Below are 576,716 nucleotides of genomic sequence, written 5' to 3' on the forward strand. Positions count from 1 at the left end.
AGCGGAGACAGAGGAACCTTGAGTGCTGCAGTCCATAGGGTCGCAAAGAGCTGGACATGATCTAGTGACTAAACAAGAGCAGGCAAGAAAAAGGCATGATGGGATTATGTTTTAAAAGATTGCTCTGTTGTGTGGACGATGGACTGGTGTAAAGAGCTGACCCATTTGAAAAGACCCTGATACTGGGAAAGATTGAAGGTCAGAGAAGGGATGACAGAGGATGAGATGGTTGGATGGCATCACCAACTCGATGGACATGAGTTTGAGTAAACTCCAGGAGTTGGTGATGGACAGGGAGGCCTGGTGTGCTGCAGTCTATGGGGTCGCAAGGAGTTAGGCATGACTGAGCGACTAAACTGAACTGACTGTGGATGATGGAGCAGGGCCAGAAGGGGAGATCACCTAGGAAGCTATTATTACAGTTAAGGTGAGAAAAGATAGTGACTAGTGCTATGGAGACAGGAAGAAGTGAACTAAATCAGAAGATATTTTGGAGATAGAACTAACAAATCTCTTTTTAGGGGAGTATGATGCTGCTGCTGCTCCTAAGTCACCTCAGTCGTGTCCGACTCTGTGCGACTCATAGACGGAAGCCTACCAGGCTCCCCCGTCCTTGGGATTCTCCAGGCAAGAACACAGGAGTGGGTTGCCATTTCCTTCTCCAATGCATGAAAGCGAAAAGTGAAAGGGAAGTTGCTCAGTCGTGTCTGACTCTTAGCGACCCCATGGACTACAGCCTACCAGGCTCCTCCATCCATGGGATTTTCCAGGCAAGAGTACTGGAGTGGGGTGCTATTGCCTTCTCCGAGGGCAGTATGATAAAACCACATTAATCAATACAGATCATGAAATTACATTTAGGTGCTAATCCAAACAATCAGAAACTTAATCACCTTCTCAGCACTGGAGTTACCACTGAGAATCTGTGCCAGTGTGTTTCAGGGAATATATCATTTGAACAAGACCCAAACCTCCAATTCACAAGGAGATAAAAAATTGACTTTCATTTTAGTGCATGCTTTGCTTGGGGCTGTATGGTTCATTTCAGGATTTCAGGAAGTGAACAAATGAAAGTGTTTTCTTTCTTTCTTTTTTTTTTTTTTTTAGCTGTCGTCAGAAACCAGCTTTCAAAGACACACAGGGAGCAGAAGTAGGAAGTGGTGAATGTTTTTCTTCATGCAGTAGGCAGTCTCCTGCTTGGTGTCTCCACCCTCATTTTGCTTTTTCCTTGACTGGCAAGAGCCCATGGGCGTTATCTTCAAAATACACCTGTCCAACAGACCTCCAAATCTGTAGTCCTTGCCCACTCCCAACCATACTGACACATAGCTTTCTAGAGATACATCGTGTTTTCTCACATCTAACTGATGCTTCTCATGGCCATCCTTGCCTTCTTTCCACCCAGATCCTGGCTCTCAGAAGACAACTGGAAAAACATGAAATGGAATGTACTGTCGACTGGTGGGAAGAACATGCTGGGCTTCCCTAACTGGTTTTTCTTAGTATCATTCTGTCACGCGGTGTAACTCCTTCCATCAGAGTCAAAACAAAACATCTCCTTATTTTAATGGCCAAGTCAGAGATTTTGCGTAGCTAGTGGAGGTGTCTTGGTGAAGCGGGGGATCATGTCTCAGGGATGGGAACCCTGATGTTGGGAGCATTCGAGAATTACAAGAGAGATATGTTTCTGCTCTTCCTTGCACCTTCTCTAAGCTTCAAGTGTGCTAACTTCAAAAGAAAAAAAGTAGTATAAATGTTGATAGTAGTTTCCCCTGCATGATAAAGTTGGAGGTGGGTGTGTGTGTGTCTTTTTTTCTGCTTCTTAATACCTTCCTGTGCTTTCTAAATTCTCTATGATTAGTGTGTATTAATTTGGTAATTAAGAAAAAAACTTACAATTAAAATCAAATTTCCTTGAGGCTGGAAATTTTTTGACTGCAGGTACTGGCAACTGAACAGAGTAGCAAAAGGCTCTTAGGTACTCCAGTAGCTCTTTTGGTATATATGATAACAAGACCCCCAATCCCGGAATGCTTCAGGCTTCTCAATTTTTTGAATATATCACCCCTTGCTTACAAATCTCTTACTCTAAGCTTAAGTTTTCAGTCATCCCAAGTGTTAGAGAAAGAGCCTATATTCTAAGGACATGTTTTTATAACAAGAATGTCTCTGCATGGATCCCCAAATTGTCATGCTTATCACTCCTGGCTGGGAGGGGGGAAGGATATATTAAAGAATCAATTTATATTAATATATGGAGTCTACTGCGTTAAGTGCTGTTACAAGTGAATAAGATAGGAGTGATTCCTGTCCCTCGGGAACTAGTTGCACTTTGGGAAAGGTTATTTCTCCAACTTTAAAGATGTTAAGTGTTGGCTGAAAACAGCAATTCTTCCACTTTGATCAAGACATCTGTGAGACTCATAAAAAGACAAAGCCATCTCAAAGTGAGCTACACTGTGGCCTAAAGCAATTTTTATAGCCTGCATAGAAAAAGCTCTGTTAAGTAACCAAAACAAATAATCTAAAGCACTATTCCATAATCATTTTGATTCAATAAGAAAATAAACATCGCTTATTTATCTTTTTTTTTTTTTTCGTTCTTTGCAGTGTTGTCTTGCTTGTCTTGCTTTTCAGTTAGGGCTTAAGTACAGATAACAGAAAACCACAGGTGCCGTTTTAGCCAGGATGGACTGAGTATAGGGATAGTGTCATTGAAAGGCCTGGAGGAGGGGGCTACTGCCTGAGAAATCGAGAAGGTCCTGGAAGAACTCCTGGCTCCAAGGGGATGTTCATTCCTCTCCTAGTTTGGTCACAATAACACTTTCATATCCTCTAACCCACTTTTAAAGTTTACCACCTCTAACACAGTCCGGAGAAGGCGATGGCAGCCTACTCCAGTACTCTTGCCTAGAAAATCCCATGGACGGAGGAGCCTGGTAGGCTGCAGTCCATGGGGTCGCTAGGAGTCGGATACGACTGAGCGACTTCACTTTCACTTTTCACTTTCATGCACTGGAGAAGGAAATGGCAACCCACTCCAGTGTTCTGGCCTGGAGAATCCCAGGGACGGGGGAGCCTGGTGGGCTGCCGTCTATGGGGTCGCACAGAGCTGGACACGACTGAAGCGACTTAGCAGCAGCAGCAACACAGTCACATGAAATACTAGAGAAAAAGAAAAGAGTAAGCAAAGCAAACTGGTTACTGTATGCATTAAAAAGCCAGGAAGAAAACAGGGGAGCTAGAACAGACCTTATTTCTCCATCTGGCCCCAAGCCTGTAGCTGGTATTTATAATTTTCTTCCACTCCCTTTCATATTCTTCTTTTAAAAAAATCTTCAGCCAATACCTCAACTAGTCATGCTACTTTATCTGATGGGGGTCACTTAAATTTTCATTCTACTCAATTAGAACCATATGTAGTTTTGCCAGTAATGGGATGGTACATCTTCAATTAATTTTTATCATTGGACAGAGCAGCACAAGGGGTTACCCTGAAGGTTACCCTTGGTTTTAGGCCCACTCTTATCCATCCACTTGATTTCACTTGTAGTGGACACTTTTGTTTCCTTGAAAATCATCCCAGTGATATAGGAAGCCCTGATCTTTGAACATCATGAAGAGCCCACAGAGGTCAAATGGCTGCCCTAGCTTCCCCTTTAATGGAATCATTGTTGAGTCTTTGGGTTAAAGCAATTTTTCTCAGGGCTTTAAGCTTTCTAAACCAAAAGAAAGCCAAAGGGTTAGTTGCTCAGTCATGTCTGACTCTTTGCGACCCCACGGACTGTACCCCGCCAGGCTTCTCTGTCCATGGAATTCTCCAGGCAAGAATACTGGAGTGGGTTGCCATTCCCTTCTTCAGGGGATCTCACCGACCCAAGGATCAAACCTGGGTCTCCTGCATTGTAGGCCCATTATTTACCGTCTGAGCCACCAGAGAAGCTCGAAAGAAAGCCAAGCATTATGTAAAACTTATATAAAAACTTTGTGATTAGGTCCTTAAATGTAATAAAGAGAAGTGATATTACCATTCCATTTCTTGGTTTCTGGACTTATGTCTGCTTGAGAGAAGCAACAACATATATTGGTTACTGGTTAGAGCATTACCTCATTTGACAGCACAGGACTCCAACTACTCAGAGTGGTGTCTCCTAGCTGGTACCATAACGAAGTCTTTAATAGATTATAATACAGTTCTGTAAGGGTATGTGCTTATAGGTGATAGGGTACATGGAGAGACCAGTGAAATCTATAGACATCTTTCCTTTCTCTCACTTCTTTCATAGAAGCAATATTAAATGGGACACTGTGATGGTAAATAAAGATGTTCACAGATGATATTGCTAGGAAAAACAAGCTGGCAGAGAAGACAAATCCGTATCTAGAGTAATTACTTACTCTGGTGTGGATATATTACTTCCTCTCTCCCCAAATCCCATGATGGAAAGAGGTCAATGTAGTCAGTCTTGAACCAGGTATTTGACTGGTTTATCCCCACCCCAGATATGGGACTTATTCCAAATTATATTAGGGACTCAGCACTGGTCCCTCTAAGCAGTTGGTCAGCTTTGGTAAGGGAAAGGCAATACGTTTGAACTCTCGCGTATCCTCCATCCCTGCTACTATGACCATTTGATCCATGAGCCCATTAGCCAAGCCCTGTCCATAAAACTCATGTGTATCTGATTATTGAGTACCTCCTCGGCAATAGCTATAGGCAAAGTTCTTAATCCCTATGACTCATCTAGGGTGCTCAGTCATAAACAGGGAAATCTGACTCCATTTAACTTAAACAGAAATAGATTTTATTGGATGGTATTGGGTTGCTCACAGGATCAATGTGAAGTCTTGTAAACAAGTCTAAGAAAAAGGCAGAAGCCAAGAAAAGCTTATAGCCAAGAACAGAACAGAGATTCTGCCAGTGAAACAATCAGGACCCTGCCTTTGACAGTCCAGCTCTGGACGTTTACTGCCATTTTCATTGCTGTAGTTTGAAATCTGCTTTAGCCTCTGAGAATAAGCTCTGTCTATCATTTCACCTTTTGGTACTTTCACGTGAGACAAAATTCCTGGCAGGAACATCTGACTGGCCAAATCTGGGCCTCATACCCCACAGAGCTGGGGTAGAGATATCTGCTCACTTTATACCTAGTGGGCACTGGGATCTTGCCTCCTATCAAGACCTAAGCGATGGGGGAAAAATGAAAAATATCCTTTTAAAATTGTTATCCTTTGCTTTATTTAACACTTTGCTTTATTTTATACTTTTAATCTTTGTCCTCCCAACCTTTAAGCATTGGAGTACTCCAGGGATCTGTCTTTAGAGCTCTTCTCTTTTCTATCTATACTCATTTCCTGGGCAGTCTCACAAATCGCTTTACATATTATTATATTCTGTTGACTCACAAACTTATATCTTGACCCAGGGCCTCTTGGGTGACCTCCAAACCATAAATTTCCCATTGCACATTTCCATCTGCATGTCTGACAGGCATAACACACCCCAAACTGAATTCTTGAGTTTTACTTTCCGCCCCAAACTGGCTCCTTCTGCAATGTCCCCCAGTCTTATTCTAATTACTCAGGCAAAAAACCGTGGAGTCATCCTTGATACTTCTTTTTTTTGCTCACAACCTAATCCACCAGTAAATCCTGTTGACTCTATCTTCAAAATACATTCAATTTCCAACCACTTCTCATCACCTCCACTGCTAACCTCCTGACACAAACCACCATCATACCTGCCTTGAGGTATTACAATACCATCTTTACCAGTGTTCCTATGCTGTGGGTTGACTCATCTTTACTGCCAGGACATCCTAGCTTATTCAGCTTCAGTGGAAAGTGTTGTATAAGATTTGATCTCTCTGCAGGTCAGTTCTTCACCTTTCAGCATGATCACCAGTCTCATTTGCTCAAGCAACAGTTTGACTTTATATTTATCACACATAATTCTAAGTTTTAGAAGAGTTACTTTGTGGTAAGTATAACTGTTCCCAAACTTAGAATTATGTGTGATAAATATAAAGTGTTCAGACTCAGCACTTATGAATTTCTAGATAAACTGCTGAGTATGCTGGTAAATTCTCACCCCTGATCCTACACCATGCACACAGAATAAAGACAATTTAGGAATGCTGTTCACTGCTAGGCCTCCTGCAGCCCTTCACGCTATGGAAGTCACTTTCTCTGGGGTCACTAGTGAGTCTTCAATTGCTAACACAACAGCCTAGAAGTTATCTTCCTTAACCCCTCTGTAACATCTGACAATGTTGGTCACTACTTCCTTTATGAAACTTATTGTTTTATGGCTTCCTGGACACTGCTGTCTCCTTATTGTCTTGTTACCCACTCGGGCCACACCCCAGCCTCTTTCTTTGTCCCAGGTTCTTTATCAGGCTCACACCAGGGTAATCCCTTGGGCCCCTTTCCATTTTGGTGTATGCTCTCTCCCTGGGCAGACTTACCAGGACTTAATCATCACCTAAAATGTGAATGGCTCCCCAGTCTTCAGCCCGATCTTCTTTTTCCAGAGCTCTAGATCTGTGTTTTTTTTTTTTTTTTAGATCTGTGTTTTCAGTTGGAGTACTGTGTGTCTCATAGATTCTAACCATTTAACACATCCAACAATGCCTCAAATCTGCTCTTCACTTCCTTTCTCAGTTCATGGCAGCAGCGTCTAGCCAGTCACTAGGGTTAGAGTCACTTGCCCCACCTCCTTCTGTCTATCACTATGACTGGCTTGGGTTGTTGCATCAATAGTCAGTGTAATGTGATGGTCAAGAGTAAGACTCTGGAGCTGGATTGCCAGGGTTCAAATCCAGCTGTACCACTTACTAGGTGGATAACCTTGAGCAAAGTCCTTTACTCATCTCTAAAATGAGGATAATGATAGTAGCTATGTCATGGGGTCCTTGTGAAGATTATGTAAGTTTGTATTTGCTAAGCAGTTAGAACAGTGTCCGGCATAGAGTAAATGGTACATGCATGTGTGCTAAGTCGCTTCAGTCATGTCTGACTCTGCGACCCCATGGACTGTAGCCTCCCAGGCTCCTCTGTCCATGGAATTTTCCAGGCAAGAATACTGTAGTGGGGTTGCCATTCCCTTCTCCAGGGAATCTTCCCAACCCAGGGGTTGAACCCATGTCTCTTACGTTTCCTGCATTGGCAGGTGGATTCTTTACGACTAGCACCACCTGGGAAGCCTTTAAATGCTACATAGGTGCTTGTTAGTGAATTGGTCTCTGGTTTGTTAGTTCATCCTTCATGCCCGTTAACAGGTTTTTGAGAGACTGCCAGTTACTAAGTTGTCAACCCGTGCTGCGTGTGATTCACGGGGTCGCAAAGAGTAGGATATGACTGAGTGACTGAACTAAACTGATTGAACTTGATTTCCTGCAACTTCCCTCCATGTGGATGCCCTTTCCTTCCTCTCTTCCTCTCTCCTGCCCTTCTTTCCTTTCTTCTTTCTTTCCTTTGTTACATCAATATTTTATTGACTCCTTCAATGCCAGGCGCCATGCTAAACTGGAGAAAATGAGAGAAAAGTGTGTTTTGTCTTCAAGGAGTTCATAGTCTGACACTGTTGATGATACAGTGAGGGGACTGCACCGGGCGGATGTGGGAGGCAGAGTGGGTAAGGGAGGTAAAGGAATGGGGAAGAGTTTCTTTGAGGCAGGGACATTTAGCTGCCTTAAAGGGTCTTTGGGTCAGACAGCTTGGTGCTGTTCTCTGTTGCTGTTGTTTAGTCAATAAGTCGTGACCCATGGACTACTGTGATCCCATGGATCCCACCCATCTCCTCTGTCCATGGGATTTCCCACCTAAGAATACTAGAGTGCATTGCCATTTCCTTCTCTAAGGGATCTTCTTGACCCGGGGATCAAACCCGCCTCTCCTGCAATGGCAGATGGATTCTTTACCATCTATGCCATTCTTACCATCTTTACCATTCTTTACCATCTACTATGCCACCAGGGAAGCCTGCCATTCTCTAAGTCCTGAATTCTTTTTGCTTTTTGCCTTTGGAATCTTTGGGGGTGTCTTTCTCCCTGTCAGATTGTTGTTTAAGACTGTATCTGAGTCACATTCTTTGGGATGCCAACCTTTCCTTCCTAGTTAGCTGAATGTCTCTTGTAGATACCTCAACTACAGTGCATATCACATGGTAGTCTAGCTATTGGCCTCTCTCTCTCTCTGACTGGATTTTGATGTCCTTTGAAGAAAAGACAGAATCATGTTTATTTTTGAACTGTCCTTCGTTCTCAAAGTGGCATGGCTGACATATCATAGTAGAAGAGTTGTCTATCTACAAAAGAAAATAATTAACACTTCTGATTCAGACTAAAACTATTCAGATTATCTTTCTTAGTATCTTAGCACAGTGCTCTGTAGAAAGTAGGTGTTCAATAAATACTAAGTATTTGATGGTTTTGTCAGTGAACTATCTGAAGTAATGTTAGGAATAGGATACTTATCATTAAATCTACTTCTGTAGATAAATTAAGATTTTCATGTCCAACTGAGTGTTAGGGCTCTAAGTGTTGGGGCTCATGTCCAACTGAATGTCATGAAAAAAAATTAAAAATTGTTGGTTATAGAGCTAGTACTGAGGATTTTCTTTCTTCCCTCGGTTGGGTCATAGTTCCAGAATTTTGTGCACAGTTGAGGCACCAAGGTATGGTGCTGTTGGGAGAAGGTTATAGGAGTTACTGCTATTGGAGTTACTGTCACAAACTGTAGGAGTTACTGCCAGGAGTCTATAGTCTTCCATCATCAAAATGTCTACAAACAATAAATGTTAGAGAGGGCTTGGAGAAAAGGGAACCCTCCTACACTGTCGATGGGATTGCAAATTGGTATAGTCACTATGAAGACCAATATGTGGGTTCCTTAAAAAACTAAAAATAGAGCTACCATATGATTCAGCAATCCCACTCCTGGGCGTATCTCCAAAGAAACCTTTAACTGAAAAGATGCACCCCAATGTTCAATAGCAGCATTATTTACAATAGCCAAGACATGGAAGAAGCCTAAATGTCCATCAAAAGATGAAGAGGTAAAGATGAGGTAAAGAATATTACTCAAGCATAAAATGAATGAAATAATACCAGTTGCAGCAACATGAATGGACCTAGAGATTATCATACTAAGTGAAGTACATCAAGCAGAGACAAATATTATATGATATCACTTACATGAGGAATCTTAAAAAAATGATTCAAATGAACTTATTTACAAAACAGAAAGAGACTTACAGACATTGATGGTAAACTTATATTACCAAAGGAGAAAGGGGGGGAGGGAAAAATTAGGGATTTGGGGTTAAAAGATACACACTGCTATGCATAAAATAGATAAAAAGGACCTACTGTATTACACAGGGAACTATATTTAATATTGATGTGAGAGTTGGACTATAAAGAAAGCTGAGCACCAAAGTATTGATGCTTTTGAACTGTGGTGTTGGAGAAGACTCTTGAGAGTCCCTCAGACTGCAAGGAGATCCAACCAGTCCATCCTAAAGGAAATCAGTCCTGAGTATTCATTGGAAGGATTAATGTTGAATCTGAAATTCCAATACTTTGGCCACCTGATGCGAAGAGCTGACTTATTTGAAAAGACCCTGATGCTGGGAAATATTGAAGGCAGGAGGAGAAGAGGACGACAGAGGATGAGACGGTTGGATGGCATCACTGACTCAATGGACATGAGTTTGGGTAAACCTCTGGGAGTTGGTGATGGACAGGAGGGCCTAGTGTGCTGAGGCCCATGGGGTCACAAAGAGTTGGACATGACTGAGCAACTGAACTGAACTGAACTGAACTAAATAACCTCTAAAGTAAAAGAATCTGAAAAAGAAGAATATATATATATATATATATATATCTCTGAATCACTTAGCTATGTACCTGAAATATTGTAAATCAACTATACTTCAATTAAACAAAGAGTCAGCCATTCTAATCCATATCTGGTAAAGGCTCAGCAATTTCTTTTGCAGCTGCTCCTGGTTTTGGCCTCCTAGGCACACCATGTAGCCACTTCTTCTCTGTGGTTGTTTCTCCTTCCTGGGAGCATGGACCTCTTTAGTCAGTAAAGGTAAATGTCATGGTGAGCAGAGGGGTATGGTGCTAAGCTGAAAGGAGTCCTCACTCCTTCTCCTATTCTCCTTTTTTTGACCCCGATTACCCTTTCACCAGAAGTACCTTGGTTATAGTTCAAAATCAAGTCCTCCAAGTCAATCACTCCCACGCTCAAAGTAGTGCCAAGCTGTGTGAGTGATCTAACCTTTTACCAGAGGTTGAGGCTTTCTGTACAATAAAAGTCAGAAAGACTCATAGTCCATGACTGTTTTCCATCATGCATCATCCCTGTCCTGAGGAAATAACTGCAGAATCCGCACTGGCATGAATTAAGAGGAAGGGGAAAGGGGAAAAATACATGGAGGAAAAAACAAAATATGCCAATAGTAGATGCTGATATCTTAGAATACTGTCCTAACCATTGTAATCCCTTAGTCTCTGAGTCTCATAAAAATTGTGAAAATTACAGAACAAAGTTCTGTACATGTAAGGTGTTTAGAATAGTATTTTTTACGTAGACAGTGAGAACCTAACAAATGTTAGTTATTATTAATATCATACAGGGCTCCTCCACTCATGGAAGGACCTTGGTTACTCTCCAAAATCAGGTCCTCCAGATCAGTTACTCCCACACTCAAAGTGGTGCCAAGCTGTGTGAGTGCTGCTCCCTGAGGACAGTCAGCCGGCGTACTGTACTCATGTCTGGTCTCCCTGAGGGTGGGGTTCCAACCTTATCTCTAGAGGATTCTCTTTGCTTCCAACATGGGCTTCCCTCTCAACACCACTTCTAAGCTTAGTCACAAACCCAGGTGGTAATCCCAGTTCTAGTTTGGGTCCATGTGTTGTTGTTGGCCTTTCTGGTATCCCCCGGACTAGATAATTACATTGAAATTCAGAAGCAGCATGTAATTTTTGGCACTGATGTCTTTAATTAAATTCAATAAGCATTTATTGAGCACCTAGAGAGTGTAAAATAGGGTTCCTTGAAATACATTTGGCCCTGAAGTATTTAGTCTGTTCTAGTTACTCAATTTGGATTAATGTCGATCCATCTTTCAGGGCTTTATGAAGAATAAATATTAAAATGGAAAAGCATTTGCACAAATCTTTGCAAATATAAACGTATTGTGTGGATTATTGGTGCTACAGTATTAATACTAATTGCAATAACAACACTGTTGCTTCCCAGGCAGGCGGTAGCGAGCAGCTGTAAGGCCAACAGAAGCCAGACGGAAGAGGTCAGGGGAGGTGCCTTCAGCACGTCCGGCCCAGAAGGGGCGGAGCCTTAAGGAACATACCCAAATCCTGCCCCTTACTCCGCCCTTTTCGTCTGGGCGCGTAGGCGGTTACCATGGCGATGACGTATAGAGGGCGGGGCGGGGCGGGGCTATGGAGAGGAGGAGGAAGATGGCGGGAGGGCGGCTCTGAGGAGACCTCGGCGGCGGCGGAGGAGGAGAGAAGCGCAGTGCCGCGCCGCGCCGGGGCCCATGTGGGGAGGAGTCGGAGTCGCTGTTGCCGCCGCCGCCGCCGCCTGTAACTGCTGGACCCGAGTAGGAGTGAAGGGGAGACGGCAGGATGAAGTTCGCCGAGCACCTCTCCGCGCACATCACTCCCGAGTGGAGGAAGCAATATATCCAGTATGAGGTACCGGCGGCGGCCGAGGAGTGGGAGGACTTGGAGGGGCCACCATCTCGCAAGTCCCGACCTCCACCGCCGCCTTCCGCTCTTGCTGCTTCCCCCGTGCCCGAGCGGACTTTGACCCGGTGCGACGAGGAGCCACTGCGGCATCCTAGCCGCGGCCGGCCCCCTCCGGGCCCCGCTGACCTTCCCCTCCCCCGCAGCCCCGTTGCAGCCGGGGTAACGGATATGCAGGCTGCGGGCTGCGGGCCGGGAGGGACTGCACAGCCGGCCGGGGCTGAGGAATGGTGGTGGGAGGGCGAGCCGCAGGTAGCGGAGTCGGGGTGTGAGGGTAGCCCGGGGTACAGCGGTTCCGCGCTAATCCCTTCCTCTTCCCGCTCACCCTGACCTCTGGTCCCCACCCTGGGCGAGCGCCCCCTCTCCAAGGTTAGGTCTTGTTTCTTTCGGCTCACCTCTCCCCGAGGAATCTTCTTCCTAGATTAGCCCCTCCGGTGATTTCCTTCAATTCACAGAGCCCTTCTTCAGCTTTCCCCCACTTGCCCACTGTTGACAAAGGCTTTGTAACAGGGTCGAAACTTGATTTAAATGTGTATCACACGTGCGGTGGTTACAGTAGGCAAACATCGTAATCAACTGTTTTGTTTTGATAATAAGACGGTGACTCGTGTTTTCACTGATTTCATGAAGTATATAAAGTAATCATATCTTTGGTTTTGGCTCTTCGGTTTTGGAATGGAGTGAAGGGGAAGAGGAAGAAAGAAAGAGAAGGGAATTATAAACATTTTCAGGTTTTCTTTCCTAAAATTTTTGTTAGCTAGGGAGAAAAGTACTATCTTGTAAACAATGTACTTTTAAAACATTCCTGTGTATTACAGAAATCATGGCCCTCCTCACCCTTAATTTCTGTGATAACAGCTCCTGGACGGTATTTAATAGAGATACTGATAAGGAACCATACGTTAATGAAAGGAAAAGTAGAGATAATGAGCCCATTTATGTATTCAGAAGCCAAGATACCTGAAGGGTTTTAAGCTTTGCAATAGGTTATTCTCAGTGGCTGGCAGTTCAGCTCCTGGATAGAGAGACTTAATCTGTAACCTCCAGTAATTCACATCTGTGTTGTGTGCAGGAACAAAGAGTATAAAATCAATATGAACACAAATATGCTAGCTAGATTTTATGAATTAAGATATTTTGGTCTCTTTTTCATTTCTATTTTAAGTTCATTGAAAGGATGTTTAGGCAATCGCAGAAGTTTATTTATTCATGTAACAGTTGTAACAATTGAAGAAGGAAAGGAAAGAGACATATAAGTAGGTTAAACAGAACCTTGAAGATTGTAAAATAAATTCACCTGGTAACATGCAGTATTTCATTATTGCCAGAAATGAAAGGCCTTGAGTTGTTAATGCTTTCTTTCACTTAATTTTCTTATAGTGTTTTGTGACTACGTTTTGTAAGAATGAAATAAGGGACAAGCTTTTCAGCCCGTAGAGCTCTTGATTTATTGTTTCTAATAACATTTGGTCAGTTTTAAAACCTTGGCTAGAGTCCAGATGATGGTTTTTATTGAAAGGAGGGTATTGGTCTTTCATCTTTCTAGTAGTAATTTTCAGCACCACTGCCAGTTCTTCATAGAACAGGGCATCCTGAAGCAACATCCTATATAGTATGGAATGCTTCATTTGGGGAGAAGTAATAGTGATTGGTTGTATGCTGTGATTCATTTTAAGCATTACAGCTCTTAACTGTTTCATAGAATTGTATTAATTTGGAATACAATTTTTAGGGCTGGAAAGAGAAGCGTAAGACTTAAAGATGCAATTACCTCTTGATTTATAATATCAGCTTTGTGGCTGGAGTCATTCTGGTACTCAATTCACATACTGCATTTGGACACTAACTAGTCCTAGATGGTTTACTTTAAGTTGGTCAGAGAGGAACACATTTCATATGTATGACTGTGTTATTTTTTCCTAGGCCAATTAAAAATTATTTTTTAAAAAATTCATTAATTGTAGATTATTAAAATTTTATTCTACAGAGAGTCCTTACTTTGTGACTTGAATCTTGCGTAAGCTCTTTATTTGGTAGGCAAAATTAATAAGGAGTACTTTTCTTTTTGAATTGGAGCCATTTTTTATATGGTTGGGATCTGTGTGTTGTATATTGTTGCTCAAGAGCTAGTGTTGTTCCTTTAAAAATAAAGAGGCATAAATAAGAATCTTTAGAGGAATTTGGCAGCTTAGAAACTTTGGGGAAAAAAGAATATCGTGAAAGATGTGAGCATTTGCTTGAGAGAAGAACCTTTTCATATGGCAGTAAAATGTAGTTTCTCACATGTGAAGATGATGCTCTTGAAATACTGTTAGCAGAACAGACACTTGGATTTGTTTTTCAAGTACTGGTGATGAAATTTTGGTATATTACCCATGATTTCTAGTGTAGGCTGCTTTCTACTGCTGTGAACTGTTATGAACTGTTCAGCTATTTTGGTTTTCATGTCATTTTGCTGCATTAAATTTTACTTGAAACATCAGACCATTAGAAGCTGAAAATGTTATTTTACCTCTGTGATTGTATGTATTATTGTGTACACACAGTCATACAGTAAGTGCTAATTCTTGTATATGTTTGTCATGAAGCCATGGGGATAGGCTTTTTGCTTTTCCAGGCTTCTGTCCTCTTTCATAAAGTAAGAATATAGGGTTAGAGCTTTTTAAGGTCCATTGTAGTTCATAGGTTTTTGATTTAACTTTTAATGGGTTTCATTTTTTGGACTGTTAAAATTAGTGTTAGTGATCCATCAATATCCTGAAAATGATCAGTTTCTAATTTAAAAATGAATTGTGGAGTTCATAGACTCAATCTTCATAGATGGAATAATAAAGCATAAAAGAATAGAGCAACATGGAGAAGTCATACAAAGAAAATTGGTTTGATTCATTTGTGAATAGTTTTTACAAAGAATAAAACACAAATGGAAAGAGGCTATCCCTGTTTCCAGTAATCTATTTGAGTATAAATCTTGGCATGTAATGCAGAACATCAATAAAAAATTTTCAAGAGCACTTTTTAAAATTTAGAATCAGTGATTGCATACTTTAGAGCTCTGTAATTGATTAATCAAAATTAATTTAGACCAGTTTCCACCAGACTAGTATGACCATGTTAATATTTTACAGAATATTAGCAAAAGAAGCAAATATATTTGGTGCCTTTGGCTGCTGACTTGTGTTTTCTTCCCTAGGGTCCTGTGCTGCTTGGGTTTCTCAGGAACCAGGAATGGTTTTGTCCGTGTACACTGTAATTTTGTAATGTACTAAAATAATGAGGAATCTAAATTTCAGCATTTTAGAGTTAAAAGGGGATTGACGGATTATCTGTCTCCTTGGTTTTTTCAGACGAAGAAATTAAGGTCCAAAAAGGTTAAATTACATGTCCAGTATCATATATAGTCTCTTGAGCACAGAGGTGTAAGCATTGAGAGTCAGATCACCCTGACTGTGTGACCCTGATGAAATCACTTCCTCTTCTGGGCTTTAGGTTCTTCATCTGTAAAGTGAGAGAACTGGACTTGATTTCTAGGCTTACAACCCTCTAAGGACCCATATAGCTCCAAATTTCTGTACATTTTTATGGTTTCATTATGCTTGATATATGAAGATGATAGAACTTAAAGTATTACTATTAAAAGCATTCTTTTAAATTAATAATCTCTTTTCAAAAAAATTTGATGATTATCTTAATCTGTGAATGGAAGACTGACCCAATGAAACTTTTATTGAACTCAAATAAAAAGTGATGGTAGTAGTTTTAATTTTTTTTGTTGCAAGATTTGGAAAGGATTCTGCATAATCTGCATATCCCTTTTTTCAAGTGTAAGGAAACACCATAACATTATTGTGATTTTCATTTATAGAACTCTCCCATGAGAACACTTGTGTTGCAGGCTTCAATTTCCCAAAGGAATTATGTTGATTAGTTAGGGTTAACTTGCCTTGCTGGAACTTGTTTGAAATTTCCAGTTTGGCCACCCGATGGGGCACAAACCACACTTTTCCTTTCAGGCACTTCTGCAAATGAAAGTACAGTATAGTATATTTAAAATAACATTTGTAAATGAGTATAGCAAAAAGATGCCTGGTGCTTACAAATGTTTCTTAAGTGAGTGAATTGTTGTATAAGATAGGAACCTATTACTGTTATTTTCATTGTTTAATAAAGTATGTTAGGGTGAGTGTCCTGGAAAGATTATACTTGTCTATCCATCCCTGAAGGTTGATTTTGGATCAGTTTTTGGGTGAAGGCCCATACCATAAGAACGTAGAATCTTACTTGACCTGGGGTGATCATGGAAAATCATTCCTGGCTTCAAATTCAGTCCTAACCTGAAAAGCATTTGAGAGACTGATTAAGTTGTGCTGGCTAGGGGTTTCAAGTATATTTGCATCATAGCCCCAAAGGAGTGTACCCAACGTTCCCATGAAGACAGAGAAGGTAGTTTTAGAAGTGTTACTTATGTTCATTTTTACGTGTAAGACAGGAAGAAATGAAATTTTACTAACATTGAATAAATACATTGATGAGATGACCTCATTTGAGGAGGTAGTCTGAACGAGAGTCAAGAATTGCTAATAGTTTTCTCACTTGTTTGTTCACTTTCAGCAAATAGCAGTTCAGTTTATGGTTGCTTATAGTTAGATGAATTTATGGATATTATCTAATTTTGACTAAACTAACCCATATAAAATGGATGTGAATTAAAAAGACTCCTGTAAAGAAGCCAGTAATGTGAGTACACATGAACAACAAGAAAATGGCAGAGCTGACAGTTCTACTTCTAGTACTAGCTTTTTGTCAGCCAAATTACAGAAAAAACAACGCTACTTTAATAGACCTAACAAGCTTGCCAAAAAGTTTCAAAATAATTAAAATAATTCTTCAAAATAAGATTTTAACATCCTTTGTCATCCATAGTGAACTTCACCCTAAATATATGTTATGTATTAGAGTATTCTGCATTGGAAGGTCAGTTTTCCAGCTTGTAGCCATTATCATTAACTGAATCTTGAAGTTTGAATTAGGCCTTTGAAATACTAAAAACTAGGATTTTAAAAAGCAATGAAACTTTTCTGTTAGATTGTTCTTTAAAAGTATTGTTACTGATAATTTCTTAAGAGAGATTAAAAATATTTTTGTATTATTCACAAGTGAAAGTTTAAATTAGTTTATTATTGTCTCATCTTTTAAAACTTCCATTTAAAAATTCTGTGTTTTATAAGGTACACAGTTGTAGAAGGAGATAATTTATAAATAAATGTACATATATTGGAGGTGCATGGTAAACTTTTTAAAAATAGTAACGTAACAAAAAAAGTTTGGAAGATTTTGCTCAAGTTGTACAGCTTAACTGGAGGTAGTTTGTGGGTTGCTTGGTATTTATTTAATTGGCCTTTGGGAGATTGTCAGAATTCACTAGGGGTCTTGCCTGGTTGTATTTTTGTTTTCAGGTCTTCCCCTTACCTAGTAAATGCTAAAAGAAGTCAAGTAGACAATGCTCATGAACAAATGCCTAAAAAAATTATTTATTCATTCAACACATATTTATAAGGGCTCTATTATGAGCTATAATGCTGATAGCTTTGTCATTAAATTCTCTTTTATCTTAGAAAAAACCAAAAACCAATTTTTTGTGTGTATGTGTTTGATTTTATATTTCAGTCATATTTCCAGCACATATTTCAACATAGTGCTTTCAAAACTTAAAATGGTGTAGAAAAGGAAGATTGTAGATTGAAGACTTGGAACATGGTTGTAAATTTGGATCACTATGTAAATAATATAGAAGAATTCTCCCTGGCTTTTCAAACTTTTTATATGTTATACACCTTTAAATTTAATTGTTTATAGAAGGAAATTTGCTTACCTGTTTCTTCCTATCACTAGGCAGGTGTGGTATCTGTGGTATCAGAAAAGTCTTAAAAAGTTATTTATTATAGATCACGGGAAAGTTTAATTAACTTGCTGTAAGCATAACTTGCAATTTTCATATTATGTGTAATGAGAGGGACAGTGTGATGATTAAGAAAACATAGTCATCTCTTATTGAAGATGACCTGCAGAATTTAGAAAGACTGTAGACCATAAATAAGGAGATGTAAGTCCTTAGAACTAGTTCTGTCACTGAATATTCACAGATAATTAGTGAACAAGTCATTTACTTGAAGATTGAAGGCCTGAAATATAATCATACAGGAAAATGAGAGGCTTTTAGATTATTGTGTGAATTACTTATTTAGACTAAATTGGTAAAGTTGTAATTCATGGAGTAATCCATGTGCTTTGTGAGCTTTTTCTATACCTTAGAGAAGTAATTCTTTAACTTTTTGGTCTTGGTACCATTTGAAACTCTTAAAAATTGTTAAAAAGATTCCAATATCTATTGATAATACTCTATATTTGAAATTAAAACTCAGAGATGTGTGAAACACAGAGTATACAAGCACACCTTCGACTAGGCTTCAGGGACGTGACGTCACATTTCATGTGGCCTTTGGGAACTTCCACCGTGTACTCGTGAAAGAATGAGTGAAAAAAGCACATGAAGTTGTGGTATTGCAGTGGATAATGGGGTCCTGCTGCTCGCTGCTCAAAAACCAATAAAGAGGCCAGGTTGGTGGAAAGAAAAGTTTGCTTTATTTTGGATGTCAGCAACAGCGGTGGGGGTGGGGTGGAGTGGGAGGAGTGGGGAGATGACACACTTATCCAAAGACCAATACCTGCCCCACTTCTTCTAGAATCAATGGACGAGAGTTTTTGTAGGCTTAGGGAGGGAGCTATAGGCAGAAACAGCGCAGTCAGCTCTGACCGTCGTCTTGAAATTGATTATCGGTGGTCTGACCAGCGTCATTTCATATATTTTAAGTACAGATAGTCTGCAGTCCCATGGTCGGTTTGTTCCCATTTCCTTGAGGCCAGTTCTCAGAATTTTGGCAGCTTATGTCATGGCTACAGTCTGGTCATCATGTAGTTAACTTTTCCTACGTGGTAGGGGTTTTAGTATCTGTAAGACAGCTCACAGGATATGGCTCAGACTATTCCATATCCCTTGAGAAGGGACTAAAGGTCTTTGACTATACTTTATAATGACTGGTGGTGATGGTTTAGTCGCTCAGTCACGTCTGACTCTTGCGACCCCATGGACTGTAGGGGTCCTCTGTCCATGGGATTCTCCAGGCATGAATACTGGAGTGGGTTGCTGTTTCCTTATCTAAAATAAAGCTGCATGCTAAATTGCTTCAGTCTTGTCCAACTCTTTGCAACTCTGTGGACTGTAGCCTACCAGGCTCCTATGTCCATGGGGATTCTCCAGGCAAGTGTACTGGAATGGGTTGCCGTGCCGTCCTCCAAGGGATCATCCCGACACAGGGGTCAAACTTGTGTCTTCTTATGCCTCCCACATTGGCAGGCAGGTTCTTTACCACTAGCTCCACTTAGGAAACTTCAAAATTTAACATGGATTCAATGAAAGTGAAAGTGGCTCAGTCGCGTCCGACTCTTTGTGACCCCCATGGACTATATAGTCCATGGAATTCTCCAGGCCAGAATACTGGAGTGGGTAGCCATTCCCTGTCCAGGGGATCTTCCCCAACACAGAGATTGAACCCAGGTCTCCCGCATTGCAGGCAGATTCTTTCCCAGCATTTTCTCACTTCTCTGATCAAACTTAATCTTTGACTAAAGTTTTTCCACAGATAAAAGGCAGGTTGAGAATGGCGCGGGGGGGGGGGTGGGGGGTGGGGCAAAAGATCGTAGGATCCTGCTCCATTTCAGTATTATTATGAAAATAGTTTTGATCTTCTGGGTTCCCTGAGAGAGTTTCTAAGAGTTGCTGCCTTTGAACACACAACTCCTTTCAGAACATTTGGAGATTACCTGAGAAAAAGCTCTCTAGTCTTAGGAAGCACATAAGAAGATAAAGAGAATCCCATGAATGAGAATTCTCTGGTATATCCCCATGCACAGAATGATAGAGAAAAGAAAGTTGTCTTCTCTGGGATTCCCACTTCCAATCTCTATTCCTTGAATTGAATTAGTGGAAATGTGCTCTTTTTGTCATTAAGGAGAAAGGAATTAGCATTTATTGACCAGTTAGGAACCAGGTGTCAGCAGCTTTGTTACCTCATCTAATCTTCACAACAGTTTTGTGAGATAGATTTTTTTTTCTTTTTAACTTATTTTTTTACTGAAGGATAATTGCTTTACAGAGAGTTTTGTAATTTACAGAGAGTTTTGTAAATTACAGAGACTTTTGTTGTTTTCTGTCAGACCTCAATGTGAATCAGCTATAGGTATATATATATCTCTTCCTGTTGAACCTCTCTCCCATCTCCCTCCCCATCCCACCCGTCTAGGTCGATACAGAGCCCCTATTTGAGTTTCCTGAGCCATACAACAAATTCCTGTTGGCTAAGATAAGATATTTTTTTGGGCTCCAGAATCACTGCAGATGGTGACTGCGGCCATGAAATTAAAAGACTCTTACTCCTTGGAAGAAATGTTGTGATCAACCTAGACAGCGTATTAAAAAGCAGAGACATTGCTTTGCCAACAAAGGTCCATCTAGTCAAGGCTATGGTTTTTCCAGTAGTCATGTATAGATGTGAGAGTTGGACTATGAAGAAAGCTGAGCACCAAAGAATTGATGCTTTTGAACTGTGATGTTGGAGAAGATTCTTGAGAGTCCCTTGGACTGCAAGGAGATCCAACCAGTCCATCCTAAAGGAAATCAATCCTGAATATTCACTGGAAGGACTGATACTGAAGCTGAAACTCCAATACTTTGGCCACCTGCTGCCAAGAGCTGACTCATTTGAAAAGACCCTGATGCTGGGAAAGATTGAAGGCAGGAGGAGAAGGGGACGACAGAGGATGAGATGGTTGGATGGCATCACCGACTCAATGGAAACGAGTTTGAGTGAACTCCAGGAGTTGGTGATGGACAGGGAGGCCTGGTGTGCTGCGGTTCATGGGGTTGCAAAGAGTCGGACGCGACTGAGCAACTGAACTGAACTGGAGATAGATGATTTATTATCTTCATTTTACTGATGAGGAAACTCAGGCTTAGAGAGACTAACCAACTTGTTCATGGCCATACACTTACTAAGTAGTAGAGACAGAATTTGAAATAAAATCTGTCATACTTGGGAGCTCTTGCCTTTATATGGGAATTGTAAATAGCAGTGGTGCTAACAGGGGCGGTAACAACAGCTGTTATTTTTTGAGTGCTTACTTTGTCAGTCACTATGGCATTACTTTAAAAATATCTCTTTATAGCAAGCTGTGTAGGTAGGTTTTTATGTTCGCTCTGTTTGTAGACTGGGAACCTGAGTCTTAGAGCCATTCAGTAACTGATTATGTTGAAACTGCTAATTGTGGTTAGCAGATATGAGATTGAAAGAGCCCCTGCTCTTAATTCCTACATCCTGCTGGTTTATGAAAAATAAATAACTCCATCCATTTATGCATATATATGTTTAGGCACAGTCTCCAGCACCTGCTGAAGTAATGGCTGGTCTACTTTTAGTCCTAGGTCTTAGTTCTGCATGGTTTGGAGGTAGTAGAATGTGGTCTGGAGGTTAGAGTTCACCTCTATTAATTTATTTTTTTCTCAAGATTATCAGTGTAACTCTTATGAGGTAGGCGCTGTTAAACAGAGGAACTTACAAAGATGAGCCATAGGAAAAAGCTAATGAGATATAGTGATAAGTGTAAAAGGAGGAAGATAAAGAAGAGTGAGCATAGCTGTTGCTATGCCACAGTTGTGGCTTTTTGCTTTTAAAGCATTCCATAGATCATGGAAGGAGAAGGCAATGGCACCCCACTCCAGTACTCTTGCCTGGAAAATCCCATGGACGGAGGAGCCTGGTAGGTTGCAGTCCACGGGGTCACCAAGAGTCAGACATGACTGAGCGACTTCACTTTCACTTTTCATTTTCATGCATTGGAGAAGGAAATGGCAACCCACTCCAGTGTCTTGCCTGGAGAATCCCAGGGACGGGGGAGCCTGGTGGGCTGCTGTCTGTGGGATTGCACAGAGTCGGACACGACTGAAGTGACTTAGCAGCAGCAGCAGCAGCAACATAGATCATGGAACGTCAGACCTGTAAGGAATTTCAGAGATTATTTAGTCCAATTCCCTTTTTTACTTGAGTGGGAAATGAAGTCCAGAGAGATTGTGATTCAAGGACACGTAGCTTGGTTAGTGGCAGAGTTAACTCAATCACTCTGATTCATTTTATTGTTTAACTATTTTGCATCATGTACTTGTATGTCAATAATGCATGGAGAGAACAAACTCTGAAGCCATACTGCCTAGGTTCATATTCCAGCTGCACAATTTACTAACTGAGTGACCTCAGGCAAGGCATTCTATTAATTCCTCTCTGTTGTTCAGTTTCCTCATTTGTAAAATGGGGACAGTAATAGTAGTTACAGGACTTCTGTGAGGATTATATGAGTTAAAATATGAAAAGTGCTAATATAATGCCTATATTTGCTATTAAAATTATTTCTACTACAGAGTTCAGCGGTATTAGTTAAGGCTAGGTTAGCAGTATCTTTGTGAGGAAAACTGAGCCTCAAATTTTGTCCCTCTGGGCTTGTTCAGTTCAGGTTTTTGGAAAATGTCTCTTGATTTTAGATATTATTCCTTTTACCTGTGAATTTATATTAATAAATTGTCCTTTTTATATATAGTAAGAAATTCAGGTGGGAGCAATCATATGGTTTTGAAAGAAATTTGTTCTCCTTGGTTACTTGTAACTTGTATTCATTTTGGTTATAGACTGTGCCTGCATATTCTTTTTTTTTTTTTCAATTGGGGTGACATTTACATGTGCGCTCTTAAGTATGTCTGAACAGCTTAAGTGTATAGCTTAAATTCAAAATCCTTTGAATTTTTAGTGGCTATCTAATTGTAGTTTGTTTCAGTTTTCTAATGAAAATTTAATTTTTTAATACTAGAATTGGTTTTAGAGTTGAAAAAGACCTTCTCAAGTCCTCTGTTTCACAGATGAATAAATTGAGGGCAGGAAGGCCAAAATATATGTTTGGTCAGCCTCACAACTAGCTGATAGCAGAGCCTGGAATTAAAATACTGACCTCTTGCTCACTGGTATACCTTACTGAGGCTTATCACTGCTATATAAACATTTCTTTACTTTTAATTTTAAAAATTCATTTTCTTTGTAAGAGACCATATGAATTTAAATGTTCTTGTTAATTAGTACTTACTCAGCATTAATACATTTATGTGAATCTGATCCTTTAGTTCACAGTAACAACCTCAAATCGTTCTTGTGTGTGTCAGTTAAAAGACTAGATAAATAAGAGGCTCAAATTTAAAAATATTGTTTACTCAATTACAACCATTGCCCCATTTAGGTAGAAAACTATTTTAGGTGAGGAGATAGGACTGAGAAATTACGGTTAAGGCTTGAGGAGTTAGGTAGAGATGAGAGGAGGAATCAGGAAAGTTGAAGAATCTTTTGGGCATTTCTCTGTAGCATACCTGAATGTTAACACAGGTTACATGTTACCTCCACATGAACAGCACCTCCCTCTCTACCCCCTGTCTCTTATAACATACTGCCAAGCTGAAGTCAGGGCATATCTGACTAGAGAAGATTAGAATATATAATATTAATCTACTAACTATTCATGATGTCCCCTTCCTCTTTTGAAAAAATAATAAAGTGACAACGATGATAATAGCAACAGCTGATGTTCACTGAGTGTCTGTTGTGTCAGGTGTTTTATGTTTATCCGCACCCTCTAAGGTAGGTTTTGTTATCCTGTTTTAAGAAGTCACTGAATCTTAGATTGAGTAGATTGCCCAAGGTCACATAGCTGGTGAATGGTAAAACCAGAGTTCAAACACAGGTTTGTCTTATTTTACAGCCTGGATTCTTAACATGAGGCTACATGGTCAGGATCTCGCAAGGGGCTGGTGGTGTAACAATAGGTACGCGCCTGTCCTAAAGGAGCTTGTAACTTGGTTGGTCTTCTAATCGTAGTATATTGTGATTATGTTACAGAGGAATGGCCGATTGATTTGCTATGGAGAATCAAAGGTATTTATCTTGAAAGCTTTCACAGAAGTACTAGAGGTTCAGTAGGGTTTGTTGCCATGGTGAAGAGGGGACAGGACACTGAGGGCGTTCTAGGCAGATAGAGTAATACTGAACGAAGGCACAGATAGGTGCAAGTACGCAAGCATATTAGTGAAATCTGGTTTAGTAGGTACGTTGGAGGGCTGATAGTGTGATTCATACTGAGCTTTGAATACCATGTCGAGGACTTTAAATGTTTCCTGGTTGTGAACCACTAAGGATTTTAAAGAGACTTGGGGATAGGGATCAATGCAAAGGGAGAATGTAGTTTAGATCCTGGAGATGCAGTGGGGAGACCAAGACCAAAAAATGAAAACCAAATAGTATAGCCAAAAATAGTGAGAGCTTGAATTTACTACCTCATTTAATCAGTTTTCCCACACTTTAGCATCTAAAATCAAGATATATCTCGTAATTAATTATCATAGATTAATTGGCAGACTTTTTTTCATTCTTAGAAGCACATAAAGTAATGGTGTATATTACTACTAAAGGGATCTTAGATTTGATGAAATAATGATAGTAATAATATATAATATTTACTGAAAGCTGGCTGTGTGTCAGGCAGAGTCGTACATACATGTTAGCATCCAGCATCTGGTAGTGTCTGGCATATTTAGAAACTTAAAAACAACAGCAAAATAGAATGTAACTGAAAGACTATGGGATCTGCCTGAGATGTCATTAAGGGATAAGAAAGAGATTTAGGAGAGCATCATTGAAGGCAGTCAGTGGAGAAAACAGGAAAAGCTCATGTTTATCCCCTATAGAGCGTGACTAGAGCTCTGGAAATGAGTTACTTTGGTATCAATTAGGAGAAGTTGGTCTTATTCTTTTAGTTTTGTTTATTCAGTGAAATGTGATCATTGATGACAAAATTGAGATGATAGTCTTTCTCCTGTTTTTTAAATATTTGTATCATAGCAGGTAACAAAAGTATTGATAAGCAGGTGAGTCACCACCTCTAATCATGTAGTTCAAACATCTTTTGATTAAATCTTCCTTTTTGAGTAGAATAAGCTTATTTGAAATATTGGTATTTCAAATTATGCTGCCATTAGTTATTTGCTAAAGAGGATTGCAAGATTTTTTTTTTTCTAGGATTCGTTTGCTTAGTATCATGGACTTTCAAAAATTCAGTTCTTGATAGATTCAGAAATTAGAAAGTGAATTGATTTAGAGACCACTGAAATTGAAATTGTGATAACCCTGTTGTTGTAATTGTAATTTAATTGTAATTGTAATAACCCTGTTGGGCAAGTCATGTAGCCTTTCTGTGCCACAATTCTCTTATCCTTAAACTGGAAATAATAATACGTTTTACTTTTGGAGGATCATGTGAAATGAAATGAATCAATAATTGGAAAACAGGACAGGAGGTTTAATAGTTACTACACACAGTAAGTATTAGCCATTATTACATATCTATCCTTAGTGGTTTGAGTCTAACAGTTGAGCAGCATCTTGATTTGTTTACTGTTGACACAATTGGGGGAAGGGGTCAGTGAAACTGTAACTAGGAAAGGACAACTTAGACTGTTTATTCAATTATTGAACAAATGGAAGTTGAAAGAATTTTACCTTTTTAAAAAAGGCTATGGGAGTATCAGACCACCTGACCTGCCTCTTGAGAAACCTCTATGCAGGTCAGGAAGCAACAGTTAGAACTGGACATGGAACAACAGACTGGTTCCAAATAGGAAAAGGAGTATGTGAAGGCTGTATATTGTCACCCTGCTTATTTAACTTATATGCAGAGTACATCATGAGAAACACTGGACTGGATAGAATCAAGATTCTAGCTGGGAGAAATATCAACAACCTCAGATATGCAGATGACACCACCCTTATGGCAGAAAGTGAAGAAGAACTAAAAAGCCTCTTGATAAAAGTGAAAGAGGAGAGTGAAAAAGTTGGCTTAAAGCTCAACATTCAGAAAACTAAGATCATGGCATCTGGTCCCATCACTTCATGGCAAATAGATGGGGAAACAGTGGCTGATTTTATTTTTCTGGGCTCCAAAATCACTGCAGATGGTGATTGCAGCCATGAAATTAAAAGACACTTACTCCTTGGAAGGAAAGTTATGACCAACCTAGACAGCATATTAAAAAGCAGAGACATTACTTCGTCAACAAAGGTCCGTCTAGTCAAGGCTATGGTTTTTCCAGTAGTCTTACATGGATGTTGGACTATAAAGAAAGCTGAGCACCGAAGAATTGATACCTTTGAATGGTGGCGTTGGAGAAGACTCTTGAGAGTCCCTTAGACTGCAAGGAGATCCAACCAGTCCATCCTAAAAGAAATCAGTCCTGAACATTCATTGGAAGAACTGATGCTGAAGCTGAAACTCCCAATACTTTGGTTACCTGCTACCAAGAGCTGACTCATTTGAAAAGACCCTGATGCTGAGTAAGATTGAAGGCAGGAGGAGAAGGGGATGACAGAGGATGAGATGGCTAGATGGCATCACTGACTCAATGGACATGAGTTTGGGTGGACTCCGGGACTTGGTGATGGACAGGGAGCCTGGTGTGCTGCAGTTCATGGGGTTGCAAAGAGTTGGACATGACTGAGTGACGGAATTGAACTGAACTGAGTATTTCATAGAACATAAAGTTTGTTACACTTGCTGATGGTTATTGATGAAAGAAAAAAAGATTGTACATTTTTGAAAATTTTTTGGCTTTTGGTAGAGGTGAAAAACTGGGAAGAAAATTGGTCACTTTTTCCTTTTTCTTTTGCATTTTTGTTGTAAGCATTATTAAAATTTCCGACTTGATTGGTAAGTGTAATGTATTAGAGAAGAAAGTGTTTTAGGGAAGGAAATTACTATCAAGTGCAGAATTTTGGCATTCCTTCTTGACCTTTCTTCTATTTTAGAGACAGTGTTATTTAATATGATAGGTTTTATGTTAGGAAAATTTATGAGACCATTGTTTAACCAACTTTATGTTTAAAAAATTTAAACAACATGATATCAATAATCAACAATAATAATTAAGTGCATATATTGTGAACTTGCCTTGTTAAACACAGAATATCCTACTAAAGTATCATCCCCCTTCCAAGTTACTTAATTGCAAACATACACAATATTTTAGTAATTAGATCTTTTTTTCTCATTAGTATTTGAAATTAAATAAAAATATTATTGGTTAAGATAAAATAATACTTTTAAACTTTTGTTTTGGCCATGCCATGCGGCATGCGGGACCTTAGTTCCCCATTCAGGGATCAAACCCATGCCGCCTGCATTGGGAATACAGAGTCTTAACCATTGGACTGCTAGGGAAGTTCCTATTAGACATTTTTAAACGTATCACTTTCCTTTTGCTTAGCACAGTGATTTATGTAGGTGGTTTAATATTTATGCTTTAAATAACAGAGGTTGGGTGGCTAGCCAGATATAGAGGTTGAAGGAGGGAAGAATTTAATACAATGGTTTAAACGTAAGGAAAGTGGTAGAGACTAGCTACTTTCAGATCAGATCAGATCAGTCGCTCAGTCGTGTCCGACTCTTTGCGACCCCATGAATCGCAGCACGCCAGGCCTCCCTGTCCATCACCATCTCCCAGAGTTCACTCAAACTCACGTCCATCGAGTCGGTGATGCCATCCAGCCATCTCATCCTCTGTCATTCCCTTCTCCTCCTGCCTCCAATCCCTCCCAGCATCAGAGTCTTCTCCAATGAGTCAACTCTTCGCGTGAGGTGGCCAAAGTACCGGAGTTTCAGCTTTAGCATCATTCCTTCCAGTGAACACCCAGGACTGATCTCCTTCAGAATGGACTGGTTGGATCTCCTTGCAGTCCAAGGGACTCTCAAGAGTCTTCTCCAACACCACAGTTCGAAAGCATCGATTCTTCTGCGCTCAGCCTTCTTCACAGTCCAACTCTCACATCCATACATGACCACAGGAAAAACCATAGCCTTGACTAGACAAACCTTTGTTGGCAAAGGAATGTCTCTGCTTTTGAATATGCAATCTAGGTTGGTCATAACTTTCCTTCCAAGGAGTAAGCGTCTTTTAATTTCCTGGCTGCAGTCACCATCTGCAGTGATTTTGGAGCCCAGAAAAATAAAGTCTGACACTGTTTCCAATGTTTCCCCATCTATTTCCCATGAAGTGGTGGGACCGGATGCCATGATCTTCGTTTTCTGAATGTTGAGCTTTAAGCCAACTTTTTCACTCTCCACTTTGACTTTCATCAAGAGGCTTTTTAGTTCCTCTTCACTTTCTGCCATAAGAGTGGCGTCATCTGCATATCTGAGGTTATTGATATTTCTCCCGGCAATCTTGATTCCAGCTTGTGTTTCTTCCAGTCCAGCGTTTCTCATGATGTACTGTGCATATAAGTTAAATAAACAGGGTGACAATATACAGCCTTGACGTACTCCTTTTCCTATTTGGAACCAGTCCGTTGTTCCATGTCCAGTTCTAACTGTTGCTTCCTGACCTGCATACAAATTTCTCAAGAGGCAGATCAGGTGGTCTGGTATTCCCATCTCTTTCAGAATTTTCCACAGTTTATTGTGATCCACACCGTCAAAGGCTTTGGCATAGTCAATAAAGCAGAAATAGATGTTTTTCTGGAACTCTCTTGCTTTTTCCATGATCCAGCTAGCTACTTCAGGAGGTGGTAAATTCATGCTGATTTCATTTGTGAAATATCTATATGTAGAGATAACTACTAGCTGGAATTTGAAAAATTATATCAAAAGATAAGACATTATAATTGAGATAGTAGTTAAAAATTAAGTCACTAGTGGAAAGTATGTAACACAGAAAAATAGAGACAGGAAATCTTGGAAAATAAGTTGTCATAGGAGTTAAGGGAGTAAAGGGTAAATGGACTATCAGCAGTGACATGCTTTTTGTAGACAGGTTAATGAGAATGAGGATTAAGGTAGGCCTTTGGATATGACAAAATTCTGAACACAGATTTTCTTCTGCTAACTTTATTCCAAGTTTGAAGAGGTTAAAAGTCATTTAGACAACATATCTGTACTTTTCGTTTGAGAAATTTGTCTATTAACAAGAGTGATGAAAATGGGATGGAACCTTTAGGAATGAGTAGGATAAAGTAAAAAATTCTTTGAAAGATATGTGGGGTCCATTCATCTTGAAGGCAATAGAGAAGATAGCTTTAATTTTATCTAAATTTTTTGCTTTAATTGCATTTCCCTCATTTATTGGCTGTGGCCTTTTAAACAGTTATTTTATTTCTCTGAACCTCAGTTTTCTTGGTGCAAAATGAGGATAATATTTACCTTTCAAGATTATTATGAGAATTAGATATAATAATACATGAAAGGGCTTCCCAGGTGGCATGGTGGTAAAGAATCTGCCTGCCAAGCAGGAGATGTGGGTTTGATCCTTGGGTTGGGAGGATCCCCTGGAGAAGAAAATGGCAGCCCACTGAGGTATCCTTAGCAGGGTGATCCCATAGACAGAAGAGCCTTGTAGGCTACAGTCCATGGGATCGCAAAGAGTCAGACATGACTTAGTGACTAAAGAGCAACAGTATATGAAATTGCCAGCAAGGACCTGATCTATAGAAGATACTTTTCAATAATGTATAGCTGTTAATTTCTATCATTAAAAATAAGCCATGCTGCTGCTGCTGCTGCTAAGTAGCTTCAGTCGTGTCTGACTCTGTGCGACCCCAGAGACAGCAGCCCACCAGGCTCCCCGTCCCTGGGATTCTCCAGGCAAGACACTGGAGTGGGTTGCCATTTCCTTCTCCAACGCATGAAAGTGAAAAGTGAAAGTGAAGTCATTCAGTCGTGTCCGACTCCCAGCAACCCCATGGACTTCAGCCTACCAGGCTCCTCCGTCCATGGGATCTTCCAGGCAAGAGTACTGGAGTGTGGTGCCATCACCTTCTTTTTATTCATTTATTCAGTAGATATTTATTTTAGGGTGTTGGTACTCAGTCTTTTAGTATACCAATACCCTCTTTCAATGTCATGAAATTCCTTGGAAACTAAATGATGATAGCTGGTAGTATTGAAATTGGAGCTGTGAACTGGTCTTGGACTCATGGATTAGAAACCGTTTTTATGAAGTGTATAGGTGTATTGCAGAACCTTTGGGTTCCTTTTTTGTTTTCTTTCAGATAAACTAGCAAACTGTTGGTAGGAACAGAGTGGGAATTTTATGTTGCCATACTATTATATTTGGACAAAACAATGTTTTATCAACCTGTGTAAACCTTATATATTAAAGAGGACTGGAAGTCAAACACACTAGGAACTTTTCTTGTGGCTAGTAAATGAAAGAGGTTTGAATTTTGTGTGGCAATTAACAAAAATAATGAAAATTCGAACAAAAGAAATGACTTTGCATTTTGGTGTTTCATGAAACTAGAAATGCTATAAAATAATTAAATATAAATAACATAGTTAACACTTTAAAAATTAACTGATGTGCTGATTTTGGATATTTAGGCTTTATGTTACAAAGTCTGTGCAGTTTACAAAATACAAACATATTTTGACTTTTACTGTGCTAGATGCTATGCCCCGTAAGAACTGAAGTGAGATTACTCTCTGCCCTTAGAGAATTTACAACTGTTACCACTGTAAATGTAAGAATGAGCCATATAGGTTTAATTAGTTATAAAAGAACATTTGTTATCAGCTGCATGTTACTGTCAGAACAGGATCCTTAGGTAAGGAAGACGCTGATTTAATCTGTCAGATTTATTCTGTCCCAGCCCAGAAATGCAGCTATATGATTTCTCAAGGGCATTCAGTGTAAGTTAAATTACAGTATTGGTGGCTGTGACTTACGGGAATGCAGTTTTGCTTGTTATTGCTAAATAAATCACTTCTTGAAATTGTCATAGTCTTCCTTTCCATAGTTTTTGTGTCTTTATGTAATTATAAATTTTAGGTACTTTGATCAAGACAAGCCAAAGATGTTGGTTATGATCTAATAACATTACATTCTGTGATATAAAAATATTTTTCAAATATAGCCTCATGTATTAAATATCTGTTACTCTGTAACAAACTACCTAAAACTACTGAAACAATAAGAAACATTTATTATCTTTCTGTGTGTAAAGAGTTTGGAAGCAGCTTAACTGGGTGATTCTGGCTCAGGATATTTTGTGAGGTTGTGGTCAAGATGTCAGTCAGGGCTGCAGCCATCTCAAGGCTTGGCGGGGACTGGATCCGATTCTAGAATAGCTCACTCACGTGGTTCACAAATTTGTGCTGACTTTTTTTAGGAGGTCTCAGTTCCTTACCGCTTGGATCTCTCCATAGGGGTGCTTCAGTTTCTTCATGACTGGCTTTTTCTAGAGTGGGGAATCGAAGAAAGAGCAAGATGAATGCTGCAGTGCCTTTTATGACCTAACCGTGGAAGTAGTATTCTGTCATGTATGCAGTATTCTATTGGCTGCACGCTCGTGCATGCATGCTCAGTTGTGTCAGTCGTGTCCAACTCTTTGCAACCCCATGGACTGTAGCCCACCAGGCTCCTCTGTCCAAGGGGATTCTCCAGGCAAGAATACTGGAGTGGGTAGCCATTCCCTTTTCCAGAGGATCTTCCTGACCCAGGGATCAAATCTGCAGCTCCCATGGCTCCTGCATTGCAGGCAGATTCTTTACCGCTGAGCCAATGGAGAAGCCCCGTTGGCTATACAGGTCAGTCCTATTTAGTATGGAAGGGGATTGCACAAGAGTGTTACTACCAGGAGTTAGGAATCATTGGAGGCTATTTCAGAGGCTAGTTACTACATCTGACATAAAAATCTAATGATTTAGAAAAGTGTTGGAAATAAAAAGGAGAGTATCAGAAAATTGAGAGGCCAAAATTAGAGGTAAATTTTAGAAAATAACATTTCACTCCAAATAATGGGTAACATGTCTTTTTCTCAAAGAAACATGGATTAAAGAATGAGCAGTAAGAGTCCATTGAAATAGTTTAGGTGAGAGGATGGGAGAGAATAAAGTAAAAGAGGGGGTGGTGGCATTGACTGAATAAGATTACTAAACTTAGGAGTGCAAAGGAAGAGCATAAAAAAATGTTAACCCCCTAGGACAAGGATTTTTCTTTTCCTCATAGTATATCCCAGGTGCCTAAAACAGGCCTGGCATGTAGCAGATACACAAGTATTTACTGAAGGAGTGAGACAATAATTAAGATTGTTAATCTGTGTGATGTGGTTACTGGCAGTGACATTAACAGAAATAAAGACATGAAAAGTGTAGGCTTTGGGAAGAAAATGAATTTTAGACATTTTGTATATGTGTTAGCAGACATGTGGCTGAGGATTTAGATTAGGGAGATACCTACATAGAAATAGTAAAAACCATGTCAGTGGATATTACAGTATGTTAGGGAGGAAATGTATAAATACAGATATAGCAGGACCTACTCCAAATTGGTTCTTCCTATTATAAATTACATATATTTTATACATTTAACAAATTCATTAATACTTTAATGTTGTGACAACTTTTGTATATTGAATTGCCTTTTACCGATGGTGCTCAGTTAAGTCATGTCTCTTTGCAACCCCATAGATGGGATTTTCCAGGCAATACTGAAATGGTTGCCGTTTTCTTCTCCAGTTTGCTGATGGGATACATTTAAATTCCATGAAAATTGAGCCATGGGTAATGCTTCTAATATACTATAGGTGCCTAATAAACTATAGGATTGTTAAGCATATATGAGAATACATTAATTTTAAATTTTATTATATTAGATTATAAAGATTTTTTTTTTAACTTTACAGATTATTTCTATCATCAAAAACAGAGTTCAGTTAGTTTATTTGTATTTGGGGATAGAAATAAAGGTAAATTAGATAGTCATTCTTTGTACAGGACTCTTGAGAATGTCCAGTGCCCTCTTCTGAGTTTTATAATTTGATTTATAGAACTGTTCCTAGCACTTTAGTATCAGGAAAATATGACTGATTTCTGGATAGTGAGACAAACCAGGTCAAATGTAACTGACTTGCACATTATTCACAGACTACTCAGTATTTCTGGTAAAGAGATTAAAAGGGGAATATAGGGAATTTCATTCTGTCAGATCTCTCCACCATGACCCGCCCATCTTGGGTTGCCCCACGGGCATGGCTTAGTTTAATTGAGTTAGACAAGGCTGTGGTCCTAGTGTAATAAGATTGACTAGTTTTCTGTGAGTATGGTTTCAGTGTGTCTGCCCTCTGATGCCCTCTTGCAACACCTACCATCTTACTTGGGTTTCTCTTACCTTGGGCATGGGGTATCTCTTCATGGCTGCTCCAGCAAAGCGCAGCCGCTGCTCCTTACCTTGGACGAGGGGTATCTCCTCACTGCCGCCCTTCCTGACCTTCAACGTGGGATAGCTCCTCTAGGCCCTCCTGCGCCTGCACAGCCACGGCTCCTTGGACGTGGGGTTGGTCCTCCCGGCTGGATCATGGAAAAAGCAAGAGAGTTCCAGAAAAACATCTATTTCTGCTTTATTGACTATGCCAAAGCCTTTGACGGTGTGGATCACAATAAACTGTGGAAAATTCTGAAAGAGATGGGAATACCAGACCACCTGATCCACCTCTAGAGAAATTTGTATGCAGGTCAGGAAGCAACAGTTAGAACTGGACATGGAACAACGGACTGGTTCCAAATAGTAAAAGGAGTACGTCAAGGCTGTATATTGTCACACACATTTAACTTATATGCAGAGTACATCATGAGAAACGCTGGGCTGGAAGAAACACAAGCTGGAATCAAGATTGCCGGGAGAAATATCAATAACCTCAGATATGCAGATGACACCACCCTTACGGCAAAAAGTGAAGAGGAACTAAAAAGCCTCTTGATAAAAGTGAAAGCGGAGAGTGAAAAAGTTGGCTTAAAGCTCAACATTCAGAAAACGAAGATCATGGCATCCAGTCCCATCACTTCATGGGAAATAGATGGGGAAACATTGGAAACAGTGTCAGACTTTATTTTTCTGGGCTCCAAAATCACTGCAGATGGTGACTGCAGCCATGAAATTAAAAGACGCTTACTCCTTGGAAGGAAAGTTATGACCAACCTAGATTGCATATTCAAAAGCAGAGACATTCCTTTGCCAACAAAGGTTTGTCTAGTCAAGGCTATGGTTTTTCCTGTGGTCATGTATGGATGTGAGAGTTGGACTGTGAAGAAGGCTGAGCGCAGAAGAATCGATGCTTTTGAACTGTGGTGTTGGAGAAGACTCTTGAGAGTCCCTTGGTCTGCAAGGAGATCCAACCAGTCCATTCTGAAGGAGATCAGCCCTGGGATTTCTTTGGAAGGAAAGATGCTAAAGCTGAAACTCCAGTACTTTGGGCACCTCATGCGAAGAATTGACTCATTGGAAAAGACTCTGATGCTGGGAGGGATTGGGGGCAGGAGGAGAAGGGGACGACAGAGGATGAGATGGCTGGATGGCATCACTGACTCGATGGACGTGAGTCTGGGTGAACTCCGGGAGTTGGTGATGGACAGGGAGGCCTGGCGTGCTGCGATTCATGGGGTCGCAAAGAGTCGGCCACGACTGATCAACTGAATTGAACTGAACTGATGGGGGATTTCCTGGTAGTTGAGTGGTTAAGAATCCACCTTCCAATGCAGGGGACGTGGATTCAATCCCTGGTCGGGCAACTAAAATCTCATATGCCACGGGGCAACTAAGCCCACATGCTGCAATGAAGAGCCCCTGTGGCCATAAATAAGTGATAAAAAGAAAGGGAATACAAAAAGAAGATAAGAGATAATTGGAGAGTGTTTCTGGGGTGTGTAGGTCAGGCATAGTGTACATATTTTTAAGTATATATCAAAATTATAGTCAATGCCATTTGAAAAAATCTTATGTAAATTTTATTGAATTATTAAGCTCTGTTAACAGGGATAATGCTTCCTTTACAGGTTTATAACAAATATTCCTTGCCCTTTCTCTTCAAATGCCTGTGTTTATTTTATTGTTCATTAATCCAGTAATTGGATTCCAGTGTGCTTGCTTTGGATGTTGAAGCATATGTGAAAAATATAAATTAGATATTTTGTTAATGAAGATGATAATATTTATGGTATGTCATGTGCGAGGCTAATAGCAAGTTGACACAGTAGGAGTCTTTCAACCCTCAATACTCATTGAAAGGACTGATGCTGAAGCTGATGCTCCAATACTTTGGCCACCTAATGCGAAGAGCTGGCTCATTAGAAAAGACCCTATGCTGGGAAGGATTGGGGGCAGGAGGAGAAGGGGACGACAGAGGATGAGATGGTTGGGTGGCATCACCGACTCAGTGGACCTGAACTTGGGCAAACTCCAGGAGATGGTGATGGACAGGGAAACCTGGCGTGCTGCAGTCCATGGTGTTGCAAAGAGTCGGACACGACTGGAGACTGAAGAACAACAAGGAATCTTTCTAGCTTCTGATCCTTGTTCTATGAAATGGTCTGTGAAACCCATGGGTTGGGAAAGGAGATCAGAGATGATCTTTGTTGTTTAGTTGCTAAGTCATGTCCAACTCTTTTGCGACCCCATGGACTGTAGCCCACCAGGCTTCTCTTTCCATGGGATTTCCCAGATAATACTGGAGTGGGTTGCCATTTCCTTCTCCAGGGCATATTCCCAACTCAGGGATCGAACCCATGTATCCTGCATTGTCAAGTAGATTCTTTACCACTAAGCCACCAGGGAAGTCCAGTGATGATCTACTGTGGGTTATTAAAAATTAACAACATAAGAAGCTTGTATTGGCAGTATTATTGAACTATACCCTATTTTGTACAATAGATATATTGTGGAAAGTTTAAGCAATAAAATTAGGAGTCCTTGTTGTTTAAAGTGTACATAGGTCAATCCTAATCTCCCAATTTGTCCCGCCCTCTCCTTCTCCCGCGCCCCCCACCCTGTGTCCATATGTCTGTTCTCATATATACTACCGTGTGTAAGATGGGTAGCTAGTGAGAACCTGCTGTATGGTACAGGAAGCTCAGCTTGGTGTTCTGTGGGATGGGATGGTGGGGCGGGAGGGAGGTCCTTGAGGGAGGGGATATAAGTGTACATATAGCTGATTCACTTCATTGTACAGCAGAAACTAACACAACATTGTAAAATAATTATACTCCAGTAAAACAAAATAAAAGTAAAATATGTGCAGGAAAAAATACAGTGTATATAGATTGAGACTGCATATGTCCTCTTAGGAAACTGTAGGTTTCTTATAAGAATTAAAAACTCTGTGTACTCATGTCAGCAATCATCAGAAAATATAATAGGAGGATATTCTAAATCATCTACTTGACCATCTTATAACCTAGATGCCAGGAGATTGCAGTGTCTCTGTTTATGCTTGTTTGGTCATGTTGGCTCCAAGTAGTGTTATACTACTTTGTGAAGAGTTAATTAAGAACTGAGGCATTTCTAATGCGTAAATGATGTAGTCATGTCTAGCAGGTGGATGGCCAAATGATGCGATAGCCCACTGTATAACATAAGTTTTGTGGTAGTTCACATTCTGTTAGCTAACATTCTTTGAGCATCTTCTGGGTTCCAGGCACTTATCAAAATACTCCTCATGTATAATAATATATATGATATTATTCAATAATAATGAATCATAATTAATGTAAGGATTTGTGTTTTAAGTTTTTAATTTGTACAGTAGACCTGTGAGGTATGTGTAATTACTAGTCCTGTTTTACAGATGAGGGTACTGGAGTATAGAGAAGTTAATTTTTTACATAGCTAATAAGTGGTAGAGTTGGTTTTCATACATATTACCTGACTCCATAGCCTCTAGCCACTGACTATACTGCCTCCTGATAGATAGCTGACTGTACTGCCTCATAGTAGATCCCATCTGACATAGTCATCTGGGCATTCCAAACTCAGAATAGGCAAAATGGCATTGTATTCATGTTACAAATTCAGATTTTAATTCAGCAAACATCTTGTTTCCTGTCATGTTAATGTTGATTTAATAATACTGTGTTTGGATTTAATTTGTAAGATTTTACTGTCATATGTATTGTTATAAACACTAAGAGTTTTATCCTAGTTTGTATATATTTCAATAATATTATAACGAAGATAATAACACTATAACAAAAATTTCAATAACATTATAACATAAAGAGAAGGCTGAACACTGCAGAATTGATGCTTTTGAGCCATGGTGTTCGAGAAGACTCTTGAGAGTCCCTTGGACTGCAAGGAGATCCAACCAGTCAATCCTAAAGGAAATCAATCCTGGATATTAATTAGAAAGAAAGACTGATGCTGAAGCGCCAAGACTTTAGCCACCTGATGGAAAGATCCGACTCACTGGAAAAGACCTTGATGCTGAGAAAGATTGAAGGCAAGGGGAGAAGGGGACGGCAGAGGATGAGATGGTTGGATGGCATCAATGACTCAATGGACATGAATTTGAGCAAGCTCTGGGAGACAGTGAAGGACAGGGAAAACCTGGTGTGCTGCAGTCCTTGGGGTCGCAAAGAGTCACACACGACTGAATGGCTGAACAACATAACAAAAATAATTTCATACTCAGAGATCACAGTAGAGATGCTATGTAAGGATTGCTTTGGATCTTTTTCTTTTGGCTGTACCACACAGCTTGTGGGATCTTAGTTCCCCGACCAGGAATCACATCCGTGCCCTTCTCAGTGATCAGAGAAGTCTTTTGTGATGCAAATGAATACATATTGATTTTAGTTATTATACAGATTCAGAATTTTATATAATGTATTGGATTTCCTTAAACTAAAACAGCATGAATGAGGAAACTCAATTTTGTTGTTTTGTGTATTTGGATGCACTTCTCCTAACTCAGCTGAGTCATGTAATAGACAGTCATGGGAACTAATATAGACAATACACTGTAGGATTTTCCCCAGGTGGTTTCCCAAATGGGGGCTCTTCTCTAGTCACAGTCAGGGGATGGTGTCCTATTTATAGAGTCCTCTAAAGTCTATTACTGTCAAAAACATAGAAGGTCTCTTATTCAGAAGAAAACTGAAGTAGTAAGAAGCAAAAAGAATTATCCTTGATTTTACTGAGAGTTGTCTTGATTTAAATGAAACTATGATTTAGTTTATAATCAAAATGAAGACTATCTTAATCTTTGTCTTTATAAAATTTAATCTTTTTAAACCTTAATTTGGTAAATTTTCCTTTTGCAAATTTAATTCATTTGCATTACATATCAGAGATTTTACTTACTGTGCTTTTTCAGTGTGCTAATAAGAAACCCTTTTGAATTCAAGAGCTATGTATTGAGTTCCTACTGCATACAAGCTTTTCTGCTAGTCATTGGTGGTTTATTACTTACTGATAACATCATCTGATTTAGGTACATATGCCTATCATACTTAAGAAGTAGAAAAACTTCAGTTAGGTGTTTGAGTCTCTGATATTATCTGGTTCCATGGTAGTACATGAGTTTGAGCAAGCTCCAGGAGTTGGTGATGGACAGGGAAGCCTGGTGTGCTGCAGGCCATGGGGTCACAGAGTTGGACACGAATGAGCTACTGAACAGAACTGAGGGTAGTTTTATTCTCTGAAGTTTCTCTGGCTGGATTTTTTTGTTTCTTTCCTCTTGAAATTTTCTACTTCTGGAAATTTATTCTACTCTAAGCAATGTACACATTTACACCCTTAAAATATTCCATGGAAGAACTATAGCATAACTACCACTGTAAAGTTGTATAGGACTTTTAATATATAATTCCAGTCTGTGACCTGAAATACTTTCTGATGTTTGATAAAATCTTCTAATTTCTTTTTTAGACTGGAAATTAGTAGTTCCTGGGACATCTGAAATTATTTTTTAAAAAAGTGATTATATATACCTTTTTCTTAAAAGAAGTTCTAGATCTTTGTTATATTCACTTAGGGCTTTTGTGTATTGTCAGACTTGCTTAGGGGTTAGTCATGGAACTGATATATTGGTCACTAACTTAAAATAATGGTAAATCCATTTGGGAAGAATGTGATTTAACTGGAGTAGACTACCTTGGAGGTTTATTTCTTCTTTTTTGGTTTTTATATGCTTGAATGCTGTAGGCCAGTGATTCTGGGGAGGGGTGATTCTTGTCCTCTGGGGCATTTGGTAGTGTCTGGAGACATTTTTGGTTGGTTGTTGCTGGTATCTAGTGAATCTCTAGATACAAAAGGGGAAAAAAAAAAAAAAACACTCTAGATACAAAAAACAAATAAAGAATTATCTAGCCCCAGATGTCAATTTTACTGAGGTTGAGGGATGCTGGAGGCCAATTTGTGACTCACCAGTGGTGTTTTTTTTTTTTTTTTTTTTGGTCTAGAGTGTTCATGATTTTTCATTCTTTTCCAAATTCCCTTTAATTTTTAAAGTATATATATATTAGCCCTCATCTTAAAAATGGGACAGTACTGAATATGAAAGGATAGTATTTGGGTTTTAGCTTATTAAAGTTAATCAAAGTATTTTACTAAATTCTCAATTTGGGGGACCCTGTGTAGTCATTGTCTGGATATTGAAAAAAAAGTAATAATTCAGCTGAAAATGCTTTTACTGTGAAGATTATTCATGATTTGATGTATTTCTTTTCTTACTTTCTAATAGGCTTTTAAGGATATGCTGTATTCAGCTCAGGACCAGGCACCTTCTGTGGAAGGTAAGATGCATTAATCCCTACATTTAACCACATACAACTTCTTTTTAAGAAGAGATATTTTAAACCGAATAGTATAAAACTAATATAACTTACCCTACTATACAGATCTTTTTTGGCTTTTGTAATATATATTATGATTACTTTATGTTTCAGTGAAATTTTTATTGTTTAGCTCACATTTACTTTATGATGGATCTCTTATGTCCTTACATCACCTTAGCATTGTGAATCACAGATACTGGTTTAAAGTTCTTAAGTGCCATGCTGCCTCCCCCCAGCAATGTGTTCTTATGTCTGTTTTTCTTATCTGTTCATCCATCCATCCATCATTCAGTGAATCCTTAGTTCATAACTAGTCTGGGCACCAAAGCCTTTTGTTTCTATTTATGTCATGTCTTTAGACTGAGACTAGTGAAACAAGACGTATCTACTCTGTGTGTGTACATAGATATAAGCATGTATATGTATGCATGTGCACAGCTTGGCAGTCGTAAAGTGACTGACCTAAGCATAGTGGTTATCTTTCTAATTATCTTTATTGATCCTTCCTTTTCTGTTACCTCAGCTTCTGCTCACCAGTTCACTCTTTATGGGTTTAACCATTGATAGGTTTGAGGAGTTGTAAGTTAAAGTTGTAGTTCTTATGTCAGTAAATAGGAGCTAATTCAACAACTATTTGAGGGAGTGTTCCTTCTGAGGCCGGATATTCTTTTAAAATTTTGTATCATATTTCCATGAGAGATGAATATGAAGTTGTTTATTAAAACTATAGATCTGTAATTAAAAATCTGATTGTCTTTAATGACATAGACATGTATATCTTTCTAACCATTCTGAATTCAAAGTGTGCTTCCTTCAGAATCTCAAAATCTTTACCAGGATACTGACACCTGGGTATTAGTTTTATAATATGTCACTAAATTTTGGATTATATTTAATACATTTAATATAATTAATGTGTTCTCTAATATTTAACTGAAGACAAATATTTAGTTCTTTATTGGGTTATTATCTCTTATGTGTCTTGAAGAGTACCACCTCAAAAGAGTTTAAGAATATGAGAAAAATGAAATTATGTGGAAGTTAAGGTGATTTCCTCACCCTGTGTAACTTGCTTTAGTAGTGGTTCTTTTAACTTTATTCTAATTGGGCTACTTCTCCTTAATTTTTTTTTTTTTTTAAGTTTTACCATCTGGTTTGTAACAAAGATATTCTGAAGTGTGTTGAACGTTATAATGTTCTTTATTCATCCTTCCATGCTAGGTCATGTTGCTAGTAAATCTCATACACTGTCAGCTGTTTTTGGAGGAAAAACTAAATTCTGTCAAAGTATGCTAAAATTGACAAATATTTACAGTTAATAGCTTTTTATCTCATTGTCCAGAGACATGAACTTCATTGGACCCTGTTATAAAGGGAGTATTGTAGGCTGATTATGCACATGTATGTGCTGTCTTCATAGGGGAAATATTTTGAACTTATTCATTCTTTCAATTCTCAGATAAACACTAAAGTCATGTAGTTTTTATTTTCTTAACAGGAGTTTTTCTTTTTAGACACACTGAAGAATTGAAAGTAGTTTAAGGAAACATTATCTTATATAGTATTGAGGTTAGAAAATGTTATTAAAGGGACTCAATTTTGTCTCTCATTTGCATTGTGATACTGTATTAATTTATTCTCTTTTATACAGTGTTTAAATTATAATCATTTCTGTTATTCCTTTATTCTTGCTACTGAGATCATATTTCTAGATTTTTATTTAGCAGTTATCTGTAAAGTAATGCATCATCAACAGATTTATCACAGAGTCCAAGATAGGGCTTTCAACTTTTAACATTTTTCTCAGGCCAAATAAAATAGGATATGGGGAGTGTAACTCAGGCACTGATAGTTTTACTGTCTCTCTAGGTAATTCTAATATATAGCCAAAGTCAAGAACCCTTGCCATAAATAATCTTAAAGAATTTTAGGTCAGTATTGTTAATGCTAAGTTTTTTTAGATAATAACTAGCCAGTAGGTTAATCAATTTCTTAAGTTCATTGGTAGTTTGATTATTCTATTAGCATCAATAGGATGTTTATTTTTTAAATGTTTATTGCATTGAGTTGAGTATAAGTAATAGCTGTACTGATTATTTACATATATTAAATAGTTATAACTTAATATTGTTATTAGAATTAAAGAATTATTTTTACTACTTAAGATGAGACATAGTGCAATAAGTGGCATATTCATATTTTCACAGTACTTTTGTTTAAGATGGAATGGGTTTCTAATTATAGTGAAAGAAAAATAACTTGAAATGGATTCTTAAAGAGTGAAGTGGTTTATCTGATAGAAGTATATTAGATAAAAGGCACAGTATATGAAAGCTTTTGTTTGATAAGAATTTGTTCACTATTTTTTACACTAGTGGATCATTTTCTTCTAATTTTTAGATAGTGCTTTTATTCTAATATCACAGATAAGGTGGCTTTTTTCCCATTTAAAAGTAAATCAACCAAACAAAATTAATTTCAATGTATTAAGAAATCAAAGCATGTTTACTTAAAGTTGCTTTTATTATTCAAATAAATAAACATTTAGATTATTTTTCTTGGTTATTTTGCTTTATTCATCCTTTGAGAGTTAATTTCATGAATCATTATACGTTGATTCGTGAAAAATAAAGTGTCTCTACTTTTATTTAAAACAAATGTGTTACAAAAAAACAACAAATAAATATTTTGTGATTGTAACTAGGAGATTCTCATATTCTGAAGGAAAATATTTAAAATGCTAAAAGACTTATTCTCAGGTATTCCTTATCAATTCATATCTAATCTCTTTTGATATGTGTTAATATCATTGCCTGCTCTTCCGTGTAATTTGTTAGTTTTGGTAGGCATTCACATTTGGAAATATGTGACCAAAAAGATGGCTTAAAATTCTTTGTTAAAACTTACACATTACTTTGCCAACAAAGGTTTGTCTAGTCAAGGCTATGGTTTTTCCAATGGTCATGTATGGATGTGAGAGTTGGACTGTGAAGAAGGCTGAGCGCCGAAGAATCGATGCATTTGAACTGTGGTGTTGGAGAAGACTCTTGAGAGTCCCTTGGACTGCAAGGAGATCCATCCAGTCCATTCTGAAGGAGATCAGCCCTGGGATTTCTTTGGAAGGAAAGATGCTAAAGCTGAAACTCCAATACTTTGGCCACCTCATGCGAAGAGTTGACTCATTGGAAAAGACTCTGATGCTGGGAGGGATTGGGGGCAGGAGGAGAAGGGGACGACAGAGGATGAGATGGCTGGATGGCATCACTGACTCGATGGACATGAGTCTGAGTGAACTCCAGGAGTTGGTGATGGACAGGGAGGCCTGGCGTGCTGCGATTCATGGGGTCGCAAAGAGTTGGACACGACTGAGCGACTGATCTGATCTGACACAGTGTAATGATTTTAAAATAAGGACATAATTAAGAATTTTACTGTTTATTTTATCTTTTTTCTGCAGGAAGAATTGTAGAACATATGTGACAGTAAAATGAGGATTTATTTTATGTGGAGGGGCAGACACGCACTTAGAACCTTTAAATTCAACCTTTAATGAAGTAATGTTTTGAGGAACTTTCAGAAATAGATGCTAAAACCCTTTAAACTATATTGTGCTTTTTATAATTCCTGCTGTCAGTGAGGTATTTGGGACAGATTAAATTAAGCTGCAAACGGAAAGTCCCAACGTCAGTGAATCAGTAGTATCTTAATAATCAGGATTGTTTTGAGGCAAGACAGTTTATTATGGATATGACAACAGAACTTCTAATTGTGGTACCCATTTAACATAATCAAATTTTGTCAAATTTTTTGGTTTGGCCACAAATTTTTGGTCACCCTGTTCTTGGGTAAATAGTCACACCTGTATCGGGAAAATTTCCTCCTTCAGGATAATTTTGATACTTATGACTTACACACTTCATATAATTTGTATACTAAATTTGTCTTGGTTTATACTGAGTTATTTTCACATAAAGCTTCAAACTTTATTTTGCCATCATCTTTTTAAAATATAGTATCTTTGTTAAGAAGCATTAATGTTTTCTATTCTTGTGATGGAAAAATATGAGAATCTGACAGTCAGGCTATGTCACAGAATTAAAAATCGACATTTCTAATTGAAAGGAACTTTTAAAAGATCATTTTGCTTCATCATCATTTTAGATTTATGCGATCTGAGACCATGTTAAGTTTGCATGACTCAGGAAGAACAATCAGGATTACTGATGCTATAGGTGACAACCAAAGGAGAATTCAAGAGATTAAACTAGTATTGAAACATAAAAATAGTTTTTTATATTGACTTTATATTTTTATCCAAATGGTGTCTTTGAATTCAAACATTTTTAATCAGGCATTTCCTTGAGTCTTTGTATTTTTAAAAGAAGCATTATCTAGTTTGAATAATACTGAACTATTTGACTTATTGGGCAGAAACTAATTGTCTTTCCAGAAATCTGTACTAAGTTTTTTATTACTCCAAATAATTCCTAGAAGTATTGGGAAAGGTGTATAAAATTAGATAAAATCATTAGATAGCAGTAGTTATAAAGGTTAGAATAAGGGGGAAATAAAGATAGAATTGTAAGAGAAAACTCCAGTAAATTTTTATTTATTTATTTATTTATGGCTGAGCTGGTCTTCGTTGCTGCACTCAGGCTTTCTCAATTGGCAAGTGGAGGCTACTCTCTAGTTTCGGAAAATGTGCTTCTCATTATGGTGGCTTCTCTTGTTGTAGAGCACAGACTCTAGAGCCAAGGGCTTCAGTGGTTGGGGCTTATCGTCTCTAGAGTCCTGGCTCAGTAGTTGTGGTTCACAGGCTTAATTGCCCTGTGGCATGTGGAAGCTTCCTGGACCAGGGATTGAACCCATGCCCCCTGCATTGGCAGGTAGTTTCTTAACCACCCGTATCTCCCTGAACCACAAGGGAAGTCCTCCAGTAAATTTAATATATACAATAGATACCATAAAGATCCTGGAAGGAAAAGAACATCAAATAAAATTAAGGAAATCTGAGTAAATTATGGACTTTAGTTAATAATGTATCATTATTGGCTCATTAATTCTGACAAATGTACCATACTCATCATGTAAGATGTTAATAACAGGAAAACTGGAGAGTGGGGGGCAGTAAATGTACAAGTTTTGTAACTTTTGTACAACTTTTCTGTAAATATAAACCTATTCTAAAATGAAGAGTTTATTTAAAAAAATAAAAAGATGCTATAAGATTTATACAGTTTCCAGAAGCTAATTGTAAGTTCAACCCTGACTTTGCTGGAGTTCAGAAGGTAGAGGTGAGCATGATTAATTTCAGAATTAATTCATAAGGTAAATTTATACCAGTTCCTCAGAAAAAGATCGGTTTTTACTCAACATGAGATTAAAGAGAAGTCCTTCCTTCGGATCTTCAGGAAGAGTATTTTCTTTGGTGTGCTAGATTGTATCCCCAACAGCTATTTTACAGAAAGCATGGCAGTAAGTTTCATGAGACAGCCTCTTAGAATCCAAGGGTATGATGTAAAAATTTATTACTCTGACCTACAAGGCCCTAAATAATCTGATCCTGTGTCTGTAACCACACCATTTCCCCCCTTCTTTACTAGGTTCCAGTCCTATTGCCTTTTCTATACCTAAATCAGCCCAAGCTTGTTCTTACAATAGGGCCTTAGCTCTTGCTCTGTGTTGAGAATGACTAGATCATTTCATAGCTGTGTCCTTCAAGAGACCTTCTGAATAGTCAGTCTTATTAGCCCCTCAGTCACTTTTTTACATCACCCTATTTTATTTATTTTTGCATACAGTTCTTTGATATCTTGTGTTTTTTTCATTGATTTATTAGTTTTCTTGAGATAGTATATTAAAAGACGCTTGCTCCTTGGAAGAAAAGCTATGACCAGCCTAGACAGCATATTAAAAAGCAGAGACATTATTTTGCCAACAAAGGTTTGTCTAGTCAAAGCTATGGTTTTTCCAGTAGTCATGTACAGATGTGAGAGTTGGACTATAAAAAAAAGCTGAGCACATAAGAATTGATGCTTTTGAACTGTGGTGTTGAAGAAGACTCTTGAGACTCTCTTGGACTGAAAGGAGATCCAACCAGTCAATCCTAAAGCACATCAGTCCTGAATATTCATTGGAAGGACTGATGCTGAAGCTGAAACTCCAATACTTTGGCCACCTGATGGGAAGAACTGACTCATTGGAAAAGACCCTGTGCTGGGTAAAGATTGAAGGCAGGAGGAGAAGGGGATGACAGAGGATGAGATGGTTGGATGGCATCACCGACTTAATGGACATAAGTTTGAGTAAGCTTTGGGAATTGGTGATGGATAGGGAAGCCTGGTGTGCTGCGGTCCGTGGGGTTGCAGAGAGTTGGACACGACTGAGTGACTGAACTGAACTGAGGCAATAGAAGTCCCTTGAAACCAGAGATTTTTACCTTTTTTTTTTTTTTTTTTATGTTTTATATTTAGTATCTAAAATAGGCACATACCTTACATATTTACTGAGCACATTAATGAGTAGGAATAAATATGAATCCTTTCCCTCAATATTCCTTAAAGCCAAAGTACCATTTATTTGAAAATTCACCTAGCTTGCTTCTTTGTTTTTAGTTTTGTTTTTTAATTTTTAACTTCTTTTGATCTTTAGATGCAGAATTTTGCCTGCTGGTTAGAAGGCTAAGCATAGTTTGTTATTTTTTTATAATGCTGATTGTCATTTCATAAACTGTAGGCTGAGGTGACACACATAGCCTTTCTTTAAAACTAGAATAGAAGCAGATGATGTTACATCTTAGTTTATAAAGATTTTTTGGCGTTGTATTGTCTTGATACCAAGCACAGTTTGCTTTGATTGCTGAGGTTTGTATAAGCCATTGGGTGGTTGTATATTTTTTGTAAGACACTAAACCACTTTTTGTTTTTATATGCTTCTTTTCAAAGATATATGAAATAGGCATAAATTTGAAAAACCATGTATGAATTGTTGAATATTTTCCATGTATGTCTACTTTAATGGAATATGTGTTTTAGAGAATTTGAATTGAAATGGAAAGACCTCAAAGTGCTTTTTTTCCTTTTGCATTTTGTCTCTTCTGTTACAAAGTATTCCTTTTGATGGAGAATATATGGCTGATGTTAGCCTAGTATAACTTTGATTCAGTTAGCTTAATACAGCTCTCTGACTTTCTAAAATGGGATGAACAAGATATAGTTAAGGATGTAAGTCACTGACCACTGCTGTACTAGCCTCTGCTTTTCTAGCATTTCTTTTTAGTTGCCCACCCCCTTTCCCAATCTTACTACAAACAGATTTTGTTGGATCATTTTTTGCTTAGGTCTCCTCTGCTTATTCAACTTGATTAGCAGATGTGTTACAGTCTCCCTAAGCTCCTTAGAATTCAGCTCTTAGTGGCATTGAAGATGAAAGTATGCTTGTAAATAATTCATTCTGATTATACGCTTAAATGGACAGAGTCCACTTCAGGCATCTTCTTCCACCTCACCTCTTTCCCCAAGTCTTTGTTGTTTTAACAGATGTGAGGTTGCTTTTTAAATTCAAGAGGATGGAAGACTGAATTGCATTTCTAAAATTCATGAAGTAGTTTTGCATGTATAGGATTGCTGTCAGATCTATGCATTCACAGTACATTACTTACATTGTTTATAATCTTGTGTCTCCCTTCCCCCAGTTTTTCATTTTGTTTTCCTATATCACTGTCTGTTTAAAATTTTTTTTTCTGACCTAGAAATAAAGCCATCTGATATTTATGATAGGGAGAACTATATCTAATTTGTTACATTTTTGGCTTGGTAGTAGCATGAGAGTATCTTTTATAAGTTCCACTTTCCTGCTAGTGTTGTTTTGTTCAGTCATTTATTGTCGATGTTTAGAAGTCCTTCTGCTAGTAGTGGGTTCATATTGTATGAGAAGACTATATACTAGGGACAAGTAGAGAGTTTAATCCCCAAAATTCTAGATTTGTTTGTGACCACTGCAACCTTCTTTTGAAATAAATACAGATTGCTAAAAGCAGAAGTTGAGACGTGAGGCAAGCCAAAAAGATAATTGTCATCTCTTTAAGAATAATGTATTTTCTATTCCCCATGAACTTCTTGTAGAAAGGATCAAAAGACCTGACTGATATTCAGAGACATGTAATGGAGTTTTTTCTTCTGAAGGATGTGCCTAGTTCATGTTTACATTGGAAAAGGATTGCATATTCCCTTGTATTATGGAAATGACAAGTTCTAGATAAAAAATATTATTACCCTCAAAAATATACTTGTGTATTCTTTAAAGATGCCGCTGATCTTGAACTAGTTCGCTAATAGGAAAGATATGCTTCTGAATGATAAATAACATTGCTATTTGAGTTGACAAAAATACTTCTCTTTCACAGAGAATTAAGCATAATTTAAAGCTCACTGTTAGGACACAAGATGATGCTATAAATAGGTAGTAAAATTATGCGATGAAAATACGTATCAACTTTGAATAGCATACAAGTAGGAAGCTAGAAGAAATGAAAAATGCTTTACTATTTTTTTTATTAGATAGACTATTTCTTTAATTAAAAAAAACATCTAACATTGCCTTAAAACCAGTGATGTGCTTGGGGCTCCACTCTCCCTCTCCGCCCACAGCATTGTATTCCAAAGTCAGAAACTTCTAAGTTAACTAGTTGAAAGTCATTCTATTTTTGAGAATAGAGTCAGAATTAAATGCAAGTCTCTCTAATTGCAAAGTCCATGTCCTTAACTTCTCTGGAATATTACCTCTGTAGGCATCATATGTGTAATTGGAAACAACAACATAGTTCAGTTCAGTTAAGTTGCTCAGTCGTGTCTGACTGTTTGCGACCCCATGAATCACAGCACGCCAGGCCTCCCTGTCCATCACCAACTCCCGGATTTTACACAAACTCATGTCCATTGTGTCGGTGATGACATCCAACCATCTCATCCTCTGTCGTCCCCTCTCCTCCTGCCTTCAGTCTTTGCCAACATCAGGGTCTTTTCACATGAGTCAGCCCTTCACATCAGGTGGCCAAAGTATTGGAGTTTCAGCTTCAACATCAGTCTTTCCATTGAAGACCCAGGGCTGATCTCCTTCAGAATGGACTGGTTGGATCTCCTTGCAGTCCAAGGCACTCTCAAGAGTCTTTACCAACACCACAGTTCAAAGGTATCAATTCTTTGGCACTCAGCTTTCTTTATAGTCCAACTCTCACATCCATACATGACTACTGGAAAAACCATAGCCTTGACTAAATGGACCTTTGAAAAATGCTTTTAATCTTTGTGATACTACAGAATATTTAAAATATTTTCAGTATTTAAAGTTTGCCTTTGCATATAAAGGTCAATAACACACAAGGGTACTGTGTCATTTGTCACACAGTGCTATTTCTTTATTTATTGGTAAGTTTGAGGGAAGGTCATAAAGTAGAGAAGGAATAATTACAAAACAGTAAGTCACAAAACAAAAATTCTGGAAATTATTGGTATCTACTCTGCATTGTATACAAAAGAATACTGTAACACATGAATGAATATGATTTCAGATAGAATTTTCTAAACTAGTATTAGAAAACTGGAACAATTGTTAAAGCTTTAAGTTGGCAGAACTTTCAGTTAAGGAAAGTTTTTCTTTATGCTCTTTTTTCATTAGGTAGGACCACCTTACGTCTTTAGTGAAAGAATGCCAATGAGAAAGGTAGAAAGAATAGAAAGTTTTGATTAGAGAGTAGTTTTCCAGCACTGGGTTATATCATTGAATAAAAGAAACTAAAATGCCTGACCTCAAGGTAGAAAAGATGCTCTGAAAATCGTTTAGATTCGCAATAATGTTTAATTATTGCAGTAATAAGAAGAAGGAATAAGGCATTCAGTGGTTGAAAGAGTAGATAATCATCTGTTAGTTTTCTGTGTCTGCTCTAACAGTTTATCACAAACTTGGTGGCTTAAAGTAAGAGACACTTGTTCTCTCTCAGTACTGGAGGCCACAGTGGGAAATCAAGATGTTGGCAGGGCTTCACTCCTGAAATTTGGGGGGGGGATGATCTATGTCTTCCAACCTCTGGTAGTTGCTGACTTCTTTGGCTCATGGCCACTTCACCCCAATCTGTGCCTCTTCACTTTGCCGCCTTCTCCATCTATTCTCTGTGTATCTAAGAACATTTTTCATTGGATTTAAGGCTTTCTGGGTAATTCAGGATGATTTCATCTCATGATTTAATTTCATCACAGATTCAAGTGATTTGACATAGATATCTTTTGCCCATTAGTGAGAACAGTTGTGGTCAGTTTTGGCCCACCATATCCCTAAATCTGAATTGAAAAAAATGCATTGTAGTTCATGTTGTATCTTCAAACTTGGTGCTAGAGCTAGAGGTACAACTGAGGCATTTGTTTTCACAGTCTAATCTACCCACATTGAAGGGACAGTCAAATGATGTTAAAAAAAAAAATTAAGTAGATACACAGAAAGTAAAAAGCTGTCCAGTATATAGGCTTGACTGTATAAAATATAATATAGGACAGTTTACCTGCTTCTAACCAAACTATCCCTCTTTAGGATTTCTTTTATATTTCTAGTATCCTTCCTGAGGGAAACAAAAAGGCAGACCTTGTCCTAGCATGCAGGGTTAATGTCCTCTCTTCCCTCCAACATTTTTATTATGAAAAATTTGAAGATACACAGAAGTAGAATGTGTACAGAATCCCATGTATCCATCACCCAGCTTCACTTCTTATCAATTGCCTAATCTTGTTTTGTCCTCCTTGATTATTTTGAAGCAGATTCCAGAAATTATATCATTTTTCCATAAATATTTCTTTTGTTTTAAGCATACATTTAGAAAAGTATAGTTGATTTACAATGTTGTGTTAGTTTCAGGTGTACAGCAAAGTGATTCAGCTATAGTAAGTCCTGTGTTCTACAGTGGGTCCCTCTTAGTTACCTATTTTTTGTATAGTAATGTGTAAATGTTAATCCCAAACTCCTAATTTTAGCCCCCCTTTCACTGTTGGTAATCATTTGTTTGGTTTGTAAGTCTGTAGATCTGTTTCTATTTTGTATATAAGTTCAGTTGAATCATTTTTTAGATTCCACATATAAGTAATATCATGTTTGTTTTCCTCTAACTAATTTCACTTAGTATGTGACGTCTTGGTCCATCCATGTTGCTTCAGATGGCGTTGTTTTCATTCTTTTTTATGGCTCAGAAATACTCCATTGTGTGGAATCACATATCACATCTTTATCTGTTCATCTGTTGATGGACATTTAGGTTGCTTCCACATCTTGGCTATTATAAATAATGCTGCTATGAACATTGGGGTACATATGTCTTTTTGAATTATGATTTTCTCTAGTGTAAATATTTATAAAGGATAGTTCCTGTTCTATTTACCAAAATACAGTTATCACACATAAAAATATTATTAGTAGTTTCTTAATATTATTAAGAATATAAGATATTTGATACTATTAAGAACTTACTATTAATATATTTTAAAAGATATTTTAATCTGACCAGAGACACAAATAAGATCTATCATATGATTTATTGTATTTGATTATCAAGTCTGTTAATTCTCCATCCATCAACAGTGGCACCATCCAAAACAGTAGCCACTAGCCACAAGTAGCTAGTAAAGTTTAAATTAATTACAATTAAAATGAAATACTCTGATCTTCAGTCACACTACTTACATATCAAGTGCTCAGGAGCCACGTGAGGTTAGGGAATACCATATTGGACACCACAGAACATTTCATTCATTGGAGAATGCTTTATTGGTTCAAACTGGTATGTAGGTTTCTGACTCTCTTATTTTTCTTGCATTTTTCTTTTTAAAATGTTAATTATTATTATTATTTGGTGGAGCAAACTGATTTGTTTGTTTTTTTGGTCTCCCAGAGTCTGGATTTTACTGATTGTATTCCTGTGGTGTGCCTTAACATGTTGTTTGTTCTCTGTATTTCTCGTAAATTTGTAGTTAAGTCTAGAGAGTTGTAAGTATTATGTATATATACTTTCTCCTAAGAACACTATATACATGCTTGTGTGTACCTATTTTAGGAGGGATATATAATATCAGATTGTTTCTCTTTGTTATGTTACTAACTACTGATCATTGCCTAGCCTTAGATCCATGAATTTGTTAAGGTGTACAAAATGGTGATATTTTAATGCTCTTGTGTTTATTAGCCAGCATTCTCTAAAGAGAAACTTCCCTTTTCTAACTCTTTGGTTGCCCTTAGCTACAGATTGTATAGGAAAAGTAGGATGATTGCCTAATTCTTCTATAGTTTTCAAAGCAGTATTGGTGCTTTAACATTTTACAAAGATGATTAATGAAATGTTTCTTCTAAGTGTTTTAGTGAATTAATATGAGGGCAGGAGGAGAAGGGGATGACAGAGGATGAGATGGTTGGATGGCATCACCGACTCAATGGACATGGGTTTGGGTGAACTGCGGGAGTTGGTGATGGACAGGGAGGCCTGGTGTGCTCAGATTCATGGGGTTGCAAAGAGTTGGACACGACTGAGCGACTGAACTGACTGATGTTTGAATCTGTTTACTTAGTTATGTTTTGTTCCAGTGTAGTTTCTATCTCTGTTGATCAGATTTTTAGCTTTGACCCAGTAGGAGCCTTTTCAAATGATTTTCTTATTCCTTTTGATATGACCCTTATAATCTTTGATTGCTTCCTTTCTATCTGGTATGACAAAACTTTCCAGACTCATCTGACATATTTCCAGTCTGGGACCTGGAATCATTTTGCCAAGGAGTCTTGATTCTTTCTGTGATAACCAGGGAGTCTTAATTCCTTTAAAAGCCAAATAACAGCATTTCTTTCAGAGTATCATTGCTACTGAGTTATTCATTGTTTTAAACTTTCTTTTTCAGTGGGAAGAAATGCATACATACATACCCATAGATGCATAAATACATATATGTGTATATAATTATATTATAAGAGAAAGTACTTCATTCATTAAAGCTTAGATTCTTAGTATACTTTAGACTTGAAAGTGTCTGCTCCAGCTTTGAAAAGGTGAACTGTGATGACTTTTAGGATTGAATAATAAATACCCTTGCCTGCTAACCATAAGTACAGCTCTTTGGGATTATAGTGTTGAGGGGTAGGGAATCTGCCTATACTGATTAAATTTTCATTTTCTTTATTGAAGGTTGAGAGGAGAACATAGTTTAGCCCTACAAGATTGAGTGCCAGAAATCGATCAGCTATGCTCTTGTTACAAAAGATGCAATCAGTTGAGATTGGAAAAGGAAATTGAATTTTTATTGGTGTGTTATCACATGCAGTTAATTTTGCATATACTCCTGAGGCACATGAATCTTATTTGAGGTTGAAATATCTATACTTTGAGTCAGGGCATTGCAAATTTAGTGTGATTAAATGTATTTAAGAGTTTCTGTTGTTTCACAATTGCTGTGCAGTTCTAAAATATGTTCTTATTAGGCTATTCAAAATGGAATCTTTTGGTCATTGAAATGAGAAAATGAAATAGCAAATTTGGGCATTCCTCTTATAAAGGATGGAGCCGAAAAAGGTAACTTATATTGTAAGATTTATTGTTTTTATACTCTTTTTTTTTTTCTATATGAGACCTCTGTTATCTTAGCGTATAACAAGTTTGTTATTTTTCTGGAAGATTATGACTTGTCTTTCTACTTAAGGAAAAATATGGTATGATGGTTCACTCATGACATGGTAAATGAGTTGGGGTGTTTACAGCAGAGAGGAATTTTTAACAATACAATAATAGTGCAGTATATTAGGTACATACCCTCAGGAACAGTTTATCTACAATGTCCACAAAAGAATTTTCATAAATGAAGTAGTAAGAGAATGATTAATGAAGGAGTTGAGATTTGAATTAGGCCTTGAAACATAGTTATAACTGTAGGAGAAGGCTTTCTAGGCACAAAGAAGCAGCAGGACAAAACCAAAGAGTGTGTAAGTACATGAGACACTGAGGGGCGATTCAGTGAAATACTTTAAATGAAGCGGAGGGGTATTACAGGAGAATAGTGAACTCTAGGGAGAAGGCAGTGGCACCCCACTCCAGTACTCTTGCCTGGAGAATCCCATGGATGGAGGAGCCTGGTAGGCTGCAGTCCATGGGATCGTGAAGAGTCGGACATGACTGAGTGACTTCACTTTCACTTTTCACTTTCATGCATTGGAGAAGGAAATGGCATCCCACTCCAGTGTTCTTGCCTGGAGACTCCCAGGGACGGGGGAGCCTGGTGGGCTGCTGTCTCTGGGGTCGCACAGAGTTGGACACGACTGAAGCGACTTAGCAGCAGCAGCAGTGAACTCTAAGGATGAGGCCAAATTTCCAAGAGTCTTAAATTGTTTTTAAAAGGTGAATTTTATTTGGGAGACCAGTATATGTTAACATTTGGGGCTGTTAGTCTAACGCAGATGAAAATTTAGAGATCATTGTGAGTTCTTTGTACTAGTTCAGCAGTATCCACATATAGATAGATAGAAGTCCAGAGGAATGTGGACTTTTAGGTACAGTACCATCTAGTCTTCAGCTCTGCTGTTTTTATGATTCCTATAATTGTGTCCTCATCCATGTTGAGAGTCTTCCAACTGTCTGCCATCAATAATTAGGGTCAAATGCTGCCTTCAAGATACAGGAAAAACCAGATTCACAATTTTGAAAACTTATTATTGAAATATGGTGATTTACATTATTGTTCGTTTCAGGTGTGCAGCATAGTGTTTCAGTATTTTTGCAGATTATGTTCTGTTATAGAGTATTACAAGATATTGGGTATACTTCTCCATTCTATATAGTATACCCTTGTTGCTTGTATACTTTATTTATAATAGCTTGTATCTTTAATTTCATACCTAATTTTTCCTTCCTCACCTTTCCTTTCCCATTTTGTAACTAGAAGTTTGTTTTGTATAGAAGATTTGTAATTTTTAATTAGCTACATGCCCCAGAATATTCACAGAAATATTCTTTCCTTTTTTCTTTTTTTTGGAGATAAATTGATATAAGATAAAATTAACCATTGTAAGTGTACTAGCAGTCAGTGGCGTTTAATACAATCACAGTGTTGTTCAACCATCACCTTTATCAAGACACAGAGCACTTAAAGTGAAAACAAAGTTTACGATAAAGTAATTTTTGGTGATGTTTTTGCTTGCTAGTTTTTTAGTCAGTGTTACTTGTAGAATATACTTTTAAAATTCTTCCTTGCATTCATATTTATAAGGATATTTATATATTTTATAAAAGCAGAAATTTCATTCATGAGTGCTCAGACCTAAGCACCTCCCAAAGTGGTGCTTTATTACATTGGGCATTAGGGTTCATATGAATTTGAGGGGGACCACAAATATTCAGTCTGTAGTACCCCACTTTGTCATTGCATACCTTTTTTATATATTGCTGAATTAAAGTCATTAAAATTTCATTAGAATTTTTACATCTGTATTCATATAGGATATATGTCTATAAAGTCATTTGGGCCTGCAGCTTTCTCTGTTGGGAAGGTTTAAATAAGGTATTCAGATTATCCATTTTTTCTCGAGTAAGCTTTGGTAGTTGATGCCTTTTAAGGAATTATTAATAATATATTTAAATTGCTGAACTTATTGATATAAAGTTGCTTATTACGTTCCCTTATTATTTTACTAGCTGTAGAATCTGTAGCTCTGTTACCTTGTTCATTCCTGATATTGGCAGTTTGTGTCTTCTTTTTTGTTTACTTACAGTCTGGCTGGAGGTTTATCAATTTTGTTAATCTTCTCAAAGAATCAGCCTTCACTTTCATTGATTTTTCTCTCTTTTTTCTTCTGTTTTCTATTTCATTGCTTTCCTCATTATCATTATTTCTTTCTTTCTTTCTTTTGTTTTTTTTTTTTTTTTGGGCTTGCTTTGAGTTTAATTTGCTTTTCTTTTTCTAGACTTTTAAGGTAGAAGCTTTATTTCCAGTGTTACCCTTTTCTGTTGATCAGCTCTTGTAATGAGCATTTTAATCATTTTCTTGGTTGAGATTGCTAATAATAGTATTTCAACCACTTCATGAGATGGAAGGAATAGCTAATGTTCTGAATTATCAATTTGAATCCAAAAGGCTAAGATGATGGCCTAAGCAAATCAAGATGCAGGCTAATTAAGAAAAATCTCAAATCCTACATTCAGTACCAGAAAATCAATTTGCAAAGTATGGGATAAGGGAGATCAACTTTAGTTCATTATTGGTTAAGAGTAGTCAGTAGGATCCACAGTGCTGGATAACAAGGTACGGTTATCTGAATGTAATGTGGCTACACAAAATCTAATTTGATCAAAGTCTTTATTAATGTAAATATAGTGTTTAGAAAAAGGAAGATAATTAACCCACTCTTCTTTACTGAATAAATCGTTTCTGGAATCTCGTGTTTAATTCTGAACACTACACTAAAGGATTCAGACATGTTAGAATTCTTGGCCAGAGAAAGCAGATTTGTAGGTAGACAGACCATGCCATAATGAGACTTGGAATCATAAGATGTTAGAATCCTTATAAATCTCAGAGATTGCTTTATTTTTCAGTTTAAGAAATCAAAGCTAGGAGCTGTCAGTTAACTCACTGTTACACAAATAATCAGTGACAAGTGTTGAAGATTGGATTTTCAGTTTTCAGACATCATTGTAGCATTCTTTCCACTGACTCATCTTGTTATCAAAATATGGTCATAAGAGGTGTGTGAGAGTTCTTGAGATGAGAAAAAGACCAGTGATCAACAGTAAAGTGCTGTAATAAAATTGTTTTAATCTTAACAAAAAAGATTAAGTTATCTGTGTGGTTCCCAGCTCCTGTAGGTAGTCAGTGGAAGACTGGACTGGTCAGTCCCCTGTGTGAAATACTGTAGATGGACTCATGTATCAGATAAACTGTGGGCCATATCATCTGTAGAATTCTTTCTGAATCCATGCCTTCTTCTGGTAGCTGCCATGGTTACTTTTTGCGTTCTCATACTGCTGCCGTTTCCCCCAGTACTAATGTAGTACTGCCACTAGCTTGGAATTCCCAGGGGTGACTTGCGAAAGACAGGCTTACCTCTTCCTGTCTATCTTAGGGCCGTTTTTCTTTTCCTTTTCTCTGAATGTCAAGCATAATCTTTGGGAAGTTTTATTTACTTCTGCTTTATAAGAAGAAACAGGTTTTTCTCTCTGCTTTCTTTAGAAGACTACTTCTCTTTTTTCTAGAGTGTTTGTGCTTCTAATGCTAATTAACCCTGTTTCTCAAGTTGGAGTCTCAATTTCATTGCTCTTTATGTGTATTTGAATGCTAAAAGCAGTACTTTGTAATGTTGAAACTTAGTGGCATAGTATGATAAAGGCTGTAAATGTAAGTAGTAAAAAGATTTTAGAGATAATTCGGTCCATGTTTTGTGAAGAGTGTTCTCTGATCTGTTGGATTATTTTGTGATTTATGAGCAGAAGGTGTTTTGTGGCCAAATAAGATTGTAAAACAGTTAATGACAAAAAGAATTTTTCTTATTGTTTATTAATATTATTGTTACTATTTTTAATTCTAGGGCATTTTAGGACTTTTCTTACTTACTATTTAGTTTACTAAATAGCGACTTCCCTGGTGGCTCAACTGTTAAAGAATCCGCCTGCAATGCAGGAGACCTGGGTTCGATTCCTGAGTTGGGAAGATGCCCTGGAGAAGGGAACAGCTACCCACTCCAGTATTCTGGCCTGGAGAATTCCATGGACTGTATAGGCCATGGGGTCCCTAAGAGTAGGACACAACTGAGCGACTTTCACTTCACTATTCAGTTTACATTGTGACCATCAAAGAGGAAGAGATACACTATTTCATGTTTCCAAAATTTATCTGACCATGAAACCCATTTTTCTTTTTAAGGACTAAAAATTCTGTGAGGCACTTTAGGAAAAATTGACCTTGTCTGTTCCTCTTAATTTAGAGGTTACTAGGACCTAGAGAGGTGAACCAAAGTTCAAATTTCCAGGGTCACTAGTTAGTGATTAGGAAATCACAGTTCTTCTGATCAGCTTCAGGCCTCTTGCAACTAAAATATAATGTACCTTCTTTTTATATTTGATGTCTTTCTCATCGTTATTCTGTCCTTCTACCTCTTACTCATTCTTTTTCCTTCATCCTTACTTTTTTACTCCCTCATCAGTCCTCTTCTCATGCTCGTACATGGTTAAGGAATTTGAAATTGTTGTTTTATATGACTTCTCAAATCATTTTTTTCTTTTATACTTAGGCCTTCATTTTATTGGTTGAAACCTAAATATATTGTTTTTCAAAAACAGTCTCCATTGTGCAGTTTCTGAAAAGTATCCACCGAGTTGTAGAAATCTTCAAATGTATATGAATAATTTTAATTATTCAGTTTTTAACTTCAGTGTACGGTGTGACTCTAAGCTTATTTTCATTCTGGCATTTAATGCAGGGGCTAAATATAGAAGTTTGGGTTGGTCACTAAGGTAAGTAGATATATGAAGTCATTTGGAAACATGAGTTTCTTTGAGGAGTTTCAGTCTGAGTGAAGGGGGATCGATCTTATTGACATTTAAAGTTAGTTAACTTGGGAAGCTGTCCTTTCTCCTTGCCATTTACAATGAGAAAAAGAAAATGTACTTTATTTTGCTAAAATAATACTGAAAGTGAAAGTCTCTCAGTCGTGTGTGACTCTCTGCGACCCCATGGCCTATATTGTCCATTAAATTCTCTAGGCCAGAATACTGCAGTGGGTAGCCTTTCCTCCTCCAGGGGATCTTCCCAACCCAGGAATTGAACCCAGGTCTCCCGCCTTACAGGCGAATTCTTTACCAGCTGAGCCACAAGGGAAGCCTAAGGATACTGGAGTGGGTAGCCTGTCCCTTCTCCAGCAGATCTTCCCGACCCAGGAATTGAACCGGGGTCTCCTGCCCTGCAGGTGGATTACCAACTGAACTATCAGGGAAGCCCCCAGTGATACAGATATATGTAAAAATCTTTTCAGTATGAATAATTGAAAGTAATTAAATCTTTTCAATATGAATAATTGAAAATAATTATAAAACCCAGACCATTTTTATGGTCTGGGTTTTATAATTACACTTATTTAGTTTGGAATACAAGTATCTATACCTCCTCAAGACAATTCCAACTTTATAACTGTGGAACACTGAGCAGGCTCAAGTGTTTATTGTGGTTACTTTTTAATTAACTGAAGTCTTTAACAAGTAATTAAAATTTGGAGTGCACTGGGTGTTGCTTGCTAAAAGTTGTTTCTTGGTACCTTTGGCCTGTAGATACTGTCTGACTTGTAAGTTACTGTAAACATTAGTTAGGTAATTTAGTGAATGGTGACAAATGCATAGAATATTGGTGAATAGTGAGCCAGGGTTTGGGAAAAAATGAGATTAAATTCAGAGGCACAGTTATTAGTGCCATTAATGGATTAACAACCATTAAAGAGTAATGGTTATTATTCTTTAATAACAACCATTAAAGAATAAAGTGTTAAAAAAAAAAGAATAAAGTGTTTATTCATTTTATTAGTGCTTATTATATAAATAGCTTTCTATTGATAAATGTAATGAAGTGAATTTTCAACTTTTTGCAGAATTTGTTAACTTATTTTGTTACCTTACAAATTAACTTTTGTCAGTTGTTCTTTTTTAAACCTTATTAAGAATGTTCAAACTACCACAGAATTGCACTCATCTCACATGCTAGTAAAGTAATATTCAAAATTCTCCAAGCCAGGCTTCAGCAATATGTGAACCACGAACTTCCAGGTGTTCAAGCTGGTTTTAAAAAAGGCAGAGGAACCAGAGATCAAATTGCCAACATCCACTGATGATGAGAAAAGCAAGAGAATTCCAGAAAAACATCTATTTCTGCTTTACTGACTATGCCAAAGCCTTTGACTCTGTGGATCACAATAAACTGTGGAAAATTCTGAAAGAGATGGGAATAGCAGACCACCTGAGCTGCCTCTTGAGAAACCTATATGCAGGTCAGGAAGGAACAGTTAGAACTGGACATGGAACAACAGACTGGTTCCAAATACGAAAAGGAGTACGTCGAGGCTGTATGTCACCCTGCTTATTTAACTTATATGCCGAGTACATCATGAGAAAGTCTGGGCTGGAAGAAGCACAAGCTGGAATCAAGATTGCCGGGAGAAATATCAATAACCTCAGATATGCAGATGACACCACCCTTATGGCAGAAAGTGAAGAGGAACTCAAAAGCCTCTTGATGAAAGTGAAAGAGGAGAGTGAAAACGTTGGCTTAAAGCTCAACATTCAGAAAACGAAGATCATGGCATCTGGTCCCATCACTTCATGGGAAATAGATGGGGAAACAGTGTCAAACTTTATTTTTCTGGGCTCCAAAATCACTGCAGATGGTGATTGCAGCTATGAAATTAAAAGACACTTACCCCTTGAAAGGAAAGTTATGACCAACCTAGATAGTATATTAAAAAGCAGAGACATTCCTTTGCCAACAAAGGTCCGTCTAGTCAAGGCTATGGTTTTTCCAATGGTCATGTATGGATGTGAGAGTTGGACTGTGAAGAAAGCTGAGTGCCGAAGAATTGATGCTTTTGAACTATGGTGTTGGAGAATACTCTTGAGAGTCCCTTGGACTGCAAGGAGATCAGTCCTGGGTGTTCATTGGAAGGACTGATGCTGAAGCTGAAACTCCAGTACTTTGGCCACCTCATGCGAAGAGCTGACTCATTGGAAAAGACCCTGATGCTGGTTGGGATTGGGGGCAGGAGGAGAAGGGGACGACAGGATGAGATGGCTGGATGGCATCCCCGACTCGATGGACATGAGTTTGAGTAAACTCCAGGAGTTGGTGATGGACAGGGAGGTCTGGTGTGCTGTGATTCATGGGGTCACAAAGAGTTGGACACGACTGAGCGACTGAACTGACTGAAAGCATGTTTGTGTTTATTTAAAAAATAACATGGAAGCAGCCTAGATGTCCATTGACAGATGAATGGATAAAGAAGTTGTGGTACATATACATAGTGAAATATTACTCAGCCATGTAAAGGAACACATTTGTGTCAGTTCTAATGAGGTAGATGGATGTAGAACCTATTATGCAGGGTGAAGTAAGTCAGAAAGAAAGATAAATACTGTATTCTAATGCATATATACGAAACCTAGAAAAATGGTACTGAAGAATTATTTACAGGGCAGTAATGGAGAAACAGACAGAGAGAATAAACGTACAGACATGGGGAGAGGGGAGGAGGGTGAGATGTATGGAAAGAGTAACATGGAAACTTCCATTACCATATGTAAAATACATTACCAATGGGAATTTGCTGTATGGCTCAGGAAACTCAAACAGGGGCTCTGTATCAGCCTAGAGGAGTGGGATGGAGGGGGAATGGGAGGGAGGTTCAAAAGGGAGGGGATATATGTATACCTATGGCTGATTCATGTTGAGGTTTGACAGAAAATGACAAAATTCTGTAAAGTAATTATCCTTCAGTTAAAAACTAAATAAATTAAAAAAAATATTGTGCCTTTAGCATAGTTACTCCAATGCTTGACTTCTGTCCTACTGTCATGCAGACTGTGAATGTAATCAGCACCTGAGGGATTACAGAGTAGGAATGCAGATTGTTTACTTGTATACAGAAATGTTTCATAGTGGTTATAAGAGTTGGGTAAATATTCTATATAGCACAAATTTTTTGTTATGAGTGTTTTTTTAAAAATAGTTTTTCAGATTAAACCTCATTTTGTTATTTAGTGTTGGTTTTATGACAGATTTTAGTATCTAAGACTTCTTATGATTTTGCCTTCTCAGATTTATTATCTCTGCTGTTGATTGCTCTTGTTTGTTTTTTAAACAGCCATTCCCTTTCTTCTACCTTTCTTGTCACCTGCTAATTGAATTCTAGTTTTCTTTAGGTTTTTGTGCTACTTTATTCAATTCAGGAGAGGTTGAGCTCTTCTCAGTCTCAGGGGATGAATCTTATTTGGTCTAAGTGAGAGATTCTTAAAATGTGGACCATAGACGGTCTTTGAGATTTTTTTCAGGGAGTATGTGAGGTATAAACTATTTTCCTGATATGTGCTAAGATGTTACTGAATTTTTAAAAAAATCTTATTCTGTCATGAATACATAGTTTCATGTATTTCATGTACTCTGGAGTTTCCCAGAGTCTACATGATGTGTGGTACTCAACAGACAGGAAAATCCAGATATAAGATAGATTAAAAAAAAAATTCTTTATATTAACTTTAATTTTGGAAAATAGTTACTTTTTACCAATATGTTATTTGTTGTTATTTTAAGTAAATGATGTACTTATCATTAATATTTCTCAAACTTTATTTCTGTTATGGTAAATAGTTATATAGATGTTATTCATAGAAACTGAGCTTTTGTGAGTCTTTAATCATTTTTAAGGGTGTATGAGAAGTCATGAGACTAAAACAATTTTTAAATTAATTGTTCTAAGCCACTATTTGATTTAGGAATGAGTTTGTGATGATTTTGCCAAATAAAACCTGAGGTGAGGATTTCTACAATATGGATTTCAGCAAGGATTTAAGTTCTCTGGCTTTTATAAAAAGTGATAGAGAAGAAATAAATTCTTTCCCCTAGGTTTTTGTTGTGTGGTATTATGCCTGAAACTGCTGCAGCCATCTTCTGACTATGAGGGAAACAGCTGACGTGCTGAGGGTGGCTGAGCAGAGATGGAAAAAATCTGAATCCTTGATGATGTGAAGATATTGACCTGAAACTAATCCTGGAATTACCCTACTTCCAGATGTCTTATCTGAGATAATATATTTCTTTCTTGTTTAAGCCATTTTTTCTTTAAGTCTTATGTTCTTGGCAGCTAAAAGCATTTTATCTGAAACAGCTTCATCCTGACCCAACAAATTCACTAGTATTTCTATTTATAGTGTTGTTTTTTACCTGAGACATATTTCTGTGTCAGAAACTTTATTTTCAGAGACAGGAATAGGGATGTCTGGACAAACCAGTTCAGTTCAATTTAGTTCAGTTGCTCAGTCGTGTCCGACTGTTTGCAACCCCATGGACCACAGCACGCCAAGCCTCCCAGTCTATCACCAACTCCCGGAGTTTACTCAAACTCATCTCCATCGAGTTGGTGATGCCATCCAACCATCTTATCCTCTGTCGTCCCCTTCTCCCCCTGCCTTCAATCTTTCCCAGCATCAGGGTCTTTCAAATGAGTCAGCTCTTCACATCAGGTGGCCAAAGTACCAGAGCTTCAGCTTCAACATCAGTCCTTCCAGTGAACGCTCAGGACTGATCTCCTTTAGGATGAACTAGTTGGATCTCCCTGCAGTCCAAGGGACTCTCAAGAGTTCTACAACACCACAGTTCAAAAAGCATCAGTTCTTCGGCACTCAGCTTTCTTTACTGTCCAACTCTCACATCCATACATGACTCCTGGAAAAACCATAGCTTTGACAAGACGGACTTTTGTTGGCAAAGGAATGTCTCTGCTTTTCAATATGCTATCTAGGTTGGTCATAACTTTCCTTCCAAGGAGCTAGTGTCTTTTAATTTCATAGCTGCAGTCACCATCTGCAGTGGTTTTGGAGCCCAACAAAATAAAGTCTGACACTGCTTCCAGTGTTTCCCCATCTATTTCCCATGAAGTGATGGGACTGGATGCCATGATCTTCGTTTTTTGAATGCTGTGCTTTAAGCCAACTTTTTCACTCTCCTCTTTCACTTTCATCAAGAGGCTTTTGAGTTCCTCTTCACTCTCTGCCATAAGGGTGGTGTCATCTGCATATCTGAGGTTATTGATATTTCTCCCGGCAATCTTGATTCCAGCTTGTGCTTCTTCCAGTCCAGCGTTTCTCATGATGTACTCTGCATATAAGTTAAATAAGCAGGGTGACAATATACAGCCTTGACGTACTCCTTCTGGTATTTGGAACCAGTCTGTTGTTCCATGTCCAGTTCTAACTGTGACAAACCAATTACTTTCGCCTTTTTGATTTTGTGCATCCTGGTTCTGTGATTTTAGAATGCCCTTTCTCTTGAAATGTAACCAAAAACTTCCTATTCCTAGCCAAATGACATGTCTTTTTCTGATCTTTCTTCATTTGTGTTATGAAAGTTTTATGCATAATTTTCTTATAGTACTAACAATATTATAATTATTTTTGTGCTTGAAGTTTTCTTCTAATAATTCAAGAATATGTTAAAGGTAGGGCTTTATTTTATTCAGCTTCATCTTGCTTTGTAATGTGGTTTCTGATACATAGTAGTTAGGCCATTATAAAAATGTCTTAGTAAAATTGTGGGGTACTGTTAGGCAGCTAACTTGGCCACATCTCAGTGATCCAATTAGATTAATCCTTAAATACAGTGACAAAGGCCAGAGAGTTTGAGACTATTGCCTGAAGTTTTGTATTGGATTGTCTCAGAAGAATCCTCACATGTATGTCCTTAAACACATAGAAGAAGATGTGAGTGGTCAGCCAAAGGGAGAACAAACATTATAGAGGAAGGTGTAGAGAGATTTGAGCAGATGTGAGTATACATAATTTATAAACTTAGCATTATGCAAAAGTGTAAAATAATATAGAGAAAATTTGTAGACTGGTAGATGAGAGAGTTAGTAAGTGGGATCTCGTGATATAAGCAGTTTGGTATAAACAATTTTGTCTAAGAAATAGGACTAAAGAAAGTGAGCCAGTATTGAGATCAAATAATGTATTTGGCTTTGTTTAGCATGTATATAACTTATTAGGATGAACTTTTGATAGTTCTTTATTTGTTGTTAAAGTTTAAAACCTCATGTTTATGTAAACATTTATTTGTCTTTCCAGAGACTGGCAGCAGTGCAACTTTAACTTCGTTATGTGTCCTTTGCTTTGCTTTGAGGATTTAGTGAATGCCAACTGATTAATTTTATTGATCAGCAAAGCACATGATAAATTTACAAGACCTTTCACTCAGAGGCTAATAAGTACCCTTGGTTTTCCAGACATTTTGTTAAGAGTGAAATCAGAGTCAGTTTAGTTTTAGAATCTCAGAATGTTTTTAAAATGAGATGTGAGTCAGTACAGAGGAAAAGAAATTTATCACGAGGCTTACCTGTTATTAAACCCTTATAATGAGCTTGTTCCACAAACAGGTAATGATGCAGTTCGCAAAGTAAAACGGTGTAATTCTAATTTATTGTTATAAATTATAAATGCAAATGCAAAATGACTGTCTGAGGAGGCCAAATAGCTGTGAAAAGAAGAGAAGCGAAAAGCAAAGGAGAAAACGAAAGATATACCCATTTGAATGCAGAGTTCCAAAGAATAGCAAGGAGAGATAAAGAAAGCCTTCCTCAGTGATCAGTGCAAAGAAATAGAGGAAAACAACAGAGTAAAGACTAGCGATCTCGTCAAGAAAATTAGAGATACCAAGGGAACATTTCATGCAAAGATGGGCTCAATAAAGGAGGGAAATGGTATGGACCTAATGGAAGCAGAAGATATTAAGAAGAGGTGGCAAGAATACACAGAAGAACTATACAAAAAAGATCTTCATAATCCAGATAACCATGATGGTACGATCACTCACTTAGAGCCAGACATCCTGAAGTGCAAAGTCAAGTGGGCATTAGGAAGCATCACTTAGAAACAAAGCTATTGGGGTGATGGAATTCCAGTTGAGCTGTTTCCTAATAGATGATGCTATGAAAGTGCTTCTCAATATGCCAGCAAATTTGGAAAACTCAGCAAGTGGCCACAGGACTGGAAAAGGTCAGTTTTCATCCCAAGCCCTAAGAAAGGCAATGCCAAAGAATGCTCAAACTACCACACAATTGCACTCCTCTCACACGCTAGTAAAGCTCAAAATTCTCCAATTCAGACTTCAACAGTACGTGAACCGTGAACTTCCAGATGTTCAAGCTGGTTTTAGAAAAGGCAGAGAAACCAGAGATCAAATTGCCATCATCTGTTGGATTACCGAAAAAACAAGAGAGTTCCAGAAAAACATCTATTTCTGCTTCATTGACTATGCCAAAGCCATTGTTATAGTTCTTACTATTGCATCCCTTTTTTAGGTCTCTCATATACCTCCTAAATATCAGTCTGAAGAAGCAATTCTTTCATTTTCAGTAAATCTTAGAAGTATGGAGACAGTGGTGGAATGGGTTGATGTAGGTGTTTGTTGATGTTCTAGCGTATTGAGAAAGTTGCCTTCTGTTCCTAATTTACTTAGTGATTTTTATCAGCAACAAGTGTTGGAGTTTGTCACATTTTTTTTCCTGCACCAGTTAATTGTACTTTTTTTCTTCTTTATTTTGTTAATATGGGTGAATTACATTGATTTATTTTTAAATGTTAAATGCAACCTTGCGTTCCTGGGATGAATCCTACTTGGTGTTGGCATTATTTTTTAATATATCGATGAAGTAGATTTGCTAAAATTGAGTGAAAGATTTTTGTGTCTTTGTTCATGAGGTATATTGGTCTGTAGTTTCTTTTTTATATTATCTTTGGTTTGAGGATTGGATACAGTTGGTCTTATAGAATCAATTGAGACTTGTCCCAAAAAGGTGGAGGGGGAGGCGGCCGCCCTGGTGGCTCAGACAGTAAAGAATTCGCCTGCAGTGCAGTAGACCTGGATTTGATTCCTGGGTTAGGAATCTCCCCTGGAGAAGAGAATGGCTAGCCACTCCAGTATTCTTGCTTGGAGAATTCCACGGACAGAGAGGAGCCTGGTGGACTACAGTCCGTGGGGTCGCAGAGAGTCTGACATGACTGAGTGACTAACACACCCCTCCCTCTTTTATGTTGTAGAATAGTTTATATAGAAATAGTATTTTTTTCTTTACTATTTCATAATATTTACCAGTGAAATTATCTAGCCATATAGTTTTCTGTATGTGAAAATTTTTGTCTCTTTGTTATAAGTTCAGTTTTTTGCATAGGTAGTATAGATATATTTCTTCCTGTGTGAGCTTTGGTAGTTTTTAATCTTTCAAGGAATTTGATCCTTGCCTCTAAGTTGTCAGATTTATTTACAAAATGTGTTCATTATATTCCCTTAGTAACTTTTTAGTGTTTCCAGGATCTCTAGTTATAGCCTCTTTAATTTTGGTATTGAAAATTTATATATTCTTTTTTCCTGGTCAGTATCAATAGAGGCTTATCAATTTATTGATCTCTTCAAACTACCACATTTTGGTTTCATTGATTGTCTTTATTGTTTGCCTGATTGTATTTTATTGATTTGTGCTCTTTATTTTATTCTTTCTTCCCTGTTGGGGTTTAATTTGATTTTCTTAGTTTCTTGAAGTGTAACCTTTTGTCTGCTAAAAACTTCGTTGCTTTATCTGGCTCCCAGAAGCAGTCCTCTGCATGTATGAGGTCTAGGTTCTTGGCTTCATTGCAGGAGCATCATATAACAAATGTGCAAGGATTAGTGGCTACAGAAGGTAAACTTATCTCTCTACGGTTCTTCCCTCTCTGAAATTAGGTCCTTTACCTTTAGTTTTTGCTCTTTCAGCAACTGTTCGCTTCGTAATAGTGATTATTATATATATTATTCAGTTTAGTAGCTTAATATGGGGGTGCTGATTGGCCTCCAGTTACTCTTCCTGCCCAGAAGTGGACCTTCCTTAAGTGGATTATTTTTGCATGTTCAGTCATTTTCTCATCTTCTAGGAGTGCATATTGGTTCATAAAACGCACCTAATTTTCTTTTGGAGTTAGTTCTCATAATTGAATAGGAGAATGCCATAGGCATACAATCTCAGAAAGACAGTTTTTAAACCTATTATGCTATGCCTGTGGACTGGAAGGAAAGATATACAATGAATAATACGATATTTAGGGGGATTTGTAGCTGATTGAAATACATATAATAAAGTATTGACAGGTTTGTCCAGCTGTAAGGGAAAGTTTTAGATTAATGTTTTCAGTAATTATTTTAATGAAAATAAGTCATGAGTTAAAACTTTTGTTTCATGAAGCAATTTTAAAAATTGTTTTTCTTGCTGGAAGAGACCTAAAAAAATCTTGATGCGTTCAAAAGATCTTGATGGATTTTACCTGACTATGTGCCTCAGAACCACCTGGAGATTGTTCAAAATATAAAAAATCCTGGATTCCAGTCTGTATATATACTGTATCAAAATCTTCAGGATGAACTAGGTTGGGAAAATTTTTTTCAAAACAGGATTCTAAAGATTGTGATGGAAACTTCCAGTTAAGAATTATGAGTTGCATTTAGTGGTATGCTGAAATTGTCTCACACAGGCTTGTGATGATTTTCTTCATCTCTTCCCAATCTGTGTTCAGTGTTGGTAGCTTAAAATTGGCCATGATGGGAGTATTTACATTACAGAAACTGGCAAATGCTGATTAGTCCCACCACATTGGAGAACATTTACCAGTACACTACTGTGAAATGCAGTGGGAGGGACTAGATGTAAAATTTAAGAAATCTGTAGGGTGGAAGAATGGGAACATAATTACAGTTAATATAAAAATATCTAGGGATTTCCTTTCCTCTTTGATATGAGCCAGTAGTAAGATAAAACTTTCTAAGACTGTTAAAGTTCTATATTAAATTGTATAGAACAAAAAAAGTGATAATACTACTGTGCAGAGCCCTAACCAGACCATCTTTTTCCTGGAGTATTATGAATGGTTATAGGTGCAGTTTTTTTTAAAAGGATATTGAACTTTTCTAGAAATGAACCACTAGTGTATGGGAATGAGTTTGAAAACTGTTGTAAGGGTAAATGAATGAAGAACAGTTTGGCATAGAATACTTAGAGTAGCTCTGATGATGAAGAAGAATAAGAATAATTTTATATGACTGGATAAGGTAGAACTTGGATTGATGGGTATGGAGTGGCATATTTTGCTTGTTAAAACTTTCAAATAGTTAAATATTGCCCTAAAGTTAAACTGATTGATATATAGTGAGTTTGCAAATTGGTTATCAGGTGGTTACCTCACACAGACATTTGAGGAAATTTTTGTAAATGGTGAGAATCTGGACTAGATTAGTGATTTTTAACCATGGTTTCACATTAGAGTCACCTGGGGAACATTAAAAACAGAAAACTCCCTCAGTATATAGGCTGTAACCCAAGTTAACTGAATCAGAATCTTGGGACTTGGGCATCTGTATATTTTAAAACTCTTCAACTCATTATAATGTGAAGCCAAGTGTGAGAATCACTGGATTAGACAAACTATCATGTATTTTCCAACTTAATTTTTCAATGTAATTTTGGCCATTGGATAGTAACACCTTGTTTTTCTGGAATAGATTTTGAATAATCTGCATTTATAAAATGCTTAGAATACCGGGGGTATATAGATACCCAGGAAATGGGTAGACATAGACTTAGTGAATCTAAGAACAGAGGTTCTAATTCTGGAAAAACTAAATATATGATAATTTCATAATGATTAGCAGTAAAATCGGAGAAGGCAATGGCATCCCACTCTAGTACTCTTGCTTGGAAAATCCCATGGATGGAGGAACCTGGTGGGCTGCAGTCCATGGGGTCACACAGAGTCAGACACGACTGAGCGACTTCACTTTCACTTTTCACTTTCATGCATTGGAGAAGGAAATGGCAACCCACTCCAGTGTTCTTGCCTATAGAATCCCAGGGACGGGAGAGCCTGGTAGGCTGCTGTCTATGGGGTCGCACAGAGTTGGACACGACTGAAGCGACTTAGCAGCAGTAGCAGCAGCAGCAGTAAAATAATTTAAAGTCCAGTATGTTTAAGTCAAAGTGCATTTAAAAATTATGGAACAATAAAAAAGTTATGCATATATTGAATTTTATTTCTTATTTCACATTTTTAAATACAATGATGATGTTAACGTTGTTGTTAGTCTCAGAGTTGTGTGCAACTCTTTTGTGACCCCATGGATGGTAGCCCACCAGGCTTCTGTGTCCATGGGATTTCCCAGGCAAGAATACTGGAGGGTTGCCATTTCCTTCTCCAGGGGATATTTCTGACCCAGGGATTGAACCCAGATCTCCTGCATGGCAGACAGATTCTTTTACCACTGTGCCACCAGCAAAGCCCTGATGATGATATTGGCAGAGTGTTAATCATTGTTGAAACTGGGCATTGGGCACATTGGGGCTTATATTATTCTCTATTTTCTGCTTTATTAATTTTAAAATTTCAATAAATAGTTAAAAAATTCAAACTTATGCTAATTTTATAATACATTGTGAGAATATACATAGCTGGTTTGTCCTGAAAACTCAACATATTAGAATTTAATAATTTCCCCTTTTAAAATTGCTTTCTGTGTAATTTTATAGTGGTAGAGTCTTTCTAGGAAAAGTGAATCATTGGTGCATTAGATTGGTTGCTTGGGGCAGAGACCCTTGGAAGCTCACAGAACTATGAAATTATGTCAATGAGAATATTTATATCTGAAGTAAGAGTGTAGATTGTATTTGCTAATAATATGCAGAGCAAATGTTTCCCCTGTGGCCAGAGAAAACCCTGGAGTGCACTGCTCTGCATTATGAATGGTTATGCTAATTCCTGGTTCTTTTTTATGCACTAGTAGACAGTAGGGATCATGCTTTAAGTAATGAATGAACTGATGAATAAAATCCCTGTTCCCCTGGGTGGAGGTGGTGTGAGGGGCAGCCTGTTTTTCCTTCTCCTCCTACCCTCCCTGATTTCCTTTCTTCCTGTATGCTTTCCTTTTTCTTCTTGTGTGCTCACTGCCTCTCTGTGTCTCTTTCTTCGTCCTTTTCCCTTCATCTACCCCTTTGTCCTAGTAACTGGGTCTGTCCTTGCCAGTCTTTCTCTTTCTTCCTGATAGTTTCTCCTTGTCTCTCTGACTCACTCTTTACCCCTTTCTCTCTCCCTGTCTTTCTAAATGCTATCTCGACCTTTCTGATCCTCTTTTCTGTGTTTACCCCATCGATCTTTTTCTGTCTTCTTTGTCTGCCTTTTCTGTCATCTCTTCTGTCTTCTCTCCCCCCCATCAGTATCTCCCTGTCCTTGACTGTCTGTCTGTCCCTCTGTCTGCTTTTTCCTCTTCATGGAAAACACAGTTTGTCTCTTATTCATCATTTTGCCTTTCCTTATCTGATTTTCTGTCTTTGTGCATCTGTCTCCCTCTCACCATCTCACTGTCTGTCTCTGTCTCTTTTTGCCTTTGTGGGTTTTTTTGGTTGTTGTTCTTTCTGCTGTGTTCTGTTTAAGCTCTCCTTGTTGCTCACACTTGGTGTCACAAACCTCCTGTCTGTCCCTCACTCTCTTTCTCACCTTTGCTCATTATCTATTACTTGTTCAATCTCTGTTAATCTCTTTTTATTCATTGTTTTATAGGATAGTCATTGTTAATATCTTATGTATCTGAGGTGCCCAAACTGTGCACAGAGGTATTTTACATTTCTGAAGGAAATACAGCATTACTTGACATCTCTTGGAAACTGTTCAAACTACCAGTGCTAAGTAGTTCACAATTACAGTGTTAGAGCTCACTGCCTTCCTTTTGATGTTATATATTTGTGAAGATGAATTTTCAGTGGTTTTGAGATAAAATGCAGATACTGTATGAAAACCACTGAGAACAGGGAATGAAGGTGGTGGTGTCCAGTGTGTCTAAGAAGTTTGGTAGTGCCCAATATGACACAGATAATTATTAACTTATTTTAACCTAACTATTTAGTAAATAGAAGATATTAGGTATTTTCCCGGGTCTGAGGTCACCATGAAAAATTAACTGGGACAGATTGTGGTGTAATTCAGGTAGATTCCAAAGCTGTGTTTCAAAAGTGGATACAAACTGAAGTATATTATGTGATCCGTAATTATAATGGAGGGATTTGATAAAAGCACAAATTCCTTCAGTTCCTGAGTAGGAAAAATCCATTTCTTCTGTGTTTCTCTCCCTTACTACTCACCCAGAACACTTCATTTCTGACACTTCTGATCACCAAATGTATAGGCCTTCCACACCCGGCCCCCAAGTAATTCTCTGTGATACCAGCTAAAATGTCCTATAATTCCACTCAGTTCTGGTACTGCCTATTTGGAGTTAGGTCAGATACTGCAAGTTAAGGATTTATTCCCATGAGACTGGCCCAGCAGTCCCCCCACTTCGGAATTCAATCCCCGGTTATCATCTGTGCTTTTGACTTAATGGCTCTAAATCAGAGTTCCCATGATCCCCTCCTTGGGTTTTGTAATTTGCTAGAGTAGCTCAGAGAACTCAGGGGAACACTTAATGTTTACTGCTTTGTTATAGAAGGATACGGTACACAGATGAACATTTGGATGGAAGAGATACATAAGGCAAAGGTATATGAGGAGTAGAGCATCCATCCCTCTCCAGGCACACCACTCTCCTAGGAACCTGGAAGCTTTCTGAACCTTGTACCTTTGGGATGTTTGTAGAAACTTCATATCATGTAGGCATGATTGATCATTGATACATTGTAGATATCATTGTAGATATCATTGACTCAATTTCCAGCCCTTCTCTCTTTCCTGAAAGGGAGGGGATGGGGCTGAAAACTCCAAACTTCTAGTCACAGCTTGGTCTTTCTGTGATTAGCTGCCATCCAGGAGCCTGCCAAACATTGCTTCATGGGAAGAAAAGATACTCCCATCACCCAGGAAAGCCCGAGGGATTCAGGAGCTCTGTGTCAAAGAACTAGGGTCAAAGACCAAACAAGATGCTTGAAGCAAAGAAGATGCTCCCAATGCTCTTATCACTTAGTTGGTTCCAAGAGTTTTAGGAGCTCTGTACTAGAACTAGAGACAGAGATCTCTGTGTGTGTATGTGTGTGTGTGTACATATATATATATATATATATATATGTGTGTGTGTGTGTGTTTTGTTATTTCACAGTTCCCCAAATGAGTACATCTCATTTTTGCTTGTGTGTGTGATTTACTAACCTGTATGCCTACAGCTTCCCTGATAGCTCAGTTGGTAAAGAGTCCGCCTGCAATGCAGGAGATCCCGGTTCAATTCCTGGGTTGGGAAGATTGCCTGGATAAGGGAAAGGCTACCCACTCCAGTATTCTGGCCTGGAGAATTCCATGGATTATATAGTCCATGGGGTTGCAAAGAGTCAAATACAATTGAACGACTTTCACTTTCATGCTTACAGCAACTTTTCTCCAGTAATTGTCTTAGTATACTAGCCATTAACTGTAGATCTCCTCAAATAATCTCTAATCAGAAACCAAAGTTAGGGATGTTCCAGTGCCTATGTGACTGTGGAATAAATGTGTCTTACCACCATCCTTTCCTCTTGATTATAGTATTAGACTATCTTTGTTCAGGTGAGCCTGCCAACTTATTTCTTTTTATGGCCAAGTACATCTGTGTTGTATTCATAGCAGCTTCTTTAGTTTTATATTTGAAGTCTTTCAGGATAAAAGATTTCCTGGACTTTCACTTCATCAAATTTTGTTACTTTTTGCAAGTTCACATCAACAGTCATTGGTTTGGCTTTGAGATTGTGCTTTATGTATTCTGGATTCAGTCTTTTCAGATGGAAAATCAACTGCTTTTGTTGCTTTTTTTTTGAAGTAATTTGCCTCTTTTCCTATTGATATCTTTAAAGTTTTTTTCCCCTAAGTCTTTGATTTCCATTAGTTTTTCTATAATGAGCCTAGATATGGTTTTCTTTGTGTTTATTCAGCTTGGAGTTTGCTGAACTTATTGCATCTGTGGATTGTTTTTGTTTTATTAGTTTGGGAGAGTTTCTCAGCTATTATCTGTTCAGGTATTGCTTCATCCCATTCTGTTCATCTTCTTCTGAGACTTGTAACCTTATATATGTTCTGCATCCCTCACACATGTTAACACTCTTTTCCATTTTCTCTTCTTAACATGCTTTGGTGTTTTCTATACAGAACACCAACAGTCTTTCAGAATACCAGTCGTAGCCTTTTTCATGTCCAGTCTGCTAGTAAATTCATTCCTTGAACTCTTAATTTCATATATTAAATTCTTAAGTCGTATAATATCTATTTCATTTGTTTTTGTAAATTTTGGGGTTTTAAAAAATTTTTTATTGTTTCAGCTATTATGCCCATTTCTACCCAGTATTTTCTTGAGATATTAATCATAGCTGTTTTAAAGTTCTTGACTTATTTCTTTATTATTTCTTTCAGGAAATGTAAAACTTTTATTAGTTTACAATCATTTCCCAAAATAATAATTGTATGGAGCACAAGCACAGTGCAAAGAAGCAATAATAGCTTGTTCAAAACAAAGTAATACTCCCCTCAACCAGTAAGATTATGATATGAGAAAATAAATAAAATGCCACTGTCTTCTAAACAGCAAACATCACTGTAATCCATATAGGTTTTTATGTACTCTGAAATGACACATTGCCTTGATATTCTTAGAAAGGTGTTTAAAAGTCAAAATAATCGTTTTTAATACCTATTGTTTAATTTTAAATTCAGAAATGAACTGTTTAAAACAGATTATTTATAAAGTCCTTGATTTATAAATCCAGTATCTGAATGATCTGTGAGTGTGTTCTGTTGTTTGGCTTTTTTCTCATGGTTATCATGTTTTCTTGCCTATTTTCATTATATTGTTTGTATAAAAGAAGCTTAAAGATTTCACATGATGTCATCTTTGACTGGAGAGGATTCTTCCTTTTCTCCATTAGGCAGATAGGTTAGTGGCTGAGAACCTTAGTCTAGTCACGAAGTGATCCGAATTTGGGCTTGGGTGGGCTTCCCTGATAGCTCAGACGGTAAATAATCTGCTTGCAATTCAGGAGACCTGGGTTTGATCCCTGGGTCAGGAAGATCCTTTGGAGAAGGAAATGGCAACCTGTTCCAGTATTCTTGCCTGGGAAATTCCACGGACAGTGGAGCCTGGCGGGCTATAGTCCATGGGGCGCAAAGAGTCAGACACACTGAAGGACTAACACTTTTAACTTTCACATTTCATTTGGGCTTGGGTACACTTTCAGTAGTTTCTCTAAAGCTGTAGTTGGTCTTATTACTAAGTCCTGGTGATTTTGATTGAGAACCTGGCTGATCTGTTTCCTTAGCATTGAAATGCTGCTGGAAATCAGCTCTGCTTTTCAGAGGTTCTCAGGCCACTCTGTAGCCTCCTGCCACCCATGTACCTTTAAAACCTGGTAGATGTCTTGAGGAGCAAGTGTACTGATCAGTTATGTACTTGAGGCAAGTTCCCGCTCTCTGTTAGGCTTTCATGTCCTAAACTACAATTTTCTCAAGTTTATGATCTTGGTGAGTTTCTTTTTCCCCCATCAGATATTCCCTGCCTGGGCCAATCCCAATCCATAGCCCATGCCCTAGGTCAGAAATTGGTGAGTTTGGAAACAAAAAAGCAATTGGAGATCATCAGCTCTACTCTGGACTCTTCTCCTTGCTTTATAAGTCTTTTTGGTTCCCACAGCTCTCTGATACTTCTGCAAATAAGATTTTAAAACTTATCCAGGGAATTCCCTTGTAGTCCAGTGGTTAAGTCTCCATGCTTCCAATGCAGGGGTCATGGGTTTGATCTCTGGTCAGGGAACTAAGATCTCACATGCCCCACGACACAGCCAAAAACTAAAAAACAAACAAAAAAACTTAGCCAGCCTTTTCTGGTTGTTGCCTTGTGTTTGCTTTGACTTACTGTATTCTTATTGAAAGTAGGAATCTGTTAAGTATTTTTTAAATTAAAAGCATGCTGTGATAAGAGTCATTTGTTAAAAAAAAAAAAGGTTATTTCCCACATATAATATGATTTAGATGAGTCATTTATCTGTCCTCACATGAATTTTTGACCTTTACTCTGGTAAAAATCAGTCATTTTTATTCCTCAAGATATAGAATATATTAATTATGGCAGAGGTGACTTTGGTAGGGAGATGTAGCAGCAGAAGTAACATAAATTTTGCAAAGAAGATACATCCATCCTATTTGTTGGACAGATATGATGAGAAAAGGCAAGTAATAGGGAATTAAAGAATGTGGTCACAGTAAGTAAACATTGTTTTTTAAGGTTTTTGAAGTCAGAATATTCTAAGAATCAGAAGTTCCAGTAAGACATAGTTTCTGTCCTGCAGGTGCTTTATTCTAATTGGGAGATTTGAATTTAGGACTGAGTATATTTTAAGTTCCATTTGAGAAAAGGACATGCAACAGGTAAGTTTATTGATGAAAAGATGACAAGGAGAAACAGTATATATAATTGATCTGGCTGAAAGGTCAAAAAATAATATTTTTCTTATTCTAGTTATAAATAGTTAAATCATTTTATTAGTCTTTCATTCTTTTAGCAGTATTTATTGAGTACTTGTTCTATGTGAGGAGATAAAATTATAAGCAAGAAAGATACAGTCCCTGTAATCACAGAGCTTATAGTCTAATAGAGAAGCATCAGAGCAGGTATGCAACTTCGCTTGCTTGAATCTGAAAAAGTAGAGTTCTTTGTGGGAATGGTTGGGAATTTGATAAATTGAGGGTGGATAGTTTGAGGAGGTGACCTTTGAATTCAGGGATGCATAGGAATTAACTGGCAAGGGGTATAATTAAGGAGTTTTAATATATTGTAGGATGGAATTCAGAGAATACCTAGAAATGGGAGAATACCTAGAAATGCCATCTAGACATCTCTTACAAAAGTCTCTGCTGTAAAATTTTATCAAATAATTAATTTTCATTATTCTTGCATACTACAAAAATGTGTACATTTCTTGAGTATGTCACATAATTATCATTGCAGCGGGCAATCTTGTGGTGTATACAAATTACTTCAGGTGCTCAACAAATTTCTTAGTAACTGGAAAAACAAGGTGAAAATTTGACTTTAGAAATTTTTTATTTATCAAATACATAATGCATATTATAAATTTGATACCATCTATGGCAAAAGTTTGGAGAAGGAAATGGCAACCCACTCCAGTATTCTTGCCTGGAGAATCCCATGGACAGAGGAGCCTGGCAACATACAGTCCATGTGGTCGCAAGAGTTGGACATAGCGACTAAACCACCACCACCATGGTAAAAGTTAAAATTTATTAGAATCTACACAGATAGACCTTAATATTGGCCATCAGTTAATTAGTCATCAAAATCAGCATAGATTCCATTGGAGTTTTGGAAATTTTTTTGGTTTTAGCTCTACCTTGTAGAAACTTTCCCTAATATGTTTAGACCGTTAAATTTATTTATGTTTTGTTTTATTTGTTGTACTCTCTGTATTCTTTGTAGGGAGACTCAATTCACCCATTTATTTTGAGAGGCTAGGGAAGTATAGATCAGTAATACTAGGCTGATGTTAATCTTCTTTTAGGATTCCACAGTGTTGGAAATGCTGAGGGCCTCCCAGAATGGCCTAGTTTTCTTCCTTTTCCTAAACTCCAGTGCTCTTCAACAGTTGTATATCCAGCCCATGAAGGAGAAGACCACGCCAGTGATCTCTGCAAGGATCAAGTCCTCAGTTACACTCAGTTGCCCATGGGTGACAGCAGTCATATGTTTCAGGAAGGTCAAATTACTTGAAGTTAGTAGTGGAGCAGAAGGAAGCCTGCCTTCAGATTAACCCTGTTGGCAGAATCAAATTGACTAAGGTCTTGACTGTTGAAATCATCACTATCAGCTTCCCCACTCCCCACCTCACAAGGAGAAAATGACTTAAAGTGACCATAATACAAGTTTGGAAAGTTGAAAATACCTTTCTTGAAAAGTATTTTATGTTTTCTATAAAAGGTATAGCCTTGAATTGCCAAAGAAGTACAAATACTTCTTTGATGTTCTTCCATCGTACTTAAAGTATACTGATAGTTGCCAGATATTCTCAGTGATAGGCCTATATATAAATAGTTTTGTGTGTTTTTTTACTCACAAGAGCTGACAGACAGACTATGGCCTGTGTGTTAGATGTATAATGTCTATAAAATATGGTGGATATCCACTGTACTTCAGTAGACATATTCTCAAAAATTAACAGAGTATCACTTAAGCAACTGACATTAGCTTCCAATTAAAAATTATGAGCTTTTAAGTGGAAATTAGAATTTGGAAAAACTTTTATCTGCCACTGTAAGCTTTTCAGCTTCCCACTATTTAACAGTTTTCTTTTGAGACCAGAGGTAATACTAACTGCTGCTGCTGCTAAGTCACTTCAGTCGTGTCCGACTCTGTGTGACCCCATAGACGGCAGCCCACCAGGCTCCCCCGTCCCTGGGATTCTCCAGGCAAGAACACTGGAGTGGGTTGCCATTTCCTTCTCCAATGCATGAAAGTGAAAAGTGAAAGTGAAGTCGCTTAGTCGTGTCCGACTCCTAGCTACCCCATGGACTGCAGCCCACCAGGCTCCTCTGTCCATGGGATTTTCCAGGCAAGAGTACTGGAGTGGGGTGCCATTGCCTTCTGGTGTCACTTTAAAATGAAATGTGTCAACTTTGGAAGACCTTTTCCAAATGACCAGTGCATGTTATTAGACAATTATGATTGGATACAAGATCCGTTCAAAGTATAGACTAGACAAATGGATTTTAATGTTAAACAGTATGAAAAAAGATTCTTACACATTGCAACTAACCTTTAGGATAAGTTACTACTTGTTGAGCTTTGGTGTAGTGTCAAAACAGAATGTGCAGAATTATCTGAAAAGGATATTAAGATACTTTCCAACTACATATATGAGAGACTTAGTTTTCTTTAATCATAACATATTGCAACAGACTACATGCGGAAGCAGGTAGAAGCACATAGCTGTCTTAGGCTAAGCCAGGCATTGCTTTTTAAATTCTTTTTGTAACCTCTTAAATCATGAGTTTAACATTATGTGTCTTGGCTTTGAGCTTTGTCCTGTTACATAACCTCACTTATATTTTAGAGCAGTGTCTGCTGAAATGCTGTAGATACATGACAGCTGGGATCATTTTAAGTAGTACACTTCATAAACATTTTCTGTTATAGTACATATAGGTGACCTTAACATGCAACAGAAAAAATAAAACCAGCACATCCAGAGTTGTGAATTCATCCAGAGTTGTGTATTTGTTTATAAATATGTCCCAGAAATTGTTAGTAGTTTTAATCTGGCTTGTCCCCCCCTTTTTTTTTGCATAATGAGGCTAAAGAAATTATGGCAAAGAAATAAGTATTTTATGACTAACATATTTCCTTTGCATACCAGACACATTAAAAAGCATAAGGCATTATGAAATAATGCAAACAAGAAAGAAATATTCCCCTTTGTTTTCAAATCCTTGCTTATTGTCATCATCATCATCATAATTATCTCTCTTATAGAGCAGGGAAATTGGAGGGGAAAAACTCTCACAGAGTTTTACTCTATCTTACCTGTATCAAGTCCATCTATAAAACTCATTGCAGCTTTTATCACTAAGGAATCAAATAGGACAGACATACTTTTTTTTTTTAGCTCAATGACTGCAACACTTTATGCTGTGTAATGCATTCAGTAACATGCCAGAAGTTGTTTCTTTTGTTTCTTTTAACTCTTTATTAATGTGATTTAATTATTACTTTTTGCTCCATGATTTACACACAGTGTTCATATATGGACTACAGGGAACAGGTTAAACTTGTATCAGAAATAAGTGTATTAGCTCCATTTTGTAACGATGCATTCCCATGTTCATCCTCTGGTCTTAATAGGTGAGCTGGAGTTTTACTATCACCTCTTAAATGTCATAGAAACTTAAGTTTTTGTCAGCCATTACTCTTACTAGCTTTTTTTGTTGGAGATGCTATCATTCTTTTATTTTGTAATAAATTTGAGCTTAGTTAGGTTTAGCTAGTTTGAAGTCGTAAATCAAGAACTACATGATAGTAAAAAAGAACTCTCAGTTTAATGTCAGCTTTGCATTGAACTAGCTGTTCAGTAATTATCTGTGGGCCTCAGTTGCTTCATCTGTAAAATAAGAGTAATGGATTTGATGATTGATAAGGTCCCTTCCAGATACAAAATCTTGTGTTTTGACTGTTCCACCAGACGAGTTGAGAGTTGTGGATGTGTAGTTATAGATATAAGCCATGAAACTCTCAATCCATAATAATTATAATGAGAACCCTTATTAAGATTGATCAGCTGTCTGCTAGTAAGTACACTGGCAAATACACATGTGGGCATGACTGACTTGGTAACATTGTCTAATGAGCTGTATAAATTAACCATAATTTAGAGAAAATGATAAGATGATAATAGTAATAATCCTAGATTATATATTTAGTCATTCCATCTCACTTTGAGTTATTATAAATATTTTCCCTTGATAAGATAAAATAGGAGATTTATAAAAGCCTGCTGCTGCTGCTAGTCACCTCAGTCGTGTCTGACTCTGTGCAACCCCATAGACGGCAGCCCAACCAGGCTCCCCCATCCCTGGGATTCTCGAGGCAAGAACACTGGAGTGGGTTGCCATTTCCTTCTCCAATGCATGAAAGTGAAAAGTGAAAGGGAAGTCGCTAAGTCGTGTCCGACTCTTCTCGACCCCATGGACTGCAGCCCACCAGGCTCCTCCATCCATGGGATTTTCCAGGCAAGAGTACTGGAGTGGGGTGCCATCGCCTTCTCCAATAAAAGCCTGACAGGTCTGTAAAGATTTGTTAAAGTTACTGCTTTTTATCCCCCCTCCCATAATTCTTTTCCTAAATTTATTTTTAAAATAGTTTTCTCTTAGCCCTTAGATGACTTATCTGCCATGTACAGCCTTAAATCAGTCATCCAAAACTAACAGAACTGCAGTATCACAAACTTTTGCACTAAGTCCTCTTCTTAGGTTTTAGTTAGTGGATGGTAGTACTTAACACGTTTCCTGAATACATTCTGGGTTTTTTCACCAAGATTAATGTAACGGTTTTCATTAAGATCTTTAACCATAATTTTCACTATTAGTATTAACTGACAGTTACATAATAGACTGTGGGGGTAAAAGTCTGGGGAAGGTAACAGTCATTCTGAGACATGTTCTATCTGTTTAATAGAGCTTCAGAGTTTTCTTTGCAGAAGGAAGTGACCTGTTTTTAATTTCTTTATGTTTAGAAAGTCACATTTTGTCTTGGTGATAACATTTATAAGGCCAGGAAACTGATAAAACTGAGGGCTGTAACAAACAAAGAAAAACGTAAAATCAGGAAAAAAAGTTTTTAATTAAAAATTTGGTACACTGACTGAGCAGAAAGTAACACTGGTAAAAATTTAGTCTTTACATAAGATGCTATGTTAGGATATCTTCCTGGTGTCCTTCCTGATACTTACACATCTTAAATAGTATACTAATTTGTTTTTACACCAGGTGGTTTGTATATTTGAACTTATTTTCCTTTTGAGGGAAGTTTTCTTTTTAAACCAAGAGATTAAATAATTTTGATGGTTTGAATCAGAATTCAGTTAGAATTGTTCCTAGTTCCTTTTATATGTTATCTGTAACAAATGGTGTGTATATATATAATATAATTTTCAAGACAGTGGTACTCAGGTGACTGAGTATTAAAATACTTTGACATTGTATTTTGGATCAGGATGGTATGATAGAACATGGTGATGTAGGTAAATGTGGCTTAAAAGTTAAGACTTGTTCTCTGCTAATAGGAATCATCCTATTTTGGTCACTGTTGTTTTAATTACTTTTTATTATTGAAAAATTTACTTTGTCTTCATAGGTCTTAAAGTAAAGCCCTTGTGAGGGGTTCAGGTATAGTTCTGTTTCTAACATGAATGAAATTTTATAAGTGCTCTCTCTAATAATAAATACTGTGTAAGAAGTTTTTTTCAAATAAATTTGAAATGTCACAGTATATCATCTACTTTGTTATACTGTACATAATCTACTGTAATATCATGTAACATCGTGAAGGAAGATTGATGAGTGAATAAAGGCTGTTAATACTTTCAGGTTACTTAGGACAATGTACAGTTAGGTTAAATTGCTGGAAAATTGTAAAAACAAATTTCTTTAATTTAGTAAACATTGTTGGCCATAGTAATATCAGTAGTGCTAGTTTTGTATCAAATTAATCCAGATTTCAGTGGCTTAACATAATGGAGGTTAATTCTCATTCACACAAAATCTAATGTGGTTATGCCTGATCAGGACATTCTATAGACAAGTTTTTTCCAAAAATTGACTTAAAGATCCAGGCCTTTTCATATGTATTTCTACCATTTCAGCCTATGACTTCAAAGGTCACTACAGAAACAGAGTGTGTAGGATATTCTTTGGAAGATTTTAATTGCCCTGGCCTAGAGGTAGAATATATCATTCTCACCTGCATTCTGTTGTACAGAGCTGTGTTATGTGGGCATACCTAATTGTAGAGGAAGTAAAAAATATTGTTTATTTGTGTGCTAGGCAGAAGAAAAGATGCAGTTTATTGGAAAGCACTAACATTCTCTTCCCCATTTCTATTTAGTAAACTTATTTATTTGTCAGAGTTGTGGTAATTAATAAGCATTCATTGCATGCCATCTTATATGGAATATAGTTTTCTTTAAATTAAGGAATCAAAAGAAATCAAAGAACTTCACAGTTTTTTGGAAACAAGAAAATACATACTGAATAACTGGAAAAAGTAGTTTTTTGAAAAGTATAAAGCAGTATAGTTCAAACACGATGTGTTTGCAAATCAAAAATTGTCGTAGTGAATTGAATGCAGTCAGGGAAAAATGAATTAATACCCAGTTCAAACTGCTTTTAAAGGTGATATTAATTGAAAGAGGAGAACATAGAGCTTTATAGTTGAGAAGGATGAAATCTGGTGGAAAGTTAGCAGGTAGACTTGTAAGAACAGGGATTGTGTAAGAAAATCTGAAAGATAAATTGGAGAGGTTTGTTAGGGTCTCGTCTAGTGGATCAAAATGTTTGATTTTGATATTTAATAAATATTGACATGTTTTAGCATACTTCTACCAATTTTATTTTGTAGAAATCAATAGCACCAACTATTTATGAAATGGCTTATGAAATGATAAGTGGTTCCGACATGGAGGAGAGAGTATTAGGATATAGGAGAAGAGCTGTTTTTTATATTGTAATAAAGTTTATTAGATTATCTTTTAAGAAATATTAAAAGGGAAACAAATTTAGTTATCTAAACCAAGCCAAAGCATAGTGTCTTGTCTTTGAGAGTAAACCTGATTAATGAGGAATGGTGAATGTAATTATGTAGTGACATAGGGTAGAATTTCTGAAGCCTTTCAAGTTCCATTGTCTTAAAGCAGTAGGTAGTGTGACAGCCCTTTAGCCTTTTGGGAAGCTTTTCTTTTTTCAGTAGATGTAAAACATAAAAAAGACTCGAGGAAATAGGCCACCTAATAAAAGAAATTTGAAAACTGTTGGCATAAATTTTAAAAATTATTGAAATTAGAGCAATTTGAGGTATGCTTTTGTGTATAGGATATGATAGTGCATATTATAATTTAATATTATTAGATCAGTGATTTTCAAAGTGTGGTCCCTGGACAAATGATATCAGAATGACCTAAGCACATGTTAGAAATGTGTATTCTTGGACCTCACCTTGCTGCTGCTGCTGCTGCTGCTGAGTCGCTTCAGTCGTGTCTGACTCTGTGCAACCCCATAGACAGCAGCCCACCAGGCTCCCCCATCCCTGGGATTTTTCGAGGCAAGAACACTGGAGTGGGTTGCCATTTCCTTCTCCAATGCATGAAAGTGAAAACTGAAAGTGAAGTCACTCAGTTGTGTCCGCCTCTTAGCGACCCCATGGACTGCAGCCTACCAGGCTCCTCCATCCATGGGATTTTCCAGGCAAGAATACTGGAGTGGGGTACCATTGCCTTCTCTGGGACCTCACCTTAGACATACTGAATCAGGAGATGGGGCCTGCTCATCTGCGTTTTAATGAGCTCTTCATGGGATTTAAAGGCAAAAATAGAATATTATTGTTGTTTCTTGTACTGGCCAGTCAGTGAGATTCTGTATGTGTTACTCTGTTCAAGAGTTGTTCCCTTATAGAGTACCTTAATCCGTTATACTATCCATTTCAGAATATTTAAAAAGTAGAAATCAAAGAGGACACTAATAGATGGAGAAGTATACCATGTTCATGGATTGGAAGAATCAATATAGTGAAAATGAGTATACTACCCAAAGCAATCTATAGATTCAGTGTAATCCCTATCAAGCTACCAATGGTATTCTTCACAGAACTAGAACAAATAATTTCACAATTTGTATGGAAATACAAAAAAACCTCGAATAGCCAAAGCAATCTTGAGAAAGAAGAATGGAACTGGAGAAAACAACCTGCCTGACTTCAGGCTTTACTGCAGAGCCACAGTCATCAAGACAGTATGGTACTGGCACAAAGACAGAAATATAGATCAATGGAACAAAATAGAAAGCCCAGAGATAAATGCACGCACATATGGACACCTTATCTTTGACAAAGGAGGCAAGAATATACAATGGATTAAAGACAATCTCTTTAACAAGTGGTGCTGGGAAAACTGGTCAACCACTTGTAAAAGAATGAAATTAGAGCACTTTCTAACACCATACACAAAAATAAACTCAAAGTGGCTTAAAGATCTAAACGTAAGACCAGAAACTATAAAACTCCTAGAGAAGAACATAGGCAAAACACTCTCCGACATACATCACAGCAGGATCCTCTATGACCCACCTCCCAGAATATTGGAAATAAAAGCAAAAATAAACAAATGGGACCTAATTAAACTTAAAAGCTTCTGCACAACAAAGGAAATTATAAGCAAGGTGAAAAGACAGCCTTCAGAATGGGAGACAATAATAGCAAATGAAGCAACTGACAAACAACTAATCTCAAAAATGTACAAGCAACTTCTACAGCTCAATTCCAGAAAAATAAATGACCCAATCAAAAAATGGACCAAAGAACTAAATAGACATTTCTCCAAAGAAGACATACAGATGGCTAACAAACACATGAAAAGATGCTCAACATCACTCATTATCAGAGAAATGCAAATCAAAACCACTATGAGGTACCATTTCACGCCAGTCAGAATGGCTGTGATCCAAAAGTCTACAAGCAATAAATGCTGGAGAGGGTGTGGAGAAAAGGAAACCCTCTTACACTGTTGGTGGGAATGCAAACTAGTACAGCCACTATGGAGAAGAGTGTGGAGTTTCCTTAAAAAACTGGAAATAGAACTGCCTTATGATCCAGCAGTCCCACTGCTGGGCATACACACTGAGGAAACCAGAAGGGAAAGAGACACGTGTACCCCAATGTTCATCGCAGCACTGTTTATAATAGCCAGGACATGGAAGCAACCTAGATGTCCATCAGCAGATGAATGGATAAAGAAAGCAGTGGTACATATACACAATGGAGTATTACTCAGCCATTAAAAAGAATACATTTGAATCAGTTCTAATGAGGTGGATGAAACTGGAGCCTATTCTACAGAGTGAAGTAATCCAGAAAGAAAAACACCAATACAGTATACTAACGCATATATATGGAATTTAGAAAGATGGTAATGATAACCCTGTATACGAGACGGCAAAAGAGACACTGATGTATAGAACAGTCTTTTGGACTCTGTGGGAGAGGGAGAGGGTGGGATGATTTGAGAGAATGGCATTGAAACATGTATAATATCATATATGAAACGAGTCACCAGTCCAGGTTTGATGCACGATACTGGATGCTTGGGGCTGGTGCACTGGGATGACCCAGAGGGATGGTATGGGGAGGGAGGAGGGAGGAGGGTTCAGGATGGGGAACACATGTACACTTGTGGCAGATTCATTTTGATATATGGCAAAACCAATACAATATTGTAAAGTTAAAAAATTAAAAAGAAATAAAATAAAAAGTGGAATCGATCAGAGACTAAAATCAGAGCATGTGGTGGTTAGATGTCATTAGAATTTAGAAGGAAATTGCTCCTTTAAGTACTGACATGGGAGAAATCTAGGTTGTAAGATTTCTTTGTTTTTGATTTTTCTTTTCAGTACTGTTTATTCACATTTCAGTTCAGTTCAGTTCAGTCGCTCAGTTGTGTCCGACTCTTTGCGACCCCATGGAATGCAGCACACCAGGCCTCCCTGTCCATCCCCAACTCCTGGAGCTTACTCAGACTCATGTCCATTGAGTTGGTGATGCCATCCAGCCGTCTCATCCTCTGTCGTCCCCTTCTCCTCCTGCCTTCATTCTTCCCTATTATCAGGGTCTTTTCCAGTGAGTCAGTCCTTTGCATCAGGTGGCCAAAGTATTGGAGCTTCAGCTTCAGCATCAGTCCTTCCAACGAATATTCAGGACTGATTTCCTTTAGGATTGACTGGTTTGATCTTGCAGTCCAACAAACTCTCAAGAGTCTTCTCCAACACCACAGTTCAAAAGCATCAGTTCTTTGGCAGTGAGCTTTCCTTACGGTCCAACTCTCACATCCATACATGACTTCTGGAAAAACCATAGCTTTGACTAGATGGCCATTTGTCAGCAAAGTAATGTCTCTGCTTTTTAATATGCTGTCTAGATTGGTCATAGCTTTTCTTCCAAGGAGCAAGTGTCTTTTAATTTCATGGCTGCAGTCACCATCTGCAGTGATTTTGGAGCCCAACCAAATAAAGTCTGACACTGTTTCCACTGTTTCCCCACCTTTTTGCCATGAAGTGATGGGACTAGATGCCGTGATCTTAGTTTTCTGAATGTTGAGTTTTAAGCCAGCTTTTTCACTCTCCTCTTTTACTTTCATCAAGAGGCTCTTTAGTTCTTCTTCGCTTTCTGCCATAAGAGTAGTGTCATCTACATAACTGAGGTTATTGATATTTCTCCCGGCAATCTTGATTCCAACTTGTGCTTCATCCAGCCTGCATTTTGCATGTTGTACTCTGCTTATAAAAGAGGGTCTTTTTTTTGAGAGAGTTGAGGAAATAAATTGTGCCTGTCTTGGATATGAACAGGGATTGAAACAGTCATTTTGCCTTTAGTTACGGTGTCATATGGGCTTCCCAGGTGGCGCTAGTGGTAAAGAACCCGACTACCAATGTAGGAGACATAAGAGATGTGGTTCCATCCCTGGTTCAGGACGATCCCCTGGAGGAGGGCATGGCAATCCACTCCAGTGTTCTTGCCTGGAGAAACCCATGGACAGAGGAGCCTGGCGGGCTACAGTCCATAGCGCCACAAAGAGTCGGGCATGATTGAGCAACTTAATACACATGGTGTCATAGGTTGAATATAGTATATAGCAAAACATGTCTTTTCTGGGGTACGTTATTAGAGCTTAGTTTTTTTTTTAATGTACAATGGACATTTGAATAGAAATGTTTAGAGGAGAGATTTAAAACCTTAAACTAGAAACATTTAAAATGTTGCTTTAAATTTATACATTCAGTTCTATGTTTTAAATTAATTTAGAGCTCTCATTTTAAGAAAGGACTAAATGAAATTGTAAAAGTCAGTTGAGAAATTGGCCTGTGGTGAAAATGATCTGATATATAATGTAACTTAATTGAACAAAAATGTAAATTTATTGCTTTAAAGTGATAAATTCATTTATGCTTATTAATCTGTGATTTGATTTTTTATTTTTTTAAATCCTGCCTAAGAAAGCAAAATGTTTGACCATCAGAACACTGGTCCCACAATAGAGTTCAGACTGTTTTTCAACTTGACATAGTTGTGTCTCTTGCTTTGCTTTCCTTCTGAAATGATGTTTCCATTTTGGGGATGGGAAGAGCTATGATTATTTATAGACTAGTGTGTTATGGACAGGTGGTGTGTTTACACAGATCAGTGGAATTATCAAGTGTCCCCCAGGGCCTTTAATATGAATATATTTTATTTTATCAAACCTTTGTATTTTTAAGAACACAGTAATTATGTTGGGTGGATGGAGAATATTTTCTTAATTTTATATACATATGTATTTCAAAGAATTCAGTTTTAACATAGCAATTGACCTCTATATACTAGCAGTTTTTCAGATTTGGAATGATAAAGTTTCTGATAAACCATAAAGCTCTGTCATTGAAAAAATTTAAAGGCTGTTCTGTATTTTCTTGAAGAACATACAATTTAAAACATCTCTCCTTTTCCAATTTATGCTATTTCACAGGAGTATTTTTAGGGAATCAAACTTTGTAGTAACCTAAAAGCATTAATAAATTATTGAAGCTTTCCATATAATTCCAAAATAATAATAAAGTCATAAAGTGATGGTTGGCAATACTACATAACAAAAATGTTACATCTTAACTGCTGAAGTTTAGCATGTGTACGTATTTTTCAGCTCTAAATTCATTGTTACATCAGTTCAGTTCAGTCGCTCAGTCGTCTCTGACTCTTTGCAACCCCATGCACTGCAGCACATCAGGCTTCTCTGTCCATTACCAACTCCTGGAGCTTGCTCAGACTCGTGTCCATTGAGTCGGTGATGCCATCTAACCATCTCATCTCTGTCGCCCACGTCTTCTTCTGCCTTCAATCTTTGCCAGCGTCCAGGTCTTTTCTGATAAGTCAATTCTTTGCGTCACGTGGCCAAAGTATTGGAGCTTCAGCTTCAGCATCAGTCCTTCCAATGAATATTTAGGACTGATTTCCTTTAGGATGGACTGGTTGGATCTCCTTGCAGTCCAAGGGACTCTGCAGAGCCTTCTCCAACGCCACACTTCAAAACCATCAGTTCTTTGGCGGTGAGCTTTCCTTTTGGTCCAACACTCACATCCATACGTGACCTCTGGAAAAACCATAGCTTTGACTAGATGGCCATTTGTTGGCAAAGTAATACCTCTGCTTTTTAATATGCTGTCTAGGTTGGTCATAGCTTTTCTTCCAAGGAGCAAGCATCTTTTAATTTCATGGCTGCAGTCACCATCTGCAGCGATTTTGGAGCCCAAGAAAATAAAGTCTGTCACTGTTTCCATTGTTTCTCCATCTATTTACCATGAAGTGATGGGACTGGATGCCATGATCTTCGTTTTCTGAATGTTGAGTTTTAAGCCAGCTTTTTCACTCTTCTCTTTCACTTTCATCAAGAAGCTCTTTAGTTCCTCTTTGCTTTCTGCCATAAGGGTTGTGTCATCTCTATATCTGAGGTAACTAATACTTCTCCTGGCAGTCTTGATTCCAGCTTGTGCTTCATCCAGCCTGCATTTTGCATGATGTACTCTGCATATAAATTAAATAAGCAGGGTGACAGTATACAGCCCTGACGTACTCCTTTCCCAATTTGGAACCACTCTGTTTTTTCATGTTCAGTTCTAACTGTTGCATCTTGACCTGCATACAGATTTCTCAGGAGGCAGGTAAGGTGGTCTGGTATTCCCATCTCTTTAAGAATCTTCCACAATTTGTTGTCATCCACACAGTCAAAGGCTTTGGCATAGTTAATAAAGCAGAAGTAGATGTTTTTCTGAACTCTCTTGCTTTTTCTATGATCCAGTGGATGTTGGCAATTTGATCTCTGGTTCCTCTGCCTTTTCTAAATCCAGCTTGAACATCTGGAAGTTCTCGATTCACATATTGTTGAAGGCTTGCTTGGAAAATTTTGAGCATTACTTTGCTAGCATGTGGGATGTGCAGTTGTATGGTAGTTTGAACATTCTTTGGCATTGCTTTTCTTTGGATTGGAATGAAAACTGACCTTTTCCAGTCCTGTGGCCACTGTTGAGTTTTCCAAATTTGCTGGCGTATTGAGTGCAACACTTTAACAGCATCATCTTTTAGGACTTGAAATAGCTCAGCTGGAATTCGGTCACCTCCAGTAACTTTGTGCGTAGTGATGCTTCCTAAGGCCCACTTGTCTTCACACTCCAGGATGTCTGGCTCTAGGTGAGTGATCATACTGTTTGTGGTTGTCTAGGTTATTAAGATTTTTTTTTTTGTATAGTTCTACTGTGTATTCTTTCCCATTCTGTTATTTTCCTCTATTTCTTTGCATTGATCACTGAGGAATGCTTTCTTATCTCTCCTTGATATTCTTTGGAACTCTGCATTCAGACGGGTACCTCTTTCCTTTTCTCCTTTGCTGTTAGCTTCGCTTCTTTTCTCCACTATTTGTACGGCCTCGTCAGACAACCATTTTCCTTTTTGCAGTTCTTTTTCTTGGCGAAGTTCTTGATCACTGCCTTCTGTAGAATGTCACAAACCTCTTTCAGTAGTTCTTCAGACAGTCTGTCAGTGGGATCTAATCCCTTGAATCTATTTGTCACTTCCAGTGTATAATGTAAGGGATTTGGTTTAGGTCAAACCTGAATGGTCTAGTGATTTTCCCTAGACCATTTCATTTCCCTAGACCACTTTCTTCAATTTAAGTCTGATTTTGGCAATAAGGAGCTCATGATCTGAGCCACAGTCAGCTCCTGGTCTTGTTTTTGCTGGCTGTATAGAACTTTTCCATCTTCAGCTGCAAAGAATATAATCAATCTGATTTCTCTGTTGACCATCTGGAGATGTCCATATGTAGAGTCCTCTCGTGTTGTTGGAAGAGGGTGTTTGCTATGACCAGTGCATTCCTCTGGCAAAACTCTGTTAGCCTTTGCTGTGCTTCTTTTGTACTCCAAGGCCAAATTAGCTTGTTACTCCAGGTATCTCTTGACTTCCTACTTTTGCATTCCAGTCCCCTATGATAAAAAGGACATCTTTTTTTGGTGTTAGTTGTATAAGGTCTTATAGGTCATCATAGAACCATTCAGCTTCACCTTCTTTGGCATTAGTGGTTGGAGCATAGACTTGGATTACTGTGATGTTGAATGGTTTACCTTGGAAACAGGGATCATTCTGTCATTTGTGAGATTACACCCAAGTACTGCATTTTGGACTCTTTTGTTGACTATGAGAACTACTCCATTTCTTCTAAGGGCTTCTTAACCACAGTAGTAGATATATTGGTCATCTGAGTTAAATTCACCCATTCCAGTCCATTTTAATTCACTGATTCCTAAAATGTCGATGTTCACTCTTGCCATCTCCCATTTGACCACTTCCATTTTATGTTGATTAATGGATCTAACATTCCAGGCTCCTGTGCAATATTGTTCTTCACAGCATTGGACTTTACTTTCATCACCAGTCACATCCACAATTGAACGTTATATCAGTTATATAAAGAACTTTAGAGTCATTATTCCAATTATTGTACAAGGGCCATTTTGCCATAAAAGGCACCAAAGACAGTTCTTTCAGTCAGTATGTTGCGTTGGCCAGAAAAGTTGTGCAGGGTCTTCTGGAACAGCTTACAGAAAAACCAGAACAAACTTTTTGGCCAAGCTAAAATGTGTGCTAGCTGTCTTCCCAGGAAGAGTACACGTAAGGAACTGCTTTCACTTCCTTCTTATAGATGGCAGGGACTGTGTGTGTGTGTGTGTGTGTGTGCGTGCACGCACGCAGTCATGTCCAACTCTTTGTAACCCTATGGACTGTAGCCTGCCAGGCTCCTCTGTCCATAGACTCTTCAAGGCAAGGATACTGGAGTGGGTTTCCATTTCCTGCTCCAGGGGGTCTTCCTGAACCAGGGATTGAACTGGCATCTCCAGCACTGGCAGACAGATTCTTTATTATTGCACCTCCTGGGAAGCCTATTTTCATTTTATTCCTTTTTGAAAGCCCCTGCCTCTTGAGAACTTACTCTATCTGCTTAGGGACTAGATAATATGATATAGTCCCATTCAGAAAAACACTGATTGTAAAATAGTCTCCTCCTCTTTTCTTCCCCTTGCCTGTCTTCAATTCCTTTCTGGAATATCTTTGTTCTATATCCTTTAAGCCCTGGTCATTCAAAACCATCTTCAGTTTTATGTGTTCTTCATTACACTGAATTAAAAACTCATCCAGATACTTTGACGTGAAGTATTTAGCATGCCTCCTGAGACATTTGAGCTTCCATGGTGGCTCAGTGGTAAAGAATCTGCCTGTGGTGCAGGAGACACAGGTTCAATACCTCTGTTGGGAAGGTCCCCCAGCAAAGGAAATGGCAACCCACTCAGTATTCTTGCCTGGGAAATCCCATGGATAGAGGAGCTTAGTGGACTGCAGTCCATGGGGCCACAATTTAACGACTAAACAACAACAAACAACTTGAGACATTTGGCTATTTCATGAGTTGCATCACATGCTTTAAAAACCTCTATCTGGATATTGTGCGTGACCAAGTGCTTAACAGTCTTTTTTGTTCTTTCAATTCCTATTTTACTCTTTTTTCTACAAACAAAAATGGAGAGAAGAGTGGATTCTATCCTGAGTATATTAATACTTAGTTTAATAAAAAGCCAGAATTGTCTGCTAAATTTGGTGGTGAGGAGTAGTGGTGAAAAAAAAAAAAAAAGAATAAGCCATGATGGGTGAGAAGATTCTTTAGTGTCTAATTTAATAAGATGAATATTATAAGGAAAAAGAGAATCAAGTGCTGTGAGAGTAAGAACGTGACATTCTGCCTTGAACCAAGTTTGGAGGAGATTAAAGAATATCTCGAAGAGGTGACATTGAAGCAGAGCCTTGAAACAGGGCTGATTTATCCATTAGGTACTATAAGTACAGGGCCTAGGGCTCACAATTTTCTTCAGTTCATTTCAGTTCAGTCGCTCAGTCATGTCCGACTCCTTGCGACCCCATGAATCGCAGCACGCCAGGCCTCCCTGTCCATCACCAACTCCCAGAGTTCACTCAAACTCATGTCCATCGAGTCAGTGATGCCATCCAGCCATCTCATCCTCTTTTGTCCCCTTCTCCTCCTGCCCCCAATCCCTCCCAGCATCAGAGTCTTTTCCAGTGAGTCAGCTCTTCACATGAGGTGGCCAAAGTACTGGAGTTTCAGCTTCAGCATCAGTCCTTCCAACGAACACCCAGGACTGATGTCCTTTAGAATGGACTGGTTGGATCTCCTTGCAATCGAGGGACTCTCAAGAGTCTTCTCCAACACCACAGTTCAAAAGCAGCAATTCTTTGGCACTCAGCTTTCTTCACAGTCCAACTCTCACATCCATACATGACCACTGGAAAAACCATAGCCTTAACTAGACAGACGTTTGTTGACAAAGGAAGGTCTCTGCTTTTCAATATGCTGTCTAGGTTGATCATAACTTTCCTTGCAAGGAGTAAGCGTCTTTTAATTTCATGGCTGCAGTCCTCGTCTGCAGTGATTTTGGAGCCCAAGAAAATAAAGTCTGACACTGCTTCCACTGTTCCCCATCTATTTGCCATGAAGTGATGGGACCAGATGCCATGATCTTCGTTCTCTGAATGTTGAGTTTTAAGCAACCTTTTCACTCTCCTCTTTCACTTTCATCAAGAGGCTTTTTAGTTCTTCTTCATTTTCTGCCATGAGGGTGGTGTCATCTGCATATCTGAGGTTATTGATATTTCTCCTGGCAGTCTTGATTCCAGCTTGTGCTTCTTCCAGCCCAGCGTTTCTCATGATGTACTCTGCATATAAGTTAAATAAACAGTGTGACAATATACAGCCTTGACGTACTCCTTTTCCTATTTGGAACCAGTCTGTTGTTCCATGTCCAGTTCTGACTGTTGCTTCCTGACCTGTGTATAGGTTTCTCAAAGATGTTTCCATTTTTATTTACTTTAAAATCAGAGGAAAAAGGAATATATGAATAATGAATGTATAATAATAAGTCCCACAGGGATTATATTCTTCTTTACACTAATATAATGATAAAATATAACTTTTAGGTATTTTTAAAAGTAGAGGTAGTGCCTTATCAAGGCAGAAGTGCCTGGGTGGGGCTTGGAAAAGTTAAAATGTGGCCTGCCTTGAAGGGTAAGTAATGGCTTGTGGGTGCTAGAGGCTGAGATTAGCAAAATCCCGAGTAAGCAGTTGATAATTAAATGACAGATTCACTTTTAGGAACTTTAATAAATATGATTTCTCTTTCACATGCTGGTACTAGCTGAAGTGCAGAGATGAATAGAGAAAGAAACAGTACTTAACTAGAATAAACACCACTGGATATGCTAAACTGAAAATAAAGATGCCAGTAATTAGTAAAGTAATCATTATATTGAAAAGGAGTATCTGCTTTACTATTTGCTAGTTATCATCAATTTAATACCAGTTTTTCAGAAAAAATATTTTAAAATGTACACATCATTGATAACAGAAACGTGGTTAAAATGTGGTATGGAAAAATACATCTCTGATTGTAAGAAGCACTATAGTTTTCTGGTTTCACAAGCTCATTGTCATGAAACTTGCATCTCAATATAGTGTGAACCTCCATGATGAAACAGGAATTGACCAGTTCACAACTTGATTCTGTTCAGTGTCATAAACTATAACCTGTAAGTGTGGAACACTTGTATTATTATTTCTGTTTTATAGAAGAGAGAAACAAAGAAAGATCAGAGTAACTTTTTCAGGGTCGGACATTTAATAAGAGGCAGGGCCAATATTTCAACCCAGGCAGTCTTCATTCCAGAGCCTTTGCCTCCTAACCATTATACTGCCCAGTTACTAAATTCAGTTTTGGACGTGTTGAGTTCAATGTGTTTGTGGGAGAGCCAGTGACAGATGTTCAGTATGGTGTGCAAGTTTGGGGCTCAGTAAGTAGTGAAATTTTTGTTGAACCCAAGTTCGTGTGTCCAACCCACAGGGAGGCCAAACCAAAACCTGGAGTGGGAGGGAGAAGGGCCCATTGCAAGGGCCATACAAGGAGAACAGGGCAGCTCATGCGCAAAAGACCTGACCTCCTTAAAGGGCCTCAGGGAACGTTTCAAGGGGAAAGTGAGGGAGGGGAATCACCGGAGTAGGATCTACCAGTGTACAGTTCTCTGACTGATTGATGGTGAGGCAACATGCCGGCGTCACAGGGGTCAACACTACTAATCCTCATGTTCCAGTAGGTCTGTGTGCTCATGATCATCAAGTACTTAATATCTTCCATTTGATGGAGGTGTTAGCGTCTGTAAGGCAACAGTTCTCCTGTCCCAACTGCTACTTTTTTTGTCACTACATGTTCATGTCATGTCAATCATGAATTCTTGAGCCCGGCTTTTGTGACTCAGGAATGGCCTGGGAGGCTACAGCTTTTCTACAAACAAGAGACAGGTTGAAGAAATGAAATGAACCAGAGATAAACATTTTGGTGTCTGAATCACATAGATTGTAGACTTTAGTAGGAAGAACTAACCGTGAAGATTAGTGGAAATCAAGATGGAGGGATAGGGTGTCAAGAACTGTGAATGATCAGAATTATGAAATGCAGTGAAAGAGTCTCAGAAGGTAAGGACTGCAAAAGGTCTATTGCCTTAGTAGCAACAAAGATACTGGTGTCTATGGAAAAAGTTAACAGTTTTATTTCATCAACACTACCTCTTTCATGTTAGAGAGGAAGTTGAAGTACAAAAAGGTTAACTTCAGAATGTGACCTTGTTTGAAACTAGGGTCTTTGCAGATGTAATTAGTTAAGAATCTTGAGAATCCTATCTATAGTAAGCCAGTGAGGAATGACAGAGATGCAGCTTAGTTCCCTTGACTACTCATAAGGGAAAGTTGATCTTTAATGTGTTTTTGTTGTGTCTTCATTGAATAATGCCTGTTGAAGTACAGAAACACACTTAGATTTGAAAATACATATTGTCAGACAGAATGTGTCTGTTCTGTTTTTAATAGTCCAAGTCTATTTGAAAACTGATCAAATAGTGTCTTTTTAAATGCTTTTAAACAGATTTGGGTTTGACGTTATGTCTCTCTCTAGACACTTAACTTGTTGAAACTTAAGAAAAATTGATTTCCAATTAAGACCAGATTTTATAAGAAAGAAAATATTAGCTAAATAATTAATTCCATGAAATGACATGTATTCCAAACAAAAACAGGCAACATCTGTTAATTCAGTTGGGAACACAGGATTGAGTTTGATCCTTTAATATTTAAGTTAAATATTGTTCAGAATTTTTATTTCAAGCATCTTTTAAGGACATTTCATGACTAATACTATGTCACACCAGAATTTGAATAGTATAGATTGTGCTCAGAATAGTTTTATTGTATGTTCAATTGTGTTCTAATTATTTGAAATTTTGTAATTCACATTATAATATAATTCAGAGGATTTTGAAGATCCTCTAGCTTTAACTCCCAATCTTTGTCTGAATCCCTTTTACATTATTACTGAGGTTGTCCTGTAACATTCTTTCTACACCTCCAGGGACACGGAGACGGTTACCTCTGAGAGGCATATAGCAACCAGTCATGTTTGTCTACCATATACTACACACCAGAGATATGATAGAGCAGTGAACAAAAGAGACACTTGCCCTGTCTTCATGGAGTCTGTAACCTAGCAGTGATTTTGGATAAGTAATTAGAGGTATGTAAGCACTGCAAAGAAGAAATATAGCGTGCTATCAAAGAATATGACAAAACAATTTAACATAATCTGGAAGGGTCAGAGACGGTTACCTTAAGGTATTACTGTTTTAACTGACACTTGTAGGATGAATTAACTAGGAAAAAGATGGGGAAGTTTTTCAAGTTGAAAAAGCAGCAAGATCTTGAGTTGAGAACTTGGCACAGTCAAGGAACTTGAAATTCTTACAAGAGGGCATTCTCCTGGTCTCTGCAAGAACCTAGCATGTCTCTTATGTATTGAGGACTAAAGGAATTCTTTAAGGATTTGCAACTTTGGAAGGTCAGCAGGAACAATAGTGAAGCACTTCCGTGAAATGAAGAGTCAGACATCAACAAAATAGGGACAGGATGTGGAGACCATAAGAACACCTGTGAGACATCTGTGGCCTCCCATAAATAACTGGGGTTGGGGATTGGGTAGAGAGTGGAGGCCAAAAGGAAATATGAGACATTATGTAAGTAAGGGCAGCAAGCAGTAAACAGTTTACCACTGATAACTTCAGGCTGGTAAGACTGGAGAAAACTCAGGTTATATGTTACCTAATATAGCATTTTCTAAAACAAATGGTTTTTCCTGTGGTCATGTATGGATGTGAGAGTTGGACTGTGAAGAAGGCTGAGCACAGAAGAATTGATGCTTTTGAACTGTGGTGTTGGAGAAGACTCTTGAGAGTCCCTTGGACTGCAAGGAGATCCAACCAGTCCATTCTGAAGGAGATCAGCCCTGGGATTTCTTTGGAAGGAATGATGCTAAAGCTGAAACTCCAATACTTTGGCCACCTCATGCGAAGAGTTGACTCATTGGAAAAGACTCTGATGCTGGGAGGGATTGGGGGCAGGAGGAGAAGGGGACGACAGAGGATGAGATGGCTGGATGGCATCACTGACTCGACGGACGTGAGTCTGGGTGAACTCCGGGAGTTGGTGATGGACAGGGAGGCCTGGCGTGCTGCGATTCATGGGGTCGCAAAGAGTCGGACACGACTGAGCGACTGAACTGAACTGAACTGAAAACACATGGTTTGACTTAAACTATTTTTTTCTTTATTTCATTTCCGTCTTTAATGGGAAATGGGCCCTTGTGATAGTGATAATATAAATTGATATTGTTATTTGACTACTTAACATTTTATGTTTTATTTTTCAAGTTAACATACATAAGGTTGACTCTTTGGAGGTGTACAGTTCTATGAATTTTAACACATGTATAAATACATTTAAGTACCACTACAATCAGGGTACAGAATAGCTCTATCATCCCCAGAATTCCTTCAGTTATCCCTTTGCAGTCACTCTCTCCTCCTACACATTACTCTCATCAACCATTGATCCGTTTCCGTCACTATGATTGTATCTTTTTGAGAATGTCATGCAAATAGAATAATACAGTATATAATTTTTGATACTGGCTCCTTTCATACGGCATAGTTCCTTTGAGATTCATGTTTCATTCATTATTGCTTGTATCAATAATTCATTCCTTTTTATTGCTGAATAGTATTCCACTGTAATGGATATATGACAGTTTATTTCCTTTCATATTTCCTTTCATCCACTGATGGAAGTTAGGGTTATTTCCAGTTTTTGATTTCCAGCAACACATGAGTTCGAATTGCTCTGCATCCTCACCAACACTTGACATTGTTAGTATTTTTTTATTTTTACACATTCTAATACATGTGTAAATGGTATCTTATTGTAGTTTTATTTTTTAGTGTCTTTGTTATAATTTACATAACATAAAAGTTAACTCATGTAAACTATAATTTATTGGTTTTTAGTATACTCACAGACTTGTATAACCATTACCATAATATTAACTTTAGAACATTTTCATCACTGTGGTTTTATTTTTCATTTCTCTAATGGCTAATAGTGTTGAATATCTTTCTTGTGTTGCTTGTCATCTTTTTCCTGTTCTTTTGCTCACTTTTTATTTGAATTGTGTATATTCTTACTGTTGAGTTTTGAGAGTTCCTTATATGTGTTTTCTGTTTCCACTGTTTCCCCATCTATTTCCCATGAAGTGATGGGATCAGATGCCATGATCTTCATTTTCTGAATGTTGAGCTTTAAGCCAACTTTTTCACTCTCCTCTTTGACTTTCTTCAAGAGGTTTTTTTAGTTCCTCTTCACTTTCTGCCATAAGGGTGGTGTCATCTGCATATCTGAGGTTATTAATATTTTTCCTGGCAATCTTGATTCCAGCTTGTGCTTCTTCCAGCCCAGACTTTCTCATGATGTACCCTGCATATAAGTTAAATAAGCAGGGTGACAATATACAGCCTTGACATACTCCTTTTCCTATTTGGAACCAGTCTGTTCCATGTCCATTTCTAACTGTTGCTTCCTGACCTGCATAGAGGTTTCTCAAGAGGCAAGTCAGGAGGTCTGGTATTCCCATCACTTTCAGAATTTTCCACAGTTTATTGTGATCCACACAGTCAAAGGCTTTGGCATAGTCAGTAAAGCAGAAATAGATGTTTTTCTGGAACTCTCTTCCTTTTTCCATGATCTAGCAGATGTTGGCTATTTGATCTCTGGTTCCTTTGCCTTTTCTAAAACCAGCTTGAACATCTGGTATTCATGTATTGCTGAATGTATTGAACAGCTTCATGTATTGCTCAAGCCTGGCTTGGAGAATTTTGAGCATTATTTTACTAGCATATGAGATGAGTGCAATTGTGGGGTAGTTTGAGCATTCTTTGGCATTGCCTTTCTTTGGGATTGGAATGAGAACTGACCTTTTCCAGTCCTGTGGCCACTGCTGAGTTTTCCACATTTACTGGCATATTGAGTGCAGCACTTTCACAGCATCATCTTTCAGGATTTGGAGTAGTTCAACTGGAATTCTATCACCTCCACTAGCTTTGTTCATAGTGATGCTTTCTAAGGCCCACTTGATTTCACATTCCAGGATATCTGGCTCTAGGTCAGTGATCACACCATCGTGATTATCTGGGTCGTGAAGATCTTTTTTGTACAGTTCTTCTATGTATTCTTGCCACCTCTTCTTAATATCTTCTGCTTCTGTTAGGTGCATACAATTTCTGTCCTTTATTGAGCCCATCTTTGCATGAAATGTTCCCTTGGTATCTCTGATTTTCTTGAAGAGATCTCTAGTCTTTCCCATTCTGTTCTTTTCCTCTATTTCTTTGCATTGATCGCTGAGGAAGCCTTTCTCATCTCTTCTTGCTGTTCTTTGGAACTCTGCATTCAGATGCTGTATCTCTCCTTTTCTCCTTTGCTTTTCGCTTCTCTCCTTTTCACAGCTATTTGTAAGGCCTCCTCAGACAGCCATTTTGCTTTTTTGCATTTCTTTTCCATGGGGATGGTCTTGATCCCTGTCTCCTGTAAAATGGCACGAACTTCCATCCATAGTTCATCAGGCCCTCTGTCTATCAGATCTAGGCCCTTAAAGTCTATTTCTTACTTCCACTGTATAATCATAATGGATTTGATTTAGGTCATACCTGAATGGTCTAGTGGTTTTCCCTACTTTGTTCAATTTAAGTCTGAATTTGGCAATAAGGAGTTCATGATCTGAGCCACAGCTCCCGGTCTTGTTTTTGCTGACTGTATAGAAAAAGCTTCTCCATCTTTGGCTGCAAAGAATATAATCAGTCTGATTTTGATGTTGACCATCTGGTGATGTCCTTATGTAGAGTCTTCTTTTGTGTTGTTGGAAGAGGGTGTTTGCTATGACCAGTGTGTTCTGTTAGCAAAACTCTATTATCCTTTGCCCTGCTTCATTCTGTATTCCAAGGCCAAATTTGCCTGTTACTCCAGGTGTTTCTTGACTTCCTACTTTTGCATTTCAGTCCCCTATAATGAAAAGGACATCTTTTTTGCATGTTAGTTCTAAGAGGTCTTGTAGGTCTTCATAGAACCATTCAACTTCAGCGTCTTCAGCATTACTGGTTGGGGCATAGACTTGGATTACCGTGATATTGAATGGTTTGCCTTGGAAACGAACAGAGATCATTCTGTCGTTCTTGAGATTGCATCCAAGTACTGCATTTCGGACTCTTTTGTTGACCATGATGGCTACTCCATTTCTTCTAAGTGATTCCTGCCCACAATAGTAGATATAATGGTCGATTCCTGCCCACAGTAGTAGATATAATGGTCATCTGAGTTAAATTCACCCATTCCAGTCCATTTTAGTTCACTGATTGCTAGAATGTTGACATTCACTCTTGCCATCTCCTGTTTGACCACTTCTAATTTACCTTGATTCATGGACCTAACATTGCAGGTTCCTATGCAATATTGCTCTTTACAGCATCGGACCTTGCTTCTATCACCAGTCACATCCACAAGTGGGTATTGTTTTTGTTTTGGCTCCATCCATTCATACTTTCTGCAGTTATTTCTCCACTGATCTCCAGTAGCATATTGGGCACCTACTGACCTGGGGAGTTCCTCTTTCAGTATCCTATCATTTTGCCTTTTCATACTGTTCATGGGGTTCCTCAAGGCAAGAATACTGAAGTGGTTTGCTATTCCCTTCTCCAGTGGACGACATTCTGTCCGACCTCTCCACCATAACCCATCCGTCTTGGGTGGCCCCACACGGCATGCCTTAGTTTCATTGAGTTAGACAAGGCTGTGGTCCGTGTGATCAGATTGGCTAGTTTTCTGTTAGAGAAACCCAAGTAAGTTGGTAGGTGTTATGAGAGGGCATCAGAGAACAGACACACTGTGAAACCATAAGAACAGAAAACTAGCCAATCTGATCACACAGACCACAGCCTTGTCTAACTCAATGTTAAAAGTAATGGCATATAAATGTTCAAAACTCTTTCACTTTCTAATTATTTTGCTATACTGTACTAATGTATGTCTGTTATATCCATATGATTTACATAATGATGTGCTATTGTATATCTCTTCCCAAGTCTTTGTTTGGGGAAGTATTGGTAGCGTGACAGAAATCTGTCATGTTAACATTTACACCATGGAAACTGGTAAATACTGTAAACCAGAGCTTGATTTATTATGTTGTTGATTGTCTGGATTTAAGAAAATGACAGAGAAAACTCCAGTAAAGCAGATTAAACAGTCTGTTTTCTGTTGTTGTGTCTAAACTATTATCTAATTCAGCAAAGAAATTGCTCATTTTATTGATGTACAAGTGTGAGGTTATGCCATACATGTTTGTCATTTTACTTTTCTCTTTTTCTTTCACATAAATGAAATTATCAAACAACATTAAGGTTGGAACTACACTCATTCATCAATTGCAACCCTAGGTTGGTTTCTCATCACTTTTTTTTTTTTTTCATGAATTTAGAATTTATTTTATTTTATTTTTTTTCCCCAAGATTTAGTCAAATTGTATTTTTTTTTCAAGATTTCTTTTTTTTTTCCTTTTTTTAAAAATTTAATTTAATTTTATTTTTAAACTTTACATAATTGTATTAGTTTTGCCAAATATCAAAATGAATCCGCCACAGGTATACATGTATTTCCCATCCTGAACCCTCCTCCCTCCTCCCTCCCCTACCATCCCTCTGGGTCATCCCAGTGCACTAGCCCCAAGCATCCAGTGTCGTGCATCGAACCTGGACTGGCATCTCGTTTCATACATGATATTTTACATGTTTCAATGTCATTCTCCCAAATCTTCCACCCTCTCCCTCTCCCACAGAGTCCATAAGACTGTTCTATACATCAGTGTCTCTTTTGCTGTCTCGTACACCGGGTTATTGTTACCATCTTTCTAAATTCCATATACATGTGTTAGTATACTGTATTTATGTTTTTCCTTCTGGCTTACTTCACTCTGTATAATAGGCTCCAGTTTCATCCACCTCATTAGAACTGATTCAAATGTATTCTTTTTAATGGCTGAGTAGTACTCCATTGTGTATATGTACCACAGCTTTCTTATCCATTCATCTGCTGATGGACATCTAGGTTGCTTCCATGTCCTGGCTATTATAAACAGTGCTGCGATGAACACTGGGGTACACGTGTCTCTTTCCCTTCTGGTTTCCTCAGTGTGTATGCCCAGCAGTGGGATTGCTGGATCATAAGGCAGTTCTATTTCCAGTTTTTTAAGGAATCTCCACAGTTCTCCATAGTGGCTGTACTAGTTTGCATTCCCACCAACAGTGTAAGAGGGTTCCCTTTTCTCCACACCCTCTCCAGCATTTATTATTTGTAGACTTTTGGATCGCAGCCATTCTGACTGGTGTGAAATGGTACCTCATAGTGGTTTTGATTTGCATTTCTCTGATAATGAGTGATGTTGAGCATCTTTTCATGTGTTTGTTAGCCATCTGTATGTCTTCTTTGGAGAAATGTCTATTTAGTTCTTTGGCCCATTTTTTGATTGGGTCGTTTATTTTTCTGGAGTTGAGCTGTAGGAGTTGCTTGTATATTTTTGAGATTAGTTGTTTGTCAGTTGCTTCATTTGTTATTATTTTCTCCCATTCTGAAGGCTGTCTTTTCACCTTGCTAATAGTTTCCTTTGATGTGCAGAAGCTTTTAAGGTTAATTAGGTCCCATTTGTTTATTTTTGCTTTTATTTCCAATATTCTGGGAGTTGGGTCATAGAGGATCCTGTTGTGATGAATGTCAGAGAGTGTTTTGCCTATGTTCTCCTCTAGGAGTTTTATAGTTTCTGGTCTTACGTTTAGATCTTTAATCCATTTTGAGTTTATTTTTGTGTGTGAGAATTATTTTGCTCCATGGAATTTACAGTAAACATTATTGTATATTTTATTATAATTATAAATTGTGCCTTGTGTATCCTTTATGTTTTAAAATTTGTAATAAACACATACATTTCATACACACACATGCACACATTGAGAACTGATTATTTACTAGCACAAGACTGTGTCTGGCACAGAACAGCACTTATTAAATACTACTTTCCCCTTTCCTTTGCTCCCCTTTGGCCTTTTCAAACAGAATCAAAATACCTGCCATGATTAGAGTAATCAGAGTTGGTGAAAGAAAATCTTAACACTGGCTTTAATTTAAGATTAGTATATCATCCAGTATTACCACTTTCATCATTATTAAAAACATACCTTAGTTTAAAGGACAATTTGTAGAAATTAGGGAGTATGGTTTTCTTTTGTATTTCTGTGCTAGGAGCTTTCAGGTCTGAAAATACCAAATTTCAAAGAGGAATATTAGAAACTTCAAGAACATAATGTTTACTGAATATTGAAAAACAACTATGAATCAGCACTTACGAACATATTCTCGAAAATGTTTTCCCAAGAAATGGGAGTGATTTAAATTTTGAAACTTTTCATCCTTTTTTATCCTTTGTCCCCCTTCCAGTATTAATAAGGAAATGATTTTATAAAAAGCATTTCAGCTTTAGGTACAACACAGGCTGATTCTCTTTTTTCAGTCACTCCAGAGAGAGAGAGAGAGATGTATATGTATAGTGGATTCTTTGACAATATTACATTTTCTATCATTATGATGGCTTTTCTTCCCATTTTCAATCTGGAATAAAGCATTTTTAAGGCTCCTGTTTGACAGAGTTTTTTTTTTTTTTTAAATGCATTCAGAATATATCCTGAAGGGTCATGTAGTCAGTGTTCTCTCTTCCCTCACTTCATCTAGTTCAAGTAAGAGAAAAGCAGCTGTATTTCTGCAGTACATAGCTCATTGCATTCCATTTCCCAAAGGAGAGGAACTAATTGCTGAACATACAGAAGAGAAAACATTGAGATACTTTTCTGTGTGGATTTAATATGTTACTAATCAGGGAAAAGTAAGCCTTTGCACATTTTAATTTTGTTATTTCCAAACAAATAACATGGAGTAATAGTGTTTCCTCCTCACGTACGTTTGAAAATATGTATAGGAACGGTTGAATTATATTTATGTCTTTGTGGGAAAGCAATTAACTATACATATGTGGGTATATTTCTGGGCTCTCTATTGTATTCCGTAGGGTTTATCCTTATGCCAGTGTAACACTTGTCTTCATTACTGTAGCTTCATAGTTAAGTCCTAAAATTGGACAATATAAATGTTCCAGCTTTTTTCTTCATCTTCAGAATTGTTTGGCTATTCTAGGTTTTTTGACATTCCCAAATAAAGTCTAAAATCTATACTTGTCAAGTTTTGCAAAAAAGCCTGCTGGGATTTAGTCTGGAATTGCACTGAATCTGTAAATCATTTTGGTGAGAATTCACATATTAACAATGTTAGTATATAACAATGTGAATATTTTAATCAATGAACATGATATATTTCTCCACTTACTTAGGTCTTCTTTGTCTTTGTAGTGTTTTTAGTTTTCTTGTAGTTTAGTTTTCCACATTTTTGTGTACAGATCTTGCCTATATTTTTCTAAATTTATCCCTAAGAATTAAATATTTTTACACTGTCATAGATAATAGGGTTTTAAATTTTTATTTTCTAGTCATTTGTTGCTAGCTCTTCAGTCGTGTCCGACTCTTTGCAACTCCATGGACTGTAGCCCACCAGGCTCCTCTGTCCATCAGGATTCTCCAGGCAAGAATATTGGAGTAGATTGCCATGACCTCCTCCAGGGGGGTCTTCCCAACCCAGGGATCAAACCCAGGTCTCTTAGGTCTCCTGCATTGGCAGGAGAGTTCTTCACCACTAGCACCACCTGGGAAGCCATGTTAGTATATAGAAATATAGTTAAATTTTGTGTATTGTCCTTACAGTCTGAAATGTAGTTAAGTTCACTTATTCGTTCTAGTAGTGCTTTTGTAGATTTCTTAGAAAGTGGTGCATACACTTTGTATTGTCTGTGAATAAGAACAGTTTTGATTTTTTTTTTTATTCCTGATCCATATGGTTTATTTTATTGTTTCTTGTTGTTGTTAACCCAGTTAAATTCTCCTGTACTCCTTGGTATAGCTTTTCTAATAAGGCCATTCAAAGCATACCTTTTAGATCAGTTCATAGTAAATAATACTTGGAATGAATTTACTAGAAAATGGAAGTTTCTGATCTTTACAATAAATCGAGATTCTTTAAAGCTGTATCTCTTACCTGCTACTGTTCAAAAATTTACAGAAATTTTATATTAGATTTACTTTGTGAGCATTAACATTAGTTTTATTTATAAAATAGGAGTAAAAGGGAAGCCAAATTTGCTGATAGCATTTACAAATTTTGCATGTTCTTCTATTTGTGTGTTCTAGTATAGTTGTCATGATGCATAATTGTTTTATCCATTTCCTGGAAAATTAAATGTAGGTCACTTTCAGAGGTAGAATAATTTAAATGAGCCAATAGTTCAATTTGCAGTGGCAGACCCTCTTTCCTGTGGAATAGAAAGAGCAGATGGCAATAATCATTGAAATAAATCTCACCACTATGTCTATAATTTTAAGTGTGTAAGGCATGGTGAGCTCATCTTTCACATAGACTGTTGAAAATTGTTTCCATCAAGAGGAAGGAGAAAGGAGGAGTTAATGTCTAAAGGGAATAAATATGTCGCCCATAAGTCTGGGGATATGAGCTTGGACCCTTATAAATACAGAAAGCAATATAATGATAGCATCATCTGTGACACTTAGTAATGGAAAAAGAGGAAGAAGATAGTATGAGTAGGATGAAAATAAGATTGAAATTCAAGTAAAAGTTGAATGTTTATGGCATTAATTAACATTTGCTTACAGACTCACATACTAACCATGGATAACAGAGGATAAAATGGACTGGAAATTGAACTTGGCTTATAAACAAGACAGAAAAATTGTAACAGAATAAAGGATAGTAGTTAGCTTAGATGACTAAATTTTTTAAAGGATTATTCTTTTCTCTTTTTGGAATTGTATGGCTAAATGTGTTTTTCTCTTTGGTATACTTTCATTACTGATGCTAAAGTTATTTGGATATTGACACGTTACCTTAAAACATTGGATGATACCGGTATTTCCCTGTTCCTATCTTAATCTTTTTGGAGGGTTTTAGAAATAGCAACTTTCACCAAAGTCCTGTATGCTTGATTTTTGGCATTTGAAACTTGCCTTATTTTCATCTTCTGTATGTAACTATTACTGTCATTTTTCTTTGAAGACAGGAATTTCCACATTGCTCAGCCGTACACCTTGGTTAAACAACTTGATTGTGGTGAAGAGTTTTGATTGACTGTACTTTTAACTGAAGATTAACTAATTTTGATTTAACAGATCCCAGAGGAATAATGCTCTTCCATAGACTGCCTCTGAAATGTCTGATTGTGTAGGAAAATTGAACATTCAGTAAATTTTTTTTTTTTTTTTTTTTAGAAATATAATGATTTCCAGATTACAGATCTTCTGGCTTGTCATTGAATCATCATAGACAATATCAATGTGCTTTTAAAGAGTACTAGAAGGGAATGTTCTTGCCTGGGAAATCCCATGGACGGGAAGAGCCTGGTAGGCTGCAGTCCATGGGGTTGCGAAGAGTCCGACATGACTGAGCGACTTCACTTTCACTTTTCACTTTCACGCATTGGAGAAGGAAATGGCAACCCACTCCAGTGTTCTTGCCTGGAGAATCCCAGGGACGGGGGAGCCTGGTGGGCTGCCATCTATGGGGTTGCACAGAGTCGGACACAGTGAAGCAACTTAGCAGCAGCAGCAGAATGTATAGTTACTGATAATGATCTTAAATAGTCACAATGAATCATAGAACTAAAAAATAATTCTCCAATTTGATACTGCAACATTGTTTCAGAATTTGATAGGAATACCACATGATAAAAAAGTAACAGATACCTAAAAGTTGCTTTTAATGCTTTAAAAAACAAAAGTAGAATAGTTGAGCTGTGTATTGTGTAGAAACAATACTGTGTTAGCAGCAGAATCTGAATTTGAATCCCAATGAACTCTGCTCTTTAGTTGACTTTTGGCAGATCTCTTTGAGCCTAAGTTTGCTCTATATAAAATAGTAATTGGAGTTTTGACAGTTGAAGATGACTCTGTGCACAGGACCTAGCAAATTGTAGACACTCAACAAATCATAGTTGAATCTCTTCTGAAAAAAAGTAAAACAACTAGAAAGTATTACATGTCAGGGTAATTGTCTTTAAAGAGGCAGTATTGAAAATGTTAGAACTGTCACTTCAGTTGTACTACTAATAAATAAGCTGAGAGGAAAAATAATTTTCTTTTTAGTTTTGTGGTAGTATAGTATTCCTTTCATCACTGTTATATTTTATCTTGTATTCTTATCAATTTGATACATGTCTATAAAATCAGCATCCTGTATTTTGGCTGAGAGAAGGAAATATCTTCTACTTCTAGCGTAGTTCTAGCTAGCACAGTCCTAAGCATATATTCATAAGTTCTTCAAGAGATGGGAATACCAGGCCACCTTTCGTGCCTCCTGAGAAATCTCTATGCAGGTCAAGAAGCAACAGTTAGAACTGGACGTGGAACAACAGACTGGTTCCAAATTGGGAAAGGAGTACATCAAGGCTGTATATTGTCACCCTGCTTGTTTAACTTAAATGCAGAGTACATCATGAGAAACCTGGGCTGGAAGAAGCACAAGCTAGAATCAAGATTGCCGGGAGAAATATCAATAACCTCAGATATGCAGATGACACCACCCTTATGGCAGAAAAAAAAAGGAGAGCTAAAGAGTTCAGATGCTCAGTTGTGTCTGACTTTTTGTGATCCCATGGACCACAACATGCAAGCCCTCCCTGTCCATCACCAACTCCCAGAGCTTACCCAAATTCATGTCCATTGAGCCAGTGATGCCATCCAACCATCTCATCCTGTTGGTCCCTTCTCCTCCCACCTTCAATCTTTCCCAGCATTAGGGTCTTTTCAAATGAGTCAACTCTTCGCATCAGATGGCCAAAGTACTGGAGTTTCAGTGTGAGCATCAGTCCTTCCAATGAATACCTAGGACTGATCTCCTTTAGAATGGACTGGTTGGATCTCCTTGCAGTCCAAGGGACTCTCAAAAGTCTTCTCCAACACCACAGTACAAAGGCATCAATTCTTTGCCTCTCAGCTTTCTTTGTAGTCCAACTCTCACATCCATACATGACTATTGGAAAAACCATAGCCTTGACTAGACGGACCTTTTTTGGGAAAGGAATGTCTCTGCTTTTCAATATGGTATCTAGGTTGGTCGTAACTTTCCTTCCAAGGAGTAAGCGTCTTTTAATTTCATGGCTGCAGTCACCATCTGCAGTGATTTTGGAGCCCAAGAAAATAAAGTCTGACACTGTTTCCACTGTTTCCCCATCTATTTCCCATGAAGTGATGGGACTGGATGCCATGATCTTAGTTTTCTGAATGTTGAGCTTTAAGCCAACTTTTTCACTCTCCTCTTTCACTTTCATCAAGAGGCTTTTTGGTTCCTCTTCACTTTCTGCCATAAGGGTGGTGTCATCTGCATATCTGAGGTTGTTGATATTTCTCCCGGAAATCTTGACTGTAGCTTGTGCTTCTTCCAGCCCAGCGTTTCTCATGATGTACTCTGCATATAAGTTAAATAAGCAGGGTGACAATATACAGCTTGACGTACTCCTTTCCCAATTTGGAACCAGTCTGTTGTTCCATGTCCAGTTCTACCTGTTGCCTCCTGACCTGCATACAGGTTTCTCAAGAGGCAGGTCAGATGGTCTGGTATTCCCATCTCCTTCAGAATTTTACACAATTTATTGTGATCCACATAGTCAAAGGCTTTGGCATAGTCAATAAAGTCAATAAACCCCCCTAATAATTTACTCCAAAAGCCCAGTGCATGGTACTGGAATCTGAAGGGGATGAGGAGGACACCTGCATGGGCAGGAGTAGATATCTGTTGCCATGGGATACTGGTTACACACAGGGGATTGATCAAATAAGTACATATGTTGAAAGTAGTAGGAGCCAGTTTTCTAACTTTTAGGGAAGGAAATTTCAGATATGGAGAGGAATAAAACTAGAATGAACTTTACGGTTGGGGTTAGCATTGGAGATACTATGATGAACTGATGTTTTTCAGCGTATATAGGTAGACATGTTGTGTGGATGTGTATACATATATGCCTTAGTTCTGTCTACTGAGAGGGCCTGGAAATCAACACCCCGTGAAAAATGAGCTCACTGAGCATCCAGATGTTAGTTTCTAAGTATAGTTAGTTCTATTCTAGCACTTATTTTGAAAACATGAGTTTGTTCCAGTGCAGTTAATATATTAGGAAACAGGTGGAAAGCAAAGTGAATTTGGTGTTTATTTATGTATAATAGTGCCCTCGATGTACTCAGACTACTATGCAGAGCTGAACTAAACTGTGTAACACACAATGCACACATATGCACATCACAATTTACCAGCTGTCTTATTTTACCACTGGCGTCATCTACTACATCCATTCACATCCATTCCAAACTTTTTCTCATTTCGTATAACTCACCCTCTTCACCACTTCACAATAATCCAAAAATTATAGCCCTTCATACTATCACTTTTCAGAAGCAAATTTGAGGTCTTTTTTTTTTTTTTTTTTTGGTGGGGGGGGGTAAAATGCTACATTTATTGTGGCATTTATGTATTCTGTAGCCATTTAACATGTATAGAACTGTGATACTATTTTTATTAGGTTCCTGTTTTTTTAACATGCCCGAATGAAGATTTTGAGTTTTGTGTTCCTAATCCCACTTTATCCATAAGCCGTGCAGTTGTTACTGAACAACTTTGCATAGCACAGTGATTTGGGGGAACTTGTATATCATCCTGCAGAAGTGACTGAACCTTTCCTCACTAAAACAAACCAGAATTCCTTAGAGAAGTGGTTGATTCCAGGGCTGGGGGAGGGCACGTACAAGATGAAACTAGAGTACCTTGTTCCAAAAAATAAGGACTTACTTGAAGAATGATGGGGACATGTCAAAGTGATAGATAAACCTAATCAGGCCTCTGCTGGCCAAATCTAGGACATTTTAGGTATCAAAGTGAATAATGATAGTAGTGAATAAATAGAGATCCATAAGTGCATACTGATAGAAATTTTAAAATAAATACATTTAATTCTGATGAAGATTAGGATATTTATATGGCCTCAAACTACCACTCTTTTAATTCCCTATTGATTACAGAGAGGGAAAATGACAATAAATTTTGATTAGGAACAGGCTACTAGCACATGCTTCACAAAATGCTTATTAATTACAAAGAGGAAAAATAATTCATTTACAATGGAGACGCCTACCACTTAAGGCAGCGCCTTAGTCAAGTAATTAGTAGCATCACCCGTAATGGGGAAGGCAATGGCACCCCACTGCAGTACTCTTGCCTGGAAAATCCCATGGATAGAGGAGCCTGGTAGGCTTCAGTCCATGGGGTCGCTAAGAGTCAGACACGACTGAGCGACTTTACTTTCACTTTTCACTTTCATGCATTGGAGAAGGAAATGGCAACCCACTCCAGTGTTCTTGCCTGGAGAATCCCAGGGACGGGGGAGCCTGGTGGGCTGCCGTCTGTGGGGTCGTGCAGAGTTGGACACAACTGAAGCGACTTAGCTGTAGCAGTAGCAGCAGCAGCACCTGTAATTGGACAAATCTAAGTTGTGTGCCATCTGATCAAATGCAATAAGAAAAACACAGCATCACTTCTGTGAGGTTTCTGCCAAAGATGTATAACTTGAGTGTAATCTTGAGAAATTACCAGAGAAACCCAAATTGAGGGACATTTTATAAAATAACTGCCTGCATATAATCTTCTAAAGTGTAAAGGTCATTAAAGTCCAGAAAAGACTGAAGAATTTTTTCAGATCAAAGGAAACTTAAGAGACATGACAACTAAATGTAATTCTGGACTGGATCTTTGGAGAAACGTGAATAGGATCTGAGGGTTAAATGGTAGTATGTATCTGAAACCCATTGGTGTCATTTCAGCGGGGCTCCAAAGAGCTCCAGTACCATAGTCTTTTATGTCTCAGTGCAGAGAAGAATTCGTTCAGCAAGAGCAAAGTGGAAGATAAATGATTTATTAGAATAGGACACTTGTGATGCTTATAAGCGGGTGCTCGAGAAATGCCATGCTCTGAGAACTTACCGGGGTACAGTTTTATAATCAAAAGAAAAGTAGAAAGGGGGAGAAGACCTTTGTCTTTCTTGACTAGATGTCATGTTTTCATCATTAGTTCCTCCTCCAGATTGAGCTGGGAAGTTTTCTTGTCCCTGAATGGTCAAGCCAGATCCACAAGTTAGTTGTTTATGTGTATTGAGAGCATGTGCTAGGGAGCATTAACTTACTGAGCTCACTGGGCAGGATGTGAGTCTCATGGCACCATTGTTCACTGTATTGGTGCATGTCCCGTGGTTCTGTTGCATGGGTTGTGGTTAAGCAAACCTGCTTTCTCCATTAATCATTGACTTACAGTGTCTTCCGTATTTTTCTACTTACAATCCCCTGGTGGGCTTAACTGTTTAATCACCTGTTTTGTCCCTTCATTCTGTCCCCATCATTCCACCCTCCAGGTGTTTACCTTTTTATGCTTAAAAAATGGTAATAGGAGAAGTTCGTTCATTCATTAGCTATTTTGAGCTGAGATAGGGCATAGGCCTGCCTTGGGAAGGAGTGAACACATGACTTACTGTCCCTTCTGTATTACGACAACTGTAAGTTAGTGTCATTCTGGTTAGCATCATCTTTTTAGCTCAGATGTTAAGCCTTGAAGGGTGAGTCTACAAAAAGATATAAATTAAAAGAAATACAACAATAAGCATTAAAAAGGTCATTAAAAGGTTATAACCATGATTTTGAAGATCCAAACCATTTTTTTCCCCAGTTTCCAAATCTGTAATAGGGTCATTTAAGACCTCAATCTGTTTGTTCTTAGTTAGGCCCAGAATCTCAGTGTTTTGTATTTTAGGGAGGAACTAATGAAAACATAACATCTATTTTAAAAAGACAAACTCTTCTCTCCCTCCCCACTTTTCCTTTGATTATAAAACTGTAGCCCAGTAAGTTCTCAGGGCGTGACATTTCTCACCTGCCCGCTTGTAAGCCTCACATGCATCCTATTCTGATCACTTTTTATCTTCCACTTTGCTCTTGCTGAATTCTCTGCACTGAGAAGTTATCTCAGTTATCAATTTAATCTGTTCCGTTTTTTCTGTTCTTGATATCATTTGGTGATGAAAGTGCCTCTCTTGCCCCGAGAGAGAGAGAGTGGCCCCTAATTCAGTTAGTAAGTCCCTTATATTAAAGAAATAGGATAATCAGACACAAATAGAAAGCAATGTAGAAAAAAACCGACTACTGATGTTACAGAAAAGGGGTCCCAGTAAAGTGTGGCCCTGTCTCCTGACACTCCCATTACATATTTTCTACAGTTGTTAAGGTTTTCAATTCTTTGGGTTAAAACCAAGAAGGTTGCACCACTGTATGTGAGAAATTCTATCAGGTGGCCTGCCATTTCAATGACCACTGAAGTCTTGGTACTAGTTATAAAGATCTCATCTTTAGGCAGAGCCATTTTGGCCTCGGGCCCTGTTAGTCTTCTGATTATGAGACGTTCAATGGCCAAGGGGCCCCTGTTACTCGCTGGCATCTGGGGCATTCTCTCTTCCAATGCCTTGGTTGTTTGGCACATAGATCACAATCTTTCTTCCGGTGTCCCATCTGTCCACACAGGGCAGGCACACTGATTTTGTCTGGGTACCTGTGGGACTTGTGGTCCAGCATGGCCTGATTGGCCCAGAAAGCCTGGCCTCTTCTTTGGTTGTCCTGAATGGACAAAGCCATGTAATCATTTGAGCCTTTTGTTTATCTTTCTGGGTGCATTTCAGCCTTTTTAGCCATACCCCTATTATTGAAAAATGAGTAAGCCAATTGGAGTAACTTGTTCGTAGAGATGTGAGAGCTAGCAGTTTTTAAATGTTGTGCCTGATATATTGGGCAGACTTGGCTATGCAATGCATGGCTTAAAGGGCTTGTCCCTTGAGGGAGGAAGGATCCACATACGTATACTTTTTAAAAGCTTTCAATAATCTCCCTTGAAAAACTGCAGGATTTTCATCTTGCCTCTGTTGGACTTTTTTTTTTTTTCCCTTAATTAACAGGCTTCACTGTAAACTTTTTTATTCCCTCTGTTTAACAATCATATAGTCCCATCTATCTCTGTCAATAAAATTTATTTGGCGATTCCATTGTGGATCTGCCTCAGGGACAGTGTTGTTCCCCACCTAGTGTACTATATGGCCTTCTTGGGCTTGGGCTGCCAATTGGTCTGTGTGGGCTCTGGCTGTAATAACCTCAACTGGTGTTTTGGCTGCCGCCTTTGAGATAGCCCTTGTTGGAACAGTCATTTCTGTAGATATAATAGCTTTCACTAGGGCAATAGTTGGCTATCCAAGAGTTTCCTTCCCGTGTTAAAATCCACCATGTAATTTAATTAAGATTTGTGCTCACAGCTTTAGATGTTATCGCTTCTAAAGTAGTCTCCCAACCAGGTGTTAATGTCCAAGAAACTGCCGCAAACAAATAGTATAGAAGGAGTCCCTAGCACTCTTGACAGTGAGTAAGAAGTGGTCTGGCTATAAATTGGAAATAAAAAATCAGCATTTTTAGAGTTGGAGAGAGGGAAAGACTGACATCAAGGCTCAGGAAGTCCTCTGTGGGGCACTTTTATTACTTAAGGAAAAGTAGTAAAGTAATGCTCAAAATTCTCCAAGCCAGGCTTCAACATTACGTGAACTGTGAACTTCCAGATGTTCAAGCTGGATTTAGAAAAGGCAGAGGAACCAGAGATCAAATTGCCAACATCTGCTAGATCATTGAAAAAGCAAGAGAGTTCCAGAAAAACATCTACTTCTGCTTTATTGACTATGCCAAAGCCTTTTACTGTGTGGATCACAATAAATTGTGGAAAATTCTGAAAGAGATGGGAATACCAGGCCACCTGACCTGCCTCTTAAGAAATCTGTATTGCAGGTCAGGAAGCAAGAGTAAGAACCAAACATGGAACAACAGAGTGGTTCCAAATTGGGAAAGGAGTACGTCAAGGCTGTATATTGTCACCCTGCTTATTTAACTTATATGCAGAGTACATCATGAGAAACGCTGGGCTGGAAGAAGCACAAGCTGCAATCAGGATTTCCGGGAGAAATATCAATAACCTCAGATATGCAGATGATACCACCGTATAGCAGAAACTGAAAAAGAACTAAAGACCTCTTGATGAAAGTGAAAGAGGAGAGTGAAAAAGTTGGCTTAAAGCGCAACATTCAGAAAACTAAGATCATGGCATTTGGCAAATAGATGGGGAAACAGTGTCAGACTTTATTTTTTGGGCTCCAAAATCACTGCAGATGGTGATTGCAGCCATGAAATTAAAAGACGCTTACTCCTTGGAAGGAAAGTTAAGACTAACCTAGATAGCATATTGAAAAGCAGAGACATTCCTTTGCCAAAAAAGGTCCATCTAGTCAAGGCTATGGTTTTTCCAATAGCCATGTATGGATGTGAGAGTTGGACTACAAAGAAAGCTGAGAGGCGAAGAATTGATGCTTTTGAACTGTGGTGTTAGAGAAGACTTTTGAGAGTCCCTTGGACTGCAAGGAGATCCAACCAGTCCATCCTAAAGGAGACCAGTCTTGGGTGTTCATTGGAAGAACTGATGTTGAAGCTGAAACTCCAATACTTTGGCCACCTGATAGGAAGAACTGACTCATTTGAAAAGACCCTGATGCTGGGAAAGATTGAAGACAGGAGGAGAAGGAGATGACAGAGGATGAGATGGTTGGATGGCATCACTGACTCAGTGGACATGAATTTGGGTAAACTCCGGGAGTTGGTGATGGACAGAGAGGCCTGGTGTGCTGTGGTCCATGGGGTCACAAAGAGTCGGACACGACTGAGTGACTGAACTGATCTTAAGTCTTGGAAGTTGATTCCCTTTGGTTTTTCAGGGGTGGGGGGGTGGGGTGGCATGGTGAACTTAAGAATACTTGGTAAGAGGTCTTTTATCTAGGTGGGACATAGTCCTTTAAAACCTTTTTTTTTTTTTTTTTTACTATATATCCCCTGATTATAGATTATAAGCATTTGGTCTTTATCCAAAGATAGATTACAGTGATCAGTTTGAGAAACAAGCTTAGAATACCTTCTTAATAACTCAGTTATGTTTTACAATAATATAACATAGGACCAAAGAGCTATTTGAAAAGTTAATTTTAAGCAGTAGATATGGACCTCAAGTAGCAAAACTAAAATTTAATATTTATTAAAATATAATTTTTCCCCCAAATTACCCTTACTTTTACCAAATATAGCCACATTAAGATTGATTGGTTTGTAAAATAAATCTGGCTGATTGATCACATAGGCTTGTACATTTTTCCAGTAAAGAAAAAGTATGCCCCAGGTGAAAAACACATTTTTAACCATTTTGTGTGTGTGTGTGAGAGAGAGAGCGAGCTTAGCTTCTTAGTTAAGAAAAGCTTTAACCCATTAAATAAAAACAGGGTTGTCAAGGAGCCAGAAAGAACCAGGTGGCTGTCTTGGATTTCCCATAGTCCTGACTGTTTAATTTACAGCTTTTTTTTTTTTTTTTTAAGTTTAGGACTGAACCCATGTAACCCAGATTAGGATGCAAACCCAGGTAGCTGGGATTCTAACCCAGTCAAAACCCAGGTTGGGACTTGAACCAAGGGTCATTTAATTGAGATTACACACTTGATTTCAAGACTTGATGAAGTTTTTGATATCTCATCACAGAAAGAATTCAGCAAGAGACAAAATGATGGATATTTACTTAGAAACATTTCACAGTCAGAATGTGGGCCATCTCAAAAGTCAGGAGGCCTTGTGAGAAATACATAGTCTTCAGTTTTAATCATGGATAGAAGAAAAGTCTCAGAATTAAGCTGGTTTCTTGCCAGACAAACTGAGAGAAGAATGCATTGTTCTAGTGAGTGTAGTAAAAAGTCTTCTGGAGTTAAAAAGGAAAGAAATGGAACAAAAACAGATGTAGAGCAGAGAAGGAAAACCTCAGAATGAAAGAGAAGTGTATAGGTTGCTAAATCCTGTGACATCATACAGTGCCATATATGGTACTGTATCCCAAGCTTGCTGTTGAGTGTGCACAAGCATAGACATTCTGTTGTCTTTTTATGTTTCTGTACAGTCAGGACTGGAACCTAACCAAGGCAACCCGGACAGTGAAATCCTTCCTTTTCATATACCATTTCCCTTGTCTTCTGCACCAGTAGTAAGATCCCTTCCACATCTCCATACCACCCTATAGCAACCCGTGCTGTTTTCCATCATTCTTCCAGTTCCCTGTCTTGAAACGTTCATATCATCATTTCCCTGGGCTGTACTTAGGTACCTGATCAGAGCACCAAAGTGTTCAGAGTTGATCAGCCCACCTGAAATGGGCTGTCATCAATGGAGTATCCTCCCCAGAATTGCTAGCCTGTGGCACCCCACGGCCTTGCTAGGACCCTACCTCAGACCTGATCTTACCACAGTCCTGCTGCAGTCGCCATCTAAAACTGATTGGTGTCACTTCAGGGGTGCTCCAAAGACCTCCAGTACCATAGTCCTTTATATCTTACTGCAGGGAAGAATTCAGCAAGAGCAAAGTGATAGACAAGAAGTGATTTATAAGACTAGGATGCTTGTGAGGCTTACAAGAAAGTGGGCAAGAAATGCCGTGCCCTGAGAACTTACTGGGCTACAGTTTTATAATCAAAGGGAAAGTGGGGAGGGGGAGAAGACCTTCTTTGTCTTTCTTGAATAGACGTCATATTTTCATCATTAGCTCCTCCTCCAGGTTAAGCAGGAAAGTTTTATTGTCTCTGTTGGTCAAGCTAGGTCTACAAATTATTGTTTTTTGTATGTGCAGAGAGCATGTCCTAGGGATCATTAACTTACTGAGCTCACTGGGCAGGATATGGGTCTCTTGCCACCATTGTTTTACTGTTCGGGGGCGTGTTCTGTGCTTCTGTTGCATGGTTTTGCTGCTAGGCAAGCCTGCTTGGTTTTGTGGTTAAGCAAACCTGCTTTCTTGAGTAATCATTAACTTATAGGGGTATCCTGTATATTTTTACTTACAGTCCCCTGGTGAGATTAACTATTTAGTGACCTATTTTGTCCCTTCTTTCTGTCCCTATCATATCAATATTAAATTTCTGATTTATTGTTTATATTATGGTTATGCAGGAAATGGTATGGTTTGTAGAAATATATTCTAAATTATTTGAGGGTGATGCCATCGTTTTGAAACTCTCAGATGGTTCAGGGAAATGAATCATTTTTCTATTTGGGTTGTTGTTTTGTTTTGTTTTTTGATGTGTCATTTTTCCACACCAACACCCAGTTCTCAGACTCCAACTGGATATCTGGCAATTCAGTTCAGTTCTAACATTATCTACCTGGGATTTAGTGTCAGATGCCACAAGTTTAAGGGTAGTCTGACAGGGCAGTCCATACACCAGCTGCAAGTGGAGTCCTGAGCACCCATACTTCTGCTTGGTCAACTACAATATTGGGGGCTACATGACCCATCCCTGCCTCACATTTGGTAATTTGCTAGAATGACTCACAGACCTCAGGAAAGTGCTCTACTTATGCAACAGACAAATGGAAGGAGATGCACAGGGCAAGGTATTGAGGGTTGGGGTGATTATCTCAGAGTTCCCATGCCCTCTGTAGGCATGCACATTGATATATTAACCAACTTAGAAGCTCTCTGAGCCCAGCTGTTCACGGGGTGGCTCAGACAGTTAAGAATCTGCCTGCAATGCAGGAGACCTGGGTTTGATCCTGGGTTGGGAAGATCCCCTGGAGAAGGAAATAGCAACCCACTCTAGTATTCTTGCCTGGAAAATCCCCACGGACAGAGGAGCCTGGCGGGCTAAAGTCCATGGGTCGAAAAGAGTCAGACATGACTAAGCGACTAACACACACATATAATTGATTAAATCTTTGGTCACTTGAACTTAATCTCTAGCCCCTCTCCCCTCACTGGAGGTTAGGGAGTGAGGCTTAAAGGTCTAACACCCAATCACAGTCTTGGTCTTTCTGGTGACCAGCCTTCATCTTGAAGCAATCTGCAGGGGATGAAGGGACTAGCAAAAGGCACCTCATTAGCATAAACTCTTTTTGAACAACAAAAGACATTCCTGTCACTCATGAAATTGCAGAGTTTTATGAGCTCTTTCCAGGAATCAGGATCAAAGACCACTTGTATACATATGTTGTTATTATACCACACTACGATACTGTACCTACAACTTTTCTGTAAGTTTGAGATTGTTTCCAAATAAAAAGGTCTTTTTTTTCCTAAATGTATTTTATCTGTTTCCCTAAATTTAAAAATTAAATCAGCAAATTCTAGACAAAAGAGGAATTCCAGATTTCCTATTCATAAAGGAGTATAATTAGTAATATACTTTAAAATAATTTATATTCATTAATAGTGCTGTCAGATGACAAAAATAATGCAATTTAGTAAACAAGTTTGATATCCTTTATTCAGGGGTAGACAGTTCGTGGATTGGGAAGTATAGTGCCTCACAAACAGGGGTACTCTCTGAAGGATTTTGGGCAGGCAGGATCGAGTTGTATAGTTATAGGGTGACTTAGGTTTAGATTTGTGATGTGGGCTGAGTCACTGGGGCAGCCTCCATTTTGTGGGTCCTGATATATGAATTCCCTTTATCAACACAAAACCATTTTTTGAGAAGTCAGCAGTGTGATGAAATATGCTTAATTTTTCAGTTGAGACTTAATTCACAGATCATGGAATTCATCCACTTAAAGTGTAGAGTTTAGTGAGTTTTAGTATATTCACAGAGGTGTACAGCCAGCACCATAGTCGCTTTTGAAACCTTTTCATCACTCCCCTAAATCCCTGTACCGTTAGCAGTCACTCTTCCCTCCTTTTCATCTCCCATAGTCCTAGGTAACACTGATCTGCTTTCTGTCTTTGAATTTGCCTATTCTGAACATTTAATATAAATGCAGTCAAACATTACGTGGTCTTTTGTGACTAGCTTCTTTCATTTAACAAAATGTTTTCCTAGATCGTCCACGTTGTAGCATGTATCAGTACTTCATTTCTTTTAATTGGCAAACAATAGTCTATCTTATGGATAAGGCCACATTTTTTTCAGCTGTTAGTCCATCAGTTGATGTATGTTGGGTTGCTTCCACCTTTTGACCATTATAAATAATGCTGCTATGAATATTTGCATACAAAATTTTTTTTGCCTTTAAGTTTTCAGTTCTCTTGCATATATACTTAGATGTGGAATTTCTAGGTCATAAAGTAACTCTGTTTAAGCAGGTGTACTGTTTTATATTTCCATCAGCAGTGAATGAGGGTTCCAGTTTCTTTTATTCTTGCTGCTTGTAGTTTTCCCAATTTTTGGTTATCACCATCCTAGGGATGTGAGATAGTATGTCATTGTGGGTTTTGGCTTTTTGTTTGTTTTGGTAGTGCTGCGTACAGCTTGTAGGATCTTAGTTCCCTGACAAAGGATTGAACCCATGCCCTCAGCTGTCAAAGCACAGAGTCCTAACTGCTCCACTGCCAGGAAATTCCCATATCATTGTGGTTTTGATTTGCATTTCCCAATTGGCTAATGATACTCAACAGTTTTTCATGTGCTTATTAGCAGTTGTATATTTGTTTCAGGGTAATGTCTGTTCAGATCCTTTGCCTATTTTTTAAATTGATTCTCTTTTTATTATTGAGTTATTAGAATTCTTTATTTTGAATACAAATTCCTTATTGGTTATAAAGTTTTGTAATCAGGAAGTATGAGTTTGCCAACCTTGGTCTTATTTTTCAAGATTGATTTGACTATGCTGGGTTCATTGTATTTCCATAAGAATTTTAGAATCAGCTTGTCTATTTTGGCAAAGAAACCAGTAGAGTTTTGTTAAAAATTGTGTTGAATCTGTGGATCAATTTGGGAAGTATTTCTATACTGACACTTAAATCTTTTGATCCATGAACTTCGGATGTCCTCCCATTTTTTATATCATCTTTAATTTCTTTCAACAGTGTTTTATAATTTTCAGAGTAAAACTTTCACACTTATGTCAAACTTATTCTTAAACTTTTTATTCTTTTGTACACTTTTCTAAATGGAATTGATTTCTTAATTTCTTTTGAAATATGATTGGTTTTTAATATAGATATTGAAAGTTCTTTTTGTAAGTTGTATTTGTTTTGATACTTTGCGTTCCTGGCCATCATCTTCTCTTACGAAGAAGAGTAGATGCAGATGGAAGAAGTTTGTAGTTACAAACTAATTCAAATTATTTATTTTTAAATTTCACTCACTAATTCCAAAAATTTTCTTTATGTTTGCCTATTAAATTTTTATCTTCTTTGGTATCCTCTAATTACTGTTACAAACCAAAGTTTCATCTTTAGTTTTTCCAGATGAATCACAACTGATTTGTATTCCTCATCTGGGAGATTCTTTTTTTAATTGTCTCCAAATTTTTTAGTATGCAGGCATTTGTATGTATTTTTCGGCAACAGCAATTTAAAAGTCCCATTTCTAAATACCCTTTTCAAAAAGCTGTCTCCATTAGGGCAGATCACTTTTGAAAAGCACATGCATTCTTATTGTTGAAATGTTACCTTTTCTTTGAAAGGACAGATTGAATGTTTTTTGTTTGTTTTTTTAAATTTTAATATCTACTGCATAGCACACTACTGAAAGCTACTTACTCCAGAAAAGTTCAGCAAATACAAAACATTTGTTTTCTGATTTTAGGCTTAACAGCTTTTTAAATTACTTTGACATGAGATGAACAGCACACTTTTGTGTTCAATGAAAGATTTTTACTATTACTATAGCTTACTACAAACTACTATAAGAATTTCATTACATTTTTTCTTACTACATTTTATAGATTTTTTTTTATTAAATAATTAATGACCTTGAGGAGTTTGTATAGCAGTTTGGGCACTGCTAGCTTCAGTTTCTTTAGTACAGTATTTTGCTCATGAGTGATACAATGAAATACTTTCACAAGTTCTATTCTTCCTCTTTTGCTCAGCTTAATCTTACAGTTCTTTTTAATTCCAAAGGCCCTCTTTCATGTACATGTAATTTTTTTCTCACAAAACACTGGTTTTATTAATAAGTTATTTGCTGTTAAGAATATATCTTTTCCAGTACATCTTTTTTTAATATATCACAAAAAAATTGTCCTTTTGTTTCAAATTAAGATAAAATATGGCAATTTCATAAGCTGAGACATATTAAAAAATCTGTTCTTTTATCCTATTAAATAGCCAGTGTTATACAGAGTTTATTCTTTTTATTTCTTTAAGCCTTCAACAGTATTTTTTGGTTGTTTTTTAGTAGTATATGCTCAAAAATAAATGTGTTTCTATGCATTTTTTTAGCATTACATTTTAGTAAAGCTTAATTTTTAAAATAAATTCTATAAATAAATATTCTAATGTTCTTGCCCTCCCCCAAGTGATTACCTTGCACAATTTGAATCGCCCCTCTTTGGAGACCACTGATCTAGGCTATGACTATTTTAAGTTCCAAAGAGGGATGTTTAGCATATTTCTTTCTGAATGACTGAGTGCTTAGTATTAAGTTGTAAGAAGAATCAGATGGCATCAACATGGCATTGGCCACATTCTTGTTCCTTTTAGGTTTTTAACATATTCATCTGTGAAATAAGTTTCATATCTGGTAATGTCTCAGGTATTTTGAACTCTAAATAAAATTATTTCAATGGTATCAGATAGTTTGTAAAGAACGTATTCAAGGATGGCTAGGTTTTAACTAGCCAAAGAACATGCAGTCTGGTGAAAGATTATGTGTGTATGTCTGGAAGCCACTGGAAGGATAATAGATACATAGATCCATTGCACTGGAGTAGTACTTTCTCTTCTACTACTCCTGTATTACTGCTGTCTAGAAAGAGTGGAAGGAGAAGGCAATGGCAACCCACTCCAGTACTCTTGCCTGGAAAATCCCATGGGTGGAGGAGCCTGGTTGGCTGCAGTCCATGGGATCGCTAAGAGTTGGACACGACTGAGCGACTTCACTTTCATGCATTGGAGAAGGAAATGGCAACCCACTCCAGTGTTCTTGCCTGGAGAATCCCAGGGATGGGGGAGCCTGGTGGGCTGCCATCTGTGGGGTCGCAGAGAGTCAGACATGACTGAAGCGACTTAGCAGCAGCAGGAAGAGTGGAAATGATTAGATATCATATAAGCATTCAGCTAGTAAGTGACAGAGCTAGGATTTGAACCTAGGCAGTCCAGAGCCAGTTTTCACAGCCATCTGTTGTGTCTGACTCTTTGCGACCCCATATACTGTAGTAGCCCACCAGGCTCCTCTGTCCATGGAATCCTCTGGGCAAGAATACTAGAGTGGGTTGCCTTTCCCCTTTCCAGGGGATCTTCCTGACCCAGGGATCAAATGCAGGTCTCCTGCATTACAGTCAGACTCTTTACTGTCAGCCACCAGGAGAGCCCACAGTATAATCCATCGAGTTCTAAATTACCTTTATATTTGCATCTATTCCAACCAATTTAATTTCTTTACATAAATACTGTGCTTCTTACAGTATTCTGTTTCAGGTCCTTTCGCCCACTGTTTGCCTTAATTGTCTATATCTCTTCTATTCTCAGTGACTTCTAAGTCCTTCCTACGCTCAGATATTCAGATCAAGTCCCATCTCATACTGCTTTCAAACGTATTCCCATTTTTAATGTATTGATAGTATTGTCGGTTTTACCATTTCATCATTCTCATTTTCTTTATAGTGTTAATTTATAATCTTCAAGGAGGTAATAAACTCTTGAGATTTAAAAGAGAGTTAGAAGAAAAAAGAAAAACAAATAAGAGACCCCTAGGAGAGATAGAGCTTAACTTATTGCGGTTGTATAACTTTATTATTAATGAAATTGAGAGTGGAATTAGATTTTCTGTCTCCTAGTTCACTGTCCTTTTTTGTCATACCCTTCTGCCTCCCAATTCAGTAGGTTGCAGTTTTTGTTATTTATTTTTGGGGAAGATTGCATTTGTTGGTACTGTTGGCATACTCTAAGCTATAAGATCAGTAAGGCAAAAAATTATTTGAATTTCCAGAAAAATGCTATAAGGTTCATAGCAGATATTTTCTGTACAGATTGGTGCTAATGGGAAGGATTGAAATTAAAATTAGCAAGAATGAGATAGTTTTGGTCCATCATATTACTTTTTTGATATGTACAGTGTATTAAGGAAAGGACCACTGAACCTGATGTGTAATAAACAGACGCTAGACATTTGTTGGGTGCGTTTAGTTGTCAAACGTAATTCTAATTAGGAGATAAACTTGTGCTTCTGGCCCACATTTGGCATGTAAACTTAAAGGAAATGGAATATGCTTTCAAAAACTTTTTTTTAAAAGAAATTACACTCAGAAGTGAATTGTTATAAAGTATTTCTAGCAGTTAAAAAAGTCTTTTGGTGAAATTGTAATTTGAAAATAAGTTGTGGTAAATAGATTTACAGTGCTGGTGGCTAAAAAACTAAAAACATAGTTTTTTTCTGGAGAGAAAGTGATTTCAGGGGAAAAATGTAAATAAAAATCATCAATAAGCATTTATTTTGTATCCCCAAATTAACATGTTTATATCTTGTGCCTTTTATTTCTTATTTTGGGGTGAAAAAATGAAGAAATGAGCAGTAATCTGCAAGTTTGTTGGCTACTTTTATTTCCTAAAGCCTTTAACAAGATCCTCTGTTTCATTCATAGAAGATTCATAGATCTAATTCTGGACTCTATGTGCCAAAAATAACTGGTCAGAATTGATGTTTCTTTATGAAACTCTCAAACCCTGTAATTCTGTTACAACCTTCTTTGGGGTATGCCATCTGAGTTTATATTGGAAACATGACTAAAATTATATTTATGCAATTCTTTGTGACTCTGAGGACAAAAGATGAAAAGGATATTGTAGAATAAAGTCATAATCAGGAATCTCTGTAGGATTTATGCACATTGCCTTTAATAGAATTAAATAGAAAATATAAAATGTAAGTCTGAAGAGCACATAAAGTTAGCTGTAAGAATTAAAGACTTCTTATTCCACTGAATATATTCCAGCCTATTAGACATTTCAGATTCCTTCCTTTAGTAATCAGAGATTTTCCTAGGGTCCTTAAGGCTCTAAGATGTTATTTTTCATAATGATTCTCAGAATCTTGCCCAATAAAAGAACTTTATTTCCCTCTGTGTGAATAAAAATTCTGTGACTAAAGATTTCAGTAAGTTCAGAAAAAAGCAGTGCTTTTCACTGAGTACTCTTCAGTGAGTTCAGTCAGCTGCAGTCTACTTAACTAATATGTTCTACTTAAATAATTTGTTCCATGCATCCTGAAACAGGGAAAAATTGGTACTGTATTCTCTTCTCTTTACTTCAGAGATTTTAGCATTCTGAAGCAGTATATCTTAACTTTCTTTAAAGTAAATAAATCACTTTACATAGTTTAAGAAAAATATAGATGTCTCCTGGGATCACAAACATTTTACTCCTAGTTTTAGAAGAAATTCTGTATAGTTTATCTGTGAGCTTCTGGTTAAGGATGCCAATTTTAGGAGTGTCATTGATTTTTCTTTGTCTTTATTTTTATGTCTTGGGAACTCATTTTGAATAGTGTTTGTCCTTTTTCTAAACGAAAATTCCCACCCTGTTGCTTCTTAGAAATATTATATCAATTATTTATGTTTTAATACCAGTTTTCCTTAATTTGATGTTTTCCAAATGTCCAACACAAGGTCCCATTTTCTTATGAGTCATTGAAGTACTAATGCATGTTCAAAGCTAAACATGGAGGTAATAGAGTACAGTAACACTGTATACACAAAGCATGTCCTCCTGTTCTGCAGAGGAGCAAACATTGCTTTGAGGTTAACAAAGCAAAGGTAGGATTAATACCTCTTACTCTCAAATCAAGTGTAATCTTTATTGGAAAAATTATGATCTCTTCTAGTACTTGCTGTGTAACAGGATGTGCTAACATCAGAGCCCTGTGAGAAATATGGCAGCTAAGACACAAAAGTGGCCTAGGCATAAGACACTAGAAAGTTAAAAGATGTCCAGATGTTTAAAAGATGTTTAGATGTATTGAGTTTATAATATCCAAGTCACCTGAAGACAGTTACCAAAGAGTTCACTTAAGATCTCAATTGTGTAATAAAGTTGCCTGAACTTTAATAGTAGTAGTAGTAGAAGTTAAGCTTGTACTGTCTTGACTCCTCTCACAGTGTGCTGTGACTCAGTTGGTAACAGTTATCCTAAATGTAGGTAGAAATTATTCATCTCCATGGATGTATGATATGTTTAGTACTTTAAGTGTTGAAATGATTAGCAGTTGAGTTCTTTGACTGCAAGCAGTTTTGAAGAGTGAATACAATGGAGATTTGTTGAAGGCCATAAGGGTAGCACATAGGATTGAAAGAACAGGATAGCTGAATCAACCGAAAAGGAAAAACAGATCAACTTCGGTGCTTCTAGCACTAGAATTGGAGAAGGCAATGGCACCCCGCTCCAGTACTCTTGCCTGGAAAATCCCATGGGTGGAGGAGCCTGGTGGGCTTCAGTCCATGGGGTCGCTCAGAGTCAGACACAACTGAGCGACTTCCCTTTCACTGTTCACTTTCATGCATTGGAGAAGGAAATGGCAACCCACTCCAGTGTTCTTGCCTGGAGAATCCCAGGGACGGGGGAGCCTGGTGGGCTGCCGTCTATGGGTCGCACAGAGTCGGACACGACTGAAGCGATGCAGCAGCAGCAGCACTAGACTGTGGACTTTGAGAGCTTGTTTATCAAATTATCTGTGGTGAGAGACATCTGTATCTGTTGGTTTTTAATTCACTATTTTTTCTTTTAAATAACTTTTGGTTTTGCGCATATTACTGTTTATATGTAAGTACTATTTAATTTAGATAGTGTATTACTTCCTTAACCAGCTTATCTCTGTGGATGTCCTTGGGATAGCTTTTTGCTTCAGTGTTCAGTTCCTTCATGGATTTGTGTTTTCTCTTAGATTTTTAACCTCTGAAGGTGTCTCTTACTTTCTTTCAACTCCGCATATAAAGAGATGGTCTTTAAATTTTATTCAGCATTTTTAGGTGTTCTGTACTGTGAAAGGTTCTCAGCATGTCTAATCTGCTTTGTTTCTAGAAATGTCTCAGTCTCTTCACCTGCACCTTCTTGTTAAAAATGCATCAGACCATACTACTCCCCTGCCTGGTATCTTTTACAAGTCTTACCTAGCCCTTCTCTTATCTGCTCCCTGCTCTATGTTCAGGTTTGTTTTAGATTACTTTCACTTGGTGTGGTCCAGCAGTACAGAATATTCTTCTCAAGTCAGCCATACTCTCAACTCCTGCATATATAGTTACCTCTCCCTGCCCTACATCCTGTAAGTTTCTTCTGTATATCGCATCTGAAGTGTCATTTCCTCAGAAAGACTCGCTTGATCACTTGCACTGCCTTGGTGCTCACTGTCATGTTCCCCTAGCATCCTGTGCTTTCCTTTTTACTACATGTTTTGCTCTTCTAATTACTTAATTAGTATCTGTTTTCTCTCAAAGGATAGAGACTGGGTTAGCCTTTTTAATCACGATATTCCTAGCCAGTAGCACAATGCCTGGCACATAGTGGATATGCTTAAAATATTTGCTACTTAACATTGTATTTACGATTTATTGTTGGACTGTCTTATTAATAGTGTGGGGAATTGTATTACAATTCAGTCGTTCTCTTGACTAGGTTTAGTTTTTTATTTTTTAATTGGTTTGCCTTCAAACCATAGACATTTTGAATTTTTTATTTTGAAATAAACTTATAGAAACATTGCAGGAAGAGTACAGAGAGTTCATGTAGACTCTTCATCTAGTTGTCCTGTAATGTTGACATCTTACGTGATCATAGTGCAATTATCAAAACCAGAAAATTCACATGTTGGTACAATACTGCTGAATAAACTATAGACTTTAGTAGAATTCTACCAGATTTTTCCTTGTGTTCTTTTCTGTATAAGAATCCAGTTCAGGATCCCACATTACACTGAGTTGTTTATCTCTTTAGTTTCCTTCTATCTGTAACATTTCTTTAGTCATGACTTTGACACTTTGATGAATACTGTATACTGTGATGAGGTGTTTTTTTTTTTTTAAACAATATTTCTAGGTTTACTTTTGTCAGATGTTTTTTCATTAATAGATTCAGATTATGCCTTTTTGTCAGAAATACCACAGAAGTGATACGTCCTTCACAGTATATCATTTCAGGGGTACGTGATGTTGACATGTCCCATTTTACTACTGATATTAACTCTGATTCCTTGCTTAAAGCATCACCTAGTTTCTGCACTGTAAAGCTCCTATTTTTCCCTTTGTATTGATAAATATCTTCTTGCTCCTCAGACTTTTGCTCTTTGGTTTTAGCATCTGTGGGTGGATCTTACCTGCAGCAGTTTAATATTGTGGTATTTGCCTAATGGTGAATTTGTGGTGTTCACATTTCTTCTGTCTTTATTGGTAAGAACTCTTCTATGATGGAGAGTTGTCCTTTCTCCCACACTTATTATTCAGTTATTTTTACTAATATGGACCTGTGGATATTTGTTTTATTCTATGATTTATAATTTATTCTATCATTTATTTTATTGCTCTGGCCATTGGGAACTTCTTCATGCTGGCTTCTGTGTCATTTTGACATCTCCCAATCCTTTTGTGAGAATTTCTTATTTTCTTATATCACAAGATATTCCAGGGGCATCTTGTATTTTTCCCTGCTGCAGCCCTACAGTCATTTCCTAAGAGCCCTTACTTCTGTAAATTAGGGAATGGTATTTAGAAGTCAAGACCTTCTAAAGGTATTTAGAAGTCAAGTGAATGCTGGGTTTCCTCATTGTTGTTAAGAGAATCAGAGAATCATTTTCCTATACTCTGAAAGCAGGTAGAGCAGGAAGAATGTATGTGCGAGTGTGTGTGTGTGTGTGTGTGTGTGTGTGTGTGTGTGTGTGTGTTAAACATTGCATATATACATACCTGTATTGTTTTGTCTATATATGCATATATTAACAACCATGAATTCACACTGGTATCTCTGATTCTACTCTAACACATAAGGTTCACTGTAGCTTTTTTCCTTTTCTGGCCCCCTAAGACTTAGTTCCCTAATACGCTTTCTCCTATTCTGTGCCTGAAATTACCTGATACTCTTTGTCCCAAGAGATGTAGACTATTCACAGTCAATATTTTCTTTTATTCATAGGAATTTCGATGTAATATTTGTCAGCCAGTCTCAAAGCAAATAGAAAAGTTGCTTATATTGGGTTTACCAAAAAGTTCATTTGGGTTTTTCCATAACATCTTACAGTAAAACCCTAATGAAATTTTTAGCCAACCCAGTAGTTTTGTGTTCCTTACTAGAATTATTATTTTTTTTATTGGGTCTAGTCGCTTTATAATGTTGTGTTAACTTTTGCTGTACAATGACATGAATCAGCTATATACATACATAGAGCCCTTCCTCTTGGATCTTCCTCCTGCCCCCATTGCATCCGTCTAGGTCACCACAGAGCGCCAAGCTGAGCTCCCTGTGCTGTACAGTAGGTCCCCACCAGCTATCTGTTTACACATGGCAGTGCACATGTGTCCATCCCAGTCTCCCAATTAATCCCACTGTCACCATCGCCCTGCCCCTTGTCCACATGTCTGTTCCCTATGTCTACATCTCTGTTCCTGCCCTGTAAATAGGTTCATCTATACCATTTTCCTAGATTCCACATACATGTGTTAATATACAATACTTGTTTTTCTGACTTACTTCACTCTGTGTGACATACTACAGATAATCCAGTTTTATTCCTTTTTATGGCTGAGTGATATTCCATTGTATATATGTACCACATCTTCTTTATCCACTCATCTGTCAATTACAGTCAATAATTAAATGTGTTAAATACCTTCAGGGTTATTCTGATCAGTAATATTTTGAGAAGGGCTTTTGACTAGGGTGTCAGGGAACAAGGGAAATAATGTGAATATGAAAGTTGAGGCTGGGGAGAGAGACAGTTTGGGGTGCTCAGGAGGAAGATGTTCAGCCAGAAGCACAGCTTGTGTGGAGGTCCAGAGGTAAGAAAAGTATGACTGGTTCAGGGAACTGAATGTAGTTCAGAAGAGCCGTAGAGGTTGAGACTTCAAGGTTCTAATTTCATACTAGAATTACTTTCATAGTAGTTAGAAAAGATGTTTGCTATGATTTCAACCTTCTTAAATTTTTTGATCTCTTTTACTGCCTACCATATGATCTATCCCAGAGAATATTCCATGTATACTTGGGAAGAATATGTACATACATACCTCAGAGATATTGTAGGTTTGCTTCCAGACTACCACAATAAAGTGAATATTGCAACAAAGCGTGTCAAAGTTTTTTGGTCTCCTAGTTCACATAAAAATTATGTTACACTGTATTGTAGTCTATTAAGTATGTACTAGCATTATGTCTAAAAAATGTACATATCTCAATTAAAAAATGCTTTATTGCTAAATACATGTTAATCATCATCTGTGCCTTCAACAAGTTGTAATCTTTTTGCTGGTGGAAGATCTTGCCTAGATGTTGAAAGCTGCTGACTGATTGGGGTGGTGGTTGCTAAAAGTTGTGGTTGTGGCAATATCTTAAAGTAAGACAACAATGAAGTTTGCCTCCTCTGTTGACTCTTCCTTTCTCAAATGATTTTTCTGTAACATGCATGGCTGTTTTACCCTCAGAACTTCTTTCAGAATTGGAGTCAGTCTTCTCAAATCATGCCACTGCTTTATCAACTAAGTAATATTCTAAATCCTTTGTTGTCACTTCACCAATCTTCACAACATCTTCACCAGGACTCGACTCCATCTCAACAAACTGTTTTCTTTGCTCATCCATTAAAAAGCAACTTCTAATTTGTTTAAATTTTATCATGAGATTGCAGCAATTCAGTCACATCTTTTAAACTGTACTTTTTTTGGAGCAGGGGAGGGAATTTACTGTTTTATCTAACTCATACAGTGACCTATGAGTTATATGCAAATCCCCAAGTTACCCACTTCCTTACTGGCACAGTCTTAAGTCTTTTTTTTCTTCCCTTTTTTAAAAAAAAAATGTATTAGAGTATAGTTGCTTTGCAATGTTGTAGTTTCTACTGTACAGTGAAGTGAATCAGCTGTATGTATACATATATTCCCGCTTTTTTAGATTTACTTAGGCTTCACTTTTCATTCTAATTCTCTTGCTCTTTCCTTCAAAGCTTTTAGTTACATCTTCCACTGAAGTCTTGATCCCTTCAAGTTATCAGCATTGGAATCAGCTTCTTCCAAACTCATGTTAATGTTGATACTTTAACCTCTTTCTATTAATCATGAATGTTTTTTTTTTTTTAAGTGGAAAATTTTCCACAGTTTATTGTGATCCACAGAGTCAAAAAAAAAAAAAAAATCATGAATGTTCTTAATGGCATCAAGAATAGTGACTCCGTTCCAGAAGATTTTCTATTTACGTTGCCTATATCCATCAAATGAATCACTATCTGTAACAACTATAGCCTTATGAAATATATTTCTTAAATAATAAGCCCTGAAAGCTGAAATTTCTCTGGGTCTGTGGGCTGCAGAATGAATGTTGTGTTAGCAGGCATGAAAACAGCACTGATCTCATTGCACATCTCCATCAGAACTCTTGGGTGCCCAGGTGCATTGTCAGCACTAACATTTTGAGAGAAATAGTTTTTTACTAAGCAATAGGTCTCAACAGTGGGCTTAAAATATTTAGTAAACTATGTTGTAAATAGATGTCCTGTCATGCAGGATTTGTTGTTCCATTTACAGAGCAGAGGCAGAGTAGATTGAGCATAATTCTTAAGGGCTCTAGGATATTTGAAATGATTAATAGTCATTGCTTCAACTTCAGGTACCCTGCTGCATTTGCCCCTAATGAAAGAGTCCCCCCATTCTTAAGCTTTTAAGCCAAGCATTGATTTCTCTCTAGCTGTGAAAGTCCTGGATAACATCTTTTTCCAATAGAAGGTTGTTTTATCTACATGGAAAATCTGTGGTTTAGTGTAGCTACTTTCATGCAGTATCTTAGCTGGATCTCCTGGATAACTTGCTGCAACTTCTACATCAGCACTTGCAGCTTTACCTTGTACTTTAATGTTATGGAGATGACTTCTTTCCTTAAACCTCATGAACAACTCCCTGCTAGCTTCAGACTTCTGCAGTTCCCTCACCCCTCAGCCTTCATAGAGTTGAGGAGATTTAGGGCCTTCTCTGGATTGGGCTTTGGCTTAAGGAAAGGCTGTGGCTGGTTTAATCTTCTGTTCAAACTGCTAAACTTTCTCTGTATCAGCACTAAGGTTGTTTTACTTTTTTTTATCATTTATGTGTTAACTGAAGTAACACTTTTCATTTCCTTTAAGAATTTTTCCTTTGCATTTACAGTTTGGCAAACTGGCATAGGAGGCCTAGCTTGTGGCCTGTCTTGGCTTTGACATGCCTTCTTCAGTAAGCTTAAATATTTCTAGCTTTTGGTTTCAAATAAGATGTGTAACTCTTTCACCTGAACACTTAGAGGCCATTGTAGAGTTATTAATTGTCCTAACATCAACGTTATTGTGTCTTGGGGAATCAGGAGAAGGAAAGAGACTGGTGAATGGCCAGTTGGTTGAGCAGTCAGAACACATTCAATGTTTATGGTAATATTTGCCATCTTATACGGGTGTGGTTCATGGTGCCCCTAAACAATTACAATAGTAATATCGGACATCCCAGATCATCATAAAAAAGTATAATAATAATGAGAAAGTTTGGAATATTGTGAGAATTACCAAGATGTAACACAGAGACATGCAGTGAACAGATGTTGGGAAAGTGGCGCAAATAGACTTGGTTGATTCAGAGTTGCCACAAACTTTCAATTTGTAAAAATGAAATATCTGTAAAGTGCAGTAAAGCTAAAATGAGGTATGCCTGCATTCTGCTGCTGTTGGATGACATGTTCTGTAAGTCTGGTTTAACTTGTTCAAATCCAGTGTTTCCTTATTGATGTTCTCTCTGGATGATCTGTGCATTGTTTGAAGTGATTTATTGAAGAACCCTACCACTATTGTATTGCTTTCTATTTCTCTCTTAGATGTGGGGTCCAGTCCTTTTTTCCCCTCTTGGTGAAGCTGGGAGTTCCCTCCCGATTGTCTGGTGATTTGCCAGGGATGGGGTTTATTGCCAGAATGTGTCTCATCCTTTCCTAGTGATTTCAAGTGGATAATGTAGGCATTTTCTCCTTCACCTGATATGTAAGAGTCACTCACCTCGTTTCTGGACTACTTCCTGAGTAGTTCTAGATTCAGTGTCAGAGAAGGCAATGGCAACCCACTCCAGTACTCTTGCCTGGAAAATCCCATGGACGGAGGAGCCTGGTAGGCTGCAGTCCTTGGGATCGCTAAGAGTCAGACATGACTGAGCTACTTCACTTTCACTTTTCACTTTCATGCATTGGAGAAGGAAATGGCAACCCACTCCAGTGTTCTTGCCTGGAGAATCCCAGGAACGGGGGAGCCTGGTGGGCTGCCGTCTCTGGGGTCGCACAGAATTGGACACGACTGAAGCAACTTAGCAGCAGCAGCAGCAGATTCAGTGTATCTGAGGAAAGAGATGAATTCAAGAGTTGTCTGTGTTGCCATCTTGAACTAGAACACTCAATCCATGTTTTAAGAGAGATGCAGCTATAAAGTATGCTTTAGTTGTTCATTTGTCTATATGTAATTAAGAGCCCAAACTGATTTTTAGATTAAAAATTAGTTAAGGTTTTTTAATTGAATATGTTCGTTTTTCCTCAAGGAAATAGAAACTTGACCACTTTCTATTACCAAATCTTCTATTTAAACATAAAATCACTAAGATTTTTTTTAAAAACTGATTTTAGTAGCCAGTTTGTTTCCTTATTGCTTCATGTGTTTTTCCTTTGTTATCTCATCTTTCTCAATGTGATTCAGGGATGCATTTTTAAAGTTGTCTGTCAGTCATTGGAAGAGTCTCTCTATCAGTGGCTATTTTCTGTTCTAATTTGAATACTGAACAGTCTTAGAATATAGAGGAGGAGGGACGTGTATAACGTTCTGGCTTTGAGGCAGTTGGAGCTGAGAACTTAATTTTTTTTTTAGTTGACATGTTGCTATGAAGTCAATAAAATTTGGAAATATTGGGGAAGTTTTTCAACAAAGGTGTAATCTATGGATCTTAAAGAAGTAACAGAGTACAATATACTTGATTTTTCAGTACTTTTTTTTTTGTTAGAAAGCTATGTTTCCTAACTTTTCATATCTGACTGGAATATTGATGTTATGATCTTATAAAAGCATTCTATCTTTAGCTACCTGCCTGCTGCTTCAGAGAGAAATGACTGTCATTCTTTGAAATAACTGTCGTTCTTGGAATAAGTAACCAGAGTGGTTATAATACTTATGGTTCATTCTTGTTTTCATTTTTGCAAAAACAATCCCGAAAATTCAGTTAAACTAATACCTCTCAAATAATCATCAGATATTTTGTATTTGTCTATGGCCATGGCACCCTGAACATTCACGATCTCTGAAGCAAGTGGGGTTGGGCCTGGTTAGTACTTGTATGGGATTTATTTTGTTTTGTTTATAGTAAATCCAATCTTAATGTATATAACCTATTGCTTTATAGAAGTGAAAAACCTGTGATGACTAATAATTTATCTCAAGGTAGCTTTAAACTACATAGATTTGATTGACAAAGTAGCTTTAAATAATGGCATATACTTTCTAGTTAATGTGAAATAATTAGGCTAACAGAATTAACAAATGGAAGTCCTTCAGTAAAGAATAGATAATTCACTTAAAAATATCATCTGTATACAAATTAGTGTTTTGTCATGTTGGGTAAATGAAGAAGCAGTGCTGGAAAAAGTTTTGTTACTGTCATTTAGGGGAATCCATCTTCAAGTCTTCCATATATACTAATTCCTGAAATTGATTTGCCTCAGTAATTGCCAGGCAGTTGTCCAAGAGTCCCCTTTCAAATGGCCTTTTTCTGATTTTATAAAAGAAAGGCTTGTTTCTTATTAAATCTAGATTGACTCTCTGGCTCCCAAACAAAGAAATACTCTGAAATACTCAAATATTTGATGTCGATGTTGAGAAAGTGAGTGATTAACAGGGAAACAAATCTTTCTGAAGTCAAATTGTTCTCAGTGAAATTGAAGAATGACTTTTTTGTCACCCTATACATTATTAAAACTGTGTGTGTGTGCTCACTTGGTTGTATGCAGATCTTTGCTGCCCCATGGACTGTATGTAGCCTGCCAGGCTCCTCTGTCCAAGACATTTTCTAAGGAAGAATACTGGAGTGGGTTGTCATTCCCTACTCCAGGGGATCTTCCCCACCCAGGGATCCTGCCTCTCCTCCATCTCCTGCATTGGCAGGCAGATTATTTACCACTAGCACCACCTGGGAAACCCCAGCAACAGATCTGTATGCAGGTTTTGGAAAACATTTGGAAGGAGTCCAAAGAATTGATGTTGCTACAACATACTTTCATTCCAGTTGACTTATTTATCTTTCTAGGAATAAAGTAACATTTATCAATGGATATGTGAACTAATTGGGAGAAAAAGTATCATCCATTTAAAGATGAGATTTATTTTCAAATTGCCAATAACATTTTACTTTTTATATCTGATGTTTATCAAAGCTTATTACATATTTGTTGTACTGATGTAGTATGATGTAGTATGTTCTAATAATAGTAATGATAGCTCAATCCAGAAGAAATTCTAATATTTGAGTTTTATGGTTTGAAAAGTTGTATTTAAATTTTCATTTATCTACATTTAATGTCTAGGAAGTACAATATGATAATCATAAATGGCTTCCAGATCCAAAACTATATTAGAATAAATTTTGTAATGTAAGTAGAATGGAAATGTAAGTTAAAGAAAAAAATGAAATTATATAAAATTTCCAAATGTTAAGAGCTCATTTATGTATTCGATAATGAATGGATGATGGTTATCATATTGCTATGGCATTTAAATTCCATTAGTTACATTTAAACCAATGTCATATTAATTTAAAATGCAAATAATTATGATGCATCAGAAATTCCATTGCTTATAACTATTTAAATGTGCTCAAAACATTTTGTTATAACTTTATTCAAGATAGTTTTTCAAAATTTTTTTGAGGTTATGAAAGCAAAAAATACATGAAAACACTGGTATACACAATTTGTTTTGCTATTGAATTATCCCCTCTTTGCAGTTATTTATTGCTATTTCATTTATTTTGGTCATCTGATGACCAAACTCATTGGAAAAGTCCCTGATGCTAGGAAAGATCAAAGGCAGAACAAGAGAGTATCAGAGGATGAGATGGCTGGATGGTATCAATGATGCAATGAACATGAACTTGGGCAGACTCCGGGAGATGGTGAGGGACAGGGAGGCCTGGCATGCTGCAGTCCATGGGGTCGCAAAGAGTCAGACATGACTGGACAACTGAGCAACAACAATAATTTCATCTGTTGGTGGTTTTTGACTAGCAGATATTAGATAAGCATTCATTGGGGTGATAAATAATTCCAATTATGTCAAAGCTAGTGCCAATGAGATAATTTCATCTCAATTATATGTCACTAGAGGAACCAGAGATCAAATTGCCAATATCTTGGGTCATAGAGAAAGTAAAGGAATTCCAGAAAAACATCTATTTCTGCTTCATTGAGTACACTAAAGCCTTTGATGGTGTGGATCACAACGAACTGTGGAAAATTCTGAAAGAGATGGGAATACCTATCTCAGGAGACCTTAGTGCCTAATGAGAAATCTGTATGCAAGTCAAGAAGCAACAGTTAGAACTGGACGTGGAACAACAGACTGGTTCCAAATCAGGAAAGGAGTACATCAAGGCTGTATATTGTCACCCTGCTTGTTTAATTTATATGCAGAGTGTGTCATGCGAAATGCTGGGCTAGATGAAGCACAAGCTGGAATCAAGATTGCTGGGAGAAATATCAATAACCTCAGATACAGAGATGACACCACCCTTATGGCAGAAAGTGCAGAAGAACTAAAGAGCCTCTTGATGAAAGTGAAAGAGAAGAGTGAAAAAGTTGGTTTAAAACTCAGCACTCAGAAAACTAAAATCATGGCATCCGGTTCCATCACTTCATGGCAAATAGATAGGGAAACAATGGAAACAGTGTCAGACTTTATTTTCTTGGGCTCCAAAATCACTGCAGATGATGACTGTAGCCATGAAATTAAAAGAGGCTTGCTTCTTGGAAGAAAAGCTATGACAGAACTAGACAGCATATTAAAAAGCAGAGACATTACTTTGCTGACAAAGGTCCATCTAGTCAAAGCTATGGTTTTTCCAGTAGTCATGTATGAATATGAGAATTGGACTATATAGAAAACTGAGTGCCAAAGAATTGATGCTTTTGATGTTGGAAAGACTCTTGAGAGTCCCTTGGACTGTAGGAAGATCAAACTAGTCAATCAGTCTAGGAAATCAGTCCTGAATATTCATTGGAAGGACTGGTGCTGAAGCTGAAACTCCAATACTTTGGTCACTTGATGCCAAGAACTGACTCATTGGAAAAGACCCTGATGCTGGGAAAGACTGAAGGCAGGAGGAGAAGGGAACGACAGAGGATGAGATGGTTGGATGGCATCACCGACTCAATGGAGATGAGTCTGAGCAAGCTTGGGGAGTTGGTGATGGACAGGGAAGCCTGGCGTGCTACAGTACATGGGGTCACAAATAGTCGGACACAACTGAGCAACTGAACTGGAAGAAAAGCTATGACAAACCTAGAGGACATATTAAAAAGCAGAGATACCACTTTGCTGATAAAAGTCTGTATAATCAAAGCTATGGTTTTTCCAGTAGTCATGTACAGATGTGAGAATTGGACCATAAAGAAGGCTGAGCACTGGAGAATTGATGTTTTTGAAATGTGGTGTTGGAGAAGACTCTTGAGAGAGTCCCTTGGACTGCAAGATCAAACCAGTCAATTGTAAAGGAAATCAACCTTGAATATGCATTGGAAGGGCTAAAGCTGAATGAAACTCCAGTACTTTGGCCACCTGATGTGAAAAGCTGACTCACTGATAAAGACCCTGATGCTGGGAAAGATTGAGAGCAAGAGGAGAAGGGAATGACAGAGGATGAGATGATTTGATGGCATCACTGACTCAAGGGACGTGAGTTTGAACAAGTTCCGGGAGCTGGTACTAGACAGAGAAGCCTTGCAGCCCGTGGATTCACAAAGAGTTGGACACGACTGAGCAACTGAACTGAACTGATACTAAATCTGATTAGTCTCCCCACATCTCCTCATTTATAAAACATATCTAATCAGAATCATTCCTCTGCTTACAATCCTTCAAGGATGTCTCGTTGGTCATAGGAAAAGGCTAGTCCTTTGTGCGACAGGGCCTGACTGAGCTGGCCCCTGCTTGCTTGTCTAGGCTTAACTGCCGCCAGTGTCCTCCTTGCTCCCTGGATTGCTGTTACACCATCCTCTTCAGTTTCTCAAATGTCTCCTGCTCGTTTCATTTTACAATATCATGTTATATGCTGTTCCTGCTGCTTGGAGTGCTTCTGCTGCTCTAGCGAATGCTTACTTACCTGTCAGATTTCATCTCAGATGACACTTTGAGAGACTCCCTCACTGCCCCTCTCCCAATTCTTGCAGACTAGATTGGGCCCACTAATTTTTTTTTTTTCATCTTTACTTTTTTCTTCAGATCCATATTACAGTTTGTATATTTGTGTATTTGATTAAAGTCTGCTTCTTTGGGTTAGGTGTAATCTCTGAGGACAGAGTTTATATGTATTTTGCTTATCATTATATTCCTAGCACCTGGCTCATTGCCTGATTCATGAGAGGAACTTACTGCTTGTCGAATGAATGACACTGAATTAGTCCTATTTCTACTACACCAGTGATTTTAGAGTAACATTTTAATGTTTGAAATCCTTCTTTGCCATATGCTTTATATAATCACCCATCTGTTGATGAAGTAGCATTTGGGAAAAAATAGAATTTTAAGTTATTTATTCCTTATTTGTAAATCACACTTTTAAAAAAATCTCAGAACACTTTTTCTTTTTCTAAAAGCGTGGAACCAGTAGTGCTAAATATTCTTCCTATATTTGATGGAACCTAGTTACATGTTAATTTTTATTTATCAGCCATCTTCATTTATGAGTAGTTTTTGAGATGCTAAGAAGCCTTAAAAGCATAATAAAAATGCAAAGAGATGGTGGTAATATTACAGTTTATGCCTCTCAAACCATTTTTGCACAGAATCACATTCTTTAAAATTTTAACAAGTGCTCTTCACCCCCTTCCCATCTTCCCCCTGTCCTTCCCAGCTACCCTCCCTCTACCCCCAAGAAGGACGGTGTTCTTATAAATAACTTTAAGAAACACAGTATACTACTTCTCCTCCTTATGAAATAATAACAACGTGTGTTGGCATAGTAAAGCTTCTTTTGCCTTGAAGCAAAGTTTCTCAACTTGGTGGTGGTAACATTTCGGATTCTCTGTTGAGGAAGAGGAAAGAGAGAAGGTGATGTCCTGGGCCTTACAGGGTGTTTAGCAGCATCCTTGGCCTCTATCCCCTGGACTCCAGTTAACACCTTCTTAGTTTTGAGAAACAGAAATGCCTCTAGACATTTCCAAATGACCCCCAGGAGACAAAATCATCCCTCATTGAGAACTACTACATTAAAGAGATCAGCTTATACTTGTATTTCCCAGACTTACTTGAATTCCTTGAAATTTTTCTCCTCCTCCTTTCCTGTCATCTCTATACATAATGTCCTGGGAAATGCTATTTTAGATTATCTTTTTAGTAAAACTAAACTAATTCTACTTTTTTCTTCTACTTTTTAGACTCCTCCTTAAAACCCTTCAAAACTTTCCATTGTACTTTGAATGAAATTTAAACTCAACGTGATCTTCCTGCATGTAAAGGCCTTTGCTTACTTCCCTGACCTTACCTCCTGTCACATCATACTGTCAGTCCCATTGTGATCTGCTTTCAGGTCCCCTTTCTTTTCCTTATGTTTTAGGTTCAAGTTTCAGATAAAAAGTTATCTCCTATGGAGAGGTCTTCTCTGATGATCTCTTACCCTGCCAAAAAGGATAGTCATCCATTCTGGTTCTACAGTCTATCTCAATACCCTGTTTGTTGTTTTCATTATACTTTCTAGTTTGTAACTCTTTGTTTATTTGTGTGGGTTTTTTTCCTTTCTGCTTCCATCATTAGACTACAGACTTTGAGAGCAGAAACCACATCTATCTTGTTCTTCTATCTCCTATCTCTGTATTTAGCACAGAGCCTGTCATCTAATGGGACAATAATTATTTGTTGGATAAATAAATAGGCTTTAGTGTTTCAATCTGTTTCTGTTATAGGGTTAAACTTGGAGTTAAAATATTTTTTATTGAGATATAATTCAGATGCTGTAAAATTTCACCCTTTGAAAGTATAAAATTTAGTGGTTTCTAATATATTCACAAGGTTGCACAACCATCACTACTGTCTAATTCCAAGACATTTTCATCCCTCCCAATCTCCCTCCCCACAGGCCCTGCCAACCACTAGTCTACTTTCTGTCTTTATGGATTTGCCTGTTCTGGACATATCATATAAAATGGGATTTTGTAATATGTGATATTTAGCTTCTTTTCTTTTCCATAATACTCTCAAGGTCTGTGCTGTAGCATGTATATTACTACTACATGCTGTATGTGTTGTAGCATGTATACTACTACTACTGCGTCTTATGGCTGAGTATATTTTATTACATGGACATGCTATGTTTTGTTTATCCTACATCAGTTTATAGACTCTTCGATTATTTCCACTTTTTGGCTATTATGAATAATGCTGCTATGGGCATTCACGCACAATTTTTTTTTTCACTTCTCTTGGGTATATACCTAGAAGTGGAATTGCCGGATTATATGGTAGGTAGCTCTGTATTTAATATTTTGAGGAACTTAAACATTTTTCCCGAGGGCCTCATCATTTCGTATTCTCACCAGCAGTACAAGCGTTTCAGTTTGTTTTCACCCTTGCCAACACTTGTTGTCTTTTTTCTTTTTCTTTTGTGAGAAATGTCTGTTCAGATCCTTTGCCCATTTAAAAAATTGGGTTTAATTGGGCTATTTGTCTTTTAGTTGTCGAGTTCTAGGAGTTCTGGGTATTAGATTCTTATCTGACGTATGGTTTGCACATATTTTCTTCCATTCTCTGTCTTTTCACTATCTTGATAGTGCCCTTTTAAACACATAAGTTTTTAATTTTGATGAATTCTACTTTATCAGTATTTTCTTTTATTACTTATACTTTTGGAAATTTATCTTAGGAACCATTGCCTCATCTAAGATCATGAAGATTTATGCCTGTTTTTCTTTAAGAGTTTTATACTTTCAAATTTATATTTAAATCTTTGATCCATTTAGACAGTTTTAGTATATGATGTGAGAGAGGGGTCAGCTTCATTCCTTTGTACACAAATATTTAATTGTTGGAGTTTAGTCTTTTTAAACTTTAATAGAGAGTTAAAATTTTCTTAAAATTATTATGAAACAAATATGTTTCATATTTACAATTTAAAATATGGAGTGCATACTGTGTACCAGACATTATGCTGGGCATAGGATCTATAAAGATAAAAAAGATACAGTTCTTACCTTCAATCTCTCAAAGCTCTAGACATTAACAAAACTGAAAGTAGTCATAAAAATTTGAGGTTACTGATTGTTTTAAAGAATTGGTTTTTGAGAGATTTTATGTGAAAGTAAGATGACACTTATGGTTATATATGTGTGTGTGTGTGTGTGTGTGTGTGTATATATATATATATATATATTCCTGAAAATTGCTATAAAAAGCACTTGATGGTGGTTGCTATGCAGTAAGAATATTTTACCTTGATTAGTACTCTTAGAGTTATTTGCTATTAACTTAGTAATTTTGGGAGTGGTAGATGAGAAAGAAATTGTCTGTCATCCACAAATGCAAGGTAGAGATAAAACTGTAACAGAAATGACAGATCTCTCATTATTCTCTCTCTCTCTCTTCTTCTCTCTCTCTCTTTAGTATAACTGACTGTATTAATATTTATTTAACTAAGAACAAAGGGATCTTTACAGCAGTACTCTCTGAGTCATTCTTTGCCGGTTCTGGATTTTTTTCCCCCACCCTTTCATTTTTCTTCCTTTTTTTCCTCTTGATGCTAATCTTATATTTGTTGATAGATCTTGCTAATATATGGACTTATTTACACTAGATTTCTTTGAACTAAATTTAGTCTTTTGTGATTAATTGAATTAATAGTTTTGTGACTGATTGACATTAGGACATGTTGGGTTTTTTTTCCCAATACAATAGAGGATAAAATTAAAATTTTTAAAAAGTGGGTAGATAAGTAGAGTAAGATATGACTATTATTCTAAATAAGCTATAGCCAGAGGTATTATAAAAGCCGCATCTGGAGGATTCCCAGGCGATCTGGTTGTGAGGACTCAATGCTTTCACTATGGGGGCCCGAGTTCAATCCCAGATATGGGAACTAAGATCCTGAAAGCCATTTAGAGAGGCCAGAAGAAAAAAAAGAGTAGCATATGTTACCATGGAGCATCTTTTAACTCAAGGTCAGTTTTTCAAAAAGCTCTGACCTGCTTTATGGTTTGAAAAAATAATTCTCACTGGCCTTGGGCAGTTATAGCCTTTATTGTACCTCAGCTGCTAAGCTTACATGAGGAACTTAAAGTAGCCATCCTTTCTTTATTGCAAAATAGTAGAATCCTGCATAAATTGTTCAGTTCTAAAGCATAAGACTAGAGAAGTAGTAGTGCTATTTTTTTTTTACATTTTTGTTTTCAAATTAAATGAATAGATTCAACATGCTTTTTAAAAACTTCATTTTAAGCTTTTGTTTTCTTTAAAATATCTCTGGAATTAGTGTGTGTGTGCATATGTGTTACATACTACTTAGGAAATACTATTTCTCTTATTACTGGAGAGGTGAATTATTTAAGGATTTCTGGGATTCTCCTAAGATTTGAAGCATCGGAGGGAATGTAAAAGAACCTATACTTTCTCTGGGCATTTCAAGCTTAGTGTGCCCTAGAGATCCAGAAATAAGATAGTTCTAAATTACAGTTAGCATCTGGAGTCTAGTCAGAGCTCACTTGGGGTTCCTGAAGATATATATATCTGTACTACAAGATTGAGTAAATCAATATGCTGTATGACAACTCACAAAGTGGATCCTGCCTGCAAAGACATACATTGATTGGCCCACACAGTGTTTTTAAAATATCTAGATTTATGACTTCTCCCTGAAAAATTGGAAGATCTGACAACCTAGGCAGCAGCTAGCTAGATGGACTTGTGCTCTGCCGTTAACTAGAATCCATATCACTACTTATCCTGAATGTGTCAGTTGCCATTTATCACCACACTGGCACAATTAGCCAGTTACTTAGCTCATTTATGTCCCTATCCAGCAACTGAACGTTTGGAATATCTAATTTATAACCGTCAGTCTATGTCTCTTTCTCTGTGTCTGGTGCAGCTAAGGTAAAAATGAGTAGGTAGTTGTTAGAGCAATCAACTCATTTTTTTCCAGAAACCATTACATATTCATGTCTTCATTTTCTGCTACATTTTTGAATGCATTATTAGTCTACTGTCTGCTGAATCTTATTCACTTCACCTCCCAGTACCTTGAGACTGCTTTGATCACCTGTCTGCAGTAGTGTCTTCTGAAGTCTTATGAACACTTATTTTCTCCACCACTATAAATTTATTATAGTAGAGATTTAGAAAACCTCATTCAGTTTAAAAAATTGTGTGCCTATGAAGAAGCCTTTGATTAACCTTTCCTTAGTATAGTTCACAAGTTCATTTTTTCAAAGAAATGCCTATTTGTTGTCATTTTGAAGACTAAGGAAGTATTAGTAACTTTCATTTTTGTTTCCCTAGTTGGTCTTTGGACGTTAAATTTAAATATTGTTTTCCTTGCTTTCAGTTACAGATGAGGACACAGTAAAGAGATATTTTGCCAAGTTTGAAGAAAAGTTTTTCCAAACCTGTGAAAAAGAACTTGCCAAAATCAACACATTTTATTCAGGTAAGCAGTTTTTTGGTACAACATACAGGAGACAATTTCTGCTGCTAAGGAAGGAGAAACTCTACCATGTCATTGTTGAAACTTCTGATCATTTTTAGATTGGGGCTTTTCCTACTATACTGCAATTAAGGGATATTTTCTTTAGCTGAGGTAGGAATACATGTGGTACTTCACTCTTTGAGCTTTGTGTGGTCATTGCCCAATTCTCTTGCAGTTGTAAGGATTTCAGGAACTCATTATGAATCGATACTTTGATAGAGCTTCAGCATGTCCCATTCCCAAGTATTAAAGAGTCAGAAACATGGTTTTACCATTTCTCTCAGAGCTTAATGACATAGCTGCAGCTTATTAACTATGTTACTTTTAATGCCTTTCCATCACATGAAACACTCATATGTGTCTCTCTAGGATATGGCCTCCAGAGTGACATCTACCAGATGTGATTGGAGTTGAGATGAAAACTTCTATTTCTTTGTGTCTGACCCTTTAACATTTACCCCCTACTCCTTTAACATCTATCTGCTTTTCCATCTCACAGAACTCTAAATCCTTGACTCCTTCATTCTGTTCCAGTTGACCAGGATCCTCCCCAAATTACTTTGATTTCTGTCAGTCCTTGTGCTTTTAATCCCTTCACCCTCGCTGCCTTATATTGATTGCTTGTCTGGCAAAACTCCAGCTATAGAGTTTTACCAGCCTTTTACCTTCTTCATTCCTACCCCCAGGCTGCTTAGGACAGTTGGGGATTAAAAAAAAAAAAACATATAGCAAAACAAATGTGAACCACTGTAAATTCATTATTGCATTCTTAACTATGTTCTCAAAGCTGCCTGTGAGTCCTACTCTGCCCTTTTCCATACTCCAGAGTGCTTTTCTAAATCCCATACCATTTTCTTGAATTATCTGACCCAACCATCCTTCCTATCATGTTCATTATACATCCTTCTTTACAAATAAAAATAGACTTTCAGTTTCTTTTGGTGTGTAATACTTATGCAGATCTGTGCCACTCCCCCCCGCCAAATACCTATAGACATTCTTCAGTTCAGTTCAGTCGCTCAGTCGTGTCCGACTCTGTGACCCCATGAATCGCAGCATGCCAGGCCTCCCTGTCCATCACCATCTCCCAGAGTTCACTCAAACTCACGTCCATCGAGTCGGTGATGCCATCCAGCCATCTCATCCCTGTCATTCCCTTCTCCTCCTGCCTCCAATCCCTCCCAGCATCAGAGTCTTTTCCAATGAGTCAACTCTTCGCGTGAGGTGGCCAAAGTACCGGAGTTTCAGCTTTAGCATCATTCCTTCCAAAGAACACCCAGGGCTGATCTCCTTTAGAATGGACTGGTTGGATCTCCTTGCAGTCCAAGGGACTCTCAAGAGTCTTCTCCAACACCACAGTTCAAAAGCATCAATTCTTTGTTGCTCAGCTTTCTTCACAGTCCAACTCTCACATCCATACATGACCACTGGAAAAACCATAGCCTTGACTAGACAGACCTTTGTTGGCAAAGGAATGTCTCTGCTTTTCAATATGCTATCTAGGTTGGTCATAACTTCCCTTCCAAGGAGTAAGTGTCTTTTAATTTCATGGCTGCAATCACCATCTGCAGTGATTTTGGAGCCCAAAAAAATAAAGTCTGACACTGTTTCCACTGTTTCCCCATCTATTTCCCATGAAGTGATGGGACCAGATGCCATGATCTTCGTTTTCTGAATGTTGAGCTTTAAGCCAACTTTTTCACTCTCCTCTTTCACTTTCATCAAGAGGCTTTTTAGTTCCTTTTCACTTTCTGCCATTTACCCTTATTTATTTTCCTCTAATATTTGTAGAAAAGATATATCTCCTCAGTCCATGGCAAATTCTGTAACTAATGACTGAGTTTCAGCTCCTAGAGATCTTGTTCCAGAAATTATTTCCTCTAAGACTTATTGAATAAATAGTCTCCTTACCAAGTCACTCCTTTAAACAGAAAATAAATTTAAAAAGGAAGCAAATATCTAAACTCTCTGTTTTCCTTCTCATTTTTCACTTATGGCTAAATTTCTTCCTAGGCAGAGGGAGCAGTTTATGCAAAGGCATGGGGCTGTGAAAGGGCATAGCATATATACATGTGCTTTTCACTTTGTTACAAGTATGTAGAAGGCAGAGACAAAACAGAAATACTATGTGACACCATGCAAATGCATAGCTTTTCAACAAGGGTTAAAAATGTACAGCAGAAATTACAGTGTTCAAAGAAATTAGACTTCCTAATTTCTACAATTAGGAAGTAAGAGGATAAAGAGGAATCAGGATGTAGACAGATGAGAGGGCAGCCATATAATGTAGTAGAGTGAGGAAAATGGAGACTAAAAGAGAAAGGTATTTACAAAGAAAAGAATGTTTAGACTAAGAAAAGTCCATTGGATATGATCTAAGGTTGTAAATGAGAAACATACAAAGTTAAGTTCATTAGCATTTTTCTTTTACTATAATTTTTCTGGGCAGGCTCTCTGAACCCAACTCTAATTAAGTATAAATTAGATTACAAAAAATAGGTAATGTTTTTTTATTTCTAAAGAAAATTAAATATCTGCTCTTAGCAATAGTTACATACTTAATATATTTTGAGTTACAATAAAAAATGCATACAAGGCTTCCCTGGTTGCTCACTAGTAAAGAATCCACCTGCCAATACAGGAGACATGAGTTTGATCCTTGATCTGGGAAGATCCCACATGTCACAGAGCAGCTAAGCCCATGTACCCCAACTATTGAGCCTGTGCTTTAGAGTTTGGGAGCCACAGTTATTGACCCCATGTGCCCTAGAGGCCATGCTTCCCAACAAGAGAAGCCACTGCAACGAGAAGCCCACACACCACAACTTGAGAGTAGCCCCCGCGTGCCACAACTAGAGAGAAGCTTGCACAGCAACAAAGACCCAACACAGCCAAAGATAAATTAATACATAGTTATTTTTTAATACATATAAATTATGACCTCATCATACAAACAGATGTGTGTGTTTTATGTATGTTTACAAACATCTGTATGTGTGTGTATGTGCAATATATTTGATTAAAAATATTCTCATGAAACAATACTCTTTAAAGTATAAAGAATATAATCTTTGTTCTTTATTCTCTATTTGATTTTTTAAATGCTGATTTATTATACACTAAATTGCTTTCATGATCGTGTATTGGGTTACAACCCTCAGTTTGAAAAATGATATCTTAGACTTGGTTACTTTTCAAAGATAATTTTAGGCTTTCTACTATTAAAAATTTGGGAGCTATGATTTAATAACTTCCTATCTCTGTGTATTGGCAGAGCCATTGAAGCGTGTCTCTTGATGTCATTAAGCAGTAGGTACAAATTGATAGTCTTCAGACTGACTTTTTGCCAGGTCAAGAAGTAATGGGTAATATGAAGACATGACTGACAGAAATAGAATTTGGCACGTATCCTAGATGGTATCATTTTTCTCCTCATTTAGCCGCCTTCCTCGTGGCAGATTGTCTTGTAGACTACAAACCTCAGATATTAGGGCACATGAAAAACTGTAAATGATAACAGTGATGAGTTCATCTTTTAAACGATACCGCTACCAAGTCACATCTCACAAGTTATTTAATGGTCAGTTAAAAATCGTTATTTTTAAAGTGATATATAGCATTGATTGAGGGCTTCCCAGGTGGTTCAGTGGTAGAAATCTGCCTGCCAAGGCAGGAACCACAGGAGATGCGGGTTTGATCCCTGGGTCGGGAGTAATGCCTGGAGGAGGAAATGGCAACCCACTCCAGTATTCTTGCCAGGATAATCCCATGGGCCGAGGAGCCTGGTGGGGTCACATGGGGTCACAAAGAGTTGGACACCACTGAGCACAGCATTAGCTGAAACCTTGAAGTACCCCCAAAATGCTATAAAAGTCAAACCAATGAAAACAGTACGAATACTACTAAAATATAGATGCTTATTTTCATACCAAGTCTATCACCTACAAATCGTTTTTTGGATTTTTGAACTTTATTATTTTTTTTAAAGATATATGTAACCTTCCTACGCATCTACATATATACCTGTAAAATGAGCAAAGTGATTCTCAGCCCTCTAGGGTTTCACATGTAAACAGTCAGAAACTGTTCTCAATATTTCAGAAAACCTAATGTAAGTTTTTTATTTATTACATATTTTTAGCCAATAAGATAGAAGTGTTTTTTAGAGTTACAGATTAAATCTTCAATAATTGAAGACCATGGGAAGAGAGGGAAATTTTTTAAAGGTGTCCTTTTGATGATAACATTTTTTCTTATCCCCGACCTAGAAGTCTTCCAGCTGTTTTCTATTGCTGAAAATGGTATCAGTCAATACAAACTGAAGGTTGTAGTGCTAGAAACTTTTTTTTTTTTATGACGGCCAGTACTGTTCTTTTCCATTGGGAGTACAAGTTACTTCATGTCACAAATTTCTCTTTTCTTGAACCAATTTGCTTTCTCCCTCCATTCAAAATACTTGGCTTCTAAGGAGTATTTTTGTGTGCCTACATTTGAAAGAATCTTAGACTGTATCTGTTGCTTTCAATATTCCACAATTAAAACAGGGAAGTCCTTTTAATTGGTTGGAATAATTTATTTTATTTTATAAGTGTTCACAGCAGCTTTATTTATCTTAGGTCAAACTAGAAACAATCAGATATTAATCAGCAGGTAAATGGCTGAACATATAGTTCATCCTTACAATGGAATACTTCTCAGCAGCAAAAAGCAACACGTTACTAGAACGTACAACAATATGGAGGCTCTTAAAAATGTTCACAGATTTAGAGAATGCTCTGTTTAAAATCAGTAACCAACAAGGACCTTCTGTATAGCACAGGAAACTCTGCTCAACGCTGTATGACAGTCTGGATGGGAGGGGAACTTGGGATAATGTACATGTATGACTTGAGTCCCTTCCCCATTCACCTGCAACTACTACAACATTGTTTGCTAATCGACTATACCTCAATACAAAACAAAAAGCCCCCAAATAAATGTTCTGCGGAGCAAAAGAAGCCAAACACCAAAGACTATATGTTATATAATTTCACTTACATTAAGTTCTAGAAAAGACAGTGCTTACCTTTAGGCATATAATGGCAGAAAATAAGGAGTTTCCTAGTTGGGATGGGGGTGGGGTGGTCAGTAATTGAAACCACATGCATATGAAGAAACTTTCTGGCATGAAATATTCTATTTCTTGATTATAGTGGTGATGAGTCAGAACTCATCAAGCCCTATACTTAATACATGTGCATTTAATTCTATTTAAGTTAGACCTCAAAAGAGTTTATTTTTTAATTTAAGTGATAGTCAATTAGTATCAACTGTCCAAGTATTTCCGATTACATATGCCCACAAATCATCAGTCAAGGGCAGGAATTACTCTGCTGTGGAAGTAATTGATTTACATTATCAAAAGGATATAGGGCTGCTCATGCATGTGAGGACAGAGATACAACCCAAACCTTTTCTTCTCTTTTCTTCTTTTCTTTCCTCTTCCTTCCCTCCTTGCTTTTCTTTTTGTTTCTTTCTAAGACTGAAAGCATGGGGAATGCCCAGTCATGGGTAAAATAGTTTCAGGATTGAATCTTCACAAAAAAGCAGACTATCATCTAAATTAGTGTTCTTTTAAACAATTGTAGCTTGCAACCCAATAACTGGTGACCGCTGTGGGGTCATCACAAGCATTTTTTAAAAAATATGAATAGGATTATAGATTGAGGGCAAGAGGAGAAGGGACAGCAGAGGATGAGATGGCTAGATAACATCACTGACTCAGTGGACATGAGTTTAAGCAAACTCTGGGAGATAGTGAACAACAGGGAGGCCTGGCATGCTGCAGGTGATGAGGTTGCAAAGAGTTGGACATGACTTAGTGACTGAAGAACAGCAAGAGAATATAGTAGAATAGAAAATATCAAAGTACATCTAATACATTTCTTTCCTAACTTTATCTTTTAAACTTTTTTGATGCTTGTTATTATAGAGTTTAGCAAAGTACTATGGAAACAAACATGAAGATGCATAAATGGAAACATTTAAATTTGGTCTTTGAAAATGGGTGGGCATTTGCCAAATCCTTTGGGCGAAGTGTGTTTGGGAATGGCTTTGTGAGAAGAACTGGAGTACAGTGTTCCAAGAAAAGGGAAAAACCTATCCAGATGCATAATGCATTAAAGTCCATAACATATTTGGGGGTAAGGAGGGTAACAGATAGTCAGCTGAGGCTGGAGTTGTAAGAAAATTAGTGCTATTGACTAGAGAGAAAAGAATGGAAGAATAGGATATTATTTTCACACATAGAGGTTTTAGTGTATGAGGCTGTAAGAATTTCAGGTTGTAAGAATTCCACATAAAAGCAGTGCAATAACTGCATGTAATGTAACAAGATTACTTGAATCATCTGTAATGGGTCAACATTCTCATAGACTTACTTTCTGTCTCAGGTAACAGTGAAATCCATGAATTGAATCTGCAAGATGATAATATTGAAAGACAAATAATAAAAGTGTTCTAAGACATTTATTTTATTTAATCAAGAATTATTCTTCAATTGCATAACAACATAATAGCTTTGCTATTTTGAAGATGCCTTATATTTCTAAAACAACTTTTCTAAAAGTAAAAAATATGTATACAAATCTCATTAAAACTAAAATAGATCTTGATAACCTTTTTTTAGTTCTTTGAGGGGATTCAGGCACTTTGAAAGTTCTTGAATAGTTATTGGAAATTTTTATCAAATATTTTATTATATGAGAGGTTATGGAATAAACATATTATAATAGTTATCTGTTCTTATTCAGAGTGTGACTTGGTTCACTGGCATGAATAGAAAGTGGAATTTATTGCCAAAATAGACAATTTTCATGAGTATTTATAAAATTGCTTAGGAATATCCATTTTTAGTTTTTATAACTATTGATAAACCAAATATATTTTATATGCATATGTAATACTTTTTTGTAGATTCTGTGCTATTCCATTGGGGTAGCTCAGCTGTAAAGAATCTACCTACAATGCAGGAGACCCCGGTTCAATTCCTGGGTTGGGAAGATCTCCTGGAGAAGGAATAAGCTACCTACTCTAGTGTTCTTGGGCTTCCCTGGTGGCTCAGATGGTAAAGAATCCACTTGTAATCCACCTAGGTTCGATCCCTGGGTTGGGAAGATCCCCTGGAGAAGGGAACGGCTACCCACTCTGGAATTCTGGCCTGGAGAATTCCATGGACAGAGGAGCTTGGCAGGCTTACAGTCCATTGGATAGCAGAGAGTTGGCCATGACTGAGCGACTTTCACACTTTGAAGCTTTTTGAAGGTCTGACTCTAGAAAACGGTGATATCATTACAAAATAGACTTGGACACTTGGTGTCAAAAAAGCAGTGTTTCTCATCCTTTTGAAACCTGTGCTTCTTTGGAAAAGTTTAGCGCTCTCACACCGTAACTGTAGTGATGTTGACTTTTCTTCAAATTCCAGATGCTTTACCCTCCGCACTCCCACGTAGGGATTCTCCCTCATACACTCTTCTAGACAGTCTTGTCCTTGAGAAAGAGAATCACTAGTTTAAAGAAAGTAACAAAATAACCCTTGAAGTTTTTATTTTTCCTTATGTTTGTGTAGGAACTTGAATTAGTAGAGAGAACTTTTTTCCTACATATCCATTCATTCATGCAACAAACATGGATTGAGCCCATGTTTGCAAAGATGAAGATGATAGTCCACACAAAACTTGTATGTGAATCTTAACAGCAGCATAATTTATGTAGTAAAAAGACTTAAAGTGAAGTCACTCAGTCGTGTCCGACTCTTTGCGACTCCATGGACTGTAGCCTACCAGGCTCCTCTGTCCATGGGATTTTCCAGGCAAGAATACTGGAGTGGGTTGCCATTTCCTTCTCCAGGAGATCTTCCCGACCCAGGGATTGAACCTGGGTCTCCTGCATTGTAGGCAGATGCTTTACCATCTAAGCCACCAGGGAAGACCTAAAAAGACTTAGAAACAATCCAAATGTCCATGAACTGATGAATATTTAAAGAAAGTGTGGTATATCCATACAGTGAAATACAGTTTAGCAATGAAAGGATACATAGAATATGAAAATTTTCAGATGCAAAATAAAACATATACTTAATATGGCTATAGACCATAAAAGAGTGTATCAAAACCATGAGCAGAGTAGGAACTGTCAAAATTGACTTTTAAAAATGATCAATTAGAAATTTTTAAATGATAATAAAATTACTTACACTATGAATTGGGTAGACTTTAAGAGAGAATTTATAAACTGGAAGATAGAGCTGAAGTAGTTACTCAGAATGCAACACAAAGAGATAGAGAGGACTATTCAAGACATGTAAAAGGCAGAACAAGAAGGTCAAGAAGTGGTAGTTGATATCGATGATTTTCTTTTTCCACTACCCATTCCATATTTCCTTTGCCCTCAGCCAGTGTCTTAGCTGGTGAGGGTTCTTTACCGGGTGGGATAAACCAGACTTTAATTCTTAAGGGGGCTGAATCCTCAGTAATTCTGTCTTTTTTGGATTGCTTTAGTTTTCAGTAACTTTTATTATTGATCATGAAGTCCTAGGATGTGTTCCAGAGAGTCTCCTGGGTTGCAGACACAATCCTCCTTGCTACTGTTGTGTTACCTGTTCCCCTTGGTAGTCAGAAACACTTTTTAACCAGTAAACACCTTTGCCTTCTGGTTCGGTGGTATCATGATCCCAAAATGGCCAGATGGAAGTCTCACCTTCCAGTTCAGTAGAACCATTATTGTGCTCCTGTGAAAGAAGACTTTCCCTTTGAGAACTAAGCAATAGGCAGAACTCAAGTTGCAGGTTGGGAAGCAAAAATTCAGTTCAGTTCAGTCCCTCATCAAGAGGCTCTTTAGTTCTTTTTTGCTTTCTTCTGTAAGGGTGGTATCATCTGTGTATCTGAGGTTATTGATATTTCATGTAATAGAGAAAGGAGCTACTCCTACTTCCACCTGCTGATTCCTAGATTATGTTTTGGTTACCTTTCTTTCTGACTTACTTCACTTGCTATAATAATCTCTCAGTTCATTCATGTTGTTGCATATGGCAATAATTCATTCTTTATGGCTGAACAATACTCCATTGAATCTATATACCATGTTTTTCTTACCATTCAACAGTTAGAGGACATTTGGGTTGTTTCTGCTTTTTGATTATTATGAATACCAGTTTGTGTATACGTACAAGTTTTTGTGTGCATGTATATTTTCAGTTTTCCTGGGTATATAACAGGAGTGAAATTGCTGGATCTTAAGATAACTCTGTTTTAACTTTTTGACCCCCTTGGACTGCAAGGATATCCAACCAGTCCATTCTAAAGGAGATCAGTCCTGGGTGTTGATTGGAAGGACTGATGCTAAAGCTGAAACTCCAATACTTTGGCCACCTCATGCAAAGAATTGACTCATTGGAAAAGACCCTGATGCTGGGAGGGATTGGGGGCAGGAGGAGAAGGGGACGACAGAGGATGAGATGGCTGGATGGCATCACCAACTTGATGGACATGAGTTTGAGTGAACTCTGGGAGTTGGTGATGGACAGGGAGGTCTGGCGTGCTGCGATTCATGGAGTCGCAAAGAGTTGGACATGACTGAGCGACTGAACTGAACTGAACTGAACTGAAACTGTTTTCCAGATTACAAAGCAGCTTGTACCATTTTGTAGTCTCACTCTTACCAGCTCTTAAATCTGTGTCATCAATCTTTATCTGTATAAAGAAAGAGTACACTTGAGGTTTTGCAGGGGGTGAAGTGTGGGCTAGAATGAAAGGAGGCTATTACACTAAAATATGTTTTTCCTATCTCTTTCTAAATATTACAATGCAGTATTTTTTCTCTAGAAATTTTAGGGAAACTAATTAGTAAAAATTCAGAAGTCAGTGAGAACTTTGATGAGTTTTTTTATCTTGATGATCTGACAGTTCTGTTTTATTCCTTATAGAAAAGCTCGCAGAGGCTCAGCGCAGGTTTGCTACCCTTCAGAATGAGCTTCAATCATCACTGGACGCGCAGAAAGAAAGCACTGGTGTTACCACGCTGCGACAACGCAGAAAGCCAGTCTTCCACCTGTCCCATGAGGAACGTGTCCAACATAGGAATATTAAAGACCTTAAACTGGCCTTCAGCGAGTTCTACCTCAGTCTTATCCTGCTGCAGAACTATCAGGTACTTCAGTTCTTACCATGGAGGATAGAACCTTTAAATGATTGAGAAATTATAATGAACAGAATTACCTTGAGCTATACTAATGTGTCAGTCCAAAAAGGGAAATTCTTAGCATGTTATTCTTTCCATTCTTACTGGAATTTCATTTATTCTTAAAATCAGATATCAAAGATGATAAAATAATGTTAACAAGGCTTAGGTTTTTGAAGATCATTTTTCCCACACCTTCTTATACAGTATGAAGGAGCAACCCTTGACTCAGAGAGTAGTAGTCTGCTACCTATTTTTAGAAGCATCTCTAAGTAGTGAGTAGAAGTAAGAAATAACATATATCTACCCAATCACTGCTAGCTACATAAGAACATTTATACCCCTGCCTATAGCAAAATTTCCACAAAAGCAACTGGACAGTTAACTTTCCTGCAACTAACACAAATAATGTAATATATACTGACTTTTCAACTTGCCACTAAGAGCCTTTTCAGTTTTATCATCTGTAATATGACTATTAAAAAAAAAACTTGCAAAAGAAATTTTTAAAACCCAGTCTGAAAAGTTGAGCTACTGTGTATACTAACTTATAGAAATGCATGGCATTTATTCATTTGTAATTCTTTATAAATTTGTTCATATAGTTAAATCTGTAAAGAACATATTGAAAAACAGAGTATTTGTTCAATAATGAATATTTAAATAGGCAAAAGCATCTCCCAGATCTTTAAAGATACCTTATGTGCTGTTGTATTTCCATTTTACTCTTGTCACTATTACTTCTAATCTAGTTAAGATCATCACTATATAAAAACTAGAGATTATATAATAAAAATATTACCATGGATAAATACTGGAATTTTAAAATAAAATGTAATTATAGTGTCATGTCTGCAGTAATGTTAAGTCCTTAATGCATGCATTTATTTCCATCTTTTCCTTTCATAATTCTACTTTCTTTAACATTTCATATTTTATTAATTATGCTTACTGTTATGGAGAAGTACTCTTACTAAATTTTATTTTATTAATTTTGCCATAAGTTTTTGTTTTGGGCCGTTATTAAAAAAAGCTTCTGGAAAAATAATTGTTTATAAAAGTTCTTATCTATCTTTTATCCTTTGAGACTATCTATACTGTAAGAATACATTTATTTTGCAAATGAGGAGAAAGGAAAATGTATTGTAATCAGTCTTCAAATGATGGGGTATCCTCCCCAAGGGGAGTTTAAAATGATCTACTAAAGTATGAAAAACAAGTATTAACAAACCAGCAAGCATGCCAAACCTAATTTAGAGTGACTGCTCTGTTGGTTTTTTTTTTTTTTTACCGATGGGGATATATGATGAGGAAATTGCAAATCCATGATTTTGTGCTTTTTTTGTCTGTTGATCAAAGAACAATAGAATTTGAGAATATAGAAAAGTATAGTATTTTAATGTTGTTGAAATGGAGGAAAAGTACAAGTTCCTACCCATTATCAGCAAAACCCTATAAATATGATCACTTCTTTTCCACTGGCTCTTTGCACACCCATCCCCAAACAGAATGTATGACAACAAAATAACAGTTAAGTAGATGATAGTCCATTTTCCATGCTTGTTTGTACATGTTTGCAGAGTAGGGGGGAGCTGAATAGCTATACCAGTCCTTTAAAAAGCAAAGAACTAATAAATGTATTCAGTTCATGATATATCCAGAATATTTTCTGAATATATTCTTTTGATCAAAGAAGCAAAATAATATAAATTAGCTATTTTGAAAAGAGTTGTATATATGAAAATGGAGATGAAAATATTTTGAATTTAGGACTTCCATTAATTTACATGAAATAAAAATAATAGGATTCATAATCTGGAGTTTCTTTGTATTACTAATAGCATACTACCTTGAAATGAATAAATGAAATGAGAAAGAAGAGTCTTATCTTTTTATAATAAATGCTTTTATAAAAGCACTGCCATTTCCCTTGGTGCTCAGTCTTCATTCATCTCAATCAGTGCAAAGTGCTTATTGTTTTTCATTTTCTCTTATAGTGGCAGAAATTATAGTAGTGTTTCTTTTTTCTTTCTGTAGAATCTGAATTTTACAGGGTTCCGAAAAATCCTTAAAAAGCATGACAAGATCCTGGAAACATCTCGTGGAGCAGATTGGCGAGTGGCTCATGTAGAAGTAGCCCCATTTTATACATGCAAGAAAATCAACCAACTCATCTCTGAAACTGAGGTACAGTCATCTCACTTATATACCCATATTTTTAGTAACATTAAAGTCTTATTTTAAATGAAGTAATTCCTCATTTTTATTCTCCTTTTGTTGTTAGTTGCTTTAAATACATGTATTCTTACTCATTATTTTTCCTTTCACTTTATTCAGTATATATTCACCAAGCATATATCAGAATACCATATATATTAATATAAATGGTTCAGAATTATTTATGCATTACTCAAGTTTAGTATAACCTACATAAATACTTAACAATGTGTCTTTTAGGCTGTAGTGACCAATGAACTTGAAGATGGTGACAGACAAAAAGCTATGAAGCGTTTACGTGTTCCCCCTTTGGGAGCTGCTCAGGTGAGTATTTGTTTGCAGTTGTTCAGTTGGTTCATGTGACCTATTTAATAGTCAACATAGTCTGTTAGGGGGCTTCCCAGGTGGCGCTAGTGATAAAGAATCCAGGAGAAGCAAGAGATCAGTGTTCACTCCTTGGGTCAGGAAGATCCCCTGGAGTAGGAGATGACAACCCACTCCAGTATTCTTGCCTGGAAAATGCCATGGACAGATGAGCCTGGTGGACTACGGTCCATGGGGCTCCAAAGAGTTGGACCTGACTGAGCAAGCGCGTGTGCGCACACACACACTCACAGTCTGTTAGGTGATAAAATATACTGGTTTCATTACTTTAAAAAATGTTTCACCCAAAGTTTGTGAGTACTTATTACTACTGTTTTTCTCATTTAAAAAAATCAGATGCCAGATCTCACTTCATAATAAATTGCAATGTCTTCTGACCTTTCTCTTCTTACCCTGTACTACTGCTCTTGTTTATTCTCACATGCTAACTTCATCTGAGCAAATAATTAAGATGAGATATTTATTCGATGATACAAAAGTGGGGGGGTCAAGATATTCTGGGCTACTGCATACTTTCATCCAAAATGCAATAGTTATGCATAAAAAAGCATCTGTTATATATAGTATATATATCTGGTATAGCAGTTATACCAGATAGATATATATATATCTGGTATAGCAGTTATACCAAAAAACACTTTAAGTGATATCTTTTGTGTCATAAACTAAATCCTAATAAATTTAAAAGGATTTAAATCATAGTGTGTTTTCTGACCAGAATAGGATGGAAATCAATAATAAAAAGAGCTTCTTCATCCCTGTTAAAGGTGTTTATGGAGAACCTAAAACTGATATCATACTGAATGGTGAAACATTGAATGCTTTCTCCCTAACCGGGAACAAAAAAGTGTATTCATTCTTACCAGTTCTATTTAGCACTGTGCTGGAGGTTAGGGCCAGGGCTGTATGGTAAGCAAAAGAAATTAAAGACAATTAGATGAGAAAGAGAGAAGTAAAACTGGTGGATTGTTTTGTTTTTGTTTTTTGCCAATGACATGAGGACCTATATAGAAAATCCATTGGATCTATAGAACAGCTACATGCAGTAATTAGTTTATTAGCAAGGTTGATGATTACAAGATCAATATATAGATATGTAGGGATAAATCTGACAGAAGATGTGCAAGACTTTTATATTGAAAACTGTAAAACATGATGGAGAAAAATTAAAGAAGACAGATGTGAGAGAAATTAGAAAACCAAGTATTTTAAAAATATTACTTCTTCCTAAGTTGATTCATAGATACATCACAAACAAACTCAAAATCTCAATAGACCTTTTTAAAAATAACTACTAAGCAAATTTAAAAATTTATGTGAAATTACAAAGGACCAAGAAGAGCCAAAACAACTTTGGAACAACTTAAGTTGAAGGATTAACACTATGTGGTATCAATACTAAAGCTACAGTAATCAGGACAGTGTGTTATTAGTGTCAGGATAGGCAAATAGATTAGTGGAATAGAATAAAGAGTCCAAAAATAGACCAATAAATATATGAACAATTAATTGTCAATGAAGATGCAAAGGCACTTCACTGGAGAGAGGATCATCTTTTCAACAAATGGTGCTAGAGCAGTTGGCTTTCTTATGCCAAAAAATGGGACTTCCCTGGTGGCTCAGACGGTAAAGCATCTGCCTACAATGTGGGAGACAGGGTTCAATCCCTGGGTTGGGAAGATCTCCTGGAGAAGGAAATGGCAACCCACTCCAGTATTCTTGCCGGGAAAATCCCATGGACAGTGGAACCTGGTAGGCTACAGTCTGTGAGATCACAAAGAGTCTGACACAACTGAGTGACTTCACTTTCACTTATGAAATGATATTCTGAAATGCCATTCAGTTGAGAATCTCTGGTATATATTTACAAATTCACTTGAAGTTACTCTGGTTTAATACTGTAAATACTCAGAAATGAGTATTCTTATTTTTACCATTGTCTCTAATTATATAGTACGAAATATGTGAACTCTAATTGAGTAATACTGACTTCCTAAATTTAAAGATGTACACATTGTAAAAATGAAATTGCACTTAAATCTTTTTTATAAGGAAACTCAGTGTTTATATAATTTGATGTTTTAGATCTTAATTTTCTTTATTTAGTGACACATATTTCTATAAAATAATTAAGCAGGCAATTCATTTCTAATATTATTGAATAATGGTGATTCTCCAGCTCAAATTTATGAAAATTCCCATCATAAAATATTTCTGTTTTCTCTGTAGGACTTTGAGGCTTGTAGTACTGATTTTATTATACTATATGCTTAATGTATTCAGTATTTTGCCCTGCACTCAAAATGCCGTTTCCCTCTCTCTACAGCCTGCACCAGCATGGACTACTTTTAGAGTTGGCCTATTTTGTGGAATATTCATTGTATTGAATATTACTCTTGTGCTTGCCGGTGAGTAGTTTAAATTTTGAATTAAATTATTCTTACTGATCTGTTTATGTCATATTCTGTCCCTCTAACAAAGCTACCACCCAACTGCCAAAGCTACTGAAGGAGAAATCTGTCAGGGTTAATTTGTTTGTATAAATGATGGGAGAGTGGGTGTTGGTTGGTTGTTTTGGCTCGTTTTTCCTTTTGGATATAGTTACCCCTTTAAACATTGCTAGTTTATGACTCTTTCTTCTCCATCATTTTCAGGGTTCAGTTATCAGGAACCTCAGCTCCTTTGATCACAGATGAGAGTAAATAAATATTACAAAATTTATGCACTAAATAAGCTCATTAACTTTGCTTTTTGGAGACTCTCGCATCATTTCTAGAACCTATTTACAATTACTTTGCATACGATTTTAAGAAACTTGGTTATATAATATTCTATTCTATAGAATTTAAAAATTATAAAGAGGTAGGAGGAATTGATGGAAACAAGTGCATTAATGATACAGCAAGGAAGGCATAATCTTACTAAACCACCCAGCAGAATTTGACTTACCTCTCAGCAGCATTTGACATTGTAGATCACTCCTTGAAACCTTTTCTTCAGTTGATTTTGTTGGGAAACCACACTGTGCTGGTTTTCTTATTAAACTTTGCTGGCAGTTTTTTCCCAGTCTGTTTTGCTAGTTATTCTTTACTTTTGGCATCTAAATATTGGGGAGTACCTCTGGGTTTAATGTTTAAATCTTTCTCTTTCTGCATGCATTTTCTAGCTAGGTGATCTTATTCAAGCCTATGGCTAAAATATCATGTGTATGCTAGTAACTCCCAAGTTTATATACTTTTTCCTCTGAAATGATATCTCATTGGCTACCTAGATGTCTAATAAGCATCTTAAACTTAGATGGACAAATTTTTTTAATCACTAAATATGCTTTCTCTTCCATATAGCATCACCTCTCACCAGTTTCTCAAGCCAAAAACCTTTAACCTTTTCCTTCGTACTCATCTCCAATCCATCACCAAATCCTGTTGCCCTGTCCTCAGAAAAGTTCTGAATCTGTCCACCCCCACCAGTACCATCCTTGTCTAAACAACCATTTGTTTAGTACACTGCAGCAACCTTCTGAACTTGTCTCTATGCAACCACTCTTGCCTCCTTATAGTTACCAGTGTCTTTTTGTGGCTTTTTTTTTTTTTCAATGCAGGTGAAATCTAGTTCTCTGTCTTTAGGGATGAATGGAGAAGGAGATGGCAACCCACTCCAGTGTTCTTGCCTGGAGAATCCCAGGGACGGGGGAGCCTGGTGGGCTTCCGTCTCTGGGGTCGCACAGAGTCGGACACGACTGAAGCGACTTAGCAGCAGCAGCAGCAGCAGCAGTTTACTTACATAGAATGTATGGAAATGCTACAATAAAAAAAGAACTTAGTCCTAGATTGATTATCAAGCTAACTGTTATGGGAAACACACAGACTTATTTTCAAAAGACCTTGCCTGGATTGCAGTCCCAGCTCAACTATTTGTTAATTATTAATTTGTTAATTGGCTTTAAGGACATCACTTTTCTCTGAAGCAATTTCCTAACTTGTTAAATGAGTTTAATACCTTAAATTTACAGCGTTGTATTAGAATTCATTCAACAAATAAATTTTATGTATCTATGATTAGGCTTGCTACCTGAGTCTTAAATAAGAGAATTACTTTCCTCATGAAGCTTATTGTTACATAAGAGAGCTTGAGACATATTAAAACAATAATAATACACTACAAAATAGAAAGTATTTTGTAAACAGGTCAAGGGAACAAGTGATTACTTTCAAATGAGAGCTTCAGGGAAGACTTTATGAAAGAAATGGTATTTATCCTGGGCATTGATGGAATAAAAGGCATTCCAAGAGAAAGAGACAGATGAGCAGAGATTTAGTTGGCCATTCTAGAGGGTGAAGCATAAGAGGAGGGAATAAGTTTTGAAGGAGAGAAGTGGTAAATTCACCTAAGGTGAAGAAGAGTATTAGATGATACAAATGAAAAGATACCTTGAAACCAGTTCATAGACATCAGCTAAGAGGTATAAGAAAGCATTTATAGGTGTGAAGTACTATATCAATATGAAGTATGTCATATGAGATGTAAGTTGTTCTTTCTATAGGAAAAAGCTTTACTCATCTGTGTGTGAAATTTTTTCTTTCCTTTCCAAGATGAGCATGGTGTTACCATTATTATCATCATTAAATAAGACATAAGAATAGATAAATAAACTTCATTCTTTTTATGTGTTTATGTTGTTTTCTTAAATTCAGGGACATTTTGGGGGTTTGTTTTCTTTCATATATGTAGCCTGTGTTCTTGTGAGACAGTCCGATTTGTTTTCTAATGTGTGCTTTATGCATTTAGTATTGTACATTTATGTTCTCTCCCCTCAGAACCCTTCTTTGTTTAATCTTTGTGTGTCTGTGAGATATATACAGTTAAAGCCAGCTGTCTGTCCTTATTTATCTCCCAGCGGTTGCTTGAAAGATAACAGAGTTGAGAATTGAGAGAGAAACTCAGCAGTAGTAATGCATGTACAAGCATGATTCTTTTTTCAAACATTGACATAAAAAAATAGCGTGCATAATTGCTGCTGTTCCTCAAGGGGACATGACCTAATATTTAATAATTTATCTGAAACTCACATATTCCAGATAGTTAGTGTTATGAAGATGAAAAGTTACCTGCTCAGATTTTTTTAAAACTTTCTTGTAGTTTGCTAGTAACCTATACTTAATTGATATAATAATAATATGTCACATTTCACTTTTTGGTTGAACAGAATTAAGTTTGACCATTAAAAGTGCGTGAGGGAAACCTTCTACACTGTTGGTGGGAATGTAAATTGGTATAGCCACTATGGAGAACAGTATGGAAGTTGGTTAAAAACTAAAAACAGAGCTACCATAGGACCTAGCAGTCCCACTCCTGGGCATAAACCTGGAGAAAACCATAATTCAAAAAGGTACATGTACCTCAGTGTTCGTTGCAGCACTGTTTAAAATAGCCAAGACGTGGAAGCAACCTAAATGTTCATTGACAGAGGAATGGGTAAAAAGATGTGGTACATATATACAATGGAATATTACTCAGCCATAAAAAGAATGAAATAATGCCATTTGCAGCAACAGGGAAGGACTTAGAAATTGTCATACTGAGTGAAGTAAGTCAGACAAAGAAGGACAAATATCATATGATACCACTTATATGTGGAATCTAAAAAAATTGTATAAACAAAGTTATTTATGAAACAGAAAAAGAGTTATACATGTAAACAATCTTATGGTTACTGGAGGGGATGGGAGACAAGGATAAATTGGGAAATTGAGATTGACATATATATACTACTATATATAAAATAGATAACTGATAAAGACCTACTGTATAGCACAAGGAACTCTTCAATACTGTCTAGTAACCTATATGAGAAAAGAATCTAAAATAGAATGAATATACGTATGACTGATTCACTTTGCTGTATAGCAGAAAGTAACACAACATTTTGTGTCAACTATGCTCCAATAAAAAAAATGTTTTAAGTGCATATGAGTGTGAAATAGCAAGCACTTGCATACTAGTGGTAAGAGTATTAATTGATGCCGTCTCTTTAGAAATATGGCAGTATGTATAAAAAAATTTATAATACAGTCAGTTTGATTAAACATATTATTCCTATAAGTTTATCTTATAAACATACTTGTACCTGAGTGCAAAGACATGTATGAAAGGAGGGTATTCACTGCCGTTTTGTTTATAACAGCAAAATTCTAAGAGTGTCTCAGATATCTATCAGGAACTGTTTAAAAAAAATATATGACATTATTCCTATACAGTGGAATACCATGAAGATATTAAAGTGAATGAATGGAAATGGGTAGAGTACTTTGGAGAACTGCTTGGCAGTATCTACCAAAACTGAATATATGCTATACTGGGTTGTTTCTCCCTTTTGGCTAATGTGAATTTTGCTGCTTTGAACATGTGTATACATGGATTTGTTTGGGTACCAGTTTTCAATTTTTTGAATATATATCTAGGAGTGGAATTGCTTAATTATATGATAATGCTTTTTAACCTTCTGAGTTGCCACCAAATTATTTTCTACAGAGGCTCCACCATTTTCTGTTTCCACCAGTGATTTATGAGGATTCTGTTTTCTACACATTCTCATCAATACTTGGGAATTTCCTGTTTGTTTTTTTTTAATTATAGCCATCCTAGTGGGTTTGAAGTAGTATACTTATATGGTTTTGATTTGCATTTTTCTAATGACTAATGATATAAATCATCTTTTCATGTGTTTATTGACTGTTTATGTATTTTCTTTGGAAAAATGTCTGTTCAAGTCATTTTGGTGGCTCAGACAATAAAGAGTCTGATTGCAATGCAGGAGACCCAAGTTTGATTCCCTGAGTCAGAAAGAGCCCCTGGAGAAGGAAGTGGCTACCCACTCCAGTATTCTTGCCTGGAGGATTCCATGGACAGAAGAGCCTGGTAGGCTACAGTCCATGGGGTCATAAAGAGTCAGATACAACTGAGCAGCTGACTGTTTCTTTCACTTTCAATGACTAATGATATTGAACATCTTTTCATGTGCTTATTGGCTGTTTGTATATTTTCTTTGAAAAAAAAATCTGTCCAAGTCCTTTGTCCATTTTTTAATTGAGTTGTCTTCTTATTGCTAATTTGCTACAGTTCTTTATATATTCTGGATACTAGACCCTTATCAGATACATAATTTGCAAGTATTTTCTCCCATTTTTTAGATTATCTTTTTCTTTTCTTGATAATGTCCTTTGATATACAAATTTTTTAATTTTGATGAAGTCCAATTTATCTGTTTTTGATGTTGTGTTACTCATGCTTTTGATGTCATATCTAAGAAGCCATTGCTGAATCCAACCAAAGTTCTACAAGTTTACCCATATATTTTCTTCTAAGAGTTCTATAGTTTTAGCTCTTATATTTAGCTCATTCATCCATTTTGAACTAATTTTTGTACATGCTGTGAAGAATGGGGTCAGCTTCATTCTTTTGCATGTGAATAACCAGTTGGTGAATAACCAATTGTCTCTGTACTATTTGTTGAAGAGAATATTCTTTTTCATTGAACAGTCTTGGCTCTCTTATTGAAAATCAATCAACCATAGATGCATAAATTTTTTTTCTGAACTCTCACTGTATTTCATTTGTCTGTATGTCTGTGTTTACACCAGTACTATTTGGGAGGAAAATTTGAAATCGTGAATTGTGAGTCCTCCACCTTTTTTATTCAGTATTGTTTTGGCTGTTATCTGGGGACCTCTTATAATTCCTTATGAATTTGAGTATCAATTTTTCATTTCTGCCAAAAGAAAAAAAGAGCCATTAGAATTTTGATACAGATTGTATGGAATCTGTAACACTGCCATTTGAACAGTCTCGTGTCTTCCAATCCATGAATATGGGATTTCTTTCAGTAGTGTTTTGTAGTTTTCAGTGTCCAAGTCTTTCACCTCCTTGGTTCGATTTATTCCTTGATGTTTTATTCTTTTGTTTGCTCTTGTAATTGAAATTATTTTCTTAATTTCATTTGATTGTTCATTGCTGGTATATGTAAGGGCAACTGAATTTTGTGTTGATCTTGTAGACTGCAATTTTACTGCATTTATTAATTCTAGTAGTTTAACTGTGTATTCTTTGGGATTTGTACTTATTTTTGTTTCCTGACTATTGTAATGTATATGTGTTCTTAGCTTGGGAATCAGTATATAAAACTATATACACATTTAAAAAAATTTTTTAACCACCTAACTAATCTTGTTACCATACTTATTCCTTTGCAGTCTGTTCTTCACATGACAGAGTAGCCCTTTAAAATTATTAGTCTGGTTGTATCACTTATATGCAGAACCTTTGATTGGCTTCATAACATCTGAGTAAAAGCTTAAATCTTGACAAAGTACAGCAAATCCTTCCTCATATGCCTTTAGATAACTTTTTGCCACTTTACCTCTAATTCATTCCAGTCATAGTGGCCCTGGTCTTCTTCCTATTCCTGGACTAAATGAGGCTTATACATATCTTAGGGTTCTTTGTCCTTCCCTCTACTTGGAGCCTCCGTTCCTCCAAATACTCATACAAGTTAGTCTTTATTTCCTTCACATGAGTCAGTCTGTATTTCCTTCACACAAGCCAGTCTCTATTTCCTTAAGATTCCTGCAAATATCATCTTCTAACTACCCTACCTGAAATACACCTAACAGTCTCTATGCCTTTACTTTTTTCTTCAAAATTCTTATCTGATACTATATAGAATAGAACTTTCCTGAAGACAGTTATTTTGTCTGTTGCTCATTATTGAATCTCCAGGTTTTAGAATTATGCCATACATAATGGCACCCCATAAACATTTGTCAAATTAATGAAAACATGAATTTTCATCAAGTAAAAAGAAAAAGAAACTGATACATACTGAGTATTCATAATGGGCCAAACATTGTTTTAGCCATTTTTGTTGTTCAGATTTAATCTTCTTAAACTGATGAGAATAGATACTCTCCCCCATTGACCAACAAGGAAACTGAGAGTTAGAAAAATTAAATATGCCCTAGTAAATTTAGGACTTGAAATCTGGTCTATAGTATTTGACTCCAAGTATAAAATTTCAAGTGAGTACTAACAGTAAATTATATAGTTATTTGGAAAATTGAGAAATTGGTTGCCAAACTGAAATTTTTGGCACATAGGCTCAAAATGAAACATACTGATTCAGTCAATTTATGAACAGATGAGAATCTGACTTTTAAATAATGTAGAAATAGAATTGGTCAAAAGAAGGAACAAGGCCATTCAAGTACAGGGAGCAACTTAAGTAGATATGAAAAGTGAATTTGTTCAAACAAAATAAAATTTATCAGGCGATAAGAATTAATTTAGGGGCATTATGGGATAAGTTTGGGAGAAGTGAGTTGAAGATCAGATTGTGAGGAACTTGAATCGTGAGGCTCACATGTTTGAACATGATAATTATTGGAGAGCTATAGGATAGTAGTGATAACTGAACATTTGTATGGGCATATGGGCAGTTGAATGTAGTAATTTAAGAGTTTGGGCTTTGAAGCAAACTGAGTTAAAATCCTGGCACTGCCGTATACTAGCTTGGTAACCCTGAGCAAAGTGTTTAACGTCTCTGTGCTATAGTTTCCTTGTCAGTCAAATGGAGATAATAGTTTTTAACTCACAGAGCCATTGTGAAGATTAGATAAATTGTTATATGTAAAGATACAGTCCTTAGGATGTAGTACATAAACATTATATAAATATTGTTGTCATTTATGTGACATTTCAACTTTCACATTGCTTTCTTGTATAGTGTTTCTTATAATTTCCATAGTAATTCTGAGGTAGACATTACTATATCCAGCTCAGTGACGGCCAAATCAAAGCCAAAGAAGTTTTGTCATGCCAGAAATTCTCAGCTGAGCTGATGGTTCTAAGCTATTTCACTATGGACAAGTAGGCTGAAAGTCAAATTTTCCGGAAAATTATTCTGGTAGAATTTTGCAGAGTGAAATGAAGAGAAGAACCTTGAAGCAAGTTTATCAGGCTCTTGAAATAACCTAGGATCGCATTTTGAATATTAAAAATTCCTCTGCCAGGGCTATATCATTGAGAAGAGAAAAGACAGTTAAAGGACATGTTGCAGATTTCCTGACTAACCAGTTAATTGATATTCTTTCAGCTATATTTAAACTTGAAGCAGGTAGAAATATATGGCCCTTGATAAGAATCTATCGGGGTGGCTTTCTTCTGATTGAATTCCTTTTTCTACTGGGCATCAACACGTATGGTTGGAGACAGGCTGGAGTAAATCATGTGCTCATCTTTGAACTTAATCCAAGAAGCAATTTGTCTCATCAGCATCTCTTTGAGGTAATCAAACCAGATATAATATCCTATGAATACAGTTTTCATTAGCTATGTGGCTGGTTTAGTGGGTACTAAACTCTATTTTCTACTTGAAGGGGATTGTTGATAATAATTAAACCATTTTTCTTATCTTTGTTTTATTAAAGATTTTCTATGTAATGGTAAAAATAAAAATAATTTTCTTTGTTTTTGTCTTTCCCATCCTTTATCAGATTGCTGGATTCCTTGGGATATTGTGGTGCCTGAGCCTTCTGGCATGCTTCTTTGCTCCAATTAGTGTCATCCCCACATATGTGTACCCACTTGCCCTTTATGGATTTATGGTTTTCTTTCTCATCAACCCCACCAAAACTTTCTATTATAAATCCCGGTTTTGGCTGCTTAAACTGCTGGTAAGTCCAGAAATTTTGTATCATTTGTAGAGTGATATATTGATCATTGGCTTTCTCTAGAATGAAAACAAAACTCCTGTATTGCCCCACTTCAGAAGTCATGTTCACATTGTAGTTTAAATGAGTGGTACCCCAGCTCCAGGAGCAAAGAACACAGTGTAACTGGTACACTTGATGTTATGGAGTACACTGGCCCCAAGAAAAGCACTCATGCATTTTTTTTTCCTTCATAATGGAGTAGTGTCGAGATATTACAGTGATTTTGGAAAATGATAATAATTCATAATTAATTACTATACAGATTATTTAATCAACTGTGATAACATGTAGAACTTTGTTTCCTTTTTTTAAGGTGGTTAAACTATTATATACCTGTTAAGTTACCATAAATAGTCAAATATTTTTATTTTGTGAAGTACTGGGTCTCTAAAAGCAGTAGGATTATCTTGTTAGATCTCCAAGTTTAGTTTGAGAAATTAACTTTTTAAATTCCATTTTACCTATTTCTTACTCTCAAAATCAAGCAGTCTTAGCATTAGGACATGAAATTTCCTGCAAAAATGGTAGCTATATTGTACATTTTGGGATATTGTAAAGATTGCCCTGGGAAGGAACTCCTGCTTACTCTCAAATTTAACCATCTCTGTTTTGAAAATCAGTTAAGAATGTTTTAATAAAATCTAAAGATATAAAATATGACCTTTCTCTTAAAAAAACATAGTAAGCACTAAACAAATTAAAAGCAACCTATGTTCCAATATATATAGCAATATGGAAAAGAAAATGGCCCAGATCTTGATTTCCCTTCTCCCCAGTTGATTGTTCATTTATCTGTATTTATTTGTATATCACAAATTAAGAGTCTACCTCTTTTCCACAAACTTTATTGAATATAAATAACTAAATAGCAAATCATTCCCTGTAAGTATACCACTGGGCCTAATTTCAAGTTTGTATTCTGAGTGTGGGACTTAGCTGCTGAGGTGTGTAAGAAGTCATATCATCATCACCTTTAATGTGTTTTGTCATCATCTAGAAAAACATGCTTTTTAGAGAATTTTTTTTAAGATAAAAATTTGGGCCATTTTTTTTTTTCTCTTTTGAAATTTGTACTAAAAATAAATCATTTCCAGTTACTACAATATTACATTACCTTTCTTATTTTGAGGTTGTCATTTTATTTCTGGATTTTGTGTTATTTTCATAAAATGTAATATTCTTCTGATTACAAGGAAATAACTTCAAAATTATAAACACCTATTTTTCCGTCCTAAATTACTATGAAACCTCTATAAAGTTATTTCAGATGAGATTTGGAAGACTTAGAAAATTCAGGTGTTAATATGATTGCATCATTACAATAACAAAATAGTACAGTTGTGTACATTATGTGCTAAGTGAGCATTTCCCAAGTGCATCCTTCTTTGTTTAAATAGAAAGCTGCTATGATTCATGCATGACCAATTATTCTTATTAGCAGAATGATTCCCCATTGAGTCGATATTTATCTGTGCATCTGTTGTGTTAATAAATGAGAACTTGTTGATGGAATAGGTTGGCAGTAATATTAAGAGAAGAAATAAGAGAACGGTAAAATATACTGTCAGAAGCAGTGACATACAGTAAGCATTATGGTTTGTTGTATTTGTAATAATTGTAAATAGTAAAAAAAATTATTTATAGAGTATTTTAATATTAATTGACCTATTGACTTATTTTTAATTCAAATCTCACTGAAAAAATTTGCCCTTAGATTTATTTCTAGTGAATTAACAAGAATGTTTCTACTGTAGTTAAATTTCCCTGATACAGCTCTTTTGAAAGCTTCATCCTAAAGTGAACTACATTTCCCTTTCTTTTTCTTCAATTTTTCATGGAAAAAGAACATGTCACCTGGCCATAGTGGTAGGCACTGGGCACCATTTATATTCATATTTTAATTTGAATTGATATGTTATTTCTCTCCCCAATAGATGCTAGAAGAAAGTTTTTAAGAAATTGATTTGTTTTGATATTAGTATTTATGTCAAACTGATACAGTTTCTTTGCATTCATCAGTTCATTTATCCTCTATCCAGATCTGTATTTGTCCTCATTGTAATCCAATTAGGAAGCATAAAAAAATGCCTCAGATTTACTAAACAAAAATATCAACTTATTCTTATAGAGGGCTGCATAAAATTCTTAAGTTAGAGTATTTTTCTATATTATTTTGGAATTGGTTTTTCTAATATTTTCTTTAGTTGTATAATCAAATTTTTACACATATCTCTGGTATAAGTGCAGAAATGTTCTCATTTAATAATGCATTGTCTGGGCATTTTTATGTGTATCAATTATTTTGTGTGTGTTAGTCGCTCAGTAGTGTCTGACTCTTTGCGACCCCATGGACTGTAGCCCGTCAGGTTCCTCTGTCCATGGGATTCTCCAGGCAGGAGTACTGGAGTGGGTTGCCATGCCCTCCTCATCAATTATTTTATTCCTTTTAATAAACCATGAGACTGGAACTACTATTAATCCACATTTTATAATGAGGAAACGTAAAGTTCAAAGAACTTAAATAAGGTCATGCAGCCAGGATGTAATGGAGATGGGATGTAAGCTCAGGCATTCTGGCTCCATAACCTGTGTTTTTAAACACTACCATTTAACAGACCTTTAAAGGTAGTCATTTTATGTAAGATGTTTAACTTTGATTATTGGATCAACTAATGGAATCTTAAAATCAGATTTGAAAGAATGTGGTTATCAATAAGTAGAAATTAAGACTTTGTCTCCTTAACTGTTTGTCTACATTAATTAGAAGATGATGTTAACATATATTCTTTATAGTAACTAATTAGTGGCCTTTTTGTGTATGTGGGTAAAACATCAGATATCCAGATTGTTTCTAGCTTTCTTAATACAGTTTCTCAGTTATTTTAATTAAAATCAAAGCAAAGTAGAAGTTGAAAGACCTTAGCCAGAAAGGAAGGAGAATTCTCACTTAAAAGGGAGAATTCGGGTAAATCTAAGATGAATTTGACCATGTGTTAAGGCCTGACTTATCAGGGAATTAAGTATGTTCTATTTATTTTTATCTTCATCTCTCCTCCTACACCTCTGACCAAACTACTTGCTCACTTCTTTTTAAATATTTCCGGGATATTTCGTTTGCTTGTCTGTAATAGCAGTTACTACATGGTGCTGTCAATATTTCTTTTGGTGTTTATTTGCCCAAAGGGATTGTGGGTGGTACAGACCATGTTTTATTTATTCAGTATCTTCACAATGCCTGACATAATAAATACTTAATGAGTAAATAAATAATAAATAATAATAAATAATTCATAATAAATACTTAATGAATCTTTGTTAAATGCATGAATGACTATGATTAAGTTCATTGGTTCTCTTATACAAACATTAAGCACTCCCTCCTTTATTTTTTCATCTTCTCCCTTCTGTAAATTTTCCCTTCCTCTCAGTTTCTATTTTATGTTACTCCTTTCCTTTTCTAGTCCATCCCTCTGTTTCTTTGTTTCTTATTTAATACACTCTCCTACTCTTTTGCTCTTACAGAGGTTTTCTCTAATAGCCAGGTTATAAGGCTTGGTTTGGCAGGTTGTGACAGTAATGGTAGTCTCATGTCAGTGAGAAATGAGAAATTTGCTCTAGGCTACCAGTTTCACGGAAGTCTACGAAGTTTCACAAAAGTCCATGACTAGAGACTGAGTTAGACTTCCTGATCCTTTGCTGTTATGTCATAACTTGTTCTCTTGTTTCTCTCTCTTGGAATCCTTTAAATCCATTCTATACCTAGAGTTTCTTAAAATATTATACAAACTGGTGCCAGAGCCTCTTTGTGCATAAATGATTAACATCGCAATCCCTAACACCTCCTATCTGACCCTTCCCTGCAAAAAAAAAAAAAAAAGTTTGCTGTATCTGGAGCTTGTGGTTGCAGATGATAATATAGTTTCTGGCTTACTGAAAAAGTAAGCAAGTGATCAAAAGATTGAACCATGGACTCAAAATATGTCAGCTCGGAAAGTTACGTTTTAAAGCCTATATTGTGTCCTGCAGACCCCTGCTCTAATTTTTAAAGCTCCAGCATAGCTGTCGCCCAGGATTGAGTTGTAACAAAACCGTTTGTTGTTTCCCTGAAATAATCAAAGAAATTATTTAGAGAAAGGATAGAAAGAACCGTAAATACCTTGATGGCAGGGGAGCTGTAGACTCATTTTCTCAAAACAATTGCTTAGAATTCCTTGTTTTAGGAGTTCATTTTCACCTATGTGAGATAGAAAGGGTCTAACAGGGTAAGAAGGAAAGCTGCCTTCATCCCATCTTCACTTCACTCAAGGCCTTTCAAGGCAAGTTGGTACAGTTTGAGCCTCTTTCTGGTGATAAGTATCTGACTCCTCCCTCTGCAATGCCAGGATTTTCCTTTGCAGTGGTAAACAGGCTTCCGCAAAATAAGGTTAGAAGGCGTTATCTTCTGTAAATGGGGATATGGATAACACCTAGCACATAGAATTTGTTATAGTTAATGGATTATAAGAAATGCATCATGAGAAAAATATGCAGCATGGATTAGTGTTCAAGACATATAACCTGAATTTTATTTATCATTGTTTTCATAATAGTGGGGTGTGGGCTGATTTTTTTGACATAATTTCACAGATATGATCATTGCCATGGCACTAGCGAAATGAAAGTGACATTGGTTAGGGAATGAGACATACTTCAGCCAAGGTACTATCCTTCCCTTCCTACCTTTTGTAGGCAAAGAAGAGCTTTGTATTCACTTAGCTAAGATGGGAGAATATTCCAGAAATAATCATAGCACATGGGTCTCCAGTAAATTTATCTTAGACCTTAATGGTAAATGTCCTCTCAGTGCATTTCTGCCATTCTCTCTGCTTTCAACTTCAGCTCTTCCCACCTCTCTGCTTTCTGTTTTTTAACTCTTGCTCTTCCTGCCTTCCCCATGCCCCACCCTTTTAATTTCTTTCTTAGTGATCTATTCAACTCATTCTTTTCATTATTAATTTTGAACCTAACTGTTGTTGCCAGTCCCTGTGTTTGTGATTGGTTCATTGGTTTCCATTTTATCAACTAAATCATGCTGTAGAGTAAGAAACAAATTAGATAAATTTAATATGAATTTTCTTGTTTCTGTGTTTTCTGATTTTTTTCTTTCTCCTAGTTTCGAGTATTTACAGCCCCCTTCCATAAGGTAGGCTTTGCTGATTTCTGGCTGGCCGATCAGCTGAACAGCCTGTCAGTGATACTGATGGACCTGGAATATATGATCTGCTTCTACAGCTTTGAGCTCAAATGGGAGGACAGTGAGGGCCTGTTGCCAAAAGATTCACAAGGTAGGGTATGAATGTGCATCCACACTACTGAACTGCCAGTGTAAACCAAGAAATATTGGGAGTGATAACTGAGAAATTTAAGCTCATCCAATAATATTACAAACTTAATTAAATGTACTTGGCTCTGTTTTAGCAATATCTTTATCTGATATAATTTGGCTCTTAAATTATATATTATAATTTTAGCCACTCATTTGCCAGGAGATATACAACTTATATTTAAAGAATTCTAAAACTAAAAAACTTCTAGTAGGTTGGTAATTATATCACAGATGCTCTATTGTCAACAATTGCCATCACAGTATTGCTTTATGATGATCAAAAATACTGATTATTTAGAAATTAGATCACATGCTTTGAGCAAATCATTAGAGATTTTTTAGTTCTTATTGGAGACCTTGTTTTTCTTTTGGCTCTTTTTGTCACTCTTACTATAGCTTATGCCAGGTATTCTAGTTATTAGGGAATTTTGCCTTAATGATGAAGACCAAATTTAGACAGATTATGTAACATGTGACTAACGAAAGTTAATGATGCCAGCGCCAACACAGATTTTCATTAACTTCCAGCAAATCACAATTCTGTTATATGTTGAGCCACTATGATACATTTCCAGAATTTGAAGAAAATTGATTTACCAACTCTGTTCTTCTTATTTTAAAAATGTAAACTCTGCCCTTTGTTTTTTTGTTATTGTTGCTGTTGTTGTTTGTTTCTTTTGTTTCAAAGAACAAGAATGTGAACAACCTATAATGGATATGTTGTAGGGGTTTGGAGTTCATAAAACTGTCATCAACAGTGATATTTTTAGGTTTTCCAGATGTTTCAGGTTACAGAGCTCACTAATTTTTTTCCTCTTTGATTAATGTACTCAACCTCTAATTGTCTTATAGTTTTACTACACTCCTCCAGAGAAGGAGTGTAGTAAAACTACACAAAACTGATTACAAAGGGGCCTTCCCAAGTGGCTCCAACAGTAAAGAATCCCCCTGCCAATGCAGGAGACCTGGGTTCAGTCCGTGGGCTGGGAAGACCCTCTGGAGAAGGAAATGGCGACCCACTCCAGTATTTTTGCCTGGACAATCCCATGGACAGAGGAGCTGGCCAGGCTACAGTCTGTGGTCACAAAGAGTCGGACACGACTGACCACGCACACAAAGGCATAGATTACAAAACTGTAAATCTGAGTGGGTAGGTTTTTATAAGTTCCCACTGTGTATTTCACCTTCTCTCTCGGCCTTCTGATCACTAAAAAGTTTAATATAATAGTTGCAAAGAAAAAAATGATTCTGAAAAGCAGGTTCGTTGCTCTTAAAGACTTCCTAATGGTTACAGTATATGACTAAATGATGTGAACAAGTGTTTTTTTTTTTTTTAATTATAATCTTTTCTTCTTTGAAATCTTCACAGAACCAGAAATTTGCCACAAATATTCATATGGTGTGCGGGCTGTTGTTCAGTGCATTCCTGCTTGGCTTCGCTTTATCCAGTGCCTGCGCCGATACCGAGACACAAAAAGAGCCTTTCCTCATTTAATTAATGCTGGGAAATACTCCACGACTTTCTTCACGGTGACATTTGCAGCCCTTTACAGCACTCACAAAGGTATTCAATGGATGTGAAAAGATTTTTCAAAATCCTGATTTTTACCACGTGAATCTGTTTCTTAATCTGGTTACCTATCCATTTGTCGTGCTTTTTTTCCCCATTGAATTTCCAGCCCCCTCAGTTATAGTAAGTAGTTTGTCCTTGAACACAATTTTAGCCTCATTCCGGAATTTACTAACACATTGAAAAGAATCAAAGTCATACAGAATAGGAAGGATTTGTGATAATGTTTGAAATCCTGAATTATGTTTATTTAAGGGGTTCAGTCCAAGACACTTTGGGTTTTCATTTGGTTTTTTAGACTTCTTGTTCATTAATGAGGTTGGGAAATGCTAGGTGAAAAAGATTCCCTCTGGCAGTCATGTATATTTTTAATCGTTTCCCTTCACCAAGTAGTAACGTTTGTTTCCAGCCTATTTAACTGCAAATTGAGTTCTCTGATCTCTCTAGTTTCTTATCTCCATGGCAACTAGTTATTACTTGAGACTGTTCTTCTGTTGGGAGGAGAAAAAGGCTTTTAGGTTCTGAGCCACATGCAGTCGCTCCTTTTGAATTTTTAACCTTCTTCTAAGAACTGTCAATCAAAGATCTCACTTGCTTTTACTAAAATGCCTTCCTTCTTTGTTTAAATCAGTGTCAGCCTACACCTTAGAAGCTGCACTCTCATCTAAAGAAATGTTACCAGTTGAAATTATTACAGTTATTTTTAGATAGCTTGATAAAATTTTTTCTGGTGATTTTTAATTGAGATGCTGTATTGAGGAGCCTTACCTAGTGCTCCAAAAGTGCTGCTGTGTGTCTGATGGTCTTGAAAGATTAGGGTGATTTTTTTCTTTTGAAAAGCTTGAGATTTGGTCCAATAGAACACCTTATTGATACTTCCACTTTTTGCAGTAGATTCTGCGATTGCAGTAACATTGATAATGTAGCCAATAATTCTACCACTAAGGAAGCACTCTTGTTAAATGGTATAATTTAACTAAATACCTTAGTGAAGGAATCACATCCTAAAGCTCCCTTAATTTTTTTCTTTTATAACTCCTCTCTTATGTGTACTTACTGTTTGGCTAGCTCCTCAGGCTCTCCATTGTACATGCTTACTTGTTGGCCTGGGATACTTAACATTGTGTATTCAAATTGTGTATTTTAGCCTTTGTGAAGGTCTCTTCCTTCAAGGATTACTCTTGTAAATTTCCAGCCATTCCATCAACCCTGACTCTGTCCTGTAGGCAGTAAGACTGATATTTCTGTTATTGGAGTAGAAGGGGTATTGGGAGCACCCTTAGGCAAAAAGCCACAAACTCAGAAGTTTTACTCTTTATTGCCAGTGTCTTTCCAAAGTAAGCTCAGGCTTTTTGCCTGCTTTTGGTGGCTTCCCAGTATGTTCTAATAGTTATTCTTTTTTTTTTACTTGACTTAATATTATATTCGTTTCAGGTATATATTGTAGTGGTTCAGTATTTTTATACAAAGTGGTCATAATAAGTCCAGTTACTGTCCATCACCATATAAAGTTATAATATTACTGACTGTATTCCCTATGCTGTACATTAGATCCTTGTGACTTACTTATTTTATAACTGGAAGTTTATACCTCTTAGTCTCCCACACCTATTTCATTCATCCCGTAACCTACCTCCCCTTTAACAACCACCAGTTTGTTCTCTGTATATATGTCTACTTCTGTTTTGTTATATTTGTTCTTTTTTTTTTTTTTAGGTTCCACTTATAAGTGAAATCATACAATATTTACCTATCTCTATCTGACTTACTTCACTTAGCATAATACCCTCTACAACCATTTGTGTCATGAGAAATGGCAAGATTTCATTCTTTTTTATGACTGAATAATATTCCGTTCTGCGCATATACCACATCTTGATCCATTCATCTATTGATGGATGCTTAGATTGCTTTCATACCTTGGCTATTACTACTGAGGCAGTGAACACAGTGGTGCATATGTTTTTTCAAATTAGTGCTTTTGTTTTCCTCAGAAAAAATCCCAGAAATGAACTTGCTGGGTTGTGTGGTAGTCCTATTTTTAATTTTTTAAGGAAACTCCATACTGTTTTCCATAGTGGCTGTACCAATTTAAAGTTCCACTTACAGTGCTCAAGGATTCCCTTTTCTCCACATCCTCTCCAGCACTTGCTATTTGTTGTCTTTTGGGTAATAGTCATTCTGAAAAATGTGAGGTGATAAATCATTGTGGTTTTTGAATTGCATTTCCATGATGATTAGTGATGTTGAACATCTTTTCTTGTGCTTGACATCCACCTGGATGTCTTCTTTAGAAAAACATTTGTTCAGGACCTCTGCCCATTTTTTAAATAGGTGTGTTTTTCTGGATGGTGAGGTGTATGAGTTATTTGTGTATTTTGTATGTTAACCCTTATTTTGCATGCTTAGTCTCTCAGTCATGTCTGACTCTTTGCGACCCCATAGACTATAACCCTCCAGGCTCCTCTGTTAATAGGGATTTACTAATTCTTACCTGTGCTGTGCTTAGTCGCTCAGTCATGTCTGTCTCTTTGCAACCCACCAGAGTCCTCTGTCCATGGGGATTCTCCACGCAAGAATACTGGAGTGGGTTGCCATGGCCTCCTCCAGGGGATCTTCCCAACCCAGGTATCGAACCCAGGTCTTCTGCATTTCAGGCGGATTCTTTACCAGCTGAGCTACCAGGGAAGCCCTAATTCAGAACTAAAACTAAAAAGTGAGGTATTTACACAGGGGTATACATAAGTATGTTAACTTCAGTCAAAACTTTTTGTTGTTGTTGTGCATCAACTTATTGTGCTTTGCAGGTATGTTTTATTGGGGCTTCCCTGGTGGCTGAGATGGTAAAGAATCTGCCTGCAATGCAGGAGACCTGGGTTCTATCCCTCGGTCAGGAAGATCCCCTGAAACAGGGAATGGCTACTCACTCCAGTATTCTTGCCTGGAGAATTCCATGGACAGAGGAGCCTGGCGGGCTGCAGTTCATGGGGTTGCAACTGAGCGAATAACACTTTTACTTTCACTGCCTAGAGCTGGTTTATATGTGTCTTCCTTTATGGAAATTTTTTAAAAGATACACTTAGGATCACCTTGCATGTGTATGGTGGGAGTATTTACCAGGTATCAATTATGAATGTGTTTGGTCTTTTGTTCAAGTAACAGCTGTTTACTGACTGAATTTGATTCATGTGCCCACAGACAAATTTTTAAACACACAAGCATTTTTTAGAGAGAACATTGGTTGTATAGCCTAACCATATCCCTTAAATTAAAAAAACAGTACCGAACACTTTTTATAGTTGCTATTAAAAAAAACATTATAGTTCCTACATATTAAATGTTTTTATCACTAATTTTTCTTTTTACCAAACAGACAATTGGAAGTAACCCTTGACAGAAAATTTGACATTTAATGATGATCAGAAGTAGAATCTGATTTTTCTTGTTTCCTTGGACAGTATTCCAAGAGAAAAGATATCAGAAAACATAGACTTTAGAAATGATGATTGATCTAAAAGAACAGATTCTGTATGGTTAATGATGTAGATCTTTTTCTATTGAATGTGTATGTATTATTGCAAAGGACGCATTTTTTGAAGGAGAAAGTGTAGAAAATGGTGAGGTAACCTTGTTCAGACTCAGGATTCTGAGTCCTTTCAGAGAACTAGCCTAAAAGAGTTACCATAGTAACAGCATTATTGGGGGCATTTTCAAGATTGTTCCAAAGGTTATGGCCTATGCTGCATGGTTTGTAAAAATGGATGCACAAGAATTAACTCTATACTTAAAGCCATTTTTTTCAAGTGAGGGGAGTAAGTATGATAATACTGCAGCTAGCCCTCCCTTGTAGTAAGAAGGAAACACACTTTAAATATTTCAATATATTTTATTTTCCATCACTGATTTTAGAAACGCTCAAAGCCAATCTTATTTTAAGAATCCACTTTTCATTACAAGCCTAAATTAAAAGCCATTCCTACAAGTTTTTTTGTTGGAATTGGTAGTAGAGGAGACAGCAAAGTGTTGTAAATGGTTTTTGTGTGTTCTTGAGGTTTCTTGGCCTTGGCTAGGAAAAGCCAGTGGGAGGTACAATAATAGAAAAAGCCATTATGTTGTTATTTCTAATCCATTGATGCAGCAGCGAGAGTACTTCATTAGATTTTCTGTTTTTCATTTACAGTTTCTAACATTCTAAAATATTTATAAATTCTTAGTAGATTTTACTCTTTGCTGTTCTCTGAATACATAGAAGGATTAAAAAAAAGTTCTTTTAAAAATATTTCATATTTTACTTCAGACATTTTTGTTAGCATTTGTTAGCATTTACTATAAGACATTTTAAAATACTTGGAAAAGAGAGATTCTCTACTCACTTAAAAGCTGAGTTCATTTGTATTTGTTTGCTCTGTTGTTTTCCAGTGCCCAGATCTCTCATATCTTCTAGATCTCGTCGTCTTTAACATTCTGTAAGGCGTGCTGTGGCCCCTAATGAGGATTCCTCAGCAGTAGTTCAGTGCCTTCAGTGCAAATAGTCATTTCATTGTTTTGGGTGAGCACACATAGTCCTGAAGTGCTTCCTCTGTCCGGGGATGGCCTGTTGGTTACCCTGTTTCTACCGTGAATAATAGACTTCTATGCCAGAATTTCCAAATTTTAGTCTTGTTACATTATAATAGAAACACAGTTTAGTGTTGTTATTGTTTTTAATCTCTGGGGAAACTTTTGTTTCATTAACTTTTTAAAGACATAAACAAACTTTTAAAAAAATCTCATTTGAATAAAATGCTTTCATTTTGGACTTAATGTTGAAAGTATCTCAAATCTTTAACCCTTTTGAAATTGGATACATTTTGCTGTAGTTTTTCTAGCCTAACTAATAATGCTGACAAGAGACAGATTATTTTAGAAATCACCATTTGTCAGCATTGGCTTAAATCTTGCTGGATGCTATAAAATCAAATATGAGATATTGTTTGTTTCTGATTATTAAATTGACTTTAAGAATATTAAATTGACTTTAAAGTTTCTTGAGTAACTTTCATCTACTTGGCTTTGTGCTGATTTTAAATGGTTTTATAAATATTATACTAACAATCTCTTTTTACCTTAAATTATTTTTAAAATATTATAGATTTGAATAGATTATATTTTTGTATCATCTTTGTCATTTAAAAGAAAAAGCTTTTTAGAAAAACACTTACACCTTGATGCCATTTTGTTGTCTTTTCTCTAATTTTTGTTTTCTTAATTGCTCTTTTAACTGATAAATGTAATTTGTTAGCACTTCTGTGTAAATTGTGTTGCTTTGAAACACTCATGCACAAAAATTTAAAGTTTAAAAACAATATCTGTTATTGTTTAGATACTAGTGGAGGATCTGTGATGTTTAAAAGAAAAGTCAAAATTATCTATGAATTCAGTTTCTGGAGCAATTTGTCTAATTAAAAGGAATTTAAAGACAATTACTTGCAAATAAAATTTTTAACTTTAATTTATAGATTATTTATGTTATATATAATTTTATATGAGACTATTATTAGTAAAAAGTATGAACATCGAGAAAAGTTACTGTTCTTAGGTATTTTCAGCAGAAAGAAAAGGAAAAAGTGAGGAACCAAATGAGTTACAAGGCTTGAAGTTCCTGCTCAGTATATATAAGTAGTAGATTATATATGATCTCTTTCTTTCAGAGTTTCATAGTATAATACCGTAAGTGTACTAATCAGATATTGCTGTGTGTTAAACCACCCCAAACTTCAGCAACTTAAAACAACAGTCATTTATTCTTTATGTATGTGTAGATAGTTATTCTCCTTTTTATCTGTGGGTCAGCTGAATTGGAACTAGATTGGACTCAGCTGGATTGCACGGCTTCGCACCACTGTTTTCATTGGCGTTTTGGTGCTTCCCTGAAAGTTGGGTTTGAGTTGGCTACATGTTTGTTCATTTTGGGGCCCCAGCCAAGGGGACAGCAATTATCCAAGGAAAATCTCTTCAAGTGGTACTAACAGAAACAGTTCTGTTGCACAAACAAACACATTTTAAGTCTTTGCTTTCCTCTCATCTGCTAGCCTCCCATTGGTCAAAGCAAGTTGTATAGCTGAGCTTAAAGGAGTCTGCCCATCCTTAACAGCCAAAGCAAATTATTAAATGCAACATCAGTAAGAGTCACAGAAGAAGGGAGTGGAAATTTTTAATATGTAATCTAATCACCACAAAACAGAAATCAATTTTAACTGACTTTTTTTAATTGGAAAGGATATAAACATAATTTTTCAGAATAAATAAATGTGACTAATAAACATATGAAAAATGTTCTACTTCACTTATAGCAGAAGAAATGCTAATTGAAATCATATTTAATCAAAGAAGTGATGATGCCCTTTGCTGGCAGGTATGTAGAGAGATAGACACTCATTCTGTTGATTGAATGTAAATTGGTAAGCAATTTGGTAATTCTGTCAAGAGTATTAAAATCATTCATACCTTTTGACCTAGTAAGTTCCTTTCCATAACTTTTTTCTAAGGAAGTGATTATAGAAATGGGTGAATATGAATGTATGTTCACAGCATTGTAAACATTTTCATAGTAAAAAATGAAAGTAGTCTAATAAATGTCCAGCAGTAGGAGAATAATTTAATTATAGTGATTAAATTATATATATTTATTATTATATATATGGTGACTTGTAAAAAGTGACCCACAGTTCTTGAAAATGAAGAATAATGATATTATTTAAAGATAATAATTATTGAATACTTCTGTGCACTAACATCCTTTTAAGCAATTTTAAGCATTTAACATGTGTTGACTTATTTAATCTTCATAGCATTAACATTTTGAGGCGTTAGAATCAGAGCTGAACGGTAACGTGGCAAAAGTAAATTTTATTCAGGAACTGTTACAGTAGAGGAAAAGAGATCTCAGTATAGAACTGGGCTCAATTCTGAATATAGAATGGACAAGTGGGGATTTATAGCCAAGGAGCAGGGTGGTGGTCACTGAGTGGAAATTGCTAAAAGGAAACACCAATGGTAAGGGAGAATTCTGGCTAAACTGACTTGACAGGATTTTTGCTGAAATTAGACCAGGGTGATCAGATGCCAAGGGTAGAGGATGAGGAATTTGATGAGATTTCGAGGGTGATCAGATATTGAGGGTAAAGGATTCTCTCTAAACTGACTTAGCAAGATTCTTGCTACAACTGGGAGATGCATGCTTGACAAGGATGGACACCAAATTTTAGATCTAGAGAACTTAGAGGAGCCTGACTAGAGTTATATCAAGGAGAGTTTTTGTCCCTCTATCACTTACGCTATGTGCTACCGACCAACCCTGGAATAATGTGGGAGGGAATTACCTGCAGATGTGAATACCTAGGGGCAAGGAACATCGGATGCCATTTTAGAGAATGGCCACCACACTGTGGGTCTCGACATTATCACTCTCCATTATGCATTTGCTCTGGAAGTACACATGTACCAAGTGGCACTTTCAGAAAAGAGAGAGACTCTGAGTCCTCAGTCTTCAAGATAGATTTCCAAAACTCTGGGGGTTTTGCCTTCCAATAACCCTCTATACCCAAGATTCATATGACAACCAACAGAAATCCTCTGCGTATTTTAATAAGGAAGGTTTATTTTGAGGATGTTGGGTAGCTTACAGAATCCCCAACAGACAGTGAAGATATCACAGCTTATATGCGCAACATTACTGATCCTGGCTGGACACCTGTGTTACCTCTAGAACTGCAACTTCAAGTATCTCTAACATGAGAATATGGCTGCTTCTCTTTGCCTGAATAAATTCTGTGTGTACCAAAGAAATAAACAGAAGAGTCTTTGATAGAAGTAATCACTTGATCGTCATTTTTAGGTGAAGAAATTGAAAACAGGTTAAGGACTTGCCAAAGTCCTACAGTTATGAAATGAAAGAACCTAGGTTATGAATCTGAATACAAACAATATAGCTCCAAAGTCAAGTAGCAAGTAGGTGACAAAGTTAGAATTCACACCCAGGTCTTGTGATTATTTATACTCTACTCTAAACTCCCTTCTAATGTTACAGAATGACCTGAGCTCATCTCACAGGTAAAATGTTAAACTTGTGGTAAACATAGGAAGATCAGATAGGGTAGTGTGCTGTCCCTATGCCAGTGCCAAATAAATTTGTGTTTGGGAAATCACAGAGGTACATTGCTGCTGCTGCTAAGTTGCTTCAGTCATGTCCAATTCTGTGCGACCCCATAGACGGCAGCCCACCAGGCTCCCCGTCCCTGGGATTCTCCAGGCAAGAACACTGGAGTGGGCTGCCATTTCCTTCTCCAACAGAGGTACATTGGGGGAGAGTAATTTAAACTGTACTTTTACATGGATAGGCCACGTCAGAAGGCCTCTTTGTGATCCTTTTGTACTAATGGCCACATTCATGGAAAACCAGAGACATTACCAGGAACTGGCTATATCACATTAACAGTCATATGCTTTTATTAATAAGAGCATTATGGAGTCAGCCCAACTATATAAATAATTTCTCTCTGCCAGAAAATTGAAAGTCATTCTTGAATTGAAGAACTAACTAACATATTAATGTTCTTTCAAGTGATGGGAGAATGGTTTGACATGAACAATTTGCTTAGAGTTTTATTTTTTGTTAGGGTCCTGAAATTCACTTTAAAAAAATACCAGAGATAATTAAGTATTTGTTAAAGCTGCCTGGCTAAATCCTTAATACGTATTGTTAATAAACATTCCAGGATGCTTCCTAGAATGTAGCAAGCAAAATATGGAAAGAAAGACCAGTGACTAATACTCGGTTTCATTGGTAGTTTTTTTTTTTGGCCATGTTATGCAGCATGTGGGATCTTAATTCCCTGACCAGGGATTGAACCTGTGCCCTCTGCTTAGCAAGTGCAGGCTCTTCACCACCACCAGGGAGATCCCTCTTTGGTGGTATTTTGAATGAGGTACAAATTGAGTTTTAATTGAAATGTTTAGAGTAAAAGAATTTTTTCTTACGTTAAAAGTAGTATTTTCTTCGCATATTAAAATAGTGCTTCTGCTTAATAGGAGGGAAAATAAAGCATCTACCTACTGCTTAAATATCACATTGATGTGTTGTGTTTCTTTGTTCCTCATGTGGGATTCTCAGGGCTCTCTGTAAATACTTTTGTTTGCCTATGAATAATAATACCCTGGAGCATCTTTGTTTTTTTAATTGATTTTTTTTAAGAGTGTATTTCTTTTAAAAGCAGAATTGTACTACTTGCAACTATTTTAATCTCACCAGGAAGTCTACTCAAAAGAAATGAACATCTACCAAAATGGAATATTGAGGCTTAATAACATTTCATAGCTGGCGTAGAAAAGACCAGGGCACTGAAGAAGGACAAGCTGAAAGTCTAGGGTCTGTTGTATAATCTTCTTCCTCCTTCTCAGTTATGAATATATGACCAACTGTATTTCTTTCCTCAACTGAAACAACTTTGATATTTGAAACCAGTGTTTAAAATTTACCCTTCATTTAACCTTCTGTTGCAGAAAGTGGAATGTCCTCTCCTTAGAAAGCCAAATCCCTCTCTCTGCTCAATTTAATCAAATCCTCTGCCAGGAAGAATTTTAAAAGCATCATCTTAATGAAAAGCACTATTTCATGTTGAGAGAAAGAACATGAGCTTTGGAGTAACCATGACTAAGATAATTTAGGAATATTTTACTGAAGACTGAGGAAGAAAAGCCATGAGATTGATCATCTAGATAGACGCCGGAGACATTCACTAATTAAAAATATACATAAGGATCTGTCTTAAATACAGCATGCACGTGCATGCGCACACACAGAATCTGTCAATCAGACAACAGTTAGAATCATGACTTAAAGGTGAAGTATTCAAGACATTTCTCACTAAAATCTCGACTAACATGAGGATATCTGCAGTCATGACTATTATTTAACATTCTTCTGATTATAATTATTATATAAGAAAATGAAAAGAAAGTAAGAATATTAAAACTTTTAACAGATGAATAAAATAACATTTATGGGTAATATGGCTGTCCAGTGCTCTCACATTGTCCTTTCATGAATTTTTTATTGTAAGTGTATGATTCTTTTATAAACAGGAAAGTAGTTATTTTCATTAAAAAAATTAAGAGAGTTGTCCTAGACTATCTAAGACAGGATCCTTTGGCTCTTTATATTCTATTATTCTCATAGAGCTATTTGCCATTATGTAGTATCTTGGCATAGATTATTTTATTTTGAACCTGATATTAACCCTGAGAGAAAGTAGTGGTTGTTATTGTTTTCATATATCAGCAAGATTAAATGGCCTGCCCTGGGTCACATGGCAGTAAGTAGCAAAACCATAATTCTCAGCCTCTGAATCCATTCCCTTTTCTACTCTAAAAAAGTATTTCCAACAAGGTAGCATGATGTAATGCTGGGATTCTAAAACTTTGGTATATGTGTGACTCACCATGGATTATTACTTAAAAATGCATAATATTGGGCCCACCTGTAGTCTAATTCATAAGATTAGGGTGATGATCCAGAAATTTACATTTTTAACCTGTACCTCATGGTAATTCTGTTAAAGGTGATTCATTGACCACACTTAAGTAAACATTCAGTTGAGTTCAGTTGCTCAGTCGTGTCCGACTCTCTGCGACCCCATGAATCCCAGCACGCCAGGCCTCCCTGTCCATCACCAACTCCCAGAGTTCACTCAGACTCATGTCCATCAAGTCGGTGATGCTATCCAGCCATCTCATCCTCTGTTGTCCCCTTCTTCTCCTGCCCCCAATCCCTCCCAGCATCAGGGTCTTTTCCAGTGAGTCAACTCTTCGCATGAGGTGGCCAAAGTATTGGAGTTTCAGCTTCAGCATCAGTCCCTCCAGTGAACACCCAGGACTGATCTCCTTTAGGATGGACTGGTTGGATCTCCTTGCAGTCCAAGGGACTCTTAAGAGTCTTCTCCAACACCACACTTCAAAAGCATCAATTCTTCGGCACTCAGCTTTCTTCACAGTCTAACTCTCACATCCATACATGACCATTGGAAAAACCATAGCCTTGACTAGCCGGACCTTTGTTGGCAAAGTAATATCTCTGCTTTTCAATATGCTGTCTAGGTTGGTCATAACTTTCCTTCCAAGGAGTAAGTGTCTTTTAATTTCATGGCTGCAGTCACCATCTGCAGTGATTTTGGAGCCCAAAAAAATAAAGTCTGACACTGTTTCCACTGTTTCCCCATCTATTTCCTATGAAGTGATGGGACCAGATGCCATGATCTTCGTTTTCTGAATGTTGAGCTTTAAGCCAACTTTTCACTCTCCTCTTTCACTTTCATCAAGAGACTTTTTAGTTCCTCTTCACTTTCTGCATAATGGTGGTGTCATCTGCGTGTCTGAAGTTAGTGATATTTCTCCCAGCAATCTTGATTCCAGCTTGTGCTTCTTCCAGCCCAGCATTTCTCATGATGTACTCTGCATATAAGTTAAATAAGCAGGGTGACAATATACAGCCTTGACGTACTCCTTTTCCTAATTGGAACCAGTCTGTTGTTCCATGTCCAGTCCTAACTGTTGCTTCCTGATCTGCATATAGATTTCTCAAGAGGCAGGTCAGGTGGTCTGAAAAGTAGTAAGCAAATATGAAAACAACTTGGTTTGCATACTGCTTCCTCTCACTGTACTATTTGTAAAGTCTTAGATAGTAGTCAAGCAGTGAATAGTAGAGAACCAGTAGAATATACTGAATGAGAGTATAGGCTTTGGATCAAATACACCTTGGGCATGTTACCTGATAACAAAGTTCCCACTTCATAAGAAAGCTTTAAGAGAGTATGTGTTAATAAGTTCCTTAGTGAGGAATGAGAGAGCAAGGGCAGAGACAGACTAGAAGTGTTAACTCTAATGGAAGCTGTAGCACAAATACAAAAAAAAAACCCAAAGTACCAAGGGTTCTTTACTGACCAAAAGATTTTGTTTCCCTATCAACTTTTTTTTTTTTTTTTTTTTGCTTAAAGTCATTAGAGATAGAGATTGCTTAAACTTTTTATTTTTAATTAAATCTCAAAGTGAGTTGTGTCTTCCCTGGTGGCTCATTCGGTAGAGTCTGCCTGCAATGCAGACCCAGGTTCAGTCCCTGGGTCGGGAGGATGCCCTGGAGAAGGAAATGGCAACCCACTCCAGTATTCTTGCCTAGAGAATTCTATGGACAGAAGAGCCTGGTGGGCTATAGTCCATGGGGTCATAAAGAGTTGGACACGACTGAGTGACTAACACTTTCACTTTTCACTTTCAAAGTGAATTGATACTGTAATTGATGAGATGATTCTGGATTAAATATTTGAATAGATGTTTCAGAAGTACTGGTAAAGTTTGGGATAGTGCAGGTTGTACTCTTATTTCTAATACCCAATTTGAAAGAAAAGGCATCAAATGAAGGTTTTTATAAAAAGGCATCACAGTCTTAGACTCTGAGATTGAGTTATTTCACATGGCTCTTTTAGATCTGATATGTTATACAAGTTTAGAATATTGATTGGCAAGTTGTGTGGAAAATGGTGGGAGAGATTTTAGCATACCATCTTTCTCTGTGCATACCTCCTGTTATATATCCTTTCACCTCCTTCTTAGATCTGTTAATCATAATGTATAGTATTGTCATTTTTCTAACATCTATATTTTATTTTTATATTTTTACTCGTCTTATTACTGTATACTACTGATATTATGACTACTTAAATCTTATACAATCTTGTTTCCAGTTTTAGTTGTCTATAATTTTAACATGTGTTTGTTGCTTAATATTTTTCAGTTTAACTAAGAAAAAAGTTCCTACCCATATGAATGTAGTACCTGAAGGTATTTTACAGCTTTATAAAGTAAGCATTTGAGAGAGTATCAAAAACTTATGGGATCCTTATATTGTAGAGTAATTATGGTCAGTAGCATTCCATTTAGTTCAAGAAATGAAACTGTTTTCTCTCTGCAGGAGAGAAGATGAAAACATAATTTTATACATTCTAGAAATATTATTTTGTTATATTACTAAAGGAATGAGAAAATATAGAAGTCAATCTTTAATAAAATCACTGAAGAGATCATTTTGTTATGAAAGAGTCAGTAAATAAGGATCTATACAGATGATAAAATTGCATTAAGTACAATTTAATAATTGAATTTTTTTTTCATTACATCTGTCACATCTATTTTATTCAGCAAACATTTATAAAATACCTATTGTATGTCAGGCTGTGCTGGATGCCTGGCATGCATAGATGAACATAACATATCTTTTTTTACTAATTTTTTTAAATTGAAGTATAGTTGATGTACAGTGTTCCAGTGTTCCAGGTATATAGCACTGGATAATCCCAGTGTACATTCCTTGGGATTATCCACATAGGCAATAATGTCAGCTGCAATAAGGGACAGTTTTATTACTTTCTTTCCAATCTCTATGCTTTTTGCTTCTTTTTTATCCACCCCCCCCCCCACCTTATTGCACAGACTTGAACTTCCAATACTGTTGAATAAGAATGGTAAGAGCAGATATCCTTGCCATGTTTCTAATCTGCTGCTGCTGCTAAGTCACTTCAGTCGTGTCCGACTCTGTGTGACCCCATATAGACGGCAGCCCACCAGGCTCCTCTGTCCCTGGGATTCTCCAGGCTAGAACACTGAAGTGGGTTGCCATTTCCTTCTCCAGTGCATGAAAGTGAAAAGTGAAAGTGAAGTCGCTCAGTCATGTCCGACCCTCAGCGACCCCATGGACTGCAGCCTTCCAGGCTCCTCCGTCCATGGGATTTTCCAGACGAGAGTACTGGAGTGGGGTGCCATTGCCTTCTCAGAGTTTCTAATCTTAGGGGAAAGCATTTAGTTTGTTACCATTAAATACAATAAATAAAATTTCCTCAGCTAATGCTGTAGGGTTTTATTGAGGAAGCTTTATCAAGGTGAGGAAGTTCCTCTCTATTCCTCTTTTTCTGTGAGATTTTTTTTAATCATGAATAGGTGTTGGATTTTTTTTCAAATGCTTTGCCTAGATCTTTTGATATGATCCTGTCATTTTTCTTCTAAGTTTTAACCAATTAAAACGGTGAATTATATTAATTTTTGAATACTGAAACAGCATAGCATCTCTGGAATAAACCCTACTTGGTCATGGTATATAATTTTTCTTACATGTTGCTAAATTCTGTTTGCTAATATCTTGTTAGAGATTTTTGTATCTGTGTTCACAAGGGATATTGGTCTGTATTTTTCTTTTTGTGTGCTGTCTTTGATTTGGGCATAGGTGTAAAACTAATTTCATAAATTGAGAGGTTTTGTTTCTTCTAATTTGTGGAAGGTTTCTTCTTTAATAGTTTGGTAGAATTCTCCAGTGAAACTGTCTGGACCTGGAGTTGTATTTTGGGGCAGTTTTTAAATTAGAAATTCAGTTTCTTTGTCTTTTAAAGAATTTGGTCTATGTCATCTAAGTTGTTGAAATTTGTGGGGGTAGAGTTAAATATAATATTCCCTTATCTTTTTGATGTCTTCAGAGTTGGTAATGATAATCCCCTGTTTTATTTCTGATGTTGGTAATTTGTGTCTACTCACTTTGTCAGCTATTAATTGATCTTTTCAAGGAATCACCTTTTTCATTGATTATTTTCCTCATCAATTTCATTGATTTCTGTGTTTATTATTTCCTTCCTTCTACTTGCTTTGGATTTATTTTGCTTTTCTTTTTCTAGGTTCTTGAGGTGGGTTCTTAGATTATTGATTTGTTATTTTTTTCTGTTTTCTAATGTATGTAGTAGTATGTATAATTATATGTATGATGCCATGCATTTTCCCCTCAGCACTGCTTTAGCCACATCTCCCAAATTTTGATATATTTTCATTTAGTTCAGTGTATTCTTTAAATATCCATTGAGACTTTGTCTTTGATCCATGAATTATTTAGTAGTGTGTTGTTTAGTTTCCGAGTATTTAAATTGCTTTTTTTTTTTTTTACTATTGACTTTTGTGGCAGGTCTTGCTGTATGTTCATTGGGCACTTGAAAAGAATCTCTGTTCTGCTGTTGTAGGTTGGAATGTTTATTAGATCCTATTAACAAATGATGTTGTTGAGTTCTGTGTCCTTACTTACTTTCTGTCTGCTTGTTCCATTAGTTGTTGATGAGGAGAGTTGAAATCTCTAACTGTAATTGTAGATTTATCTTTTTTTTCCCATTCAATTCTGTCCATTTTTGCTTCACACATTTTGCTATTCTGGTTGGTTGGTGTAGACATAATCAATGAGGCTTGCTGCATCTTCTTTGTGCCTTTATTCTGTTATGCTTATATAATGGCCCTATCTGTTTCCACTAATTTTCTTTGGTCTGAAATCTGCTTTATTTGATAGCCTTCTTGTGGTCATCATTACTTTGCTTTTAGTTTTGAGAAGTTTAATTATAATGTATCTTGGCTTTAGGTTTATTTTATTTGAGGTTTGCTCAACTTCTTGAATCTGTAGCTTTGAGTCTCTTACCAAAAGTTTGAGGAGTTATCAGCCATTATTTCTTTAAGTGTTTCTTCAGCCCCTCTCTATTCTTTCCTTCTGGGCTCTGATGACACAAATGCTAGATCATTTTTTACGTTTCCATGGGTCCTGAACTGCCGGGAGCCGGCGAGAGACATTCCACTCATGGCAAAGATCATGAGGAAGGAGGCTCGGCATAGGCAAAGGCGGGATCGAGCCTCAGGAGGCTCCCTGAATATTCTGGAACATCTACCCCCAAAAAACCAGAGTCTGCCTACTTTATTGCTTTGTGCTCTCACCTCTGACTTTAGTGGGGGCTGTCCCCCACCACCATCTCGCTCCCTCTGACAAAGAGTTAACTTACAGCTCCAATTAATAAAGTTCCTGGGCATTAGGAGTGTTTGAATCTAAACCCCTCAGATAGCTCTCTAACTCGCCTGACAAGTTTACCCGGACTCCTACAGCTATGCATACGATTGTTTACAGTCTCTCAGCCTCAAGAGGCATGGGAAGCTTAAGATATTCAAATAGCTTAGAGCCTCTCAGAGAGTTAGAAACTGTCAGAATAAAACTAGTAAAAGATTTCATTGATGAGCCAATGCTTGCTGCCAAGTTTCCACATCCCCTGTATTGTATCCTTGAATATGTATTCATTAATATAGCTGGTATGTAGAAAAAATAAGTAGTGGCCTTGGTATTAGCCACTTTAGATCCTTAAGGTAATAAATTCTTTCCTTTGTTGTAAACCCAAAACACCTCTGCCCTATAGGAATGCAACTTTATCTAACACCTTCGGAAGATGGCGCCAAACCTTAAAATAATTACTCTTAGAGAAAATAAGTCTTACGGTTGACAAACCTTTGTCAAGAGTCATAAAATGTTAATAGGCCTTCTGGCCAGAAGATGATGTAAATCACCTAAACCATTTGTATAAGATAAATTTGCAGGAAAGAAACCCTAGTTTATGATAAGGATCAAAGACTGCTCACTTTGCATGATTTCACATCCCCTATTATCCTCTATGTGTAACTTAGGGTATAAAAGACCCTGTTGAAAATAAAGCTACGGGCCTTGCTCACCTAAGCTTGGTCTCCCCATGTCATTCTTCCTTTTCACATTCCGGCTGAGTCTCCATCTGGAGCGCGGAGGTCCTCTGCGACCATTTATTTGCCTGGGCTTCTAAGACCCACTCGAGAAGGTGTCTAAGGTGGGGCACCTTCCGCTATTCGAGAGGGTGCCTGCGGCCTCTGTGGTCAGAGCTAACCTGGTGTCACAGGTTATATTGATTTTCCGCGTAAACCAAGCTACTCAGCCTCTTTTCTCCACTGAATTTTCCTACTGAGCTATCCTCATTCTATTACTCTTTATATCTCTAATTAATATTTAAATAAATCGCCGATACCATCTCTCCTTCGAATACCCTGGATCAGCCGGGGCTGGACCCCGGCACTGAACCTCTTCTCTTTTCTTCTTTTTTTAAATCTTATTTTCTTTCCAGTGTTTAAGATGGGTAGTTTCTATTCTTCTGTTTTCCAGTTTGCAGACTCTTTCCTCTGTCTTCTCTACTCTGCTGTTATGTCTTCTGTTTTCTGAGACTAGGTATTTCCTTGGTGAGGCTTTTAATTTTTTTATTGTTTCAAATATTTACTTAATTGTTCATTAAAGCATTTTCATTAAGTAATTCCAGCATATCATCTCATTTTTGGCATCTACTGATACACTTTTTTCCTTCAATTTGTTATCTTCCTTGTTCTTGGTATGACTAGTGATTTTCAATTGAAAGCTGGATATTTTATGTATTTTTATTAAAATGAATAGAAATTATATATGATGGTATACTTCCTTATTAAAAAGGAAATGTCTCATTTAATATAACTAAAGCAAAGATGGAAATCATTAGGCATGCTGAAAGCAGCAACTTTTAAGTGTCAGTGCTAACACGTTGGTTTTAAAGAGATTATCTGGGTTCTCTAATAAAGCGTAAAAATGAAAAATGTCTGTAAGATGCTGGCTGCTGCTGCTGCTAAGTCGCTTCAGTCGTGTCTGACTCTGTGCGACCCCATAGACGGCAGCCCACCAGGCTCCACCGTCCCTGGGATTCTCCAGGCAAGAACACTGGAATGGGTTGCCATTTCCTTCTCCAATGCATGAAAGTGAAAAGTGAAAGTGAAGTCTCTCAGTCGTGTCCGACTCTTAGCGACCCCATGGACTGCAGCCTTCCAAGCTCTTCTGTCCATGGGATTTGCCAGGCAAGAGTACTGGAGTGGGGTGCCATTGCCTTCTCCAAAGATGCTGGAAATGATGTCATAAAATAGTATGTCTAAAAGACAAGATACAATAAAGGGTTTTATTTTTTATTTTTAGTTCTTAGGAAACTAAATCCTCATACAAGATGTACATCTGTTACTTGACTTTTTCATATTCAGCATATACAAGTTTTTAGAGACACATTGTATGTGTAGGCTGCCAGGAACCATTTGCCTTCCCCAAATATTTGTTGGAATGTAAGGCATTGTGCAGAAAGTTTAAAAATGAGTAATTAAAACACAGTGCTTGCCCTCAATTCAACTTGGCAAATGTTGAGTTCCTGCTGTGTGAAGTGGAGTACATAGGCCCTGAAAAAATGCTGACATGAGATCTTTCCCTAAAAGACATTACAATTTAATGGAATATACATATGCAATTCACTGCATTTTAAAGTTAAATTCTTTTAAAAATAGTAGATAGGGTATAGTCTTGTAGGAAAGAGAGAAAAACTATGTTTGCGTGTGTGCATGCTAAGTCACTTCAGTTGTGTCCAGCTGTTTGCGACCCTATGGACTCTAGCCTGCCAGGTTCCTCTGTCCATGGGATTCTCCAGGCAAGACTGGAGTGGGTTGCCAGGCCCTCCTCCAAGAGATCTTCCCGACCCAGGTATCAAACCGGTGTCTCCTGCGGCTCCTGCACTGCAGCCAGATTCTTCACCGCTGAGCCACCGGGAAAGCCCCCAAAATATGTTTATGTAGTAATAGAAGACAATGTAAGCACAAAGTATTTAGCTCATTCCTTTTCTCAAAACCTCCAACCCAGTCTTTCCGTTTACTTTCACAGACTACCTTTGTCTCCTGCTACCCTGAAAAAATTGAACCTATCAGGTCATTTTCCTTCAGCTGTCTTCTACCTATATACATAATTTTTTAATCAAAACCTATTCTCATCATATTTTTCCCAGACTGGGGAACAAGGTTTCCCACCTTAGTGCTCTGACCTTATTTCCTCATATCTCTTTCAGGATCTTGCTCCAGCACTCACCCGTTTTCTTTCCTAAGTCTTCAATCTTTTCATCATCATTGGCTCTTTTCCTTCAACCTATATATATGCTCAACAGTCTCTCACCCTAAAAAGACTTTCCTTATCTCAGTAAGCCATCTGGTCTAGTCTGTTTCCTTTTCTCATTCCTACCTCTGAAAACAGTACTCTGCCTTTCCTTATTGTCTCTATTCTGATAGTCATAATGACTTTATATAATAACTTAAACATATTTATGAACCTTGAAATGTTTACAAATACAGAATTAAAATTTATTTTGAAAGAGCTAGGAGAAGGTCTGTAACATTTGAAAGAGCTCTCATCTCTTCAGATCTTTGGTATAAAGAAACACAGGGAGAATAAACTCAACCAAGTTTAGCCAAATGCAGTACAGATAGAAGACTTCTATTTCTGATTATGTCATTGCCCTTTTCACAGAAGAGGCTTGTATTATTTTGGTGCTTCCGAAATGGTTTCAATCACTGGCTACATGTATATGACTCCCCAGTATGTATCTCAAGTTTGTTTATTTTTATTTCCAGTTGTTTTCTGGCCATCTTCCACCTTGATGTCTCATAGGTATCTCAAAGTCAGTATTCCAAAGCTAACCATTTTTATTCCCTAAGGTTTCTTTAGCACCACACTCACCAGTGTTTTTTACCTCAGTTCTTGGCACTGTCCCACCCAGTCAGCCAGGTTAAAAACTAGGAGTCCTCCTTTGGGTCTTCCTTGTGGTCCAGTGGTTAAGACACTGCTCTTCCACTGCAGGGGCCACAAATTTGATCCCTGATTGGGGAACCAAGATCCCACATGCCTTGCAGCATGGGCAAAAAAAGAGGGAAAAAACAACAGCAGTAGCTAGGAGTCATCCTTGACTCTACCCTTCTCATCTTCACACTTCACCAAATTCTGACAATTTTAGTTCCTAAATATTTCTCAGTTTTTGCCTGACCTCTCTATACCTTCTATTTGCTCTCAATTCTAGTCCTTATCTTTTCTCACTGAGCTACCACAAGAGCCTTTTCATTAATACACCACTTCCAGTCTTCACTCCTCATAGTCATCTCCTTTATAGTATCTAGCACTGCATTATTCACTAATGTAGCTACTAGCTACATGGAGCTATTGAACACTTGAGATGTGCCTAGTCAAAATTGGTATATGTTTTATATGTGAAATACAACCTGAATTTTGTAGACTTGGTATGGAAAAGAGTGTAAAAGGTCTCCCTAAGAATTGTATACATTATATTATTATTGGTCATACATTAAAATAACATTTTAGGTATATTAAATATATTATTAAAATTATTTTTACCTGTTTCTTTTTAGCTTTTAAAATATGGTTACTAGAAGATGTAATATTATGTATGTAACTCTTCCTCCAGCTTTTCATGTAGCTGGCTCCTTTTCACTACCCAGATATTCTTAGAGATCTTCTCTGCATTTACACTATCTATTTAAAGGAATTCCACCAAAATCACTCATGTCACCATGTTCTGTTCATGGCACTTTTCACTATCCGAAATCATCTTGTTTATTTGTGTATCTGATAAATGTCTACCCCAAGTAAGTAGTAAACTTCATTAGGGTAGGAAGTTTGTCCACTGGTGAATTAGATTCATAACTGTGTACATGGTGTCTAGAATAATATCTCGCATTTAGTAAGTAGGTGTTCATTTGTTGACTGAATGATCTCTACTCTTTGATATGGCTCTCTCTGCCTCACAAACCTGATTAACTCAAGACTTGACTTTCAAGACTCAACTCAAGTAGCACTTCCTCCAGGAAGCCTTTCCTGGCTTCTGAAAGTCTTAACCTGTTGATTCCCTCTCTGTACACAGTTCTGCAGATACACTTACACACTGTGCCTTTGTTCATTTTACATCCTCTTTCACACTTAACCCTTAATAATTCTTCAGTATACTTCTGTTCTCTAAAATATACCTGGTTACCCAATAGACAACAGATTTTTCTTTGCAGCTGATCTAACATATGTATATAAAACACAGCTTATAGTAGTAGACACTCAGTAAACATTTGTTGAATGAGTAGATGAATTCCTGTGTCCTTTATAAAAACAATATAACAACATTAAACACTTCTTTAAATCATTTATAAAATACCATCACCCTATTAGTAACTGTTTTCTTGTTGTTGTTGTTGTTTTATTTTATATTTATTTTTTAACTTTATTGTATTGGTTTTGCCATATATCAACATGAATCTGCCACAGGTATACACTTTAGCCCACTTTCTTCCTTTTTCTTTTAGTTTAATTATACAAGTAAAACATGGATATGTATATATCACTGTAAAAAACAAAATTCAAATAATACATAAATAAAGTTAAAAATGAGTCCCCTTAATAATCTTACTTTCTTCATCAGGGATAGCTACCTCTGTCTTTTTCTATTAACATAATGTTATATACAGTATGAAATGGTAATATGTGTGTAGTTTTTAAATTCTGCTTTCCAGATACCTTGGAAATATTTTTAATATTTCTTAATAGTTTATGGAGCTATTTTTTTGAGTTGAGATGGTCTTAGAGAAATGGTGCTGTCTAGTAAAAAAAACTTCCTTTGATTAGGATTCCTATTACTAGCTTCCTTATTTATCCTTAGGCCTAGTGATTATCATTTTTGTCTGTCATTTTAAGATTATGAATTTTCTATAATCACAGAGTTGAAAAGAGGTAGAGTCTAGATTCAAACCCATTTCTTCTAACATCAAACCCACCTATCTTTCCACCTACTGACTGTCTCGCTGAACTTCAGCTTTCTTAACTTTAAAATGGGAATATAATGTCTCTCTTGCCTGTTCTAGGATAAATTAATAACCACCTAGGAGGTATAACACATGTGACACAGATGTGTAATAACACAGATATTAACTGAAATGTATTTAAAGATCACAGAAGTTTTTGATCCATTAATTTTCAGAGAACCATGTTAGTCTCATAATTCAGTGCTTTGATGCTTTTAGGTTATAGGAATAGAACTAGGAATTTGCTAGATGCCAAACTCATTCATAACTCAGCTTACCTATATAGGCTTGGGCTTTGAAAACAGTGTCCCCAGTCTGTTTTGTTTCCTTGTTTAATTTCAAATTAAAAACTAGTAAGCTATTACCAGAGTAGAAAGGTTTTGGTTGAAAGAACACTGTTCACTTTACATACATTGCCACTTTTTTCATATTTAACATGCTGCCTGACTCTTTAGACCTCATGGACTGTAGCCCGCCAGGCTCTCTGTCCACGGAATTCTCCAGGCAAGAATGCTGGAATGGGTATCCATTCCCTTCTCCAGGGGATGTTCCCAGCCAGGGATTGAACCCATGTCTTACTGCAGATCTTTACCGTCTGAGCCATGAGGGAAGCCTTATTTAATATATCCTTCATGAAATATTGCTCGGGATGATGTCCATATGTGATTTTTTCTGTTTTCTCTCTTAGCAGTTTTCCTAACATACTCTTTTGCTTAATTCTTCCTATGAAGCCTAATAGGTACAAAACTCTAAGAAGCTTATTTGTTTTAGATTCAGTGGATACCATTACCATCCATATGTCTGGTATTAATTATGCTTCTAATATGGCAGGTGTATAATAGAAGCTTAGGGTAGAATACCAATGACTTGATTTTCTGTGATTCTGAACATTACTAAAGTGGGCTACCAGAGTTAGCCAACAGAGAATTAGATGTAATTGCTTGCCTAAAGTGATAATATCTTCCTGATACAATCCCTGAATACCAATGAAGGCAGATAATTTCAGGGAGACGCACTCCTCATTTAGGAGATGGGAAAGATCAAGTAAGGGTGATAATTAAAAAGAGACCAAAAATATAGCATTTGTAGACCAGGTGCCTGTTAATCATTGTTTGAAGAAGTTCATAAGATACAAATTACTTATTCTAAAATACTGTATTAAAATATTTTTAAGTCAGTGAGTCCTTATGTATGTTTCATAGAAACTTCATAGAAATAATATGGGATTAAAGGAAGGCAATTCAGCCCATTGTCCCATTTTAAGAATTATATTCTAAAGATGGAAAAGTGAAAAATGAAAATGTTAGTCACTTAGTCGTGTCTGACTCTTTGCAAGCCCATGGACTGTAGCCTGCTAGGTTCCACTGTCCATTTAATTTTCCAGGCAGGAATTCTGGAGTGGGTAGCCATTTCCTTCTTCAGGGGTTCTTCCCGACCCAGGGATCAAACCCAGATCTCAAACCCAGGTCTCCCATGTTGCAGGAAGATTTTTTACTGTCTGAGCCACCAGTGAAGCCCATATTCTAAAGATAGAACTTGTATTTAAAAGCTAGAAGAAATAACAGAAAATTAGCACATTATTTTTAGTTTCATTATTAATTCATTTTTCTGTCTTTTTCTCTGTTGTTCTTATTTTGAATGTATGATGAATGAATTGTATTACATTGCTAAATTTGCTTTATTCTTTACAAACCTTAGTAGATGAGTTACAGATTTTTTTTTAATGCAACCATGATGCTAATTATTGAAAATATTACTCAGCTAGACTCTATGTCTATATATAGAATGAAGTGAACAGGTATGTCAGAACATATCTGACTAAACCTATGTAGTAAGTAAATATTATGTTAAATCTTGTAAATTGATATTTTGTATAGCACCGTGTTATAGTACAAATATTAACTCAGTTTGCTTTTGATGGAGGAAAGTTTTGTGGAAATAGTTTAAATCTTAAAATGTGTTTATATCCAAGCTTAACTGTTCATTAGAATCAGCTATGGGCCATTTTAAAAATTTGTATTTCTGTTCCCTACCACTGACTTTCCAGGAGAAGAATGTGGTGTCCTGGCATGTTTAAATAGTAGCTCTCATCCGGGAATGGGGATGGGGCACTGATTTGCAGTGTTTGCTGATTTCCATGGTGTAAATACAGACTGCCACCGTAGCCAATTTCAAGCTACTAAGATGATTCATGTGGAATGTTGGGAGATGATGTATAGTATTTCCATTATATAGATACAATAAACATATATAACCTAAAAGAACAAATAATATCAAATTTTAGTAAAATAATTAGGAAGTGATGAATCTGAGTTTTCATTGCCTTTGTTTTTAATATAGCAGATTATAAAGTTTATGTAATTTAACTTAAAATGACTGTGTTTAACAACCAGTTTGCAAAGTTTTGAAAATTTATTAATCAGCTCATAAAGCTGGTACAAACTGTTGCTAACAACACACTGGAGCTCAGAGATATCTGTATCTTTTTTTAACCAACTAAATAGTTCTGACGAAAACAACCTGCCAATCAGGTATTTTTCTGAAATATGGATCTAATCCTAAGTCACAAGAAAGCATTCCACAGTCAGACCCAGAATGTCTTCTAGCCTCATTTCAAAGCATACCCACTCCCCCACATCTTCTGTTTCACCCACACTAGACTTAGATTACTTGAAGCTTCTCAAAACATGCCTTGCACTTTCCCACCCTCATGCCTTTTCATTAGTTTCTTTTAGCCTTGAATAGCCTTGCCTCATCTGCCTGACTTTTGCAACACTATTTATTTATCCTTCTAGAAATAACTCAAATGCTGCTTCCTCTTATTTCATACTTTTGGAAACAGTCCCATTCTCCTTGATGTTCTCATAGTACTTTGCTTATTTTATTTTGAGCTCCAATTATCATCAATAACAAATGGCCGTTTCAACTAAATAGATTATAGATGTTTAAAAGGCACCTTTGAATAATACTGTACTTAACACCTTAATGTATAAAATGATTAATAAGAACTTTTTATTTGTTTGCTTGCTTGGCCGTACTGTGATCCTTGTGGGATCTTGGTTCCCTAACCAGAGACTGAACCCAGGCCCTGGCAATGAAAGCACCAAGTCCTAATCACTAGACCACCAGGGAATTTCCAGCACTTGTTTATTTTACTAGGAAGGATTATGGATAATGCATGATACAGCCTTTACTTTCTGATCCTTTGGGAAACTGATTGAAATCTAAACTTTTTTTGAATTAGATGACACCTTTTTTTTTTTTTTTTCCTGATGATTGAGGACCATTTAGTAGTAATTATATACCTATGCCTTATAGCCAGAAAACAGATATAACATCATGATAACTTTCAGACTTATCAAAGAAGAGTTTCATTGGAGAATATACAAAGCACTTAAGAGTGAAAAAGATAAAAGTTGTGTATTATTCTGATTTAGTGCACTTTATAATGTTGTCTGTCAGCTTAAAACCCTCATAGCTCAGTTGGTAAAGAATCTACCTGCAATGCAGGAGACACCGGTTCGAAGATCCCCTGGAGAAGGGATAGGCTACCCACTTTAGTATTCTTGGGCTTCCTTGGCTCAGCTGGTAAAGAATCTGCCTGCAATGCGGGAGATCTGGATTCAATCCCTGGTTTGGGAAGATCCTCTGGAGAAGAGAAAGGCTACCCACTCCAGTATTCTGGCCTGGAGAATTCCACGGAACTGTATAGTCCATGGAGTTGTGACGAATCAGACATGACTGAGCGACTTTTACTTCATCATTAAATAAAATCCAAAAGGAGCAAAAATATCATGCTTTGCTTTGTGGTTTGAGAGAAATTTGCTTTCATATATGTTCTTAAGGATACATTCCTTATCAGTTGTCGCTTTGTAGCATTTTATCTAGAATTAAAATTACCTGTTTTCACAATAAATATTGATAAGATCTAAGTATGGGAAGGAAATGTTGTTCTAAAGTAAAAACGATCCAAGAATTTCTCAAAGTGAATGCAGCACATCCCTTGTTAATGGTGTTTCATACATTTTTTAAAAATCTTTGACCCAAAGCTGCCACCTGATGGCAAAAATTAAAATGACAACTTTTGTAATATTCTAAACCTCCATCACAATTACTTGAAATATTATGTTTTCAGCATTGAGCCCCTAAATTCTAAATGCACTTTTGTATAAGTTTTGTATATTTGTTGAATGTTTGATAATTATTTTGAATTTCAGATAAATCAGATTTATTACTTAACTTTTTTTAGATGGGGATCCTACTAAGGAGATTTACTTAAAATCTATTTATGGAGCTGGAGGAAGAATCTGTTTTTTAATTAGTTTTACTTAATGAAGAATTTTACTCGAATGTAGTAATTTTCTCTTTCCCTTTTCTTTCTTCAGAACAACGTCACTCAGACACCATGGTGTTCTTTTATCTGTGGATCGTCTTTTGTATCATCAGTTCCTGTTATACCCTCATCTGGGATCTGAAGATGGACTGGGGTCTTTTTGATAAGAATGCAGGAGAAAACACCTTCCTCCGGGAAGAGATTGTATACCCCCAAAAAGTATGTACAAAGAGTGCTTGTATTTATTTTTAAAAAAGAAAAAACACAAAAACAGAACACTCAGGTATATTACAGTATATACCCAACACCAGCCCACTTAAAATAATTACCAAAAAATGCTAATCCATTCAGTCAGTAAAAATGTACCAGATGTTAACTATATTCTGGGTGCTGTAGGAAATAAAACAAAGTAAAATTCTGGTTCTCAAGGACGCTATAATCTATGTTCTAAACAGATAAGTAAACAGATTGCAATACAATGTAATAAAGACTAGAATAGAGGAATAAATAATTAAATATCTTTTATGATTTGTTTTTTAACATGCAGTTCCCTGTGTCTCATGAGACTTAGGGAGAAGCCGGGTGGGCTGCAGTCCATGGAGTTGGCTGCAGTGCATGGGGTTGTGAAAGAGTCAGGCACGACTCAGCGACTATGCCCTACCTTAGGTCTCACATGCCGTTTCCTCTTAGTTTACCTTGCAAATTCTTGTTCCTTCTTTTTATTTTTATTTTATTTTTTTAGCATTCTACATCAAGCTGCTTATTTATTTTTAAAATTTGTTTATTTATTTTTGGTCACACTACATAGCATGTGGGATCTTAGTTCTCCGGCCAGAGATCAAACCCATGTCCCCTGTAGTAGAAGCTCAAAGTCTTAATCATTGGACTGCCATGGAAATCCCTTGTTCCTTCTTTTTAAAAGTCAGTTTGTTCCTTTCTCTCCAAGCATAATTAGCCAATCGTCCTAGTCCCATTTTACACGATACAAACTTCCAATTATGGCAGTTATCACATTGCATTTTAATTACCTGTTTAGGTATCTGTATCCCTTACTATCCAGCATAGTCCCAGGCATACAGTAGACAATGTTTGTGGAATGAATGAATGAATAAATAAATAAATAAGTAAATACTTGACTGAATGAGCAGTGCTGTGAAAGCACAAAGGAAAGAGGTGTGCCTGACTTTGCTGGGTACATCAAGAAGGCTTTTCCTGTCATTTGTTTCAATCAGTTTTCTTAAAGTTTCGATTTGATCCAAAAATACATGGATAATTACTTGAGAATCATTTGAGCACCTTATCTAAATTATGAATGAAAGGATGAGAAGGACTGAATTAAAAAGTCAGTAGACCAAAAGTATCTTTACTCAGATATTGAAAGAAACTAAACAATGAATTGGGAATCCTTATAAGTGAATTCTAACCCCAGCTCTCTCACTAATGAGCTACATAACTTTAGACAACCAGACTGCAGTGTATTCCGTAAGGTAGGATGTTACACTAGATTATCTCTTGATCCTTTCCCAATCCTAAAATTCTGTATGCAGAGGAGAGTATAAATTGGGCCACTGATATTTTATACTATGTCAAAATGTCATCAATACTTCAGAACTGAACTTCGAAAAGTGTGTGACTGTGTAATATGTAACTGGTGCTTAGGGAAGGCTGTTTTCAAGTGTGAGGATTGAAAATAAATGATAGACTGAATATGATGAATGATATGTTAGGGTAACTTCATATAAACAAATGAAGGCAGAAAAGGAGATATTCATTGACAGTGATTTTTAAGTCTCATTTGAAAAGAAAATTTTAAAAAGTAATATTAAGCACAAGTCAGATAGCAGACATGTGTTCAAGAAAAGATGGCCTTTTGTTCACCAAATGCATGTGGCTTTGCTCCTTGTACTGTTCTTGCCTTACTGAGAGATGTAATGCATTTCTATCTTATTATGATGATTGCTTTGATGAACTATTTATATCTTTACATAAATGTTAACCTGTTCATCCTTTAAGTACTTTTTTATTTCTATGTAATAAAATTAGTTAATAGAATCTTCCACTTGCTTTGTTATTACATATTTTTATGACCCATTTTTAGGGTCATAGTATGCTTTTGTACATTAGGCTTTACAAATATATAAGAAAAATGTCCTAGAAGATCACCATACCCCTCTCAGCTTTAAAAGGGCAAATACTGGAGTTAAATTTGTTGTGCTAAAAAAGGGAAGAAGCTATATGTGCAGTTCAGTGGGTGTTCATTTAAAAATTAAGAACACAGCTATATGAACCTTAAACTAAGTTCCTTGGCATTAACAGTGCATACTGTTGAGCACCATACCCAGGTCCAGGAAGCATTTATGTTATCTCCATATTAAAATTTAACTTTTCTGTATCTCTTGACCTCAAGTTAAGTGTATTCCTCCCAAAAGACTTTTAATTTTTGGTAACATCAGCTCCCACATCAGTCAACTGTGGATCGGCTTGATTGGCTCTTAAAGACATACAAAATTGCAGCTTTTCATCAAAACACCTAATAATGATTTCACTGCATGTGGATTTATCCAAAAATTACATTATTGATGTATTGAATGGCTGGGGGAAGGGACAGAGAGATAGTTAATGTGTTTTTAAAAATCTTCATAAAATTAATCATAGTAAGCAATGAATAATGTCTAAAATTGATTAATCAAGATATAGCAATATACACACATTATTTAGAAATGTGGAAGATAATGCTCAAGATTTGAAGATGTTTGCCCCTAAAGAATAGGACAAGAAGAGGACTGCTGTTTCTTTTGTTTAGTAGCCTTCTAACATGACTGATGTTCCTTTGCTGACATTCTTTTAATAAAATAAATGCTATGATTTAATACATAGCAGTTCTAGTTCCCATAAGATGTTGTAGCCTTTAAATACATATTTTAAAGAGCTGGATATCTTGAGATGAATAGAAAATCCGTGAATTATAGTTCCAGTCAGTTGGCAGTTTGTGTGCTTAAGACTGTGTAGCTAAAACTGAAAGAATTAGTTGAGTGCTTGTCTTCCCCATGTGGAAATGGGACATCCCTTAAATTTAATTGTTAGTGAAATCCAAGCTTCGTGTTATTTTCTGACATCAAAAAAGAAGGAAAAACTTTTTTCAAATGTAGGGTAAGGCAATTTGAGAATAAAAGTGCAAATAACAGAGTTAGTAAATCTCATATTTTCTAATTTGAACTATTGAGCCATTGGTATATCACATACATTTTAGAATGTCATCTCAGTCAGCTCGAGAATCTCATCTGGTTTGTATTTCTGGGGTCTAGAAGAGAGCCTAGTATACAGTATGGGAATGAAGTATTAATATGTTTGTTAAAGGATCACTGAAATTCAGTAAAACTTCATTTTGAATATTGTCCTATATATGAAAAAAAACTAAATTGGTGAAGTCTTTTAAAATATGGAACTCTTTATTTCTTTTACTCACGCCTGTCAGTATGATATGTGACTCTTGTTTACTGTGCTAGGTATGCTTATTTGTAAGAAACACATTGCTTATTATCCCTCAGGCCTACTATTACAGTGCCATCATAGAGGATGTGATCCTGCGCTTTGCTTGGACTATCCAGATCTCAATTACCTCCATGACTTCGTTGCCTCATTCTGGGGACATCATTGCTACTGTCTTTGCTCCCCTTGAGGTTTTCCGGTAAGCAGACTACTGTAAAGTTTATCAGATATTTTTTTTTTACCTAAAATGTTACTCAGTACTTATAAATTAGATTTTATTAAAAACTTATACCTGAAAAGCTTAAAATTGCCAACTTTTCTCAGACTTCTTATCTGCCTCAGTGTTGGAAAATTCTGACTGAAGGACTAAGAGATTAATTCTTACAAAGTTATGCTGATGATGACTTTTTTAGAAGCTTTTTTTAAGAATTGGACTCCATTTGAATATCCAAATGACTAATGAACATATGGAAATGTTCTTTACATGATTAGTCACCAGGGAAATGCAACTTAAACCTACTTTTGAGATACAGCTGCTCACCTGTAAATGCTAAAATGAAAACTACAGACACACCAAGTATTGATAAGGATATAGAACAATTGGAATTTACAAACACTGCAAGTAGGAGGAAACCAGTATAATAGCCACTCTGGAAGACTCTTTGTCAGTATCTACCAAAGCTGTGCATGAACTCTTGGGTATATAGCAAACAGAAATACTGACTTAAGGCCACCAAGATCCACATACAAGAATGTTCACAATAATAGTATTTGCAGCAGACCAAAGTGGAGACTACACAAGGGCTTAGCAATACTAGAGCATATAGATAAATTGTGATATTTACACACATGCAAATCTATTCAGTAATGAGCAAAAGACTAAATACAAAAACATGAATGAATCTCACAAGGCAAAGTATTGAGCAAAAGAAGTTAGCCACAAAAGAGTATGTCCCTGTATGAGTTCAAATTTATGAAGTTCAAAAGCAGGCTAAATTTATCTATGGTATTAGAAGTCAAAATAGTATTTGCCCTTGTGGGACAGTGAGTGGAAGTGGCACCAAGAGAACCTCCTTGAGTGGGGAGTGCTAAATCGCTTCAGTTGTGTCCGACTCTGTGTGACCCCATAGACGGCAGCCCACCAGGCTCCCCCGTCCCTGGGATTCTCCAGGCAAGAACACTGGAGTGGGTTGCCATTTCCTTCCCCAATGCAGGAAAGTAAAAAGTGAAAGTGAAGTTGCTCAGTCGTGTCGGACTCTTCGAGACCCCATGGACTGCAGCCTATCAGGCTCCTCCGTCCATGGGATTTTCCAGGCAAGAGTACTGGAGTGGGGTGCCATTGCCTTCTCCTGAGTGGGGAGTAAGGTGCAATAATGTTCTGTTTCTTGAAATGTGTGCTGATTACACAATGGGGGTTCAATTTGCTAAAATTCATTATGCTGTGTCCATCATACTTGTTCACTTCTCTGAGCGTGTGTTACACTTAATAAGTTTTTAAATTAAAAAAAATAATTGAGCTCCAATGGAAAGGTTGTGAGTAGAAACAGGGAGGTAAAAAGTCTTAGAACAGAGATTAGAATTAAAATCTTTGGAGAATCATATTTTGCAATTTAGCAACCTGGGTTATTTAGCCCACCTTCTCAGTGGAAACAATAAAAATGCCAGATAAAATGTTTTTTTAATCTTCCTAAAAGCATCAATGATCTGACATGATAGCCCAAACTCTTAAGTGAAGGTAGGTACCCCATGATAAGCAGAACACTAAAGCTGATTTTGCACTTAAGAAATTTGCCAAACCAAAAGACTTTGAGATTCATCTGTGATAGCCAATTCAAATTTGTATGCACCTAATACATAGCTTGAAAATAGTAAAATGAAAGTTGACATTGCTAGAAAGTAAAAGTAGATAAATTTATAATTTTAGAGGAAAATGTTAGCATACTTTTCTCAGTGTAAACAAGTAATCAAGTAACAACTTCCCTGGTGCCTCAGTTGGTATAGACTCCACCTGCCAATGCAGGGGAGAAGGCAATGGCACCCCACTCCAGTACTCTTGCCTGGAAAATCCCATGGACGGAGGAGCCTGGTGGGCTGCAATCCATGGGGTTGCTAAGAGTCAGACACGACTGAGCGTCTTCACTTTCACTTTTCACTTTGATGCTTTGGAGACGGAAATGGCAACCTACTCCAGTGTTCTTGCCTGGAGAATCCCAGGGACGGGGGAGCCTGGTGGGCTGCCGTCTATGAGGTCGCACAGAGTCGGACACGATTGAAGTGACTTAGCAGCAGCAGGAGACACGAGTTCGATCCTTGATCCAGGGAGATGCCATATGCCACGAAGCAATTAAACTTGTGCCCTACAACTATTGAGCCTGTGCTCTAGAGCCTGAAGACCACAACTACTGAGCCCACATGCCACAATTACTGAAGCCTCTGAACCTTAGAGCCCGTGCTCTGCAACAGGAAAAGCCACAGCAACAAGAAGTCTGCACGCCGAAACTAGAGAGTAGCCCCTGCTCACCACAACTAGAGAAAAGCCCACACAGACATGAAGACCCAGCACAGACAAAAATAAATAAAATTTTAAGAAAACAAGTGATCAATTAACCAACTTTACCTAAATGACCTATGTAGAGCATTGCGTACAACCTAGCTACTAAATACAAATGCTTTTAAATGCACATGTAACATTTACCAAAATTAACCATGTGTTGGGCTGTATAAAGGAAGTCTTAACAAGTGTTAGAATAAAATCACAAAAAGATACCTGAAAATTCACAAACATTTAGAAATTTAGCAGCATATATATAAATAATCCATGGGTTGAAGTTGAAATTGCAATGGAGATTTTAAAATAATTCTGAATAGAAATGTCATTGAAATTCTCCATCACCACCACCTCCCCCCATTCTCTTTTTTCTCTTTCATGTATGCTGCTTTAATTTTTTTTCTAGTAAAAAAAAAAAAAAAGAGGTAGCTCAATTACTTTTTTATTCTTGAGTTTTTCTTTTTAAAAAATTATTTGGTTAATAGAATCAGATGTTATATCACCCATTTAAAGCAGAAGCAAAAAATATCCTTTGAATCTTTTTTCTTCTGCAACTACTACCCATTTTTGTGCTCTCTTTTACAGCAAAACTCTTCAAGAGATAACTTTACTTGCTATCTCTGCTCTCTGACTCTTTCCCCATTCTCCCTTTAATTCATCTCATCCTTTTCCCCAGTACTCAAACTAAATTGCTTTTGTTAAAAATTAATAACAGCAGCGAACACTAATGTGTTATCCTGTACATACCTGGCACTGTTCCAAGCACTTTACATGTACTAACTTAGTGAATCCTTACAACAATCTTGTCAGGTAAGTACTGTTACTATCTCATTTACTGATGAAGCATAAGTTAAGTAAATCATCCAAGGCTGTTACACTTAGTAAGTAGCAGATCCCTAATCTGAATCTATACAGTCTCCCAGAATCTGTGCTCTTAGATCATATTGCCTCTTTATCCTCTATCTAAATCCAGTGGTTCTTTTATCTGACTTTACCTCTCAGCAAAGCTTTTCATTTGATTTCTCAGAAACTACTCTCTTCTGTCTCATGGTCTGTTCCATCTCGATTTGTTTACTGGTTCTTTTTCCTCTTCCCAAATTGTAAATGTTGGTGTGCTCTAGGGTTTGATCCTCTTTACTCTTCTCCACTTATTCCTAAGCCCATGACTTGAAATTCTGTTCTTATGCTGTCTATAGTCCTAGTCTCTCCCTTGAACTGCAAACTCATATCCATCTAGCTACTGAATTTTCCTCTTGGGTACCTAATGGCAATAGAAATAACTCAGATCTCTAGTAAATGGTCTCACCATTCACTGAAAACAAAAACCTGAGACTACCCACATCCCATGTCCAATAAGCCTCATCTTCGTAAATAAATCCTATCAGTCTGCTTCTCATCACCTCTGTTATCCCCACCTGAATCTAAGTCTCTGTCATCTCTAATTGATCTCCCTTCAGCTGTCTTTGATCTCTTCACAGTGCAGCAGATTGATCTTAAATCACATTATTCTCCAGCTCAGAACTCCTTGTTTTCTGACACACTGTAAGTCTAAACTCTATACTGTAGATTTTAAGGCTGTGGATCAGGCCCTTTTCTACCTCTCCATTTTCATCTCCTGCCCTTTTTACCTTCCTGTTCCATTCCAGCCCCACTGACATTGCTGTTGTTTTAACACACCAAAGTCCTCTCCAGCCTGGGACCTTTTGTACTTGCTGTTTCCTCTGCCTTGGACCCTTTTCTTTAGAATTTTACCTGACTTGCTTCCTTACATCACTCAGATTGCTAGATATCATCTCCTCAAAGAAGCATGTTCTGTACCCTTGCCCTGCTTTATTTTCTTCAGAGCACATACTGTTAACTAATTGTTTATTTGCTTAATATCTGTCTCTGTTATTAGAAATTATACAGGCATAGGCTTTGTCTCTGTCATACTGTGGCTTTTCCTGTCATACTGTAGGTATTCAATAAATATTTGTTCAATAAAGTGAAAGAATGAGCACTCTGAACCTGTGTTCCATGAGTCCCTTTCCTTTTCCTATTCCATTTTTGTCCCCTTCCCCTCAACACACACACCACCTTTTTCTATTCTAATATTCTAGTCCTTAATTCTTTTGTGTGTGTGTGTTTATTTCCATGAGTGGAAAGTTGATGTACTTGGAGGTCTACAGGTGATAGCAGTAGTATATTCGCCTTTTATAAGTAACTCACCTACTCCTACCCCGTTTTGCTAAGGCGATTTGTGTGGAACTTCTTCCGCCTGGAGAACGAACATCTGAATAACTGTGGTGAATTCCGTGCTGTGCGGGACATCTCTGTGGCCCCTCTGAATGCCGATGATCAGACGCTCCTAGAGCAGATGATGGACCAGGAAGATGGGGTACGGAACCGCCAGAAGAATCGGCCGTGGAAGTACAGCCAGAGCATATCCCTGCGCCGGCCTCGCCTCGCTTCTCAGTACGTATGGCTGCCACTTCTGTGAGATGAATTCCCTTCAGGTCTAAGTTTGGAGGAGAAAATAGTATTGTTGCCTTGAGAAATCTGATGGACAGAGGAGCCTGGCAAGCTACAGTCCATGGGGTCACAAAAGAGTCTGGACCTGACTTAGCGACTAAACAACAACATTTAAGTTAAGAAACAGTCATGTTGAACCTGATGAAATTGCTGGTGTTCAGCCATTTTTCACAACCTATGTATAGAATGTCTTAATGGACACATAGTATAAAATATTATTAGTATGTTAATTAATGTATTAATTAATACCTACTGATTTGGCATTAAAAGTACACTGGGAAAAACTTATTGGAGAATATTTTATTTGACTCTTAAGTATATCTTGTATAAAAATCATTTTCAAGTTGTAAATTTTAAGAACCCTGGTTCTGCCACTTGACATCTGTGTCATCTTGGCCAAATCACTTAGTTTCTCTATATTATTGCTCATCTAGAAATTGGGATTAGTATGGTCCCTGTTCAGAGGGTGGCTAGGTAGATTGTTTGTTATGACTTGGAATTTACACCAGTTTCCTCACAGAAAGAGCTCAATAAGTATAAACTATTATTATTTTTACTTTCTTAGTAAATACCTACAGCAATATTTTTATCGGTCATTGACTTTGTATATTCCTAAAAGTTGTTTGGAGGATAGCTGTACCCTCTAAGTGTAGGGTTTATGTGGCCACATTTGAAATTTAGAAACAGTAGATATCACAAAGGATTGGAATAAAAGAGGGGACAGGGCAGTTTTCTGAAGGATAAGGGAGTGTTTGGATAAGCTAGAGGCATAGTAAAGACATAAAGGTGGAAATGAGGAATGGAAAGAAAAGCCATGTGACTAGAGCTTGTAACAAATAGTAACAAAATTTAGCTGAATGAAGTATGATTGTAAAAGGCTGAAAGCTTTATCTTGTAGGCAGGAGGAAGTCACAGAGAATTTTTTCATAGAATGTTATGAAAGTAATACATTCATAACTTTCAGTGGCACTGTGCAACATATATTGGGAAAGGGAAAACTGAAGGCCGGATCAACTGAAAGACCATTGCAGTATTCTTAAGTATGGAATGTTAAAGACTTGGACTAGGGTGCTTACAGTAGGCCAAAAAAGAAAACAAGGAAACATTTTAAAGGAAGTTTAAAAAAAAAAAATTAGAGATGGTAATAACCCACAGGGAGCAGAGGAGAAATTGCCTGAGCTTCAGATAGAATTTGTAAGTTCTCTGAAGAAGAGATTGTAGAGAAAAGCAGAGCAAGGAACTGTCTTGGAGAACAAGCACAAGCAAGAGAAAAAAAAAAAGAACAAACAAACGGGGTAGGAAAGGAATGGTCAGGGAGGTCAGTAGGAAGAACGTCAAAACAAAGCAGGATGCTGTTACATAGAGCAGGAAGCAGAGTTTGAAGAAACAAGAGGAGGGCATGTGGAGGCTGGTAGAGTTAGCAAGGTGAGGTCCACAAAGGACTGGAAGACAGTGCAATGGGTGGTCATCCCACTGAGCTCCTAAATTTGAAAGTCGAATCCTCGCCAGTCACCAGCAGAGGGCAATCCAGACATACACTCTTTCTGCTTCAAAAACAAGGAAGCAGTAGATCTTTATGTTCAGCTTCAGATGTTCAGTGGAAAAACAACAGTTTATTAGATTGCCTCCAGGGGAAGACATTTAGAACAATGGAGCAGCTTTTGTGCAAAGGAAGAGAGCAGCGAATCTAAAATAAGATCTGAGACTGAATGCTAACTTTGAGACTCTTGCAACCATGTAACACATCCTTAACATTTTTAATGTCTATTTCTACCTCTGTCGGGTAATAATAATACCTACTTTACCTCATGGAGCTCATGAGTTGCAGAATATTTTGATGTTATCTAATACTCCATTTTTCATCCTGTGCAAGAATCTCTTTTATGGAATCCTGAATAGTTGATTATCTTATTTTGATTGACAAGGCACCTGGTTTTATTGTTGGCTAGTTACTGTGGTAGATAGCTTTTGTTGAAATATGCTTCAGTATAACTTCAACCAGTTGATCCTGGTTGGGCTTTCTAACATGACTTAGTATTCTCTCTTATGTGTGCTGTGCATAGTCACTCAGTCATGTCCGACTCTTTGTGATCCCATAGACTGTAGCCCACCAGGCTCCTCTGTCCATGGGGATTCTCCAAGCAAGAATACTAGAGTGAGTTGCCATGCCCTCTTCCAGTGGATCTTCCCAACCCAGGGATTGAACCCAGGTCTCCCGCATTGCAGGCAGATTGTTTACCGTCTGAGCCACCAGGGAATCCCCTCTTCTGTGTATACTTCATCAACTGTTTGAAGACAACTGTCATGTCTCTCCTTTAGTCGTAATCTGCTGGCCAACTCTCCTAGTTTTTCATGTGTTCCTCAAATGATTTTTCTGTCATCCTCATCTTAATTCTTCGTTTAACAGTAAAGCATTAATGTTTAATGCTTTACTGATGCTTTTTATATCTGTTCTCTCACTTGATATTCATACTGTCTCCATGAAGTGAAAGCAGTATTATGTAAAAAGGTATCATTATTCCTGCTTTACAGAGATGAAAATTGGTATCTTGGAGAGGTTAAAAAAATACATCATAAAATCCAAACCCCTCCATTGCACATTACACATGACCTACCATTGTTGCTTCCTTCCTCTGGTTACAACCTAGTTTCTTAGTGTTTTTCCAGTAATATCTGAAATTGAATACAAAGCTCTAGGAGCAGTCTATCTGGTGTAGTACATAGTGTCCATGACTGGTTATTATGTATTTTTAACGGTAGTAAGATTGAAAATGTACCTAATACTTTGGATGTGTTTGTATTTTAGTAATGGACTAAGTATTTTTTTTTTTCCGTTCATTACCACTAGATCCAAGGCTCGTGACACTAAGGTATTGATAGAAGACACAGATGATGAAGCTAACACTTGAATCCTCTGAAGTCTAGATTAACATCCTTGGTTTTCCTACTCTACAATTCTTTCCTCGACCAACGCAACCTCTAGTACCTTTCCAGCCGAAAACAGAAGACATATATCACGTTTTCCGAGCTCTTCCAGATCGGATCCTATGGACTCCAAACAAGCTCACTGTGTTTCTTTTCTTTTCTTCTCGTTTAATTTTCATTTTCTATTTTTAAAACAAATATTTACTTCATTTTGCCAATCAGAGGACATTTTAAGGAACAAAAACACAGTATCTTCTGGATTGTTTACAATCACAAGGACACAGATACCTACCAGGATGAAGAACAGGCATTGCAAGGACCCTCTGATGGGACGGTACCGAGATACCTCGGCTTCCGCTTGGCCCGGTTTTGACTGGTTGAAACCGGACATTGATTTTTAAATTTTTTGTCAGTTTATGTGGAGAATTTTTTCCTTTCCTTCATACCCAGCGCAAAAGCACTGGCCGCACTTGCAGGGAAAGTGCAACTTAGAGCAGTACCTTCATTCACGAAGCTACTTTTTAATTTGATGTAACTTTTCTTATTTTGGGGAGGGTTGCTGGGTGGGTGGGAAATATGATGTATTTGTTACATATGGTTTTCTCATTATTTATGAAACTTAACCATAAAAGAATGATATAACTCCTGTACAATGAAGGTGGTAACAGTGAAGACAGGGGAAACTAATGTTGAACAGCATTTGAGGGTTTAGTCCACAATACCTCTTTCATGAGACGACTTGCACCTGTTTGACTTTTTCTTCCTTTCTTTTTAATTTTAAGCCAAAGTTTTATTACTGATGTTTTGAGTTGCTGCTGCTTCAGAATCCTGAGCGTGTCTCCTGCAACAAAGCCTTCACAACACGCCCACACAACCAGTTGAAATTTATTGAAGAGGCCTGATACATTTTTTTAAGGAACAGATGTGGAATACATTTGCCCATATTCCAGCCGTAACTGAAGTTACGCCTTATTAAGCTTCAACATGTAGGGTAATTGAAGTACAGCCTTTACCAACTTGGGATTAGAAGGCACAGCTATTTCATAGACTCTCTACACCCTCATTGGATAGTCTTTCTTCTGGGCCCACTTACTTTAGCCAGAAGTCGATCAAATTAAAAGTCTGTCTTGGGGAAACCATGCTTTTGAGAGCATAGAACAAGTTGCCCTTCCTCTCTCACTTGACAGTGATGAAACAGATTGGCAGCCATATCTCCCAGCAGTTTTAAAGGATGAACATTAGATTTCATGCCCTCCTGTGACAGAAAAACTGCCAAAATCGGGGGGGCCTAAACTTGGTTATACACAAAAAGCGTATTTCTTAGAAATTTCAGACTATAATGGTCTGTACACAGTGCTCATTTTCACTTTTGTCTAATTCCTTTCCTGTTTCCCAAGTCATCAGATAAGCCCAAAAACCCTAAAGGATTTTTCTCCCTTGAATGTGATTGGCATTAAATTTAGCATTATCATTTACTTAGTAATAAAAGCATATGATTACTGCCCCTTAGTATATCCTTTTGTTATTAGCTCTTATTCCATGCATCACAAGTCTTCACTCATCCCTGTCATAATTCCAGGAGATTAATTAAAATTCCTATTACTACCAAAATTCTACCAATTAACTAACATTTTCTTTTTAAAGGAGTTTTTTTCGTCTTTATTCTGTCAAGCTTCCAAAATTTGGTCCCTTCCTGAATTGAGACTTTTTTCCCCTGAAAAATCACTAAGCTCTGTGGCCTTTACAGCTTTTTTTGTTTGGCCAAGCATATTCCTTGGCCCAAAACTGAAGAAGAGAAATTTAATTTTTTTTTGTTTGTTTAAATAAAATGGATAATTTCTAATAATCAGTGGTAACAATTTAGTGACCCTTAATAGATTAAAGGTTGCATTATTTATACTTGGGATTTTTTTTCTAACTACTCTGGTTTTGTACGTTAAAACTATGGGGGAAATATCACTGGTCTGTCCAGAAGGAGCAGTCATTATTACTGAGTTATATAGAAAAGTCCAGTGGACCAGTCATTTCTTGTACAAATAAAACTGATGGTACTAATGTGTATCCAGAGCAATTTGACTTGTCAACTTCATTCTCTGTTAGTAAACCTATATAATGACACACTTAAAATCTTACAGTTGACTTCTGGTATTTTAATTCCCCAGTGTTTTTACTTTAGTGTATCCTATGACCAGTTTGGTCTTTTTTCAACTATTACGATTCTTGACCCTGATCAGTATTACTTTTTCGTAGATAATGCATTGTTCGAATATATTCTTTTTCTGCTGTTGGTCCTATCAGAATAGTTTGTTCAGGAATGGTAAGGCTTAGGTAACTTTCAGCTTACTTTGACAGATGCTTAAACATGTTTTTAAACACAACAGCTTTATGTTCCTCCTGAAGCTCTAAAGAGAAAAGAAGGCTTTTCCTCATCAAGAGGAAACAGTTTGGAAGACAGAATATATAATTTTTTCCTCCAGAAAAGGCAATGTGCATTTTTCTCACCTAACTTTTATATGCTCTAGTTGTGAATGCTGTGTCCTACCTAAAATTTTACTGGAGCGTCTTGTACACTGAAACTCTCAATAGAACTCCTAGGAAATGAACATCTCAGAGTTATTTTAAAGGAGCAGCACTAACCAAAGGAAAAACGTCATCTGATTTTAGGTTTAGGAAGTCTAGTTTTATTTTATTTGAGAATCACTCAATTGATGGTATCAGTTAAAATACCCCCAAATGAAAGAAAAAAGTATTTTTTAAAAAGGATAAAATTTCTTTTTCATTTTGTGATAATATGGAAAGCATTGATGTGTGTAGAGAAAGTAAAAGACAAAAGCGGCTTATTTTCCATGCACAAATGTGCACCTCTAATTAAGGCTGCCTATACCATTAAAATGGATTAATTAAGGATTTCATACTATACAGAGAGACATTAAAATGATCACAAATTGTCATCATTAATTAGGTTATAATAGTTATTTTTAAGATTGGAAAGAGGTTGGAAACCTATGTGCAACTTTCTTTTTCAGCATCAGCCCTTTTTCTCCTTAAAAAAGCTGCTTCATTTCAGATACAGAAGCAGTGCTGTGGGAGGAGAATGCCAATCACCCCAGCAGTAGCATGTGTGAACCCTTAGAGAAGGAAAACAGAGCCCAGCCCCTCAGATCTGTGACATCCCAGTATTCCAACATGCGAGTTTGAAGATTTTAACTGAGATTTTGCTAGAAGTAACTTGTTGGTATATGATATCCTTCTACCATGGTTTGACCAAAGTATATTCATGATAACTAGAGAAAGCAATTTATGCTTTCTTAACTAAGGCAAGTTAAGAATAGGAGAAAATAGTCTATTGAGTGTACAGGCATTGATTAACAGACATTTAGTTGAAGAGAAATAAGGTAATTGTGGAGGTAGCAGAGAAGAGCAAGAGGAAGTTGGACCTTGGCAGCAGAAGCCGGGCAGTGAGGAAAGTAGGTGAGCTTGACCACATCCTTTGGGTGGTTATACTGCTGGTAGACACCTGCCTGTTTTGCTAACCTCTTTCTCCACTACTTTCCTTTACTCGGGAAATAGTTCTTTATGCCCAAAAGCAATTTTATTAGCAATGTCTAGAAAAAAAATTTTAGTCTAAGGAAAGTAATTTAGAAAATAACTATCCATGGTGTTATTTTATTCAAATATTTAGGATTCTCTGATGTGATTGCACTTTATTTGGTAAATGAATTTCAGATTATTTTCTGTAATAGTTTGCATGAAATCTTTTAGTTATTAAGAAATAGGAGCTGTACAGCATATTGAAATTTTAAAAATTAAGGTGGCTTCTCAGATTGAAAAAACTTACATTGAATCTAAGGCTTTCTCAACTACAAAATCACCGAACTTTTAACACATCTAATTTTAAAAGCCAATAATAGATATGATCTATGTCACTAAGTTAAGACAGTAAAAGTTCTAGTAGAACTTCAGGAAAAGTTAAGAGAAATCAAATTTTTGAACTTAATTCATTCCTTTTTATGATGCATCTGGCTTATTTCTTGCTTTTGATGATTAGCTGAAGCAAGGAAAGGTTAAAGAGATTTTACAAATTGCTTAAACACACATATGTTTCTGCATTTCAGGTATCAATCTTGATAGCAAATCTTAAAAGCTAACTTTCTGCATTATATTTTCAGTCTATGCAATGTCAGCACAGTCATAATGTGGTCTAGAGTTTATTATATTAGATGGTAAGAAATTTGTGCTGATAAACGCTATAAACCAGTATTACCCAGTGTTAAGCCACACCACTCACCAAATATGAAGACTTCAAAGAAGTTCGGAGCTTAATTTAAATGATATGAGAAGTTTGCTGGGAATTGAGAGGAGCCTGCTGATTGGAATGGTTCATCATGCCTTTCTAATATGAATTGGCAAAACTGTGATATTGAGTTGCCCCTTTAAAAACAACCTTCCGGAATGTACTTGCTTGCTTACTATGGAGTATAGTGGTTATCACATTGGCCTAACACTTTGAACACACTTACTACAGAAGAGGAAGTCAGAGGGACAAGATGAGTTTCCCTGAAGAGAAGCAAATGATTATACTGCTTTTCATCTAAAGTATGCTTCCTTATAGCAGACCTTTATTTTATTACTAAAGCAAAGCCACCTTCAGTTTGTTTGTTTGTTTTGTTTTATGCCATCAACCTAAGGAGGACAATCAAATAACCAACTGTTGGCCTTGGATTCAGTGTGTCTGCTAATTACACCATCTCATCTTACATACCTTCAGACCCGTTACTTGAGTAAACGTCCACCATATCACCTTAGTTCTTCCTATGCCCTTTCCTCTGTGCCACCACAAAACAGAGGGAAGACTTAACTACCAGAAAGATGTGAACTTCTAAGAAAGAGCAAGGATTTCATCTCACTCTCCTTTTATCATTATCTCTGAAGTCCCTCCCTACAATTCCCTGATGGTCCATGCTGCAACACCAGCATGGTGGAAGTGAGAAAGATTGTGGGGAATCCCGAAAGAGTAACTGATTGTGACATTGTTATTCTTTTGAACTATAAAATTGTGAGCCACTCACACTTGCAGAAAGAGCAGAACTCTTAAGCTTTATCACATTGTGAAGATTAATATCTTACTGTTTTCCAGATTAGCACAGAAGCTTGTATCAGTGAAGAGTATTTAGGAGGGCAATAGGGTGTAAAATGTACCTGTCTTTGAACCCTCTCCCTCTTACTCATGTTTCCTTCACCCCACCCCACCCCACCACACTGTGTTGGTCAGGTGATACTATTCTATGAAACTGAGCTATAGTTGTCGAAAGTAACCATGGAATGTGATTAGTCCTCTGTGGGTGCTTCTTCCCCTGCTTCTTCTCCCTTGCTTTCTTTCTTCCTCCCTCCACTCTGGTAAATGGAAAAGGTGATGTCGAAGAATTGATGCTTGCTTGGACTCATGTTGTATCTGTGACTATGCTGTTAACTGTCTCCTTCTTCCTTCTTACATGGGTAGAATTCTTATGAAGTGTGGCGTTCCCTTCTTGAAAGTAGGTTTAATGCACAATGTGGTACTGTTTTATAGTTTCTTGATGGTTGTATAAAGCAAAAAGTTAATGTGGTTATGTGTTTTTAAAAGAAAATAAGTGATTGGTTAAAAAAAAAACTGTTCTTTTTTCATTATTACAAGCCTTCACTGTTTTCCAACAGTTTACTGCCTCCTTTGTCACTGGTGAATGGTTTGTGTGACTGTGTGTTTTTCTCTCTGGGTTTCTTGGATCCTGAATATGATTCCTCTTAGGACTACTAACTTGTTAAGAGTTTAGGGCAAACAGACTTCACGGGTGAACATTTTTTAACTCTTTTACTAAATTGAAAAATAATCTAAAATAGCATTTTTTCTTTAGGTAATATATGAAGTGTGACCCTAAAACAATGGGATTGATGCAGCCGATCTTTTTTCAATTAAATCCTGAACAGCTGGACACCTGTTATTATTCCATACCCAGACACTGTGGGAACGTAGAATTTTCTGTGGAATTCCTGGATTATTACTCTTATCTATCTAGAAAAAGTTATCAAATTAACTGACCCCAGGATAAATATACTCGAAAAGAGGAAAATATTTTATTGACTAAACCAGAATATGATAACATGCAGTTACCACATTAAAGTCAGGATAAGCTGTGGATATATATGACTCATTGGATCCTCAGCACCTCTCTCTAATCTGATGATAATAATAACATGCTCAACATTTGTATGCCTATAGGCGTATACATACACTATAGTGTTTTACATTTTTAATTTTAGTCAATCAAGTGTTCTGTGGCCCTTCGATAATGAAATATCAAAGATAGTTTAGAAACTTGTTTGTCAAAGATTGTTCCTGTCAACTAGAATTCAGACGTTTTTTTGCCTGCAGTTCCACAGATTCTGTAGAAATCTTTAAGCACATCCCTGGCAGCCTTCATCAAAAAACTTGCTGGGTAGGGTGTGTGTCCTGCTGCCAGCTATGGTCAGTGACCACGAGGATATACGCTGACTTTCTTCCATACAATGCCCCAATCTTAGTCTAGTCTGGAGTTCTAGCAGTAATACAAATCAGGGGAGGGGAGACGTCCTTTTTCCAAAGGTGTTTTGTCAGTGGGAAGTCATACAAAATCATATTTACTGAAATGTGTCAAGTACCTAGACGATAGTAGAGGCCTAATAAATATTTGTTAAAGTGAAAGGTAACTTCTGGAGATTATTAGTAGATAAGCTATTGAGCAAATTTAGGAAGTAATTGACTTTTTCCCCCCCATCGATTGCTACAGAGGTTGTGCCTCTTAGGAACACTTGCTTACTGACAAACTGGTCAGTCATCCTGTGTTGAATCAAGTTGTGTGAAAACTTGATCCTGGTGCTCCCTTCCTGATAATTAGCTGCTTCTTCATCCCATGAACTTTCTATTCTACACCACAGAGAACAGATTAGGTCCCCCAAGGGCAGAGTAGTCACTGCTGACCCTCACTGCCCAGCACAGGCAAGGACCATCTCTCATCAGTGACATCATGTAGTATTAGCACCATTTATAGAGGAGAAAGTGCGTAGTGCCTGGCTGTGGACACTGCAGTAACTACTGACCCTGCAATTAAGATGCAGATCTGACTGGCTGGAGAGCCCACATTCTCCCTGTTCCTTAGAAGGAGAAAACATATTTCTTTCTTAGCAGGAACTAGGAAGCAGCTTCTTTCCAAAGCTATGCCTGATCAGAATGTAACCATCTTAAAGAAAATCAAAGAACATTTTCTTCCTACAAAACACACACACACACAAACTATAGGTTCCTCAGCAAGCTGGGTTCTCTGATTGTTGGTGAGAATTTATCTTCTGCCCCTCCAGGGATGACAGTTCTTGGGACTCTTAAATAGTAACAAATGAGCTCCTTAATCAACTGCTTTTCACAGGAGTCTTCTCCCTTGAGTCAGTCACGTTTTTTCCTGCTCTTCCCTGCAATTTTTAAAAGTTTCATCCATGGTGAATCAGGATGGTATACTGGAGAAGGCATGAACTTGTGATGAATCAGGCATTGATGTGGAGAGGAGAAAAGAGCTATAGAGAAATGAGATTGGATGGCTATTGCTAAGTGCCATTGATATCTACAGAAGAAGCAAGAACAGCTGAGGACAAGTACCAGGCAATTGAAAGCCAGATGTAGAATCAGGGCCTCTTTGTTGCTATACAAAGACGTTCTCATCTCCTACTGTGGGAGGCAAGAGGAAGGACAAAGGACTTAACAGACTAGCAGACCCTCAAAGACAGTTAAACAACCAACCAAGATTGTTGCTAGGTCAGGACCCCCTGTTGGGAAAGCCTGAGACGTCAGATGCAACATCTGGTTGGATCCCTTGCATAGGTTTTGACTCCTCAACCCCTGAGAACACTCTGAGCCTGTAGCCATAACTCCCCATAATCCTCACTAGCCCTCCCACCCCTGTTTCATATTTTGTAGGAGCTGGAGGATATCCTGAGGGTTCTTGAAGAAAGGGGCCAGAATATAAGATTGAATAGAGAAGTATGTTTGACTTGGAAGTGCTTCACAAGATACAGAATTTAACTCCCTAGCAAGGATTCCAGAAGTTGGTAAAAAACTGGCTGTTAGGATAGCTCCTAGAAACATTGAAAAAGTGATCGTCCGTGTTCAGCAGTTAAAATTCCAGAATTGCTACAGCAGACAGTGAAGGCAGGGTCCACAAAGCTAGGGAAGTGGGCTTGCTGGATACGCTATGGCTGGAAAGCCAAGAGGACTTACCATGAACAAAGGTCATGGAGAATGTACTGGTCAGAGGTACACCAGCATCACTAAAAGTTCAGAGGTGACTCTTGTATGAAGACACCATTCCAGAGCTGTGAAAGCTGACAGCAATAGCATTGGGGTGGTAGGACTCTGTAAAACCAGAGGCCAGCTGGCAGCACAAATCCACCCAATGTTGGTCAAGATGCCCGTTGCTGTTCTTCAGTCACTAAGTCACGTCCTACTCTTCGTGACCCCGTGGACGCCAGGCTTCCCTGTCTTTCACTATCTCCCGGAGTCTGCTCCAACTCATGTCCATTGAGTCAGTGATACCATCCACCCATCTCATCCTCTATTGTCCCCTTCTGCCTTCCGGCTTTCCCAGCATCAAGGTCTTTTCCAGTGAGTTGGCTCTTTGCATCAAGTGGCCAAAGTATTGGAGCTTCAGCTTCAGCATCAGTCCTTCCAATGAATATTCAGAGTTGATTTCCTTTAGGATTGACTGGTTTGATCTCCTTGCTATCCAAGGGACTCTCAAGAGTCTTCTCCAACACCACAGTTCAAAAGCATCAGTTCTTCAGCTCTCAGCCTTCATGGTCCAACTCTCACATCTGTACGAGACTACTGGAAAAAAAAACATAGCTTTGACTAGACAGACCTTTGTCAGCAAAGTGATATCTCTGCTTTTTAATATGCTGTCTAGGTTGGTCACAGCTTTTCTTCCAAAGAGCAAGCATCTTTTAATTTCATGGCTGCAGTCACCACCTGCAGTGATTTTGGAGCCCAAGAAAATAAAGTCTGTCACTATTTCTACTTTTTCCCCATCTATTTGCCATGAAGTGAATGGATTGGATGTCATGATCTTAGTTTTTTGAATTCTTGAGTTTTAAACTAGCTTTTTCACTTTCATCAAGAGGCTCTTTAGTTCTTCTTTGCTTTCCACCAAAAGGGTGGTGTCATCTCTATATCTGAGGTTATTGATATTTCTCCTGGCAATCTTGATTCCAGCTTGTGCTTCATCCAGCCCAGCACTTCTCATGATATACTCTGCATACAAGTTAAATAAATAGGGTGACAATATACAGCCTTGATGTACTCCTTTCCCAATTTTGAACCAGTCCATTTCTTCATGTCTGGTTCTAACTTTTGCTTCTTGACTTACATACAGGTTTCTCAGGAGACAGGTAAAGTGGTCTGGTTTTCCCATCTCTTTAAGAGTTTTCCACAGTTTGTTGTGATCAGCACAGTCAAAAGCTTTAGGATAGCTAATGAAGCAGAAGTAAATGGTTTTCTACTTGCTTTTTCTATGATCCAGCAGATGTTGACAGTTTGATCCCTGTTTCCTCTGTCTTTTCTAAATCCACCTGGTACATCTGCAAGTTCTTGGTTTGTGTATTGTTGAAGCCTAGGTTGAAGGATTTTGAGCATGACCTTGCTAGCATGTAAAATGAGTGCAATTGTGAGGTAGTCTGAACATTCTTTGGTATTGTCCTTCTTTGGGACTGGAATGAAAATTGACCTTTTTCAGTCCTGTGGCCAGTGCTGAGTTTCCCAAATTTGCTGGCATATTGAGTGCAGCACTTTAACAGCATCATCTTTTAGGATTTGAAATAGCCCAGCTGGAATTCCATCACCTTCACTAGCTTTATTCATAGTAATGCTTCCTAAGGCCCACTTGACTTCACACTCCAGGATGTCTGGCTCTAGGTGAGTGATCACACCATCGTGTTTATCCAGGTCATTAAGATCTTTTTTGTATAGTTCTTCTGTGTATTCTTGCCACCTCTTCTTAATCTCTTCTGTTTCTGTTAGGCCCTTGCTGTTTCTGTCAGGTCCTTGCTGTTTCTGTCCTTTATTGTGCAATCTTTGCATGAAATGTGCCCTTGGTATCTCTAATTTTCTTGAAAAGATCTCTAGTCTTTCCTATTCTACTGTTTTCTTCTATTTATTTGCATTGATCGCTGAGGAAGACTTTCTTAGCTCTCCTTGCTATTCTTTGGAACTCTCACTCAGTTGAGTATATCTTTCCTTTTCTCCTTTGCCTTTTGCTTCTCTTCTTTTCTCCGCTATTTGTGAGGCCTCCTCAGACAGCCATTTCGCCTTTGTGCATGTCTTTTACTTTGGGATGGTTTTGGTCACCACCTCCTGTACGATGTTGCAAACCTCTGTCCATAGTTCTTCAGGCGCTCTATCTATCAGGTCTAATTTCTTGAATCTATTTGTCACTTCTGTATAATCATAAGGGATTTGGTTTAGGTCATATCTGAATTGCCTAATGGCTTTCCCTACTTTCTTCAATTTAAGTCTGAATTTTGCAATAAGGAGTTCATGATCTGAGCTCCAGGTCTTGTTTTTGCTGACTATCTAGAGCTTCTCCATCTTTGGCTTGGTGCAAAGAATATAATCAGTCTGATTTTGGTGTTGATAATCTGGTGATGCTCATAAGTAGAGTTGTCTCTTGTGTTGTTGGAAGAGGATGTTTGCTATGACCAGAGCATTCTCTTGGCAAAACTCTGTTAGCCTTTGTCCTGCTTCATTTTGTACTCCAAGGCCAAACTTGCCTGTTATTCCAGGTATCTCTTGACTTCCTACTTTTGCTTCCAATCCCCTATGATGAAAAAAACATCTCTTTTTTTTGGTGTTAGTTCTAAAAAGTCTTGTAGGCCTGCATAGAATCATTCCACCTTATCTTCCTTGACATTATTGGTTAAGGTATAGACTTGGATTACTGTGATGTTGAATGGTTTGTCTTAGAAACGAACAGAGATCACTCTGTAGCTTTTTGAGATTGAACCCAGGTACTGCACTTCAGGCTTTTGTTGACTATGAGGGCTACTCCATTTCTTCTAAGGGACTTTTGCCTCATCCATCAGAGGGCAGATAGAAGCAAGAACTACAATCCCTTGGCCTCCAGAGCCAAAACCACAGTCACAGAAAACTAACCAAAATGATCGTATGGATCACAACTTTGTGTAGCTCAGTGAAACTAGGTGCCATGCAGGGCCAACCACGATGGACAGGGCATGGTGGAGAGTTCTGACAAAATGTGGTCCACTGGAGAAGGGAATGGCCAACCACTTCAGTATTCTTGCCTTGAGAACCCCATGAACAGTATGAAAAGGCAAAAAGATATGACACTGAAAGATAAACTCCCCAGGTCAGTAGGTGCCCGATATGCTACTAGAGAAGAGTGGAGAAATAGCTCCAGAAGGAATGAAGAGGCTGAGCCAGCGCGGAAATGATACCCAGTTGTGGATGTGTCTGGTGATCAAAGTAAAGTCCGATGCTGTAAAGAACAGTATTGCATAGGAATCTGGAATGTTAGGTCCATGAATCAAGGTAAATTGGAAGTGATCAAAAAGGAGATGGCAAGAATGAACATCGACATTTTAGGAATTGGTGAACTAAAATGGATGGGAATGGGCAAATTTAATTCAGATGACCACTATATCTACTACTGAGGGCAAGAATCCCTTAGAAGAAATGGAGTAGCCCTCATAGTCAACAAAAGAGTCCAAAATGCAATACTTGGATGCAATCTTAAAAACAACAGAATGAGTTCAGTTTGTTTCCAAGGCAAATCCCTGGCTGGGGTCCTTCTCTATTGCTCAGTGCATTGGGCACTTGAAGGGCTACCCTCCCCGGGGTCTTTCTCTATTGGTCAATGATCAGCGCTGGTCTGCAGAAAGAAGCTACAGTGACTCAGCAGCATCACCTTGCCTCCCTGGCTGCTCTGCTTTCCTCCAAAGGTATTCCCCACCGGGATCTCCTCCCTCACGTCCCCTCGGGCCGTTTTCCCACAATCAACAGCAGACCTCATCCTAGGATTGCTTTCCAATCCCTGCACTCCAGCTCCCAGCCACTACAGGTTCCAGAGGACTTGCATCCCTGTCCAGGATACATAGGGCTGTGGCAAGGACTGTCTGTGGTTTTCTTTCCATTCAGACTGTTATATAGATCAGCCGCTGCACTTTTCAGCAGCCTCAAATCCTTTTCCGCTGTCCCAGATCCTTGTCCCATGTGGGGATTTGACCCCTGCTTCAGTTCCTCCTGATGGCTGGGACGGTAAAGAATGTTTGCAATGCCAGAGACCCAGGTTCGATCCTTGGGTTGGGGAGATCCCCTGCAGAAGGGAATGGCTACCCATTCTAGTATTGCTGCCTGGAAAATTACACGGACAGAGGAGCCTGGTGGGCTACAGTCCATAGAGTTGCAAAGAGCCAGATCCAACTGAGCGACTGACACACTTTCAGCTCTCCCGTCCCTGGACACGGGTCCAGCTGCTCATTCTCCTCTTTCCCCCTCCTTCCTTGGTCCTACCCAGTCTTGCGTGGATATATATATATATATATCTTTCCAGTGGTCAGGGACCCCTGCCCGCTCTCAGCTAGTGTTCCACAAGATCTTCTGTGTCTGAAGGTATATTCCTGATGCATCCATGGAGAGAGATGGACTCCATGTCCACCTACGCCTCTCCCATCTTGAGGAGTCCCTTCATTCATCTTTATATCTGCTTGTCATACTTTTGTCCTTTTTCTGGAAAGAAAGTTTTTTTTTTGTCTTTTTTTTTTTAACACAGGTGATCTGAGTACCCTTGCTACTCCTTTGCTCAATTGTGGTGTAAATGGAGAGATACTGAAAGCTCAGTCCAAGGACATGGTGACCAGGGCCCAGGCTCCTTGGGGGTAAGATCAGGGTCACATCACCAGACTAGCCTCTGAGGCTGGGAGAGCTGAAAACTGATGATGAGGGGCATCTAGAAGGAAAGAGCATCAGCTGTGGTGCAGAGACCAGCTGCATCAGTGAGGGGCTGCCTCATCCTTCTAACCTCAGGAAGAAAAGCTCACCACAGTCCTGGAAGAACAGCTGTCTGAACACGTGTGGAAAAGTGAGCCGAATGGCATGCAGGGTGGACTATGGGGGATGCAGAAGTGCACCAGCCAGATCCCGGTCTAAGGAAAGGTTTGCATCACAGGTCTGGGGCACAGGTGTGGGGCACAGGTATGGGCGTGCTGTGAGCAATGTCTCTGGTTGGCAGCTCTCAGCTCTCTTGTCCCCCAGTGGCTCAGCGCCTGCAATGCAGGATACGTGGGTTCAATCCCTAGGTCGAGAAGATCTCCCAGAGAAGGAAATGGCAACCGACTCCCGTATTCTTGCCTGGGAAATCCCATGGACAGAGGAGTCTGGTGGGCTACAGTCTTTGGAGTTACAACGAGCCAGGCACAACTGAGCACAGACGCACCCACCATTACAAATTTTTCCATTCTAGACTGTTCTTGAGGGCAAGGATGCCATCTGTTTTTCTGTCCTGATTGTCCAACCATAATGCCTGGCTTATAGTAAGAAATATTAGTTGAAAACATGAATTGAATTAATTTGGCCAAGGGTAATTTTTGTATGGGCTTCCCAGGTGGCGCTAGCGGTAAAGAACCCACATGCCAATGCAGGAGACATAAGAGGTACCAGTTCGATTCCTGGGTTGGGAAGACCCCCCGGAGGAGGGCACGGCAACCGAATCCAGTATTTTTGCCTGGAGAATCCCATGGACACAGGAGCCTGGCAGGCTACAGTGCACAGGGTCACAAAGAGTTGAACACAACTGCAGTGACTTAGCACACAAGCACAATTTTTGTACATAAATGTTAAGAGCAGCTTTATTTATTCATAATTGAAAAAAAAATGAAACAACCAAATGTCCATTAACAAGAGAATGGATAAACAATTTGGGTAAACTGTCTTGGTTGCTAGGGCTCCCATAGCAAAATACCACACACTGGGGCGCTTAAATAACAGAAATATATGTCTCATTGTTCTAGAAGCTGGTAGTACAGATCAGGGTGTCAGCAGATTTGGTTTCTCTGGAAGCCTGTCTGCTTGGCTTGCAGATGGCGGCTTTGTCACTGTATCCTCACATGGCCCTTTCTCTGTGGACACATCGAAGATAGTTTTTAAGAGGGATAGTCATGTCTTTCATAGAGTTATAAAATGCAAACATGTCAGAGATTTTGTCATTAATCAGAAAACCAGTATAATGTTATAACCTGTTCAAAGAAGAATCTAAAACACAGATAAATATACAGACATCTGGAATGTGGGGAAAATTTATAAACAAATGCAAAATCAGCAAAATTGGTCAATATTCATAAGTCAGTTCTACAAATACAACCGTCACTTCTCAGGACAAAAATCATTTGCATTACTATCCACTTTACTACAATTTATAGAATTATAAAACAGCTCAGATAACCTGAAAGGATGCATAGACAGTACATCCAATGATGTTCGGGGATCATTTCAAAGTCTTTCACGTTTTCCCCTATACTTTAATGACTAACTTCCCCATTCCAAATTATGCATTCATTTATCAGGTCATTTGACATAATTACACACACACACACACACACACACACTCACACTCCAAAATGCTTTGTTCTCAACACCCTAGAAAAAATTCCCGTTCAGCTTGGCCAATTAGCTAAAGCCAGCAGCCGGGCTCAGATCCTGGGGCAAATGGAATCCACCACAGTTCTCCTTGTTTCATCTAAATCTTCACAGAAATGGCCAAAACTCTAGGTGAGAGATATCATTAGCAATATCAATATTAGCAAGAGAAAGTTTTTGTCTTAGATGTTCCATACTGAAGAAGTTTTAAAAGCTAAGCAGCTTTCTCGTGACATACAGAGACCTACCAACCATGATTTTCACCACCGCTTTCCTGGGTGCGGAGACGAGTCCCAGAGCACAGTTCCCAACCCTGCTGCAGAAATGGAGCCGGACTTTGTGGGAGAGACGTTGGTTGAGAGGCCCAAGGGGGAGAAAGGGGAGCAGGAGAGTAGAGGGGTGATTCTAGGTGAGGGCATCTACAGGGCGGAAGTAAACAGCCATGAAGCAAGCAGAGAACCTTTCCAGATGTGGCTGCTCATGAAAGGGCAGTGAGGGGCCCAATGGGATAGGACTTTACACACACAAAATCAGAGCTTTCAAGGGCCTGCAAACCCTCAGACACTGGCACTGATGAAGGCCTTCTAAGAATGTATACAGAATCCACTCTGACCTGATCCCTGAGCCCACTGGCCATGTGGGCACTCTTCTCTCCTCAGCTCAGTAAACGTAGCACCTCACACCCTGACCCAGCCTACTGAGACTCTTCTCCAGCAAGCTCTGAAAGGGGCCACTGTGTCACAGTCCCTCATACACACAAACACTAAACACTCCTCTGCACACAAACCCCAGATGTCCCCCAGGGCTCCTTGGAGGCGACATCTTCCCTGTGAACACCCTCAGGTCAGTTCAGTTCAGTTCAGTCACTTGGTCATGTCTGACTCTTTTGACCCCATGGACTGCAGCATGCCAGGCTTCCCTGTCCATTGCCAATTCCTGGAGCTTGCTCAAACTCATGTCCATTGAGTCGGTGATGCCATCCAACCGTCTCATCCTACGTTGTCACCTTCTCCTCCTACCTTCAATCCTCCCCAGCATCAGGGTCTTTTCTAATGAGTCAGTTTTTCACATCAGGTGGCCAAAGTATTGGAGCTTCAGCATCAGTTCTTCCAATGAATATTCAAGACTGATTTCCTTTAGGGTTGACTGGTTGGATCTCCTTGCAGTCCAAGGGACTCTCAAGAGTCTTCTGCAAAACCACAGTTCAAAAGCATCAATTCTTCAGTGCTCAGCTTTCCTTATAGTCCAACTCTCACATCCATACATGACTACTGGAAAAGCCATAACTTTGACTAGATAGACCTTTGTCAGCAAAGTAATATCTCTGCTGTTGAATATGTTGTCTAGGTTGGTCATAGCTTTCCTTCCAAGGAGCAAGCATCTTTTTAATTTTATGGCTGCAGTCACCATCTGCAGTGATTTTGGAGCCCAAGAAAATATCTGCAGTGATTTTGGAGCCCAAGAAAATAAAGTCTGTCACTGTTTCCATTGTTTCTCCATCTATTTGCCATGAAGTGATAGGACCGGATTCCATGATCTTAGTTTTTTGAATGTTGAGGAAAGTTTTTTCACTTTCCTCTTTCCCTTTCATCAAGAGGCTTTTTGGTTCCTCTTTGCTTTCTGCCATAAGGGTGGTGTTATCTGCGTGTCTGAGGTTATTGATATTTCTCCTGGCAATCTTGATTCCAGCTTGTGCTTCATCCAACCTGATATTTCACATGATGTACTCTGCATAGACGTTAAATAAGCAGGGTGGCACTATACAGCCTTGATGTACTCCTTTCCCTATTTGGAACCAGTCTGTTGTTCCATGTCTGGTTCTAACTGTTTCTTCTTGGTCTGCACACAGATTTCTTAGGAGACAGATAAGGTGGCCTGGTATTCCCATCTCTTAAAGAATTTTCCAGTTTTTTATAATCCACACAGTGAAAGGGTTTGGCGTAGTCAATAAAGCAGTAGATGTTTTTCTGGAACTCTCTTGTTTTTTCAATGATCCAACAGATGTTGGCAATTTGATCTCTGGTTCCTCTGCCTTTTCTAAATCCAGCTTTATTATCTGGAAGTTCTCAGTCCATGTACTGTTGAAGCCTAGCTTGGAGAATTTTGAGCATTACTTTACTAGCATGTGAGATGAGTGCAATTGTGCAGTAGTTTGAACATTCTTTGGCATTGCCTTTCTTTGGGATTGGAATGAAAATTGACCTTTTCTAGTCCTGTGACCACTGCTGAGTTTTCCAAATTTGCTGATGTATTGAGTGCTGCACTTTCACAGCATCATCTTTTAGGATTTGAAAGAGCTCAACTGGAATTCCATCACCTCCACTAGCTTTGTTCATAGTGATGCTTCCTAAGGCCCACTTGACTTCGAATTCCAAGATGTCTGGCTCTGGTTGTGGTTATCATGAAGATCTTTTTTGTATAGTTCTTCTATACAAAGTAACACCCTAACCTCCTCCAGATCCTGTCCGCTCCTTCACTCTCTACCACAGCTTTTAAAACTGGTTTTAGACCCAATCTCTTAAGTCAGTAGCTTGTAACCCTTTGATTACCAGCCAATCCTTTTATTACTTCTGTGATCCTTAAGTCTATAAAAGTTTTGTCCAACAAACCAACCACATTTATTGCATAATAATCCTTGTCCCCTTGGCAACCCACACTGTCATACTCAGCTGATACAATACTAGTCAAAAGCAAAGACACTTCTCATGGTAAATGTATCATTTCCATTAGACTTCTTTAAATATGGGTGATAACTTATGCTCCCCTCCCCATTAGGTGTCTGGGGACCCCAGGTTCCCTCATGGCTCAGTTGGTAAAGAATCTGCCTGCAATGCAGGAGACTGGGTTCGATTCCTGGGTCAGGAAGATCCCCTGGAGAAGGAAATGGCAACCCACTCCAGTATTCTTGCCTGGAGAATCCCATGGACAGAGGAGCCTGACTACAGTACAGGGGGTTGCAAGAGCTGGACACGACTTAGTGACTAAAGAGAGAGAAAAGAGAGAAAGAGAGAAATATGGGTGATAACTTATGCTCCCCTCCCAATTAGGTGTCTGGGGACCCAGGTTGGGAAATCCTGTTCTGAGGATTAATGTTGAGTGAGTTCAGCCAAGTCTCCCTTGCTCTCCCTTTTCTCAGATGGGCAAACTGAGGCTGTTAGTTTTAAGGTGAACTGACTTACTTAAACTGCCAAAGAATTGGAATGGAAATTGAGAATTTTTTAAAAGAAAGTGTCCCCTTTTTTGGTCTCTAACTCCTTTTAGCGTTAGGTTTTCTTAAAAAATAAAGTAAAATTAAGTTGGGATGGGCTGTCACTTGCCCCCCGAGTAAGCCTTTTCCACTTGCAGCCTGGACCTGTCTACAGGATCCTAGAATTTGCTGCATAGCAGCTGCCTGCTCCTCCCCTCCAGGTCAAGAGGCCCAGACCATCCCGATAAGAAGGAACCTGAGACGTTGTCTGGTCCAGGGTGTCCCAAAGTGTGTTCCCCAGGATGTTAATTGCTATGTTGGGGGTGGGGTGGGGAAACAGCTTCTGTGGTCATTTACTTTTGAGAAAGGCAGTGTTAAGCAAAGGTAAACTGGTTTAGTCTTGTTTTGTTTTCAGGACATGGCTGAGCCTGGGAAATGCCTTTGGGCCTAACGAACTGCCAGGAGGGTGAGATGGCATGCATTATTGCCCAGATTTACTGGACTTGAAATCTCTTTCACGGGAGACCTGTTCACGTCTCACGGGGCCCTGGGGTTCTGAGAAGCTTAGTTGGGGACCTGTTAGTCCAGCCTGACACTTCCAGGTAAGGAAACAACTCAGAGTGACCAAGGCTTAGACCCACAAGGGGATCTAGTCCAGACCTGAACCCAGGTCGCCGGAGTCTAATCCTGGGCTTGGCAAATTTGGGCCTTTTCCTCTACACCTCACCCACCACATACCTTCGTTTAACACAGGGGGAAAAACTGTCCGAGGGACCCCGGAAGCGGAGGGTGTTTGCTTAGAGAGAGGCTCTCTAGAGGCTCATTTGCGTCTCCAGCAAAACCTCCCAGGCTGGTGGGGGCAGGAGGGGACGGGGGACAGGAACCCCCACAGGATGAGGGACTGCAGAGCCTGGGGGGCTAGAAAGGGCTCCATCTGCAGCAGAAAAGCCGTGAGGCTTTCAGAGTCTCTCATATGTCTTAATCGAATTATCACATAGAACTGAACACTGTCTTTTCTCAAGATCAAAAGCTGTCACTGACATGACTCCAGTGCTCGGTCAACCTCCAGTATCTTTCCCCCTGCATCTGCTCTCATTTTGTTAACGAGAAAAATCAGTGTGGCCACGATGACCATGGCTATTGGCAGACAGGTGAGAGCTAGGGGTCTCTCCTCTTATTGATGGCGGCCTCCCACTGAGCAGGCATGGGGAGTCGGGGAGTCGGAGGGAGAGTATTAGAACATTTGCCTAAGCCCAATCATTTCCTGGTGATTAGGATTATGAAATGAAAAGCTACAGTGTCTCTCGCATGGGAGCAGATGCCTGGCAGACTCAGGGTGGGTGCAGGGCAAGTGGGCCTCCAGGGCAGAGGAGTCTGCCGTCAGTGTCTCCAGGGCAGGCCCGTCCCATCCCGGCAGCTCCCCACCTGCCTGCCCCGGGGAGCGGTGCGGGCTGACCAGGTAGGAATCACGCCTTTGCTCTTCCTGAGTCTTAGTCAACTCAGGCAAGCGTGGCAAAGGAGAACATGGCATACATGTGTTCCCATGCGTGTGTATACGTGTGTGTTAGTGTGTGTGGAGTGGCATGACTAGAAACCTAGGTGGTTGCTCTCTGGAGGTGCCCAGCTGTCATGTTGCCTGACTGTACCAGGCATCTTCTCTCCACCTAGATTTACCTGCTTCTCTCGCATGCTTTTCTCCTCTCCTCTTCCCCATCTATTTCTTCTTCTGAGGGCTATTTTATCTGCAAATTTCCAGGCTCACTCAGAATTGAAGTGTAAGGGCCACACCACTGTCTGGGATCAGTGGCCATTTGAGGGAAAAGCGAAGCGGGCAGGAGCATCAGGTGTAAGTGGGAGTCATGAAGGCCGGAGGCCGGTCCTCACCCTGCCCGTGGCCAACTATCTTGTAGGCCCTGGGGCAGGATGGGCCACACTGAGGGAATGAACCACATCCTTTGGAGATGACCTTGATCCACTGAGCAGGAGCAGCCCCCTGTTCTGCTCTTAGGCATCCTTACCCGACAGGGATTTTTTTTCTGTCATTTTAACTACGTGGCCTCTAGTCAGTAGCTTTTATGTGCTGGGAGTGTGTTGGAGCCAGGAACGAGGTTGAGGAGCAGGAAGCACTGTGAGGTGTCAGAGACTGACCACTTAGAGTGATAAGTGCTCGGGCAGAAGTGGGTCAGGGGTGCACTAATCCAGGTCGGGAGGACAGCACAGGATGTCGAGGAAGGTGTCTCTGTAGAGGCTCCAGTTGAGCTGAGTGTGGACGGTCTAGGAGGAGACAGCCAAGTTGGGTTGGGATGTGTGTATGTGTGTGTGGCGTGAAGCAGCGTGTTTCAGGCTGAAGGAGAGACTGGGCAAAGGAGAGGAGACATGAGCCAGGCGGGGGAACTAGAAGCAATCCAATATGGTGGGTGGGCTGGACAGGTTCTCGGGGTGGTGAGAACTGGGGCTAGAGGGACTGCTGTACCATACAAAGGACTCTGAGTTTTAAGCTGAGGATTTCTGCTTCTTCACACTGACTGGCCTCAAAATCACCTAGGAAACTTGTTAGGGAACACATTCCTGGGCCTAACTCCAACTAAGGAATCAGAATCCCCAAGGGTGAGACCTCAGAATCAGCCTTTTCAGCAGTGTCCTGGGAGGGTCTACATGAGCTCTGGGTAGACTGGACCCTGGGAAACAGCAGGATTCCTATCAAGGGAGAGGCGGGTACATGGGAAACCAGTCCTGACACTCTGCTGAAAGGAAAAACAGGGTCCGAGGGGGAGGCCCTGGGACTGTGAACAGTATCACGGGGGGGGGTCGCCAGGATCAGATGCCCTAGTGCTCCCGGACCAGTGCCCCCTGATGAGGACAGGAAAGGCAGATCTCCAGCTGGACACACTCCTGCAGGCAGTAAGGGGAGGGATGACAGAGGCGTCCCTCCCACCCTTTCCCACTCGACTCCACCTGCTCTAAGGGAGGGACCTTGGAGGACTAGCTCACTCTTTCCCTCCATCCTAAGGCAAATCCCTACTTCCACAACCCACAAGGCTCCCTATTCAAACTGAGTGTTCAGAGCCCATTGGGGGAGGGTGGAGAGGAGGAGTGAAGCTTGTGTTTTCATCCAGGCTAAGGGGGAGGGAGACTTCCCTAGGTGATCCAAAAGGAGGAGGGGGGCTCTGTGACTGCTATTTACTCTACATTTGGGTTCCTCGTAGATTCCTCTCCAAAGGGTGGTAATGAAAGAGTCTGATACTCAAGGAGGTAAGGCAGTTCCCCAGCCCTGAAAGGTGCTCAAGGCTAAGGCCCAGATTAGACCACCTTCCAGGGACTCTCACCTCAAAGGACGGGGTCCTAGCGCCTCACCGGGGACCTAGAGCCCTCAACCAGGCCCCACCACCCTTGTTCTGCAGCCTCACCCCCACCCCTAGACTTTCCCAGATTAACCTTTATATTTAACACTTAAACCAGGCAGTTTCACACCTCAATGCCAGTGTTTATGCTAATCCCTCCTCCTCTGACTTGCCTCTCCCACTCCTCCCCCTCTGTCTGGCTAATTCCTGCTCATTCTGCAAGACCCAGCTCGCCCTGACACCTCCCCGACCACCCAGCACGCATCTCAGTCTAGCTATTCCTGTAAACGACCCACACCACCCTGTGCTCACCTTGATGCGACCACTTATACACAGTTTAGGCACTGCCCCACTCTGAGTTGACCAGAAATTCCTCAAAGGCAGGATTTGTGGGTACTACATTTTGTCTCCCCAGCGCCTGGCACACGGTAGGAGCTCAAGAAATATTTGCTGAGCCAAACAGAATCCAGATGAATGGGACATGCCCTGAGACATGCGAGTGCCACGATCATTTAAGAGCATTCTAAGGATCGGCTTATGGTGTTTTTAGGACCTATGTGCTGTGTGCTCAGACACTCAGTCATGTCAACTTCTCTGCTACCCATGGACTGTAGCCCATCAGGCTCCTCTGTCCATGGGATTCTCCCAGCGAGAATACTGGAGTGGGTGTCATTTCCTTCTCCAGGGGATCTTCCCGACCCAGGGATCAAACTCGTGTCTCTTACGTCTCCTACAGGTGCCTGTTAAAGCCTCTGTATAGCTGTGACACTTCATCCCCTTGTTTATTGCAAAATAACAAATTTAATGAGTATACTGAAGGTGAATATTTGCATGTTAAACAGGCTGAGGGCAGGTTTCCTTTAAATACTAAGCCTTTGCTAGAACTTTCAGAAACTTACCTTACAGATCATTAACTTCTGGGGGAGGCAGGGAGCAGAAGTCGTGGAACTGAAATCTCTAAGAGTCTGAGCTCCAAAGCAGTGACTCTGAAAGGAAGAAGCAAGGCAGAGTGTCTTGGACCTGGACAGAACTGGGTTCAGACTCTGGCTCATAACAGGTCCCCAATAATAGTAATAGTGTTGTTTGTAGGGTTGACTTTGTGCACGGAGGTGAGGAAGGAGTCTTTCGAGGTTTACAGGATTTTATCTGGGCTGGCAGAAGAAGGAGGCAGAGATGATCCAGAAAGGAAGGGCCGGACCATAGCAGCAACATAATCCGACTATCACAGTACTTCACAATTTTTTTTTATGTTTTTAAACAAAATCTTTTCATGTTGAATATGCGGAATGCTGGCAACAGCATTGTTCTGGGTGGTTAATGGAGAGGGTCTTGGACTTATCAGCTCTGCGACCTGGGACAGATCACCTAACTACAGTTTCCTCATCTGTACAAAGAAGACAGGAAACAGTATCCATCTCTTAAGACTGCAGCAATGCCAGGTGATAGAATGCCCTCCATAAATGGTACCAGTTACTGTATTATGAAGTGATCAGTACTACAGCACAGAATGGTAAGTCCCTGTTGGAGGAACTGCTTGCTGTGGGAATATGGGGGTGGAGGGTGGGGCTAGCTGCAAGAGCACAACCCAGGACCCTGGAGACCACCTGTGTGACCTTGGGCCTGTTTTGTAACACTGAGGGTGTGCCCTAGATAATCTTCCAGGTGCCTAAATTAGCAAAGGTTACTCCACCGACAGACAGCTCCCCAAACAGCCGCTCTCAGGCCTGGATGCCTTGTCCTGCCCAGATGCCCTCTTCCCCACTTTGTGCAGAGTAACTCTTACTCACTCAAGGGCAGGCCTCCTTCCCATCCTTCCCTGACACCCCATACCCTCTGCGCAGCAGTCCGCACGCTGCGGTCCTTATGGTAGGCAGCTAGGTCTGTCACCTAGATGATGACTCTACTGCCTCAGTGCAAACAGAGAGCAACGGGCGCTGGACAGTGAAGCTTGTTAGCAGTCGGAAAGATGATCAGCACTTTCCCTTTGTAGAGATTTCCGGAATCTCCTGGGTCCTAATTCTCTTATAGTTTGTTGTGGAGAAATAGGTTTGGAAATAGTTGGGGCTCCGTTCCCTCCCCCTGGGTGGAAAGAGAAAGCGTGCTCCCTTGGTTGGGGCCACGGCTGCAGGTCAAGTCCTTTGCAGCTATTAATACTTCCTGCCAGGTCTGGGAAAAGTGACAAGGGGCCTTCAGGAGTCCCCAGAGTCCCCCCAGAACCGGTCCCTTTCCAAGGCGTCTGGCCATGCAGGCACCTGGCTCTCCCCTTAGCTGCACAAGAAGAGGGGACTCGCGTCCACCACGTGTGCCCCCTCGCGCTGCTAGAAAGCGGAAACAAATGACCTTGACCTCCAAGGAGACAGCCCCTCGGAGAGGGCGCCTCCTCCGGAAAAGTTGTCCAGACAAAGGGCGTTCCTCGGCTTCCACCCCGACAGCCGCCAGCCGCCGGCCGAGCCTCCCCCCTCCACCCCCGCGCCCCGGGTGTAGGGTTACACGCCTCGCCGCGAAGCTCGGGGGAGAGCGCGGTGTTTCCGCAGCTTTGGCTCACGTGGAGCCGCGTCTCACCGCCGCGCTCTCCCCAAGCCTGGGCTGCGAGCGCCCTCCCGGCGGACGGGGCGACCCGGGCCGGGAGGGGTGAGGTCCGGCGGCACGGAAGGCCGCCCCGCCCCGTCCGAGGCCCCGAGCTCGCGGCTGGGCCGGCGGCTTAGACGTCTGCACGGTCCCGGGAGGGGCGGCCCTGCAGGGCTCTGGGGACTGGGCCCCGGGCCCCGGGGAGCGCGCGGGGCGGCGGGGCGGGGTGGGAGCGAGGGCTGCTCCTCCAGCCCCTTCCGCTGCGCCTCCTTTCTGCTCTCCCGCTCCCTCTTCCCGTCCCAGCCGGGGGAGGCGCCGGGCTTGGCCTCTCACCCCCTCCGTGGCCGAGCCATGAGGTAGCCGCCCATGCCGCTTCCTGCCCTCCCGCGCCCTCCCCGTCCGACCCTGCGTCCCCTCCCCGGACCTGGAGGGAGGCCGCGGCCCGCGGGGCGGCTGCCCGGTTCCGACCCCACCCGGACCCCGGGGCGGCCAGCAGAGCCCGGAGCCGAGCCGGGCGCGCCCCGAGAGCCGAGGCCTGCGGGCCGCACTCCCCGAGCCCCGGGCCGGAGCCCGCGCGCCCTGCTCCCCGCCGCGGGCCCGGGAGGGAGAGGGGCGAGAGGAGGGCCTGGTCTCCCCGGGGATGGAGGGGATGGAGGCGGCGGCCAGACCTGCCGGCGGCAGCCTTCAGTGAGTACGGAGGAGGCGAGGCCCCGGGCGGGCCGGGGATGGCGGGACCGGGGGAGCGAGAAGGAAGGGTCGCGGGGGGAGCCCTGCCCGTCACGACCGTCTTCATTTCAGCGTCTCAGGGTTGGGGTTAGACGAGCACAGCGCTCGGCCCTAGACTTAAGCGGCCCCGAGCCGCACAAATCGGTACCCACTGTTCCCCCGAGGAAAGTCTCATCCATCCTAACAGGTCTCTAGAGAGGGGTGATCTCTGGAATGCTGTTCAAGACTTTACCTGAAGGCTCTTGTAATGTGACGGAAATTGCACCCAAACCCTTCAAATCCCCTGCTTCCTGGATCGAACCTTAGAAGAGAGGACTCAGTGGCTGGGCTGTGACGACAGAGTTCGTCAATTCTAAATGAACTGGTAGAGAGACTGATCTCGTCCTCCCGAAGACAGGCCTTAAATGTCACAGGCTTAAAACTGATGTAACAAAAAAAAAAAAACTGATGTAACATACAGACCGTGTGTATGTATTTTGCTTTATGGAATAAGTGTATTCATGAAATATATTAAAAACGGAGTTGTAATAAATGACTATAGAGAGGCTTGGCATTTAAGAGAATTCTGTAGTGAATCTTTAGTCAGTATTAGGTGAATAATTAACCTCTAGTTTGTAATTTATGTAAATATGAATTTTTATGCATGCCGTGGGACATTCCTAGATGTATGGTGTAGAAGGGGCATGTTCTCAGAGAGCAGGATAAATATTAAGACATTGTGGCTTCTATGTGTGCACAGAACTGCTTGGCGAGTAAAATCTCGAGCTCACTTTTATTCCCTGTGAAGACATTGACATCAAGTGTGCTACCAAGGAGCGGTCATCTGGGCACGTCACCTGTCTAGGACTAAGGGGAGTTGGGGTCCTGGTCACTGGGTGCTTTGGAAGAGCCCTGACCTTGGGAGGAGAAGCTTTGAGTTCCTAGCCAGGCCTCCCTCAGCTTTGGTGTCTCCTAATGGCTCTGTGCCTCTGTCTCTCTGTAAAATGTCTGTAAAAATGAGGGTCATAACTGTTCAGGCAGAATGGTGTTAGAATTTGAGAGAGAGCGTCTGAAAGTACCTTCAGGCCTGCCCAGCACCGAGCAGAGGCTGAAAGGCCTTGGTGCCTGATCCTGGCTGCCCTGTGGGCACAGCTCTGCTCACGTCTGAGGTTTCAGCACAGGGAGGGGGACACCTTCCACCAGCGGGTCAGATCCAGGGTGGTATCTTCCTGAAGCCCATCCTCTGCATTGGTTCCCTTTGGAAAGGGAAGAGCTTGTGGGCATGAACAGAAATCGCCATCCTCCCCTGAGGCCTGACACCTGTCAGCCAAACACGAAGCCAGGGACTGGGAATGCAGCCCCCATTTCCCCTCTGGTCCGCACTAGGCAGAAGATTAGCTGTTGCTTGACGCTTCACTGTCCCCACCTGTAACATGGGGGTAGAAAAATAAGACTGCTACTCCGACTTGGAAGAAAAAACTCAGTAATGACTTATTCGTACCATCCAAAGGCTCGTGCTCCCCAAGCTGCTTTCACATTGTCTAGGGGCACCCCCTGATCTGACCCCAAGTTTCCTCCAGACAGGGCTCTATACCAAGGCACTATGGAGACCCAGGAGGTCATGGGAGCTGGCCAGGTAGTGGGTCTAAGGAGCTCTGTCTGTTTTCTCCTCCAGAGAACCCCAAATAGGGAGCAGAACGGCCAGCTCCATGGAGGTGACCTCAGCTGTGGAGAGAAGTGACCCCGAGCCACAGCCGGAGAACGGACACCTCCCAAGACCCTGGCCCTGCCCTCGAGAAGACGGAACACCCAGCCCGAAGGCCACCCAGCCTCCCGGGGCACGGGGGATACAGCTCCAGGGGCCCTCCGTGCTGGAGTCCAAGGTGAGGGCCTTGAAGGAGAGGATGACAGCGGGCAGACAGGGGGCAGGCCCCAGCCTCACTTCCCACCAGCGGCTGGCCCTCAAGAAACCCAAGTGCAGGCGAGTCAAGGTGGGTGGGTCCAAGCCTCCGTCAGAGGGGCCTTCCCCACCCGAGACTGTGGTGGTCCATCACACGCAGAAGCCAAACGACAGGCGGCTGGACCGCAGTGTCACCGAGGAGGAGCCCGCCAGGAACGGGGACCCCGGGCCTCCCAGGTTGCCTGCTCCCGGACTCGAGTGCTGGAACAGGAGGAGCCCGTGGCCTCCAGAGGCTGTTCAAACACAGCCTGAGCATGACAGAGCTCTGCCGGCCGGGCCCAGCTCTCTGCAAGAGGGCCCCGTCCACAGGGTCACTCCCAGCCGGCCGGGGGGCTCTCGTCCTTGTAACAAAACCACCCACGTGCTCACCCTGCGGAAAGGAAGGTCACACCCCCAGCAGGATGGTCTCGGCACCCGGGGAGACCCGGACAGCTTGTCTCCGACCTCAGAGGAAAACTTCGTCCCCAGGCCGGCTCTCCTGGGGGAGCTCTGGAGAACCAGGGACCTGGGGGCCCTGGGCACTGGGGGCAGCACCTTGTCCCTGTCTGACCGCGTGGAGAGGAACCGCCTTCTGCTGCAGGAGATGCTAAGTGTTGGGGGGCAGGGCCCCTCCAAGGTGGGAGTCCCAGGCTGGACTTCATGCTGGGATAGAGCTGTGCCAGGTAAGGCCCACTCTCTGGGTCTGGGGGCTGGGGCCAGGGGGGGAGTCCAGGAGAGGGAAAAGGAGATGGGGGTTACCTCGGAGGGGAGGGGTGGGAAAGTGGGAGAGCACAGCTGTTTATCACCAGATTCCTAGGTTGTCTCTTAGTCTGGGCTTTGACACAGATTCTGCATCACCTCACAGCCAGCCCCATCTGCTAAAGGCTCCCCCAAACCCCCCAGAACAGCAGTCCCCAGCTTTTGGCACCAGAGGCTGGTTGCATGGAAGACAATTTTTCCACAGACTGGTGGGATGATGGGGATGGTTTCAGGATGATTCAAGGGTGACGTTTATTGAGCACTTTATTTCTATTATTACCATATCAGCTCCACCTCTGATCATCAGGCATTAGATCCCAGAGGTTGGAGACCCCCTGTCCCAGACCACAGGGAAGCCTCCACAGTTTGTTCCCTGTGGTTCTTTCAACAGTGGCTTTTTGACGATGACACGTCCTCAGCCCTCGGTGGACTTCATTGTCCTTGGGTAGGAGCCCCTCCCCACAGAGAGACCCAGCCTCCAGGCCGGCGGGCTGAGCTCAGGTGGTCGCACTGCTGCAAGTGTTCAGGCCTTAGCCACGGCTCTTGCCCTTCCTTCCTCCCACACCCAGCGCTTGAGAAGACCCCCGTGGGCCCTCAGCTCACGACAGTGCCCACCAGCAGTCACTGTGACAGGCTGAGCCTCCACCTGGGGGGGTCGGAATTATCTGGGGGAGTAAATGGCTGCTGGAGAAAACTTTCTCCTCCGAGCTTGTGCTCATTGAGCAGCAGCTGAGAGCCCAGGTCCTGGCTCTGCCCTAATCTCTGCTTCTGCTCTGGGTCCTAGAGCGACTAGCCGGCGACATGGACTGGGACTCGGGCATCTCCCTTCAGGACTCGGACCAGAGCAGGTAAGCGCTCAGGGCACACATCTTCTCTGCGTCTCTCCTGGACAGTTGTCCCTGTCCCTTCATTTCCTCTGCGGCAGGAGAGTAGGAGATGCGGAGAGGGGAGGGGACAAACAGCTGCACCTGCAGGCAGCTCTCCTCCCGGAGGCCTCCTAGGAGGCACCCCTCACCCCCTGATGCCCAGGTGGGGCCCCTGCTCCCCGTGCAAAACTGCGGGGTACAGAGCCTGGTGCAAGGAGCACTGCAAACCACCTGCTCTGCGACGTGGGGCTCATTTCCCTGCCCCGGCCTCTGTCGCTTTATCCTTCAAGTGAGCCAAGTAGTAACTTGTGTCATGTACCTTTCGGACTGTTGTGGGACTGAACACAAGATCAGTTCAGTTCAGTCGCTCAGTCGTGTCCAACTCTTTGGGACCCCGTGGACTGCAGCACGCCAGGCCCCCCTGTCCATCACCAACTCCCAGAGTTTACTCAATGGATGTGAAAATCCTTTCGGAAAGCATGTGAATGCAAGGCTTTTACTCCGACAGTTCCTTTCCCAGTCAAGGGGTGTGCTGACTGGTGTAAAGGTCTTCATCTCCCCCAGCCTCCCGGACTTTGCTGCAGCCCCTCCATCGATGTCTAAGGAAAGCTGGGCACCTGGGGTGGGGGTGAGTGGCCATGGGGCTGTGTCATGACCAGGTAGGCCAGAGGAGTATCTTTCGGGAGGGCAGGGGGGCCATCTGTGGATCCATCGGTGGCTGCCCAGGGCTTGGCCTCACCCTCCATATCCACTGCACGCCTGGCTCGTGAAGCTGAGCGAAGTCTCAGGACTCGGGAGCAGCCGCCATTTCCCCTTTCTGTGCAGTGACGTCACCCTCCTGTGGGTCTCGTGGTTTCTGCTGAGGGCAGAGGGCAGCAATGTTACTTCTGCAGATTCCCTGCCTGCTAAGTTCCACTTGGCTTGACCTCCCCTCCAGAATATGTGGACCCCCAGTTCCGTTTTCACACAGTGAGGGCTGCCCTGGTTCAGGAGATTCAACCTCTGCTTGGCCACTGGCCTTCTCACTGACTTGGGCTGAGAGCCTGGTGGAGAGGGGGCTGTCTGGCTCCTTCATCCCTCATTATTTACGACTTGGAATCGTAGCTGCCCCCCCTTCTTCCGGGGGTCTCTTCCCGCCTCCCTGGCCGCCATGTTCAGCCTCCCCTCACATCCACACCTAGCCCAGCCACAGTGTGGAGGCGTGTGACTGGTCCTCGTGACATCCTGTCCCCTGCCCTGCCCCTTTGTCCTTCCTGGGGAGCCATAAAGGAGACAACCTGCCTGGGCAGACACAAGTTGTGCCTAGAGGAGCCGGGGCCTCCTCTTCTGCAGCTACATGTCTCCCTGCTCCCCGCTGCTCGCACTCTGTCTTCCCTGGGTGGGAGGAAGGCTCAACTGCAAGATGTCCACGGGGGCTTGCCCAGAGGTCACTATTGAAAGAAGCCGAAGCTCCTGACTTGCATGTTGGATACTAGGTAATTAAAATACCATCTTAAAGGACAAGAACCTCAACCATGGGAGGTCGGGAGGGGCTTTCCCCCAGTCCTGCAAGGAGATGGCGTTTGTGTAGAATGCTCAGGGTAGGAATTTCTGAACTATTGTTTCACCTACCAGACCGTTTGCAGTGGGTTAGGGTCTGCAGTTTACAGTGGCTCAGCGGTAAAGATTCCGCCTACAATGCAGGAGATGTGGGTTCGATCCCTGGGTCGGGAAGATCCCCTGGAGAAGGAAATGGCAACCCATTCCTGTATTCTTGCCTGGAGAATCCCATGGACAGAGGAGCCTGGTGAGCTACAGTCCAGGGGGTCGCAAAGTGTCAGACACAACTTAGCAACTAAACACACACCCGAGGTATCTGTGTCTAGGTGTAGGCTGTGTAGGTGTGTGCATATGTATATTGTATGATGATCTCATGTGTGTATATGTGTGGAATGAGGAGGGTGCCCAGCATATATCCAGGCACAGAGTTGGCCTGGGGAAAACTGTCCCCTGGCTTGTTTAGAAGGTTGTTCACAGTGCCCCATGGACCTTTATTGGTGATCTACACCCTGCTGAGGAGACACCCAGGCTGAAGGGCCAGAAAGCACGCCTACTTCATGGAGAAAGTTCATCCATGTCCAGAGACCCCTTGGGACAGGCTTTCTCATTTGGCTCTATTCCTGAGTCTTCCGGGCAGATACTAAAGCATCCCTGAGACCCTGCAATTCCGTCTCTCCCCTAAGCAGGATGGTTTTGTTGCTGCTTCTTCTCTATGTCTGAGCTTCCTGAGAGACTTTTGAAGTAAGGCACACTTCCCTCAGCCCTGTACCCCTGGCCACAGGGTCTACATGGAGGGGCTGAGGACCCTGGACAGCGTAGACTCTGAGACCATGGCAGCCGTCATGCTGGTCATCCTGAAAGGGCCAGGACATCAGTCAGGACGTGTTCTGGCAGTGAGCCCCTTAAATCTCAGCGTTTGAGGCATAAAAGGTCTGGTTTCACACCCAGTCAAGTTTAGCGTCAGTGCAGTTCAGTGTTAGAACCAAATAATCACCAGGTTGACGACTGATCATTAGTCTGGTCAGTAATGACCTGGTTAACCCAGCAAGTATTTATGTCCTCGGTTGTTACTGTTCTGCATGATGGTAAGACAGGAAGCCCCACAATGATGGTGAAGCAGCAGAGCCCAAGACAGCAGACCCTGTCTGACTGGCGGGGTCGGCCCAGCTCATTGCAGGTGGTCACAAGGAGAGTCACCTGTGGAGGCGAGACCCCCGAGATGCTGAGGGAACACCAGAAATGTCCCAGGGCCAATTGGTTGTCCCTTCTACTGAGGGACGAAAGGAGACTCCACCCCAGAGGACAGGAACCACCTGGAGGTCCTTCCTTCCAGAAGACCATGCTGACACTCAGCTCCAGCCCTTGTGCTGTATCGCATCCTGACAGTGTCCTAATAACAGCGTATTGACTGTTCCCATTTCACTGACAGAGACCCTCTTGGGCAGAGGCTAAGTGACTTGCCTGGTGATAAAGCTATTAAGTGTTAGAGTCAGGGTTCACAGTCAAAAACACCAAGGGCTGTTCTCTAACCATTATGCTGCACTGCTACAAGCTGTCCCCACAGGTCATGCCTTGGGTTAGGGATCTGGGGGCCCTTGGCCCCCTCCCCCAGCCTGGTATTCTCAAGTATAGACCAAGAAAGGTAGGTGGCAGGCTCCACGGGCTAAGCTTGTTTCTCTCCTAAGTCGCCGTTGACATGATTTGGGAAATGGGGTTTTGATTTGTGGAGAGACGACAAGGGGAGGGGTAAGCACTTCAGGATGACAGAGGACGAGATGGTTGGATGGCATCACTGACTCAATGGACATGAATTTGATCTAATTCTGGGAGTTGATGCAGGACAGAGAAGTCTGGCATGCTTCAGCCCATGGGGTCACAAAGAATCAGACACGACTGAGTGACTGAACAACTCAACAAAAGCACTTCAGGGAAGCCCTGTGGGGTCAGTACTGTCAGCCGTGACCTCGCTCACAGCCATGTGTGAGCACTGGACTCGTCAGAGGAGGGAATCGAAGGGCGCTCTGCTTGGGGGCTCTGCCCCCATCCATTCTTAGAAGCCTGTGGTGTTGCGCCCCTGCTGTCTGTAAAACGGCCAGGACCCGCTCGGTCTGTCCACTGTCTTGAGGCCTTGGGAGGGCACAGCAGGATTATACATTGCCTTAGGACCCCAGCTGAACCCTGCTTGTGCAAAAAGTGTGTAAAACCAGAGGAGCAGCTGCAGTCAGTGCGATCCTCACCCCAGGCCCTGCACCGGAAGGGAGTCGATTCTTTCCAAAAAAGCCTCGGGCCGCTGCAGGCACCAGGGCGGCCCCCTGAGGCCCGGGGCCTGCCTTGGCAAGCTAGTTGGGAAGGCGGTGCTGTGGGGCCCAGGCTTACTCTGCTTCAAATCAGGGCCTTCCGTGTGTGCCATCTTTGGGGGGCGGAGGGGCAGACCCTGACACGTGTCTGCAGGGGCTTTAACCCCTGCTCCGCTGTGGGGTCAGTGGAGGGGAGAGGGTCTCTGGGGTCGTTTAATTTGTGCTGTGATGATGATGAAAGCACAGAGGACTTCCTGAGTTGTTGATTTCCCCCGTCCCTGTGGCAGAGTTATGCCCATTTCTAGATGCAGAAATAGAGGCTCAGAGGAGGGAGCCCAGTCTCAGCGTGTATACTTCATCACAAGAAAAGAAGGCGCAGACGTTGTCTGGTTCCGGTTTTCAGGCCTCCACGCACACAGCTAGCAGCCAAAACTCCCTGCCCCGAAGCTGTCTGCAGGCTCCAGTTTACAGGAGGGGCAGACAGGGAACCCTCAAGAATTTCAGAGGCCTGGGCTGTGGCTCGAGTGGTCAGGCCCACAACTGTGAGAAAACCTTGGGCTTTTAAAACTTAATTTATTACCTAGCATTACACTGTGTGTAATTTCAGAAGGAATTCCCACTTTGCCCTCACTGCCCACTCTGCCTACACCAACTTTGGCTGTTGCTGGTGGATCTTCCCTCTGGAGCTCCTTGAGGGGCGAGGACCGTGCTGTTCTCTCTGGGACCCGGGACCTGCCAAGTGTCAGCACGGTACCGGCACTCAGAATGTGTTTGCCAGAAGCATGCGTGTATGACTGTAACTGAGGGCTCACCTGGGGTGGACGCCCCTGTGGGCTTGATCGGATCTGACTGGAGCCAGTAGAGGACATTCCAGATGGGTAAGACCTGCAGACACGCATGGGAGAGGTAGGCAGGGGATTGCATGGAAGGTACCATCAGGACACAGGGTGGGAGTGTGGGCTGAGGCCATTTTGGAGAGCCTGGGAATTTAGATTTTGGAGAAGGGAATGGCAAACCACTTCAGTTTTCTTGCCTTGAGAACCCCATGAACAGTATGAAAAGGCAAAATGATAGGATACTGAAAGAGGAACTCCCCAGGTCAGACTCTGATGCTGGGAGGGATTGGGGGCAGGAGGAGAAGGGGACGACAGAGGATGAGATGGCTGGATGGCATCACTGACTCGATGGACGTGAGTCTGGGTGAACTCCGGGAGTTGGTGATGGACAGGGAGGCCTGGCGTGCTGCGATTCATGGGGTCGAAAAGAGTCGGACATGACTGAGTGACTGAACTGAACTGAACTGAAGGTAGGAGGAACTGGAGAGACATTTTCTGTCTCTCTCCTCTTGACAAGATTGGGAGTGGCAAGGGCTTTCCTCCAGTTTTTCTTTGTGTCTGTGTATCAGAGCCAGTGGGCTTCCCTGGCGGCTCAGATGATAAAGAATCCGCCTGCAATGTGGGAGACCCGGGCTCAATTCCTGGAGCAGGAAGTTTGCTTGGAGAAGGGAATGGCTATCCACTCCAGCATCCTTGCCTGGAGAATCCCATGGACAGAGGAGTCCATGGAGGTCACACAAAGTCAGACACGACTGAGTGACTAACACACCCGCACCTGAGTCGGTGGGCAGGATGGGGAATGGCCGGGTGTATGCAGGATGGTCAGGGGCTCAGCTAGTCTTGGTTACACCCTTTCCTAGGTGTCTCCTCTGATATACTTGCAGCCCTGTGACTCCTAAGGGTCTCATGCTCACCTCCAGGATTCCTCATGACCCCCTGAGTCTAGGGAACCAGAAAGTCCAGAACCTGGCTGGGGAGCCAGAATGACCTGCAGACCCCCTTACCAGGCTACTGGGTACGAGGCCACGGGCATGGCAGCATCCCAGCACTGCCAGGAGATGGGGTCCTCCTACCAGGGAGGGTGTGGGGTGGCAGGAGGGAGTCCTGGGCGCGAGCGTGAGAGAAGCAGCTCCTGCTCCTCCCAGGAGTCGCAGGGCTGCAGGCATACCTGAGGGCACCCCCAGGTTCAAGGTGTAATGAAGACTAGCTGAGCCCCTACCTGTCCTGCGTACTTACCCCCTGTCATTCCCCATCCTTCCCCCTGACTCAGATATACAGACATGAAGGAGAACTCGAGGAAACCCCTTGCCACTCTCAAACCTGCAAAGACTAAAACTAAAAAGAAGAAAATTACATTTAGCCGCTCACCAGTGTTCCCAACTACACACACACTCCTGAAGCATCTAGGGTTCTGAGTACCCCATGGAGAAGGAAGGATGCTATCCCTTCAAGCCCTCCCTCACAGCAAGTGTCACCTGCAACTTTCCTCCATGTCATTGTCACACTCATACACCCCACACGTGAAAATCTCATTGTGGTCCCAATCTTTATGAATAGAGGGGCTCAGGAAAGTTAATTTGCTCAAGATCATTCATCTGTGAGGAGCTGGGCTGAAATTCAAGAGGAAGCCTTCCTCCATGGTCTTCAGAGGGGAATAGGCCGCTGTCCCCCTACCTGGGGGTGTCTTGATCACCTGCCTCCACCCATGCAGTGCTGACCAAGGGGACAGCCCACAGGAATTTGTTCTCCTTTTCCTTCTTCAAGAAGGCAAGGACAGAACCACTTTGCTCTCCCTAAGGAGTCGACGACCTGGGGAAGCTCTGCACGCCCCCACACACATCTTTTCAAAGGTGTTCAATGCGGTGTATCCCATGCAGCCATCCGTTTTTGTTTGTTTTATTTTGTTGCCGTGTAGTTGATTGACGGTGTTGTGTTACCTTCTTGTGTACAGCAGAGTGATTGTTATACGTACACGTATATTCTTTTTCATTTTCTCTTCCATTATAGTTTATCATAGGACAGGGAATGCAGGTCCCTTTGCTACGCAGTAAGACCTTGTTGTTTATCCTTTCTATATACAGTTGTTTGCATCTGCTGATCCCAAACTCCCAGTCCCTCCCTCCCCCGCCCCCTGCTCCTTTACGCCCACACGTCTGTTCCGTGTGTCTGTAACTCTGTTTCTCTTCTGTAGGTAGGTTCATCTGTGTCGCGTTTTAGACTTCACGTGTAAGTTACGTTATAGGGTATTTGTTTTTTCTTTCCGACTTACCTCACTTAGTGTGATAATGTCTAGGTCCGTCCTTGTTGCTGCAGATGGCATGATCTCATTCTTTTTTATGGCTGAGTAGTATTCCACTGTATATATGTACTCCATCTTCTCTTTCTGTTCCTCTGTTGATGGGTGTTTAGTTTGCTTCCCTGTCTTGGCTGTTGTAAATAGTGTTGCAATGAACATAGGGGTGCACGTTATCTTTTCGAATTATAGTTTTCTCTGGATATGTGCCATTCTTAAGGATGCCGCTCCTCCTTCTATTTCGAGAGAAGTGCCCATTTATTTTCTGGATAGCAGCTTCCTTCTGCTACCAGATAGCCTCCTCCAGCTCCCTGTTCAATGGAAATTGCCCTTTCTGTGGAGCCCTGTGCAGGGCTCCAAAGGTCTAGAACAAAACCCACCAAGCCCTCTCTAGCTTCAAAATAGTCTCTCACTTCTGAACATGCCTTTGTGTGACATCCCCAAGTTGACAGGGGATCTCTTTGGCAGGTGCTTTTAGTTCACGTTCAGGGATTCCATCTTAAGCTCAGCAAGAGGGTGAGAGGAACTTAACAAAATAATTGTGCAAATAATAAAAGCAGTGATGATAATACATGCTGATATTGATTGAATCTCATCAAGTTCCTGGCTCTGTGCTCAGCTCTTCTGAGGGGATCGGTCTCACTTAACAACTGAGCCCTTTTTTAGGAGAAGAGGAAGCCAAACTTTAACCCCTAAGTAACCTACCAGGGTGACACAGCTAGTAAGTGGCAGCCCAGGATGAGAAGCTGGGCAGCCTGTCCCAGTGGACATGAATTTGGGCAGCCTCTGGGAGATAGTGCGGGACAGTTCTGTCCCTGTCCTGCAGCCCTGGGAAGCAGGCGTCTACAACAGTGAGCCCACAGGCCCCTGCCCACATGGAATACACGGTCCAGAATAGGTTCCGAGCCCACTGCTGCCCTCACTCGGGGGGCTGCGCACAGTGTGACAGTAAGGGCACTCTATTCGTGGCCATCTGAAAGCTCTCTAATGTGCAAAAATGGCACAGTTGCTAGGCAGAAAGGAAGGTGTGTTTTGGTCACAGTAGATGTTCCTTCTCCTTGCTGCATCCTGGACTCTGGGAAATGTCAGATCCCTTTCCATCCCAAATTGTTTCCCTAATTCATGTTCTTAGGATAAAAGGGTTAAAGCCAGACTGGCTGGAGCTTATTATTTTAATCCAGGATTATGATGGCTGCTGAAGGAGGCTGCTCTGTCTCCCTGACCTCTCTGACTGGGGGAAATGGTGGTTGTCCTGACTGGAGATCTTGAGCTGGCTATGCCTGGCTGGGAGGGGAGCTGCAGGCAGGGCTCAGCTGGCCTCTCTACCAGGAAGCGGGGCTTAGATGGAGAGACCAGAGTGGGAGGGGCTTTCCCGCTGCTCTTTGTCCTGGGGTCAGCTTAGGACGCTGTGGTTGGAAGGGCCAGGGTACTCACGTGGATCTCCCGTTGTCCCCCACAATTAGCTCTTTTAGGTGTTGCTGCTTCTTGGGGGCCAAGCATCTGTGAGCCCCCTAGGAGAGGACCTCAAGTTTCCCCACCCGGCCTTGTGGTACTGCAGACTTTCTGGCCTAAGACGTAGGTTCATGAGATAGCAACGTGGATTCTCTCTCTGTACAACTCCAGCTATTTACAGATGGGGAAACTGAGGCCCGGGGGAAGCACTCAGCCTCTTTGACCCTGTGTCCCACCCACTGAGCTCACAAGCCCTAGGTGTGCGAGCTCTCACGGCAGTGACAACAGCTCTCTGTGCTCAGGTGGAGAGTCTTTGCCGAGCCACACAGGGACTGCCCCAGCCCTGCCAGGCAATCTGCAGAGGGACCGTAGGAGCGGGGACCTTGGGCTGTAGTCACAATGGGAAGGAGTTGGCTCCAGGGCTGTCGTCACATAACAGTGGAGGGTCTGCCTCAGATAGCGGAGTCTGAACCTGTCTGCCTGGCGAGGTCGGTGGCCTCGGGTGGACCAGGACAATGCAGCGAAGTTGGGAGGTGGCGAGGTGGGTGTGAGAATAGGACAGGTTCACGGGGCTGCACCTGCTTGCTCCCTGCCACTGGGGAGAAAGACCCCTTTCCAGCCACAGGGCTGTCAGGCCTGCCCACTCCAGAGCGCACCATGACCAAGAGCCGGCTGCCCTCCTGACTTTGGCCGCGGTTGGTGAAGGTGGCTGCCTCTCTCCTCCCTGCTCAGTTTGTTCCTGCATGGATGCCTCCAGGCACCTCCAAAAAACCCTGCTTTTCTAATCAGTGGAGAAACCAGCTTTGTCTGCCAGAAACCAAAGCAGGGCAGCTGATGAAAAGGAAAAAAAATAAATAACAGCTCCAAGTAGAGGGAGCAGAAAGAAAAAAACAGCAAAGCTGGAAAATGGCTTCAAAACCTGGGGTGTTCCTGACGCGGGCTGGCAGCCAGAGCCGGCTGCAGAGGGCTGCCTCTCCCACAGGCTGACACAGGGCCTCCTGGGAGACCGGGTTTGGCTGTCTGCAGACTGAGATGCAGGCCAGCCTGAGCCTCTAGCCGCCCAAGTCCTCCTCCTGCAGACCCTCCCTGGTGGGGACAGCCCAGCGTATGTGACAGTGAGGAAGGACAAGGGCAGCTGCGGGGAGTGCAGACATCGCATCAGAGAGTGAGTCTGGCTTCAGCCACATGCCGGCTCAGCCTGCTCTGGGACCCCGGGGCGGGAGGAGCCGGAGGATGCGGCAAGGATGCTGGAGACAGTGGAGCTGGCTGTTGTCTGCTCCGCTTCACTTGGTGTTCGACCTTGAGTGACACGTCACATGTTCCTCTCTGCTCAGGAACACCCTCATCTGTCAGGCAGAGAGCGCACCTGCCCCCAGGCCCGCCTGGCTGCGGAGAGGGCCCTCTGGTCAGCGGGAGGCTGTGGGGTGGCTGTTATCCCTGCGACCTGCCGCTGTGTCACTGGGAGATGGCTTTGAAAAAAGGCTGCTGTCATTTTCGGCAGCTCTGGACTGGCTGGGGAGGCAGCACAACTGGGAGGTGGTGAGAGCTGCTGGAAGCAGCCCCTCGTTATGATGAGGAGTGAGCCATTTGCTAACTTGGTGTGGGTCCAGCTTAGTTCCTCTCGGCCCTGACCTGATGTCTGTTGGGTTAGGATTGGAACTGAGGCCAGAAATCACCAGGACTTATAAAAATGTCATTCTCTCAGAGGAGCAGAGCAGTGATGGGCAGGGCCCCGATGCCTTGTGTCTGCGGTGAGAGCTTAGGACGGTGTGCTGTGAGCTTGAGTGGGTGTGTGTGGGTGCCGAGACAGGAGGAGAGAGGGAGGCGATGCGTGTAGAGACCATCTGGCTGGGCACAGTCCCAGCCCAGCAGCCCTGGGCCCTTTCCTTCCCCTCCTCCCAGATAACTCCTGCTATCTGCCCAGGGAAGAACAATGAAGTAACCTGGAGACTCCCCTACCCTTTTCTAGATCCTCCTGGGGTCTCTGCCTCCGGTCTCTGAGCAGCTGTCCGGGGTGGGCCGGTCCCTTCCAGAGTCAGCAGGCCCCCGGCCCCAGGCCCCAGGCTGGTGCCCTCCCGTGTGGGAGCTGGCCAAGGAAGGCTTCCATGCGGGGCTGTTTCTGGCACAGCCAAGCTCGACACTGTTAAAGCCCTCCTAATCCGTGTTATTTTCTTCTAATCCCTCCCCCCACCCGCTCTGGCCCACACACCCCCCTGCAGGCCCTTCGGTCCCAAGCCGCAGCCTGTGCTGAGCCCCAGGCATGAAGAAGCCAAGCATCTGCTGCAGAGAGCCCGCATGAAGGCCAGGACCCGGCCTGTCCGTGCCAGCCATGACATCGTGCCCACCCTTGCCCTGTGCAGCCGGTGAGTGGGGCCCGGGCCAGGCCGGCCGGTATGGGCTGCAGCAGGAGAAGAGATGGGATCCAGCCAAAATGCCAGCTCTCACTCCTCCCTGCTGGTCCGTGTGGGAGCTTTTCCCGTTGTCAGGCACCGCTTTCATGATTTTAGTCAGTTAGTACGTCTTCGCTGAGAGCCTACTGATGGCGTATTAGGGAACATAACCCGAGTCTCCCTGGGGGAACAACGGTGTCACAGTCTCCAGGGAGAAAGACCAGCAGATGGGTCAGTACAGTTCTGTGGACTGTGGTATGGAGAGACGTGTGTGTAGGATTGGAAGTCTACTGTAACTCCATCTGGAAAGGAAGGGGAGGCTTGGAGGAGGTGGCTTCTAAGTTGGAGCTTGAAGGAGAAACATAGATATTTACTGGGCAGCTGAGGGAGGCAGGGGTGAGCATCCCCGGGCAGAAACTGAACAGAAGCAGTATTCTCAGGAGTTGGGCCAGACGGCCCAGTGGAGGCAGTCATGGAGGCCTCCAGGACTGATGGACAATTTGGAAGCCTCCTGTAATAGCTAGGAGCCACCAAAGGATTTCAAGCAGCTGGGTAGCACCATCACGTTTGCATTCCAGTAAAGCTGCTTTGGCTGCAGAGACAGTTGGATCTGGGGGACCAGGGGGACAGTGTGTGGTGATGGGAGGAGAGGGTGGAGATGCAAGGTTGCCCGGAGCCAGAGCAACAGGCTTAATGAGGCAGCAGAGAGGTGGTTAAGACCGGAAGTGGACTGCTGGGTTCTGGCTCTACCACTTCCTAGCTGTGTGCTCTCGGGGAAGCCCCTGTGCCTTGGTTTGCTCCTCTGCACAATGGGAATTATACCAGACCCTATCTTTCAGGATAATTGTGAGGGTTCTGTGAGTTCATAGAAAGTGTTTAGAACAGCCCCTGGCATGTAGTGAGTACCCTACAAGTGTTACCTCTGACTGAATCATGGAATCAACTGGATGAGGGGAGCCTGAGAAGGGGGGCATCCAGGATGGAGCCCAGGATTCTGACTTGGTGTCTGGAGGTTCAGTGAACCCTCGGTGCAGGATTAAGCTTGGGAGGGACTGTCCACGGAACACCCACTGGAGGTGCTTATCAGGCAGTTGGATACAGGAGCTGAGGAGGAGGACAGAGGTCAGACTGCAGATGTAGACATCATCCCGATCTCACAGTGGTGGGGCCATGAGGGAGGTGAGCTCGTCAGGGATGGAGAGATGAGAAAAGAACAAGTTCAAGGACGTTCAGCACTCCACACAGGTAGACGCCCCTTGCATGACATCCCATCCCCATCTCTGCGCCTGTTCCGTGTACCGCGCGCCCCAAGGAATCACAGGTGGAGCTGGCGGGTGCATCTGACCTGCAGTGAGGCTGCCAGCTCAGGTCCAAATGCCCCAGGCCCCAGCAGGACCATCTGTGGCTGACCAGGCCTGTGGCTTCTTTGGCGCAGTGGGTACTAGAGGGAGCGAGGATTCTCGGTGGAACTGGACACCATGCTTTTTGACGGGGATGCTGAGCTGGCTTATTAAAGGCTGAGGAACTTCCGGACACCTTTGAGACTGACTTCAGCAAGAGCAGAGGGCTGAGGCTTGCCTCTGGGTCAGTGTCACGGTGACCTCTAGGAGAGGCGCTCAGGAGACCCTAAATCCTGGTGAGAGGTCCCCACCCGGCTCCCCTTTTATCTCTGCATTTTGTGCCTTGTTTCTTCTGGCTGGAGGACACTAATTAGGAATGCCAGTGCCTCCTTTGAAGCATCCTGACTGTTCTTCTCTGCATGTATATGCGGCCCAGAGCCTTAGACTTCCATGGAGCCCTCCTGTTCCACTTTCTTTAGGTACTAAGGTTGAGTTGGGTAGCTGCAAAACAGGCAAGATTCTTGAGAGTCCCTTGGACTGCAAGGAGATCAAACCAGTCAATCCTAAAGGAAATCAACCTTGAATATTCATTGGAAGGACTGATGCTGAAGCTAAAGCTCCAATAATTTGGCCACCTGATGCAAAGAGCAGATTCATTAGAAAAGACCCTGATGCCTGGAAAGATTGAAGGCAGGAGGAGAAGGGGGCAACAGAGGATGAGATGGTTGGATGGCATCACTGACTCAATGAACATAAGTTTGAGCAAACTCTGGGAGATGGTGAAGGACATGGAGGCCTGGAGTGCTGCATTCCATGGGGTCACAGAGCATCAGACATGACTGAGCGACTGAACGATAACAACAAAAATCTGCAAAGGAGACCGGATGATGTAAATGTACCTTGGGACACTTTCTCTTCCCCAAATCTCATCAACCGCTCACGACGACCCCAGCCACTAACTTTAAAGTAGGTTCCCTCTCACCAGGCTCTTCTCCAGCAGTAGAAATGCAATTGAAATGCAAGGTGACCCACTTTAGCAGCTGCTGTGTCCAGAAAAGAATTACTTTGACTTGGCAGCACTGGTGAATCCTCAGAGGGTATAGCTGAAAAATCAACGCCAGATGGCTTGCTGCAGATGCTTCTAAAGGTTACGCTTGTCAGATCACCCTGGAGAGCCATGCTGAGCTACCGTGGCGATGCCACACAGGCCTGGGGCCTCATTAGATGCAGGAGCCCCTCCTCCACCCCCTCCAACCCCCGAGCCCAGACACATCACTCGTTCCAAAGAGCAGCCTGATGAAAGCTGACGGAAGAGTGGGACAGACAGGCACAGCAGCCCCCAGAAGGTCTTCTTTATCTCAGGTCTAGCTGGAGGTGGCTGGGGCCATCCTGAACAGACAGGCTTTTGCAGGAGGTGAAGAGGGGGCCAGCCGCAGCTGCATTTTCTGGAAGCGAATCGGTGTAGAAATGGAGAGCTCTTGGAAGTGCAAGCTCTTGCTACTGGGGAGACAGGCGCACCTGGGTTGGTGTTCCTGATCCCAGGAGGGCAGAACACACCCACCAGAGGCAGGGCCTGGGAGGGGGGACACCGTAAGTGCTGGCGTTCTGTGTCAGGGGCCGGGTAGGGCTGCCTGGAGCTTGTGTGGCTAGGACAGCACTGTGGTAGAGAGCGGCCTCCGCACAGAGGCCGTTTGGCACCAGCGTCTGAGCAGACAGGATCCTCTCGGAGAGGGATGGTTGTGGAGGCATCAGTAGTGCCTCATGTTGACAAGGTTGCTGTTTGCTTGCTGCTGGAGTGCCTTATTCGCTCTGCCCTCGTCTCTAAGACCTTTGCCATACCTTTATGCCCTGGTCCCAGCACTGCTGGTAGGGACCTCGGGGATTCAGTAACTGAGCTGAAGGTATGTGACTGGGGCTTCCCAGGTGGTGGTAAAGGATCTGCCTGCCAATGCAGGAGACGCAAGAGACATGGGTTTGCTCCTTGGGTTGGGAAGATTCCCTGGAGAAGGAAATGGCACCCCACTCTAGTATTCTGGCTTGGAAAATTCCACGGACAGAGGAGGCTGGTGGGCTACATACAGTCCATGGGGTCTCAAAGAGTCGGACACGACTGAGCGACCACGCAGCAGCAAACCTCATGGGATTAAGCTGTTCTGCATCTCTCCATTTCTTCTTCTTAATGAAGGCAGTGTTTGAGAATTTTATCTTATTTGTTTTGGGCATGCTGCTATATAGCATGTGGGAGTTTGGTTCCCTGACCAGAATTGGAACATACGCCCCAACCCCTGAATTGGAAGCACAATCTTCATCATTGGGCCACCAGGGAAGCCCCTCCATTTCTTCTTTTAGAACAAAAATATGATTTCTACCTTTGGCACGAATTCAGGATGACTGAGTTCACCCGCTTGACTGTAAAGTTTAAGGTCGTTGATGTGGCTGAGAGGACCTGGAGTTCCTTATTAGATTAGGAATATACCACCTCTACAACTGAGTGTTTTTCCTCTTAGAAAGTGTAGCTCATATGCTGTCAGCAGAGCAGGGCCTTGCCCCCGGGGCCTGGTGTGGGGTGTTGTATCTAAGCTGGCGTGCTGAGTGTCCAGCGGGCCTCTCCTGCACTGGGCAGGCCTGGCAAACCAGGGCACCCTGCCCGTGCAGCAGGGGCAGAGCTGCTCAGCGGGGCTGCCCTTGTTTCTAGAGGGTGAGATGGTGCTGTTTCTCTGGCTAGAGCCTTCCTTTCTGGGCAGGAATGCTCTGGATACCTGACCCAGGAGCCCCACACTGTCAGTGAGCCCACCAGAGGGATTGTCTCACCACTCCTTCTCAGGTCCTGACAGGCTCAAGAGATGCAGTTGCAGATGGGGTCCTTATCCTGGGCGCCAAGGGCTGCAGCACCTCACAGTCACTTCAAGAGAACGGTCGCCAGAAGCGGGGTCAGAGGGACTTCCCGGCCATGCTGAGACGAGCAGAGAGAGACGCTGCACCTCCTCACCAGGGGTGATTCTACCCAGGAGCTTTACATCTCAGCCTCACAGCCCTCTCCAAAGGCAGGCCCACAGTGACTCTGGGGGGCCCTAGGCACTCTGGCCTTCGTGACTCCTTCCTCCATACTACGTGTGTGTGTGTTCAGTCATGTCTGGTGCTTTGCGACCCCATGGACTGTAGCCCACTAGGCTCCTCTGTCCATGGGATTTTCCAGGCAAGAATACCCGAGTGTGTTGCCATTTCTTTTTCAAGGGAATCTTCCCGACCCAGGGATCAAACCCATGTCTCTTGGATCTCCTGCACTGGCAGGCGGATTCTTTACCACTCAGCCACCTGGGAAGCCCTTTCCCCATAAACAAAGTTAAAATTTAAATGTTATGACCATGCTGGCTAAAAGGTAAATATATTAATATTATGTCTGAGAATGTTTTCTTTGACTTAAAAGTGTATTTATGTATTCTCTTTTGACTTCAAAAGAAACTAAAACATTTTCATGGGCCCCAGGAGAATTGTGGTTCCCAGGTACCGTGGCTATTGTGCCTGATGGAAAAGATGGCCCTTTTTGCATGTGGATTCCAGGAAACAGGATGACTGACAGCGTCAGAATCTGCTCAGATCTCAAAGCAGGCAGATCCACTTACTTAGCAGTGGTTCTTTTTTTTTTTTACTCCTCCTGGAGCAGCGCCAATTGGGGAAAATGCTGGAGTCGGGGTTGGTGGCAGGTGGGCAGGCTGCCCCTGCCCACTGCATCCAGGGCAGTGTAACCACCTAGGGAACACCTAGCATCAGGCTTCAGGGAGGCCCCAGAACTCGCACCGTGGCACTTCGCAGCTTCCTTGGTTTAGGAAGTACTCACCCACTCCTTGGAGAAGGAAATGGCAACCCACTCCAGTGTTCTTGCTTGGAGAATCCCAGGGACGGGGGAGCCTGGTGGGCTGCCATCTATGGGGTCGCACAGAGTCGGACACGACTAAAGCGACTTAGCAGCAGCAGCAGCAGCCACTCCTTGGTATGAACTGGGGGCTAAGGTACAATGCAGTGTGACACAGCAGGACCTTGGCTGTAGTTTTATTGTGCTGGCTCAGCATTCATGGCTGCGTGAGCACCAGCCCCTCTCTTGGTGTGACCAGAGGCCCCAGGTCCAAGATTTGAGGTTGTAGTGAGCTGACATGGCACAAGTGAGGGAATCAGCTCTCAGCTGTAGCTGTTTCCCATGGAGCTTTGCAGGGAATCAGTCTTGGACAATTTAACTATGACATCTCGGGCAACCCCAGGACCCCCAAGGGTAGCATCTATGTGCCATACTCCACGCCATCTGTGATCCAGACCATTCTACCCATCAGGGTCTTGAGATTAGTCAGTGGCCTGGCTGTCAAGGCACCCAGGAAAGGGATGAATTGGAATGGTCAGGGATACCCTCAGGGCCCAGGTGTGCACATGTCCACCTGAGTCAGGCAGGCAAGGCCATTTATGCATACAGAAAGCACAGCCTGGAAGGATACACTGTCCAGACTAGTCAATGCCATGTATAGTTAAGGAAGTCAACCAGTTCAGTGGCCACTCTCCCCACTGGTTGGCATGTTTTAACAGTAATTGTTAAGCATGGATGGTTTCTTCCTGCCATTGTCTGACCTCCTTTTAAAAAAATTTTTATTGGAGTATAATTGCTTTATAGTGTTGTGTTAACAAAGTGGATCAGCTATATGTATACTACATCTCCTCCCACCGCGCCCCCATCCCACCCCTCTAGGTCATCACAGAGCACCAAGTCGAACCCCTTGTGCTATACAGCGGCTTCGCACTAGCGACCTGACCCGTGCTGTGTCCACATTGAACTCCTTTCCTTTTAATTGCAAACCACACCTGTCTTTCTGTTGGGTAGCTGTAAATTTGGTGAAGAAGGAACTCATGTGAAGGCAGCCTTTTTGAGAGCACTGACATCTTTCCTCCAGAATCGCTGAAGCATCCAATTAGAGGAAGGATAAGAAAATCAGCCAGTCACTCACATACGTTTCACTTAGAATAAGTTGTTGGAGTATCAAGACAAGCTTGAACGAGTTGTGCTAGGAGGAGGGTATAGTTAGGGAAGCCTTGGTAAGTGCCTTTGAGGACTAAAAGCAGTAACAACACATAAAGTATGCCAGCATAGATGACTGCATGGGTACTGTTCCCCGTAATTCAAAAGTAGTTCAGTTCAGGTCAGTCACTCAGTCATGTCCGACTCTTTACGACCCCATGGACTACACCTTGCCAGGCTTCTCTGTCCATCACCAACTCCTGGAGCTTGCTCAAACTCATGTCCATCAAGTCAGTGATGCCATCCAACCATCTCATCCTCTGTCGTCCCCGTCTTCTCCCGCCCCCAATCTTTCCCAGCATCAGGGTCTTTGCAAATGAGACAGTTCTTGGCATCAAGTGGCCAAAGTATTGGAATTTCAGATTCAGCATCACTCCTTCCACTGAATATTCAGGACTGATTTCCTTTAGTTTGGTTGGTTGGATCTCCTTGCAGTCCAAGGGACTCTCAAGTCTTCTCCAACAGCACAGTTCAAAAGCATCAATTCTTCGCTGCTCAGCTTTCTTCACAGTCCAACTCTCACATCCATACAAGACTACTGGAAAAACCATAGCTTTGACTAGAGGCAGCCTTTGTTGGGAAAGTAATGTCTCTGCTTTTTAATATGCTGTCTAGGTTTGTTATAGCTTTTGTTCCAACAAGCAAGCGTATTTTAATTTCATGGCTGCAGTCACCATCTGCAGTGATTTTGGAGCCCAAGAAAATAAAGTCTCTCAATGTTTCCACTGTTTCCCCATCTATTTGCCATGAAGTGATGGGACCGGATGCCATGATCTTAGTTTTTTGGATGTTGAGTTCTAAGCCAACTTTTTCACTCTCCTCTTTCACTTTCATCAAGAGCCTCTTTAGTTCCTCTTTGCTTTCTGTCATAAGGATGGCGTCATCTGCATATCTGAGGTTATTGATATTTCTCCCTACAGTCTTGATTCCAGCTTATGCTTCATCCAGTCTGGCATTTTGCATGATGTACTCTGCATGTAAGTTAAATAAGTAGTGTGACAATATACAGCCTTGACGTACTCCTTCCCCAATTTGGAACCAGTCTGTTGTTTCATGTCCAGTTCTAACTGTTGCTTCTTGACCTGCATACAGGTTTCACAGGAGGCAGGTAAGGTGGTCTGGTATTCCCATCTCTTTAAGATTTTTCCAGTTTGTTGTGATCCACACTGTCAAAGGCTTTAGCGTAGTCAGTGAAACAGAAGTTAGATGTTTTTCTGGAATTCTTTTGCTTTTTATGATGATCCAATGGATGTTGACAATTTGATCTCTGGTTCCTCTGCCTTTTCTAAATCCAGCTTGAACATCTGGAATTTCTCGGTTCACACACTATTGAAGCCTAGTTTGGAGAATTTTGAGCATTACTTTGCCAGCATATAAGATGACATAGCAGGAAAGAAGTAACAGGTCTCTAAAATCCAAGCCCCTGTCTCCAGTCAGAACCTGACCATGACGATGGTCAAAGACTAGTTCCGTATTCATGGCTCCTTCTAAAGAGAAAAACTCCCTGCAGCTTGCCTTTCCCAGCTGTTCAGGTGCTGGTCCGTCCAGAAACTGGTCTTGTGTGCCCTCTCCTTCGTGGAAACAAGGGGTCACTTGGTCATGCTAGTCCCTTCCAACCCTGACGTCTCTTGAGTCTTTGATGACAAATGGGTGGCATGGGTAGTCAGAGGAGGAGACAGCATCAAGCTGTATCAGTCAGGGTTCTCCAGAGAATGAACCAACATAATGTGTGCTTATAGAGAGAGAAAATTTTATTCTAAAAAATTGGCTCATGGTACCTAGGAAACTTGGTAAGTCCAAATTCTGCAGAGTAGGTTGGCTGGCTTGAGACCCAGGCAAGAGTTGCTACTCAAATCCAAAGGCAGTCTGCTGGCAGAAGTCCTTCTTGCTCAGGGAAGAGCAGTCTTTGTTCTATTCTGACCTTCAACTGATTAGATGAGGTCCACCATACCATGATCAACTTTATTTGAAGTCTACCAGTTTAAGTCGGCTTCCCTGGTAGCTCAGCTGGTAAAGAATCTGCCTATAATGCAGGAGACTTCAGTTCGATTCCTGGGTCAGGAAGATCCCTGCGTGAAGGAATAGTCTACCCACTCCAGTATTCTTGGGCTTCCCTTGTGGTTCAGACGGTAATGAATCCACCTGCAATGCAGGAGACCTGGGTTTGATCCCTAGGTTGGGAAGATCCCCCTGGAGAAGGAAGTGCTAAACCACTCCAGTATTCATGCCTGGAGAATTCCATGGACAGAGGAGCCTGGCGGCTGCAGTCCATGAAATCACAAAGAGTTGGACACAACTGATGACTAAGCACAGCACAGTTTAAATGTTAATCTTATCCAAAAAAAACCTTCACAAAAACATCAAGAACCTGGGCACCATGGCCCAGCCAAGCTGACACATAAAATTAAACATTACACATGGCATCTATACACAGGTATGATTTAATGACTGGTAATCAAAGGCAGACAGGTTAAGAAGAGAGAGTGTAGGAAACAGTGGCAGGAGAGTTGCCTAAGATAAATGGGGTGAGAAGCCTGGAGGCCTTGCAAGTGGGCCACAGCAGGAAAGGAAGGCAGAGAGGAATGTGGAAGGCCTGTGTCTTTACCCCAAAGACTGAGAACTTGATCCTGTGCCCTCTTGAGAGATGATGTGATGAAGCTGAGATCCAGGAGAACCAATGAATAGGAGGCCACCGCAGGGGTCCAGGGTGAGTGAGAAAAGCAGGAAAGGATGTGAGTCCCAGCTGCTCATCAGTAGATTGGTGGCGAGGTGCTGCTGGGAAAGGCAGGGAGAAGCATGGTCCTTACTTAGGTGGCCTCTGGTAGACGAGGGCCTGTAGGGATCTGAAACTCGGGCCACCTGGCTCCGGGAGGCCTGGTGTGAGGTTTGTGCAGGTGTTTTCTTGATCTGAGCAGGATTTGACCACCAGCTACAGTGTCTCTCAGAGCAAAGGCTGACGACAGTGTGAGGACTCTTCCTAGCATAGTAATTGTTGTCACAGTGTTTTGGGACAGAGTGTGTGAGGAGGGCTGGGGAGGGGCAGATACAGGAGGCAGCGCTGGAACAGACTAGATGGCAAGACCAAGGAGAAACACTAGTGTTATTCTGTCTAAATTTTGTCCCAGCAAGATGCTTAGGAACCCTGAGTGAATCCGGAGAGGAGGAATGCTTAGAAACTGGGCTGCAGGTCCCACACGGTCTCCATGGAAACGTCTGCTCTTCCCATTAGACCTTTATAACTAACGCAGGACTGCCACAATTCATCACAGTTCACCAGATGCCCGTGATGGCCAGACTCACTTCTAAACACACACCAGGACTTCGGTATCCTCCTTTCCTACAGTCCTGCGTTTAACAGCGTTTCATCTTAACTCAGACGGAGGCAGGCAACAGAGGCAAAGCCCAAAGTAGAGAAGGTCGTATTCGTTTTGTTCAGCACTGTGTTCAGGATGGGGATGGGCCTGTAAGCTTTTCTGCTTTGCTGCTGGACTCCTGAGGAACCTGATTTGGGCAACTTTGGGTTGTAGTTTTGCCTGAGCGCTGTGCAGGACCGGGCCCCAGGGTGGACGGGTTAGCGCCCAGCGAGGAGGCTTGTACCTTCCTCTCCTCCTCCTGCTCATGACCTCTCTCCTCCTGCCTGCCCATCAGAGATGGGCGGAAAAGCCCAGCCCTGGACCCGAGGATGACCATTGCCTGCCGAGACAACCTCCAGAATGGGAACACGAGCGACTCCTCCAGCGGGGAATCCAGCAGCGGGCAGTGGCCAAAGCGGGGCACCTCTCCGTCCCACGTCCGCTTTGAGGATGAGTCCGCCCGGGACGCTGAGTCCCGCTACCTGGAGCGGCTGCAGCAACGTCAGCGGCAGGTGCTCAGCCTGGCGGACCAGGGCCCCCTGCGCTCCAAGCCCGACCTCGCCGACTACATCCAGGGGGGCTGCCGGCGCCGGGACGCGGGCGCGGGCGCTCTGCACCCTTTGCTGGGTGGGCTGCAGCCTGGGGGCCTCTCGGCGCCGCCGCCCGCTCGGGGCAGCGAGAGGAGGTGCCGAGCCTGCGGCCACTGCATCGCCCCCGACCCGAGGGGCCTTCGGGAGCGCGAACCCCCCTGCGGGAGGGAGGGGGCGTCGGCGCAGCCCCTCCCCTCTCAGGGCCTGAGCGTCCCGCTCCGGCTCCTCTCCGCCGCCGAGCCCCGGCTCCACACCGAGCGGATCCGGGAGACGCACATCGGGGAGCAGGCGCTTCCCGAGGAGGCGGACTCGGCCCTGGACAGCACCGACACCTCCGACAGCTGCCGGACCGACAGTGAGGAGGCCGGGACCTCTCAGCCCAGCAAGACCCGCCTGCGGGCCTCCAGGCCTCGGGGAGGCCACAGGTGGTTGCACAAGGCTGAGATGGAGCCGCCCCAGAGCCCTCAGGCCTCACACGACCTGCCTGGGCTGGAGCTCCTGGAGGTGTCAGATGAGGTGACAGAAGGCGCGGGCCAGACGACGGCAGGGGCTCTGCTCCCCAGAGAAGATGCTTTGTCTAAGCCTCCTGTCCAGGACTTGAAGAGGGCTTTCCCCGGGTCCCCGTGGCAGTCTGGACCAGGGCTGGAAAATCACTGGGCTCACCCCGGGGATTTTCGGACAGCCTGCACCATCGCCTCTCCCATGAAGCTGGGGTCCTCGGGGCCAGGCAGACAAGGCCCGGTTATAGAAAGCCAGGAGTCTCTGGGAACTGACTGCCCGCAACAGAGCCGCGCAGAGCCCTCTGCCCACCACCAGGCCCGACAGCCGACTGCTTCCCTCTGCCCTGACGGCTGGGTGCCAACCCCTCCCTCTTCAAAGAAAACCACCTCACCCGTGTCTCACAGGAAGGCAGCCCTGGCTGGGCTTCGCAAGCTGGGCAACCAGGGAGAGCCCATGGACAGCCCCCTGCCTGCTTCCAGAAGCGCAGTTCCCAGGACCTGCGAGCTCACCTCGCCACAGCCCCCGCCCCACAGTCCCCACAGCAGGCACCCGCTGCGGGCCCTGTCCACCAACAATTGCAACAGCAGCATGCCCCAGGGGCTGCAGGAGCCCTGGGAAGGAGCCATCCTCGTGGGGGAGACGGGTGCCCGAAGCCAGGACCCCACAGCACCGCTGGAGGACCGCAGAGATGGTAAGGGATGGCCCGGGGGCTAGGGTGGTGCTAGCCCAGAGATCACGGGCTGGGTTTGTGGCCCACCAGGCACTTAACTGTTCATCTTAATAGATGACAGAGCTGTGCATTGCTCCTAGCAGCTCCCAGAGCCTGGCAGATGTTGGGGAAGTTGGCAGGGTCTGTGAGCGGGTGCAGGATTCGACATCAGCCTGGAGGCAGATTAGCCAACTCCCCCCGGGGAGGCGGTGGTAGGGATGCTAAAGGAGCTCCAAGCTGTGGGAGGCCTGGGCTTTGAGGGAATTTTACTACCAACAGAGCAGAAAGAGGCAACAGCTCCAGGATTTACTACTTGCTTAGAGCAGCAAATGCCAGATAATCCCACGGCTAAAGTCCCTCCCCTTCAACATCGTCACTTCATACACTCTTTCATTCAATACAGTTTGAGCACCCGTTACAGGCCAGGCACCATCCTAGGCCCTGCAGGGGATGCATAAGTGAATTAATTCAGCAGGAGTCTACCCCCTGAGACCCTCGGCGGCCAAGCAGGTGTGCTGTCCGGATGACACAGTGACCAGTAAGCAGAGCTCCTACAAGGAGCGCTGGGGTTGTTCTCTAGCGCTTGAGCCCTCCTAGAGCCCCAAGCCTACTGGGCACGCTGGTAGGTTTCAGCAGGCAAGGCTGCTGAAGGCCGGAGGGTATCCCCTCTGCCCTTGGAAGGGGTCCTCATGTCGTGGGCAAATCATGAACTTCCCTGATGCTGTGATCTGAGGTGAGCAACTTGGCCACCCGCTCTTAGGCAGAGGTAGCAGCCTTGCCTTCATGTGCCCGCGGCTTTGGCAGCCCTGGTGCTGTGATGGCTCAGGAGGAATCCAGGGCTTGGGAACAGTGAGGGGGGAGAGGCCAGAGAGGTGACGGGCCGTGCTGACCTTACTGAGGATGCCGGTGCCCAGCGCCCGCCCCACCTCGGGGGTGCCACCACCCCTCCACTGCATATGGGGAGCCAACGCTGCCCTATCCCTCTCGTACTCACAGGAAACTTGAGCAAGCAGGCCCCACCCTGAGTTCCCGCCTGCCCTGTGCTCAAGTGTGGTTTTCCTCCCTTGGGTGGGCTCTGGGCTGGCTGCTCCTACCCACTTCCTGTGGGGCTCCTATTGTGAGAGTTGCTGACCTTTCTGGCCAGCCCGGCCTTCACCTGCTGGAGCAGAGGGCCAGGTGAGGCTCCTCCTCTCATTCACCACGAGGTCCTGGGCTCTTCACATCACCCCTCTATCTCTAGTTCTCCTCTCTAACCTGAGTATATCATTAGAACCCATCTCCTAGGAGCTCAGGCAGTAATCTCCGTAGAGGGTTTAACTCTTGCCTAGCGTATCACAGATGCTGTAGACATGGTGGCTATCGTTTAGCTGTTAGACATCACAGCCAACCAGACTGTGGGTCTTGTCCCAGGAACACAAATCCCCCCCAGCCCCACCCCCCACCCGCTGCCATAGATGTCCCTGTCTTTTCTGTCATTGGAGGAAAATCGATTTACAATGTTGTGTTGGATTCTTCCATTGTTGTTGTTGTTGGTTTAGTCGCTAAGTTGTGTCTGATTCTTTTGTGACCCCATGGACTGTAACCCACCAGGCTTCTCTGTCCATGGGATTCTCCAGGCAAGAATGCTAGAGTGGGTTGCCCTGCCCTCCTCCAGCAGATCTTCCTGTCCCGAGGATGGAACCCGTGTCTCCTGCATTGCCAGTGGATTCTTTATCGCTGAGTTACCAGGGAAGCCCTTGGTTTCTGCCATATAGCAGTGCAAGTCAGCCATAATTATACATATATCCCCTTCCTCTTGAGCCTCCTCCAAGACCCTGATCCCACCCCTCTAGGTCATCACAGAGTGCCAGGCTGAGCTCCCTGTGTTATATAGCAATTTCTCATCAGCTATGTTTTACACATAAAACAGCTAGTGTATGTATGTTGATGCTACTTTGTCCATTCCTCCTACTCTTTGCTTCCCCCACGGGGTCCACACGTCCTTTCATATACCTCTTGATACAGGAGCGACATGACTTATCATAAGCAGCCTTGCACTTTTTAAAAATTATTTATTATTTTTATTTTTGGTTGTGCTGGGTCTTCGCTGCTGCATGTGGGCTTTCTCTAGCTGCAGCAAGTGGGGCTACTCTCGGTTGCTATGCACGGGCTTCTCATGGCGATGGCTTTTCTTGTCGCCAAGCACTGGCTCTAGCACAGGGGTTTCAGAAGTTGCAGCATGCGGGCTCGGTAGTTGGGGCACATGAGCTTTAACTGCTCTGTGGCATGTGGAATCTTCCCAGACCCGGGGTTGAACCTGTGTCCCCTGCTTTGGCAGGCAGACTCCTATCCACTGTACCACCAGGGAAGTCCAGCCTTCATTTCACAGGTGTTTATTTCTCATCTGCTGCGTACCAGGCGTTATGCTGAGGGTGATGGGCTTCATCCCAGGGAAACAGGATCCCTCCCTGCTGCGTGTGGGTCTCACCACTGCCTCCGTGGCTCTCGTGGGGCTCCCGCTTCCCTGCATCTTCCTCTGGCTCTTCTGCCTCTGTCGCTAGGACTGCCCCCCTCACCCCCATGACCTGTGGGGGTGGATCAGTGCCACGGGAGGAATGCTGTGGTTGTTGTAAGAGGACTCCAGGGCTGTCTTGCCTCAGCAGCTGTTGGCACCATCAGCTCCGTGGGCATCACCTTCTCCCCGCCCTCAGAGGAGCCCAAGTCCAGCCAGGAAGCAGAAGGAGGCCTGCGGAGGACAGAGCCGAGTTCTGTAGGGCACGTGTCATCCCGGTGAGTGACGCAAGCGACAGCCCTGACTTGGGAGGTTGGGGGTTGGGGTGCTGGATGGGGAAGGAGCTCCCCGGAGTGGCAGCAGGATAAGTTAACTACTCCCAGATCCTTGGAGGCTTCTAGATCAGGTGCAAGCATGGCACCCCAGCACTCCGTTCCCTGCCCTGTCCAGTCTAGTGTGCATGCTTATTCATTCCCCAAGCTTTCCCCGAATGGCCTCAAGCTGCAGGTACTGTGCTGGGCACAGCTGTGCATACAGCCCCAGCCCTCCAGGTGCTCCCAGGATGGGCTCTCTGTCAGAGGACTTGCTCCTGACCCTGGGGTGGGAAACAGCCTGCCACTCACGGTTCCACGCTCTCCTTCAGTCCCGAGGCTCTGAGTCCTTACTCTGGGGCTGCCGAACCTTGGTGAGCTGGTCCTCTGGCCGGGCTCTCCGTTCTCCACTACACATCATCCCTGGTGACATGGCCCAGGGCTTCACATGCGACTGCAGCCAGATGGCCACCTCCTGCCCCGTGTGTGCCGCAGAACTCCGGATTTGTGCACCCAGTTCCCCCGACATCCCCACTGGGGTGCCCGAAAGGCCTAGTGGAACTCTTGATCTCTCCTCTGATGAAAGCTGCTTCCTGGGGCCCTCCCCCAGGCAAACACACAGCACACCGCCATCCCCTCGGTGCTCGCATCCTGCCGTCCTGGCTGCCTCCTCCCCGTTCCCTCCCACCCTCATCCACTGGCACGTCCTCTCTGGCCCCTGCAGCCACCTGCATGGCGTTCTCCTGGTGTCTTCTTTCTGTGCAAACCTAACATTCCCTCTCTGCTCTCTGCCTTCCTCTTGCCCTTTCAGTTCCTTCTCCACGCAATGGTCTGAAGTGTCTTTTGAAAACCTTAACTAAGTGATGTCATTTCTCTGACTGAAACCCCAGTGGTTTATCCTTTCACTTACCTTGCTGCTACTGCTGCTAAGTCACTTCAGTCGTGTCCGACTCTGTGCGACCCCATAGACAGCAGCCCACCAGGCTCCCCTGTCCCTGGGATTCTCCAGGCAAGAACACTGGAGTGGGTTGCTGTTTCCTTCTCCAATGCATGAAAGTGAAAAGTGAAAGGGAAGTCACTCAGTCGTGTCCTACTCTTCGCGACCCCATGGACTGCAGCCTACCAGGCTCCTCCGTCCATGGGATTTTCCAGGCAAGAGTACTGGAGTGGGGTGCCATTGCCTTCACTTACCTTACCCTGATGCAAACCCCTTACCCTGACATAGCACTCAACATAATTCAGCTTCGCTCACTTGTCAGATCCCTGCTGATCCCTCTTTCCTCATTACATCAAAGTCCTACAGGCCTGGCCCTGTTATGTTCTCGAACCCACCACACAGCGAGTCTCTTCCTGTGTAGGCCTGTGGTTTCAGCTGCTCCCTAGCCCTGGAATTCTCACCTCCAGGCTGGGCAAGATTGACTCCTTCCTGCCATTCAGTCCTCTGTTTAAATGTCGTCTTGTGAGAGAGGTCTTCCCCAGCCACCCTGTCACCCTCTGCTTCACCCTGCTCATCGGTCACTCAGAGGGCTTCTCCCTTGTTTACTAGCCTGTTGTTCATAAGCTCCCAAGTGGAAGGGTCTTGTCCATCTGGTTTATCCCATAGCCTCGTTATTTGCCACATGCCAGTGCTGGCAGGAAGCCTTGCAGAGGTTCTGAGGAATCACTGGGTGAACGGATGACTGGTGAACCCATAGTTGGCTGTGACCCTGAGGGTCTTCTCTGCTGCCCAAGCAGAGGCTCCTTCAGAAGTCCACTCGGCCTTTCTGTCTGCAGCCTGGCTGTCACCTCCTCCTCGAGGCTGGGGTGCTGGCCCACCTGGGCCCCACAGGACCCTAAGGTTCTTGCCTCCCCCCAGCCCTCTCCCACCCACCTCACATCCACCTCTGCATTTCAGTGCCTTGTCTGGGGTCAATGCGGGCCCCAGCCCGCCTTCCACCACCGCTTCTGACAAGAACAAGAAAAGCAGCGGAGGCATCGCCTCTGCCCTGGGGCTGAAGAAGTTCTTCTCGACGCTGAGTCAGGGCACGCGGCCCAAGATGGGCAAGTCGCGCAGCTACAGCGTGGAGCAGCTGCAGCCCCCGGCGCCCGGCCCGGCTTCACACACTGGCACCCCCAAAGTGAAGAGAGCCCCGTCCTTACAATCCCTGCATCTGGTGAGAGTCCCAAGGGCCCAGCCGAGGGGTGTGTGAGGGCAGTGGGGTGGTAGCCACCACTGAGATGAAAGGTGAAGGAGAAGAGAAGTGCCAGGGGGTGCTCCTGAGGAGCCCGGGGTGGGGAAAGGGACGCTCCTGGCATCCCCACAGTCCATCCACAAGACGTGGACTCCCTGGACACAGTGCGATGAGCGAGTTCTGTCCTTCCACCCCACTGCCCCAGCCTGGGCTCAGCCTAGACCCCTCCCCCTCCCTCACTCCACCACCTCTGCCAAGGCCTGGCATCCGCTGCCTGATTATTCTGGAAGCTTCCCCGCGGCCACAGCCACTCTGTTCGTCTAGCACAGATCACTGCATACCTGGATGGCCTCCACAGCCTCCTCACTGGCATCCCTGCCCTGTCTTTCCCCATGTGGCCTTCCTGCGTGCAAATCTGGTCTTGCCTCCCCCCTTGTGGAACATCCACCACTGGTCCCTTGTCACCCTCAGGAAAACACTTGGAGGCCACTCAACATTGCCAAAGGGTTTCTATAATCTGACCGCTTCTGTAATCTGACTGATCATTCCCCTAATACTCAACCCCAGGTATCCTTGACCTGGCAGTTCTGAAATCAGGCCACACAGTTTGAACCTTCACCTGAAATATTCTTCCCATCTTCTCCACCTGCTAATGCTGTTCATCCATCAATATGTAAGGCACGGCTTCCTCCAGGAAACCGCTTCTCATCCTTCCATGGGCTGAGCTGGGCACCTCTGCTCTGGCTTCCCTTCTCATCCTGCGCTTTCCTCCTTCATGGAACTTCTCATGTAGTATGTTGGTTTTTGTCTGTCTCCCCTCAGTGGAATGTGATTCTCTGACAGAACACTACTTGATCTTTAGAGTCTACATATTTAGTATGAAAATTGGCATAGTAGACATACGCAGTATGCAGTGAATGAATGAGTGAGTGAACACCAGGCAGCCTGCAAAAGTTCCCTTCTCGTGTGCTAGCGGATACCAACAGCACACCAGTAGCAGCGCCTGACTCTCAGCTAGGTCTCTGAAAGTGCTGTTCTAGCCCAGGTTTTCCAGGTATCATGCCTGTTCTCTTCCCCGCCCTCTCCCCTGGGCAGAACAAAGCAGATGATTGCGGTTCAGGGCATTGGAGCCTTTCATTTTTCAGTCTGAAGTAGGGAAGAGAATGCAGGCTGAATGAACGTTCCATTGGTCGTCTTGCATCACGTAGAGTATAAATATTTGCTGGTTGGATGAAGTTGGAAGGCAGAGAAACAAAAGCAAAATGATCTCAAGCTTGGGACAAAAGCCTAGAGTGACATGGTGCTCCAGGAATTCGCTGCTTTTCTCCTGAAGTTAAATTTGTCCCGGTGTGTCTGAGCCATGGTGCTCAGATGTATGGCCATCAGAGCTTCAGTCTGTACCCAAGGGAGATGACAGCCCATCATCTGCCATGTAATCCGAGTGCGCCAAGTTAGGAAGTAAGCTGGCCGAGAAAGGGTGGGAGCAAGTGCCGGGAGGACTGAGCAGCAGAAAGAATTGTTCAAGAACTAAAAAAAGAACATAAAATAAGACTCCGCCTCACTCTGGTATATTCATGACCTATCTCAGGGTGAACCCCTTCCTCTTGTGCTGCCAAGTGTGCATGGTGAGAGTGCAGACGGGCTTGGTTTCCACTCTGCCCTTCTAAGTAGGCAGTGAGCACCCTCACCACGTGGGCGGCTCCCACGTCCTCTAGTGGCTGTGGCTCGTTCATTCCTCCCTTTCCCCCTCCTCCCTGCCTTTCCACTCTTGAGTTGAACATGACTTCTTCCAGGAAGCCCTCCAGAACTTCAAGGCAAGCTCAGGCCCCCTCGTAAGCTTCTGGATAATACAACTTCCTGAGAGCACAGCTTCCCAATGTGATAAATAATGTGTGCAGTATTTGTTTAGAAGTCTGCCTCTCCCTGCCTCCCACCCGCTCCCTCAGAATAGCGTCCTCACTGGGTCAGTTTCTAGAACACAGATCGGACCTTGTAATTATTCTGATTACTATCACTCAGTGGCTCCTCTGCAGGTCAGATGAGGTCTCTCCGGGTCTGGCCCTTGGCTCCAGCCCACCTCCCATCACCTCTGCAGCCCAGCCCCCCAGACCACAAGTATGTTCCAGAACATTCATGCTTTCTCCCATCTCTGTCTGTCTGCCTCTACTGTTTCTTATGCCTGGAACTCCCCACCCCTGTCTTCATCTGGAGAGCTGTTGCTTCAGGTGCTGCACAGGCAGCGGCTCCTCCAGGGCCCCGAGGCCTCCTGAGCTGAGTCGCTCTGCTTCCCTGCACAGCGTCATCCATGCTTCTAGCCTCACACTTACAATATACATTTAGGGCTTCTGACCTGTCCATGCTCACCCCACCCCCACCGTGGGGTGAGCTCCTTGAGGGACTTCAGTCTTATCCATCATGCACAGTGTTTTAAGGTGCATACTTGATAAAATTTTTAATGTCAGCGATCATAAAAGGGATACTAAAGAATCACAAACTAAGATTTCAACTCTAAAACTGTGTTCATTATTCTGTAATTATTTGATTTTACCTTTTTAAAAATGTATTTATTTATGACCGTGCTGGGTCTTCACTGCCTCACGTGGGCTTTCTCTAGTTGTGGTGAGTGGGGTTACTCTCCAGTTGCAGTGGGCAGGCTTCTCACCGCAGTGGCTTCTCTTGTTTCAGCATGCAGGCTCTAGGCATGCAGGCTTCAGTAGCTGTGGTGCACAGGTTTATTTGTCCTATGATGTGTGGAATCATCCCGGACCAGATATCGAAGTGTCTCCTGCCAAGTGGATTCTTAACCCCTGGACCACCAAGGAAGTCCTACCTTTTTTTCTTAATCAAGGAGAAAGTTAGCTTTTCTTAGTCAGTGAGATAATTAGCACTATCATATTCAGTTGCTATTTCAACCAGCACATTTTTTTCATTATTTGAAGCTTCAGAGTGCCTGCATAGGCCCATCTCTTTAAGTGAGTTATGGTTATTCTGTTAAGCACTTTCTTAGCAGGCCCTCAAGTTCATGGTTGGGGTTCCCTCTCTGTCAACCCCTTGGTGGTGGTTTAGTCACTAAGTTGTGTCCAACCCTTACAACCGCATGGACTGTGGCCTGCCATGGTCCTCTGTCCATGGGGTTCTCCAGGCAAGAATACTGGAATAGGTTGTCATTTCCTTCTCCAAGGGATCTTCCCAACACCAGGAATCAAACCCAGTCTCCTGTATTGTAGGCAGATTCTTAATGAGGGAATCCCTGTCAACCCCCTATCAGATGGCTTTTCTTACCTGCAATATTGGGTCTTCTCCACCAGGTGTCACCCTCTCGCCAACATCGGAAAGCCACCTCCTTTCAGAACCTCCATTCTCTGCTGAGTGGCAAGGTGGACCGGTCCAACCTCTACCTGGTAGGGGAGCCAGGGGATCACAGCGCAGCTGACAGGTAAGAGTGGGCAAGTGTTTTGGAGGGGAGACCCAGAGCATGAACAGTGGAGCTATACACTTAACTCCTTCCTGCCTTAGCAGCATGGCCCAGGGGAGGGTCCCTTTAAAAGAGAAACCGAGGCCAGCTACCTGTGCCTCAGGTACCTCAGGGGTCTTAGAGCCCACACCTCAGTGCCCTTGTCCTGAGCAACTGGACAGGGGTTGGGGGTTCTATAGAGTTGGAAGGTTTGATTCCTCCATCCCTTTACTATCTAATGACATCCTGAAATCGGAATGTTCAGAGAGCTTCCTTGGTCCAGTTGAAGATTTATTAAAGATCCAGAGACAGGGTCCCCAAAGAGGTCCTTGCCCCTTGACCAGGTCTGCCTAGAGAAACCGCCTCTCTGATGAGACCCGCTAGGCTAGCTGCTCTTACCGCGGGCTCCACGGAGGGACTTCAGGGGGTCCATTAATTCCTGGAATTTCTTGTGTAAAATTAAAAACTTCGTCACATTCTCAAGAGATCTCTCCAATTAAAATGATTAAAAACCACTGGGGGAGGGGGCTCTGTGGAACCTCACACAGCCGTGGGCACCGCCAGGCTCGGGCCTGGCTGGAGGCCTCCTCTAGGCCTAGAGGCCCCAGTGCCTGCCCCCTTTGCCCTCCCTCGCCTCTCGCCCCTTACAGGCTGGGCAAGGCGCCAGCCCGGCGCGCCCTCAGCGTGGAGGACGTGAGTGCCCCAGGCCCCGCGCGTGCCGTGGGCCGCCTGGTGGAGGTGTTCCCCGACGGCACGAGCCAGCTGCAGCTACAGCGCCCCCCGGAGGGCACTTTCGGCTTCAACGTGGCCTCTGGGAATGGACGCCGGGACTCAGGTAGGCCCCCGCCGCCCTGTTCTGGCTCCATGGCCCCCGGCGCATCAGCAGGCCGCAGCAGTGCCTTCTGGCCGTGGCCGTATCTGTTTTTCGGTTTTCGCCGAGAGCTCCGAGAGCTCCGGACACAGAGAGCCTCTCAATGAAGAGACTGGAATTCTCCCCTCCAGGCGGTGGGGACTGCAGGCTTGCTCCATTGTCCCTCCATCCATCTTGAAATCAGAATCCCGACTCCCATCTCTTCACGGGAGAATCAGAGGGAGGTTGTTTGTGTTGGCTGGCCCTCCAGATCTCTTTGATGTGGTTGGTGTGGTTCCCTTCCTCTAGCTGCGGAGTGTGTCCGGGCACGTGGACCGTGCCTGCCTGTCTGTGCCCCTCCCTCAGGGCGGGCTCCTGCTGGGGATGTTCACATGGATCCTGGCTCTACGCCTCTGGCCGGGCGGCCTGCTAGGTCCCGATCCAGCACTGGCAGGATCAGGGAGGGTCTCTGGACGTTCTTCTGCACCCTGGCCAGTTCTCAGCCCTGCCGCATGGATGTTTCAGGGAAAAAATGACTTGCCCAGGCCTTTACCTGAGGTCTGTGAGCTAGGATCCACCGCAAGGCGAAAGTGAAGTGAAAGTGAAAATCATTCAGTTGTGTTTGACTCTTTGCAACCTCATGGACTATACAGTCCATGGAATTCTCCAGGCCAGAATACTGGAGTGGGTAGCCATTTCCTTCTCCAGGGGATCTTCCCAACCCAGGGATCGAACCCAGGTCTCCCGCATTGCAGGTGGATTCTTTACCAGCTGAGCCACTAGGGATCCACCACAGGGCAAGGGACCTTGGGAGGTATTTCTCAGCTGAGATGAGTAGGGAAGGCAGACAGACATGCAGGAGTGGGAAGGAGAGGAGAGAGAGGAGGAAAAACAGAAAGGCAGACACAGAAAGACACTCACAGCTGCCCTGGATGGGTTGTGCCGTGGTGGGTTTAGTCCTGTGCTTTGATCTCCTGAGTCAAAGCCATTTAGGTGGCAGAACACTACTGCTGCTGGAGTTGCAGACTGAAGTGAGTTCTTGCATGTGTTCCATCATTTGTTTTTCAACAATGTACGCTGAGCATCTCCTAGGTGTTGTAGATACTGGGGACAGAGCAGTAAATGGAACAGATGAAATCCTTGTCCTCAGGAGTATACGTTCTCATGAAGCAGTTAGACTATCCACGTCTACATATATATATAGCAGGATAAGGCCCAAGGGCAGTGAGTTGGGAGTCCTGATGGGGCAGCTTTTCTGAGAAGAGACCCCTGAGCAGACAGACACTGGCATGAAGTGAGGGTGGCCCCATGTGGTGTCTGGGGCAGTGAGTTCCAAGCAGAGGGAACAGTCCATGCAGGGCCCTGAGGGCTGGAAATGAGCTTGGCCCATGGGAGGAACTACAAGGAGGTCAAGCTGGACAGAAGGGGGTGAGGGGGAGGGACTAAGCTGAGGGTAGGAAGGTTGGGGGACAGCCGAGCCTCGAAATGTGGGAGAGAGACTGAGCTGAGCTCAGACGGGGCCGTCTTCCTTGAAATGAGACAGGAGTTACAGGGGCTTGGAGCCGGGACCGACATGCTCTGATTTAACGCTTTTACCAGGGTCCCTGGCTGCTGTGTTGAGAATAGACCCTAGTGGGATGCAAGTGGAGCCAAGGAGCCCAGTTTTAAGGTTATTTCAATAGTCTGGAATAGATATAGTGGCAGCGGCTTAGACTGGCACGGCTGTGGAGGTGGTAAGAAGTGGCCGGGTTCTGGCTGACTTGAAGGTAGTTTTGACTATTTGCTCGTAGGTTTTACATGAGTGTGAGAGGAAGGGAGGACAAGAGTCTCCCCATTCTGGCCCTCAGGAGGATACTCGTCTGTCCTCGCAGGGGGATGTGTTAAGCATGTGTTGACCATCGTAAAGCATTCCACAGGCTGTTAGCCACTCTGCCCTTTCCTCCAGCTTCCTCTACCCTTCAGTGAGGGGGTCAGGCCTTGCCAGAGAGGCAGCATGCAGGCGTAGTTAGACGACAGAGCATGGTTCGTACTCCAGCGCCTCTGCTGTCTGTGTGACCTTGAGCAGGTTACTTACCCTCTTTGAGCCTCTAGTCTCTAATTTGTAAAATGAGGGACTTCCCTGGGGGTCCAACTGTTAAGACTCTGTGCTTCCCTTATAGGGGTTATAGGTTCAAGCCCTGGTTGGGGAACTAAGATCCCACATGCCAGGCAATGTGATCCAAGAAATAAGTAAATGCTGCTGCTCGACCCCATGGACTGTAGCCCACAGAACTTCTCTGTCCATGGGATTCTCCAGGCAGGAATACTGGAGTGAGTTGCTGTTTCCTCCTCCAGGGGATCTTCCCGACCCAGGGCTCGAACCCACGTCTCTTATGTCTCCTGCATCGGCAAGCAGGTTCTTTACCACTAGTGCCGCCTGGGAAGTCCATATATAAAGAACACCTAACCTGTAACATCAAGCTAACGAAACCCTGCCTGGAAAAGTCATTTCAGTGGGGTATATAGGGAAGTACCTGGCACATGTGTTCCTTCCCTCTTCAGAAAAAGAATGTGTATTTGGGGAGAAGAACTCCAGACAGAGGGCGGGGGGAAGTGGGCCGAGACATGATCTGCACCAGCTGCCAGTGTGAGCTCAGGCCCAACCAGGCATTCTCCTGTGCCCCCCATCCTTCCCACAAGTCCCTTTAGGCCTCTTTGCCGGCAGTGGGACTCCCTCCCCGATCACCCGTCACGGACTGCTGATGGGCAGGGGTCTCCAGTGACCAGGAGCTTCTTGGGTTCTGCCTTGGCCTGCTCTGTGGGCGCCCCTTGCCTGGGTGGGTGCCAGCTCTTCCCTGTCCTGCCCAGGTGGCACCCTCCTCCGGCCACTGCGGTTGGCTGTCAGCTGTCCCGCAGAGATGCCCTCACCCTTGGAATGTGGCTGGTACTGGTGCGTCCTAGCCTCAGGCCGTGCTCCAGCCCCCCAGGGTCACTTCTCCTGGGCCTCAGAGAGGCTGTGAATTGGGGCTGGTTTGTATTCCTCACTAAAACATCATGATGTGGGTGTTCCTTGCTGGCTGTCACATCTAAGTCCGTACAAGCACGTGAGAACGGCAGGCTTCGCCGTCTGCTTCTCATTGAAAACAACACAGAGATCATACATCCTGAACAAAGGCCGTTGGCAGCAGACAATAAACGTCTACAACAGCCTCTCTGTCATACTTGTGTCATGACTTCCAACTGTGAAACGTACCCCGGAGTCTCCCCCCTACATGGCAGGTGTGACAGCAGTGTCTGGTCCTCCGACTCCATTCTTTTGGGTTTTCTCATCCCTCCCCACTGACATGCTCTGCTGGACAGCAGCCATTTCTGCAGCTTCCTCCCCTGCCTCCTTACCTGCCTTCCCCCGACTATTGCCTGCACGCAGACAAGGCAGGCAAGCAGTTAAAGAACCCAAAAAGAAGAGGGGAAGGCTAGGGCAAGGGCTGTGAGAAAAGCCTTGTGCAGCCAAGATGACAAACAGGCCTTGCCAGGAGGGAGCCGGCCTTGCAGGAAAGGATCAGATCAGCCAAGAAGCACTGAGAGCGAGTTCCACAGCTCAGACCGGGAAGCAGGAACATGTCAACAGATTGGCTTTGCTAAACCCAAGAGCAGCAAACCTTCGAGTGTCTTAGAGGAGATTTCAGTGCACATTCAAACCCCAGCTTTGAAAAGCTTGACTTCTCTTGGGACCAGAAGCTCCTAGGATGCTGGGTGAACTGGAAAGATGACTTCCCACCCTTAAAAGGCTTCCAGCCAGAGAGGAGATGCTCTTTCAGGTCCCTTCTAAGAACACTGATTTTTAAGAAGAGGAAGTAGAGAACCGGGCGTGGACAGCTGCTAAGTGTTTCTAATCAGCCAGCCGAGCTCAGGCTGGGGCGCAGCGAGGGTGCTTAAAGCCACGCCAGCGTGTCCCAGGGCACCCTGCAGGGGCCGTCACTGTACAGGCTCCCCGGCCTGCAGTCTTCCTGCTCTGCACACCTGTGCTCACTTAGTGCGATTTGGTGGGTGGGGGGGACCCATGGATGTGGGACACCCAGTCTTCCCTGGAAGAGCCTGTGCTCCCTTGCTCCCTCAGGCAGAGACAGCGAAGGGGAGGGTTTGAAAGGTTTTCCGCGGAAGTTGAGGCAAGAGGGGCTCAGTCAGCTGGACTGTCCCACACTGTGTGGCCAGGGAGCCCAGCCCAGCCAACCCGAGGCCCCCAGAGCCTGCTCCGCTGACATGAGTTCCTCAAACTGAACTGGGGAAAGAAGGAGAAGCAGCTCCTTCCGAGGTTCACCCTACCTCAGACACCCAGGAAATGGTCCCCGCCAGGTGGGGCCCCTCGGGGGCACTGGAGGGGAGAGTGTATGCAGAAAGGAAAAGCGAGCCACTATGACTGTAAATAGGGGGCTAGAACTTCTACGGGGTCTTCCCTCGTAGCTCAGTTGGTAAAGAATCCACCTGCAATGCAGGAAACCCGGGTTTGATCCCTGAGTCTGGAACATCCCCTGGAGAAGGGAATGGCAACCCACTCCAGTATTCTTGCCTGGAGAATCTCATGGACAGAGGAGCTTGGCAGGCTACAGCCCATGGGGTCGCAAGAGTCGGACAACTTAGCAACTAAACCAACCGACCAGAATTTCTGTTTCCTGGGCTTTTGCCCAGATGCCTCTGAAATCTAAGGATCCATATCCGAGGAAGACTGAAACCAGGGCTGGCCCTAGACAATCCGGTGAAGCAAACCAGGTTTGGATTTGACCTTAGCCCAGCAACTCCCTGGGCTTCCCAGGTGGCGCTAGTGGTTAAGAACCTACTTGCCAAGGCAGGAGACATGGGTTCGATCCCTGGGTCAGGGAGATCCCCTGGAGAAGGGAATGGCAACCTTGGACAGAGGAGCCTGGCGGGCCAGTTCCTGGGCTTGAAAGAGCTGGACATGGCTGAGTGACTAACACTTTGATTTGTTTGCGGCTCCAGTGATACCATCCACCCCCAGCTACTTGAAGGGAGCAGGTGGGTCTTATTTGTGAATCCCCACCTAGAGCAGTGCCGGGCATGTTGTAGGTCTTAACAGTTTCCTTATTTTATAACCAAGGCTTCTCCCAGAAAAAGATAAGATTAGCTCATTCACACTGAGGTATACATGAATAATAACAGCTTAAGGCATTATTTGTATTAGGGGCATTTTAAAAGAGAAAAAAGGAAAAATGAAGTGGAGGCGGGCCTGCTGTATCTATTATAAAGGGAGTTGTGGTTGTGAAGTGGAATAATGAGTGTGCGTGCGTGCATGCGTGAAGCACCTTGTATAAGCCCCTGCCTCCCCTCCACGCACCCCCCAGCGCCACCCACCTGGTCGGCATTCCACAGAGCTGCGTGTCTTCGGTTTGGGTTTCCTGCGTTAACTCTCCTGTTTTCCTTTGCAGGGTTCTACGTGCAGGAGATGGCTGACGAGAGCACAGCCAAGCTCTACTCGGGGCTGCTGGGGGTGGGGGATGAGATCCTGGAGGTGAACGGGGCCAAGGTTGCAGGGCTGGGCTTGGCTCACGTGAGGGAGCTCCTGGCCCACGCGGAGAACTTGTCGATCCGGGTGCTGAGGCAGAGGCCTGTCCCACGGTGACACAGAGGTGCCTTGCCTCTCACTGTTACCACACCACCGCCCCCCCACCCCCCCACCCCCCGCCCGATGGAAACCCCGAACCGCCCCCGGGGGTGGCTGGGAATGTGCTACACAAAGCTGTTTTGTCTACTGAAAATGAACACGGTGGCGTGCAACCCCTCGGGCCTCGGTCAGGCTTCTGTGACTGACCGTCCTTGCAGAGGGAAGGAGCCTGTTTGTGTGTTTTGTTTAAGGATGTTAATTTATGCAGAAGCAGGGAAGGGAATGGGTCTCCCACCCTGAAGGGCCTGAGGTGGGGTCACCGTCTTCTGGCACCTTTGTTGCCAGCAGGAGGAGAGAGATTCGGTGGGTCCTTCGGTTGGTCCCCAAGCAGCATCGCCTTACCCCCAGGCCCCGTCGTCCCACAGTCAGGGGCTCCCCGAGCTCCTCTCACTCCAGAGCCAAAGAAAGTACTTGGCCGTATTGGCCTTGAGCCTGCCTTTTTTGGTCTCATTTCTCCCAGCTCCCATCTGACGCCTTTGCTCTTTTTCCAAAAATGGACCAAGTGTCCGGGAGTCACAGCCTTACAGCCATGGACCATATATCCCAAACCAACATGTGTCTGGTGTGAGAACAGCTGAGAGATGTTATCTGGTAGTCAGAATATTAAGGATTTCTGGGAAATCTTTATGATATACGAGGTTGAAGGAACAAAATGAAACCGAGACCAACTTCAGGGAAGTGCTGCTGTAGCCAGTGGGACTGACCAGAGCAGCCCTGCCCCACACCGCCCTGACCTCTGCTCCCGCCCAGAGTGAGACTGGAGCCGCTGCAGCCTGGCCGTGAGGGGCTCTGTCTTCCTTCTCCTGGGGCCTTGGACAAGGCTGCAGCTGGTGCCAGGCTGTCTCCAGCCACAAGCTCTCAGCCCAGACTCCCTGAGGGCAGCTGTGGGTGGGTCGCTGGCAGGGAGATAGCAGGGCATGCGAGCAGAGGGAGGGGCCATCCCATCTGGCTCTTCCATGGCCCAAAGTGTTGGGACTCTCTGGAAGTAGTCTTAAATTATTAAAAAGCAAAACCGAAACGTCTCCCACTCTTGAGTCGCTAAATTTTGGGCTGATGTGTTCACTTGACCTTCACTAGCCTGGCAGGGGCCTGGGGGGAGGGGGAAGGAGGACACAGGCATGGCAGTGGGCTGTGTTGGCATGCCAGAGGCAGGGGCCGGGGAGGCCTCTGGGGTTGGGGTGATGCCAGAGTTGAGGTGGAAGCCTCCAGAGGTCGCTCTTTGGCTGGAAGAGGAGCCCTGGGCAAGGTGCATTTAGGAGCAGGAGACAGACTGGAGCTAAGGGTCCTCAGATGGGATCAGTTGGGATGGGCAGCCCCGGGCTGCTGGGGGCAGGCTGTGGTGAGAACACTGCAGAATCAGGTTACCGTGTGTGTGGCTGCAGCTCTTAGCAGGCACGGTTGCTGAAGGAGACTTGAGGCCTGAGAGAAAGATGACGGGCAGTGGAGGGGAGGTCAGGCAGTCGTGTGTGTGTGTGTGTGTGTGTGTGTGTGTGTGTGTGGTGAGCTTTCCCAGGAGACATGTGGCCTGAGAGAAAGATGACGGGCAGTGGAGGGGAGGTCAGGCAGTCTGTGTGTGTGTGTGTGTGTGTGTGTGGTGAGTGAGCTTTCCCAGGAGACATGTGGCCTGAGAGAAAGATGACGGGCAGTGGAGGGGAGGTCAGGCAGTCTGTGTGTGTGTGTGTGTGTGTGGTGAGCTTTCCCAGGAGACATGTGGCCTGAGAGAAAGATGACGGGCAGTGGAGGGGAGGTCAGGCAGTCGTGTGTGTGTGTGTGTGTGTGTGTGTGTGTGTGTGTGGTGAGTGAGCTTTCCCAGGAGACATGTGGCCTGAGAGAAAGATGACGGGCAGCTGCAGGGGAGGTCAGGCAGTCCTATGTGTGGGGGCGGTGAGTGTTCTCCTCTCCCAGGGCCTTAGCAGCAGCAGCCAGTTAAAACCCCTCTTTACTTCCCTGGAGGCTAGGGGGGAAGGACAGCTCCCAGAGCCCCCGGCACTGCAGGCTGGGGAGGCTGTGCTGGCCTGGGGTCAGGGTGATGGGGTTGAGCAGCAGGATCAGTGGAACAACTACTGGGGTCTTCCAGGTGTGAAGAGGGCCCTGGGATAACTCAGACACCAGCCCAGGGCCCCCCACAGCTGAAATAGCCCCAAAACAGGAACTACAGGAGTGGGGAAACCCTGGCATCTCCTGCACCCCAACTCGTGGCCTTGTGTTCATAAGACTTTGAGGAAATTTCACGTTGAAAGATGCTTCTAGAGGCAAAAAGACCCGCTGTTTTCTCTGTCTGGTGAGGATAACCAGAATAACATGCCTCTTCAGCCCCAGCTGGGAAGTAGGGTGCTTGGGCTGGGACTGAGTAGGGGAAGGTTTCTAAGGAGCCCTGAACAGCTGCATCTGTTAGATCCCAGATGCGGGGTCAGGCTTCTAACACATCTTATTTCATCCTTAAACTAGTCCTGCCAGGGATGTCCCATCTAGTGTCTTCTTTTACACAGATGGAGAACCAAGTTCAGCAGTGATGACAGGCCGTTCAGACCTAGTACTCTGACTGGGGGCCCACTCTTCTACTGCTGCCCCCTCCCCCCGTCCCCCATGCCAAAATAAGGCTGGATGGAAGGAGGAGGGAGGGAGGCTCTGTGGGCTGTGTGTGAAGTAGACCTGCTTTACTGTAATTCCATGGAGGCTGAGGGTGCTCCCTCCTGGAGTAAAGCGATGCTGGGCCCCGACTTGTGTGGGTAGGAGGGGGCTTTGGATTCTCCGGCCTCCTGTCTGACCTTCCCCATCTGCTCTGCCTGGGGAACTGCTGACCTGGAAAGCTAGGTCCAGCGCTGCGGCATCCACCCCTCCCACAGGGCCATCAGAACCTTCTTATTTAGAAAGTGTTAGTCGCGCAGACGTGTCTGACTCATTGCGACCCTATGGACTGTAGCCTGCCAGGCTCCTCTGTGCATGGAATTCTCCAGGCAAGAATACTGGAGGGGGTTGCCATTCCCTTCTCCAGGGGATCTTCCCAACCCAGGGATTGAACTTGGGTGTCCTAAATTGCAGGCAGATTCTTTACCAGCTGAACCACCAGGGAAGCCCTTGTGTTAACTAGGAGCTAGGCCATGGGCCATGCAGGAGCTCCGAGAGATGAGAAAGATGGGCTCCACCTTATCTGGCCAGAGGCTAGGGGAAGACTCAGGCATCCCCACCTGGCCTGATGGTGCAGAGAGGAGGCATCTGGTTCGCCCTAGGGTAGAGAAGCTGGCAATGATCTGAGATTGGCTAGGGGAGGCCTGCTTAAGAAGCGGGAGGAAAGGCTCTTAAGAGGAAGAACTCCCAGGAAGGTAAAGGAAAAGATGTTCAGGCACAGAAAATAAGCAGCATGTTCAAAAGTATGGATTTCTCCTGAATCTGCCCTCTGTCCCTCCGGTGGCTGTGTAAGCTGTGTGTCCAGACGTCTCTTTGTACAGGTGGGCATCTGACACTGCGACCACACAGAACAGAAAATGGCCCCGGCTTTGGCTTCGGGCGTGTCAATATCCTTAGGACAGCCAGGAGCCTGTTCAGGTGCGATGGCAACCTCGGAGCCCCCGCCAAAGCCGCGGGTGTTGAGCTGGTCTGGCAGGTCTGTAGAGGAAGGATGCCGATTTGGACTTTTTATTTTAGGATCGCCTTTCCTCGATACTGGTGGGGCGAGAGCGCGTCTCCTCGGCAGAGCGCTGCTGGGTGTCTCCGGCTTGAGGTCCGAGGTCTGTGGAGGGCGCCCACCAAGCCTTCCCCTCTTGGCTACTTTTTTCCAGGTGGTGGTGGTGGTTTAGTCGCTCAGTCGTGTCCGACTCTTGCGTCCCCATGGACTGTAGCCCGCCAGGCTCCTCTGTCCATGGGATTCTCCAGGCAAGAATACTGGAGTGGGTTGCCATTTCCTCCTCCAGGGGATCTTACCGACCCAGGAATCAAACCCGGGTCTCCTGCATTGCAGGCAGATTCTTCACCGACTGAGCCATGAGGGAAGCCTACGGCGCCGCCGGCAAGTCCGGTCGGCCCTCCCCGCCCCTCGGCGGCCCCGGAGGCCCCGGTCGCGCCGGCAGGAGGATGGGGCCGGCCGCTCTCCGGGCCGCCTGCCTCGGTCAGCGCCCCCGCCTCCCGCGTCTCGGCGCCGCCCGGTCCTCGCCTCCGTGGGGCCGGGGAAGGGCCCGGGCGCTGTCCCCTCGGGGAGGTCCAGCAGGTCGGGGCGCGCTTAGACCGCGGGAGGGCTGGAGCCTGGAGTCTGACGGGACTGGGGTCTTGGGGGTTTTACATGCCCCGTAGCCCGCACAGCTGGGACGCTCGGCTTGGTGCCCGCTTTATCCTCGAGGAGCGCACCTTTGGGGACGGGAGAAGGGGGAAGAGGGCAGCCTGGGGAGCTGCCCGGGGACCGCGCCCGGCGTTGGCGGCGCGGCAGGGGGACGAGCTGGAGCCGGTGGCGAGGGGAGCGAGGTGAGGCCGGGCGGCACGCGTGTCGGGGCGCGGGCGTGGGGACCCGGTGCGCGCAGTGCCTCAAGCGCTCTCACGTGGAGGAACGGCAGGCCCCAGTCGCATTTTGGAAACCAAGGTGGACCTGGGAATCCAGGGACGTGCAGTCACTGTGTCGTCCGCCACCCTGTTCGGCCTGCTCCTCAAATACCCCAGAGCTCTGCTGGGGACAGGAAGGTCACAATCCTGAATCCCTACAGTGACTCAGCGAGGGAGGGACTACTCATCTCCGAGTTGCAAATTAGGAGTCCCAGACTCAGAGGTTAAGTTACTTATCCAAGGTCACACAGCAAGTAATTAACAGAGGTAGGATTTGAACCCGGCCCTCTGCAACTCCCAGCCTGCGTCTGCCCTTCTGCGATCCTATGAGGCTCACCTCTGGAGGTCCCCGAGCCACCCTCCCACCCCACCAGACCCCCACCCCCAATCCCTGGAGCCTGTGATCAGCTCTTGAGGCCCAGCGCTGCAATGACCTTCACTATGGCAGGCCTGGGGGGTTTGGCTTCAGTTTTCCTTCAGGGAAATGGAGCTGATGCTCCCACCTCCTGGTGTGGGGAAGGGAGTAGGGCGGGCAAATCATTTTACAGAACAGTGTTTCTGAACTGCAGGCCTCTACTAGTGGGTCATAAGATATTTTAAAGAAGGACCAGCATTAAAAAATAATTAACAGTGCTTCACACAAGGCAAGGTTAGGTTCTGTATGGAAAATGCCTTTAAGACGTGTGTGTCCCAGAGCTGTAATCTGAAGCGTGTTCTGCTCTGAGGGTGGCATAGAACCATCTTTGGGGCTAAGGCTGGTAGGCTGGCCCCTCCATTCTGCCCTCAGGGCCCAGCGCTGCCCAACTTAGGAGCTGCTGAAACCTGGCCTGAGGGCGGGTGTGAATGCGCCCGGCCCCTGAGAGCAGAGGCATCCTTGCTCCCACATCCGTCACCTTGAGGAGGCCTGCACCCGGGGTGGGGCACCGTGACGGGACAGGGCTTCCTGGTCCTCCAAGCTGACCACCGGCAGCAGGATTCCCACAAGGGCAGTTTTTGGCTTGAGCTTCAAACTTCAGTTGCTGGTTTCTTGGTTCCACTGCATCCCAACTCCACACACTCACATCCACCCATTTATCTTATTTATGTGTCTTTGTTGGGGCAGTCTCCCCCCTGTCCACCCGTGGACCCCAGACAGCCTTCAAATATGTTAGACGTGTCCACCCGCAGAAGCATTCCATGACACTGATGCCGAAAACTTGTGCACCAGTGTCAAATCTGTAGACAGAATTTTTGGGTGACGTAGAAAAGAATGCTGTAGTCCAGGGGGTCGTAAAGAGTCAGACACAACTGAGGGACTGAACTGAACTGAGAAAAGAATAGCTTTATTGCTTTGCTAAGCAATGGGAGACACAGCAGGCTTCTTTCTTTGAAAACTGTGTGTGCCAACCTGGAAGGATCTGGTGCGGAGTTTTATAGTAATGGCTCAAGGATGGGATTGTTGATAAGACTAGGGTGTGTCCAGGGCCTGCACTCCTTTAATCTGGTCCCAGGTAATCTCAGGATGAGCTTCTCTGGTTCCTTCAATCCAGCCTCAGGTGGTCTTCTCTGGAATGAAGAATGCTAACATCTTTCATTTGTTGGGAGTCTTAGTCAAAATGGGTTTCCCTGGTCACTCGGTCAGTAAAGGATCCACCTGCAGTGCGGGAGACCCAGGTTTGATCCCTGGGTCAAAAAGATCCTCCAGAGAAGGGAATAGCTACCCACTCCAGTATTCTTGCCTGGAGAATTGCAAGGAAAAGGAGTCAGGCAAGCAACAGTCCATGAGATCACAGAGTCAGACATGACTAAGAGACTCACACACTTAGCCAAAGATACTGTTATGTGTATCCCTTGAGAAGGAACCAGGACCCTGCTGCAAGGCTGCACAACTGTTTCTTGACTGTTTCTCCTTGTGTCTCTTCCATTTCTTCCCTGATTACCAACTATTCGAATCTGCCCTTTGGAACTCAGGGAAGGGCATGGAGGCTGGAGTCCGTTCCCTACAAACAAGAAAAGGGGGACAGAAAGGCTTCCATGTCCAGCAGCCCCACTAGGTCCTGCTCAGTTTCAACCCCTGCATGCTGACTATGGCCCCCTCTGCTTAACTCCTGTAGAATCTCATCTCAAGGGCTCTTCCTTGCGGTTCTTTCCCCATGGAACTGCTTCTTTATCCTCCACCAAACTTACCTGGCAACAACTGGACTTCCCTGGTTCATCTGCCCACTTCCCCCCACAGGCTGTCACCTGATCCCCTTCCTTCCCTCCCTCTCCATCATCCTCTCTGAAGTTTCCCTTTCTTCTAGACAGCCAGAGCACCTGCTTGAAAATGGCAACAGCCTTCCTTGGCAGGCAGCTCTGCCCAGCTCTCAGGCTGGGGTTTGGCCAGGTCGCAGTGCTGGGTGCCGAGGAAGGGGCTGCTGCAATTGGCTCTGACACTCTGCCCACAGAGCCAGGCCTTAACAGCTGTCCTGCCAGGCCTGGAGGGTATCCGGGCTCTCCATTGGATGCCCAGCTGCCTGCTGGGCCTGCCTTTGTCTTGCCCTTCTGCAATCTGGACTCGGGCCCCAACTCACAGTGTGAAGCTGCCCTTAGGGGTCTGGCCCAATGCCGGGCACCGGGGAGAGGCCTTCCCTGTCCTTGGGATGCCCAGGGTGGAAGCAGCTACAGCTGTGCTTAGAGACAAACCAGTGTGCCAAGGGCTACGATGGTAGCCCCAGGCAGGTGGCCCCATTGCACCTGGTGAGCAGAAAGGCCTCCCAGGAGAGGCAGTCCCAGACTCACCAGCTTCCCTCCCAGCTCAGTGTTGTCTCAGGAACAAGGAGCGCTGGCAGCCATGGGGCTCATGGTGACCTTTGGATGCCACAGCTTTCTCATCCTGTGCTCCTCAGCCTGTCTCCAGGCCTTTCTGAGTTTATATGAGCTTGGCTCCCCTATTTTTTTACACATTTCCAGCCAAAGGAACAAAAGCTTCAGAACATTTTATCAGCAAGGCTGACCTGCCTGAGGTCCTTGACCAGGTTTCTTGAACTCTGCAGTAGGCTTATGGGGTTTGAGTTATGGTCAAGTTCAAGGTGGCGGGTGTCCATCATCACCATCTTCGGCACTTCTAGTCCAGTGCTTTCACCTGCTGCTTACTTGTGCTGCAACGTATTTGAGCCTTCTTCCTCTCCTCAGTTTTACCTGTTTCTCCGGTTAGAACAATGGCTTGGTGAGAGAAACATCTGCTCACCACCCCTGAAACCTAGATAGTGACTCCTCAGAAAGGCTGCATCATGTCAGAACTTGATTCCCATCCTATCATACAATGGTTGTAATCTTGGGGAAGATTCGTAATTGCTCTACGCCACAGTTTTCAGACATTAAAATGGGCCTCAACAGTATTTCCCTCATGGGGTTATGAGAATAAACAGAAACAGTCCCTCAGGCCTTGGTCATGTCCCTCAGGCCTTGGTCAAAGACCAGCTGGCGTACCAGATTATCATCAAATATTGGCCAAAAGTATTAGCTTTATTAGCTACTAATGAGATAAAAAATTTTGGAAGTTTGCTCTCCTGGAAGAGTTGATGATCCTTCTGGAAGGCTGCCCAATCTTGTGAGCTTTTGTGAATGGAGACAGAGCCATTTAATGGTGCACTTCAGGGTGGACAGAGACTGGGAGGGAGGAAGCGGCCCTGCAGAGGTCAGAGAGGCTGGCTTTGGGAGTCCACGTTCCAGTCCTGGGTGACTGCTGGAGCCCATCACTCCCTCCCTGAGAGGTGGTGGTGGGGATGTTTGTGCTCAGGCTCTGCCTGTACCAAACAGGAACCACTGCTGCGTTCTGGCTGCCAGCACCCTGTGCGGGGGGTGGAGGGGAACCCTATTCCCAGACAGCTGGCACCCGGGACGTTCCGAGGATGGGGCACACTTTGAAATGTGTCCTCTTCGACAGTGAAGACACCGTGGTGGCACAGATGGTCTGCCCTTCCTGGGGCTTCCGTTTGTGCCTCTAGCGTTGCCTTTTAACATTCCCAGTGTGAGTTTTGTGTAGGACTTGCGGCCAGTGGGACCTCTGGAACAGCAGCAGAGCTGGGAGTGGGGTCAAGGTGCTGGGGGAAGAGGACCTCTCGGCCGTGGGGATGTGCGTCTCCCCTCGGTCCACGCCATGGGGTCCATGTTGTCCCCAGCTGTGGGGAGGTGATCGGCTTTATCAGGAGATACGTAGACCGATTTCCTCCCCGGGAAACAGTTGCTGTAACCGTCAATAAGCAGGCGCTCCTCTAGTAAGGCTGTATGTTGACTCGCCTCTGCCCCTTCTAGTTATCAGGTCAGGGGGTCATGAGGCTGAGGACTCGGGAAGCACTGCTGGGCCAACTTCCGAGCAAGGTGTGGGGGACACGTACACGGCTCTGCCCCTCACCAGCTGTGGACGGACCTTGAGAGACTACTCGTGTCCAGATTTCCTCATGTGCAGATTTGAGGTAAGACTAAATGAGGAAATTTCTCCAGTTCAAACAGGCATTTCCAGTACTAGATGCGTTAACAGAAGGTACTAGAACAGTGCCTGGCACATACACAGAACGTGCTCAATCTGAGGACGATGATGCAAAAGAAGTGAAGACCCCGTCCTTCATGAGCTCACACAGCCTGACCTTGTCCCACAGAGCTCAAGGCAAGCTCTTCTGACTACCAACTGGCATGGGCAATATTTTTGTATGCCAACACTTCAGTGAAGGGCAAGTTGGGGACTCGATTCCTTTGTGTTATAGTCTCTCTGACCCCCAGGTGCCTCATCCCAACTGAAACGGTGCTGTATGAATGCACAGTAGACTGGCTGGGGGTTTAAGAATTCATATATAACTTACTCAGCCAGAGAAAACAATTTAGAACTCACATCTCACACCAGCCACAAACTTTTCCTACCCCAGCCATATGCACAGGTTCATGTTTATTAGTGCGAGCAGGAGGAGGAGAGGCAGCTGTGTTTTGGTCTGAAAAGAACTAAAAATAAAAACCAACCAAATCAAAAACCAGGACAAAGTTCATGGTCTCTCCATTTCTCTTTAATACTGAACAGTATTCTTTGTACAGCTGTAACATGACTTCAAGAGTAGAAGTAAGAAACTTTACTGATAAACTTCTGGGTGTAAAAATATCACTTTTAAGGATGGCTAGTGGAGGCTTTTTTAAACACAAGTATTTTTCAAAAGTTTTCAAGTTTATTGTGTCATCAAATTTTAAGGTCAGGATTAGAATCAAGGCCATGAAGCTGTTTTACTTTACAACAGCGGTGGTTTACTGCAGCCTAAATTCCACAATGCAGGGAGCAGTGGTTCTCACACTTGGGTGGGCATCAGAATCCCCTGGAGGGCTTGATGAACAGCCCACTGGCCCCATCCAAGTCTGTGGGTCTGGGGTGGGGCCCGAGAATCTGCATTTCGAGCAAGTCCCCAGGGGATGCAACCCGCTGGTCCCACTCCACACTTGCTGAGCTACTGCGTAGAGGAAGCGAGACCTACCTACAGCGAGGCTGGAAATGCTGGCCCCGGGCTCTGACACTGTTCTCCTGGGGTGGTGGGGCTGGGGCGGAAGCACCATCTGGAAATCACCACGGCTTTTGCATTTCTAATCACTGATCTCACTTCTTTCATTTGTACCTCTAGCTAATTAAAAATAAAATGCTTTAAGGTTATTTATCCTTGAAAGAGAAAAAAAACAACGGTTTAGTCCTGCTGAGCATTGCCATGTATTACACAACTTTTAATTACACTAATTTCTGATTACAAGTGAGCCAGTGGAAGCATATTTCCACTTACAAAACCCGAATCCATCATCATTTACAGCTTGCTTGCTTTAGCCCTCTCCTGGTTGCCAGGCCGCCCCCAGCCCTGGGCGTTCTCCCAGCCCGGGTCAGTCAGGACGTCATCACGTGATGCTCGCAAGCAGTTCCAGTGCCTTATTAGTGGGACACCTGCCTGGCCTCCCCTCACCCCGCACAGACAACAGGGTACACTCACACTATTTTCCTGAGGATTAGGACAGCTGCCTGTCCCGGAACCGACCAACCGTGGGGTCACAATTCCCATTCAGTAGCCCAGTCTCAGCCAAAACCTACTTTCTGCAGAGCAGGAAAAGAACCTCCCTGAATCTGGTCCCACCCCCAGGGCTGCCAGAAAGCTGGGCTGGAGCAGGGCGCTGGGCTGCCGCCAGGGAACAAGCCTGCAACAACTGCAGACAACGAAGCTGGGTGGTCTTGCTTCTAATACCCTCCGGATAATCAAGTGGCTTCAGGTTGGATAAGTCGTAACTTTTAAGAAAAAAAGAAAAAAGGCAAAATACACTGTCACAAAGGGTCAGGACCATGAAATGTTCGTGTGAAGCCCAAGCAGCAGGGCAGGCGCCTGGATGCTAAGCACAGTTCCCCGCACGGCCTCGGGGAAGGGCATTTCTGGACACAGGTCACATGCGAAGGAAAACGGCACCAACACGTTAGCTTGTATCAGAGGGAAGCCAAGTTCTTGTCCTTTCTTTCTCACCTCCCCAAGTGTCTGTCCTAGTAAAGAGACGGTAATATCACCTAACAAAGAACTTGCCACCCACGGACATCACAGCAACACGACCAGAGCGCCACTGTAACATTCAGAGCCTCGTGTTCACCCAAAAGCAAAAGATGTCAAGTGGCTGAGCTCAGTGGGGAGCACAGGTCACTACAAGCCTACGTCCCATCACTGAGGTCAGCCTGTCCCAGACAGTGGGTGGGCTCCCTGTGCCAAGTCTGGACTGCAACCCACCCAGTGACTCCTGTGTCTGTTGAGGGAGCTGAAAGTGTGTCCTCTCTCAAAACATGAGGGCTGAGCTAAGTGACAAAGTCCTTCTGAGTCTACTGTTAAGGATGCTAACATCCCAGAAGTCGGCTAGCTTGGAGCTTTGGCCTCCAGGTTCACAGCAGGGCTGTTCTGAAGGCTGTTCTCTCGACTCAGAACTTTCCTGGGTTTCTGGACTCAACAGCCGATAGCAGTCAGCAGTCTCCCTGGGAGCATTATCAGGCAGACCAAAGGAGCTCCTTGGTTTCAGCACAGGCTGGGAGCTGGGTACAGGTAACCAGATGGGGCAGAAAGGCTACCTCCTCCTGCCGGGAGTGCCCCCCGCTGCTGCCCCAGAGACATAAAGGCTGGGAGGGGGAGGCTGCAGGGTCCTACCCTGGGCCCCATACTCACGCACTGTGCTCAGGCACGGGGCTGCCTGACTACGGGCCTTGTGGCTTCACCCTCTCTCTGCACTTGATAGACAAAGAACAGTCTTAAAAAAAATTTTTTTTTTCCTTAAAAAAACCTGGAAGGGGGAGAAATGCCAGTGAGAGGAAGACAAAGAGGGAGCACTGGCAGTACTGTGTTCCACATTTTAGAACTTTAGCTTTCTAGACAGTCCGAATTTTGTTTACAAATTTGTCCTGTGTACAAGGTAACACCAAATGGTTCAAATTCCAGCGTGGAAAAGCAACTCGTATTTATCAGTTGGTTTTAGATCTTCGGATGCTATGAATTCTCGAGAAAGGTGGTAATGGTCTCACTTGACAGCCAGGGAAATAACCAAAAGAAAAATCTTGGCTCCGCCACTTTCACTTACAGAAGGTAAAATGCTTCAGAGAGACAGATTTCTGCTGGAGTTAAGGCTGCGTTTCTCTTCGCAGCCCTTAATCTCACGAGGTGAGAAGGAGTGGAAGTTGCCAAGTCGTTGGCTACCAGACCCATCAGTCTGTCTAACTCTGGCTAAAAGCAGAGAATAATGGGCAAGTTACCAAGCTTCTCCCCCAGCTCTGGCGTGAAGAGCCTCATGTAACACACATGCTGTGACATCCAATTGCCACGCAGTAGCAGCATACAGAGCGCGTTTGTGATTTTTCACAGTTCACACAAAGACAAGATCAAAAACCAGGACAAGGAACTAAAGGTGTTTTGGTTTCCCAGCTGGATTCCTGCTCTGGCAAATTCTTTCAGTTGATCACTCCCCCATTCTACCCACCCTGCCCAACCAATTGATCAGTAAAATGTTCTTCCAATAAACAGAAATTGAGCTCTTTCTGTTATCCATCATATCCTGCCAGCTTTTTTAGCAATGATGAGTACGGATGAAGTACATGCTGAGGAGGGGAAAGGCCCCATGGCTACTGGAAGTGCCTTTGAGCCTCATGGAGGTATTGTGGGCATCTGCTCCACCCCCATTCTGCCACTCAGGGTCAGTGGACCACTGCAAGGAACTCACAGCATTAGGTCACTGATGAGGAAACATTTATCCTTAGAAATGAATCTAAGCCCCTGGCATGCTCTGTCTGCCACAGTCTGGAATTTCACTGGGGAGCCTTCAAATGAACATTGGTCTGCAGTGACTGCCCAGTCCTGATATATAACAGCCAGGGTCAGACCCAGGATCAGGTCACCTGGGGCTGTGTGTCCGACAAACACATTAAGAGGTGGCCTATCAGAGAACAGCTCCTCCAAGGTCAGAAAGACAGGGAGAATGCTGCACTGCCCGGATTTTAAGTAAACTTTCTAAATATTTTCCTCTTCAGTCTGGTCTGCAACAGCCACAGTCTAGCAAACACCTTAAATGAGCAAGTTTGCCAACTCTTAATATCCCCAAACAGTTAGTAGTTAAGCCTCGGTATCACAAAACTTGGTCCCTGAAGCCTGGGGAGAATCTTACTAATGACCAGCGTGTTCCCAACAGGCCCTGCAGACATGATGTCAGTTTCGAAGGACATGGTCAATCTGGTAACACCCGGAGAACAGTATGGCATTTAAACAGGGCAGTCGTGTAATTCATCAAGAAGGGGTTGCTTTGTGTAACACGGAAGATGAGGAATCACAGTACTGAGACAAGGTCCACATGGATGTTTAACCAAGACATTTTAAGGACCAGCTGTGTCTTTGGCTTGTAGGAGACTATTTTAACAAGCTCAAAACTTGGAAAAGTAATCTAGTACCCTATATCTGAAGCCATTTGTAAAAATCACTTTTTTCCCTAATTTGAAAAGAAATAACTTACATATCAAGTAGAGTGGAGTGTAAACGTGGATGTCAACCACCCTTTTAATTCTATAAACCTGCTTTCAGCTTTTCATCCACAGGCAGATTTCCTGACCTACCATGATCCTAAACATGAGAAAATACCCTTCTTTAAAAAATTGTTATGAGAATTTATTCCAAAGTGCAATTCAAGAGTTAGCTGGGCAAGTACATCATTGCAAATCACACACACCAAAAAGGGAAAACAGAAGCTCGACACAAACAAAAAAACAAGATACAAACAAAACAAGGGGGAAAAAAAAGTTAGTGTGCTGAGGAATGGACCCCGAAATATGAGGAGACGGGAGTCGAAGCCAGAATTCTGCCCAGATGCTGCTTCACAAGTGCAGAGAGAGATGGTGGGGAGGGACCGGCAGCTGCCACGGCCACACGCTGGCTCTGGGCTCAGCTGCTACTTCAATCCTAGGTTTTCATCAGGGAAGTTATAAAAATATATACACATGTACACTGGAGGCATTTTAAAAGTCACCAGAAGCTTGGAGTGTATAGTGTCTCAGCAGGGTCAGCAACTAAAACCCAATGAAAGCATGTCATTTAAATCCGGAAGGGCTCAGTTATTTGAATGGATGATAAACCACATCGTCTCAGGGAAAAAGGAACCATGTTCACCTACCCATCCTTGCAATTACAGGGTAAGAAAAATCTGGTCCAGAACTAGCCTTTTTTGACATTATGGTTTCTGGTAAGTGTCATTAATGTACTGACCACTCCCAGCCCTCAAGGCGGAGTGCTGCTGGAATAAAAGAACTGCCGCGGACGCCACCCTGGGACCTCAGGCCGCTCACGTGAGCCGCTGAGCCGCTCATTTCAGGGTCCCCTAGGAATGCAAGTTGCCCCTCTGGGGAGGTGGCTGTATGACAGTGGCATGAATCCAGCAAGGGCCTGACCCCAGCGACCTCACCCGCCCTCCGCAGCTGTGCCCTGCTGCTCCGTCCTCCCTTTAATTCAAGCCACAAGTCGCCAGCAGCCCCAAAGCCCAGCGCTTTTCGCTCTTTTCCACTGGTTATTCCTACCACAAAAACAGCGCCTAGAGAAGCACTTTCACCCCAGCACTTACCCCTGCAAACCAACCACTGCATCTTCTGTCACAAAGTGCTTCTGAGCTCTCTGTCCCCACTAACCACCAGCTCTCAGGGGTGAGACAGCACTGCCTCGACAGGGTGCGAGACCTATCCAGGCACCCACACCCCCCATAGGTGTTTCTGCAGTGGCCAGCGCGAGCCGTCTGAGGGGCGAAGAGCCTGAACGCGAGAAAAGAGCTGCCAAAGATGGATGGAATAAGCGTCAGCCAACATGAGCCGAGTCCGCGAAGTTTTCTGGATTCCTCGAAGGCCCTCCAGGGGGAGCAAGTTCCGGGGGGAGTGAATTCCGGGGGAGGCAAAGCAGAGCCAGCTGTCCTCAGAATGGGAGCCGGGGAGCCGGGAGTGTGCAGTCCTCGACTTCCTCTGCCCACCGGCCCTCCCCACACTGGGCTGGAGGCGCTGTCTCCACAGTGGGGTCACGGAAAGAAAAGTCAGCTCAGGCTGTGCTTCCAGGAGAGGGTTGCGAGGAGCGGGCCACCGCGCGCTGCTTCTCCCTGTCCCCCGGGGTGTGTGTGCAGCAGGAAGCGAGCCGGGGCCCCGCCGTCACAGCACTAAGAAGAGGATCAGCACGATGAGCAGGACCACGAAGAGGACTGCGATGGCACACCACTGGCGCCGATCTGGAAGGCAGGACATGAGGGTCAGCGCTCCTAGGACCTGACCTTCCCCAGGACACAGTTACAGGACAGTTAAGGCAACACCTGGGCATGCAAAGGGCACAGAATGGGCAAATGATGGCAAAGAGAGGCCCCAATTTGCCTGGGCACCTGGCACTAGACCGCTGCTGTTCCTGGCCTGCCCGTACCCCGAAAGCCAGCCTCGTAAGAAGTACTGGCTTTGTGTCCCAGCTCTCTTAAGATCTACAGGCTGCAGCTTTCCGCTGGCGGTTATCACATCCCTGGAAAAGGTGTTGGCATTGGTGTTACAGGTCAAAGCTCATCGGCTTTAATGTCCCACCAAAGTCACATCGTTTAAACAATAATCATGGTCTTTTCTCAAGGAGCACGACGGGAGGACAGAAAGGAGATGAAAGCTGCTGGTGGTCACTTCAGGAAACAAAAAAGCTGAAAAAGCAAGCTGTACTGATCATGGGTGTGTGACGGGCTTCATACCATCCTGGGCAAGAAAGATCGCTTTAACCAGTATTAAAGTAACTGACATGAACATCTCTAAGTCAAAGTGGAATTCTTTTCTGAAGCTTTCTGCCCTACTCATAATTTACAACAGGCGCAGGAAACAAAGTGGCCAGAGCCCATCTAAGTGACCCCAGAGCACGGTGGCCCCGAGGGACGGATGAGAGCAGGGCCCCCACAGTCCTTGCTGAGCGCCCCTAACTCACAGGGCTGCCGGAGGACCACGCAACACGAGTATCCGCACACTCTGTGGGCCCACACTTGGCACAGGATGCTGTCATCCTCAGGATGCGCCCTTTGCTTGGGCAGATGTAGGAAGAGCAAGCTGGCTCCCCACAGAGAACCCCTGCCATTCTGCACAAAAGGTCAAGCTGAGATTAAAGCCTGTGACACTGGAGCTCAGCTGCTAGAAGTAAGATAAGAGTTCTGTTTAAGTAGAAGTAAAAAGGTACCCCTACCAATTCATCAAAAGTTTATTTGAAAGATTTTAGCACAACACTACTATTGAGAATCACATTGTAAAAAGGTCTGAATCTAGGAAAATAGACCACACAACTTTACACAAAGCAATGCTGGGTCCATAAAACATGTAACTAAAGTAAATGTCGCAGACAGCAAAGTCTTAGAACCGGTCAGCAGAACTGCCACCGACCAACAGTGAGTAAAGCAAGTGCCTTTCCAGTGGCTCACTGCGCTCCCCATCACACATGCTAGAAACGCACTGAGCAAGTGGGATTAGAATCAAGACCTCAAGTCCACCTGTTCCTTTCTGAGACAGGACTAGTCCAAAGGGCGTGGGGAGGGTGAGTCTGCCTACTCCAGATAACAGTATTCACCTGTTTAACTATCACTTCAATGGTCCAGAAAACTCAAGTATCTAGCCTTCTTTCATCTACTTAAAAATGTTTACAATAATTTAAAAATCCTCTCATTAAAGTGATTAATCTATATTCTTCTAAGATGATACAGTCAAGGTAAATACCTCCTTGCTGCCTTGCCCAAGGCATCCTGCCATCTTAGACCTGAACTTCCAATAGTGAACCAGCTTCCCATCAGCCTCTACCCAGCCCTCCTCCCACCTCCAATCACTTTCTCTTCTGAAACTGCACTAAACAGGGGCTTTCATCAAAGAGCACACAAGCCAGCACAATCCAGGAATGTGCTTTTAAATCCACTTCCCTTTGAAGTGTAAGCTACTCCTAGGAAGCATGAACGGGGTGACCCAGGGAGCTGTTATCCTAGCGGACTTCTCCCAGAAGGGGTGGGTCCTAACCACGAGGGTTTTTGTGACCCCAAGTGAATGGTCCTAACCAGCCTTTTTGCAAGCTTGGACCTGTCTCAGAAAGTCAGGTGCGGGGGCGGGGGGTGGGGGGGCAGTGCAGAACCCCAGAGGTGACTCTGCAGGATTTTCCTGCTCTCAACAGTCTCCTCCCCTAAAGAGAAAAGATGAACAACAGAACTTTGGAAAGTGAGGGGAAGAAAACCTGGGTATCCACTCAAAAGAACATACTTCTTTTGGGTAGAATGACAAGACCAGTGTCTCTCTTGGGTCATTCAAAATAGTAAGTATGGCACCCTGGCAGATTTCTGCCCAGGAAAGCAGCCAGGCACAGGGAGGGCAGGGGTCTCGCCTCTGCAGGCCTGTGAAATGTGGGCATTCACTAACTGCCTAATCACACACTCCAGCGTGTCCCGCTACTCTTTCTTTGTATGTAGGCTTGATCGAAAAGCAGTGAACTTTCCCAAAAGTTACGAAGAACAGAGACAAACACCAAACTGCCCTGTCATCAAATCAAAGCCAGCATAGCCAAGCAGGAGGCCCCGAAATCGCTCTCTTTGGGGAGCAGATACTACAATGAACACCACAGGCAAGCTGTCCAAACCCAGGGGCCTTTCAGCGTAAGTGCTCTGTTTCCTGGCTCTCCTTCTTGAGGTATGACAGGACATACCTCAAGTTCTTACTTGCTCCCCAAACTTTTTTGGGGGGAGAAAAAGTAGAAGACAGTGTGAGCAGACTTAAGTAGAAGACAGCGTGAGCAGACGTCAGTGCTATTTATACACACGGAGCGGCTTATCACAATGCAAGTACTTTTCTAAATTACTCATTCCCAGAACGCTGGAGACAAGGACACAGTGCATCTTTGTTACACTGTTCTCTCCAAACAAAACCGGTGCTCAAGTAGCTACTTGACTTTGCCACTAATACAGACACTAGTGAAAGATCTGGTTGAAACTGGTTATATAATACTTCAGTAAAAAGCTTTTTTTTTTTTTTAAAGGAGAAAAAAAGAGGAGGGAAGGGGTGGAAGAAGAGAGAACAGGGATACGCAGGAAGAGGACTTCACAAAACTCCTCTAGATGTGTGGAAGACGAAGTGAGCTGGGGCCTGCCGCTGGCAATGAAGAGCCTACTAGAAGCACAAAGCATATGTGCCCTAGAGAGAAGGAAGGAAACCAGTCTGGCTAGGAGCTTCCCTTTGTCTTAGATGTAACAGGTCCTTGGCCCCCCATGGCCATCTTCTGCCTGTCTTACCCCCCCCTTTTTTTCCCCAAACACTTACTATGTACTAATACATGAGAGACACTGTTAAACATTTGTACACTAATTACTATTTCATTTATTTCTCACAATGACCTTGAGAGGTAGGTGTCATCCAATTTTTTTATATATAAAAGAAACAGAGCCCAAGAGAAGTCTTATGTAACTTGACTATGAGTTAAACAGTTGAGAAGCAAATACACACTTGTATTTAAATTTTGCCTCAAAAAGCAAGAGTGGACAGTTAGACTATGTCATACAGATGTAACAATAGGAAATCAACTGAAGAAAGCTGTCAAGACACAGGGGATGTTCTGATGGGGGAGGGGGTGCTCTGGTTCAAGAACACTTAGGTGCCCTTGAAGGATGTCTCAGTCCCTCCCTTCACCCAGAGTCTCCCACCAAATAGAGGGAAAAAAGATACTCTATTTTCTCTGATTTAAAAAGATGTTATTTCTCTTAGAGAAGACAGGTTGTAGTAACAAAAAACAGTCACTGGCACTCATCTTCCTACACAGTAACCAATTTGAAAAAAGTTACTTCTTCATCCCTTGCCTGGTATAAATTTGCTGGAATAGTTCACTACAGATTCAAATAAAAACAGTTTAAATGAGATCTGCAAGGCCATCTTCTGAAATGTAGAGGTGTTTCTTTCAGTGAAAAGTCAGTCCAGGAGAAACAGTAACTAGCTCTTACTAGTTGGGAATTGGGAAACCAATTCCCTCTTTTGGTAAGGAAATAGGAAAAAAGGAAAATGAACGATTTTGTAAGTGCAAAGAAAGTTACTCCGCCAGAAGAAACGTCAGCACCAGCCTCGCACGGTGGGGACCACGAAGGCTCTTCCCAGGCGAAGGCCACAAGCCGAAGACCAGGCCTGTGTGTGCTAGTCTTCCATCTCCTGACCCCAACGTCTAACAAAAATGTGCCAGAGGATCTGAACAAGCGCACCCATGAGACACCCCCTAGACTGTGTCTCTAGAATTAAGAATTCTGGAGCTTTAAGCACATACATACCACTGGTCATGTGCGATACTTTTGCAAGTTTCTTCATCACATTGTCCAGTCGAGACTGAGTGCTCTCCAACTCGTGAGAGAAATCGTCCAGCATGCTAGAAAGACAAGCAGACACAGGAGGAGGTTGCTCAGCACAGCTCCAGATACAGTGGCCATGGAGTTAAATTACTGGGATCTGGGCCTCAGTCTTCACAATCACCAAACAGACAACATTGGGATTCAGACCCCCCAATCTTTTTATCCAAGGGACAAGATCTGTTTTTGAGTTCGGAATTTTGGAAATCTGAAAAAGTAGTAAGTTACATACACTGTGTATTAGCCAACACCCCCAGCAGAGTCTGGAGCTGTCATCAAACACCTGAGTTAATATTTCTGCAAAGAAAACTATGAGGAGTCATGGCTGCAGTCAGTTCAGGTCAGGTTCCTCTGTAACAAAAGCTTGCTGCAAATTTTTTTTAGAGCTTTCTAGATTGCAGAACTGCAGCCAAGGCCAATGGGGACCTGAACATACAATAATACAAACTCAGCTGCAGTGCAGTGTAGCAGAAAGAAGGCTGTGTGAATCAGACAACCAGGCTTTGCCACTTGCTACTCTGGACAAGGGACCCTTATCTGTAAAAGCAGGCGATCCTATCAACAGGGTTCCCATGAAAGTTAAAGTGTTTGTTGCTCAGTCATGTCTGACTCTTTGGGACCCCATGGATTGTAGCCCCCCAGGCTTCTCTGTCCATGGAATTCTCCAGGCAAGAATACTGAAGTGGGTTGCCATTCCCTTCTCCAGGAGATCTTCCCAACTCAGGGATCAAACCCAGGTCTCCTGCACTACAGGCAGATTCTATACTGTCTGAGCCACCAGGGAAGCCCCACACAAAGCACTTTATAGTAGCGTGAGTTAAGAAATGGACTTTGATCAAATCATCATCTGCTTTAAGCCACCCCATGCTTTAACATAAAGCTGGGCAGCCTCAGGACTGAGGTCCGTGCACCTCGTCTACACGCACAGAGAACCAGCTCCCTGAGGCTCACACTGCTTGCTGCCCAAGGTGTGGCTAGGAAAGAAAACACAATACTCATACCAACAGTGTTTATTTCATAAATTACTAAGCATTCCAGACTATTCAACTTTGGATTAATATATGATTATCCTGAGGCTAGAATATGACATACTAATTAGTAACCAGAGGGCTTCTTAACAAGGCTTTATTCATTCCTCTGGCAGCACCAAGGGCAGAGAGTGGTTTGGGTCTGGGCCCACAAGAGGCACCCGAGAGCCCTGCAGGATTCAGGCAACCAACTCCTCATTAAGTCAGTCATTAAATATCCCCCATGTTGGCAACTACACAAACAAGCCTTTGTCCCTTACCTGAATTTTCAAATTAAAACATTTTTTAGCTCATTTTAGATTCTGGTAGCATCTTGGCCCCGCAGCTGGCAGACCTATCCACACAGGGCAAATGCTGATAAACAAGAGCTACCTGTGTGTGCTGTGTAAGATCTTTCTTACTCAAGACAAAAACGGGTAAGTCATCCAACCTCCAGTCCAAGGACACTCATTAACCATGCACTAACCAAATTTCTTAGGTGGCTCAGTGGTAAAGAACCTGTCTACCAATGTAGGAGACACAGGTTCAATCCCTGATCCAGGAAGATCCCCCTGGAGAAGGAATGGCAATCCACTCCAGGATTCTTGGCTGGGAAATGCCACGGACAGAGGAGCCTAGTGGGCTACAGCTCTTGGGGTCAAAAGAGAGTGAGATATGACTTAGTGACTAAAGGACAACAAAATAAAAAAAAACAAGTTTCTAGCCTACCTCTGTGCTGTCCAAAAGAAATGCAATGTGAGTCTCCTATGCCACTTCATATTTTTCAGTAGCCGCATTTTAAAAAAGGGAGCTGAAATTAATTTTAATAACCTGTTTTATTTAGCCCAATATACCTAAAAAAAACTATCATTTCAATATGCAATTTTATATTTTTTCACACTAAGGCCTTCAGAACTGGTGTGCATTTATACCCAGGGCCCTTCTTAGTTTAGACTGGCCACATTTCATGTACTCAATGGCCATGTGGGGGCTGGTGGCTATTGTACTAGACAGCACGGGTCTAAGTGTAAGACCCACTTTTTCCTTTTAATTTACCTATTTTTATTAGAATTACACACATACATAGTTTGTAGAGCCAATCAGTCCTTTTATAAAAAACCACAGTTGTCCCCCATCCCCGAGGGCCACCGCTTTCAGCCCCTCCACTACTCTCTGGGTGCATTCTCCAGTTTCTGAAGCTACACGCTGGCAGCTCAGTGTCCGGATCCCGCTGACTCTGCACGGTGAAAGCCTAGGGCTTAGCGCCCTCCCATTCCATTCCCCACCTCTGCATCCTTCCCACTTCTCTTCCCGCTTCCTTCCTTCCAACAGAACTGTGTCCTGGTTGGATAAGGTCGACATCCAGGGCTCCCACTGTCACGAGTGAGGACATGCTCTTCTCAGCTGGGGGTCTGGGGCCTGAATCACACCGCTCTGGGCTCTCCCCTCTGCTCACCAAGGACCCTGTTTTCTCAGGTTCACCATTTATCTTTCTGCTTTCCAGGAGCTAAAATGTTAAGATCACTGTTTCTTATTCCAAGCTCTATGTCCCCATAGATTTTATGCCATTAAATACAAATAAAAACCTCTGTTACTGTTCTCGTGGACTTCAGAGTAGGAACGGAGATAAAGAGGTTGTGTTCAGTTCACCGTCTTTATTTGGAAGTCTGCCAGGGTCTGTCATCTACCCAACCAATGTAACTGCTCAAATAATTAGTTCTTTCCCATCCGCATAGTGAATTTTAGGGTAAGAATGCATTTCAGACCAATTAAGCTGCATACCTAAGCTCCTGTTCTGCCACCTTCCTACGTGGCCTCCCTGCTTCCAGTCTTTTCCACTGTGGTTCACCATCAAAACCAAAGATGGACGGATCTCCCCCAAACATAAACCTGACCATGGCATTACTAACACAACCTTCCCTGGGGTTGTGTTTCCCATCGCCCTTTGAATGACAAGTCCTAACTCCTTACTGTGGCTTCTGGGGCCTTCCCTGATCTGTTCTCTGCCTCCCTGACTTGACTCCTGTAACCTCCCTCTCAACCCCGGTGCTCTAGACACACTAAACCTCTCTGCTGTGTGCACATATCACCTCTAAGTCATTATAAGGACTCTTCCTTCCAGGAGAGCCTCCCCTCACCCTTTCCTCCCACCCCATCTGGTACCTTCTACTCATTCTTCAGTCCCAGTTAAATCTCTCTTCTCTTCTCAGGGAGTTTAGACTGAGTCAGCTCTCCAGTTCAGGCTGTTAGGGCCCTCAAGGCACCACACACTCCCCCCACTGGCAGCTCTCCACTTCTGTTACCCTTCACAACTTGCACCATTTCTATAATATCCATTCCACCCAGTAAGCAGTGAACCCTTGATGGCAGAGACCCTGCCTATTCTCTTGGCTGCTTTGTGGATACCCTGGGGCCTCCCAGGACAACAAGATGCCCAGTTTGAATTTGTAAGAAATGAATCCATAAGGTTGAACACAAAATCAAGGTAGGAGAGTTTCTGAAATACCCTACTAGATTTTTTTTTTCCCCCAGAAAAAATATTTTGTGAAATGGCAAAGGTAGCATATTTTAAGAATTCTGTTTTTGGTGTCATACTTCAGGAGTGCAAACGGAGATTTTTCTTAAGGAAAAACGAATCCAGGTATGTTTTCTTGTGCTTTTTTTCTAGAAGACTTTTCCATTGTAGGAGATTTTTTTATTAGTTGGAATTAAACTTATATTTCCCCCCCTCCAACAAAATAAAAATTTAAGATACAGAGCAAAAAGTTCCATTTAATATAGCAGGAAAGGCATGCAATGATGAAGTTAAGTCTTATCCTCTTTGGGACAAAAAATCTCCATGGAGCTTACACAGCCCTAACAGTTTCACATTCCTATTCACTACAACACTTGAAGTCAGCTGTTCAGAGGAATTGGTACCTCTTTTGCAAGTGTTTAAAAATACTAATAACTTTGCCTAAACCTTCTTGAAAATTGTATCTGATGGATTTGTCTTTTTTGGAGAGGCTAGTCTGTAAAACAGAGTAAAGATGCAACTAGAAACAAAACAGCTTTTGGCTTTACTGGCCATGTAACCGGCAGGCTCTTCAGGTGTCTCCTAAGATGGCTCTTCCCTTCACCTCTCTGAGGCGAGAGGGGCATCCCGGTACTCACACGGCCTGCTCCTCCAGCTCCCCTCCGATGCGCTGGGACATGTTCTTCAGCACTCCGATGCTGCCAGAGACCAGCTCCAACTGCTCATCCTGCTGTTCCACGATCAGCTGGTGCCAGAGAAATGGGAAATAAGCAATTAAAATCCATCTTACCTGGTTCCAAGCCCAGCACTCGAGCAGCTGCTAGCTTCTTTGCCAACTCGGGACAATTCACATTCAGAAGCAAAGCCCAGAAATCAAAGGACCAGACCGTCCGCCTCAGAGAACACGCTGCTCAAAAGGCTGGGCTGTCAAGCTACTGATATCCCCTGCTGATCCAACTTGTGAAACAGTCAGCGGGGCTTGAAACCACCCAGAGAGATTTACCCTGGTTGGCTGAAGTCCAGCAAGGGACAGACAATGGCCAAAAGCACCTGTGCAGTGACCACGGACACGTGGGGATGCTTAGGAAGAGGAAGCCCGCTGCCGGGGTCAGGGTCTCAATTGGCAACAGCCGGCCACAACTTAACTGTAAGAGAAAGTCTAGCAGGTCTCTGGACATGGGAAAACTACACACACGGAGTCCTTTGCTCCCTCCTCAAGGACACGTGAGAGGAGGCTCTGCGGCAGTAAGCTACCTTGCAGGCAACTCCTGAGCACAACTTACTTTTAATTGTGCTGCAGTAGCCTCACTTTTCATTGAAAAAAAAAAAAGTTTGCTTGGTTAATAGCAATTTAAGTAGACAAATGGTTAAGCTGATGTGCTAATGGAAAAAGATCAGCATGTATATATAAAACACAGTATTTAAGAACCAATCGTTTTGATGGGGTGATAATGCTCAAATCCCCAGACACTTTACTATTAGCTTCCTTTAATTAATACAAATCAAAAGCAACCACACAAATATAATCAACCTTTCCTTCCACCCCTTAACCTCCACCAAAGCAACGATTTTTACATCTAATGGAACCAACAACAATTTTCGATGAAAAAACAAGGACTCAATTTTTCTCAAAGTGCCTTTGTTGAAATGAACAAAAAGCTGAGTACAGAAGCAGAGGCTGGGGAAGAGGCTGCTGTGTTTTTAAGTCAATGGCCTCCTCTGTCAGTTGCGGGGGTCTGGTCTGCTTGTCCTAATAGGTCTAATCAAGCTTGGTTCTCTTGAAACTGTCATGCTCTGAAGGGTGTCTGCAACACCCTTTATGAAAGCAACCGTCACACAGGTAGACTCCGGCAGCTGTGAGGCTAGCTCTGGCCCATCCTGCCTGTCATCAGCAACAGAGCCCTGGCTGGCAGAGGAGTGGGGAGGGTGGTGCTTGGCCTCCCACCTCCCTGTCCTCCACTCAGGTACCTGCTGCTGTGCCTGCTGCTCTTCGATGAAATGGGAGTTGGCCAACTGAAGCTCCCTGTCGAGGCGCCCGTATTTATCCGTTGTTCCACTGCTCCAGTTCTGTCCACCACTGTCTCCTAGCAGGGCCTGCGAGAGCGGGGCCGGGGGCAGCAGAGCAGGAGGGACAAACCGTTACTCTCACTGAACAAGGGCCTCATCACCATGATATGAAGAGTTCTCCCACTGCTCATAAGCTGTCTTTCCAGGGGTCAGCTTTTTATGGATTGGTGCAGGTTGGTGCCTGCGGAGTACAAATCAAAGAATGCCATGAAGGGCACTTTCTATGGACTCACAAATGAGCTCTGTCCCATTAAAAATGCAAGTGAGAGTCAACTTTAAAGCAGTCTTAAAGCCCCTCTGTGCACTGCTTTGTGGACCATAAAGCACGTGTTCTCACAGGACCAGCTCTTCCTAGCACCCTTGGAGTTTCACTGGAGACCCGTTGAAGGTCCTAGTCTAACTGATTCCAGACATCCAGAGCCCTTTCTATTTAAGTATGACCAAGGAAATTTTTGGTGTTGAGAGGAGGGAGGAGATAGTTTCCTAAAGTGACAAGAAATTAAGTCATAGTCCCTCATACAGTGAAGGCACAAGAACCACCAATGTCTGCTCAGTGTGACCCGCAGATACATCCCAATGCCCTTCAGCTGAACTAAAAGGCTAGAGGTTTCCAGATGGAATAGGGGTTGCTTCGGCATGCAACATGGCCACAGTGGGGGCCTGACCCTGATAACCCAAACAAGGGTTGGCCCTGATGTCAGTTCTCCACCTGGGCCCCCAGACGCCAGGGTTGTGTTTTCTAGTATGAATTTGAGGAATTCTGTAGTCAGAAAAGGTTAAGTTTGGGAATGTCTCCCTTCATTGAAGAGGCCAGCCAGGAAAGTGAGCTAACCCTGCCTGGGATCCTCACAAGCCTTTTTAACCAAAGAACCGGACCAAGCTAGTGACTATGATTCTTCTGTCTTGTAAAGCTGCCAAAACTTCTTACCAGGTACTCTTTAGCTCTGGAACTGTTAAAAGTCTAACTGATTCCTTGGTTCTCTGCAAAGCCCCTCAATACCCACACTAGCCTTGCCTGACTTTGAGACATGAATTCGGCCAAATGGCCACATTTCAGAGTCTACATTCAAAGAAGTTCAGGATGTATGTTGAGTTCTGAGGCAGATATGAGAAGAGGACCAGGATGCCTGAGAACTTCCACAGCCCAGAGCCTTAGTCAAGAGTCTGGATGGTGACTGTCTTGGGTGTAGAGCAGACATAAGGTTTTGGGGGATGCTTCTGCCCCATCTGGTCATGGGGCTGACTGAAAGGATCCTGCTCGTTTTGATACAAAGACTCTAATGACTCTATGGTGGATACTGGGACCTATACTTGGACTGTGTCCAACTCTTGCGCCCCCATGGACTGGCCCACCAGGCTCTTCTGTCCATGGGATTTCCCAGGCAAGAATACTGGAGTGGATTACCATTTTCTATTCCAGGGGATCTTCCCGTCCCAGGGATCGAACCCAAGTCTCCTGCATTGGCAGGTGAATTCTTTACCACTGAGCCATCTGGTAAGCCCAAAGATATTTTACTCATCGCCTAAAACAAAATTCCCAGCCACAGTCAGAAAGGCTATGCATAAATGCACATTTTATTTATGTTAGCTCACTAGCTTTTCTGAGAGTCAGTGCCAGATGGGATGGCTAGCTACTGTCTTTTCCTGTCTGCACTGTTACAAGCAAGGAAGGTGGATGGGGAAACAACAGTGATGGAGAGTGGCATGTGGGGAAAGGAAACAGGGAAGTTAAGCTGGAAGATATTTAGAGAGTCCTCTTCCCTTTTCAAGCTTTTAGAATACTTGTTTTCCAAATTAAGTGGGTCAAGAAATACCTACAGGTATAAAGTGAAGAGTATATCATAAACCACTGGTTCCTAGTTAATTAAAAATGGTGAGCTGTTCTTCAATTATCAGCCTACTAAATTCAAGGACTGGGTCTCTTGTAGCTTTTATTTTTGATGTGTCAGTATCTGGGCTTTGGTTTCTGAAATTTATTAGGTTTCATAATTTATTTGTAATAACTTACAAAAACTGGACCTCACATCAAAAAAGAAAAAAAAAGATACATAAAACAGTGAAAGATTTAACACATATTTAAGTTTCTTCAAATGCTTTATGTAAAGTTTCAATCATTAAATGTCTAGAGCGTTCTACACATGGGCAGCTAGAAATCTAAAAAACAAGAAGAGAAAAACCATGACACAATCCCTCCGCACTCACAAAGAAGCTTGAGGTCCAGCAGAGAAAATGACAAGAAAGTAAGCAATTACAGCTCTTAACAGAGTGGCTGGCACACAGAATGTGCTCCACAGGTGCAGAATAAATGGCTTGTGGCAAGGGCTATGAGGCACACAGAGGGTGCAATGGGAGCCCAGAGGCGAGAACCAGAGGGTGTGGCGGGGGAGGGGGAAGGCTGTTGCCATCTCTACGGGCTCAGCACCAAGGTCGTCTGCTTGAAGACATGATACACGGATGTCAGAATTTGCAAGTCCACGTATCTGTGTATTTTCTGTGATACTGTATATTCCAACGCTTACTCACCTGTCTATTTTTCCTCTCAGCTAACGCCTGCACAGATGAAGCTGACATCTGATCTTTCATGTCCTAACGAGATAAGCAGAAGACCAGAAAACAAATGAACATCCTTAAAACTGTGGTTAATATTCTGCACACTAGTAAAATATACATAATTCATTATTAACTTTTTAAACAAAAAGGCAGTATTTTTTGCCTTCTATTTTCAGCTCAAAAATAAAGGAAATAAAGAGAAGGACATCCCCTTAAAAAGAGGTAACCTGGATACTAAATTTAAATATGAGGAAAGAGAAAGTACTTCCTGGGTACCTACCACAGGCCAAAACACTGTTAAACATGTACACATTAGATCACTATGTGATCTATCCACAATGACCCTATGAAGCTGGCATCACCTTCATTTTACAGTTGACAAGACTAAGATCTAAAAAGATTAAGATACTTTCTCAAGGTCACACAGCCAGTAAATGGCAATCCTGGGCATACGCTTGTGTTCAATGCTTGTATCTTCAAGTATATGCTGTGCTTAGTCTCAGTCGTGTCTGACTCTTTGTGACCCCATGCACTGTAGCCCACCAGGCTCCTCTGTCCGTGGGTTGCCATGCCCTGCACCAGGGGATCTTCCCAACCCAGGGATCGAACCCAGGTTTCCCACACTGCAGGTGGATTCTTTACCATTTGAGCCGCCAGGGAAGCCCAAGAATACTGGAGTAGATAGCCTATCCCCTCACCAGGGGAACTTCCTGACCCAGGAATCGAACTGGGGTCTCCTGCATAGCAGGCGGATTCTTTACCAGCTGAGCTACACGGGAAGCCCATCTTCAAGTATGCTGCTGCTACTGCTAAGTTGCTTCAGATGTGTCTGACTCTGTGCGACCCCAGAGACAGCAGCCCACCAGGCTCCCCCATCCCTGGGATTCTCAAGGCAAGAATACTGGAGTGGGTTGCCATTTCCTTCTCCAATGCATGAAAGTGAAGAGTGAAAAGTGCAGTCGCTCAGTCGTGTCCGACTCTTAGAGACCCCATGGACTGCAGTCTACCAGGCTCCTCCGTCCATGGGATTTTCCAGGCAAAAGTACTGGAGTGGGGTGCCACTGCCTTCTCCGATCTTCAAGTATAATACATGTTAAAAAAAAAAAAAAACCACATACTTTAAAGTATACTTACCATTAAACACCAGAGAATACTTTCAAATAGTGATGAACAGGTCACTTTATTTCTGAGTTGGATTCATGGGACATATAGACTATTTCTAATGCCAGTATTTTCCAGAGTGATACCAAAATTTTTTTTGTATGGAAAGAAAAAGGAATGTACCCATTACTTAATCTAATGCAAAACACTTTATTAAATATGAGCCATCAGCTGCATATTTAACTACAACCCAATATACCTTAAAATGATTTCAGCTAAGTATATGATTACTATAAGTCTTCTTTTAAAAAAAAAAGGGATGCCAAAATATTCTTTTCTGCTGGCTCATAGGCTACTTTAGAGGTACAAATGTTGACGTATTAGGCTTTTACAAACTTCTTGCAGGACGCATGACAAGGGAATGGTAGATGAGGGTGCCACATTTCCTAATTCCTACTATGGGAAGTTTGATAACCACCTCGCTGCAACCTTCAGTCTGCCCGGTCCCTCACTCAGCAGATACTGACCGATGTGTGCCTGCACACAGCAGTGATGATACGGACACGGCCCCTGCCTGACATGGCTCACATCATGGTAGACAAGCAGCAGCAAATGGCAATCACACACACACACTTCAATAAGGTGACGACCATTCTAGAAGGAAGGGAGTCAATGGGGCTGAAATCCAGTGGGTGAGCGCCACTCTAGAAAGACAGGGATGATACCTGATTGAGACCTGAGGGCCTAGAAGCAGCCCACCACAGAACAAGCCCAAAGCCAGAGAATTCCAGACAAAGGAAACAGCAAGCTCAAAAGCCTGCAGGCAAAACGGCTCAATGGTTTAGCTTTTGAGAAGACTCGTTGCTGAAGGAGCCACCGCGTGCTGGGAGTCGGACAAGGCTGACCAAAACAGGCAAGGGCCATCAAGGTGCTTAGAGTTTATACAGAGGCAGTGATTGGCACACTAGTCCTGTAAAGAAGTAGATATTGAATATTCCGCCTTTGTCGTGTTTTTTTTTAAACCACCTTTTAAAAATAAATGTAAAACCATTCTTACATCTCATGGGCCACAGAGTGCAGGCCCCTGTTCTAAGGCAATGGGAAGCCTTAAAGTATTTTGAGAAGGGCTGTGGAGTATTCTGGGTCATGTGTTAACTCTGGTTATTCATTGGGAAAAATGCTGGCAATTAAGCAGAGCAGAAGTGAAGAGATCATCTTACTGTCACACATTAAAGTGCTGCCCAGGATGGGAAAGAATTGCCCTGAAGGTGGGAGCCTTCAACAAGAGGGCACGGGAACACTTGGACATGATATTGGGCAAGAGGTAGGGCATCTGAGGGTGCTCAGTTAACCCATAAATTCTAGGAATCTTTACCTAAGTTAATCTGTTCACAAACCTCAAAAGGAAAAAAAAAAAAAAAGAATGCCACCCACAGAAACTGAGAAAAAATGTACTTAGTAAAAAAAAAAGTATTCACCACAAAGATCCAGATACTGGCATACTTAAAACAAGAGAAACAGTGATATAAGCCATATTTCTTGAATGTTTGAGATTTACCTGAGTCAGTCACCTGAGGTATTATTAAAAATGCAGGTCCCTGGACCCCACTCAGAACTACTTACTAAATGAAACTTAAGGAACAGTTTAAAAACAAGTCTCCCAGATGAGAAGCTGTTTGACAGGCTCTGGTCCACACAAATTCTAGAAGCCTTCAAAGGAGACCATTATGCTATTACCTCCTGGACTGCAGGATTCCTTTTCTAATTATCAATTAGAGTTTAAGATGACATTCTGATTTTCAATCAAACAATATGAATAGTATAATCTCACTTATTTAGTATATCAGAATTGTTCCTTGGCTAGGATGATACACGCTTTTGAAAAATGCATTTAGGGGGACTTCCATGGTAGTCCAGCAATGCTGGGAATGTGGGTTCAATCTCTGGTCCGGGAACTGGGATCCCGTATACCCTGGAGCTACTGAGCCTGCACAGCGTGACTAGTGTCCATGTGCCCCAACAAAAGATCCTGCGTGATGAAACTAAAACCCAACACAATAAATAAAAATATATTTTAAAAAACACATTCAGTACACTTTATAATAGCCTTTTACAAGTACTGAACACTGTGTGTGTGTTAATCACTCAGTCATGTCCAATTCTTTGTGACCCCATGGACTGTATGTAGCCTGCCAGGCTCCTCTGGCCATGGGATCCTCCAGGCAAGAATACTGGAGTGGGTTGCCATGCCCTCCTCCAGGGGATCTTCCTAACCCACGGGTGGAACCCGGGTCTCCTGCATTGCAGGCAGATTCCTTACCATCTGAGCCACCAGGGAAGCGTCCTATTGAATATTAATTGCATAATAAAAATAGCAGCACACCTGTATGGGAAAAGTAACTTTGAAGTTCTAGTTGGACTCTGAACATTATCTGTAGAATACATTTTTGCTCTTAGAAGGTAAGACAGTGAGGGGGGAGTAATGACTGTAAAGGTACACAAGAGGATTTCTGGGGGTTGCTGGGAATGTTCTGGAATGCTTCCAGGTATTGCTTCCATGGTTGTGATCAGTTTACAAATTCTTCAAACTGTATACTTGGGGTGTATATACTTTTCTATACAAGTGTATACGCTTTTCTATACTGTTATATAATTAAAAGTTAAAAAAAAAGTCTATTGTCCACATTTCTATTTGGAATACAAAATGTCTATTCATATTCTCTTTCCACTTTTTAATCAGAATGTTTGTTTTTTGTTGAGTTGTATAAGTACTTTCGGAGAAGGCAATGGCACCCCACTCCAGTACTCTTGCCTGGAAAATCCCATGGATAGAGGAGCCTGGGAGGCTGCAGTCCATGGGGGTGCTGAGGGTCAGACACGACTGAGCGACTTCACTTTCACTTCTCACTTTCGTGCATTGGAAAAGGAAATGGCAACCCACTCCAGTGTTCCTGCCTGGAGAATCCCAGGGACGGGGGAGCCTGGTGGGCTGCCGTCTATGGGGTCACACAGAGTCGGACACGACTGAAGCGACTTAGCAGCAGCATGAGTACTTTACTAATATTTTAAATATTAACCTCTTATCAGATACATGATTTGCAAATATCTTCTCCCATTGAGTAGGCTACTTTTTCATTTTGATGATGGTTTCTTTCACTTTGCAGAAACTTTTTAGTTTGATGCAGTCCCGTGTATTCTTTTTTTCCCTCTTGCTTTGAGTCAAAGCCAGAGCTCAGCGGTGAGTGACCTGGACGGTGTGGCAGGCGCAGGGAGGCAGAAAATGTGTTCATTTCATGTGGCATCTCAGTGCAAATTTGCCTGGAGTTCTTGGCGAGGAAGCGGGCAGGTTTTATTATTTACTTATAGCCTATGTGCTAAGCTCGGCCTGGGGCCTCGCTTGGTTTTCAGAAACTTCATTCAAAGGCCCAACAGACATTTCTTCTGTTCCAAAGAAGATAAACAGATGGCCAAGAGACACATGAAAAGATGCTCAACATGTCTAATTATTAGGGAAATGCAATGACATATCACCTCATGCCCATTAGAATGGTTATAATGGAAAGGACAAGAAACAACAAATGTTGGAGAGTACACAGAGAAAGGTGAAGCCCTGTACACTGTCAGTGGGAATATAAACTGGTGCAACCACTATAGAAAACAGTACGGAGATGCCTCATAAAATTGAAAATAGAACTATCATGTGACCAAGTTATTCTTCTTGGTATTTAACTGAAGAACATGAAAATACTAATTAAAAAAGATATATGCCTTTTTATGTTCACTGAAGCATTTACAATAGCCAAAATAGGACAACAACCTAAGTGCCCATTGATGGATGAACAGATAAAGAAGATGTAGTATGTATATACACATATACATACAATAGAACATTATTCAGCCATAAAAAACAAAATGTTGCCATTTATGATAACCTGGCTAGACTTTAAAGATATCATGCTAAGATATTTTTATCTTAGATAGAAGAGTCCTCATGCCAAGAGTCCTCTTAGATATTTCTCCATGTGAAATAATTCTGGTGGAGAAAGACAAATATTATATGATTTCACTCATATATGGATTCTAAAAAAAAAAGAGAGAACAAAATAAAACAAAAACAAACTGATGAATACAGAGAACACACTAATGGCTACCAGAGGGAAGAGGCAGTTGGGGGTGGGTAGGTGAAATGAATGAAGAAGGTCCACTGTATTGTGAAAGATGATAACTAGACTAGTGGCAGCAATCATTCTGTAGTATACACAGACGTTGAATTGTAATGCTGGACACATGAAACATATATATGTGTGTGTGTACATGTATGCATGTATGTCATACAAAAGCCAAAAAATGAAAAAGAAAAGACAGACATCAAAATGAATTGTGAGAGAATTAAAGTTTTAAATTATTTGTATTTAAAAAAAAAAAAAAAAGAACTATTGCTACTGAACAATGGCTAGAAGGCAAACCAACCCTCTGAAAATAAACTTGGCATTTTGTATTAACAGTTTTGATATTTGTAACAAATATCCACTGCCTTGACCTAGTAATTCTAATCAGATCATATCAGATCAGTTGCTCAGTCGTGTCCGACTCTTTGCGACCCCATGAATCACAGCACGCCACGCCTCCCTGTCCATCACTAACTCCTGGAGTTCACTCAGACTCACGTCCATCGAGTCAGTGATGCCATCCAGCCATCTCATCCTCTGTCGTCCCCTTCTCCTCCTGCCCTCAATCCCTCCCAGCATCAGAGTCTTTTCCAATGAGTCAACTCTTCGCATGAGGTGGCCAAAGTACTGGAGTTTCAGCTTTAGCATCATTCCTTCCAAAGAAATCCCAGGGCTGAGCTCCTTCAGAATGGACTGGTTGGATCTCCTTGCAGTCCAAGGGACTCTCAAGAGTCTTCTCCAACACCACAGTTCAAAAGCATCAATTCTTCGGCGCTCAGCCTTCTTCACAGTCCAGCTCTCACAGCCATACATGACCACAGGAAAAACCATAGCCTTGACTAGACAAACCTTTGTTGGCAAAGGAATGTCTCTGCTTTTGAATATGCTCTCTAGGTTGGTCATAACTTTCCTTCCAAGGAGTAAGCGTCTTTTAATTTCATGGCTGCAGTCACCATCTGCAGTGATTTTGGAGCCCAGAAGAATAAAGTCTGACACTGTTTCCACTGTTTCCCCATCTATTTCCCATGAAGTGATGGGACCAGATGCCATGATCTTCATTTTCTGAATGTTGAGCTTTAAGCCAACTTTTTCACTCTCCACTTTCACTTTCATCAAGAGGCTTTTGAGTTCCTCTTCACTTTCTGCCATAAGGGTGGTGTCATCTGCATATATGAGGTTATTGATATTTCTCCCGGCAATCTTGATTCCAACTTGTGTTTCTTCCAGTCCAGCATTTCTCATGATGTACTCTGCATATAAGTTAAATAAGCAGGGTGACAATATACAGCCTTGACGTACTCCTTTTCCTATTTGGAATCAGTCTTGTTGTTCCATGTCCAGTTCTAACTGTTGTTTCCTGACCTGCATACAAATTTCTCAAGAGGCAGATCAGGTGGTCTGGTATTCCCATCTCTTTCAGAATTTTCCACAGTTTATTGTGATCCACACAGTCAAAGGCTTTGGCATAGTCAATATAGCAGAAATAGATGTTTTTCTGGAACTCTCTTGCTTTTTCCATGATCCAGCAGATGTTGGCAATTTATCTCTGGTTCCTCTGCCTTTTCTAAAACCAGCTTGAACATCAGGAAGTTCACGGTTCACATATTGCTGAAGCCTGGCTTGGAGAATTTTGAGCATTACTTTACTAATTCTAATATTAATTAGAATTAATTAATTAGTAATTCTAATAGGATTTACTTTAAGGAAATAATATAAAATATATACCAAAACAGATATACGAAGATGTATACTGCAGTTTTATTTATAATGTGAAAGAATAAATAAGCATCATATCCAAGCATGAGAATAGTATCAGATATATCTGTATCAGATATTACAATTAGGAAGAGAGTTCAGTGAACAATTCACAGAAAAACACAAATGATCAAACATGAAAAGATGCACTAATGCATTAATAATCAAAGAAGTACAAGCTAAGAAATATTTTTCCTGGTTAGAGTGGGAAAGATGAAAAATATGAACACTACTTAGTGTTGCCAAAGGTATTAGGAAATATAAAATATGCACTCTGCTATTAAGAAATATCATTGATAAGGTCTTGATACTTTGAAAATATTTATCTGTGTTTAAAATGGGCATTTTCATTGAACTTTTTAGTACTTAAATATCCAAGATACACTCACAAAGATAGTTCCTGAAGTATGGTTTGTAATTGCCAAAAATTAACCACATAAATACGTACCAACAGGGTCAATGATCAAACAAATCATAACAAAAACAGGTTAGAGAAGAGAGCATAGCCTCTCATGTCAAAGACCTGGGTTCAAGCTTAGTTATGCTTTTTAATAAATATGCAAGGTTGGACAAATTACTCAATTTTTCAAAGTGTTTATTTCTTCCATATAAGATGCTATTTTATAGGGTCATTGTGGGGGATTAATAAAGTATGCATCTATGAAAAAGAATACTCTAAATCTACTCTGTCCAATAGCTGTCAGCCAACTACGGTTATGCACTGAGCACGTCAAATGGAGTTAGTACAACGGAGGAATTAAACTTTTGACGTAATTTTAATTAATTTAGATTTAAATTTAGTTACTGGGAAAACTTTCACATATGTCTGGAAAATCTGGCTATTTTCCAGTAAATCAACCTTTTCAACTGTAAGTTTTATAAACTCTAAATACAGATGAAGTATCTCCAATGAAAAGCTCAGTTCTGAATTGAGATATGCTTAAATATAAAATACATGCCAAATTTGTAAGTTTTAGTAAAAAATTTTTTAAAACTTTATAGAAATCTCAATTTTTTTAATATTGATTACATGTTTAAGTAACAGTCTTCTGGGTATACTAATTTAAATAAAATATATTAAGTTTGTTGTTGTTCATTAGGTAAGTTGTGTCTGATTCTTTGTGATCTCATAGACTGCAGCACACCAGGCTTTCCTGTCCTTCACTATCTCCTGGAGTTTTGCTCAAACTTATGTCTATTGACGGAGAAGGCAATGGCATCCCACTCCAGTACACTTGCCTGGAAAATCCCATGGATAGAGGAGCCTGGTAGGCTGCAATCCATGAGGTCTCGAAGAGTCGGACACGACTGAGCGACTTCACTTTCACTTTTCACTTTCATGCATTGGAGAAGGAAATGGCAACCTACTCCAGTGTTCTTGCCTGGAGAATCCCAGGGACAGAGGAGCCTGGTAGGCTGTCGTCTATGGGGTCGCACAGAGTCGGACATGACTGAAGTGACTTAGCAGCAGCAGCAGCATGTCCATTGAGCTGGTGATGCCATCCAACCATCTCATCCTCTGTCGCCCCCTTCTCCTTACCAGTTTCTTTTTATTTTTTAAATACGACTACTAGAAAATTAAAGATAGCTTGTACTTTAGTATTTCTATTAGACAGCATGTATCTGTATTGATATAAAACTATGTCCACAATATTTTTACATATAAAATTACAAACTAATATATCATTTCTTTTAAAAATATATTTCAATTTCGTTTTATAGAAATGTCTAGAAAAAATAGATAAAACTGATTATTTTTATAGAGTGGAATTATAGAATGGAGGCACATTTTCACCTTTCTTATTCATCAAAATTATTTGCATTTTTTTTAAAGTACAGATTATTTTTAATTTTAAAACTTAAAAACGCTTATGATTACATAACAGTATAATCACAAATATGGACAAATAAAACAAAGTTCTGTTTTTGTGTTGTATTTTGAGTTTAGGTTTCTTTTTCTATTTTTTGTTTTTGTAAAATTTTTCTAATTCTCTTTAAAAGCATGTGTGTGCATGTGCTCAGTCGCTTCAGTTGGGTCTGACTCTTGGTGACCCCATGGACTGTAGCCCGCCAGGCTTCTCTGTTCATAGGATTTTCCAGGCAGGAATACTGGAGTGGTTTGCCACGCCCTCCTCCAGGGGCTCTTCCCAATCCATGGATCAAACCCATGTCTCCTGCATTAGCAGGCAGGTTTTTTATCACTAGCAACACCTGGGAAGCCCTTAAAATGGGCATGCATTACTTTAATGAAACACACATTTAAAAGTTTCCATTTTTAAGTTTTCCGTTTAATAAAATATGTGTGTATGTGTGAGTGTGTGTTAGCTCCGACAGTCAGTAACCTCAAGAGCTGTGTGGTGCGCATCCTGTGTTTGGCATTGCAAAAGGCAAAGAGCTGTGGCTTTCACTTTCAAGATGGTCCTTTCTTTATGCAGGGTAAAAACTGCCAGATACCATGCCACAGATCACCTTCTTATTAGGATCTGGGATTTTAAGTTACATTGCTAAACAGTTTTGAGTATTTTGTAACACCTGTCATGCCAAAAACATAATTAAAACTCATCTTCTTTTAGAATAAGCTGTCAATAAGCAGTTAGTACTGATAAAATATGGGTCACTTGTCAAAAAAAACAACAAATAAATGAAACAACTTCCTGTGTATGCTGTTCTCATTTTTCGCCATCTTCCAAGCTGAGTGAATAACACGCTGGAAATCCCAGTGCTTCCCGCGCAGAGGACTCACATCCCAGCGTCATTTGTAGTGACACAGTATGCCTCACTCTTTTTGATTAACCAAAGCCATTTCTATCATGACTTATAACTGACTATAAACAATTCTTAGATTTGAAGAGATGGATTTTGGGGAGAGGGTGCTATAGTTTTGATTGCCTTTCAAAGTTCAGAAAGTTGCAGTTAGTGATGATCATTTACTTGTTAAAGAAAACTGAGATCGAGAGAGGCTACATGACTTGCCATGCTGAAAATTTACTGAGGTCTCAGGGGAGCCTAGAACTCATGTCCTCTCACTTCTTATTCACTATTTTGCCATTGACTACAAAAACCTTTCACTATTAAATTAACCCAATGTCACTTCTGCAATAGATCTCCATAACACAAATATATCACATGTGAAATCTCTGATATATAGGCAACTCCACCAATGTTTGCTTTCTTTGGGCTTCCCTGGTGGCTCAGAGGGTAAAGAGCCTGCCTGCAATGTGGGAGACCTGGGTTCGATCCCTGGGTTGGGAAGATCCCCTGGAGAAGGAAATGGCAACCCACTCCAGTATTCTTGCCTGGAGAATCCCCATGGACAGAGGAGCATGAGGGGAAACAGTCCATAGAGTCGTAAAGAGTTGGACACGACTGAGCGAATTCACTTCACTTTGTTTTCTTTAGTAAAAAACTGCTGGTAAGACTTAATAAAAACTGCACAAACTAAAAAGACACTTGGAAAAACATACACAAGACTCTTTAAATAAAAAATGACTTATTTAAAAGCAAAAACAGTGGACATTAATTGAGAAGAAACCGAGATAGAGGTTTAGTTCTTCAGACAGAACAGCTACAAAAAATGTGTAACGTATCACTCACTGCCTGCCCAAAGAAGGAGAAAGCACAATTGGCACAAATGCATCAAAATGCATTCCTTCAAGCAACTGAATGACATCTAACTGATACTGGTAACCAAGGAGCTTGCATAAACTTGTGGTGTACAAAGTCCTAATCTGAGCCTGGTCTTGTGTTTCATTTACCCAAAATGCTAACTCTCTGAACCCATGCTATCAGTGTCCTTGAAGTGGAACTCAGAGAGCTCTGGATACAAATATTGTCTAGTTGAATATAACAATACTGAATCAACACAATGCTTTAAAAAAAAAAATCAAGTTACTGTCAATTACCACTTCTTTTTTTCCACAAAACCTCAACTAGAATTTATTAAAATCAGAGAAGCAAAAAATCAGTTAGGTACTATTAACCCACCACTGGCAAATAGTAACAGCTTCCAAATTAGAAGGAGGACCAAAAACTCTAACACATTCAGTTGGATCACACTGTTTTGAGTCTACTTTAGCTTTCAACTCTAAAAGGACTCTGCAACATTGTGAAGTATAGATGATTTAGAATACTTATTGCAAAGAACATACTTTAAAAAGCTTTTCAAATACTAGAAAATGAACTTTGGATTACACTTTCAATTATACCAACTCACTTAACGTTTACTGTATTGACCTCTGAATTTCAATGTGCAGAACTTCTAAGTACTACCTTGCAGAAAGAATAAATATAATGATTAAAGTCAAGAATATATGCATCACTGCAAGGCATCATTTAAATATCAACATCTACAGAAGTCATCTTCAGAAAAACCTATCACAAAAAATTTAAAAAGCACACACTATATTTATAAAGTAAGTAACTGGGAAATTGTTTGCGCTACCCAACAACATACCACCTAACAACAGGGCTTCCTTATCAGAATATCCTCTGAACTGGCTAGAGACTAGGAATGTCTAACCCAAATGTTCACTGTATAGATGGGGTGTACATGCTCAATACATGCTTGAGTGCTCAGTCACTCAGTAGTGTCTCTGCCACCCCACATGGACTGTAGCCCCCAGGTTGCTCTGTCCATGGGATTTTCCAGGCAAGAATACATGAGCAGGTTGTCATTTCCTCCTCCAGAGGATCTTCTCAACCCAGGGATCAAATCCACATTTCCTGAGTCTCCTGTGTTGGTAGGCAGATTCTTTATAACTGAGCCACCAGAGAAACCCATAGATGGGGCTCCTAGATCTAAATAGGTTACCACCCCATAAACATGGGTTTATTTCTAAACAATTTTTAGGTATATGCATACAGAAAGGCAACTAATGAGTAAAACAAGGAATAAGAATCGTTTAAAGCTCAGTGATAACCTACCATTTGAAATAATTTCAAAAGGAAATCACATGACACGGAGTCTTTGGCAAACACATAGCAAGGTTCCTGCCTAAGATGACTCTTAAAAAGCCATATGTTAGCACTGGTATGATCCCAAGTCTTTTTATTCAAGGAAGCTGCTTTCTAGTACATATGTTAAAGACAGCTGGTTCTCTTACATCTAGTTATGCTAATCAACTGGCTTAGCCATATAGTTTCAAAATACAAACATATCTTAATGGTATTTCACTTACATGCTATTTTCTCTTAGGTCTTTTTAACAATAGGTTAATATCAAAATAATCTGAGACTAAAGATTTTTTTCCCTTGGATTGATTTCTTATAGGCTGATGATTGCTTGCTTGCTCTGGATAACTCCCGAAAGGCTGTCAAGCAGTTGTATATGGAAATGTCAGTAACTGGGTTGCAAGAGTTCCAGAAGCAATTCAGATGGTAGAAGAGGCCGCCATCCAAACCCAGTAAGAGCACTCTTCACAATGCAAAGTGATTACCAATCAATCAGGAAACCAAATGGTTTCTACCATAGTTCTTCTTTTTGTCTAGGAACACAGCATACTAAGAAATAAAGAGGAAAAAAGACAACTGGTCTGGACGAGTGAGACAGATGGACAGGAAGGACACAATAACCTTCCCAAAGCCAGCAGTCTACCCCCTCATTTTTGCTCTGAGAAATAAGCCTGATGATATTAACAATAGATTTTTTTCTATCAGAGAAATTATATGTGGAAACTGTCATTTAACTCACGTAAGGAGGAGTTTTATAGCTGACCTAGTAGTTTACATTAAGGGAAAGAGTTTGGAGCAGTCTGGCTTTTTCTTGCACAAGTAACACAATAAGATTTCACTCCTTACCCTGACAACCTGCCGAGTACTTGTGATGAAGGCTTTTCTTATACTCAATTCGGTTGCATCAAGGTTGAATTTCCTAGGATTTGCTTCAACTATGCGTGGGTCAAAAAGTCAAGGTAAAGCAATTTCATCAGCCAAAACCTAACAGCCAACATCAGTGTTAAACCGCAGATCTCTCACAAGCAAGCAATAAAATCTGGCCCAATTTCTGAACACAGTCAACTTACACTGATCATCCTTAAACTTTCTCTGCCCACAGCTAGACAGGGTTCCTTGTGCCCCAAGGCAGAGGTGACCTGCCTGGGTTCACTACAAACCCACAGGTGTCCGGCCACAGCTGAGCTAGGCTCTTCCACGTGCCTACCACTGTTTTGACTCCAGATCATCTTTCCCAGGACAGCGATTGCAAGCCGTTTTCATTTGCCATTCCCAACCATCCCACTTCTGTCAAGATGCTAACTCTGCTTCTTAATCTAGAAATCGAGGCTTCTTCTCCGAGGCTTCCCTGCTCTTTTCACCCTGACCCTGGGTCACTCCATGGCTCTCTGTACTCATTTCTTATCGTCCGCAAGGATGCGTTTGTAATAATATTTGACTAATGTCTGTTCTCCCTCCTCCAAGCCCCCTTCTACCCCCACCATAAGTTCTACAAGGGTCGGTACACTTTTGCTTATCAATCCAATCTCAGGAACTAGCAAGATGTCCAGCACATAGCACACTCAGTGACTATTTGCTGAATGACGATATCTATTAAAACCTTTGTTCTCTTTATCTCACAATTTCTCTATCTCCCCCAATCTTTTTCTCTTCCCTCCTATCTCGAGGTAGGACATATCTCCCTGTAAGGGTGCTTTTGCTCCCACCCCTTCACATATTTCTCTTCCACTAGTTTTAGAGAACATATCTGTCTTTTAATAATTTAAAAGGTACCCCAGGGTCATTTTGATGAAAAGAAATTATCCACTCCACAAGTCAACTCTATATGAACCTGTGTGCTGACTATAGACTGATCCGGACAAAATCTGGTTTCCTTTATGTTTTGTTACACTCAAAAAACAAAACAGGCCTCAGAACATGCAAATGGCATATCTTCGATCTAAAGTTATGACTGAATATTTCCAGTTGAAAAAACGGCCATGTAATCCAACTTTTACAGTTCCCTGGTTCATCCATCATATCAGCGAACTTACTTAACATCAATAGCATGACTTGGCACATAGATCTGCTTTAATAAGTGCAGTTTCATGGGACAAGATGCTTCTCTAACGCTCACTGGCACTGAACAGGAAAGTCTGGGGAAAGATTTTCTTTTGATCTCTAATTACAATGTACGATATTGGTCTGTATACACCTCCTCAAAATAATGACAGCTAACACTCACAGAAGCTCTCTGTGGGGACTTCACGAAAGTCCAGTAGTTAGGACTTTGAGCTTCCAAAGCAGGCATGCAGGGGGCACAGTCTGATCCCTAGTTGGGGAACTAAGATCCCACAGGCTGCATGACTGAACAACAACAAAAAAGAAAGTTCACTGGGTCAGGCACTATCCTAAGCTCTTTACCTGATAAACTTTCAACAATCGTATGAGCTAGGTACAACTGTTACCTAAGGTTCTACTGAAAAGCAAAGTGCCCAGAGTCACAGTTAGCAACTGGCAGAGGCAGGACTTGAACACCCAGTCTGACTACAGGGTCCAAGCTCAAAGCCACTGCGCTACGCGGCCTCTATGTTGCAGAATCTGTCATGCACTGAAGCAGAATTTGATTACTCTACCTTAGCCTCCTGGGCAATGATTTTAAGTGTGCCATGGTACAAATAAGAGCAACATCAATCAATGATAAAAGGAAATATCTAATCTATGTATTTGAGACATCTGAATGAAAACCTGTCCATTTGCCTGTCTGCCTCACATGGCACAGATGCCTCAGAAAAGGATATTGATGGTTTCGTCGAGGTCCTCTAGGTCCCACTCTATGCTCCGGAGGTTGTTCCTCAGCTCGTTGGTGGTCCAGTCGATTTCTTCCCTCGTGGCTGTGGATGGGTCCTGGAGGAGCTCTGTCCATCTCTGAAACAATCCCTGTGCAGTGTTGACTGCTTTCTGAACCTCTCTGTAACCAGGTGAAGGGAAAGGAGAGAAATGAGACAACGCTTACTATGAACAAGTTAACACAAGACTTATGTTAACCATTACAATCAGACCCCACCCTCAGCAATGAACCACCATTCCCCAAAGTGTTTCTCTGTTATTACAGAAGGCTCTTCATGGACAAATATCAAAATTCAAAATTTTAAAATAATAGTCTGAGTATTATGTTTTCAGTTGATTTCAAAATAAAACAGCCACAACTTAAGCAGCTATAACATCAAGTTTGTTCGTAAAGTCAAACTGCTAGCCGCTCAGTCGTTTCATCCTTTGCAACCCCAGGTTGCTCTGTCGGTGGGATTTTCCAGGCAAAAATACTGGAGTGGGTTGCCATTTCTTTCTCCAGGGGATCTTCCCAACTCAGGGATCAAACCCGCGTCTCCTGTGTCTCCTGCATTGGCAGGTGGGTTCCTTACCATCTGAGCCACCAGGGTGTCCTTTAAATTTTGTAAAGGACAAAATTTAATTTTTCTAACAGACCATACGTAAAAGTAACCTAAGAAGCTATAATACAAATTAACTAAAGGACCATTAACATTCACACATGCTGCTAGTTGGTGCAAAGTAATTTATATTCAGATGAAGATTCTAAAACAACTTTCTTTTCCTTAGGAAGACTGCTGGGAAAGGGGGGTAAAAAAGGATAGATAGAAGAGTTACTGTTACACAGCTCATCTTTTAGAAGGTAAGTATTTCAACCTGAGACATTTTAAAATTCAAAATCTCATTAGAAGATTCCCCAACAGTATTAGCTTTATATATCTCTATTGTACTTTCTACTCTGCACAGAAGATTAGTGTGCTTCAAGTTCAGGGGGTGAGACTAGGCCATTAAGTACTACGGTCTATTTTCTTTTAGATTATAGATAACAGCCACAAGGTCTTAAAAACCTTTCTCCCCACCATTGGGCCAATATCTACCATTAAATGTTATAATCTAACACTACCATGTATAAAAGCCAAAAAGGAGTCATTTTATAATCATGGTCTCTTGTGTACAAAGATTATAACCTTCATGCTCCTAAACTAAGATATCTGTTATGATCCTTCCATGATTTCTTAACCGACTCTTCTGGGTGTTCAATCAGTGTGCTTGTTGCCTATGGCTTTAAAACAGGGAGCTGCACGCATCCTATTCCCTCTGACATTTCAGGTGTCAGAGGAGACAGCACTAACAAAATGAAAAAAGGTACCTTATAATATCTTGGACTGTGAATACTGATGAGAGCTAAAAAGCTGAATGTTAAATACAGAATTATAGACACTGGATCCAGCTGAATAAATCACTGAGCTCTGTGGCCCACAATCAATCTACCAGGAACAGTCTACTATGTTCAGCAAGTCCTTTTCATGGGTTCAGCAAGTCCCCTCATTGCTCCTCTCACATCAGCCCTATGCTTTCAGTGCTAAAGAGAAACTCTATCTGAGACAGAAAGAGGAAGGACTAAGTAACTGAGATGCAAATCTACTATTTTTACTCTTTATTGAGGTTTCTGGCTGATCTGGTAAAGAAAAGGGCATACATTTTCCCATAATATGAAGTACTTGGTGAAGGGAAGTTTGTGTTGAATTGTGTTGAATACCTTCTCTGATAATAGAAGGCAGAGTTAAAAAGTTATCTAAGACGATATATCTCATTCTAAAGGACATAAAAATTACCAGTTCTGTAAAGGAAATCTGAATTCTGAATTGCTTTTTGTTTTTTTTTTTTAATGATTTAAGTTAATCACTTTATTTTTTTTTATTTTATTTTTAAACTTTACAATATTGTATTAGTTTTGCCAAATATTGAAATGAATCCGCTTTTTGAAAACTAGAAGTCTCAGGCTGGAGCATACCACATTCTCTACCACCACCAGACAACTAGGATGCTGGAATTAAACTCTTAAGCACTAATCCATAAACTTTTTCAGTCTCAGGGCTCTTCTGCACTTTTCAAAATTACTGAAGACCCCCAAAGAACTTATTTTGATGTGGGCTCTTTATCTGTTGTCACTTACCATATTAGAAATTCAAACATATTTTTAAATATTTACCAATTAATAAAACATTACAATGAAATTACTGTATGTTAATGTTTTACAAAAAATTTCTAAAACAAAAATATTTAGTGAGAAGACTGGCACTGATTCACATCTTTGCAAATCTTTGATTCACATTTTGCACATTTTGCAAATATCTGGTTTAACAGCAGGACAGGTATATTCTTACAACTGCTTTTACACTGACTGTTTACATACGTTTTGGTTGAAGCATATGACAGAAATCCAGCCTCATACAGATATATAGTTGGAAAAGCGAGGAGTACTTTAACAGTCTTTTCAGATAATTGTGGATATTCTTTTTTGTCGCTCTAAGAAAACTCGACAAGTGGCAGTTTCTTAAAGCTTAGCGGCAATATGAAGCTGAAACTGCACCAAAGACCCTGTGAACACCTCATACACTGCAACTCACTGCTCCATCTTCTACAGTGAATGCCTCTTTCACCCATCATGTACTGCTCATTTGCAAAGTATTTTACCAAGCATCAAACATCTTCCAAATGCTGACTCATTTCATTACACAACATCCAAAATCATACACTAGTATCACCACCAATCCCGCTACAAAAACTTTAACTACTTGGAATCTGTAACATGATACAAGTTGAATCAAGCTTCCCAAATTCTTTTTTTAAAAAAGGCTCTAATTTCATCATCCGTAAAAATATTGTCAGTTGTTTTCCAAGAAGTGACAGGTTCACCTCATTCATTTTTGAGAAAATCTCAAGGTTTTTAATGGATAATTTTGATCCTTGTGAGCATATGCAAGTCTCAATAACCAGTCTGCAAGTCATTTTTTGAAGAAAAAAATGCGATTCTGTGGAGGAAAAAGCGAGCTATTTCAGCTTGTAACTGCATCACGGAAGTGCCTTCGCTGGAGTCAGTCATCTTACAATACAGCAAAAGTGCCCCATGCACTCTCTCATGCTGTCACAAAGAATATTAAAGTGTGTACTGAGGTTGGGAGAAAACAACTGTGAGTTACACTTCTGATTAAATAACTTGTATCTACAATATACATATATATATATATATTAAACTCTCAAAACTTTAACAAACCCAATTAAAAAAATGAAGACCCAGCACATTCCAAAATAAACAAACAAATCTTTAAAAAAGAAAACGGAGCTGATTTCTTAAAAAAAAAAAAGGGGAGGCCAAAAGATCTGCACAGTCACTTCACTAGAGATAACATACAAGTGACAAGTAAGCACATGAAATAATGCCCAATCCCATTAGTCATTAGAAAAATGCAAAGTAAATCCATAATGAGATACCACTACAAACTTGGAATGGCCTCACACAACCAACCGACAATGCCAAGTGCTGACCAGGTGGTGGAGTAACTGGAACTCTCATGGATTGCTGGCAGCAACACAAACTTGTACAGCCATTTTGGAAAACAGTGTAGTCGTTTCTTAAAATTAAACATACAAAACGTACATTTACCATATGACCCAACAACGCCACTTCAAGACGACACAAAAACACACACATTCACACAACAACCTGCAAATTCTTACAGTGGTTTTAGTCATAATAGCCAAAAACTGAAAACAAGCTAAATGTCCTTCAACCAAGGAATGGACGGCTCTGGTACACCTTCACAATGGAATAGTACTCAGCAATAAAAAGGAACAAACCATGCCTACGTGCAACAATAAAGACAAATCCCAAAACGTATCATGCAAAGTGTAAGAAGTTAGATGGCCACACAATGTATGCTTCCATTTCTGTAACATTACGGAGGAGGCAGAACTATAGGGACAGAAAACACATCAGTAGTTGCCAGGTGCTGGACATGGCGGGAGGGGGACAGAGAGAAACTTCTAGGGGTGATGGATCTGTCCTACAACTTACTTGTGGAGTGGTGGTTACTGACTACATGCATTTGTCAAATTTCACAGAAGTATACACTAAAAAGAGTCAGTTTTATTATTGGCTAATCATAACTTTTAAAAAGTGAGGAAAAGTTGGGACTTCCTAGGCAGTCCAGTGGTTAGGACTCTGCACTTCCACCGGGGGCCCAGGTTTGATTCCTAGTTAGGGAACTAAGATCCCACAGGGTGCATACAACAGCGAAAAAAAAGAGAGAGAGACAGACCAACTATTTTTTTTTTTTAGAAAAGGAAAAGTGTTATTGGGAATCAAGATTAGATAAAATTAATATTTCTTTTACTGTTTCACGAAGAACAATCTGAAGGGAATGTGATTCTTTTTTTCACCATGAGGGAGGAATGGTTTTGGTGCCGCTGCCTTGATTTAGGGAAAGACACGAGCGGTTTAACCTGCCACTGCCTTTGCACCATCAGTTTAAATGTTAACATGATGAAAAAAGTAAATAACATCTGAGTAGCAAAAGCATCTGAAGCTGAGGGGCTCTGCTATGAAAGGATCTTGAGGTGGCCCCCACACTGGGAGCCAAGGGCCATACTTTCATCACCACAACTTTAAAGACGCTGACGACTCAGACTTGAGAGGAAGGAGGAGCAGGTGGGTGGATTCAATTCTAGCAACACAGAGTGAAATCAAAGAGTCCTAAAGCATGCAAGAACTTGAGCATGTCCTAAAAAAGAAATGAAAGAAATGGCAGGAATTAGAAAAATGCTACTAAGCGATCCCAGGATAACATTCAACACCCCACATGCCCGGCCAGTGACCTGGCTCATATCACTCTCAATCTCGTTCATTTTTAGTCGAGTCGTAGCACAGACATAAGAAAGTCAAAGTAGTCTTATTTTACTTTTCTGAGATGTGTTTTAAGGGATCACAAAGGTGGGAATGGTCAGCAGTGGTTCTGATCTGAAAAGCCAGAGAACCTGTAGTATGTCAAGGAATCCCATCTTAATAGCATCTATAACAGGGTCCCTCAAAGTTTATAACACCTCCCAATTTTTCTTCTTTTAATATCATTTCAGCTTAGTATTAGCCTGAAAAAGAAAGCATGGAGAGAAAATGTGTGTCACAGACAAAACCTGTTTTTAAACCAAATATTAATGGTACCCAGAATATCCAAAAGAACTTGGGATTCCTGAACAGTTTGAAGACACACGTAAGAAGTACAAGACACTAACTAGTGACACAACCCACTCAGCTCAGAACCATTTGTAAATACCTGGGACTACATGTTTAGAATCACCTGTCATTCCAAGTAAACCGATGAACAGGACACAGGAGTATACAACCAGGCCAGCTGTTTGGTATTTGGGAGGGTCTCAGTAGAGAAGAGCTGGTGGAGCTTTCTTCACCTACTTTTCCAGGAAAGGTACAGGGGTTGTTTCTGCATGAACTTGTGTGCATTCCCACACATGTAGGTGCGCCACCCTCTGCTCATGGTTAGCGCCCACCACACATTGAGCCCCTGTGAGCATGCTGCACCCTGCAGGGAGCTCTGAGGCTGCCGACTCCTTAGTCAACGGTGATCCACTTTCATCTGCGGTCTCTGGAAAGGTAGGAATCACACGATATTGCCTCTTTTTCCTGTAGAGTCTGCTTTAGCTATTTTCAGGTTTTTCTTCCAAGTGCATAATGGGAATGATTAAAGTCTGATACTCAGAACTTTCTACGAGGGGCCATGTACACCTTGAATTTCTGGAGTTCTTCGGCTTAGCTTCTTGGTACAGAGGCTTCCCTGGTGGCTCAGACCATAAAGCGTCTGCCCACAATGCGGGAGACCCGGGTTCAATCTGTGGGTCAGGAAGATCCCCTGGAGATCTTCAGCAACCCACTCCAGTACTCTTGCCTGGAAAATCCCATGGACGGAGGAGCCTGGTAGGCTAGAGTCCATGGGGTCGCACAGGACTGAGCGACTTCACTCCCTTCACTTCAGCTTAACTATCTTCTTGATAAGTAATAATCTGCTCATGGACAGCTTTGGGTATCATGTCTGACACCATTTCAACAAAAATCTTGCTAATTGCTTCCCTAGGCATTACAGGGTTAGCTCCTTACCAGGAGATATTTTTCAGCCCCTTGAAGGAGAGAGATGGCTATCTCCCACATCTGCTGCAGATGCTTCGAAGTCAGTCTCGACTCACACATTTCATGGATAACAAGAGTCACAGCGTGGAAATACCAGGGAAGAGGCTTTTCCCCTTGCTGTCCACCAAACGGCCCATCAAAATGATGAGCCCCATCACATCCTCACGGATAACAACTTCTATGACCAAGAGAATGAAGGTTCTTCACTGAGAGTCATACCAGGGCCCATGCGACCACTTGTAACACAGAGCTTCTTTCCAGTAAGCAAATGTCAAAAACGAAAACACAGCCTGCGTCTTTGAAGAATGTATCTTTCAAGCAAAAATAAAGTAATCCAAGCTTTCAAAACTGGATTCTTCCATTCCTTAAAAAGAGTTGAGATTGGCAGGATGAAACCAACCCAGTTCTTCCGTGGGTTGTTTTTTTTTTTTTTTTCCTTTTCTTTTTGGCCACACCATGAGGCATGTGCTTATCTTAGTTCCCTGACCAGGGATTGAACCCTTGTCCCCTGTATTGGAAGTGAGGAGTCTTAACTACTGGACCACCAGGGAAGTTCCCCTGTTTGTTTGAAGCTAGCGAGCACTAACCTCTAGTCACTGCTGGTTAAGCCCCTACCACACAACATTCTGCCAAAGAATTGATGCTTTTCAATTGTGGTGTTGGATAAAACTCTTTGAGTCTCTTGGACTGCAAGGAGATCAAATCAGTCAATCCTAAAGGAAACCAATCCTGGATATTCATTGGAAGGACTGATGATGAAGCTGAAGCTCCAATACTTTGGCCACCTGATGTGAAAAACTGATTCATTAGAAAAGACCCTGATGCTGGAAAAGACTGAAGGCAGAAGGGGACGACAGAGGATGAGATGGTGGGATGGCATCACTGACTCAATGGACATGAGTTTGAGCAAGCTCCAGGAAATGATGAAAGACAAGGAAGCCTGGTGTGCTGCAATCCATGGGGTCACAAAGAGTCAGACATAACTGAGCGATTGAACGACAATACAACATCCCAGTCTGTTCCACCATGGAGAAAAGTTCACCATCCCAGCCAACCCTTTGTTTGGGTTTCAGGCAATACATTCAGATGTCCATAAAATCATTTCTTAGCTGGATCTCACCAAATTTGTTGGTAAGATGGAAGGAAGAAGTGTTTCAGCCATTAGGGAGCTTCAGTTTCCCTGAACCTGTCATTCAGTTGGGCCAACAAACTGCAGGATAATCATAGGTGCAGCCTCCACCAGCCTTTTGATTTCTCCTTTCTTCTTTGACCATGCTGATAGGCTCTGAAGTGGCATCTGTTTCAGTTACTCTGGTTGTATAACAATGACCCCCAAAATCAGGGGCAACAAATGACCATTTCTTATGTACATGGATTCTTTTTTTTATTTTTTTATTTTTTAACTTTATAATATTGTATTGGTTTTGCCATATATCAAAATGAATCCACCACAAGTATACATGTGTTCCCCATCCTGAAACCTCCTCCCTCCTCCCTCCCCATACCATCCCTCTGGGTCGTCCCAGTGCACCAGCCCCAAGCATCCAGTATCATGCATCGAACCTGGACTGGCGACTTGTTTCATATATAATATTATACATGTTACAATGCCATTCTCCCAAATAATCCCACCCTCTCCCTCTCCCACAGAGTCTAAAAGACTGTTCTATACATCAGTGTCTCTTTTGCTGTCTCATATACAGGGTTATTATTACCATCTTTCTAAATTCCATATATATGCGTTAGTATACTGTATTGGTGTTTTTCTTTCTGGCTTACTTCACTTTGTAGAATAGGCTCCAGTTTCATCCACCTCATTAGAACTGATTCAAATGTATTCTTTTTAATGACTGAGTAACACTCCATTGTGTATATGTACCATAGCTTTCTTACCCATTCATCTGCTGATGGACATCTAGGTTGCTTCCATGTCCTGGCTATTATAAACAGTGCTGCGATGAACACTGGGGTACATGTGTCTCTTTCAATTCTGGTTTCCTCAGTGTGTATGCCCAGCAGTGGGATTGCTGGATCATAAACGTGCACGGATTCTTTGGGTCAGGAATTTGTGCCAAACACAGAAGGGATGGCTTGTCCCTGCTGCACACTGTCTGGGGCCTCAGCTGAAAGACTCCCTGGGCAGGGGGCCGGGGCAGGAGGCGCTCCTCAGTAGCATCTCTGCGCCTGCGTAGTCTCGCCGCATGAGCGCTCAAGCAGAGGGGCTGCGGTAGAGCTGGACTTGCGTCCCAGGTCACAAAGATGTGACTGGAAGCTGAACTGGGTGTCTTTTGTGACTTAATCCTCAGGAGTCAAGCAGTGTCATTTCTGCCTCATTCTGTCAGTCAAGGCAGTTACATAGGTCTGCCTGGGTTCAAAGAAAAGCAACGAAGATCCCAGCTTGATAGAAGAAAGCCAGCTTCACAATTTAAGAAAAGCAAATGGGACAGGATAGATATTGGACGGCCACCTTCGGAAAAACACACAGGCTGTAACACGTGTGTCTGGAGCAGCACCCATGGTGTTCGTCATCCTGTATGTACGAAACCGGGGTCCCTGGTTCACCAACGCACCGAGAGGCTGCTGAGGGAGACGGTTTCCACTCTACCGATGAAACTGAAAACCCTAGGCTGTGCGAGCCTCTGCATCATTCTCCCACCCTGGGCCCCATCGGCCTGTCCCACCACCAACCCCTCAGGCTAGGTGAGGAGGCGCTCTTTTCACCGCCTGACTTGCACACTCAAGCCTTTTGTAAGGGGAAACACACACACCTGCGACACTTGCCCTTACTGCCATTTCCAAATTCAACTTCACTGTGATAATATCTTTTGCAATAATTCTCCTAGAGGCGGAAAAAAAAAAAAAAAGCCTTTCGTTACCTACAGTTCTAGACAATTCTGACCTCAACCTGCCCTGCTTCCACAGCTCCCCGGGACAGTACTACTGCCCCAGGGACACTGCAGGTCCCGGTCACGGGTGACTTGAACTCGCCCTCATTTTCAGTGTACTTGACACCGCAGCCTATTTTCTTCGAACTCTCACTTCCTTGTTTTTGTGATATTGTGCTATTTTAGCTTCTACTAATTTTCTCTTTCCTCTTCTTCCACCTGGTCCCAGTATTTCTCAGCAGTACGTTTACAGTTTCTAGGTGCTCAACAACACTAGTAGATTCAAACGCTCCCTTGAGGTTGATGACTCCCCAACTGCCGTCCCAACCCTAACCAGTCACCCAGGACTAAATCCTATATTTTAGCTGTCTCCAGGATCATTCCATTTGCCTAAAACCAAACTAATCATATTCTTCCTACAAAAAAGCAAGTATTCAAACAACAAAATAAAGCAGAAAACAACAACAACTGCTTCCTTCTCTAACTTCCTCATTCTAGTTCTTAGTGACACTAGTCTCCAAGATTTGAAACTAGTCTAGACAAGCATCATCTTTGACTCTTCCTCTTACTTCTCACCTTGCACAACCTCTACTTAAGCTGCGTCACTGGATTTTAGATCTAGAAGGAACTTTCACAATAACAAGTCTGCATTCATTAAACAAATAAGAGAACAGGGGCTCAGACTTCTTGGTTTCAGACCTCAAGTTCTTCTGACCCAGAGCACGAGGCGCCTTCCAGTAACAAGACTTTTCAACCCCATCAAAGCCTCCTGACAAATCTATTTTCTTAGTGAATCAAAAGACCTGGGTTTGAGCCCTCAGAAGTTGTCTGACCACAGGCAAGTGGCATGGTAACAACTGTTAAAACCGCCTCCTCATTAAGAATTTACAAAAGCAAACATTAAATTTAAACTCCTCAACTGGGTATTCCATGCCTCCTCCTCCCCACAAAGGAGCCAACTTTAATTTCCAACCTGATTTCTCACTGAAACAAAATCTGTTTCAGTTGGCAGCTCTTCTTCTCATCCTCCCTTTCCTCATTTCTGGCTCTGGACTTTCGCTCACCGCTTCCCCATCTGGAAGAGTCCTTATACCTCTGCAAATGAAAAGCAGACACTTCCTTCATGGCTCAGATTAAGGCCCTACTTGCTTCATGCAAGTGTCCCTGACCAACATTCCCCGGGGAGTCTTTTCTGTCTCCACAGCATCTCAGCTCTATTCCAAAATCTTACATGCAATCCCTATCGTCTATCACCTAAACTGCTTCACACAGCTGCACAGTGTTCTTCAAACCAGGAGCCAGAGTATCAGGAATTCAATAAATGTGTAACAAATGTCTGCAAAGTGATTTTTACAATGAAACATCTGATTGGGGAGTTGCCTAGGCCTCCACACTCTCACTGCCAAGGGTGTGGGTTCCAGTCCTGGTTGGGGAACTAAAATCCCACAAACTATGCAGCAAGGCAAAAAAAAGAAAAAGAAAGAAACATCTGAAACATCTGATGGATTTTCAAAAAGTAGAAAATGAGACTTGACATTCCATTTTATTGGATAATAGTACTCATAAATAAGGATAACTTTTCTCAACATTGTGAATAAAGTGCACAATGCTTGCCTTCAAGGAGCTCATAAAAGGTTCTACACAGAGACAAGAGAGAGAGAATAATACAATGTAAAACATATTGTTTTGCTCATCTGCTTACTTACACCATTATTTCAACAGGATCCATAGCCAAGAACATAGAAATAAAACTATCCTCCTTTAGGCACACAAAGCCTCCAAACCAGCAAAATATTAAAGGAACACAATATTTATGCCTTTTCCCTACAGGAGAGGCTCACTTGGTACAAAATACTCTCATATTCCACCACTCACTTTCTTAATGGCTTATTTTGATTACAAGCTGCAAACAAAAGAGGGGTAAAAACTACAGATCCTGAAACTCAAAATGGGATCATTCATTCAACAAACACTATGTAGGACCTTACTGAAGACAATGATGAAAAAAACATGATTCAAATATGGTATGTTTCACCTAGCAAATTAGTCAAGGTTTCTTCAAATGAGAATCTCAGTACTGGCAAGGGATCAAGGGAAATGGGTCCATCAAACTTTGGGGGGGTGGAGTGCAGAGTAGAGTAGAGAGGAGTGTATCCTGGAAGGCAATTTGGTAACATGTATCAGAAGCTTTGAAAATGTGCTCGCCCACTGAATTAGCAATTCTGCTAGAGGAATAAAGGCTCTGGAAATAATCAGAAACAGCAATGAAGACCTATGAAAAGCAGGGCTTTTCATTACAATAATTGTAATAATGAGAAATTTAGAAACATCATAAATGTCATCCCAGGTGATAAATTATATTACATTTATATGACAAAATACAAAGGCAGTCATTAAAAAGCCTCCCCACCAAAGGCATGCTACATGCTAAGGATATAAAGATATACAGATGAAATGATTTCAAGACAGTATGATCCCAATTTCTTCATGATTAATAATAATAATACCAATTTATATAAATCCTGGCCTTTCCAATTACAAGCTTATGAACTTGGAAGTTTTTTTTAACTAATTTTGTTCATTTGTAAAATAATAATAATAGTACTAGTACCTAGTTCATAAGGATTAAAACGACAACCCCTGGCAGGTTCTCAGCACAGTGACTGATATATGATAAGAGATCAAAAACTGATGGGTAGTATTACATAAAACTATTAACAGAAACAGATAAGAAAGACACCAAAATTTTAACTATTTCTGGATGATGGCATTTCAATGCTTTTTTTTTTTTTTAACATTTATGCATGTGGCTGCACCGGGTCGTCGTCGTGGCACGCGTGATCTTTAGTTTCAGCGTTCAAACTCTTAGTTGCAGCATGTGGGATCCAGTTCCCTGACCAGGGATTGATCCCAGGCCCCCTGCCTTGGGAGCTTCAGAGTCTTAGCCACTGGACCACCAGGGAAGTCCCTTCAATGAATCTTTAATCCTTTTTTAAAATACTTTTATTTCCTAAGTTTTCTAAAATGAGCATATGCTACTTTAAATGTTACTCCAAAATAAAAACAGAACAAAAAACCAGTAAGACATGGTCTTTCGTCTTAGAAAGGGCAGACTGTTTGGAAGGAGACACATCAACAGACATTTAAAAGAGAATGTTTACTGAGCACTTGATGGATGCCCCAAACTGTGCCAAGACAACATACGTGCCTTAACTCATTTAATCCTCATAACTGATAAAGCAGGCATTGTTAAGCCAATTTTGTACCTAAAGAAACAAGTTCAGAGAAGATAATTAACATGCCAAAAGTTACATCAAATAATGGATAGAGGTGAGATTCCAACTTTAGATCAGCCTGATTTACACAGCTCAGTTCCTTCACCAAATCTCACTGCCTCTGGAAGTCACATAAAAAGAAAAATAACATCCAGAGCACGCATTTCCTTTCCCTTTGCACCTAGCTTTGTTTTTCTTACAGAATCTACCACCACCTGATATACCATATATTTGTTCACTTGTTTACCACCTGTCCCTAGAACATAAGCTTCATAAGGACAGGAATGTCGTTTGCCCACTGCTGGACCTTTCGCCCCTGGTAAACGAAAAGAGAACACTCGGTAAGTGTTTTAGAATGAAGGATTCTGGATAGAGCTGTGACCTGACCATGTCTCCAAGGCCACATCCGGCAGCAGTGCCAATGAAGCTTGCTAAAGAGGACACTTGTAAGAGTCCAGGTGGGAGAGGACAAGGACGTGAATGAGGGCAGAGGAACCAAAACCAGAGAGGAAGAGAATTCCAGAGATATCCTGGGGATGCACTACGAGGACCTGATGACCAAGTGGACATAGGACTGATACAGAGTGTGGAGTCAGAAGTGAATAGGGCTAAGAGAAGGAAGGGATTTTTAGGTAGGGGGAAGGAAATGAAAAAGAATTGGGGGTAAGATACCCATCCCACAGCATGGGGGATGTCAAACAATTAGTAAAATGCACAGAACACTTGGGAGAGAGTTGGGTCAGAGTGACTAGGGTGCGGCATGTACAGAACCACCTGATGCAATGGGAATAATCAAGCTTACTCAGTGAGAACACACCTGAAGAGGGTCAACCACTCAAACTACAAGTGAAGGGCCGGTCTCGGTTTACTCAGTAGGGCTAAGCGTTCTGGGAGCAAAAATACCACTGTGAATACATGGGCCAGTAGAGCTCCACCTGCCCAGAGAGCCCAGCTGCCCGACTGTGGTGGTTTTCCCCCATGTTCTGGTGTTCTGCTCTGAACAAGACATCGACAGTATCAAAATCTCACAAAGTGAACCTCAAACACTCAGACACCAATCACTGAATATTTAAATTAAAATAGCTTTCTAACTGGTCTCCTTTTTAATCTTTCTTCACACTGATGCACCCAACACTACTACCAAATCAATATTCTCAGGACCCTAATTTCATGTCATTTCCCTGCTTTTCATAACTATTCATGGGATTCTCAAGGCAAGAATACTGAAGTGTTTTGCCATTCCATTCTCCAGTGGACCACATTTTGTCAGAACTCTCCACCATGACCCATCTGTCTTGGGTGGCCCTACACGGCATGGCTCATAGTTTCACTGAGTTTCAAAAAAGCTAAGTGCCAAAGAATTGATGCTTTTGAACTGTGGTGTTGGGGAAGACTCTTGAGAGTTCCTTAGGCAGCAAGATCAAATCAGTCCATCCTAAAGGATATTAGTCCTGAATATTCATTGGAAGGACTGATGCTGAAGCTGAAACTCCAATACCTTGGCCACCTGATGCAAAGAACTGACTCATTGGAAAAAGCCCTGATGCTGGGAAAGACTGAAGGCAGGAGAAGGGGATGACAGAGGATGAGATGGTTGGATGGCATTACCTACTCGATGGACATGAGTTTGAGCAAGCTCCGGGAGTTGATGATGGACAGGGATGCCTGGCATGCTGCAGTCCATGGGGTCCCAAAGGGTAGGACACAAATGAGCAACTGAACTGAACTCCCTGCTTTGAAAACTTCCAATGGCCTCAAGATGAGCTCTTCTTGATTTTATTCTACCTGTTCTGTGAAGTGTTAACAGTATGAGGAGAACTAGGCAGCTGAATGTTGAATCCTGGGTCTACCACCTATTAGCTTTGTGACCCTGTGGAAGTAACTCAACCCCCCTGTGGTAGCTGTTTCTCATCTGTTAAGTGGGGCTAATACCCACACCACAGAACTCTTCTTACAAAGTGGTAATTCTTATAAAGTGCTTACTGAGCTTGCAACACCTGGCATAGGTGTTGCATCCTTTAAATGTCAGTTATTATTATTATTACTTCTCCAAATAAACTTCCTACTCCCCCTGGGATGCCCTCCTTGATTTCTAAACACACCATGCCCATCTGAGGGCCTTTGCTGGTCGTGTTCTCATCCACGAACCACCATTCCTTACCAACCACAACCACCAAAGAGAACTTCTTCAACATTTATGCTATATATTCAAGGTGGCGGGCTGGAAACACAGGAAAAACAAACAGTTCCAACCCTCAGAGCTCACGGTAATAATGACAGAGAGCCAGAGGAAGAGGTGCGATAATGTGTTACAGGTGTCAAGGAAGCGCTTTCTGGAGGCAGTGGAGACGCTGACTTTGAATCCTGCAAGCTGAGTGCGCGCATCTGGCAGAATGCATGCATATGGGGTCAGAGCACCCAGTCCCACAGTCACAGTCACTGTACTGAGTCTGGAGATCCTGGCGCTCTGGGCAGGCACAGTGAGAGAAGGGTAAAGGAAGGCTGCATCACAAGGCCAGGAAGTCTTGAGACTTTCCTCCAGGCAACAGGCAGCCACTAAATGATGTTAAGTAGGGAACTCCTGCTTGGGTTCTAGAAGAGCTACACCTGTCCTGCCCAATATGGACACCACATGTGACTGCCGAACTATGCTAGTGTGACTGTGGGACTAAGTTTTAAATTTTAATTACTTTAAATTTAAAAGCTGACACTCAATTCACTTACCAAAAAATTTAAAAATATACTTGGAACAATTTGGGTATGTGAATCTACTTTTTCAACTGTAAGTTTAATGAATTCTAAAAACAGATCAAGTGTCTCTGATGAAAATTCAGCATCCAAATTGAGATGTGCTGTAAGTGTAAAACACATACCAGATTTGAAGACAGTACAAAAAGGGTGAGAGTCTTCGTTAATAATCTTTATAATGATCACATGTTGAAATATTTTGACTATACCAGGTTATCGATGACATTAAAATTCACTTTACATGTTTTTCACTTTCCCTGTGTCGACTAGGAAATGTAAAATGGCATGTGTGGCTCACACTGCATTCTGGAGAACACTCGTCCAACAAAACCAAGGCAGACGCAAGAGGAAAGAGACTGGAAGCAGGAAGACCAATTAGAGACTCTTCTTGATGAGTCCAGAAAAGACACACAGGACTGAATCATCTAAGTGATACTCATCTTCAAAACCCAATTCAAGACCTGCTACTATGTCCAAAGCTTTTCCAATAGTAACCTTTCCTAATGGGATGCCTTTCTCTGAACTACTAGGGGACTTATCATCTGTTGGATTCACTTCAGCACTAATCATTTCCATCAGTCATTTCTACTTAATTATTGGGTGACTTGTTTCTCAGATTAGACTATCAGCTCCTAGGCTAAAGGTCACAATTTAGGCTTCTTTCATTTTTCCACATCATGCAGTGAGTGTATTTTCAAAACTTTTAATAAACAGAGGTACATGGCTCCCCATATATTTCACCACATTATCTGGAGACACTCATGTAGCTAATTTTACTTTTCCAAAGCAAAAGGTTTTGATATCTTAAAAGATATGTGCTCAAACAATGTAAAAGTCAAACAAGATTCCTGGCCAATGTTTCAATAAAGCAGTGCTATCTAATCAGTGAGCAAGCCCTGGCAAACCGTACTATCAGGGAAAAAAGTCAAGATGGCAGAGCAATTTAGCATTTTCACAAATTCCATTTAAAAATGAAACAAAAAATTCTGATTATCTACAGCCTCCACTGCCAGACATAACCTTTGAAACCTAAGAATTAAAAACATTTAAAGGAAAAACACACAGATTTCACATTTAAAAATTAACACCTAAAAAAAAAATCAATTCTTCTAATAACATTTTCCAGGTAGAGATCCATGTATTATTAATCATCTAAACTCAGATTTTCCCATCTAAAGTCAGGTGAAGGCAAAACTTTTTAGGGAAATGTTAAAATATATTAAATGTATCTTACTGTATCATGGATAATAAAGTATTTCACCTAGAATATCACTTAAATTTTCTTAGAAGAACCTTAAAAAAAAAAATCACATACACCCTCAAGTAACTGGTCAGCTTTTATCCCTACAGAAATAGAAATAGGGAGCTAGGAACTAGTTGAAAGCAAAGCCGTACTTTAGGGTGATTAGCACTGATCTCTCAGGAACTTTGCAGTTCTCAAATTTTTAACGTTTGTTTGACATTTAAAACAAAAGCTGACAAGTTGTAACAACAGGATCCATCTTCCCTGAATTTGTTTAACGGCTACAAAGCCTATATAACAGAGTGCCATTAAAGTTTCTGGGTATCTGCAAACAACTGAGCAATCAAAGATGGAGTCACGACAGCTCACAGGGATAAATAAGTTTAAGGCTGTTCTAGTCTGAAAGGCAGAGGAAGAAATGGGGGAAACCTGTCAAACAGCCTGGATGAAATCAGGGAGTTAAAAACCAAGCGCTCATTTCCTTTAGCACTGTGGGAAAAACCCGGTGCTAACAGAAAGCTAAGGAAAGTTTAGTTTGGCTGATTTCATTTTGTTTTCCTTCCAACATCATCACTGAGTTTGAACGGCTGCTTTCCTCCCCTCCCAGTACTCAGTAAAAACTCCCCCACTGAATTGAGTCGTCTTCCGGAGCCAGGCGCCCCCGCCTCCAAGCCTGCTATCGTGCTCAGACGCCTCTGGGCATGTTGTGGTCTCACCCGTCTGCGGGGCCAGCGCTCCGAACTCAATGGACAATAGGAGCTCACCCCCGTCCACGCCAACTACAAAGCTCAGGAGGGCCATTTCCCTTTTCCTGCCCAGATGCTGTTTTTCCCCCTTCGAAGCAGGGCCCCGCGCTCCACTAGAGCCCCAGTTTGGTCTGGGACGCCTAAGCTCCCTTCCCACCTGCAGAACTGCTGAACCCCTCCTCCCGTCCAAATAAGTTGTAGGGCAGCGCACAGGCCAAAGGGGACCCCTCCCCAGGGGCTTGACTGGGGGCATGGGTTTCAAAGTCCAGGTAGGACGGGAAAGGGATGTCTCTGGACACTTGATCACGGCCCTCCAGGCTAAGCCGTCCCCACTGTCCCCACGCCAGCCTCTACTTGCCTCCCATCCCCCCTGCAACGAGGAGAGGCGGGGAGGTGCGGGCAGGCAGCACGGCCACCGCCTCCTCCAGTGGAGCCCTCGGCAACACTCACCCTTTCACCACAAAGAAGGGGTCCTCCATGGACATGGCGTCCCGGCCCCCGGCCGCCTCACGTTTGCTCCGCGCACAGGGCGCCCGCGCCCTCCAAATTTCCCTCTGCCCACCCTACCCGCCTCTCGTAGCGGCCCGCGCCTCGGCCTGGGGGTCCCGAAGCCTCTGCGCGCGCAGGGCGGGGTGCACGGGCCAGCCGCTGGTCCAGCACTCGATGGGCACTGCAGACCAAATCCAGACTCCGAAGCCGGCCCCGCGGCTGTCCCCTCCCCCGACTCCTCCCGGAGCGTCCGGCCGCCTGGCTCCGCCCCCAGGTTCCTCGGCCTCGGCCAATCAAGAACGCCATCCGCCGCACCACTTCCGCATCCGTGCACACGTGATCACAGCCGACCCCGCCCCTCGTTGGCGGGCCCTGGGCACCTTGTCACACGACCCTGGAGGCGGGGCTCTGGAGGCGGTGGAAGAGGGTGGGTCTTCTCTCCACTTGCCCCTCAGGATTCAGGGGCCGGAGCTGCTTGTCCCTTCGCCGGAAAGGCATTCAGGTGTCCTCAGTTCAGTTCGGTCGCTCAGTTGTGTCCGACTCTTTGCGACCCCATGAATCGCAGCACGCCAGGCCTCCCTGTCCATCACCAACTCCCGGAGTTCACCCAGACTCACGTCCATCGAGTCAGTGATGCCATCCAGCCGTCTCATCCTCTGTCGTCCCCTTCTCCTCCTGCCCCCAATCCCTCCCAGCATCAGAGTCTTTTCCAATGAGTCAGCTCTTCGCATGAGGTAGCCAAAGTACTGGAGTTTCAGCTTTAGCATCATTCCTTCCAAAGAAATCCCAGGGCTGAGCTCCAGAATGGACTGGTTGGATTTCCTTGCAGTCCAAGGGACTCTCAAGAGTCTTCTCCAACACCACAGTTCAAAAGCATCAATTCTTCGGCGCTGAACCTTCTTCACAGTCCAAATCTCACATCCATACATGATCCAGGAAAAACCATAGCCTTGACTAGCTGGACCTTTGTTGGCAAAGTAATGTCTCTGCTTTTGAATATGCTATCTAGGTTGGACATAACTTTCCTTCCAAGGAGTAAGCGTCTTTTAATTTCATGGCTGCAGTCAGTCCTAGGTATGCGTTAGTATCTCCTTTGCACAATTCTTTCACCTTTCCTCTACTTTTGATACTTGATTTTGGTAACATTGATTTAGAAATCCATCTCGTCCTCCACTTACAATAAAGCCTGCTCGTATACATTATCTGACTATATTGCACAACTTTACATAGGTCTTACTATATCCAACAATGCACTGAAGGCTGTATGTACATTATCTCAATATTCTTGGGGGGAAGGTATTATTATTACCATTTAGTAGATGAGAAAAGTTCAGAGACGCTTCGAGATTTCCTGCTCTCATACAACCTGGACAGGGCAATCAGAGAATCTGTGCACTTTCCACCAGACGGGTGTATTTTCTATTGCTGTGTGCCTTTCTCGAAGTGACCAGTAAGATAATTTTTTCATACAGCATGTGATGCTTCCCAGGAGAAAGAACTTTTGAGGGACAAAGGAGGGGCCAGATATGGCAACTTCTTCTGAGCTAAATGGTTCAAAAGCACTTCCAGAAAGTATTTTGGTCAGAACAGTTATCAAATTCATATGTTAGATGTGCTATGGGGTCTGTGAACATTAATTGCTGATTATCTTTGAGCACTTCCTGTATGTCAGGCACTGTGCTAAGTGTTAACCTCAGTTGCTGTCAGGAGGTAATTACTGTTGTTATCCCCATTTTACAAATGAGAAATCTGAGACTTTTGCAGGTTAACTGACTTGCTTAAAGTACCAGTCTTTTTGGAGATGGAAGAGTCCTTTGAACCAGACAAATCCTGTTTGAACCTGAGTTCTGTTATTCAGTCCCTCATCTATAAAGTGTGTATAATAATATTTAGCTCGTGGATTGTTGTGAGGGTTAAGTAAAAATGCATGGAAACCCCAAGGCCCCAAGGAAGTAAGGCAGTGAAGTCAGGGAATCTAGTCTGGAAGCTGCTGTGGTCATCCAGCCTGAAGGGCTGAGGACCAGAATAGGACAGCAGCAATCATAAATGGAGAGGAAGCAGACAATCTGATAGATGTTTCCAAGGAAAAACAAAACACCTAGATATGGTGAAAGGCTGAATGGGGTTAAAGGGGAGAGAGGTGAAAATCAGACTCCAGGCTTCTCTGAGACCCTGGAGGAGCAGCTGAAGGAGATCAGATGTAGGGAAAAAGAAGCTGTTGGGAGAGAACTGTTTGGGTTCTGAACATATTGAGATGGGGAACTCAAAAGGGATCAATCATTTTTCATTCATTCAACAAACACATGGAAATTGAAGAGAAGATGAGAATAAAGATTAAGAGCCATAGTTGCAGCCGGACTGTGCTCAGTCACTCATTCGTGTCTGACTCTTTGCAGCCCCATGGACTGTCGCCCACCAGGCTTCTCTGCCCATGGAATTTTCCAGGTAAAAATACTGGAGTGGGATGCCATTTCCTACTCCAGGGGATCTGCCTGACCTAGGGATTGAACCCATGTTTCCCGTGTCTCCTGCACTGGCAGGCAGATTCTCTAGCCCTGTTGCCACCTGGGCAGCTGGATTACCTGTGTTCAAATACTAATTCAGCTATTTCCTGAGTATTGTGTCTTGGGCAAGCTGCTTAGTCTCTCACTGTCCTCAACTAAGAAATGAATATCATAATAGCACCTTGCTCATAGAGTGTCCGGAGAAGGTAATGGCAACCCACTCCAGTACTCTTGCCATGGACAGAGTAATGAAATCCCATGGACAGAGGAGCCTGGTAGGCTACAGTCCGTGGGGTCGTGAAGAGCCGGACACGACTGAGCGACTTCACTTTCACTTTTCACTTTCATGCATTGGAGAAGGAAATGGCAACCCACTCCAGTATTCTTGCCTGGAGAATCCCAGGGATGGGAGCCTGGTGGGCTGCTGTCTATGGGGTCACACAGAGTCGGACACGACTGACGTGACTTAGCAGCAGCAGCATAGAGTGTCGTCAGGATTAAATGAGTCAGTGTCTGAGAAGTGCTCAGAATAGTACTAGCATGCGTTGTCATCTTACTATGTGCTAGGCACTGAAATGAACAGGCTTGGTCCTTGACTTCAAGGAATTCTCAGACTAGCAGGAGAGCAAGGCCAGTTACATAATGAAAGAAAGGCATATGTTGCCAGAGAAACACGGAGACAAGCCACCAATCTATTTGTGTGTGGGGGAGGGTGGGGAGGACTTCTGAACAATGGCTAGAGGCAGCCAGGAGACAGCAGGGCAGCCTTTGGAGGAGCCATGGCAGGGGGCATAGCTGGAACGGAAAGAATAGGATTGTGGCAGCAGGAGCCAAGGGTGGAAATGGGCAGGGCCAGTTTCTCGGGGCCCTTGATTGTGATGTTAAGAACTGTGAAGACTCAGCTGAGGGAATTGACAGGATAATTCTGGCATTTGATGTAGGTGCAGCAGTGGCTGAAAGGTCAGCTGGGAAGTCATGGTCCAGAGAAGGGGTGAGGGTGTCCTGAGATAGGCTCACTGCAACTAGGATGGAGAGGGGGGATATATTTGAGAAATACTTTAGAGGCAACATTCGGGGATTTGGTGAGTGAATGATTCAGCGTTCAGCGTTTTCAGAGCTGGTGAAAGAAGGAGTGTTCTGGAGTTGGAAGTGGGTTGTTGTTAGTTCCAATCACTGAGAAAAAGAACATAGGAGGACTAGAATTAGGGTGAACATAAATTAACTGCTAGCAGGTTGATTTTCCGGGGCTTCCCGGGTGGTACACTGGTAAAGAATCCACCTGCCAATGCAGGAGACACAAGAGACATGAGTTTGATCCCTGGTTTGGGAAGACCCCCTGGAGGAGGAAATGGCAACCCACTTCAGTATTCTTGCCTGGAAAATTCCATGGACAGAGGAACCTGATGGGCTACAGTCCATGGGGCAGCGAAGACTCAGACACAACTGAGGATTCGAGCATGTATGTCAGTTCTCCCCACTAAACTGTAAACTCACAGAGGGAGGGAGACTTCCAATGTTACTACCACCTCAATACCTGGCATAGCGTCTTGTTATCTATTCCATGAAAGGGGTGTCTCTTTCTTTAATATGTCATCCTTTCTCAAACCAACCCAGACCTTGGCCTCTGCTACCCCAGGGAAAGGGAAGTATAGCTTAAATGGGAGGAAAAATAAAGGAAGCTCTTTCTTTTCCCTCTTCTCTTCTTTTTTTCTTCTTTTCTTTTTCTCTTCTATTCTTTTAAATTTAACAGGCCTCAGATCCTGGCATAAATAAAGACATAATAACTCAGGAAGAACACTCAGCAAAAAGTCATCTCCTCTACCCACTCCCCACCCTCCACTACCTCCCGAAAAAAAAGAGTTAAAAATTTTCATGGAGCAAAAAAATCAAAACAGTAGTTGCCTTTGGGTGGGGAGTATGATTAGGAAAGGAAACTTTCTGGGGGCTAGTGATTTTCTGTATTTTGACAGGACTGTAGGTTACACAGGTATGTGAATTTGTCAGGACTTGTCAAGCGTACTTAGACTCTGTCCATTTTGCTGGAACAAGGCTAACATTCCAACTCTGAGATTTTGAGTGGTCAGCCATGAAAACCTTGGGTCTCTGAGCAAGTCTCCAAAGTTAGGAGAGTGAGTGGTGGAGGATACTACTGGGATCCTGCAAGGCATCTTGTGCTGAAATAGGAAATGCCAATGCAGAAAGAGGGCACAGGCCACCAGGTCACAAGCTCATGAGGATGAGCATCAGAAAGGATCAAATCACACCCTGTTGCTAGGAATGCCAGAATAAACCCGGGCCACTTCCAACCCCATAAAAGCTGTGAGAGTTCCATATCACTCCAACAAGGGGATCTCTTCCATTCTCAGATGGGAATGGTGTCTAAACTACTCCCTCACTAGGTCATTTTAAGGATCAATTGGGATGTTAAATGTGACTACATTTTGCAAAGTGTTTAAGATACTCTGTGTCCCCCTAGGTCTTTTTAAAAAATAGTTTTGAAATTTTAATTGTGGTAAAATACACATAACATAAAATTTTCCATCTTAACCATTTTAAAGTACTCTGTTCAGTAGTGTTTACAGTCACATTTTCTACCAACCTCCAGAATGTTTATTTGCTAAACTGAAACTCTGAAACATGTCCTTAGTCTCTGCTCCCCCTGCCTGACCACCCTTCTACTTCCTACCTCTGTGAATTTAGCTTCTCTAGATACCTCATATAAGCGCTTCTCATACACTCATACAGTATTTGTAATACATGTATCTCATACCGTATTTGTCTCTTCGTGATTGACTCTTTTCACTCAGCATAAGGTATTCGAGGTTCAATCATGTTGTGGCATGTGTCAGAATTTCCTTCCTTTTTGAGGCAGACATTCTATTGTATGTATACATCACCTTTTCTTTGTTCATTCTTGTATTGATGGACACTTGGATTGCTTCCACCTTTTGACAATTGTGAATAATGCTGCTATGAACATGGATGTACCAGTATGTAGTTGAGATACTGTTTTAAATTGTTTCGGGTGTATACCCAGAATTGGAATTGCTGGATCATAATCTTTGGAAGAACTTCCAGACTGTTATAGTGGCTGCACCATTTTCCATTCCCACTATGAGTGCACAAGAGTTTCAATTTATTCACATCTTTGCCAACACTTGTTATTTTGTTTATGTGTGGTTTTTTTTCTGTAGTAGCCATCTTAATGGATTTGAAGTATGTCTCATTGTGGTTTTGATTTGCATTTCCCTAATAATTAGTGCTGTTGAACATCATTTCATGTAAACATTTCATTGTATAAAATTCCCAAACTTAATTTTTATTTTTTAAAATTTTCTAAATTTTTATTTTATATTGGAGTATAGTTGATTTACAATGCTGTGTTAGTTTCAGGTGTACAGCGAAGTGAATCAGTTTTACATATATCTATTCTTTTTCAGATTGTTTTCGCATTTAGGTTATTACAGAATATTGAGCAGCATTCCTTTGCCAAACTTTAAATACATGTTTTTCTATATAAATAAACAAATGGCTACTGGCCATTTGTATATCTTCTTTTGGAGAAAGGAATGGCAACCCAGTCCAGTATTCTTGCCTGGAGAATCCCATGGACAGAGGAGCCTGGGAGGCTACAGTCTGTGGAGTTGGAAGAGTCGCACACGACTGAGCGACTAAGCACAGCACATATCTTCTTTAGAGACGTGTCTATTCAAGTCCTTTGCTCATTTAAAAATTGTGTTTGTCTTTTTGTTGTTGCATTCATCTTTTTGAAACAAGATTGAGTAAGGGAGAAAAGTGCTATGTAGACGTTAGGTATTATACTCTTCATCTTCATCCCAATCTTTTAAAGGCCCTGAGATGCATGTGCTTGTTCTGGAGCACTCCAGAAGACACTGGCTCTTGTTGGCATCCATTGACCTGGCTATGTCTACATTTCCCAGCACCAACCATAGGGAATATCCACATGCAAGTTGTGTTTTCTTTCCTTATATATATAGCACAAGAAAGTGATTAACAATTTCTGAAACATCCATTTGATGGTCACCAAAAAGGTTGTTTAAAATTGTATAATGATATATATTGAAAATAGCAAGACAGTGTTATATTTATAATATGATTTCAATTCTGCTCATTTTTATATGAAGAAACACTTTTACACATAGAAAAAAGAAAATGGAGGGATGGTATGGGGAGGGAGGAGGGAGGAGGGTTCAGGATGGGGAACACATGTATACCTGTGGCGGATTCATTTTGATATTTGGCAAAACTAATACAATTATGTAAAGTTTAAAAATAAAATAAAATTAAAAAAAAAAGAAAAGCTATTCAGATTTCAGCAAGCTAGATGCTCTCAATATGGTGGGACTTTTGCTTGACTCAGCAGTTCCAACTAAGGAAACCCAGGTTGCAGTAACAGAATCCAGAAGCCCTCCATCCCTGCCCTGATTACATATGAAAGTTCAGTCAATTTATTTAATTTTTTTAATTTTTTAAAGTTAAAGCATTTGAATAGTTTTGAATATGATAGCAGACTAGAAGTAGCAAATTAGGTTAGAAGAAATTTCCTCAGTGTACTGATATTAGTTGAAAGTGATGGTTGACAAACACTTGGCAAAAAAAAAAAAAAAAATGTACTTAAAGTTTGACCATTTTCTACAATGGAGTATATACTTGGATAATCAGAAATATAAAAAGTAAAAAAAGAAAGAAAAATTGAAGAAAGATAAGTGAGAAAGCCAAGTGACCACATATGCAAAAATATAACAAGGGTTAGCAGTTTTAAATCCCTTTTAGAATAAGGCAGGTTAAGAGTGTATGAATGAAAGGATATTAGTGAGTTCGCAAAGTTAATTTATACTATTGAAATTCAACAAACTTTTAAAATTTAGTTATTTATTTGTGGCTGGCTGCTTGGTGCTGCATGGGCTTTTCTTTAGTTGCAGCGAGCGAGAGCTACTTTCTAGGTGTGGTGCGTGGGTTTCTCATTGTGATGGCTTCTCTTGTTGTGGAGTACAGGCTTTAGAGCTTGTGGGCTCAGTAGTTGTGGCTCCCCAGGCTCTCGAGCACAGACTCAATAGTTGTGGTGCAAGGGCTTCGCTGCTCCGAGGCATGTAGGATCTTCCCGGGCCAGGGATCGAACCTGCACCTCCTGCACTGGCAGGCAGATTCTTGACCACTGAGTCACAAGGGAAACCCTGAACTTGATAAAATAGTGAATTCAAACCATTGTTGAGAGGCAGATATGACATTTACCCTTTTCTATGAATTTGCTAGTGCACAGGGAAGGAAAAACTAGTTTTGCTTGGTAAACTAGTGAGTCACAACAATAGTTATAATGATTGCTAACATTTACTTACTATGGACCAGACATTGTGCTAAATAATATACATGCATACTCTTCAGAAGTGGCTCCAATATTTCTACATGGGGCAGGTTTAGAATGTAACTTCTTTGGACAACAGGGCTAGGAGACTTGAACTGACATTAGATGGCAGACCCAGTGTATATTTTGAAATTATGGGTTATTTGGGATGGTAATTATGTGTGTGTGGTAATGATGCTCTAAAGTCCCAAGAGAGGCTTGCCAGGTGGTGCTAGTGGTGAAGAACCTGTCTGCTAAAGCAGGAGATGCAAGAGACGCGTGTTCAGTCCCTGGGGCAGGAAGATTCCCTGGAGGAGGAAATGGCAACCCATTCCAGTATTCTTGCCTGGAGAATCTCATGAACAGAGCAGCCTGGTGGGCTACAGTCCATAGTGTCACAAAGAATTGGACACAACTACCAAATTCAGACTTAAATTGAAGAAAGTAGGGAAAACCACACTAGACCATTCAGGTATGACCTAAATCAAATCCCTTATGATTATACAGTGGAAGTGAGAAATAGATTTAAGGGCCTAGCTCTGATAGATAATGTGCCTGATGAACTATGGAATGAGGTTCGTGACATTGTACAGGAGACAGGGATCAAGACCATCCCCATGGAAAAGAAATGCAAAAAAGCAAAATGGCTGTCTGGGGAGGCCTTACAAATAGCTGTGAAAAGAAGAGAAGCGAAAAGCAAAGGAGAAAAGGAAAGATATAAGCATCTGAATGCAAGAAGAGATAAAGCCTTCCTCAGCGATCATGCAAAGAAATAGAGGAAAACAACAGAATGGGAAAGACTAGAGATCTCTTCAAGAAAATCAGAGATACCAAGGGAACATTTCATGCAAAGATGGGCTCAATAAAGGACAGAAATGGTATGGACCTAACAGAAGCAGAAAATATTAAGAAGAGGTGGCAAGAATACACAGAAGAACTGTACAAAAAAGATCTTCACTACCCAGATAATCATGATGGTGTGATCACTGACCTAGAGCCAGACATCCTGGAATGTGAAGTTAAATGGGCCTTAGAAAGCATCACTACAAACAAAGCTAGTAGAGGTGATGGAATTCCAGTTGAGCTATTTCAAATCCTGAAAGGTGATGCTGTGAAAGTGCTGCACTCAATATGCCAGCAAATTTGGAAAACTCAGCAGTGGCCACAGGACTGGAAAAGCTCAGTTTTCATTCCAGTCCCCAAGAAAGGCAATGCCAAAGAATGCTCAAACTACCGCACAATTGCACTCATCTCACACGCTAGTAAAGTAATGCTCAAAGTTCCTCAAGCCAGGCATCAGCAATACGTGAACCGTGAACATCCTGATGTTCAAGCTGGTTTTAGAAAAGGCAGAGGAACCAGAGATCAAATTGCCAACATCCTCTGGATCATGGAAAAAGCAAGAGAGTTCCAGAAAAACATCTATTTCTGCTTTATTGACTATGCCAAAGCCTTTGACTGTGTGGATCACAATAAACTGTGGAAAATTCTGAAAGAGATGGGAATACCAGACCACCTGATCTGCCTCTTGAGAAATCTGTATGCAGGTCAGGAAGCAACAGTTAGAACTGGACATGGAACAACAGACTGGTTCCAAATAGGAAAAGGAGTACGTCAAGGCTGTATAATGTCACCCTGCTTATTTAACTTATATGCAGAGTACATCATGTGAAACACTGGACTGGAAGAAACACAAGCTGGAATCAAGATTGCCGGGAGAAATATCAATAACCTCAGATATGTAGATGACACCACCCTTATGGGAGAAAGTGAAGAGGAATTAAAAAGCCTCTTGATGAAAGTGCAAGTGGAGAGTGAAAAAGTTGGCTTAAAGCTCAACATTCAGAAAACGAAGATCATGGCATCCGGTCCCATCACTTCATGGGAAATAGATGGGGAAACAGTGGAAACAGTGTCAGACTTTATTTTTCTGGGCTCCAAAATCACTGCAGATGGTGACTGCAGCCATGAAATTAAAAGACGCTTACTCCTTGGAAGGAAAGTTATGTCCAACCTAGATAGCATATTCAAAAGCAGAGACATTCCTTTGCCAACAAAGGTTTGTCTAGTCAAGGCTATGGTTTTTCCTGTGGTCATGTATGGATGTGAGAGTTGGACTGTGAAGAAGGCTGAGCGCCGAAGAATTGATGTTTTTGAACTGTGGTGTTGGAGAAGACTCTTGGGAGTCCCTTGGACTGCAAGGAAATCCAACCAGTCCATTCTGAAGATCAGCCCTGGGATTTCTTTGGAGGGAATGATGCTAAAGCTGAAACTCCAGTACTTTGGCCACCTCATGCAAAGAGTTGACTCATTGGAAAAGACTCTGATGCTGAGAGGGATTGGGGGCAGGAGGAGAAGGGGACGACAGAGGATGAGATGGCTGGATGGCATCACTGACTCGATGGATGTGAGTGAGTGAACTCCAGGAGTTGGTGATGGACAGGGAGGCCTGGCGTGCTGCAATTCATGGGGTCGCAAAGAGTTGGACACAACTGAGCGACTGAACTGAACTGAACTGATCTGAGCTGAAGTGACTTAGCAGACATTCACCAAGCAGGAGACACAGGTTCAATCCCTTGGTCAGGAAGATCCCCTGAAAAAGGAAATAGCAACCACTCCAGTATTCTTGCCTGGAAAATTCCATGGGCAGAGAAGCCTTCGGGCTACAGTCCATGGGGTCACAAAAGAGTTGGACACAACTTACCAACTAAACAACAATAACAGAAGTCCCAAGAAGTGACAAATCACCTCTTGGTTCCATCACTGCTGATTTCATTGAATCCACACAACTCTATAAGGTAGATATTGTTATGACCCCCATATTCCACAAGACAAACCTGAGGCTTGGAGAGGTTGATAATTTGTCTAAGGTCTCATAGGTATGAAGTGGCAGAGCCCCATTTGAAGATAAGTTTGTCTGACTCCTAAATCCATGTTCTTTGCTATAGTACTTTACTGATCATTTGTACAAGGGCTAGCCTTGTCCCAAAATTGGTGAATGGATTTTACCTAATCACTGAAAATGGCTCAAATCAGATTTCACAGACATAACGCAGGCACATGCACACACACACACACACACCCCTGTTGAACTTCTTAAAACACCCCAGAGGAAACTACTTACTGAATGGGATAAAATACACTACAGTATATTGAAAACAATGCATTCAGTTCAGTTCAGTTCAGTAGCTCAGTTGTGTCTTACTCTTTGTGACCCCATGGACTGCAGCATGCCAGGCCTCCCTTTCACAATACATTTAATGAATTAGACTTTTTTGCTAACTTAATAATTTGTCTTTTGGTTTTTGAGGATGACTTGTCCCATTGCAAATGGGTCAGATTCTTCAGAAGGGCCTCAAGATATATATAATAAAACAGTGTTTAAAAACCAAAGACATAGACCCATAGTAAACAAGGTAAACACAACCTACTGTGACAAATACAGCTTGAGGTTCAAGGATTAGACACTTGCTCAGAGGTAGAGCTAGTTCCCAAGGGGAATGAATAGGACACTTCTCACTCCAATGCTTTCTAGCTTAGTCGGGCAGTCTTCACTTGTCCTTTAAGATACTGACACTTATTAAATCCATTTACTTAAAAAATTTAAGACTATTAAGGCTATGCTATAAAAATGCATGTTGGTACTGGGAAATTGTTAAGTGAAAAATAAATTACAAAATAATATTAGGATGTGAAACTCTGTTTTGGTAAAATGAATCCCCCAAAGTGTGTTTGTATACATTCATATATAGTCACAGCAAAGTACTAAAAAGACATATACTAAAATGTTAACATTGGCTTTCTCTGAAGAGTGATTTTTATCTTATTACTCTGATTTTTTAATGTGCTTTCAAGTTTTCTGCGTTGAATTTGTTGATTTGCACTTAGGATAAAATGACTTAAAAATGAAAAGCACGGTCACCATACCTACTTTCTAATGTAAATGCTGCAGACTGCAGTACAGTATGCAGTTTTGTAACAAGATAGGAACAGAAATTCAAAAGAAGAAATGAATTCCCTGCTGTGGGACATCAGTGCTAGTGAGAGATCCCGGGGACTGTTGGGGGCTCTGAGAGTGAGAGGCACAGGGGTGCCCTGCATTTGTTAAGTGAAGAATTAAGGGAAAGAAAGAGAAGGGAAGGAGGAAGGAAAGGAAGAAATACAAAGGTCCGAGAAGAGAAGGTGCTAGGAGATGCTGACAGTTGTTAAATATCATTATTATTTCATTATTTGGCTTCTTTTTTTTCTTTTGGGAGATGGAGGACACATAATTTTCTGTTGCTCCTAGAACAAATTACTACAAAACTAAGTGCCCTAAAACAACACAGATTTATTCTCTTACAGTTCTGGAGGTCAGGTGTCCAAAAGTGGGTCTCTGGGGCTAAAATGAAAGTGATGGCAGAGTTGTGTTCCTTTTGTAGGCTCTAGGAGAGAATCTCTTCCTTCTCTTTCCAATTCTAGAGACTGTCTCAATTTTATAACACCCTTGAGATTGGACCCACCAGATAATCCTGGATAATCTCCCCATCTCAATATTTTAAAGTCAATTTTATCGCTGAGTCCCTTTTGCCATGCTAGGTAATAAATTCACAGGTTCTAGAAATTAGAATATAGGTATCTTTGGGGTGAGGAAGGGGGTATTATTCCACCTACTGCAGAAGAAAACTGGTATGTTCGACTATCTACCTTGTACGCTGTAAACATAACCTCATCTAAATCTTCAACAAGCCTTGTGAAATATATGCCAGGATTTGCTTTTAAAGTTGAGAAGACTGACGCTGGTAGGGAAGGATGGGGAGAAGGGATAGTTAGGGAGTTTGGGATGGACATGTATATACTGCTATATTTAAAATGAATGACCAACAAGGATGTACCATATAGCACAGGGCACTCTGCTAAATGTTATGTGGCAGTCTGGGGTGGGAGGGGAGTTTGGGGGAGAATGGATACATGAATACGTATGGCTGAGTCCCTTCATTGTTTACCTGAAACTATCACGACATAGCTTGTTAATCAGCTGTACCCCAATACCAAAGAAAAAGTTTTCAAAGCAAAATAGATAAATCGAGGAAACTGAGCCTCAACACAATTTGGGATTCTGCACAAGGTCAAGTAGCTAGGATGCAAACATCCCAGGTCCCTGAGCAGAAGCTCAAGCCAGCCTGCCTGGTGGCCTTGCCTCCACTCATCTCTCCCGCTCACCTCTACATCCTCTCTCCTGTCTGGGCCTGTCCTCCAACTCCCTGAACAAGCTACACTTCTGTTTCCCAGGTCATTGTGTTCTCCTGATGACCAGGTAGTTGTGGCTTTGTGCTGAGGTTTGCTAATCTAGGAAGCCAAGCCAGCTGCCCCTCAGAATCTTCTTAAAGCCCCAGGTCTCCTTTACTCAATGAGCATTTTTGAGCTATTGGGCTGGGGGTGCTAGAGCAGCATGGAAGATAGATGTAAGCTAAAAATGACAAGATAGTCTAGGGGATACATATTATATCAGACATGTGGACTGCAGCATTATAGGAAGCCAGAGCAAGTCCTGGGAACTTTGTGTGAATCTTTCTCATGGATCTTGGGTGAAACCTAAGCTCCAGGGAATAAACAAAGGCTTCTTTTTCTTTTGAGCTCCCTGGGGGACCAGAACTGATTCATCTTTGTGTTCCCTGTGTCTTTCTTATAGCTGTGCTCCATAAATATTTAGAAGTTGGTAACAGGACCAAGATAGGAACAGCAAAAGGAGCAATCAGTGTCTCAGACCAACAAAGGGTTAAAGGTCACTGGGGAAGGCGGTCCTTTCGTTTTCTCTTGCTCTCTATGCTACCTAGCAACTGATGACACCAACATTTCCACTGTTTTGACTGGGAGAGAGACCTTGAATGTCACAGTTGCTGAATCACCAAAAAACGGAGAGAGCCGATACAGTACAAGGTTCTTGAAAGATCAACAGGGACCTGTCAGTGTTATTGTTAAAAGAATCAGAAGAGAAGGATTTTAGAGGGGCTGATGATGCTCCTATTGCCTCTCATCATTGTATTAATGATGAAGCTCAGCGATGCTCGTGAGTACCCCAAGTTCTCTTTACTCTAAACTCCCCAGCTGAGGGAGCCTCTGGGAAACAGTTTGTTTTCCTAAAACTCCTGGTGAAGTGAAGAAGCCAGGGGCAGAAAAGTGTGTTTATTCAACCCAGGACTTGTTGGAGTGATGAACCGGAAAGCTATACAGTTTTCCAGTCTGTGTGCGTAGGATCTTGATGTTGCCCACCTTTTCTGAGGGGTTGAAAGCCATTCTGGAAAGACCCTCTGGATAACTTCCTCATTCCTATTTCCTTTCTGAACGTTGTTCCCTGTCTTTTCTGCTCATGTCTTTTCTTTCACTTTTGTTTTTCCTCCCTACTAGCTTGGTGAGTCTCATGAGGATGTGGTCAGGGTTTCAGGGGCATTGAAGAGTAGAGCAGATCCATTGTTCACGTTTATTTGTTTATCCTCCTCACCACAAGCCCAACCTGTAACACAAGATCCCAGAAAGATAAAACCATGGTTCTGGACTTGTGTACTGAGTGTAAGAGTTATCAACTGAGTAGAAAAAGATTTTCATTGTATGGGGAACCTGTGTTACTAGGGAAGCAGTTGCTTTCTGTTGCCCCAAATACACAAGAAGACTGGTGGGCTGGAAGCAACAGGCTTCTCTGCTCTAAGCAACTGCTTTCTCAGCTAGAGTTCAGCACTCCCAGGGGGTTGCTGGACAACATCTGGGCTACCATCATAGACAACGATGTATGAGCATGATGGGAAGGAGCTCTTTCAAAATATCTGTGTGTTTCTTGATGGCCTACTATGTGATGGCACTTTTGGGGACATGACCATGGACAAGATAGACATAGGTCCTAATTCTATAGAAACTTCTATAGAAAAGTCCTACCATTCAAGTCAGAAATGGGAAAGATTGAAGGTGAAGGTAAGAGACAGAGGATAAAAAGAGGGCAGGAGTGATATTTCTAGAAGGTAAAAAGCCTATATATTGCCTGTATTTGATTCTCAAAGAACTCTCCAATAATATGACCACAATACCCCCTAAATATAATCTTTTATGTGTTGGTCTAACTAACCCTTGTGGCTGAGACAATATCCCCATTTCCCGATGAGGAGATCCAGACCGAGAGAGGTGGACTCAGCTCACATAATGAACAGAGTCTGAAGCACATGCAGGTCTTCCGCCCACAGCCCCTGGCTTTCCCACAAAATCGTAGCGTCTCTGGATGTGGATGCTCCGCACTTTGATAACTGACAGCATGAGAAATAGAACCAGTCGCCTATGAAGGGCAGGTAAGGTCACCTTGTGCTGGCTCTCCTTCTCTTCCGCTGCATCCTTCTCGGCCCTGTGTTGTGTCCCGGGGCGTTGACTGCTACAGGCGACATCACCCGGTCTCTCTCACAGGCTGATTTCTGTTTGGGTTCACCCAATAGGAGACGCGGAGGGAAAGCAATCAGAGCGAAGCGAGGTTGAGGTATTACCTTCTCCTTTTCCCTCTTTCTCTAGTGCCTCTGGTAGTATAATAGCTGTGTCCCTCCACAATATAGTTTTCCATGAATAGCCCCTTTTTCATGGTTCTAGCTACCACTGGGCTTCAGGAACACTATTTGCTCCTCTAATCGCTACAACACTAGGGCTGGTAACGGCTTCTTATAACTGCTAGCTTCTGGGTTCCCTAACATCCCTCATTTGTTCCTGTAACCTTGCTCACAGCTCTGTGTAGAGTCCCTCCACTGAAGTTTCTTCATGTGACTCATCTAGAGTGAAGGCTATTACCTGCCAGGACCCTGACTGAGCACGCTGAGCATTGAGGAGTGCTAATGGAAGGGAGATGGAGTTATGAAAAAGGACTTGGTCTTGTTGATATTTGGACCTAATGCTGGCCCTGAATGGGAGCTTTTAGGGGTGGAAATGCAGGGAGGAGATACCAGAGTGTTTGAGATCACAGAGCAATGTTAAGATCACTCCAGCATCACTTCCAGTGTGGTGTTCTCATTGACTCCTTAGCCTTCAGTAACCTGCTCTTGCCTTTGTACTCCCATAGCTCCTGCTCCCAGTTTTATAGTTTTCTATCTACCAAAATCTCTCAGTCAAGGTTCTCCTTAAAGCGGGGAGAGAGATCTCATTTTTCTCGTTTCCCTCATATGTTCTAGTGACCAATAGGCACTTAATAAACACCTCCTGGGTTTTATGTTCCAAGGTGATGTTTCTAAGAAATTGAAGTGATCTGACTGTATGCCATAGAGCAGGGGTCCTCAACTTCTGGGGCCAAGGTAAGCAGCAGGCAGGTGAGCAAGCAAGCAAAGCTTCATCCATATTTATAGCTGCTCCACATAGCTTGAATTACCACCTGAGCTGACCTCCTGTGAGATCAGCGGCAGCATTAGATTCTCATAGGAACGCTCAAGAACCTGCTGCGAACTATGCATGGGAGGGATCTAGGTTTCTATGAGAATCATCCTGAAACCCTCCCCCACCCCTCGTCATTACCCAGGCTGTGGAAAAGTTGTCTTCCAGGGAACCAATCTGTGGTGCTAAAAAGGTTGGGGTTAGGGTTGGAGAGAACTGCCATAGAGAACTTGGGCAGCAATAATGACTAAATTCATGACTGTGGTTTATTCTGGTTGCAGAATTTGCATGAAAAAGAAAGAGGTTTCCAGCCCGTGGGAAACTGTGAGCTGGTGAGGGGTGGGTGTAATCAGGTGGGGCAGGCATGGGATCTCTCTGGCAGAGCTATATGTGGTTTGTATGGTTGATCCTGAAAAACACCAAGGTCAGTCTCTTGACGTTATTCATAACTCTATGGGTATTTCAATATGCTATATCAATCTGCTTCATGAAGTCCTCCACAGATAAGGATTGATGATAGATAAGTCCCCGGAATTGTCAACTGGGCTAGTGTTAAGAGACAGGCTTGCAAATTATCTGCTAAGAAATGACCTTGAGTTCCAAGAGTTAACATGAGAAAATATGGGCACTTGCTATAGACCTTATTAGACTCCAGTCTGTTTCCATGGAGCTGTTGCCAAGGTACATGCAGTAGAAATTTCTCCAAGATACTGTTTTACTCCCCTAAGGCCCTCTTCTTAGTTGACATTGAATCTATCTAAATCCGAGAAATTCAACTAATTTGTAGATTTTCTTCTGACTAGTGGGAATATTTGTCTATTCTTACTAAAACCCATTGACCTCAGTCATCCTCACTAGAGGATTCCCAAGGTCTCAAAGGAAGGGGCCTAGGTTAAAGAGAAAACACATGACTTTTTAAATACTTGCTTTATGAAACCCAAATTGAGACAGATGATAAAGAACATTCTTTCTGATGGCCAAGTTTATATTTATTATGGAAAACTTTTCAAGAGTATGAGTACCAAATCACATTTTGTTACAACTTCAATGAATCATTTTATAAGAATAGAATTCATAAAATTGTAATTCTTCTGGGAAATAGGAGACCTGTGGTCATCATCGTATACAGAGAGTACTGGGGGAAAAAACCATCAGGGCTCATTCATTCATTCTCTGAAGGTTTATATGGCTCACAGTAGACCTTGCTATTCCTCAAACACATGGAATGGGCAACTTTCTGGAGGACTTGGGCTTGTTGTTCTGCCTGGAAGGTTCTCCTAAGCTGACTTCCTTTCTCCATTCACATCTCTGCTCAAGTGCCACCTGCTGAGATAGCCTTTCCTGGTCCCTCTAACCTATAAGATCATCCCTCTTCACATTCTATTTTCCTTGTTTTTTTCTTTTTTTTAAATTAGTTTTTCTCTTTTTAAATTTTCTTTTTTCAGTATCTTTTTCTCCATTTAAAAAAATTTTGTTTATTTTTGTGTATATTTCCTTTCCCTTCTTTATTTCTCTTCAAAACCCTTGTCAGCAGCTGATCTTGTGTTATACACTTAGCTACTGCCAGTCTTCCTTCTAGAAAGGAGTTCAGATAGCTGGGACATTGATGTGTTCATTGCTGTATTCCTAGCAGTTAGGACTGTGCCTACTGGAAGTTCAGAAAAGCATAAAATTTAAAAGGGACACTGGTAACCTCCAAAGGGTAGCCTTAAAAGAGTAACTTAAAAGTCAAACCGCCACATTCAGCACTTCCTGGCCCTCAACAAGTTTCTGTAGTGAGAGGAGTTGTTAGGAGAGACTGGCAGTTCTTGAAGTGTATAGAGCCACCCACATCACTGCATAGTTGGACTAGTGTCCAAAGGCCCTCTTAACTAAAAATATCACCCTCCACTTCTCCCTCTCATTCCCACGATGCCTGAAATTCCAGAGAGTAGTTCCCAGGAATTATAATCATTTTGACTGTGTTAAGACATAGGGGCATTTGGGAGGGCCAACAAATAATTGGGGCTTTGTTGAACTGGTCATCCAGTCAGGACTCACAGCCAGTTGTAGGAAGGTCTCAAGTCTGGTTCCCCTGGGACAGGAAAATCTGGGATTAGTGAGTCATCCTTGACACAAGAGGGCGGGAGAGAGCAATGGTGAGCCTGGTGAGGAGCCTGAAACAGAGCCTGGGATGGGGAAGGGCCTCTGCTTCTGAACAGCTGGGCAGTCTAAGGCAGAGAGGCTTCCTGCTTGACAGGTCAGAGGGAAATTCTTGGGCCCTCTACTTATGGATTCTAAGGATGATATTGGACAATTTTCTTCATCTCTCTGAACCCATTCCTATCTGTGAAATGGGAATGTTAAGAAAGTGAAAAGTGTTAGTCAGTTAGTTGTGTCCAACTCTTTGCAGCCCCATAGACTGTAGCCCACCAGGCTCCTCTGTCCATGGGATTCTCCAGGCAAGAATACTGGAGTGGGTAGCCATTCCTTCTCCAGGGGATCTTCCAACCCAGGAATCAAATCCGGGTTTCCCACATTGCACACGGATTCTTCACTGTCTGAGCCACCAGGGAAGCCCTGGGAATTTTAAGATCTACCTCAAAGGGTTGCAGGGCTTCTCAGGTGGCTCAGATGGTAAAGAATCTGCCTGCAATGCAGGAGGCCCTGTTTCAATCCCTGGGTTGAGAAGATCCCCTGGAGAATGGACTGGCTACCCACTCCAGTATTCTTGCCTGGAGAATTCCATGGACAGTGGAGCCTGGTGGGCTACAGTTCATGGGATCATGAAGAGTTGGGCACAACTGAGTGACTGAGCACACACACACACATAAAAGGTTGTATTGAGAAGTAAATATAATTCATGTTTATCCAAGACTTAGCATGGTAGCTATCACATGGTTTGCACTCAAGAAATAAGCGTGGTTCTGAGGGTTATGACTCAGATTTCACTGTGCTCCATGGTGCATGGAAGGCCTAACTTCATAGCGGGTTTTCCATCTCCTCCTTGTGGCATTTCTGGATCCCTTCATGGAAGACCAGGATGTCTCTCCTAGTTGCTGGAACATTCCATTGGTGCCTCTTTTGTGGCACTTACTGCTTGCTGCCATATGTCCCTGTATTGTATTTATTTTTGTCACATTCTTTGGCTCTCCAATAGGCTTCCCTGATGTCTCAGCTGGTAAAGAATCCACCTGCAATATGGGAGACCTGGGTTCAATCCCTGGGTTGGGAAGATCCCCTGGAGAAGGGAAGGGCTACCCACTCCAGTATTCTGGCTTGGAGAATTCCATGGATTGTATAGTCCATGGGGTTGCAAAGAGTTGGACATGACTGAGCGCCTTTCACTTTCATTTTCACTTTGGCTCTGCAATAATACTGTAAATTCCTGGAGGAAAAGAACTGGTGTCTGATCTGTCTTTCCCTTCCTGACATTGCCTCACAATTCCTCTTACATGGTAGAAACTCAAATATCAATTGCCCTCATGGATGACTATCTGAAAATACGTTAGCAGTTATTGTCATTTCCACAGCCTTTTGTCAAAATGGTCCAGCTAGTTCATCTACAGGCTAAAATGAACATAATTTAAGATGTAGAGTCACCACTATATTTGGTCTGATCGCTGTTCAGTTGTGTTGTTCAGGCTTTTCAGCAACGTCTATCAGAGGCTGTTGGGACAGAGCTGCCTCTTTGAGAAGCAGCTTGACTGGCCTAGACAGAAGACCAAATTCAAAATTGTAGATTTCAGTCCACTAATTGGATTGATGCTGATAATCTGTTCATGGAAAGGGAGAGAAAAACCCAATTTGTAATTATTGGAACAAGAAGAAAGAATCAGAAGGTCAGAATGAATCATATGAAATTGCCATTTTGGTAGATCAAAACTAGTCCAATAGAGGTCTTTTCAAATGATTCAACCTTCATAGTTATATGGAAATCTAATCATCCAGACAGCATATCCATAGGAATATAACCTATCACAAGATCTAATGTATCATGAGAGAAAGAGTACCATGAATTTTCTCCTGTTTTTTCTGTTCTGAGTTACTGACTTAACATCTGTCAACCAACTTCCCATCACAGCTGAGGTAACATTTTAGAAGCCCAAGTAAGGAGCAAGCATGGCTCATACCTATGGATACGCCAGATGGGTAACTGGGTGCGTGGCAGGGGAAGGGGACCAGGCTGTGATGTCCTGGAGCAGAGCCACAGCTTGACTGCACGAGGCTGGATGGGCAGGCGACTGGCAGATGGAGGCCAGCCTTTAGGGGCAGAGCACCCTGTGAAGTCAGGGCTGGCTGGTGGAGAAAAACTGCTCCGAAACCAGGAACAAGACTCGGAGATTGGAGAAAAGGGCATTCCACTGTCCTTGGACAGCTGGCAACAGGCCATGTGTCTCTCTGTTGACCTCTAAACTCTGGATTATGCAAATCTTTATGAAGTTACATTTTTGTAAGAAAGTGAAATTACATGGATTGTAGATATTATGTATTGAGATGATGTCAGTGATACTCATTTAGAATAAATAACCCCATTGAGCAGTAATACCCCAAGTTGGTAATACTATTTTTTTTGTTTGTTTTTTGGCATCTACCAGGCACGCAGACCCCAGATGTCATAGAAGGAAACCCAGTTTCCGAGGGAAGTTCTATATGTCAATGACATAGTCTCTTTTTAAAATCCTTCCTCCCTCTCTCTCATTCTTTGTCTGGGATTTGATTTCTATGAGGCTTTTTGCTATCGGAAGCGTGGAAGCAATTCCTACCTATTTCTTTTCCCCTCACCCCCTCAGCTCCAGCCCCAGGCCTCACTGCTTTTCCCAGAATGTGCCAGGTTGACCTTTCCTTGGGGCCTTTGTACAAAATCCCCCTGCCTGGACCGCAGTCCCCAGACATCTGCCTGGCTCCCTTGTTCCCTGCAGGCACTTGTTCAAAGTCTTCTCAGACCAGCTTTCCCTAACTTCCGCTGTTTAGAATTACATTGCTTAGTCCTCTTTGCACCTTTATTTTTATCCACTGCACTTTTTAAATGACGGGTTATATGTATTTATTTTATATTGTCTGCCTTCCTTGTGTCCTCCCATTAGGATGTAGGCTCCAGAAGGGCAGACATTTTCACCTGTTTTGTATGTAATGTGTTCAGAGTCCAGAACAGTGCCTAGCACGGAGAAGGTACTCACATGTTTGTTGAGTACTCAGATGGAGACTAAGAAAGTGTGAGAAAATGTTCATGACTTGCTCTTCCTTTTGCCTTCATCTTTGAGCAATTGCATAATCTGCGGAGAAACCACAAAACCTTTCCAGATGTGGAGAAATAGAACCGTTTGCAAAATCGGTTGCAGATTCCACCATATTACACCTTTTGCAGACTCTAGGCTGGATGTAAATTAGATTTCAGCTCTGCTTCCCATTCACCAGCTTGCACCTTATGAAAAGTATTTTTTAAAGTATAAGTTCCTGGGAATTCCCTGGGAATTATAATTTAATTTTATAAAACTAAAATTTTATTTTATTTTATTAAAATTTCTATTTTAAAGTTTAAGTCCAGTGGTTAGGACTTGGAGCTCTCACTGCTGGGGTCCTGGGTTGGACCCCTGGTCAGGGAACTAAGATACCCATGTGGTGAGGCCAAAAATGTTTTTAAAATAAAGCATAAGTTTGAAGTTAAATTGATTCGCATTCATTCCAGCATAATTAATTATTTTGAAGCATAAAAATAGTGTTTTGCAAACAATTTACAAATACCTACAAATATTTAAGTTCCAACCATGCGCTAGGCTCCCTGTGCTAGGCCTTGTAGGAAATACAGAAGGAAGAAGCTAAATTCCAGTTCTTAAGTATCTTAGGACTGAGAAGTGGGTAGAAAGTGAACAAAGATAAGAGAATAGAAGGCAGAATATGGAACTATTGTTTCGGGGATAGAGTTTATGCCTCTGCTTTATCCTCACTCTTGTTTTCATAAGAACCAACACTTTTGTGATGGTCTTATGTCCAGTCTCAGAGGTTTTCACTGGGTTGCCTCCCCATTCCAGCCCCCACCGCCACGGGAAGGGAGAGGGGTGGGGAATAAAAGGTCAAAGCGGTACGGAGGGACCATGGGGCCTTTATGCTCCGCCCAGGCCTGGGGGAGAACAGCCTCCATCTTGCTCAGCAGCACAGCTGACATGCAGGATACTACCTCCAGGGAGGGGGCCCATGGGACATGGGTGCTGCCCAAAACTGCTCCCACCCCAGCTGGAGGAGCAGAGAGAAAGAAAACTGAGAAAGAAAGAAAGAAAACTGGAGGATCCTGCAGGTTACAGAACTGGTGCAATTGGTTGGAAGGGGCCGGGGCTGAGTAGGCCTGATTCGGCCTCAGGGAATCCTGCTGCTGCTGCTGCTGCTGCTGCTAAGTCGCTTCAGTCATGTCCGACTCTGTGCGACCCCATAGACGGCAGCCCACCAGGCTCCCCCGTCCCTGGGATTGAGGTGAGGGTTCCCTGGCCTTGGGGAGGCCTGTTCTAAAAGACAGTCTGCACAGTGTGGATTCTTTCATAAACAGCTTTAGAAAAAGTTATAGCCAGACGTGCATGCACAAAAATGAACCCAACCATTTTGTGAACTGTTTTGTTTGTTTGTTTGTTTGTTTGTTTTGACTTTTTTCTTAAACATATATTTAAAATGAAGAGGAAGGAGTAAACTTCATTAAGTTGCGTTCAACCTGGGGGTCAGCCTGACCCCCATCTGAGGTTCTCCACAGCGACCAAGGCCGTGCCTGAAGATCTGAGCCTTCACAAAGGGGACAACAGTGGGATGAGCTACCTGGAAAAAACTGGGGGAAATGGTGTCTAGGGCAGCTCTTAGACACATACAAGAGAAGCCGTGGATGTGGCTCCACCTTTTAGAGGGCCCTGCTCCAACAACTCCCTTATCCACATCCTTCCCCACAGAGCAAGCGTCCATGAGGCCAAGTGGAGGTGCTTGCCCTGGGTCTGCACCTCACCACAGGTATCTGGAACCTGCAGCTCTCTGCCCAGATGACTCAGGGCTGCTTGAATTTACATGGGCCTCTTCCTTTGGTCCATCCTCCTAAGGATGGTAAGGCCTCTGCTAAGTCCAAGAGGTGGCAAAGAGGCAGTGTTTATAGATGGAGCCTGAATGAGAGAGCACCAGGCCCTTAGCAGAGCTGGGGGGACTTGGGGAAGGTAGAGAAGGAGGTGGGTCTCAGGCTAAGGCCCAGGGGCTGGAGGATGGAGGCTACCTTTCTCTGCGCCACCACCAAGTCAGATTTTTGAATTTGAACTTGGGCTTTGAGGTCATATGAAGGGATATTTGTCAACGTAGGGAGAGTAGAACATACTAAACAGTTCGTTAGCTTGATTTATCCCTGTAAGATATTTGGGCCTCTGGCATGTGGGCCTCCTCTGATCTCTTGACACAGCCTTGCAAATATCAGGGCTGGTCTTGGGGGCTGTCTTTAGAGATGCGTTTTGCTGACTGGGGAGGATGTTGATGGGTCAGGATGGCAGGAGGTAACAAGATAAAAGGCCTAGAGATGGGCATTTCCAGACAACACTGAGCAGAGCCTGGGAAGAAAGCCACCGTGCTGCGTGTCTTCTCCCCGCCAGCTTTTTGGCAGGACATGGAGGACCTTGGTTTCCTTGGTCTCAGCTCTGCTTACCTCTTAGGTGTCATTTCTCCTCTCCTCTGTGATGCTTGCTGAGCTCCAGCATCCTAGGCCACTGGTTCCCGCAGTGAGCCCCGCTCTCCTAGCCTCTGTCTGTACAAATTGTTTTCTGTTCTGCTCCTACTGTCTGTCCTCTCTCCTATGTCCCTGCTCAGCCTCATTCCCTGCTCACCTCCTCCCCATCCCAGGATCTCCCCTAAGATGTATCTTCTCTAGAAAGTCTTCCCTGAAGGCCCACGCCCTGCACTGACCCCATTATGACACCATCCCATTCCTTCCAGACTGCACTGTCTCCACCAGACGTGGAGCTTCCTGGTTGACATGAGAGAAGTTCAGTGCAAAAGCAGCAGAGAAAGTCATGCAGTTTTATTTCATCTTAGCCGGCTTTTGACCATTAGGGACTATGACAATTCTTACAGTGAGGTTTGGCTAGAAGAAAAAAGTAGAGAAAGAATAGGAAGATGGTTTTCAGAGTTGGTTTGATATAATAGACAAAGCATTTTTAAAATTTTGCTTTTTAAAATTTGAAAATTAAATTTTTTAAGAAAAAATTTAAAATTTTCCTTGGGAGGCCTGAGTCTTTATGTGGGTTCTCACTGTGGGTCTGTCGAGCAGACTAACCAACCCGGGGTGTGTGTGTGTGTGTGTGTGTGTGTGTGTGTGTACACGCGCATGTGCATGCACAGCAGTGAGATAGGGCCCTCATTTATCACCCTAGAGCCTCTGCTGGTGAAACCTGGGCGTTGGTTGTCAGGGTTTTCAAACCCTCAGAATCCCTCAGGGATAGATCTCCCTGGAGGGGCCAGTGAGTGGCCCTGGGCCCCTCCCCAAAAGACCAGAGCACTTAACTTCACCTACAAGTTGAGTTACGCGTAAAAATGTTCAACCTGAACAAAAAAGGCTCCAAGTCTTGGCTAAAGCTCTGAAGTCCTTTCCAGGTCGAAGTTCCTGGGGTTCTGTGATTCCATAAGAGGAAGTAGCAGCTGGGTCCCCGAAGGAATGGGTGCAAATGAACACGGAGGACTATCCTGAGGTTTAGACGGAATCTAGCAGCTTATGGATCTGGATCAGCCATGACCCTAAATATCTGCCTTCTCTGCCTCTCTCGCAGGGACTCACTCTCTGAGATATTTTCGCCTGGGCATTTCAGAGCCTGGCTATGGGATCCCTGAATTTATTTCAGCCGGGTATGTGGATTCTCATCCCATCACCATGTACAGCAGTGTCTCCCAGCTGAAGGAGCCGCGGGCCCTGTGGATGGAGGAAAACCTGGCGCCTGATCACTGGGAGAGGTATACACAGCTGCTGCGGGGCTGGCAGCAGGCGTTCAAGGTGGAACTGAAGCAGCTGCAGCGTCACTACAATCACTCAGGTGGTGAAGGCAGCAGGGATGAGCACGTTCCATCCCTAGCCCCCAAGCCGGTAGAGGCCCCTGGGCTGACAGTGGCTGTGAGCTGAGCTACCTTCTTTTGGCAAAGCTCAGGCAATCTTGTCACTGGGGTTCAGTGCCTGCCATCTGTCCTGTGCCTCTTCCACATTGTCTGTTTCTTCCCCAGGACCCCATGTGCCCCCACGTCCCTGTCCCATCTTCATTCAGGCTGCTGACCTGCATCTCCTCCTAAATCTAGCCGTTGCGTGTCTTATTTCCAGGCCTAATGAAATGCTTGCTTATGGGCAATGACTTACTACATTAACTTTCCCCGGGGATACTTCTGGCTCCTGGGTATCTCTCCCTCCTCCATTGCAGTAAAAAGTGTATCAGTTAGTTGTTCCCAATATAGGATAACTCCACAAGGCAGGAATTATCATACTCCTTTGACATGCAGTAGGTACTCTGTAGATACCTATGTATAGGTGGGCTTATATCACAGGAACTTTCTGGAGACTCAGTGATGCCATGCCAGGCCTGTGCAGTAATGTATTCTGGGGTAGAAGATGCTTCCAGCCATGCCCCTAGTCAGATCATCCGGGTACCCACCTTTACATCCCCCTGTCAACCCCTCCCTTCCTGCCATTCATGTGTCTTCCAGGGTTTCACACTTACCAGAGAATGATTGGCTGTGAGTTACTGGAGGATGGAAGCATCACGGGATTTCTCCAATATGCGTATGATGGACAGGATTTCCTTATCTTCAATAAAGATACCCTGTCCTGGATGGCCATGGATAATGTGGCTGACATCATCAGGCGGGCATGGGAGGCCAATCGGCATGAGTTACAATATCAGAAGAATTGGCTGGAAGAAGAATGCATTGCTTGGTTAAAGAGATTCCTGGAGTATGGGAAAGATGCCTTACAAAGAACAGGTAAAGAGGAGGGGGAACTCCTTGTCCCCACATCCTCAGAACTAGCAGTTTCATACGTAACAGTCCTCTAATTTAGCTTTTAGCCATCCTTTTCTGAAGTCTGTTTTGTTAGTTGGGCTACAGTGACCTGTAACTTCCTCATGAAAACTTTCCCTAGTTACCTTTTTATCAGCATTTTAACAACACTCAGCAATTCTACTTGTTTTGAGTGGAGTATGTCCAGGGACCCTTCCTTTTGGGGGATTCAGTGAGATAAATCCTCCCATCTCCTGTTAATGATAAGTTGGGTAATATTGGGTTGGCCAAAAAGTTCATCTGGGTTTTCCTGAATGAACTTTTTTGGCACCCCCTGCCCAGTAGTTTGGGAGGTAATGCAATTCTTCAAGCTTTGTAGTAACCAAGAGATCATACAACACCAGGATGAGTAAAAATCTGAAATTAGAAAAAAGACACACAGAGGGTCTTTGCTTACCTTAAGAGGTTAGGATAAGATTCCTTTCAGTAAAAAACTCCTCTTATACATCAAAGATATGATTCAGTTGGTCAACTTTTAGTTAACAAAGAACTTTTCATGCATGATCTCATTATTCAAAATGAATTATGTCTGTATCATGCTGTGGGAAACTCCCAGACACGATGTGCCTTTTCCCACAGGAGTGATGTTTAATAGTGGGGCTTTCCAGAGCTATGGCAGCCCCTTGGGGAGGCACCTGGACTACAGGTATGAATATGGACTCTCTGTTCAAGCACATCGGTTTTGGAGGCAGTTGACTGGAGTTTGTTTCAATTCTCCCACTCACTAGCTGAATACTTATTTTCATTTTAATGGTTTCAGGTAACAGAAATCTGCTCAAATTGGCTTTAGATCAAAGAATTTGTTATTGGTGAACCTGGGTTCTGGGTTATTCTTATTTTTATATGTTTCCTGCAATGAAGAAAATTGGGAAATGCAGTTGCTGTTTTCTAGTATTGTGCACTCAGTACATAAGATACTTCTATTTTAACTTGAACTTCTTTTTTTTCTAGAGCCCCCCAAAGTCAGAGTCAATCACAAAGAAACTTTCCCAGGGATTACAACTCTTTACTGCAGAGCTTATGGCTTTTACCCCCCAGAAATTTCCATTAATTGGATGAAAAACGGGGAAGAAATTGTCCAAGATACCGATTATGGAGGCATTCTTCCCAGTGGGGATGGGACCTATCAGACTTGGGTGTCTGTTGAGCTGGATCCTCAGAATGGTGACATTTACTCCTGTCACGTGGAGCATGGGGGAGTCCACATGGTTCTTCAGGGTTTCCAGGGTAAGGCTGGGGTTGTGGCTGTCTGGGGAGTGAGACCGAGGAAAGGTGGTGAGCAGGAACCGTGGATCACTGCGTGCTTTAGAATAGGTCTGTTAAGTCAGAGGTTCTCTCAACTTTTTGGTCCTAGGGCTCCTTTATACTCAAAAAATTATTGAGGACCCCAAAGAGCTTTTGTTTATATAAGTTATATCTATTTCTATTTACTGTATTGCAAATTAAAAAAAATTTTTTTTAAGTAAACACTAGAAAACATAGCATTCTATTTGCTGTCAGAGTGATAATGTCATCTCATATTGTGTGGCCTCTAGAAAATTACCCTGTGCCCATGTGAGAGATGGAGATTTAAAAAAGCGGGGGGCGGGGAATCATGAGTTAGATCTCATTGACTCTCTGATTGGGTCTTGAGGACACCTGGGGCATTCAGACCATACTTTGGGAACAGCTGTTCCTGTTTCAGATTATTCTCCACAGAGCTGTGAAGAAGTCACAGTAAGAAAAGTAGTATTGGGCTTCTTGATGATCACAGGAAAAAAGTCCCCAAAAGATAACATAGAAGAGCAGGAGGACACGTGGATTTTTTCCTCCCTTATTTGCTTACTTTCAGAATCGGAAACTATACTTCTCGTGGTGAAAGCTGTTGGGTTCATTGTCCTCGCCATTGCCCTGGCTGGAGCTGGCATCCTAGCCTGGCGAAAGAGGCCCCGAGGTAAGAGGCGCGTGGAAGGATCCTGGGGATGAAGACTGTCTCTCCACAGCTCCAGAGTTTTATTTTCTGCACCTGCTACTCCAAGCTCCCTTTAGAACTGGGTTTGGCCTCATTTTGTACCATAGGACCCGAAACACCTCTCTCAGCATATAGGGAACACACACCATGGATGATGCTTGCAAGGAGAGTGGTCTGTTTCCTAAGTGGTGCCTGATGTCAACAAAGTGGTACAGTTCCTGTCCGGGTGGACTGTCCTTTGTGCAGTTGGTTCAGAGAAGATATGGTGACATTGATTTGTCTTTTTCCAAATGATCTCATTATTGTTAATTACTACTGACCTTTTAAAAATAATTTATTAGAATTGGAGGCTAATTACTTTACAATATTGCAGTGGTTTTTGCCATACATCGACATGAATCAGCCATGGGTGCACATGTGTCCCCCCAGTCCTGAACCCCCCTCCCCCTCCCTCCCCACCCCATCCCTCTGGGTTGTCCCAGAGCACCGGCTTTGAGTGCCCTGCTTCATGCATCTAACTGACACTAGTCATCTATTTTACATATGATAGTATACATGTTTCAATGCTAATCTCTCAAATCATCCCACACTACTGACTTTTGAGAGGATTTTGTCCTTTGTTTTTCCCATCTTGACAAACATTCTGTCACAATCACGTGGAAGTCCTTTTTCTTCTCCTTTTTTTTTTTCTTTTTTGGTCTGCACTGGGTCTTTGCTGCAGCACCCAGACTTTCTCTGGTTGCAGCACTTGGGCTCAGTTGCCCCGTGGCACGTGGGATCTCGTTTCCCGACCAGAGATTGAATCTGCATTCCCTGCATTGAGAGGTGGATATTTAATCAGTGGACCACAAGGGAAATCCCTGCTTTTTCTTCTAATTCATCTTGCAACCCATGAAATGTGGAAGAGTAGGTACCTTCAGAAAATGGAACTCAGGGTAAGAAAAAGTGAAAGGAGAAATGAGACATATAGGTTCTTGGTACCCAGGGAAAAACTTCATCCATTCCATAAACATGTATTAAATGCCTCCTGTGTTCTAGGGATTGTATTAAATGCTGGGCTATCACAATGCAAAAGACAGACACAATCCCTGTTAGAAAGCTTACAGTCTAGTCTTGCAAAGGTCATTTCCCACCTCTGGCTTCACTAGGTGCTCAAGTTGATAAGAGCATAATATTGATGAGCCCTGGATTATGGGTTTGAACCCAGTTGTGGGTCAGGAATTTGGCTGTACTTCATAGCCATAGTATCACCCAATTCAGGTGATACTGTTCAAAGTGTGCTATTAGTTAAACGAAACACCAACCCTGTACAAGAAAATTAACTCAGAGTTAATGGATCATTGTTTTCTTTATAAAAAGTATAGTTCTAACCCGAATCTAACAAGTGATAACCGCTGAAGCAAAAAAAATTTTTTTCTTCTTTTCTTATAATGATACACCTCTCTCAAGGATGATATGCACTGTGATTTCCTGCTCTTTTATCTTGTGGAGTTTGTGAATTTGAGTTGAAGTTTCTCAAGAAGTAAGAGAATCTTGACAAGTAGGCTAAAAATGTTTCTCAGAGTTTCAGTTCAGTTCAGTTCAGTCGCTCAGTCGTGTCTGACTTGTTGCGACCCTGTGGACTGAATCACACCAAGCCTACCCATCCATCACCAACTCCTGGAGCTTATGCAATCTTATGTCCACTGAGTCAGTGATGCCATCCAACCATCTCATCCTCTGTCATCCCCTTCTCCTCCTACCTTCAATCTTGACCAGCATCAGGTCTTTTCCAACAAGCCAGTTCTTCCCATCAGGTGGCCAAAGTATTGGAGATTCAGCTTCAGCATCAGTCCTTCCAATGAATATTCAGGACTGATTTCTTTTAGGATGTCCTGGTTGGATCTCCTTGCAGTCCAAGGGACTCTCAAGAGTCTTCTCCAATGCCACAGTTCAAAAGCATCAATTCTTCAGCGCTCAGCTTTCTTTATAGTCCAACAACATCCATACATGACTACTGGAAAAACCATAGCTTTGACTAAATGGATCTTTGTTGGCAAAGTAATGTCTCTGCTTCTTAATATGCTGTCTAGGTTGATCATAGCTTTTCTGCCAAGGAGCAAGTGTCTTTTAATTTCATGGCTGCAATCACCATCTGCAGTGATTTTGGAGCCCCCCCAAATAAAGTCTCTCACTGTTTCCACTGTTTCCCCATCTATTTGCCATGAAGTGATGGTACCAAATTCCATGATCTTAGTTTTCTGAATGCTGGGTTTTAAGCCAACTTTTTCACTCTCCTCTTTCACTTTAATCAAGAGGCTCTTTAGTTCTTATTCACTTTCTGCCATAAGTGTGGTGTCATCTGCATATCTGAGGTTATTGATATTTCTCCCGGCAATCTTGATTCCAACTTGTGCTTCATCCATTTCTTATGATGTACTCTGCATATAAGTTAAATAAGCAGGGTGACATTATAGAGCCTTGACACACTCCTTTCCCGATTTGGAACCAGTGTGTTGTTCCATGTCCAGTTCCAACTGTTGCTTCTTGACCTGCATACAGGTTTCTCAAGAGGCAGGTCAGGTGGCCTGGTATTCCCATCTCTTTAAGAATTTTCTACAGATTGTTGTGATCCACACAGTCAAAGGCTTTGGCATAGTCAATAAAGCAGAAGTAAATATTTTTTTTCTGGAACTCTTGCTTTTTCTATGATCCAACGGATGTTGGCAATTTGATCTCTGGTTCCTCTGCCTTTTCTAAATCCAGCTTGAACATCTGGAAGTTTACAATTCACGTACTGTTGAAGCCTGGCTTGGAGAATTTTGAGCATTACTTTACTAGCATGTGAAATGAGTGCAATTGTGCGGTAGTTTGAGCATTCTTTGGTATTGCCTTTCTTGGGGACTGGAATGAAAACTGAGCTTTTCCAGTCCTGTGGCCACTGCTGAGTTTTCCAAATTTGCTGGCATATTGAGTGCAGCACTTTCACAGCATCATCTTTTAGGATTTGAAATAGCGCAACTGGAATTCCATCACCTCCACTAGCTTGTTCATAGTGATGTTTCCTAAGGCCCACTTGACTTCACATTCCAGGATATCTGGCTCTAGGTGAGTGACCACACCATCATGATTATCTGGGTTGTGAAGATCTTTTCTGTATAGTTCTTCTGTGTATTCCTGCCACCTCTTTTTAATATCTTTTGCTTCTGTTAGTTCTGTACCATTTCTGTCCTTTATTGTGCCCACCTTTGCATGAAATGTTCCCTTGGTATTTCTGATTTTCTTAAAGAAATCTCTAATCTTTCCCATTATGTTGTGTTCCTCTAATTCTTTGCATTGATCACTGAGGAAGGCTTTCTTATCTCTTCTTGCTATTCTTTGAAACTCTGCATTCAGATGCTTATATCTTTCCTTTTCTCCTTTGCCTTTTGCTTCTCTTCTTTTCACAGCTATTTGTAAGGCCTCCTCAGACAACCATTTTGCCTTTTTGCATTTCCTTTTCTTGGGGATGGTCTTGATCACTGCCTCCTGTACAACATCCTGAAACTCCGTCCATAGTTTTTCAGGTATTCTGTCTATCAGATCTAATCCCTTGAATCTCAGAGTTTACTGAGCACTGTATAATTTATTTTTGAGCTATAAGGAAAATGCACACATATCTGACTACAAACTCTTTTTCTTTCAGGGAAAAACAAAGTCATCTACCTTTCTACACCAGAACACTGATGGGAGATGGCTGCTTTCCAACTGTCTCTTCTCTAGGAACCATGGCCTCCTCTGTCCCATATGGACTTAAGCCTAGCACTTAAAGCTCTTGATAACAGCTGCAACAGACACGGATATTACAGGATTACGCATTTGTAATCTATGTACATTTCTACACATGGCAGAAAAATAGGAGCTACAAAATTCTTTGGCTCTAAATTAAAGACTGTCAGGTATCAGGCTCTTTTGATGGAATCTTTTAGAATGTGCATGCTAAGTTGCTTCAGTCGTGTCTGACTCTTTGCCATCCTATGGACTGTAGCCTGCCAGGCTCCTCTGTGCATAGGATTCTCCAGGCAAGAATACTGGAGTGGGTTGCCCTGCTCTCCTACAGGGGATCTTCCCCACCCAGGGATTGAACCCACCTCTCTTACATCTCCTGCATTGGCAGGCAGGTTCTTTACCACTAGTATCCTTTATCACATTTCCTCTAAATACATCTGCTCTTCTGACACATTTCCTTACATCCCACTTGTCAACAGTGGTTTGCAGGTAGATTAGAGAACCTCAGGGCTGGGAAAAACCTTCAATCCAAGGCCAGAAATGTTTTCTCCAGTGCCTTTGCCTTGAGCATCTAGCCTCCACTTGAATTCCACCAATGATGGGCACCTCACTATATCATAAAAGGCTTTTCTCTTCTTTCAGGAAAATGTTTACTATGCAAAAGCTGTGGGTGCCATGACTGTGACCCTACAGACAGGTGGGACCATTCCATGAGGACAGTCAGTGAGTTTCTACAACAGCTTGTGAATGGTGGGATCATTTTATACCTTTCCTGGCCTAAGAGGAAGCAGAAGGGCCCTGTTCTTATGGCAGCTCTGCCTGGTAGTTGGGCATCTTGGAAATATCCCTTGTCAGATCTGTCCTTCTGTCTTATATGGGAAAGTAAGAAAAATAATAACCAGACATTATCACCATCAGTGGAAATACAGAAACATGAACCCAACTGCCATCTTTTAATGTAAAAATGATAGTATGTCCCAGAAGAGGATTCAGTTCTAATTTCTACCGTTCCTCTATAGGTTTATTGTAGATGGGCTCAACTCACCTTTATATATGTGCTTTTTCTCTATACATCTGCACTGGGAATAAACAGAAGTCCCATTGTGAGAATTAGGATTCCCTTGATCCTCCTTACTCTTTCCAGCCTCTTAAAATCCTCACCATCACGTACCCCTCATCCTGCCCCTGTGTGGCCACTGGTCTTCTGGTTGACCGTCAGTTCTATATTCATCTGTCCCACTTCACCGACCCTGTCCGACCACACACCTCAGCTCTGAGGTTGGCGGACCCAACTTTGACAGCTGACTTTAAACGTGTACATAGACTTGACCTTTGCTCTTTCTCGACTGTGACATTTGCCTCCGGCTTTAATCATACAGTTACAGGTACAGATATTCTCAGTGTGCCAGGGCTATTCCTTGCTCCACTGTCCCCACCTCCTTCCATGGATGAAGCTCCCACCCCTCGTTTCTTTCCTGGCACCAGCCGAGTTGCATAAGAGCACATTTGTGTTTGTTTATTTTGCTTTTAGGGTTGCCATGGGCGATTTCCATACCATCTTTTAAGCAGCGTTGCACTGTGAAGAGAGCAGCTTTATTTCTGGAATGGTTTCTTCTTACAATTAGAATAGTTAGGGACTCAATATATTTTGAATGGACACTTACAGTGATTCAGGTGCTATATCTATATAAATGTCTTGTCTCTCCACTGCACAGTACTCTCATCAAAGATGTTAATAGTCAAAGCCTTTTTGTGTTGCCAGAGCCTTGCCCGACACTTAACATGTAATAAAAATGTCTGTATGGATGAAGAGGAAAAGGCAGAGGCAAGGATGTGGTGAGGAGACATCCAGTAACACACCAGCAGCATCTCTGTTTATCCCTTGGGGATTTTATAACATAAAGAGAGTTATCATATAAATGTAATATAAAGGGATGATTTTGTACCTTTGTTTTACAAGTGGCTCAAGATTACATTATTTCTTGATAATTTTGGACCTCTTGCTTCATTAGCTCATATTTGTTGATTACAGATGCTCAGCTATTGGAATCTATGAAATATTTGATAACCTAATTAAACATTAAAAACAACTGTGCTATCACCACAATCATCTTTTGACTTTGGATTGTCTTTACTTGGGTGTCGTTTGTAACTCAGCTGGCAAAGAATCCACCTGCAATGCAGGAGACCCCGGTTCAATTCCTGGGTCAGGAAATTCCCCTGGAAAAGGAGTAGACTATCAACTCCAGTATTCTTGGGCTTCCCTGGTAGCATAGACAGTAAAGAATCTGCCTGCAATGTGGGAGACCTGGGTTTGAACCCTGGGTTGAGAAGATCCCCTGGAGGAGGGCATGGCAACCTACTTCAGTATTCTTGCCTGGAGAATCCCATGGACAGAGGAGCCTGGCGGGCTACTATCTGAGTTAAGAATAGTGGATGAGAAATATGTTCAGCTCTCTTCTTATTCATCTTGTTTTTTTAAACTCTATTTATTATATATTTTCTTGTTAAGCACATACAGACCAAGATATATCATACTTAAATAACAGTGTATGAGGAAAGCCAGGAAAGAGGTTTAAAGAGCAGAGAGAAAGTCAGGCAAGGCTTTCCTGGCCCAGGCTCCTCTGTCGTATGCATGAGCTGTCCCATCAGAGAGCTGGCCTCCTCTGCTTCTCCCACTACTTTCAAGTTCTTCTGGCTCATTCCTTATTTCCAAGGAACTACATACTTAGTTTTTCCTCTTCTATTTTTAACCTAAGGAGAGATTGGTTTCGCAGTTGTGGCCCTGAGGAATAGTCGTCCCCTAGGGAGGCCAGTTGATCATTTTCGGGCAGGGTCCCTCCAAGTGGTCACACCTTGTTTTCATCGCCCACGTCTGGGGTCTTTGTCCTAACGTGTAGGTCAAGCATCCCTGTGGGCGCATAAACTGGAGTGTCACTGGATTCATGTACTGTGATTGCCAAGTGGTCAGATACTTGTCTCGGCTGGTCGGTGTATCTCCCAGCAGCAGAGTCTACATGAGAACAACCCCTCACAGTCAGAGGGTGCCTGGAGGCCCCAGAATTGATGCACGGGTATGTGTGTGTGGCAGGGCGGGGGGTGCAATTCTTGCTCTTTAGCTCCACATTTCCAGGGTGAGCTGTTCTTCCACACACCATGAGTTCAGAAAACGTTCTCCAGGGAGGGAAAGGCATTTGCTCAAAGTGCCAGTGGGCAGCAGCACCGGAGGGGTGTGGGGTCATTTGTCTTCCAGCCCAGATGTTTTCCACTTGACTGCACTGCCCTTGTTGGAGAAAAAGCCGCCACTGTCCTTCCTGAAATGCCTTCAGCACCTCTCTTTCTTTGGACTTTTGCCGTCTTTTAGCCTTTGATCTCACTGCAGCATCTTTGCATCTCTCTTTCCCTTTGGGCTCCCTTTCTCAAAAGTCCTTTCATCTTCCAGTTACCCCTGCAGGCTGTGTAACAAATCCCAAGCCCTAGTGGCTTAAAACAACAGCAATTGTTTTTATCATTAATATCTTTCAGAGTTTCTGTGGGTTGGGGATTTGGGTAGGCAGTTTTGGCTTGGGGTTGCAGTCAAATAGTGACTGGAACTAAAACAGAGCAGGACTGGAGCAACTCAGGGTGGAGGGTCAGGCATCTTTTTCTCTGTGTAGCCTGGGGCTCTCCATGTGGTCTCTCTGTGTGGATTAGATTGGGCTTCCTCACAGCATGGTGGCCTCATGGCAGCAAGACCACTTACACGGAAGCTAGCTTCCCTCAGAGCAAGTGTCCCAAGAGATAAGGGCAGAAGTGGCCTAGCCTTGGAAGCCACACCATGTCACCTTCGCCATACTCTAATTAGTCAAAGAAGTCACAAAATCCTGTTCAGGTTCAAGGGGAGGGTGTAGAGACCTCAACACTCAATGGGAAAATTGGCAAAGTCACGTTGTGGGAAGAACATGTGGGTGGGAGGTATGGCTGTGGTCGTGTTTGGAAAGCCAGAGCCCATCAGAAGCACGCTGGCTCGCCCCTCTCTCCCCATCCCACAGTGCATTAGTGTCTAATGACTGCCATAGCAACCCACTGCAGACTGGGCGGCTCTGGAGCAACAGATTTCCCATCTCACTGTTCTGGAGACCAGAAGTCCAAAATTAAGGTGTTGGCAGAGCTGTGCTCCCTCTGAAGCCACCAGGGAAAAGTCTGTGCCAGACTTCTCTCCCAGCTGCTGGTAGAGCCTTGGCTTGTGGCTGTGTAACTCCAGTCCTCACTGGTGTTCTCCCTGTGTGTGGGTCTCTGCATCCAGCTTTCCCTTTTTATGAGGATAGCAGTCATACTGGATTAGGGGTCCATGCTACTCCGATAGGACCTCATCTTAACTAACTACATTAGCAACTATTCCATTTCCAAATAAGGTCACATTCTTAGGTACTGGGGCTAGGACTTGAGTTGGGGATATACACAGTTTAACCCATAGCACACCTCTGCCAAACCTCTGCAGGCTCCTCTCAATCCAGCAAAAGTTCGTTTTGCTCCAGTGAATCAGCCGGCACTTAGGAAATCAAAATAATTAAACGAACTCTCCCCAGAGTGAGACTGACTCGTAAGCAGTCCACCTGACCTTAACTCGCCACGAGAGGAGTTAAGTCAAATGAATCTGGCAGAATTTTGCATATGGTTTTGGGGGAGTTTGGGGGACTGCAATCCTTTCTTTAAATCATACCACTTGGTTTTCTTTCATTTATAATGCTCATCCCCCCAACCTTTGCCTGACAAGGAAAGGTATTTTTGGTCTCCAGCTTTCATCCCTGATGGTGAAAGCAGCTTCTCATTGATCTACTTGCCCAACAGCTTCTCCTTTAGAGACTGAGGCTTCTGATGCCTGCTGTCTTTGGTTCAGAGGGAAGATGCTGGTGTCTTTCAGTAGGTTAAATATGCCTTCAGACCCCTGGACACAAGATCTCTGGAAACACTTAGCTGATGGGGACCCTCTGCTGAGGAAGAAGCTCAAACTGGGGTTCCAGAGGAACTCACCCAGCTTTCACTGTGGCGTCCTTCTCCTTCTCTCTTGCTTCCCCATAGTTGGCTTGGCTGAGTAAAAAGAACACCAAATATAGCCACCTACATGAATGACTTACCACGTAGCTAGACAGACACCATCTATGCCATTATATGTATCTTTATTGTACATCTTATTTAATTACAATACTAAACTCTGTCCATTTACTCCATCTCTGGCCCATGAACCAACTGAGGAGGGCCATAATTAAAATATAAGGGACATTCATGCAAATTTGAAAACTATTTCCTTCCTCTGGGTGAACACTGACCAAGGCCAGGTCATATGGCTTAGCCAGCAGAACGTCAAGTTTTTCTTCCCTGTTTGCCCCTCTGGTGAGATGTCCTTGTAGGGGGCACAATCTTACATGACAGCTCTAATCCTACCATCAGAAAACAGATAGAAATTGGCTGTAGACTAAGACAAATGAATTGGTTTGGAAGGGAGGGGTGAGGGTGGAAAAATACAGGTTAAGTCATTCAAATGGTAGAATTAGAAGTCCTATTTGTGTATACAAATGGCTAAAATTATCTGAAAGGCTTTACATAACCCTATCATGGAGTTTATTTATGGCAATCTATTTTTAAATTTCTATGTCATATTAGACAGTCCATTTGCACGATGCCTTGTATGTAGTAGGAACTCAGTAAATACTTCTTGAATGAACCAGTACAGTATTTTAATTAGCTGGTCCACATGTACTGGTGCAAAAGAACAGTGTCATCTTACAAATGAAGTCATAGACGGGAAATATCCCACTCAGGATCGTATGACGTTCGAGGGGCCCAGGATGAGCACTCCAAGGATTCATCTGAATTCTTCAAAGGTTTCATCAGCATCAACATTCTTTGTTTAGTACTTTATCCTGTTATTGCCTTGTCTGTGAGATTAGGTATCCCAAACATTCTAACCACACTCCTCTTCCCACACACACACATTAGGGACCAGGACAGATTTCAGAGGTTCTTACCTTCAGCCACCTTTTTCTGGAAGGTTCCGAGAAGAGGTGCTGAGAAAAGAGTTCTCAGCCATCTTGGGGGCTTCCCTGGTAGCTCAGTGGTAAAGAACCCGCCTGCCAATGCAGAAGCCATGGGTTCGATCCCTGGGTAAGGAAGATCCCCTGAAGAAGGAAATGGTGACCCACTGCAGTAGTTTTGCCTAGGAAATCCCATGGACAGAGGAGACTGGCAGGCTACAGTCCACAGAGTCGCAGAGAGTCAGACACGACTTAGTGACTAAACAAAAAAATCGGTGGCTATCACTCAGCCATCTTGGGGACCCAAATATCTGATACTTAATATGTTTTTTTTATTCTTAAGGATTCTGAAATTTCCTTTCTACCATCACTTGGAAGTATTTAGTTAATAATGCAAGTTTAAAAAATTATTTATTTAATTTTTATTTTTGGCTGTGCTGGGTCTTTCTTGCTGTGCAGGCTTTTCTTTAGTCGTGGTGAGCAGGGGCTACTCTCCAGATGCAATGTGCAGGCTTCTCATTGAGGCAGCTTCTCTTGTTGTGGAGCACAGGCTTTAGGGCACAAGGGCCATGTTCTAGAGCACAAGCCCAGCAGTTGTGGCACACACATTACACAAGTGGGATCTGTGGCAAGTGGGTTCTTCCCAGACCAGGGATTGAACCCGTGTCTCCTGAATTGGCAGGCAGATTCTTTACCACTGAGCCACCAGGGAAACTCAACGAAGATTCTTGAAATACAAATTCCATCAATTCCTACTCATCACCTATGAAGTATAGGAAACAGTGCTAAAGAGAATTGATCGTGTGTATATTTTCCTCTCCTGCTTCCTCCCATTTAGGGTTAGCTGCACTGAGCGACTTCACTCTCACTTTTCACTTTCATGCATTGGACAAGGAAACAGCAACCCACTCCAGAATTCTTGCCTAGAGAATCCCAGGGACGGGGGAGCCGGGTGGGCTGCCATCTATGGGGTCGCACAGAGTCAGACATGACTGAAGCGACTTAGCAGCAGCAGCAGCAGCAGCAGCACCCAGTAGGAGCATCTGCCTTTGTTCCGCGGTGAGGGTTGGGTATGAGAGAATGTTTGGGACCAGAAGGTTCTGAGTCCATTGGAGCTGGACAGTCAGAGTGAGCGGCTGAGTGGCAGCAGTAAAGCTGAGTTGGCTTGGAGCCCTGGCAAGCCGAGGCTGGGGCTAAGGCAAGTGCTGTGGCAGCAGCCAGACCTCTGAAGATGCAAAACCAGGGCCAGAAAGTGGCAACAACTAAGGAGAAAAACAGGTTCTGAGAAAATAGCTTCTTAAATGGAAACTAAATTCAGGGAACAGGAGACTCCAGAATGAAATGGGAATGGAAACCAGAATGGAAAAGGAAGTGAAACCAAGGAAGAAATGAGACTTTCACTCCCAAGCTAAAGCAGTCTGCTTTTCTCCCTTTTTGAAGAATCAGTGTAGATTCTAAGGTGACATTGCTAACTGAACTGAGTAAAAGCTCTATTTTTTTTTTTTTTAACAGCAAGATGACAGTAGCCTAAATAAAGAATCCTGGGAACACACAGAGACGACACAAACTCAAAAGGTGAGACAATTCCAGGAAAATCTGGAATAATAAAAAATAAAACATTTGGAGTTCATCAGCTGCTGAAATACAGCCCTTTGACGTACTTGAAAAGATTCCAACGCTTATACTCTGCATATCACTCACATAATGGCTGCAGATATGTGGCCCCCGCGTGACGCACCACGGAAGTCACCAAACCAGATGTAACCCCCAGAGGCTGAGAACTTGGGCTGCCTGCCATCTGACTTTTAAAAAGCTGAATTAGTCATTGATCCCTGAGGAACAAGGAGGGTTGAGGATGAAAGGCAAGCTGCTCTAACCCAATTTAGGTCTTTGCAACTGAAATTGAGATCAAATTTCAAAAATCTGTAAACTTGCCCAGCTTCACAGACCTGTGATTCGTCTACAAGATGACATGTTTATAGGCCCAGTGATGCCATTTTCAAGGATTGGCCTCTGCCACAATGAATTAGTCGTTTCTTTGTGTGGCACTGCATACACCATACTTTGATTAAAGCCAGAGTGTATTTATTCCAATTTCTCATTAATAATCTGCCACAGATATTGATACTCAAGTTAAATTCATATGTCCTTCATTTGTTAATCAGCCATTCATAGAATGTATGTTCCATGAGGCCCGAGACGCCAGTACCTGGCACATAGTAGATATTCAATAACTGTGCATATTGATTAAATGACTTTCTGTAATACCTACTATGAGCCAGACTATATAGAAAATGGTACCCAATGATGTTTTGAAAATCAAGTGCAGAAATGGCCCAGACATGTGCTTATAAGCAAGTCAAGCTCACATGATAGAGAATGATTCTAGGGAAGATAATCTGGAATGTATTTCTGTAAAATAGACCCTGGGCTTCATGTTAATAGAAGAAATACAATTCTGACAATGACCTTTGGGGATAATGCCGAAAAACACAGGTTGGATAGAACTCCGGAGCCTAATGGAGATAGGAAGGCTTGTTTATAAGTACTGCTTTAGTGAAGGGGAGGAGAGAGAGAGGGGAGGGCTGGAAGAGCCCAGGGCTGCCCTCCCGCTCTTCAACCCCCCTCCCCCTGCCGCAGCAGCTGTGCTGGGCTTCCAAGGTCAACAGCAATTGTGGTGGTGACATCGAGGAACTCAGAGATGTCCAGTGAGACAGAGGAAGCTCTAATCCTCTAATTTCCTTCTGCCTTCCCCAGCTGGCCAGTCCTCAGAATCCACTCCCTTTCTCAATCCCTCAGTGCCTTTGGCTCTGCCCCTCAAAGGACACTGGCTACTCTGTGCTGAAATTTATCTGTTTCTGCACAGCTGATCTCTGTGGCTAGCCTGGAAGCTGCTTAAGGACACAGTCTGAATTCAACCTCATTTGCCTCAGTTTTAAAAAAAAAACAGTTAAGTACCTCTTTCCTGGTGTTAGTGTGGGAGTCATAGGAGATGTGTGTGTGTGTGTGAAAGCACTTGGCACAGTGTGTGCCACATGCTGTGTCTCTTCCTCTAGGTTTTCTCCAGGAACTACGCCTTGTGCCCCACATAATCATAGCTACCATTTACGGAATACTTACTGTGAACTAGGCACTTTACATGTATGGTCTCTTTTCATCATAATTTCAGCAGCAGGTCTTATCTCCATGTCACTGAAATTCAGATAAGTTACATTTCTTGATGAGGTCAGAGTTCATAAATGACGGATGCATGATTCGAACCCAGGTCCTTCTCCATAGAGAGCTGTGCTCTTTTCAGTACCTCACCCTATCTGCACATAGTAGGCACTCAACTGATACTTGATGAAAATTATAAGGTATCATTTACTCTAAGGGCTCCTCTGGTGGCTCAGATGGTAAAGCGTCTGCCTACAATGCAGGAGACCCGGGTTCGATCCCTGAGTCGGGAAGATTCCCTGGAGAAGGAAATGGCACCCCACTCCAGTACTCTTGCCTGGAAAATCCCATGGAGGGAGGAGCCTGGTAGGCTACAGTCCATGGGGTTGCAAAGAATCGGACACGACTGAGCGACTTCACTTTGACTTTAAACTATATTCTAGGACTTCCCTGGTGGTCCAGTGGTTAAGAATCTACCTGCCATAAAAAAAGGGCACATGAAAAGATGCTCAACATCACTAATTATTAGAGAAATTAAAATCAAAACTACAATGAGGTAACAGCTCACACCAGTCAAAATGGCTATCATCAAAAAATCCACGAACAATAAATGCTGGAGAGGATGTGCAGAGAAGGGAAGCCTCCTAAAGTGCTGGTAGGAATGTAAGTTGGTACAGCCACAATGGAGAACAGTATGGAGTTTTCTTAAAAAACTAAAAATAGAGCTCCCATATGGCCCTGCAATCCCTCTCCTGGGCAGATATCCAGAGAAAAACACAGTCTAAAAAGATAGATGCACACGAGTGTTCACTGCAGAACTGTTTACAGTAGCCGAGATATGGAAGCAATCTAGATGTTCATCGACAGAGGGATAGACAAAGAAGATGTGGTAAATATATACATAATGGAATATTACTCAGCCATTAAAAAGAATTCCATAATGCCACTTGCAGCAGCATAGATGGACCGAGAGATTATCATGCTGAGGGAAGTAAGTCAGAGAAGGAAAATATCACATCTCTCGTATGTGAAATAGAAAAAGAAATGATACAAATGAACTTACTTATGAAACAGACTCACAGCTTTAGGAAAGAAACTTAAAGTTGCCGGGGTTAGGGGAAAAATATGAGGAAGAGATAGGAAGTTTGGGACTGACATGTACATTTTTCTACATTTAAAATGAATAACCAACAGGATCTATGAAATAGCACAGGGATCTCTGCTCAATGTTATGTGACAACCTGGATGGGAGGGAGTTTGGGGTGGAACGGATACATGTCTATGTATGAGAGAGAATGAGTACCTGTGAAAGTCATGTCCGACTCTTTGTGACTCCATGGACTAATACAATACAGTCCATGGAATTCTCTAGGCCAGGATACTGGAGTGGGTAGTCTTTCCCTTCTCCAGGGGATCTTTCCATCTCAGGGATCAAAGCCAGGTCTTCTGCATTGCAAGCAGATTCTTTACCAGCATGGATACCTGTGTAAATACCTATGTAAATACACACACACACACACACACGTTAATCAACTATACACAAATACAAAATACAAAGTTTTTTTAAAAAAGAATCCGGCCATCAATGCAGGACATAGGTTTGATCCCTGGTCTGGGAAGATTCCACACGCCATCGGGCAACTAAGCCCATGTGCCACAACTACAGAGCTCATGAGCTGCAGCTACTGAGCCCGTGCTCCGTAACAAGAGATGCCACTGCAATGAGAAGCCTGAGCACCATGACTGGATAGGAACCCCCACCCGCCACAAGTAGAGAAAGCCGCGACCAAGACCTACTGCAGCCAAAAATAAACAAATAAAAATTAACAAAGCAAAAACTATGTTCCATAGTGAACCTTGGGAACAAAGGAATCAAAGCAGCTTTACAATGAATCAGAAAGTTAATAAAGTCCCTTATAAATTTGTGAAAGTCTGGATCTTTTTGCTCAGCCTTTGGTGATGTGACTTAAATGCTGAATGAAGCACATAGGGAATTGTCATGTGTTTCATGGAAATGTCAGTGAAGGCCATGGATAAGATTCATTCCTTGGCAATTGTTGGCAGATGGGAAGAGCTGATGCACAAAGGGAAAACTGAAAGCTCTTCAACTTGCAAACAAACTCATCCAAGGTAGATCCAGGGATACAAAGGATTTTCAAACTGGGATGTCAGGTTAGGGGTTATACAGTTAAATTCTCTCATTTTACAGATGAGAAAGTTGAGGCTTAGAGACAATAAAATGATTTGACAAAAGAAATGCTAAAACTAATCACAAACTTTATATCTTTATAACATAACATCACTAGTCATTAGGGAAATACAAATTAAGACCACAGATTATCAGGACACACCTATAAGAAGAACAAGAATGAAAAGCAGTGACAACAGCAAATGCTGGTGAGGATGCAGAGAAAGAGAAACCAGATCGCTCACCGTTGTTTACAGAGCACAGAACGGTAAAAGCAACATAGTTTGGCCATTTCTTTAAAAACTAAAAATACTTATCCAGAAGTGAAATTCCTAGTAATTTACTCCAGAGAAATGAAAACCTATGTCCACATAGAAATCTGTACACATTGCTCATTGCAGCTTTATTTGTAATAGCCAGAAACTGGAAACAACCAAAAGGTCCCTCCATAAAACAGTCATCCATCCATGCTATGTAATATTACTCAGCAGAAAAAGAGAATAAACTATTAATACATGCAATAATTTGGATGAACCTCAAGAGTATTATGCTAAATGAAGAAAGCCAATCAGGTTCGATGCATGATGCTGGATGCTTGGGGCTGGTGCACTGGGACGGCCCAGAGGGATGGTATGGGGAGGGAGGAGGGAGGAGGGTTCGGGATGGGGAACACATGTATACCTGTGGCGGATTCATTTTGATATTTGGCAAAACTAATACAATTATGTAAAGTTTAAAAATAAAATAAAATTGGAAGAATAAAAAAAAAAAAAAAAAAGGTTACATACTACATAATTCCATTCTACAACACTCTCGAAATGACAAAATTTTGAGAGATGGAAAACAGATTAGTAGTTGCCAAGGTTAGGGGTAGTTGGAGAAAAGAGGCTGGATGTGACTATAAAGGGGTGGCATGTGAGAGATAATAGACCTGTGTCTTGACTACAGTGCTGGTCACACAAATCTGCACATGTGATAAAATAACATAATAAAGTGTGGAAAATTCTGAAAGAGATGGGAATACCAGACCACCTGACCTGCCTCTTGAAAAACCTATATGCAGGTCAGGAAGCAACAGTTAGACCTGGACATGGAACAACAGACTGGTTCCAAATAGGAAAAGGAGTACGTCAAGGCTGTTTATTGTCACCCTGCTTATTTAACTTATATGCAGAGTACATCATGAGAAACGTTGGACTGGAAGAAACACAAGCTGGAATCAAGATTGCCGGGAGAAATATCAATAACCTCAGATATGTAGATGACACCACCCTTATGGGAGAAAGTGAAGAGGAATTAAAAAGCCTCTTGATGAAAGTGAAAGTGGAGAGTGAAAAAGTTGACTTAAAGCTCAACATTCAGAAAATGAAGATCATGGCATCTGGTCCCATCACTTCATGGCAGATAGATGGGGAAACAGTGGAGACAGTGTCAGACTTTATTTTTCTGGGCTCCAAAATCACTGCAGATGGTGACTACAGCCATGAAATTAAAAGACACTTACTCCTTGGAAGGAAAGTTATGACCAACTCCTTTGCCAACAAAGGTCTGTCTAGTCAAGGCTATGGTTTTTCCTGTGGTCACGTATGGATGTGAGAGTTGGACTGTGAAGAAGGCTGAGCACCGAAGAATTGATGCTTTTGAACTGTGGTGTTGGAGAAGACTCTTGAGAGTCCCTTGGACTGCAAGGAGATCCAACCAGTCCATTCTAAAGGAGATCAGTCCTGGGTGTTCTTTGGAAGGAATGATGCTAAAGCTGAAACTCCAATACTTTGGCCACCTCATGCAAAGAGTTGACTCATTGGAAAAGACTCTGATGCTGGGAGGGATTGGGGGCAGGAGGAGAAGGGGACGACAGAGGATGAGATGGCTGGATGGCATCACTGACTCGATGGACATGAGTCTTGAGTGAACTCCGGGAGTTGGTGATGGACAGGGAGGCCTGGTGTGCTGCCATTCATGGGGTTGCAAAGAGTCAGACACAACTGAGCGACTGAACTGAACTGAACTGATACTCACATATGGTATAAGTACTGGTTTCTTGGCTTCCATATTAACCATAATTATGTAAGCTGTAACCATGGAGGAAACTTGGTGAAAGGTACATGGGACCTCTCTGTACTATCTTTGTGCTTTCCAGTAAATCTATAATTATTTCAAAATAAAATATTTCTAAAATGAAAGCCACTTGTAATTATGATACTTGTAATTATTTGGCTTCTTTGAAACAAGTTCCACATAGATATTAGCCAGATAATAGACTGATACTCCTAGCTTGTTAAAGTGATCTGTGCCTGTTATCATAGCTACCCCCAGATCCCTTTTTCGAAAAATTCCATTTCGTTTGCAATCAGTAAGATTGTAAAATTAAGACACTTAAGGAGACCCATTAACAATGGAGTAATCTGAAAAAGCTGTCTTATTAGAATTTGGTAATTTCATATTACAACATTAAAATCATTTGTTTGGGAAGTCTTTGGAACATTTCTACTGTTTTAAAACCCCATAATAGAAGAAGTGTAAGGTATTTGGTGCTTGGATCTTGCTGCCATTTGAAAGCGCCCTCACCCAAGGCAAGGTAAGCATCACTGACTTATATGACCAACAATACTAAACACTTGGTGGTGAGGAGCTCAAGATGATTTGAATGTTAAGCCTCTTTTTGCACAGTCTTAAGACTGATTATCCTTCAGCCATTCTAACTGTTGGGTTCTCAAGTTAGTTCCCTTGCAGTGGCTGTTTTCTAGTTGCTCACAGCTGTACCTTGAGTCTACAAATACATCACCCATTTTCTGTGGCTCTTAGTGACCTGAGAGTTATGACTAATGCTTTCCATTATGACTGTACTGATCAAGCTAATGAATAAACCAGTTAAGTGCATAGTTCCTTAAGGGGCAGATCCTCGTGGAATTGATCTGCATATGTGGTTAGGTGTGATGCAGTTCATTTCCTTGTAGGGAAGACAGACAGGTAAGAGTACAATAGAAATTCATCCTGATTGGTCCTACAATAGGACAAGGGTAGGATTGAAAATGGCAAATTCTTTGAGGAGGGGGCAAGGGCAGTACTGGAGACCAAGGCTCATGGTGTCAGAGAAAGAGGCTTGAGCTGCTTTTTCTTCTAGTAGTTACAGAAGAAGGTAATATACAGTAAGATAGGAGTGAGTAGGGGAGTTCCAGCCACTATCCAACCCTTAACAAAGCAACATCTGCCCCAGAAAGAGGGAACTACAGGCGTCTGTGTTGTTCACTGAGGTATCTCTAGCACCGAGGACAGTAGCTGGCTCAAAAAAATAGTTGTTGAATGAACAAATAAAAAGAATACATTAAAACTCATCCTCTATATCGCTGTATCCTTAACTACTTTTCCATCAGTTCAGAGTGTTACAGAGTGGCATCACAGGAGCCAAGAAAGGCAATTTCAAGGAAGAAAGTGTATTCAGTGATGTCAATTCACGTCATATATCGCATGGGGCTGATGGTGCGTACCAGGTGCCCCAGGGCCCAGCATGTGGCCCAGCATGAGTCACCGTGCCTCTTCACTGGATGAATGGCGTCCAATAATTATTTTTAAGAGTTAACTAGAATATTGCGTTGGCTCTTTCTGTTCTCTCACATTTTGTTAGTTTGGAACCCAAACTTGCGGGGTTTTAATAAACGCTGGAAATATTTAGGAAACATCTCAACTCCTTTTTCCTTAAAATATTTCTCCACTGCCACTAACTCAGCAAATAAAATTGGGCTACGCAAAGTCTTTTTTGTTCCTCTTTTTCTAGTGTGTTGGAGCTGGAAGGGACCTTAGATGAACTTCATCTTCATAGATTAGGATCCTAGACTGTGAAGTCTAGGATGGCTTGCTCAGGGTCACCTGACCAGCTAGTGGCAGAACCCTGTGAGAATCTAACTCCTCACCCAGTGATATCTCCATAATCCCCTGCTGTCTTTCTCTCTCAAAAATTCAAAACAACAGATGTGTCTGGGGGGTACCTATTAGATACAAGGCCTTCCCCAGCGGTTGAGTGGTAAATGCTCCACCTGCCAGTGCAGGAGACTCGGGTTTGCACCCTGGGTCGGGAAGATCCCTTGCAGAAGGAAATGGCAACCCACTCTAGTATTCTTGCCTGGAAAAATCCCATGGACAGAGGGGCCTAGCAGGCTATAGTCCATGGGGTCTCAAAAGAGTCGGATACAACTTGGCAGCTGAACAACAATTAGATATAAGACAGTAAGCTGGTGGTTTCCACTGGAAAGACAGATTGAAAAAAGGTCCCTACCTTGAACAATTTTATAAATGAATGGGAAGAAAGACACATTTGAGGAAAATTCTAGAAAATATACGCAAAAAATAGGTTGCATGGAAATCCATGTGGCAATGAACTTCAACTTGAATGAGAGAAGACTTTGGAGCAAACGTGACACCTTAAGTGTGCCCACTCTGCTCCACAGGGAGAGCGGTTGAGGGTGTGTGGAGGTGGGGGCGTCAAATCCTTCACTGGCCCCAGAGACCATTTCCAGCATAGCTGGTGGGGTTGGAACGCTGCTCACCTCTCACTGTCTTCTTACAGGAGAGGCCAGGAACCATGACAATGTCTAGGCCAACCACAGGTTTTCTGAGCAGAGAAGAAAGAACCAGGCTCAATATTTCAGGCACATACTTATGTCCTTATCTTTTCTTAATCTACAGTGTTCCTAAAGGAAGTTTTTTTGAGCCAAGAGTCTTAGTTTGCAGTTATAGTCGGTTTAACTTGATTTTGTAAAACCACCTCCAGAAATGCCCAGGATATTAAGTGATACAGGACTGCAGAGAACAGTCAGTAGAATTAATGTGCTAATGAGGTAGTAACACAGCTTTGCTCAGGATTAACACATTCGGGAGCCAACCAATTAACTGCTCTTTCTAAAACCTCCCAGGCATATTCTGTGTTCAGAGCTTGGTAAATCTCCTAGCCTTTGTAAATCTCAGCTCTCCTATGGTTTTTGTTGTTTTTTTTTTTGGCAGGGCTTGGGGAATGGGAGAGGAGTTAGAAAATGAAAAGTTAGCTGAGTGACAAATCCCAATTTAAGCTATCTTGTTGTTATACCAAATACTGATTGCATGCGTGCTAATTCGCTTCAATGGTGTCTGACTCTCTGCGACCCCATGGACTATAGCCTGCCAGGCTCCTCTGTCCATGGGATTCTCCAGTGAAGATTACTGGAGTGGGTTGCCATTTCCTTCTCGAGGGGATCTTCCGAATCCAGGGATCAAACTTGGGTCTCCTGCATTGCAGGCAGATTCTTTACCATCTGAGGCACCAAGGAAGCCCTGGTTACGTATCAGAAAATCACATATTTGTTTAGAATCATCCCAGTCCTTTATGGATTCACACAGCCTTCCCCTCCACCCAATTTGGGTCAGGACAGAAGTGCTCTCTGAGATGCAAGTACTCTATTTTGACTGTTAATCCTGGCACTAACTTTGCTCTCTAATTAACATCCCTGTATCAGGCAGAGTCCTTGCCAAGGTAAAAAGAACATAAGCATCTCTGGATCCTAACATCTAACATTTGAGTCAGCCGCAGATGCCTTTGTGGGAGGGTCCTTTGGAAATATAACAGCATATATTCCTCTCTTTACTCTAAAAGTCCTTCTCCGGTCTCCAGAATATCCCTTTACTCCATGAGGTATTTTTCTTCTTTAAGACGTTTGACAAAGTCAAGGCTGAAAAAGATAAAGTCACATAACACTTTACATTTATGGAGCTATATACTGCTCCTCCATCCTCTTCCTTGGAAACTTTCCTCATGGGAGGATACCCGTCTTTCTCCTAAATCATTAATTCAACAAATGTGTGCTTAGTGTAACCCTGTGCATGCCATGTACACTGCTAGGTGCTGAAGAGTGTGCATGAGGAACAACTCTTGCTGGAAGGTCAAAGTTACTCACATCACTTTTCTATTTTGTTTGTATGTTAGAAGAAAGTTTGCCAATTGTATAATCCCTTTTCTAAAATATCAGGAGAAAAAGGGATAATTTCTGAATGTTCCAAGTGTCTTCCTCTACTATGTATTCCATCCATCCATCCGTCCGTCCATCTGTCCAGCCACTCACCCCTGCACTTCCAACATTGATGCCTTCTTTTGACCAAATGCTGTACTAGGCACTGAGGATAAAGACCCATCTGCTAACAACCTCAAGGAAGTTCCAGTCCGGAGGGACACGGTTGTATGATCAGACCATGAGCCAGAACATTACTGTTAGAGTGGAAGCATGTACTCAACACAAAAGGAACGAAGCCCATGGCTTCCAGCAGCTGAGGCCGATTGTGAGTGAGTTCATGGAACAGTTCTTGATAACTGTTTTAATTCCCTTTTGGTATATTTTCAAGGAAATTTAGAAACAGCAAAACCTAGAATCCAATTTGATATGTATAAACGTTTAATCCTTTGGGGGCGTATTTGGTCCTTCTGTTTCTCCGCTTCTCTCCTTTACCTTCAGGCTCCCGACCTTGTGGAAGGCAGGTTGCTAGTCTGTTTCCTTTGTTTAGGGCATCTTGTGCTTTCCCTTCCCATCCACACCCCCTCTCACGACAGCAGACATTTCAGGACCCCAGCGAGCTCGGGCCGGCAGAGCAAGTTGACATGTGGGAGCGGGAGAGGTCATCTTTCACAGAAAAGCACGAGGAAGAGGTAAAAATGGCAGGCTGAGAGATCAGAGAGAGAAGAAAGAAAGAGGACAAGGCTGGGAAGGAAGGAGGAAGAAAAAAGAAAAAAACAGCAACCCCAGCTCTAATCAGATCTCTCCAGACCTGGTGTTGAGCAATTTCTGTCACTGGGAGTCAGGTTTAGAAAAAAGCTGGCGGGAATGGTCTTTCCCAACATGGGGGCGACGTGGAGCAGAATTACAGGAATACCAGAGGACTTGACTCACTCACCGCGAATTGCATCTTAAACAGAGATTTTGCTTCGAAATTATGAACTGGGGGTGTGAGGTGGGGAGAAAACCTTCCCAGCATCCATCATGTGTTGCTTTCGAAAATTATTATTTTGGAGCACAAGCTGTTTCCTGTCTTTAAAGCCTATTATCTGTTTCCCTTCCAGGTGGAGCCTGGGCTGCCTGCTAATTTAATCCCCTGGGCTTCTCCCTCTGCCTTCAAGATCTCACAGAGATGCAGGCTTCATAAAGAGGGCACCTTTGTGCCTTCCTCCCCGGAAGGCCCCCATCTACCCTGGCAGCCAAGGAGATGCTATTTTGGGAAACAGCAGCTGAGTGGGAAGGATTGTTAATTGTTTGTCAAACCCTTCCAGTCTAGTTAGATCTCATGGAAGAAAAAAAAGAGGGGGCAAAGCCATACCCTTTCCTTCATTCTGTTTTACTCTCCCATCTGTGGGGCGGGGGGTGGAGATGGGGAGGGAGAAGCTGGGAATAAGGGGTTTCTTTTCCTCCTCAAAAGCACAAGCACACAATCTAATGTCTAAAAAAAAATTCTTCTGCCCAATTGGAAACATAATATTGGCCCAAGAACCAATCAAAGTAATTTTAAAATTGTTTATAAGCCTCAAAACAAACAACAACAACCAAAAAATCCCAAACAAACAAAAATCCCATCACGATGGAAGAAATATCAGGGTCTCTGTTATCCAGGGGGACTGCAGCATTTATTCAAACTGCTGTGGCCAAACTAAGCAGATCCCTTGGCATACCCGCGCCACCCGCCCCACCCCGCCTCCGCCCCCCCCCCTTCCCCCAGCTCTGCCCGCCCCTGCCCATGCCGACACCCACTGACACACTGGAAAACAATTCTACCCAGGCACACTAATCAGAACATCCATGGTGACACACACTCAGTCCATCACAGCATGGACAAATTCAAAATCAAACAGAAAATGACCCACATTGAGAACCGGCTCCTCAGGACTCTGACCTCAGGGGCCCCCCACGTGACTCTGAAACTTCATAAGCTTTATGTCAGCCTACAAGCAAAAGGGAACCAAAATCTTACGCTTCTTAAAAGGGCAATGCCACAAAAAATTTTCTAACTGGTTTTTCTTCCTTGACCCGTTCTAAGGGAAGGATATCTAGACCTACCTGACTTTTAAAGAACACTTCCCCCCATACACACACACAATGATTTTTTTTATATTTTCAAGGAATGTCAAAAAGAATTATCTTTTAGTATGAAAGGAGTTGAACTCCAAGAACTTTAGAAGTGATAATGGTGCAGGGATGGGTATGAGAATGCTTCCTATTTTACATTCATTTTTCCTCAAAAGCACTCAGGCTGCCTTATAAATATAAATATGCTAATCCACACACTAGCTCCTGGTTAGAGAGCAGATCTGAAACTTTCTTTTATACTGGAGGATATGTCTGTATAAATTTACTCAGAATTTGCTTAGTCAAAATGAGCATGAGATGGGCTAGTGATTTGGGGTTTTTGAACTGAATGAACATTCATGTTGAAATTTAGATCAGCTGTGTTGATCTAAAATGGACTTGATTGGTGATTTAGAATTTGTTCCATTGGCTACAGCAATTAGAAGGGCAGCAGGGAGATGAGGCAAGGCTTTCTTATTGGCTGAAAGAGATATATATTGCCCCTAAACGAGGTGCTGATACCCAGTAGGCTTTTTGGTAACCAGTAATGTTTAATTAAGAACAGACTCAGACACTAAAGAATCTGCCTGCAATGCAGGAGACCCAGGTTCCATTCCTGGGTTGGGAAGATCCTCTGGAAAAGGGAGTGGTTACCCACTCCAGTAGTCTTGCCTGGAGAATTCCATGGACAGAGGAGTCTGGTGGGCTATAGTCCATGGAGTCTCAAAAAGTTGGATATGACTGAGTGACTAACAGGAAAGCTACTAGGGCTTCCTTGATGGCGCTAGTGGTCAAGGACCTGTCTGCCAGTGCAGGAGATGCAAGAGATGTGGGTTTGATCCCTTGGTTGTGGAAGATCCCCTGGAGAAGGGCATGGCAATCTACTCCAGTATTCACACCTGGAAAATCCTATGGCCAGAGAAGCCTAGTGGGCCACAGCCCCCCATAGCGTCACAAAGAGTTGGACAGGACTGAAGCGACTTTTCACGGACGCAGGCAAGTAACTACTTCCTCAGTAATAATATCCCACACTTGTAAATAGCATTGCAGAAAAAACAAACTATCAAAAAAACCTCACTTTATTTTATGTAAAAATAGCTTTTCCAGGGAAATGGTAGAGCTTAGGGTCATGAATAATTGTAAGCCAGGGTAAGATAAAATGTGTTCACAGTGATAGTTTGGTTAATGTTGCCACTAGAATAATTTGTCAGGTACTCTTCCCTCTAATCTAGTTGGCTGTGTTTGAATATGTTAGTCTCAAATTTGGAGAACCCATTAATTAGTTTATCAGATGGTTACTGATCCCTTGATATGTACATAGCAATACTCAGTTTTCTGGGTATTGTGGAGACAGGATGCAAAAAAGTATAATGTAGCATTTCTCCGCACTTTATAATATTATTGGGAAATAAATATATCCACATCAAAGTTAAATAAATGACATGTGAGTAAATAAAATACAAAAAAAGAAAAAAACAGATATCATAAGATAACAAGTGGTTATTGTGGTTTTAAGTAACAAATGAATGTTGGGTTATGAGAGAGTACGCGTGCCCAAGTGAGCACACTGCAAACACCAGCGGGCATGGAAGGCTCCCTGGAGGAGGTGATGGTGCAGCATTTGGGCAAGAGAGAGTGCATTCTGTTGAGGAAGTAGGAGATGAGATATATACCTTTGATCAGACCTGTCCAGCTGAGGAAGAGGAGGGTCATTTATATTGCTCAGGTTAAGAGAAGGGTTGGAAAGATTTGCCTTGATTCATGCTGCTGCTGCTGCTGCTAAGTCGCTGCAGTCGTGTCCGACTCTGTGCGACCCCACAGACGGCAGCCCCCTGTCCCTGGGATTCTCCTGGCAAGAACACTGGAGTGGGTTGCCATTTCCTTCTCCGATGCATGAAAGTGAAAAGTGAAAGGGAAGTCACTCAGTCATGTCCAACTCTTCTCGACCCCATGGACTGCAGCCTACCGGGCTCCTCTGCCCATGGGATTTTCCAGGCAAGAGTACTGGAGTGGGGTGCCATTGCCTTCTCCGGCCTAGATTCGTAGAATCGTAGAATTCTAAACCTGAAATGATCCTAAAAGAATCAGCTAGGCCACCGGTTCTCAAACATGGCTGCACACTGAGCTTTAAAAAAATCCACTGCCTGGGTCTCACTCCAGACATTCTGATTTGAGTCATCTGGGGTGAGGGCTGGAAGACTCCAGATTTAAAGCCTCCCCAGGTAATTCTAATATGCAGCCATCATTTGAGGACCACTGATTTTAGTCCAACTGTCCAATTTTATAAGACAAGGGCCACCTGCAAATCTGCCCATGCACAGCTGGTAAGAAGCCAGGCTCTGTCCCCTGTTCCACTCCAGGCTATTTGTCTCTAACAGTGTATTGTGTAGTGCTCTGGGGACCAGGCCAGAGGGTTGGATTTTTGCCATAAAGGTCATGGGGAACCACTGAAGGTTTTTGTGCAGGAAAGTGGCACATTAAAAACAAATGGTCCTGCAATTCCAGGTGGACTTCAGAATTGAAAAGAATCAATACACCCTACAAACGCACAAAAATGAGGCTGTCCAAGTGAGTACATTTTCTCTCTGAAATTTAAGTGTGCATGGTTGTATTTTGAATTTTAAAATAATATTGTGATAATTTATGTATTATCATATTCAGATAAGGAGAACTGGGCTTCACTAACTTTGTGGCTACTTCTCAGTTCTAGAAAGAACTTTCTTCTGGCCAGTCAGCTCGGTTGTTTTTATATTTTTCTTTGATTTTTCTCCTCACCTCTACAACCATCTAAGTGTTTCATGTTTCATTTCCTTTTCATTTTATCTTTCCTCTGCTCTCCCCCTTCACCAATCAAGGACATTTGTTAATTGCTCACAATATGCTCATGCATATTTATATGTCCACACCTCCCAATCCCTTTATTATCCATAGGGCAGTGTTGTCCAATAGAAATATAGTTTAAGCCACAGATGTAAAAAGAAACAGGTTAAGTTAATTTTAATAATTTTATTTAACCCAAGATATTCAAAATTTTATCATTTCAACATGTTACCATTCTCTTTTCGATACTAACTCTTTGAAATCGGCTATGTGTTTTACAATTACAGCATCGATTTGGATGCTAAATGTTCAAATTTCGAAAATACGACACAGGGACTTCCCTGGTGGTCCAGTGGTTAAGACTTTGCCGTCCAGTGCAGGGGACCTGGGTTCAATCCCTGGTCAGGGAACTAGAGCCCATGTGCCACAACTAAGAGTTTGCCTGCTGCAACTAAAAATCTCGAATGCTGCAACAAAGATCCCACATGCCACAACTAAGACCATGGGCAGCCAAATATAATAAATAATTAAAAGAAAAATATTGTAACAAATTCAATTAAGACTTTAAAAATGGTTCACATCAAAAAAATCTAGCAAATAAAAGAAAATATGACACAGTCGGGACTTCCTTGGTGGTCCAGTGGCTAAGACTCTGTGCTCCCAATGCAGGGGGCCTGGGTTCCACCCCTGGTTGGGAAACTAGATCCCACATGCGTGCCACAGTGAAAATACTGTGAGTTGCAGCGAGTAAGGCCCAGGGCAGCCTAAATAAATAAGTATTTTTTAAAATGGCAAAATCAAGTTGGGTTTCAGGAAAAGGATTTTATCCTATTTCATTTTTTAGATGCTAATGAAATAAAATTCAAAATTCAGTTCCTCAGTGGCACTAGCCACATTGGCCTAGGGGCTACAGGATTGAACAGCGCAGGACTAGGGTTTTCTACAGTGGTGTTTTCCCATTCTGTGACTTGAGAGGGTACCACGGTCATTTGAATGAGTTTGAATGCTGTACTTACTGAGGGAATTTGTTTTTCTTTGGAGTATTAAAGGAGACAAGGTATGACAAAAGTGATCATAAGAACAACCTAAGTTTCTCTGAACTAACATACAAAATTTAGGACAAGATGGGGGCTGGGGCTGTAACAGTTTCAGAAAGGGAACTTTGAGGAGGAAAAAGAAGACTGTCAGGTTTTGATGTCCACCCCTAGTCGAATGCTATTTGAAGATAAAGAAATTTTATAGTTGTCAAGGTGCCAAGAAGGAAAAAAAAAAAGATGTAAAATATGCCAGGATAGTGAGAGAAAGTTGAAATGAGGATTGCCTGTTTCAGAAGAGCAAGGGCAGTATTATTTACATAAAAGTGCTTATAGTATGCTTTTGTAGAGTTTTCCTCCTAAAGAACGGGGATGTCACACAAATGATTACTCATTTACATAAAGCAACTTTCACTCCTCTCAAATTCCAAATTTCAAACATTGAAAGGTAGGTACAGTGCAGATAATTTGTATTTCACTTGCCCACTTCTTAACCATGGTTACTTATCACAGAGCTATTGTATGCATGGGGCTTCCCTGGTGGCTCAGTGCTAAAGAATTCACCTGCCAATGCAGGAGAAGTGAGTTCTATCCCTTGGTTAGGAAGATCCCCTGGAAAAGGAAATGGCAACCCACTCCAGTATTCCTGCCTGGGAAATCCCATAGACACAGGGGCCTGCAGGGTACAGTCTGTGGGATTGCAAGAGAGTCAGACATGTCGTAGCTACTACATAACAACATTGTATCCATGATCCCTAGCGGGTTTGCATTGTTCTTATATTGACTAGACCCCATTTAAGGCAATATTAGCTCTGTCATCATCTGATAATAATGCCTAGTCATGCAAACCAGAAATAAAGTCAGTAGAAGTAGGCAGACAGGCCTTGTGTTAAAACGAATCCTCAGATCAGAGCTTAGACAGTACTTGAGTGGGGATAGCTGCGACTACACTCAGTGTACTAAGTTGCTTGTGCCCAATGGATAAATGGGGTGGAAGGGCAAGACAGACTTCATGGACATCCTCTGGCCACTTCTAAAGCAGTTGCTTGCTCTGTCCATCTGATACCCCCAGTCTCATCATGCTACCAATTACTCTTTTTAACTGAGAAAATCCTGAAGATGACAGCAAATTCTAACTGCTTTCTAAAGCTTAGAAGAATACATTCTATACTTTCCCACTTTTTTGGCAGGTGAAGATGAAGCTTGCTGATCCTGAGAGCTCAGGTCCTCTGGATATGAGTTCTCAAGGTTCTGTTTTACTGTCTCAAGATTGAGGAACTCCTGACAATAACAGCGATCATGCTCAATTTGAAGTCAGTAGACATTTATTGCGGAGAAGCTAATGGCACCCCACTCCAGTACTCTTGCCTGGAAAATCCCATGGATGGAGGAGCCTGGTAGGCTGCAGTCCATGGGGTCGCTAAGAGTAGGATACGACTGAGTGACTTCACTTTCACTTTTCACTTTGATGCATTGGAGAAGGAAATGGCAACCCACTCCAGTGTTCTTGCCTGGAGAATCCCAGGGATGGGGGAGCCTGGTGGGCTGCCGTCTGTGGGGTCGCACAGAGTCGGACATGACTGCAGCGACTTAGCAGCAGCAGCAGCAGACATTTATTGAGCACCTACTAGTTGGTATAATAAAAAAAGCATTCAAAATTCAACAAGTGCTAACAGTATACCTACTATGTGCTTAGTACTGAGCTAGGCACTAGTATAATAATAACAATTATGAGAAATAAATACTTGTGTGGTACTCAGAACTGTATTAAACACTGTAGGTATGCTTATAATTCCCATTGTATACAATAGGTGGCTGAGGCACAGAAAGATGAAATAACTTGCCCATTACAAAACATGATTTACTTATTTCACCTAGATGTGAAATAACTTTCCTAAAGGCAACAGCAAGAAGTGAAACAAGGGTAATCTAGCCCCTGAGCCCCAAACTCACCAGCCTTTAGAATTAAACAGATTCAGAGCTGAAGTGCACTCTCTTCCATCTACAGCTGTATGACTTCTGGAAAATCACTTAACTTTTTAGAGTCTTAGTTTCCTCACCTGTAAATGGAGATAAAGACATCTACTTTCAGAACTTTGTAAGGATGACGTATAATGCCTCTACAGTGGCGAGCTCAGGGCCTGGCCAACAATATCATTATTCAGTTCAGTTCAGTCATTCAGTCGTGTCCGACTCTTTGCGACCCCATGAGCCGCAGCACACCAGGTCTCCCTGTCCATCACCAGCTCCCGGAGTTCACCCAAACCCATGTCCATTGAGTCAGTGATGCCATCCAACCATCTCATCCTCTGTCGTCCCCTTCTCCTCCTGCCCTCAATCTTTCCAAGCATCAGAGTCTTTTCAAATGAGTCAGCTCTTTGCATCAGGTGGCCAAAGTATTGGAGTTTCAACTTCAGCATCAGTCCTTCCAATGAATATTCAGGACTGATTTCCTTTAGGATGGACTGGTTGGGTCTCCTTGGAGTCCAAGGGACTCTCAAGAGTCTTCTCCAACACCACAGTTCAAAAGCATCAAGTCTTCAGTGCTCAGCTTTCTTTATAGTCCAGCTCTCACATCCATACATGACCACAGGAAAAACCATAGCCTTGACCTTTGTTGACAAAGTAATGTCTCTGCTTTTCAATATGCTGTCTAGGTTGGTCATAACTTTCCTTCCAAGGAGTAAGCATCTTTTCATTTCATGGCTACAATCACCATCTGCAGTGATTTTGGAGCCCAGAAAAATAAAGTCAGCCACTGTTTCCACTGTTTCCCCATCTATTTCCCATGAAGTGATGGGACCGGATGCCATGATCTTCGTTTTCTGAATGTTGAGCTTTAAGCCAACTTTTTCACTCTCCTCTTTCACCTTCATCAAGAGGCTTTTTAGTTCCTCTTCACTTTCTGCCATAAGGGTGGTGTCATCTGCATATCTGAGGTTATTGATATTTCTCCCGGCAATCTTGATTCCAGCTTGTGCTTCCTCCAGCCCAGCGTTTCTCATGATGTACTCTGCATATAAGTTAAATAAGCAGGGTGACAATAAACAGCCTTGACGTACTCCTTTTCCTATTTGGAACCAGTCTTGTTGTTCCATGTCCAGTTCTAACTGTTGCTTCCTGACCTGCATATAGGTTTCTCAAGAGGCAGGTCAGGTGGTCTGGTATTCCCATCTCTTTCAGAATTTTCCACAGTTTATTGTGATCCACACAGTCAAAGGCTTTGGCATAGTCCATAAAGCAGAAATAGATGTTTTTCTGGAACTCTCTTGCTTTTTCCATGATCCAGCGGATGTTGGCAATTTGATCTCTGGTTCCTCTGCCTTTTCTAAAACCAGCTTGAACATCAGGAAGTTCACGGTTCACATATTGCTGAAGCATGGCTTGGAGAATTTTGAGCATTACTTTACTAGCGTGTGAGATGAGTGCAATTGTGCAGTAGTTTGAGCATTCTTTGGCATTGCCTTTCTTTGGGATTGGAATGAAAACTGACCTTTTCCAGTCCTGTGGCCACTGCTGAGTTTTCCAAATATGCTGGCATATTGAGTGCAGCACTTTCACAGCATCATCTTTCAGGATTTGAAAGAGCTCAACTGGAATTCTATCACCTCCACTAGCTTTGTTTGTAGTGGAATTCATTAATCCAAGTGTGTATGCACTTGGTGGGCTTCCCTGGTAGCTCAGTTGGTAAAGAAACTGCCTGCAGTGCAGGAGACCTGGGTTCAATCCCTGGGTCAGGAAGATCCCCTGGAGAAGGAAATGGCAACCCACTCCAGTATTCTTTCCTGGAGAACCCCATGGACAGAGCAGCCTGGTGGGCTACATACAGTCCATGGGGTCTCAAGAGCCAGACATGACTTAGTGATTAAAGCACCATGCACTTGGTATGGCCACCTCAGATGTCATAACCTTGAAATGCTGCCATACCAGTTGGCAGAAACTCTTGAGTGCCCCTCTTTCAGGACACACAGCCCCTCCTGCAGGTGCCTGCCCCAAACCCCTGCACTGGAAGGGCCTCCAGGACCAGATGGTCAGTGTCTGTGTCCTACAGTTGTAAAATATTTTCAGTATCTCCTGGTTACAAACATGAGATGGGCTCCTGCCTATGATCAGAGGGCAGTTGGGGAGCAGCCCTAGGCATGATGGGAAGAAGTACCAGGGACAGTGATGAAGCTGTATGGAGGATGGGGGGACTCCCCGCTCAGGTGGGTCAGGAAGGCTTGGTGTGTCAGGGACCAGTGTGGGTCGGGGAGAGCATCCAGATCATCACTAAAGTTCCTTTTGTCTCTTGCCTTTTTCATTCTTACTACCTCCACCTGGTTCAACCTTTACTACTCTTTGCCTAAAGTCCCCCTAGATCTTCATAATTAAGTGGTCCCCTTTATAATTGAGTGGCAATTAAGGGTGCTGACCGTTCTAGAATCCGTTCTGTGGTTCCCTTAGTAAACAGTCTTTGTTAGATTCCTCATCTTCTCATAGGTATCCACAACCCTCTATCATGTAACCCCGGCCTCTATTTCCAGTCTTTCCACTTACTATAGGTGCCTGGGACCCCTGCCAAATGAAGTGTTCCTGACAATGGACTCAGTGGCCCCTGCTGCTTGGAACTTGTGGACCCTACCTCTGGGATTTTCAACACCCTCCTCAAATACAAATTCTTTGTTCCATCTAGGATCCTTCCTTTCCTTGTCTTTTTCCACCCCAGGTCATGTAAGGTGTGATGCTCTAAACTTCCATTGCTAGCATGCGATACCTTGTTTTCTCTTCACAACAGCTCTAGGAGGTAGGCACTATTACTATGATCTCTATTTTAAGACAAAAAAGACAAAGGCACAGAGAAGTGAATTAATTTTGCAAAGGTCACACAGCAGGCAAAAAGTAGAGCTGGGATTGCAACTCAGGAAGCTTATCTTCAGAGCCTGTGTTCTTAGTGTTTTATAGTGATGACTAGCTCTCAAAGAAAGAGAAAATAGAAGAAAAAAAATGCTCATTATTACATGAAACACACGGCTTGCTTTTGCAATTATTTGTGTTGTCCTTTTATCTCCTTCTTTAGGTGAGCTGAAAATTTCTAGAGAAGAGGAACTCTGGGTCTTATGGACTAGTGTCTGTAATCATCATTAAGTTGTGAGGATAGATAATTACTGAGCTATCACATCCTGATTATGAATTAGCTTAATCAAACCTGCCTTTCACTAGTACTTTTCCCAACTAAATACATTACTTGGCCAAATCCTGATGCAAGACCAGGCTAGCGTTCCACATGGACTTCAGGAAAACTGTGCTTAGTTTGGTGACTCAGATTGTGGATGAGAGTTGTCATTCATGGGAAGATACTGCATAATAGAGCAGATGCGTATGTGATTTCTCCTTTTTAGACTTGGAGAAGTTGAAGCATCCTGAGGTTATTTACCCAGCATCAGGCAGGTCTGTGGTGGAGCTTAGCTGGGACTAACTCAAATTTACTCTCAGGAACCCAGTCTAGGACCCTGGACAACCCTCTGGTGTAAGGATCAGTAAATAGACTAAGCCATCGACTGACCAGAAAATTCTGGAACACTCTTCCCCTAAATTTTTTCCTTGACACAAAATAAAATTATGACATCATGATGGGAATACAGGACTTCTCTATTTGTACTTTTATAACATGTTAGATTTTTTTTCCCCCAAGGGTGGATTGGTCAGTCCTAGTGTTGAAGAAAAATCGTTGTCAAGAACGTGAACCACCGGTTCACTGTAACTGATGTTACAACTGTATTGGTTCTAGAAACTAGAGAACAAAGTGATAAATACTAGCTTAAATAGAAAACCAAAAACTTTGTAGGTAGACACAAAACCTTCCTGAGTAGACAAAAACTTTGGAACTTTTAGAACCCCCGTTTTCTTTCTTCGGTGTTAAAATTGACAGGTACTAGAGTGTATGTGACTTTAGGAGGCAAGGGACTTATCCAAGATTAATATCTGCTAAATATCTTGTAGCAAAAGTATGTTATCTAGGCGAATCCTGTGCCGCGTTTTGCCTTCGTCTCCATTTCTGTTAGGTTGCGCGGAGCTTACAGGTGTATGTCGCCTTGGAAACGGAGGTGCGGGGTGGGAATGGGAGGAGAGCTGATCCAGGAAGGATCGAGGCTTTATTGCCGAACAAAGTCCACCACGATACTCGGATGAAAGTTCGAATGGTTTAGTTCGCTCTGGTTCCGGGAAGCAGCGCACAGGCCAGCACCTTTAAGGCCAAACAACACCGTGGCTGTCCCGCTCTCCGCATCACCGGCGCTCGCAGCTCTGTCTGGGGTAACCGCCTGCAGGCGGTCGCGCGCGTCTCCCCCTTTAAGAACCTTCTCCGCGGGACTAACGTTCGAATAGCCCTGGCGCCCCTCCTCGGTCTCTGATTGGCCGCTCGAGGCGCACGAGGGCGCGCCCATGGCCCCGGAACGGTTGGCGGCCTCTCGCGATTGGCTGTCGAGAGGCCTTTATAAGGGGCCGGGCGGCCAGCTTGCCTTCAGTTAGCGACCGGACGGGAAACTGGCTGTGTTACTGTAGTGGGAGGGCGTGGAGGCTAGTGAGCGCGTCGTCAGAGCCTCTTCAAGAGTCTTCACAGACCGAGGGTCCACCCCCCGTGGCGGACTTGTTGGTACTTCTTGTTCCCGTCTCAGCTTCGGAACGTGGGCCGGGGCTCACCCCCTCACCTCCGCGCCAGCCCTGGGAAGGAGGAGGCAGGATGGAGTTCAAACTGGAGGCTCACCGCATCGTCAGCATCTCCCTGGGCAAGATCTACAACTCGCGGGTCCAGCGCGGCGGCATCAAGCTGCACAAGAACCTCCTGGTCTCGCTGGTGCTCCGCAGCGCCCGCCAGGTCTACCTGAGCGACCCGTGCCCCGGTCTCTACCTGGCCGGTCACCCGGGGGCCCCGGCGCCGCCGCAGCAGCCCGAGGAGTCGGCGGCCGGGCCACCCGCGGGCTGGGGGGAGCCACCTCCGCCGGCCGGCCGTGCCGCCTGGCCGGAGCCCGAGCCTCAGCCGGAGCGCCCTGCCGTCCCAGAAGTGCCAAGGGCGGGTGACGCGCAGCCCGCGGCCACGGTGACGGCCGCCGGGGACACTCTTCAGGGCGGAGAGGCGGAGGCGCCGGAAGCTGCCTGGCGCCGCGTGGAGGGACCGCGAGAGACGGCGATCGGAGGAGCCGGGGGTCCCGCCGAAGTCTCGGGGGTCTTCCCCCAGGGGCCCGAGGCAGCGCGCGGCCCCTGCGGCTGCCCCCCGGGGGACGAGGACAGGCTGAGCGCGGCCCCTCGCGTGGACGGCTGCCGCGCGCCGCGCCCCGCCGCGGCTGAGCCCCCCGCGTCACCCCCTGTCTGTGCCAGAAAGCGCGGCGCGGCGGGGGTGGGCGGCGGCCCCGCGGACTGCCCGGCGCCCGGCTCGACCCCGCTCAAGAAACCCCGCCGGAACTCAGAGGAGCAGCCGGGCGGGGCGGCGGCGGCCGCGGAGGAGGAGGAGGAGATGGAGACCGGTAACGTGGCTAACCTCATTAGCATCTTCGGTTCCAGCTTCTCGGGACTCTTACGGAAAAGCCCCGGGGGCGGCCGGGAGGAAGCGGAGGGAGAGGAGAGCGGTCCGGAAGCCGCCGAGCCCGGGCAGATCTGCTGCGATAAGCCGGTGCTGAGAGACATTAACCCTTGGAGCACTGCCATCGTGGCCTTCTGAGCCCCCGCGGACCCCGTGCGGAGAGGAAGTCGAGCAGCTGGCGTCCCGACGTGAGGGCTGGGCCTCTCCCGGCGGCGAGGACGCCCCCGAGGCCGTCGGCGCCGAGCGCGAGCGGGTGCCGCCGGGCGGCACAGACTGCCCTTGGGCTTGGCGGCCGCCTGGGCCGAGCCTCTCGGGTCTCCTCTGGAGACTTCGGAGTGGGAGACTTATTGGAAGAGGACGGCGATCGTGGACTTTAGTGTCTGTGTCTGTGTATGTCAGTTTGTCTCGTTGAATTAAGGCTATTTTGCCCCTCTGGAGAGCGTCACCCCTTCCCCGCGGTTTAGGAGATTGGGGCAGACAGGGACTTTCCTCTGCCGGCAGCGCCGAGAAGGAAGCGGCGAAAAAGGCCGGGGCCGGGGAGTTCCCCGTTCGCTCTCGGGGGAGGAAGGGACTTTACACACACCTCTTACATGAAAGCTAGAACTGCACCGAGGCCAGGAGCGGCGTTTCCTCCCAGGATTTCCTCGGACTAGAGGGATTTAGTCTGGAGTAGAGACTTGTATTATTTCTCTCCTTCCCCACCTTTCTCTGTCACTGAAGAAACGTTTATACCCTGTGATTACTCGGGGAAAGGGACTGTTAGCGGCCCTTGTCTTCCTCACGGAGGGAAAAAAAAACTTGATGAACTTCACAGAAGAGTTCAAGCTTGGAAATAATGGAGTTTATAGAGAAAAGATTTATTTTTTAAAAGCTCTAGATCAGAACTACTACACAGTGCTTTTAAAAAGTGTTTAAGGAAACAAAGTTTACAGACAGAAGCCCTAAGTGGAAAGGTCCTATGGTTTTGTAGATAGTGACTCCAGTCTTTGTTGTATAAAGGTTGGGGGAACTGACAAGGTTTTTGTACAGTATTTTCTCCTTCGTTGTATTGACTTTTGTATAAAAATGTAACTTTACGTGTCTAACACGTATTAAATATTTTGAAGCAACTTCACTGCCTCCTTGTGTGTAAATCGCCTGTCCGGGTTGTGAGGGAAGTGGGAGGAGGGCACCTATGGTCCTCCTGGAAAATTGAAGATGTGGTTCTTAATACCAGTTGTGCAGACTGGGGACATTGTTTGCTGACTTCATTAATTATGGAGAGAGGCACATTTAAGCTTTCTCCCTCACATCAGAAGACTGCTGTTAGGTACTAATATCAGTGGTCTGCCAGTTTCTTGAAACCTGCCACTAAAACTCCCTTTTCTAAAGTCAATTTAGGCAATTTGATTTTTAGCCCAATCTGACAATGTCCAATATTAAATAGCCTAAGTGCCAACTTCTGAGGCCCTTCCCATCCACAAAAGTGTTTTTCACTAAAACTTTTAGTTTCCTGTTATTAATAAAACCTGAGGGAAACTGCTGAGACTGACATGGCCAGCTGGTCAGGTCTACACCTCTGCATTCCAGTGGATGTCAGGATGGAAATTTCAGTGCTTTAAAAATTTTTTTTAAAATTATGTCTGTAGAAAGTAAATGCATCAGTGAAAGGAAATAGTTTGTGTCAAACTAGATAAGGTTGGAGGCCAAGGAGGGCTAGATGAATTAGCAAAGCCTGATTTGTTTGTTTTTGTCACCCAAATGGTGACATCAGTGTTTTGGCTGTGGGTCATGGTAAAGAAATACTTTGACAGCCAAGTCAATGTATTGATACATTTTTGGGGGGTCTAAGGCAGAATGTTCAGTATTTGAAGGGTAGTCAGTAATCTCTCAGAAGCAAATCAGAGAATGGTGTCTTAAAATATGGTTGCTAGTACTTTAAAAGATGGAACTGGTCTAAAATAGCTTATGAATAAACTGGGTGTTTATGAGGTGGGAAAAATTGAGGAAAGGAGACAAACCTCTAAGAAGGGATTATTGCCTTTGAGCAGAAGCATAAGGGAGTGCTTTGCTCCCTAAAGTCCTGACAGTGTAAACTTCTGTCAGGCCAGTAGGCCCCATGTTTTGGTATTTTTGCAAATCTATCTGTGACTGGTTAAGTCAAAGGAATTTTCTACTTTATGCTCCATCACCATAAATAATATATTCATAAAATTAAACATTCTCTAATCAGGGTCTTGTTAACATTGACTTGTTTTGCTTTCAGAGATTAGCTACTTCAGTTACAGCCACAAGAGATCCATTGAGTGCGACTGCTTAAACTGGAGGTGTCTAGGGCCTTAATTTTGCAAACATTTCCTGTTGCTAGAAAGTAATTATTATGCTTGAACAACTCAGTGCATTTTTATATTTGAAAGAAGGGAACATTTGGTGTGTTTGAGTTGATACATTTTGCTTGAGATGAAAATCGCCATTCATCCTTATTTTCACATTAAGATGAACCATGGGACCATGAGTCTGCTTAGTTTAGAAACGGTAAATGGATATATTTGATAGGGAAATAAAGCTTTGGAGAAATCAGTAAAGATGAGTTTTTATCGTAGAAGCAGTATATGTCATGGTTAGAGCTGGGCTCTGGAGCCAGACTTCCTGAGTTTGTATCTTGGCTCTGCCACTTACTAGCCGAGGGATCCTGGACAAGTTACCTCATCTCTCTGTGCCTTAATTTTTTCTCGGTTATGAAATTGAGATAATTGTGCCTACCTTGTAGGGTTGTGAAAATTAATGCCTCTAAAGTTTTTAGAAAAGCACATCATACATAGGATAAGTAAGCATACAATTGTTAGTTGTTAATGTAGAAGTGAGTTCTGTGTATAAATCAGATCTATGGTCAAAAGAATTGTGTATATTTGTAAGAAAGGAGGGGAAAGGAGAGTCTGTTTTGAAATTAATCCAATCTGTGAATTCCAGGTTCTTTTATTCTTGTTTTTCTCTGGACACTGGGCAGTCCACAAAGCTTAGAACAGTTTTGCTGTTCTGTGTGTCTCTCACCAACCCTGTGACTTTTCTGATTGTATTAAACAGCTCTATTTTCAGCGAGGAGTAAGCAAGAGTGAAAACATTCAAGGGGCAGAGATCTTGTTGACATACAAATGCTTTCTGTGGATGAGCCAGAGAGGGAAAAAAAAAAAAAAATAGCCCACAGAGTTATTTTTAGCCTGAATTGCTTGGGCATAGAATGTTTCTTAAGCCATGTTAATTGATAGGTCCTGGAAAAGAGCCTTCCCAATGCCAGGATGGGGTTATCAGATTCAGTGTGACCAGAAATGAAACGTAGTTTTAGTACTGAACCACTTCTTAACCACTCAGGGAGGGAATTTTTTGATCAATTAACCTCAGATCTGGTCTGGAAACATTTTTTTCCAGATATTTAAAGTGCTTTCTGACAAGGACTCCAGGAAGATCACATGAGTAGTGAATAGAGGTGGTCAGTTTCAGTAACATCTCAACTGTGACTGTTTAAACTTGTATTCCCTCTCAGAAACCAGTGATTATATTTGCGGAAAGGAACTAATGCTGGAAAGCTTGAACTGCCCCCTCCAACATCACTGCGTTTGCCCTAAGGCACCTAATGTAGTGATAATAACCCTTGTATTCCTACCATTCACCACTGATTGGATCTGGGGATAAGAAGTGGAAGCGGATGGACCATCTAACAATTTTGGTAGAATGCTTCTCAGAATAAAGATATAATAAATATTAGGAACAATTCATAATGACAAAACTCTGTTTTTATCATTGGATTAATCTGAGTCTCCAACTTGCTAGGCATAACTACTTGGCTTAGAGCCTGTGAGATGAGGTCAAGAGGGTAATACCCACTGTGACATGCAGTTTGATGGACGTTTATTTCCTTATACTTTTTTTTTTAAGTAGAGTTAGTTCAGTTCACTGAATAACCAAAGAACTCCTGATCTCTTGCCCTAAATATTTTATTCTTGTCCTGTTTTGTGAATTTTTTATTCTCCTAGGCTTGCTTTTATCCCAGCAAGTTCCTTGAAGAAGACAGGAATGAAAAGAAACACTGATCCAACCCTCCCGTGACTATAAAAGAAGCCATTCCGATTAGGTACAGAACTCGGGTGGGGAGTGAGGTCTGCTTCCCAGGATTCCTGGCACTCTTTCCAGTAATGAGCAGTTTGTCTCTCAGCCTTTGAACCATTGTTCACATTTAAAATTCCACCCAGCGGAAAGCCTTGGGAGGAAAAAGACAGTAGAAGCAGAGTTGATGTTAGGAATCATTGTGATCTTAACTTGTGGACCTGGGAGTTTTTCAGTAGCAATTCTGGAGGGTGCCCTAGAGAAGAGATTAAGAACAAAAAGTCTAAAAGGATAAACACATCTAGTAGAATTTCCCCTTCCTGATTCAAACACAATTTTCCCCAATGCCTGCCACCGCCCTTCTAGCCCAAGTGGGAAGGAGGGTTTTAAAAATAAGATCTCTCTCCAGCAGTTGCTCTCTCTTGGGAGAATATAGCCCAGCTGGGATATTGCTGGGTTGTGTCCTGGGGTTTATCTCAGACCTTTGGAATCCTACAAGGAGGGAGGGAGAAGCCTCCTGGGACTGGATTCCTGAAAGGGCCTCTCCCTGCCTGCTCTGCTGACCAGCAGCAGCCTCCACCTCTGGATGCTACTTCCGGGTAGGTGAGAAACAGTATTGGCTGTCAGCTTTGGGTCTCTGCAGGAAGAAGGGCTGGCCCCTGTCATCACCACCAAGTCTCCCCAGCAGGTCTCTCTGGGGACTGGCATTAAGTAGGCCTGTTGATATTTTATATAATCGAGTTTTCTAGGACCCGGTCACAGCAAGTCTGTGTGTGATAAACCACATTCGTAACTTACAGGATGATGGTGAGGCACAGCTTTTCTTTTTTGCCCCTTTTAGGCACCAGGGTAGCCCTAATCCCAGCCTTCTGTTTTCTCCCTGGGCTTTCAGGACTGGGCTTCTGTCAGGTACCCCAGCCCAGTCATTCCCTGAGATGCCAAGGCAAGACTCCTTTCAGTTTTTCTAGAACTCAGGGGTGTGCCAAAGCTATGTGTTCCCACCTGTTTGTTCTTCAACTCATTTGACCTCCCAAGTCTTGGGGCAGGGAGGCTGCTGGAAACTTGCTTTCTCTAAGGTCAAAGAAAACCATTCTGTTCCCTCTCAGAGAACTGAAGTTGTCTCTGAAGGCAGGATTTCCTTAGGCTACTCCCCACACTTGATGCACTTCCTGAACCCAGGACACCACCGGTTAAGAGTTTTTCTCCAAGTTGATATACAAGTGTATGACTTTTTCTAGTGTCATCCTGCCCTTTGAGCCATAGATACTTGCTTCAGTGCTGTAGCTGTTTTGCCTTTCTGTCGAAGCTGAGTCTAAGATTCCTGCCCTCCATCCTTTTCTGAGTGTGCTCACATTAATGTTTGGGGAAAGGTCTCAGAAGCAGGGAAGAGCTTTGATTGGGAATGCTACCACTAAGGAGCAGAGCTGGATTTCTTGACTTCGAGGCTTGCAGTCTCTAGAGACTACCTACCAGCGATCAAGTCACATCTGTGATTACTGGTCATCCAATCCCAGATTCCAGCATAGTAGGGGCTGGGTATGGGAGTATTTATCCTAGAAACAGGAACAGCCACTGAAAAGCAGCTTGGCTTGTGACCAGATGGGGGAAAGGAAAGGAAAAGCCTGGGAAGCCCATGGGCTACATAGCTCCCTCTTCCTTTGCCACTTTCTGAACAGGTAATGAATCCACAGGCCCCTCTAATGGAGAAGTCTCTCTTTTTTTTTTCCCTTAATTTTTTAGCCACATTGCATGCCATGTGGGGGAATCTTACTCCCCCACCAGGGATCAAACACGCGCCCCTTGCATTGGGAGCACAGTCTTAACCACTGGACTTCCAGGGAAGTCTCAAGAAATCTCTTAAGTGCTTCTTTGCTTTGTCTCTCCTCTCTTAGACTTTGATCGATTAATAGAAACTTTTTACAGTGAGTTACTAGAAGTAGGGGTGGGAGTAGTCATAATCCCTGAAATCACACAACAAAAGTGATGGGCAGCAAGTGAGCTGGAGACTGTGAGGTGAGACTGTGCGGCCCAGGACAGTCATCATGGTGGAGGGAATCACCACTGAGTCAAGTTCTCCCACAGTCAAGGTCTGCTGTGGGCTGAGGGACTTCAGCACCCCACTGGCTTTCTCTTCCCTGGCTGTTCTCAAACTGTGCCACAACCTTCCATTTTTTTCAGACAATTTCCAAGTTTTATTTTTGGTTTGGAAAAGGGTGGAAGCACCTTGACATGTGCATTTATCAACACGAGCCTTCTCTCTGTGTATGACCTACTTTAGACTAGAGTTGCTTTTATGTTTATGGCCGTGGGAGAAATCCCTGAAAGCAGAGATTCCGTTTAGAAGCTGAACTTAGGGTACATGGGACGCTATGCTGAGGTCGTTGTTACTCTGTGCTTTCTGTGGTTTTCTCCCTGCATTCCACTCCCTCGGTTTTCACAATGTCTTTGAACAGGCGCTCCTAGTCTGCACTAAGGAAGGCAGCTGTAAAGATGTGGTGTGTGGGAGATTCCGGCGCGTGGGCTGGCCCAGCTGTCTGCTTCCCAACCTTTTAGTCACCTCAGCATGAGGCATCTGGCCTCAGCCTAACATGAAGTTGGCCGCTTCTTAAAGCTCCTGAGCTCCTCTGTGAGGGGAGGGCGGACAGGAATGGTCTCCTACTTGTCAGGAAAAAGGAAACAAGGTCCAGAGAGTGAGTAGGGCATCTTGAATGACCAGGTGAGAACCCAAGCAGAGGCCGTGCTGGAATTCACCCCTGGACTGGGATCCCTCTGAGCCAGGGACTTGTAGGTCAGAAATCTGATGAAAATGTGACTCACTACTTGGAGAGTCATTCATCTTTCTCAGTTTCTATTTATAGCTTAAAAAAAAAGTATCTACTTGCCTCACAATTGTGATTTAAAGATAAATTAGTTTGTAAAGCAAAGTCCGAAGATATAAACAACTCAGCCCTGGGTCCCATCAATTAAGTATTTACGGGAACATCCAGGAGAAACTCATCAGTAGGAAATACAGAAGTGCAAACAGCAGGATCCTGGCCCTCGTGTAGGGTGGGTTACACTCCAGATGAGATGCAAAAACAACAGAGAAACTACCGCCCCTCCCCAGAAAATCTGACAATAGCTAAGTGTGATCTAGCCCCTTGCTCCTCAAAGTATGGTCTTTGACCCAGTAGCTTGGGTCATCTGGGGGCCTACCAGACATGCAGAATCTCAGGTCCCACCCCAGACCTACTGCATCTGCTTTTAACAAGATTCCTAGGTGACCTGCATGAACATTAAATACAGAGTTCTTTCCAGGGAAGAAAGGAAAAATGGGAAGGGAGTTTGGAGAAGAATGGATACATGTATCTGTATAACTGAGTCCCTTTGCTATCCACCTGTTAACTATCACAGTATTGTTAATCACCTCTACTCCAATTTAAAAAAAAGTTATTTCCAGTGATCTGGAGGGAAGGGTCGTGGCTGGGTGCGGGGGTGCGGGGGGCGGGGGGGGGGGCTGTCTAGCGTGAACTTCTCAACTTGAGGTCACCCAAGTCTAGTTCCCTCTAGTCATTCCTTCCTTCACACACTCCTTCCTCCACATGGGACTAGACGCAAGCTTCTGGGCCTTTTCATATGCTGCTTCCCAGGAGGAGCAAGGCCAGGTTTAGAGATGGTCCTTAAAGCTGAGAGCAGGAAGAAACTGCAGGCAGGAGAGAAGGGACCTAGTGAAGGGGAAGCATGAAGGTAGGGCTGGAGTAGGAAGAGGGTACTGTTGGCAGGACCATGGTTGGTGGAGAGGTGGGAGTCAGGCTTGTGCTCAGATGGGCAACATAAAAGTTAAGGAAACTGGGACCACTGAACTAAACATGGTTCTTGGTGAATTTTGAGAGAGATTCAGGCAGAAGATGGGACAGAAATTTTGATAATAAAGAGAGTGGAGAGGCTGTGGAGGCTCCAGCTGTAGCTTCCTCCTCAAGAAATTTGACATAAAAGGCAAAAGAGAACCAAGATAATGGCTAGAGAGGATGCTGGGTCGATTGAAAGGGTGTGCGTGTGTCTTAAGACAGAGCCAGTGGGCACTGAAACAGCTATATTGAGATGAATGGGTTTTGAATACATAAGCTACTAAGTAAGGGTCTCTTATCAGAAGGAATAAACACTTTCTTTTCCTTCTCCTGTCAAATAAAAGGAGACTGGAGAAGCTCATAAATCACTCCAGGGACCTTGTTAATATCAGCCGCCCTGCATTCTCTTCCTCACTCTGGGCTCATGAAGACTCTTGCAGCTCCAGCCCCAATATACCAGTTGGCAAGGTAACAAAGGGCGAGAGGATCCCGGAGGATAAAGGATCACTCCCTGAAACCCTAGCACTGCCAGCTGCTAATCGAAAGATATATATTTCTGATGTTTTGTCCTCTTTAGATATGAGGAGTTTAAAGCATCAGAATACATGCATGTGCTCTGAGGAAAGCAGGAGTGGATGTTTTGTCAGCAGAAAACATACACACACACGTAGTACGCTCTCATTTGGAAAGCTAGTTTTGAATGAGCATGGGTTCCTGGGTAAGAACTTTGCTTTTCCTCCCCTCCCAAGAACGTCTGACCTCATCTGTCATTCTCGGTGTTACAGAGGATTCGTCTGAGACCAAGAACAGGTTGAGACATGTCCAACAATGAGGTTCTGGATGCTGAGAAGAGGGAGGGAAGTTGAGCAGTTTTAGGTGTCTTAAAGCAACTGATGAGAGGTTTAAGGAGATGGGAGAGGAGAGAGGGGTGGACAGCTGTTGAAGGCAGGAGTGACAGATGTCTGTGATGATGTCAAGAGACACAAGACAAAAATAAGAGTCAGAAAACAGGAAGAATGTGAGAAGGAGGAAAAGGTAATGAACTGAGAGCTGCAGTGTATTTGATCAAACACAGCCCTGTCCAGATGGAGAGCTGCATTATGCCCCAGCAAAGTCCTCTGGAACACAGAGAAAATGGAAAAGAATGAATAGCTCTACTGGATAGGGGTGGGGGGTTGCGTTTTCTACCGAAGCTGGAGGACTAGAGGAACCTTATTCCTGGATCTTCATCACAAGTTTTGACAGGTCAAGGTGAGACCCTAGCTTGCTAAGCTTTCCACGCTTACATCATTGAGAGACAAAAATCAACGCAGAGCTCAGAATTCCTCCAGTGGGTCTGCTCTCTGTCCTCATTAGATGAAGCTATTTCTAAAAACAAACAGATCATCTCCTCTCAGGGAAGCCGTGGTGGCGGAGCGATAAAGAATCTGTCTGTAATGCCAGAGACACAAGTTCCATCCGTGGGTCAAGAAGAGCCCCTAGAGAAGGAAATGGCAACCCACTCTATTCTTGCCTGGAGAATCCCATAGACAGAGAAGCCTGGCAGGCTACAGTACATGGGGTCGCAAAGAGTCAGACACGACTTAGGGACTAAACAACAGCATCTCCTCCCGTGAGTTCCTGCGCAGCCCCTTTCCGCCACTTCCAGTGCCTTCCCGTGACTGCAGTCTGCTTCCTCTACTCTAGTTCCTTCTCCGGCACCAAGGGTACAGACCTTGACCTCGCCTTGCCTCGCCTTGCCTCACCTCGCCCTTTTGCCAACATATCCAAACATCTAGCTCAAACATCTAGCTCACGCTTCTAGCTCTTCCTCCCCATGAAGATCATTTTCCATCCCCTTTACGGTCCCCACTTCGTCATTCTTCCAGCCCTCACTACTTCATTCGTTCTCCCCTTTCCCTCAGCCTCCCTCCCCCTAGCACTGAATAACTAATGGATTACTCAGTTTACCAGAGAGTTTTCGTGATATTATCAGCCTCTGAGTCAAAAGCCTCTAATGACTTCCCATACTCTCTGTGAACTCCTCTGCAGGCATGCAGCCTTTTATGTTTATTGTCTACTCTGTGCTGGGCTCTAGGTACAGACAGCAAGGAACTTGATGTTTACGGGGGAGGGGGATGAAAAACTCCCTGGAATTCAGGCTTCGGGGACACTGATGAGGGGTGCTTAACTGGAGCATCAGGGAGGGGTTCTTGGGAAGAAGAGGAGGTTATTTCTGTACTGAGTTCCCAAAGACTGAGAGTGAAAGAAGAGGAAAGCCGGGAGGTAGGACGAGGCAGGGCTGGTTAGAGCAGTTCCATAACTCCGGTGAGAAATGACTGGACTAGCAGCTGCAGCGGCACTGCCCCGAGACACCTCTGGGACATTTTCTTGACTGTTATTTAGGTACATGTTTTTTGTTTTGTTTTGTAACTTCCTGAAATTCTTTCCTTCTCCCTTCCCCATCAGATTGTAAATTCCTTGAAGATAAGTGTGGGCCCTTAATCTTATCTGTGTAGAGGCCCTTCAGTGTTAGGATCTGAACCGATGGGGACTTCCCCAGTTGTTCAGAGGGGGGGGGGGGAAATCTGCCTTCAATGCATTAGACACAGGAAATGCAGGTTCACTCCCTCAATCCCCTGAAGGAGGGCGTGGCAACTCACTCCAGTATTCTCGCCTGGAGAATCCCATGGACAGAAGCGCCTCATGGGATACAGTCCATGGGGTCTCAAAGGCTCCAACGTGACTGAGCATGCACACACAGACTACAAAAAATGAAAAAAAGAATGGGGACCTAACAACAGTAGTCGGGGGGGGGGAGCTCACAGCCAAACAGAAAAAGGAATGTGAGGTTTCTTTTGCTCAGACCCCATTCTTTCTGCAGCCCAGCTGGGTTCCCACTCTGGTTTCTGCAAAGAAAATTCTGAGTCACCTCTTTCTTGCTAAATTCTCTTCCCCCAAAGGCTCTGAAGGCTGTAGGGTTACTGGAGTAGGGAAGGGGTAGGAGCACCTTCTGATTCTTTCCCCATTTCCCAGGACAGACAAAGAGCAGTGATGCTGGCAATGGCCAGGCCAACAAGATAGTAGCCAGAACAGAACCTTCTGCCTCTCAGCCCTGGGGCGATGGACTATCACTTGGAAGCAGGCAGAAGGTGGTGAAATTAGCCTTGAGAAGCTAGGAAGAGGTGAGGGGGCTGGAGGGAAGGCAGCCATCGTTGCAGGCAGTGAACAGAATCAGTCCTTCCAGCCACCTCTCCAGTTACCAGTCTGTCTTGTGGGTAATTGCTTGTTTACTCCTGTCCAGTTCTCAGAGGCTGTTGGACTTGTGCTGCTCTGGGAGTTGTGGGTTTACCGATCCCCCTTCTACCCTCAACTTCTCACTGTACTGAACCTGCTTGGAAAGAACGAAGACCAGAGTTCAAGTTCTAATGAGGTCTCCAGTGAGGCAGAGGTGATAGTCTTCATTTGGTTCCAGGCAGAGAGATGTTGAAATCCCAGAACCAGCCCCTAAATTGGTTGTTGGCCTCTGTGCGGCCTGAGTGCCCTGGGGAGGTGGGCAAAGCTCTGGTACTTGGCTTCTGGGAGAGTGCAAGTAGCCCTTCTGGGATCATTTCTTCCCCAACCTACAGTCTTGTCCCCCAGAGACGGCGTTTGAGTGCTGCAATTTAATAAATCCCTGAAAGGCAGAGTGGATTCAACATGTGATAAACACAAGCATGCAACTTGTATTCATAGAGAAAACAGTAGAAAGTGAATCCTCATATCTGTTAAGAACTTGGGCTAATGCTCTCAGAACAGATTCTGCATTTCTATTGTGAAGGATGATCCTCTATTAGTTTAAGACTTTATTCCTCTGGAAGCTAGCCATTCTGTGAACACTGACAGTTGCTGGTAAAAGTCATAGGTATGCAATTCATGTCTTCTCCTAATTAAAGCACATTTTCGATTATTTACAAAATGGCTAGTGCTGTAATAAACTAACCCTTAGGAGACCCCCAGCTCAGACAATCAAACAAACCTAATTTACTATAGAATGTCAATGTGAACCTAACTGCAGAGTTTACTATTGTATCTCCTTAAGGATTTTAGGTCCCTTAAGGACTGCCTTGATTTCTGTTATGTTTGGTTCTCCCCTTTGGCCAGGGCATCCTGGAATGTGAAGTCAAGTGGGCTTTAGAAAGCATCACTACGAACAAAGCTAGTGGAGGTGATAGAATTCCAGTTGAGCTATTTCAAATCCTGAAAGATGATGCTGTGAAAGTGCTGCACTCAATATGCCAGCAAATTTGGAAAACTCAGCAGTGGCCACAGGACTGGAAAAGGTCAGTTTTCATTCCAATCCCAAAGAAAGGCAATGCCAAAGAATGCTCAAACTACCACACAATTGCACTCATCTCACATGCTAGTAAAGAAATGCTCAAAATTCTCCAAGCCAGGCTTCAGCAATACGTGAACCGTGAACTTCCTGATGTTCAAGCTGGTTTTAGAAAAAGAAGAGGAACCAGAGATCAAATTGCCAATATCTGCTGGATCATGGAAAAAGCAAGAGAGTTCCAGAAAAACATCTATTTCTGCTTTATTGACTATGCCAAAGCCTTTGACTGTGGATCACAATAAACTGTGGAAAATTCTGAAAGAAATGGGAATACCAGACCACCTGATCTGCCTCTTGAGAAATCTGTATGCAGGTCAGGAAGCAACAGTTAGAACTGGACATGGAACAACAAGACTGATTCCAAATAGGAAAAGGAGTACGTCAAGGCTGTTTATTGTCACCCTGCTTATTTAACTTATATGCAGAATACATCATGAGAAACGCTGGACTGGAAGAAACACAAGCTGGAATCAAGATTGCCGGGAGAAATATCAATAACCTCAGATATGCAGATGACACCACCTTTATGGCAGAAAGTGAAGAGGAACTCAAAAGCCTCTTGATGAAAGTGAAAGTGGAGAGTGAAAAAGTTGGCTTAAAGCTCAACATTCAGAAAACGAAGATCATGGCATCCGGTCCCATCACTTCATGGGAAATAGATGGGGAAACAGTGTCAGACTTTATTTTTCTGGGCTCCAAAATCACTGCAGATGGTGACTGCAGCCATGAAATGAAAAGATGCTTACTCCTTGGAAGGAAAGTTATGACCAACCTAGACAGCATATTCAAAAGCAGAGACATTACTTTGCCAACAAATGTTCGTCTGGTCAGGGCTATGGTTTTTCCAGTGGTCATGTATGGATGTGAGAGTTGGACTGTGAAGAAGGCTGAGTGCTGAAGAATTGATGCTTTTGAACTGTGGTGTTTAAGAAGACTCTTGAGAGTCCCTTGGACTGCAAGGAGATCCAACCAGTCCATTCTGAAGGAGCTCAGCCCTGGGATTTCTTTGGAAGGAATGATGCTAAAGCTGAAACTCCAGTACTTTAGCCACCTCATGCGAAGAGTTGACTCATTGGAAAAGACTCTGATGCTGGGAGGGATTGGGGGCAAGAGGAGAAGGGGACGACAGAGGATGAGATGGCTGGATGGCATCACTGACTTGATGGACGTGAGTCTGGGTGAACTCCGGGAGTTGGTGATGGACAGGGAGGCCTGGCGTGCTGTGATTCATGGGGTCGCAAAGAGTCAGACACGACTGAGCGAGTGATCTGATCTGATCTGATCTAGGGAGTCAGGGTGACAATATACAGCCTTGACGTACTCCTTTTCCTATTTGGAACCAGTCTTGTTGTTCCATGTCCAGTTCTAACTGTTGCTTCCTGACCTGCATATAGGTTTCTCAAGAGGCAGGTCAGGTGGTCTGGTATTCCCATCTCTTTCAGAATTTTCCACAGTTTATTGTGATCCACACAGTCAAAGGCTTTGGCATAGTCCATAAAGCAGAAATAGATGTTTTTCTGGAACTCTCTTGCTTTTTCCATGATCCAGCGGATGTTGACAATTTGATCTCTGGTTCCTCTGCCTTTTCTAAAACCAGCTTGAACAACTGGAAGTTCACGGTTCACGTATTGCTGAAGCCTGGCTTGGAGAATTTTGAGCATTATTTTACTAGCGTGTGAGATGAGTGCAATTGTGCGGTAGTTTGAGCATTCTTTGGCATTGCCTTTCTTCGGGACTGGAATAAAAACTGACCTTTTCCAGTCCTGTGGCCACTGCTGAGTTTTCCAAATTTGCTGGCATATTGAGTGCAGCACTTTCACAGCATCATCTTTCAGGATTTGAAATAGCTCAACTGGAATTCCATCACCTCTACTAGCTTTGTTCGTAGTGATGCTTTCTAAGGCCCACTTGAAACGCTGGGCTGCAAGAAGCACAAGCTGGAATCAAGATTGCTGGGAGAAATATCAATAACCTCAGATATGCAGATGATACCACCCTTATGGCAGAAAGTGAAGAGGAACTAAAAAGCCTCTTGATGAAGGTGAAAGAGGAGAGTGAAAAAGTTGGCTTAAAACTCAACATTCAGAAAACTAAGATCATGGCATCCAGTCCCATCACTTCATGGGAAATAGATGGGGAAACAGTGGAAACAGTGGCTGACTTTATTTTTGGGGGCTCCAAAATCACTGTGGATGGTGACTGCAGCCATGAAATGAAAAGATGCTTACTCCTTGGAAGAAAAGTATGACCAACCTAGACAGCATATTCAAAAGCAGAGACATTACTTTGCCAAGAAAGGTCTGTCTAGTCCAGGCTATGGTTTTTCCAGTGGTCATGTATGGATGTGAGAGTTGGACTGTGAAGAAAGCTGAGCGCCGAAGAATTGATGCTTTTGAAATGTGGTGTTGGAGAAGACTCTTGAGAGTCCCTTGGACTGCAAGGAGATCCAACCAGTCCATTCTGAAGGAGCTCAGCCCTGGGATTTCTTTGGAAGGAATGATGCTAAAGCTGAAACTCCAGTACTTTAGCCACCTCATGCGAAGAGTTGACTCATTGGAAAAGACTCTGATGCTGGGAGGGATTGGGGGCAAGAGGAGAAGGGGACGACAGAGGATGAGATGGCTGGATGGCATCACCGACTTGATGGACATGTGTCTGAGTGAACTCCAGGAGTTGGTGATGGACAGGGAGGCCTGGTGTGCTGCAATTCATGGGGTCGCAAAGAGTTGGACACAACTGAGCGACTGAACTGAACTGAACTGAACTGGGGAGGCAATCAGAGTCCTTGGGCAGGAGGAAGAGGAACAGTATCTCCAATGGCATGTGGACCATCTCTGCCTCTTTCTTCCCTCCAGTGTGCTTAGCTCTCAGCAGACTGTAGCTCCCCGAGAAGCCATGTTTTCCCAGGATTCCTCTGCCTGGAATGCTTTCCCCACAAACCTACTGGGCCAATTATTCTTGTAGACAGTCCTCCTTGCTGTAATGGTTTGTTCACGTGTTTCTCTTTCTGACCAGACTGGGCCCTTCCCATCTCTAAATCACAAATCATCTTTCTAGTCCTAATATCCACATCAGAATCAAGCACATGGGAAGTACTTAGCATTAGTTGACTAGCTATCGACTGGGGAGACTTAAGTTTTGGGTTGGCCCATTCACAGTCTGTGTGACTTTCAGCACAGTCACTTAATCATTCTGAGTTTTAGCTCTTTCATTTAAAAATAAATCCTGCCAATTCCAACTCACACAGTGAGGAATTAAAAATGAGACAACTGTGGAAGTGCTGAACAAAACGCCAGGTGGTAGAGGTGGTAGGAAGGGTGCTTGGCTCCAAGCAAGACATATTTGTCTTAGTCTGCTCAGGCTGCCGTAACAAAATGTCGCAGACTGGGTGGCTTACACAACAGAAATTTATTTTCTCGTACTTTTGGAGGATGGAAGTCTGAGATTAGTGTGCCAGCATGGTTGGGTTCTAGTGAGGGCTCTCTTCCTGGCTTGCAGATGGTTGCTTTCTCATTGTATACACACCTGTGATAGTTATGGGGCAATCTCTTCTCCCTCTTCTTATAAAGCCACAATCCTTGTGCACTCACTTAATTTTAATTACCTCCTAAAGACCCTATCTCCTGCAGTCACATTGGGAGTTAGGGCATCAACATGCACAAGGGAAGAGCTGGGAACACAATTCAGTTCATAGTAATATTAAAGGAGATTCAAGAGCACACAGAGCTCCCTTCAGTCCCGCCCCTAGGTACCCCAGCTTGCAGATCTGGCATCTCTCTGAGTCCACAGACCCTTTCCTCTTGTTCTCTGGACAACAGATTGTCTTTCTGGTCTTGTGTCAACATTTATTCTTTTTATAACTTCTGTCTCTTATTGGGGCTGCTCTTCTGGGCTTGGGTTTTGGTGTCTACACTGGGGTTGTGTGGTAGTTGAAGCCATCTTATAGGCTAAGAAGTAAAAAGGAAATCATCTGATGTTTTGATGCCAATTTGAGCCAAGGATACAGGAGGAGTGGCCCTGGAAAAATAACTGAATTTCTTCCCCCATTCAGAGGTGCCTGGAAAAGATTGTCTGTGTCTTATAGTATATCTGGGGAAATAACCATTAATGGGAAGGCATTTTGCAGCTACAGTATATGAATTATGACTTGTATATCAGTTTATAGGTGTCCCAGTAACCAAAGGACTTGTGTGGCATATCCTATGGCTTATGAAGAATACTTTATACATTATCTCATCTTCACAACAATCATTTCTCAGATGAGGAAATTTACACCTAAACGGCCCAGCAAGTCTCATGCCTAGGTCCTTTGACTTACATCCCCAAACTCTTTCCACCATACTAAAGTAACCCCACTAGACCACTTCAAAAAGAACTTAGGGCTCTTAGAACTAGCCAAGCCAACTCTACATGCTCCACTCTGATCATGGAGAGCTGGAAACTTATTTGCCCCATATGAATCCTTTCTTCTTCTGCTTTGGAATTTTATGGAATTTGAAGCAGCAAATATGTATGGAATGAGGTAACATTCTTAACAGGAAAAGATTTTACAAATGCAGAGTATTAATTATTGTATTAGGTTCCTTTGATATGGGACCAAATTTCAATGCTTTAAGTATATTCCCGTCGGATGCCCTGCCCACCCGGGACAACTGAATGAGGTAAGCACTACCTGGTTTTAATCATATCCCTTCACTAAACGTTTTGTTCAGAATCTTTTAAGTGCCAAGGTCTCTACCCTGCAGGAGTTCGCCTTCCAAGAAGTCAGGGGTAGGCTGCGCCCCTGAAGAGGGATGGCGGAAAGAACATTCTTTGGTCTGCCCCTTTCTCCCCCTGGGTTGGGAAGATCCCCTGGAGAAGGGAAAGGTTACCCACTCCCGTATTCTGGCCTGCAGAATTACACGGATACAGTCCAGGGGGTCGCAGAGTCCGACACTACTAAGCTACTTTCACTTTCTCCCTCCACCCTACCCGATTTGGTCGGTCAGTCTCAATTCTGAGCCAATCACCTGGAAGCTGAGACACTTGAGGATCCGCAATACTTTAGCACACCACATCAACAAACAAAAGCTGGAGGGTGACGCACCGTGGTAATCTTCCTCTGGGAGGGGCGGGGTGGGGGCGTCGATCCCATCCAGGACCTAGAGGGACTTTTCACAAGTGCAATGCACTTTGGGAGGGCTCCCTGGAACGGACGACCCCGGCGCCCGACGGCGATTCCCCCTCCAGCCCAGACCCCTCGGCCTACGCTTCCCCGTTCTTACGGGCGGTCGGGCAGGAGAGAGAGCTTTATTTTCCCGGCCTCCCCATTCACCTGGCCGCGCAGGCCGGGGACCCTCGGCCAAAGCCTCCACCCATCGCCGGAGGAAGGGCGGGGAGGTTCGGGAGGCTTTCGAGGGGCTGGAGGTCAGGCGGGGTCGGGGGAGGCTTCGAAGAGACAACGCGAGCCGCGTAGTACTCCCGCAGCCTCGGCCGCTGCGAAGCTTCCTCCCCTGCCCCGCCTTTCCGGGCAGGCCGGCGGCCGGGAGGGAAGGCTTCCTGCGCCGGCTCCCGTGGCGCCTGCGGCCCAGCCTTTCGGGGGCCCCGCCCGAGAGTTGGTCTGGCCCCCGCCCGCTGCGCAGCTGGCGGGAGGGCGGGACCCGGCCGGGCGGTGTCCTCTGAGTCGTGCCCCCCGCAACCGCCTGCCGCGGCCACAGTTGCCAAGGTTACGGGGGCGGGGCGCGCCCAGGTGGGAGGGAGGCTGCTTTGGCGCTGGCCGGCGGACCTGCGCAGCGGGCGGGGCGGGACCTGCCTGGGGCGGGCGGCGGGAGTCGCTGCCTGGTCGCCATGGGAACGGCGCAGCTATTTCCAACCCCCGGGTGGTGCCAGTGGCGCGGTGCCAGGGTGCGAGGGTATGGCAGGACAGCCGCAATCTGCTGCGGCCTGGGACTTGACAATGCGCCCCTTTTGTAGCGCGGGGCCCGCGGGCAAGAGGCCCGGGTAACTGGAGGGCCGCCCCCCGCGCGTCGCGCCTCCCCCCGGGCGCTCCCCGGCGTGGAGCCCCGCGGCCCCGGGCGCTCCCGGCTGCACGTGCAGCCCCCGCCGCCGCCCTCGCCTAACAAAGCGGGGCCCTCCCAGGCGCGTTTCCTTCGTGCCCCCCTTCACTCGACGGACCCTTTGATTTCTTTCCATTCTCATCGTCATCTCTGACTCGTTCCACCTCTCACAGCCGCCTCCCGGAGTGCCTTCTCTTTTGTGCTCGCCAGCTCAAGTTTGGCCCTCACCCCAGAGCTTTGCCTTAAAAAACGACTCCATTTGACCTTGCCCCTCCCCCACGCTGTCATCCTTTGCTGGTTTAACGCTTTTGTTTCGCGACTGCTCTGTCTTACCTTTTCTGTTAGCCGCTGGCTCCCCTACCTAACACAAGCTACTTTCTGTTCTCAGCCTTTTGAAGACTTCCCGAAACCCTCTTGACATCTCTGCCTCTTTCCCAGTTTCCTTTCCACCTTTTTCTCTCGGAGGACTGTGGACAGCAGAAGGGAGACTGCAAATGGCTACCTAGATTGAGCTTTCTTTTGTTTCTCGCTGCTGTTGTTCAGTCGCTCAGTCCTGTCTGACTCTTTGTGACCCCATAGACTGCAGCATGCCAGGCTTCCCTGTCCTTCACCATCTCCCGGAGCTTGCTCAAACTCATGTCCATTGAGTCAGTGATGCCATGCAACCGTCTGATCCTCTGTCCTCCGTCCCCTTTTACTCAATCTTTCCCAGTATCTGGGTCTTTTCCAGTGAGTGTACTCTTCGCATCAGGTGGCCAAAGTATTGGAGCTTGAGCTTCAGCATCACTCTTTCCAATTAATATTCAAGGGTTGGTTTCCTTTAGATTGACTGGTTTGATCTCCTTGCTGTCCAAGGGATTCTCAAGAGTCTTCTCCAGCACCACAGTTCGAAGGCATCAATTCTAACCCCACTCAGCTTTTGCTGACACCACCCTTTTTCTGTGACCCTGAAATCTCATTGTTTGGGTAGTGTAGGTGACATTCTGGTGGGCTTTTGGGAATTCTGCTGCCGTCACCATTACCCGTCTCTTTGATTGTAAGCTTAGGTAAAGGAAACTTCTGAGAACTGACCAAAGACCCATGAAATGCAACTGGAGGAGTAAACTGTCTCTGCTTGCTCACTCTTTGCTTCAGGTCATACAGCATCTGCCTCTTCCCACCTCTAGACTCCCTCACCCAGGTCCATGCCCCACCCCACCCCCCAACATCACATTGTTCATCCTTTGGCACCATGGATAGAAGAGGAAAGGGCAGGTCCTCCTCCCCAGGAAGGAAGGTGGGGCAGAGTAGCTTGTGCAGGAAGGGAAGGAAAAAGGAGGGAAGGAAGGAAGTGGCCAACAGAAGAAGGTGGAATCCGGTGGGAGGGCTTTGCATTGTTTTAACTCCTTTCATTTTTAGCTCTCCAAAGTCAAGCCCAAGGTCATCCCAGAACCCCAGGGGGGGGTTGCCTGCCTGAACCTGAAGGGGATTGTCAGAAGCTTTCAGGGACATATTAAAGAGAGGTGGGCAGAGTTCAATGTATGCCGCAGATTCTAAAAACTTACATTTTTTGTGTATCCATTTCCTTTTGTTTCTTTTCTGTTCAACAAAGTCAGCTTTAAAAGAAAAAACAACTTTTTTCCCCCCTATAAAAAGCCCCAGGATAGAACTATACCTCCTCTAAGAAAACTTTTATGAGGACCTTTGTGAATCTACTCTTATAGTCTGTAATACTTCACATTTAATGGGATTTATAGTTTATAAAGGTCCATCTCTTAATTCTACCTAATCTCACTCTTTATTATTACCCCTACCTGGTCCCTTTCACCCACTAACTTTAAAACTCAGCCTTTCAGGGAATAAATATTTATCCATATTGCTTTCTAATATTCCCTCCACTCTTTTTCTGGCCAAGGCCCAAATTGCAGCCCCTAGGAACACAGACAAGAAAGTGCTTTGGTCCATTTTTGGCCTGTGGTCCAGTACCAGAGGTATTAAGTTATACATTTAAAGAGGTTTGTTATGTGACTATTATTTGCATAGTGTATCTTTGCATCTCTGTTCACTTAATATCCAAATGCTTGGCGGCATCTTGTTCTTTGGAAGCCTCAGAGTGAAAACAATCGATTTGTGTTTTGGGAGAGCTTTCCTGAAATTTAATAACTTATCCTGCGGTTTGTCTTCCCATCTTGTGGATTCGTTATCAGTATCCTGAACACTGAGCAGAGGGCAGAAGGAGTAGGGTTTTGTTTTTCTCAGTCTGGGAAAGCTCACCCCTGCATTCTCTGTAGGCATACCCTCCTGAGGGGAAAGTGTCATCAATAACATTTTTCCATGGCCTGGGATGGGGCTGAGGGTCAGGAACAGAGCCCAGCAACCCTAGAATCCTTTTGTGTATCTTTTGGTTTTAAGTTGCTGTCTCTTGATGGAGGCCTGGCTGTGTAGAGTTGGGAAAAGTATGGGCAGAACCATGGGGCTTGGCTTCCTTTCCTTCTGTCTTACACAGTGCTCTAGAGAGAATTTTCTACCACCTTTAATCAGCAAACCAATCTGCAAACCAGTCTGCTCTGGGCACTGCCTCAGGGAATTTACACTCTTGCAGAGAACACAAACTCTGCAAACAGTTCCTGTGTGAAGGGGTGCGGAATGAAGCAATGGGGAGGGGAGATTCATGGTAAATAGTAGAAAGGATTTTCTCATAACTGGAGATTCCAACTATGACAGAGGCTGGGCCGCCTTAGGTATCTGTGGTCATGGAGATGGTCGTCTAAACTAGATAGTCACCTGTCAGAAACGCTGCAGTGCATATTCTTGTGCTGGGTGGGAGGTGAATTTGATGACCTGATGACCCCTATAAGTTCTTTCTAACTCGGAGGGTCTGATATTTTGAAATATATTGATGATCCTAGGCAGTGTTCAATGAACGATTCAAACTTTATAGGGAGTCCATTCATCAATTATTTATTGAATGTGTGCTCCGTGCTGCTGCTCTGCTAGATGCTGTGGGGGACTCAGAGATTTGAATGGTGGGGTCTAAGATCTTTGCAAAGGCCACCGACAGAGCAAACTGAAGCAGAAAGAGTTCCGGGCCAGAGTGAGAAGTTTTGTCTCCCATTACTTCTCAATCAAAGCCCAGAGGTCAGCCTCCTCTTACACCTTTGCCTCGTGATTTGTTTCTTCCTGAGATGCTAGATTGAAATATTTCCAGGGCTTTCCATCTCGAGGAGAGGGGCAGGAAAAAGAACCTATATTAATCCAGAGAGAAGTGCTGAGGGAGTGAGGCCATGTCTGGAAGGCTGAAAGCTGGGTGAAATTAGACAACACCCCCTCCCCCCCTCCAAATCAGGATATGCTGGGATGGGGACAGGAATGAGAACTGGGAGGAAAATGAGGTGGAAATGAATGGGCCCCTGTAGGAGGAGGTAATGAGGTGAATCAGAAAAATCTGTCACTGAGATCCAAGAAGGGACCGGGGAGTTTCGTCTCTCTCGGTCTTTTTAGAAGATGAGATGTGTCAGTGAGAGGGCCTGGATTTATGAAGACAGATCTGTTTTGTTGGCTCCTACCAGGAGCCTGGGGAGTGAGCAGGTGGGGGCTCGCTATGGTTGCTGAGAAAGACGATGATATCCCAGCTCTTGGGCAGCCTGGAATCAGCTCTGGTCCCATTTTTCTTTTCCCATCTTTGGCAAGAGGAGTCCTGCTAAGACCTGAGAACTCTTTCCCTGGCCAGTGCTCAGCACCCTGCCGCCCTCCCCTTTGGCAGCCTCCCCAGGAAGAGTTCAGGCACCTGTAGGCCAGAGAGAGTGTTGGGGTAGGGTGGAGTTGCGGGGTGGTGGAGGGGATCACTATAGGATGGTGAGTGTCTGGGGAAAGGGAGGAGTCCCTCACAAAGATTCTGATTTGCTTCTCTATTCAAGGGAACAACCAGGAGTCAGTTTAATTGGAGACCTTGGCATCCTAGGGGGTGGAAACCTCTGCTTTGTTGGTGTATATTTGTGTATGTCCCAAATACTGTCCCTTTTCCATCGCCTGGGATAGTCTCAGAATACCATTGCTGAGAATGTCCTTTAGGGGGTCATGTCTTGTGGCTCCAGAAGGACCTGGGAGTATGATTTTAAGGGCCTTCCTGGGGGGAGGGGAGCAGTTTTATGTCCCTAACCACAACCCCTACTAGCCTACAGCTTCTTTTGGGATATTGGTCTACTTTGAAGCACAATCTTCAGTTCTCACTGAAATGCCAGTGCTGCCTTTGTGGGCATGGTGCCACCCTGGATCACCATCTGCTGGAAGGAGCAGACTGGTAAGCACAGGAGGGCCATCCAGCATGGACCAGAAATCTGAAGGAATGGGGTCTAGGACCAGGGAATTTTTCTGGGGATGGGCACAAGACAAGGAAGGAAAAAGTCCCAAATATCAGGGCTAGGGTTAGGAGCTGTTTTTGCTCCCTTCACTCCATCCCTGTGAGCAGAAGGACTCTGAAACTGACACAGGTCCTGTCTGCAGGCACAAGGTGTTCAACTATCTCTGAATTCTAGGGCCTGTGCACCCTCGACTGTGGCCTGAGTCATCTCAGAATCTCTGTGGGGTAGGGGGATGCTGTCATGGAATTTCATTCTGCTCTAAATCTGAGAACAGGAAGGTTGCTGCTGGGAGTTTTGCTCTTGTCTGCATTCAGATCATTGCCATGTTCTTTGCTTTGATGAATGAACGGAAGCCAGGAGCTCAGTTTGACATGGACTCTGCAGGGAAATTGCGGGATGCTGTTGTGGGCTGCAGGAAGCTCTTCTCCTGCCCAGATGATGGATGTGATGGGCCTCTGCGAAGGAGGCAGCCAGATGCTGGTTGCTTTTCAGGGTTTAGCTTTTAGCGCTGGGGTTCAGCAGGAAAGCCCTGGAAAGTTTTTCATGCAAACCGAGAGAGGGCCAGAGGCACCACACCTGCGCTCAAAGTCCTCAATGTCACAGGCCTGTGGGTGGCAGCCCTTGGATTTCTGCCTGCAGTGGGCAAGGCTGAGAAGGGGAGGGGCTGAGTTGGCAGCTGAAACGTGGGGTAGAGCAGGGGTCCCCAGCCTCTGAGCCATGGACTGGTATCCCCTGGGAGATTGGTGGCAACATTAGATTAGAAATAAAGTACATAATAAATGTAATGGCCTTGAATCATCCTGAAACCACCCCCGCTTCCCCGTCTGTGGAAAAATTGTCTTCCATGAATCTGGCCCCTGGTGCCAAAAAAGCTGGGGACCAGAGGGTGGACTCTTTAGCCCCAGAGGAACTGATCTTGAGGCTAGTACACTGGACAGAGTGGCCAAGAGAGAGCCCTCTGCCTCCCATGCTTTTTCAAGTGTCAAGGGCTTAGTTGTTGACTTGTAACCCAGGCAACACAGGTCAGTCATCCTCCAGGGCTCAAGGTCACTGGGGTCTATTTCTGTGCTGACTGATTGGTTTTATCTCCCTTCTTAGCTGAGATGTTCAGGAGCTAATTGGGCTTAGAGGACTAAAAGAGGTTTGCCTTCACTTTCAGAATTAAATCCAAATGCTGCAGTATTAGGGACTCAAATCTTTGTGGTTCGTCACCTGCCTACTATTTCTGCCTCATGTTTTGACACTATCCTGCATATAGACACCAACTAGTCACACTGAATTATTTGCAGCTTTCCAGAGCATAGCATCTTCTCAATCCTCTCTAACTTGGCCTATGCTGTTCCCTCCCCCTAAGAACACCCTTCCCTTTCCCAACTCCAGAGATGCCTGGCCTTCCAAAGAGCTTGCATCTCATCTTTTTCGATGCCCACAACCCTTCCCCAGTCTAGAGTAAGCTGCCCCTTCTAAGTGCTCCAGAGGATGTTGTGCCTAACCCAAACCCTAACCATTACCTGAATTACAGCAGTTACCATATTATATTGCGGTGCTTTGCTCCTGGGTCTCCCTGAGAAGAAAACAGTTTCTTCTGGGATTTCCCAGTGCTTAGCACAGTGCCTGATAACAATCAGCACTTGTGTATTTGTTCAGTTGCTAACTGCCTGTGTCCCCCATGCCCCTTCCCTTCCCCCACTAGAATTTAACCTCCATAAGAGCAAGGGTCTCGCTTTCCTGGTTCACTGCTATGCCCCAGGGTCTAGCACATAGTAGGTCTGCACTAAATATTTGTTGAATGATTGGACGGGAGTCAGGGCCTGTGATTCACATTTTGGCTCTTCCCCCGAGTGCTCTGGAGAAGGAAATGGCAACCCACTCCAGTACTCTTGCCTGGAAAATTCCATGGATGGAGGAGCCTGGTAGGCTATAGTCCATGGGATCGCAAAGAGTCGGACACGACTGAGCGATTTCAGTGGTTCACTGAGTGCTCTGGTGATCATGTGCAAGTTACTCAGCGTATCCGTGATGGTGTGGTGGGACAGACAGTGGACCAGAGCACGGCCCTTAGGCACCACTTCAAGCCTTCAGTGCCTTGGATCTTATTCCAGCCAGTTGTGTGCAGAGTTCCCAGACTCGTGTACTCGCAGCTCAGAAATGCAGAAGAGTTAATACCCTGTGGGACAACTCTTGCCCAATGAGGAACCACAGCCAGTGGATAAATGCTTTCCCCCTTTCTTCTGGTGGATGATTTTTTAAATAATGTTTATTGGAGTATAGTTGATTTACAGTGTTGTGTTAGTTTCAGGTATATAGCAAAGTGAATCAGTTGTATATATATATATATATTTCCAGCCTTTGTTAGATTCTTTTCCCACCTAGGTCATTAGAGAATATTGAGTAGAGTTCCCCGTGCTATCCAGTAGGTCCTTATTAGTTATCTATTTTATGTATAGTAGTATGTATAAATCAATCCCAATCTCCCAACTCATCCCTCCTCACTTTCCCCCTGGCCCCCATAAGTCTGGTCTCTACACTGGTGTATGATTTTGAGATACATTTCAAAGTGTCCTCAGATGGTCCCATGGGACTGGTCAGCCAGTTGACCTTTATGGACAGCTTCATTGTATAACTACTGTCTGTATTGGTGCTCCCTCCTGCCCTGTTGCTGCCTCCTTGGACCACATTCTCAAATGTACTGCTCACATATAAGCAGGCTCTGCTCTGGGGGAACCTGGGTGAAGACAACCAGTGTCCACTCCTTGTTCTGCTACCTACTAACTTTGGGTCAAACCACTTAGCTGCCCTGCTTCTGTTGCCTCAGCTGAAAAAATGGGTGCCATCATGTCAACCCGAGGTTTGTCATACTGGATAATGTAATATATGAGAGCGTCTGCTTAAGTCCTTGCATGCATCAGGCACTCGCTAAAGGTTCCTTTCCTGTGTTTGTGAAAAGGCAGGCCTGGGAAGCCTGCTTGGCCACCTAAGGGGTGAGGCCTTATGAAGAAATGTTACTGCGCGTGATCCCTGCTCCTCGGCAGGAGCGAAGGGTGATGTGACTAGATGACTCAGCCATTTGGCAACAGGATCATTCTTCTCTGGAGCATTCTGTCAACATTGGTCAATGGAGTCTTGCAACATGCCTGACAGGTGGGAGGCGGGAAGAAGCAGGGTGTGGAGGCCAGGAGGGGCCCAGCCTGTTGCTCAAGGGGCCAGAGGTAGCTGGCATGTCCCAGATGCTCCTCTGGCACATGTGGAGGCCTCCTGCGAGGGGCAGTGACTCCACAAGTTCTCTTGCTGTCCCCCACGTGCCTTCCTGTCAACCTTGCGCCCTTTCCTGGATGGCATCTTTCCGCTCCAAAGAAGGATTCTGGTGTTTTTCATCCTTTGTCTCTGCCCCCACCCCATGTTTTCCCTCCAAAATAGCTTGAGTCTCAAAGCAATGAAAACTCATTTCTGGCCCTCCCATAGGTGATGGGAGACGGTTTTTGGGGGGCACAAAATCTCCCTGGCTGCCCCTTAAATTGTACAGTGTATGCCCCCTTAGCCTACAGGTGAGGCAGGTGCCAGGCACATTAAGCCCATTGGCTCCCAGGAAGCTCAAGGAAATGACTCAGGAGGGCTGGGTTAGCTTTCCTGCTATTTAGTCATCACCTCTTTTCAGGCCCAGGCCTCTGCTTCCCACCCTCCCTGGCATTCTTCTGCTCTGGGCAGCCATGCTTGATGGCCAGAAGGATTGTCTTACTCCCAGGTCTCCTGACCTGAAGGGACTGGGGGCCAGAGTGAATATCTGGATGTCACTCCCCAGCCCAGAGGTGGCCCCTTCTCCCAGAGCCACCCCTGCCACCTCCCAAGGGACTAGATTCCCACTGGTCCAGACATCTAGTGCACATCTGACTGGGGTACCCTCTGGAGGAGCCCAGGAAGGGAGAGGGCCAATTGCCAGCAGAAGGCAGGCTGTGCTGTCCCTGACTCCTCCCTGTCCCTGAGCGTTTGGACCCCACTCCACCTAGCCAGAGAATCCTGCCCTGTGAGCTCCTTATTGGTCAGGTGTGCCTGGAGACCCGCAGCTCAGCTCACTCTGCCCTCCCTTCCCACCCTCTACCTGAGTCACCAGGGAGCCGTGGCTCAGGGAACTTTCTCTGGAGGGAAGCCACTGATAGTAGAGGGGAGAGGGAGACTGATAACAGAGGAATTGTCGACTAAGTTGCCAGGGCCTTTCACCTCTAGTCTCCCCGTTCCCAAACTGCTACCCTAACCCCAGCACAAGCATCTAAGTCGTCATAACCTGTGCACACCACTTGTACTTCCCGAATTCCAAACGCAGGCAGCTAGTCCGCAGTCAAACGCCTTCCCAGCCGCAATCCTCCTTTCTGTATTCTCTGATCCTCTCCATACTCTGGACCCATGTAGCTGACCACAGATTGTATCCGTTGTGGCCTTCATCATGGGGATTCTCAGTGTAGTTTCCAGACCAACAGCCCTGGCCTCACTTGGGAACTTGAAATGCAAATTCCCAGGTTCCGCCAAGACCTACTGAATACAGAACTCTCAGGATGGGGCTCAAGAGTCTGAACTTATCAGAGCCTCACCAAGTGATTCTGATGTCCTCTGAAGTTTGAGAACCACTGTCTGATCATAATGTTGGCAACAGCCTAAATGGAGAAAGCCTTGTCCGGAGGAGGGACAACCCTTGTCCAGGCAGGAGCAGCTAACTGCTGTCACAAGCCAGGCTTCCTCATGAACGCAGAGGTGCAGGAGGCCCCTGCCCTCTGATGACAACCCCAGAGGCACCCGGGGATCCTGAGAGGGCTCTTCTCGCTGACATCTCTTCCAGGCATTCCAGAAAGTGCCATGTCATTCTCAGAGAGAGTTTTCTGAAAGCCTGTTTTTTTTTGTTTTTTGTTTTCACCCACAAAGCCTAGGTGGGGATTTCATAAACAAGGGAGTTCCCAGAAGAGAAGCAGTGGGCTGGCTTTAGCGTTATAGACTTCTGTCCTCCTTCATCATTGGCTTCCTGACAAGCCATGGAATTTTCTTTTACTCTTCCCCACACAGCTGACACACAGAAGGGGACGACAGAGGATGAGATGGTTGGATGGCATCACCGACTCAATGGACATGAGTTTGAGTAAACTCTGGGAGTTGGCGACAGACAGGGAGGCCTGGCGTGCTGCAGTCCATGAGGTCTCAGAGTCGGACACAACTGAGCGACTGAACTGAGCTGACACAGCTGACAAAGTTCCAGACATGACCACAAGGGGCAGGGGGTGGGGTGGGGTGGGGTGGGGTGGGTGTGGGGTGCTGAACATCCTTAACTCCACAAGTCTTCCTCATCCTTAGCCAGGCCTTGAGTGGGCCACTCAGAAAAGAGGGCAGACAGCAGGCCACTGGCTTCTCTGAGAGAGTCCAGCAAGACCAGCGCCCCCGCCTTCCGCCCCCCCACACCCCAAACATCACCTCTGGTTCTCTTCGCCTGGGATCCTCCCTGCCCCCACCCAGGCCAAGGGTGTGTGGCCTGAGCCTCACTCCCAGCCTTCCTCCTGCTTCTTTGGGGGCCGCTCTCAGCTTTGGGGAGCAGCATAAGTGGTAGAACCGGTGTAGGAGCGCCCCGGGGCTCTCTGAGGCTGTGGCTTCTACTCCTGGGAACAGCCCGAGGCTATTTCTACTCCCTTAGTCAGCACTGGGCGGGAAGGGTGAGGGCCTGGGAAAGGCCAGTGGTGTGAGCTCCTGTGGCAATCGCTCCTCGGTAAACACAGTAATAGCAGGTCCGGGATTATGATCGTTACCCCGATAATTATCAGCTGCAGTGCATGCCCTCGGAGGTGGGCCACACCAGCTCATCACTGCACAGGGGGCTGGGGGCGAAGCTTCAGATTTCCCAGAGTGCGTCCTGCAGTTGCTAGGCAACTGGGAGTGTGTGCCGGAAGCGGGGATCTCATTTAGGAAAGTCTCCCCAGGCCTCCCGAATCTCTGAAATCTGAAGCAGCTGTTCTCCACGTGTAGACCTTGGATGACTGACTGCTCACCTGGTGGAGGTGGGGGGAGGTCAGGAGAGGGGTGTCAGAGGCTGGGCACTGAATAAGAGCATCAGTCAGCCCAGGGGAGAGGGGCATGGGGGAAGGGAGGTTGGTCTGGGGGCCACCCTCTTGCTGAAATGCCAGAGCTGCTGTTCAGGGCGTGGGGCCAAGTTCAGCTGTGTTACTGCTGTTGCTAGTTGAGAAGCAGCTCTGGGGTGGTTGCCTGGTACTGGCCAGAGAGGTCTAAGAGGTGACCCAGCAGAAGAGAAGATAGAGGAGGAAGGTGGGTTCGTGTCAGTTGGCTTGTTTTAGTGGCAGGTCCCTTTGCATATGTTAGGCAGACCCTAGTGCCTTTTGTATTGTTCCAGAGCTCCATAGAACCAGAGGTTTTAGGGTTTTTTGGCTTGTTTTGGCCGTGCCTTGAGGCATGTGGGATCTTAGTTTGCCAACCAGGAATCTAACCTGTGGTCCCTGCAGTGGAAGCTCAGAGTCTTAACCACTGGACCACCAGGGAAGCCCTTCCATAGAGCAGAATTTGAGATCGTCGAGAAGGAGAAAGACCTTGGAGCTGCTTTCATTTCTTGCTAAAGGTGGTATAATCTGGGGGCTGGTGAACTGAATTTTCTCTGTTAAAGAACCTACAGCATTGTCTTTGGCCTGCTTCTGGAATGTACTCCCAGAACCCTCAGCATCACAGGCTGGGGCAGGTGCAGAGCAGGGAAGGAGGAGGAGGCAGCAGTGGAGCCTATTAGCTTCCAGCTCTGTCAACCTTGACCTGGTGCGCATGGCATTTTCCTGTTGAATTCTGCAGAGTGTGTCTAACTCTGTTCACCTGGAGGGAGCCCCTGGCTCAGAAACAGAAACAAATCACAAAGGAATGAAAATTCAACAAACCTTCCTTGACCATGGTGTACTCAGATGGGGAAGGTGCTGGGTGCCAGGAGGAAAGGGGGCCTGAGGGACTTGGTTCCTCCCCTTAATGAGCTCACAGTCTAGGTGTCACATGCACACTTCAACTGGAGGTCACTTTTTCTTCCTGGGAATGTGCCTCCTTCAGCAGCCCGAGGTTGGGGCTTTGTCCTAAGGTGGAGGTAATAAAAACCTGTTTATCTTCCCAGGGCAAGATGTGCCTTGGGGCCTCTGCATGTCAGTTTGCCTGAGTCAGGTGGAAGATCACCTCCTAGTCTCTGGAATGTTGTCAGGGCAGGGAGGCGAGAAGAGGTGAGGTGTATCCCTGGTGTGGGAGCTGAGGAGGTGGACGCAAAGAGCTGCCGGCTGTCTCTGGTCTCCTGGCAACCCCGACCATGATACTCTCCATATAGCCAGAACTGCCCTGAGGAGACCATGATGAACATGTTCTGTAAAGGTATTCAAACGAAGAAACATCCATGGTCAACATCACCTTCAGTTTCAACAAATATTCATGGAATTCCCACCATGTGCCAGCTAGGGGTTGGCGCTTTCCCATGGTTCTTATTTAGCCAGCATTCTCTCAATCAGGAAGTACGTATCACCCCCTTTTACAGATGAGAACACAGAACCTGGGGGCCGTAAGAGTACTCATCAGACTCAGTGAACTCAATGCCACTTGCTAGTTCTATAGGACACCACTTAGATGTCATTCAAATATTTCAAACTTCTTTTATCCAAAACTAAGTTCACTATTATCGTCTCCTCCTGGGTTCCCTGCCTAAGTAAATGGCCATTGGTCTAGCTGCCTGAAATCTGGAAGTTATCCAAGACACCTCCCCTTCTCTCATCTCTGCTTTCTGTATTTGTTTTTCTTACCGTCTGAATATCTCTTGATTCCACTTCCTCTTTCCCGTTCCTGGGTCATTGTCCTAATCCAGGCTCTAGTAATTCATGAGGCTGCTCATCACAGTGGCCTCTGCCTGGAGCCATCCCCCACCCCCCACCCCACGCCTTGCTCATCCAACCTTCTGCTGGAGAGTAGCTCTCTGTAGTTTTCACGATAAATACAAACCCATTATTTTAAATAAAAGGCTCTTTTGGACTGGACCTTGATCACCCATGATGCCATATCTCCTCTCCAGGGCCCCAGGCCCGTGACCTGCATGCAGTTCCCACGTGAGCTACACATGCCTGCGAGTTTTCTCAAGCTGGCTTTTCTCCCTGGACTGCCCTTTGTCTCAGTCATCACCACTCACTATCCCAACTCCCATATATGTCTTCTGACCTAACCTGAGCTTCCCGCCTTTTGGTTAATGTTTCCAAATGCCTGGGGTGGAGATGGTTGCCCCAACTTTTGTGCTATCTGTCTCCAGAATGGAGCTTGGCTCTCTGCTAACCAGAAGTGGAATGATCTGGTGCTTGACCACTGTAGTGGTTATCTGACAGAAGAACAACCTTAGAATATAGTGCTTTAAGTTGGGGTGGGGACACTGCAACATTACAAAAAGAAAATTTATAAAGCTATCCAGATAAATCATGGAGTTCATTGTTCAAAGGAACAGGTTTAGCAGTTGAAGCCTCCAGTGGACAGTGATGGGCCTTCACATACGTCGTGTCATCTAACCAGTAGGTCTGGGCTGGGCCACAGACAGCCTGAATGGCACAGCCACAGTCACTTGGCAGTTACCTGCCAAACCTGGGGTTCAAATCCAGGCAAAGGCTCTGCTCCTCCCACTGCCTCCTGGGGCCTCTCCTGTTGGGAGGCCGGTTTTCCATTGTGGGGATTGTCTTTTGGTCATTTAGGGGCTTATCAGGACTGTGGCAAGGAAGGGGATAAGGGATAGGGGACCAGGGATGAGAGGACGCCCAAGGCCCCACAGCTCAACCTCCTGGTTTTTCTCCTGTGTGTTCAGCACATCTCATGGTGCTGGAACACAGTTCCTGCAGTAGGATTGTCACAGGTGGCTCTGAAGATTGAGGTCAGTGTGACTCAGGTCAGCATCAGGCACAGAGGGCCCAGGCCTAGTGGTGTATATCAGTGTGGAGAGAAGGAGAAAAAGAGCTGGGTCCATGGAGGTGGTGGTGGGGCCCGCCCCCCTCTGGCTCTTTGCTCTAGTGCTCTCGTGCCAGCAGGTCCTTGGTAAAGGATTGTTGTATGAATGAAGGAGCAGAGTGAGTTCCAGAGTTCCATGTCTTTCAGGAAGGAGGAAGTATTCTCCCTCCTTCCTGGGTGTCTGCCCCTCAGATGGGGGCCATTTCTGCCATAAGCCATCCCTGTTTCCTCTGCTCTCCCCTTCTCCCCTCCTCCCCCCAGTCTCATTACCCCACCTGGGCAATTAGCATATTACTTGACTTTTGCCAGGCTTCAGGGTCTCCTCTAGAAAGATTCTTTCTATCTTTACCCACTGGACATTCATTGCCTTCCTTCCCTGGCTCAGCAAGTATGAGGCTCCGCTGGAGGAGAAAGGAAGATGCTATGCGCCTGACGTTCTGGAGCACAGGTTGGTATGGGAGCCAGCTAGTCAACGGAAAGTTGCCATGGATTTTGATCAGAGGTGAGGGACATCCAAGAAGACTTGGATGAATGGGATTCAGAGAGGGCTTCTTGGAAGAGGTGACGCCTGACCTGAGCCAGGAGCACTTGCACAAAGCTGAGAGTAAGTTTCCTTAAGTTTTATGCCCTAAGCTTTGACTCATTTTATTCCCAGCCCTGACCCTGAGGATGCGCAGAGTTAGTAGGAAAGGGAAGATAGTGATGGTGAATAAAGCACCTTGCAGATAAAGGAAGTGGGCAGCAAGGGGCGGCGCCCTGAGGTGAGAGCCCCCAGAGCCACCCAGGGGGCTGGGTGTTGGGAGGGAAATTGCTGGTGCTTGGACCCCGCTGATCACTGTCCCTCTCCCAGTGTTGTTGCTGTTCAGTCACTCAGTTGTGTCCCACTTGTGACCCCATGGACTGCAGCATGCCAGGCTTCCCTGTCCTTCCTCCCAGTGTTACCAGTGCCCTTGCTGGGGAGAGAAGGTAGTTCCAGGTGGCATGGAATCAAGTTTCCTGGGTAATAAAACAGTGACATAGGTGCTTACCCTGTGCACTTCACACACATGTCCTAGGAAGTACGTACCATTACTATCAGCCCAATTCCATAGGTGGGGAAACTGAGGCACAGAGAGGTTGAGCAACTTGTGCAAGGTCATACCAGCAGTACCTGGATGTGAACTCAGGCAGTCTGGTGCTCAAGCCTGTGCATCGAACCACTCACTCTTCTACTCTTCCTGGTGATACCTCTGAGCAACGGGAGAGAGTAGACACTCCTTGGGCTGTTGATAAAGATGACTACAGGTGGGACATTTCTGAAAGATTCCCATCTTATTTAGAAAATTCACATACATCTTGTACCTATTGCAAAATAACCCCCCTAAACGTTTAATCAAAATAGTGCCTCCCACCAAATAATTGAGGAAAATCGATGCTCTAGAGAGAAGTGCCACATTTATCCCAAGGCACCGAGGATGGGCAGGAACACAGTCTGTAGTGGAGAGGTACAGCCCGCTCAAGTTCAGAGCAGGAAGAGCTTGGCCCGGTTGGAGGAGCTGGATGAGGAGGAACTCGAGCATTTCGCAGCCGCCCTGTGCTGCTGCCCACCCTCCGCCTCTTACGGTCTAGCTGGCAACTCTCTGAAGTCAGGGTGCGCCTGATCAGACTTCCTCACGTGATCCTCACAGCCAAGGTCATCTGGAAATGGGCTACTCCCACTTTGTGGTCACTGGGCTACCTTATTTACAACTGCAGTTCCTGCCTCTCCTCCCCTCCCCCTCCCTCCTCCTTCTCCCTCTCCCCCTCCCCCTCCCTCCTCCTCCTCCCTCTCCCCCTCCCCCTCACCTCCTCTTGCTCCTTCCTCTTCTTTTGTCTTCTGTCCTGGAAGGAGGCCTCCCTGAACATCACGTGAGGGATGCCCACGTGTGAGCACAAGCTCTGGGGAACCTCTTCCATCTTAGTTCACAGCACTTTGTTCTCTACATTCTTCCAGTTCCTCTCTTTTCTAGAAGTTTTCCTGTTTGCTCATGTTGAGCCTCTGCAGAACCACCCTTGCATGGCCTTAAGAAAATTCCGGGATCGTTGCCTTTCAAAGTGGGCAAGTGGATTTCGGCTCAGGGGCTAGGAGGTGCCCCGGGCTGGCGGGAGAGAGTGTCCTGAGGGGCTGATGGTGGCTGGACAGGGCAGGAGGGCTTGGACCTGGGGCTGAGCCTGTTGTTCTCCAGAGCGGGCAGCCGGTAAGGGTGTCTCTGGATGTGTGTGCTTTGGTGGATAAGGGAAGGCAGGCGGGGGAACACTGACAGTTGGACAGAAACTCTCAGCAAAGCTGGGCTTTGACCTTTCACAGATGGAATAGATCACTTTTGAGCCCTTTCCATGGAAGTTCTGAGAGCAGAGGCCCCGCCCCTGGAAATCACCTAGCCCGTGCTGGCTCGTTGTCAGCCCTGGGGGAGCTGGTGACCTGGGGGCAGGGTGCACAAACCTTTCTTCAGGCACAATTCAAAGGTCAGGGTATCATGAACAATATTCGTTAACCTCACCCCTTTCTCTTGATCCTTCTGAAGTCTGGACTCTGGAACCTCAAGTGTCTGGAGGGAAGTGAAAGAGAGCTGACATCAACTGCTCGTCGACAGTACTCCTGGCACCAGGCCAGGCACCATACGATACGTGTGACGTGTTGGTCAAGTAAACATCGTCTTCATGTTTTGTACCAGGAAACTGAGGCCGGGAGGGATCAAAGCATCTTTTCTCAAAGGAAACCCAGGCTGCCTCTTTCACAGGGTGCTCTTGCATTAAGTGTCTCCCAGAGAGGCTGGGTACACATCAGAATCTCCAGAGGAGAAGTCTTGGGATCTTGGTTTTTAAAAAGTCCCTCAGGCACTCGTCATGGCCAGGATTGGAAACTTCTGCCGTGCACCACGTGGCTTTCCTGAAGGCCTGAGTGGGGCAAATGGAGCAAAAAGAGAGAGTAGGTACCCATGTTTGGAACATTAGCTTAGCAAAGAAACTTTAAACAGTGCTAACTGGCATTCTGGCTATGCTTGGGATGAGTCATTGAACTTCTCTGAGCCTCAGTTTCTTTGTCTGTAAAGTGGACATCCAAATACTTACCCTGCAGGATTACTAAAGGTCTTGGGATACTGCAGTAATGACTCAGTTTAACCCACTCCAGTATTCTTGCCTGGAGAATCCAATCCCATGGACAGAGAAGCCTGGTGGGCTACAGTCCACGGAGTCACAAAGAGTCAGACACGACTGAGCAACTCTCACTCACACACTCAACTAACTATTGGATAAATGGTAGCTATTAACACTATTTGCTGCATCAGCTACGCTTTGTTGTGGGCGGGGGGGAGGATGAGTTGGGGGACAGTGAACTCCTCTGTGGCCCACTCACCCATCGCTGAGGCCCCTCCTTGGCACAGTCTGTTACATAGAAAGAGCAGATTGCCAGGCACTCCTATCCCTCCTGGGAAATCCTAGTATCCCTGTAGGCCACTGGGCCCTGTACTCTGGTACTGAGGCTCAGACACCTGGGGACACTCTCTGCTTTTCAGCTGGTGAGTCTGCCCGCCGCCCCCCGCCCCCACTTGAGGGCTGGCCCAGGGGCAGGCCGGGCATGGGGAGCTGGCAGGGGGAGCTGGCCTCGTGTGGAGGAGGCTGGCCCCGTGCCCTGCTTCTCTGCCAGCTGGGCGGCTGGGCCGGGCAGCAGCTTGGACTAGCTTGCAGGCCCAGCGGGGACCTCTGTGGGCAGCAGGCCCCCTGAGCCCGGCTGCTAGCACCAGGGCCATCTGGTGCCTCTGTCCCCTTTTGTGTGTCTGGGGGAGGAGCGGGGAGAGGAGAGGCAAAGGGGAGGAGACAGATTCTCTGGCCCACTTGCTTCAGAACTAGGGAGAAAGGAATGGAGTGGAGGTGGAAGAAGGGGACGAAGGAGACAGAGGGAGACTGAAGCCTGAAAGGGGGTAGGGGAAGAGGGAAGAAAACGCAGAAGGAGTGGGTGCTCTCAGAGTCTTGGTAGGAAAGCTAAAAAGGAAAGAGAAAGCGGGAGACAGAGCCAGGTGGAGAGGAAGACCTGAGTGGGCTAGAAGCAGGGATGTAACTATGCAGGAAAGAATGGAGGCCAGGAGGAGGCAAAGGTATACGAAGCATCTCCACATGCCACATGTGGAGCTGTTTTGCCGGAGTATTTCTGTTCTAGGAAAGAGGAAGTGAGAGCCTGTGGGCTGTAGGTGACGGGAGGGGGATGGCTGAGAGAGCAGGCTGGGTTTCCGGTCACAGCAGCCTGGGGTCCAGCCCCGCCCTGCCCAGCAGCTGTGAAGGTTGGGGTCCCAGTCAGAACCACTGCCAACCGCAGACTTCTGGAAGGGGGTGTGATGGTTGGTCTCTAGGGTTGGGGAGAAAAGTTGTGTTGACAAGCATGTGCTTTGATGTGTGCACTCGGAGAGTAAAAGCGTGCGTTCCTGGGGCCCTCAGGGAAAGTGAACTTAAAGAACCTCACATTTGGGGGTTTACAGTGGGCTTTGAGGGAACTGTCTTCTGTCAGGTGGCAGAGTATCCCTCGGCCTCCATGCAGGCCCCAGGCAGCAGGGCATACACGCAGCAGACAGAAATACCCATGAGTGTGCAGATTTGTGTCTCTCTGGTGTTCCTATAGACTCGCATTCTTCCCTCGGTGAAGTCATGAAGGATACAGAGTAGACTCGCATTCTTCCCTCGGTGAAGTCATGAAGGACACAGAGAATGGTCTATTTTCTGTCCTGCGGACAATACAAACCGGCCCTGGGTTGGAAGGCTTCCTCTCCTGGCACTGCTCCTGTCAGACTCCGCTCCTGGAGCCCTCTCAGAATTCAGCTTGCGTCCCCCTCCGGGCTTCTTCCAGGCCGTGCTGCCTCCGGCTGTGGACCCTGCATGTGCATCCCCACTCTTGCATTACCAGAAAGCCATCCTGTCATCTGCCCACAGCCTTACCAGCATCTGTCTTCCTGTCCCATCTGGAAAGTGGGACCAGTCACCGTTACCTCCTTGAGGAGGGAAATCTGCTCTGAGCTACTGCATGACTGAAACAGTGGGAAGGCACACAGCTAAGTGTGATTGATTTAGTGCAAAGAGGTCCATTTAACTTCAACCAACACGTGGTGGGTTTTTTTTCCTCTCTATTCAAGTCGCTTGAAGATCACCAACTGGTGGTTCTGGAAGCACTCTGTAGCTCTGGTGGTGGCGGGGGTACCCTGATCGGATGTGGGTGTCGTGGAGCTGACCTTGCTTGGGCCCCAATAGGCTCAGTGAGGGGCTGTGAGGAGCAGGGTGGGAGCACGCATGCCAGAGAGGCTGGTGCCTCTGGACGAAGCCCCCATCCAGGAGGTCACCGGACGTGGCCGACAGACAGCTGAAACGAGCAGGGCTCTACGGGAGGTGCCCATTCACGTGTGTCTTCAGGCGGGCTCCCGCTGGCCCAGCTGAGCCCCCTGAAGAAAGAAGAGAAGGGGCTTTGTATCCACAGCTATTAAGTGAGTGCTCGTGATGCGCTGTCCTCACAGCATCTCTGACCGGGAGGAAGCCTGGCCCCAAGAGGCTCAAGGCCTCCCGCCCACCCACTTGGCTGGTACAGGGCAAAGCCTCTGTGCAAGCTGCTGCCAGGGGTCAGCATGGGCCGAGCCCCAGCCCCTAACCAGGGTCAGGAGGCGCTCTGTGGAAAACGATTTTGAAATGGCCCCAAAGAATGAGCAGGACTTAAACATTTGGAAAGCTGATGCTTCTTCTGGGGGTGTGGGCACAGTGTGGAAGCACATCTGGGCAGGGACGCACGTGGGGGCCATTGTGGAGTCTGAATGCCACCGTGGAGGTTGTGTTTTCTTCAGGAGAAGGGCTGGGGGAGGGGGTCCTGTGAAAGTTTTGATGAGGGGCATCGAAGGGTCAGGGTTGTCCTGGCAGTGGTCACAGTGGGGCAATGAGAGAGCTGCAGGGGCCGAGGTAGGAGACTTCTGTGTGAGCAGTGGGGAGGCTGGGAGAGGGGAGGGGAGATGTGTGGGCCAGAGAGTTGTGGGCCTGGGAGGAAAAAAAAAAATGACTGAAATGTCAGCCGGGACGATGGTGGGGTTATTTATAGAAATGGGGAAGTCACAGAGAGAAGGCGCTTTGGGGGGTGGGGGAGGGGGACAGGAGAGTTGATTCTGAACCTGGTGAGGTCATTTGTTGTCTGGACGTCCAGGTGGCCATGGTGAGCAGCAAGGGCGCCCAGATAATCAACCCTAGAACCTCACCTTGACTGTTCAGCTTCTTGGGCTCACAGAATGGCTTTACATTTTGCGTTCTCCCAGTGCCACCAAACCCTCGATGCCCTGGGAGCCGTGGGGCCCAGTCACCAGCTGGCGCTCAGGGTCAAGGCCACGCAGTCCCTGCCCCAGATGTGGCCCCTTGGACCTTCAGGGAAGTTACAGATGAAGAATCTCCCTAGAGGGGTGTTCCTGCAGGGCCCAGTCACTCTGTTTTTCCCAGGAGAGACTTGGCCCACCTTGTTGCAGGAGTGGAGAGTCTGGCAGTGGGGCAGGGCGGCACTTTGGCTCAGGGGCCATGGCAGTGACCCTGCCTGGGTGAGGAGGGAAGAGACATGGCTTCCTTCTGCTGGCTTTATCTCTGCAGGAGAGGGAAAGGAGCAGACCCCTGGCTGTTGACTGTTCCTGTTCCCTCATTTCAGCAATTCTTGGTCTCCTCTCATACTCTCCACCTGCACGGGTGAGAAGAAATCAAATTTTGGATTTGGGTTCATTCCAATTCTTAGTGAGAAGGTAGAGCTCTGGGAAAAGCAAATTATAATGGAAATAAGATCCATTCATTTTTTTCAGCCAGAAAGTAGGTATCTAGTATCTGAAAGTGAAAGTTAGTTGTGTCTGACGCTTTGCAATCCCATGGACTGTAGCCCACCAGGCTCTTCTGTCCATGGACTTTTCCAGGCAAGGATACTGGAGTGGGTTGCCATTTCCTTCTCCAGGATATCTTGCCGGTCCAGGGATCAAACCCGGGTCTCTAGCATTGCAGGCAGATTCTTTACCATCTGAGCCACAGGGAAGCCCTAGTATCTATTCTGGATCAAATAAAGGATGGATAGGTGAAAGGCCCCACCCCTGAGGAGCTAGAGTTGGGGGTATAGATGCAGACATGGGCGAGGACAGCATAGGAGGGGCCTGTAACCCAGCTTTAGGGAAATCAGGATGTCCTCACAGAGAAAGCATGTTTCATCTCAGGTGGGAGGTGAGGAGGAAACTGTCCAGTGAAGGGAGAACGGAAACTTCTCTGAAATGGGAACAGCAGGAGCACCCCCAGAGTTTCTAATTTTGTGGATCTAGAGATTGGCTTGGGCATTGGCATCTTAAATCCTCCCCAGGTGATTCAAACTGGCAGTCAGGGCTGAAGGCCACTGACCCACCAACTGGTTTTTTTGCAGACTGGCGTGGAAATGAGACCCCTCCTGCCCACAGGCCTCTGCTCTTGTAGAAGAGGAAGAACTCTTCTTTCTTTTCCCACCTGCCTTAGCTACGTTCATTGGGGCCCCACAGTTTAGACCTATGAAGACAGATGAACAAGACAAAAATAAATGGAAGTTTATGAGGCCTCATGCATACGTAATGGGAAAACTCAGGGAAGGGAAGCTCAAAGGGTGGTTGGACCCTGGACTTAAGGAGCATTTTAACAAAGAACAATGCCTTTGTAGAAAATCGAGAAGACAAAGGGAAAGGATTGTAGGTTTCCAAAGGTGGCCAACTGTGGGAACATAAATACATGGGGAAACTAAAGGAAGATAAGAGCTGGTTAGTGGAGCTTTTGATGGAGATTCCTCTGGTGCCCTCTCTGGGCTGATAAGGGGGGTCTAGAGTTGTCTCTGGTGATTAACTCCTGACCTTCCTGGTTGGGGGTGGGGAACATCTTTATAAATTTATGTTCTGCTTTTGGGCTTCCCGGTGGCTCAGACTTTAAAGAATCTGCCTGGAATGCAGGAGACCTGGGTTCAATTCCTGGATTGGGAAGATCCCCTGGAGAAGAAAATGGCAACCCCCTCCAGTGTTCTTGCCTGGAGAAGTCCATGGACAGAGGAGCCTGGCAGGCTACAGTCCATGGGGTTGCAAAGAGTCGGACACGACTGAGCGACTAACACTTTGGACAAATAAGGAGAAGGCAGAGAGCTTTTCTTATTTTTTTCCCTTAATTGCTTTCTGCTCAACAGAGTCCTTATGCTGAAGTGGCATGTTTTGGGGGGGGTGTATTCTGCTGCCCTTTGCTCCCCAGGCCCAGTGGCCCCCAGCACACAGCAGGTGCTCAGAGGAGGCAAAGGGTGAGCCCACTGAGCATAGCCCAGGTGAAAGTAATGGGAATGGCCTCATTGAAGATGGACATGCAATGCAGGCAGCTCTCCTGGTTTTAAATGAGGAAATTGTGGTTCCCCCAGAAGATGTGAAACTTGTCAAAGGTCATTCTACAAATGACAGAGTTGGCATTTAACTCTCCGTTTAGGGAGTGCTGCCTCAGAGTTCTTCTGGCTTTGTGTTGACAGTGCTGGGCTTTGGTAGGGGAGAAACGGGGGAAGCTGCTGGGTCATCCTTGGCCTTTCCTCAGCTACTCAGAGTGTCCTTGTACCTCCAGCTGTTCCCTCCCATTTGCCTGATTTTATTAGAGATGATTTATCTCTGGCTCTCACCATCAATGGCTCTGGAGGCCCACTGACAACTTTAGAGGATCTCGAGAAAGCTCACTCTTTATTGGCATCCCTGGCGGGAGCCAGTTTCTTCAGAGCCTTGGTCTCCTGTCCTGGGGGCCAGGGGTGGCACCCCTTGTAGGAGGGAGCAGCTAGGGACGGGGATGGGCAGGGTTGCTAGTGGCGTGTTTCTGCTGGTGTGTTCCTGGATCTCTGGGTTTATGTGGGGACAGCTCAGCCTGAGGCTGAGGGGGGAGGGGACATGCCTGGGCATGTCTGCTGGGGCATGATTGTGTGAAGACTGCAGAGATTCTTGAGAACCTCAACTGGACTCAAGGTGTGGTTAAACCCCACCTGGAAAGAATGTCTTAGTCAGGGTTGGGGGGAGGGGGGAGGTCCACTCTGGGGGAAGAGGGATGGGTACTGATGATGATGTGGTAGATACAGATGGGTATTATTACTGAGCACTTCCTAGGTGCTGGGTACTGCACCTCAGTCCTTTATAGATGTGAGATCATTTTCTCCTTAGAAAGTACCTTGACATGAGACGTGCACTTTCTGGTTTTACATTTCCCAGTTTTCAGATGAGGAAACCAAGGCTCATATGTCCAGCCACCAGTGGAACTCCAATCTGTCAGCGCTCTTGACCACTGCCCTCTCTGAAACCCTGAGTTCTCAAGATGTCCAGAAATACTGGGTTGGGGGTGGGGTGTGTCAGGGGGGAGACTAGAGCAGGTATGACTCAGAACCAGCCCAGTATGGGTTCCTCTTGTTCTTGTGTCTCAGACTGGCAGGGTCTGGGAAATCTTGCATTAGTTACATTTATAGGTCTTTAAAAGCAAAATTGTTTTCACCCTTGACCCTAAAATAAAACACCATCTCTAGGCTTTGCTCATAAAGGAGGAATGGCTATCTTTAAAAGACTCTTTACAATGCTTCCTGCCATGATTCCTCTGGCCAATTCTGCTATGAACTGGCACAAAAACTAACAGCTTAAACCCTTCTGGGCAAAACTACAGAAGAAAATAAACCCTGGAGTGTCACTCTTGGCCACATACTGAGCATGAGTAAGTAGCAGAGATACTGATCGGTGAGAAAAAGCTGATTGCGGCACTGTGCGTGTCTGTGTTAACCTCCCTTTGGGGGGGTAACTTCCTAGTGAGTTGTGTTCCACCGTTCTATTTATAGGTCACTTGCAGGAACTCAGAACCGCTTCTCTCACAGATCTATCTAGAAAGGCCCACCTATGGCTTGAAACTTAGCGCGCTGCGTGCTGTGCTAAGTCGCTTCAAAACTCCCTACTTACGATGAAACAACAGGAGAAAGGAATTCGGCTGGGATGGGTAGTTAATGTTTACCGTTCCTTTGTTATAGCTGGGAAATACCCCATCAAATACTTTACGAGGGAAGCGATGATGTCATGGCCAGAAGCGCAGCTTGTTTCAATTTTCAGGTTGGTTAGTATTTGGTGCACCTCCACCTCTTCCTACCCCTGTCCCTACTGGATCTTTCTAGAGGGCTTTCAGCTCACTCCCAAATTATTTGCACGTGTGCACATGTGCTCACTGCCCCCCACCCCCACACACACACGAAGTAGGACACCTCTCAGTGCCCGTCCTGCCTCCCCTCACCGCAGTCTGTCTCTCGGACTCCCAGTGTGGGGTGCTTCCTCACGCACTTCCCTAAAGTCTGACAACAACCATATGAAAAAAGATCAGTCCTGCCTCCAACACAGAGCTCCCATCAGATCGAATCTCCATCCTTCCATGGCCTCCATCTTCTCAGGGAGTCAAGCAGGATAGTCTGACTGCCTTTTTTTTTGGAGTAAATAAAGTTTTATCGTTGGGTCAAGCAGCAAGAGGAATGGGTGACTCATGCTCAAAAACCCCAAACTCCCCAATAGTTGCCTTCTGACTTTACTTCCCACTGCCTCTCCTGCCCCAATCCCCACTGCCTTTTTCCACACAGCAACCAGAGTGATGGTTGACAGCTGTCATCAGTTCATGTCACCTCCCAACACATGGTAAAACCCAGTCCCTACCATGACCCTGCCAGGCCTGCGTGGCCTCCCTGCCTCTCACCTCCTTTCTCTTTTCCTAGGAACTTGTTGTATCTATTTTTATAACAAACTGGGCTATGTGGGTTACACAAACAACAAGCCCCACCTCCCATCCACAATAAGTGGACTGAGAGTGTTAATAAGGCTGGGGTGAAAATAACAACAGTTCAATTGGTTTTACACATGCTAACACCTGTGTGGAAAACACACTGATGTGAGCCGATGAGAGCACACCTTCAGGGGTGTGACCTTTATGCCACTAGGTGGGGTGACTGATGAATGAAGCAGACGCCGCACAGATAACTTAAGGATATATTTATGAAGGGTCAAGTACAGATCTGGGAGAAGAGAATTTGGGGCGTGTGAAGAATTTGGAGGTGAAGAGACTGAATGTATGAGTAGGGGAATCAAAAAGAAGTAAGTTCTTTTAAATGTTTGTTTTGAGTCATGAGAAAAAGTGATATTTCTGAGATATTAGAATAATGGATCTTCAGTCTCAGGATTGCAGATGCTCTGACGCACTGAATTAGTGGGCTTGTGGCTTCTGGGGAGACTCACCCATCATAGGTCAAAAAAGTCTTGACCAGCTTTGCATTTCTAATTAGAATATTACAAGTCCAAGTCCATAGGAAACGAATAATCAATAATTCCGAAAGCCTTGGGAATCCCCTGCAGGTCCACTGGTTAGGATTCCGCATTTTCACTGCTGAGGGCCCAGGTTCAATCTCTGGTCGGGGAGCTAAGATCCTGCAACCACAGAGCATGGCCATAAAAAAAAAAAAAAGCCAGGTTGCTGAGAGGGAGGTTTTCTACTTTCCATGAAGATCCCTTTTCTGTGTCTAGAGTACAGTATGGAGATTAAAGCGTAGAGTGACATGTCCAGCTGCGGTGCATAGAAGAGAGGGCTCAACACAAAGGCAGTACTAGCCTCCCAAGACAGAAGCCAGCCCATCTGATGCTGGGAGAAGCTTGGAGGGAGACTCGGGATGAGGATGTAGGGTAAGACGCTGTGTGACCTGCCCACTACCCACAGATTCAGGGTGGAGTGGGCGGGGTGGTAGAATCTGCCCAGACTGGGTGACAGGAAGCAGGGAGGAGAGGGGCTTATGCCCACTTCACATGTGGATTGCTGGGAGGAGAATGTGTAGGGCCATCACAGCACAGTAGAAATACTGTTGGGTTTCAGCACAGGGAGGGCCTGAGACAGTGACCCTTGCTTCTAGGAGCCGTGCATAAGGGTGTGTCCAGGACCTCCCAGATGACCCCTAGGGATGCATCAGGAAGCTGGGAATTAAGAGTCTCATCCCAATCACTGGGTCAGTGGGACCTCTGGGCAGAGTCTCGGTGCGGACAACCAGAGCTGGGACTGGGGGACGATGTGGCTGAGCCCCGGTGGGTCAGCGGTGCCAGGGAGCATGGAGCAGGAGTCCAAGAAGCAGGGAGACGGCCAGGTTGCCCATGGTAGTTGTTAGGCCTAGCCTACAAGAACGAAACAGGACATGAATACCCCCAAACCCAGTGGGACAAGGGGCAGGAGAGGATGTGGCTTTGGGACAGTACATGAGAAAGGCACTTAGGGTTTTCATTCATGATAAGATCAAAGTGAGTCCCCAGTGTGAAATAGTAAGACTCATGAAAAAAAAATAAAAGGTTTATATAATTTGGTCTTACTCCTTGGAAGGAAAGTTATGACCAACCTAGACAGCATATTAAAAAGCAGAGACATTACTTTGCCAACAAAGGTCTGTCTAGTCAAGGCTATGGTTTTTCTAGTAGTCATGTATGGATGTGAGAATTGGACTATAAAGAAAGCTGAGTGCTGAAGAATTGATGCTTTTGAACTGTGGTGTTGGAGAAGGCTCTTGAGAGTCCCTTGGACTGCAAGGAGATCCAACCAGTCCATCCTAAAGGAAATCAACCCTGAATATTCATTGGAAGGACTGATGCTGAAGCTGAAACTCCAATACTTTGGCCACCTGATGCGAAGAGCTGACTCATTTGAAAAGACCCTGATGCTTGGAAAGATTGAGGGCAGGAGGGGAAGGGGACAACAGAGGATGAGATGGTTGGATGGCATCACCTACTCAATGGACATGAGTTTGGGTAAACTCTGGGAGTTGGTGATGGACAGGGAGGCCGGGCATACTGCGGTTCACGGGGTTGCAAAGTCAGACACGACTGAGCGACTGAACTGAACTGATAGTCTGGTCTCATTCTTCTCTGGTCTGGTCGGTTCACTTCTGGAGCACTGTGGTCACACTGGTGTCCCACCTTGAGAGTGAACAGAGAAAGCAGATACCATTCCCAGGAGAGTGGTGAGAAACTGCCAGGTGAGAGCAGGTTAGAAGGAATCGAGAATGTGCAGTCAGGAGAAAGCTAGTCCAGGAGTGACTCACTGCTTAGTTCCCCCATGGTCCCAAGGGGAGTTCTGATGTATGGACATTGTAGGGAGAGAGATTTCAGCCTGAAACCCCAAAAAACTGTCCAGTGATTCTCAGCTGGCATGGTCCGAATCAGAACAAAATGTCTTTCCTGGAGCTGCTGTATCTAGGCTGCGGCCAGGACGTCATGCAGGAGATTTAGACATCTGTCTGGGTCACAGACCTGGTTGTTGTTCAGTCACTCACTAAGTCGTGTCTGACTTTGTGATCCCATGGACTACAGCATGCCAGGCTACCCTGGCTTCCCTTCCCACTTAGGCCTGGACAGTCTTCAGAATATCTCCCAACCTTAAGATTTTGCGGGTTGCAAAACAGAATTCTAATTTTACAATTTCTGACCCCGAAGAGGCTCTTACTTTGGGTCACAGTGTCTGAGTGGAAGGATCCCAGCTCCTCAGTGTCAGACAAACCTCATTTTCAAGACTGGCTGTGTGTCGGTCACTAGCTCTGTGACCCTGGAGGAGTTCCCTCACCTTTTCTCATGTATAAGATGGCCATGCTTACCTGGCAGGATTTTGTTGGCATTAAGTGAAACAATATCATAAAAGGTGGGAAAAGAAAAGATCAAAGCGGACTCTGTGTGTGTGTATGTGTATGTTACTGGGAACAGGGAGACGCTAGCACCTTTACAGTGCTATAAAATCGCATTACTGCCTCGTGGTTAATTTTCTTTTTCATAAGATCACCTTACAGAGCATCAGGTTTAATGACAAGATGAAATCGACTCTGATGTGGTGGGAAAGATTCTGGCTTGAATCCTCTTAACGGGGAAGGGAAGGGTTCGACACAGGGAGGCGGGGAGGTGCCTAAGACTGTGCTCGGGAAGGGGCAAGAGAAAGTCATCTTCTGAGGGCTACAGAGAGACACCCCCTGGCCCCGTTCCTGGCTAAGGATGAGACTGCCAGTGTGCGTAACCGCCCCACCCCCAGCCTTTTGAGGAAGTAGTTACTTGGATAAGACACCCATGACTGGTATGGCCCCGTCTGTGGCAGCCTGCAGCTGCTACTGGGCACAGAGTTCCTCTGAACCATCCCACTTCAGCCAGCCCCCACCTGCCTCTTACTTAATCCCTCCTGATTCCTCTGTCAGTTTCCCTCTCACAGGGAGCTGTACGTGACTGACAAAGGTAAACACGCTCCCTCTCCCAGGGACGCTTGCCCTTCAGCCCCAAACCAGCTGTGACTCTGCACTGGGGGCTCCTCTTCCGTGGCAGGAGAATCCCAGTGGAAGTGGGCATGGATGGCACCACCTGGTGTGTCTTTTTGCCAAGCTGACCCACTCTTGAGTCCTGGGGCACAGTGCTGAAGGAACAGGCCCAGCTGTGCACGGTGTGGGGGAATGCTCCGCCTCTGCTGGGTTGGAGGAAGTGAGTGGTCCAGCCTCAGGCCCCAAGCTGACTCAGTGGTTCCTGGAAGGAGGTGATGTCACGGTGACATAGCAGTTCCCATCCCCAGAAAAGTCAGTAGGAGAGTGAATGACCAGTGTGTCCCATCAGCACTGATGCCTGGGGCTGTCTTCGGAGTGACCACGTTCTTCCCCTCCTGGCTGGCCACCTCTGCTGGTGGCTCCCTTCTCCAGATTCCTACAGCTTGGATCGTCTGTCCCTACAGTGACCCCATATTCGGGGCAGTCTTGATTGATCCTAAGCCTTCTGCCTCTTTGTTTTTCCAGGTAAACACACTCACAAATGAGAGGAAATCATTAGGCCTGAGCATACCTCCTGGGCTTTAGGAACGCGGCATCACCAGGCTGGATCAAACCCGAACATGGGATCCTGGGCAGCCTTGCGTCTTCTTCCAGTTTCCCGTCTACATCTCTTTTCAACATTGCTAGCTCCGAAGAGTTGGAGCTGTGTCCCTTTATTTCTTTTGTCTTCTGCAGGGAGTGGGAAACTAAAAATGCTTTGCAGGGGTGGGGTGGAGGGGGGTGGGGTAGGGGTGACAGGCACCCCACCTTGTCCTTGTCAGGCGCTCCCTCCCTTTACCTCATGGGGGTTGAGACATCTGCATCAGGGCCCCTGTCGGGAGGTAAGCAGGCTCAGTCTTGTTTCTTCGAGGTCAGATCAGCGCTAAATCGAAAGGTAACGGCAGTCAGGCCTGGTGTGGGCTTGGGAAAAACCTGGAGAATTTGTGAGGGCCGGGGATGCTTTCAGAAAACCCTTTCCCTGGTCCCTTGTTCACCGGAGACCCGATTTCCCGGGAGGCTGCATGTCAGACCCACGTGGAGTATCACGGGTCCTTTGTCAGCTGGAGTCTGAATTCCAAGGCCACCTCTATGGTCCTTCCCAGACCCGTTCCGACGTTTTACGAGCGAGCCGGGCGAGACCTTACGCTGCCGGATGCTGCCCCCTGCAGGCTGTTCAGGGGCACAGCCCTCACATCTGGTATGGCCTGAGTTCAGAGCTCTACCGAATGGTGGCTTTTCATCACCTAAAGTTGTCAGAGCAGCTAATAGTCCATGAACAGGGAGAAAATTAGGCTTCTCCAAGTGAATTGGGTGTTGAAAGATACTGAGATAAATGGTGGCGATGGTAAGGATGACAGATGCAGTCGTGTCTACTGCAGCCATCTCCTTGAAATCCAAGCTCACAACCACCCCAGAGGAGCAGCAAGTGTTCCAAGGCCTTGTTTAATGAATGTCAGAATCAGACCTAGAAAGGTAAAACGCTGTGCCCAAGGTTATATATCCAGTAAATGCTGGAGCCAGTACCTGAACTCAGTGACCCCAGAGCTCTGTGGCATTGGCTGTCCATCACCCCGGCCCAGGAGAGCAGAATCCTGTCCAAGAGGAAGATCCCTTTTTCTATGGTGTGAACAGGGTTCTGTGGGATGAAGGTGAACTTTTCACAGCAGTCTCTTCACTAAGAGCTTTAGTTGTAGCCTCCGCGAAATACCCCACTTGCCCTTCCCATTGCTGGGAATCTCACTATAGGAAAGCCATTCGCTTGATTAACATTGGCTAGGTGGTACTCTCTTGCTAACTGGAAATATGGTTCCTAAGGGAAAGTCATATGTTAACCCTTACATTGTAAATCTACATCCGTGGGAACTAGCTGTCAGATTGCTTTATCCCTATGATGGAGAATTAAGGATGAGGGGAAAGTGGCAGACTGAGGTGTCTGATTGTATTCCTGGATGTCCAGAGATTCCCTACACTGAGGATATCCCAAATTAAATTCTTCATCTTCTCCCCAACCCTATTCTTTCTTGGACATCAATCTTCAGGTTCTCCTTCACTCCTCCACCTAATTGGTCCTGAAGTCCCACCTGGCTTGCCTCTAAAGTGGTGCTTAAATCTTTCTCATGCACACCTCCAGTCTCTGGTCCTCTCAGGCCCCCATAAACTTGTCCCATAAACATAGCTTTTTTTTGGCCGCATGGTATATGGGATCCTAGTTCCCCAACCAGGGCTCAAACCCCACCCCCTGCGGTGGAAACTCAGAGTCTAAGCACTGGACTGCCTGTCCCTGACTTCTTTCTAACTCCGCCTTCACTGTTCTACGAGACTTCCTATTGGTAGAATGTAAATCTGATAATGCTGAGTTTCCTCTCAAGATCCTTCTCGTGGATCAAGGAGTACGACTCCTTAATCTTTTATTACAGGTCCCTGGGGACCCCTCTCTCTAGCCCTAGCTCTGTCTCCCTCTGTACCTCCCTCCATTACCCTTCTCCATCCCATTTCCCATCCTGACTGGCAGACAGTTTTCCTTTGTTATCTCGAATGTTCCTTCACATCTCCATGCCTTTGCCCATGTGTTGGTTTTGTCAGAAAAGCCCTTCCCTTTGGTGGTCAACTGACCACTCCTCAGTGAAGCCATTCCGGATTTCCATCTCCATCTCCTAAGGAGGAGGTAAAATTTTAAGTCTCTGTCTCCCTGACTAAGCCTGGACGCATAAATGAATGAAGGATGAGTAAATGAAGTCAACTGATGAGTGGGCTATCCATTCATTTCACAGGAAGTGCTGTTATTTTTTTTAAATGAATGCAAACTGAACCATGGCTCCATTTACAAATGCTGCACCGAATGTGTGTGTGTGCACCTTGGTGGGTATACTGACTCTGTTATGATAAATAATTTTATGGGCCTTGAACTTATTCACACAAGCAGAATCATTTCAGAACATTGCCATGGAGACGAATGAGGACTCAAGCAGCAGGGTACCACTTAAGCACTGACAGATTTTACAGAAAATGGGCTTAGACACACCTTTCTTGTCAATAAATAAATAAATAAATAAAAATCCCCTAGCTAATAAGAAGAGTGCTTCAAGGCAGACTAAAGCCTTGCACTCTTGATGAACAAAAAGCCCCTGAAGAAAGGAACACAGGAAGAAGCAGGTCAGGAAGAAGATAAATTCTTAGTGATAGACAGAAAGACAAAAGGAGAAAGAGGATGCTGAGCCCTAACATGATGTTGGAGTTCCAGATAGTATCAGAAAATAAGCAGAGGATGAACGTATCTCAACTACTGTATATCATTACATGGAAGAATGTAAGGAGAGAATCTTGTTGTGTGAAATGATGGAATATCACAGGGAATATTCATGGCTGGAGGAAACTGGACCCTTGAACCTTGGCAACATGATCATAGTTTAATACAGAACTAGAGCTAAAGTCCTACAATTCTGATCTGCAGAGAATGACCTTCCCTGTCTGGTAAAAAACTCTTCTTTCAAGGGCGGGTTCAAATGTCACCACCCTGTGAATGAACCCTTTCTCCACTCTTCAAACAGGGTTAACAGTCTCCTCCGCCTTCTGCTCAGTGCATCAATCTGTGGATTCATGTTGTTCTCAGGTCAGCCTCAGCTGGACTGTGACCCACATGAGCATGGCACCCTTGTCCAGCCATCTTTACACCCAGACACCGATGTGGTGTCCAGCACAGAGCATATTAGGAGCTGAGTTGTGTCTCCCAGAATCATGTGAAAACCCTAACCTCCAGCACCTCAGAATGGGACTGTATTAGAGACAGGACTTTAAAGAAGCCGTTGGGTTAAAATGAGGCCGTTAGGGTAGGCCCCCACCCAACCTAACTGGTGTCCTTGTGAGATGAGGAAATTTGGACACACAAGAGACGTCAGGATCTTCATGTACAGAGGATCTTCATGTACAGAGGATTTTACCTCTGTACATGAAGATCCTGTGAGGACTCAGCGAGAAGGGGCCATGTGCAAGCCCAGGAGAGAGGCCTCGGGAGAGGCCAGCCCTGCTGACACCTTGATCTTACGCTTCCAGCCTCCCGGACTATGGGGAAAATAGATTTCTGTTGTTTAAGCCTCTCAGCCTGTGGCAATTTGCTATGGCGGCCCTGGCAAGCCAATACAGAATGCTTCCTCAGTAACTCTGTCAAATGTAGATAGAAATGCTGATTGTGAGAAGAGGCAGCCTCAGATTTTGGTTGGAGATATTAGGAAGAGAACCTCCAGGAACCAAAATGGTTCACTGCTGGAGAAAAAGCCACCTGTCTGAATGGATGCCCTAGCTGGATGTGAAAGAGAGAGATGTGCATGTTCACTATACATATTTATATTTGTAATTTACATATATACATGTAACTTTTAATAATTTATTTTGAAATAATTTCAAGCTTTCAGAAAAGTTGCAAGAACAGTATAATGAATTCCTATATCCCACACCCAACTCTTAACACTTCACTAAATTTGCCCTATTACCTTCTCTCTCTGTTTCTCTGTGTACATGGACATATATGTACATGGATGTATATGTCTGAACCACTTGAGTGCAAGCTGTTGAAGGGATGTCACATCACTTCTAAATATTCCAGTGTTTATTTCCTCCAAACAGGGTTTACAGACTCACCATACGACCCTCCAAATCAGAGAATGAACACTGTCGCATCGTGACTGCCCAATTCGTAGACCCCTTCCCCCACTCAACATTTTCAGGCCATTCCAACAATGACTCTTTCTCCCCTCTGGTCCAAGATTATATCCAGGAATATGTGTGGGATCGTTCTCACCCCTCTTTAGTCTTCTCCAACCTGGAAGAGTTCCTTTGTGTTTCATGTCACCGATTCTTTTTAATTAAAGAGTACAGACCTTTCATTCTGTGGGATGTCCCTGGGTCTCTCTGGGATATTCTCATGATCAGACTTGGTCATGCTTTTTTCTTTTTTAAATTATGAAAGTATGACAGCACATTTACAGGGGACTTGAAAAATACAGAACAGAGTTACATTGCGGTTGTTGTTGTTCAGTTGCTAAGTGTTGTCTGACTCTTTGAGACCCCGTAGACTGCAGCACACCAGGCTTCCCTGTCCTTCACCATCTCCCAGAGCTTGCTCAGTCTCAGGTCCATTGAGTTTGGTGATGCCATCCAGCCATCTCATCCTTTTTATTTGGAGTTTCAATATAAAGCTTTCAAGAATTAATAGAATGAATATACAGAAAAGTAGAAGGATATAGTAGACATGAAAAGCATAGTCATGCTTTCTTAAAAGAATACCACAGAAATGTGTTTTTTTTAGTGAATTATCTAGGCATGGGCTGGGGGAAACATATGATGTTAGCCAATCATACAACTGGTGATTTTTATTTTATTATTTATTTGCTGCTTGTAGGATCTTAGTTCCCTGACCAGGGATCGAACCCATGTCCCCTACAGTGGAAGTACTGGGTCCTAACTACTGGACTGCCAGGGAATTCCCCAACTCGTGAAATTCACTTATTTTTTAAAGTGCCCCTTGACTGTCTTTACCCACTTGGCGATGTTTATCTTGATCACTAGTTATGTTGGTGTCTGTCAGATTTCTCCCACATAAAGTTACCATTTCCTCCTTTAATATTGATTGGCATTTTGAGGGGAGATATTCCTGTTCTTTAATAAGCTTCCATGTATCAATCTTAGCCTCCATTGATGTCTCCTGCTGGAAGCAAACACCACTCTGACAGTTGCCAAATTTCTATGTTCATCATTTCTTCTACTTTCATTAGTTGGCAGGCTACTTTAATAAGAGCTTTTCCATTTTCTGGGTTTGTGTGTATATTTAAGTGGTCCCTTCAGAGTGGTCCTTGTGTCTTTCTGACGTGTCTCCTTCATTCTCGTCATGTTCTTACTTTTTGGCACAATTTGTCCCAGCTTCATCTTGTACTTTTTCTGCTGCAGGCTGGAATTAGTTCTTTCTTCAAGGAGCCCTGCTTTCTTTTGGTGGAGGATGGTTTTTAGAAATCAAGATCTGGGCATTTAGTGTGTTTATTGTTCCTGGGGTGTCATTGCTTCTAGGCCCTTTCAGTGGAGAAAGTTTGGAAACATATATATTCATTTGAACACACCAGCATATACATATACTTAAATCATTTTTGTTGTTTAGTTGCTAAGTTGTGTCTGACTCTTTTGCAATCCCATGGACTGTAGACTGCCAGGCCCCTCTGTCCACGGTATTTCCCAGGCAAGAATTCTGGCGTGGGTTGCCATTTCCTTCTCCAGGACATCGTCCCAAACCAGGGATTGAACCCGTGTCTCCTGCCTTGGCAGGCGTATTCTTTACCATTGAGCCTCCTGGGAAGCCTTTTCTATATCTACCTGTGTTTGTATGTTTTAAAACAACGTAAGCTGATACTCATACCTCCAAATCCCAATCCACATTCAAGGTTCATTATAAATCATCCCCTCTCCATATTTGCAACTTTGTTCTCCAACTTGGCTCTCATTATTCTTAATATATGCACCTAACTGTTCAATAAATTTTCTTATTGGCTTAATGTGACCACTCTCCCGATCACTCCAGCTGTGCCTTTTACTTCTACCCCGCCCCTACCTTCCAGCGTCCCGTGTACGTGGGCACCAGTACACATCATGGTGTATCAAAGCGCCTCCATGTGTCAGCCCTCTCTTCCTGTCAGTATCCCATGGGGATCGGATGCCGACTCTTCCATATCAGGAAGGGAAGGGAAAGGAAAGGGAAGAGGAAAGAGAGAAGAAGGCTGTGCATATTGGTTTAATTAAAAGCTAAAAGGAAGGAAAAGGAGATGCCATTTCACCTAACCCAGTAAGTGCTTTATCAAGTATTGATTAATAAGAAAGTATAGATAGATGCACATGCAGGTGTGAATTGGTAATTAATATTGTTTTAATAAGTTATCTGATTATTTATGTTTAAAATATAATGCACTGTTGTCCTCTTCACAAATGCTGTAGAACCTTGTAGGTAGGGTAGAGTGGAAAATATAAAATAGCAGTGATAGGATCAAAGGAAAGTCTAAGTGACAATTCACGGTTGGGCACATGCCTCACAACAGGGACACATCTCAGAATTTTGCAAAGTTACAAAGAATTCATTCTCTGAGGTTTGAAACCAATAAAAATCAGCTTAAGTGAATGACATTAACTACTTGTGGGGTGGAAGCATCTTGAAAGATGACTTGTAATTGGCTACCAGCTACAACCAGGGTGCTTTCCAAATTTCCATCAAGGAGACCAGACAGGTGAGCCTTCCAAAACCTCCCTAGGCTGTCATTCATTAATTCAACACTAATTGTGTTGGTGTCCACTGGGTTTCTTCCAAGCAAAGTTACCATGTCTCTCTTTAAAATCATGTGTTAGCATTCAAGGGATATGATGGAGGAGAAAATACTGTCCTCATATGCAGAAGGTTCATGGTCTGGTTGGAGGTGCGGACCAAGTAAGCAGGTTGTTTCAATACACGTTCTGGTGCCTTGAGAGGAGGGAGTGTCCAGCCCTGACCCGAGGCAGCGTGCGTGGAAAGGATTCCCAGAAGAGGTGGCATCTAAGCCAACGCTTCAGGATAGTGGGAATCAGCCAAGAGAAGTGGCATGGGAGAAAGTAGAGAGCAGAGAACATTGTGGCATGAGTGGCTACATGCTCTAAGACCTGGGGAAATGAGAGAACCTGGAGCACTCAGGGCGTGGCTTGTGGCTCAGTGTGGCTGGAATGGCAAATTTGAAGGGGTTTGGGAGGATGTGAGACTGGAGACCTACGCAGCCCTGGATCAGCACAGGTCTTGGATGCCGAATCTAGGCATTTGGACCTCACCCTAGGGAGAGTAAGACACTGCTTGAGTGTCTTAGGCAGTTGTGTGAGAAGATCGCAGTCCTATTTTAGAAAACCCCTCTTGCTGTGTACAAGGTGTCAGCCCAACTCAAGGTTAAAGGCACATTTCCCACAAGCCTGCCCTCACTTCAGACACCAGCCCCAAGTTTGGGGGTCCTCAGAATCAACCTCTCTTGAGAGCAGCTAGCTATAAATTCAGGGGTGCCCATGACTACCCTCAGATTTGATAATTTGCTAGAACAACTCATAGAATTTAAGAAAGTGTTATTCTTAGGAATAGTGTTTTATTATAATCAAACAGATAAAAATACATAAAATATATAAACTGAAATCAAAGCACAGTAGGCTGGAGCCTGAGAAGGTTCCAAACAGTAAGTGTCTGTATTCCTAGGATGCGTTTCCTCCCCAGCATCTCTATGTGACAATAAACATGAGTCTTGCAACTAAGGAAGGTCATCTGTGCTTCAGTGTCCAGAGTTTTTACTGAGGCTTCATTACCCAGGCATGATTAATTTAATAATTACCCACATGGTTAAACTCATCTCCAGGTACCCTCCCCTGCCTGGTGGTTGGGCTGGTACCTTGTGGCCCAAAGCCCCAGCCACAGTCATTCCTGTCACGTCGGTCTTTCTGCATGGCCAGCCCCAACCGAATCATCTCATTAGCATAAGGGCGGGTCCCACCTTGAATAACAAAGGTACTCCTCTCAATGCAGAAATTCCAAGAGTTTGGAGGTTACTCCAGGAGCCCAGACAAAGGTCAGATTTCTCTCAGTAAGGCCAAATTTCTATGTACTGTGGTATGGCAGTGAGACTGAATGAGAGCAAGTCTGGAAGCAGGGAAAGCAGTTAGCTGGTTGCTGCAGAAATTCAAGCCGAGAACATGGTGGCCGAGACCAAGGAACGGCAGCGGGAATGAAAAGCAGCAGAGGGAGTGCAGATGCATTCAGGATAGGAGGTCAGGACTTAGTGGTTGACTGGGTCCCGCAGTGGTGCCTGGTTGACGGATGAGGGAAGTAAAAAATGATGCCAGGTGACTGGCCTGGACACAGCTGGCTTAGGCCCGCCGTATGCCCATAGCACACATTGCTGAACTGGGAAAAATATGATAGAGTAGAAGGAGGGGCTTAAATATTTAAAACTACAAGACGTCAATTTTTTACTTCGATCTAGGCTTTAGAAATCATTGCTTCTTATTCCATGATACTCGCAGGCAGTATAAGGTCTATATATCCCCAAAGAATTTGTCAGCCACACGGGGCAGCATCTTCTCTACCGCAGGGCCCACAGCCAGGGAATGGGAGCCCCATTACTGCTCACTGGCAGCCTAGGGCTTTTCTTGGAGCTGGATTTAAGGGAGGTCTCTCAGTGCCGGGTGGTAGAATAACGTGGACTCTGGAGCAGGTAGAACTTGGTTTGGATTCTGCCTCTGTTGTGTGACTTCAGGCATATAACTTAACCTCTCTGAGCTTCTCTGAGTTTATCTGTAAAACGGAAATGACAACAACCACACAATGCTTTTGTCGGGATCAAAGAAGATGGTGTACATCCGCCTGTAAGAACACCATGTCTTCCCTTGCTGACCTGAACACCTGAGACTCTTTCTCAGACTATCCTGATTGCATCGGATACTACCAGGCCTGGTGCCCACTTATCAGTGATATTTATTTCCTTCACAAGGCCTGCTCTGACCTCCAGAACCCAGAGGAAACTCTCTCCTAAACTCTCCACCCCATCACTTTCTTCGGTCGTATCCTACTTTGCTGAGCAAGCTTTCTATTTCTTTATCTGCAGTTTACTTCCTCAACTAGACTGTAATCTCTCACAGAGCAGAGACTTTCATCTTTTTTTAATGTTCCATTTTGGAATCTTAGCACAGTGCCTTTTTGGACCTAGCACTTGCTCAAAAAATAGAAATCAGTTGATATTCTACCTACTTTCATCTCCTAAAACTTGCCCCAGAGTCCTAAGCTGAACTCAGCCTACATAAGGTCATTAGTACAAAGGAACATGTTTATTCATTTATCTGTTTATCCAGCTGCCCTTCATTGAAACACATCCAAACGAGGACAGTGCCTCATAAGGCTCTCTGAAGGATTGCAAGGAGCCTGTCACCTCTCAAAGCATTTGTGGAATTCCTGCATTGAGTTTTCGGGTGGTGAATCCTCACACCTCCTGGGAGGAGTTATTTTTGGAAACAGTGAAAGTCACTTTGGCCAAATTTGGTAGGTGTAGTCATTCAAGGGGCAGCTGGGTGTAGAGCAAGAGGCACGATGATCAGTAAATATTTAATTTGGCATTTCCAATGTGTCGGGCACTTTACATTCACTGTTTTATTTTCATCTTAATATCATCTCTAGGAGGCAGGTGCTATTATTATCCCCACTTTACAGACAAGGAGCCTGAGGGCCAAAGAATGCCAAACACACTCTCTATAAGGGACTCCATCGCTTTTTCCCCATTACCAAGCTAGTGTTCGGAAGCACACAGGACAGACATATGGGAGTAACCCTCCTGCCCCTCCAGCAAAGAGGAGGGCTCGGGATGCCTTATCTAATGACATCAAACCTAAGAACTGTGACACTTGAACTAATGGGGGCAGGGAGAGCTTGAGGAACACAGGAGCTGAGAAAACTGGCCCTTCCCTGCAATGTAGGTGAATGCCAGCACACAGGAAGGCTCCTCTGAGAGGGACCAGAAAACGAGGAGAGGATTGGTCCACGACTGGGGCATCCCTGAGCAGGGGGGATGATTCCTAACTGAAAGGTTTCCTTTTGTGCCTCTCTCTTTTTTTTTAATTGATCATTTTACTTTAAAAATTTTTATTCATTTTACTTTACTTTTTTGGCCACACCATGTGGCATTGGGGACCTAGTTCCTGGATTAAGGATTGAACCCCTGCCCCTTGCCTTGGGAGCACGGAATCTTAACCAGTGGACCGCCAGTCCCCCTTTGGGGCCTCTTTTTCACTTTCTTAAAATTGTAGTCATGTTTACTGACTATAAAAGGAGTTCAAGTTCACTGTAGAAAACTTGGAAAACAGAAGTATAAAAAAACTTAAAATTACCTATAAATGACCCTCCTTCTGAGATCCCAGGCCTTGCGAAGACAAGGCTGCTGAGCAGATCAGTACACATGGGATTATTTATAAACTCCCTGCTTCCCACCCACCCACTCTCCTCTGGGCTAGAGAAGGGCCTTCAGCCAGGACATTCCCTAGCAGCCTACTCAGGCTGCTATATCAAGCCCTGCCTTTCTAGGGGCTAGATCAGGCGTTCCTTATCTCTTGGCTGCAGGGTTCTCATAATGTGCCCAGTTGGCAGGCGCTTGGAGATGTGCCAGTGGGCTCTGGCTGCTGCTATAAGGGCCTCTAGCCCGCTCAGGGTCGTCTGCTCTGATTTCCACTGAGACTTGGCTAACGACACCGAAACCTTCCCTGTAGGAAGTCTTTTGTTTGCATCATTAGAGGGTAGCTGTCAGACAGCTGAGGTGAACCTGATGGGCCTGGCACAGGCGATGGGTGTGTCTGGCTTGCGCAGGCTCCATGGTCCAAGTCCTCCTCCTGACTCTGCCGTGCCTGCCCCCTACTCCCTCAGTCCCCACCCCGACTTCCCTCCCCTCTCTCTTCCTTAGTGCTTGGCTCAGTCTCCATCCATATGGTGTCGGCAGGCAAAGGCCTTCCGTGGCTGGTGGCCTGCTGCGTCTCAGTTCCAGAATTCTGGGCTGTACTCCTCCCTAATTGACAGTGGACTGTAGCAGATGTAGTCTCTCTGCCTAGAAGAGGAGTTTTGCCAAAGGAGGCAGACTGACCTTATTGCTGCAAGTTGGGGCAGAGACATAAGAGAGGCATCCTAAAAACATGCAAAGGCTTAAATCATGCAGAGCCACTGTGAGATCCTAGTTCCTCCACTCTAATAGAGGTGTGATCTTAGCAAGTTATGTTACCCCAAGTCAGACATGACTGAGCGACTTCACTTTCACTTTTCTTTCATGCATTGGAGAAGGAAATGGCAACCAACTCCAGTTCTTGCCTGGAGAATCCCAGGGATGGGGGAGCCTGGTAGGCTGCCGTCTATGGGGTCACACAGAGTCGGAGACTACTGAAGTGACTGAGCAGCAGCAGCAGCAGCGTGAGGCTTAGTGTTCTCATCTTTAAGATGTACAGAATGCCATCTCTATTTTAGAACACATCCAAAAATTGCAAAAGATAACATATATAAAGCTGACATCAGTTCAGTTTAGTTGCTCAGTCGTGTCTGACCCTCTGCAACCCCATGGACTGCAGCACGCCAGGCTTCCATGTCCATCACCAACTACCGGAGCTTACTCAAACTCATGTCCATTGAACAGGTGATGCCATCCAACCATCTCATCCTCTGCCATCCCCTTTTCTTCCTGCCTTCAATCTTTTCCAGCATCAGGGTCTTTTCTAGTGAGTCAGTGCTTTGAATCAGGTGGCCAAAATAGTGGAGTTTCAGCTTCAGCATCAGTCCTTCCAATGAATATTCAGGGTTGATTTCCTTTAGGATGGACTGGTTGGATCTCCTTGCAGTCCAAGGGACTCTCAAGAGTCCTCTCCAATACCACAGTTCAAAAGCATCAATTCTTCAGCTCTCAGCTTTCCTTACAGTCCAACTCTCACATCCATACATGACTACTGGAAAAACCATAGCTTTGACTAGATGGACCTTTGTTGGCAAAGTAATGTCTTTGTTTTTTAATATGCTGTCTAGGTTGGTCATAGCTTTTTTGTTCCAAGGAGCAAGCGTCTTTTAATTTCATGGCTGTAGTCACCATCTGCAGTGATTTTGGAGCCCAAGAAGATAGTCAGTCGCTGTTTCCATTGTTTCCCCATCTATTTGCCATGAAGTGATAGGACTAGATGCCATGATCTTCATTTTTTGCATGTTGAGTTTTAAGCCAACTTTTTCACTCTCCTCTTTCATTTTCATCAAGAGGCTCTTTAGTTCTTCTTCACTTTCTGCCATAAGGGTGGTGTCATCTGCATATCTGAGGTTATCGGTATTTCTCCTGGCAATCTTGATTCCAGCTTGTGCTTCATCTAGCCCGGCATTTCATATGATGTACTCTGCATATAAATTAAATAAGTAGGGTGACAATATACAGCCTTGATGTACTCCTTTCCCAATTTGGAACCATGTGTGGTCCCAACAACAACCAAGTATGTTGTTCCATGTCCAGTTCTAACTGTTGCTTCTTGACCTGCATACAGATTTCTCAGGACGCTGGTAAAGTGGTCTGGTATTCCCATCTTTTGAAGAATTTTCCACAGTTTGTTGTGATCCATACAATCAAAGGCTTTGGCATAGTCAATAAAGCAGAAACAGATGTTTTTCTGGAACTCTCTTGCTTTTTCTATGATCCAACTGATGTTGTCAATTTGATCTCTGGTTCTTCGGCCTTTTCTAAATCCAGCTTGAACATCTATAAGTTCACAGTTCACGTACTGTTGAAGCCTAGCTTGGAGAAATTTGAGAATTACTTTGCTAGTGTGTGAGATGAGTACAATTGTGTGGTAGTTTGAACATTCTTTGGCATTGCCTTTCTTTAGAATTGGAATGAAAACTGATCTTTTCCAGTCCTGTGGCCACTGCTGAGTTTTCCAAATTTGCTGGCATACTGAGTGCAGCACTTTCACAGCATTATCTTTTAGGATTTGAAATAACTCAACTAGAATTCCATCACCTCCACTAGCTTTGTTCATAATGATATTTCCTAAGGCCCACTTGACTTCGCATTCCAGGATGTCTGGCTCTAGGTGAGTGATCATACCATTGTGGTTATCTGGGTCATGAAGATCTTTTTTGTACAGTTCTTCTGTGTATTCCTGCCATCTCTTTTTAATATCTTCTGCTTCTGTTAGGTCCATACATACCATTTCTGTCCTTTATCGAGCCCACCTTTGCATAAAATATTCCCTTGGTATCTCTAATTTTCTTGAAGAGATCTCTAGTCTTTCCCATTCTATTATTTTTCTCTATTTCTTTGTATTGATCACTGGGGAAGGCTTTCTTATCTCTTCTTGCTATTCTTTGGAACTCTGTATTCAGGTGGGTATATCTTTCCTTCTCTCCTTTGCCTTTCATGTCTTTTCTTTTCTCAGCTATTTGTAAGGCCTCCTTGGATAACCATTTTGCCTTTTTGCATTTCTTTTTCTTAAAGGTGGTCTTGATCACTGCCTCCTGTACAATGTCATGAACCTCCATCCATAGTTCTTCAGGTACTCTATCAGATCTAATCTCTTCAATCTATTTGTCACTTCCACTGTATAATCATAAGGGATTTAAGTCATACCTGAATGGTCTAGTGGTTTTCCCTGCTTTCTTCAATTTAAGTCTGAATTTTGCAATAACGAGTTCATGATCTGAGACACAGTCAGCTCCCAGTCTTGTTTTTTAGAGCTTTTTCATCTTTGACTGCAAAGAATATAGTCAATCTGATTTCGGTATTGACCATCTGGCGCTGTCCATGTGTAGAGTCATTTTTGTGTTGTTGGAAGAGGGTGTTTGACATACATGGATATAAAGATGATGATGGTGTGTGTGTGTGTGTGTGTGTGCGCTCAGTCACTCAGTCATGTCCAAATCTTTGTGATCCTGTGGTCTGAGCCCACCAGGTTCCTGTGTCCACGGGATTTCCCAGGAAAGAATACTGGAGTGCGTTGCTATTTCCTCCTCCAGGAGATCTTCCCAACTCAGGGATCAAACAGCATTCCTTGGTCTTCTGCTCTGGCAGACCGGTTCTTTACACTGTGCCATCTAGGAAGCAAAGATGGCATATATGGAAACATACGTTATGGTAGTTACTATCATTTTTATTAATGACATTTATAATCAGTTAGATGGTAGAGAGATTGTAGCTTTTTTTTCTTTCTCTCTTAGATTTGAGATTTAACAGAGGAACTCTCCATATTTGTTAAGAATTAATCTAGGCAAGAGATGCATGTTCCATTGATATTTAAATGATTTTTCAAGTTTGAGAGAATCCATTCAAAGCAACTTTTGAGCCCTGAGGAGGCGTTGGTTCACCTTTGTATTAGCCTTGAGAATCAGATCAACATTATTTGAAAAGGCAATTCATTGTACTTATACCTGGTCAAAACTTAGTGGCAAAGCATTCTTTTGGTAAGCCACAAGTCACTTTCTGGATGGAATGATTTCCTCTAAAAATAAAAAAACATTTCTTATCAGAACTTAGGAGATACAGTTAAAGCAGTGCCCAGAGAAAATAGCAGAGTGAGATTTTATTGTCAGTTGGACTGGCCCATAGGGTGCCCAGATCCTTGGTCAAACATTATTCTGGGTGTGTCTGTGAAGATGTTTCTGGATGGGATTAACATTTGGCAGGCTGGGTAAAGCAGATTGCCCTCCCAGTGTGGGTATACCTCGTCCAATCTGTTGAAGGCCTGAATAGAACAAAAGCTGAGTAGGAAAAAAGTTTCTTTTTCTCTGTTCATCTTTGAGCTGGGACATTGGTCTTCTTCTGACTTTAGCCTTGAATTAGAATTTTCACCATTGACTCTCTTGCTGTCTGCAGATCTTGGGACCCTTCAGCATCTGTAATCACATGAGCCATTTCTTTATAATAAATTTCTTTTTATATCTATTGATTCTGCTTCTATGGAGAGCCCTAATATAGACAGTTTTATAAGGAGCTAATAAAAAATTAAATAGGAATGAAAAAAATGAACTAAGCATTCAACTAAAGTAGTTAGGAAAAGGTAGTAAATATAAAGAAGGAAGAAGGACTTATGAAATGTTAAAGCAGAAATGAAAGACTTGTAAAACAAACAGGTTTAAAGTTAGTAAATTATAAGCAAATAATAAATTCAAATATAATTCTTTGAAAATAGAATAAGACCAATCAATTGTTGACTAACCTTGTCAAGAGAAAATAATGAAGGACAAATAAGAAATGCTAAGCAGAAAATAAACACAAATGGAGGGAATGAAAAGAATCCTTAGAGACAATTTGGTTAACTCCATGAAAACAAATTTAAAATCTTATGTAGCAAAACAATTAACCTTATCCAAAGAGAGATCCCTGGCTTTCCAGGTGGCTCAGTGGGTAAAGAATCTGTTTGCAAGGCAGGAGACACTGGAGACATGGGTTCGATCCCTGGGTGGGGAAGATCTCCTGGAGGAGAGCATGGCAACACACTCCAGTATTCTCGCCTGGAGAATCCCCATGGACAGAGGAGCCTGGCAGGCTACAGTTCATAGGGTTGCAAAGAGTTGGACACAACTAAAGTGACTGAACACGAGCATGAAAGAGAGATCCAGCCCTGGTCTTTGGCTCCCAAGAGGTAATCTCTAGGCCTCTGATTGTCCTGCCTTGTAGGAGTGTTTTTGTTTACCTGGGGGCCTAAGGTGACACCTCACTGTTTAACAATATGATTTATGATGGAAACTTTGGGCCATACCATATTAGCTCTTTCTCTAGAGCACCTGGAGACGAAAAGTCATCCATGTGGGCAGCAACGTCTGTGTGACTGAACCCCAACAGAATCTCTGGACACCACTGCTTAGCTGAGCTTCCCTGTTTGGCAATACAGGTACAGACTGTTGCATATTGTAGGGGAAAGTAGCACTGTCCACAGCTCCAGTGGGAGAGGACAAGTGAAACCCTGTGCTTGGACGAGTCCTGGACTCTGCCTTCTCTTTCCTTGGCTGGTGTTAATTCATATCCTTTCACAGTAATAAACTATAACTGAGACTACAGCAGCTTTTAGTGAGTTCTGTGGGTCCTTCCAGCAGATTTTTGAATCCAAGGATAGTCTTGGGAACCCTCTAAATTTGCAAAACCTAACATACTTTCCTGAGAAATGTAATTTTCCAAAAACTGACCCAACATCATATTCAATGACATATTCAAGGTCAGCTTGCCTTAGTTAATCTATAAATTAAAAGAAATCCCAACAAAACTAACAGCTCATATGGAAAAAGAAGCTGAAAAATGAGTAGTAAACTAGCCCTATAAGATATTATGCATATTATAAAACTTGAATAATTAAAATAGTGTAGGACATTATGTGGTTGGAACAAATAGGAAGTCCAGAAATAGAGAAAAACTTATTGGGAATTTAACTCATGATAATGGTGGCATTTCAAATCATTGGGGGAAAAAAAAGATGAATTATTCAAAAAATGGTGTTGAGACAACTGGGCAGCCATCTGGAAAAAAATTAAGTTGGATCCATACCTCATTTTTTATATCAGATACATACCAGGAGAAATCAGTGATTTAAATTTTTAAAAATGCTAGAAGAAACTATGGCAGATTAAAAACAAATCTAACGACTATTTTGTAAGGGGAAGAACTTTCAAAGATGACACAAAATACAGAAGACATCAAGAAAAAATTATAACTTCTGTTGCATTAAAATTATGTATGGCAAAACTAGTAAAAGCAATTTCTAAAGTATCATCAAACCAGGGAATGTATGGTAATATTCCTAACACAGAGACCTTTTATGAATCAATAAGAAAAATTACTATATGATAAGAAAGTTGGCAAAAGATATGAAGAGAGAGTTCACAGCATAGGAAGCACAAATGATTTATAAACATGAAGATGCTTTGTATTACTCATAATAAGAGAAACTGCAAAATAAAACTACAGAGAGATAGCGTTTACCACTTTTCACTTACCAAATTGACAAAGATAAAAAATTTGTTTATAAACTGTTGGTAAAGGTATAGGGAGCAGAAAGTCTTATGTTGTCAAAGGAATGTTGAATATCTGTACAACCTCTCTGGATGGCAAAAAATAACAAATGCACATTACCTGTTGACCAGCCTTCTATTTCTAGGGATTTACCATAATCATTCTGGATAAAATATAGTGTATCTACTTGGGGAGATGGTATTTAAGGGTAAAAACTTAGAACCAGTAGATAAATAAGTCCTGGAGAGCTAATGCAAAACATAGTGATTATAGACAATGATATTGTATAATAAACTTCCAAGGTGCTAAGAGACTAGATCTTAGTCGTTCTTATCACAAAAAAGAAAGATAATACTATGGCACGATAGACGTATAAAAAATTAAATAGTATGTACAAAGTTATGCATTGTGGCATTGCTCAGAAAAGACCGGAAACGACCAAAATGCCCACTAAAAAAAGACTGGCTTAAGTAAATTACGGTGCATTGAGGAAATGGAAAACCATGCAGCTCTAAAATAGACTGAATGCGCTCCCAGAGACACTTGAAAGAGGAAGAACTTAGATACAGAACAGTATATGTGAAACAGTGCAATATCATTTCTATAAAATGGGAAAGAAAACAACATCTATTACAGTGAGAGCAGATATGTGGTGTTTAACCTTGTCCCTGGTATAAGGTAGGTACTATGATTATATCATGTTCTGTGGATGGGGGAAGGGCTCAGAGAGGTGCCCTAAGTCACCCGCTGGAAAGGGGCAGTGCTGGGTCTTGAGCTCGGGTAGACTGGCTCGGAGTTTGTACTCTTCCCACCATGCCCTGTTCTTTAGTTTGGGTTCACCTGCTTGCATATTCACGAGCATGTCTGGGCGGCTGAGGGAAAGGTGTGGGAGAGCGTATTTCACTATATTCCCTTTGTACTTTTGGACCATGTGAAGTATCGTCCATTAATATATTTAAGCCAAACATTTATTTCTGATTGGAAGCAGATAGATGACACAGGACTCAGGTCCCCTGAGGCAGGTATAAAATTCTGTCCTGGATACCAGGAACCCAGAGCCTCTGCCTACCATGCCAGGGAAACTGGGGCCTCCTCCTGGCTCTGATGCACTCAGGGGGTCCATGTAAGAGCAGTGGGTGGAGGTGAGGTGGGAGACGCCCAGGTCTTGCCCACTGGTGGCCTGACCCTACCCGCCGGGCCTCATGGCCACTGGCTCCAGGATCAAGGAGGTGGGTGTCAGGCCAGGCCCTCTGCTCGGGGCTCTGCTGTGGTCTGTGGGTATCCTCATGACGCCCCCACCATCCCCAGCGGCAGTCTGCTTGCTCATTGCCCCCCAGGCTATCAGCACCGTCTGTGATAAGATGGGTCAGGAGGGCACCTCTCCTCAGCAGCCAGCCTCCTCCTCAGACTGTGGGGCCGGAGGAGCCAGAGTACCTGCAGCAACCACACGACCACAACGACCCCAAGGGCAGTGACCTCAGGCGCATGACAACCATAATGACCACAAACTCCGTGACAACCAGCACTGCAACAGCCAGGTGACCATACAACTGCCACGACTGTGGTAACTGTAGTGACCACACAACAGCAACCACCGCACACGTGCCTAGCCACCACGGCCTGCAGCAGCCACAGCATCAGCTGCTGTGCATCGGATGCGTGTTACGTTTTGACCTCCTGGATCTGAGATCTCCAAAGGTTCCCATCACACATCAGCCGAGTTCTGGGAGGCTGGGTAACTTCCTGGACCCTGAGGTGGGGGGCGGGCATTCAGATCAGGTGGGCTGGGCTTGGGACATGGCCTCCGCCCTCTCTGGGGGAAGGCGTGGTCATTGAGGACTTTCAGGGAACTTGGCTCTATGAGGAGGGGGCATCTTTCTTGCTTCCCTTCCAGGGGATGCCCCGTGAGGCTCGGTGTGGAGCTGCGAGCAGAGATGACCATCTCTGGGGATGGGACAAGACGGCAGGCTTTCCTCTCATTCCAGTGGCCCACTTGCTTGAACATGTCTCGGAAGGGAGGCGCTGACCTTCTAAAAATCACTTTCCTAAAGGAGGGTGGGGGAGGCCATTTCTTGACAGAAAACCGTAAGTTCTGTCGTCACCATTCTGTAGGATTAACCCCTGTTCTGCGCAGCCTGGCTTGATCCTTGGCTGGCCTGTGATTTTGTCCACATCAAGGAAAGAGGAATCTTCCCCCCTCCACTCTGGGAGGACTGTCACTTTTGCTGACAAGTATGCTATGCTTCCTCTTTTCTGATTTCAGAGAAGAGTTACACTCTTCCTTCAGGGAAAGGAGAACCAGTTCCCAAAGCCGTCAGAAGGGCTGCCTCTGAAGTTTGCCCAAGTGCTGGTCCTGGCTGTTGAGAGGGGCTACCAGGCCCTGCCCCCAGATTCAGCCTGTTGGGGCAGAAAGAACGTTTTCCTTTTTCTTATGCTGTTCTGGGCCAGTGGCTCTCACCTGTAATTGAACAATGGGATTTCCTTAGGAGTTTTAGAAAAGTTCTGTTACCCAGGTAGCAGCTGATATCAGCTGTATAGGACTTGGGGAAGGGCGTCTCTATGCTTGAAAGCTTCCTGGGAGATTCCTGGGTGCAAGGGGAACCTCCATCCATGTTTGTGGTTCCCATAAATGCTTCTTCATTTACAGCTTGTAACCCCGTCTGGCTAAAAGCTGGGCAGGTGTTCCTGATGTCACAGTGTTCAGTAGTGAGGCAGACTCAGAGTGGGCCTTGGGGAAAGGTGAGCAGGGCCAAGGGTAATCACCAGCATGAAATTCTGCTGCGTAGATTGTCATCTACCTCCTCACTGTCCAATAACTCTTTGTACCTGGCATAGGCCCCTATTCTTGTTCCCAAGGGTCAGTAAAACTCCACCCGCACCTCCTTCCTTGCTTCATTGGTTCCCTGTGTTGTGCAGAGTCAGCCACGCGGTCTTTTCTTTGCTTCCTCTTGGCCTCCATAGCCCCCAGTTCAGAACCTGATTTCCTGTTGTCATGATCTGGGGATATTGCAGATCCTGTCCTTGGGCCAGGGACCAGGTTCCTTCACACTTCGGGGTAAGAAGCTTTGTATAAACTTCAGCCCTGGACACATTTTATTATGGCTTTATAACCACCCCGCCCAACCCCGATGTTTGTGTGGGAGCCCCACACAGTCTGGGCTGGATGAGTTACGAGCTGGAATCAAGATGGGGGGAGAAACATCAACCTCAGATATGCGGTTGATATCACTCTAATGGCAGAAAGCTAAGAGGAACTAAAGAGCCTCTTGATGAGGGTGAAGGAGGACAGCAAATAGGCAACTTAAGATTAAATATTAAAAAACTAAGATCATGGCATCCGGCCCCATTACTGCATGGCAAATAGAAGGGGAAAAGGTGGAAGTAGTGAGAGATTTCCTTTTCTTGGGCTCCAGAATCACTGCAGACGGTGACTGCAGCCATGAAATCAGAAGACGACTGCTTCTTGGCAGGAAAGCGATGACAAACCTGGACAGTGTGTTGAAAAGCAGAGACATTACTCTGCCGACAAAGGTCTGTAGAGTCAAGGCTATGGTCTTCCCAGGGGCCACGAACGGTTGTGAGAGCTGGACGGTAAAGAAGACAGAACGCTAAAGAATTGATGCCTTTGACCTGTGGTGCTGGAGAAGACTCCTGAAAGTCCCTTGGACAGCAAGGAGATCAAACCAGTCAATCTTAAGGAAGATCAACACTGAATATTTACTGGAAGGACCGATGCTGAAGCTCCAGCTTTTGGTCATTTGATGCCAACAGATGACCATTGGAAAAGCCCTTGATGCTGGGAAAGATTGAGGGCAGAAGGAGAAGAGGATGTCAGAGGATGAGATGGCTGGATGGCATCACCGATGCAATGAACATGAACTTGGGCAAACTCTGGGAGATGATGAGGGACAGGGAGGCCTGGCATGGTGCAGTCCTCGGGGTTGCAGAGTTGGACACGCCTGGGTGACTGAACAATAACCACCTCGTGTGGTGTTCCCTATCTTATCACAGGAGAAATCTCACCACCGCAGGTTGCTTCTCGCCCTGGAACCTCACAACACCAAGCATGACCCCAGCTTACAGCCCTGTGTCTCTGCTGTAATCCTCAGAGATGCTGATCTTTTTGAGCAAGGCTTCTACTTTTAATTTTTTTTTTTTTGTATTTTATCTGTTATTGCTAAGCATTTGGAGCAGGGGACTTTCAAGCATGAATTTACAGCACGGTTGTGCCTGTAAGTCTTATAATTACTACTCTGTTTTGGCTCTCCAGCAGGCCTATGACAACACCAGGCTCACAGGGTTTATTACACTTGAAAGTGTGGAATGAACATTGAGGTTGGAAGATGCCTTGAAATCACCTCACCCCGCGTTCTCATTTCACAAAGGAGGAGACCGAGGCCCAGTGCCTTGCTTTGGGCTCCGCACGTTGTTAACAGCACAGCCGGGAAGGTAAACCTGACTCTACAGCCTCGGTTTGGAACACCCGGCCTTGAATAGGATTTCTTCCATACAGAATGGTGTTTTGGCTTTGCAGCCCTATCTGAACCTCACTCCCAGTTTAAGGGCCAACTCAGGATCTACACAGTCCTCCTGTGGTCTCTCCTTCATCTTGAGGCATCTGGCACTTAAAAGCAAGGGAAAGAGGATCAGCTCTAGTAATTACTGAATGCCTCCCTTGTAATGGTTTTGTGCGGGAGCTCACATTTTCATATACGCTACTGCCCTCTAGTGGTCACAATATGCATCAACCGTATAGTCTGGAACAGCACGTTTAACTTGCTGAATGATTCAAGACTACTCAGTTCATCTTGAAATCATTAAGGTTCTCATAGTCATAACTTTCCTTCCCTGCATCGAAACATAAATTCAAGTCCTATTTATTTGGTATTCCAATGTCAAAGCTATGGTTTTTCCAGTAGTCATGTATGGATGTGAGAGTTGGACTATAGAGAAAGCTAAGCCCCGAAGAAATGATGCTTCTGAATTGTGGTGTTGGAGAAGACTCTTGAGAGCCCCTTGGACTGCAGGAAGATCCAATCAGTCCATCCTAAAGGAAATCAGTCCTGAATATTCATTGGAAGGATTGATGCTGAAGCTGAAACTCCAAAACTTTGGCCACCTGATGTGAAGAACTGACTCACTGGAAAAGACTCTGATGCTGGGAAAGATTGAAGGCAGGAGGAGAAGGGGACAACAGAGGATGAGATGGTTGGATGGCATCTCCGACTCAAAGGACATGAGTTTGAGTAAGCTCCAGGAGTTGGTGATGGACAGGGAAGCCTGGCATGCTGCAGTCGATGGGGTCACAGAGTCGGACACGACTGAGTGACTGAACTGATGTCTAATATATAAGATATGTATGAATATAATCAAAAGCTATAATAACTACCTTGATGGCATCTAACATTTTCCAGTTGATGCTGCTCATCTAGGCAGTACTGTCCAGTAGAAACATAACGTGAGCCACAAAGTAATTAAAAATTTCCTGCTGCTACTGCTGCTAAGTCACTTCAGTCGTGTCCGACTCTTTGCGACCCCATAGATGGGAGCCCACCAGGCTCCCCCGCCCCTGGGATTCTCCAGGCAAGAACACCGGAGTGGGTTGCCATTTCCTTCTCCAGTGGATGAAAGTGGGAAGTGAAAGTGAAGTCGCTCAGTCATGTCTGACTCTTCGCGACCCCATGGACTGCAGCCCACCAGGCTCCTCCATCCATGGGATTTTCCAGGCAAAAGTACTGGAGTGGGGTGCCATCGCCTTCTCCTAAAAATTTCCTAGTAGCTTCATTTTTTAAAAATAAAAAACACGTTAAATTCATTTTAATGATATATTAATATATCCAGGATATTATAATTTTCACACATATCCAGTGTAAAAATTACCAAGAGATATCCTTTTTTTCCTTGTACTAAGTTCCTGAAATTTGGTGTGAATTTTACAATTGCAGCACATCTCAGTTCAGACCAGCCACACTAAGTGCTCACGAGCCATGTGTGACTAGTGGCCACTGAGTTGGACAGCAAAGGTTGGGGCAGTGATTGCCAAACTCTGTCCTTGTTATTGCACTGATGTTTGTATGTCCATGAGGAATGTTTTCACCAGTGTGCAGCAGAATGAGAAAAATAAGAATCGTGCTTTTAAATAGATAAAGTCAGTGTCAGATTATCACCTATCTTGCCCAAGGGAATGCCTGGAGGATGTCTTTCTGACTGTTGCTGTTCATATAATCATTCTTTTATGGAATGATGGTCATAGCAGATGGCAGATGATTGACCAAGTGTCCCTATTTTGTAAATAAAACGTTCTCCATACTCTTCAGGGGCCCAGACTTTGTGTGCACGTGTTACTGGTGTGTGACGTATTAAATTCTGGGAGCCACATGCTAAGCATTTCCCTCCACCCTACAAGCAAGCTTGGACTATTGATGGTCACAAATGGAACACGTGTCTGTGTGGCAAGGCTCTGGCCAATTCTTGGTGTGTCAACTCTACACCTTTTTCTCTGCCTCACAAAGACATAAAGACATGCAAGCAAGTGAGCATGATGCGAATACAGGGGTGACCTTGAATTTACTCTAAGAACCACAACTGAGAGAGTAAATAATTAGCAAAATTCAGTTCTTAGCAGTAATTAGTAGTCATTACTACTCAACAGAGTCTACAGCCTTGGATGCCACATACCTGGCATGTGGCACTGTAATTTCACGTTGGTTGGTTTAGTTGCTAAGTCATGTCCGACTCTTGCAACCCCATGGACTCTAGCCCACCAGGCTCCTCTGTCCATAGGAGTTTCCAGGCAAGAAAACTGGAGTGGGTTGCCATTTCTTTCTCCAGGGGATCTTCCCAATCTGGGGATTGAACCTGGGTCTCCTGCACTGCTGGCAGATTCTCTACTGACTGAGCTACCAGTGAAGCAATTTCACATGGCTGGTTTAAAATGTGGAGTGGTGGAAAGTGGTGGAAATACTAGAAGAGAAGCCACTGTTTTATGGGAAAGGACATTAATATTCTCCCGGGCTTTATAACAGACAGTATCTGAAGTGGTGCTGGGTAAATTTGTCTCACTTCGTGTGGCTGAGGGATGGGGGGCTAAGAGCTCCTTTCCAGGAACCAGGGGCTTGACCCTCTGTGCACACATAAAGAGTGTCTAATTGCAGTAACTCCAAACTGCAGTCCGGTCTTTGGGTCCCCCCTTTTCTGACTGATGCTCCTCCTTCTCTGCCTTGCTGTCTTAGCAGGTCACAGCCCTATCCCAGGCTTTGAGACATCCTCAAATTGCCCTTAAAATATGCTTTCTGGCCACCCTGTTACAAATGTGTGTCTTTGTTCAGCTGTCACGAGGGTACTCATTAGCACTTGTATTTCTTTTTCAAATTCAGCCTCTACCCTCGACTTAAAATATGGAAAAGATGCTAGCATATAGAAAATTTGTAAATCCAATAAGTTTGATTGCTCTGGGAGCTCACTATTTAAGAAATCCTAGGGTGAATTCTGTAAATTGAGCTGTCAGCCCTCTACTTGTTTTAAAAATTCAAGTTTCAATATATCTTGCCTGAGGGACATAAGTCCACTGGAATGAAGAAATTTAAAGTTGCAAAGAAAAGACTGAGGCTTCAGTCTCCTCCTCCATATTTAAATGGTGGTATGTAATCACAATTATCCAGCTCCAAGTAATTACCCTAGTATTAAAGAAGGGACCCTAATCAAAAACTGTGCCCAAGGGAAGCTTCTGCCTGAAAGTCAGGGTTAATGGCCCAGCCATTGTTTTAATGGATTTTCAATGAGGTGTGAAGATGACAGGCCAATAAGGGTGAAATTTTATGGTGCAGCTAAACAAGCGCAATTAGTGTCTTGCTGTTAGTATTCTGACTTTGTTTCTGCTTTTATTTCCTTACAACCCCCGTGAACTGATTCCCTGGATGTTTAGTTATTCATTTATGTTTACTAGAATTCACAGAGCCTGTGTTAATTCTGAGTACAAGTGTCCCATCTCAGCTGCTGTTGTTGGAGGGGCGTTACTAAGGCCCCTTGGGAAAGACATTTCAAGGGTGAACCTGATGATTGTGGACTCTGATGACCCACCCGTTTTTGCTCTCCACCGGCTCTGGCTCCTTCCAGGCTCTCTGGCCCTTTAGATACCCAGCCCCACAGCCTTGTCATCTAGAGTAGCCAGAGCCCCCACCCTGGGGGAGTGTGCCCGCCTGCTCAGTTGTATCTGACCCTTTGTGTCCCCATGGACTCTATCCTGCCAGGCTCCTCCATCCATGGAACTTTCCAGGCAAGAATACTGGAGAGGGCCGTCATTTCCTACACCAGGGGTTTTCCTGACCCAGGGGTCGAACACTGAATCCCTTAGCCTCCTGCTCTGGCAGGTGGATTCTTTACCACTTCGGCATCTGGGAAGTCTGGGAGGCTCGTAGTTAGTGGTTATAAACTCAGCCTCACCTGGTTTGTCTCCTGCCTCTAGTAGCTCTGAGTCCTTTGGCAAATCACTGGGTTTTTGTGTAAGATTGATGCCTCTAGGGCCTATGAGGGATCTTCCAGGGCCCTCTGTCTTGCCTCATTTTGAATCCAAGTCCCTGAGCTCAGATTCTGGGCTAGATCTGCCTTGAGTCCACCCCTAGCACTTCTGGGGACTCAAAATTTGATCATGGCTTTTACTCCCCTAGAGGCTTCCCTTGTGGCTCAGCTGGTAACGAATCCGCCTGCAATGAGGGAGGCCTGGGTTCAATCCTTGGGTTGGGAAGATCCCCTGGAGAAGGGAAAGGCTACCCACTCCAGTATTCTAGCCTGGAGAATTTCATGGACCATACAGTTCATGGGGTCACAAAGAGTCAGACACGACTGAGCGACTTTCACTTTATTTCCCTGGCTGAATTCCCTCTTTCTGAAAGGCAGCTTGAACCCTTTTTTTTTTTTATTTTTGAAAATCTGTCTCCTAACCGACAGGTTGGCAAACTATGGCCTGTGAGCTATGTCTGGCCCATTGCCTAATTTGTAAATAAAGTTTTATTGAAATATAGCCATGCTCATTCATTCACATATCATCTGTGGCTGCTCTCCTGCGACAATCGCAGTCTAAAACATTCGCTGTCTGGCCTTATGGGTTTTTTGTCTGTGTGGATTGAATTATGTCTTGGGAAAAAGGTGTGATAAAGTCCTGACCCACGGTACCTCAGAATGTGGCCTTGTTTGGAAATAGGGTCTATAAGGACAACAATTGTTTTGGATTAGAGCTCACTCTACTAGCCTCATTTTAACAACTTGATTACCTGACAAGACACTTTATCCTTTCCTTCTGCCTCCTGACCAACCCTGGGGCTTTCCTGGGTGACAGGGTTCCCTGTCCACCCTCCTCTGGAGAACTGCAAGTAACGAACTCTCTTTTCAATGGCAATTGTCTTCTGAGCTGTTGGCCTCTCAACTCTGAAGAAACTGGAAATCCCAGGTGCATTTTAGAACACAGGGATAGACAGAGAGGGAAAATAGTGTGAAGATGAAGAGGGAGTGCCATGTGACAACGGGAGACGGGAGTGATGTATTTACAAGCCACAGGACTCCTGGAGCTGCAGAAGGTAGAAGAGGGGCCAGAACAGTCCCCCCGGAGTACCTTCGGGGGAGCCGGGCCCTGCTCACACCTCGATTCTGGACTTCTGGCTTTCAGAAGGCGAGACAGTACATTTCTGGGTTTTTTCAGCATAAATGAAAATTTATTGATAGAAGCATGAAAAAAAGTGACATCTTCTAAATTTGTACATCATGCTGTGTGGGTTAGTGGTGGTCCTGCAGTTGAGCGCAGAGAGGATTATGCAAGAGGTGGCTGTAGTTATTTAAAACAGCAAAAGGATCATGACAATGATGTCAAGCTCTTGATTTGTAATGGCACATTCTTTAAGATGAATTGGACAAATCTTGAGGTCATGAGAACAATATTTGATCGACTCTGCCTGGATTTATTGTTTTATTTTTATTGCAATCTAGTTGCTTTACAATGTCGTGTTAGTATCTGCTGTATAGCAAAGTGCGTCAGCTGTACAGTACACATATACCCCCCCTTTTTTAGATTCTTTCCCCATATAGGTCATTACAGAGTATTGAGTCCCCTATGCAGTTGGTTCTCGTTAGTTATTTATTTTATACACAATAGGGTACATATGTCGATCCCAATCTCCCAATCCATCCCACCTCCCCATTCCCCCTTCTGTATCCATATGTTTGTTCTCTATGTCTGTGTCTATCTCTGCTTTACAAATCAGTTCACCTGTACCATTTTTCTAGATTCCACATCCTTCGGAAGTATCACCATCCTTTGTCCATCTCTCAGGATGGACTGACCCACATTCAATGGCGATTCACATGGAACTTTAGCCTCCAGAGTTCTTCTTTGAATACTAGCTGCTAACACAAAGATCTGCACCTGTGGTGGCTCCACGCCCTAGGCGTCAAGGCTCACACCTGGCTGGCCCTCCTATCCTCGTGGGGAAGTGTGGGGGAGGAGGGGTTCGGTTGGCGTCACTACCCCCTGGTTACTGGGGGAGCACCAAGCGCCCCAAGCCTGATCCCGGCCCTCTCATGCCTCTCTGACCACCAGGCCGGCCGGGTATGGGCCCAGCACGCCAGCGCCATCCATTTTCAGGGCTAATTGATTCGGCAGGTGAGTTGTTACCTGCTCCTTTTCGATTCGGACTTCCATGGCCACCGTCTGCTTCTGCTGTTTTAAGTCCCTCAGTTTGGGACTGTGTGATGGCAGCCTAGGAAAGGAATACACACCCTAACCAATTGTTTCGTTTCCTTTATTCCTCATTGTTCTTTTGCGTAGCATATTTGTATGTGTGGTAAACTGGGCTACAGTCCATGGGGTTGCAGAGAGTGGGATATGACTGAGCACAACAAAACAGTCATTTCAGGGTGACCCTCACACAGTGTTGCGTCTGGGTCTCCTGAAGTAGTTAAGCGAGCAGGCAGCTCAATGGACCCCAGACTGAGGTTCAGAGACCTCGGGGGGACCTGCACAAGGTCCCACCCCCAAAAGGCAGTGAGTGGGGAGTGAACTAGTATTAACAAGGGCTCCTTATGTGTGCTTTGCTAACATTATCTCAAGACCCTCCAACCCAGAACCAACCTGAGGATTAGTTGCTGAACCATTATACTAAGATAGCTTTGAATATAGAAAGGGTGTTTTTCTCACCTCATCTCCCCAGTCTCTCTACTTGGCTTCTTAAGACAGAACCACTTGGAGGTAATCAGATACCTACCGCTTTTCACAGCCCTGATTAGAACCAGCTGGTGCTGGCTAGAGTGGGGAAGCTGTTTCCTTGAAGGGTGATGAGTTTACCAGTGTGTGTTGAAACGAGATAGGATTGCTCTAGAGACCCCTTCAGTTGCTGCTCTGGGCTGTGGTGGGGTCTGAGGAGGGGAGGATGGGGAGGCACCTGGGACTATGCCAGGTGCTAGCGTTATCGTGATGGCTGGAGCTGGTTCTGGTCCAGGCTCCATCTGCATGTCATGGATCCCCCGAACTCAGACACCAGGTGCCCAGCGAATCTCCTGAGGTTCTTGCAGCCGTAATGTCCATTTCAATAGTTACAACATTTCTTCCACATTAGGGATATTTTGTAAAGTTATGTCAGGATTTTGGGGACTGTGAATGGACGGGCCATCTCAAAAGGTCTATGATCCCCATTTTATCTATCTATTTGGCTACATTGGGTCTTAATTGAGGCATATGGGCTCTAGTTCCCTGACCAGGGATGGAACTCAGGTCCCCTGCATTGAGAGCGTGGAGTCTTAGCTGCTAGACCACCAGAGAAGTCCCTATCCCCATTTGATAGATGAGGACATTGAGTGTCCATGGAGTGAATTGTACGTTTTATTGTTGTTGTTCAGTCACCCAGTCGGGTCTGACTCTTTGCAACCCCATGGACTGCAGCACGCCAGGCCTCTCTGTCCCTCACCATCTTCTGAAGTTTGCCCAAATTCACATCCATTGCATCAGAGATGCCGTCCAGCCATGGAATTGTACCACTCCTGTCCCCGCCAAAAGATGTACTCAAGTCCTAATCTTCAGTGTCTCAGCATGTGACCTTATTTGGAAATAAGGTCATTGTAGGTGTGATTGTTAGAGAAGGCAATGGCAACCCACTCCAGTACTCTTGCCTGGAGAATCCCATGGACAGAGGAGCCTGGTAGGCTGCAGTTCATGGGGTCGCTAAGAGTCGGACACGACTGAGCGACTTCACTCTCACTTTTCACTTTCCTTCATTGGAGAAGGAAATGGCAACCCACTCCAGTGTTCTTGCCTGGAGAATCCCAGGGACGGGGGAGCCTCGTGGGCTGACGTCTATGCGGTCACACAGAGTCGGACACGACTGAAGTGACTTAGCAGGTGTGATTGTAGGGGTTGCAAAGAGTTGGACATGACTGGGCAACTCACACACACAGAGGTGTGATTACTGAAGATGCAGTTATCCTGGAGCAGGGAGGGCCCTTAGTCCAGTATGACTGGTGGGGTAAGAAATTGATGTGAAGCCACAAGGAAAGAACGCCAGGTGAAGACAGAGGCAGAGACTGGAGGTATGCAGCTGTGCGCTGAGGAATGCTGAAGATGGCTGGAAACCACCCAAAGCCAGGAAGAAGCAAGGAAGGATCCTCCCCTACAGTCTTCAGAGGGCGAGTGGCCTCCCCTACACTTTGCTTTTAGTCTTTGAGACTCCAGAATTGTAAGAGGGTAAGTTTCCTTTGCCTTAAGCCGCCCAGTTTAATGTGCTTTGTTGAGGCAGCCCTAGGAAACTAATACAGGGGTGTTATCTTGTTAAGACTCTTATTCCTAATTGTGAAATTTAAGATTTTATCCTAGTCAAAGAAATTTCCCACATTCTATTGGCCTACTAATCTGATGTACCCTGAAGACTATAATGCTTCGTTTTGGGGGAGGGATCCTGGGGCGGCATGAGAATTCAGAAGCGCCTGTTTCTTTCCACCTTATCACTGGAGAGTAGGGCAGGGCTCCAACTGAGTGGAACCTGAGTATCTCCTGGATACTGACAGTGTGGGTTTGGGAAGAGGAAGATGAAGGGGTCTCAGGTGTGGGCTGTGGCAGAGGCTAGATGAAGGGGGCCTGGACCCCAAGGACATTAGGTGCTCAAACCTTGGCTACTGTTTATTTATCTGAGGATTAAACTATCAGTTCAGTCCAGTCACTCAGTCGTGTCCAGCTCTTTGTGACCTCATGGACTGCACACATCAGGATTCCCTGGTTATTGTGTACACCAACCCCTGGAGATCACTCAAACTCATGTCCATTGAGTCGATGAAGCCACCCAACCATCTCATCCTCTGTCGTCCCCTTCTCCCTCCGCCTTCAATCTTTCCCAGCATCAGGGTCTTTTCCAATGAGTCAGTTCTTTACATCAGGTGGCCAAAGTATTAGAGCTTCAGCTACAGCATCAGTCCTTCCAATAGATGTTCAGGATTGATTTCCTTTAGGATGGACTGGTTGGATCTCCTTGCAGTCCAAGGGACTCTCAAGAGTCTCCTCCAACACCACAGTTCAAAAGCATCAATTCTTCGGCACTCAGCTTTCTTTATAGTCCAACTCTCACATCCATATATGATTACTGGAAAAACCATAACTTTGACTAGATGGACCTTTGTCAGCCAAGGAATGTCTCTGCTTTTTAATATGCTGCCTAGGTTGGTCATAGCTTTTCTTCCAAGGAGCAAGTGTCTTTTAATTTCATGGTTGCAGTCACTATCTGCAGTGATTTTGGAGCCCAAGAAAACAGTCTGTCACTGTTTCCATTGTTTCCACATCTATTTGCCATGAAGTGATGGGACCGGATGCCATGATCTTAGTTTTCTGAATGTTGAGCTTTAAGCCAACTTTTTCACTCTCCTCTTTCACTTTCATCAAGAGGCTCTTTAGTTCTTCTTCACTTTCTGCCATAAGAGTGGTGTCATCTGCATATCTGAGGTTATTGATATTTCTCCTGGCAATCTTAATTCCAGCTTGTGCTTCATCCAGCCCAACCTTTCATATGATATACTCTGCATGTAAGTTAAATAAGCAGGGTGACAATATACAACCTTGACATACTCCTTTTCCTATTTGGAACCAGTCTGTTGTTCCATGTCCAGTTCTAACTGTTGCTTCTTGACCTGCATACAGATTTCTCAGGAGGCAGTTGAGGTGGTCTGGTATTCCCATCTCTTAAGAATTTTTCACATTCTGTTGTGATCCACACAATCAAAGGCTTTGGGTAGCCAATAAAGCAGAAGTAGATGTTTTTCTTGCCTGGAGAATCCCAGCGATGGGGGAGCCTGGTGGGCTGCCATCTATGGGGTCGCACAGAGTCAGACACGACTGAAGTGACTTAGCAGCAGCAGCAGATGTTTTTCTGGAACTCTCTTGCTTTTTCGATGATCTAATGGATGTTGGCAATTTGAGCTCTGGTTCCTCTGCCTTTTCTAAATCCACCTTGAACATCTGAAAGTTCACAATTCACGTACTGTTGAAGCCTAGCTTGGAAAAATTTCATCATTACTTTGCTAGCATGTGAGATATGTGCAATTGTGCAGGAGTTTGAATATTCTGTGCATTGCCTTTCCTTGGGATTGGAATGAAAACTGACCTTTTCCAGTCCTGTGGCCACTGCTGAGTTTTCCAAATTTGCTGGCATATTGAGTGCAGCACTTTCACAGCATTATCTTTTAGGATTTGAAATAGCTCAACTGGAATTCTATCACCTCCATGAGCTTTCTTCGTAGTGATGCTTCCTAAGGCCTACTTGACTTCGTATTCCAGGATGTCTGGCTCTAGGTGAGTGATCATACCATTGTGGTTATCTGGGTCATGAAGATCTTTTTGTATAGTTCTTCTGTGTATTCTTGCCACCTCTTCTTAATGTCTTCTGCCTCTGTTAGGTCCCTACCATTTCTGTCCTTTATTGAGCCCATCTTTGCACGAAATGTTCCTTTGGTATCTCTAATTTTCTTGAAGAGATCTCTAATCTTTCCCATTCTATTGTTTTCCTCTGTTTCTTTGTACTGATCACTGAGGAAGGCTTTCTTATCTCTCCTTGCTATTCTTTGGAACTCTGCATTCAAATGGATATATCTTTCCTTTTCTCCTTTCTTTTCTCAGCTATTTGTAAGGCCTCCTTGGACAACCATTTTGCCTTTTTGCATTTCTCTTTCTTGGGGATGGCCTTGATCACTGCTTCCTATACAATGTCATGAACCTCCATCCATAGTTCTTCAGGTACTCTATCAGATCTAATCCCTTCTATCTATTTCTCACTTCCACTGTATAATCATAATGGATTTGATTTAGGTCATACCTGAATGGTCTAGTGGTTTTCCCTACTTTCTTCAATTTCAGTCTGAATTTGGCAATAAGGAGTTCATGATCTGAACCACAGTCAGCTCCAGTATTGTTTTTGCTGACTCTATAGAGCTTCTCCATCTTTGGCTGCAAAGAATATGATCAATCTGATTTCAGTATTGACCATCTGGTGATGTCCATGTATAGTCTTCTCTTGTGTTGTTGGAAGAGGGTGTTTGCTATGACCAGTGTGTTCTCTTGGCAAAACTCTATTAGCTTTTGCCCTGCTTCATTCTGTATTCCAAGGCCAAATTTGCCTGTTACTTCAGGTGTTTCTTGACTTCCTACTTTTGGATTCCAGTCCCCTATAATGAAAAGGACATCTTTTATGGGTGTTAGTTCTAGAAGGTCTTGTAGGTCTTCACAGAACCATTCCACTTCAGCTTCTTCAGCATTATTGGTTGGGGTATAGACTTGGATTACTGTGATATTGAATGGTTTGCCTTGGAAATGAACAGAGATCATTCTGTTGTTTTTGAGATTGCATCCAAGTACTGCATTTCAGACTCTCTTTTTGACTATGATGGCTACTCCATTTCTTCTAAGGGATTCTTGCCCACAGTAGTAGATATAATGGTTATCTGAGTTAAATTCACCCATTCCAGTCCATTTTAGTTCGCTGATTCCTAGAATGTTGACATTCACTCTTGCCATCTCCTGTTTGACCACTTCTAATTTACCTTGATTCATGGACCTGACATTCCAGGTTCCTATGCAATATTGCTCTTTACAGTATCGGACCTTGCTTCTATCACCAGTCACATCCACAGCTGGGTGTTGTTTTTGCTTTGGCTCCATCCTTTCATTCTTTCTGGAGTTATTTCTCCACTGATCTCCAGTAGCATATTGGGCACCTACTGACCTGGGAAGTTCATCTTTCAGTGTCCTATCTTTTTGCCTTTTCATACTGTTCATGGGGTTCTTGAGGCAAGAATATTGAAGTGGTTTGCCATTCCCTTCCCCAGTGGATCACATTTTATCAGAACTCTCCACCATGACCCATCCATCTTGGGTGGCCCTACATGGCATGGCTCATAGTTTTGTTGAGTTAGACAAGGCTGTGGTCCATGTGATCAGATTGGTTAGTTCTCTGTGATTGTGGTTTTCATTCTGTCTGCCCTCTGATGGATAAGGATAAGAGGCTTATGGAAGCTTCCTGATGGGAGAGAGTGACTGAGGGGGGAACTGGGTCTTGTTCTGTTGGGGGCCATGCTCAGTAAATCTTGAATCCAATTTTCTGTTGATGGTGGGGCTGTGTTCCTTCCCTCTTGTCTGACCTGAGGCAAGCTACGGTGGAGGTAATGAAGATAACGGCGATCTCCTTCAAAAGGCCCCATGCAGGCACTGCTGCACTCCTGCCCCCAACCCTGCAGCAGGCTGGCCCTGACCCACGCCTCTGCCAGAGACTCCTGGACACTCCCGGGCAAGTCTGGGTCAGTCTCTTTTGGGGTCACTGTGCCTTTCTTCTGGGTCCTGGTGCATACAAGGTTTTGTTCGTGCCCTCCAAGAGTCTGTTTCCCCAGCCCTGTGTAAGTTCTGGTGGCTCTATGGTAGGGTTAATGGCGACCTCCTCCAAGAGGGCTTATGCCATACCCAGGTCTGCTGCACCCAGAGCCCCTGGCCCTGCAGCAGTCCCCTGCTGACCCGTACCTCTGCAGGAGACAGTCAAACACACTTCTGTCTCAGTCTCTGTGGGGTCTCTGGGTCGTGGTGCGCACAGGGTTTGTTTGAGCCCTCTGAGCATCTCTGGCAGATATGGGGTTTGATTCTAAACATGATTTCACCCCTCCTACCATCTTGCTGGGGCTTTTCCTTTGCCCTTGGACGTGGGGTATCTTTTTTGGTGGGATCCAACATTCTCCTGTCAGCGGTTGTTCAGCAGTGAGTTGTAATTTTGGAGTTCTTGCAGGAGAAGAGTGTACATCCTTCTACCCTGCCATCTTGAAATATGGATTAAACTGTCCATAACTGTGAATTGCTGAGCCTTTCCTGGTCTATTCATGGACCACAGAGACAGGATGATCAAAACAGTGTCCTCCTCGAACAATCTTTGGTACGCAAATGTTCACTGCAGCTTTACTCATGACAACAAAAGGTGTCAATACAAATAATCCAAACTTCCATTGACTGACCAAGAGACAAGCAAAACCTGGCATATCCAAACAATGACATGTTGTTCAGCCAGAAAAGAAGTGAAATCCTGCTGCGACAGGATGAGCTGCACAGACATCACGTAAGTGAAAGAAGTCGGACAGAAGTGTATGACTGCACTTACATGAAATGTCTGGAATAGGCAGATCTGTGCAGACAGAAAGCACACCAGTGGCTGCCGGGGGGATGGAGGAGGGACAAAAGGAAAGAACTGCATGACGGGTATGGGGCTTTCCCTTTTGTGATGAAAATTTCTGGAGCTAGGTCACAGTGATGGGTGCATACCACTGTGCATGGACTAAATGACACTAGGTTGTACATTTTAAAATGGTAAATTCTATGTTATTGTACCACACAGACACACAAAACCCAGAGTCTCTGCCTTTCTGCATTCAAGTGAGAGGAGACAGACAATTAATAGAGAAATACGTATTTAACATAAGAGCTGTGAAGACAAGACAGGCCAGGGGACAGAGACTGACAGGGAGGTGCTACTGTCCAGGGTGGTCACTGTTGGCCTTTCTGAGCAGGATGTGAGGGAGAACGCCCAGGAGATGGCTGGGAGGGGACTCTTTCAGGAAGAGGGAGCAGAAAGGACCAAGACCCTGAGGCAGGAGTGGGCTGGAGGGTGGGGGAACCACAGGAGGCCAGCAGGATGGAGCTGCGGCAAGAGGGTCCGAAGGGGAAGGAGTCTATGGCTGCAGGGGTTTGTGGCTGCAGAATGAACAAGTGGAGGAGACTGGCAGGCTGGCTCTGGCTGTGTTAAGTAATACTAATGGGAGTTACACAAACAGCATCCCTCTGGTCTCGGTTACCATGCAACACGGTCGTGATTAAACAGATTTGTAACCAGGTGAGGATTTTTATTGTGCTTTGTGGGCGCACTGCCCAGGTAGTTCATTTATTTCTTTTTCATGCGGGCTGTATTGAATGACATGTTGTATTTCGCACGTGTAGGTCTCCTGTGGTCCCCTGCCTGGGGCTCCCTGATTCCCTCACTCTGCTTTTTTCTTTCCCACTGCGCTTGTTTCTCACCACCCATGCACCCCTACAGGTATACACAGCTGCATGGTTAATTTCTGTGTCCTCTGGGCTAGGCTACAGTACCCAGTTATTCAATTACACACCAGCCTTGTGCTGCTGTGAAGGTATTCTGAGGTTGTGGTAAACATCTACAATTAGCTGACTTTTAGAAAAGGAGCTTACTCTCTATAGCATCTTATCAGTGGAAAAGCCTTTTCTGCAAAACTGAAGTCTCCCTGTGGGAGAAGACATTCTGCCTCCAGACAGCAACCTTGACTCCTGACTGCGTTTCTAGCCTGCTGGCCTGCCTTGCAGACTTGAGATATTCCAGCTTCCACAATCAAATGAACCAAATCCTTGAAATAAATCTCTTTCACATCTACATCTATGCATATACATACATAGACACATAGTCACTCGTATATTTCCGGTGAGTTCTGTTTGTCTAGAGACAGATACCATCTCCTCCCCCAGAGGCAGGGTCTTGCCTGTTTCCTTCACAGCTGTGTCCCAGAGCCTAGAACTGTGCCTGGCAGTCGGAGGAGCCCAATCTGTATAGTCCAGTGGATAGTTCTTGCTTGCTTGGTGTTGGCTTTATTGGTTGTTGGCTTAGCTTGAAAATCAGGGGGAAAAAAGAGCCAGGACAATCTTATCTGAGCTGGGATTTCCCGGGGAGGGCTCAGGGCTATAGATCCTGCTCTTGAGTGTGTGTGTCTATTTGTAGCTGAGAAAAAAGCTGCAGCGGTTAAGAAAGGTTGCAGATTTAAACTCAAGTTCGGGTTCTCCTAGCAACATGCCCACCCACAGCTGCTGGCTGGTGTAATTCAAGCACCAAGTACATACAGCTGGGGCAGTTCGTGTTGCTAGGAGAACAGGGACTCCTGACTGCGGTGGTATTAGGGCCACAGGGGGGCGGTGCCCTTGTGTCCCCAGTAATTGTGTTACAGCAAGGTGTGCAGGAGGAAACCGGTGAGTGGGAGAAAGAGGGGCAAAGCACAAGCTCTAGTGTTGGTTTGTTTGTTTAGGAGCTAGTGGTTAGTGTGAAGCCTCTTGGTTCAGAAAATGTCCCAAATGGGTTTGCAGTTAGGGACAGCCTGTTGGAGCTTATGGAACAAACAATTCCGCATGCTGTCTGGCTTTCAGCATCCATAGGTCATCTGGATCACAGCATAAAGTGTGAGGATGGATTGGGGGTGGGGTCTAAACACAAAAGCATCAAACTGGCATTGGCTGGGGCCAAGAGGGATTTGGGTTTCTAGATTTTGCATTCACTTTGAGGACTATGGTCCATGGGGTCACAAAGAGTCAGATATGACTGAAGCAACTTAGCACACACATAACTACATTCACAGACCATCCTGACTTCCATCTTCTATCCAGGGCTGAGTCAGCCAGGTTGACCAGCTGAAAAACAAACCAGGACACCCACCCAGGTGGTGGCCCTGCCTCTCACTTTGTTGGCTTCAAGGAACATTGATTAGCCTGGAGAGGATGGTGTGGTGTTGGCTGGGGGATGGGAGAACAAGAGAAAGAGGGCTAAAGAAAATTCCACTCACGGCTGCCCTTATAAAGTGCTGTTTGCAATTGGTAACCACCTCATGTTACCATTTCTACTTTGTAAGAGAGGAAGCCGACTCGGAGGGCTGAGCTGTCCCAGGAAGTGACAAAGCTGTGAACTTGGCCCAGCTCTGTCCCATTCCGAAGATCACCTTCTTTCTCTCAAATCTGTTGCTACGGGATTTAAGTAGAAACGGGTGGAGCATACCTTGGGCCTCTTTTCTAAGAGGATGCCCTACAGGAAATTTAATTCAAGTCTTCTCTTAGAGAAGCCTTAGAAGTAGGTAGCAGGAAAAACAACAGTGTGATCATTGGACTGATTTTATCTTCCTCCTGAACACACAGAAAGACTGTTCCAGAGCTGCTACTGCAGCAGCGTGGTGTCATGGGACTGAGTTTCTGGCCAACGGATGGGGCTAAAGGAATAAACACCCCTGCTCAGCTTGGTCCTAAAACCTGCCAGCTATGGCCACATGCTTTCTTCCCACCTGCTGGTTGGATGCAGAGGACCCAGGGTGGGACTCTGCAGCCATGCAAGTTGGTGGAGCCCCTGGGAAGAAGCCTGGGCACCCCAGTGACTTTGCAGAGAGGAATATCTTCTTCCCTTGGTGATACTGGGCTGTGAGCGAAAAAAGCCTTTGTTGTTCAAGCCCTTGGCTTTGAGGATGTTTGTTAGAGCAATCAGGCTATGCTGATTGATACAGAGCATACGTGAGTGTATGTGATAAGATCACTTTTGGGGGCATGCCTAGAGAATGATATTTGGCAGAGGTGTTTCCACGGGGAGGTGGGAAGGAGCCTCATGGTGTCGGAGGGATAAGATTTAATTAGGAGAAGAGGGAATCAGTGTGTGTATAAAATTCAAAACTAGGAGAAAAGGGAACCAGTGTGTGTATAAAAATAGCAGTAAACACCCTCTAGGAAGACCCTTTCTGAATTGTAGTTAAAGATAATAATCATAAAGTTAATTTTATTGTAGAGTCACTTTTCTAAGAACTTTACATGGATTATCTCACTTAACCTTCATAATATCCCAGTGAGGTAGGAGCTATTAATGTCATCCCCACTTTGTAGGTGAGGACATTTCCCTGAAAGTTAATGGCCGAGCCGGGATGGGAGTGCAGGTACGTCGGCTATGAAGCCTGTCTCTCTGGAGTGTGCAACAGCCCTTTTTTATGAGAACAGGATTCAGATCTCTTATCTAATTGTCTGAAAGAAAGGCAGAAGTAATTTGGGTGGTTTAAATGTCTCAGGTTGCTGTTCGAATTCTCTGAAAGGGCACCAAATGTTCCTGGAAACATCCGGAGGGAACAGGACTGCTGGGGTGATGAGGAGGAAGACAGTGGGCATGGAGAAGCCAGCCTGTGGTCATCGTAGGTTTAGAGAAGGTCCCATGTAGACCCGTGCTCAGGCAGAGGGAGTCACAGGCGCTGGACAGGTGTTCTTCTAACTGAAAGTGGGGTCCAGCTGCTTGCAGCGCAAAAGCCAATAAAGGGGCCAGGTTGGTGGAAAGGAGTTTGCTCTATTTTGGATGCCAGCAACCTGGGCAGAGCTTGGGGGTAGGAAGGGGAGTGGACTCCTGTTCAAAGGCTGACTTGCTGCCCCCACTTCCAACAATCAAGGGGCAAGAGCTTTTATAGGCTGAGGGAGGGGGCTGAATGCAGAAACATCACAGTCAGCTCTGACAGTCATCTTGCGACTGGTCACGCAGTGCTCCGACTAGCATCATCTTGATCAATTCAGGTACAGTTAATCTTTAGTTCCAGGGTCGATTTGTTCCCATTCCCTTGAGGCCAATTCTTGCAATTGTGGCATCTTATGTCATGGCTATAGTCTGGTCATCACGTAGCTAACTTTTCCCACTGGTGAAGGTTTCAGTATCTGTAAGACAGCTCACAGGATATGGCTCAGAATATTATTTACAGCCCTTGAGGAGGAACTAAAGATCCTTGACTTTGCTTAATGACTCAACGGTTATTGTTTAGTCTTGCTGGACTGTTTGCCTTTGTTTCTGCATTTTCTCACTTCTCTGATTAAACTTCTTCTTTGGTTAAAGTTTTTCCACAGACAAAAGGCAGGCAGAGGACATGAGGGGCAAGGGCCTTAGGGTCCTGCTCTGTTTCACTCTGAAGCTCCCTGGAGCACGTTGGCTTGTCTGCAGGGAGGGCTTTGGGTAGGAAGAGCACTGACTGCTGTTTCTGCTCTTTGTCCTGAGAAAAAGGACAGGTCTGAAGGTATCTTTAGAGGAGACATACTTGGTCAAAGTTTACTGAATCCATATACCAAATACTTATAAAGGGCCTACTGTGTGCCAGGCAAGGAATGCTGTGAATACGCTAGTGAGTAGAAAGACATGGCTGGATTCTAGACGATGGGTGTTTCATTGGAGGACCAGCCGGAGGTCACAGGCACCACAGTTGGGGTGGGGTGGGGAAAAATTCAGAATGGGGAGTCCAGCAGGCTCCAAAGCCAAGCCATATAGCATGACTGGGATGGGCTTGTTTACCTGCTAGTGTTTTCAGAAGAGAGGCAGTTGGTGTTTCTGAGTTGCTAAGTTGTGTCCACTTGTAGCAGTCACAGTGCTTTTCAGAGATGAGGGAGGGAGTGAATGAGGCCTTAGGGGACTGACTGCCCTCAGGGAGCCAGAAGGGGATCTCCTGAGTGGAAATGTGCACAATTCTTTTTGGGACCAGCAGAGACCATGCCCAAAACAGGCTCTTTCCATTTATTTTTTTAAAAGGCACTTTATTTATTTCCTTTTTAGCACCAAAAACATTTTGTACTGGGGTATCCCCGATTAACAATTTTGTGGTAGTTTCAGGTGAGAACTAAGGGACTCAGCCATACATAACATGTACCCATTCTCCCCCAAACCCCTCTCCCAGCCAGGCTGGCACATAACATTGAGCGGAGATCCGTGTGCTATGCAGTAGGTCTTTGTTGGTTATCCATTTTAAACACAGGCCTTTTCCATTTCTGATGTCACTTTGGGATCGACATTTGATTTGCTTGGTTCCACGGGCGTTCAGGTGGAGCTGAAGTCTTGTGTTAAATGAGGAAACACTATTCACCGGTTGGTCTGGAGTCTGGAGATGTGATTTGCTGTCTGGGGCACTGCACGGAGGCAGCCTGCCTTCCTCCCCCACTGACATTAGTGCTGCCCTGAGCAGGGACATTCCATAGTGTAAGTGTTCTTGCTGATGAATGTCTGACCCTCGGGTGCAGGTGACTTGATGTTCCACTTCCTTAAACGGGATGTGTTCTGAGTGGGAGCAGGGATATGTCCCTGGGCTCAAGGATATCCCTGGGCTCAAGGAGAGGTCCCTTGTTAATCTAAGCTGTGTCTGGAGTGCAGACGCTTCCTTTCTTCCCAATCCAGGTAAACTCTGGGACCCCCATACACTTGCCCTGTCAGATGTAGTGAAACTCACAGGTAACTTACAGGTGAGTGGGCAGGATTCCCAAAATGGCCCTCTTCCACTCATCTGTCCTGAGATCTAGGCCCCTGTTCCCAGCTGCTTTCTGAATATCTTGCCACATTTCAAAGTCACTGTGTGTCCCTTCCCTCAGTCATCATTTCTAGAGTCTTCTCCATGCCAGCCCTGCTAGGGGTGGGAGTCAAAGAAAAGATGGCCCCCTTTCACATGACTGGTCTTTCTCTCTCTTTTTAAAAATTTATTTATGTTATTTTTTGGCTGTGGAGAGTCTTCGTTGCTTCAGCAGGCTTCTCTAGCTTTGACGGCAGGGGCTACTCTCAGTTGCGGTGTGTGGGCTTCTCATTGCGATGGCTTCTCTTGCTGCGGAGCACGGGCTCTAGGCATGTGGGCTGAGTAGCAGGGGCTTGGGGGCCCTAGAGAGCTGGTTCAGTGGTTGCAGCACTCGGGCTCAGTTGCTCTGAGCATGTGGTGGGTTTCTGTTGAACTTACCTCCTCCTTCCTGCTCTGGACCAAGCATTCTTTGAAGGCAAGGGCTGCATTTGCTCCCCAGTGTATTCTCAGCACCTGCGAGTTAGCACATATTAGATGCTCAATAAAATATTGTTGCCAACATGTCAAATGAATGCAACACCTGTCTTCCAAAGGCTTCAGGGTGTTGGGGGAAGCAGAGAAGGGAACCAACAGATGGAGTTCACCCTGCACACATGTTGGGGTAGAGGGTAGTGGGAGGAGGGCATTTAACTATGTCCCCAGGGTAGGGCTCAGGGATGGCTTGCAGGCGGAGGCAACTGAGAACTGAGAATAAATAGGAGAAAGGACAGGGCATGGGGGAGAAGGCCATTCCAGATGCCAGCAGAGCGGCCCAGGGCACCAGCTGACAGAGCAACAGTGTATTCTGGGCAGTAGAAGGAGGTGAGGGTAGGAGGCCCAGGCAGGTGGACAAGCTCATCCTTTCTGCAGACCAGCCCTGCCTTCCCTGACCCCCCGGTTTCTGTGGAGCCACCTCAGTTCTCCTGGAGACTTTCCTATGCATCCTATCCTCTCTCTTCCTCAGGACTCTTGTTCTCTGGGTTTTGTGCTCACCCTTCCCCGCCCTGGAGCCTCCATTCTGGTCCCACTGCCCTGCCCTTATGTTCTGCGGACCTGGTTCCTGTGCAGGCCACCCAACTGGCCCTCCTGCCCTTGTCTTCTTGGGCTCCCTGCACCCCCATACACTTCTGGCAGATTCTTCTTTTTAGGGTTCCATCCTGACTACAGCCCTCCCTGCTTGGTAGCATTCAATGGCTCTGAGGTGTCTACAAAATTAGGTGAGAGATTCTTGACTCCGCATGCCAGGACTCCAACCTGAAGGGCCACCTAACTTTCTAGAATCATCCATTGTCCACATTCATGCAGCCAGCATCAAACTGGACTCTTTACTTGAGTTCATGCTGTCTGGACTATCTGTTCCCACGTCCCCAAATGTCTATGGGGTCCTATACCTCTTTCAAGGCCAATCTCCATCTCTGCTCTCCGTGAGCCTTTCCCCACTCCCTGATAAACTTTATTTCATAGCTCTTACCTCGTGTCACAGCATAGTTCTAATCTTCCCTGGGCATGAGAGCTTGTCACAAGGTTGGCAGCAGTGAGGAGCTAATACATGCCTTATGGCCGGAGGACCCAGGGGGATCCAGGCCCTAGCAGCCACTATCCACAAAGTCCCAGAAGGAGAGTCAGAGGAAGAGCAGAGAAGAAAGAAGAGTCACATTTGATGGCAGCTGGACTTGGGCTCCAAACTGGAGTCAACCAGGCTGAGCCTAGGGGCCGTGTTCTCCCTGGATCTCTGCTCTTCCTCTGCTCTGGGCAGCCATATGGAAGGACAAGGGAGAGGGCATCAGCCTGGGCCACTGAACTGATCGGCTGCAAGAAGAGAGGAGAAGGATGGGCCAGCCACTCCACCTGACCCCTCACCAAGCCTGTGTTTTGGGAACAGTAACCACTGCTGCTGCTGCTGCTAAGTCGCTTCAGTCGTGTCTGACTCTGTGTGACCCCATAGACGGTAGCCCACCAGGCTCCCCCGTCCCTGGGATTCTCCAGGCAAGAACACTGGAGTGGGTTGCCACTTCCTTCTCCAATGCATGAAACCACACCTACTTGCAAATACGGGCCAATCAGTGACCTGCCGTCTGACCAATCCGACGAACATTCTCCCTCCTTGGGATAGAATAACAGGGGAGGTATGCGGAGATGGAGCCCTGAGATGTCTCCTCCTACTTCTGGAGTTTCTTCAACACCCAGCACAGCAATGGAGACAGTGAGAACAACAGGGACTGGTTGGATGAATTTGAAACCAGCACTTCCAGCATGAGTGGTGGTCTGGGTCTGTCCTCATGTCAAGGTCCAGACTTGCAATCTCTAGACAGGATGCAGTGACATTAGAGTGAACCCTTTCCCTGCCTCCCGTTGAGTACACACTCACTTACACACTCACTGGTGCTCAGTAAATGTCAACGGCCTGCTGAGCTAAGAGGAGTTGGAAGAGATGTATAGGAAGGTTTTCACCTGAAGATTCTGGATCTTTTTGAGCGGCCATCACAGGAGAAATAGATATTGCATGACAACATGGGATCCAAGAGGAAGGAAAGCCTGAGAAGCAGAACGTATCGGGGCAAAACCACTGGGCAGTGGAAATACACAGGCTGTCAGACCCCCTCTGGTTAGGAAGAGAGGACTCGGGGGAGGAAGGGGCCATGGGGACCTGTTTAGGGACCCTGTATCAGAGGGTGCTTTTTTTTGAGCTTCATATTTTATTCTTTTGAATTGGAGTACCATTGCTTTACAATGTTGTAATAGTTTCTGCTGAACAATAGTGTAAATCAGCCATATGTATACATACGACTCCTCCCTCTTGAGCCTCCCTCCCACTGCGCCCCCCCCCCCACCCTTCTAGATCATCACAGAGCCGTGAGCTGCGCTCCCTGTGCTGTAAAGCAGCCCCCTGCTAGCTGTCCATTTTACATGGTAGTATATAAATGTCAGTGCTACGCTCTCCGTTCGTCCCACCCTCTCCTTCCCCTGCTGTGTCCACAAGTCCACTCTCTCTGTCTGTATCTCTGTTCCTGCTCTGCAAATAGGTTCATGAGTACCATTTTTCTAGATTCCATATATATGCATTAATATACAATATTTGTTTTTCTCCTTCTGACTTACTTCATCAGAGGGAACTATTAAGAGATGCGTCAACCAGGGAACTGAACCCCCAAACTTGTGTCTGCCCTGCCAGGTGTTGGGGCTTTGGTCAGCTTGCCCCAACCCTCTTGTATAAAGTAGGTCTTCTGGCTCTGCCTCCCGTGGTAAGGGTTGTGAGGGATGCTGGTTGGCTCTCTGCTTTGTTTTGGGGTGGGATTTGGGGCCAGGGCTCCCTCTTATTTCTCTCCTTTACTCTGATGCCAACTTCCATCCTCTTGAGGGTTTCCTCCCAGTCCTGGATGCTGAGGTGGGGGCAGTTTTGTTCTCATGATACTGGGCCAATGGACGTGGGGCCTGGACTCCACGTCCAAGGAGATCAGAATGGGACCAGCAGGTAGATTTGTTCCCACAGAAGGACAATGCCTCTGCATCACCCAGTGGAGGTGTTCTCACAAGTCCTGACCAGACGTCCTCGACTGCCAGGGATGTCCAGGGCCGAGATGAGTGCCTGGGGTTCTAGGATTCTGCCTTTGCTGTGGTTCTGAATAGATAACTTTTTGGGCTGTTTCTTCATCCTCCAAATGGTTTGAGGAGGGGGAAAATCATACTGTCTATTCCACAGGTTTCCTAAAGAGTAAGCTGGCTTCTAAAGTCAATACCGAAAAATCCCCGAGACATCCTTGATCATTTACATTTCCCATATGGAACCTTGTGATTTTGGATTTCAACTACATGTTCCTTTCCTGCACTGCCAAATTAAAAAAAAAAAAAATCTCTCTTTTGAGAAGCTTTTGATAGTCAGGATCAAGGGTCTTACCTTCAAGCAAGCGTATTTGTATTTGCCTCGTGTCACATGCAGAAGTCATTAAGGATCAGAGACTTGGAACAGTGAAGGCTTTTGTTCTTCCAAATGCCTTCCTCAGCCTTACCTTGGGTCTCACAACCCCTCTGGGAGGGCAGCTGGGTTGGTGTTGATTTTTATCACTGTCTTTTCCAGGTGGGGAAATCCAAGCACCCACTAGTATGGGGGCAAGGAGCCAGGTCAGAGCTGGGGGTCGAATCTGGACCCTCCCTGCATCCTGTTCCCTAGGGGCCACCCACAGGGCAAGGAGGCTGCTTCTGCTTCAGAGCTGCACATGCCCTCTCTCTCTGCCTCCTCATCAGCCCAGAGCAATGCCAAGAAGTCAGGATTTCAGGGGACAGGAGCCTCAGCCCCTAGTCAAATATTCTCTTATGGGAGAAGAAGCCCGGGGACCCAGGTATGTAACAGACAAGGGAGGAAAGGGACCCTGCCAACAGCCTTGCTCTCCTAACTGAATTAACTTCATGTGGCCTAGAGTCTACCAGCCATTTCGGAGCTAGTCTCTCTACCCGCCAACCTTCCGTTTCTTTTGCCTTTTCTCTCCCTTTGCTCCCTGCAGCGCCCGGTGCAGCGAGAGCCCCTGACTCCTCAACTTCGCCAGGTGCCCCACCGCCGATTCTGCAGGTCGCCACTGGGTGGCGCAGCCGCCCATGGCGTGCGGGCTCGGGTCGCGCGGCTCTGGGTGCAAGTGGCGCATCCGGCGCGCCATCTCCACCAACCCCAGGGGAGAACTGGGCTCCTAGGGGCGCTAGAAAGAGGAGCGGAACGGAAGGGGGCTGTCTTCTGGAAGCCTGGGGGGCGGCTCCCAGGCCGTGGGGCCAGGTGGGGCTGAACAAAGCTCGGGGACCTTTAAAGAGAAGTGGATGGTTTCCTGCCTCCCGTGGGTCCGGATAGGGTAGGGAAACGTGGAGAGAGGAGGGGTTGCTGGAACCTTTTTTCCTTCAGGCAAGCCCTCTCAGGTTGAGAATAGGCCAGAAAATTGCATTCCAAGAGCAGCGGAGAAAATATCAATGCACATGATTTGGGGAAGAGGGTTTCCTTACCTACTTAACAAACACAGCGCTTGTACATGCCAGGCGCTTTACAAATGTTAACGCCTTTTCTTCTCAGAACCACCCCACAACCTTATTTTACAGTCAGGACACTGAGGCACAGCTTCCCCCGTTAGTAAGTGGCATAACTGGGGTGTCGCCCAGACAGACTGACTCTCCTGCAGCCCTCTCAGGGCTGGGATGGACTTCAGACCACCTCCTTCCTCACAGAAGGCACTGGGAGGGAGGCATGCCTGGGCTTCTGTGTACAGTTTAGCTCTGATGCCCTCCTGCTTCTTTAATTCATTCTTACAGGCACTGTTGATGTGGGGCTTCTTGGCACTTGGACTACAGTGGTCAGCAAAACCAGCCACAATCCCTGTCCTTGTGGAGACTTTATCCTTGTGGAGCTAGTTGTATTAGTAGTAGTGCTCAGCCATGTCCAGCTTTATGACTCCATGGACTGTAGCCTGCCAGGCTTCTCTGCCCGTGGGATTTCCCGGGCACAGGAGTACTGGAGTGGGTTGCCATTCCCTTCTCCAGGGAACCTCCAGGGGACCCAGGGACGGAACCCATGTCTCTTGCATCTCCTGCAATGGCAGGTGTGTTCTTTACCACTGGAGCTACTTGCGAAGCCCAGGAGCTAGTTAAGGAGACAGAGATTAATCAGTCTCATCAGTGACACTTACAGAGATCAGTGTTCTAGAGAAAGCTCCCTTTTCTTCCTGGCCCTACTCCATACCCTCCCATCCCAGACCCACTTGGCATGTCTGAGCCCCTATGTGTCTGCTAAGACTCTCGCTCAGAGCTGAGAGGATAGATGGTGACTTGACTTAGTTGCACAGCCCTTGGTAACTTAGAAGGGAGATCACATGCGTTATTTTGTTTGGCGTTATCCAGAATGGGTTGGCGTGGTTCTCCTAGGGAGGCAGGCCTTTTAGAAGAGGATGCTTCAATCCAGAAAAAAATTCTGGGCAAGACTGGGAAAAAGTCTTTCAGACTTGGGTTTGAATCCAGACTGTCACCTGGTTTGTAGTGTTTGCCAATTTCTGTGGTCCATCTGTTGGTGGATTTCAAGTTATCGATGTGATGTCACTAAATAAGGAGCTGGGAAGAGATGCACAAATCTGACTCTCACGGTCTGTGTCGGCATGCGCCAGTGCGCTGGTGGCGATGCCTCTCACTACTTGTGTGAACGGAGGCAAGTGATGTAACTATCATAGCTTCAGTTTCCTCATCTGTAAAATGGGCTAACAGTACCTCTCTCAAAGTGTTGGCATGTAGGTTAAGTGACTTACTGTTGTTTTTACCTATCTTATTGAATCCTTATGATGCACTTACTCATTCTGTTTACTTAGTTTCATGTTTGTTTCTCCAATAAGCTATGACCTCTTTAAAAGTAGGGACCATTCACACATCTTTTTGTTATTATAGTTTTGTTGTTGTTTGGTCCTTTTTTGTCTTTTAAAAAAATCAGAGTATAATAGACATATTAATTTCATGTGTATGGCAGTGATTCAATATTTTTATACAGTACAAAAATAATCACCATGATAAGTTTAGTTACCATCTGTCATCATACAAAGTTATCACAATATTATTGACTATTTCCTATACTCTATATCCATTATTTTATAACTGGAAGTTCATGCTTAATCCCCTTCATGTAGTTGTCAACCTCCTAACCCCTCTGCTCTGGCAACTGCAAGTTTGTTCTCTGCGTGCACGAGTCTGTTTTCTTATGTTTGTTCATTTATTTTGTTGTTTAGATTCTTCATATAACTGAAATCATGTGGTATTTGTCTTTTTTGTCTGATTTATTTCACTTAGCGTAATTCCTTCTAGGTTCATTTATGTTACTGCAAATGGTAATATTTCTTCTTTTTATGGCTGATTAATATTCTACTGTATGTGTGTATATATATATACATTTTCTTTATCCTTTCACCTACAGATGAACACTTAGGTTACTTCTATATCTTGGTTATTGTAAATAATGCTGCAGTGAACATTGGAGTGCATATATCTTTTTTATTTAGTGTTTTCATTTTCTTGGGAAATACCCAGAAGTGGGATTGCTGGATCATATAGTAGTTCTATTTCTAGTTTTTTGGAAAGGATTTTCATAATGTGTTCCATCCTGGCTACACCAGTTTATATTCCACTCAACAGTGACAGGATTCCCTTTCCTCCACATCCTGATCAACACATGTTACACGTCTCTTTGGTGATAGCCATTCTGACAGATGGGAGGTCGTATCTCATTGTCTTTTTGATTTGTACAGTAAGTCCTCTACATAAGAACCTTCAAGTTGCGAAATTTCAAAGATGTGAACATCCATTCACATGTCCAGTCACATAAGATGGTTCCCAAATCTGGCGAACGTTGTGACGTGCATGTATCTTCCACTGGAAGCTGTGCTTTTGTGCTTTTGTGTACTTTACTGTATACTTTGTAGAGGACAGTGGTACAGAGTCTTTACTTCAAGCCCAGGAAGTCCTGAAGCAAGTAAAAGCAGCAGTGGCGTAGCTGGCACTGCTAAGAGGTGCCAAGCGATAACAATGGAAGCAAGTGACAATAATTGAGAGAGTAGAGCAAGGTGAAAAGATAGCTTGTCCTCTGTCTCCTGTTGCTGACAATCCTTCAGCTCTACCATCTTATCCCTCTTCCAGTCAGTAACTCTTCTTGCCTCTTCACTCGATGCCAGCCCCTGTATGCCAGTTGCTGTAATGTACTGCTGTACTTTTCAAGGTACTATACTGTAAGATTAAAAATGTTTTATTTTTGTGGGTTTTTTAATGTATTTGTGTGAAAAGTATTATAAATCTATTACAGTACAGTTGTTGTTTAGCTGCTAAGTCGTTTGACTCTTTTGCAACCCCGTGAACTGTAGCCCATGAGGCTCCTCTGTCCATGGGATTTTCCGGGCACGAATACCAGAGTGGGTTGCCATTTCCTTCTCCCAGGATCTTCCCCACCCAGGGGTGGAACCTGCGTCTCCTGCATTGATTGGTAGGTAGATTCATTACCACAGAGCCACCAGGGAAGTCCATTTTTCAGTACAGTATTATGTAGCCAATTGTGTTAGTTGGATACCTAGACTAACTTTGTTGGACTTATGGACTTATGAATACATTCTTAGAATGGAGCTCAATTGTTTGTAGGAAACATACTGTTCTTCCTGGATTATTAGTAATGTTGAGCATCTTTTCACATACTTGTTAGTCATTTGTATGTATTCTTTAGAAAAATGTCTACTCAAGTCCTTTGCCAAGTTTTTATCAGGTATTAATCTTTTATATTGAGTTGTATGAGTTGTTTATATATTGGATATTAACCCCATGTTGAATGTATGATTTGAAAATATCTTCTTGTATTCAGTAGATTGCCTTTTCATTTTATTGATGGTTACCTTCACTATGCACATTTTTGTGTGTGTTTATTTTTTTGATTAGGTCTCTTTTGTTTATTTTTGATTTTGTTGTCCTTACCTCTGGAGACAGATCCAAAAAGTGTTTCTAAGACCAGTGTCAAAGAGCATATTGCCTATGTTTTCTTCTAGGAGTTTTAAAGTTTCAGGTCTTACAATTAAGCCTTTAATCCAAGAAAGTGCTCTAGTTTCATTCTTTTGCTTGTAGCTGTCAAGTTTTCCGATTACCATTTTTTGAGGAGACTATCATTTTCCCATTACATATTCCTGCTTTCTTTGTCATAGATGCTTGGCCTAATAAGCAAGGGTTTATTTCTGGGCTCTCTGTTTTGCTCTATTCATCTACGTGTCTGTTTTTTTGTGTGTGTGTGTGTGTGCCAGTACCATACTGTTTTGATTCCTTTAGCTTCGTAATATAGTTTGAAACCAGGGATTTGTGATACCTCCAGTTTTTTCCTTCTTATTCAAGATTGCTTTGACTATTTGGGATCTTTTGTAGTTCCATACAAACTTTTAAGATTATTTGATCTGGTTCTGTAAAAAAAATGCCTTTAGTATTTTGATAGGGATTGTGTCGAATCTGTAGATTGCTTTGTATAGCTGCTGCTGCTGCTAAGTCGCTTCAGTCGTGTCCGACTCTGTGCGACCCAATAGACGGCAGCCCACCAGTCTCCCCCGTCCCTGGGATTCTCCAGGCAAGAACACTGGAGTGGGTTGCCATTTCCTTCTCCAATGCATGAAAGTGAAAAAATAAAGTGAAGTCACTCAGTCGTGTCCAACTCCTAGCAACCCCATGGACTGCAGCCCACCAGGCCCCTCTGTCCATGGGATTTTCCAGGCAAGAGTACTGGAGTGGGTTGCCATTGCCTTCTCCGGACATTTAAATAATATTAATTCTTTCAGCCTATGAACATGGCATATTTTCCCAATTATTTGTGTTGTCTTCAATTTCTTGCATCAGCATCTTATAGTTTTCAGAGAATAGGTCTTTCACCTCCCTGGCTAGAGTTATTCTTAGGTATTTTATTCTTTTTGATGTGATTGTAAGTGGGATTATTTTATTAATTTCTCTTTCTGATAATTCATTATTAGTGGATAGAAATGCAATACATTTCTATATATTAATTTAGTATTCTGAAAATTTATTTAAAATTATTTTTAATTTTTATTTTTTGGTTGTGACATGCAGCTTGCAGCATCTTAGTTTCTGACCAGAGATTGAGCCCATGTCCTTGTCATTGAAAGCATGGGAATCCTAACCACTGAACTGCAAGGGAATTTCCTAGTATCCTGTAAATTTATTGAATTATATATTCTAATTTTTTTTAATGGAGTCTTTAGGGTTTTCTTTATGTTGGGTTGGCAAAAAAATTTTGTTCAGGTTTTTCTGTAAGATGTTATGGAAAAAACTGAATGAACACTTTGGCCAACCCAGTAGTATCATGTCATCTGCAGGCAGTGAGGGTTTTACTTTTTTCCTTACCAATTTGGATGCCCCCCCCCTTTTTTCCCCTTGTCTGATGCTGTGGTCAGGACTTTTGATACTACATTGCATAAAAATGGTGCCAGTGGACATTTTGTCTTATTTCTGATCTTAGAGGAAAAGCTTTCAGCTTTTCACCATTGAATATGAGGTTAGCTCTGGGTTTGTCATATATGGCCTTTATTATGTGAGATATCACCTCTATACCCAGGCTTCTCAGGTGACTCAGTGGTAAAGAATCCACCTGCCAATGAAGGAGCTGTAGGAGACGTGGGTTAGATCCCTGGGTCAGGAAGATTCCCTAGAGGAGGAAATGCCAACCCACTCCAGTATTCTTGCCAGAATAATCCCAGGGACAAAGGATCCTGGGAGGCTATAGTTCATGGAGTTGCAAAGAGTCAAACATGACTGAGCGACTGAGCATGCACGCATGCATATGCCCTCTTTACTTACTCCGAGGAAGGTTTTTTTTAAAATTATAAACGAATTTTAATTTTGTTGAATGCTTTTTCTGCATCTATTGAGATAATTATACGGTTTCTATCCTTTATTTTGTTAATGTGGTGTATCATATTGACTTATTTGCAGATACTGAACAATTCTTGCTTCCCAGGTGGCTCAGTGGTACAGAATTTGTTGGCCAATACAGGAGACACAGGCTTGATCCCTGGGTTGGGAAGATCCCCTGCTATAGGAAATGGCAACCTGCTCCAGTATTCTTGCCTGACAAATTCCATGGACAGAGGAGGAGCCTGTTGGGCTACACCCCATTGGGTCACAAAGAGTCAGACACCAAGAGAACAAGCATGCATGCGTGCACAATCCTTGCATTCCTAGAACAAACCCATTGATCATGCTGTATGATCCTTCTAATGTATTTTGAATTCAGTTCGCTAATATTTTGTTGAGGGTTTTGGTATCTATGTTCATCAAATTTATTGGACTGTAATTTTTTTTTTTTTTTTTGTAGTTGTCTGGTTTTAGTATCAGGGTAATGCTGGCCTTGTAGAATGAGTTTGGAAACATGACTTCCTCTCCAAATTTGTGGAATGCTTTGAGAAGAATAGTATTAAGTCTTCTTTAAATATTTGGTAGAATTCACCTGTGAAGTCATCTGGTCCTGGACTTTGATTTTCTGGGAGTTTTTTGATTCAACTTCACAACTAGTAATACGTCTGTTCAGATTTTCCATTTTTTCTTGATTCAGTCTTGGAAGATTGTATGTCTAGGAATTTATTTTCTTCTAACTGTGAACTTTCAGATGTTCAAGGTCATTTTAGAAAAGGCAGAGGAACCAGAGATCAAACTGCCAACATCTGCTGGATCATCAAAAAAGCAAGAGAGTTCCAGAAAAATGTCTATTTCTGCTTTATTGACTATGCCAAAGCCTTTGACTGTGTGGATCACAATAAACTGTGGAAAATTCTGAAAGAGATGGGAATACCAGGCCACCTGACCTGCCTCTTCCGAAACCTATATGCAGGTCAGGAAGCAACAGTTAGAACTGGACATGGAACAACAGACTGGTTCCAAATAGGAAAAGGCGTATGTCAAGGCTGTATATTGTCACCCTGCTTATTTAACTTATATGCAGAGTACATCATGAGAAATCCTGGGCTGGAGGAAGCACAAGCTGGAATCAAGATTGCCGGGAGAAATATCAATAACCTCAGATATGCAGATGCCACCACTCTTATGGCAGAAAGCGAAGAAGAACTAAAGAGCCTCTTGATGAAAGAAGAGAGTGAAAAAGTTGGCTTAAAGCTCAACAGTCAGAAAACTAAGATCATGGCATCTGGTCCCATCACTTCATGGGAAATAGATGGGGAAACAGTGGAAACAGTGGCTGACTTTATTTTTCTGGGCTCCAAAATCACTGCAAATGGTGATTGCAGCCATGAAATTAAAAGATGCTTGCTCCTTGGAAGGAAAGTTATGACCAACCTAGATAGCATATTGAAAAGCAGAGACATTACTTTGCCAACAAAGGTCCATCTAGTCAAGGCTATGGTTTTTCCAGTAGTCATGTATGGATGTGAGAGTTGGACTATGAAGAAAGCTGAGCGTTGAAGAATTGATCCTTTTGAACTGTGGTGTTGGAGAAGACTCTTGAGAGTCCCTTGGACTGCAAGGAGATCCAACCAGTCCATCCTAAAGCAGATCAGTCCTGGGTGTTCATTGCAAGCTGGGTGTTCACTGAAGCTGAAATTTCAATACTTTGGCCACCTGATGCGAAGAGCTGACTTATTTGAAAAGAGCCTGATGCTGGGAAAGATTGAGGGCAGGAGGAGAAGGGGACAACAGAGGATGAGATGGTTGGATGGCATCATCGACTCGATGGACATTGGTTTGGGTGAACTCCAGGAGTTGGTGATGGACAGGGAGGCCTGGTGTGTCACAAAGAGTCGGACACGACTGAGAGACTGAACTGAACTGAGGTTGTCCAATATGTTGGTGTATAATTTTCCTAGTAGTCTCGTATGAGCCTGTATTTCTCTGGTGTTGGTCATAAGTTCTTCCATTTCATTTATGATTTTATTTACTTGGATCCCCTCTCTTTTTCCCTTAATGATCTGGCTAAAGATTTGACAATTTTGTTTATCTTTTCAATGGCTTCCCTGATAGCTCAATTGGTAAAGAATCTGCCTGTGATGCAAGAAGATTCTTTTCAAAGAACCAGCTCTTAGCTTCATTGATCTTTTCTATTTTTAAAACCTCTATTTCATTTATTTTTGGTTTACTCTTTATTATTTCCTTCTTTCTGCTGAGGTTGGGCTTTGTTTGTTTTCTTTTTCTAATTTCTTTACCTGGTAGTTTAGATTATTTGAGGCTTTCCTTGCATCTTGAGGTAGGCCCGTGTCACTATGAACAAAGGGTGGGTTGCCATTTCTTTCTCCCGGGATCTTCCCCACCCAGGGGTGGAACCTGCATCTCCTACATTGGTAGGCAGATCCTTTACCGTAGAATGGAATTGGTTTTACTGTGTCCCAAGTTTTTTGGGAAGTTGTGTTTCCATTTTCATTTGTCTCAAGATATTTTTTTGATTTCCTCATTCACTCATTGGTTGCTTAGTAGCATGTTCTTAGTTTCCTGTGTTTATCATTTTTTCCCCCAATTTTATTCTTAAGGTTTATTTCTGGTTGATTGTGTTTGGAAAAGATGCTTGATATGAGTTAAATCTTCTTAAATTTATTGAGGCTTATTTTGTGGCTTAGCTTGTGATGTCCTGGAGAATGTTCCATGTGTACTTGTGAAAAATGTGTATTCTGCAGATTTTGGGTAAAATGTTCTGTATATCTATTAAGTTCATCTCATATAATGTGTCCTTTAAGACCAAGGTTTCCTTATTGATTTTCTGTCTAGATGTTCTGTCCACTGACTCCATTGAAGTAAGGGGGGTATTCAAGCCCCCTATTATTATTGTATTATTGTCAAATTTTTTCTTTATGTCTCAACATTTATTTTATATATTTAGGCACTCTTTTGTTTGGTACATAAATATTTAGGAATGTTATATCTTCTTTTTGGATTGATACCTTTATCACTATGTAATGACTTTCTTTGTCTTTTCTTATAGCCTTTGTTTTAAAGTCTGTCCTGCCTGGTATGAGTGTTGCTACTCTAGCTTTCTTTTTATTTCCATTTACATCGACTATCTTTTCCCTTAATTTTCAGTCTGTGTGTGTCTTTAAATCTGAAGTGATTCTCTCCAGGCAGCATATATATGGGACTTAAAAAAAATCCATTTAGTTACCTTGTGTCTTTTGACTAGAACATTTAGTCTATTTACATTTAAAATATTCATATTTATGTATGTATTGTCATGTATTGCTTTCTGATTGTTTTTGTAGTTCTTCTGTCTTCCTTTATTCTTCTCTTGGTGGCTTCCCTTATGGTTTGATACTTGTCTTAGTTTTATGTTTGTGTTCCTTTCTCTTTCTCTACTGTCTACATATTGTAGGGTTTTGGTTCCTGATTACCATGAGACTAATATATATCTATATATCTAGTTATGTCTATAATATATATAGCAGTTTTTGAGTTGATAGTTGCTTAAGTTTGAATACATTCTAAAAGCACTACATTTTTACTTCCCACATTTTGTTGTTTTGAAATGATAATTTGCATATTTTATTCTTGACATTATAATTCACTTACTATAGTTGAAATTTCTTGCAAGTATCGCATGCTTATCAATTGTGCCACTGGAGCAACAATAGTTGAAATTTGTATTTTTGCCTTTTAACCTTCATGTTAGCTTTTCAAGTGACTGATCCATTGCCTTTACTATTTATTTGCCTCTACCAGTAATATTTTTCTTTCATATATTTTCTTAGTTCTAGTTATGACCTTTCCTGCTTAAAGAAAACCATTAACATTTCCTGTAAAGCTGGTTCAGTGGTGATGAACTCCTTTAATTTTTGCTTGTCTGGGAAAGTCTTTTTCTCTCCTTCACTATAAATGATAGCCTTTCTAGAGTATACTTGGTTACTGATTTTTCCTTTCAGAACTTTAAGCTGTTCCTTTAGGCTTGTGAAATTTCTGCTGAAAAATTAGCTGATAGTCTTATGAGGGGTCTCTTGTATGTGACTTGTCTTTTTCCCTTGCTGCCTTGAAAATTCTCTCTTTATCTTTAACTTTTGTTATTTTAATTAGGGCATATATTGGTATAAATGTCTTTGGGTTCATCTGGTTTGGGATTCTATGTTTCATGGACGTGGATATTTGTTCCTTCTCCAGGTTAGGGAAGTTTTCAGTCATTATTTCTTCAAATAAGTTTTTCTATCGCTTTCTCTCTCTCTCCTCTTTTTGGGACACCCTACAATGTGAATGCTAGTGTGCTGGTATCCAGTATGCTTGATGTGTTCCCAGAGGTCTCTTAAACTGTCCTCATTTAAAAAGATTCTTTTTCTTTTTGCTGTCCTGTTCAGATGATTTCTGATTCTTTCAGATTGCTTATTTGTTCTTCTGTTTCACTTCATCCATCCCCTGTTGACTTCTTCTAGAGTGTCTTCTGTCTCAGTCACTGGGTTCTTCAGCACTGATTGGTTCTTTCTTATATTTTCGCTTTGTTAAAGTTCTCACTGTCTTCCTCCACTCCTCTCCTGAGTGCAGTGAGCCTATTTATTTGAACTCTTTATTGGTAGATTATTTATCTCCACTTAATTAAGCTCTTCTGGGGTTTTATCTTGTTCTTTAACTTGGAGCATGTTTCCTGACTCCTCATTTCGTTTGACTTTCTGTCTTTGTTTCTGTGGGTTAGATGGAACAGCTCCCTCTCTTGGTCTTGAAGGCATGTCCCGTGTGGACAGCATGTACCAGCTGGCTTTGGCAGGCTGGTGGAGCTACAGTGAGTGTGGACCAGGGAGGTCCTGAGGGAGGCTGTGCTGGGCTGCCTTCATGGGATGTCTGGAGTTGGGGTGAGCACCAGCAGAGGTGAACACAGAGCACACCATGCCAGAGCCACCTTGAGAGGGCAGCTGTAGCTGGTGGAGCCAGGGGCCTTGAGTTCAGTGGGTTAGCCCTGGCTGGCCGGCTAGAGCGCCTGGACCATATTCCCACCTATGCCATTGAGATAGATGGGGGATGCAAAAAGATGGGGTGTGCAGCGTCTGTCACTTAGAGAGAGTTCTAGCAATTCCCTACACATTTGGCATAAGTGCTAAGGTTAATAAATAGACTTTCTCAGATAATCTAGATGTTCTTTAAACTGCTGAGTTGTTGTTTTTTTGTTTGTTTGTTTGTTTTGTTTTTTCCTTCATCATAGGGTGAGCAAGTATGCACACAGGCCCCTTGGAGATATCCCTCCAATTGCGTGTTGCCATGTGGGGGGCGAGGTTTCCGTCAATCCTGTGTCTCTCTCTACTACTCACATCTATAGGTTCTTCTATTGCTTTTTGTGTGCTTGTGTGTGTGTGTAGAAGCTGTTCCATCAGTCCTCATTTTTCAGGAAGAATTACTCTGTATATTGGTGTAGATTTGGTGTGTCTATAGGAGTAAGTGAGTTCACAGTCTTCCTACACAATCATTTTGGACCCCAAGTAATCACATTCATCTTTGTATCCTCACTGTTCAGCATAGGGCCTACCACATAGTAAGCTCAATAAAATGTCCCTTTAAAACCCAAAGGTATGGCCCTGAGAGAGCAGATCATATGGTGGGGATGTTTTGCGGATAATAGCCACTCCTAGAGAGCACCCTTCCCTAGGGTTCATCTCTGGGCTCTTTGGCTCTTTCTGTGATTCTGGGTGAGCTGCTCACTTACTCAGCCTGAGCTTTCTCTGTAAGTTTGGGGAGGGCTGACCCGCTGACTCCTGTGTGGATCTTTCTGAAGGAGCCAGCATTGCTTGATCGGATTTTAGCTTTCCAAGGTCTGTGGAACAAGTCTGAAAGACGGTTGTCAGAAGGATCACTCTTGAATGTCTCTCTTGGGCTACCGGGGGCCACTTGTAGGGAATATAGCCTTAGAGGCTTGTGGGGGCTGGATCACGGCTGTAAGGAGCTCTTTCCATGAGGTTCCCCTGGCTCCTCCCCAGCTCTCTCCAAGTTTATGGAACAAGGCAGAGGGAATACCAAGGTAACAACATTGCTACCCCAAACCTCAGAATCATGTCTATACATGGGAAAAGGAGCCACTCTGGCCTTCTCCCCAGGAAGCATCAAATCTATCATCCGTCTTGCCCACTCTAGCTCTGTTGCTCTGGAAAGCCTCCCTGTGAACTTCCACTGGTATGAGCTGGGCCCCCTCTGAATCTTCTGTGCTCCCTGATACTCGCTGCTGCCAGCAGTGCCCAGCTTGGCACCACCTGCTGCTGCCCACAGGCCTGAAGCTCCCTTTCATCCCTGCTTCCTTTCCTGCTTTGTAGCTGGCCCACTGTCTCTAGGGGTACGTTCTCCTAGAGGTGAGAGACTAGACAGCATCGATCTTTGTTCAATCACCGTGGAGTTTCTTTAAATTCTTGTGACAGCATGTGTGCATTGGTCTCTGAAGAAGTGAAGTCTGCCTTGTTTCATCACCTTATAAAAGTTATCTGAAAAGTTTAAAAATCTAGATCTTCCTTAAAATCTAAATTCTCACCACAGCTGAAGATCATTGGTTTGACTTGGTTCAAATGTTCTTGCAGTCCCTGAATAAAAGTGTCGCTGACCATCAATATTAAAAGTGGCATTATTGGAGAAATGACAGAATAATCACCATCTCTTTCCTTAGACTTCCGTTTCCTCTACAAAATGCGGATAACAACAGCCACATTTATTGAGCATTTGCTATGTGCTGGGCAAAGTTCCAAATGCTTTACACATTATTTTATATAATACATTTAATTCTCACAACAACTTTATGTTATAATATCCCCATTTTACAGATGAGGAAACAGAGGCAGTGAGAGGTTAAATACCTAGCCAAAGGTTATTCAGCTAGTATGTGGTGGGACTGAGATTTGAACCTTGTCAGTCTGGCTCTAGAGCACAGATTCTTATAATAGTAGCTCCTACTTCTCCTGTCTCTCCTTTATTTTTTTGACTGCTGAGATGCTAATTACTAATCAGTCTAATTCATTCCTTTAAATAGTCCCATTCTTTAGTTTAACTGAGAAGTTATGTGGTTTAGTTGCTTTTCCTTTTTGCTCTTCATCTGTGCACTCAGCCATCTGTCCATCCATCCATCTGTTCATCTGTCCATCCCATCCATCCAAGATCAATGCAATGTAAATAATTACAGAGATACTATTTACCAGCTGTTAGCTCTTAACCTCTTTGATTTATTCACCAGAATAAAATGGCATTATAACATTTTCAGACTGCTCACGAGTATTACATGTGCTGTTTTATGTCCAATGTCTAGCCTAGAATTCATATTACTCTATGTACTTGAAAGAGACATAATTACACTGAAAAAAACATCTACAACTGGTAGAATTAAAGATTCACTAATATCACTGATAGTTTATAAAAATCTAATCATGTTGCATCCTAGGGAAAAATAACCCTTCTAGTGTTGAACTGATGAAGGAGTCAATGTTCGCCTTAGCCACTCACTCCCTCCTTTGGACAGCGGGAGCCATCTGCCTCTTGGCTGACAGAGAGAGATTTGAGCCCAGTGAGGTGGCCCAGTCTCCTTTCCTTTTTGAACTTGCTATTGGCAAGTCTGGGCTGCTTCTCCCTGAAAGAATAGGGTAGAAGGGCTTTTCAAGGGAGGGCATGGAGGGGTGAGTATCAAGAATAATACTCCAAAGGCTGGGGTGGCCTGGCCTTAGTATTATTAGTATATATATATAGTATATATATATATATACTAATACATATTAGTATGTATTACCTTCCAGAGAGGGTTTCCATAGCAAGGCCAGCATTTAGAAATTTCTAGTCACCTGTGATTCTGATCTTGGAGATGGCTGGAGAGTGAAGGTAGACAACCTTTTGCCAGAGAGAGCTTGGCACTCAGGCTTCTGCCGTCTGGGTTGTGAATGCTTTGTGTGTGTGTGTGTGTCTTTGTGTGTATGTGTGTTCCATAGGCAGACTCTCTGGCCAGATGTCAAAAGGTCTCAAACCAAGGACAGGGGAGTCCTTGATCAATTGTCTCCTTAGCCATTTCCCATTTCTGCCATTTTCCACAAGTTAAATGTAGAACACATTACAATTCAAAAGAAGTGGAATTTTTTATACATTTATTGTCTCACATCTTCATCCAAGTAATAAGCTTTTCAAAGACAGCCCATTGGACATAATAATCATCAATAGTAAAACAAAGACACAAACCCAAACGTAAGACAAACCAACCAACCACAGGCTCAAGCTGTCTGCTGCAATCACCTCCCTGCTGCTGCTGCTGCTGCTAAGTCGCTTCAGTCATGTCCGACCCTGTGCGACACCATAGACGGCAGCCCACCAGGCTTCCCCATCCCTGGGATTCTCCAGGCAAAAACACTGGAGTGGGCTGCCATTTCCTTCTCCAATGCATGAAAGTGAAAAGTGAAAGTGAAGTCGCTCAGTCGTTCCCGACTCTTAGCGACCCCATGGACACCAGGCTCCTCTGTCCATGGGATTTTCCAGGCAAGAGTACTGGAGTGGGGTGCCATTGCCTTCTCTGAATCACCTCCCTAGTGCCCTGGAAAGGAGGCTGGCATTTCTGGATCAGCCTCTGCAATCAGGGAACAGGAGGGGATCAGTGAGCTGCCATGCTGGTCAAGAGTCCAGGATGCCTGTGTTTGGGACCATCAGCCTGCAGCTCACAGCCAGGGCTGAACTGAAAGATTGGTTTCTGTGGGTGTGGCTTCAAGCCACACCCATGGGAGGGGAGGAGGGAGGGAGGGGTTCAGTGAAGGAGCACTGCTGGGGAAGTGCAAGACCCTTCCAAGGACTCAGAGGCAGGGGTCTCTCCAGATTCTGGGTGGAGCCCATGTTGGAGCATCTGGACTATTAACTCAGTTGGAGGGGAGCCACCTGTTGTTTCTGGAGTGTGGGGAGCAGAGAGCACACTACAGCAATCAAAAGGCATATGTCTTCTAAGTGGCAAGGCTTGTGAAACCATTTGACCTTGAAAGTACAGCTGTAGGAAGAACTTGCAACTACTAAGCAAGCGCTTGCTGATTATCTCGGTCTCCTGAAGACCCCACAGTTCATGCATTCGACTAACACTCACTGAGCAATTGCCCGTGGCAGGGGCTTTTTGGGTGCTGGAGATACAGCAGTGCACAGAAAGAATCAATCACCCTGTCTGCAGTCTGCCTCCTGGTGGGTGACCCAGCTCATAAGTAAGTAAAATACATGGCATGTTGGCTGGAGATAGGTGTCAGAGGAAAACAAGGGGCAGGAAAGGAACACTGGGGGGAAATGTAGTTTTAAATGGAGTGTCCAATAAGGGCCTCACTCAGAAGGTGATATTAAACTGAAGACCGGAGGAAGGGAGGCAATGAGCCTTGCGGGTGGTGTAGAAAATGAGTGAATCAGGCAGAGGGAATGGCAGGTGCCATGACCCTGTGGCAGGGGAGGCAGGAGGGCCAGTCCAGAGGCTACAAAAGGGAGACTGGTTGGAAAGGATTCAGAGAGGGGGCAGGTCATGCAGGACTTTGTTGGTCACTTCAGAGCCTTTGTTTACATCTTAATGAGATATGGGAAGCTGGTGCACCATTTCTAGCACAGAAGTAACCTAGGGTTTTACAAGATTGCTTTCCCTGAGATATTGAAGAGTAAAAGTGTTAGTGGCTTAGGGCTGTCCAGCTCTTTGTGACCCCATGGATTTGTAGCCCGCCAGGCTCTTCTGTCCATGGGCTTCTCCAGGCAAGAATACTGGAGTGTACCATTCCTTTCTCCAGGGAATCTTCCCAACCCAGGGGTTGGACCTGGGTCTCCTGAATTGAAGGCAAGTTCTTTACCATCTGAGCTACCAGGGAAACCTTGAGATATTGAAGAAAGACTGAAATAGTGTTTGGCCCAGAGAGTGTGGTGAGATGGTTCCTGGGTGTAGGAGAGGGTGCCTTTGAGTTAGACATGGAGATTTGCTTACATATGATCCTGGCTGATAAGATAGGCTACTAGCATCAGGTGCCTAAGGAGGGAGATTGGACGAGGAGATGGTGAGATAAACTCACAAAACCCTGTGGCAAAGAGAAAGAAAGAAAATTGCAGTGTGCATGGCACAATTCCATCGATGGAAAATTACACAGGTATGTAGGCAAGAAGTGTGAAAACTGCTCATGAAAAGCAGACAGTGGTGAGATATCCCTGGGGTCCAGGGCTTAGGACTCTGGTTAGGACTTCCACCCCAGGGGACATGGGTTTGATCCCTGATCCCTGATGCTGTGATGGGGCCAAAAAAAAAAAAAAAAACCAGCAATGACAAAGAAAAAAAGAATCAGGAAAAAAGCAGGCGGTAGTAATGTCTGGGTGGCAAGTCATTCTAACATTTTTCCCCAACACACTTCTGTATTGTTTAATTTTTTTTTTTTTTGCAATAAAGCAGGTATTGTTTATATAACCATGAAAAAAAAAATCCAGTAGAGCTATTTTCATCATGGGGGAAAAAAAAAAAGAACACGATTACTGGAAATTCTGTGATTTGTTCTGTTAGTACATTTTATGACTCAGGCTCTCAAAAACATGCTATAACTAACTGAATGGGAATGGTGACGATTTCTGCTTCCACTGGTCACATGGCTAAACCCACGTTGGAACCCCTGCTTGCTTTGCCCCAGTGGCATTCCTGCCCCTCTGTTCCAGGGTCAGGCATTGCCTCCCTGTGCTACAAGTTAACTAACAGCCCACCTGATTATCCCAAGTTCTTTACTGTGGAGGGGTGGGACAGTACCTAAGGGGAACGGCTGGAGATTTGGGGCCAGACTTTCCTAGGCGTCTGCTGGAAAGCAAAGATGCAATCAGGAAGGAATAAATACTGAGAAAAATTCTAGGCCTCAGAGCAACACCTGGCCCCTTTCAAGGAAACAGTAAGAAGGTCTTCAAAAAGCAGAGTGAGGAGTAGAAGAAACAGGCAAGTCCTACTCCTGTCTGCCCCTTGCTCCCTGCACCATCACCTCCCAGGGATAATTAACCTCCCAGTGAGCTGAGACTTCATGAAAATTTAAAGACCGGAGCTGAGGCGGGCACTGCGTGTTGTCTTCATGGTGGCTTGGACATCTTTGAAAGCCCGAAGTCTCAGGGTTTCCCACCGAGGCCCCTGTGATGTCTGCATGGGGCTTCCTGGGCCCTGGAGTCATTGGGGCCCCATTCCTTGGGGATGCTGCACAGAGGGAGAAGGCCAGAGCCTGAAGCAGAGACCGCCCTAGGTCCCTCTGCCGGATACCTGTGGGCTTTTACAGGTGTCCCCAAATCTGCAGAGCCACACCGTGGTTACTAAGGCAACACCCACCCCTCCAGAGCCAGGGGAGGGAGGCAGCGCTGACAGAGGAGGGTTTCATGAGCTGCTTTTCCAGAGGGATCAGGACTAAAAATACCCCCACAATTGGCACTTGCATGGCTTCGGGAGTCTCTGCCTTGTGTGTCTTGCTCCCCTACTGTTTTCTGATCTGCCAGGTTCGGGGAGGCCCTGACTGGGATGAGAAAGACAGGCATTTGAGAGAACCCATGATAACCCTGACAGCTCTGGTGTGGAGGCAGGTGTGAGTTAGGGCTGGTGTGAAGCAGGGGGCTGCTGTTGTCCTGGCGGACACAGGGCCTGCCTTCTTTGACTGCAAGGAAGTCATTGGCTTGGACACCCTTGGGCAGCTGACTGGCAATCATCGAACCATCGGTGACTCCGGAGGGCACTGGAGACAGGCCCAAATGCTCTGAGCCTGCCTGCCGTCCCTCCCTGAGTCGCTGCTGAGGGCACAAGAGGCCCTCCCAGGTCACTGCTGGGCCTGGGATCAGGCATCCTGGAATTTGCTGGCTGTGGGGCTTGCTGCTCTTTGTTCCGCATGGCAGGGATACACACGGAAGCAGAGACGTGAGCTCAAGGCCCTGCAATTCCCGGGCTTCCAGCCTGTGCTTATGAGGGCAGCCCTGCCTCTGGGTCTTCATGTGGTGAGAGAGGAGGATTACTTAGGTCTGCACCATGAACAAGAGCCTCTGAGGTGGGCCACCGATACAGCCTCTGTGCCCCGTAAGAGGGGCATGTGGAGGCTTGAGTCTGTGACCAAGCGGCCACACACTGGTAACGGGCTGCCTTGGGTAGCACTCAGACGGGGTCTGCTTGGCTGTCTGAGCCCCTACAAGTCACTGAGAGGCCACTGGACAGCCTCTGGATTGCTGCTCCTCAAACCTCCCCAAACTAGGCCAAAGAACACCTAGTTGCATGCTAAGTCACTTCAGTCATGCTCTGACTCTTTCTGACCTTATGGAATGTAGCCCATCAGGCTCCTCAGTCCATGGGATTCTCCTGCAAGAATAGTGGAGTGGGTTGCCATGTCCTCCTCCAGGGATCTTCCCAACCCAGGGTTTGAACCCACATTTCCTGCAGCTCCCATATTGCAGGCAAATTCTTTACCACTGAGCCACGGGAAGCCATGCTTGTTAAATGCAGGTTCTGACCCAGCAGGGCTTCATAGGGCCTGAGATTCTGCATTTCTGACAGGCTCCTTCCTAGAAGTCTCAAAGGCAATGGTTCTCAAACAGTGGAGTAACTAAGAATGCCCGGGAGGCATTTTAAAACTCCAGATTCCTCCACTCCACCTGCGACCCCCTGAATCAGAGTCATCACATGGACAAATGTCAGAAAAGCTAACGGGTGATTTGCAGTCACCGTCCTCCAGCCTTCAGTGGGTGGCTAGACATGGGGCTAAATGCTTCCCCAAACCAGTATGGTTCAAACATTACTCTATTTTTAGTAAGATCTGCCCTTTGCAAAGCTGGCCTACCATCTTTCATTCTTCAACAAATATTTATGAAGTCTCTTCTGTGTTTCCATAAGGGTCTATTCTTCCTCTTCTGGCTGGACAGACAGATGGCAGATGACAGACTCTGCTTCATGCCTCCAAGGCTGCGAAACTGAATTAGAGAACTCTCCAGTGACTTAGGGTTCAGTGGGTTGGTTTCCTTACATGGTTACAGAGCAAGTAATGTGTTCTTAATGAGCTGCCATTTACTTATGCAAATCGCAGGCCCCAGATGCCAGGGGGATTAGGGCTTAACAGAGAGGCGTGCCTCTGAATACCACTCAGGTTTTAGCGCAGCAACTGCTGTCCTTTTGGATCCAACCCTGTTTTCTGTCTATAACAGTCATTGTGTGGCCAGTGTGTTTGTGCGTGTGGATGTGTCTGTGAGTTTGGCAGTCTCACCAAGCCACCCTGGCATGAAGGGATCTACACCTGCCAGAGATCCTAGGGGTCGTGGTCACAGACCTCTCCTTGCCCATGTCTGCTTCAGGCCCGACCTCATGGAACTCTGTGAAGACCAGCCAGGGTGGTAGGCTAGGGCTGTTGAACTCCATGGTATAATGGCCTTGCTAGAGCCAAGAGGTGCTGTGAACTTCATTTCTGGTCTTCATGAGAAAATTTCACAAACGTTCCTTTGCATCTTGTCCAAGGACAACAAAACACAAAAGCAGGGTCTTTGTTTCTCTGCCATTCTCCCAAGAAGCTTCCTCATCGCACAGGGAAGACGCTGCTTGGACTGCGAGGGTGTGAGGCTGCTGTGTGTGCAGTGCTAGTGTTGGCACGCCCTCTTCACTGGCACAGAGGAGCACCTTGCTGCAGCTGGTGACATTCAGTGCCATTCCAGGCACTATCCAAACAGAATTTTTCAGGCCTCTTGCCTCATTTCCCAGCTCTTGGAACATGGATAGGAGAGCAATGATCAGTCCAAACAGGTATGGCATTCTTGGGAGTCAGAGACACCCTTGTGATGTGCTCCCAGGCTGTCTGCCTTGGCATCTCATTAGCACTGTTTGGCTGCCACCCTCCTCCTCCCGCAGTAACTGGCTGTAGCTGCCTGGATGTCTTCATGCTCACTGCTGAAAACAGCTCCCCCTGTCTATCTGGCCTGCCCCAGAGCCTGGTGGGAAACTCCTACTGCTGGAGCATCACAGATGCTGCCAAGTGAGGCTCTTTGAATCACTTCCCACAGATGTCACCCTTGTAAAACGCCCTTCCTGTTGCCCTCACCATCTTGTGCCCTCCAGGCCCCATCTATTCCCTTCTGTCTCTGTGGCTGAGGACTTGGCCATGAACACATGTAACTTTTTTCAGGCAACTCATCCCGGGAGGAACTGCTGGATACCATGCAGCTGGGAAAATGAAGACTTTTTTTTTTTGGTGCCCATTCCCTCCAGCCCAGAGTCGGTCCCTTTCATGAGGGCTATGTATCTTGAGCTGCTGCCCGCTTCTCCACGGGAGAAAAGGAAGTGGTGGGACAGACGGCGGGGTTGTAGCACAGTAGATGGAAGGGTGGGTTTCACCCCTGAATCTCACTTAAGGCATAAATCACCTTGTCTCATGGGTCACAGTTTCTTTACCTGCAAAATGGGGAAGGTTGGTTTGAACTTCTCTGGCCTACTCTAATTCAAAAAAACAAAGACTAAGAATGAAATAAATAATCAAACTGTTTGAGCTCATATTTAAAACTTAAGGGTTTTCACTGAAGCCAGCTCTAAGGATTGCTCAAGGACTCTAACAAAAAAGGGGAATCTGAATTAGAAGACTGATAAAAGAGTCATTATCAGGACTTCCCTGGTGGTCCAGGGATTAAGATGCCAAGCTTCCACTGGAGAAAAGAAATAAATAGATAAAACTTAGATTTTTCATATAAAAGTATGATTTTTTCCCCTTCCCTAAAAAAGTGGACATATTTGACACCACCACTACCTCTTGGCAGCAGTTGTCTAGACCTGAGTAACTGCTGCCCCTTGTTGTACGTGCCCTGCAGTGGGGTCCACTTTGGGGCCCACGTCTCATGCCAGGCCGCCTCACTTCATGGCTTTACATGTTTGGTCTCTTTACATGTTTAATTTCCTAGAGCTAACATTACACATTACCATAAATTGAGTGGTTTAGAACAACAGAAAGTTACGCTCTGAACGCCGAAGTCTGAAGTCAAGGTGTTGGCAGGACCATGGTCTCTCTGTAGGCTCTAGGGGAGAGTCTTTGTTTGCCTCTGACTAGCTCCTGGTGGATCCCAGCAACCCTAGCTACCTCTTGACTTGTAGCTGCATTTTTCAATCTCTGTCTCTGCATCCATGTGTTTCTTTCTAAGTGTTCTAGTCACTGGATTCGGGCCCACCCTAATCCAGCATGGTGACAGCTTAACTTGATCACATCTGCCAGGACCCTATTACCAAATAAGGTCACATTCTGAGGTTGCTGGTAGACATGAATTTGGGGGTGGGGGCCCTACCCAGCTCGGTGCAGCATGCGGACGGGCAACCCTGGACCAGTGGCTTTATGTCCTCCGACTTGCCTCTCTCCTGACCTTAGCCCCCAGCTTTCTTCCTCTCAGTGGTATTTCACTCCTCCTTCAGCTCTCTCAATGTGAAGAGGTGGCACCTCAGTTTTCTGGTCTTGGTTTGACCACTTGAAAGGCCGCCTCAGGGCTAGTCATTGTCCTGGGGTTTTTGTTTCCATGTGTCGCTGCAGGACAACAGATGCTGCCTGGGCTGTGGTGGGCATATGCTGAGTGTGGGGTGCACTTTTTCGTGTGGGTTCATTGCAGCTCTCAGTAGCATTGCCCCTGAGCAGCCCCTTCTCTGATTTACACTTCTCTGATTTACCCAGAGGGCAACTGTCCTTCTTCTGGGTACCCACAGCAGTTGAGACATACCTTTACTCTATAACATATCTGACTCCATCTTTAATCTGTTTGACCTTTGCATTCTATTGCTTTTGCTACAAGTTAATCACTAAACGGATGTTGCCTACTGCTTTGCTGCTGCTGCTGCTGCTAAGTCGCTTCAGTCGTGTCCGACTCTGTGAGACCCCATAGACGGCAGCCCACCAGTCTCCCCTGTCCCTGGGATTCTCCAGGCAAGAACACTGGAGTGGGTTGCCATTTCCTTCTCCAATGCATGAGAGTGAAAAGTGAAAGTGAAGTCGCTCAGTTGTGTCCGTCTCCCAGTGACCCCATGGACTGCAGCCTACCAGGCTCCTCTGTCCATGGGATTTTCCAGGCAAGAGTACTGGAGTGGGGTGCCATTGCCTTCTCTGGCCTACTGCTTTAAGTATACATAATGGGCCATCTCTGGGGACCCTGCTTCTCAAGCCTGAGTGTTAAGCTAAAATACTTTTGTTTAGCTCTCAGGAGACATCCTCACCAGGACTACCTGTGAATGGTTGCAGGAAAGAAGAAATTAACACATCGCCTCCAGTGGCTAAAGCTTCCCTGGTGACTCAGATGGTAAAGAACCTGCCTGCAGTGTAGGAGACCAGGGTTTGATTCCTGGGTTGGGAATATTCCCTGAAGAAGGGAATGGCAACCCACTCCAGTATTCCTGCCTGGAGAATTCCATGGATAGAGGAGCCTGGCAGGCCCTAGTCCATGGGGTCACTAAGAGTCAGACATGACTGAGCAACTAACACACTTCAGTGGCTGGCCAGAACTAGGAAATGTTCGCAACAACTTACTTCCTTTTTTTTTTTTTGCTTTGCCCTCTCACCTCTCCCTCTTTGTTCTATAAGAAAACAAACGTCCAAACCCAGGCAGGATGTTTCTTTGGGACCCTAGTCCACCATCTTCTTTGATGGCTTTCTGGATAAAGTTGCCATTTCTTTCCCCATCAACTCTTCTCTCAATTTATTGGCCTGTTGGTGTGATGAACAGTATGAGCTTTGACTAGGTAACAGTTCTGGCACTTAATTACTAAATCGAAATGTGTGTTAGTCGCTCAGTCGTGTCTGACTCTTTGGGACCCCATGGACTAGGGCCTGCCAGGCTTCTCTGTCCATGAAATTCTCCAGGCAAGAATACTGGAGTGCATTGCCATTTCCTTCTTCAAGTTGCAATAAAGTGTTTATAAATCTCTTTCTTCTCTAGACTTGGAGCTCCGTAAGGTCAAAGACTGTGCTTTTCATGCAGACATTCAGCTAGAAACATGGTTGGCCATTACTGCTGCTGCTAAGTCACTTCAGTCATGTCCGACTCTGTGCGACCCCATAGATGGCAGCCCACCAGTCTCCCTGGTCCCTGGGATTCTCCAGGCAAGAACACTGGAGTGGGTTGCCATTTCCTTCTCCAATGCAGGAAAGTGAAAAGTAAAAGTGAAGTCGCTTAGTCGTGTCTGACTCTTAGGGAACCCATGGACTGCAACCTACCAGGCTCCTCCATCCATGGGATTTTCCAGGCAAGAGGACTGGAGTGGGGTGCCATTGCCTTAGTAAATGTTTAATGAACTGATGATGTTGTAGGGAGCCCTACCAACTCTATAACCAGGATGGGGTTGTCCTCCTGCCTGCCCACTCCTTGCCACTGGAGGCCCAAAGCTGCAGTTTTACTTTCTTGAATGCTCCAACTTCTGACCCTTCCATGGTCTACCCAGCCTTGCTGCTGCTGCTAAGTCGCTTCAGTCGTGTCCGACTCTGTGCGACCCCATGGACTTCAGTCTACCAGGCTCCTCCATCCATGGGATTTTCCAGGCAAGAGTACTGGAGTGGGGTGCCATCACCTTCTCCGTACCCAGCCTTAATTTGGTGGATAATTGAGAAGAGATGGTGAGCTGGGCCCTCCCTTGCCAGCCATTCTCACCACTAGGCCTGATATTGTGTGTGTTGAAGTTTCCTTCCCCCAGATTTCAGTCTTGTTCAGTAGAAACGTTTCACTTCATTTCAGTGATAATCCCCAGATCCATCTCCAGGGGTTGGATGATGCCCGTGGTCTGCCTCATCCTGGCAGGCAGGTCATATGCTTGGTCGAAGTGTTTCATTCCAGTGGAACTCATTTTCTCCATCTGCTGTGGCTTCATTCATTAAACTTTTTCCTGATAAATATCTACTGAGTTCTTATCAGGTACCAGGTGAGGTTCTGGTTTCTAGGAATAAGGTCATGATTGAATGAATATGGGCCATTGTCATGGAGTATGATTTGATTTAAATTGTGATAGCTCTGATTATACAGTTTGTAGGACTCCCTAAAGCATCATTAGTTCATTAAGCATTTTCTAAGGGACAACCATGTTCCTACCCGAATGTCTGCATCAAAAGCACAATCTTTGACCTTACAGAGCTCCAAGTTTTGGAGCTCTATAATTTAAGCTAGAAAAGCTAAACACACTGTCCTATGACTTTGTCTGTCAGGAGGATCTGAATTCAGCCTCGAGTTCTGGGGAGTGCCGACTTCTTTGGAACATGGCATGTGAGCTGCGCTCTAGAGGAGAGCTAGGAATCTGGTTGATAGAGGCAGATGGGGACAGAGAATGGCGGAAATGGGACGCATGGAGACCCTGTGGTGGGAGACAGGACAGCCTCAATGAGGGGTAGGGAGAAGGTCTGTGTATCTGGAGGTTAGAAAGTGGCCGAGGAGGTGGCAATGGAGAGGCCAGAAAGGCAGGTGGGGCCACATCAGGCCTCATGGTCCACACTGGTGCAATAGGTGTTATGGAAGCATTTTAAGCAGGGGAGTGGCGTGTCCAAATGTGCATTTTCAAATGCTCATTCTGGCTGCAGTGTGGAGGATAGATTGAAGGAACCGAGAGAGAAATTGAGGAGAGCAGGGGGAAACTACTGGAATCATCTCAAGTGAAACTTGGTGATCACTTGGACTGAGGGGGAGGGAGTGAAATGGCACAAAGAAGGCAGATATGGGCAGTTGCTGGGAGGTCAGATGCACTTGGCAGTGGATTGGGTTTGGTGGGTGAGTGAAAGGGAGGTGTCAAGGATGACTTGAGGTTTCTGGTTTATAAAATTGGTTGGCGGCATCTGTTATGGTGAAGAACAATGGATGGGAGCCAGTTTTGTGGGGAGAACATTAAGAGTTCAGTTTGGTATATGACTGCACTTATTTCCTGGAACTAGTAGGAAGGACATTGCTCAGAAGAAACCTTGGGCCTTTTATTTTTTAATTGGAGTAGCGTTGCTTTACAATGCTGCTTTCATTTCTGCCGTACAGCAAAGTGAATCAGCGGTTTGTATACGTATATCCCCTCTGTTTTGGATTTCCTTCTCATTTAAGTCACCACAGAGCATTAAGTAGAGTTCCCTGTGCTGTAGAGCCAGTTCTCACTAGTTATCTATTTTATACATAGCAGTGCGTATATGTCAATCCCAATCTCCAATTCATCCCACACCCCACTTCCCCCCTTAGAAGCATCTGTGGTTTGATTCGGAGGTGAGCCACTGTGATCTCTTTCCTCCTTACCTTGTGTCCACTTGAACCCTTGTAAAAAATGATCACTGAAAACATGCTCATTAGGGGGACTAATTGATCTGGCAGGTTAGCAGTTAGTGCCATGTGGACATTAAAAAATATGATGCCTTTTTGTCCTGAAAGAATTAAATGTCCTTCCCACAATGAGCCGCTCTCTTGATCCTCATGACGACCATGAGTGGGCGGGCAGCAGTGCACCGCAGAGCTGGGCTTCGGCCACTCATTTGCTCGGGGACCTTGGGAGGTCATGTGACTCTTTTGAGCCTCTACTTTGCATGGTGAGGATCAGATAAGATGGTGTGGCTGAAAGGGCTTTAGAAAGTTAACTGCTATATAGAGATAGATGGCACCCCACTCCAGTACTCTTGCCTGGAAAATCCCATGGACGGAGGAGCCTGGTAGGCTGCAGTCCATGGGGCCGCTAAGAGTCGGACACGACTGAGTGACTTCACTTTCACTTTTCACTTTCATGCACTGGAGAAGGAAATGGCAACCCACTGCAGTGTTCTTGCCTGGAGAATCCCAGGGACAGGGCAGCCTGGTGGGCTGCCGTCTATGGGGTCACACAGAGTCGGACATGACTGAGGTGACTAACAGCAGCAGCAGCAGCAGAGATAGATGGTGCTTAATTGTTACTGTGGCTGCAGCTTCCTCAAGGCACTGTACAGCTCCTGCCCCTTACAGACTAGGAGGCGGATAAGATTTGTGTCAATGACCGAGACATCACTTGGAGGGTTTGGTTGTCAGCATCACCCACCCCCATCTGTGGTCCTGTAGCTAGAGTTTTCCTCCATGTGACGCTGTCCTTACGCAAGAATTTTGCACATTCAGTTCCTTGAGACATTGTGCCAAATCCTTCAGCAGAATTGAAATCTTTCATGTCTGCTCTGTTCCTCTTCGTCACCAATTTTGGTAATTTGATTACAGAGAAAACCCTCTCTGTTGGAGCTCTCCTGCTCTGGCCAAGGAAGCTGGTTCTGCTCAAGGTGATACAGCCCCTCCTTCTCAAACAGGTTGTTTTTATCCATGTTTTATTCTTGAGTTTGGAAAATACAGCCTTGCTGTGAGCTACAGTGGGCAAACAGCCTCCAGTTCTTGGAGCAGGGCAGGGAATACACAAATAAATGCATTCATATACACACACACACATACTCTTGGGCAGCTGCTTCTGGAAAAGATCAAAACCTTTGTGCATTTTCCTCAAAAAAAAAAGGGGGGATGGTCAGAATGTTACAGATGATTTCAGTTCTTGGCACTGGGCGCCCAGCCCGGCTGTTTGAGCTGGGGAACCGTGGGCCCGTCTTTGGTTTCTCTGGGCCTCCGCGTCTTCACTTACAAAATGAAGGTATTTAAGTCATCATTTCCAGCTCAGAAGGTCATTCATTCACTCATTCCACCAGTATCTATTCTAGGTGCTGGGGATGTAGCCGTAAATCAGTCAAACTCCTGGTTTCGAGAAACTTACATCCTCATTCTGTAGCTGGATTGTTCATTCATTCAGGAAATAGTGGTTGAGCCTCTACTCTGTGCTGGGCAGCATGTGGGCACTATGGAGACAGTGGTGACCCATGTGGAAGTGGGTGTTGCTTTGGGGGAGCTTGCAGTCCAAGAGAGAAGAAGGGATCGTAACAAAGGGTCCTGACTACGTTGTGACGGGGTGAAGAGCAGGATGCTAGGATGCTGGGGGGCACAGCGTGTGGACCTGCCTCTGTCTGAGCGTCAGGGAAAGTTTCCTGAGAGGAGAAAGCTGGGTTGAGAGGAAAGTGGAGGAGGAGGGGAGGGAGGGAGGTTCTGGGCCAGGGAAGAGCCTCTGAGAAGCTGTGAGGAACTGGGAAAGGTCTAAAGTGGCAGGAGCTGGGAAACAGGAGCAGCATGGGGGGGTGCAGGTGGAAGAGAGGGGAGAAGCAGAGATCTAGGCAGGGGACGGTTCACCAGAGCCATCGGTCTCAAGGTCTGGATGGTGACAGGGAGACCCAGGGCCTCTGGGACCCCTTAGAGAGTGAGGTGCCCCCAGGGCCAGACCCTAATCTGGGGTGGCACTCCCAAGTTCAGGGTTTTCTTCAGGTAGCCCAGTTCCCCTTTGATTTTCACTCAGGCCCTCTTGCCTTCTGGACTATTGGAACCCTTTCTTTTTGGCCTCTACAGAGAAACTGCTCACCCCTAATTTCTTTCTTTTAACCATTTATTTTCCCGAAGAGATGTTTATGAGATTTGAGGCATCCAAGGCATTTGATGGTAGGAAGGGGGCCTTTTCTAACTGCACAGTTTTTTTTTCCCAGTGAGTTGGTGTCTCGCCCTGCATGCTGTCTTTGGAAGCCATGCTGAAGGTTTGGCTGGGCCCTAAACTTTCATGAGAAGGTCGTGTGGGAGCTGGGAGCACTGATTATGAGCCATGTAGAGCCAATGCTGAGAAGGACCCACAGACCTAAAAACCAATGCCAAACTCTAGCCACTCTGCACTGAGGCAATCTCGAAACAAAAATCTCACTTAAAAATAAAACATGTGCTTTTCCACATGAATTATTTCCCCTGGGGTTGTGACACCAGTGAGTGACATTCCTGCCTTGTAAGCTTCGGCCACCCTGGTCACCTTGAAGCGCCTCAGACACTCCATGTTCCCTCCCTCCCTTGGGGTCATTGCATGCGCTGGGCCTTCCCCTTGGAGAACTTTTCCTTCACTTTATACCCTTTTGCCTCGGTTCCCCTTCCTCATGCTTCTTAGCTTAGTTTAAGCATCACTTCTTCAGAGAAATCTTCCTTGGCCCTCCCGGTTGAGATTATTTACTACCAAAGCCCTCTGTTCTTGTCCTCCATAGTACACACCTCAGCTTATTGTCACATTTGTGAGGTGGTTTCATTGGCCACCCAATAGATTCCAAGTTCTCTGAGACCAGGAACCGTGTCTGTCGAGTCACTGTTGCAACTACAGGATGAGCGCCACACCTGGTGCATAGTGAGTGCTCTGAAAACGTTTGTTGGATGAGCAAACTATCCTGGGTCAGTTTCCCAGTCTTCTTGGATATGCTGTTACCACCGGGCACCTCAAGGCAGCAGAAATCACACTCTCCTTTGATGACTGTCTAGCTTGTGCTTTTGTGAAACCTGGGCTGAGACAAGCTTGTCAGGACATATCTCAGGACATTTCCCTGGCCAAAAGGGCAATGAACGGGATATTTAGGGATAAAGGACTCAAGGCTCTGGGCAAAAGATCAGATGTTTGGGCAGAAGCTGGGAGTTTGATGTGGCTGAGATAGTTAGTGCTCATCAAATATCCATGTGTTCCCTACACGGCTTCCCTCGAGGCCGTGTGCCTGCTTCTTTCTAATGCACCACATGGAAGTGATGGGAAGCATTTTCATGGGGAAGCAATTAAGATGCACATGACTTTTTCATCTCTTTCTTCTCTTCTGTTGAAGAAACTGTTTCCATAGGACATAGTTGCAAGATGGAGAAGGGTTTCCTAACATGCTTTTCACAAAAAAATCAACTTTTTGTGAAAGAGAAATAAATTTTTGTTACAGCAAACCTTTAGGATTGAGATTAGTCTTATTAAGATTCAGGATTTATTTGTTACTGCAGCATAGCACAGACTGTCCTAATATCCTTTTACCACATTAAATCTTTCTCATGATTCATTCAGTTCAGTCGCTGAGTTGTGTCCAACTCTTTGCGACCCCATGGACTGCAGAACGCCAGGCTTCCCTGTCCAACACCAACTCCTGGAGCTTGCTCAAACTCATGTCCATCAAGTCAGTGATGCCATCCAACCATCTCATCCTTTGTCGTCCCATTCTCATGATTATGTTTTCTCAAAAGAAAAACACTTTTTTTCCTTTCAAATTCATACCTACTAGCCAGTTGCCTTCAGACATTCTGGAATTTGTATTAAGAATTCTGGACATCCACCAGTGATTTTCAGATACAACAGATCCTGTCAGCACTTGGTCATTTTGGTCTCTTGATACAGGTTCTTTCCCTTCCTGCGGGAACAAGGTTTCATATTAAGTAAATGTCTTCCAGCCCTTGGTGGCATTTCTGACAGCTTATGGGAGAGAGGTTCTGCTTGGCAGATCCCTGGAGTGTCTCCCACACCCTTCAAATTGACCTCTTCCAGGTAAGATGGGGCAGAAAGCATGTCCCACTCAGCTCCCAATCACCTCCAGTTATTCAGAAGGCTCAGACCTCAAGCAGACAAAATAAAAATACTCTGAACAGTCATTCACAGGGGAGGCTCTTCTCTGGGGTAGCTGCTGAGGTGAAAGAGGCTTCAGCTGAGGTACGGGGGCTGCTGCTGTCAAACGACAGATCCTATTAGGGCTGAAGGGACATTTTACTTTCCTCAGGCTCTGACTAACTGGCTGGGCTTGGGCAAACGACTCCCATTTCCTCACCTGTGAAGAAAAGTGTGTGAGTGGGGGTGGGGCGATGCAGCATTTAGTAGTTTTCAAACCACCAACACTCAGGGACCACAGGGATGAGCAGTGGAGGCATAGGACCCTGACTCTCTCTGCCAGAAAAGCCCTGCTTTTATTTATTTTATTTGTGTTGGGGTAATCCATTGATGTATTAACTACTCTATCTTTGTTCTGTCTCTCATGAAAGATTCCAAAGAATGAAGTGAGGCTTTTTTCCTCTCTATTACCTGAGATTCTGGCCTCCTGGCCCTAGGGGTTTGTTAACAGCTTTTGAGATACAGGACCAAAAAGTCATGCACAAAGAGAATCACTCTCCCCCAATCTTAGTTTTGTTTGGAGATGAGTTGTGTGGGAGGAGGGGAGAATCAGTCTGAACTCGGGGCCGTCCTTCCTGGGAGAGCGCGGCTGGTAGGGCCCAGGGAGGAGGGGAAAACTGTCTCACCTGCGAGGTCATGGTACTGGTGGCTGGTTGTCTGCTGTGTGGTTTTGGAGGCCAATGCTTTGGCCTTGAGAAGAGCCATGGATGGATCTCTGTGGTCAAGTGTGTCTTGATGAATGAAATTAGACTAGAGTTGTGGAGAGTGGTCTTCTCTGTTCAAGGAGCAACAGTAGATGTGGAGATGCAGGGCAAAGCCGGGGCCCCAGGGGCCCAAGGGATGAGATGAGGGAGAGGGGGCTTCAGTGCCTGATTATTATTGATACTGGACTCCTTGGCTACCACCATGAGAAGAAACTTGGTGCCAAAATGTAGTGTACTTTAGAAGAATCTTCCCTGGTGGCTCAGATGGTAAAAGCATCTGCCTACAATGCAGGAGACCCGGGTTCAATCCCTGGGTCAGGAAAAGGTCCCCTGGAGAAGGAAATGGCACCTCATTCCAGTACTCTTGCCTGGAAAATCCCAAGGATGGAGAAGCCTGGTAGGCTACAATCTATGGGGTCACAAAGAGTTGGACACGACTGAACGACTTCACTTTCACTTTAGAAGAGTAAGGAATATGAATGATGTGGAGGGAATCCTCTGCCCTACTTGGTTAGCCTTCTGGATAAATCTTCTTTTAGAGAAAAGGCGACTAAACATTTACAACCCACTGTACTGAATGACCTCTGAGGTTCTTTCTGGAGCAGACAGTCTATGATACTGGAGTTTTAATGGTGATTTATCACTGACTCAAGGGACATGAGTTTGAGCAAACTCCAGGAGAAGGTGAAGGACAGGGAAGCCTGGCATGCTGCAATTCATGGGGTTGGAAAAAGTCAGACCCGAGTTAGCGACTGAACAACAACAAAGGCGGTAAGTGTCTCAAACTGGGAGAAATCCTCTTATATCCTCTCCAGCTCTGTTCTACACCAGGCAGCACATGGCAACTGTGTGGCAACTGTAGAGTTTCAGCCACGGTTGGGGAGCCTAACAGGGTCGTCCTACAGATTTGGAATGCAGTGCACATGAGATTTTGGGAACAGCTGAGCCAGATATGTGGTTGGAGAGTCTGACTCCGGCTGACTTGGACTAGTGCCGATCCTCTGATAACTGAAAATGCTCAGTGAATTCATATGTTCAACTTGCCAGCCTAGCTGAACTCTCCAGCCTGAAGGTACAGCTCCTACAAAGGAAATGAGCCACTGGCTCCACAGCGGGGCCCAGGCTCAGGTGAGGTTCATGCGAGATCATACCCCTGACATAAATGCACACGTGAGTTGGGGGTGTTTATGTGCCTGGTCACATCACTGGTCCCTCTTTGCATGTCACTGGCCTGCAGAGCACGAAGGTCTCCTCTAGGGCCTGCTCCACAGACTGACTGCCACCTTGTCTTCTCTTGGACTTGAATCCAAGTCAGCTAGTTTGCTTGGGGCAGATCTACCTGGATTTATGAGGCTGAGGCTCCAGGCCCTGAGAGGTACTGGGGGATGAAGAGTGTTCTACGTGGAGAGGGTAATTTCTGTGGAAGAGACTTTGGGGGAAAGGTTCTGATTCTCTAAGTTTCCAGTAATAACTTGCCAGTATTTCTTATCTTATTCAAATTAAGTATACTCTTTCATACTTAATTTTGTATTAGTTATTCTGTGTCCTTTTTCTTGCAGAGGGCACAAAATTTGTTTAAGCTTCAGGTGTCATACAACCCATGCAGATCTGGTACTGCTTATGCTAACGCTTGTGTTTGGGATATGTTCATGACCATCAGTGTAGCTAGACAGGAGCATGTACAAATTCCCTGCACTTTCCATTGTGGGTGCTTTGCCCCAGCCCGTTCCCCTCTGGAGTAACTTCTGCATCTTTATGGGGGCTCCAGAGCCCACATCAGGGTCAGCCACTCCAGATGTGGCCAGGGGTGGTTTCTCCCCTCCTCCAACAGTTCTGGACATTTTCTTTAAGAGTCCATTTAGTGAGTACTCATGTACAACTTTATGGTGTTTCTTTTGTCGTTTGTCTTGAATTGAAAGTTGAGTACCAGGTTATTTAACTTTTTGTGTTATTTTGTCATATCTCCCCAGATGAGAGTGCAAGCTCCTTAAAGACCAGGGGCCACCTTCACAAAAAGAACTGTGTTTTCCATGGAGCTTGGCCCTGAGGAAATGTCTCAATGCACATTTGTTAGCTTGTTTAAGTAATAATGCCTACAGTGTTTTCAAAATTGACTGTCATTCAATTAGGAGAGGCAGAACAGGTAGATATTTTCTCTGCTTTATATAATTGAACAACTCAGCTGAGATATAGCTCGTGTATGAATGTTGTTCGAAGGTAAGACAATCTTAAATCATTTCAAATAGATAGTTTCATCTTCTTTTTTAAGTTTTTGCCAAAAAGTAGACATTTCCAGCAAGTCTCTTTCCAGTTTTTCCTGTGTATCAGAGAACCTTTCCTTCTGGCTATGTTAAACCTCCTCTTTTCTGATTCAGAGTTTACTTGCATTTTCCTTACAGCTCTGGAGAGGTCTTTTCAAAACACTGTGTCAGCCCCCAGCTTAAACTCCTCCAATAAGTTGAAAGAAAACCAGCATGTGCGTGACTGTCCATTTTAAGCGAGCCAGCCTGGCCTGCCTCCTCTGCCCTTCTGCCTTCCTTTTCCTTCTCTCTGCGCTAGCGACACGGCCCTTCTTACGCTCCCTCGGACGCACCAAGAGCTTCCTGCCTCAGGGCCTTTTCACCTGCAGCCCCTCCGCCTGCTCTATCCTTCAAGTCTCTGCCTAACTATCAAAGGCTCCTCCTTCAAAGGACCTTTTGATTACTCATCATGAAGACATCCCTGTTCTTCTAGACTCTGTCACAGCACTGTACTTTTTTTCCTGCACAGAATTTTTCGCAGTCTGAAATTATTTTGATTATTTGATCAGCTGTTTAGGATCTCTCTTTCCCAGGAGTAAGTTCTGCAAGGACAAGGACCCTGTCTTTTTTTTTTTTTTTAAAGCAAATTTTTATTTTATATTGGAGTACAGCCAGTTAACAATGTTGTGATAGTTTCAGATGGACAGCAAAGGGACTCAGCCATACATAAACATGTATTCATTCTCTCCCAAACTCCCTCCCATCCAGGCTGCCACATAATACTGAGCTGAGTTCCTTGTGCTATCCAGTAGGTCCTTGTCGGTTATCCACTTTAAATATAGTAGTGTGTACATGTTTCTTTTACTCGCTGTTGCATGATCCCCAGTCCCACCTCTATTTATCACATGGCAGGGATTCCGTATATATTTGTCAGCTGGAGGCAAGAAGTATGTAATTTATTGATCTTGGGTAAAAGAGAACACAGGACCCGCTGCTGTGAGTTTGGTCATAAGAGGTTCAGCTGAGCCTGGGAAGCCATCTGATGACAGGCGCCCATCTTTGGATGGGAGCAGTCAGTTGGCATGTCTGGCAGGGCAGGGTCTCCTCCTCTCTCACTGCTCTGGCCCCCGTCTCGACAGCATCACAGGCCTTCCTCCCACCATCTCCCTGGCCTCATCTAACGGGTCTGAGAAGGCCAGCAGGGAGCTGATGAGCACCAGGTGCTGCTTGTATGGCTGAAAAAAATGCAGTTAGGGAGACCCCCTACTGCCCCTCACAGCCCCGTCTTTTCATGAGGCCTCCAAGTGTGAGCGTTGCCACTTAGAGTCAGAACAGATTCGGTGGTTTGTCATCTCCAGGGAGGTGGGGATCACTCAGGCAGATGAGTCCAGATGAGATTTTAAAAGATGCTATTGTCTAGGGTGACAGAGAATAGCTCATTTTAGGGCCCGAGGTCTTGCTTGGAGTTGATGGATAAAAGAATGATTTAGTAGCTAGAGAAAGGGAAATCAGCTTCCGAGGCTTCCTCCAGCTGCTCAGCCATAATACTGTCCAAGAGCTGACCTTTAATGTGGGCGTGCGAGGCCATCCTGCTGGGACAGACTAGAAGAATCAAGCTAAGAGAGGCTGATGGCAAATCTAAACCAGCCAAGGGTGGAACATCCAGGGAACGTGGCCTGGTGGGGAGGGTGGCCAGAGAGCTGGAAAATAAAAAATAGCCATCACATATTTGCAGTGGGACAAGTGAATGCAGAGGGCTTTGGTGGGGCACAGCAGAAGGACCAGCAGTGTCTGGGGAGGGGGATGGAAATATTACTCCCACCCCAGAGCAGGGTGGGCAATGATGCCTGGGGCTGCTACGGCAGGGTGGGTGTCATCCGACTTGGTAAGATATTTAGTGGTGCTTGGCAAAGCCCGTTTCATGTAGACAGCCTAAGTCGAGCCTATGAGGAATGAATCATCTCTGTTTCCCAGTTATGGAAACAGGCCCTGGGGATCCTGTATGGGTTACCTGAGGCTCCTGGCTAGTGAGTGGCAGAAGCAGGATGGAAGTTGGCCTTCGGAGGCTAGAGTCAAGCTCTGATCCTCTCTGCTAAGCCAGGGAGGTGTTTTGTGAGCTCAGGAGCCCCCACTGGAGGCCATGACCACCCTCCCTTGCTGGATCTTGCTCAGCTCCAATGAAATCAGGTACTAAGAGCTTTCGAAGGTACAAGCCTGCCCTGAGGTGATCCTCCTCACCCTGAACGCAGCACCCCAGGAGATCCAGACTGTGGGATTTGGGGCAGAGGAAGATGGCAGATTCTGGCGTCAAGCGCCCTGTCAGGTTCTGCCATCAGTGGGATGGAGAGCCTGTATTTTTGTCAGAATTGGCTGATACCCCCAGAACTTCATTCAGGTTCTGGATGGCCCACTGACCTGACTTGGATGGCATTTCCCTTTTCCCAGGGAGGTAGATTGCTTTCATGCTCCTATTCTTCAACTGAAAGAATGGCGTCTATTTTTCCCTCTTTCTTTCTCCATGCCCTTTATCATGTAACTTTGTGAATACTATTTCCTTATGTCTTGACTCTGAGATTACTTTACTAGCGTGTGAGATGAGTGCAATTGTGCTGTAGTTTGAGCATTCTTTGGCATTGCCTTTCTTTGGGATTGGAATGAAAACTGACCTTTTCCAGTCCTGTGGCCACTACTGAGTTTTCCAAATTTGCTGGCATATTGAGTGCAGCATCACTTTCACAGCATCATCTTCCAGGATTTGAAATAGCTCAACTGGAATTCCATCACCTCCACTAGCTTTGTTCGTAGTGATGCTTTCTAAGGCCCACTTGACTTCACATTCCAGGATGTCTGGCTCCAGGTGAGTGATCACACCATCGTGATTATCTTGGTCATGAAGATCTTTTTGTACAGTTCTTCTGTGTATTCTTGCCACCTCTTCTTAATATCTTCTGCTTCTGTTAAGTCCATACCATTTCTGTCCTTTATCAAGCCCATCTTCAAAAGCAGAGACATTACTTTGCCAACAAAGGTCCATCTAGTCAAGGCTATGGTTTTTCCAGTGGTTATATATGGATGTGAAAGTTGGACTGTGAAGAAAGCTGAGCACCAAAAAATTGATGCTTTTGAACTGTGGTGTTGGAGAAACTCTTGAGAATCCCTTGGACTACAAGGAGATCCAACCAGTCCATTTTAAAGGAGATTAGTCCTGGGTGTTCTTTGGAAGGACTGATGCTAAAGCTGAAACTCCAATACTTTGGCCACCTTATGCGAAGAGTTGACTCATTGGAAAAGACTCTGGTGCTGCGAGGGATTGGGGGCAGGAGGAGAAGGGGACAACAGAGGATGAGATGGCTGGATGGCATCACCAACTCAATGGACATGAGTTTGGGTAAACTCTGGGAGTTGATGATGGACAGGGAGGCCTGGCATGCTACGATTCATGGGGTCGCAAAGAGTTGGATATGACTGAGTGACTGAACTGACTGACTCTGAGATTAGTTTTGTGACTTGCTTTAGCCAGTAGAACAAGGCAGAAGTATAATTTCCAGCCTGGACCTCAAGAGACCTTGCGTGTTAAGGTCTGCCCTCTTGTTCTCTCCCTGGGGTGGACCTGCCTGGGCTTGCCTGCTGGTTGATGAGAGAAGAAAGATGACAGATGTGTGGAGCAGAGCTGCCCTAGCAAAGGCACCAGCCAAGCATGCAGAGAGAGTTCCCAGCAGATCTACAGATGCCTGGGGAACCGGCCTACACCAGCCACTCTGCACTGCCACGTGAGCCAGAGCTGTTGAATTTTGTGTGCCACTGGGGTTTCGTAGCTCACAGACAGAGGTACTTGAAGAGCTAATAAAGTACCAGAACCTGAAAAACTAACTCAATATATTATGTGGAAAAAGAAAAACAGTAAGAAATTTGGTTGAACAGACCTCATCTCAGGTATGGACTTGCGGCTGTTGGGTTCCATCGCTTCATCCTGCAGAAATAATCAAGAGTCCCAGAAAGGTGAAGCAACTTGTTCTGGATCCCATGGCTGCGTTGAGACTAGGAGTCCTATTTCCCAGGCCCAAGCTCTTTCAATCTCCTACCTACAACCTATCTGCCTCCTTGTACAGTTCAGACAGGCACACTGGGCTGGTGTGGGTCTGAGCTTGTGGGTGAAGGTCAAGGGTAGGGTGTGCTCTACAGCCACACTCTTAACCTCTGAATGCTGCAGCCTCTCAGCCCCAGGGTCTGAGACTGAGTAAACAGCCTTGAAGTAGAAGGCCAGTCCCAGAGTGACCACTCAGTCTTCAGTAGTGGTCTCATGACTCCAAATGGCAGCTGCTTGCTTCTTTCAGCCACTAAGCCCCAGAGGTCACTTTTGAGCTCTGTCTTGGGCTTCCCAGGTGGCTCAGTGCTAAAGAATCCACCTGCCAATGCAGGAGCAGCAGGAGACGTGGGTTCGATCCCTGGCAATGGAGCATGCACGTAAATCATGATATTTGTATGTAATTTATCAGTGGTTCTCTTTAGAAATGAATCATAGCTTGGAATTAATAAACAAGGCTCTCTTTATTTAGGGTATTTTGGGGGAGATTTCCTGGTGGCTCAGCAGTTAAAGAATCCTGCTGCAATGCAGGAAACTCAGGAGACCTGGGTTTAATTTCTGGGTTGGGAAGATCCCCTGGAGAAGGAAATGGCAACCCACTCCAGTATTCTTGCCTGGGAAATCCCATGGACAGAGGAGCCTGGCTCCAGTTTATGGGGTCACAAAAGAGTCAGACATGACTTAGAGACAACAATAACAACATGCCTAATTGGTCCTGTGCCAGAACACTGCTACGTGGCCTCAGGTAGTTGGATTACACCATAGGCACGGGTATTTCCCTGCCTTGGAAGGTTGAGAAACACTCCTTTGTACACCAGGCATGGTAAAGAGCAATTAACTGGCTTGTGTCTCCCGGTGCTGCTGCCACCAAGCTCCTTCACATGTGGGGGTGGAACCCGGTCAAAACTTGAACTGGGACTTGATCCCACTATCTCTGAGTAGGAGGGGACTCAAACCCACTATCTTTTCATTGAAACCACTCACCTAGTGTCAGGACTTATAGAAGCTCAGATTCTTTTGTCTCATCACAGAAAGGACTCAGTGTGAGGCAACATGGCAGGCAAAGAGTTGAGTTTATTAGCATGGGATGCTTGTGAGAGATACAGGCAGACAGGCGAGAAGGCTCTGCCCTGATGACTAAGAGGACTTTATTTTTATAAACAAAAGAAAAGTGGGGAGAGGGAGAAGACCACCTTCTTCCCTATTCTTCGGCAAACATCAAGGCTTACTTCATTAGTTCCTCCCCTTTGACCGTGTATGGTTTAATAGGGACTGTCATGGTGCTATTTAGATCATACATGTGTTAGTAGAAGGATGGTACATACACGCTAAGGTGATTCAGTTGTGTCTGACTCTTTGTGACCCTATGGACTGTAGCCTGACAGGCTCCTTGGCCCATAGGATTTTCCAGGCAAGAATACTGGAGTGGGTTGCCATGCCCTCCTCTAGGGGATCTTCTCAACCAGGGACTGAACCAGTGTCTCTTAAGTAGTCTACATTAAAATATAGTAATTCATCTCAAGTTTTGGTACAACATCCCCTTTCATCTAGTTTTTTCCCCCTTTCACCTCTATTTTTGCCTTGGCTACATGCAAAACTACTATTCTTCAAGGACTTTTAACTCCTTGACTTCATGTAACAGGATTCAGACCCCATATCTATTGTCTTGTATTTTAACTATGAGGGTTTGTGGCTTGGGTGTGTCTGGTGCTTGGATGCACCTGGTCTTCCTTCAAGGTAGTGTTGATTGTTGCTAGGTTACTGGATTCTTTTCTTGAGTGGTTATAAGCTTACAACAGTCTCTCAAATTCCCTTAAAATTCCCTTTTTGTCTTTAATCCCCTAGTGGGATTTTTGAACTATTTAATTATCTTACTCTATCCCTCTCACTGCCAGCTTCACTACTTGCACACGTGTTCTCCCAGACGTGGGCCAGCCCTTGCCAGAAATCCAGGTGTGAGTTCACACATGTGTATACATGTGTGCATGTGACTGAGGGATCTGAGACTGGGGTGTATATGATCAGGGATCTGTGAAGCTCTCCTTCTGGGGTAGACCACGATGGGTTTAATGATCCTTTATGCTTTTCTATAATTCTTCTGTTCCAGGGTCTTCAATGACCTTGTCTCTTGTTCATTCCCACCCTGCTGGACGTGCAATGTCAGATCTGTGTTTGGGAGAATCAAGATTCCAGCCCAGTAATGGGAATGGAGGCAGGTATGGGGCTCCAGGCAGCAAGACTGAGAAAGAACAAGTCCTGCTGAGCCTTCTGCTTGGTTCCTACTTTCATTCAGGCTTTAGAAGAGGCCTCTGGGATTCCTGGGGTTGTTGATGGGTCAGGACAGAGAGGCTGCCCTCAGGCCGATAAAAGGGGACATGGGGCTGCCATCCGGTTCCCCAACATACTTTGCACTATGATTTCCAGTCTGGCTACACATTAAGATCACCTAGGAGTTTTAGAAATACCCACATGCCCAGCCTTCACCTCTGACGATAGGATCAGAATCTTTCATGAGGGAGGTGAAGGCCCAAGCAAGGTATTGTTATAAAACTCACTAGGTGACCCTTACATGCAGCCAGAATTGGAGCATACTGCTTCCAGAGGTGAATCTGTAAGAGCCCCCCCATGAGAACTTCAGCCAAGTGCTGTTTAGGGGCATATGATGGTGAGGCGGTTCTCTGGGTTAAAACACCACCTGTGGTGGGCTGAATTATGGCCAGCAAGATATCATGTTCTAATCCCTGGAGCCCATAAATATTGTCTTATTTAGTGTGTAGGTGTGACTAAATTAAGAACCTTTAAACGGAGGAATTTATCCTGGATAATTCAAATTGGCTCTAGATGTAATTAGAGGGGCAGAGAAAGGTTGCACAGACATGGAGAAGAAGGCAGTAGGAGATGGAACAGAGAGAGATTTGAATATGTTGGCCTTGAAGATTGGAGTGATGTGGACATAAGTCAAGGGATGTTTGCAGCCTCTGAAACCAGAAGAGGCAAGGAATGGATTCTCTCTAGAGCACCGCAGGGACAGCAGCCCTGCCAGCACTTTGACTTTGGCCCCGTGAAGCCAATTTTTGTTTTCTGTCCTTCAGAATTGTGAGAGAATAAATGTATATTGTTTTCAGCATTGCAGTTTATGGTAATTTGTTATAGTAGCCACAGGAAACTAACACACTGTCCTTGGGGGAGGAGATGTCAAATTGGTGTTACTCTTTATGGGTAACATCCCCAAGCCAAACACGTAACCTGTATGAATCCAATCTGTCAACCAACCAGCCAACTAGTATTGATGAGAGGACCAGCCCCATACTTGATACAGTAGCAGTTACCAAGCAGGATGGGTGGCAGCCTGGGGCACAGTTAGGACGGAGATTGAGCCAGCAGACTGAGTTAGCATCGCTTGTGGCTTTCTACCTACTAGTCACAAGACCATCAGAGGACCTTTATATAAACCTGCTAAGAGCTACGTTCAATTCCTAGGTCAGGAAGATCCCCTGGAGAAGGAAATGGCAACCCACTCCAGTATTCTTGCCTGGAGAATTTCATGGACAGAGGAGCCTGGCGGGCTCCAGTCCATGGGATTGCAAAGAGTCGGACAGGACTTAGCAACTAATCCCCCACATGTAGCTATTAACATTTACTATCCTCTTAGGGAATTCTATTTGCTTCTGTCTTGTGTTGGAGCACATTTTCTGGATCCTATCTGCATTTTGTCTTTGTCGTAACAAATTTTTGATGTAACACATCTTCCAGTAGCTTTCTATGAAAAAAGTTTACATGACAGGTAAACTGTAGAAATTTTGTATGTCTGACTTATATTCTTGTTTCATATCCAATATTTATTGAATTTATAGCTTGGTTGAGTAGCAACTTAGAATAGTATTCTAAGTTGGTAAGCTTTTCCCACTGAATTTTTAAGGCATTCCTCCATTGCCTTTCCAGGTTTCTACAGATAAGTCCAATACTACTTTAAGTTTTTTCTTCGTAAGTGATCTGATTTTACCTTTGAAAACTTTTAGGATGATCTTTTCATTTGCTGTATGCTTATGCTTTAACATATGCCTTGGTGTGGGGCTTTTTTTCATATGTTCAGATAAGCATATAGTGAAAGAAAGTGAGAGTGAAAGTCATTCAATCATGTCTGACTCTTGGTGACCACATGGACTATACAGTCCATGGCATTCTCCAGGCCAGAATACTGGAGTGGATAGTCTTTCCCTTCTCCAGGAGATCTTCCCAACCCAGGAATTGAAGCCAAATCTCTTGCATTGCAGGTAGATTCTTTACCAGCTGAGCTATACGGGAGTTCAAAGCATGTAGTGGGCTCCTCTAATTTTGAAACTTAAGTTCTTCTGTTTGGGGAAAGTTTTTCTGGTTGTCAATTTGTTTTTAACAATATTTTTTGGTTCTCTCTAGAAGTCCCCATTATTCAGATGTTGGACTTTCTGGAATGATCTGATTTTTTTTTCTGGAAGATCTTCTCAATGTTAATTTCTAACTCTTCTATTGAAAATTTTATTTACTCGATTGTATTTTAATTTCCAGAATTCTCTCTTTTCCCTGAATCAGTCTTTTCTTTCTAGTGTTGTATTCATGTTTTGTGAATATACTATTTTCTTTTATCTATCTGAGGATTCAATAATAGTTTTTTGAAAGATGTTTTCTTCTACTTCTTTCAGTGTTTCTTTTATCTCTGAGTTCCTTTGTGTTTGTATGTTTGTTCATTTTGGTCTTTATCTGTCATGTTTAAGAATTTCTTAAAATGTATACCAGTTCTTGGCTAAATGCTCATATTTAGGAGAGAGGTATTCATGCTGCAGTTCATGGGGTCACAGAGTCGGACGTGACTGAGCGACTGAACTGAACCGATTCAGTATATTTGGAACTTCTAAGAAGTTTGCTGACTTGTGGGCCTTCCTGTAGCCAGTTGCATTGAAGATCCCCAAATATCAGTATCTCTAGGTCTTTTCTAGTTACCCTATAAAGAAATCCTCTTATCTCTTTCTGTAGAGTGTAAGACTGGCTATTTAGAAGGGGCAGGGTCATAGTGGACTTGGAGAGCCATCTTCAAAGCAGGTCTGTCGTATCAGCTTCTGCGAGTGCTGTTAGTAGGCAGCAGTCAGTTGTCATCCCTGTCATGAAAGGTCTCAGCTGCAGAAAGCCACCTTGCTCAAGATTGTGTCCTTCCAAGAGTGGCCCACATCCAATGATTGGTTACAACAAAGATGTAAAGGCCTGGCATTCTTGGCCCACTGTTGGACAACTCTCACGGGCCATTCCAGCTCATTTATTGTCTCACCATTTCCAAAGGTCAGGAGTCTGGCATGCTTTCACTGGCTCCTCTGCTCAGGGTCTCCCCAGACTGTCAAGGTTTCAGGTGAAACTGCACTCTCATTTGGGACATGGGACCCTTTCCCAAGCTCACTGATGGTTGGTAGAACTCAGTTCTTTGCAGCTTCTTGCTGGCTGCTGCTGCTACTGCTAAGTCACTTCAGTCATGTCCGACTCTGTGTGACCCCATAGATGGCAGCCCACCAGGCTCCTCTGTCCCTGGGATTCTCCAGGCAAGAACACTGGAGTGGGTTGCCATTTCCTTCTCCAATGCATGAAAGTGAACAGTGAAACTGAAGTCGCTCAGTCGTATCTGACTCTTATCGACCCCATGGACTGCAGCCTACCAGGCTCCTCCATCCATGGGATTTTCCAGGCAAGAGTACTGGAGTGGGGTGCCATTGCCTTTTCCCTTGCTGGCTGCTAGCTTGGTGCTATTCTCAGCTCCCAGAGGCCAATATTCTCTGCTATTCGGCCCTGTCCACAACGTGGCTGTTTTGGAGGGCATCTCTGCTGCTTCAATCTCTCTGACTTCCTCTGTTTCTGACCTCTAGACCCACTTAATGTTTTTCTAGTGGTCTGCTTTTATGAATCTTTCAAAGGCTATCATTTTAGCCTTCAGAGAAATGATGTACAACTGTCTTTTCCCATTCATCTTTCATGCGTTTACATAAAATGTCATTGATTGTATGTAATTAGAATAATAAGTGTGATTGAAATTTGCAGTTTTGAGAACATAAAAACAGAGACAACACACCAGTCAGGAGTAGAAGAGGGCAAGGGAACCAGAGATGAAAAACAGTGGCCTAAAGTGCTGAGTATTAAATGGGGATCAGCAAGCTTTCGTTGATCTAGTGAATTCAGTAAGAGAAGATTGACTAAGAGAGCTGTAATAACACTTATGGAGGGTTTATTCTAGACCAAGCCCCATATTAATCCCTGATTTCCTCTGTCTCTGACTTCTGAACCCCCTTTTAAAAGGACTCACCTGATCAAACCAGGCCCACCCATATCAGGGACAGGAATCTTGGGACCATATTAGAATTCTGCCTACCACAGAGGACTTCAAGGTGGGGAGGGGCATGGTCTGGCCTATGTCTTAGTAGGATCACAATGGTTCTGCATTAAGAATAGACTCAATAGAGAGGGGAGCATATATGGACACAAGGTGACCAGTTATGAGGCTTGATCGGGTGTTGAGCTGGAGAGGCCTGAGAAGTGTGTGTTGAGACTGCTGTCTGGCCAGGAACTGCCTGGAGGCCTAGCTGGGGATACTGGGCTTTCTTTTTTTCTTTTAATTTGACCACACCATGCAGCATGTGGGATCTTAGCTCCCCAACCAGGGATCAAACTTGTGACCCCTACAATGGAAACACAGAGTCTTAACCACTGGACCGCCGGGGAAGTTTGGAGATCCTGGGCTTTGAAGGGGCCATGGTAGTAGCATCCTGAGTTAGAGACAAGTGTAACTTTGGGTTTGCCAAAGCACAAAGGCTCTGCAGCAGCCTCTGTCCCATCCTGCGGAGGATTTGCCAGGAGTCGAAAGCACTGTGGTTACCCGTGGCAGAGAGGCAGGATGGAGGTGAGAGCTCTGTGTCTGTGTTTGCTGAGGATATGGGGGCCAGGCTGGGCAGGTGACACGCCTGAGAGCCTGCGAGCTTAGGCCAGCGCCCCCATCCCTTCTTCATCCCAGCACCTCCTGTCACCCCTTCTTTCCCTGTCAACAAAGATGTGTCCCTGGCTCCCCCAGAAGGGAAGGCGGCAATGGCTGTGAGCCGGGGAAGGCAGAGGCAGCCTGAAAAGCACAGCGGGGATACACTGTGAATATCCGAGACTTGTCAGCACTCCCAGGCGGGCGGGGAGGAGGGGAGAGAGAGAGCAGAGAGAGAGCATGCAGAGCATGTGGAGGCAGGGTTGGGGAGGGCTGATGTGGAGCTCAAGGTGAAAACACCTAGCCCTGCGCCTCACACGGAGCAGGCCCGGAACCCGGTCATGTTTCCTGAGCACTGGCTCGGTGGACCCAGTGCCTAACACTCCATTTCTGTCTCAAGGAGTTTACAATTTTGTCCAATGTGAGTTTTGAAATAGCTTGTGTGCAACAAGCACACTTGTGTGTGTGTACGTGTGTGTGTAAGATCTCAAGTAAAAAATCTGAGATGAGATCTTGACTTCAGCACTTACTTGTGTGACATCATACAAATCGCTGAACCCCCTGGGCCTGCCTTACCGTCCTCTTTGTAAATGGGGGGCGGGTGGTACAAGTGCCTGCCTCACGGAAGGGTCTCATTAATGACATGAATTTTAAAGTGTTTAGAGCAGTGCTTGGGATATAAGTATCTTGTATAAGTGCATGGTACATTGGAAGGACTGATGTTGAAGCTGAAACTCCAATACTTTGGCCACCTGATGCGAAGAGCTGACTCATTGGAAAAGACCCTGATGCTGGGAAAGATTGGGGGCAGGAAGAGAAGGGGACGACAGAGGATGAGATGGCTGGATGGCATCACCAACTCAATGGACATGGGTTTGGGTAAACTCCAGGAGTTGGTGATGGACAGGGAGGCCTGGAGTGCTGTGGTTCATGGGGTCGCAAAGAGTCCCAGGACTCTTTCAGTCACTCAGGACTGAGTGACTGAACTGAAACTGAAACAGATAAAGAAGGCTGAGCACCAAAGAATTGATGCGTTTGGACTGTGGTGCTGGGAAAGACTCTTGAGAGTCCCTTGGACTGCTAGGAGATCAAGCCAGTCGATTCTAAAGAAAATCAACCTTGAATATTCACTGGAAGGACTGATGCTGAAGCTCTACTGCTTTGGCCACCGGATTCAAAGAACTGACTCATTGGAAAAGACCCTGATGCTGGGTAAGATTGAGGGCAGGAGGAGAAGGGAATGACAGAGGATGGTTGGATGGCATCACTGACTCAATGGACATGAGTTTGAGCAAGCTCTGGGAGATGGTGAAGGACAGGGAAGCCTTCAGTCCACAGGGTTGCAGAGTCAGAAATGACTTAGGGACTGAACAACAAAAACAGCAGAAAAGGCATGAAACTTGAAATCTCCAATGACGTCTCCTCATCTTGTGAATTTCTTTCTCGGTTCTCGAATCTTCTTGTACCTGATGTGAACGGAACTGAAGGGCTGATGACTCAGGGTCACACCTTTTGTGAACGAAGGAGAGAGGGGTCCCAGATGTTCCTGGTTCCAGATGACACCAGAGGTCAGTGGTCATCTACACATGGCCTCTGGCTCTGCCCCAGACCACTACAGCCCAGTGTCAGGGGACAGGAACTGGGACTGAACTTCTGAAAGGTTCCTGGGAGGTTTTGGTACCTAACTAGCAATGGGACACACTGATAGTATTGACTTGTCCTTTCTGCCTGTGTTTAATCCTTACTTCTATCTGTGGAAAGCGTGCGTATGTGTGTGAGGTAATCATTTGTCATCCACCTGCTCAGACAGAGTTATGGGAACAGCAGGCTTGGACGTGAGGCTTTTGTATTAAAGCTCATTCTATTGTTAGGTAGGTGAATAAAGCTCGTTACTGGTTCCGGTCAAGATGTAACGAGTTTTTCTGTTCTCCACCCTCAGCACCCTCTGTCTGCAGCAGGTATGTGGTCTGACGCCCTTTCTGACCATTGCCTGCATCCCTTTCTAAGTCAGGCAGAAAAATCCAAGAGCCAGCAGTCCTGACAATCACTGTTCTGGGAGGTCAGAGAGGGAAGCAGAAAGATGCGGCCTGAGCTCGGTGTGAGGAAAGCAGGAGAGCTTCTGAGAAGTGGAGGAAGAAAAGCCCCTCCTTAGAGCCCTCCAGCTCCTAGCGCTGCTAAGGGGATGGACGGTCAAGGTGAAGAATTTAGAACTGCATCTCTAGTGGGTTCTGTTCATCCCCCGCTACCCCCACCCCCAGAACTAGAACAGTTTGCTCAGAATGGTGCTGTCTGTCTTTCCGAGGCTCCCTGATTGTTTCATTATGGCTAATGGGCTGATTTCTAGTTACATAACCTCCTCTCTGCTCGTTGAGGTCTCATTATTCCGCAGTGTGGTGTGCACCAGGTCTGGGTTCCCGTGGAGTTACCTAAGAGAAGCTGGAGCGTGCTGTTTCTCGTCATTTCCACTCAGCAAGGGAATCAGGGAGAGAGCGCTGCACCCTAGCCAATTATTGTGGGGTCCTTTGGGGTTGTTGTGTAATCTCCCATGGGCAGTGGGGTGGAATGGGCCTCGCCCCCTCTGGTGGGTGCACTGGCCGAGGCAGTGCCTGTTCCTTACTTAGTAGGTCTTGAGTACATGAGTTCTCTTCCAAACCCAGGAGATTTTGAAGTACATTTGTATGTGGTTGAGTGGGGGGACTCCTGAATTCACTTGAGGTTTTCTTGCACACCAATATACAAAAATAAGAAAATAAAAGCAAAGAGAGGCCTTCCTTCCAGGCCTGGTAACTGCTAACTGAGGTCCTGAGTGGGCCTTGAACTAGGTAAGTCAGGCCACCAGCACAAGAACCTTCAAATCCAAGTATAAAAGCCCTGACTCCCAGGACAGGACAAGGCTGTGGCGGGGAGCAGAAGCTTCGGTGAGATGCCAGGGGCCGGAGCCCTCTGAGACAGCAAGGGTGACAGGACGGCGTGGGGTGGGGGCCGTGGGGGCTTTGGGGTCAGCAGAACTGGTTTGACTCTGTTCTGCTGCTTCCCAATCATGTGGTATCAGTTCACTGTATCAATTAGGGTCCAGTCAGGAAAATAGAACACCTCTTTATCTTTCAATGCATGCATGCTCAGTTATGTCTGACTCTTTGCAACCCTGTGAAATGTAGCCCCTGGGCTCCTCTGTCCATGGGATTCTCCAGGCAAGAATACTGGAGTGGGTAGCCATTCCTCCTCCAGGGGATCTTCCTGACCCAGGGATTGAACCTTTGTCTCCTTCTCTTCTTCATTGGTGAGGCAATGAAGTGAGGCACCTGGGAAACCCAGTCTTTTAATAGAGGGTTTTGAGTTAAACAGGCAGTGGAAGAGTCAAAGAGATAAGCAGGGGGTAGGGAATAGGGAACCAGCACAGTGGGAAGCTGCTGTCCCTGGGACTCAGGGAGGCAGTCTTCTTACCAGAGTTCAGAAGCCAAGGCCGTTCCCAGGAGCTGGGGCCATGGAGGTAGGGAATGTCAGGGGGAGCTGGAATCACAGGGGAGACAGAGCCATGGCTGGAGATGCCATTCATAGCAGAGAATAAGGAGGAGAGATGCTCCCATTGGCTGAGCCTGCTTGAGGGCAAAGGAACCTGGGAAATGAGACTGCTGTGATACAGACCAGAGCCAGGCATGGGTCTAAGAACAAACATGCATAACTGGCACGGCCACCAAGGTCTTAAATAAGCCATGTCTAATGTGCTATTGCTTGTCCCTAGACTGAGGCTTGGAGCTGGACTGGCGGGTGGACACTCTCAATCATCTGGGAGGGGAAGGAAACTCAGCGTCACCCACTTAGGTCCTTCTATGGACCCCGCACCTCAGTCCTCTGTGATAACCTCGATTGTGTTATCATAAAGTAAATGTGACCCCGTGTACTTCCATTTTACTGCTCTGTTTCTTGCTTTTAGAAGCCGCTGGCCTCTTCTTCCTTTTTTAAAATGGTTAGTTCATTTTTACTTTTGCTAGCCTTAAGGTGCCACCTACCTCTTTTAAGAAGACTTCTCAGGCAAGACCCAGATCTGCCTGAGTGACTGCAGAGAAAGAAGTTTTAGGGAGAGTGGAAAGCTGATATATGGGACGTGGCTGAAAGCGTGTATCAGACAAACCTGCTCTGCAGCGCCCCCTCCAGCTGGTGGTGAGAAGCCTCGGCCATCTTCATCCCTTCCTTCTTTCTCTCCACTCGCTTTCCACCACTCGTCCCTTGGCCCAGTACTCAGTGGGAAAGAGATGGTCTCACTAAAAGCAAGTTTGTTTAGTGAAGGTTCTGTTTCTGTGTGGGTGGGGTTCAGGGAATCCACACAGAATGGTGGCCCATCAGGGACAAACGAGACCTGGAGGCCGTCCCCACCCACAGTGCCCGAAGGAGCCACAGTGCCGGAGCCCCGGAAGAGTTGGAGCTTGGAGGAGGGGTCAGGCGCTATGTAGTCTTAGAGAAATACAGTTGCTGCATTCCCAGACTGTGGCAAGATGTGGAGGGGGCAGAGAAATGAGGACCCATGCATTTCTCCCGGCTGCCCTCTCGTCTCCTGCCGGGCCTTGCATTGGCTGAACCAGAAATGGGAGGGCAGGATGCCAAGTGTAGTGGCCCACGGAGGCTGGCCTCTGAGGTCAGAGCAAGACGGAGGGTAGGGAAGGGATTTGGAGGAGGGGGTACAAATCGAAAATAATCAGCATAGTCTACCTTCTTTGTCACTTGGCATCTATTCTTGTCCTTTATTTAGTGAAGTAACATGTGTTTCTGCAACACTGGGAAAGCCCCAAGTCCCATGAACCCCTCTGTCATCACAGAGTGATGCTGATATGGTAACACTCGAATCTCGACCCTCGACTGTCCTGTCGGCCACTGCTCTTCATATAAAGCAGCAGCAAAAATGTCGGGAAAAGAAGCAACAAAAAGCTTTTCTTTTTCCACCACCCATTTTGTATTCCTCCAACCCCCTGCCAGCACTTTGATTACTGGGGCACCTGGTGGATGACCCAAACCTTCGTTTGTGCAGGATCCACGCTTTTAGTGGTCCCATCTTTACTGGGTTGTCGTGGCTTCCCATCAGCCCTTATTATTGGACGTGGAAGCACTGAGAGATGTCCCAGGAAACTTCTCAATTGCAGTCTTGGTCCCCTTTGCCCCCATGTGTAGCAGCAACCAATTTCTCTGTTTTAGTTAAATTAATTCATTAATCATCCCCTTCTCTGACTGTCCACCAGGAGCTCCAAATGGCTGAATGTAGCTTGTAGTGTGTTCTCTGGTAGAAGACTTGCTCCAGTGTGGTATCTTAGTTTGGGTTCTTCCAACCTTGGGATAAGGACCTGGGTGCAGGTAGTTCATTTGGGAAGTGATCTCAGAAAACACAAGTGCGAATGGGAGGAAATGAGACATGGAAGGGAGAAGAGCCAATAAAAGGTGAATTAATGATCAAATGACTGTGGGCCACTGGGCTTGGTCCTGCCGGAGACTCTGAGAAATAGTGTGAATAGGACCCTCCAGAGTCCTCCTATCAGAGAACAAGGAGGCTGGGGCTGTGACTACTATCCCTTATTGGTAGAGGGTTTCAACCTTGACTTCTGTCTGTGGTGGAATAAGCTCCCACAATGCTGGAGAAGGCTCTTTGTCAGAGGAGGAGAGAGGCTGGCACTTGGCTCTTGTAGAGTGCTAGGACGTGCCTGCTGTGCTGTGGGGGGGACTCAGCGGCATGGCCTGAGCAGTGTGTCATCATCACTGAGCCCAAGGAAAGCAAACCCTCCCTAAAGGGGTTGTTGGGCAGTTAGTTCAGTTGCTCAGTCATGTCTGACTCTTTGCAACCCCATGGACTGCAGCACACCACGCTTCCCTGTCCATCACCAACTCCCAGAGCTTGCTCAGACTCATGTCCATTGAGTCGGTGATGCCGTCCAACCATCTCATCCTCTGTCATCCCCTTCTCCTCCCACCTTCAATCTTTCCCAGCATCAGGGTCTTTTCAAATGAGTCAGTTCTTTGCAACAGGTGGCCAAAGTATTAGAGTTTCAGCTTCAGCATCAGTCTTTCCAATGAATATTCAGGACTGATCTCCTTTAGGATGGACTGGTTGGATCTCCCTGCAGTCCAAGGGACTCTCAAGAGTCTTCTCCAACACCACAGTTCAAAAGCATCAATTCTTTGGCACTCAGCTTTCTTTACAGTCCAACTCTCATATCCATACATTACTATTGGAAAAACCATAGCCTTGACTAGACTGTTGGGCAGTAAGAGGAGTCATTCTCTCCTCTGTCCCTTGGTTCTGGGACCTGGGTTATCTGACTTAAGGGGGAAGAACACCACACATTGGCCATGGAACCCCACCTTGTAGGACAGCATCCCAGCCTTACAGAGGGTGGCCCCCAGCTAGCACCATAGGAAAGGGATTGCCCTGCTGAAGCTTTGGCCATGGATGAATACAACCTGCCAAGACCTTGGCGAGGTAAGGAAGAAGTGAGGGCAGAGGGGGTGTGGAAAGAAAGACCTCCACCTGTGTCCTCTAGTTCTTCCTTCTACAGTCTCCTGCTGGTCCCTCTCATTGGCTGAACTCAACCGGAAGCAGAGAGGGAGGTGGTCTGGATGGTGCAGCCCGCAGGGTCAGTCTTCTGGAGAAGAGCACAGGGCAAAGCGAGCCAGAGGGATGGGGGAAGGGAAGGGCAGCACTCAGGCTGATAGACGGTTCCCAGAATGCCTCCCCCCTTTCTATCCCTCCCATAGTCATCAACTGTGTTCCAACCTCATTACCTCACCCCTGGAATATTGGGACAATCTCTCAACACGTCTCTGAATCTCCAGTCCACCGTGCCTAATGCCTGAGGCACACGCTGAGTTCCATCACTCCTCCTTGCAGAGAAGTCTCGTGTTCCTCATTCTCTGCTCTTTACTGAAGGTGGCCAGGTGCAAGGCATTTTACAGGATAAAAGGATGATTCAGAGATTGCACTCGTTTCTAATAAGGAGGACAGGTATTAAGCTAGAAATGGATCATTTCACCATAAAAGAGATGTGGTTAAAAAGATATGTAAATTTGGGCTCTTAAACATCTTGGCATCATATTCAGGGATCTTCACAGTTTAACTCCAAGTTTTCCTTTCAGACTTGTTTTCTAAGGCATGTTCTACTTTATTCTCCCATGTGCCCAGGGTCCCAGCTCCAATGGTTGCCTAGCATACTTTGCACCAATCATAGTTCGGATTCAATGCCTTTGCTCTTGTTATTTCTTTAGCCCAGAAAGCCCCTCCTCAGCTGGCCTTTGGGATGGTCTGATCAGTCACTCACAGCGGGGTGAGTCAGAGCACCAGACTTCTAGGGCCTCCTACTTGGAGGGTGGTCCTCAGACTAGTAGCATGGCATTGCCAGGGGCCTTCTCTCAGGTGACTCTTAGGCTCACCTGAATCGAGACTCAGATTCTGCCCTTGAACCAGAGCCCCAGGTGATTCCTATGTCCTTGACAGTCTGAGAAACATCCTATGTTTTGTGAGCTACCTAAGTGGGGCTTGTAGTGTGAGCAGGGCAGCTTACCCTTCCGAGTGTTCCAGAATAAAGTGCAAGGGCTTAGTTTTTACTGTAGTTAGTTATAAACTGTTTGTGTTTCCAGCTTCCTAGCTTTTAAGTTGTAAGGATGAGGGAGGCTACTGAAATGGTTAAGAGAATGGGCTTTTACAGCATATAGCCACAGGTTCAAATCTCAGCTCTGCCACATATTAGCCTGGGGCTTTAATAGAGGCAATTAGGGGATTTCCTTGCAGTCCAGTGTTTAGGATCCCATGTTTTCACTGCGAGGGCATGGATTCAATCCCTGGTCAGGGAACTAAGATCCCACAAGCCATGTGGCTGGATAAGTAAATTAAAGGCAATTAACCTTTCTCAGCCTCAATTTTCCAAAACATAATGTATTAATGATATTACCACAGAGGTGCAAGGATCAAATGAGATAAAATATGAACATTATTTAATAAATGTTAATTGCATTTATTGTTTTGCAAACATGTGAAGAAAAGCAAAAAGCAAGAAACCTTTGGATGGGAAGGTCTGAGCCAGATAGCCAGTGATGGGAGGGGCAGGTCTTCGGTGCTGGAGCTCCAGGGCATCAGAGTGAAAAATGAGAGCAGACAAAGCCACGTCCAAGAGCAACTGAGTCAGCCTGGCTGAACAGAGGTTCTCGTACCAGAACTACATCCTTAGGCACTGTCTGAAATGTGACATACAAAGTTAGAGGTGTCTGATCAGCCAGGACTGAAAAGGAGACGTGCCCCCTCTTCCTGGATGACTCATCCCAAATAACCACAACCATGTAACATCTGACCAGGGTTCGGCCACTTGCAGTACACTCATCTCCATCATTTCTTTTAATCTGGGCTGTGACAGGGATTAGCCTGCTTGTTCAGGTCTCCCATGATGGCCCACCTCTGCTGATTCACACAGGAGAGATGATCTAGGCAGGGCGAAAGACAACTTTGAATGTGTCTCCACAGACTTTGGCATTTTGAGCAGGAAACAGAAGGACTTGAGGGCCCATGATGTGTTTTCTTCCCTCCTTCCTGTTGAAGGTTGTGACTTTGGGGGAGACAGGAGGCTGTGAGATGAGAGCAGCTGGCTCCAGGGAGGGTTCTGAAGTCTGAAATCGGTGGACTTGACACACTAGGGGGATGGCTGCTGACAGGATGGAGTGAACACCCAGGAAGTGTGGGTTTGGGCCTGGATGCTTGCCAAACCCATCTTGAAGACTTTCAAGGGGCATCAGACTGTGGAGAAAAATACCCAGAAAAAAATGGAAAGCTCAATATGATCAATGGTGTATGTAGCGACATGGAAGCAGATGGTAAATCTTCAAATGAAGATAAGAAGGAAGGGGTTGGGAATGTGACTGTAGACTCCAGACCCAACTGCTCATGGTGTAGGCCTGGAATATTGAACTTGAATGGCAATGCAAGAAGGTGAATGCACGTGCAGATTTATTTTCTCCCTTTTGTAGGTTTATGCCAAGCCGAGGACTGTCATTAATTCTGTTCCAAAGAGGCAGTTATACAGTGGGTAAGTCTTGGTCTCAGGAGTTCAAATCCTGGATCTGCCTCTTGCTCTGTGTGACTCTGGGCTGGAACTCTGACTTGCCTTAGTGGTAGTTTTCTCATCTGTGAAGTAGAATAATGAAGTCCATCTCATAAGGTTATTCAGAGAATTCAGTGAAATGATACAAGCCAAGGGTACTGTTAGATAGCAATGTCCCATTGCTATCAGGGGAGCCTCTTCTGTTCTGGTGACATAAACTAGCCCTTCCAGGTGGTCCCTCTGGACCCCCACACTAGCCTGATCAGGCACAAGAACATCCAAAGTTCTCCCAAAGCCACAGGTAGAGAAGGAGCTTCCCAGGCAGGAAATGGAAGGGAGATGATAGTCAAGTAGGAGGAAACCCACAGGCAAGTGGTGTCTTGAAGGTCCAAGAAGGATGGATTTGATGAGACAGGAGTTATCTTCAGTGTCAAGCGCTGGTGAGAGGGGAGGTGTGCCATCCAGGGAGAGCAGGAGAGTATCTCTGGACTTGGGAGGTGTGCTGTGCGGGAGGAGGGAGACCTGGAGGCGGCCCCACCTGCCATGAGAGCTTGGAGTTTGTGGACCTCTCAGTCTTGACCTTCCTAACTATTGTGATTAAGTAATTGATTCTAACTTTCTTTTAGCTCTAAATGATTCTGTGATGAAAGAATTGACTTTGAATTGGACATTGTCTCATTTCAATAAGCACTCATTGAACATCCAGGAAACTTACTGTGTTTGAGGCACCTTGGGGAACACACACGTGGTTTAGAATCTCAGTCACCCACTATAGCTTGATCTGGGCTGAATCATTCACCTTTCCCAAGCCTCAGTTTCCCCACGTGTTGCAATCGTTACTGAGCACTGGCTGCCCTGGCAAAGTACCAGGTTGTTTTCAGTGAGATTATCTAACTACTTACAACCTGGGGGAGAGTTTGTCAGTGGGGAATAGGACTTAGAGAAGTTGTATAATTTATTCAAGGTCCCATGTCTGTGAGCTCTGGAGCTGGGAGATGGGCAGAAGTCTGCCTCTCCCCACATGCTGCCTCTGCGTGGCTGCGTGCTACTTGATGGGCAGAAGACGCACCGCCTGGGCCATGTATCTGTACCATAGAGCAGACCTGGTGAATTACAGTTAGGTAGTTGTTCATCCATCTCTCCTGCAAGGTGTCAGATTCCTTTTTATATATTTATTTTTGGTTGTGCTGAGTTACTGTTGCTGCTCTCGGGCTTCCTCTAGCTCCCGAGAGCGGGGCTATTGTCTAGTTGCAGCGTGCTGTCTTCCCACTGTGGTGGCTTCTCTTGTTGCGGAGCACAGGCTTTAGGCAAGTGGGCTTCAGCAGTTGCAGCACACAGACTCAGTAGCTGTGGCTCATGGGCCCTAGAGCGTGAGGGTTTCAGTAGCTGTGGTGTGTAGGCCCAATAGTTGCAATCTTGGGCTCCGGAGCATAGGTTCAGCAGTTGTGGCACGTGGGCTAGTTGCTTTGAGTCACGTGGGATCTTCCGGAAGAGGGATTGAACCCATATCTCCTGCATTGGGAGTGGGAGTGGATTCCTAGCCACTGTACCACCAGGGAAGTCCAAGGTATAAGATTCTTAAAAGCAGGGGGTGATTCTGAATTACCTGCTTGTAGTACTAGAGCCTAGGAGAAGCATCTGGTATATAACAGGGGCACAGAAGATGTTGGATGAGTGGCTATAGCACAGGCTCTGTGGATGGATTGAAAAATATAGTCTCTGCTCTCAAAGACATAATCTAATGGTGATATGGAAATACAACTATGTAATGACAACACAATGAGATACTTGCTTTAATGGATATATGTATACAGTACACATTTTCTTCTTGTAATTGCATTTATTCATGTGAATAAATACATTTTTAAATGTGAATACATTTTTAAAATGAAAAGTTAAGGTAATTTTTATTATGGAATATTTTAAGCATGTACATATAAGGAACAATTGTGTATCTATCACCTAACTTTATAAATCTTAACATTTGCCATGTTACATGAAAACATACCAGGTTCCCAGGTGGTGGTAGTGGTAAAGAACCTGCCTGCCAATGCAGGAGACATGAGACACGGGTTCAATCCCTGGATTGGGAAGATCCCCAGGAGGAAGGCAGGGGAACCCACTCCAGTACTCTTGCCTGGAGAATCCCATGGACAGAGAAGCCTGGTAGGCTACAGTCCATGGGGTCACACAGAGTCAGACCTGACTGAAGCGACTTAGTACACACACACACACATGAAAACATACACCATAAATATACTGCAGATCAACTGAAAGAATCTATATATTCCTTCAGCTCTCATTCCCTTATTAATGTGAATTTGGGCTTAATATCCCCATATATATTCTTGTATACTATTGCTTTGTATATACATATCCATAAACAATATATAATATATTGTTTTAATATTTTATGTATGGTTTTCATTACTCTTTTGCTCAAAGTTACCATTTAAGATTCATTCATGTTGATATACTATAGCTCTAGTTCATTCACTTTAACTCATATATATTCATATCATTTTTGAATGTTTTAAAATAATAAATTAAAAGTAATACTTGCTTCATTAATTTGGATAATACAGATGCATATAAAGAAAAGTTACCCTCTCCCCAGCCTCCTCTATGTCCTGAGGTAAGCCAGGAGATTACCTGTTTGGTGGGTGTCCTTCTACAACTTTCTCTTGGTTCAGACAAGCATATATACAGTGTATATAGATGCCTTTCTTTCTCTTTTCCTTCCTTCCTTCCTTCTTTCTGTTAACAATATGGGATTATACTAAACATGTAGTAGATGTGTCTTATTCCACTTAATCTGAGATGTGTCTTATTCTTATCCTGAGATGTGTCTTATTCCATGTAATCTGTGTAGGTTTATTGGATGCAAGTCTTAAACTTGACTTTCATCCTGTGTCTGCAAAAGTGAGAGTTTAGATCAGGCCCTGTGCCTCTCACCAGAGAGATATCCTCTCTGCCCTTAAACTGGGAAAAGGAAGTCCCAAGAGGGGCAGGTGGGAAAGAGGCAGGAATGCTCTGCTAGGTCATGCAGAAGACCAGGCTTTGGGCAGGAAGGGCCTTAGCCATTATCGAGAATCATAGCTCTCCACAGACATGGGTGTGTTCAAGTTGGAGTCAGGCTAGATTACAAGAACGTTTTTCAGTAGTAACTGATAGAAGCTTTAGAATTTTTGGTTCAAAGTTATCCCTGGAGCAACATAATTTTTCAGGCAAGCCTGGGTCATCCATGGGTGAAGTTATACATCACACACATCTGAGACTATGATCTCAGCCCACCTCCCACTTCCTGTATCATCTTTGTATCAGTTAGGATGCAGGTTTTGCTGCTTTGATAAAGACCTGAAGCTGGAGCTGGCACAAATTTTCAAAATTCTTATGAGCTGGTTGTTAAGCATAGCCATCACTAAAGTTGTAATTATATAAATTTAAAAAGCAATAAACTGGAACTTCCCTGGCATTCTGAGCTGCTAAGGCAGGGGGTCTGGGTTGATCCCTGGTCAAAGAACTGGATCTCACATGCTGCAACTAAGAGTTTGCATGCCACAATGAAGGCCGAAGATACCGAGTGCTGCAACTGTGACCCAGTGCAGTTAAATAAGTAAATAATAAGTAGGGGTGCTTCAAAAAAGGCAATACACAATTCTAAAAACCAGGGCAATGAATACTCAAAACTCATCATCTCCTAATTATTTTACTACATTTTCCTATTTGCTGTGCTTTGACAGTGATGTACATCTATCACACAAGCACAGGGGTACTGCTCTGCAGTGGTGTGGTGATCCAAGCTACTTTGATCTTACTGCTCTGACATCTCAACACCTACATTCTGTCCTGGCTCCAGGGAGGCTTGTTTAAGTTCTAACATCCATCCTGTACCCTAGCCAGACAGGAAAGAGGGGGAAGAGAAGGGCAAGGTTCACTCCTTCCCTTTTCAAGTCACGGTTGTGTATTTGCATACGTCACTTTTGCTGACACCCCATTGGCCACACCTCACTGCAAAGGATCTTGGGAATATGGCCTTTATCTGGGCTTCCATGTGCCTAGCTAAAACTCTTTTTACTGTTGAAGGAGGGAAAGGATACTGGAGGGATAGCTGGTACTCTCTGTATAGCATTTCATGGATTCTTCTCATAGCCCTACACCATTAAGCATTCTATCCCACCCTTATCCTACTTCTTCTGAAGGCCTGTTACAGGGCTCAGGCTTGCCATGGTCATAACCAGTACAGACATGGCCTTCTTCAGCCAATCTCACATCCTTAGCCTCCAGGCAGTGAGAAGAGACTCAGAGGCACATGAGACAGACCCATTTCTTCCAGAGTTAGGAAAGCAACAGATGAACAGAGGCACAAGAGGCCCCCTCTATTCAGGGCTGACCTGGGATCTGAGGAGGGAGGGGATAACAAAACCAGGAAAAATGAGATAGTACCAGCCTCAAGGAGCTTCTAGTCCAGATGAAATGCTTGTACCTGGAAGATCACTAACAATACAGGCAGTAACCGCCAGGGACAAGGTAATTCCGCTCTAATTTTAAATTCTGGGCAGAGAACCAGTCTCCATGAGCAACCAACTCACTGCTGGACTAAGCTCTTGTTTTTAGCTTTTATAGTTATAATCAAATAAAACTTGCAATGAAGTTAGGTTGACATTAGTTAAAGATCTACATAATTGTTGTGCTGCCTGGTAATTAGGCAGAAATGGTAAGCAATTCACATAAATGACTGTAATTAGCATTATTTTTACATAGCCAATGTAGTTTTTAATTTTCCCTGTTACCCTGTATGGTTTATTGGTTGTCACTCTTAGCTCCAACGGTAACTAACACTTTGCAGTGTAGGTAGGCTGCCTGGCTCTCTCCAACCTCTGCCCTGGGCTCAGAATGGCTTCTGCACTTCCCCATCAAGCCCCCTTCATACTGGTAAGTGGCAAAGTTGTTACAGGCTTGGGCTCTGGAGTCAAAATGCCTTTACAACCCACTCCATGACTTAAACTTGGTGACCTTAGTGAATTGTTTGATCTTTCACGGAATCACTTAGACATCATTTCTGAGAAGGGGTCTGGGATATAATTAGTCATACATGTATGTTATTATGCACTCACTTATTCATTCATCCAATCGACAATGAATTTCAGCATCTGCTCTCAACCAGATATTGCTCTAGGTGCTGAGTACGGGTAGTGAACCAAAGCCCTGCCCCCATGGTTTGCCTGTTAGAGCAGGGAGATAGACAACCAGCACACATCACGGTTTATCAGGCGGTGGTCAGTTGCATGAGGAATCCGAGGCAGAGGAAGGTGTCCTGGTGAGGGAGGCTGCTCTTTCAGCAGAAGTGGGTCAGGATAAACTAGGCGAAAGAGCAGGAACAGAGCAACTCCCAGTTTCTGGGGCTTCCTTTTGCTCCTGCTGTTTGTTCACTGTGGGTCATCCCGGATTCTACTCCACATCTTAATCACCCCTGCAACCCAGGCTGACTGTCTTCAACCTCTGTACTGTCCCTGGTCATGAGAGCAGGTGAAAGGGGGAACGTGAAGACTCATATCTGGAAGTGACATTGGCCAGGGTAAGTTGCATGCTGTACTTGATTTCAAGGATGGCAGGAATGTGGGGCCCTACCTTGTGCCTGGAAGGAGAGGAGCCAGAAATATTGATGTGCTAAGTAACTTCATTTATCCTGGATCTGCTCTCTGTCCTATTCATGATCTGGTACTTGAACTCTATGCACTGTATCACAAGGGCTCCCTGGCCCTCTAACTCCCACTTGGATTTGGACAAAAGAGCGCACCAAGAGGAGAGCCAAGGGTGGGGAAGGGCAGGCTGGTGTTCTTGATGCTCCCTGCCCTGCCATGGCTGATCTTCTATAGCCACAGCTCCACCAGGCACTCTCACACCCCGGCTCCAGCTCTCACATGGGCTCTGGTAACATCATTACTTTGGCCACCTGATGCAAAGAGCTGACTCATTGGACAAGACCCTGATGCTGGGAAAGATTGAGGGTAGGAGGAGAAGGGGACGACAGTGGAAGAGATGGTTGGATGGCATCACCGACTCAATGAGCATGAGTTTGAGCAAGCTCCGGGAGGCCTCCCTGAGGAAATGACGTGTGATGTGAGGGAGAAAGTCAAGCAGGTATCTAGCATAAGAGGGTGGAGCAGACAGGGAAAACCAAGGGGAGGAGTGGAGGGTGATACTAGGCACATACAGGGGACAGGGAGCCAGGTTCAGAGCTGTGAGTGTGGTGGGGAAGTGAGAGGAGTCCAGGCCAGAGAGGTGGAGGCCCAGATTATGTCAGACTCTTTGATGGGATGGGAGGGATTTGTGGTTTTATTCAAAGTGCCATAGGAAACCCCTGGTGGTGGGGAGAGGTTGAGCGGGTGAGCAACAGGACCTGACTTACAGTTTTAAAGTTTCACTCTGATTTTAGGGACAAAGTGGAGATGATGTGTTAAGAGGCCAATGCTGAAGTCTCAGAGGGAGGTGTGAGATGTGGTGGCTTGGACCAAGGTGAGAGCCATGGAGGTGGTGTGCTAAGGCTTGTACACACTCGTGTCTGATTCTTTGAGAGTCCATGGAGTGTAGCCTGCCAGGCTACTCTGCTCATGGAATTTCCTGGCAAGAGTACTGGTGTGGGGTGCCATTTCCTACTGCAGAGAATCTTCCTGACCCAGAGATCAAACCCATGTCTCTTGTGTCTCCTGCATTGGCAGGTGGATTCTTTACCACTAGTGCCATCTGGAAAGCTCCATGGGGGTGGTGAGAAGGGATCAAATTAGGACCTAGGTAGAGATGACACAAGACTGGCTGATGGATTGAATGTTGGCATGAGAATAAAGGAGAACTTAAGAAAGAATCCAGGTTTTGGCCTGAGAGGAAAGAATTGAGGGGGATACATCTCTTTGGGAGAGAGGAAATCATGATCAGTTTCCATCATATTAAGTTAAAGATACCTGTTAGACCTTGAAGGGGAGCTGTTAAGTTAGTGATGAGAGGGAGAGGTCAGAGCTAGAAATAAAAATTTGATGATCACCAGTGGTACATGCATGCTAAGTCACTCAGTCATGTCTGACTCTGTGACCCCATGGAGTGTGGCTTGCCAGGCTCCTCTATCCACAGGGATTCTCCAGGCAAGAATGCTGGAGTGGATTTCCATGCCCTCCTCCAGGGGAGCTTCCTGACCCAGGGACTGAACCCACAACTCTTCCATCTCTTGCACTGGCAGGCAGGTTCTTTACCACTACACCACTTGGGAAGCCAGGGTAGGTGGTGCTTACTGCCTAGAGATGGATGAGCTCTGCTAGTGAACGAGAGCAGTGGGGAAGAGAAGAAGTCTGAAGATCCAAAGAGGATGCTCTAACATTTAAAAGTTCAGAAGATAGGGAGGCTCCAGCAGAGATTAGGAAGGTTTAGCTGAATAGGAAGAGAATTACGTGAAGCCAGCGTTCCAGGTAGGAGAAGCGGGTATTAACTACACCCAATGCTGCTGAGAGACTGCGTTAGATGAAGACACCCTTTCAGGTCTTAGCTTGACTGGCCCTCTTCTAAGAAGTCTGTTCTAACCCCTGGGGGCTCAGGAGCTTTGTGACATGCTCTTATACACCACTGCGTCTCCTCCACACTGTATTTACCTTCTGCCAAGTTCGTCTTCCCCACTGTACACAGCTTCTTGAGGGCAGGAATGGTGTCTTTACTCATTAATCACACTGAACCCAGTGCCAAGAACTTGGTAGAGTTAAATTGATAAATGTTTTGTTCAGTTGCTCAGTTGTGTCCGACTCTTTGTGACCCCATGGACTGCAGCACGCCAGGCTTCCCTGTCCTTCACTTCCTCCTGGAATTTGCTCAAACTCATGTCCATTGGGTCAGTGCATTGAAAATAGTTCACTAAAAACAACAAACAAAAACCTAGGAGTCAATCAAGGTGCAGTCCATGCTCATCCCCCTCCAGTACATTCACTGTCCAAAGCTCCAGATTTTATTCTCAAGAGTTGAAGTTTCTTACTTTTTTCACCTTGCAGGGGCCTGAAGATTTGCAAGTTTCTTTTAAGCATTTCCATTTTAGTAGTTGGGACCCCACCAATGTTCCTCCTCCTTATGATGCCAAGGGCTTCTGGGACTATTTCTCCTGGTTGAGCAACCTGGGTACCATGGGATGGAGCTGCAGAAACATGGAGACATAGATTTACAGAGTGTCTTCCTTGGTGACGACTTACTAAATCCTAAGAAAGAAACAGCCATGGGGAGGAGGAGGTGAGCGGAAGAGAGAGGGAGAGAGGTGGGGAGTAAAGGAGAGAGAGGGAGAGAGGCCCAGGACAAAGGTAGCAGCCTGGTATGTATGAAAGAGGTGGCCTTGAGGAAAGGAACTTTTTCTTCTCTGGCATCTCAGAAATGCTTTCGTGAAATTCCATTGTTTTATAGAAGGGAAGTTGAGCCTGAGAAGCAAATGGCTTATCCAAGGTTTTAGCGTTGGTGGTGTGGCAGGGCTGGCCTAGACCTGTGTGCTTGTGTCTGCCAGTTCAGCACATTTTCTTTTCTTTTTCCTTTTTACATAATTATTATTTTTTAGTTTATTTATTTTTATTGGATGCTAATTACTTTACAATATTGTAGTGGTTTTGCCATACATTGACATGAATCAGCCATGGGTGTACATGTGTTCCCCATCCTGAATCCCTCTTCCACCTCCCTCCCCATCCCATCCCTCTGGGTCATCCCAGTGCATCAGCCTTGAGCAATTTTCTCTAACATGGTGGTGACCTTAGAGTCAGGAACAGGTGTTTCCTTTTCCAGGCATATTTCTTCTACTTATTCAGTGATACCTGGAGCTGCTGTCAAAGACAAGCGTCTTGTTCCACAGGTGAAAGGAGAAAGGCTAAAATTGCAAATGATGCAGAGAGAACAGTGCCAGGGGCGCTTCTCTGCTAAGGCACAAAGGATGGGAGTTCCTTAGAGGGTCTGGGAAGGGAGTGCTCTCCTGGTGTCCGCTGGAAGGAGAGCAAAGAAAGAGAGAAGAAGGCAAGGCTAAAGGTGAGGAATTCAACCTGAAATTTGGGGACTTCCCTGGTGGTCAAGTGACTAAGACAGCACTCTCAGTGCAAGAGGTCCGGGTTTGATCCCTGATGAGGGAACTAGATCCCACATGCCGCAAGGGAGAACCCACATGCCTCAACTGTGATAAAAAAAGGTCTGGTACACTGCAAAGAAGATCGAAGACCCCACGTGCTGCAACTAAGACCAACTGCAGCCAAATAAATAAATATTTTTAAAAATTCTTAAAAAGAATTAAAAAAAAAGAAACCCTGAAATAGGGTGGGGACAGGGAGGGGAGCAAACTAGCTATCCTACTGCTGAGAATGAATAGAACCATCTCACGATGGCACAACGTGACTGAGCAGATTGAAAAGGTACAAGAAAGGGAGAGAGGCCCCATTCTCATCCAACCAGTGAGAGCGAGGTATGAATCTTGGTTCCTCTCCCATTAGGGAAACAAATGGTCTGCTGAGGAGGGTTCAGGTTTGAGGAGTCGAGTGTGACCAAGTTCGGACGAGATCTGCAACTGGATCATCCTGGGGTTTAGCAGTGGGCTTGGCCCTCAGTCCCATGAGCTGAGCGTTCTTGGGTTTGCTGGAGTTTGGAGGCTTTGCCAGACTCTGTCTCACCTAGATCTTTCTAACGGAGCTAATTTCCAAACCCAATCATTTCCATAAAGAGCCTGGCAGCCTCGCCTCCCTTCTCAGTGAAGGTTTAATAGCAGAGCACTGAAACAGGTCTCGTTGCTAAGCCTTCATTATTTCCACAACATATACTACAGGACTCCTACTAATACACCATGAAGCATTGTCCTAATTAAAACTAAACGACTCATGTCAAATTAAATGAGAGGAGTACATTGGGTTAGCCAGGACTTTGGCTTGCAATTGCGTGTTTATTTACTTGTTAATTGGCCAGGTTCAATAACCTACCTCAGTATTTTCTTCTCATCAGTTCAAATCACTGACACTTCAGACTTGGTCTGTTGGGGAGTCCTGGCCGAGGAGATGAGATGCCTGACAGTCCATCCCACTGTGCCGTCTTATAAAGCTGTTGAGCCACTGTGTGCTCAGGTTCTCCTGGAGCAAAGGGAGCATGTCTTTCATGAGCCTCCCACCTTTTGTGGACACTGCAAAGCTACTGTAAAGTGGGGTCGTATGAAGAGCTCCTACATGTGCTCCCCTATGGAAGAGCTTTGATCCAAAGGCTTCCTAGGTCCAGGAGTCCAACAGGGCTTTGAAGGCTAGTATAAGCAGGAACAGCCTCATGGGTCACTCCCCGCCCGCCCCCTCCCCCCACCCCAATTCACAGATGAGAAAACTGTGGCTCAGAGAAATTGGGTAGCTTGGCCAAGTTCACATAGCTAGCACCTCGCTGTGGTTTTGGTGTCCCTTTCAAAGGGCTTCCCTGGTGGCTCAGATGCTAAAGAATCTGCCTGCAATGCCGGAGACCCGGGTTTGATCCCCCTGGAGGAGGAAATGGCAACCCACTCCAATATTCTTGCCTGGAGAATACCATGGACAGAGGAGCCTAGTGGGCTACAGTCCATGAGGTATCCAAGAGTCAACCCGACTAAGCGATTAACACTTTCATTTTCACTCTCTTCAAAGCACACACCCACCATGGCATTCATCACATTGTGTGTCTACTGCCATTTTGCTACCTGCCTCCTATACCAACTCAAGGGCTCTTGAGCACTCAGTGGCTTCGTGGTGGGCAGATGGAGTTCATGTCATTAAATGACCATCTTATGTGTAGGTGGTCACTGTGGGAGCCCATTGCCATGAGAGCACTTCCCTGGCCTATTGTTGTTCAGCCTCTCAGTCACGTCTGACTCTTTGTGACCCCATGGACTGCAGCTTGCCAGGCCTCCCTGAATTTCCTTGTGGCCAATTTAGGAAGGTGAATTTCTAGAAGTAATGGGACAAATTTCCACATGAAAAGTTGAAGAAAGAGGAATGAAGTGGTAGAGGTGCAGAATAGGGGAATATTGTAATAGAAAGGATTCTGATTTGTAGCCAGACAGATCCAGGCTCAAGTCTTGGATGGTAAGATGGTCCCTTACCATCTCCTGGAGTTTGCCCAAGTTCATGTCCATTGTATCAGTGGACAAAAAGATATGACAACAAAAGATGAGTCCCTTGCCTGCTACCTGATGACTAAATTTCTACAACTTGGCATTTCTCTTTTTGGTTTAAGGCTCATATTTTGTGTAAAAATGATGAATGCTGGTGGGCAGTGCCTTTGCTAGGTGTTATCATTTTCACCTACTTGTGAATGAAGATACCAGGTTAGCACTTTCTCCAGAGATGCAGTCTTCTTTTACTAGGGAGGGGACGATGTCTCAGAGAAGTCCTTCAGCTCTTACGTGGCAGAGCCGGGGCTAGGACACACGCCCTTTACATCCCAGCCTAGTGTTTTCCCCTTTGTGTGATGCTCAGAGGTCCTGGGTACCTGGGCCCAGGAGAGTTGTGGGAAAATCCTTGGGCAAGAACTCCCAGCTAAGTGAGGAGGGTTTCCAGGGAAAGGGGTGCTGGGCTATTTTCACCGCATGGCACACAGGGTGTGCCTTGGGGCTTCCTCCCTCACACCAAGGTGGGTTATTATTACAGTGAGCACCCTACTCTCCTCCTGCCACTGGTGTTCAGAAAATAACTCAGGCTGTCATTAACCAGTCAGCATAATTTAGTACCAGCATGAAAAAGAGGGAAAGAAAAGGGGAACTAGGGAGAGAGTTTACCCAGGAGGGAGACAATACAGCTTCCAGATGGTTCTCCCTGAGGCTGTGTGGCCTCCAGGTTTACCTGGAGCCGCAGGCTGCAGCCAGAGTTTTGATAACTGAGGAGCCCCAGGTGTGTGAGCTGGCCCTGACCTGACCACACAATGGTCAGTGTGCCCTGATCTGCACAGACTGTTTGGAGAGATGTTAGCTACAATCCAGTGCACTTTGCACAAAGGCAAAAAGATGTGTATGGGATCCTAGAATGTTCGTTGCTATAGCAACATCTGCCTTTATTATCACCTAAATCCATTCACGGTATAAATATAGTAACTATTTGACTTCCCCACCCCCAGTCCACTTGGTAGAATATTTTTTTAAAAATTATGACAACCAAAAAAAGAAAAAATAAAACTGCAGCAAACTCCGGTATCATGGGAGTGTGTGTAGAATTGACTTTTGGAGGTGGGGAGAATATGGGGACATTTGTGGTTGGGATAAATTTTCACAAGTTGCAAGTTAGTGGAGAGGCTAGTTTCCTTGCAGCCAATTCAGAAAGGTGAATTCCTTGAAGTAAAGGGACAGATTTCCACATGGAAAGTTGAAGAAAGAGGAATGAAGTGGTAGAGGTGCACAAGAGGGGAATATTGTAATAGAAAGGATTCTGATTTGTGGTCAGACCTGGGCTCAAGTCTTGGCATCATTGCTTATCACTTGAGGAACAATGGGCTGCTTATAAGTAGGAAAACATCTGTTAAGTAGGAAAACCATATCCTGCAGCCTATTTCAGGAACTTTATCTCCTTGGACCAGCACTTGACATCAGTTCACGAGCAGACATTTATTTCCTATGCACGAGCTCAGTCCTCTGCAGGGGAAGGGGAAAGGGGGCAGACCCAGCAGGGGCAGGAAGATCTTTGTGCCTATTTGGAGATTGTCTGTGATGTTAATGATGGCCCACAGCAGACTGGGAAATGGCATGACAAGCACTGTGAGTATCCTTAGGATAAAATACTCTCCTTCTATCATATAATTAAGGTGACCTTAAAAAAAACTGTAGAGTAGTTTGGGGAAGAAGAAGAGTCTAACACCTAGCTACACGTGGATATGCTATTATTTACTGATTGAACCATTTCTCTTTTATGAGGCATTTGGTTTGTTTCAAGGTCCTTCTGTCATATGACCATGCGTGTATAAATTCCAGTCTACATCTTGGATTATTTCCTTAGGATAAATTCCTAGAAGTAGAACTGCTGCATCAAAGAAGATAGGAGTTTGTAGGGCTCTTGACATATGTTGGGGCTTCCCTGGTGGCTCAGATAGTAAACAATCTGCCTGCAGTGTGGGAGACTCAGGTTTGTTCCCTGGGTCAGGAAGATCTGCAGGAGAAGGGAATGGCTATTGCTAAGTTGCCAAGTCACTTCAGTCGTGTCTGACTCTGTGCGACCCCATAGATGGCAGCCCACCAGGCTCCTCCATCCCTGGGATTCTCCAGGCAAGAACACTGGAGTGGGTTGCCATTCCCTTCTCCAATGCATGAAAGTGAAAGTGAAGTTGCTCAGTCGTGTCCGACCCTCAGCAACCCCATGGATTGCAGCCCTCCAGGCTCCTCCGTCCATGGGATTTTCTAGGCAAGAGTACTGGAGTGGGGTGCCACTGCCTTCTCCGAAGGGAATGGCTACCTGCTCAATATTCTTGCCTGGAGAATCCCGTGGGCAGAGAAGCCTGGCGGGCTGGGCTACATGTAGTCCTTGCGATATATATATTACTTGACCTATATTACTAACCACACCTTCCTAGAAAATTTGTAACAATTTACACAGTGTACTAATTTGCTCATTTCCACATATAGGTCTGACAACCTATATGTTGTTGTTAAGTTAAAATGGGGCATTTTAACTTAAAATTTTTTTTTTTTTTGGTTCTCTTCTTACTTTCTCTTTGATTGCTCTCTGTCTAGGATGCTCTTGGAATTAATTTTTTTCCAGCTTTGTTGAGATATTATTGACATGTAACATCATGTAAGTTAAAGGTGGACACCTATATTGCATTGACACACACATATTGTTAAATGATTACCACAGTAATGTTAGTTAGCACCTCTAGAACCTCGCATAATCATCATTTGTTTCTTTTGTGGTGAGAACACTTAACATCTATTCTTTAATCACCATGCTGTGCATTAGATCCCTAGAATTTATTCATCTTATAACTGAAAGTCATGTTCTTTGTCCAACATCTCACTATTTCCCCCATACTCTAGCCCTGGCCACCACCATTCTGGTCTCTTTTTTCTGTAAGTTCAGGTTTATAGATTCCACGTATAAGTTGATATCATATAGTATGGGTCTTTCTCTTTCTGCCTATTTCACTTAGAATAATGCTTTCAGGATCCATCCATGTTGCTGCAAATGGAAGAATTTCCTTCCTTCTCATGTGTAAATAATATTCCATTATGTTTAAGTGTGTGTGTATGTATCAAAACTTCTTTATCCATTCATCTATAGATGGCCATGTAGGTTCCCATAGTTGGGCTGTTATGAATAGTGCTGTGATGAACATTGAACATGGGGGTACAAATAAACCTTTTTTAAAATTAATTTTTATTGGAGTATAGTTGTTTTACAATGTTGTGTTAATTTCTGCTGTACAGCAAAGAGAATCACCTATATGCATACATATATCCCCTCCCTTTTGGCTTTCCTTCACGTTTAGGTCGCCACTGAGTAGAGTTCCCCGTCCTACATACTAGGTTCTTGTTAGTTACCTATTTTATATACTGGAGTGTATATATGTCAATCCCAATCTCTCAGTTTATCCCACTCCCATACCCATCGTTCCCCTGATGCTGGGAAAGATTGAAGGCCAAAGGAGAAGGGTGTGGCAGAGGATGAGGCGGTTAGATAGCATCACCAACTCAATGGACATGGATCTGAACAAACTCCAGGAGATAGTGAAGGACAGGGAAGACTGGCGTGCTGACCATGGGGTCACAAAGAATTGAACATGACTGAGTGACTGAACAATAGCAACACCCACAGTGTACAAGGTTTTCCTTTTCTCTATACCTAGATAGCATATTGAAAAATAGAGATATTACTTTGCCAACAAAGGTCCATCTAGTCAAGGCTATGGTTTTTCCAGTGGTCATGTGTAGATGTGAGAGTTGGACTGTGAAGAAAACTGAGCACTGAAGAATTGATGCTTTTGAACTGTGGTGTTGGAGAAGACTCTTGAGAGTCCCTTGGACTGCAAGGAGATCCAACCAGTCCATTCTGAAGGAGCTCAGCCCTGGGATTTCTTTGGAAGGGATGATGCTGAAGCTGAAACTCCAGTACTTTGGCCACCTCATGCGAAGAGTTGACTCACTGGAAAAGACTCTGATGCTGGGAGGGATTGGGGGCAGGAGGAGAAGGGGACGACAGAGGATGAGATGGCTGGATGGCATCACTGACTCGATGGACATGAGTCTGAGTGAACTCTGGGAGTTGGTGATGGACAAGGAGGCCTGGCGTACTGCGATTCATGGGATTGCAAAGAGTCAGACACAACTGAGTGACTGAACTGAACTGAACTGATACCCCTGCCAGCACTTAGCTCTCGTCTTTTCAATAACAGCCATTCTGACAGGCGTGAGGTGACATCTCATTGTGGTTTTGATTTGGAGTTCCCTGATGATGGGTGACATTGAACATCTTTTTGTGTACCTGTTGGCTTTGTGTGTCTTCTTTGGAAAAATTGTCTATTCATGCCCTCTGCCCATTTGAAAAATAGGATTGTTTGGTCTTTTGCTATTGAGTATGATTTTCTTATATATTTGGGATATTAACCCTTTATCAGAAATATGATTTGCAAATATTTTCTCCCATTCTGTAGGTTGTCTTTTAATTTTATCGATTGCTTCTTCTGCTTTGCAGAAGCTTTTTAGTTTGACATGCATCTGTGCATGCTCAGTCGCTTCAGCCATGTCCAATTCTTTGCGACCTCATGGACTGCGGCCTGCCAGGCTCTTCTGTCCATGGGATCCTCCAGGCAAGAGTACTGGAAGGTGTTGCCCTGCCCCCTTCCAGGGCATCTTCACAACCCAGGGATCAAATCCATGTCTCTTGCATTGCAGGCAGATTCTTTACCAGCAAGCCACCCGGGGAAGCCCTTTTAGTTTGATGTAGTCCCATATATTTATTTTGGCTTTTGTTGTGTATGTTTCTGGTGTTATATCCAAAAATTGTTGCCAAGACCAATTGTAAAGGACTTTCCCCCTATGTTTTCCTTTAGGAGTTTCACAGTTTCAGGTCTTTTGTTGAAGTCATTAATTCATTTGAGTTAATTTTTGTGAATGGTGCAAGATAGGGATCCAATTTCATTCTTCTACATATAATTATTCAATTTCTCCAGCACCATTTTATTGAAAAGACTGTCCTTTCCCCACTGAGTATTTTTAGCTCTCTTGTCAAATATCAGTTGACCGTGTATGTGAAGGTTTATTTCTGGGCTCTCTTTTCTATTCCATTTGTCTTTTTGTCTATATCTATTTTTATGTCAATATACTATTCTGATTACTATATATTTATAATATAGTTTGGCATCAGGAAGTATGATGCTTCCTGTTTTGTTTTTTCTCATATTTGTTTTGGCTATTCAAGGTCTTTTGTGGTTCCAGATAAATTGTATGATTGTTTTTTCTATTTCTGTGAAAAATTCCATTGGAATTTTGATAGTGATTGCATTGAATCTGTAGATGACTTTGGGTAGACTGGAAATTTTAACTATATTAATTCTTCCAACCCATGAACATGGGATATCTTTCCATTTAATTGTCTTTTTCTATTTCTTTCACAAATGTCTTATAGGTTTCAGCATACAGATATTTTACCTCCTTGGTTAAAATTATTTCTAAGTATTTTGTTGTTTTTGAAGCTATTGCAAATGGAATTATTTTCTTTATTTCAGATATTTTGTTGTTAGTGTATAGAAACACAACTGATTCTTAGAAAATTTTAATGGGCTAAATTAAATTGTGTGTATTCTCTCTCTAGTCCGTTTTCTTTTCAGAAAGTAAGATGGGAAATATCACTTTGCTTTAGATATATTACAATTTTCTTTTCTTTTAAACATTCTTCTCATCAGCAGTAGAAAACTTGTAGATTGCTAATAAAGAACAAGAAACCTCTTCTTTTTAATGGATATTGCAAATAGCAGATGGTCATATGAGATTTTTCTCCTGAGGCTCTCCTTAGCAATGGCCCTCAGTTTGTCTCTGCAAGAGTCTTAAAATTTTACTTGGGAGAACGCGTCTTCTAGCTTGGACATGCCTCCTAAAATGAATTTTAAACAATAGTTCTTGATAGAAATTTAAGTAAAGTCATGAGTTAGTTCCTTTTTTTGTTTGTCCTTCCAATTGTCTGGATAAATTATTGAATGCCTACTAAGTGTCCTGTGTTGTACAAGATGCTGTGAAGTACAAGCAAGCCTCATTATTTATGGATTCCATATTTATGACTGCTTGCTTGCTAAAATTTACTGTAATCTTAATCAGTGGCTCTTTTATGGTCATTTGTGGACATGTGTAGCATAGGGAAAATTTGAGTTGCCCAAAAAGCACATTCCCAGGGGAGGCAGAACAAGGTGTTTCTCCATTTTATCTCTCATGCTCTAAATAAGTGTCTTTGTGTAATGTACTTAATGCCATGTTTTTTAATTTTTCTTGGTGATTTCCTTGTTTAAATACTGAAGCGCTGTCTAGGGTTCCAAAGCACAAGAAAGCTGTGATGTGCATTAGGGAGACTTTGTGTTTGTTAGGTAAGCTTTATTCAGCCATGAAATATAATGCTATTGGCGATGAGTTCAAGGAACCAACGACATATATTAAATAAGGCATCTTTAGACAGAAACGCACATAAAACAAGGTTATGTATGGATTGGTTGATGAAAATGTGACCAGAGTCTCATAAAAATCTAACCCTGTGTTTTCCCTGGGAGCAATGCTTTAGCGTTTGCTAATTCGGTATTCATAGCAACTATAGGAAACAAACCAGCAGGAATAACCAGAATTGACTGCATATCAAAGGGTGACAGTTTGCCCTGGTAGGTGAGAGGAACAAAACAGATAATGAACAACATAAACGACAAAAGTGGTGTAAATACCAAAGACAAATCGGAGTGAGATGGAGGAAGGCTTTGTGAAAGCAGTGGTCTTAAGTCTGGGCTCTGCAGAATGAAGAGAGTTTAGGTGGACCCAGGAAGCTGAGAGTAGGGTGATCAGTAGTCTTGTTTGGGGATGAGAGGTTGTAAGCCAGCTTGCTTGAATTTCAAGGTGATTTTGAGTCTGAGCCGTATGAGAAATAAAAGTAGAAAAATAGTGTGGGTGAGGTTATAGAGGGTCCTGAATGTTAGTCCGAGAGGATCTGGGTTTCTTCTTTAGACCAGTTGTTTAAAAAAGAAACAAAATAATTTTACCGAAGTACAATTTCCATACAGTAATACAATGCACCCATTAGTTTGATAGTTTGATGAACTCTGACAAATGTATACTAAAAACCACCACAATCAAGATATATATATATATATATAATATATTTTGACAACCCTAAAATGCTCTCTCATATTCCTCAATACACCTTTCACTCATAATACTAGGAAAAAATATATAGCATAAATTTGCCTCTTACAGAATTATAGATAAATGAACTACTAAGTATTCTAATGAGACTGGCTTCTTTTGCTCAGCATAATGTTTTTGAGACTTATCCATTTTGTATATAGTGCATAGTTTCTTTTAAAATGCAGAACAATTGTTCATTTTATGGATGTACAAAAATCTGCTTATCTATTTTCCTGTTACAACATTTCGGTTGTTTCAAGTTTTGAGCTATTATAGATAAAATTGCTATGGCCATTTATGTACAACTCTTTCTGTGGAAATATGTTCTCATTTTTCTTGGATAAATATCTAAGAGTAATAACTGTTGGGTCATATAAGTGTGTGTTTAACTTTTTAAGAAACTGCCAAGCTATAGTATTTCCAAAGTGGTTAAAACATTTTATATAACCCCAGCCATATATGAGAATTCCAGTTGCTCCATATCCTGACAGCTAATACAGTTAGTCTTTAAAATTTTTGCCATCTTAGTGGGTGTGGAATCTCTTCGCATTTTTAACTTAAATTTTCTTTAAGACAAATGCTATTAAACATATTTTCATGTATTTGAGATTTTATATATCATTTTGTGAAGTAACTGTTCAAATATATTACTGTTTAAAAGATTGTCTTATTGGCTGGGAGATAGTCTTTAAATATTCTGTATATTAGTCCTTTGTCACACATATGTATTATGAAATTTTTTCTTGTGTGACTTGCCTTTATTCTTTTGTAATGGTGTCTTTTGAAGAGAAATTTTTATTTTTTATTTTATTTATTATATTAATTACTTTTTGGTTGCACTGGGTCTTCAGTGCTGTACGCAGGCTTTCTCTGGTAGTGGCGAGCAGCCACTCTCTTCAGTGTGGAGCACAGGCTTATTGCAGGGGCTTCTCTTGTTGCAAAGCAATGGCTCTGGGTTCACGAGCCTAGAGCCCGTGTTCAGTAGTTGCATCATGTGGGCTCAGTAGTTACAGCCTGTGGGCCCTGGGGCGCATGGGCTTCGGTTGTGGCACACAGACTTCGTTGCTCTGAGGCACGTGGGTTCTTCCCAAACCAGGGGTCGAAACTGTGTCCCCTGCATTGGCAGGTGGATTCTTTTTTTAAAAAATTTATTTATGTATTTTAATTGGAGGCTAATTACTTTACAATATTGTAGTGGTTTTTCCATACATTGACATGAATCAGTCATGGGTGTACATGTGCTCCCCATCCTGAATCCCCCTCCGACCTCCTTCCCCATCCCATCCCTCAGGGTCATCCCAGTGCACCAGCCCTGAGCACCCTGCTTCATGCATTGAACCTGGACTGGCGATCTATTTCACGTATGATAATATACATGTTTCAATGCTATTCTCTCAAATCATCCCACCCTCACCTTTTCCCGCAGAGTCCAAAAGTCTGTTCTTTACATCTGTGTCTCTTTTGCTGTCTTGTATATAGGGTCATCGTTAGCATCTTTCTAAATTCCATATATATATTAATATACTGTATTGGTGTTTTTCTTTCTGACTTACTTCACTCTGTATAATAGGCTCCAGTTTCATCCACCTCATTAGAACTGATTAAATGCATTCTTTTTAATAGCTGAGTAATATTCCATTGTGTATATGTACCACAGCTTTCTTATCCATTCGTCTGCCAAAGGACATCCAGGTTGCTTCCATGTCCTGGCTATTATAAACAGTGCTGGCAGGAAGATTCTTACCCAGGGAAGTCCCAGAAGTTTTTATTTTTGATGAAGATCAATTTGTCTTCTTTTAAGATGGTTCATGCTGTTTTGTACCCTCTCTAAGAAATCTTTGCCTATCCCGAGGTCACAGAAATTTTCTCCTGTATATTCTAGAAATTTCATAGTTTTAGCTTTTACATATAAGTCTATGATTCATATCAAGTTAGTTTTTGGTATGGTGTGAGGGAAGGGTTGAGGTTCATGCTTTTCTCTGTGGATATCCAGCTGTTTCAGTAGCGCTTGTTGAAACAACTCTCTTTTCTCCACTGTATTCCCTTGATACTTCTGTCAAAAGTGATTATTGACCCATGTAAGTATGGATCTATTTCTAGGTCCTCAACTCAGTTTCACTGGTTTATATGATTATTTTTATACCCACACTGCGTGGTCTTGATTATTGTAGCTTTATAGTGAGTCTCGAAATCAGGTACTCTAAGTTTTCCAACCTAATCCCTTTTCAAAATTGTTTTGGATATTTTAAGTTCTTTTAGGTCCCATATAAATTTTAAAGTCAACTTGCCAATTTCCACAAGAAAGCCTGCTGGCATTTTCATCAGAATCCCAGTCTGTATCTACATATCAATTTAAGAAGAATTATTATCTTAAAAATACTGAGTCTTCTAATCTATGAATATTGTGTATCTTTCCAATTATTTAAATCTACTTTAATTTACTCAACAATGTTTTGTATTTTTCAGTGTACAGGTTTTGCATGTATTTTATTTATTTATTTTTTAAAATTTTATTTTATTTTTAAACTTTACAATATTGTATTAGTTTTGCCAAATATCGAAATGAATCCACCACAGGTATACATGTGTTCCCCATCCTGAACCCTCCTCCCTCCTCCCTCCCCATACCATCCCTCTGGGTCGTCCCAGTGTACAGGTTTTGCATGTATTTTATTTAAATTCTCCCTGAATATTTCATGCTGATTGATGTTACTGCTAATGATTTTTAAAACAATTATTTTTTCATTGATTTTCTCTATTTTTATCCATTTTTTCTATGCCATTGGTTTATGTTTTTATTATTATTTTCTTCTTAGTTTAGTTTGAATTTGCTCTTATTCTAGCTCCTTAAGAGGGATGCTTAGATAATTTATTTTACACCTTTCTTCTCCTCTAATGTAAGTGCTTAAAAATATAAATTCAATTAGCATTGTGTTTTAGTTGCATGTCATGTATTTTGATATGTTTGCATTGTCATTCAAGATATTTTAAATTTTGTTATGATTTTTGTTTGATCCGTGGATTATTCATAAGTATTTTGATTGATTTGAATACATTTTGAAATTTATTTATTAATTTTTTATTATTGATTTATTTTTTTGTGGTCAGAGAACGTTATAAGTTCTCTGAATTACATGCTGCTTGTAAATGTCAATTAGTTCAAGTTGGTTCAAGTGTTTGTCAAGTCCTCTCTTATTTTTTCTTGCCTGGAGAATCCTGTGGACGGAGGAGCCTGGTGGGCTGCTGTTCGTGGGATTGCACAGAGTCAGACACGGCTGAAGTGACTTAGCATGCATGCATGCGTTGGAGAAGGAACTGGCAACCCACTCCAGTATTCTTGCCTGAAGATTCCCAGAGAGGGAGGAGCCTGGTGGGCTGCCATCTATGGGGTGGCACAGAGTCGGACACGACTGAAGCGACTTAGCAGCATCAGCTTTTATTTTTACTGAATTTTTTTGGTCTATTTTATCAGTTACTGAAAAAGGTTTGTTGAAATCTCCACCTATAATTACTTATCTATTTTTTCCTTTCTGTTCTTCTTTTGCTTCCTGTATTACAAAACTCTGCTTTTAGGAGTTAGGATTATTATGTCTTCTTGAGAAAGTGACCCTTCTATCATTATAAAATGTGGCTCCTTATCCTTTGTTATATTCCTTGTGATGTTAACATAGGCACTCTTTCTTTTTGTTAGTTTTTGCATCATATATCTTTTAAATATCATTTTAGTTTTAACTTATCTTTGATTTTATACTTAATGTTTTCTTCTAAATGGCATATGCCCTTGGGTTATGCTTTCATATTCAGTGTGACAATATCTGCCTTTTTAAGATTTTTAAAAAATTTATTGGAGTATCAGTTCAGTAGCTCAGTCCTGTCTGACTCTTTGTGACCCCATGCACTGCAGCACTCCAGGCTTCCCTGTCCCTTACCAATTCCTGGAGCGCCCTCAAACTCATGTCCATCAAGTTGGTGATGCCATCCAAACATCTCATCCTCTGTCATCCCCTTCTCCTCCCACCTTCAATCTTTCCCAACATCAGAGTCCTTTCTAATGAGTCCATTCTTTGCATCAAGAGGCCAAAGTATTGGAGCATCAGCATCAGTCCTTCCAATGAATATTCAGGACTGATTTCCTTCAGAATTGACTGGTTTGATTACTTTGCAGTCCAAGGGACTCTCAAGAGTCTTCTCCAGCACCACAGTTCAAAAGCATCAATTCTTTGGTGCTCAGCTTTCTTTACAGTACAACTCTCACATCCATACATGACTACTGGAAAAACCATAGTTTTGACTAGACAGATCTTTGTTGGCAAAGTAATGTCTCTGCTTTTTAATATGCTGTCTAGGTTGGTCATAAGTTTTCTTCTAAGGAGCAAGCGTCTTCTAATTTCATGGCTGCAGTCACCATCTGCAGTGATATTGGAGCCCAAGAAAATCTGTCTGTCACTGTTTCCTTTGTTTCCCCATCTCTTTGCCATGAAGTGATGGGACCGGATGCCATGATCTTTGTTTTTTGAATATTGAGTTTTAAGCCAGCTCTTTCACTCTCCTCTTTCACTTTCATCAAGAGGCTTTTTAGTTCCCCTTCACTTTCTGCCATTAGGGTGGTGTCATCTGCATATCTGAGGTTATTGATATTTCTCCCAGCAATCTTAATTCCAGTTTGTGCTTCATCCAGTACAGCATTTCGCATAAGGTACTCTACATATAGGTTAAATAAGCAGGGTGACAATATACAGCCTTGACATACTCCTTTTCCTATTTGGAACCAGTCTGTTGTTCCATGTCCAGTTCTAACTGTTGCTTCCTGACCTGCATACAGGTTTCTCAAGAGGCAGGTAAGGTGGTCCAAACTCTTTAGGAATTTTACACAGTTTGTTGTGACCTATACAGTCAAAGGCTTTGGCATAATCTATAAAGCAGAAGTAGATGTTTTTCTGGAATTCTCTTGCTTTCTCTATGATCCAAGGGATGTTGGCGATTTGATCTCTGGTTCCTCTGCCTTTTCTAAATCCAGCTTGAACATCTGGAAGTTCATGGTTCACCTACTGTTGAAGCCTGGCTTGGAGAATTTTGAGCATTACTTTGCTAGCGTGTGAGAGGAGTGCAATTGTGCGGTAGTCTGAACATTCTTTGGCATTGCCCTTCTTTGGGATTGGGATGAAAACTGACCTTTTGCAGTCCTGTGATCACTGCTGAGCTTTCCAAATTTGCTGACATATTGAGTGTAGCACTTTCACAGCATCATCTTTTAGGATTTGAAGTAGCTCAACTGGAATTCCATCACCTCCACTAGCTTTGTTCATAGTGATGCTTCTTAAGGCCCACTTGACTTCCCATTCCAGGATATCTGGCTCTAGGTGAGTGGTCACGTTATTGGAGTATAGTTGATTTAAATTGCTGTGTTAGTTTCAGGTGTACAGCAAAGTGAATCAGTTATACATATGCAGATATCCACTCTTTTTTAAGATTCTTTTCATATAGATCATTGCAGAGTACTGAGTAGTTTCCTGTGCTATACAGTAGGTCTTTATTAGTTATCTATTTTGTATATAGTAGTGCTTATGTGTTAATCCCAACCTCCCAATTTATCCCTCGCCCTACTGTTACTCTCTGGTAATCATAAGTTTGGTTTCTACATCTATAACTCTATTTCTGTTTTGTAGATAAGTTCATTTGTAACCATTTTTGTTGTCTTTCTCTGTCTGACTTACTCAGTATTACATTCTCTGCATCCAGCCATAATGCTGCAAATTGCATTATTTTTTTCTTTTTTAATGACGGAGTAATATTGCATTTTATATACGTACCACATCTTCTTTATCCATTTCTCTGTAGATGGACATTTAGGTTGCTTCCATGTCCTGACTATTGTAAATAGTGCTGCAGTGACTATTGAGATGCATGTATCTTTTGGAATTATGGTTTTCTCTGAATACATGTCTGCCCTTTAACTGGAAAATTTAGATCAGATATGCAGATATTGGGCAGATCTCTCTTAATTCATGAAGCCATTCAGTGAACTTTTCACTTCATATATTTCATTTTAATCTCTAGATGATCTATGTTATCTTACTTATATATTCCATTCCTCTCTTCATTATGTTCATGTTTTCTTTTAAATACTTACACATAGTTGTAAGATTTATAATTGTGTTATGCCTTGTCTGAAAATTCCCCATCAAATATGTCATTTCTAGTTCTATGTCCATTGACTGATTTTCTTCATGGTTTTGAGTCACAATTTTCTACCTTTTTACATTTTTACTAATTATTTTCAGTGGAAACTGAGCATTATGAATTTCCTTTGTTGAGTGCTTGATTTTGTTGTATTCCTTTAAAAAGTGACGGTTTTGTTTTGGTAGGCAAAAGTTTTTGCAGTTACTTTAAGTTATTTGAAGACCAGATTGATCCTCTTGAGGTTTCTTTTAAGTTTTTTTAAGGCAGGTCTGGAGTATACATTAGAGCTCTGGTATAGTGGGCTCTATTTACCATATTACTAAGCTATGGTCCTTCTGCTGACTTTACTGAATGCCTTATGAACTAAGAGAGATCTGTCTACTCTGGCTTATGGAAACAAGTGATTTTCATATCTGTTTGAGTTCTGGGAATTTCCTGGCTTGCAGCTCTCTGCTGATTGTTCTTTCCTGTCATTATGGAGCTTGACCCTATGCATATACAGGTTAATATTCAAGCAAAGATTTGAGGGAACCCTATGCAAATTTCCAGGGACATAGCTTCATATAGCTCCCTTATTTTCAGTATTCTACTCTGCAACTTGTGGCTGCTTTCTCAAATTTTAATCTCTGTCTCCCCAATTTAGCAAGACCACTAGGCTTTGTTTGGATTCCTCCTCCTCGTGCTGCAATTTGGAATTTGCGTGCAGGTGGATAGTCAGGGTGAATATAAAACATCATATTTAAATCCCTTTTCTCAATGCAGGAGACCTGGGTTCGATCCCTGGGTTGAGAAGATCCCCTGGAGAAGGGAAAGGCTACCTACTCCAGTATTCTGGCCTGGAGAATTTGATGGACTGTATAGTCCATTGGGTAGCAAACAGTTGAACACCACTGAGCGACTTTCACTTTCACTTCACTTTCACTTCCTAAAGAGTCATTATCTTGCATTGCTTATAATCTGATATCTGAAAATAGTTGCTTAATGTGTTTTGTCTGGGTTTTAATTTATTTATTATTTTATTTATTAGTCAGGAGAACAATTCCCGTAGCAGTTACTTATTCATAGGTGGAACTGAAGTCTAGAGCAGTATTTATCAATCTGTGTTTGAGTTTGTGTAATGAGGTTATGCATGTATTGTTTATGCCTTCATATAGGTAATATGGGTCATAGATATTGTCTTAGTTGGCTTGGGCTACTGTAACAAAATGCCATGGACTGAGTGCTTAAACAGTGTAAATTTACTTTCTCAGTTGTGGGGGCTGGAAGTCCATTATCAGGGTGCCACCATGGTTGGGTTCTCTTGAGAGCGCTCTTTGTGGCTTGCAGATGACTTCCTTTTCACTATACACTCACATGTGACAGAGAGAGGGAAAGGGAGAGGGAGAGGGGGGAGAGACAACAGGGTTGTGCTCTGGTGTCTCTCTTTATAAGCACACTAATCCCATCATGGGGGCCCTATCTTCATGATCTCATCTAAACTTAATTAAACTTAATTACCTCCCAAAGACTGCATTTCCAAACACCATCACATTGGGGGTTAGAGTTTCAGCATATGAACTTGGTGGTGAAGGGTAGGGGGATGGGATGCAATTCAGTCCATAGCACACATTCCTCAGAAATACCTCTCACTTCCTCATGGTAATTTTTTTCCAACTTATGTGATATCTATTCTGCTAAGATGTGTTTTAGGATCTAAGTGACAGAACTCCCACTTTCTAGTCTATTAGGGCTGTGCAGATTGAGAATTATTGCAGACAATAGGGAGCCTTTACATTCAGGTTTTTGAGCAGGGAGTTGACATGATGAAATGGTTATTTAGGCATTGAAGTATAGAGGACTAAATGCAGGAGGGTGGCAAGAGACAGAAGGTTATTTAATGATTATTATGCGAACCAATTGATGTGTTCTCTCAAGGTTGGGGGTCAGCAGAATTTGTCACTAGTCATTTGCTTATGAGTTGTGCCCAAGCTTAACATTATCCTCGGCACTAAAGCATCGGACAGCTCTAGTGATGAAGAAATCTTCAAAGACTCAAACGCCGAAATATATTCATTCATTTATTCATCTAGCATCTGTTTTATTTAACTGTTGTGTCCAGCATTTTCTAGGAATACAAAATAAAGTATACTACTCTTACCCTTAAGCAGCTTATGAACCCCTTGGGGAAGGGGGATAAGCATATAAAGTAAAATATAATCATAATAATAATTCATTATTTGAGTATTATCTTACTCTTTTAAAGTGAATCCTCATACCTTCTTTGGTCAAAAAGATAACCAACATACTGTCTTACAGATTGTCCGTATGCTTTAAGGAAAGAAACAGGATAGTCAGTGTGGGATGGTGTTAGCCAGAGAAGACTTTCAGAGGAGGTTTTGTGTGTTTTCTTGAAAGATATGCTGAAGAAGAGGTGGAGGTTTCTTTGCACTACATAAATCTCCTGGCAACCATCACAGGAGTTCAGGCTGACCCAACTGAAGTAGAAGTTGGACTTTGGGAAATATGACTGGAGAAAAGGAGGACCCCAGATAATAGAAATCTTGAAGGCCAGTCCCAGGCATGTGGACTTGATGCAGCAATCAAAGAAAGAGATGTGGGAGGCTCCTGTGGTCATGTATGGATGTAAGAGTTGGACTGTGAAGAAGGCTGAGTGCTGAAGAACTGATGCTTTTGAACTGTGGTGTTGGAGAGACTCTTGAGAGTCCCTTGAACTGCAGGGAGGTCCAACCAGTCCATCCTAAAGGAGATCAGCCCTGGGATTTCTTTGGAAGCTCTAATGTATACTCCAGACCTGCCTGCTAAAGCTGAAACTCCAGTACTTTGGGCACCTCATGCGAAGAGTTGACTCATTGGAAAAGACTCTGATGCTGGGAGGGATTGGGGGCAGGAGGAGAAGGGGACGACAGAGGATGAGATGGCTGGATGGCATCCCTGACTCGATGGACGTGAGTCTCAGTGAACTCCAGGAGTTGGTGATGGACAGGGAGGCCTGGCATGCTGTGATTCATGGGGTCACAAAGAGTCGGACACGACTGAGCGACTGAACTGATCTGATCTGATCTGTGTGTAGCAAAGTGATGGAAGACTTTGCCCTGTGTTTTCTTTTCCCTTTTTTTTCTTTCACTTTCATGTAAGCTTAATTTTAAATTTACTTTTGACACTAAAAAGCTTTTAAAATAAGCTTTCTGCTTGTATCTTATTATTTAAACAAGCCATAAAATAGATCATCACCATAAAAACTTGTAATAAAATTTTAAGACTGTAACCATTGGGTTAATGTGTTAAAATGGTAACCAAACTCATTTTCACTCCCAGAAATAATGCTAGACACTGAGAGAGAGACAAAACATAAGCGTTTATTTATTCACTCACTCAGGTAATATCTTACGACGCTTGACAGGATATAGTCCCTGGCTTCAGTATCTTACAGTATAATGATCAGAAGGGACTGGACAAACAGCTGGTTGAAAGGAAGCAAATCTCCTTCCTTTCTTCTCCCTCAGCTATAGCAGAAGTTCATTCAAATCTCAGGGCCACTCTTCAGGGCTTTCTGATTGGTTTAGGGACACAGGAGGGGAGGATTCAGAATGGAAGTTAGGAACAGTTTGGGGGCTCTCTGAGGCTGCTGAAGCCTTTATTCTCATGTCTCAGAACTCCATGTTGACATCTTCCCAGGGAGATTTCTTGGGAGTAACAGTTTATTTTCCTAGATTGTTGAAATAGTCATTTGAGTCTTTAGTTGGGGGTCAAGTAGAAAGGGTGGAAAGAGCATGAAAGATGTCACTTTCTTATATAGTTGTGGGGATAATACCCAGCTGTGTGAGGGAGGCATAATAAATGGAAGTCAATGATTTCAGTAACAGATGGGAAGCACTTGCAGCTAAGGGATTTTAGTTTATAATAAGCACGTGCCATGCCATGTGACCACAGCTTAGAGCTGAATGCAGTCTTAGCTTGTATTAATTATAGTATCTAAGAGTCTAAAATGAAAAGTTCCCATTTTACTTTCCATTGGCCAGTTTATGTCTAGAGCGTTTTATTCCCTTTTAGGGGCTAGGTTTAAACAGAGAAACAGGCAAATGGACCTCTTAAAATATTAAGAAATTAGATGAGAAAATGAAAAGGATTGAAACCAGGTGATATCTGGAATTGTTGAAAGAGACCTCTGTGCTGATCCTGTAAAAGAAAGGATTCAAAGGATTTGAGAAGTTTCAAATATCTGAGGGGCTGTCTTATAGAACAGGAAGTAAACTGGATCTAGGGGAACCTAAGGGATGGGACTAGAAGCAACTCAAAAAAGTATCAAGGAAATTCAAGTGGGAGAGAAAAGTCAATTAGAACAGTTCCAATATGGGCCAGCTTGTCCATCATGGGTGGTAAGTTCACTGACAATGCATAAGTTTGATGTACATCTGGGAGAAGTGTTGTAGAAGCGTTCTAGTATCTGAAAGACAGTAGGATTGTTCACTACGATTCTGTACTCGGTGATGAATCCCATCACATGTCAGTGCCCTCTCAGTGGTGAGCTTATAGAGCTCAAAAGAGCTCCTAGGAACCCAGGGAACTGTGGATGAGTTGGTAAAGAGAGTGACTGCCAGACGCCCTAGTTGTGAGTCATGTTTTTGAGCTACCCTTAGAGGCAGGGTGGAGGGAGGAAGAGAAAAAATTCCAAGAGGGAAAATACCTTCTGTTGCTCTTGGCAAACATTTGAAACAGCATCATCAGCTTGATGCAGCCCTACAGCAGGGAGAATCCTCTGGTGCCCTGGTTCCTCTATCAGCCTGTGCTTCCCAAGGCAGGAGGCTGGTCTTTGACAACCTCTCTCCAGCATCTGGGGAGTAATTAGCCCCTTGGGTGGTGGGTGAAGTGAGTATAGGTTTGTTGTAACAGGAGACAGAGCTTACACTAACTCAGAAGCTGTATTTGATATTTCCTGATAGTCTCAGTTGTTCTTTCTCCATTTGACTTTTGGGGACTTTCCTGCTCTCTGGAATGTAGGGCCTTACCACCAGGACAGGTGAGTTACCTAGAGTTTGCTGTTGGCGCTCTTGCTCACTTGACATTAATGCAGCCTTTTTTTTTTTTTTTTAACTGCCTTTGGTGGTTCTCTTTTCACATGTACCTGTCTTCTGAAAAGTGAAAGTGTTAGTTGCTCAGTTGTTTCCGACTCTTTGCAATCACATGGACTGTAGCCCGCCAGGCTCCTCTGTCCATGAAATTCTCCAGGCAAGAATACTGGAGTGGATTGCCATTCCCTTCTCTAGGGGAGTTTCTGGACCCAAGGATCAAACCTGCGTCTCCTGCACTGCAGGCAAATTCTTTACTGTCTGAGCCACCAGGGAAGTCACCTGTCTTCTCTCTCCCATTAATGGTAACAGTTCTGAGGTAAAGATTGGCTTATACTTTTGTGTGTCCCCCATAGCACTTAGCTTCATGCCCTGTGTAATGAAAGTGCTTATTTAAGCATTAAGAATAAATGCCAACTTGTCAAAGTAGTCAAAGTAGATTTTCTGTAAAGGAGATGATGCTGGCTAGTTGTTATCTATCTATTTTGTGGACTCTTCATTATGAACATTAATCAGTGAATATCATATCTTTATAAAAAATCCTTCAGGTGGTTTATGTCATTTGAAAATTCTTGCTCTTGGAGTAGATATCAGAAATTTTAAGGTCTCTTCTGCCTCAGCACTGGGAATCACCTTTGAGGTCTGATTGGATCTGATTGTTACAATGAGTTTCAGGGATTCTGTTGCTGATGACTTGCATCTACTCAAAGTCAACAATACACTGCTCACCCCCTCATGATTTGGGTTGTTACTTCTATTACCACAACCAATAAAAAGTTTTTCAAGAAGCTACACGTACATATTAGTCCTTCAGTGTCCAAAAGGAAAATTAGCCTAGATATAGGGCAGCTATCAAGTGCTGACTTATGTGTGGGTTGCAGTGTGATGGCAACTTTGCTCATTACATCCCTTTGGTTCTTTCCTTTTCCTCTTCTAGTAGAGGGCAGACAGTGTGACACCCCTTGAAAGAGAGCCTTCTCAAGCAAAAGCAAGCCATCTCCAAGGGAGGTTTGCTTTTGCTGCCTGGATGAGAGTTCATGTCTGAAGGAACCAAGGAAACCATCTTTGAAAGGCTGCATATAGACCAAATAATAGAATCCCAAACCATGTTGTTGTATTTTAAAAATAACAAAACTTGGCAGGTAATGGGAGCATGCTATGATTTAATTGCTTTGGGTATTAATTTTAAAAAGATATAACAGGCTTTCAGGGAGGGATTTTCATGACTGTAGGAGTGTTTGAACATTATCTTTGTGTGTGTGTGTGTGTTGTGTGTGTGTGTGTGTGTGTGTGTGTAGCCTATAAATCACCAAGAAAACTAAAGAAGCAGAAGCATGGCAAGCTCATTTTACTGCTAGAATAAGGATTGTTGTCTGCAATAAAGTGCCCAGGGTCCTTAAGGAGCCTGTGCTGGGCAGCATTCTCGAATGTTCAGTCTTAATTTGTCCTCCCTTGATTCAGTTTGTTCATCTCTGTTGCCAAATTATTGTCCCTTCGTGCCACTCAAATTGTTTTTCCTCCTTGATACATAACAACTGTGAAACACCCTACCATTGTTTGTCTCACACTTTTAAATCATGACTGACAGCTGACTCCGGCCCTTTGATTCTGTCTTCAGTTGATCCACGTACTCACCTAGTAATTATGGTTGTTCTTTAGGAAACTCACAGGTTTTTGCAGCAAGAGCTAATAAGATAGCTGTGAAGAAATGTCCTGTTGCTCGCAGTTCTCTCTCTGAGTGGCAAGCATCCTTACCTAACTTTCTTGTGTTTTCCAGATGAGAGGAAGTAAAATAAATGTCTAACGGTGTCCCTAACGAGCTGTGACTTTGAGGAAGTCATTTCTCAGTGTCAGGATTTCTTTCTGTCCTCCTGCCCTTTCTTTCTCTCTCTCTTTCTCTCCCTATACATGTATCAGTTTTTCAAATTCTTTTCCCATTTAGGGAATTACAGAATATTGAGCAGAGCTTCCTGTGCTGTACAGTAGGACCTTGTTGTCCATTTTAAATATAGCAGTGTATATAGGTCAGTCCCAAACTCCCAGTCTATCTCCACCTTTCCCTCCCACCCCTATAACTGGGAAGTAAGTTTGTTTTCTGAATCTGTGAGTCTGTTTCTGTGTTGTAAACAAGTTAATTTGAATCTTTTTTTGCAGGAGGAGGGGATTGGATTGTCTCTAGAGGTTCCATCTGTGTTTCTGCTCCATCTTGGCTTTCTCCACCCATACTCTGTACCACAGGGCACTGGGTATGCAACAGACAAGACCTGGTTGCATTTCAAGGGAGTGAGAACTCAGCCCGAGTGAGTGAAATGGGCTTTGCCAAGCCCTGAGGAGCTGGGCCCTGAAGCACTGCAGAAATTATACCTTAACCCACAAAAACATCCCAGTGCAGTGCCCTGAGCATTTGAGAGGAAAAAAGCTATAGAAATCTAATATGGAAATGATTCTTCTCTCATTTTAATTTATAGGCTCTCTACAGGCTAAAGTGAGAGCTCATTGGTATTCAGGCTTGGGGTGTAGTTTTTCACACCCTTTTGGGTTTTGTACTGTTCAAGGCTCCTTTCAATTGGGCTACAAGAAGAAGGAACAAGCTAGGGCCAAAGCTGGCCAAAGGGCTATGGGGGGTCCCATGGGGGTGGGGGGACAGTAGCCGGGCACTGGGCACAGTGCACATGGAGCCCACTTGCCTCGCTGAGGCAGCAGAGGTATCTGAGCCATGCAGCACTCCTCAGTCTTCATCGGAACAATCCACAGACGTGGAGAAGCCAAAGGAATCTTAATAGAAGCCCAGTAATGCCTAGGGTACAGTGTGACACATGTACTGGACTGCACAATGCCAGGCCTCCCTGTCCATCACCAACTCCTGGACATATGATTAGGGAAACAAAGAATACTAAGAACCTTTAACCTGGAAAGGAGAAACATCGGGAGTAGCATTGGAACAATTTCCCAATACGTAAAGGACTGTCACATTGAAGAAGAATTAGGCTTATTTTTGTGCTTTCAGAGTACATTATTGATGAAATTAGACCCATTTGCATTCAGTTTCAAGAAAAATATTCTTAATAGTGTGTCAGAAATTGGAATAATAACATTTTACATCTTTCTGATGTTTTAAATTTATAACAATCCTACCTGATTTAACAGCACCATGAGGTAGATAGAGCTAGTATTATTATTTATATTAATATTAATCATTATTACTATCAACACCATTAATCATTTTAACCACCAATGCCTTTGTTTTTAATCAGACATGAAAACAAAAATAATACATTTATTTAAAGCCCTGAATAAGCTTTTTATTAAATTAACAAACACACACACACACACATGCACACACACACTCCCCAAACCACAAAATATGTGAGGAAACAAGTTCAGTTCAGTCACTCAGTCATGTCTGACTCTTTGCAATCCCATGGACTGCACAAAGCCAGGCCTCCCTGTCCATCACCAACTCCTGGAGTTTATTCAAACTCATGTCCATTGAGTCGGTGATGCCATCCAACCATCTCATCCTCTGTCGTCCCCTTCTCCTCCCGCCTTCAATCTTTCCCAGCATCAGGGTCTTTTCAGATGAGTCAGTTCTTCACATTTGGTGGCGAGAGTATTGGAGTTTCAGCTCTATCATTGGTCCTTCCAATGAATATTCAGGACTGATCTCCTTTAGGATGGACTGGTTGGATCTACTTGCAGTCCAAAAGACTCTCAAGAGTCTTCTCCAACAACGCAGTTCAAAATCATCAATTACTCAGCACTCAGCTTTCTTTATAGTCCAACTCTCATATCTATACATGACTACTGGAAAAACCATAGCTTTGACTAGTCAGACCTTTGTCGTCAAGGTAGTATCTCTGCTTTTTAACATGCTATCTAGGTTGGT

General features: G+C 43.1%; 5 protein-coding genes, 1 long non-coding RNA gene and 1 other non-coding gene across 13 annotated transcripts; 4 read left to right on the forward strand and 3 right to left on the reverse strand.

Annotated features, from left to right (window-relative positions):
• The first annotated feature begins 11,463 nt into the window (after positions 1-11,463).
• XPR1 (xenotropic and polytropic retrovirus receptor 1) lies at positions 11,464-216,730 on the forward strand. The gene is made up of 15 exons (XM_061383382.1): positions 11,464-11,729; positions 39,485-39,536; positions 143,001-143,102; positions 153,103-153,326; positions 155,394-155,543; positions 155,814-155,897; positions 158,284-158,365; positions 166,105-166,295; positions 166,505-166,684; positions 171,876-172,047; positions 173,458-173,652; positions 199,617-199,783; positions 203,113-203,252; positions 207,834-208,055; positions 210,961-216,730. Exons 1-15 carry the CDS (start codon positions 11,661-11,663, stop codon positions 211,019-211,021), a joined length of 2,091 nt encoding a protein of 696 aa, XP_061239366.1. The 5' UTR covers positions 11,464-11,660; the 3' UTR covers positions 211,022-216,730.
• TRNAC-ACA (transfer RNA cysteine (anticodon ACA)) lies at positions 151,035-151,106 on the reverse strand. The gene has a single exon. It is a non-coding gene; the product is annotated as a tRNA-Cys (tRNA).
• Positions 216,731-224,936: 8,206 nt separating the features above from the next.
• On the reverse strand, positions 224,937-235,883 carry LOC133228060 (uncharacterized). The gene is made up of 3 exons (XR_009730042.1): positions 235,796-235,883; positions 233,169-233,255; positions 224,937-225,224 (listed from the first exon to the last, which is right to left on the reverse strand). It is a non-coding gene; the product is annotated as an uncharacterized LOC133228060 (long non-coding RNA).
• On the forward strand, positions 233,254-277,420 carry KIAA1614 (KIAA1614 ortholog). Of its 6 annotated transcripts, none has more exons than XM_061383387.1 (10): positions 233,254-233,779; positions 237,218-238,164; positions 239,025-239,088; positions 249,743-249,886; positions 259,961-261,447; positions 264,105-264,234; positions 266,162-266,420; positions 269,747-269,874; positions 270,543-270,727; positions 276,163-277,420. In XM_061383387.1, exons 2-10 carry the CDS (start codon positions 237,252-237,254, stop codon positions 276,354-276,356), a joined length of 3,504 nt encoding a protein of 1,167 aa, XP_061239371.1. In that variant the 5' UTR covers positions 233,254-233,779; positions 237,218-237,251; the 3' UTR covers positions 276,357-277,420. The 6 variants fall into 6 exon arrangements, with proteins under 6 accessions (XP_061239371.1, XP_061239369.1, XP_061239372.1 ...); XM_061383385.1 differs by lacking the exon at positions 233,254-233,779 and adding an exon at positions 235,053-235,193; XM_061383383.1 differs by lacking the exon at positions 233,254-233,779 and adding an exon at positions 235,364-235,524.
• An 8,504-nt stretch (positions 277,421-285,924) lies between these two features.
• STX6 (syntaxin 6) lies at positions 285,925-336,497 on the reverse strand. Of its 2 annotated transcripts, XM_061383390.1 has the most exons (8): positions 336,280-336,497; positions 318,706-318,875; positions 316,772-316,866; positions 303,924-303,986; positions 301,302-301,427; positions 299,972-300,078; positions 295,737-295,831; positions 285,925-291,671 (listed from the first exon to the last, which is right to left on the reverse strand). In XM_061383390.1, exons 1-8 carry the CDS (start codon positions 336,312-336,314, stop codon positions 291,595-291,597), a joined length of 768 nt encoding a protein of 255 aa, XP_061239374.1. In that variant the 5' UTR covers positions 336,315-336,497; the 3' UTR covers positions 285,925-291,594. The 2 variants fall into 2 exon arrangements, with proteins under 2 accessions (XP_061239374.1, XP_061239375.1); XM_061383391.1 differs by lacking the exons at positions 316,772-316,866; positions 318,706-318,875; positions 336,280-336,497 and adding an exon at positions 305,085-309,732.
• A 13,546-nt stretch (positions 336,498-350,043) lies between these two features.
• On the forward strand, positions 350,044-370,385 carry LOC133228061 (major histocompatibility complex class I-related gene protein). Its single transcript, XM_061383392.1, has 6 exons — positions 350,044-350,233; positions 361,311-361,571; positions 362,230-362,505; positions 363,532-363,807; positions 364,412-364,513; positions 368,196-370,385. Exons 1-6 carry the CDS (start codon positions 350,179-350,181, stop codon positions 368,234-368,236), a joined length of 1,011 nt encoding a protein of 336 aa, XP_061239376.1. The 5' UTR covers positions 350,044-350,178; the 3' UTR covers positions 368,237-370,385.
• Positions 370,386-398,283: 27,898 nt separating this feature from the next.
• On the forward strand, positions 398,284-400,229 carry IER5 (immediate early response 5). Its single transcript, XM_061383393.1, has one exon. The coding sequence runs from the start codon at positions 398,284-398,286 to the stop codon at positions 399,256-399,258; it is 975 nt and encodes a 324-aa protein (XP_061239377.1). The 3' UTR covers positions 399,259-400,229.
• The last annotated feature ends 176,487 nt before the right edge of the window (positions 400,230-576,716 follow it).

This window comes from Bos javanicus, chromosome 16 (assembly GCF_032452875.1).
Source record: "Bos javanicus breed banteng chromosome 16, ARS-OSU_banteng_1.0, whole genome shotgun sequence".
NCBI lineage: Eukaryota > Metazoa > Chordata > Mammalia > Artiodactyla > Bovidae > Bos > Bos javanicus.

Bases quoted from the DNA above. Each gene is read 5' to 3' on its own strand.
- STX6 (XM_061383390.1), bottom strand. From the start codon at position 336,314: ATGTCCATGGAGGACCCCTTCTTTGTGGTGAAAGG. The intron at 295,832-299,971 runs GTGAGTACCGGG...TTGTCTTTCTAG, and splicing joins GAGCTGGAGGAGCAGGCCGT to CATGCTGGACGATTTCTCTC. The intron at 291,672-295,736 runs GTATGTATGTGC...CCTGCCTTCCAG, and splicing joins AGTATCGCACATGACCAGTG to ATCGGCGCCAGTGGTGTGCC.
- IER5 (XM_061383393.1), top strand. From the start codon at position 398,284: ATGGAGTTCAAACTGGAGGCTCACCGCATCGTCAGCATCTCCCTGGGC.
- LOC133228061 (XM_061383392.1), top strand. From the start codon at position 350,179: ATGATGCTCCTATTGCCTCTCATCATTGTATTAATGATGAAGCTCAGC. The intron at 350,234-361,310 runs GTGAGTACCCCA...CCTCTCTCGCAG, and splicing joins GATGAAGCTCAGCGATGCTC to GGACTCACTCTCTGAGATAT. The intron at 361,572-362,229 runs GTGGTGAAGGCA...TGTGTCTTCCAG, and splicing joins GCGTCACTACAATCACTCAG to GGTTTCACACTTACCAGAGA.
- XPR1 (XM_061383382.1), top strand. From the start codon at position 11,661: ATGAAGTTCGCCGAGCACCTCTCCGCGCACATCACTCCCGAGTGGAGG. The intron at 166,296-166,504 runs GTAATCAAACCA...ATCCTTTATCAG, and splicing joins CTCATCAGCATCTCTTTGAG to ATTGCTGGATTCCTTGGGAT. The intron at 173,653-199,616 runs GTATTCAATGGA...TTCTTTCTTCAG, and splicing joins CCTTTACAGCACTCACAAAG to AACAACGTCACTCAGACACC.
- KIAA1614 (XM_061383383.1), top strand. From the start codon at position 235,478: ATGGAGGGGATGGAGGCGGCGGCCAGACCTGCCGGCGGCAGCCTTCA. The intron at 235,525-237,217 runs GTGAGTACGGAG...TTTCTCCTCCAG, and splicing joins CCTGCCGGCGGCAGCCTTCA to AGAACCCCAAATAGGGAGCA. The intron at 270,728-276,162 runs GTAGGCCCCCGC...TTTCCTTTGCAG, and splicing joins GAATGGACGCCGGGACTCAG to GGTTCTACGTGCAGGAGATG.